We start from the raw sequence: 576,716 nt of genomic DNA on the forward strand, positions 1-576,716 counted from the left end.
AGCAGGTCTCCGTTGACATGAGTCCTCGGCTGCATCATTCTTTCTGGCCTCCAGGGCGTTAAAGCGCAGTTAGAGTGCCCTGGCTGCCATGCTGGCCCCGCCAGCCATCACTCTACTAGTAGGATGCAGGCTGGGAATTTCGTCCACCAGGAGCTGCAAATGAGGCAAGCGAGCCTCCAACAGTCACATATGGGGCCAGTGACGAATTTTGGAGCTTTGATGGCTATCTTCTCCAACGGATTATGGAGGGGGATTAGGAGCACTTCTAAAGTGTGGTCGCTATGTTGGCGTCAAATTGGTTTCTATGAAATGGTAAATGTCATTAATTCTGAAAATTTCCATTAATCAGTGTAGGTGAAATGGTTTCTCAGCAATTGTAATCCATGAAACCAATTTTCTGCAACCACTTGAATGCCATTCTACACTTCAGATCTGCCTGAATATACAGGGATACAAAAATCCTTTTCAAGGCCTGTGTTGAGGTGGTTACAAGGTTGTCTCTTAGTGAGTCATTTCAATAATTTGTCCTTCTCCAATTAATGGAATGAGAGGTTTTAGCTTGGGTAAAACAAGCATTTATTTTTGTATCAAAGATCTGTCTCTAGGATGGGTGACTCCTCTACAGTTATTGTATTATGACATTTTATATCACTGAGTAGATCATGAAGCAGTTGGACTTGCATCGGAACACTGTTGCACTTTACACAGTCCAAGATTGAATGGGAAGTTTGTTGTGATTAGATGTATGCATGATGTGCTTTAACCCTTTTGCAGTTTTGATGTTCATAAGTGTGAAGTGTTCAGAAATCTAGTGAGACTAGTCACATGCGGATACCTACTCATTTATTTTGGGCTTAGTTATAACATAGTAGCTATGAATGTGATTTTTAATTCTGTCTGGAATTATGAATAATTCTTGAAGGCAGCATGTTCTCTGTTTTAGCTGTTTGAACTGAGGAGGTTCGATCAGTGCAATATTTGTTTTCTTAATTCTCATACCAAACCATTAGTCTGAGTTTTGTTGGATGCTAGGTGCAGCTTCTGCGGCAGAGTTTTAACTGACCAATCTCGTAATCCTGAAGTTTCATTGGGGAAAAAAGTAAACCATTCTAACTGGGCACTTTTGGAGCAAATTTAAGTCTATCTCATTCAATTGAAAGTTAAATGTCTATTAGCCAGTTGAGGTACGTATTGGTTTCTTAATCAAATCACTTTGTGTATGCCAAGTGACTGATAGAATGCACCCCTGATTGAGTGAGGAAATGTACAAAGCGGACGCACCAATGAGTTCCTGAAATTGAAAGATATGACCAGAATAAGAAAGCTGTCAACGAAATAAAAGAGCTTTGAGTGTTTTCTAATGGTGTAGTGATGACAGGTTATCTTAAAGCTAAGGTGAAGCTATTCCATAATGTGGCTGCTAGGTACCTGAAAGATCTGCACTTGTATATGATTCTCTTATTGGTGATACTTGAAGAACAATTTGTTTTAAAAACAATTATCTTAGTTTCATTAGCGCTGAGCTTTAAAAAGTTAAACACCATCCAACGCTGAACTCTCTTCAAGCAGTCATAAAATGAGTTTAATAAATATTTTTAAATTTAGTCTAAGCACACCAAAATCTGTGTCTCATGTGAATATGTGAAAGCTTTGCAGCCATAGGACTGAATTAAGGCAATCGAAGAATGGACGTACACATTAGAAAGTAGGGGAGACAGAGACGAGCCCTGCAGAGCTCCCAACATTATTGGCAGATTGTCAGAAAGCAAAGTAGCTAGCTTATTCTTTTGCACCCTCCTGTGAAGAAAAGTAAACCATGCAAGTATAGTTTGCCTCAGAGTGTCCCTTTTGAATCTGTGAAGGCTGCAGGAATTCTGTAGAAGAATCAAAGTCCTCCTAGTGCTATAAGTAAGGCTGATTCTGTGCTTTTGTTTCAACAGAAACCTGGTTAATGATCATCAAGGATGGTTGATTTATTAATATTCAGAGAATTGCTGGGGACTAATTTCTTGAGGGTTTTGCACAAAATGGGCAATGTAATGAGCTGTCCATGGTGTCTCAATGGTCCGTAATTTTATCTTTGAAGTGGTGAATAGCATACCCCTTTCCCAGACAGCCTGTTGCGCTCGTGGACAATAAAAATGTAAAGATGTTGGAGTGGCGTTGGTGGATTTAGGAGTAATGGGGTTCCAGATGCAAAATGGCATAATATAACGAAGCTCCATCCTGTACTGTAAAGCAAGTACCACTAAGAAGAAAAAACGTAAACTTTAGAGAAAATAACTAATAGTTTACCCCTTCGCTGCTAGGCCTTTTCCCCTCCTGTGCCGAGCCTTTTTTTGGCTATTTGGGGCAGTTCGCGCTTAGGCCCTCATAACGTTTTGTTCACATAAGCTACCGATGCCAAATTTGCGTCCTTTTTTTCCAATATCCTAGGGATTCTAGAGGTACCCAGACTTTGTGGGTTCCCCTGAAGGAGACCGAGAAATTAGCCAAAATACAGTGAAATGTTTTTTTTTTCAAACAAATGGGAAAAAAGGGCTGCAGAAGGCGGCTCGTGGTTTTTCCCCTGAAAATGGCATCAACAAAGGGTTTGCAGTGGCAAGATCACCATCTTCCCAGCTTTCAGGAACAGGCAGACTTGAATTTGAAAACCCCATTTTTCAATACAATTTTGACATTTTACTGGGACATACCCCATTTTTACTATTTTTTTGTGCTTTCAGCCTCCTTCCAGTTAGTGACTGAAATGGGTGAGAAACCAATGCTGGATCCTAGACAGCTAAACATTTCTGAAAAGTAGACAAAATTCTGAATTCAGCAAGGGGTCATTTGTGTAGATCCTACAAGTGTTTCCTACAGAAAATAACAGCTGAAATAAAAAAATATTGAAATTGAGGTAAAAAAACAGCCATTTTTCTCCACGTTTTACTCTGTAACTTTTTCCTGCGATGTCAGATTTTTGAAAGCAATATACCATTACGTCAGCTGGACTCTCCTGGTTGCGGGGATATATAGGACTTGTAGGTTCATCAAGAATCCTAGGTACCCAGAGCCAATAAATGAGCTGCACCTCGCAATGGGTTTTTATTCTATACCCAGTATACAGCAATTCATTTGCTGCAATATAAAAGGTGAAAAATAGGTATCAAGAAAACCTTTGTATTTCCAAAATGGCCACAAGATAAGGTGTTGAGAAGCAGTGGATATTTGCACATCTCAGAATTCCGGGGTGCCCATACTAGCATGTGAATTACAGGGCATTTCTCAAATAGACGTCTTTTTTACACACTCTACATTTTTTCCTTCCAAATGTAAGACAAAGACAAGGGGCAGTAACACTTGTTTTTCTATTCTGTGTTTTCCCACGTCTCCCGATAAAAATGGTACCTCACTTGCGTGGATAGGCCTAGCACCCTCGAAAGGAAATGCCCCAAAACACAACGTGGACACATCACATTTTCACAAAGAAAACAGAGGTGTTTTTTGCAAAGTGCCTAGCTGTGGATTTTGGCCTCTAGCTCAGCCGGCACCTAGGGAAACCTAGCAGACCTGCACAGTTTTGAAAACTAGACACCTAGGGAAATCCAAGATGGGGTGACTTGTGGGGCTCTGACCAGGTTCTGTTACCCAGAATCCTTTGCAAACCTCAAAGTTTGGCCCAATAAACACTTTGTCCTCTCATTTCAGTGACAGAAAGTTCTGGAATCTGAGAGGAGCCACAAATTTCCTTCCACCCAGCGTTCCCCCAAGTCTCCCATTAAAAATGGTACCTCACTTGTGGGGGTAGGGCTAGCGCGCGTGACAGGAAAAGCCCCAAAACACAACATGGACACATCAAATTTTCACAAAGAAAACAGAGCTGTTTTTTGCAAAGCACCTAGCTGTGGATTTTGGCCTCTACCTCAGTTGCACCTAGGGAAACCTAGCAAACCTGCACAGTTTTGAAAACTAGACACCTAGGGGAATCCAAGATGGGGTGACTTGTGGGGCTCTGACCAGGTTCTGTTACCCAGAATCCTTTGCAAACCTCAAAATTTGGCCGAAAAAACACCTTTTCCTCTCATTTCGGTGACAGAAAGTTCTAGAATCAGAGAGCAGCACAAATTTCCTTCCACCCAGCATTCCCCCAAGTCTCCCGATAAAAATGGTACCTCACTTTTGTGGGTGGGCCTACTGCCCGCAAAAGGAAATGCCCCAAAACACTATCTGGACACAACAAAATTATTAAATACAAAACAACCTTTTTGCGGGGGCACCTGCGTTTTTGGTCCTGGGCTCAGCAGCCTTCTAAGGAAACCTACCAAACCCAGACATTTCTGAATACTAGACACCCGATGGAGTCCAGTGAGGTGTGACTTGCGTGGATCCCCCAATGTTTTCTTACCCAGAATCCTCAGCAAAACTCAAATATAGCTAATAAAAATGACATTTTCCCCACATTTATGTGTGGGATCACTACACTGGGACACATTGCATACCACCCAATGTTCCCCTCAGTCTCCCTGTAAAAATGATACCTCATTGTGTAGGTGGGCCAAGTGCTTGTGAAAGGGAAGAACCAAAAACATGTCGATATTGAGGGGGAACCAAAGGGGGCCCAAAAGGGCAGTTTGCAAACAAAACATTTTTAGGCTGACAAATGCAGCAGAATTTTTATCTGTATAGATGAGACAATGCTGGGTGGTAGGAATTTTGTGGATTCCTGCAGATTCCGGAAGGTTCCATCACAAAAACGTGGGAAAAATGTGTGATTTCCAGCAAAGTTGGAGGTTTGCAGGGGATTGTGGGTACAAAAATGGTGCGGTGCATGTGAAACACACCACCCTGGAATCACCCAGATGTTTAGTTTTCAGATGTGTCTAGGTCTTGTGGGTTTTTCTACATAGCAGCGTCCAAAAGTCCATAAAGTCCAGCCCTCACCATTCCAAGTGGGATGATTTTGAGAGTTAGCCAAGCTCTCATGGCCCAAATGTAGAACCAAAACCCAAAATAATCAAATGTCCTCTTGCTTGCTGTGGGATAAGTTGTTTTAGAGTGCGGGGGAGAGCTGAAAGACTGTTACCCTCTTAAGTTGTGGTGGGGGCGTAACCAGACCCATACTGGTTGGTAGCCACCACCCCAATATATATATATTTTTTTAATTCCCTGGCATCTAGTAGACTTTCTGCCCCCCGGTGTGTGGATCAGGGGTAATTGCCCCATCTGCCCACTGGTGGGCAGAACAACTTTGGCCCCATTTATTTGGGGTGGGGGTATGGCCATACTCCCACTCTCTTATTTTTGAGAAAAAAACTTCCCTGGCCTCTGGTGGGCTTTCTGCCCCCCCTTGGGGGCAGATGGGCCTTCCACCAAAAATAAGCCCATCTGCCCCCAATGGGGGGCAGATATGGCCAACAGTAATGTTCCCCCATGGGGAGCGACCCTTACCCAAGAGGCTGCCCCCCAAAGAAAACACACGCATACACACACCAATCCCTGGTGCCTAAGTGATTTCTGCCCCCATGGGGGCAGATTGGCCTAACAAAAATCGGCCGATCTGCCCCAAGGGGGGCAGGAGAGGCCTAAAATAAATCCCCTCCACCCGGGAGCGACCCTTGCCTAAGGGGTCGCTCCCCACCTCTAAAAAACAAAACAAAAAAAAACAAAAAATGTGTCCCTGGCATCTAAAGGCTTTTGCCCCTCCTGGGGGCAGATTGGCCTAGTAACAATAGGCTGTTCTGCCCCTGGGGGGGGCAGAAACGTCCTAAAATAAATTTACCCCCACACACCCCCAGGGGAGCGACCCTTGCCTAAGGGGTCGCTCCCCTTGCGTGACATTGGCACAAAAAAAAAGATCCCCGGTGCCTAGTGGATTCTGCCCCCAGGGGGGCAAAAATGGCCTAAAATAAATGTGCCCCCCCCCAGGGGGAGCGACCCTTTCCTAAGGGGTCGCTTCCCATCTCTAAAAAAACCAACCAAAAAAAAAAAAATTAGCCCTGGAGCCTAGAGGATTCTGCCCCCCCCGCAGGCAGATTGGCCTAACGCAGGCAGAAAAGGCCTTGAAAAATATTGCCCCCCTGGGGAGGGACCCTTGCCCCAGGGGTCGCTCCCCTCATGCCAGATTAAATTTTGAAAGAAATCCCTGGTGTCTAGTGGGCATTTCAAAAGCTGGATTGCTTTACAATCCGGCTTTTGAAATGCTCTGAGAGACTTCAAAGGGAAGGAAATTCCCTTCCTTCCCTTTGAAGCCTCTCAGGCCCTCATCACCTAATCAGAAGAGATGGGGAAGTGGCCTCTGATGAGGTCAGTGCGCATTTGCGCGCTGATGTCATCAGGCGTCACTGGGGGGTAAGTGGGGGTCGAGGGGTCGGTGTGGAAGGGGAAGGGCTTCCCCTTCCATCCCTGCCTTGGGGGGGTGGGAGGGAACCCCACGGAGGGAGCACTAGCGCTTCCTCCGGGCTCCAGGCAGAGGACGTAATGGTTACGTCTTCGGCACAGGAGCACTGTGCCGCAGGACGTAACCATTACGTCCGCGGCACAGAAGCGGTTAATACTTGCATAAATTGCAAATGTTCCTTTAACTTTAAGTCGAACCCAATCTACCCAGCATGCCTGCACAGACCACCTGCATGTCCAACTCAAGCTATGGAATGTATCTGCTTTTACTATTTAAATGCCTAAAGTTTAAAAATGTGGTTGATGCTTACCGGGACTAGAAACTTCCTTGTAGCTGAATTTGGGGTTTCTCACATAAAAAACAGGACTTTCGATTTCTTTTTAATTGCTGAATGTGAGACATAAAAGTAGGACTAGAGCTATTTTCACAAAGGTGGAGGAAAACATTTTAATTGCCACCATCTTTAAATTTAGACAAAGTTATATATTTGAAAAAATATCTGCTTTTACTATTTTAATGCCTAAAGTGTAAAAATGTAGTTGACGCTTACCAAAGTTAGAAAACTTTCTCGTACGTTTTCTCAGTGGCGCAATGGATCCGCAGCCGAATTCGAATATATCACATTAGAAATAGGACTTTCGATTTCTAATTATTTACCAAAGATGAGACATAAAAACAGGACTAGAGTCATTTTTACAAGAGTGGAGGAAAACTTTCAGTTGCGGCCATCGTTAAATGTAGTTTTTTCTAGTAATTTATGACAGAAAGTCTTAATTTTATTAAAGACACGGAGGCAAGTATTATGCCTAATCTTTTCTTGTTTAATGAATAGCAGCAGTCAAGAAAAACAACAACTCCCAGAAGGCCAAAGGAACATGGGCCAATGGGAGGTGAATAGTAGTTCAAGCAACCCACCAATGACCGGTGATTTCACCCCTAAATACGTATCTTGACTGTGAACAGCCCTCTTTTCTTGAGCGAGAGTCAAATAGTATAAAACAAAGGTACAATAGAACAAACAATGCAGAAGGCCATAACTGAGGCTAAAAAGTCTTGCCAAAAGTTCAGTAATTGGATTTCACAAGAAGACAGGATGACATCCAAATGCAGATGATGTAGATGAAGCCGTGGAGCCAACGAAGATGGACACCGATGAACCTCTGAGGAATGACTATCACGATGAAGGTTGTGCAGTGGTAGTTGCTGCTGGAAGGGAAGGAGAAACAATGATAGTATTATATTGTTGAGATGGGATAATACTCGCCTCAGTGTCTTTGATAAAAAATAAGACTTTCCGTCATAAATTACTAGGAAAATCTACATTTTATGGCAAGACCGGAGGCTCATATTATGCAAGTTTAAAGCTTACTAATGACATCAAAGGCCACATGATGTACTGGTTTGCAATAAAACACCTTAAACACATTATCATTAGACCAATCAGCCGATCTGAGAATATCCTCTAAATGGGAACCGGCCCGAAAGGCTTTGAAAGCCATAGCCCCTCTAGCGGAGTGGGCGTCAAAACCAGAAGTGTCAATGCCAGCTATGGACATAATCCATCTAACCCAACGGGCCAAAGTTGGAGAAGAAACTGGTTTAAAGGGTTTTTCGAAGGAAATCAAGAGCTAGGAAGATGCAGAAGATCTTAAAGACGTTTAAGAGAAACAAAACATAGGAGCATGGCCAGTTTCGCAGAAATGTTTTTCAATGGAAGCATGGGATTGTCTGGCCAGGATAAAAACAGGTTAAACACAACATAGACATCCCACAAAGAACTGTATTTGGGTAAAGGAGGATTAGAAAACTTTACTCCCTTCAAAAGTCGACAAACCAAAGGGTGCTCCCCCGCAGGCTTACCGTTGATGTAATGGTGAGAAGAGGAGATCGCCGATCTGTACAAATTAATCGTGTGGTATGACTTACCTTTACTAGCTTCTGCTGCAAGGAAATTAACTATGAAAGTTACATCTGCTGAAAGGGGATCAATGTTTTTTCCCATGCACCAGCTACGCCATAAGGATAAGGCTGAACCGTAGGCCTTTTTTGTGCCTGAAGCCCAGGAACGTTCAATGAAGCTTGAAGCTTCTGCCGAAATCGACAGGATTGGAAGGGAATCCCTGACAGTTTCTACACTGAAAGGGAAAGAAGGTTGTCTAGAATCAAGCTGTGAGACATACCAAAATAGTTGGTAAGAAGTTCTGGTAAGGAGGGAAGAAGAAAGGGGGGTTCTATTGCTAATTCCAGTAGAGAAGGACACCATACCTGGGATTGCCAGAAGGGGGCCACTAGAACAACCAGGCTCATAGCGCACATCAGACGCCAATGAGCGGTGGTAATCATAATAAAAGGAGGAAAGGCGTAGTTGAGGGATGTTGACCAATCTGGGGAAAAAGCATTGAATGCTAGAGCAGACGGATCTGGTCGCCAACTGTAGAATTGGGGCAACTGAGGGCCATATTTATACTTTTTGATGGCGCAGTTTTGCGGCAAAAATATTACCGCCGGCTAACGCCATTTCGGTGCGCCGTGCAGGCATCAAATTTATACTTTGACGCATGGTGGCACAAACAACAGGTGTAAGTAATTTTTTTTTACGCACACCGCAGCGTCAAGTCGTAAAGCAAAATGACGTTAACGCGGCGGAAATGACTGTGGGTCGATTTACGACACTGCAAACTGGAAATGTGGCGTTTTTTTACGCAATAGCGTCAAAATTCCCCGCAAACACAACCATTTCAGCAGAGGAGAGCCAACATGGATCCCGGATGCCTATACAGACCCCAGGAAGATGACAACAGACCAGGAACCAGCCAGGAGGACCCACACAAGACCCAGGACAGTTAGAAGAAGAAAAGAAAGTGTCACTGCAGGTCAGAGGAACAGGAAATTCTGGTTAAAGAGGTGACGGAACACCAGCACCAACTGTTTGTCACCTCAGAGTTACCAATCAGTAGGAGAGAGGCAATATGGCAACAAACTGTTGACAAGATTAACAGTGTGGCAGAAGTACGCAGAACAGTCATTGAGTGCAAGAAACGCTGGCATGACTGCAAGCACAGAACCAGGGAAAAGATGGCCAGGAACAGGAAGGCAGCACTGCAGACTGGAGGTGGGATTCCAGCACACCAGGAGGCCCTGGACCACATGGAGGAGATGGTCACAGCCGTCATCCCTGAGGAGATCGTCACAGGGATTCAAGGACAGGACAGCGCAGACTACCAGGAGACAACACACATGCAGGGTAAGTCGCATGGGGAATTAAAATGCACTAATGTTAACTGTAAGCAGGGGGGTGGATACCGACCACAAAATGCATGGAAGCCATGATATACATGGAGTGGCATGGGTAAAGGGGTATGGCATGGGGGCATGGCCTGTACAGAGAGAAGCTGGGGCACACCATAACACAACACCAACAACAGTCCTATGGGTGTATGCTGCCATGCCAATGATGTGCCCTTCCCTCCTGGCGTGGCTTTACCTTTGCTACAACGTCAAACTGACATCCCGTCACACATCAGCCACTATACCCCCTACATTAACTAGGGCCCAATTAACAACCTCTAGCCATACCGACAACTGGAATGTAACAGAGCGGAGGTGGTAGTGGCAACTGTTGTCACTGTGTGCAGTTCAAGTAGTCAATGGCAGTAACGTCCCCATGGATCATACACACCTAAATTAGAGGGTTGAGGATGACAACTTTAACAATCCCCTGAAACAAGGCAAATGTTCCAGTCCTGTCAAATGTGAATGCCCATAGTTGACCCAAACATCAGCCAATGTCTTCAACATTAGGAGCTACACAACACTAAGGTCACACCCATGCTGCATATGCCAGGGTCCATCCTGTGCCTGGGTCACAATGCAACATACCAAATGTAATACTGCTCAGAAAACAACATTGAGGGGGAGGACACATGTAACTGGTCACTGACATACACCTGCACAGTCAGAGGAAGAACTAGGACTCTGCTACGACTATCAGGGCAATCCAAGCTCCACACATTCCCCTACATCAGCTGTACACATTACCAATGCTGACATCCATATTGTGCCATTACAATGCTATGCATAGGATACGCTACATTTCAATTACATGTAAGTGGACGTGAAAGATCAGGGACTGGGGCAGGTCCAGATTGTTAAGTGTGCTGCTAGAGCCATCAGAACACCCACAGCCAGTGAAATGCCTCGCCATTAGAATGGATGTAGACAGAGGGTTGAGTAGGACAAGAAGGTAGCAAATCACTATTTGGCCTAAAACAACACTAGAGGAGATGATGCCGACAAGTCTAATAATTTACCAAAGTACATGTGACATACAGGCGGGGCATAGGCCTGGGAGAATGCCCATCTGAAAGACTGGAGCAATGAACAGGAAACAAGATCACAATGTGAAATCATCACAAGGCAGGCATGTCACATCACCAATGCCACAACACAGACACACTAATTGTACCCTATTTCATTGCAGAGGACGATGGCTCTCCTGCGGATATACCTGTGTAGGCTACCCTGATGACATGGAGGGTCTGGTGGCTGATGTTTGTCAGCTTGTCATGCAAGATGTCCTTGGAACCCTCCAGACCCCACCTTCTGTCACAAGAAGGAGCTCAGAACAAGAGCCATCACAGAGGACCCACCCACAACACCAATTGTAAGACCAGCTCCATTACAGCTGAGGACTCAGATGACACAGGCACCAGCTTTGAGAGAATTGTAGTCGGAGTACAGCGGGAGCTGACCAAGGAGGTGCGGGTGGGGATGCAAACTATGGTAGCCAGCCTAGAGGGGGTGCGTTCGTGCATGATGTCAACTGAAGAACAGGCAGTAGTTATGCAAGGGCGAACAACTATCTTGCAGGAAGTAGAAAAAAGGCTGAAGGAAATCAGCACAGCTGTAATACAGTTGACCCAACACCTACAACAGCAATCCTGTCAATGCATGCGCGAATGCAACATTGAACCCCTCAGGGCCGACCTGGCTGCCTACCATAGTGATATGGCTGCTATTCTCAAGAACCAGCAGATCCTCCTTGCAGCAGTACTGCCCTTAAGATCTTCACAGGTAGCAGCGACCGGGATGTCTGACTCTACGTTACCCCTTCACAACCACCACCACCAAGGACAGAGGAGGCTACACACACATCAGAAGAAGAAGACGTGGAACAGATCACCTTCACATGGAAAAGTACCTGGAAGCACCAGTCCCTGCCACATGGCCAACTATTACCAAGGTCCAGCGCTTTGTAACATGCCAGTCTTACAACAACTGTACTCAATGACTGTTCTGCAAACCACTGTATATCTTGTCAGCCTGCCTAGTTCTTGTCTCTCACTTACTCATTGGCAAATCCTATCCCTCTGCACTGTCTTACACATCACCCCAGCATGTCAAATGCATTTTCCTTTGGCACTTGTGTAGGATCACAATGGAAGATGTCACTATAATGGACTCACAATCATGGACAATGTACATATAGCACTACAGCACTTTTTAATAAATAGCACTTACACAACCACTTTGTCTCTGTGTAATGTGACACATCAACCGTGCAGTAGATCGCTGAATTTTGCCTCCTGTCAAATTACATAGCTTGTCAATACAACTGTCCTGAAATTATGTAATCTGATAACTATGCACAGTGGCCTGGATTGCACCATACTCTGCCCTTCCTGAGGGTAATATCTGAGGAAAAGAAAAAAACATACACCATAATGCTGTGTTGGACAGAATAATGCTTCCTCAAGGGATATCTAAGCCATCAAATAGTATTGCATGTTGGCAACATTTTGTTGCCACTAACACATATAACATTGCCCACAAATCTAAGCAAAGGGTCAACAAACTGCATGAATAAAGGTGTCTGAGTTTACATCCAAATAAGTAATCATGCTGAACAGTGTCACAAATGATCTCTGTGAGTCATGAACACGATACTACAAGAGTGCTTACTACCATTCAGCTAATAAGGGTTTCCTTGAACATCACACAGCATGCAGACATAACACATTGTCCCCAATACCAAATCTGGAAGCACTGTATGTGACATTGAAAACATACGTAATGAAAAAAACACGTTGGGATCCATAGTAACTGTGATTGGTGGTTGCAATGAATGGTCGAATCTTTGCAAGGTAACTCTGGGGTAGCTGCCAATCTTACAGCTCAGTTGGGATTTGTTTGTAGCATAGGACACAAATGTAATCGAAAAGAATTAATGTACACTTATGCCAAGGCCCTGATCTACAAGCATTTCACACATACTGTAAAGGGTTCACTACATATTTATTAAACGGTAATAACAGGGAAAAGTCTTACCTACCCTAATCTACCCTGAGTTTCCTCTTCTAACTACTCATTACCCACAACTGTCCCTAACTAACCTAACCTAAACTTACTTATCACATGTAACGAAACGTTCAAACATCAACCCCCACCTCCCTTATGAGAGGGGACACATGGAGGACAACAGATACTAACCTAAACACATACTATCCTATACTAAACAATATATATTTATTTTTGTATATTTTCTTTTTTTAATTTTGTATATATATATTTTTTTTTTCTAAACACACAAGAACCCCAACATAGCCAACACACACTCAAAAAGAAATATTGAGATAATCAGGACCCCCCACCCACTAACACTAACTAAACTAACAGCCTGTACTAACCTAAAACTAAGCCCCCTAAGCCCACTAAGTATAAGAATAAGGAAAGAGGAGGGAGGGGAGGGAATCATGTCCATCAACAAAGTCTAGAGGTTGGCCCTCCGAAGGGTCCGCTTAATGTACCGCACACGCCTCTTGATATGGCGAACATCCCGCCGCAGGTGACTCATTTTCCTGAGGACACGGTCCATTTTGCGCTGCATGTCCACAAAAGCAGCAGGGTCAATTGTTGCAGCTGGGGTGGTCTGGGTACCAGATGAGGACGTGTGTGGCCGTGTATGGGCAATGACTGTTGGCTGCCCTGAGGGTGGTCCACTGCTAGGGCCTGGAGCACTTGCAGATGTTGTAGGCACAACGGTCACAGCTGTGGGTGGCGCCACCTGGGTGGTAGTGGTGGTCGTGCTGGTGGTGGCTGTGCTGGGCAAAGAAGGGCCACCCTGTGGGAAAGCCCTCCAGGCTCCGGAGGCACGTTCGGTCCTGTATCTTCGGGCCATCCTTCTGTACCCCGACTCGACCAGTAGGATATGCTGGTAACGCTTTGCCCGCCTCTGGAATTCACGGACCTGGGTGGGTGTCATTAGCAGCTGTGAAGACAAATGAAAAAACTTACATTTGGAACTGCATTGTGTGAAATGGCACAAGAAGTAAACCAGACAGTACATCTACTGTACTTGTAATAGCTCATGTCACCATACAGATCATTGAATGTCCCTGAGGAAGTACATGGCAGACCAGCCTACAAAGGTTGTATCACCCATCTTGTAGGGTTTGGATGTGCTATGTGTAACAACTGGCATGATTTTGGCATCATAGTTCTGCCAGTTGTCAGCTAACAATCATGCTGCACATCCTCCGCCAATGCCAGGGCTACAAATGTCAGTGTACGGGATGGAAATCTAGGGCCACATGACCTGCAAGTTGTAAATGGACTTGCTAGTATAGTACTCATGTGCTATACTTGAATGTGTATACATGGTTCTGACAAAAGATTCACTGATTTACATGTCTGTGTAACATACTTGTATTATCAGTCCTAGGTACACTATTCACAAACCCATGCCTGCGTTTGAGTGTGGGGGGTGGAGAAACAACTAACAATTTCAAACAACATGGACACCCAGGAAGCTTATGAAAGCTGGACATGTGTTTGGCTCAACACACTCACCACAGGTAAGGTGTATCTACAAATAGGAGACAGCAAACCCTTGACCAATCCCAGCGCCACACATGTCTTGCAATGCAGACCTTTGTTGTAAGTCATGGCTTACTGGAAGTATATGATGTGGACAAACACAGAGTTGCAAGAACACCCCTGGCCATGATTTGCATGCACACCTAGGCCACTGCACTCAAGTGCCACATACTTGTAGCACTACATGTGGAGCTACATGCTGCTAGGAAGTTCAACCTACAGTTTCATAAGTACATTAGTGAATAGGGAAGCAGAAGTCTGTGGGTAAGCATTTTTCAGCCCCATTCTGGGAGAATGTGGGTCTGACAGGCTGACTAAATCTGAGATTAGGTCCAGCGCGACTCTTGTTGATACAAGTGTTATCCACATGACTCAACCCAATTGAAATTGCGGGGCCTACAGGAATGACCTAGAGTCCCTAGATAAGACAATAAGCATTGGCAAACTCCAAAATGCTGAGAAAATGAAATCCCACTCATGGAACAAGACAAATGATGGGCCTGCGCATCACACCTTGCTATTTGTTCAACACACAGGAGTCCATCACACATCACCAGCAAACACAATACATACAGACATATTAACACTTACTGGAGTTGTCGGGGTCCTCAAATGAAGCCACCTCGCCCACAGTGTAGTGTGCGGGTCGACCTATAAGGCATGGAAGGAAGAAATGTGCTCAAAATCTGTGCACTGACCAACCATTCCAAAGACAAAAACTATGTGTAAGATTACATAAGTAAGTAAAGCCACTCAGCCGTACTATATCGGATGCAATATCATCATGTCTAACATGTACATACCATGGGTCTACTGTGACATTCACACACATATCTGCACACATGCAGTGGCCATAACTATCATGTGGTGGCAAACATGCTCCTTCATTAGTGAGCAGACATAATAATGGAGTGTATTCGTCTCATCATGTGCATCCAAGAGAGACATCCAAAGCCTGTTTCCTTGAGGAGTGCATTACCAGTCAAACAGCCATTGTGGCCATGACAAAATTATGACACATAGGTACAATGTACAGAGGGGCAGGGACATTTGTAAGCCCTCATGTTGTTACAGTTTCTTCATTTGATGTGGCCCAGCTATGATGAGTTGCACCAACCATAGAGATATGAACCCATGTGCATACCTTTGGCCTGCCATCCCTAAACGAAAGGTGGAACAGCAAATACCAAATACCAGTGCAAGATGTTAGCCACAATAATCCCTAACATTCACAGAACTTCCGTGAACGCTTTCTTTACACACTCACCAGACACACATGAGACATATGTGTGGGCCACATTCCTATCAACAATTGACGTGAAGCCTGCACTAATTTTCTGCATCATGTAGTGTTTCTAAAGTCAGTCTAGCTGTTGCGTCAACAAAGGTCGGTAATGCTTTGGAAAATCTCACTGGCAAATGTGACCTATACATACATGATTGTGTCAGACAGCAACACAAATTAGGAGCCAAAGGTGGCACCAACTTACATTAAGCAAAAGTATTCATTAAGTTTGCAGAGCACTTGCTTCCTGACAGCTAGCAATTGTGGTCCTTCACATAGTCCATCTATGACCCTGTATGTTTCCAGAGCATTCCACACACTCAACAACATAGCCAGCAGATATTGTACAAATCATCTGATGTCACTACAGAGCTTTAAATCATGCACATTTACATGATTTGTACTCACCAACAGGGCCACCAATCACAATTCCCAGGTGGTCCAGGAGATCTTGCTCCCTGGAGATGAGGTCAGCCCAGCGGTGCTTCAGCTGGTGGTCATTCCTCTGGCTCCGATACACACGTTGCAAGTGATGCAGGACCTTTCCCCATCGGATTCTACGTGCCTCAGTGTGATACCCCTGTATCACCCGCACCCTGCCTCTATCATAAGTGGGAGGAAATGGCACACCAGCCATATCGACCCCCCAAGCTCCTCCTCACCCATCTTGCCAAGACTTGGCCTACCCAGCATCTTAGCACCCAAAAAGGGGAACAGGGGATTAAGGAGAACAAAGGAGAAAAGGCGGAAAGTAGAATAAGAAAAAAGTAAACTTAACAACTAAAAGAGCCCAACTATCCCCAAACTAACACTACCCACAACAGACTCCCACAAACAACAAAGACAATACAATACTGGAAAACAGTACACATTAAACACTCAGACAGTTTGTGATTTAAAATTGTTGTTGTATACTAACAAGTAATGGAGCACACAGGAGACAAAAGCACAATTTCACTGGACAAAACTCAGAACACAGCCACACAGTCTAGAAGAATGACAGACACAAAGTGAAAGTGAAAGTACAGCCACTGTACATATTCTGTAAACAGGATATCCTATTACATCACTTCCTGCATAAAATGGCCACTGTTTTTATCGTTATGCGTCATAATTTTTGACGCATACAGTATGTACGTAATTTTTTCGACGCACAGCAGTAAAAATTAGGCCGCATCCATATATTTGGAAATAGTCTAACACTTAACCAAATTTAAGGGCATAATGTGTCGTTTTTCGGGCATAAGCATAATTTTTTTACGCGTATGCATCAGAATTTCTGGGCATTAACTGGGTTTGGGTCATTTTGCCATTTTAATGTAATGTTACATTTGTGACACAACTGAGATAGGCTGATTGCACCCAATTTGGTGTTGAAGGTGTATGGTCACATGTGAGACATCATACTGCTGCGGACCATGATCCACTACTTTCATAACAGGATTCTCGCGCTTGGCTGACGCACTAGATGGCCATATGTGCGGCCTACATATATGTATTGCACACATTAGGCATGTTTGGCATCAGGAGAGAATAGCAAAGTGACACACATAAGTACAATACCTCAATGCCTATGGTTCAATGTGTGTGCATTGGCTACTAATGTAGTTGTTGACCCACTGTGTGAGCATCACAAGATGCATCATTGCAAATATGCTTGTATTAAAGTGAAGTCAATGTGTCCCATCCTTAGATGCATGTCAGTGTGGAAATGAGAGAGGACATGTGTTAGACATGCATGTAGCAACATCTGCTGTGTGCACTTCCAAGATTTTGGGTAATGTAGCCACCACAAATGACAAAGCATGCACCGGATAGATGGCAGACGCTTGTTCATGTCAATGGTCCAAAAGTTGCCCATCCCATGTCCTAGAAATTTGGTAACTGCTTCCTAGGCACTTGTTGGTGAACCCACTGTGAATCTGGCACATGTACAGACTAAGTGGGTACCATGTTATTGGCACAGACAGCCAAAGGTGACCCCCAACTGTTATATCACGCCACAGTTGTGGTCATATGACTGAGCCACAACTCTCCAGTGGCAGTGGTGGACCAGCAGACGAGGCAGCACGTGGCCACATATTTCCAGTGCTCAATTGCACAGAGGTGTCTGGTTCATGTGTGTGGTCCAGTGTTGATCCTGTATATTTTTAGGAGTCTATGTTGTCACAGTCACATCCAGGTCTCATCATGAGTCAGTGGCGGCTATTCCTGTATCTACTGAGTAACCTTCGGAGATCAATGGAAGTAAAGTCAATGAGGATATAAGAACATACATGGGTATGGTCCCACCCTGTCACTGCAGACGTGTTATGAGACTGTCAACAGGGCAACCTTGGTGTGCTGAGTGAGATCATATCTCAGGAGTCATGTTCCGGCAGGTGTCATTACAACATTTGTACACAGGTTGGCCTGTAAAGTTCCCACTGCATCTGGGAACATCATAGCCTCTGTGTTGATTAATCTTGAAACTATTAAGCACTCACAGCCCATCAATATCTTGTGAGCAATGTGATTCAGCATGTGAACTGTCAGGGTCCTAACATGTGTGGACTTTTCATGCACATTATCAGAGGTAGCTGGTTCTGCTGGAGGTACCATACCCAATCCCTGCATACGGCCATGGTACACTGTCACACTTTGTCATTCATGCATACATGAGACCGAGACAAGGGATAGGCCATGATTTTGGTATTCAAAGACAATTTTACAAATATGGTACAATTAAAAAGCAGATGATGCTATACAATGTATTTGGGTATGCATTGGGGAAGCACATGACAAAATACCCCCTGAGGAATGTGAGGTTTGGTAAAGCAAGTGTGGTACATATGTAGCCACAAGGAACCTTTAGGGTAACGCACAGACAGGTGCCAGTCAGGCTGACAGGATGCAGGGTCAATCAGGATCCAGCAATTTCACGAGGTACATACTCAGTGGTCTGACTAAGACTGGTTGGAGGAAGAACAAGACAGTTCACATGGAAAACTGTGTTTGTCCTGTGTTTTTGAAGGTGACACATAAACCCAAGGGCTGTGTTACAGAGCTTAATTACTAGCAATGCATAACAGTGTATTTTACAAAATGGCAACTTCTATGCTGTTCCAATCATCTGCAGGGGCAGTGCATGTTCAAATGGGTGGTGTACATGGAGGTGATCACATGTGTGTGCTGCATCAGTTTCTCACAAGTCCTGTAGGAGAGATTCGAGTTCAAATGGCCAACAGTACCTTTCACACGGGAAGCAATCTACAGGTGATAACAGGACTTAGAAACTACAAGCCAGTGTAACAATTGACCTGACGTCCATGCAGTCAGAGGTACTATGACAACGGCATAACATAGGAAAGGGTGTAGCACACTGGATTACTATTGTTAGTCTGTGTGTGTAGAGGAGGGAATATCGGGGTACACATATTACCATTCCAGTGACCTCTTCAGACAGGTGGGTTGGGACCAGGAGCATGGGTGTGTCAGGTGTTAGGAAATGGGATGACATGTACATGGAATGTCATGTGCGCAATGCTTGTCATAGGTGTGGCACTTGTGCTGTCTATGTTCTGCTTATATGGAACTCTACAGTAGTCACAGATAGTCCTAGCAAAGATTGGTGCTGTACGATTTACTGCTGTCAAGGGTCTGGACATTCATTCCTGTTACCAATGCAATAGCACATCCACTGCCTCATGTATGAGGCATTTTTTTCCCTTATAGACTGATGGTGTCATAGTTGTGTGCCATATGCTGCGATGACCCGTGTTGCCAACATGTATGTGTGAAATAGGTGTGGTCCTCTGCTATTGCCCTTCAAAGGTGAAATGTACAGGATATTTGTAATTTCCAGTGTGTGTGAATGTGACTGAATAATACGCATCACAATTGCTCAGGAAATTTCTGTGTCATGATCAGTATATCAGCAATGCTCCATGAGGCTACACTCTTATTCTGATAGTTAGATATAAAGGTGAGCACAAATGATTAGCCATACCATGATATGGTGATTATTATCAGTGTTTATTTACATATGTTGCTACAGAGGTGATGGTGAGTTGTTTTAAAAGAAATTGTTCACAATATGTTGGCGTCTACGCAATCCAGCAGCTGTGTTTTGTTGTCCCCCCTCATGTTGCAGGCCAGCATCCTCCTCTTCCTCCTCTTCAGGCATTTGTGGCTCTGGTTCTAAGATGGCAATGTTCCTTTGTATGCAAATGTTGTGCAGGATGGCACATGTTAGAATGATCTTACAGACCATTTCTGGGGAATATAGGAGGCTGCCACCAGTGATGTTGAGGCACCTGAATCTCGACTTGAGGATGCCGAAGGTCCTCTCGACTGTGCTGCGTGTCCTACTATGTGCCTCATTGTAGGCACGCTCTTCTGCAGTGCGTGGGTTGCCAAATGGTTTCATAATCTATGGCTGGATCCCATACCCCTGATCAGCTGAAAAAGAAAATTTATGGGATCATGTTGATGTAGCTTGCCCCATTAATATCACCTTGCATGGCAGTAGTTGTCTTGTGTTGTCTGTGACTCTTTTGTGTTATTGTGTTGCTTCATAGGCTTCTAGGATGTACCATCTGCATTGGGTTGTTTCCTTGGCTGAACAAGTGTTTGGCTGCTGACTGGTTGTCAGCAGTATGTTTTGGGATTTGCAGTACAGTGTGCACTCCCTAGCATTGTGATTGTGATACAGGTGTCCCTGTGTCTTCACTGGGGGTGAGATGATAGTTCCATACACAGGTTCATTTTGAAAGTGGTGGTAACACATTAGCATCTATGTACCCTGGACATCCCATACCTTTAGACTTAGGCAATGGATTAATTTAAACATCAGTGAGACGCTTACATTTTGCAAGGTGACAATTAGCCAAACCTCTCCATACGTTGTGATCATTGACTTTTTAACATTTGACTGTACACTAATTTCAGATGTGTGACAGGTTCACTGCAGACCTATCAAACATGGCTAGCAATGTCACGACCTCTGTGTGTTCCTGTCCACATGTTGCTGTCGTGGGGTATGTGTTGTGTGTCCTAGAGGGTTGCTGTGCAGTGTGTGTATATAAGTAGGTTTTTGTACTTACCAGCAAGTAGTCCATTGCCATATCGTCCATCCTGGAAGTGTTGATTGATGGTACAGTGACGGAAGATGAATGAGTCATGTACACTCCAAGGATACTTTGCCACGATGTTGGTGATCAATCCTTGGTGATCGACAATGGCCAGCACATTGATGGAGTGTGTGTGCTTCCTGTTGCAGTACAGGTGTTCAGTTGCAGCAGGTGGCACAAGGCGTACATGTGTGCAGTCAATGGCACCAAGGATGTGTGGGAATCCATTAATGAGGTAAAACCCCTGTTTTGTTTCCTGCTGCTTCTGCAGTGTGTTTGGGAAGCAAATGTGGCGGGTGTGAGTCCAAATATGGCATTCAGTACTTTGGGCAAGAAGGCAGAAAATGATGGCTGTGATATTCCGCCAACCAGGGCGCCAGTGCTTTGAAAGGAGTCACTTGCCAACATGTGAAGTACAGCTAGCAGCTTGGTTTCTGTTGGGATGGTGCGGTGTGTCAGCAAGGTGGGTGCAAACTGTGGCTCTATGTTGCGCAGCAGCTGCTGAATGGCCTGCCAGTTCAACCTGTACCTCTGGATGATGTCATGTTCCCTGAGGCCATGAAGGGTTGTTCTGGTGTGGAATATCCTCTCCTGCCTTCTGCGCTGCCTTTGGGGTCCCTGCTGGTGTTGTGGTAGCTGCTGTTGTTGCTGTGCTCTGCGTCTGCGTGCATGCTGGATGAGTAGCACCTCCATGTCTCCCTTTTGCTGCTCTGCTGTTGCTTCTGTGTGTTCTGATTATATACAGGTGTGTGTGCCCCATTTTAACGCCTGCCCTGACCCAGGCGTTAATTTTTGACGCAAATCGGGCTGTGCGTCATTTTCTGACTCCGCCTCCCGGCCGTGCAGCATTTTTGCCCGGAAGCATAAATACTCAGCACAGGTGTTTAAGTAATTTTTTGGATGGGAACGCCTACCTTGCATATGATTAACGCAAGGCGGTTTCCCGCATCCAGAAAATGACGCACATGGCGTAATTTTGGCATCTGCGGGTCGGGCGTCAAAGGAGAAAGTTTTGGGCCGAATGTGCGTCAAACGTTTTGACGCACATTCGGCGCAGACAGAGTATAAATATGCCCCTGAGTGTTGAGACGTGATGCAAAAAGGTATATTTGAAATGGACCCCATTTGCGAGAAATAGCCTGAAAAAATCTGGGATGAAGCTTCCAATCGATGGAGTCTTGAAGGAAACGAGAATGCCAGTCCGCTACTGTGTTGAGATTGCCTGGAAAGTATTCCGCTCGGACTGAGATTTTTCTTTGAAGACAAAACTCCTAAAACCCTTTCGCTAATTCCACTAAAGGTTTGGGTCTTGTACCTCCCAGACGGTTTATATACCTGACCGCCGAAACGTTGTCCATTCTGAGAAGGACCGCACAAGATACTCGATCTCTTGCCAGACTTTTGACCGCAAAGAAGCCGGCAAGTATCTCTAAACAGTTGATGTGCAACTGTGACTCCTGTAGAGACCATGTACCCCCAGTTGAGATTGTGCCACATCGGGCTCCCCATCCCGAGAGGCTTGCATCGGATTCTAATACAAGATCTGGGACTGATGCAAAGATGGTCCTGCTGTTCCAGGCGTCTAAATGGTCTATTCACCATTGGAGTTCTGCACATGAATCGTGGTCTAAAACTACGTTGTCTGAATAAGACAGTCCCCTTTAAAGATGACGTATTTTGAGTCTTTGGAGGGCTCTGTAATGAAGAGGGCCTGGAAAGATAGCCTGGATGGAAGCAGAGAGAAGGCGTACGATCCTTGCCAGAGATCTGAGGGATATAAAGGATTTGCGTAGGATGAGGGTAATTTCTGATTTTATAGACTTCACTTTTGCCGGTGGAAGCTGAAGAGTAGCTGACACTGAATCTATGAGAAAACCTAGAAACTCTATACGTTGGACTGGAACAAGAGAGGACTTTTCGTTGTTGATTAAGAAACCGAGATCGGTGAGAAGAGAGGAAGTTAGAAGCAGATGGGATTGCAGGACAGTATAGTCCTGGTTCATAATGAGTATATCGTCTAGATAAATGATTAGTCCAATACCCTGTGCTCTGGGAAAGGCCACTACCGGCCTCATGAGTTTCGTGAAACACCAGGGTGCTGAAGAAAGACCGCAAGGAAGGGAAGAAAAATGATAGGATTGATTCATTCATTCGAATTGAAGGTATTTTCTGGAATCTGGATGCATAGGAACAGACAGATAAGTGTGCTGGAGATCCAAACGAACCATCCAATCACCCTGAAGAAGAGAATACCTGAGATGGAGAATAGTCTTGATTTTAAAGTGACGATAGACCACAAAATGGTTGAAGTGTTTCAAATTGATAACTGGGCGCATCTTTTTGTTCTTTCTCTGGACGAGAAAAATCTAACTGAAAAAACCTGAGGGGTCTGGGTGGCAGGGTAGGATGGCATGGTTTTGTAATAGAGCTTGTATTTCTGCTGAAATCGCCCTAGTCATTTCCTGGGAAAGCTTGGGAGGCTGAGGAAAAAAAGGTCTGGAAAGGTTTTGAATAGAGCTCTATGTTGTAACCTCGAACAGTGTTTATAACCCCTGGATCTGAAGTTAACAACTGCCATTTTGGAAGGAACAACGAAAGTCGGCCCCCTACATTAGGAGGGCCAGAACATTGACTTACCGGTCTGGGCTTGAATTCTGGAAGCTCGGCTGCCTCTGTTGTGGAAACCATGTCCTCTTTGGGGATAGAACTGTGGTATGTACTCTTGATAAGAGGTGTTGACGGCACCGCGGGAACCTTATTGATTATACGAGCGGCCGGCAAAGTGGTTCCTGCCTCTGCCGGCCCTGGCTAAAACCCAATTGTGGAACATCTTTTTCAGCGATTGTTGGGCTTTGTCCAGTGAAGCAAAAGTGGAAACAATATTTGCTTGGTTCTTTGATAAAAGTATCGCCAAAAAGTAGTCCTTCCACCTTGATCCCAGGGTCCAATCCAGCCAGATTGACCAATTTAGGATCTAATTTGAGGAGGAGGCCCTTCCTGCGCTCATGGGTGATCGCCGCGTTGGCATTGCCTAAAAGGCAAAAGGCTCTTTGCACTCATAGGGATAAATCAACCGGATCAATTGGACAGTCATTAAGGCGGGCAGATTCGGCCAAGTCAAAAATACGGGTGAGAGGACCCACTACGTCCAGCAGCTTGTCCTGGCAAGTGGACCAGGCTTTATCAACACCCTTGCGAGGGTCCTTACCAAACTTTGTAAAAAAGGTGATTAAAGAAGGATCAATAGCTGGAGTGGTTGTAATCTTGGAACCTAAAGAAGGACAAGGGCATTCGGAACGGAGCTTGGCTCTAGTTTGTTTGTCTAATACAGTGCGTAGTCTAGATGCCACATAATCACCCACATGGTCCGCAGGGACCACTCCGTTGAATTGGGATGATGTATATCTATTGGGCTAAACATAGGAACCCCCTCCGCATCAGCCACTACTAGAGGCTGGGTAGTCTCATGCGCCATCATTTTTGTTTTCTTTTGAAGAGGAGGAGAAAAAACAGAATCATCATCATCTGAAAAATTTGTGTCAGTGACGGAATCCATACCATCATTATCAGTATCTAAAATACTGGAGATCACAATAGGCGCAGCAATCTTTTTTGTTTTTTTTAGTACACTTGAGCAATGGTTGAGAATGTAAAACCTTAGAAGCCTCCTTTATAGGAGCCTTATGAGGAACCTCGTCCTCTGGCTTGTGTGAGGAAACTGCACTAATCAACGCCTATTTTGAAATATTTTTTTAAATTGGGCGTTTTCTGCCTTCCCCCGCAGAATGGGCCACAACCGTCTTGGAAAACAAATTTAAAATTGAATTTTCTAAATTTTTCGATAAGTTATTTATAGAGGATGAGACAGCTTGTTCAAAAGAACTCTGGATAAAACCAGAAAGCTGCTCATTGATTTGTTCCTCCTCCTCAAGGGCATTTTTATTAAAGGAGCCCTCCATTTCTATAGAAGAAAAAATAAAAAATAATAAGGAAACAAAAATATGCAGTGAAAGGGTTAATGTCTCTGTGACAGAGAGAGGAAACTCCCAAGCTCCGCCTATGGGCGGGGAACATATGCCAGAGGGAAAACCTGAGTGACGGAGGAAACCGGAGCTGAGCTGCGGTAAGGAAAAATGCTTAAGAGTACAAATATGAATACCGGCCTGAAACTGCAGTTTCTGAGACGCGCTGACAAGAAAATGAAGTCGCGCTGTTCAGAAACTGCAGTTTAGAATGCCGAACACACGAAGGATCACACGCGCGCGAGTAGAGGCGCGCAAAAGAACAATGCAGCTACACGCTGCTTAAACAGAAAACGGGAATAAACGGCATTGAAAAGCAGCGTTAGTACCTAAAACTAAATACATTCATAATGAAATCGATTAAACAAAATGACAGAGTGTAAATGTAAAATACTTATCTTGACTGCGGGCAGCAAGAAAAGAGGGCTGTTCACAGTCAAGATACGTATTTAGGGGTGAGATCACCTGTCATTGGTGGGTTGCTTGAACTACTATTTGCCTCCCATTGGCCCGTTTTCCTTTGGCCTTCTCAGAGTTGTTGTTTTTCGTGGCTGCTGCTATTCATTAAACAAGAAAAGATTAGGCATAATATGAGCCTCCGGTCTTGGCATAAAATATAGACACAATTATACATTTATGGGTTCAAAACATAAGGAGACATTAAACCTATGAGATATGTATAATCTACATTTAGGTGGTCATTACAACCCTGGCGGTCGGTGTTAAAGCGGCGGTAAGACCGCCAAAAGGCTGATGGCAAAAAAAATTGAATCACGACCGTGGCAGAAACCGCCAACAAAGACAGCCACTTTAACACTCCGACCGCCACGGCGGTACAAACAAACAGCGCAGCTGTCACCGCCAACAGACAGGCGGGAGACAATGTACCGCCCACAGTATCACAACCTACCAATCTGCCACCTTTTCCGGGGCGGATTCACCGCAAACAAAAACACGGTGGAAACTGGACTTTGAAAGGAAAACGCTCACCTCTACACACCCCACGAGGAACCAGGACGCCATGGAACCAGAGCTCAACATTTTTCCATCCGTTATCTTCTTGCTCCTCTACCAGGAGCATGAACGCCGGCGGCGAAGACCACAGTGAGTAATGCACCTACGACACAGGGGAGGGGGGAGGGAAAAAACAGGGGCACACGCACGCAACACCCCCACCCCTACCCTCACCCACGACAACACACACACTAATACAGCATGATAAATTACAGTTACACCCCCTAACCCCCCTGGAAGAATGCAAAGACAAAAGAAAATGAGTGTAACCATTGTAATCTATTAAAATCCAGTATGCAAAAATATATATACACTATAAACAAATATATACACCAAGAATAGAAGTCCAGGTATTGCACCATTTAAGTCAGTGGACCACTGGGCCCACACTGCATGGGCGAGGGCCACACAAGATACCCGAGCATTACGGAGAGAACACTGCAGGGGCATCAGATAGAAATAAAACAAGCACCTCAGGGGGAAGGGAAAGGGTGGGCACCTCAGCCGGATGAGTGCACAACGCCAAATCTACAAGGGGGCCACATGCCCACTGTTCAATCCTGAGGAGTGCAAAGCCACAGTCTCTACATTGTATGGTTTGCCCACTGTTCAATCCTGGGGAGTGCAAAGCCACAGTCTCACAAGTCTCTACAGTGGGTGGTTTGCCCACTGTTCAATCCTGGGGATTGCAAAGCCACAGTCTCACAAGTCTTTACAGTAGGTGGTTTGCCCACTGCTTTATCCTGGAGAGTGCAAAGCCACAGTCTCTCAAGTCTCTCCAGTGGGTGGTTTGCCCACTGCTTTATCCTGGGGAGTGCAAAGCCACAGTCTCTCAAGTGGATAACAGTCTCCACTGGTTCTGGAGGGGGCATTGTGCCCAGAGTGCTTCATCCTGCCAAGGACAGAGGTTGTGGATGTAAATCTCCACTGGTTCTGGAGGGGGCTTTGTGCCCAGAGTGCTTCATCCTGCCAAGGACAGAGGTAGTGGATGCCTTTCTCCACTGGTTCTGGAGGCACAACGCCCAGAGTGCTTTATCCTGCCAAGGACAGAGGTAGTGGATGTAAATCTCCACTGGTTCTTGAGGGGGCCTGTTGCCCAGAGTGCTTCATCCTGCTCGTGGCGGACTCAGTAGCGTCAGTGCTCTTGGCGCTCATGGGCCAACGGTGCTTGTGGTAGCGGTGTCCTTGGCAGCGGTGCCTGTGGCGGCGGTGTCCTTGGTAGTGGTGCTTGTGGCGGCGGTGTCCTTGGCAGTGGTGCTTTTGGCGGTGGTGTCCTTGGCAGCTGTGCTTGTGGCAGCAGTTTCCTTGGCAGCGACTCAGCTGCTGGCGGTCCTGTCTGGGCCAGCGGGGCTGGTGCTGGCGGTCCTGTCTGGGCCTGCGGGGCTGGTGCTGGCGGTCCTGTCAGGGCCAGCAGGGCTGGTGCTGGCAGTCGCCTCCTGGCCTGCGGGGCTGGTGCTGGCGGTCCTGTCTGGGCCTGCGGGGCTAGTGCTGGCAGTCCTGTCTGCGCCTGCGGGGCTGCTGCTGGCGGTTCTGTCTGGGCCTACGGGGCTGCTGCTGGCCGGATCCTGGCCAGCAGGGCTGATGGCGGTCTTCTCCACCGTGCTGCTCTTCCCAGACTTGCCGGGTTTCTTGTGCCCCTTCCCCACCTTGGAAGGTGTCGCAGTTGACTCCACACTCCCACCTGTACCCCTGGGAGCAGCTTTGGTGGCTGTTGTTTTCCCCCTCTCCCGCCGGGCACTGGGCAACTTTTGATGCTTGACAGGTGGGGGACTGTCCGTGCTGTGGCTCCTTGCCACACTGGCTGCCCTGCTGCCTGCCCTGCTGCCTGGTGCACTCCAGAATCCGGTGACTACTGGCACCACTGGTCCCGCCGCTGTTGTGGCTGAGCTGCTAGGTTGGGACCAGGAGAGTCAGGCCCTAGGAGACTGACAGGGTGGGGGAGATGAGGGAAAGCGGTCAAGGGTGGACAAGAAAAGTTTCTTAGGAACACTGGGACGGGTAGCTGGAGGGGGTTTGGGAGTGGAGGAAGAGGTTGTGGTTGTAGGAGGTTTCAGTTTGGTGACTTTGGGTGAAGGCGCATGCACTGGAGGCTGTCGTGAGGTGGATGGCTGTTGGGTGGGTGGGTGTGTAGCTGCGTTTGTGTACCTTGGGAGGTGGCATCATAGACACACTGGGAGAGGACACAGGGGATGTGTGAATGGTAGTGGGGTGGTGAGTGAACGTGAGCGGGGTGTGGTGGTGGGTGTGCTGGTGATGGAAGTAGTGGCTGTAGATGTAGTGCATGCAGGTGTGAGTGGAGACGAGACTGGGAGGGAGGAGGGAGACGATGAGGAGGCGACACAGTGTAGGTAGTGGATGTTGCTGTGTCTGCATGTGTGTGATGCTTGCGTGAGTGCCTGTGGGATGTGTGGTGCTTATGTTTGCCTGAGCTTCCTTTGTGTGTTGAGGTGTGTGCATGCTGGTCGGATGGTGTGCTTGGGATAGGCTGAGGTACAGGGGATTAGGTCTGGGTGGAGGAAGTTGGAGGGGGGAGGCTAGAGACAGGGACAATGGCTGCCATCAGTGCTGAGGCCAGAGTCTGAAAAGCTCGCTAGAGGGCTGCCTGACCAGAATGAATGCCCTACAGGAATGCATTGGTTTGTTGCAACTGCCTCTCTACACCCTGGATAGCATTCAAAATGGTAGACTGCCCAACAGTGAGGGACCTGAGGATGTCAATGGCCTACTCACTGAGGGCAGCATGGGTGACTGGGGCAGAGCCTGAGGTGCCTGAGGTGAAGGAGATGCCCACCCTCCTGGGTGAGCGGGCACGGGGCAAAGGCTGAGGGGCTGGTGGGAGGGCAGTGCTGGAGGGGGGTGGCGGCTGTACCTGTAGATGCGGGGGGCACAGATGGGGCTGCCACCACAAGGGAGCTCCCATCAGAGGACGAGTCTGTATCACTGGTGTCAGCTCCTGTCCCCGCTGTGAAGCTCCACTCGCCCTCCGTCCCACTGGTGGCTTCAGACTCCGTTGTCTCTCCCTCCAGGGCCATGTGGGATGCAGCTCCCTCCTGCTCCGGTGCCGCTGCTCCCCAGCCTGATGATGCTAATGCACACATGTACAGGGAGACCACAAAAAGGGGGGGGAGACAGAAGAAAGACATGTTCAGTGCATGCATTACCGCTACCGTTGGCGGACACGACAGACACAGAAGCCTCCTGCACTACGCTGTGCACTTGGGGTCCACTATACAATCCCTGGGACATGGCCTACAAGGCTATGGCCGATATCTGCAAACATGGATGTCACAGGAGTCTGACTAGGTGTAGTTGGCACTGTACCCAGGTGGGGTGGGGTGCCCCAGGGTCTGCCTGAAAAAGGGGACTTAACTAGCACACTCGCCCTGGCCTAGGGAAAGACACAGGCCACCACCCCCACTCAGACACCTCCACTGCACGCTGAATCAGCAGAATGAGTGTGTACTCACCCCCTTGTTGCTGCTGTGATGCCCTCAAGCGCCCATCCAACTCCGGGTACGCCACCGCCCGGATCCTGAACATCAGGGGGCTCATGGTGCGACGGGCACCCCTCCCACGTTGGGAGGCCATCCCCAGCTGGGTCTCCACCGTCTTCTTGCTCCAGCGGCGAATGTCCTCCCATCTCTTACGTTAGTGGATGCTCCGTCTGTGATAGACCCCCAGGGTCCGGACGTCCTTGGCGATGGGACGCCAAATGTCCTTCTTCTGGTGGGTGCTGACCTACATGAATTGTACAGGGGAAAAAGAAAAGTTATTACCAACTGCACCGTCACAGTCATTGGCCCCCATCCCTACCCTTGCCATGTGGCACATGCACTCACTGTTGTTACATGCACGCCTCAATCTCCCCCCCCATCTTTCATCCACCCCACTCAACACAGGCATAGCCATACAGCATGCTCCCAGTGTACTTACCTGTTTGTCTGGAGGACCGTAGAGTAGCGTGTACCGGGGGAGGACCCCATCCACGAGTTTCTCCAACTCCTCCGATGTGAAGGCAGGGGCCCTTTCCCCAGACGCACAAGCCATTTTCTCTTCCAGACTGAGGTCACAGCAGCACTTGCAGTGTAGGTCCTCTGCTGTCGAAGATCAGGTATCGAGTGATTGAACAGATAGAAAATGGCAGTAACGTCCTCGGCGGTGCGTACCGTCACCGCCGGCGTACATCGTCATTGGCTCCTGGGACCCATAGGGTCCAATGTTAACCAATGCAGAATTGCGCAGCGGTCTTCGACCGCCTACCGCGATGGTGTACAACGCCAGAGCAGTTAGCTCACATCCCATTGTCCACCTTTACAGGTCAGGCAGCTGCCATTTCAGGGGCCCACATGGCTTTATTTTAACTGTGTCACACATACCTAGGCCTTGCCTCAACACTCATACAGGGAAAAATCGGGTTATGAATGGTTTTCTGAGTAAGCTGTGTTTACGTACCTCTGAGTTGGTTGACTCTGTGTTCGCTGTTGTCCTTAATAGGCAACGTCCGCTGGGACATGTGAGGAGATGGCGGCATCCTCCGGTGTACATACCGCTGGTGGACCTGTCGACAATGGAGGAAAGACATGCAATCATCACCTACAGGCTTAATCGTGCCACAATCCTGGAACTGTGAGCCCAGTTGGAGCCAGACCTGATGTCACCTATCCGCCATCCCACAGGAATCCCCCCTCAAGTGCAGGTGCTGTCAGTACTCCATTTCCTTACAAGTGGGTCTTTTCAAACTACAGTGGCCATAGCATCAGGCATGTCCCAGCCTATGTTTTCCAACGTGTTGTCCAGAGTGTTGTCTGCCCTGCTGAAACACATAGGGAGCTACATCGTTTTACCTCAGGTGGAGGATTTGTCCATAGTGAAAGGTGACTTCTATGCCCTGGGACATGTCCCCAACATCATAGGTGCCACTGATGGGACACATTTGGCCTTGGTCCCCCCATGCAGGATTGAACAGGTAACCGGAAGAGTTATCATTCGATGAATGTGCAGATGGTGTGTTTGGCAGACCAGTACATCTCCCATGTTAATACCAAATTCCCTGGCTCAGTGCATGACGCTTACATCCTGCGGAATAGCAGCATCCCTTATGTGATGGGGCAACTCCAGAGGCACCGTGTGTGGCTATTAGGTGAGCACCTGGAAGCAAGTCAGTGGGAATAGTTGTCTGGGTCTGGGGATATCCCTACAGGTTAGTGTGTGTCTAACAGTTGTCCCTCACCATTTTCAGGTGACTCTGGTTACCCCAACCTGTCATGGCTACTGACCCCAGTGAGGAATCCCAGGACAAGGGCAGAGGAACGCTACAATGAGGCCCATGAGCGAACTAGGAGGATTATAGAACGGACCTTCGGCCTTCCGAAGGCCAGGTTCTGGTGCCTCCATATGACAGGTGGTTACCTGTTCTACTCACCAAAGAAGGTGTGCCAGATCATCGTGGCCTGCTGTATGCTTCACAACTTGGCTTTGCGACAACAGGTGCCTTTTCTGCAGGAGGATGGTCCAGATAGAGGTGTTGTGGCAGCTGTGGAGCCTGTGGACAGTGACGACGAGGAAGCAGAAGAAGAGGACATCGACAACAGGAACTCGGTGATCCTGCAATACTTCCAGTGAGACACAGGTAAGAAGACAAAACTGCCTACTACATGTACTTTAACACTACTACCTCTCTACTGTCTGTCCTTTTTACCCAGTGTATGGTCACTGAGTTGTCACTTTCCCTTACGATTTCACAGATGTGGGTCCCACTGTGTGACATCTACTTTGTTTCCTCATGGACTAGAGCTGTGTGACATAGGTATGTTGACATTACAATTGTAAGAGCATTTTGTCACTGTAATTGCTAATACACTATTTCAAAATCACAGACAGACTCCAGATTGTTTTGTGCTTTAAGGGTGTTTATTTAAGTGCTCAATAATGGAGGGTGCTGTAAAATGGTGAGGGGTGATGGTGGAAGAATGTCCATGGCAGAGTCCAGTCTATTAGTCTCACAGGTGCATTGCCAATAGGGGCATAGGAAGTGGAGCAGGGGCAGTTTGAGGATGGGCAGTGTGACAAGGTGGGACAAAAGGATGACATTCAGGGCGGTCTAATTTCTTGGCGGGGTCTTGGCATCATTCTCTGTCTTTGTCCTGGATCTCAGGGACCGTTTGCAGGGTGGTTCTCCCTCTGCAGGGGGAGAGGTGCTGGTGTGGTGATCCTGTGGCGGTGCCTCCTGTCCACTAGCACCAGCGGAGGTGGTGGGCAGTTCATCGTCCAGGCTAGTGTCAGGGGCCCCTTGTTGTGCCACAGTGTCCCTCCTGGTGTTGAGGACTTCCTTTCAGCACCCCTATGATGGTGCCCAGGGTGGAATTGATGGATCTGAGTTCCTCCCTGAAGCCCAAATACTGTCTCTCTTGCAGCCACTGGGTCTCCTGAAACTTGGCCAGTAACGTTGCCATTGTCTCCTGGGAATGATGGTATGCTCCCATGATGTTGGAGAGGGCCTCGTGGAGAGTGAGTTCCCTGGGTCTGTCCTCCCCCTGTCGCACAGCAGCCCTCCCAGTTCCCCTGTTTCCCTGGGCCTCTGTCCCCTGAACGGTGTGCCCACTGCCACTGCCCCCAGGTCCCTGTTGTTGGGGTGGTGGGTTAGCCTGGGTTCCCTGTAGTGGTGGACACACTGCTGCTTGATGTGTCCTGGGGTCAGAGGTATGGGCCCGCTGGGTGGGTGCTGTGCTGGTGTTTCCAGAGGGGGGAAGCTCTGTGGTGGCCTGTGACTGTGTCAGGGGAACCGACTGTCCCGAGGTCCCAGATGGGCCGGGCTGGTCGTCTAGATCCAGTTGGACAGAGCTGCTGTCATCACTGTGGGCCTCTTCTGTTGGTGGTGTGGACATGTGTGTACCCTCCTGTACGGTGACATTGGGTAGAGGTCCTGCAGGGGTGTAAAAGCATGATTATTGCATCTGGGTGTACTATGGTGTGCAATGGGTGGGTGACCATGCACCCCAGTGCTTGCATTCCTGTGTAGGACCTTGTGTGATGATGGTTTGGGGGGGGCTGTATGGGTATGTGCTGTGGCCATGCATTGGTGATGAGTGTCCATGCTTTGTTGTTGCATGCAGGGCTTGGTGTTGGGATGTGTGGTTTGTGATATTGGGACATTTGTGAGGAGTAGGAGTGATGGGGTGAGGGCGAGGGTGGTGGTATGTGATGGCATGCATGTAGGGTGGGGGATATAGTAGTTAAGGTTTGACTTACCAGAGTCCATTCCTCCAGCTAGTCCTTCGAGGCCCTAAGGATGCAGAATTGCCAAGACTTGCTCCTCCCATTTTGTTAGTTGTGGGGTAGGAGGTGGGGGTCCGCCGCCAGTCCTCTGAACCGCAAGGTGGTGTCTGGAGACCACGGAACGCACCTTCCCTCGTAGGTCGTTCCACCTCTTCCTGATGTCATCCCTATTTCTTGGGTGCTGTCCCACTGCGTTGACCCTGTCCACTATTCTTCACCATAGCTCCATCTTCCTAGCTATGGAGGTGTGCTGCACCTGTGATTCGAATAGCTATGGCTCTACCCGGATGATTTCCTCCACCATGACCCTGAGCTGCTCCTCAGAGAATCTGGGGTGTCTTTGCCGTGCCATGGGGTGGTGTGTATTGTGATATGTGGGGTGATATTTAGTGGTGTGTTGTGAAGGGTGCGTGGATGTTATGTGGGTGATGGTGTTGTGTGCCTGTGGATGCTTGGTTGTAGATTGTAGTCTCTCTCTCTGGCCTTCTGTCGCAATTGTGGTCGTAGGGGTTTGTGGGTGATGTGGGTGTGTGTTGTATATTGTATTGGGTGTGTGGGAGTGGTGTGTGTATGTGTATCAGGTGTGTGTATTTGGAATTGTCCAATGTGGTAGTGTTTTGTAAGAGTGTGTGTATTTTGAACGCGGCGCTGTGTACCGCCAGTGGAATACCGCGGTCGAAAGACCGCCGCGTGGATTCGTGGGTCGTGATAGTGTGGGCGTATTTCTGTTGGCGTGACGGTGGAGGTTTTGTTTTCGCCAGTTTATCGCTGACCTTTGGTGTGGCAGACTTGTGTGGGTGTCTCAATTTTGGCGGATTCCGAGCTGTGGGTCATAATGGCCGTGGCGGAATTCCGCGGCCACGGCGGTGTGTTGGCTGTCTTCTGCAGGACGGTAAGCGGCTTTTACCGCCAATGTTGTAATGAGGGCCTTAGTTCTTTAGTATACTTTGGTTGTTTTGTATTCAGTTATTGTGATTATAGATATCTAGTCATTCTTTATTTATGTATTTTATTGTTTTCATCCATAAAAGTTTGTTTATGTTTAGATGTAGTATTTGTATATTGTCTTGTTTGAATGATGGAGCAATTGGTTGTTTTGTGTGTTAGGAGATAGTATGTTAAGATTATATTAAAAAGGAAATTGTCTCAATCTTTTGTCTAATAAACTATATTGTATAATAAACTATATATTATAACTTTACTATTTTCTATGAGCTTCATATAGTTCCCAGAGCATTCTTTATGACTTTATATGAATTCAGGTAAGATATATATATTTTCATTTAGAAAAATGTTGGAGAGACAAACTAGTTACTCTAGATTGATTTTCCCTGGTTGTTCTCTCCAGATATGTTCAGGGGCCCTTCATGTTTTTCTTAACTTCAAGATTTGAGCCGTAAAGAAGTCAGATTTTTTATTTATAATCAAGTTTTTTTTTATTTCTTTAATTGTGCCTTGTACATTTGAAGGTTGCCTCCGCTTATTGCCTGTGCTATAAATTTTCCACTTGATTTGTTTTTAGTTTTTCAATTTTAAGTTAGTCCATAAACCACTTGTGAAGGTGTGTTGGACATATCCTATAATGTGTTAGTGGCTCATGACTGTGCAGTAGATCTGTGACTAAATTATTAAATTTATCCACACTGAAATGTAGTTAATTATAAACAGGATTAAGTAGTTTTCTAGATCTTTATTCTCATTTTCAATGTTGAGCTTATTCCATCTGATTTGAGTAGCATTAGGACAAAATCTATTAGACTAAGTTCTGCAGCTTGTTTTTAACCTGACTTGAATTAAGAGAAGGTTTCTCCAGCTCAGATGGGTTACTCGGAGACTGTAAGGACTTCTAGTTGAGCAAAAGTTAAGTCATTTGCATGGTTCGCTCGGTGTGTGGCCCACTCAAGCAGTTAAATATAATCACTTCCATGCATTTAGTAAAGTTGAATGCATTAATCTTTAACATAATGTCATGAAAAATAAAATTGCTTGGTGCTTATAGTCATAAATATGTTTTTCTTTTAACAAACAAAACCATAAAGATAATAATACATATATAAAAGAAATACAATACATCCCTGCAAAAAGTGCCCAAGAATCCAAAGAATCCAAAGAAATACCTCTGCAAACACAAGGATGGTGTTTTCACCTAGTCATTAATTGATTAATGTATACAAACCTAAAACATGATGGCCAACAATAAAAGTATACAAACCTGAACCATGATGGCCAACAATAAAAAAACAAGGCATAAACATTTAAAATCAACGAAAGAGCAGTATCCTGTCACAATCCCAAAATCAAGAACTAAGCGATTTTCTAATGGCCCTTGCAGAAGATACAAAAGTTGCAACCAAATTACTGGTTATCTCATTGCTTAAAAATTGTAGGAACACCTAGCTGGGCACACCTTTTTAAAATGCATCTGTTTTTTTAGGAGAGGTAATGAAAGCTCTATCTAGATTACTGTAAAAACCACAAAACATAAGAAAGTGTGTCAGTTCTTGTCGGGACACAGGCTCACAATCGCACAGAGTTACATATTTCCCAACATGCCAATCTTTTTCTTTGACAAAGCCAATTTTATGTCAAGACAGGAGGTTCCTTTTATGCTTTTATTTTCTTGCTTTCATTCAACAGCAGCAGCCAAGAACAATAAATAAACTACAAATCCCAGATGGCGAAAGTTACAAGCCAATGGGAAGTGAAACGTAGTCCTTAAGTGGTAGCCAGTCAGCATAGTATACACAGTATAATGACATCACTTGACTGCGCACAGTCCTCTTTTCTTGCTGCTCGCAGTCAAGTTAAGTACTTCATCCTATGTTATTTAATATTTATTGGCATTAATGCTTGTATATTTCAGTATTTGTCTTTAGCGATAGCTTTGCTGTTTCATGCTGCGCACTGTCTTTATCTCGCTTTTCCCTTTTGCCTAGCCGGCTCGTTGCCGCACTGTCCCTTGTGCTCTCCCCCTTGCGCTCATTTGTTTCAGGCCGTTTATTTAGTTCCTCAGACAGCTGTCGCCATTTTATGCTACTTCTGGGGAACAAACTAGCCAGGTTTTCTGCTGTTTTGTGACATTCTGGCTCATATTTGCAGGATTCTCCCTCATCTTTTCATATCGAGCCTCCTGCTTCGGCCCCGGCAGTGAGAGCTCATACAAACACGCCCATTCAACTCCCCTTTCCTGTATATTAACAGCCCATAGGCGGAGCTTAGCCTCTGCATTCCACTCCTTTGCGATTTAACCCTTTCCCTGCTGAATTTTTCTACAATACAGTAACACTTTGTTTTATCATGAAAAGTGATAGGTCTCCTCTGATTCAGGAGGCTCCGGATGAGGAGAATAATATTAACGGGGAGTTTAATATTTTTATTCAAGCCTCTGTACAACAGGCAGTTTCTGCTTGTATTAATAAAATATCGAAAATTTGGAAAACACTTTTCAAAATGCTGTCAAAGACAATTTTGGCCAAATCAGTGGAGGAAAGCAGAAAGCGCCCTTCAGCCAATTTCAATCTAAAAAACAAGAAAACTTATTGGTTGGTGAGGTTTCCTCACTCATGGCAGAGGACGTGGCTCCTCGCAAGCCTCTTTCTAAGGGGGGTAATTTACATGAAAAACAAAAAATGTCTACCAAATGTTCAGAAAAAGTGAAACACATCACATCCCCTATTTTGGTCTCCTCTATTCCGGATACGAATGATGATTTGGCTGATGTGGATTCAGACGATGACTTATCTGACAATGATAATGGAGGATTGTTATCTCCACCTCCAGCAAAGGAACCTAAAATATCACATGATATTTCGAAACCTAAGGTTGTCATGGACTCGGATGGAGTCCCTATGTTTGATCCCAACCATATCCACCATCGGAACTCTACAGAGTGGGTCCCTGCAGATCATGTTGATTACGTATCTTCCAGATTATGTTCTCCCTTTGACAAACAAACCACGTCCAAGTTAGGATCTGAATGCCCTTGTTCTTCTCTCCCTCAAAAGATCACTGATACCCCTACCATTGATCCTGCTCTCTTAAACTTTGTTTTACCCAATTTGGCAAAGACCCATGCAAGGGTGTGGCTAAAGCATAGTCCTCTTGTCAGGAAAAACTTTTAAATGTGGTTGGACCATTTACTCAAATTTTTGACCTGGCAGAGGCTGCTAGGTTGGAGAACATTACCATTGATCCTGAAGAACTTTTGCTTTAGGTCCAAAGTGCATTTTGCTTACTGGGTAATGCTATTTCTACCCTCACACATGAACACAGAAAAGGACTTCTGCTTAAATTAGGTCTGAAATTGGTTAACCTCGCAACAGTGGATCCTGGTATAAAGGCGGAAGGCATTCTTTTCGGTGACTCTTTCATCAAAGAGTTGAGCAAATACGTTTCCACCTTTGCTTCATGGATAAAGCCCAACAATAGCTGAAGAAAATGTTTTCCCAATGGGTTTTTGCCAGGGCTGGCAGAGGTAGGAACCACTTTGCCAGCCGTAGTTACAACAACCAAGGTTCCAGAGGATCCTACAATGCCTCCTATGAGGAATATAAGCCTCAATTCTACCCACAAAGAGGCAGGGGTTTCCATGCCAGAGGTTCCAGAGGTTCCAAATAGTTAAACCAAACAGGTGATTGTACATTCTTGCCTTCCTCCTGTAGAGGGTCGTCTTTGCTTTTTTCTTCCAAAATGGTTGTCAATCACAGCAGAGCCTTGGGTCTTAAACACGATTCAAGGTTATGCTATCGAGCTTTATTCAAAACCTTTTCAGTCTTTCCCTCCTCTTCCGCCAAGGTTTTCAACAGACAATTTTGACCTCATTTCTCTAGAAGTAGAGTCCCTTCTCCAAAAACAAGCTATTGCCCATTGTCAACCCGACTCGTCAGGTTTTACCAGCTCCAGCTTCTTAGTTCAGAAGAAAAACAAAAAGATGCAGCCAGTAATCAACCTCAGATACTTCAACCAATTTGTAGTTTATTGCCATTTCAAAATGGAAACGGTTCTTCATCTCACCCTTCTTCAAAACGATTGGATGGTTCCTTTGGATTTGCAAGACGCATATCTCACTGTTCCTATACATCTGAATTACAGGAACTTTCTTCAATTTCAGTGGTTAGACAAATACTTCCATTTTGCCTCCCTTCCATTCAGTCTCTCTTCAGCACCTTGGTGTTTTACCAAGTTAATTAAACCAGTGGTAGCTCTTTTCAGAGCTCAAGGTGTCAGACTCATAATTTATCGGGATGATATACTCATAATGAACCAGAGTATTTTATCCCTTCAATCCCACATCTCTCTTACCTGCTCCCTTTTAAAAGATCTAGGAACGTTGTAGGAAGTGGTCTCTGTATGTACTATTTCAAAGTAAGAAATAGCATGCACAGAGTCCAAGGGTTCCCCTTAGAGGTAAGATAATAGCAAAAGTATATAATTCTAATGCTCTATTTTGTGGTAGTGTGGTCGAGCAGTAGGCTTATCAAAGGGTAGTGTTAAGCATTTGTTGTACACACACAGGCAATAAATGAGGAACACACACTCTAAGACTTACTCCAGGCCAATGGGTTTTTATATTGAAAAATATATTTTCTTAGTTTATTTTAAGAACCACAGGTTCAAGATTTGCATTAAACACTTTAAACGTAAGGTACTTCACTTAGATACTTTAGGAACTTTGAATGAAAACAATATCATGTACAGTCTTTGTAAAAATGGCAATAAGCTATTTTCAAAGTGGACACGGTGCAAAAATCAATAGTTCCTGGGGGAGGTAAGTAAAGGTTGGATTAGGAGGTAAGTAAAACACTTACAAGTCTCAGTCCTGGGGCATAGGCAGCCCACCGTTGGGCGTTCAAGGCAACCCCAAAGTTACGACACCAGCAGCTCAGGGCCGGTCAGGTGCAGAGGTCAAAGATGTGCCCAAAAACACCTGGGAGCCTATGGAGAACAGGGGTGCTCCAGTTCCAGTCTGCCGGCAGGTAAGTACCTGCATCCTTGGGGGCAGACCAGGGGGAGTTTTGTAGAGCACTGGGGGGATACAAGTAGGCACAAAAAAACACACACTCAGCGGCACAGGGGCGGCCAGCTGCAGTGTACAAAGCAGGCGTTGGGTTTCAGATATAAAACAATGGAGGACCCGGGGGTCACTCTAGCGGTGCAGGCAGGCACAGGGGGGGCTTCTCGGGACGGCCACCACCTGGGCTAGGCAGAGGGTCGCCTGGGGGTCACTCCTGCATTGAAGGTCGGTTCCTTCAGTTCCTGGGGGCTGCGGGTGCAGTGTTGGTTCCAGGTGTTGGGTCTCTTGTTACAGGCAGTCGCGGTCAGGGGGAGCCTCTGGATTCTCTCTGCAGGCGTCGCAGTGGGGGCTAAGGGGGGTCGTCTCTGGTTACTCACGGGCTCGCAGTCGCTGAGGAGTTCTCTCTGAGGTGTTTGTTCTCTGGATCTCGAGCTGGGGGCGTCGGGTGCAGAGTGTGAAGTCTCACGCTTCCAGCAGGAAACGTGCAGTCTTTGAAAGTTGCTTCTTTGTTTCAAAGAAGTAGCTGGTGTTGAACAGGGCCGCTGTTCTCAGGAATTTCTTGGTCCTTTAGTCCAGATCAGTCCTCTGAGGCTTGAGAGGTCGTTGGTCCCTGTCGGATGCGTCGCTGGAGCAGGTTTTCGAAGCTGGAGACAGGCCGGTAGGGCTGGGGCCAAAGCAGTTGTCGTCTTCCTCCTTCTCTGCAGGCTTGTAGGTCAGCAGTCCTTCTTTCTTCAGGTTGCAGGAATCTGATTTCCTGGGATCTGGGGAGCCCCTAAATACTGAATTTAGGGGAGTGTTTAGGTCTGGGAGGGCAGTAGCCAATGGCTACTGTCCTTGAGGGTAGCTACACCCTCTTTGTGCCTCCTCCCTGTGGGGGGGGCACATCCCTAATCCTATTGGGGGAATCCTCCAAACTCAAGATGGAGGATTTCTCAAGGTAGGGGTCACCTCAGCTCAGGACACCTTAGGGGCTGTCCTTACTGGTGGGTGACTCCTCCTTGTTTTTCTCATTATCACCTCCAGCCTTGCCGCCAACAGTGGGGGCAGTGGCCGTAGGGGAGGGCATCTCCACTAGCTGGGATGCCCTGGGGCGCTGTAACAAAAGGGGTGAGCCTTTGTGGCTTACCATCAGGTGTTACAGTTCCTGCAGGGGGAGGTGAGAAGCACCTCCACACAGTACAGACTTTGTTCCTGGCCACAGAGTGAAAAAGGCACTCTCCCCATGTGGTCAGCAACATGTCTGGTGTGTGGCAGACTGGCAGAAACTGGTCAGCCTACACTAGAAGTCGGATTGGTATTCAGAGGGCATCTCTAAGATGCCCTCTGGGTGTATGTTACAATAAATTGCACACTGGGATCAGTGTGCATTTATTGTGCTGAGAAGGTGGATACCAAACTTCCCAGTTTTCATTGTAGCCATTATGGAACTGTGGAGTTCGTGTTTGCCAGACTCCCAGACCATATACTCTTATGGCTACCCTGCACTTACAATGTCTAAGGTTTTGCTTAGACACTGTAGGGGCATAGTGCTCATGCACGTATGCCCTCACCTGTGGTATAGTGCACCCTGCCTTAGGGTTGTATGGCCTGCTAGAGGGGTGACTTACCTATGTCACAGGCAGTGTGAGGTTGGCATGCCACTCTGAGGGGAGTGCCATGTCGACATAGTCTTTTTCTCCCCACCAGCACACACAAGCTGTAAAGCATTGTACATGTGCTGAGTGAGGGGTCCCCAGGGTGGCATAAGACATGCTGCAGCCCTTAGAGACCTTCCCTGGTATCAGGGCCCTTGGTACCAGGGGTACCAGTTACAAGGGACTTACCTGAGTGCCAGGGTTGTGCCAATTGTGGAGACAAAGGTACAGTTTAGGGAAAGAACACTGGTGCTGGGGCCTGGTTAGCAGGGTCCCAGCACACTTTCAAATCATAACTTAGCATCAGCAAAGGCAAAAAGTTAGGGGGTAACCATGCCAAGGAGGCATTTCCTTACACAACCCCCCCAAACGAAAGAGGATGAGACTAACCTTTCCCAAGAGAGTCTTCATTTTCTAAGTGGAAGAACCTGGAAAGGCCATCTGCATTGGCATGGACAGTCCCAGGTCTGTGTTCCACTATACAGTCCATTCCCTGTAGGGATATGGACCACCTCAACAGTTTAGGGTTTTCTCCTTTCATTTGCATTAGCCATCTGAGAGGTCTGTGGTCAGTTTGAACTATGAATTGAGTACCAAAAAGGTATGGTCTCAACTTCTTCAGGGACCAGACCACAGCAAAGGCCTCCCTCTCAATGGCACTCCAACGCTGCTCCCTGGGGAGTAACCTCCTGCTAATGAAAGCAAGAGGCTGGTCAAGACCATCATCATTTGTTTCGGACAGGACTGCTACTTTCCCATGTTCAGAGACATCTATCTGCACAATGAACTGCTTAGAGTAATCTGGAGCTTTCAAAACTGGTGCTGTGCACATATGCCCTCACCTGTGGTATAGTGCACCCTGCCTTAGGGTTGTAAGGCCTGCTAGAGGGGTGACTTAATTATGCCACAGGCAGTGTGAGGTTGGCATGGCACTCTGAGGGGAGTGCCATGTCGACTTAGCCTTTTTCTCCCCACCAGCACACACAAGCTGTAAAGCAGTGTGCATGTGCTGAGTGAGGGGTCCCCAGGGTGGCATAAGACATGCTGCAGCCCTTAGAGACCTTATCTGGCATCAGGGCCCTTGGTGCCAGGGGTACCAGTTACAAGGGACTTACCTCAGTGCCAGGGTTGTGCCAATTGTGGAGACAAAGGTACAGTTTAGGGAAAGAACACTGGTTCTGGGGCCTGGTTAGCAGGGTCCCAGCACACTTTCAAATCATAACTTAGCATCAGCAAAAGCAAAAAGTTAGGAGGTAACCATGCCAAGGAGGCATTTCCTTACAATAGTCAACAAAGAAAAATATTTTCTGTCTCCAACCCAACAAATAGAATTCTTGGGTTTCTGCCACTCTTCATCTCCCATTGGCAAAGGTAAAATCCATAAAATCAGAAATTCTTCAGATTCTAAGCATTTCTTTCATTTCTCTCAGATCTGTTACTCTATTAGTAGGTCTCCTCTCCTCCTCTATCCAAGCCATCTTTCCAGGTCCTCTGAATTATCGTGCTCTGCAGAGATTAAAAATCCAACATTTAAGAAAGGGGCTCGCAAATTCAGGCTCTATTTCCCTAGATCAAGACACTTGCGTAGAACTTCAAGCCGCATGGGTTGGGGGGGCCTGCTGTGGTCCAATATCAACTGGAGGTACATGGTCACTAGAGGAGTCCAGGTTGCATATCAATTGTTTAGAGATGCTTGCCAGCTCCTTTACAATCAGAAGCCTTGCAAAGAAAAGAGTTTGTTGTGCTATCCTCCTCAGGATGTACAACATTTCAACAATAGGGTATATAAACCATTTAGGGGGAACAAAATCCAAACCTTTAGCGGAGCTAGCCAAAGCCTTCTGGGAATATTGCCTTTTAAACAAAAGTCTGGTTCATGCGGAGTATCTTCCAGGCGATCTCAATACTGTAGCCGAATGGCACTCACGACTTTTTTGGGATTTAAGTGACTGGAAACTCCATCCCTAGATTTTCCAGTCAATTCAGGTCAAATGGGTCCGTTGATAATGGATCTTTTCGCCTCTTGTCTCAACTCACAACTTCCTCAGTTTTACAGCTGGCACCCAGATCCATTAGTATTAGCCTCAGATGCCTTTTAACAGGATTAGTCTCTTCCCCTAAATTATGCCTTTCCTCATGATTAGCAGATTACTCGCGCAGGTCAGTTGTCGACAGACAACACTAGTGCTCCTAGCTCTGTTTTGGCAGTCCCGGTATAGTTCTCAATCCTTTTTGAGTTGTCCATAGACTTTCCCTTTTTCCTCCCTTCCTTTCCCCATCTCCTTTTGGACCCCCTGAATCATCCTCACAACCTAGTTTTGGACGATCTTCTTGCTCTTTGTGTTTGGAAGATTTCCGTAATAATCAATCTTTCCCTCTCATTTCATTAGAAGCTTCAGAATATATCAAACAGTCCTGGGCTCCAGGAACTACAAATGCCTACAACTCAGCTTGGTGTTTATGGCACAGCTGGTGTCTGGGGAATGATATCAATCCCCTCTCAGTGGATGTAATCTTTGTTATCAACTTCCTTGCAGCAGAAGCTAGCAAAGGAAAATCTTTTCGCACTATAAACCTCTATAAGTCAGTAATCTTTTTCGAATCATTCTTATATCAATGGAAAATGAGTGGGAGAAGATCCTCTCGTTTGCCGACTTTTGAAGGGAGTGACATTTTCTAATCCCCCTCTCCCCAAATACAGTCAATTATGGGATGTCAATATTGTTTTGAATTTGTTTTTGTCATAGCCTGATAATTCTCTTCTTTCACTAAAAATACTTTCTGCAAAACTAACAATGTTGTTATGTTTCATTTCGATTAAAAGGCTGTCTTATTAACTTCTCGAGCAAGAAAACAGGGCTGTTCGCAGTCAAGTGATGTCATTATACTGTGCATACTTTGCTGATTGGCTACCCCTGAAGGACTACGTTTCTCTTCCCATTGGCTTGTAACTTTCGCCATCAGGGATTTGTAGTTTATTCATTGTTATTGACTGCTGCTAATGAATTAAAGCAAGAAAAGAAAAGCATAAAACTTGCCTCCATGTCTTTAATAAAATTAAGTCTTTCCTTCATAAATTACTAGGAAAAACTACATTGTATTTGGTTCATTCTAAAATGTGTTAATAGAAAACAATGTCTAGGGTCAGTGACCAGGAATACATATGGCTCGGCATGGGCTACCAAAGCTTTGGAAAGTTCTAGGTCTTCCCTATTGCCTGGTGCCACAAAATGAAAGATTCATTAGCCCACACCAAGTCAGATTTGGTGATTTTCTCGAGCTTTACAAATAACTCCTGCGACCTAGTTGGGTAAACATGCTGTCTAGACATTTTAACCAAGGAATAAGCTCTGCTTTGTCTAAGGAAAGACAGTCCAGCAATATGGCTTGATTCACTTTTGTCTCACTATTTAAACAAATAGAAAGCCATCGTAAAAGTGGACACAAGGCCAAGATGTCAGAAAAAAATAAAGACCCAGTTCTTGGTGGGCGATATACATGGGTGGCTGTGGGATATTCAATATTCAGATTACACATTTATTTTCCACAACCTGCAATGAAGAGGAGTCCGTGTACCTCCAGATGTCGCTACCGAGGGACACTTCGGAAACACTCTTCACCTGATCGATAGCCAATAAAGCCGTCACAGATTTTTCCCTAATCTAGAAGCAACATCAAAGATACAACCGTTAATATGTCAAAATAATTTTTTTTCGCTTTTAAAAGATGGGACCAGGTTCCATCTGAATCAGATAAGACACCACGGTAGGTGAAAGGATTTACTCTAGTTAAGTCCTGGACCTGGTAGACTGAGGACAAACTATCATTACATGGGGCTAACTGTAGTTTGTTTCTCAAATTCAAATGTATTGGTTATTGTGTCAGCATTCTGCCATGCAATAATAAAAATAATACTAATAATAATCATAAATCAATAAATACAGAAAATCATATAAATCAGTAACTTATTAGTCTGCAGAAACCTGCTACACTCATAACATCAATAACTGCAGGTTTACGTCCCCGTAAAGTGCGAGTGTGTGTACAGTAATGTATGGAAACAAAAAGCTTAAGCACCATGTCATCCACCTCATCCTTCTGCTTAGCAATAGCTTGTTGGTATGGTTCCAGGTTACATAAGGAACCCATAAACCAACGGCCTCCTACCAATCATGTTGGTTAGTAGTTGATGCACTACTGGGCACTACTGATCATGTCCTGAGATCTATTCTGAGTTTGTGTACAGCTTTTATAAAAAGTTGTTGAGCGGCAAGGTGTCCATAATTGTATACATTCCGAAAAGAGCTCAGTCGGATTTATTGGTAAGGTCCAGGCTATTCATAAATGGCACAAAAGAATTCAGAAGGTTTTAACGCCCCAACAAAGTCACTAGAAGCAGAACCGTGTGGTTCGTATACAGTAACACAAGGAGTGGGTGGTTGTCTACTTTTTGGGATCTGTAAGCCTTTAATAAGCAAGGATCTTTCCAGCTCAAATTTGTAAAGAGCGAACACAAATGGGGCCAGAATACATACTTGGTGCACTCCCTCCCAATCCAGAAGCCTTCCAGTGGCCCTTCACTGCTATAATGACCTGATGCAGACATATTGGTGTGCAGATCTCGCACAAAAGAATACACTCAGAGGAACAAAAAGGAGTCTCCACAGTTTATCTCTTGTAACCCTGTCAAATGCGAAGGAGAGGACAATAAAGGCCAATTGGATTGAGTCTGCTTTGACAGTAGTATACTGATGAACAATGAGAAACAGGACAATGATCAGCTGTGCTCTTTCCCGGTCTAAACCTGCAATGCAGATCTGAGAGGATATCTATCTATCTATCTATCTATCTATCTATCTATCTATCTATCTATCTATCTATCTATCTATCTATCTATCTATTTCCAACCTCCACAGTTCGATGCACAGCTAATTGCTCTACATATTATATCATTGATGAGATCTTGTATGTCAGTTCTGATTTTAGTACTGCAAGATTTGCAATAAAATTATTGATAAGAAAGCTGTGCATGGCACGGGCGCAAATTATAGTTACCTTAGGGGGTGAGTCATAGTTACTTGAAAGAACTCTAACTATGACTGCTGAATTTCTATGATTTTGTATGAGTAAATTCAGAACCTAACTATAACCTCGCTGTAACCTTTGTTTTTTTCAGTGAATATAAATATATATATATATATATATATATATATATATATATATGGAGTGCGGTCAAAGGAAGCAGTGCGCTTCTCAGCTGGTGCCAGCATTGGGTCCGACTGATGTCCCTGTTTCAATATAACACAAAGGGATGCTGCACTCCAGTCTTTATTTGCTGAAGACAATCAGTGTTCCATTTCCCGAAGTGCAGTGTTCCATTGAAAAAGCATTTTTTGACTTGCCTATATCTGACGCCATTTGAAGAATCTTCACAAATTTTTTGAAAAAAGTGTTCCTGAGAATCTGTACATGGGAAATTTCAGGGTGATCCATCAAGTGGGGGCCGAGAAAATGTGTGTGTGGGGGGGGGGGGGGGGGGGGAGTGCATTTCCCATAGGGATTTTGAACATGACTACAGACCGAACCCCGAACGCCTGGACAGAATTACACCAAATTTGGCAGAAAGGTAGCTTTTAGTCTAGAAAGAAGCCTTTTTGTTTGGTGTAAATCCGTTCAGTAGTTTTTGAGATTTATAAGGAAAAGAAATTATAGACGTCTAGAGGTGCGAAGGTTTCCCAAATACTCACAAAATCGTGCTGAGATCTGATTGGCTGCCAACACTTCAACCATGAAGTGTTGGTAGCCTTCATTGATGTTATTTGAGATGTCATCAGTTATGTCACTGACCATTTCATGAGTGATGTAATATGTGAGGTCATATGCAGTGCATTGCAAGGGCGTAACTTATAGTTAGCTCAGGTAACTATAACTGCTGAATTTCACTGGTTTTGTATGAGTGAAATGTGAGCCTAATTATAACGTCCCTGTAACCTTTTTTTTTTTTTCCAGTGGTGGAAAAAATATATATATATCCACTCACCTAACCGTGCACAGTGCAAGGTCTGGCCAATTTTTTTTTACTTTACTTTAAAAAAACATAGAAATCCACTGGAAAAAAACCAAAGGTTACAGGGATGTTATAGTTAGAAAATAGAATAAAAAAAATAAAAATTAACTTATAAAAAAAGTTAGGTTCTGAATTTACTCCCACAAAACCATAGAAATTCAGCAGTTATAGTTGTATTAAGTAACTATAACTCACGCCCTAAGGTAACTATAACTCATGCCCCCCGCCATGCACAGTTTTTTCTTCAATAATTTAACTTCTAATGTTTCATTGATATGTTTACTAACGTTATAAAAGTTTTCATGAGTGCGTGAATATCTGGGGTAATTAGCACTGCATGGCGGGGGTGCAAGTTATAGTTACCTTAGGGTGTGGTGGGGGTTGGCCGCATAGCCTGGCCTGTGGCAATTCTCTGCAGCCAAACCTGTTAACCACTCAACCCCGCACTGCGCACGGCCTTTGGCCATGCGCAGTGGGAGTTGGCTGCAGGGCCTGACTCTCTGGGTGTGAGAGTGGCTGTGAGAGTGTCTGTCTGGGTGTGATAGAGGGTATGAGAAAGGTCTATGTGGGTGTGAGAGTTGATGTGAGTGTCTGGTTGTGCTCCAATAGATGAAAGATGCATCCACCTCCACAAAGTGTTTAAGATTGTTTTTCAATATAGAATCGCTGAGTAAGCACAATTGCTTTGCCTTCACCAAGCCTAGGAGTTAGTATAATTTGTCCTTTCCAGAAGTGTAGCTTCAGCTGGGACCACTGCTACGTTTATATTTGTAAGTGCTTCCTGTTGAAGTTTAATTTCTGTGAAATGAGCATCATGTGCTACCTTGTTGGGTAAATGTCCACTGTTGGGGAGGGGTGCTGCGCGGCCCCCTCCCTGGGCCAATTTCGACCCAGGGGACCCCATGCCCTGGGGACCGGACATCTCTCCTGGGTGCAATGGGACTGTGGGGGGAGCCTGAAGGCCCCCATGGTCCCAGCAGGCTCTCCGCCTCCTGTGGGAGCCGGCATTGCTGTCAGGTGTCTGTGAGAGCAATTGTTTTCTCTGTGCCCCTGCCTGCATCTTTGCAGGCAGGGAAACAGGGGAAACCTCCGCTTGCCAGGAGCTGTCAAAGCTTTCATCAAGTCAGAGCAAAAAACTATGGGCCTCATTACGACCCTGGCGGGCGGCGGAGGCCGCCTGCCAGGATGCCGCCCTCCATAATACCGCTCCGCGGTCAGAAGACCGCAGAGGGTATTATGAGTTTTTCCATGGGCTGGCGGGCGGTCTCCAAAAGACCGCCCGCCAGACCAGGGAAAAACTCCCTTCCCACGAGGATGCCGGCTCGTAATCGAGCCGGCGGAGTGGGAAGGTGCGACGGGTGCTACTGCACCCGTCGCGTATTTCACTGTCTGCTACGCAGACAGTGAAATACTAGCGGGGCCCTCTTACGGGGGCCCCTGCAGTGCCCATGCCATTGGCATGGGCACTGCAGGGGCCCCCAGGGGCCCCACAACAATCCTTACCGCCATCCTGTTCCTGGCGGGCGAGCCGCCAGGAACAGGATGGCGTTAAGGATTGTCAGAATCCCCTCGGCGGCGCAGCGAGCTGCGCCGCCTTGGAGGATTCTTAGGGGCAGTGGAAAACCGGCGGGAGACCACCGGTTTTCCCTTTCTGACCGCGGCCAAAGCGCCGCGGTCAGAATGCCCAAGGGAGCACCGCCGGCCTGTCGGCGGTGCTCCCGCCCCCGTTGGCCCTGGCGGTTCTCTACCGCCAGGGTCATAATGAGGCCCAATGTCTCGGGGGTGGGCACCCAAGGACATAGCAGGATCCGGCCCTGTTGGGTGGTGGTCCCCCAGGCCATTATTGGCTCCTCAACGTTAGAACTTGCCCTGGGGTGGTGGTGGTCCCTGGGGCACTGACTCCATTCATTCCAGCTGTGGGAATGTGGTGGTCCGCAGGGCTGTGGAGGGGCATGCGGCCCCCTGCATTTCAGTCAACATTTGCCCAATGGAGGTGGCAGTCCCCAGGACTGTAGGGGGCCATGTGCCCCCCCCTTGTTAATTTATTCTTTAGTCCCGTGGAGGTGGCTTTCCCCCAAGGCTCTGGAGTCGGCAAAACGGCCCTCCCCCACATCAAATTATAGTTTTGTCGTGGAGAGGTGGTGGTCCCCAGGGCCTGGGGGGCACAAGGCCCCCCACATATTAATCTCTGATCACCTCGAGGAGGTGGTGGCCTCTGGGACAAATACAAGCCGTGGGGGGGGGGGGTCCCATGGCCCCCCTCCTTTTTAATGCCCCCGGACCTGACCCACCCAGAGGCAATAAAAAAAAAAGGTGGGAAAATCTGCAGATCTGCAGTTTTTCCTAACATTTAAAAAAAAATGCTTTTTATCCTTCGCTGGGATCCATAAGGGACCCCTAGACCAAGGCAATGGGCTCAGGGTCATCCTACACTGTCCCTTTTCCTTTTCCTTTTTTTTTCTTTTTTATGGGCGTCGGCTGAAGCCAAGTCCCAATATGGCTTCCCTATTTAAGTGTTGGTAGCCAATCAGATATCAGCACAGGACAAATTGGATGAGTGGAGTATCTGCATGCCCAGATAAACATATTTTTTGCCCTTTAATAGTTCTAAAACTACTGAACACCAGGAAATCACAAAAAGTGTGCTTTCTGAATCAAGCACTAGGGCCCGTATTTATACTTTTTTTAGCGCCGCATTTGCGCCACTTTTTGACGCAAAACGGCGCAAACCTACAAAATACAATGGTATTTTGCAAGTTTGCGCCGTTTTTGCGTCAAAAAATGACGCAAAAGCGGCGCAAAAAAAGTATAAATACGGGCCTAGGTTTCTGCCAATTCCGGTATAATTCCGTCCAGCAGTGTGGGCTGAAGTTGCGTTGAAATATTAGAAAAATCCCAGTGACAGAGAATGGGGAAAAAGTGTTTTGGGACCACCCCTTTTTCTATGCTCCGCTTGGCGCATTACCCCGAAACGTTCAACACAGCAGCTGAGCTGATTAAAGTATACGTTTTGAAGATGTTACAAAGATTCGTCAAGCTGCTCCAAAGTTACTGGCAATACAAAAAACACTATGTCTATGGATAAAATAGTCCTAACTGTAACTCCCAACTGCCAGTAGGGAATATATATATCTATATATATATATATATATATATATATATATATATATAAACACACACACGCACACACACACTGCATATGCCACATGTCTACCATCTGCAGATTATGCAATAGACGGTAGATTTATGTGGCATATGCTGCATAATTTGCCTTTTCATGCTGCATATTTTATGCATGTTAGTCAACCCATTAAATAATTTGGTGCTCGCCTGCCACATAGTTGCATTGACCCTAGTGATAGCACCGGAAATTTAACAAGGAGCACTGCTGTGCATAAATTTGCAGTGGATACTATGTGAATCTGTGCTTCTTGAGATCACAGGGAGATTTGTACCTTCAGGGAAATTAATTTTATTTTGGCAATAGCCCAGCAGGTCCCCCAAAAATAAAGATTTGCATATTCCATAGCAAAAGTATGCTGTGGTACTGGGTATTTGGCAAAGTGAAGTAATACTGTGTCTTTTTAGAGCAAGCGTAGCAATGCGCAAGCGCTGCTTTTTGACCTGTTGTAATCTATTATGTGGGCTTTAACCACACCCATCACTTTCATTTGTTCCTGGGCCTGCCTTTCAAAAATCATTTTATTTAGAAGAGAAATCATGGCAAGTAGTTAGGGTGCTTCCATTCGGAGGGGGGCGTAGCTCACCTTAAACTTCAGTTTCTCAACTAGAGTCACCTACCTTTAGACAATACCAGTTCAAATCACCATGAATATGACAACTTCCTTGCTCAATGTTTCCACAAAAGTCTTTTGTCTACATGCCTTGTTTTTGCGCACAATGAGTTTGCTGAAGTTGTTATTACGTTTATATAGCTCTTACTACGGCAGACAAAGCGTTGAAGTGCTTTGCGTCAAGCTGCTCCAGAAGCCAAGTATAGTGGTTAGTCCAGTTTTCTTACTTATTATGCACTCTAGCAAACTACTGCATGCATGTTGTCAAATTTATTTGCTGCACATTAAAATTAATTTGAGTTTGATGTGATAATTATTGTAAACGTGGGGTGGAGGTATGTCAGTTCGGGCTCACCATTTAGTTTTTTTCCCTTCAGAAGGAGTAAATTCTTTTGTTTGCCTTATAACTTCTTTGTATAGTTCTCCTTTCCGTTTGCCTTTTTTTATTACAAAAACATACATAGAATGAACATAACAGTTGTTTTTTGTATGCAGAAATACGTTTATAACTGGTTCTGTGTGTTTAAGAAAAATACAGTCTTTTGATTTCTTTGGTTTACCTCCTACTTTTAGCTGGTAGGTTTTACGTGCCAACCACTTTAGGCATCCTTTGTCACTAGTATTGCTGAACTAGGTCTGTTCTCCCCATTTTAAAACGTAGGGGCATATTTATACTCCGTTTGCGCCGAATTTGCGTCGTTTTTTTCAACGCAAATTCGGCGCAAAACTAACGCCATATTTATACTTTGGCGTTAGACGCGTCTAGCGCCAAAGTATGGGCAAATAGCGTCATTTTTTAGCGTGAACGCCTTCCTTGCGTTAATGAGATGCAAGGAAGGCATTCCCGTCTAAAAACAGACGCACATAGCGGTGCGTGGTATTTATGCTCCAGGGCAAAAATCACTTCCGCGCGGCAGGCGGCGCAAAAAAATGGCGCAAAGCACGAATAGCGTGAAATTTTAACGCCTGGGTCAGGGCAGGCGTTCAAATGGGGCAAACACACCTGTACTTAATCAGAACACACAGAACAAACAACAGAGCAGCAACAGGGAGACATGGAGGTGCTTTTTCTTCAACGTGCACGTAGACGCAGAGCCCTGCAGCAACAACAGCAGCCACAACAACAACAGCAGGGACCCCAAAGACAGCGCAGAAGGCAGGAGAGGATATTCCGCCCACGAACAACCCTGCATGGCCTCAGGGAACGAGACATCATCCAGAGGTACCGGTTGAACAAATATTGAACAGCAATTGGCCCCCACTTTAGTGACTCCACGCACTATCCCAACCGAAACAAAGCTGCTTGCCGTACTTCACCTGCTGGCAAGTGGCTCCTTTCAGACAACTGGTGCCCTGGTTGGTGGAATCTCACAACCATCTTTCTCCGCATTCCTGCCTAAAGTACTGGATGCCATCATTGGACTGACACCCCGCCACATCTGCTTCCCTAACACAGTGCAGAAGCAGCAGGAAACAAAACAGGGGTTCTACGCCATCAGTGGCTTTCCGCACGTCCTTGGTGCAATCGACTGCACACACGTACGCCTCGTGCCACCTGCTGCGAGTGAACACCTCTACCGCAACAGGAAGCACACACATTCCATCAACGTGCAGGCCATAGTCGATCACCAAGGACTGATCAGCAACATTGTGGCTAAATATCCTGGGAGTGTACATGACGCATTCATCTTCCGTCACTGCACCATCAACCAACACTTCAAGGATGGACGGTATGGCAATGGACTACTTGTTGGTAAGGACAAAAATCTACTTATATACTCACTGCACAGAAACCCTCTAGGATAAACAACCCATACACCACAATAGCAACACCTAGACAGGAACACACTGAGGTACTCACATCACTAGCCATGTGTCACAAGTCACCATTGAACCTCTCACACATTTGAATTTACTCCACAGCTTAGTGTGAAGACATTCATGACTGTGGTTGCCTAAATGTCACCTTGCAAATTGGAAGTCTCACAATAACCTGTACACTAATACAATGCATAACTTTTAAGGGATGGGATGGCCTGGCTATGTTCATATGAACGTTTCTGATACCCTTTCATGTTTCAACTCTGCATGGAACTATCATCACACCCCCAGTGAGGACACACGGACACCTGTGTCACAAGTCACAATGCAAGGGACGGCACACTGTACTTGAGAAACCAATTCATCCTGCTGACAAACAGTTAGACAACAAACACTTGCTCAGCCAAGGAAAAAAAACAATGCCAAAGTTTCCACCAACAACCATAGGTTGTCACATTAGTACACAAAATAGTCACAGACAACACAACACAACTACTGCCATCAAAGATACGTACAACAGTGCCTCCTACATCTAATTGATACCATTCTGTGTTTCTCTTTCAGCTGATCAGGGGTATGGCATCCAGCCTTGGCTAATGACACCATATGGGAACCCAAATACTGCTGCTGAGCGGGCATACAATGACGCCCACAAGAGGACCCGCAGCATTGTGGAGAGGACCTTTGGGATCCTAAAGTCAAGGTTCCGCTGCCTTGACATCACTGGCGGAAGCCTACTATACTCCCCAGAGATGCTATGCAAAATCATACTCACTTGTGCCATATTACACAATATTTGTGTACAAAGGAACATTCCCCTCCTTGAACCGGATCCAGACATGCCTGAGGATGATGATGAGGAGGATGCTGGCCTGCAACAGGAGGGGGAACAACCTAACACCGCAGCAGGAGTGCGTAGGCGCCAACAGCTTGTGAACAATTTTTTTACTTAACTTATTATAATCACTTGTATTCCACACTTGTAAATAAACACAGATCACAAACACCACATCATGCTTTGGCCTATTCATTTCTGACCACCTTTAGTTTGAAATAGCTGAAGATGAATGTCGTCTCATTGATCAAGAATGCCATTAAAATTCATCACACCAAAAATAAACATCACAACTGTATGCACAGAGGGTAGGATGTGACATGTTACATTACCATACACAGAGCCCAACAAGAGTACAAATGTGACAATTACACATGCCGGATCCAAACAACTGAAACAGTCTCTCATCCAGCCCAAAATTGGAGATCATTTGAAAGTCACATCACACGTGTTCAGAGACAGGGTGGGACCATCCATGTGTACGTGAACATGTCATCAATGGCTTCTCTCAAGTGTATGATGTGAGCAATACACAATTGCAACAACATCAGCTGCCACTAACTCAGGAGGAGACCTTGAAGTTACAGTGACAACATACACACAGACAGGTCATACTGGATCCACATTCCCACACACATGTACACAGATGTCATACAACCAACCTAATATTTGAAAGTAGACCATCACAGTTGTGTCCCAGTTTGAACCTAGCAGGAAGATTGTAACATGACACTAAACCAGTTTATGCAGAAAGGGACACAGACAAGCAAAACAATCTTCGCATTATCACATCGTGAACGCTGAGAGTCTTGCAAACTTAGGGGGTCATTCTGACCCTGGCGGTAATTACCGCCAATGCGGAGGTCGGCGGTAGCACCGCCAACAGGCTGGCGGTGCACCGATGGGCATTCTGACCGCGGCGGTTCAGCCGCGGCCAGAAACGGGAAGTCGGCGGTGTACCGCCGACTTCCCGCTGCCCTTGAGAATCCGCCATGGCGGCGGAGCGCGCTCCGCCGCCATGGGGATTCTGACACCCCGTACCGCCATCCTGTTCCTGGCGGGTCTCCTGCCAGGAACAGGATGGCGGTAGGGGGTGCCGCGGGGCCTCTGCAGTGCCCATGCCAATGACATGGGCACTGCAGGGGCCCCCGTAAGAGGGCCCCACAAAGAATTTCAGTGTCTGCTTTGCAGACACTGAAATTCGCGACGGGTGCAACTGCACCCGTCGCACCTTCCCACTCCGCTGGCTCCATTCTGAGCTGGCGTCCTCGTGGGAAGGGTGTTTCCCGCTGGGCTGGCGGGCGGACTTTTGGCGGTCGCCCGCCAGCCCAGTGGGAAAGCCAGAATGACCGCCGCGGTCTTTCGGCGGGAACCGCTTGGCGGGCGGCGACCGCCGACCGCCGCGGTCAGAATGACCCCCTTAGTCATATGAAAATGGTATGCAACTTAGCTCCAAATCATCATTACTGCAAACGTCAAATGGGCTAATGAGATGAATGAATGGTCAACAGTCATTCATACCATATGGCCTTACATTCGCCCGCTGCTGCAGGTTTGACAGGATATGATAAAAATACTCCATGGATACAGTAGCTATTCTGGATGGTCAAATCCTAGGGTGCTGGGGGCCTAACTCCACCTCTACCACCCCCAAAACATACAAGAATCATGTACTTGTGAACTAAACACATGCATAAGGCACATGTGTGGCCTCCATGTCACAAGTCTTACACAAATATGAAACACAAAATCATAATGGGACATGGTCAGCCCCATAAAAACTGAAAGTGACTCTCCCACTCCCTGTTAGGACTACAGATAAAAGCATCCCCATCATAAAGGTGGGGACATTTTGGAGACGGAATACATAATGGTATCAAAAACATCATTTCAAAATAGCCATCAGCAATTACACCAAATATGTTGTCAAATATGGTCAATACATTAGTTAACGTATCCCAAACATCACAGTGTGAAGGCCGTCTATACATAAAAGTACGGACATTTGTCATATACAAACACAAATGTGTCTCACATCGCACCGTTTTACCATGACAAATCACCTTTCCAAAGCTAAACACATGAAGACTTTTGGATAAATTTGCTCCATATTCTACGCATACAGCATGGCCGTCATAATTTGTTCACGTACATGAGTGCACACAATGCAGAGTCAGATACAAATGTATCCAAAAGTGTCTTGATATTTCACCTTCAAATTATTATTTACATCCACAATATTTTTGACTCTGCATCGTGTGCACTACTGTACGTGTAAAAAAAAACACGCCCATGATGTATGCTTCGTGAAATTGATGCTACATGCACAATATATTGGTCATTTCATGTACAGTATTAATTATTAATATTCATATCATATTTTTTCACTCAGCATCATGTGCACCACTGTACGTGTAAAAAAAATGACGCCCATGATGTATGCGTGCTAAAAATGATGCTACATGGACAATATGTTGGTCGTTTCATGTACAGTATTAATTATTAATATTCATATCATATTTTTTCACTCCGCATCATGTGCACCACTGTACGTGTAAAAAAAACGACGCCCATGATGTATGCGTGGTGAAATTGACGCTACATGCACAATATATTGGTCATTTCATGTACAATTTGAAATATTAATATTCATATCATTTTTTTTCACTCCGCATCCTGTGCACTACTGTACGTGTAAAAAAAATGACGCCCATGATGTATGCGTAGTAAAAATGACGCTACATGGACAATATGTTGGTCATCTCATGTACAATTAGAAATAGTGATATTCATATCATATTTTTACACTCCGCATCATGTGCACTGTAATGCGTAAAAAAAATATGACGCACATCTGTGTATGCGTGAAAATATGACGCATTACGCGAAAAGAAAAACAGCGGCCATTTTATGCAGGAAGTGATGTAATAGGATATCCTGTTTACCAAATCTGTACTGGGAGTTGACTTTCACTTTCACTTTGCAGTCTCAGAGTTATCTAGACTGTGTGGTTGTGTGAAAGGTGTTGTCCTGTGTTTTACTGCTTTAGTGTCCTGTGTGCCTTGTATTTTGTCTTTGTGTCAATCTTTTATTGTTGTCTAACATTGTCTCAGGCTGTTTAGTGTTATTTTGTCTATACCTGTGATAGTTTGTATTGTCTGTGGGAGTCTGTTGTGGGTAGCATAGTTTGGGGGGTTAGTTGGGCTATTTTTCTCCTTCTTCTTTTTCTTTCACACCTCTACCTTTCCCCATTTCCCACTTTTTCTTTCATTTTTCGTTTGTACTTTTTTACACCTCTCATCATGTCAGGTAGGCCTCGCCTGTCCAGGATGGGTGAGGACGAATTGGGGGGCTTCATATGGCTCGTAAGCCATTTCCTCCCACTGATGCTGGAGGCTGGGGGCCGTGTGATACAGGGGTATCACACGGAGGCGAGGAAAATCCGTTGGGAGAAGGTGCGCCATCACCTGGTCCGGGTCTACGGGAGTCTGAGGAATATCCATCAACTCAAGCACCGCTGGGCAGATCTGATCAGCAGGGAACAGGACCTGCTGGACCACCTGGGACTCCGGATTGGCGGCTATGTTGGTGAGTACTAATCAATTACATGGGAATAATAGGAATGTGTGCGTGAACATGTGATGATTGGTAGCCAATCTACAAAATAAGTAGCTGACTGCGTGTTATGCTAGGGAAACCTAGGCCCATGGGTATACACATAAATCCCCATTTTTGCTACACATGTACACCCAATAACAGCAGTAAAATGCAACATCTATTTGTATTTTGCTAAGTAGCCCCCTCTCTGCGTCACAAAATGATGCAAATGCTGCGCTACAAAGGTATACATATGTGTCCAAATGTGTATTTGTTGCAGGATGTGTATGAAGACCTATGCTACCAGGCCGATGCCTCATTTTTGCAACACATACCAGATGGCTGTAGCTGCATGGAATGTACTGTTGCATTTGTGTCTGAAAAGCAACACGTGAACTGCTCTATTTGTACTCTACTGGTCATAATGGCCAGTGAGTACGTCATGTAGAAACAACATACCTACATATGTAGACGCCATAGCTAGACCGAAAATTGCAAACACATGATGATGCTACACATGTGTGTTGCTTTCACGTCACATGAAGTTAGTCATGTTGTCCACACATATGTCACATGTGTGTCTGGTTGCTGTGTGTTGAACCTGTCCACATAGCCTGTTTGATTGTGAGTGGTCATGCAGTTCTCATGGAACCAGTTGTGGAATGTTTCTCTCTGGGATGCACATGCTGAGATGTATGGATCACATGATTGTTGGGGCCTACTAATGGAGGATTAACTTGGACGACACATGACTGTCCTGGCCACTGCATGAGTGTAGTAGGGTGTGTCACTGTAGCAGGAGACTCTTCCAATGATAATCTAGAATACAAAGTCAGCCAGGCAGGATGAGCATGTGTGAAAGTGTATCATTACCATGTAATATTCACACACTGTCATTGTAACAGAAATTATTTGTCTGTTCACCCAGTCTGAGTATAATCTTCCTTTCATGCATAACAGGTGGACCAGCCCCGTACACCGTTGGTGAGGTGGCCCATTTTGACGACCCCGATACCTACAGTGAGTGTTGCCTAAGTGCTATTTACATTGTTTGGAAATGAAGCATGATGGATTACTGTGTGTTCAGGATAATTCATGATTTGATGTGCTGGCCGTTCATTGGCTTTGTTGTTTTGGTGTGATATCAAATTGGAATAATGTTTCTGTAAAGCAATACCTAGTCATCTCTCAGATTGAGGGGCAGTAGGTCATTCAATTAGTGCGACAATTGGGAATGGCATGACTCATTTTGAATACACTGGTCAATGTTAGACTTGGTCAGGAACTTGCCATTAACTGAGTCAGCATATCAGACTGACAGTCTCCCAGATAGCTTAGGCACATGGCTTCGATGACAAGTGCTTCTTCCTACTTGAGGATGGACTGTGTACACTGTAGGTCGGATCTTCCGGGGGCATGTACTTCCACAAGGTGACCTCGAAGTGTGTGTGACTTGAGTGCAATGGCCTAGGTGTTCTGTTGAATCATGTGAATGGGTGTTCTACCTCCTCTGTGTGTGTTGTAAAACATGCCTCACTAATAGTATGTTATGTTGGGCTAAGTCATATCATTTTGACATGTGTGGACCTGGGATGTGACAAGGTTGGGCTGACTCCAACGTGTTGCTAGCCCTTCATAGGTGTTGTGTGTGAAGGCACATGCTTGTTGAACTTTCTGTACACTCCTGGTTGTGCATTGATCATGGGATTGTTGTTTGTTCTTCCCACACCACCCACAAAGACTGGGATGTTACTGTGAAACAGGGTACCTAGGACTGTAGCAACCGGTATGTTACACGTACTTAACACCTTTTGTGACTTGAGTTTGTACCTAGGTCCAGATGTAGCAAAATGTCTACACATTGCAAATAGCATAATTTGATGTTAGTGAGTTGCAAACGTCTGTTTCCTAATCCGAAATGTTTTTGGTGGTCATGTACATATTCGCAAAATGCTTTTCTAAATGAAAAAAATAAAGGAGTTTACCAGCCCTACTTGCAAATCACAGTGGTAGGCAATCCCATTTGCTAACGAGTACGTGGTTGCAAAGTGAGTAGCTGTTATCATCCACTTGAAGTGGATGCTAACCAACTTGCTGACTGGAAGGGGTCCTCATTGTGAACCTTCACCTTTGTGAGTGGACCAAAATACTCCTGCACAAAACAGCCAGTGGTCTAGGGGAGCAATAATTATTGTGTAAATTACGAAAAATCAATTGTTGTGAATTTAAACAAATCGCAGCTCATTTTCCTTTCAGATAAAGGGCATACACTTGGTGAAAAATAACTTGCTTCATTTAAAAGCAGTCACGTCTATGGAGTTCTGCTGTTCCCAGCAGGCCTCCATCCCCGTGAGTGCCCATAGTTGCTAAGGTGGTGCAAGTTGGAACCCACATCATTGATGTTCATGAGGTGGGATTTAGGGACCCCATAGTGACTCGCAGACGGTGTCAGAGACACCGTTCAGCTTTGCAATTTGCTAGTTGATTTCCCATCAATTCCTACATCTGGCCCATAGTGTCGACATATGATTCATGGCCAGGGGTTCAATCTTAGCACACAACTATTTCGAAATGCCATTGAGTGAGGAGTGTGATTCTTATCACATAGAATGACATATGTAGTGAAGTCAGTATGCGGACGAGCTGGTGCGATAATGTATAATGCCTTAGGTATGAATTGTATGAGTAGTTTAGGGTGATGTCATCCATCATGTAGAGACATGGATATGCTATATGTGATATGCCCTTCAGTATGCATGATTCACATGTACTTCCTCTGAGCCTTCCCGTGAACTATGTTGTAACAATTGCTGCAACCAATACATTGCTAGTAATGGACAAATTACCCATTGTGGTATTCAACCCACTGTAAATTCTATGCTCAATATTTGCCTTTTCTCTTCACAGCTGCAAACCTGAGTGCCGCAGCTCGCAACCAGTTTGAGCGCCGGGCAATGAGGTACAGCCACATCCTGCAGGTGCAGTGTGGGTATCGGAGGATGGCCCGCAGATACAATTCGGAACGGGCCTCCGGGGCGTGGTATGCCACACCACAGGCTCCCCCAACGGTGCCCCCAACAACCCCCGCCACTACATCCACCAGGTCTGGCCAAGTGGACCCAGCAACGGACCAGGCATCCTCATCCAGACCTGGACCCAGCCGTGTGGTGGGAGCAGGGCAGTCCCGTGCCCACACCACTCCACCAACACAATCCACCTCCACCGGCACCCAGACCTGCACTGACCCTCCGATCAACCCAGCGGACTTCCACGCATTGTCAAGGAAATTGGACAGGTTGATTGCAAAAGTTGACACCCTGACGGAGGACATGGCTGAGGTGAAGAGGAAGGTGCGCTCCATCCGGCGAACACTACGGAGGCCAAATCAGTAGACATTTTGCCCTCCAGAACTTTTACCCCTCCCCTCTCACCTCTTTCCTATTTCATACTGTTAGTTGGGTTTGGGGGGTTAGTTATAGGATAAGTGTAGGAAATTAGCTTAGTTAGTGTTAGGTAAGAGGGTGGGGGGTCCTTTGTTCTTTATATCTTATCTTTTTGTGTCGGGCAATGTTGGGATTCCTGTTTAAAAAAAAATAAAAATAAATAATAATAAAAAATATATATGTTTGTTTAGGATAGTGTAGTATGTGTGTAGGTTAGTAAGTGTTGTCCTGCATGTGTCTTGTCTCATAATGGTGGGTGGGGGGTTGATGTTTAGATCGTTTCGTTACATGTGTAGAGTAAGTTTAGCTTAGGTTAGTTAGGGACAGTTGTGGGTTAGTAGTAGTCAGGTTAGATTAGTGTAGGTTTATCTTTCCCTTAGTTGCCTCTTTTATTACTTATTGGAAATAAAAATTTGGTTAACCCTTTACCTGATGCGTTAGGTGCTACCTTTTCATGGCCTTGACATCAGTGTAGCAGAAAGTTTTAGTATGACATTTGTGTCCTATGCTCGCTATCCCCAGGCTATTGAGGTTTAACATGCCAGCTACCCGTGTGCTAACTTGGTAAGTATCCACCATGTGGGAGAGCCACCATTGGTAGTGTGCATAGATCATCAAGATTTGGGGTTGGTATGTATCCTACTTCACAAAGAGTGCTTCCAGAGTTGATTTTGTAGGTAAATAGATAGGTCGGACAGCATTGTGAAGTTCAGGGAGAGCTTTGTAGATGAGTATTTGTTCACACTCTTGTCTTGTTGCTGTCATTGCTGACCTACATCATGTGTGTACTGCTTGAGCATGACTTTCCTTCATGGTAGTATACGCTGTAAGGGTGATTGATGCAGTGTAATTTGGTTATCATTCCTTTCATTTTACAGCATAATTTCTTGTTTTAGTATTGCAAGGTGCCTACATTTCTCAGCCACCATTAGTTGTCTAGAATAGCTATGGATGGGGCCTCATTCTGTCCAACACAGCATGATTGTGTGTGCTTAGTCCCTACATCAGTTATTTTCCTCAGTCTAGTAAAGCTATGATGCAATCCTGGCCCCTGCACAGATGTTTCAGTATACATGAAATCAGGACAGTAGTATAGAGAATCGACATGGTTGCCACACAGCCACTTTGGAGTTATGTACTGCACAGTTGAAGTGTGAAATGACACAGAGACACAATAGGTGTGCAAGTGATATTTATTTTTAGGTGGAGTAGTGCAAAAAGTCCATTAACAATGTTAGGTGAGTCCGTTCTGGTGCATTCTTAAATGGTGATCCTATTTACAGGGTGTGGATGATGCTCCTGACATGCTGGGGTGATGTCACAGACGGTGCAGAGGAACAGGAATTGCCAAATGGTAGGAGAGAAACATTTACAGCCAATGTGGACAAGTTAAACAGTGGATTGCCGAACAGTCATTGAGGGTAGTTGGAGTGAGGCTGGCATGTGTCAAAACGTAGGACCTTGGTCAGAGTAGGGCATGGTGCAGGGACTAGGGCTTCCGGGTACTCTTGCGAGTGAATGTTATCTGTTCCATGTCTTCTTCTTCTGATGTGTGTGTTGCCTGGTGTGTCCTTGTTGTTGTTGGTTGTGAAGGGGCAACACACACCTCAGTGTCAGAAGACATGGAGGCAGACATCACGGGGGCTGATCCCTGTCCAGTTATGAAGGGCAGTACTGCAGCAAGGAGGGCGTGCTGGTTTTTCAGAATGGCAGCCACATCCCGATGGTAGGCAGCCAGGTCGGCCCGAGGGGTTCGATGTTGCATTCGTGCACACGCTGACTGGCTTGCTGTTGGAGTTGTTTGGTCAACTGGATGACAGCTGTGCAGATTGCCTTCTGTGTTACTAAAAGTTCCTCCAACAGCGATGTTCTGGCTTGCATTGCAGCTGCCTGATCAGCAGTTGACAGCATGCACGAATGCACCCCCTCAAGGCTGGCTGCCATAGTTTGCATCCCCACCCGCACCTCCTTGGCCAGCTCCCGCTGGACCCCAACGACTGTTCTTTCGAAGCTGGTGCCAGTGTCGTCAGAGTCCTCAGCTGTGTTGGAGCTGGCAGGTCTTACAATTGGGGTGGCGGGTGGTTCTACTGTGGTGGCTGCTTCTTCTTGGCTCCTCCTTGTTACTGAAGGGGGGGTTTGGAGGCTTTCGAGGACCATGTCAATGGTCTCTTGTGTGAGGTTGATGGTCTCGTCATCCATGTCATCAGGGAACTCATGGACAGGCATATCGGCAGGAGATCCGTGTTCCTCTGCAAAGAAACAGGGTACAATTAGTGTGTCTGTGTTGAGATCATTTTGCACTAAGATACAAGCCTTTGGATGCCTTAACTTTGTACTCTGATTTTGTCTTGGTATCTGCTGTCCGTCATAGGGCATTGTTGTAGGCCTATGGCCCACCTGTGTGTCACATGTATGATATGGAGCTATCAGACATGCCTGCCAGGTCATCTCTAGGTGTTGATTTGTAATTATTTCGGAATATGCATTTTTTTGTCCTACTCCTCCCTCGGTGTTTCACTATTGTTATGGAGGGACATTTGTTTGGGTGGGCTCTCATTATCCTACATGTGATTCTTGGCTTTCTAGGCAGCAGGATAGCTAATGGTGTGGGGGACTAAGTTTGACCCACTTGTAAATAACTCTGTCACCCAGATATTCTATTTAGCTCAGACAGACTAGCAGTGCCTCTGGTCTCCCACAACAGAGGAATGTTTAGAAGTCCAAGCCCATGACATCTTTGGGACTTCTCAGGGAAGTGGTGGTCACTCAGGTCCTACACATTTCTATCTTTTCCGGTATGTTCCCATACACAAATGACACAGACAGTATTTGTTTGATATGAAGTTTCATTGTACAACTGACTTGTAGGAATTTAGGTGTGAGCCCCAATAACCAAAACAATACACACAGTTAGAACTGAAATAGTCCGCAGGAGAGTAATACATTGGTACACAGCTATCATGGTGCCTAACAGTTTCTACTCTCCCTCTGCTTGTTCTATATATAGCACAGCATGTTAAGTTTGGAGCTTGGCTGTCTGAATCACAGGGGAGACATCATCCCTCATATCAGAGGAATGGGCTGGGATCTGGTTGTGCATCAGCAGCAAGGCAGGCAGCATCTAGATGTGATTTTCTGTTTGTAAACTCCCCCATGCGTGTCTTGGGACGAGGAAGTGAATTTAAAAGACATATGTCATTGTGATGACAAAGTTTCCCTACGCAGGAATGGCAAACCTTAACCCCTACCACATCTATCATCAACGAACCTGACGGTATCCTTGACTGGGGCACAGAGTGAATATGTTCTGGCAAACTCCAGTGCAGAAGTAGGCAAAACAGGGTGATTTGACTAATTGCCAACACCTTAGGACTGACTATTTGCTACATTAACTGATAGGAAGGGCAATGAGATTCATTTAGTGCAAAGTGCTCTGAGGCACTTAGATGTGAGCAAATGAGTATAAGTACATTCAGGGTAAGATGCACAAAGGCCTCCAGCCTGAGGCTATTGCGCAAAGTATACGTTTCACTTGCCACGCTACACTTTGACTGACTGTGGGTGTTGTGACTGCCCTGCCAGCACACTTGCCTCACAGGCCCTGCACCATACACTTTTTATTCACATTGCATGATCTGTACATGTTAGGTGGCATGACCTATGTATGTCAATGTTAGGATGTGGTATGGATGTAAACATTGTTGATGTTTGTATCTGATGGGGTCTCATGTGTGTCTTACTGGATTGGCCTGTTTATCGTATGAATCCTATTTTTTGGTTAGACTGTGCAGATGTGTTTCATTGACCAGTTGCCTGTGTCCCCTCGTCAATGTTGTTGTCTGAGCAGTATGACATTTGTGATGTAGCATTGTTAGGCAGGCACGTGAGGGACCCTGACGTATGCAGAATGTGTGTGTCGTTAGTGCTGTGTGGCTCCTATTGCTGTTTACTTAGGCTTATGTATGTGTCAGTTATGGACATTCGGCATTTAAGTGTACTGGTACCTTTGTCTTATTTCTAGGAGTAGTTGCAGATGTCATCCTCACCCCCTAATTTAGGTATGTATGTTCCAGGGTGGGGTTCCTGCCATTTGGTACTATAGCTGCCCAGAGATGAGAGGTGTTATTGTCAACTGTGGTGGCAGTTAAGTTGCAGTTGTTGTATTTGCTACTGCATTACAGGTAGGGACCTAGTTGATGGGGAATAGTTTGTGCAAAACAAGTGCCTGGATGTGGATTCAGGGTAGTGTCCTTCCCACCTGTCACTGGTTTCCCTTGGCTCTCTTGTTGTAATTACAGGATGTCCCCGTGGGACTGTAGTGGTGGCAGTATTTTGTCCTGCCCCAGCTATGGTCAGTACTGGCCATTCCCCCCTGCCGTGCCCCTTTCCCCATGCCACTTCATATATGTGCTAAGTTACATGCATTGTGTAGTAGGTATCCCCCCCCTGCTTACAGTCCCCATTATTGCATTGTAATTCCCCATGCGACTTACCCTGCATGTGCGTAGTGTCGTGGTAGTCTGCGCTGTCCAGTCCTTGTATCCCTGTGACGATCTCCTCCGGGATGACGGCTGCGACCATCTCCTCCATGTGGTCCAGGGCCTCCTGTTGTGCTGGACTCCCCCCTCCAGTCTGCATTGCTGCCTTCCTGTTCCTGGCCATTTTCTCTTTGGTCCTACGTTTACAGTCATGCCAGCGTTTCTTACACTCGGTGACTGTCCGGCGTTCTTCAGCCACACTGTTTATCTTGTCCACAATTTGTTTCCATATGGCCTCTCTCCTACTGAGTGGCAATTTTGAGGATATGAAAAGTTGGTGCTGGTGTTCCGTCACCTCTTTCACCAGGATTTCCTGCTCCTCTGCACTGAAGCGACACTTTCTTTTTTTCTTTAACATGTCCTGGTTCCTGTATGCTTCCTCCTGGCTGGTTCCTGGTCTGCTCTCATCCTCCTGGGGTCTGTTGGGGCATCTAGGATCCATTTTGGGTCTCCTCTCCTGTAAGTGCAGTTTTCGCGCAAAAATGTCACGCAATAGCGTGAAAAAAACCGGCGTTTTCACGATTGCGCTGTCGTAAATCGACCCACAGTGATTTGCGTCACTTTTACGTGGGTTTCCCTTACGACAGACCGAAGCTGTGTGCGTCATGAAATAATGACTCCCACCTGTTGGTTGCGCCGCCGTACGTCAAAGTATAAATTTGACGCCCGAATGGCGCATCCAAATGGCGTTAGACGGCGCAAATTTTTTTGACGCAAAACTGCGATAGCGCAGTTTTGCGTCAAAAAGTATAAATATGGCCCGTAGTTTTTCTCTCCACTATAATTGCTACGAGTACTGTTTTGAATTTAAAGTGTTTTGCCGGGCTCTGCAGTCAGCAACTTTATTCCCGATGTCCAGCACAACGGTGCAGATTAAAAAGGTTTTGGTAAGTCAAAACCATTTCAAGTACACGGCATAGCATTCGTTGTATTTGTTATACTACACTGTTCAGGAAGCCTTTCTGAAATGTTGCTTAAATAGAGCAAAACATAAAAAAGTAAATGGAAGTGCTTTAGTTATATGCAGGGCCCCGGGAATTATGTCTCATGAAAGGACCAAATTATGAGGGAGGGTTGACCAGTTTATGTGGCAGAAAAAGTCCTATCATGCTTTTACAATGCCAATAGCTCTAAATGCAAGACATATTGCATTGCTAATCCTTGTTTGGCTTTTTTAGTAGTTTTGGAGAACCTGCAGATCCAGGAAAGAAGATAAGGGAAGGTGACACTGTCTTCATTTACTGTTGCACACATCTCTCACATACACACCCACCGAGTGTTTTAGAACAACCAATCTCCCTTCTACGTAGGATAGTGTCTTAGAAGGATGGTTTTAACCATTAACAGAGATGACTGCTGCCCAAGCCCTAACTTAGGTCATGGAGAACAGCTCTGAGGTGGGATCAGAGACTGAGACAGCAGATACTGCGGCAGCATCTGAGGGAGAGGAAAATAGAGCAGAATCTGGAAGTGATTTTTCAGTCAGCAAAGTCTACTCTGAGGACTCATCTTCCAGCGATTCTGAGGTACACAATGATGGCAGTTGTCTGTCCCTTTACAAGTACAGCCTATGGAGCTGGGTCGACCATAGCAGGTTAGACCAACCCAGAGAGCAGGCACGTGCGGTGGCAAGCACAGGCCGAGTGCTCTGTTAGCATCCCTCCAATTTAGTTCAGCCCCAAATTCCACCTTTCACTGGTGACACTGGATATAAAGTCGATATGGCCAACCTTTTGCCAGTTCACCAAATCCATCTCTTTTTGGAAGTTGACTTCCTTGAGCCATTTATGCAGCAAACAAATTTGCGTGCAGAGCAATTTCTGAGGGAGCACGCTAGGGCCTCATTCTAGGGCAGTGGACCCTCACCAGTGGACTCCCACTTCACTTGAGGAGTTGAAGATGTCTTTAGGCCTTACGTGCAAAATGGACTTGGTGCAGGAACCAACCTTGCAGTCCTACTGATCTAATCGCAAGGTTTGGGTAACCCCCATCTTCGCACCGTACATGAGAAGAGATTGTTTTTTGCTATTGCAGTACCTGCTGGAATTCAATGACAATTCTGTTGCATTGCCCTGGGACTAACCTGACCATGACTGGTTGTTCAAAATTCGGACTGTCATGGAACATTTGTCTGCCAGGTTTTTAGAGATTTATACTCCTGGAAGGAATATAACCATTGATGAGTCCTTGATCCTGTGCAAAGGACTGCTGTTGTTCAGAGAGTATATTGCAAGCAAAAGAGCTTGCTATGGCATCAAGCTGTACATGCTATTTAAAAGCTCTATGGGCTATGTGTAGAGCTTGAGAGTGTTTACAGGGAAGGACTCCACTCTAAACCGTGTAGGTTGTCCTCCTTCACTAGGAGTCACAGGAAAGATTCCTCTCCTTATAACCTTCATGTAGACAATTTCTATATGGGAGCAGAGCTGTTCTTGAGCTGTACAGAGCTGACACTGTGGCCTGCAGTACAGTTCATTGTTGCTGCAAACGATTCCTGCAGGAGCTTGTTTGTAAGACGGTCCAGAAATCCCAGAGCACTGTGTTGCCTTCCAACAAACTGCTCACAGTCAAGTTCTCGGATAGACATGACGTGTAAGTCCTCACTGCAATTCATGATGAGAGCACTTCCACCGTCACAGTTTGGTGACAAGACTGCAGGAGTGACACTTTTCTCATCTTCTTCCTGAAACACCTAAAAAGGCTTGACCATGTAATTGTTGTAAAGTCTGTTCTAAGCAGGGAAAGAGGCAGGAGAGTCTTGTTTACTGTCCCCAGTGCGCATCTCAGCCAGCCCTGTGTTTTTCTACTTGCCTTATGTTGTATCATACAAAAGTGAAGTACTGACAAATTACCTAACCGCAGCTCCACTTCAGTCAAACCTTTCAGTGGCTGTCCGTGGTTACCTACCTTCCATTGGCCACTATTTCGCTAGGCAACAGCAGCAGAATTTTTGTTCCTCTACTTGAGGAAAGCATGGACTTCCTTACGCCCTTCTCAACACCTTTATCAGCCATGCTTGAAACCCGTCTGTTTGGGCAGCACCAAGTCTCATAACACTCCCACCAGGTGCATTGTCAAAATCGTAGCTAGAATTTTGTACTCTCTGTTGAGCTATGAGATGGACCAGTACAAAGAGCCAAGGTTCAGCAGCTTCCCCGGTTTTGGGATAACTACAGTGAGGGCATGGTTGCGGTCCAGTGGCAAAGCACCCTCACCTCTCACTGTGGTGAACACATTTAGCAGATGTTTGGAGAAGAGAGAGACCTTTCTCCACCGCGAAATCATTAGCACTCTGTGGTTTCCATGACTGCTGTGTATGTATTATTATTCAATGAAAAAGTTATAAGTTAGTTATGGTTCTGCAAATGCAAACCCATAAAGCTCTTGAAATTCTCCAGCTTTGGTAAGCAGTGCATGAGTTGCACATAACTCATGTCAATTGCCATTGTTTATGCTTTATTGACAACATTTTTTTTTCTGTGCCTTTGACACATACATCTTTGCACAGCGGACAACCTGAGTTATGTTTTGAATTTTGTGTGATGCATAATTTGAAGTGGTGTTCATTTGTATTGGGAGATATGTGAGAACGCTTGGTAGTAGGAATTTTGTGAATCCCGAAAGATTAAAGAACCTTCTCTCTCAGAAATGTGAGGACAATGCTTGATTTTAGCCAAAGTTTGAAGTTTGCATGCCATTCTGGGTATGGAACTGTTGTGTAGCCCACATAAGTCACACCATACTGGACTCTGTGGGGTGTCTACTTTTCAAAAATGTCTAGGTTTAGTAGGATTCTCTGGGTGGCAGCTAAGCCCAGCCCAAACACCACAGCTGCACAAATCACCAAAATACAGTCGGTTTTTCACAGTGAAACTTTGATGACTCTGATGTGTTTTGCTGTCTATTGAGTTGTGGGCAAGTACTAGTGATCATGAGCATCTCACCACAGTTTCTCATGCAGCCAAGGCATGGCAACTCTCTCTATTGCAACTCCAGCACCCTTGCCAGAGGTGCATCTGTCTAATGGCCATAACCCTAGCTACGGAGCTCCAGCTCCTTAGGAAAGCCCAAGAGGTCTGGAAGGTGGGATCAGTGAAATAACAGCAATCCAACAAATATCAAGAAATTAAATATTGAGAACAAAAATATTGACACTGTATATATAACTGTAAAAGTCACTACTATCGAGCACACAAATATCATTGAGAAAAATACATTTTTTTACATATATTGATAACAAAAATATCAGAAACATAAATATTGTCACCTATAAATAAACATATAACAGGTCAGAAAACAACGATTACCACAATATTGACTACACAATTATCATCATGACAACTAATAAATCCATAAAAAGTACACCAAAAATCCAGTTTTAAAACAAACCAATTACTTCAAATACACACTAAACTTCCATTAAACTCTAAGATTAAATTCAAATGTGTTACATCACCCAAAAATTAAACATTCACCCCAATAAAATAGTGAACCTAAAAGAGTACAATAAATACACCAAAAACATCATCATTAGGTATAAACATTTGAATAAAAAATATATTATATAAAAACAAATTCATATTTAAATAAAACAATTAAATATAATACTACATAAAGATAACATAATTTCATGTTTACCAAACAAGGATAAAAAAAATTAAATTATTCTAAGCCATCACTATAAACAACTTTAACCAATAAAATGGCTCAAACAATTAAACAAACAATATAAAAGGCACTCTAATTAAAGGAAATAAATACTCTAAAAATGACAGAAACTCTGCCAGAATTTTGATTATAAATGAAAATATACATCTCTACAACTACATATTCAAGTATGTAATACTTTTATTTAAACTAAAAAACATTTATTAAACTAAAACAAAATAATTAACAAGTAAATAGTAACACTCTGTAACCTTTACCATTTTACACAAACTACCTAAAAGAAAAAAAAAAGAATTTCCAAACCAACAAACTGGTTGAAAATTACAACTACAGCAAAGCACCAAGAATATATAATAAAATAAGTATACATAAAAATAAATTAGAAACTCACCCAAACGGCAACCAAAAATAAGCTTAATTCCCTAAACCTCGACAAACTAGCAAAAAATACCATTTGAAATTACTCTTTTTCCTTTTTCAAAAGAAAATAAACACCTGCTCCATGTTAAAATTAGCTTAAAGGAAAAGCTGCACAACCATGCAGAGAATCTCAACAAATAATGCAATTACTTTGATTTTATTGACCTACTTGTATTTTTTAATTAATTAAAAACAAATTTGCAAAAGTTAAAATATAATATGTATTTATATTATTAAACTATTTACAGATATAATGACAGAAGGAGCCACATTTATCACTTCACAAAAAGGAAAACAATTATTAAGGCATATGGGCTTTACCTATAGCCAAAAAAGAGTATCAATAGAAACTGTAAACTGGAAATGTACTAAATATTATTATAATGCATGCTGTGGAAGGGCAACTACAAAATAAAATGTTGTACTTAATGTAAAAGAGCACAAGCATCCCACAAATGTTACAGAAATATAAGTTAGAGACATTTTATATGATATAAGAGAGGCAAGCATTAGTTCTCAGGAACCCACAAGCAAAATCCCTAAAGACATACTATCCAAAGTCCTCGAACACATAACAGTCCAACTCCCACTTTAAAATGATATATCCACACTTAAAACATTTAATTACACACACTAAAAAAAACACCAGCAATACCCCACCTGCTCCTAGAAGATACCAAGACATGGACATACCAGACCATTTAACAATTACACATAGTGAGGAACCCTTCCTTTTACATGACAATCAAAATAATGAAAAACGAATCCTAATCTTGTCCAATGCAAACAACTTAATTAAACCTACCTAATGCCTAACCTAGGTGATTAATGGGACCTTCAAAATGTGCCCCAAACCACTCACTCAGATATACACCATATTTGGTGATTATTAAATCACGAATATCCCTTTTGTATATGCTTTACTCCCAAATAAACAAAGGAGTACCTACAATGAACTCCTAAACTATATCAAGCAACAAACAAATAACTACGACACCCCAAAATAACTATAGACATTGAACAAGCCATGATCCAACCAATACTAAAAATATACCCCAACGCAGCTATACAAGGTTGTTACTATCACTTTACTCAAAATATATGGCAACACCTCCAAAAATCTACAATAAGGGTCTCATTGCGACTTGGCAGTCATAAAACAGCCAATCTTGCAGTAGGTGTCTGATCGCCGCAATCCTGGCAGTCCGACTGCCAGATTACAACACTGGCTCTCGGACAGCCAGGAGATTGCCGCCACAACCAGGATCACAGATCCTGACAGGGTGGCAGCGGTCGAATTCGTGGGCAGCCACAGCTGTGCCCATTGTGGCACAGCCATGCTGATCATCAGTTCGCTTTCCGCCAGCCTTTTTTATGGCAGTTTCACCACCATGGAAGGGCTGGCAGAAAGCCAGTGTTGGAAGACGCGGGATGTAGGTGGCCTGCACTGCCCATGCCTATGGCAGGAGCAGTACAGGGGCCTCCCTTCCAGCAACCTTGGAATGCGCACTGTCTGCTATGCAGACAGTGAGCATTCCGAGGGTGCTGGTGTGCGACGGCATTGGCCTCGGCTCCCCAATGCAGTTGCACTGTTTCTGCCAGGCTTACTGGTGGAAACGTCGGACTATGGTGTTTCCGCCGGTCAGCCTGGTGGAAACATGGATATGGGGGGTGAGGCCATCGCTATGATGGTAGCCTCACCCCTGCGGCTTTGGCTGTCCGTCAGTCGGACCGCCAAAGTCATAATGAGGGCCTAAGTGTAGAATATTACACTAACACCTAATTAACCTTCAAAGTCAAAAAAATGATAACACTAGCCTACATCCCTGTCACATAGGTAGTCAATCACTATAACTTATTAATAGAAAGCCCTTTATACCAAGAATATGAAGATAAACTTAGGGCCTCCTTACGAGTTTGGCAGTCCATGCACTGCCATGGTAGTGGTTCGGACTACTGTATTACGAGTCATTCGGGCTTCTGGGGTAAAGACAGCCACAGTCTCACTGGCACCGCCAGGCAGCGTAGACTGCCTCGGTCATGAGGCCTCACAAATAGGCAGGTGGAGCCAGTGTTTCTGCTGGAAACATTGAGTTTGCACACCGGCAGTGTGACTGTGGCGATCCTACCACCACATCTCAGCAGGCAGAAACGGAGAGTATAAAGGGAGCAATTCGCCTACAAGCAGGTTATTGTTAGAAATGGGGTATTTGGTTGACAGTCAGGTTACCCCCTGTTCAAGCAAGGACCCTCACTCTAGTCAAGGTAAAAGAGAATCACCCTCAGCTAACCCCTGCTTACCCCCTTGGTAGCTTGGCACCAGCAGTAGGCATAACTTCAGGGTGCTAGGTGTAAAGTATTTGTACCAACACACAAAGTAACTTAATGTAATTTTAAACACACACTAACACTGTACCTTGTGCGCATCAAAAAAAAACCCGCTCGGCTGCGTCAAAAAGGGCTTGCGATGCATCGATTTCACTCATGAGTGAGAGCTTGTGTCATTTCTCCTTCAGTCGGGTCGTGCCGTTTCTTCTCTCTGCTGGAAAGTGATGCACCGATCCGGTCAGCACTCTTGGGTCTGGACGGGCTGGCGTCATTTTTACACGCCCAGCGGTGTTTGTGTTGGAAATCCTGCTGCACAATGATCTGAAAACCACGCAGTGCGGGTTGCGATCTCACCAGCCTCCGTCAGCGATGCTGTACGTCGTTTCTCCAGCCCCGGGTGTCGATCTTTGGGTCGCATTGCGGGCGAGTGTCGATTTTCAGCTGCGAAGCCTGCGACACAGTGATTCTTCAGTCGCAGATTGGAGTTGCGTCGATCTTTTCCCCGCACAGCGTTCTGTGTGTGGATTTCTTCCTCTTAGGCTTCCTCTTAGGCTGCCAGCTTCTCCTTTCAGGGTCCCAGGAACTGGATGGGCACCACTCGGCAGGGTGGGAGTCTCTCCAGAGACTCCAGGTGCTGGCTGAAAGAAGTCATTGCTGTCCCTGAGTCTTCAAACTAACGCAGGCAAGCTCTAAACCAAGCCCTTGGACACCTTCACAAGATGGATGGCACACAAAGTCCAGTCTTTGCCTTCTTACTCTGGCAGAAGCAGCAACTGCAGGATAGTTCCACAAAGCACAGTCACAAGCAGGGCAGCTCTTCTTCCTCAGCTCTTCAGCTTTTCTCCAGGCAGAGGTTCCTCTTGGTTTCCAGAAGTGTTCAAAAGTCTGTGGTTTGGGGTGCCCTTCTTATACCCATTTTCTCCTTTGAAGTAGTCCTAATTCAAGGCAAAGCCTCTCTTGATTGTGAAATCCTGCCTTGCCCAGGCCAGGCTCCAGACACTCACCAGGGGGTTGGAGACTGCATTGTGTGAGGGCAGGCACAGCCCTTTCAGGTGTGAGTGACCACTCCTCCCCTCCCTCCTAGCAGAGATGGCTCATCAGGAAATGCAGACTACACCGCAGCTCCCTTCGTGTCACTGTCTAGTGTGGGGTGCAACCAGCCCAACTGTCAAATTGACTTAGACAGGAAATCCACAAACAGGCAGAGCCACAGAAATGGTATAAGCAAGAACATGCTCACTTTCTAAAAGTGGCATTTTCAAACACACAATCTTAAAATCAACTTTACTAAAAGATGTATTTTTAAATTGTGAGCTCAGAGACCCCAAACTCCACATGTCTATCCGCTCCCAAAGGGAATCTACACTTTAATCATATTTAAAGGTAGCCTCCATGTTAACCTATGAGAGGGATAGGCCTTGCAACAGTGAAAAACGAATTCAGCAATATTTCACTGTCAGGACATATAAAACATATTAGTATATGTCCTACCTTAACCATACACTGCACCCTGCCCTTGGGGCTACCTAGGGCCTACCTTAGGGGTGTCTTACATGTAAGAGAAGGGAAGGTTTAGGCCTGGCAAGTGGGTACACTTGCCAAGTCGAATTTACAGTTAAAACTGCACACACAGGCACTGCAGTGGCAGGTCTGAGACATGATTATAGAGCTACTCATATGGGTGGCACAACCAGTGCTGCAGGCCCACTAGTAGCATTTGGTTTACAGGCCCTGGGCACCTCTAATGCACTATACTAGGGACTTACTAGTAAATCAAATATGCCAATCATGGATAAGCCAGTTACATACCCATTTTGTAAAGGAGCACTTGCACTTTAGCACTGGTTAGCAGTGGTAAAGTGCCCAGAGTAACAAAAACAACAAAAACAGAGTCCAGCACACATCAACAACCTGGGAAATAAGAGGCAAAAAGTTAAGGGAAACCACGCCACGAATGAAAAGTCTAAAAGTCTGTGCCTCCATGGAGCCCATCACACACATCCTGCCACTGCTGCTTCCCATTGAGCGAGCACAAAATCCATGGTGGCATGGATGCAACTGACAGTAAGAACAACCACCTAACTATGTTGTTCATTGCGTCGTCATCCACATGATATGGTGGTCACGCTACAGGCACCAAGTGCCTGTGTCATTGTGTACACAGTCTGAGTCAAGGCCGACATGATTGTGGCAACCGGGCGCATGACAAGAAGACTCCTCAGGGGAATTGTGGTCGATCAGATCCCATCCCTCTGTCTCAGTTACCAAAAGTCTCATACAGGCAAAGACAACAGAGGCAGGATATAGTTCAATAAGGATTTATTGAAGTAACTGCATCTTAGAGAAAAAGGCATGTATTGCAATAACTAGGACGATAAAACACAATAAAAGCAAACAGGTGACTAATAAAGTAAAACACAAGAATAGTCCTACTATTGTCACTAGGAGTGATGTATATGTTTCTCCTACCTAAACTATATCTGAGCACAGCGTAATAAGCCTAACCTGCCCTTCAGGTTTCCCCCTTGGGGGTACATCATCCCTCATATCTGGAGGAAGAAGCCTGTGGTCTAGAAAGACACCGTCCCCATGTGGATCAGGAGTCCGGCCGTCTATGCAGGTAGCTGCAGCGAAGCGGTCAGCAATCAGCATGCAGTCGTAGTCATCTGGCTGGAATCTCCCTCTAACTTTTCTGGGACAAAGGGGTGTTTTTTATAATAAAACAGCTGACATTCTAAGTAATAGTCCCCACGTATAAGTGTGTGTTTTCTCTGAATGTTGGAGAAACAGCATACCATGTTTGTCGGCAAACCTATCTGACGGTAGCCTTGGAGAAAGCATAAAGTGAAATAAATGTCTTACTAAGAACTTAGGCCCATATTTATACTCTGTTTGCATCGAATTAGTGTCATTTTCTTTACGCTAATTCGACGCAAACCTAACTCCATATTTATACTTTGGTGCTAGACCCGTGTGGCGCCAAAGGTATGGAGTTAGCGTCATTTTCTTACTGTGAAAACCTACCTTGCATCAATGAGATTCAAGGTAGGCGTTCCCGAGCAAATAATTACTCAAAGGCCTTAGCGCCTTATTTATACTCCCTTGCAAAAAGCACACACGGGAGGAGGAGGGCCGTAAATAATGGCACTAAGCCTGCTTAGCACCATTATTTAACACCTGGGTCAGGGTAGGCGTTAGGGAGCCTGTAGGCTCATTTCCATGGTCAGAGACCATGGAAAGAGCCCACAGGTGCCCTTACCTGCCCCCAGGGACACCTCCACCCACCCGCACCCACACCTGGAGGAAACTTAAGGGTGGGGGGACCCACCCCAGGTAAGTCCAGGTGAGGGTGGAGGGACCCACCCCAGGTACGTCCAGGTGAGTATTTAAAAAATGTTTCTAAAGTGCCATGGGGGGGAGCTAACTTGGGCCCCCCTACATGGCACTGTGCCCAATGGCCATGCCCAGGGGACATAAGACCCCTGGGCATGGCCATTGGGCTGTGAGGCATGACTCCTGTCTTTAATAAGACAGGAGTCATGCCCATGGGGGTTGTGTGTCGTAAAAAATTACGCTAGTCAGGTTAGAGTAATTTTTTTTACTCTAACCTGACTAGCGCACAACCTCCAGTTTTCCCTACGCCTCCCCTACCTAGTTAGCATCATGTATTTTGACGCTTACCGGGCCTTAGCGCCGGCTTGCACCATTCCTTAAATATGGCGTCCGGCTGATGTCCTGGAATGGTGCTAGCCGGCGCTATACTTTTTGAAGCAAAACTGCGCTAAGTATAAATATGGGTCTAACTGCTTACCTAGGCGAAAGTACAATGAGATAAAGAAAATAAAACAGCACTGTTGCTATCACTAAGAAAATAAAGCAATGCTGAGTAAATGTCACAGAGCTAAATTGCACAGCGGAAGGCCTAGTTAACATAAAACATGTCTAAAACACGGCTAAAATAGCTATACAAAAGACTGTCAGAAGGGGTTGGGGATTTGGAGGTTGAGGGAGTGGTTGTCTGGTGTGTCGGTGTTGATGTCTTGGGTGTGTGCATGTGTGAGGTGTGCTTATGTTTGGGTGGTGTCATTGCATGTGTGAGTGTGGGAGTTTGCATGTCTTGGGGGCTGGGACGTGCTGGGTGATGTGGAAGTAGTAAATGTGTGTGCGTCTGTTGGGGTGGTGTCTGCAGGTATGCTTGTAATGGATGTGTGTGTGTGTCTGTTGGGGGTGGGGTCTGCAGGTATGGTAGATGTGGTGGTCTATTGGGGTAGTGTCTGCAGATATGGTGGGTGTGGTGGATGTCTCTGTGTCTGCTGGGGTGGTGTCTGTGGGTGTGGTAGGTGTATCACAGATTGTTGTGGTGGTGCATGTGGGTATGCTTGATGTGGTGTGTGGGCCGGTAGGGGTGGTGTGGTGTCTAGGGAAGTGGTGGCTGATGTGTGTGTGGGTGGGTGTATGTTGAATGCTTGTGTGCCAGTGTGTTTTGTGGTGTTTGTGTTTGTGTGTGCTGCTTGTGTGTGTTGAGGTGGGTCCATGAGGATCTGTCTGTGTGCTTGGGATAGGTAGGGGGATGGGGGATTATTTAAATTGGGAAGAGGGAGGTTGAGGGGGACGGAATGTGGAGATGACTGGCTGCTGTCGTGAGGAGTCCAGAACCTGAAAAGATCTCTGTAGGCCAGACATGGCAGTATGAATACCTTCCTGAAAAACATTGGTCTACTGGAGTTGGCAGGCCAATCCCTGGATGGCATTCACAATGGCAGTCTGACCTACAGAGATACTCTTCAGGAGGTCAATAGCCTGCTCACTCAGTCCAACGGGGGAACAGGGGCTGGGGCAGAGGTGCCTGCAGCAAAGGAGAAACCCACCCTTTTGGGTAAGTGGGCACAGCCAGCTGGGTGGGGAGCAACTGGGAAGGTGGTGATAGAACTCAGGTGATGGACAAAGATGGTACTGTAGTATGTCCTGATGGGTCCGCCACCACAAGGGAGTGGCTACTGGAGGAAGAATCCATTGATGATGTAGATCCAGTCTCATCGGTGGCACTTCCTTCACCCTCCGGGAGACTAGGTCCCTCTGTGTCGGTGGTGTCTTGACCCAAGGTCTCATGGCCAGATGCTTCCCCACTCGGCTGGGCCCTGTCGCCTTTGCTCCTGATGCTGCAAGTACAAAGAGAGATAGCCTCACTGCATGCTCCTGATCACACTTGAACAAGAGCTGTGATTAGCAAACTTTACCATGATATCAAGTAGGCCCCAGCAACAAACTCAGCCTAAGTGGCCCCTTCAGGTACCATGCCATATGCATACATTCCATCTGAACTGCCAACAGTTGCCCAAAGAAAAATCAAGATCTCAGACGACTGCAATTGAATGGGTGAAGTTGTGCAATCACAGTAACAATTGAACAAGGAGGAGACCACATCACCTTTATTGCTTTTCCTCATGGAGCATACATCACATACCTGTTGTCATACAATAGTAGGCCAATGCAACTACATTCCCACAGATCCCACACAAGGTCAGGCAGACATTTTTTGTCACAAACATAATAACACTACATAAGAAATGATGCTCCCAGAACAACCCATGTTGCTGACAACAGTACAGTAGCTTTGAGAAGATGACATGGAAATACTCATATAACACTGGAAACATATCCACAGTGCACACTTCAGCAAGTGAAATTTGTCCCAGTGCAGTCATGTAGGTAGTACCAATGGTGCTCTGATAGGCCACACATTTGGCATGGAAATGTACACTGTAGACATCATGTGCAAATTGTCAGGGAGATATGTCCCTAACAATCACAATACAATGAATCATCAAGCCCCAGGGAAATCACTACTAATGTCTACCACCCCTTACAATTACATACTTTGATTGCTTCAGTAGACGAAAATTGGTCCTTTGTATGTTGGAGAGATGTAAAGATTTGCAAGTACCTGTAGAAGGCCCTTAACATGTTGCCCAATGGTTAAGCTACATCGCTGTCTCGATTTTGGTCCTGCAAACTCAGACATCTGTGGATGAACGGTTTTACCCAAACACATGTGATTTCAACATAACTGCAAGTCATTCCATGATGCATGCCAACAGTCTGGTAGAAACCCTTACCCATCACGCATGTGCAGTGCATTTTGCTACACGATGCCACATCAATGGCCTGGAAATGCACATTGTGGCTAAAACAATCTAGTCATACACATTTGTCCCTCATTGCTACTGCAGTTGTACATGCCAAATGACATGCAATGATGGCTGAGGGTATGCATGAGCCAACATTCAATGGTGAAACACTCCTTTCTGTGGAACCACATGAAATATACTTCCATTGCAAATGCTCTATTCCAAACACAGGTTGGCAAAAACATATATGTGAGGGAATACAGGAATCATCTCATTTACACAGGTAGACAATGCATGAAACAGCAGCGTACACAGTTTGTCAAAGAGAAAGAGACACATGGTAGCATGTAGGCACAAGGAATGTTAGCAGCAGTGATGGCACACAAATCATATCCATGGACATTCCCCACTTACCAAAGGAAGGTATTGATCTGTAGCTGCACCCAAAGATAAGTATATGCTCTATCACATGTATGATGGCCCTCTTCACATAATAGACAGTAGTGAGGTGCCAGCACCCGTCACACAGTAAATACAAGTAGCCTCTGGGTGGCAGATGCCAATATACTAATTTAACCACATGGCTGAGGGCAGCGATCCATCATTTCCTTTACTTTGGCATGTAACACTGAGGAGCAGTGGTCTGTTGCATAGAATTTACAACCAATACAACAACAAACAGTACTTGATTGATCAATGTACACAGCCATATGTTGTCCCTGGAGAGAAAATTGTTTGTGGATTTTACACAGTTGTGTCCTAGGTTCCTGGGCCAATAGGCAAAGCACATCAGTATGCACTGCATTACATATCTACACAAATAGTCACTCATCTACTGTTTCGCACATGGCACATCCCTAATCGTCAGAGGGAAATGTCAGAACCTAACACATTAACATGGCAATGTGACAGGCAGGATTATGCCCTGTACTCACCCCCTTGTGGCTGCTGTGCTCCCCTCAAATGCCCATCAGGGCCTGGGTATGCCACCACCAGGATTCGTGACAGTGGGGGGGGGGTCATAGTCCGACATGTGCCCCACCCACGTTCGCCCCAGCTGGACCTCCGCTATCTTTCGGAACCAGTGTCTCGGGTCCTCCCAACTCTTGTGACAGTGGCAGCTCCGCCGGCTGTGGACCCCCCAGGGTCCACACCTTCTGGGCGATAGCACTCCTTATCCCTTTCTTCTGATGGACTTTGACCTGCGTGGATGCAAAAGACAAATCAAGAGATTACAATCACACAATTTCAAACAAACGGTTGAGTCACACAGGTCAGAAAAACCAAGCTGGAAATTTTAAATTTGTTAACACACTGCAAGTGTAAAACACACAAGCCAATAAGTACAAATGCATGACTACACACTTTTGTATCAATCTGCAGACTAAACCACTACCCTGATCATGGCCCTACAATGAATAAGCAAGCCTACTCGCATCAGGTAGCCCATGCTCTAGCAACATGTACTGTGATGTGAGCTAAAATGAAACACTACACACATAGGAGTTTACCCTTCAGATACCATATGAGTCCTGATTGGACCAACACATTCACACTGATTGAAGTCTGTACTATGGCAGTTGCCTGTAGGGACAGTATGCAGTGAGTCAATCTCACCCTTACACTTGAGTGACAATGAAGGGGCTGGCATGGTGGGTACAGAAAGTGCCTTCTCTGTGCATGTGTGGACATGTGGCCTACCAAATGCAGATTCATACCACTTCAGGGGGTGTGTTCTGTGGTATGTACCTGTACCACAGAACACTCCTTTGTATATATTTATCTATCCCACAGAGATGGCATCAAACATACAAAGTATACATTGTACAATTTCAGCTATGTGACCAAGCTACTGAGTCATATTTCATGGCCTCCCAGGAATCAACACACTGTCTGCACTGTGGGGCTGTCATCAGTGCACTAAGCCAGTACAGGAAAAATATGACTTCTCTGAAGGCGACAACAGAGGTGTGGGAGTAAAGGACCTGTCATGTGTCAAAGACACACATTGACTATGATGCAAAATGAACATATACACTAGTTCATGGATTAACCTCAGTATCCATTCCTAATCTAGTCAATTGACGGAGCCATTCATGGCAAGTGTTGCCACTAGCGCATCATATTAGCCACATGACATGATCTACTGGTGTACAGGGAGTGGGTACAGTGCCACAGTTGCATAGCCGCACAGACTCTACACCAGTCTGGAACATATCTCATACTGGGAGATATATTTAACAGGCCCTGGTCTCTGCAGGCTGAGCATACAGAACCTACATGTCACTCCATCCCCATCAATTCCATGTATGACAGTACATCATGTGGGCATCAGTAATTTGGCATTTGGTGTGTGCGGCAACCTAAAGGGCAGAGTGAGTCAGGATATACCTTCTAGACTACAGTTTGGCAGCGCTAGATGTGGGGTGAAAGATCTGTGGTACTATACACATTGCTTACAAGATCCTCAAATGACTCTTACAAAATGTATACACAGCTCATGCTGTCAAGCACATACATGTTGTCTAACATTTACAAACATTGTAAAGAAAAAGATGTCAGTGGATGGCAGTAAAGTATCCTTACCTAGTTATGTGCATCCAACAGAAGGAGGATCTAGGACCACAAAAACCTCACACAACACAATGTGACTGAACTTAACATAAGTTACTGGCCACCAATACCTGCACCATGTACATCCAATTGATGCTACACAGACTACAACAACAGGCACAGAAAAAGTCTAACTGGCACACAGGGGCACATTGTAGCCTGCGAGGAGGGACAGGATGGTGTCGAACAGTATCAATTGTGCCAATGCGATTCTTACCTGCTCCTCTGGTGAGCCATGGAGCTGTTCATATAGGTTTAGGGCCTCATAGATTAGCCTCTCCAGCTCCACTAGAAAGAAGGCATGGGCCCTATCACTTGCTGGATGTGGCATGATTGCTCCCAGAGGTGGCACACTGCAGCTCAGGTGATGGAGGTGTTGCTGGCAGCAGTGTCAGGAGTCTTGTGAGTGAATCTGCACAACATGGCGGTCACATCCGCAGTTGTCACCACCAACTACCTTCCTGATGACTTCCGCCGGCGCTCTTGGGTGGTTCCTAATGTCCAGTTCAGTAGATCAGGCATCTGCCATTTTGGCAGGCAGAAGTGCTTTATTTGGCTTTATACACTGAGTTACACCTACAATATATTTTTAGTTTCATCAGAAACATCCTTATTCTGTCTTGTCATATAGATCATTCTACTCAACCATAGTAGTTTGTTGCAGGGCCCAGATGGCATTTAACAGCTGTGCACAGGCTACCACCGCCAACAGTCTTTTTGGTGGTCGGAATATACAGTCACATTTCAAGGGGTAATTATGTAGCACGTGTTTAAGTTTCATCCAAATCCATGTTCTGGACACATGTTTTGAAAACCATGATATTGTCTGCATGCATCATGTATGTTGCTGGGGACACACTGACTAATGTAACAAATCATGTCTTGTCACACATCTGTGCCCTGAGAGAGGGAGGATGTGACAACCTCTTGTCTGCCGTCCACTGCTAAACCTTCAGACCATGGGAGAACGCCACGTCATATAGCTTTACCGTCTGAATAGGCAAACAATACTGGATGTATTCCATCATTTGGAGCCAGATCTAAATGCCAGCTATTAGTTATCCTACCAGCATACCACTCATTGCACAAGTCACGTCAGTACTTTACTTCCTGGCAACAGCATCCTTCAAAATACAGTGGCTTTATCTGCTGGTATGTCCCAACCTATGTTCAGTATGGTGTTGAAGGATTTCCTCTCAGCAATGTCAAAACACATTGACAGCTATATGAGATTTCCCCAACATGAGGATTTGACCAATGTGAAGGCATGGTTTTGCCAGCCTCTCACAAGTGGTGGGGGCATTGATGACACACATGTTGGACTGATGTCACTGAAGGCAACTGAGCAAGCCTATCTCAACAGAAAGAACTTTCATTCCATCCACGTGCAAGCTGTCTGTTCAGCCAAAGCAAGGGGTAGTCCACTTCAGTGAGGCCCAAGGAAGAACACAGCGGCCATGGAGTGGCATTTTGGGCACCTGAAGGCCGGATTCGGCTTTCTGGATCGGACTGGTGGAGCCCTCCTCTACATACCCGGGAAAATGTGTCAGTTCACTGTGGCATGCTGCATGCTCCATAACATCGCTCTGTGGAGGAATGTCTCGTACATCTCAGAGGAGGGGGAGCCTGCAGTGCCACCTGGTGAGACTCCTGAAATGCCAAGGGAGGATGACAGTGGTGAAGAGGAAGCAGCTGACATGGGGGAAGATCTCCTCAACAGCTACTTTTCATGAGTGTAAGTATATCATGTGATGTAGTGACTGTGACTGTACGATGAACTGTAGTTGTGAGAATGTGTGGAGTTGAGTGCTATAGAAACAGCTAGAAAGCTGATACTCTGCAATGTTCAGCCAAAGGCTGCTTGATAAGATAGCGGTTGACACATCCCCACTTTGACGATGTAGTTTTGTATGTGTCAGTTTGCTTGCAATGTACTTTATTTTCCATTTGCTTGCTATGTGACTTGTGTCATAGGTATGGTTTCAAGCCTATTCTCCTTGTTTGTTCTTTGTACAGGTAGCTTCACCATGGCATCTTCATGTGGGCATTTCAGAGTTGTGACATTGGCAGGTATCTCATGCTGTTCTGACATACAAAGCGGGCATGGACTGTTCCAGGTAATTAAGTTGCAGAATTTGGATTTATGAGACCTGTACCAAGACAGTTGGCACAGTGCTTGGGTAGAGGTAAAGAAGTGCACATTGCACTTGCTTTGTGTCTTGTGGTGTTATTTGTGTCATCATGTGGTCTGAAAACATGTAGTCTTAGCTTTTAATCAAATCAGTTTTCCTTCACATTGGCTAAACACTCTTTGTGTATGGCCTGTATCTAGCTGTAGATGTGTTTCACACAGTGCCTGTGCCACAACATTGTCTTATGTTTGTGATATATCATCAGATGCATGGGAATTGGATTATGATGGGCCTGTGATCAGGGACTGTTGTACTGCCATCTGTATCTTGGATTATGTGATGTTGGATTACTTTGGTGTGGTATGTGATATGGCACAAGCTGTTGACATCAACCACTTAAATGTTTTCCTATACTACAGGAAAATGTCTGGCAAAGCCCTTCCTACCATGGTCTGGCGGTTCGTACCTTGAAATATGTACTCAGTATGAGCCACACATTCTTGTTCCTAAGAGTCGAGACATATTGACAGCCTATGTGCTGTACACTGTACAGCACATAAATCTTTGGTTTGGCCAAACACTTGTACTAATGTGTTGGTGTGCAATGTATGTAATCCTGAGCTGGACACTGTGTACCTGTAACATATCCCTGCTTGCACAAGTAGCTTGTGTCTTCATCGTTTGGTTCACATGGTCTTACATCTCTACGTAGCGAAATGTAAAAATTAAGAAAGCAGACAATGAGTTTGTCATGGGTAAATTTATTACAATGTGAATTCTGAAAATAACATTTGGACAGAAACATACAGAAGATGTAAAGTGAAGGGGTCAGTCATGGTGAATGAAATCATTGAAATAGATGCCATACCATTGGGAGTCCCATTGGAACTGGTATGTGGTTCAGGATCAGTCAACAGAGTGAATGTGTGGCACACAAAGCAGGTCCTTTAGAAAGAGGTCACTTGCTGGCAGTGGTGGATGTCTTGCCATCTGCATCTCCTGGATTCTTTGCTGGACCCCCCTGCTTCGGGGGGGGGGAGCTGCTGCTACAGATGCAGAGGTGTCAGGTTCTTCCTCTGACACTGCCTCCCTTCCAGTGACTGGCACCAATGTTGATGTGCTTGGTGTTGATGAGCCAAAGCAAGGGGTAGACTGTTGTTGAAAAGCCCTGCTCAAAGTTGTGTGAACATCCCTCCGCACCCGTTAGGGAGGCCATTTTGGTATTATGGGCCTCCATCTGTTCCCCCATGTCTCCATGCATATCCCCTCTGTAGCGACTTGATTTCCCAGAGTTCGTCAAGACCTGGCCCGTCACACCTTGGGGCTCCTGATAGGCCCCCCAAGACGTGGCTGATGGTGTCCTGGCCAAGATCAGCCCCAGTGGCCTTACCCCACTGGCCCACAGCATCCCTCCCATATACACTACTCCCATGGGCCTATGCCCTTGCCACATGGTGCCCTCTCCAACTTGTTCCTGGACCCTCATTGTTGGAAGTGTTGCACTGCAACTCAGGATCCAGGTCTCGGGGGCACAAGATGATAGACACTGTGCTCAGGATCCAGGTTGGGGGATGAATGGCTGCCTGTGATGTTGAGGTAACTGGGCTGGGGGGTGATGTAGTGTCCACAGTGAGGCTCACAGTTGCCATCTGACCAGGTTGCCCAGATGGGCCATAACTGTCCTCTACATCCAGACATCCAGGAATGTCATTGTCACTGAGGGCTTCATCGAGGGGGGTAGTGGCAGTCTGTTCTGTGGTCTCTGTGTGCCCAGTGGCAGCTCTGCCTGTTGATGTAAAACGTACAATGTTACTGGTTGTATTGTGACATCTACCTCCAACAGTTTAGTGTTACAGTAAGCAGAGTCCTTGTACAAAACTAAGTTGCAGTTAATCCTATTGTGACACGTAACAATGGTATTGGGCGTATTGACATGACATGTGTGAAGCATGCCAAATCATTGCTGCTGAAATGTGCAGATCATTAGCACTGGGGGGGGGTGGCCTAAATATGCCATCTTGCCACCAGTGCAGGCAAAACAGTGGCTCAGCAAGATATGGCTTTGCCCATTGGGAGGCCTAGTTGAGTGTGATGCAGGCAGACCCAGAACCTTTTTGTATATGTAACTGGAGTCATCATGTGCACAGTAGAGTCTGAATGTGTCTGCTGCCAATACCAATCTAGTGATGCATCTTGAGGCCTTATGAATACTTGTTATATACAGTGTTTAAGGTATCATTCCTGTCTTCCAATATTTCATCTTGGGTTAGCAAGTCAAGACGGAACTATGTTGACTGATTTGTCTGTGATTTGGGCATGATCTGTGCTTGTTCAGTCCCAGGTGTGTATAATTACTTTGATAGATAGTTGACAAACAAGGGCATTTGGGCAAGTGGCCACTGTGCTGGTGGTTGGAGTTAGAGTTACAGGGCCCATTGGGCTTTGCAGTCATGTCAATCCCTCTTCTTCCCAACACTTTGAAGTGTACTCACCTGGGAGGATACCGTTTGCAATTTAGAATTGTCAAACAGGGGTATGTGGGCAAGTGAACACTGGGCTGGTGAGTGGAGTAACAGTAACAGAGCCTCCTGGCCTCAGCAGTCATGTTGCTCCCTGTACTCCACACACTATACAAATGTGATCTCCACAGGTGAGTACACTTCATTTGTGGTTTACCAAACAATGGTATTTGGACAGGAGAACACTGGGCTGGTGAGTGGATTTACATACAGAGGGCCTTCCTGGCTTTATCAGTCAGGTCACTCCCTTTAGTTCCCACACTTGACTAATGGTATCCTCCCAGGTGAGTGAAGTTCATTTGTGATTTGCCAAACAGGGTTATTTGGACAAGTGACCATTGGGCTGGTGTTTGGAGTTAGAGAAACAGTGCCTCTTGGGAGTTGCAGTCAGGTAACTCTATACAAATGTTACCCTCCCAGATGAGTACACTTCAATTGAGAGTTACCAAACAGGGGTATGTGTACAAGTGCACAGTGGTCTGGTGTTTGGATTTTCTAAAACAGTGCCTCCTGGGAATTGCAGTCAGGTCACGCTCTATACTACAGACACTTAACCAATGTTGCAGTCAGATAACTATCTCTTTTACACACTATATATTTATGTTATCCTCTCCGGTAAGTCCACTTCAATTGAGAGTTATGAAAGAGGGGTATTTGGCCAAGTGTACACAGTGTGGGTGGTTGGATTTACAGACACAGGGCCTTTGTGGCCTTAGCAGTCATGTCACTCCCTCTACTTCCTAAACTTGGCAAATGGTATCCTCTTAGATGAGAGTTACCAAACAGGGGAATGTATGCAAGTGCACAGTGGTCTGGTGTTTGGATGTGCTGAAACAGTGCCTCCTGGGAGGTGCAGTCAGGTCACCCTCTCTACTACAAGCACTTTACAAAGGTTCTCCCTGCAGGTGAGTAAACTTCATTTGAGAGTTCACTAACAGATGTATTGGGGCAAGTGACCACTGGGCTGGTATTTGGAGTTTCAGAAACAGTGCCTCCTGGGAGCTGCAGTCAGGTAACTCTTTGTATTACACACACTATGCAAATGTTGGGTATTACATATCTGTATGCACACTGTATTAAGGTTTGGGCATACATTTACCTGCTGAGACATACCATGTGTCCTTGGATTATTATTGCATATTGAAAGACCTACAGGCTTCATTTGGACCAATGGCATGTGCTGAACCTTAGTAGCTGTGCTTTTGGGTCCAACAATACAGATTGACAGTGTTTACACTCAGATACTCTGGGTATCGAATGTTGGTGGGGTGCATAAACAAGACAGTGGCTAAAGGTGAGCTGTGAGCATGCATGACTGCATTTTGGTGACACTTTTTGTGTTGTGACTTACCAGACTGCACTCCCCCACGAATTCCTGTCAAGCCCTCTGGATCCAGGACCAGGATGGCCAAGACTTTCTCCTTCCAAGGAAAGAGATGTAATGGGGCACTGGGAGGGCCCCGCCTGACTTCTTGGCCTGCAGCCTGTAGACCAGGGAACGGACTTTGCCCCTGAGGTTGTTCACCTGTTTTTGATGTCCTCCTTTATGGCCAGGGTGGTGCCTACCGTATTGACTCTGTTGAATATCCTGTCCCACATTTTCATTTTCCTACGAAGAGGAGTCTGCTGGACTTGTGCTTCAAGCAATTGTGGCTCTATTCTTATGATTTCATCCACCATGACTCTTAACCCATCTTCTGAAAAATGTGATTTGTTTGACTATGACATGGTGGAAAAAAAGAAAACAGGTGTGGCAGTGGCTTAACAGGGGAAGTGCAAAAGGGTATGAATGGACAAAAGTGTGTGCAGGGTGTTCTTTGGGATGGTGAAAAAAAGAAGTGCCTAATCTATGAAGTGTTTTAGAAATAAGGTGCTCTGGCTTCTGTGTTTTGCTTAGAAAATGCAAAAGATTGTGGTTTGTGAAGAGGTGTGTTTTATAGTGTCCTTTGCAGGTGTGTCCACTGTGGCAATGTGTGTCAGCTGTGTTGTTTACAAATTCATCCAGTGTGCAGCTGTATGTTACTTAGCTGACCACAAATCGCTGTGGTTCGGTCCGCCATGGGCTGACCGCCATGAGGGTCTGCCACAGCAACTCTGCTTATAATATGCTCGATAGTTGGTCATGGTCCTGATGGTGCTGGAGGGTGAACTGCCTATTACAAGGCTGCCTCGCTGCTGGCGGTCTGCCTTTTTTGCTTGGTGGTCAGCGGTCCTGCCTGTTTAACTCGTAATAGGGCAGATTAAAAGATCGCCAGCATGGAATGTCAACATGGTGGTCTGGTGGTCCGACCACCAAACTCAAAATCGGGCACTTAGTCCCCTGATGGAAAAAAAACAGAAACCATGGTGGAATGTCGATGACAACACCCTGGCACAGGAAGCCAAAACAAACAATGCAGTGGAAGGATGGTACAATGCCTTCCCACCCACCGTGGGCAAAACACAGCCTACTTTATACAAATCGAACCATTACACAAAGAACAAAGCTACCAGGAACTGAGGATACAACAATCTGTTACCCAAAATGCCCCTAAACTTAGCAAACAACTAAAAAAATTATGATATGCTACAATCTAAAGTCAAAATCTTCAAATAACAAAGGACTAGACTTCTTATTAATAATAGCCAAATCTGTCCTCTAAAATGCATATAAACGTACCAAAAAAACTTTCAAAATCTACAACAAATATTTGTTTAATAATATGAATATTTTATTACCTCAGTGAAAATATTATATAAAAAATAATCATTAGGAATATAAATATTAATGAAATTTTATATATATATATATATATATATATATATATATATATACTAATTAACTTAAAAACAAATTCAACACATTTTTTTTTTTTTTTTAAGAACTGCTACAGGAGATCTAGAAAAAGGAAATCGAAGTAAAAACAATTGGTTTATAACAAACCAAAACAGATTTTCTTAAACAAATTATAAACTCCAAATTCCCATCTACATAGTTAGTAGACAAAAAAATGTCAAAGAAATGTTAAACACCCACCTGCACAATACATTACAGTCCCAAATATGTACGTACATAACATTTAATCATCAACACATAAGTAACATCACACATTTTAAAATAACATAATCACACCTTCATAATGGAATTTTAAAAAAGCAACACAACAACATAATGTAAATCTCTAACAAAAAGCTATCTAAACCTACCAAAAACCCTTTAACATCCTAAATCTCCACTACCCTCAAAACCCTTAAAAATCCCTAAAAATTGACTTAACTGTTACAAGAAATAGCAGCACCTAACCACAAATTTGCTCCTGGAAAGAAGACTGAAAATAACACCAATAGCCAGAAAAATTAAAACTAGCGGTATAAATAAATGGCCACCAAATTAAACAAAAAAAAATCTAGAAATCCATGAAAAATATAGTAAAACTGTTTACTAAAAGTAAACATTATTAAAAATGTTAAACATGTCAAACTATTTGTACAAATGTTCCAAATTTTTTAAATTATAAATAAAATAATAGTATAAAATGTATGCAATTATTTAATATATACTAATTATAAATATGTTAAATTATATTTAAAAAGTATGTAAAAATGTTTTACAAAAATACAATTATGTTGTAAAAAAACAGGTGAAAATTTATATTACACAAATATGTATAAAATCGATTTCTTTCTTTTTTTACAATTAAAAAAAATCATTTCATTTACTTCCCCTTAAAATTCAGATTATGCTTATTAACAAATATGTATTTGACAACATGTGAAAATATTCAATACATTTAACTTGTCAAAAAATAAAAAGTAAAAAACTGTGTGACATATTTTTCATATACTAAATTTGGGGAAAATCTTACACACTAAAGGACTCAGGGAAGGTGTTGGACACTAAAGGGGTGACATTTACAATTCCTACTCCAGTATAATCCAACTTGGGAAATGTGTTGGACATGGAAGGGGTGGCATTTACTATTCCCACTCCAATCTAAATAAACTCCCACTCTAAAGTAAACAAATTTGGAGAAGGTGTTGGACATTTAAGCGTTAACATTTTCTATTCCCACTCCAATATAAACCAACTCAGGGAAGGTTTTGGGCACTAAAGGGGTGACATTTACTATTCCCACTCCTATCTAAACAAATCTGAGGAAAGAGTAGGACACCAAAGAGGCAGCATTTACTATTCCCAGTCTAATCTAAACCTATTTGAGGAAGGTGTTGGACACTAAAATGGTGAAATGTATAGTTCCCACTCAAATATAAACCAACTCGGAGAAGGTGGGTGACACTAAGGGGGTGACATTTACTATTCCCACTCCAATCTGAACCAAGTTGAAGAAGGTGTTGGACACTAAAATGGTGTCATTTACAATCCCCACTCCAATATAAACCAACTCATGGAAGGTGCTGGACACTAAAGGTGTGACATTTACCATTCCCACTCCAATCTGAATAAACTTGGGGAAGGTGTAAAAAAAAAAAAAAAAACAAGTTAAAAAATGCAATCCAAAATAAAACTTTTCACCTAGATTATTATGTTTTAAAAATGCTAAATACACAATAAATGCATCCTATTATCACAGTTTAGTGAAGTTTACTGTTTTCAAAAATATTATACAACAATACACTGATTTAACACCTTGGGTGCCATGGACGAGCTGGTGGAGCTATGCGGAGACAGAGCAGTTCACTGACCAGGTCAGTGAGGTTGCTCTTCTTACCGCCCAGCGGCCACCATTAAGTAGGACAGCTGAGAGGCAGGAGTGGGAACAGCGTGAAAAAGGGGGGCGGGGACGCGGGGGCAGCAGCGGCGGGGAGAATGCGAGAGGAGAGAGAGAAAATGAGAGGAGTGAGGAGAAAAATGAGGAAAAGAAGAGGGAAGGGCAGAAAGCGAAAAAGGCACAGAGACAGCACACTAAAAGAAAAGGAGGTGAAAAGGGAAAGAGGCGAAGAAAGAGGAAAGCGCCACAGTGAAAGGCACAAAAACAGTACACTAAAGAAAAAGGAGGAAAAAAGAGGCAGAGGACATCCCAGTAGAAGAGCAGAGCTCTCCCACTAGGCACCAGGGATGAGGTGCAGGCAGAAGCCTGCGGGAGGAGGAGGGCTTCGAACTTCTGACAGAGGTCAGGGTTCGAGTCATGACGGGCTTCCACTTACTGGTGGAGCTATACGGAGGAAGAGCAGTTAACTGACCAGGTCAGTGAGATTGCTCTTCCTACCGCGCTGCGGCCGCCATTAAGTGGGGGGGGGGAGGAGAGGACAACTGGGAAGCAGGAGTGGGAACGGTGCGAAAAAGGGGGGTGGGGCCACAGGGGCAGAAGCGACAGGGAGAATACGAGGGAGGAGGAGGGTGGGGCTGCAGGGGCAGCAGCAGTGGGGAGAATGCGAGAGAGGAGAGAGAGAGAAAATGAGAGGATTGAGGAGAAAAATGAGGAAAAGAAGAGGGAAGCGCAGAAAGCGAAAAAGGCACAGAGACAGCACACTAAAAAAAAGGAGGAGAAAAGGGAATGAGGTAAATAAAGAGGAAAGTGCCAAAGCGAAAGGCACAAAAACATCATACTAAAGAAAAAGGAGGAGAAAAGAGAAAAGAGACAGTGGGCAGCCCAGGAGAAAAGGGGAGCTCTCCCACTAGGCACCAGGGATGAGGTGCAGGCAGAAGCCTGCGGGTGGAGGATGGCCTTGAACTTCTAACAGAGGTCAGGGTTAGAATCAGGATGGGCTTCCACTTACTGGTGGAGCTATGCAGAGGCAGAGCAGTTTACTGACCAGGTCAGTGAGGTTGCAATCTGATGACGTCAGCGAGCTCACAGTGCGCTGTCATCAAATGCTGTTGGGGACACGCTGGAAGCCATTTGCTTCGAGCGTGTTTGGGGAGAGGCCCTTCCTTTGATAAGTCCTTCTCCTTGGGGGGAGTTTTGGGGGGAAAACAGACACAGGGGGAAAGGAAAGAGTTTTTCCTTTCCCCTGTGCCTGTTTTCAATGGATTCCTGCTCCACGATCGAGGGCGAGGCTGCGATCGTGGAGCAGGAATCCAGTCACTAGGCACCAGGGATTTTTTGTGTTTATTTTGGAGGGTGACCCGTTAGGCAAGGGTCACTCCCCTGGGGTCAATATTCGATCTGGGGGCTAGATCAGCCATTTTATTGGTCGATCTGGCCCCCGGGGGGTCAAAACCCACTAAGCACCAGGGATTTGTGTTTTTTAATATTTTAGGGAAGCGACCCCTTCGGCAATGGTTGCTGCCCTGGGGACAAACTATTTTTCCATGTTTCGGCCCACCCTGGGGCTAGATCGGCCATTTTGTTTCTGCCAATCTGCCTCCTGGGAGGTTGTAACCCATTAGATACCAGGGATTGTTGTTGTGTGTGCTTTTCTGTTTATTTTGGGGAGCGACACCTTAGGCAAGGGTCACTCCCTGGGGGGCAATACCAGATCCAGGTTTTGGCCCTCCTGGGGGCTAGATAAGCCATTTTTTCGGCCGATGTAGCCCCATGGGGGAGTCAAAGCCCACTAGACACCAGGGATTCATTTTAATTGTATTTTTAGGGCAGCAAACCCTTGGGCAAGGGTCGCTGCCCTGGGGGCAATACATTTTGTAATGTTTTGCCCCTCCCCTGGGCTAGATCGGCCATTTTTTTGGCTGATCTGGCCCCTGGGGGTAATGAGGGGGGTCGAAACCTACTAGGTCCCAGGGATTGTTGTGTGTGTGGTATGTGTTTGTGTACTTTTTTTTCTTGGGCCACCCCTTGGGCAAGCGTCACGCACCAAAAGAGGCATATGACTGTTGGCCATTTCTGCTCCCCTTGGGGGCAGATCAGCCTAATATTTTCTTGGGGGCAGATGCCCCAAAGACAACAAGTTTTTTTTAAAGTTTTTTTTTTGTTAGGAGGGGGTGACCCCTTGGGCAAGGGTCGCTCCCCAAAAGGGGTACACAACTGTTGGCCCTTTCTGCCACTCTTGGGGGCAGATCGGCCTATTGTTTTAGGCCCATTTGCCCCCTAGGGGTGTAGAATCCTCTAAGACGCCAGGGATTGTTTTTGTTTCTATTTTTTTGTCTTTGGGGGCCAGCCCCTTGGGAAAGGTTTGTCCCCCCAAATGGGACTCATGACTGTTAGGCCAATCTGCCCCCAAAGGTGGCAGAAATGACCATTATTAAGAAGCCACTAAGGCTCCAGGGAAAACTTCTAACTGTTTGGTGGCTGGGTATTTGTCAACCGGCAAAGTATTTGCATTTGTGATTATAGCGGTTTATTTCTCCTTTTTGTCTTAGCTCAAAGCTTTGGCTTTCGTTCCTGTGACTTCTTGTGATTTTGGCAGTGATGGATCTGCAGTTTGTGTAGTTGCCTGTTTTAGGTAAGAAAAAACTATTTACTCCAAATTAATTGTGTTGCCGTGCATGGATGACTTTTTTGTAACTGGTGTACTAAATGCAGGTTTGTGTGTGAAATTGTCCTCAGATTTGTGCACCATGATATTTGTGTTCTACTAGGTGTAATTTTCTCTTCTTTTTCCTTTTTAGTGGGATATCATTGGTGATTGCTGTGTCTGTGCAGAGTAGTTGGTAGTGAGTCTAGCTTTTTCAGGCAAGTGAGTGGTATAGTTTTTGAGTTTGTAACTTTTTGTGACAAAGCTACACTTTGTTTACTACTTATCTTATACAGTTCTGGTTGTTGGTGGTGCATTTGTCCAGTTACTTTTTATAGGAAGGATCATGGCTAGCCGCAGGATGACTGCTCAGAAGGTTGTTGGTATGCTTTTTGAGTCGTCTTCTGACCATTATTATGAGACTGACTCTGCATCTGAGGAAGAGGAGGAAGTGCAAGATTCAGGAAGTGAATTTTCTGTCAAAGAGGAATCATCTGATGATGAAGCCACTCTCAGTGCTGATGAAGTGCCTGTTTTAGAGAAGGACACTGACATGCCAATAGTGCAGCAGCCAGCGGCTGAAAGGCTTCATATTGGATCTGAACTCCGGGTTGCCCCAAAAATGGTGCAGCCAGAGTGCAGAGTGAATATGGAAAACTTTTTGCCTATCAATTTCTTTCAATTGTTTATGGATGATGTATTTTTGGAAGAGATTGTTGAGCAGACTAATTTGTATGCTGAGCAGTACTTGAGGGACAACAGTGCTAGACCTAGGTCACACTCTAGAGCTACCCAGTGGATTCCCACAAATTTGGAAGAGATGAAACAGTTCTTGGGTTTGACTTTTTTGATGGGTTTGATAAGGAAGCTGTCCCTGTCTTCTTATTGGTCCACTAGTCCCTTGATGGCTACAGCTATATTTTCTTCAACCATGAGTCGTGATCGGTATTTTCTTCTTCTGATGATGCATTTTGTGGATAATGCTTTAGCCCTGCCACAGGATCACTCTGATTCTGACCTTCTTTTTGAGATTAGGCCTGCCCTTGATCATTTAGTAGATAGGTTTTTCAGAGGCTTATGTTCCAGGCAAAGAAATAGCTGTGGATGAGTCTTTGGTCCTGTTCAAGGGCCATTTGGTTTTTAGGCAGTACATTCCTAGCAAGAGGGCATGGTATGGAATTAAAATGTATATGCTGTCTGAAAGTAGTACAGGATATGTTTATAATTTCCAGGTCTACACTGGTAGGGATTCCAGTATTGACCCCCCTGGTTGTCCGCCCAATTTTGGAGTTAGTGAGAAAATTGTGTGGGAACTTGGTAGATGACTGTTTAACAAAGCTCACCATTTGTATGTAGATAACGTCTACACTGGAGTGCATTTGTACAGGGAATTGTAGCTTGTGGCACAATCCGCTCTGACCAGAAAGGCTATCCAATGAAGCTTGTCTGTAAAACAAATTGAGAGAGGACAGTGCAGCGCCTTGTGGAATGATGAGCTGCTAGCTATGAAATTCGCAGACAGGAGGGATGTGTACATGCTGGCTACCATCCATGATGAGCGTACTTCCCCTTTGGCTGTTTGGGGTCAGGTGGTGGAGGATGCGTCTAGATTGAAAGATCGCCACTGTCCTCATCACATTCCTCCCACTCCCAAAAAAGACTTTCCCACTAAGTAATGTAGGGTCTGTGCCCGAAGAGGTATCCGAAGGGTGACTTAGATGTACAGCCCCGGTTGTCCCTCAAAGCCTTGGCTGTGTGTGGCCGGCTGTTTTAGGAGTTACCACACCCAAACTATTTTTGGGGAACTACCGTGAGTGTAAACTGCCTGTTTCATATTTTTATGTTTCACGGTTGGCATTACTGTCATGTATTTAGTTAGAGCCTATGTCTTTGTAGTTTTGTACTTATTTATAATTAGTTAGTGGTTTCTTTGTTGTTTAAAAAACATGATGGCTGTGATGGCTGTGTGTGGCGCTTGGCTGTCAGTGGACATGGAGTGGCACCTGGCTGGCGGTGTGCGTGGAGTGACACTTGGCTGGTGGTGTGCGTGGAGTGGTGCTTGGCAGGCAGTGTGCGTGGAGTGGCGCTTGACTGGCAGTGTAAATAGTGACTTGCTGTTGGCCACTGCAACACACTGCTAGCCAAACGCCAGTCCACGGACTCCTATCAGCTGGTGTGATTGCTGTGTCAGGCATGTGGGCACATGAAAGTGATGGGTCCTTGAATGGCTCTGTCTGTTGATGTGAGTGTTGTAATGTGCTGGGCCCGCGGCTGGCGGTGTGAATGGTCTTGTGCATGTCATGTATAAAAGCTGTGTGAATGGACTGTAAAACAAATGGTGACTTGTTGCAGCTTTACAGCTCACGAGCTATGAATCATTGGCTCAGTTTCTTGGCCTTTCAGTTATTAACAGTGCATTTCATTTTTGTGAAATCTCTTGTTAATAAAATTTGATCTACTGAACCATCACTTACCCTCATGCCAAATCCAACCAGTATGTGTCGTAAAAATGAAAAAAACCTGCTTGCTGTAATCAGGCGTCAAAGCACACCCGTGACATACTAGGTGTCTCGGGTGGGACCCGATGATGAAGCATGCCACCAACTTGGTTGGTGGGTACGGAGTCTTTTTAACATAACCTAAGTGTGAAATCTCCAGGTTTGCTAGATTCCCCTTGGTGCCGGATGAGCTAGAGGCCAAAATCCACAGCTAGGCACTTTGGAAAAAACAGGTCAGTTTTCTTTGGGAAAATGTGATGTGTCCATGTTGTGTTTTGGAGCATTTCCTGTTGCGTGCACTAGGCCCACCCACACAAGGGAGGTAATATCTTCATCAGGACACTTGGGGGAATGCGGGGTGGAAGGAAATTTGTGACTCCTTTCAGATTCCAGAACTTTCTATCACCAAAATGCAAGGAAAAACTGTTTTGTTTTTTTTTGCAAAATTGTGAGGTTTGCAAAGGATTCTGGGTAACAAAATCTGATGAGAGCCCTCTATGTCACCCCATTTTGAATTCCCCTAGGTATCTAGTTTTCAAAAATATATAGGTTTGCTAGGTTTCCCTAGATGCCGACTGAGCTAGAGACCAAAATTCACAGGTAGGCACTTGGCAAAAAACAGGCCAGTTTCTTTGGGAAAATGTGATGTGTCCATGTTGTGTTTTGGGGCATTTCCTGTTGCAGGCACTTTGCCTAACCTCAGAAGGTAGGTACCATTTCTATTGATAAACTTGGGGGAAGGCTGGGTGGAAGGGAATTTGTGGCTCCTCTCAGATTCCAGAACTTTCTATCACCAAAATGCAAGGAAAAAGTGTATTTTTCCAAATTGTGAGGTTTGCAAGGTATTCTGGGTAACACAACCTGGCGAGAGCCCACAAGTCACCCAATCCTGAATTTCCCTAGGTCTCTAGTTTTCAAAAATATATAGGTTTGCTAGGTTTCCATTGGTGCCGGCTGAGCTACAGGCCAAAATGTGATGAGTCCATGTTGTGTTTTGGGGCATTTCCTGTCACGGGCACTAGGCCTACCCACACAAGTGAGGTACCATTTTTATTGGGAGACTTTGGGAAATGCTAGGTGGAAGGAAATTTGTGGCTCCTCTCAGATTCCAGAACGGTGTATCACCGAAATGTGAGGAAAGAGTGTTTTCTTTTGCAACAATTATGAGGTTTGCAAAGGATTCTGGGTTACAGAACCTGGTTAGGGTGCCACAGGTTACCCCATCCTGGTTTTCCCTAGGTGTCTAGTTTTCAGAAATGTCCAGGTTTGCTAGGTTCTCCTAGGTGCAGGATGAGCTAGAGGCCAAAATCCACAGGTAGGCACTTTGCAAAAAACAGGCAAGTTTTCGGAGGAAAATTGTGATGTGTCCATGTTGTGTTTTGGGGCATTTCCTGCACGAGCACCAGGCCCACCCACACAAGTGAGGTACCATTTTTATCAGGAGACTTGGGGAAATGCCGAGTGGAAGGACATTTGTGGCTCCTCTCAGATTCCAGAACTTTCTATCACCCAAATGTGAGGAAAACGTGTTTTTTTCCCAAATCTTGAGGTTTGCAAAGGGTTCTGGGTAACAGATCCTGGTGAGACCCCCACGAGTCACCCTATCTTAGATTCCCCTAGGTGTCTAGTTTTGAAAAATGCACTGGTTTGGTAGATTTCCCTAGGTGTCGGCTGAGGTAGAGGCCAATATCACCAGCTACACACTTTGCAAAAAACATGTCAAATTACAATGTAAAAATGTGATCAGTCCATGTTGTGTTTCCTGTCATGGGCGTTAGGCTTACCCATGCAAGTGACGTACCATTTTTATCGGAAGACTTGGGGAAATGCTGGGTGGAAGTTAATTTGTGGCTCTTCTCAGATTCCAGAACTGTTTAGCACTGACATGTTAGGGAAAAGTGTTTTTTTTTTACCAAATTGTGACGTTTGCAAAGGATTTTGGGTAACAGAATCTGGGGAGAGCGCCACAAGTTACACCATCCTGGGTTCCCTTAGGTGTCTAGTTTTCAGAAATGTCCAGGTTTGCTAGTTTTTCCTAGGGGCCGGCTGAACTAGAGGTCAAAATCCACAGCTTGGCACTTTGGAAAAAACTGGTCACTTTTCTTTGGGAAAATGTGATGCGTTCCTGTTGTGTTTTGGGGCATTTCCTGTCGCTGGCACTAGGCCTACTCACACAAGTGAGATACCATCTTCATCAGGACCCGTGGGGGAATGTTAGGTCGAAGGAAATTTGTGGCTCCTCTCAGATTCCAGAACTTTCTATCACCAAAATGTGAGGAAAGTGTTATTTTGGCAAATTGTGAGGTTTGCTAAGGATGCAAGGTAACAGAAACTGGGAGAGCCCCACAAGTCACCCCATTCTGAATTCCTCTAGGTATTTAGTTTTCAAAAATATATAGGTTTGCTAGGTTTCCGTAGGTGCGGGCTGAGCTAGAGATCACAATTCGCAGCTTGGAACTTTGCAAAAAATAGGTCAGTTTTCTTTTGGAAAATGTGATGTTTCCATATTGTGTTTTGTGGCCTTTCCTGTCACAGGCAAAAGGCCAACCCACACAAGTGAGGTACCTTTCTTATCGGGAGACTTGGGGGAATGCTGGGTGGAAGGAAATTTGTGGCTCTTCTCAGATTGCAGAACTTTCTATCACTGACATGTTAGAAAAAAGTGTTTTTTTTTTTACCAAATTGTGACGTTTGCAAAGGATTCTGGGTAACAGAACCTGGTGAGAGCCTCACATGTCACCCCATCCTGGGGGCCCCTAGGTGCCTAGTTGTCATAAATGTCCAGATTTGCTAGGTTTTCGTAGGTGCTGGCTGAGCTAGAGGCCAAAATCCACAGCTAGGCACTTTGCATAAAACAGGTCACTTTTCTTTGGGAAAATGTGATGTGTCCCTGTTGTGTTTTGGGGCATTTCCTGTCGCGGGCACTAGGCCTACCCCAACAAGTGAGGTACCATCTCTATCAGGACACTTGGGGGAATGCTGGGTGGAAGGAAATTTGTGGCTCCTCTCAGATTCAAGAACTTTCTATCACCAAAATGCAAGGAAAAAGTGTTGTTTTGTTTTGCCAAATTGTGAAGTTTGCAAAGGATTCTGGGTGACAGAACCTGGCGGAAGCCTACAAGTCACCCCATTTTGAATTCCCTTACATATCTAGTTTGTAAAAACATATAGGTTTGCTAGGTTTCCTTAGGTGCCGGCTGAGCTAGAGACCAAAATTCACAGCTAGGCACTTGGCAAAAACATTGTCAGTTTTCAAAAGAAAAATGTGATGTGTCCATGTTGTGTTTTGAGGCATTTCCCGTCACGGGGACTAGGGCCACCCACACAAGTGAGGTACCATTTTTATCAGGAGACTTGGGGAAAAGCTGGTTGGAAGGACATTTGTGGCTCCTCTCAGATTCCAGAACTTTCCAGAAATGTGAGGAAAAAGTGTTTTTTCCCACATTTTGAGGTTTGCAAAGGTTTCTGGGTAGCAGAACTTGGCGAGAGCCCCACACGTCACCACATCCTGGGTTCCTCTAGCTGTCTAGTTTTCAGAAATTTCCATGTTTGCTATGTTTTCCAAGTTGCCGGCTGAGCTAGAGGCCAAAATCCACAGTTAGGCACTTTGCAAAAAACAGCTCCATTTTCTATGAGAATTTGTGATGTGTCCATGTTGTTTTTTGGGGCATTTCCTGTTGCAGGCACTCGGCCTAACCTCACAAGGTAGGTACCATTTCCATTGATATACTTGGGGGAATGCCGGGTGGTAGGGAATTTGTGGCTCCTCTCAGATTCCAGAACATTCTACCACTGAAATGTGAGGAAAAAGTGCTTTTTATTACACATTTGGAGGTTTACAAAGCATTCTGGGTAACAGAACCTAGCGAGAACCCCACAAGTCACCCCATTATGAATTTCCCTAGGTCTCTAGTTTTCAAAAATATATAGGTTTGCTAGGTTTCCCTCGGTTCTGGCTGAGCTAAAGGCCAAAATCCACAACTAGGCATTTTGCAAAAAACCGTCCAGTTTTCTTTGGGAAAATATGATGTGTCCATGTTGTGTTTTGGGGCCTTTCCTGTCGCGGGCACTAGACCTACCCACACAAGTGAGGTACCATCTTTATCAGCACACTTGGGGGAATGCTGGGTGGAAGTAAATTTGTGGCTCCTCTCAGATTCAAGAACTTTCTATCACCAAAATGCAATGAAAAAGTGTTGTTTTTTTTGCCAAATTGTGAGGTTTGCAAAGGATTCTGGGTAACAGAATCTGGTGAGACCCCACAAGTCACCCCATGTTGAATTCCCCTAGGTATCTAGTTTGGTAAAATATATAGGTTTGCTAGGTTTCCCTAGGTGCCATTTTTACCGGGAGACTTGGCGGAATGCTGGGTGGAAGGAAATTTGTGGCTTCTCTCAGATTCCAGAACGTTGTATCTCCAAAATGTGAGGACAAAGTGTTTTTTGTTGGCCAAATTTTGAGGTATGCAAAGGATTCTGGGTTACAGAACCTGGTTAGAGCGCCACAGGTTACCCCATCCTGGTTTTCCTTAGGTTTCTAGTTTTCAGAAATGTCCAGGTTTGCTAGGTGCTCCTAGGAGCATGATGAGCAAGAGGCAAAAATCCACAAGTAGGCACTTTGCAAAACACAGGTCAGTTTTCAGAAGAAAATTGTGATCTGTCCATGTTGCGTTTTGGGACATTTCCTGTCACGAGCACTAGGCCCACCCACACAAGTGAGATACAATTTTTATCAGGAGATTGGGGAAATGGTGGTTGTAAGCAAGTTTGTGGCTTCTCTCTAATTCCATAACGTTGTATCACCAAAATGTGAGGAAAAAGTGTTTTTTTGCCAAATTTTGAGGTTTACAAAGGATTCTGGGTAACAGAACCTGGTTAGAGCGCCACAGGTTACCCCATCCTGGATTTCCCTAGGTCTCTAGTTTTCATAAATGTCCAGGTTTTCTAGGTTCTCCTAGGTGCAGGGTGAGCTAGAGGCCAAAATCCACAGCTAGGCACTTTGCAAGAAACAGGTCAGTTTTCATATGAAAAATGTGATGTGTCCATGTTGTGTTTCGAGGTGTTAGACTTTTCATCCTTGGCGTGGTCTCCCTTAACTTTTTGCCTCTGTTCCCCAGGTTGTTGATGTGTGCTGGACTCTGATTTTACTGTTTTTGTTCCATTGCAAAATGTGTGTATTAATTGCGTATCCATGATTGTCATATTTGATTTATTAGTAAGTCCTTATTATATTGCACTAGAGGTGCCCAGGGCCTATAAATCAAATGCTACTAGTGGGCCTGCAGCACTGGTTGTGCCACCCACATAAGTAGCTCTGTAATCATGTCTCAGACCTGCCACTGCAGTGTCTTTGTGTGCAGTTTTCACTGTAAATTCGACTTGGCAAGTGTACCCATTTGCCAGGTCTAAACCTTCCCTTTTCTTTTCTTACATGTCAGACACCCCTAAGGTAGGCCCTAGGTAGCCCCAAGGGCAGGGTGCAGTGTACGGTTGAGGTAGTGATAGCGCGTCAGAACCTTGATAAGTAAACTTACAAGGAGACACGCCTAGGCCGATAAACCTTTTGACCACGTTCGGAGACTTCCCAGTACTAGGTATCTTTCTGGCATCACAAAATCAATACATCAATAACCTAATCAACATGTTAATCAATAACGTTTAATAAATAAAAACCACCATGACCTTTCTGCCATGAATAACCACACAAATCTAGTTAAGTGTTAGGATATTTATTCCCTATTGATTACAATCTAAAAGTCATCTCTGTTAATCTCATTTGCAATCAATCTCATTAGTAACTCTTCAGATACATAATTTGAACACAGTTAATCAACGCATAGAGAATATTCATTAAGCATTAACGCATCATTAATAAGAAGCAGCTTAGCAGAGTCTCTGAGTGCACGGTTCAACAAAGCAAGAACTCAGTCATTTGTCTATTTGCATCCGGTATTTATGAACACCTTAACTAACCTTCAATTAGCATCAGCATGTTGGACTTCATGCAAAACAATTTAGCAAACACAAATTTGGAAAACATATAACTATGGCCTCTATCAAAAGAGCAGTTGGTACCTAGAAAGAAAAGGCAAACAGACAATTACAAATTTCATCAGATAGTTACCCCTCCAAATGAATCAGCAAACAGCGTCAGTCTTCGTCCTCATGACATCAGTCGATTCACCATCAGCAAAGATAGGACAGGGCAAAGTCTCAGTATGGCATAGCTAAAGAATAAGGCTCTTCCCTCATATGGAGGAGAAGTAAGCATCAGTAAGGACTTAGATAGAGGATGGTTTAAATTATCAGGAAGAATAACGGCAAAGGCTCAAAAGAGCAACGGCAAAGTATGGCTTAAGGCAGAATGTCAGAATAATGGCCAATAATGTCCGATTTCTTCTTGGGTCATGAGGTTATATCAAAACTTTCAAACTAGCCCTTAATTCCCCATTGGATAACATTTGGTGCATCATTATCTCTGTCCAATAATTCTTCACACACCTCACTAGAATTTTCCACAGAACACAGTTCTCATGCCGTTGATTGGCCCATGTTATTGACGTCTTCATCGGGTGGAATGTCAGGTAAGAAAAGTTACACTTTATGCTCCAGTCAGTAGTCCCATTGTTTTCTCCTACTCCAGGCAGCCTTGCACCTGTTACGAATTACACTGTTACATTCAGCAAGAATGTCTCCTGAGCAAGTCGGGTCCCATGAGAAAGAATTTACTATGGCTACACACACATCTCTAGCTTCTGGAAAAGTACAGTTTCGTGTCCTTCAGGAAGACAGAACATTGCACATTAGGAAAAACACAGTTTAACATGAGACCAGACAGCTAGGCCCAGACCCTTGCTAACTAAGGCCTAGAAATGTAGTTAACAAACCCCTAATACATGACTCTAATTATAATATGTTAATACAGATTCATAACATTAGTACACTAATTTAGTCATCATTAATAAGTTTCATTAGTCTTCGTATACATTGGTGGCCACTCCCCGTGGGCACATTTCAAACGCACACATTATTTTCTATGTTATCACATTTTCTATGCAGCTTCATTACACAATATATTGCAAGCCTTTCGTGTTAATAATAATTTTAAAAGACACACTCCAACAATCCCTCCTCTGATGACTTTTGTCATCACACAAACCTTTCCCCTCGAATTTTACATTCTAAAATTCCTTCATTTCAATCTCTTCTCTTAACCTTTCCCCCTGTGATTTTGCCCTGAATAATTTTTCCCTTTGTTTTTCTTCCCTCCTCTTATTATTTTTCGCCATTTTTTGATTTTATTCTTTTACTTAATTTACTAGCCACCCACAATCCAAATAAGCAAGCTATAACAATGATTTCTCCCTGTATTATTTTCGCCAATAACCCATGTCAAATATTACTAAACCAATTTCCCACTGAAGCAAATCCTTTCCGAACCTTTTCCCAAACACCTTGGTCTTTCAATTCCTTCAAATCTGTACTATCGCTAGTTAAGTTAGTAAGCATACTTCTAATCTCATTACTATTGTCTGGTACGTAAGCACAGCAGTGACGCTCATTAAGTATCTTACAGACACTGCCATTTTTTGCTAAAAGAATGTCTAAAGCAAGCCTGTTTTGAAGAATCATAGCCCTCTCTGCAGTAAGTTCAGTATCCATCAGGAGTATAGCCCCTGTAAAATTTGTCAGCATGTTATCCACAATAGTAGACAACTTTCAAATCTTTATGGAGTTTAAGATAACTCCCACTGAAGGAATTATCGCCCCAAATATGTCTCCTACTACACCAGCAGCAGTCTCTCTCTTTTGTCTACTACAATGTAATTCAGACATTTTAGGAAACTTTTTCAAATTGTCAAGTTGATATATCTTTGGGAAACTATCCACAAATAACATGTCCCATACCATCAGTTTGGAGGACGGTAATAAGCATTAAGTCCACATATATAATAGATTCCAGGGATCGCTGGATCCTGTCGATTTAACATGAACGTCCACTTACTCTGAAACAAAAACGCAAGGTTACATTCACTCATTCCCACAAACACATTATCATAATATGATTTTGGCCTAGATATGCCTAGATATGCAAAGCTTACCTATGTGTAGTGCATCTAAAGCTAGCTTCACCTGTTCCCTAATTGCACTATAACCCTCACTACTAACAAAAGCTAACCGCTGCAACCCTTTCTCGAATTTACCCTTCAATGCCCTTCTTCTACCTTCCGTGTGATCTAAAAAGCTATTCTCTACAGGTGTAAGCAAGCATGTCAAATTATTGGGGTGTGCATAAGATGTACTAATTGTTAATGTCGCCTCGAAGTTCAGGTTAGCAGCTTGTCTAAATCGGGTTTCAAAAGTCAATTCAGGTTATCAGTGTCTCATCTGGTAAGTTATCAGTCTCTCTTTCTCAAAAATGTTCTTTAATTCAGTTCTTATGCCAACTCAGTCTCTTCGGCCAGACTCAGGTGCCGAAGTACTGACCTGGGATCTCTCTATCAAAGCAAAACACCAAGAACTCTTGTTGCCATTCAGCTGACGTTGCATACCCCCATTCAGGACCCGCGTACCTTCTGTTTGATACTCTCTTTCTTTTTTGTTAGTATTACTTGATATGGCCACTTCCAACGTGGCTCCAAACATGACTTCCTTACGTGTTTCTTGATGACAACCCAGTCACCAGCTTTCAGGTTGTCTCCTGGATCATTTATGAGTGGCAGGGTGGTAGCTTCCACCTGGTGAGAAAAAGAGCAGACCACTTCAGCCAGACCCTTACAGTAGTCCAACACCATGTCATCCGTGATATTCACAAGAGCATTTGCAGGCACTGCGGGAAGTCTCATTGCTCGACCCATGAGAATCTCATGAGGGGACAGTTTTCTTGTTAGGTATATTTTTCATTAACATTAACACCAAAGGCAATGCATCGGGCCATTTCAAATTCGTAGCTGCACACATTTTTGCCATTCTCGACTTCAGGGTACCATTCATCTGTTCCACTAGTCCTGATGCTTCAGGGCGGTAACTACAATGCAACTTATGTTCAATGTTCAATGCTGCACACAATAGCTTAACCACCTCGCTGTTGAAGTGACTTCTCCTATCTCATTCTAAAGAGATCGGAAACCCGAAACGTGGTATCAATTCCCTAAGCAGCAGCTTCGCTACTGTGAGACTGTCATTCCTACATGTAGGGTATGCTTCGATCCAGTGACTAAAGATACACACAATCACCAACACATATCTCAATCCTCCACACACGGGCATCTCAATAAAATCAAATTGAATTCTGCTAAATGGACCTCCTGCTCTCCCAATGTGGCTCAAATTCACCACTGTTCCTTTCCCCGCATTCATCTGTTGACAGATGATACACCTATGACACATCACTTCTGCAGCTTGTCTGAATTTCGGATTAAACCAGTCAATCTTGAACAACCTGATCATGGCATCCCTCCCAATATGTGCTTGACCATGATAAAACCTGTCAAACTGTGACAGGAGACTGTTCGGCAAGACCATTTTCCATTCATCTGAGACCCACAAGTCATCTGGTCTTTGTACACATTGCATCCTAACCCAAGAACGCTTCTGATCTTTGCTGGCACATCCCTGCAACAATCTCAATTCTTCTAACATGCCAATCACCCTTAATGCGTAACCTGTGTATGTCTCATTTTCTGTTTCAGGTAACAATTCCCACTGATCTTTAAAAGATATACAGTTCAATGCGCAAAACCTTGCGACTTGATCCGCATATCCATTTCCCATTGAAACAAAGTCTTGTGATTTCAAATGAGCACTGCATTTCACCACGGCAATTTCATGAGGTAACTGAATCACGTGCAGCAACTCCTTAATTCTTTCACCATGTTTTACTGGAGAACCAGAAGAGGTCAGACAACCCCTCTGTGACCATAGTTGGCCAAAATCATGGACAATTCTGAATCCGTATCAGCTGTCAGTATAGATAGTCACTCTCAGCTGGGCAGCGGCATGGCAAGCTCTAGTAAGAGCACCCAATTCAGCCACTTGAGAAGAATATACTGTTTCAAGCCACGAAGCTTCAAGGATACCAGAGATTGTACATACCGTGTATCCGACTCTCAACACTCCTACTGAGTCTCTTAAACATGAGCCATCTACAAAGATAATTTTATCATTTTCTTCCAATTGGGTATCTTTAATATCAGGCCTCAGTTTGGTGCACATTTCTGTTACCTCAAGACAATCATGTTCTACATCTTCAACATCTTTGACTTCTGTGTTTTCATTTGGAAGAAAAGTTCCTGGGTTCAACACTGTACATCTTTTCAACGTTACATTTGGCAGCCCCAATATTATCGTTTCATATTTTGTCAGTCTTGTATTTGTCATGTGTTGCGTTTTGGTTCGGGTCAACAGGATCTCAACTGAGTGAGGGACCATGACTGTTAAAGGATGTCCCATCACTATGCCCTCACACTGTGTGAGGCTTTGACCAACTGCTGCTACTGCACGCAGGCAACCCAGTAAGGCTGCTGCAGCTGGGTCCAAAGTAGCTGAAAAATATGCTACTGGTCGGTTTACACCTCCATGGACCTGTGTCAGGACAAAGAACATGCATCACGTTCGTGCCAAAACAGAACAAAAGGCTTTGCGTAATCAGGCATACCTAAAGCTGGAGCCCTGCACATGTTCTCCCTTATCACAGTAAACGCCTTCATTTATTTTTCTGTCAGCACTATGACATCTGGCCCTTTCTTGACCGTCAGTCTCACCAATGGCTTGGAGATGACTTAAAAATTCGGTATCCACTGACGACAGTAGCCCACCATTCCCAGAAACATCCTTACATCTGTCTGTGTGGTTGGGGGATTCATCTGTAACAATGCAGTCACTCTTTCCCTGGACAACTTCCTCGACCCTTTCTCAATTTGATGACCCAAATACTTCACCTCTTTCTGGCAATATTGCAGCTTCTTTGGGGACACCTTGTGCCTGTTCTTCCCCAAGTGGTTCAGTAAGGCAATCGAATCATACTTGCACTCATCCCTCATTTCAGATGCAATCAACAGATCATCAATGTACTGCACTAGAGTCGACTGGAAAGGCAATTCCAACGGCTCCAAATCCTTCTTCAGTATCTGATTGAAGATGGAAGGTGATTCCGAAAACCTTTGAGGCTTACCAATGGCTTGGAGATGACTGAGAAGCTTGCTGAGGTGTTCCCACGCGGAAAGACCACAAACAAGCCTTGCTAGCTGCAAGGGTTGCAGTTAGGGTTTTTGGATGCTGCTGTTGCCCAGGAGGGACCAGGATGTCACCACTTGGATGAGGAGACAGAGGGGGCGCCCAGCAAGTCAGGGAGCCCTCCCAGAAGCAGGCAGCTCCCACAGAAGTTCCTGAACAGGCACTTGGAAGAAGAGTGAACCGGAGTCCACTCAAAGTCACAAAAGGGAGTCCCACGACGCCGGAGGACAACTCAGAAGGTTGTGCACTGCAGGTTAGAGTGTCGGGGACCCAGGCATGGCTGTGCACAAAGGAAATCCTGGAAGAATGCACAGGTGCCGGAGCGGCTGCAAATCACGCGGTACCCAGCAATGCAGTCTAGCGTGGGGAGGCAAGGACTTACCTCCACCAAACTTGGACTGAAGAGTCACTGGACTGTGGGAGTCACTTGGACAGAGTTGCTGAGTTCCAGGGGCCACGCTCGTCGTGCTGAGAGGGGACCCAGAGGACCAGTGATGCAGTCTTTTAGTGCCTGTGGTTGCAGGGGGAAGATTGTCGACCCACTGGAGATTTCTTCAGAGTTCCTGGTGCAGAGAGGATGCAGGCTACCCCCAGAGCATGCACCACCTGGAAACAGTCGAGAAAGCCAACAGGATGAAGCGACACAAGGTTGCTAGTAGTCATCTTGCTACTTTGTTGCGGTTTTGCAGGCGTCCTGAGCAGTCAGCGGTCGATCCTTTGGCAGAAGGTGAAGAGGGAGATGCAGAGGAACTCTGATGAGCTCTTGCATTCATTATCTGGTGAGATCCCCAAAGCATAGACCCTAAATAGCCAGAAAAGGAGGTTTGGCTACCTAGGAAGGAGGATTGGCTACCAAGAGAGGTAAGAGCCTATCAGAAGGAGCCTCTGACGTCACCTGCTGGCACTGGCCACTCAGAGCAGTCCAGTGGGCCACAGACACCTCTGTTTCCAAGATGCGAGAGGTCTGGGACACACTGGAGGAGCTCTGGGCACCTCCCCTGGGAGGTGCAGGTCAGGGGAGTGGTCACTCTCCTTTCCTTTGTCCAGTTTCGCACCAGAGCAGGGCTAGGGGAACCCTGAACCGGTGTAGACTGGCTTATGCAGAGATGGGCACCATCTGTGCCCATCAAAGCATTTCCAGAGGCTGGGGGAGGTGGCTACTCCCCAGCCCTCACACCTATTTCCAAAGTGTTACACCCTCTCTCAGAGGAAGTCCTTTGTTCTGCCTTCCTGGGACAGGGCTGCCTGGACCCCAGGAGGGCAGAAACCTGTCTGAGGGGTTGGCAGCAGCTGCAGTGGAGACCCCGGAAAGGCAGTTTGGCAGTACCCTGGTTCTGTGCTAGAGACCCGGGGGATCATGGAATTATCACCCATTGGGGTGACAATTCCATGATCTTAGACATGTTACATGGCCATATTCGGAGTTACCATTGTGACGCTGTACATAGGTAGTGACCTATGTACAGTGCACACGTGTAATGGTGTCCCCGCACTCACAAAGTCCGGGGAATTTGCCCTGAACGATGTGGGGGCACCTTGGCTAGTGCCAGGGTGCGCCCACACTAAGTAACTTTGCACCCAACCTTCACTAGGCGAAGGTTAGACATATGGGTGACTGATAAGTTACTTAAGTGCAGTGGTAAATGGCTGTGAAATAACGTGGACGTTATTTCACTCAGGCTGCACTGGCAGGCCTGTGTAAGAATTGTCAGAGCTCCCTATGGGTGGCAAAAGAAATGCTGCAGCCCATAGGAATCTCCTGGAACCCCAATACCCTGGGTGCCTCAGTACCATATACTAGGGCATTATATGGGTGTCCCAGTATGCCAATGTGAATTGGTAAATTTAGTCACTAGCCTGTTAGTGACAAATTTGAAAAGCAGAGGGAGCATAACCACTGAGGTTCTGGTTAGCAGAGCCTCAGTGAGACAATTAGGCATCGCACAGGGAACACATTCAGGGCACATACTTAAGAGCACTGGGGCCCTGCCTGGCAGGGTCCCAGTGACACAGACTAAAACAACATATATACAGTGAAATATGGGGGTAACATGCCAGGCAAGATGGTACTTTCCTACAGATAGCCTTTCAAACATGACTCAGGCCTGCCATAGCCAAGCCTGTTTGTGCAGTTTAAACTGCCATTTCGACCCCAACCTTCCTTTTTATTACATTTTCAGACACCCAAAAGGTAGGCCCTGGTTAGCCCCAAGGGCAGGGTGCAGTGTATGTAAAAAGTTAGACATGTACTTTTAAGTTTAACATGTTTAGGTAGTGAAAAACTCTTACATTCATTTTCAATATTACAAGGACTATGGCTCCCGTAGGTTAGTATGGGGATTGCCTTAAAACATCTTTTAAGTGTAATTTCCCACTGAGAAAAGATAGAAACATGGAGTTTGGTGTCTCTGGACTCACAACAAAAACATATCTTTTGGTAAAGGTGTTTTTTTAAGTTGCTGGTCTGAAAATGCCACTTATGGAAAGTTGGCATTTTCTTACTTTAACCATTCTGTGCCTAGCCTGCCTCCAATCCGTGTCTGCTTTGTGTGGTCTGCATCTGTGCATTCCATCCAGACAACCATACAACACAGGACACTCCACTGCCCCTGCATTCTATTTGCATACCGATGGGTCTTCCTGGGCAGAAAGGGTGGAGGGGCTTTTCACCCTTCAAAGAGTAGTGACCTGACCCCACACATAGGACTGATAACCCTCCACAGACTTCATAGCAGACAGGCCTGGGCTAAAAGGAAACACAGGCACTTCAAAACCACTCTGAGGACCCCCCACTTCAAATACACATATGGGTAGTACTGGGCCTCTGAAACCATATAGAAGGAACACTTCTAGAGTGAGGACATTCTAACAGGAAGAAGGATCGTTGTGCTGTTTGCCCTGCTGTGTAGGCCTGCTGCCTGCTATACGCTTGGGAGTGAGGACTGAACCTAGCTCTCTACATCCTGCAATCTAAAGTTTCTCCAAGGGCCTGCCTGAACTTGCATCCTGTTTTGGAAGTCTCAAGGACATCAAAGACTTCACCTGCATCTTGCTACCAGCACCTGGCCTCATCTGCTTAGAGTCCTGCTCTGCCAAGTGGTGCCAAATCCATTACTGGGCCCTTGGAGGTGAGTGTGCTGCTGCAACAGAAGAACTGAGATGACACCAGGACGTCACTTGGAACCGACGCATCCCGCTGCACAAACGCCTCTTTACCACAGTCTGCACCGAAGCTGTGGATACCGCTCACCAACTGTGCAACACAACAACCCCAACTTACAACACAGCCCGGGCTTTGCCGACACAGCACCAACACATCGGAACCAGTACTCATTGCTTCTGGACAACGAAGCATCAACAATGTTGCCCAATCAGGAAACAATGCATTGCCTGCAAGCGCGGCGCATCCCATCTTCAGCATCAACGCATCAACACAACAGAGGTAATGTCAGCAGGTCTGCGTGACTCCTGTACCCAGCCCACACTATATTAGTGTTGGACTGCCCTTTTGAATTTACCCTGCCCAGGGGACCCAGATAATTCCAGTTGGAGTAGGTATCTTCTAAGCACTGTATTTTGATTGCATCATTGAAAATTCATAACTTGACCTGTGCATGTTGGATTTTTATTGTTTTGGTCTTGTTTGACGCAAATAACTATTGGTTACTTTTCTAAACTGGTGTGGCATCCTTTTGTGGTATTTTCACTGTGCTACTGTGTGTGTGCACAAATACTTTACAAATGACCTCTTTAGTTTAGCCTGACTGCTCTATGCCAAGCTACCAGAGGGTGAGCACAGGCAAACATTTATTGCTGCTTACTTGCCCTGAGTAGGACTGTGGTCCCTATTTAAACAGAGTGCAAACCTCTGAGAACTAAAGATCCAATTTCTAACAAAGCTCTAAGGGGCATATTTATACTCTGTTTGCGCCGGATTTGCGTCGGTTTTTTTTACGCAAATCCGCCGCAAAGCTAACTCCATATTTATACTGTGACGCTAGACCCGTCTAGCGCCAAAGATCTTGGAGTTTGCGTCATTTTTTAGCGTGGACACCTACCTTGCGTTAATGAGATGCAGGGTAGGCGTTTCCACGCCAAAAATGACTCTAAGGCATTTGCGCCTTACTTAAACTCCCGTGCAAAAATGACGCACGGGAGTGGGCGGGCCTTAATAAATGACGTCCAGCCGCATTTGCGTCATTTTTTAACGCCTGGTCAGGGCAGGCGTTAAGGGATCTGTGGGCTCGGAAGGAGCCCGGAGGTGCCCTCCCATGCCCCCAGGGACACCCCCTGCCACCCTTGCCCACCCCAGGACGACACCCAAGGATGGAGGGACCCATCCCAGGGAAGGAAAGGTAAGTTGGGGTAAGTATTTTTTACGTTTTTTTTTGTGGCATAGGGGGGCCTGATTTGGGCCCCCCTACATGCCACTATGCCCAATGACCATGCCCAGGGGACATAAGTCCCCTGGGCATGGCCATTGGGCAAGGGGGCATGACTCCTGTCTTTGCTAAGACAGGAGTCATGTCAATGGAGGTTGGGCGTAAAAAAAAATGGCGCAAATCGGATTGAGGCAAGAATTTTGCCTCAGACCTGACTTGCCCCATTTTTTGGCGCCCAAGCCCCATTTTCCCATACGCCAGTGCTGCCTGGTGTGAGTCATTTTTTTTTACGCACACCAGTCCACAGCACCGGCTAACGTCATTCAATAAATAAGGCGCCCGCATGGCGCTTTGGAATGGCGTTAGCCGGCGTTAAATTTTTTGACGCAAAACTGCGTTAGCGCAGTTTTGCGTCAAAAAGTATAAATATGGCCCTAAGAGCGCTATTTGATTGTAAGCACCATTTTGCATTTATTTTTTGAAAATTCATATTTTGCTTTCTACACAGTGGATTATTTTCGTTCTGGTCTTAATTTATTGATGAAGGCATAATCTATTTTTCTAATCTGGTGTGGAGTCTTGTTGTGGTGTTTTCACTGTGTTAATGTATGAGTTATTGCACAAATACTTTACACATTGCCTTCTAACTTAGCCTGCCTGCTCTGTGCCAAGCTACCATAGGGTGAGCAGATGATAATTTAGGTAGTGTTGTGACTTATCTTGACTAGGATTGTGGTCAAGTAGTGGGTTGTTCCTAGTTGTTATATCAAGATGGATAAAAGAATGGACCTGGCCACTCTTTATGATATGAGGATGTTATTATTTATTTGGTTTCTATGTGCAGAGATCAGTCTTAATCAATCAATTTCTTGCTTAGTTGTCCTTCTTTGTTTCTTCCTGTTGACTTTTACTCTGTCTGTTCTCGTCTATGGTTTTTCTTCTATTTTTTCTTCTCTTTTCGCCTTTTAGATGTCGTCTCAGGGATCAGAAGTAGCTTGCACCACCACAGGCTGGATTCCAGGGAACAGATTCAAAAGAAAATGTAAGTGGACCGTATTTTCTTGTTCATATATTTTAGTTTTTAAAGGGGTGGAGAGAATGAGGAAAAGGAAGACCCGGAAAAGAAGAATTTAAAAGGGAGAGAAAAGCCCCTGCAGAAAGAAAAATAAAATCTCCTCTTGATATAGTGAAGGATAGTGCTCAGATCTGGTAGTACTGTCTCTTCATTTAAGTTGATATGATTTATAAACCTGTGCTGGTGAAATGTGGAGCCCAGTAATGATGGTGCCCAATGTTTTAAAACAGCCACTTCTTCTCTATGTTAAGCTTCTCCCTCTCCCTCCCTCAGCCTGTCGCCCCTCCTCCCCACCTCCATAAGTACTTTGTAGAATTATGTATGCAGGCACGTACCTGTATGACACGTGGCAGGTTCTCTCGTTTCCTCTCACCTCTGGTCCCTCTCCCGTTGGGATGATGGGTACACTTGTCCTTTCTTTGTGGCGTGCGTCTCCTTCTCCAGCACTCGGTCTCTTCAGTGTTCTCCCTACCGGATATTCGGGTTTGCGTGGATGGTCCAGCTCCTTTGACTTTCAAAAGTGCTCCAGGGGTACAGAGTTGTCGGCCCGTGCTCGCACTATCCAGTAGGTGCCGAACAACTCTGTTACAGGTCCCTACTTGGACAGGATGCATACCTTTGCCAATTAGAGATCCCATTTCTAAGAGTGATTTATGTTTAAAGATTCAGGTTTTGTTTGTGCGTCAAATGTATAGATAAAGGGATGACAGGGACAACCTTTGTCGAAGGAAGCTGGTGGGTTCCATGTCCTGTCTGTCACATGATTGGCTACCTGTTACTACATGTTCTGCATGAATAAATGTTGTAAGGAGTCACTGTAAGAGAGCAGATGTGGTGGCAGGGCCTCATGTCTGAGGAGATCATAAGGCTTGCACATCTGGACTACTGTGCAATGGTAGTCAAAAACTAGTTGTTGCCTCAATTCTTTGTCTTACATGAGGTGTGGGAAGTCTCAGGTTTGACCCGTAGTAGGGTTTCTGTGACTGCTAACTATATTTTTGCTGTGTCTCCATGGGCACTGGAGAGTTTTGTTTGTTTTTGGGTGACTGTATAAGCTAGATATGTTGGTGATTGAGTGGTTGCAAATAATTGTCTCTGCTCCATTTGTGCAAACTAATCACTTTTATATTTAGTCGTTTGTAAGGAATAGAGGTGCTAGTACCCAGAGTGTCTGCATTCCTTATATATCTGAGCTGGTGTTTGGAATGCTGTGAGTGAATGATGTAAAATAATGTTGGTATGTAGTGTGGAATGTATGCAAGGAGATAGTGACAGCTGGAGGAAGGATAGAGCCCTGACAGGGTCTACCAGCTGCTATTGTAACCCTAAGGGTCTAGCTTGAAATGAAGAACTTACCTTCTTCCGGGGTTGTTGCATTTGCAAAGAACATTGATTTTAAATTACACAGAAAACAAGATGCCTGTAGGAATGGTGTATTTTTTTTTTTTTAAAGTTCACTGGTTATCAATATATTTGGTGTGGAATGATGGAGGAAATTGTCACAGATGCAGGTAAGGTTCAAGGATTTGGTTTTATAGGGTAGGGGCAGTGCTGTACTAAACTGTGGCCTGAGGACTGATTGTGATAAGAACACAGCAGTATGACCTTGCACAGGGTACAGTTGTGTACAAAACTGTGGCCTGAGGACTAGCTGTGGAAAAGGACACAGCATTATGACCTTGCATTCCTAGCCAGCTATGGAGTTTGCACATTGGTGAACAATGTCACTGGGGAAAAAAGTGATGATCCATGTAGAAAAAAAAGTGTTTGCTGATACAAAATGAACAAGGGGCACCTGTACATATAAATATAGTTATATTACAGTGTTTGAAGTGCAACATTCAGTTTAGGGAAAGCGCATCTCAAAAATGGATAACAAGACGGCTGATACACAATCCCATTCACAGGAAACAAGAGTCCCTTACACAGTATAAAAAGTAATAGCCTAAGTGGCTCAAGAGCTCTGGATGGGGGGCATCAAAAGACATTGTAATGAGGTGAAGGCTTCTTTTTATTCTCTGATGAGATTATATAAAGTAATTGAAAACAAATTACAATGGGATAAGAAATCGCTACAGGTACTACTTCAAAAAATTATGTATGTTGTTTCATTGGATACTATTTATCTCTAAAAAGAGTCCACAGGCAAGCTGAGCCACGTTGATGGGTGTAAACACCAGCTTAAGAGGAATGAATAGGGAAATCAAAAGAGCAATGACAGCCAAGTTCTAGCTGAAACATCTGACAATATGGAGTAATGACTGCTCCTTCAGTTTGGAGGAGTATTAGTTCCATTCATTTTTCACATTTTAGTTTTTGGTGTACTTATGGCAATAGATTTAGTGGCAATGTGTCTAGAAGAGGAGACCGTCTTCATGGATCCTGGTTGTGGGAAATAAATGTGTGGGCTTGGTTGGTTAAGTAAAAAATTGATGAGATAATGCTTGACCATGTTCAGCGCTCAGCTGTCTTTTGAATAAGTTTGCACTATAAATATACCATATAAATACATTTTGGCTATAATGTCACCTTGAGAACCTCAGTGATGAGGCACTGTGAGCTGTTGTGACTGCAATTACAGTCTACAGTAGGGAGGAATCCAGCACTAGATATTTGCAGTTCAGCATGGGCTGAAGTAAAGAGTAACCAGACCCTGGTTATTGTAAGTATGTGTCAGAGAAGGATCAAGGTAGAACCAAGGTCTACAGAACTATTGTTTCAGGAACCGAGTATCCACCAAGAGGGCAACAACTATAATGAACAAAGATAAAGTTATGAGTGGGCAAGAGTAGGTAAAACAGGTCCAGGTGCAATGTATGCCTTGTGTTTGTGTGAGAGGATCATGTACAGTCACAATAGGATTGTATTTTTCCACTTATAGACTTTGTGCCCAGTAAAAAAGAAAAGGCAACGAAAACAAGGTGATAGATGGAATGCTGGAATGAATCAGAGCCATGGGCAATTGGTTGTGCCTGCACCACAATGCACTGTTTTTTCACCCACCATTTCACCTCAGTTTGCACCCAGCTATATGCAAATCAGGCTTGACCCTTCTCAAATGGGAACAGTCCAGTAGGCCAAACTGGCAGGCCAGGTCTCTCTGGTATGGAACACAAGCCACCTAGAACTGGTTTTGCCTTTATTAGGGCTCATCAACAAGGTATAGCTTGGTTCCATTGGCACAGTGAGCATGGGACCCATGTCTGAGCATACCAGTGACACTTAGGGTAACAAAAACAAGGTGATGGATAGAATGTTGGAATTAATCTTAGCCAATGGCAATCGCTCGGGCCGCATCCTAGTCCATTGTTTTTCACCCACCATGCCCCCTCAGTTTGAACTCGTCTTGTGTGACGCAACAACAATGCAAAGGCATAGTACATCTGCACTGCTCTCCCTGCTTTTTGGAAAGCATTACAATGATGTAAAACAGAGAGGTGCTACTATATGATCTACACTAAGGTGAAAGTTGTACAGAACCTTTTTTATAATGTATTTTGATATCATTAATATTCTCTCATTAAATCTGATATGAGTATATTGAACACAGAGAATAAGGTTAGATGTAACTTATTTGTTGATAAGGAAAGTTTTTTATGCTTCAAACAGAACAACAAATATTTGAGTAAAGACAATGCCTGAAATTCTATGTCAGGACCGGAGGCTCAGATTATGCTTTCTCTTTCTTTACTGACTTAAACAGCAGCCAATCAAATACAAGTAACAGAAAAAACTACAACACCCAGGATACCTAACATCCTGTCACATGGTCCAATCACTGTCCATGTCCTCTGCTATGAGTCCTTTGACCTATGAAGTCACTTCCTCTTTCTTTGCTGCTTCGCAGCAGATAAGTACACGTTTATTTTCTCTCCTGCATTCTGAATGTATTACGAGTGTTTTTAATTGTGTAATTGGTTTAAATAAGCGTCGCAATTCAGCGCGCTTTCATGCTATTGATGTAAGCGCCCTCGCGCTTAATATTTTGGCATTTTGCCAATTTGTGTAGCCCGTCTTTTGGGTGGAGCGGGAGCTGAGCTGCCCTCTGGCAGTCTTTTTTCTATTTTTAGCGCGCACACGCGCGCGCATTATCGAGCCGATCTCTTTCCAGATTGGAAATCGATCGGCTCATGTATGCTGCGTGTTAGTCTGTGCCCAATTCCCTCAGCTAAATATTGCTCCCTGACGCCCAGCAGTTATTAAAGGCTGGCTGGGTTGTAAAATAAAGAACAGGCTTCTGCGTAGAGTGCTTTTCAGGTCGCTCCCTCCACACTTTAATTAAGGGCTCCTTTTCCTGGCCTGAACTTGGGGTTTTTGCACTCCCCCGATTGGACCCTTGGTTTATAACAATTTTTCCTCCTCAGTATTGTTACTATCCTTGAACCATGGCTCAATGGGATGAGCAGGAAACCGAATACTACACAGAAGAGTTGGGTAATCAACTTGAGGTTGATCTGGTGGAAGCCCTTGATACCAGGGTCCAACAATCAGTTAATGAGGCTCTAATGAAAGCTCTGGGCCCTTTTTCTGAGCAAATATTTGACCTCGCCCGATCCCAGGGTTGGTCTCAGGGACAACAAGAACCCAAAAAATAAAAAGATAAAGCCAAAAATCTGGAACAAGGAGCAGAGGTCAGTGCTATTCATGCTGACGCTTTCGAGAAACTGCGAAAAAAACGCAGTGGCGAACACAGTTACAGTTCGAAAAAAGGAATCCCCCTTTCTTCCTCTTCCTCTGATAAGACTTCCTCCTCTGATGATTCAGATGGTTCCGATGACCCTGCACCGAGCAAGAAAAGTAAGAAAACGCCCCCCCACTCCAGGTTCTGGACTTTGATCCTACAGAAATTATTCATCCCAGGTCCTCCAATTGGGTTCCCTCTCCCGAAGTAGCGCAATATGTTCAAGCCAATTTGCGAAAAAGCTTCGATAAAGAAGTTAGGTCACGCCTGAAGGCGGAATGCCCCAGATCTGACCTGGAAGGCAAGGTGTCTGAATCTCCGGAGATAGACCTCACCATGGTCACCTTCATGAAAAAAATAGCTAAAGATCCCAAAAAAGGCTTAGACCGCTCATGGCGCAGCTGCCAAGACAAACTATTGGACCTTTCAGGACCCCTGACTAAGATCCTGGAATTGGCATATGTAGCCAAAGAATCTGGTTCTCCGGTGGACACCGATGTCCTTATCTGGTGGGCACAAAGAGCTGTGTGTCTTTTAGGTAACTCTAACTGTGCCATTTCAGCAGAACGAAGGAAATCGGTGCTTATGCGCATTGATCCCAAATTATCGGATCTTGCGTCTTCTGAAGCGGGACCTTCGGCCGAAGGACTGCTCTTTGGATCCTCATTCATTAAAGACCTAGCTAAGTTTTGCTCCACTTTTTCTTCCCTTGACAAAGCACAAATGTCACTTAAAAAGGTTTTCAAACAAGGCCTTTTTGGCAGGGCCGGTCGTTACGGGGGACGTATGTCCGGCCGCAGCTCCTTTACCAGTCCCCAAAACTACTATCCAAGAGGCAGAGGTGGTTGGTACGGAGATCAAGACTCCACCGTCTACCCCACGCGACCCAGAGGGGGTCGACCCCGCTTCCGCAGGGGTCATCGCAGGGGACAACAAGGAGCTATTCAAGACTCAAGTTTCACAGGTGAGCATTATTCATTTTTCCAAGGTCAAACTTGGGGGCAGAATTGCATCTTGCTTAGCAAATTGGAAACGGATATCCAGAGATCCATGGGTTCTCCAAACAGTAGAGGGATTTTGACTGGAGTTTGTCAGTACCCCCAAACAACTCTCCCCCCCTTCACTAATGTGTTTTTCCCAAGCAAATCAAGATTTTATATACAAAGAAGTGCAAGCTCTCTTAGACAAAGGAGCCGTACAATTTGCTTCCCCTCATCCTTTCGGTTTCCTCAGCCCTATTTTTGTAGTAGACAAAAAGGGAGGAGGTCACCACTTAGTCTTAAACCTAAAGGATTTCAACCACTGGATTCTGTACAGATATTTCAAGATGGAGGGTATCCACATGTTAAGGGACATCCTGTTAGAAGGGGATTGGATGATGTGTCTGGATCTAAAAGATGCCTATTTGTTGATTCCAATTTTTCCTCCCCACAGACGATTTCTACAATTTCAGTGGAAGGGTCAATGCCTGGAGTTCCTGGCACTCCCATTCGGTCTATCGTCAGCCCCTTGGTGCTTCATGAAGCTACTGAGACCAGTGATGGAATGTCTCAGAACCAAGGGTGTCAGATTGATTATATATCTGGAGGATATTCTGCTGATGGCTCAGTCCCCTCAAGTCCTAGTCTCGCACTTGGATTGGACCATCAGTCTCCTACAGGATTTAGGTTTTCTGATTAATGTACAGAAGTCATTGTTGAAACCCACACAGATAATAGAGTTTCTGGGCTTCCAGATAAATTCCACGTTATGTCAAAATCTCCTTCCATCTCAGAAGATACGCAATATCAAGAGAGAATTGAGATCGGTTTTAACCTGTCAGACCGTATCATTGAGGAATATAGCCAGAATAGTGGGCTTATTAGCTTCATCTATTCAGGCGATATTCCCGGCACCCATACATTATCGGACACTTCAGAGGCTCAAGATCAGACATTTACAACAGGGTCTGAGTTACTCAGAACAAATCCCATTGACTACCGAAGTAAGATCGGAGTTTCAATGGTGGCTTCATCATATGGAAGCTTGGAATGGCAGAGCGATTTTCGGCTCTCGCCCGGAGGTAGTGATAGAATCCGATGCCAGCAGATGGGGTTGGGGAGCTCGTTGCAACTCCCTAGTGACGGGGGGCAGATGGTCAGAATGAGAACAATCCCTTCACATCAATTGTCTGGAACTTCTAGTGGGTTCATATGCCATAAAGAGTCTCTCCCCGCAGAAAACAGAATGTTGCATACTATTACGGATGGACAATATATCGGCCGTGAGGTATGTCAACAAACTGGGAGGCACGAAGTCCAGAATCCTGGCGGAGATTGCCAAGGATTTCTGGCATTATTGCCTATCTCAACGTCTAGTAGTCATAGCGGAATACCTGCCTGGGGACCAGAATATCATAGCAGACTGGAACTCCAGATACCTATCAGACTCCAGCAATTGGAAGTTAGATCCACGGATTTTTGCTCAGATAGTCAAGGAAAGGGGCAATTGCGAAGTGGACCTGTTTGCATCACGTCTCAATTGCCAATTTCAAAAATTTTACAGTTGGCGTCCAGACCCTTATGCATTAAAGACAGATGCCTTTCTTCAGGACTGGTCCCAGTTTCGAGGCTATGCATTCCCTACTTTTCTGATGATTGCCAGAGTTCTGTCTCATGTGTGGAGACAGAAAACAGAGGTTGTTCTGGTGACTCCGTTTTGGAGAGCACAGCCTTGGTTCCCCAGTGCTCTGCATTTAGCCTGTGCCTCTCCTCTTCTGATTCCTCCTTGTCCGAATCTTCTCTTGAGTCCAGAGGGCCTTCAACATCCTCTGATCTTGTCAGGGAAGTTAACACTTCTGGTCTGGTTAATTTCAGGTCGAGATGGAATAGTCGAGATGGAATACCCCAGATGTTTCGCAACAAGCTGCGGAGTTCATTAAACAGGCCTGAGCCAGTAGTACCCATAAGAGATATAATTCAGCCTGGCACAGATGGTATTGTTGGTGTGATGGAAGGGGTGCCAATCCAGTGAAAGCACATTTTGGCTTGATTGTTAACTTTCTAGCAGAACTATCTAGCTCGGGTTTGGCTTATCGGACGGTCAATCATTTTAGATCTGCCATTTCAGCTGGACATTCGCAGTTAGAAGGTAAGCCCATTGGAGAACATCCATTAATTTGCAAGCTTTGGAGGGGTATACGTCTTTCTAAACCCCCTCAACCTAAATATACTGTTTTATGGGATGTTAATATTATTTTAAAATTCCTTGATTCTTGGCCTGCCAACAGATATTTGTCTCGCAAACAACTTTCAGCTAAGCTAACCATGCTGTTATGCCTTGTCTCTTGCAAAAGAGTATCGGACGTCAGAGCCTTAGATTTAGCAGGTAGAACTTTTTCACCAGAAGGAGTCTCCTTTTCGGTGACAAGAAGAACTAAAACAAATTGCAGGTCAGTATCCTATCCAGTTTATACAGAAAATTCGAAATTATGTGTTGTTCAGTGTTTAAAGGATTATGAAGTTGTCACAGAAGAATTTCAACAGGATGAAAAAAGGTCAATTGTTAATTGCTTTGCAAAAACCTTTTAAACCAGTTTCCTCAGCTACTTTAGGTAAATGGATGAGATGGTTGATGAGTGAAGCAGATATTGATACCTCGGTTTTCGGGGCCCATTCTGCTAGAGAGGCTATGGCTTCAAAATCATTTGCCTTAGGTTCTCGTTTAGAGGACATAATGAAAGCTGCAGATTGGTCTTCAGAAAATACTTTTCGTAAGTTTTATCATAAACCTGCATTGGATGTAGCTAGTGTGGTGATGGAACAGCTTTGAACTAGCATAATCGGAGCCTCCGGTCCTGACATAGAATAAAAAAAATTCTAGCTATTGCGTCAAGAATTTTCAATTCTATTAAGGACACGGAGGCGAGGATTATCCCTCCCTTGTTATATATATGGAATATTTATTATCAATTATTGTACATATCTGATGATATATTGTTATTTAACCCTCCCATTATTTTCAATTATAAAGTTTGAGATAAGGTATACTTTATGCGATATTACCTGCCTGTTTATTGTTACAGCTTCTGATCAGAAAAACGCCTGAAATTCGCAACCTCGAGAAAGTTGGGTTATAATGTTCTAACCAGTTGTTTCTCCGGCATGGAGCCTTCCAAGTTTCGGTTCTTCAGTATGGAGAAGAAGTTCATGACTCCGGATTACGGGATGGCGTAAGAAGTTCGATTTCAAGTTAATTTTATCTGTTTTGAACAAAGAAAGAGGAAGTGACTTCATAGGTCAAAGGACTCATAGCAGAGGACATGGACGGTGATTGGACCATGTGACAGGATGTTAGGTATCCTGGGTGTTGTAGTTTTTTCTGTTACTTGTATTTGATTGGCTGCTGTTTAAGTCAGTAAAGAAAGAGAAAGCATAAGCATAATCCTCGCCTCCATGTCCTTAATAGAATTGAAAATTCTTGACGCAATAGCTAGAATTTTTTTTACTCCAGCCCCTATTTGGACCTTGTAAGTCTCCAAAACATCTAGTGGAGATGTGTTTATCAATAAAGGAGACTATTCAAATTTCCCATTTGGGTTTTCTCCAGTCAGGTAAACACAGGGAATTTAAGTATGAAGACTGGTTACAGAAATTGTGTGTGATATAAGTTGAAATAATTTGGCACACCTTGTTTAGGTGTTAACAAATTATTGGCTCTTGCTGTCAGATAAGGGAACTTAGGGGCATATTTATACTTGTTTTGCCAGAACTTGCGTCTTTTTTTAATTTTATTTTAAACAAATTTTTACAAATTTGGTGCAAAACTAACTCCATATTTATACTTGGCGCTAGACCCATCTAGCACCAAATTTATGGAGTAAGTCATTTTTTGGACATGGAAACCTACCTTGCGTTAATGTGATGCAAGGTAGGCGTTCCCGTACAAAAAATGGCTCTATGGCCTCAGCGCTATATTTATCCCCCCCCCATGCTAAAATCAGGCATGGGGGGAGGAGGGGTCAAATAATGGTGCAAAGCTTGCTTGCTTTGCACCATTATTTAATGCCTGGGTCAGGGAAGGTGTTAGGAGACTTGAAGGCCTATTTCCATGGTGGGGCATCATGGAATAAGCCCATAGGTGCTGACCCCAGGGACACCCCAACCAACACCAGAGGGACAGCAGAGGATGGGGGACCCCATCCCAGGTAAGTATAGGTAAGTACAGGTAATCTTTTTTTTGTTTTTTTTGTAAGTGCTATGGCCATGCCCAGGGGACCCTGTTCCCCTCTGCTGGCCAGTGGGGTGGTGGGCATGACTCCTGTCTTTTCTAATACAGAAGTAATGTGGTATCGATGGTTTTGCGTCAGAAAATGACTCTAGGCTGGTTAGTTTTATTTTTATTTTTTTAACTCTAACCTGCCTAACGTCATTTTTTGGTGCAAAACCCCCTTCTCCCATACCGCCAGCCCTACCTGGCTAAAATCTTTTTTTTTTTTTTACGCTAACCTACCGTTTGCACCCGCTTGCGCACCATTCCATAAATATGGTGCCCGGCTGGTGCTCAGAAACTGTGCAAGCCGGTGCTAAACTGTGAACTGCGTTAGTGCAGTTTTGCACTAAAAAGTATAAATATGCTCCTAACAACGCCTGACAGACTTTTCTTTAATGAAGCATTGACTTGAAATATAAGGAATATGACTACCACTAATCTCTCACAGCTTGATTAGCTTTTACAGATATTTTTGTCTGCTGTGGGGCAAGAATAAGAGAAATACATATTATGTGTAAGGGTTGATCATATTGATTACTGGTATATTAAGACCATTAAATTAACAGCATAGTTCATAGTTTAAATGCCAAAACAAGAACCATTTATTGGTGAAATACCACGTTTCTCCATAATACATGTTGACATCTAATCTGCAATTTACCTTGCCACTTTTTTCACAACTTCCAAAATCACTGTTGAAAAAAGAAAATACTCAAGTTGTGACAATTTTTTCCAAAATATAAAACAAAAGAAACTTAATCACAATATGAAATTAAAGACAAGAAGTTTATTTACTTTGTTCATTGTGTTTATTACATCTCAAAGGGCACACATGCACTGGCGATTCCAAACAAAATACAAAGGAAAGCCATTTTGAAATGTACTTTGTATAATTTTCCCCGATTACAGTGTATGTTTATCCCCACAGTAAATCCAGAAACAACCACTTATCTTATGGTACCATACATCAATTACATAGTTAATTTGAAAGACTTACAGAAGGTGAATGTCTTTCTAACCCGATATGCTTTCACAAACAGCTGCCAAGCCACTTTTCAACACTGATAAACAGTGACTTCATTTGAATGCATCAAAAACTTAAGCCAAGACACCAGCGTAAAGACTATGAACAATGAAAATGCGATCACAAATTAAAAAAATAAATTATTATGTAATAGTGTTTACAGAAGAACTTGATGTAGACAGAGGGAATATACTTCCTGCACATTTTGAGAATAATAGACTAAACAAACAAACAAGCAAATTAACAAAGATGAACACAAAACAACGTAAAAAATAAATTGCCAACTTATCGAGATGGTCTGACGAAAGGTGATCCAAAAAAGTCTGTTTTCAAGAATTTAAATCCCTCAAAATGACAGACACATTTGGCTTTTTTTTTGCTTCACTGTGCTAAACAGTTTACCTGGGGTCAAGCACATTAAACTGACACATATGCTGATCCATGTACAAAAAATTAAATGTATAATTAAAATATACAATTTAAATAAAATAGTGATAAATAAGAATTTCTTTCCGATATGATGTTCATGCTTGTTACAGTAGCCTCAAAGAGCTGTGTGTGTGTCATGGAAGATTGCATTTTTTAAATATTAATTCAAATTATAAATATTTCTTAGCATATACAGTACCACAAAAATAAAACAATTTCCACAACAACGCAAGTTCCCATGAATGGAAAAGTAGCCTACACAAAAGAACAGACCTTTGTATATACGGAGAGGGTTCGCCTTGCTACTCAATATGATAATCACACCATGTACGTTTTTGTAGCAAATACACAGGTAAAACGCAAATGCTGTGGTTTGTCAAAAAGGTATATACATAAAAGCCTCCAAAACACAGACACGTTGCTCCGAGTGGATCACCAAAAACAGTTGCATCATCTTCCCTCAAAAGTTTAGAAAACACTAGAAGGCATCAATAACATACATCCATTGTTTAAACTGTAAGACACAGAAGGAACCCATTTTCACAAAAATGGAGGTAAGAGTAGGGATAACAGCTAAGGTAGTACACATTCCTAATGTTCACTTTCACACCTGTGCTACAACTTTCAGAAGTAAAATTAGGTCTGAAGAAGCACTGGGTTTGGTAGTGGTGGCTCATTTCAAACTGAGCTTAAATAGGTCACTGGTAGGCTCCAAACTCTCACATTCCCATCACAAAAGTGCAACTGCAAAGAGAAAACACAACAGTTAGAACTGCACTCACACCCATTTCCTCAGTAATTTCCACATTTTGTTTGTCCATTTTAAATCAGAAACATGACATTGTTCACCAGGTCACTTTCTGGATTCATAAATTGTAACATTTTAGTTTTTTTTTTGAGAGTCGGCAGCAATAGTAATATTCTGATTTATTAATTAAAAGGGCCACCAGTAAACGAGGTCACAATACATCTCAAAATCCAAGTATACTCCATGAAACAAAGCAACATTCTAGAATGTGTACTGCTGATGATTGGTAAAGACCAGACTTGGTAAAGTGAGCTGTCTTTTTACTCTATAGTGAATGGCTACTTTAAATTATAAATTCCAAGAAGAAATCTTCTCCCTCATGATGATGGGGGTGAATTACACCACTGGGTTCCCATTTGAACAATAGTTCCTCCATAAATTGGAGAGATTTTCCCTTACCACCTATCGTAAGTCAAGCCACTAGTCTTTACTAAATAATCTTCTAGGCATAAAAACGAAATACAATAAATGTCAAATGTATTCAGAAGTCGAGAAGTTAAAGCTCAGTACTGTGTTTACATGCAAGGAAAGTGAGTATAATTATGAGTTAAATTGCTAACCATCCAACTTAATGATCTAGGCTCATGCTAATGATATAGGTCTCTTGTAGGATTAAGTTGCTCGTGCACAGCATACAAACCCAACAGTTCTGTGGTGACTTCATACCAATGATAGCACACAGAGCACAAGGGTCCACGTGATCCCTAAATAGGCGAGGCAGAGGGAAAGCTGCTACAAGCAGCCAATGAAACATCAATCATGATTTAAACATGGAGCACTGCAGCTTAGGCTACCTAAGCGGAAAACAATGGAGAGTAAAGCGACAGAATATATCAAAATAAGAGAACATGCATTGGCAAAGCCAACAGGTTTTGCCTATTGTGCGAGTCATGCTGTTTTTTTTTTTTTTTTACTTTTAGTAATATTGCACTGCAGCTCAACTGCTCTGCAATATGTAAAACAAAAACTGAAAGTCAACATGATTCGCATAGGTGGAACCTATAGGCTTTGCCAATGCTTGTTACCTTTTACCACACTGATTACAGTGGGGTTAGTGCTATATAAATGCCACAATGCAATACATTTGCATTAATTTTTTAGCTGCACATCAGATGTTTACCCTTCCACCAGTTTGCTTCTGTAACACTCTTTGTGATTAAATGAAAGGAGAAATAACTTTGGTGTGCTAACTGGCTCTCTAAAAATCGCAAACTCGAGAACTGGACAAATGCCTAATTAGGACATGGAATGGCCTTTTTATTACTCACAAGTACTGGCACAAATGTTGAGAAACACATGGTGGCATGGCAAATCACCAAAATTGTGATAATCTTGTGCAAATAAGGAAAACGTTACTTACCCAGTAAGTGGCATGTAGTGCTGTAGATTCACATGCATGGCATAAGTCCACAATTTAGTGTTGGACTACGAGTTGTTTTTCTTCTAAGAATGTTTTCGAGTCACAAGACCGAGTGACTCCTCCTCTCGGTGACAGTGCTCATGGGCAATGTGTCCTTTGTTAGATTGTTTTCCCGCAGGAGGGTGAAGTAAAGAGTATGGAAAATGTCACTTACCCGGTGTACATCTGTTCGTGGCATGTAGTGCTGCAGATTCACATGATCTGCATAGCTTTTCCGACATCTAGTGTTGGGCTCCGAGTGTTACAAGTTGTTTTTCTTCTAAGAAGTCTTTTTGGAGTCACAGGATCGAGTGACTCCTCCTCTCGGTTACAGTGCGCATGGGCATCGACTCCATGTTAGATTGCTTTCCTGCAGAGGGTAAGGTAGGAGTGATAGAGTATAAAGAAAAGAGATGTCCATGCTAAATTAAAACATATATATATATATATATATATATATATATCTACATCTACATATGTATAAATGTTAACTCAAATGACTACAGGCTGCCGGGGAGGTAGGAGGGTGCATGTGAATCTGCAGCAGAACATGCCACAAACAGATGGGGCAAGTGACATTTGCCGTCCGATGGCATGTGTAGCTGCAGATACACATGCTGTGCATAGACTACAAGCACTTAGTCCTCCCATAAAAGCGGTGGTTAGTCTGTAGGAGTCAGAGGTGTTTTAAATAATGTTCTGAGTACAGCTTGACCCACTGTGGCTTGCTGTGTTGCTAAAAAACCTACACAATAGTGTTTAGTAAATGTATGTGGTGTTAACCAAGTAGCTGCTTTACATATTTCAGCCATTGGTATGTTTCCTAAAAAAGCCATTGTATCGCCTTTCTTCCTCTTGGAATGTGCTTTAGGAGTAACTAAGAGTTGTCTTTTGGCTTTAAGGTAGCATGTTGTCCATACGGATCAGAACCACTTTGTGGGAGAGTTGTGGCAGAAATGCTTTGAGCACTAGAAAGACTGCTAATAACTCCAAGTAGTTGATGTGATAAGTTTGTGGAATGGGATCTTATCTGCCTTGTATTCTAAGGTAGTTGAGGTGATGTATCTGTAGCGAGAGTGATTTGAGGCACAGGGTCTTGAAAGGGCAGCCCTTTTGAAAGGTTGATCGGATTCTAACATTGCAGAAAGGGGTAAGTCTCTCAGTCCAGCAACACTAGATCCTGAAGATGACCCTGTGACTGAGACCATTGATGAGACAGACACTGCTGTAATGATGCATGTGTAGTCTGGCATGAAGAACTATGGCAGCGCAGGAAGCCATCATCCCTAATAGCTGCATCAACAGTCTGACTGTGTAAATATGGTTCTCCTTTAATTGAGACAGAAGAGTTTGCAAAGCTTGAAGCCATGCTGGGATTGGATATGTCAACCTTGAATGAGTATTGAGAATTGCTCCCAGATAAGGCTGTATCTGTGAGGGTTGGAGATAGGATTTGAGAAAGTTGATTGTGTAGAAGGTTTCCTGTGTACCGAGTATGATTCTGACATTGTTGGATGATACTGGTTTTGATGAGCCAATTGCCCAAATATGAGAAAACGTGAATATGTTGTCTTCTGAGGAACGCAGCCACTACTGCTAAGCATTTTGTGAATATGCTGGGATCGGTTGTTACCCTGAATGGTGGAACCTTGAATTGATTATGTTTTCCCGAAAAGACAAATCAGAGATATTTGTGATGTGCTGGATGTATGGGAATGTGAAAAAAAGCATCTTTGAGATCTAATGCTGTCATGTAATTTCTATGCTGTAATACGGGAAAAACATCTTGCAGAGTGACCGTATGAAAATGCTCTGAAGGTATGTATAGGTTAAGAGGTTAGAGGTCCAGAATTGGTTTAATGAGCCGTCTTTCTTTGGTGTGAGGAAGTTTAGGGAATATACTCCTAACTCTTGTTGAGATAGGGGAACTAGTTCTATAGCCCCTTTGAGAATGAGATCATTGCGTGAGTTTGTGAACATGAGAGGGCATATTTGGTGGAGTGAAAATTAGTTCTAGACTATAACCATGTTGGATAATTGACTGAACTCATTGATCTGTGATGATACTGAAACATTGAGGACAGATATTTGCTAGTCTTCCTCCCAGCGGAGAGGTGTGTGCTGTTGTGATTTGTAAGAAGTCACTGTCTTGTATTTGAGGCAAAATGTCTAGAGGTTAACGCCTTACCACTGCCTCTTATTTGCGCCCCTGTAAGAGCCTCTGAAGGAACCTCTATTGTACCTTGTTTGGTTTGGGAGGTGGAAGGCTCGTTAGATGACTTGAAATCTCCCCTAAATGTTGGCCTACAAAAAGTACCCCTAGTTGGTTTAGTTACTAAGCCCCCCATTACTTTAGCTGTTTGAGTCTTTTTTCAGCTTGTCAATAGTGGTATCAACCTCTGGGCCAAATAAGTGTTCTTCATCGAAAGGCATGTTGACAATTGCCTTTGTATTTCTGGCTTGAAGCCTGAGCACTTCAACCAAGCATGCCTTCTTATGAGAACACTGGTGTTAACACAATGTTCTGCTGTATCTGCTGCATCAATGGCACATCAGATTAAATTGTTTAAGATGGCCCCCCCCTTTGGGACTATCTCCGGACCTCTTTTTGATGTTGTTGTGGATGATACTGGAGCAGTTCCTCCATTTCTTCCCAGTGAGCCCTGTCATACCTTACTAGGAGTGCCTGAGAATTTGCAATTCTCCAGTGATTTGCAGCTTGAGCACCAACCCTTTTGCCCACTGCGTCCAGTTTTTTTTTTGCTCTCCTTTTCAGTAAGAGGAGTATCTCCTCTGGACTGACTTGGCACGCTTTTGTGCCGCACTTACGATTAGAGTCTGGTGGTAGTTGTGATTTTATAAATGTCGGATCTGAGGGTGCAGCTCTGTATTTCTTTTACTCGACCCTTGGTGTAATCACTCTTGACCTAACAGGCTCTTTGAGGATCTCGGTGGCATGTCTAAGCATACGTGGCAGCATGGGTAGGAACTGACTCTTTATGGGTGTTGATGAAAGTGTCAAAGAGGAAATCCTCTTTGCTAGGGTCAGTGTGCATATGTACATTATGATATACCATTGCACTTGCAATAACTTGGTTGTATGCTGTTGTTTCATCAGAGGGTGAAGGCCTGGAGTATAAAACAGCGACATTGGAGAGTATGGGATCTGGATCATATAAATGCCATGGATCTAGATCTTGTGGAACATAACCTAAGTCATCTCTATGAGGTGATGATTACCCTTATGGAGAGAATTGTGGCTGTATGAAAGATGTAGGAAATTGTGGTGATGGTGGAGTAGGATGAAGTACAGGAGAGTGAGGTGGAGAAGGCTGAGGTTGATCTGGAGCCTTGTCTTTGTCCTTGGAGACTTTTTTTTTTTTTTTTAGGAGGAGGAGCAGTGTCCAATGTTTCTTGAAAGGTAGGGTCTCCTTTTAATTGGAACAGGCGGAGAAGCAATTATTTTCCTTGTTCCTATTTGTATATGAATTTTGCGCTGACGAGCGTCCATGACTTCCAAAATGGGGTCCACTTGCGAAGTCCCTTCAGCTGAAATTGTGGAGTCTTCTGTAAGCATAATTTTCGATTCTGAAATTTTCGGCATTGGAGTTATTCGGACCGAAGGTGTCGGCTCCGAAGCTGATGTTGAAAGCTTCCTATTCAGGGCCTAAGTGCTCGAATTGAAAGCTTGACTCGATCCCGATATTGGTTGGGATGCTGTTGAGTCTTTGGTCAGTGCCGAAGACACTTTGGTCTTTGCAACTTTCAGTGCTGAACCGTAGGGTGGGGCATCTGAATATAATTTTCAGATCCTACCATGGGCCGAAGGCAGTGGTGGACCGATGACCAGCTTGGAAGTCTTTTTCAACATCTTTATGTGCAAAGATGGGGTGTTGTACTCACATACTATGTTGCTGGAATTGACTGGCTCTCGATGTCAGAATCTTCATCCAAGTTGGAGTCTCGGGTAGAGAGGGCTGCCTGATGTTCAGTTTCTTCTTGTGCATGTTCCTCTCTGAAGATGTCAGGAGTGTTGCCCAGTGTCTTGGAAGTCATCTCCAATGACGCGCTCTTCAGTCCTGGAGTCTTTTTCGATCAGGCGTCGCAGGTCTCTTCTTTATGTTCCGAGGACAAGCACAAGTTACACATCAAGTGTTGATCTGTGTATGGCAACTTGGAAGGCATTGAGGACAGAACCTAAATGGAGTTCGTCCCATTAGCCCAGCATTTTTTGGCAGCAAATTAACAGAGTAGGCCCAAGAAGGGTTTGAACGCCATTAGGGGCGTTGAACCGACCCCGACGCTGAAAATCAGATTGATTACTTAAAGTGCGGAAATATGCTATCAAAATACTATACCGTTGGCGAAAAAATGACGGAAAGGAAAGTTCGAAAGATCGAACTGAGAGGAAACCCGTTCAAACCAGACAGTGAAGAGAAAAAAAATCTAACAAAAGAACTCAATGCCCATGCGCACTATCACCAAGAGGAAGAGTCACTTGATCTCGTGACTCGAAAAGATTCTTCGAAGAAAAACAACTTGTAACACTCCGAGCCCAATACTAGATGGGATACTTATGCAAAGCATATGTATCTACAGCCACACATGCCATCGAACAATAAATTACTGAAGTACACCATGGTGACAGGCTTTCTAGTATTTGCTGAAATTCAACTTACGGGCAGAGAAGTAGATGCAATTTTAAGGAGAACAATGCACTGGTCTCAATCTAAGATAAACCACCTCTTTCCCCTCCACACACAAAATTGGAGACAATGGGCATGCGCAGGTGGAAGTAACAGACAGTGTCAGTACTAAAAAGTGCCTTCTGTCTGCTTGAAGTTGGGTAGGTGTTCGTGTGTTGCACATGGTAGTTTTTGAATAGGACGTGCTGTACGGGCCGAAATGTTGGGTAGGTTGCACGAATAGAGTGGTGCAAGAGTATGTAGCGCTAGGAAGAGCTGCTGCATGCTTCTGCTTCATTCATATTTAAGGTATAGCCTATCAATCCAGGTATAAGGTATACTCACCAATGCCAGGCTTAAGGTATGGTCTCCAATTCTAGTCTCCTAGCTACCCGTTCACTTCAGCAAAGTTTACTCTAAAAAAGCTGATCTCCATGAAGTGCTCACAATATGGAATGCATGATGAATATAACTTTAGAAAGCATACATGAGCGGATAACTATTTTGTTATTTCCAAACTCTATTTTACTTGTTTTATTCATGTCCGAACGATGACAAAGATTCCAGTTGACTTGCTGGGTTCGAACCTGCGAGCAAAATGTTAAATCCAGCACTTGTAATGGATGCAACAGTCAACTGCACCACTATATAAGGCTTAATTTATGGGGTTTCTCACTACAGAAAAACCAATAGGTTATTTTGCATTAGCATAGTAAAGGTGTGACTGAAGCAAACACAAAATAAAACAAATAAAAAATAACTTCCACTAGCAGTGACAAAGAAAGCAAAAAAAAGGAGTCATAAGAAAGATAGTAAAACAAAAACAGCAGATGACTCAGCATCCAAAGACATTAACTGAAATCTTTCCAAACGGCGCTGCCAATGTTTTCAAAAGCAAATCATATGTTTTGACTCCTAAAATAGGTTTACTCACTGATTTCACAGACACTAGAGGTAACACACTGTACACATTCACCCCCCCCTTACAACTTAAAAAACTGCCAAACAGTTGTACATTCTCATAGCGGTTCCGAAAAGAATTACATGAAAGTCTCGGTGAAGACTCTCCGTCTTCTTGGCGCAGTAGGACGGAAGTGTAATGGATGACGGCAGGAAGGAAGTTTCTGGATGAGGGTCACTTTGCGCAGTGCGCACAAAGGGCCATATTTATACTTTTTGACGAAAAACTGCGCTAACGCAGTTTTGCGTCAAAAGAATTAGCGCCGGCTAACGCCATTCTGAAGCGCCATGCGGGCACCGTATTTATTCAATGACGTTAGCCGGCGTTAGCCGCCTGCGCTGCCTGGTGTGCGTGAAAAAAAACGACGTACACCAGGCAGTGCCGGCGTAGGGGGATATGGAGCTTGGGTGCCACAAAATGGGGCAAGTCAGGCTGAGGCAAATTTTTCGCCTCAACCCGATTTGCGCCATTTTTTCCGACTCCCAACCCCCATTGAAATGACTCCTGTCTTAGCAAAGACAGGAGTCATGCCCCCTTGCCCAATGGCCATGCCCAGGGGACTTATGTCCCCTGGGCATGGTCATTGGGCATAGTGGCATGTAGGGGGGCACAAATCAGGCCCCCCTATGCCACAAAAAAAAAAAAAAACTTACCTTAATGTCCCTGGGATGGGTCCCTCCAGCCTTGGGTGTCCTCCTGGGGTGGGCAAGGGTGGCAGGGGGTGTCCCTGGGGGCTTGGGAGGGCACCTCTGGGCTCCTTCCGAGCCCACAGGTCCCTTAACGCCTGCCCTGACCAGGCGCTAAAAAACGGCGCAAAAGCGGGCGGACGTTATTTTTTTTGACCCGCCCACTCCCGGGCGTGAATTTTGCCCGGGAGTGTAAATACGGCGCACATGCCTCGGAGTCAATTTTTTTGACGGGAACGCCTACCTTGCATATCATTAACGCAAAGTAGGTGTCCACGCTAAAAAATGATGCAAACTCCATGGACTTTGGCGCTAGACGCGTCTAACGCCAAAGTATAAATATGGAGTTAGTTTTGCGTCGGAATTGCGTCAAAAAAAACGACGCTATTCCGGCGCAAAGTGTTGTAGTTTTTACGGAAACCCAAGATATCGGTGCTGTAGGTCCAGTTCAGTTACGAAGAAGATATTTAATACTGCAATAATATTTAAATATATTCAATAAAATGAAAAAGCAAATCTGGCATTTGTAAAATAAACAAAACTTTGTTTGGAACAATAAAGGAACTCGTGCCTTCACATTTAAATGACCGGAAAAGCAAGTATGGCAAAGCATAAAAGAAGCTAGAGTAAGGGTTAGATCAGCCAACCTGGAAGCTGAGAAACAGAGTTTGAGTCCCCCAGGAGGCACAACATCCATTGTTTCTGGGCAAATTGCTTAATCGCTCCATGTCTGTAAAGAGCTCCAACTCGTTCGTGCGACGTGTAAAATAGCAAATCAAGTGAGAAAATAAATAAACAAAGGTTTGTTTGTTACAATACAGAAACTCGTGTCTTCACATTTCAAGGGCCAGAAAAGCAAGTAAGGCGAGGCAGAAAAGAAACTAGCTGTAAGGTTCAGAGAGGGCGACCTGGAAGATGGAGAACAGGGTTCAAGTCTCCGATGGGAGGCACAACATCCATTGTTCTGTGTAATCATTTAATCTCTCTAGGTTTGAGGTATTTGTAAAATAGTAAATGAATTAAGAAAAAATTCTAGCAAAGGCCATGGAAACAGTAGTCCCCAAAAGTGGATGTAAACCGCACTTGGGCCTCAGGACACTCATAAGAGCAAACACAATGAGGAAGAGCAGGAAATAGTATGCCACAGCCAACAGAAATTGAGGAAAAGTAAGTGTCAAGCACAGGAACCAATGAAAAGCAAGTAAAGCAAGGGGGCGGCATGTATACCCCTTTTAAGATATATAATAACAAAGGATTTCACAAACACTGTGCAGGTGAAAGCTAAAAACCAGAGCAATGCCCTACGTAGGAATACACTGAACATTAGGCAAGCAGGTTAATAATCCTCAACCATCAGCAGAATAGATGAAAAAGAAAACCAACACCCTTGTACAGAAAGGGGTCATGCCTGTGCGTGAAATTCACAGCCGCACTGCACCTAATGTCGATCAATTAATCAATCAGTGTATTTGTAGAGCGCACTACCACCCGTGAGAGTCTCAAGGCACTGAGGGGGGGCAGGGTGGGTGGGTGCTGCTACTGCTCAAATAGCCAGGTTTTGAGCTGCTTCCTGAAAATCAGCAGGTCTTCGGTCTGTCGCAGGGGCAAAGGAAGGGTGTTCCAGGTCTTGGCGGCTAGGTGGGAGAAGGATCTGCCTCCGGTAGTTGCTCTCCGGATGCGGGGACGGTGGCGAGGTCAGCTGAGCGGAGTTGGCGGGAGGGGTTGTAGAAGGTGAGTCGTCTGTTGAGGTAGGCTGGACCAGTATTGTGGAGCGCCTTGTGTGCGTGGGTGAGGAGCTTGAAGGTTATCCTTTTGTTGACGGGGAGCCAGTGTAGGTCTCTCAGAAGGGGGGTGATGTGGCTGTGGGCATCGAGGATCAGGAGTGCGGAGGCGTTTTGTAGGAGTTTGGCCGGGGCTCCTGTGTAGAGGGTGTTTCCGTAGTTAAGTTTGCTGCTGACAAGGGCTTGGGTGACTGTTCTTCTTGTATCTGCGGGGACCCATCTGTAGATCTTGCGGAGCATGTGGAGGGTGTTGACGCAGGTTGAGGAGACAGCGCTGACTTGCTTGGTCAAGGAGAGTGCTGAGTCAAGGATGATGCCCAGGTTGCGTGCGTGGTTGGTGGGTGTTGGGCCGCTCCCAGAGCGGTCGGCCACCAGGAGTCGTCCCAGGCTGAGGGGTTGGCGCCGAAGATGAGGACCTCCGTCTTATCAGAGTTCAATTTCAGTTTGCTGTTCCTCATCCATTCGTCAACGGTCTTCATTCCTTCGTGGAGGTTGGATTGGGCGGTGAGGGGGTCTTTGGTGAGGGAGATGATCAGTTGGGTGTCGTCGGCGTAGGAGATGATGTTGAGGTTGTGCAGCCGGGCGAGCGGGGCCATGTAGATGTTGAAAAGTGTAGGGCTGAGGGACGAACCTTAGGGAACGCCGCAGATGATCTTAGAGGCTTCGCAGCGGAAAGGGGGGAGGTGGACGCTCTGGGTTCTGCCGGAGAGGAAGGAGGTGGTCCACTCCAGAGCCTTGTCCCGGATCCTTGCGTTGTGAAGGACTGTGCATAGGATGCGATGGCAGATGGTGTTGAAGGCAGCCGAGAGGTGCAGGAAGATGAGGGCCGCAGTTTCGCCGTTGTCAAGCAGGGTCCTGATGTCGTCGGTGGCGGCGATGAGGGCGGTTTCCGTACTGTGGTTGCTGCGGAACCCTGACTGGGATGGGTCCAGGATGTTGTTTTCTTCGAGGTAATGGGTCAGTTGTCTGTTGACGATCTTCTCAATGACCTTGGCCGGGAATGGGAGCAGGGAGATGGGGCGGAAGTTCTTGAGGTCTCTCGGGTCCGCCTTGGGTTTCTTGAGTAGGGGTTTGATCTCAGCATGCTTCCAGCTCTCGGGATAGGTCGCGGTCTCGAAGGAGAGGTTGATGACTTTGCAGAGGTGGGGTGCAATGGTGGCGCTTGCTTTGTTAAAGATGTGGTGCGGGCATAGGTCTGACGGAGATTCAGAGTGGATGGAGCCAATGGTTTTGATTGTGTCGTCTTCGTTCACGTTGGCCCAGACTAGCAGTAGGTCGTAGTTGAAGGTTGGAGGAGAGTCTGAGGAGTCAGTGATTGGCGGGTGGTCTGGCTGTTGAAGCTGTCATGGATGTCTATTCTTGTGGTGGAAGAAGGTGGCGATGGAGTTGCACAGGTCTTGTGAAGGTGGGATGTCATTTGTGCTGGAGCTGGGGTTGGAGAATTCATTCACGATGTTGAAGAGCTCCCTGCTGTTGTGTGCGTTGTTGTCCAGGCGGTCTTTGAAGGAGGTTTTCTTGGCAGATCTGATGAGGTGATGGTGATTGCGAAGGCGTTCTTGAATGCGGCATGGTTGTCCGGAGTCTGTTCGAGGAGCCACTTTCTCTCCAGTTTCCGACAGGTTTGCTTGGAGACTTGAAGGCCCAAGGTGAACCATCTGGCTCTCTTGTTGGCACCTCTGTTGGAAGGTTTATTGATCGGGGCAAAGGTGTTGGCACAGTCTTCGATCCAGCGCCAGAGGTTGTAGGCTGCGAGGTTGGGATTGGTGGGTTCGGTGGGTGGTTTTTCGGGCGAGGATTGTGTTCAGCTGGTCTTGGCTGATTTTGCTCCAGTTGCGGCGGGGGATCTGTTGGGTGTGGTGGTGCGTGGTAGGTTTCTGGAAGGTGAAATGGATGCAGCGGTGCTCAGTCCATGGGAGTTCGGTGGTGTGGCTGAAGGTGACGTGGGGGCTAGCGGAGAAGACGGGGTCCAGTGTGTGGCCGGCGGAGTGTGTTGGGGTAGTGACGAGTTGTCTGAGTCCAAGGGTGGCAAGGGTGTCGCTTAGGGTGGTGGTGTTGGGATCGTTGTTATTCTCCAGGTGAAAGTTCAGGTCGCCGAGGAGGACGTAGTCAGCGGAGGCTAGGGCGTGCCTGCTGGCAAGGTCGGCGATGGCTTCGCAGAACTGAGGCCAAGGTCCGGGGGGTCCGTAGATGAGGGTTCCTCTGAGGGTGGTGTTGGGGTTGGTGTGGATCTGGAAGTGTAGGTGTTCGGCAGTGCTGAGGGTGTCGTCGGTATAGGTGGTGACCCTGATGGTGTTCTTGTGGAAGATGGCAATTCCACCTCTGACTCCGTTGGTGCGATCCCTGCGTGATCTTTTACCCGTCCGGAATGGCTATGGCGATCTCTGGGGCCGCGGAGGCATTCATCCAGGTCTCCGTCAGGAAGGCGACATCTGGGGTGGAGGTGTCGAGCAGGTCCCAGAGTTCGACGGCATGTTTGCGTGCGGAGCGAGTGTTAAGTAGGATGCATCAGATGTAGTTGCGGTCAAGCTCGGCAGGAGGTTGGATGATTTGGAGGTTGATGAGGCTGCAATTCCAGCAGGTGAAGGGTCCCTGGGTGTGCTTAGGGGAGGCCAGGAAGCAGGCGTGTGCTCGTCCGGTGTTGAGTGCGCAGAGGGTGCTGGCGGTTTAACGGCGTTGCTGGCCGTGCTGGTTTTGGGGACCAGGTGTCCTGGCGCTCGGGCTTGCCTTAGGTGCGCCTTTGGCGCGCCAGTGGCGCGTCCGTGCTGCAGCTGCCATATGAGGGGATGTGGCAGCAGGGAGGAGGGAGGTGAGCGAGCAGCGAATGGGAGGGGAGCAAGCAGCGAATGGGAGAGCAAGGGGGGGACTGCAGGGCCGCAGGGGCGGGAAAAGGGAAAACTGAAGTGGAGGGAGGGCGGCAGGGACACAGCGGCAGGGGTCGAGGGGAAGGAAAAAGAACAAAAAAGAATCACAGGCACCTGGAAGCAGAGGCAGCACCGGCACGCGGTGCAGGGGAGCGACCTACATGAAGCCATGTGTCAATATCTATTTGACTGTTTTACAAATAATTCTTGCTCGTGCCACTAGATGGCACAATACGCTGCTATTCAGCATAGGTAAGAACCAGGATGAATAATTACCAACATGCAGATATTAATGGAGAAATATCACTGATGCTCCAATCAAGGGACACACACATTTCTACTTTTCACAGCAAATATAGCATAGCGTGTACCGGCAATTGTAAGCCACATTACATATTTTTCGCTCCCATGGCTCACAAGATTCTAATGCCCTAGTAACCATTAGTTAACCTAATAATAAAATCAGTAGGCTGACAATTGGTCTTTAAGTGTTCTCCTGTCAGGATCCACGTTCTTAGAGAAGGGTCTCCATGCAACAGGTTACCCTCTTCGGATCTTTTCAAACATGTCTTGCTTGATCTAAGCATAGGTTTTTAAAACTTTTCTACCTTATTTCTATCCTAAGCTTGAAAGGTGACATACTTTCTCATCAGTAACGTATTAGCAATTTCACTATGTTGTTGAGCCACAGTAAGGTGATAGTGCAGTTCTTTTCTTGAGGTCAATTAATAACAAAATGAAAGGACAGACATGGAAATACAGTAGAGTAACTAACGTAATTCTTAAGAGAAATTCCTGCCACTGCTATAAGATCCTTCAACTAAAGATCAGCAAATGTGAATAGGTAGTTAGCCTAATAGAGTAAGGCAGAGTTTTAATTGTTATCCCGCGCTCGAAGATACCATAGGTACATTTTTACGATCTCACTATCAAGGAAGAGAAGGAGCTAAGAGGATATATACAAGGAACTCTTGCCGAGGGACTTATCTGCCACTCAACCTCTTAGGCTGTGAATGGAGAATTATACAGAATATATGCAGTGATGACTATGAACTAAACGTTATAAGAATAAAAAAAAACTATCTCTTTCCTCTCATCTCAGTGCTCCTTGATTAAATATGTACTGCTTTTGTCTTTACATAAATAGATTTAAAAGGGGTACACAATGTTCTTCACATTAGGATACATAATGAATGGAAACCATGTATAAAACTACATGGCAGTTTTTCCAGCACTTAATAAATTAAATATTTATGGATACTTTGGACATCTACTTTATTGTATACCTTGAAGACAACCCAAGGTTTTCTAACACACTACAAAACATTGGAAGCACAAAATGTAAGTCCTTTGATTACAACAAAATCATCAGTGTGCCAAGTTAGGGAAATGTGTGTGTATGCCTCATATTTAGGATTCACATTTAGAGCAAATACGGTCAACATGGACAAAGGAAAAGTACAAGCTTTTTTTTAACTTGCCTGCACCAACTATTGTTAGAGGAGTGCTCAGGTTTCTTGGTTTCTCAACATTTATGAAAAACAATATATTCAATCCTTTTGATCAATCATTGCTCCTACAGTACAGTTAAATTGTTCAATTTATTGGCATCCTTGGCAAGAAGAAGTTTTAAGGAACTGTAAGAGATATCCACAACAGCCCCTATTTTGCAATCTCCTGATCCTGCATTACTATTTATGGTAGAAAGAAAAGGGTCTGTCACATCAATTGGTGCAATCATATCATAAAGAGATTCAAATACCAACAACTTACAATTACATTGAGTTGCTTTCTACTCCTGAACGCTTGCAGGAACTGAATTGCATTACTCAAATTACAAAAGAGAGATTAGCCACAAGAGATGCTTTCCCCCACCTGAGACACTATTGGGGAGGTACCAATCAACACATAATTGTTTGGATGGGCCATAAATGTAGAAGCTTTCCAAAGTTTATGCACTGTGTAAACCGTAGTCTTGCACCTAGACCTAGAAACGTGTGTGCAGAAAGACAGATTACTATCCCAAAAATATCACATTTTCATGCCTGCTTATTCATTATGTGATAAGTTCATATATTAGTGCTACGAAACTCCACTAACTGGAAACCATGATGTTTGATGAACTCTAGCTTTCGCACAACACATTGTGGTAGTCAGAATTGAACAAGAAGTCAAACACACACAATCTTGTGTCACATTTCTTTAATCGAAATCCAGTCACACTAAACCTATGGGACTACTAATGCCCCTTCCAACTCCTGTGATACATTGGTCCAGAATTTTAATTGACTTAATAGTTGAACTACTTCAGTCAGAATTTTGCACAATACCTTAAGTAGTGGTGGATGATTTCAACATAATGTCCCACTTCAGACATAGCCTTCTGCACCAGTTCTAGCCTCAGTGTTTTTAAAAGAGATAACCATATGTCATAGTCTACTTAACCTCTTAGCTGCTGGGCCTTCCCCCCCCCCCCCCAGTGCTGAGCCCTTTTTTGGCTATTTGGGGTAGTTTGCGCTTAGGCCTTCATAACGTTTTGTCCACATAAGCTATCCACGCCAAATTTGCGTCCTTTTTTTCCAACATCCTAGGGATTCTAATGGTAGCCAGAGTTTGGGGTTTCCCCTGGAGGAGACCAAGAAAATAGCCAAAATACAGTGAAAATTTCTTTTTTTCCAAAAAAATGGGAAAAAAGGGCTGCCGAAGAAGGCTTGTGGTTTTTTCCCTGAAAATGCCATCAACAAAGGGTTTGGCATTTTACTGGGACATATCCCATTTTTACTATTTATGGTGGTTTCAGCCTCCTTCCAGTTAGTGACAGGAATGGGTGTGAAACCAATGCTGGATCCCAGAAAGCTAAACATTTCTGAAAACTAGACAAAATTCTGAATTCAGCAAGAGGTCATTTGTGTAGTTCCTACAAGGTTGTCCTACAGAAAATAACAGCTGAAATAAAACCATATTGAAATTGAGCTGAAAACAACAGCCATTTTTCTTTATGTTTTACTCTGTAACTTTTTCCTGCGATGTCAGATTTCTGAAAGCAATATACTGTTTTGTCTGCTGGACTCTTCTGGTTGCGGGGATATAAAGGGCTTGTATGCTGATCAAGAACCCTAGGTACCCAGAGCCAATAAATGAGCAGCACCCTGCAGTTGGTTTTCATTCTATACTGGGTATACAGCAATTCACTTGCTGAAATATGAAGAGTGAAAAATAGGTATCAAGAAAACCTTTGCATTTCCAAAATGGGCTCAAGATAAGGTTTCGAGGAGCAGTGGTTATTTGCACATCTCTGAATTCCGGGGTGCCCATGCTAGCATGTGAATTGCAGGGCATTTCTCAAATAGACGTCATTTTTACACACTCTCTTATATTTGGAAGGAAAAAATGTAGAGATAGATAAGGGGCAATAATACTTGTTTTGCTATTCTATGTTTCCCCAAGTCTCCCAATAAAAATGATACCTCACTGTTGTGTGGGTAGGCCTAGCGCCCGCGACAGGAAATGCCCCAAAACACAACGTGGACACATCACATTTTTTGACAGAATACAGAGCTGTTTTTTGCAAAGTGCCTACCTGTAGATTTGGGCCTCTAGCTCAGCCGGCACATAGGGAAACCTACCAAACCTGTGCATTTTTGAAAACGAGAGACCTAGGGGAATCCACGATGGGGTGACTTGTGGGGCTCTGACCAGGTTCTGTTACCCAGAATCCTTTGCAAACCTCAAAAAGTGGCTAAAAAAACACGTTTTCCTCACATTTCGGTGACAGAAAGTTCTGGAATCTGAGAGGAGCCACAAAGTTCCTTCCACCCAGCGTTCCTCCAAGTCTCCCGATAAAAATGATACCTCACTTGTGTGGTTAGGCCTAGCGCCCGCGACAGGAAATCCCCCAAAACACAACGTGGACACATCACATTTTTTCATAAAAAACAGTGCCTACCTGTGGATTTTGAACCTCTAGCTCAGCCGGCACTTGGGGAAACCTAGCAAACCAGCACATTTTTGAAAACTAGAAACCCAGGGGAATCCAAGATAAGGTGACTTGTGGGGCTCTGACCAGGTTCTGTTACTCAGAATCCTTTGCAAACCTCAAAATGTGGCTAAAATAACACGTTTTCCTCACATTTCGGTGACAGAAAGTTCTGGAATCTGAGAGGAGCCACAAATTTCCTTCCACCCAGCGTTCCCCCAAGTCTCCCGATAAAAATGATACCTCACTTGTGTGGGTAGGCCTGGTGCCCGCAACAGGAATAGATCACACAACGGTCAATGTTGGTCCTTACATGAGGCAGCTGTTGACCCTGGGGTGATCCATTCCTGACGCAGGCACTAGGTGTAGGCACTCAAGTGGGGTAGTGTTTTTATCAGGACAGGTGAGGAGTCACTGGGTGTTAGGAATTTTGTGGATCCCATCATATTCCTGTAGTTTGTGTGACAGAAAAGCGAGAAAAATAGAGTTTTTATTCAACATTTCAGCTTTGCAGGGTATTCTGGGTAAGAAAACTTTGGGGAATCCACACAAGTCACACCTCTGTGGACTCCCCCGAATGTCTAGTTTCCAGAAATGTTTGGGTTTAGTGTGTTTCTCTATATGGCCGCCGAACCCAGGACCAAAAACACAGGTGCCTGCCTTACAAAACCAGTTTGTTTTGCCATAGATAATTTTGATGTCTCCACAATACGATTTGGGTGGTGGAATTTGGGGCTGAACTAAATTGGGGAGCTCCCAAGAGAGCACTCTCTCTCTCTCTGCTTGCCGCCGCATTCACCTGCTCTCTGGCTTGGGCTAACCCACTATTACCCAGTTGCACAAACAGCTTGCGAAGGGACAGCAGGACTGTCCTCATCACCTCCCTCATAAAGTACTGGAAGAGGAGTTATCGAATGGGACTCCTCCGACTGAAAAATCACTCCCAGAGTCTGCGCCATTGTCCTATCCCTCAGATGCTGTCTTAGTCTCTGATGTCTCAGTCTCTGATCCTATGTCAGAGCTGTCCTCTATAACCCGAGTGCAGGCAGCAGTCATCCATCAAGATGCCATCTCTGCTATTGGCTAAACTGTTGCTCTAAAACACTAGCCTACGTAGACAGTCACAAAATCGATGGTGTGTGTGAGATACGTGCAACAGTAGAGGCCACCTTACCTGCGCTTCTTCCCTCAATCAGCACGTTCTTTCAAGACACTCAAAAAACACCTTGTCACATACCATTCGTCACAGTCTTTAGCACCTCCTGCGCCCAGTCCAACAATCATTATTGGTGCTCCCACTCCCTCCTCCTCGGATTCCCTCATTACCACCCAGCAAAAGTGCCCTTCATCTCTCCATAGCCGCCCTTCACCCCGCACATACTTTCATTGGTATTATAGCGCAGGTAATGGCTGACTTTACTAATGTACTCAGCTATTTACATAAAATACAGATTTGCTCTTTGCAGTAGGCATATAAACCTTCTGCGCTTCTTTATGGCACTAAAACTGCCACTAGACAAGTCTGACCCTTTTCCCCCCAGGGAAACCACACACATATTGACAAAAGTGATATATATATGACAGCCAACCACCTGAAACTCAACTCAAGCAAAACCGAAATAATCCTCATTGGCCCACACAAAAACACCTGGGACCCCTCATGGTGGTCCACCACGCTAGGCCCTGCACCCACCCCGCCAACCACGCACGCAACCTCGGCATCATCCTAGACTCCTCCCTCTCGATGAACCAACAAATTAACGCTCTCACCTCCTCATGCTTCAACACACTCCGTATACTGAAAAAAACATTCAAATGGATCCCCACAGAGACCAGAAAAACTGTCACTCACGCCCTTATCAGCAGCAGACTTGATTACTTGATTACGGAAACACCCTCTACGCCGGCACCACTCTAAAACTCAAGCGCAAACTACACGCATCCAGAACTCAGCAGTACGACTTATCCTCGACCTCCCCCAACACGAACACATCTCTCCACACGAACACATCTCTCCACACCTCAATTCCCTCCACTGGCTCCCCATTGACAAAAGGATCACCTTCAAGATCCTCATCCTCGCACACAAATCACTCCACAACACAGGCCCTGCCTACCTCAACGAGAGTCACCTTCCACACCCCCACACAAAACCTCCGCTCAGCTGACCTCTCTCTCGCCTCTGTCCCCCGCATCAAACACACCACCACCGGGGGCAGATCCTTCTCCTACCTTGCACCCAAAACCTGGAACGCCCTCCCAACCCACCTTCGCAAGACCCAAAACCTACTTCTTTTCAGGAAGAGCCTCAAAACCTGGCTTTTCAAACAGTGAACCTCCCAGCCACTTTCCCTCCCCCCCGTCCCCCCTCCAGCGCCTTGAGACCCTCACGGGTGAGTAGCGCGCTTTATAAATCTCTTTGATTGATTGATTTATATAGATCTATCTCTCTATATAAATATATATATCTAGCTACATAGATATATCTATAGATATATCCATGTACATAGATATATCTACATAGATATATCTATATACATAGATCTATATATAGATAAAAACATTTTTAGTTGTTGTATGGTTTCCTTGGGGGCCAAAATGGCGATCGCGCCCCCCCCCCAGGGGGCACCTACCTTTTAAAAAAAAAAATATGCGCCGGGGGGGTGTGTGTGCAGGGGGCTACCCGTATTCCAAGGGGGCCGACCCTCCCAATTGAAATCCCTGGCATCTAGTGGTGTTTCCTGGCCCCCGATCGCAGCACAGCTGTGATCGGGGGCCAGGAAACAGTTTCAGAAGGCCTCGAGAGAAAGGGTAGAGTCTCCCCTTTCTTACGAGGCCTTCTGAAACTGTTTCCTGGCCCCCCGATCGCAGCACAGCTGCGATCGGGGGGCCAGGAAACCTGAAAGTTTCCCTCGATCGCAGCAAATGTCTCATACAGGAAACCTTATTCACTAAAATAATCAATCCTGTGCCTATTAGACTCGTCCTCCTGATCCGATGGAGATTCATCCTGTTTTCCATGTCTCTACAATCAAATCATCTCTTTTGGATTCTCTAGGGATCACTCCACCACCTTCCAGTTTTATAGATGATACTTCTTTTGAGTCTGAGGCAGTCCTCAATCTCAGATTTCACAATAGACAGTTACAGTATCTAATTGCTTTCAAAGGTTATAGCCCTGCTGAAAACTCTTGGAAACCTTTCTGTTTTGTCCACACTCATCAGCTGATGTGAGATTTGTGGATCTACTTCCCTAATAAACTGATAGGGCCTATTGGAAAAGGGGAGTACAGCCAAAATCCAGATGGAAGTGTTAAGAAAGAAGAGGTTCAATTTCCGTGTTTCACTGTAAATATCATGTTAGCACATGTAACCACTTACTTGGTATTACATCGGAGCAATGTACCTGCTGGTAGACAAAGGTTTACTGGGAGTTGCTGACACCAGTGACCAGGGCATACATGGAGGAGTACCTCACGTGGAAGAGGCAGTGTGTAGTTGGACCTGGACGAGTCAGCCGTACTGGAGTCTATTAAAAACACCAGGTTCTGTAGTTATAGTAGACATCAGTCTGTTTCCAATATGGCCACCATTTGTATTTATTTCTTCCTGCAGGACACCGTTGGTGTGGCAGTAACAGAACTCAGGGATTCATTCAGTTTGCACCTGCCAACACTGCATGTTGCTGGGTTTACCTTACTCTTGTGCTGTTTGTACTGACCTTCGCTCCACTAAACACCTTTCTTGTTTTTCATCTCCATCCTTCAATTCACCAGTGTTCATGCTTGTGTTCTTTTTTTGCAAATAATTTATTAGCATGCATAACTATGAAGCTCTTTTCATAATACAATAGTATGTAATATTTTAACCTCATGGTTGTTCTATTTGTTGTGTGGGGAGACCAAGGCGCAGTTTTAATGAGCATGTGAATTCAGAAGTATTGATTAAAAAATGCATGATTTTAAAAGTGCAAACGGGATGGCATCTCTATTTCTGATTCACAATGAGCATAAAGAAGCCATCATATGTCTTCATATGAAGTATTAAAATGCCTCTCAAACAAAAAGGCAATAATTAAATTACATTTTTTTTTAAATCACTTGCATGGTGTGGATGCAAAGTTCAGTGCTTTTGAGGAAATTATTAAAATGTGCCTTGTGTCCGCTCCTTTCATGGAGGACACGTGTAAGGAAATGTTTGGGTCACCACACCCAAACCTATACAAACAGCAGGCTGAGTGCCTGTTCCTTAACCAGTTCTGGTTTAACGTCTTTAGAAGCAACAGTCTGTGTTGCGTCTTCATCTCCCAGTAAGACGACCTGTTGAGTCTCCAAATTTCTGACTTGCTCATGATTTTGTGTCAGGTCTGGTGGAAGGAAATGTGCTTGCGTTGTTTGAATGTCTGTCCACAATGATCACAGATATAATTCCTTTCCTCTGTGTGTATGAGCTTTACATGGCACTGAAGGTATGTATCGATCATGAGTACTTTGTTTCCGCCAGGGTGGGGACAGGGCCTCTCTCGCACCTGCTCATGATGCTCTTTAATGTGTTTCTTCATGCCATCAGCCCCTTTATATACTGCAATACACATGCTTGTGTTCTTCTTGGATTTTGTCTCTCTCACATCTGTATTGTACTAGTGACTCCCACGTTTACTGGTCAAGGTTGAAGACATTCTGTGCTTGCTTTTTCGCCTCTGGACCGAACTGGAGATGTGAGTGCACTTCATGGTGTGATCATAATTGTGTACCTAAAAATGTTACATCTCTAATGCCTGCATTTGCAATCCGATAAGCAAAAAATTGATGGGAGGATTACCTGACAATTACTCTAGGCCACAATCGATTCATCCGTTTTTTGACCACTATGTCACCTCAGAAAAGTAGTATATATATGAAAATCATTCTTGGTCTTGCTCCTACAGGAACAGTCCAGCTTGAACTACCAACCAGGGTCTCTATGGGGAGAAACAAGCAACCCTAGACATGTTTCACCTTATTTGGGCCTTGGCGGTAGGGTGAAAATGTCTAAGGTGGCACGTGGACAACAAAGATGCAATGGGTTGCAGCCCATGCATGAGCTCATTCATATAAGAATAAATCATTAGCAAATAATACTACATTTTTTGATCTTACAATGCTCTTTTAATTAGATTGTTGCAATACAGTTATTTTGCTTTCATGCATTACTATATATCGGTATTGGCAAGCAGTCAAAGTAAAGCAGACACATTAACCGAAAACCAGGGAGATTCGCAGTGGTACCCTACTTGATTATAAGAAATCCTTGATGTTCAGGACAGCTAATGGGTCCTTTGTTGGTTGTTTCTTGGGACTCTGAGATGCAGGTGAACTTGGAGAAAGCTAACAAAGGAAGAACAGTAAAGAAAAATAAGAAAATCAATATCACTACTTTACTGCAATATTGTGACTTTGCACTAATAATACTAACTAGCATGACAGAGTTTGTAGGCATTCCAATGTAAAACGTAACCATATGGATTTCAAATGTTTACATTTACACCCCAATATACCACACTTTGCTGATATGTATACCAACAGTGGTATGGCATTGAGTAGTGAGTATGCATAGAAATAGAAACATAACATGGCATCTTTGCTATTTCTTTTTATATTTTAAATCACTAGGCAACTATGAGAGTGGGACTTCAAATGGTATAAAAGTAGGTGGTTTATGAGGGTGGAGTGTTAGTTGTGTCTCTCCAGTTTATGACATTAAGGGCCTGATTCTAACTTTGGAGGACGGTGTTAAACCGTCCCAAAAGTGGCGGATATACCACCTACCGTATTACGAGTCCCATAATGGACTCGTAATACGGTAGGTGGTATATCCGCCACTTTTGGGACGGTTTAACACCGTCCTCCAAAGTTAGAATCAGGCCCTATGTCTCTTCCACTTGTAGGAGGCTGGTCTGGTGTGTGGTGTGTGGTGTGTGGTGGGTACCTATGGTCCTTACACCTTATATCAGGTATCCCTTATTAGTGTTGTGTAGTTGGTGTCTAGAAGCCAGGTTCTCTAGAGGTAGCTGTGGATGAGCTGAGCAGCCAAGGCTTATCTAGGAGACATGCAAAGCTCATGCAATACCACTGTAGTCACACTTAGTACTTACACACATGAAAAAGAACACTCAGTGTTACAAAAATAAAAGTATTTTGTTTTGGTGATACAAATACCAAAAATACCATGAAGGCTATACTCCCTTAGGAGGTAAGTAATACACAAATTATACACACTAGTATGCAGAAATAGGCATAAAAACAGTTAAACTAACAGTGTAATTAGTGAAAATCACAACAGAGAGAAATAGCCCTGGGGAGCACAACCATATACTAAACAAATATGGATTGTGAAAGTTGGTCTCCCACCTAGGTAAGTGGAGTGTGTAGAGGGGAGTTGGGAGTACTAGGAAAGCCCAAAGGTAAGTACCACAACCCACCCCATCAACCAGGAAAGCAGGGGTAAATCACTGTAAATTTCCCAGAACATCCACTTAGAAGAAAAGAAGAATAATGCAAAGCCCAGAAGAGACTGCAAGACACCAACAGTTGATTCCTGGACAAGAGGACTCGTGGAAGAGGGGGACCAAGTCCAAGAAGCACAGCACAGTCCAGGAAGGGCATGGGCTCCTACCCACCAGACTGAAGGTGCAAGAGGTGAGTTGACAGTGAAGGAGGAGAGTCAGCACTGCACCCAAGAAGACGAAGTTGAGTTCCTGGAGGATGCAGGTGATGTCCCAAGTGGGAAGGAGTATTGCAGTTGGGTTTGCGTCTTCGAATTCCGCCAACAACCCTTGGCACACGCAAAACTCGGGGTCATCAGAAAGTGGAGCTGCCGGGGACCAGGAAGGACCTGGTGGACTCTACCAAGGAGGGGGAATCAGAGGGGGCCCTCAGCAACACAGAGAGCCCACAGAAGACCAGGCAGCTCCACAGGTGGGGGGCACGAAAGTTGAGGAAAAGGCCCACGTAGCACTACGAAAAAGGCTCCCGCGCCGCCAGAGATCCATTCAGGAAGCTGTGCGTTGCAGGATGGAGTGCTGGAGCTTCAAGATGCCTGAAGATCTCTTAGAAAAGATGCCAACAAGCCTTGGTGGGTGCAAAGGAAGTGGTGCACACAGGTACTGTCCTGTGTGGGCAGGAAAGGGCTTACCTCCACCCAAGTTGGACAGCCTGAAGAGAGGACTGTCGGGACCAATCCAGTTCACCACCTGTGATGCGCGATCCAGCCAGCTCAGGAGGAGAGGGGATCCATGCAGCCGGCCGTCGTTGCAGTTGGTGCCTGCAGAAGCAGAGGAGTGACTCCTTCACTCCAAGGGAGATTCCTTCTTCCTTCTGATGAAGGCTGAAGACCGGCTGTCCTCAGAGGATGCATGACCGGGAAATGTTGCAGTTTCTGGGAGGAGCTGTGGATACAATGTTGCAAGAGGGACCTTGCTTCTTTGTTGTAGCCTGTCGGGTCCTGGAGGGTTCAGATGCAGTTTCTTTGGTCAGAAGTCAGAGTGGAGGGTGCAGAGGATTCCTGCTGTAGTCTCGCAATCGGAATCTGAGGAACGACCCAAGCGAGAGACCCCAAATAGCCCTGAAAGGGGTAGTAATCACCTAGCTAGGTGACCACCTATCAGGAGGGGGCTCTGACATCACCTGCTGGCACTGGCCACTCCGATGCTCTCAGAGTTCCCTGCCACCTTCAATCCAGGATGGCAATACCCAGGGACCCTCTGGAGGAGCTCTGACCACCACCCCTGGGGTGGTGATGGACAGGGGAGTGGTCACTCCTCTTTCCTTTGTCCAGTTGTGCACCAGAGCAGGGCCTGGGGGTCCCTGAACCACCGGTGTAGACTGGTTTATGCAAGGAGGGCACAAAATGTGCCCTTCAAAGCATTTCCAGTGTCTTGGGGAGGCTACCCCTTCCAAGCCTGTAACACTTATTTCCAAAGGGAGAGGGTGTAACACCCCTCCTTCCAGAGGAAATCCTTTGTTCTGCCTTTCTGAGCTTGAGCTTCTCAGGCAACAGGAGGGCAGAAACCATGTATGGTAGGTGGCAGCAGCTTGGGCTGCCCGGAAAACCCTCAGAAGGCTGTAATGGCAATGCTGGGGGTCCTCTAAGGAGCCCCCACAGTGCATGGAATCACACAACCAATGCTTGCTAAAGCCTTGGGGTATGATTCCTACATGTTTGATATCAAACATGCCTATGTTCGGGGTTACCATTATGTAGCTGGACATAGGTATTAACCTATGTCCCGTACACGCGTATAATGGCGTCCCCGCACTCACGAAGTCTGGGAAAATGGGCCTGGAGTTTGTGGGGGCACCTCTGCTAGTGCAGGGGTGCCCTCACACACAGGTACTTTACACCCTGCCCTCTGGGCTAGAAGGCCTGCCATAGGGGTGAGTTATAAGTGACCTGGTGCAGCGGAAAATGGCAGTGAAAGGGTGCTTGCACCTTTTCACGCAGGTTGGAATGGCAGTCCTGTAGAGCCCTTTGCTTGGGCTTCCTGTGGGTGGCAAAATATATGCTGCAGCACATATGGATCTCCTGGAACCCCAATGCCCTAGGTACCATATACTAGGGACTTCTAATGGGGCACCAGTGTGCCAATTGTGGGGTGAAATACAGAGTTTTGGGAGAGAGCATAATCACTGGGGTTAGCAGGATCCCAGCGAACACAGTCAAACACACTGATATCAGGCAGGAAAAGGGGGTAACCATGCCAAGAAAGAAGATGCTTTCCTACACCACTACTCATGGATTTCTTCTTCTCCTCTCACCACCTTCAGTCGTCATTAACTATGATCGCTCCTCTCCTCCACGTCTGTGATTTTCACCATTTATAAAACTTGTTTGCAACTCATAGACATCTTTAAAACAACCTTTGACTAAAGTTAATAGGCAAGTTTTTTTTTTATTTGAACAAACATGCTGATTTATTGATTGCCGTGTTTGTGTGAGCATGTAAATATGAGTGCAAGTAGGAGTCTATGGATGGATGACTGGATAAGTGTAAGGATAATAAGGTGCAAGTGCAAAGATTGGGGTGTGCACAGTGACCTCAGTGGGTCTCATAGTTTTTACATTATTACATAACTCTCCCTCTGCACGTTCTGATTGTGCTTGCCGGCCGACTACTTCGTGGAAATGAAAAAAACAAGTGCCATGCTTTGGAACAAGCACTGGGACGCCAAAACTCTTTGCTCTACGAGGGAGGTGGTGCTTTCTTTTTAAAGTGGAGCTCCCTGAACGCCCTCAACAACCCTCCAATACTTACCATAATTAGGAGAAGATTCTGGGCTGTCTTGAGGGCCACCGACACCATCATCATAACTTCTCCTTGTTTTACGGGGTCTTCTGTACGTCTGTTTATCTCCCTCTGTCCTTGTCTGATTCTTTGTACCTTGGCTAAAAAAGACACTGTTCCCTGTTTATTGAGCACATTCTGATCTGAAGCATTGGAAGCATCACTAGATTCACTACTAGTAGCTGAGATGTTGCTGAGTGATGACTGAGCTCATTTGACGGATCTGTATACAATCAGTGTTCTTAATCAAATGATCGTATCTACGTGAAAATGTAAAGACTCTCCCTCTTATGTAGTCTAAGCCGTATAGCGAAGGGGAGGGAGACTGGTGCCGCTCACCTGGTTTTGCACTCTGAGCCACTTTGGGATTTCGGAAGCAGCTCTAGGTGCACAGGTACAGCATTGGTACATCCTACACCCTTTGCCCTTCCTCAGCACAGCTCTGGCAGCTCCAGCCATCGAACAGACACCTGGGATCTGCACCAATACCCGGTCTAACACTTCCGAAAGGCCAGGCCCCTCCTTACAAATAACATACACTCATGCTTATTTAAACCACGCGCGCAGATGGGTCACTCATTACATGGCAAGTACTGCGCATGTCTCCATTTCTGCGTCTTATGTCAGAACAGTTCCCAATTGACCCTTGGAATATCCAGAGCGTGCCAGGGACTTAAATGCGAAAAACACACTAAAATTAACTAGAGCATTTTGAAGATGCACTAGGCGACACAGGGTGCATTTCCAAGAGCATACCTTCACAAACCTGGCAATTTAGTAGGGGTGGGCACTGGTAAACTGCCATGCAGCGATTGGTGGAGTTTTTGCCGAATTCTGTTCTCCAACTAGAGTGCGGGGTGGCAAAACTTCATGAACTCTGCTGGTGGAGCAGAGTTTACTGCCCATTCCTAGTTTCTAGAAGAAACACACAACACGGCTGGGTAGCTGCTGCGACTCCAAAAGCAGTTGCAGTGGTCCGTGTATGCCACCACCCACTCTGCATATGCCAAAAGGGCCATGATCTGGACCTGCCCAGTGGTTTCTTTTCAGGTATTCGGCATGACGATAGGAAGGGGCGCATCGTACTGATGGAGGGCCCCCTAGACGAACCGCACATTCTTCTGGGGAGCATCTCAGCCCCAAACACTGACCAGGAGTAGTTTTTGACAGAGCTCTCAAGAGAACTAGTACATAAAACTCAAATGCAGTGGATACTAGGTGCAGATTATAACTGTGTACTCGATTTACATCTTGACCGCTTTCACCCACTGCTTCCACGCACCTCCCCCTTCACACAGCCTGAGAATTTTGTATGATGGGTGCAACTATGAGTACTGGGAAAGGTATGGAGGGCCACACACCCGACTTAACAATTCTACTCCTGTCACTGCACAACATGACCTGTACGCAGGCCTGGACCGTACCATATGCTCACTTCCCATCTTGGCTTCAGTCCGCAAAGCTGCATTCTCTGATCATGACGCTCACGTAGTTGACTTGCAGTGGATTACCTCGCACCCACTAACACCCATGTGGTGATTCCTCAAGATTGCCTGGAAGATTCCACCTATAGGTATACCCAGGAATCCCACATCCTGGGTGAAGTCCTACTTTACTTCACCACCCCAGCTCGACCACGTGGGAAATATGCCTGGGAGAGACTCTGCTTAACTTCTGTGAACTAGCCGTCTGGCACCTAGAGGTTTGTCGCTATCACTCTCCGTCGGACCTCTTTGATAACAACCTGAGACCCGCATTAACAGTATTAAAATTGCAAGCTCGATTCTGGAAGAAGCTGCTGTTGGCCACTACAGGAAAGATAGCCCTTTTGAAAATGGTGATATTAATCAGGCTCCGATACCACTTTACGAACCTTCCCTACCTGTGGTTTCTTCCACAACCTAGATACTTTATGAGGAGAGCTTAATTGCAGAAACAAACACCACTGAGTAGCCCTGATAAAACTGCACCTGCCAACTGAAAAGGGAAGTTTATGTGCCCAATCATTTAAAGCCTATTACTTGACGGCACAGCTGTAATGGGTGGCCCATTGGCTGGCAGGGCTCAATCTAGAGGCGACATATCACACGTCACACCCCCTTATGTTGACCATGATTCAAGGCTTCCTGCTTCCCAAAGTCATACCTAACTTCCCACATACCCTACAAGCACAGGTGGTTTGTAAATACATCGTCACAGTGCACCTCTTCATGCGTCATATCCCACCGTATGCACTGAAGTTCCCAAATAAGGGCATCCCACGTTATCCAGGCATACATTCGGCTGCAGAATTGCGTAGTTGGCAGGACCGATGACTGGTCACCATTGGCGATCTTTTTTCTGATGAACACCTGCTTTCCTTTGATTAACTATAGTCTGAATATGGTCTCCCACTAGGACAATTCCTTACTTGCTGACAACAGCATAACAAATGAGAAACTCTGTGGTCCACACAGGATAAAGAAACAGTGATCCATAGTGTCCTCCAAGCACTACTCAACATGGGAGAGGATAGTCCCCTGATCACATGGATTTATAGAGCGATACGCGACCACACTGGCACTTCACTGGGGACCCAATGAAATAAATGGAAGGGTGGATGACTTGGGGAGGGTTTTAAACACTGACTGAAAACAAGCTTTTCTTGTTTCCGCAACAAGTCTCTAGAAATGCATGAATTAAAAATATACAATTCTCCACCCTACACCGAGCCTACTCGATCCCTTCACAGCTCAACTGCTATTTCCACGCATGGAACTTCGTTTCCTCTGTTGCAACTTGAGGGACGCAGATCTCCATGCCATGATGTGGTCCTGTCCAGCCCTCTTAGCCTACTGGCAGGCGATACACAAGGCACTGCGGGAGGTTGTGGCACTCACAGGCTTGCCTGGGAGGCCCACGCTTTAGGCATTTTGTAAGTGAAAGAAGTGATATAAGGGAGAGATATGCAAAAACTGCAAGTCTCTGCTTGGTGACAAAGTTGACTTGTTACAATGGCTGCCACAAACTAAATGTTCTAATGGAAGGAAGCAGCAGGAAATAATAGTGATCCGGGAGAAGAATGCTCAATAATTCCAAGGCAGCTGACTAGGCACTACAGTAATGTGAACACAAAGATAATAATCCAACTCTGGCTCAAATAAAAGATTGTGCAGACCCAAAGCTCAGATTGAGGGCTACAAAATATGGTCTTTAACCATATATAATCAAAAGGCGTCTAAAAAGACTCCAGAAACTGCATAAGAAGGGGCCAAACAAAATAGTGGAAACTATTTGAGCACAACATAACAGTGAGCAGAGAAACTATTCAACTTTGGCAGCAACCCTAAACAAGGGAAGAAGGGAACAAAAATAAAAAATAGGTTAACGTCTCCATTCATTCAGACACACACGTCATAGCCCTGCACTCATCACAAGATCATAACTACGCAGCCGTAAGGTAATCCTTTACTCTTGCCGGGTACTTATAATGTCTGTTACAAAATTACATTGGCCAAGGATAGTGTAACGGGCGAGGTGCCGATCCCGGGTCCGAAGCTCCCGTCGGGGAAGAAAATCGATACCCCCGGGGCACGGACGAGGATTCCCCTAGAATGACGTATGACGCGGAGGGCGTCATAAAGAGGAAAAGAGAAGACGGACGACAAGAGAGGTCGGAGGAAAAGGAGGAGCCGAGAACGCGGAAGAGCCGAGGAGAGGAAACCACCACCATCCAGGAGCCGGAGGAAGAGCGAGAGAACACCGGGGCAGGAGAGCAGAGCACGAAAAGAGAACCCACCTTCACCCAGGAGCTAAAGGGAGAGGAAGACACCGCCAGCAACGTGATCGAGACGGAGGGAGAGACCCGGAAGGCGGGATGCCTCGAGGACAGGAGGAACCAGTGGGCGACCCCCAACCCGACCGAAGAGAAATCGGGGGACCACCTACTTGCCGGCCGCGCCCCTGGAGGGACGTGGCCCTCCCAGGTACGACTATACCCTGCCTGGCAGACTCTGTCAGGTTGGCTCACAGGGAAAAGAGGGAGGTGGGGGGAAAAAAGGGAGGACGGGGAGGTTTCTTCAAAGGAAGGGCATAGACCTGCAGAGAGAGGGGAAACCCGTTTACTTAACCCACGGACTGGGACACCTCCGGAGAAACCCTAGAAAGAAGAGAAGGGGTTGACCGGGATACAGGGGAGAGAAGGCACAATAAAAAAATAGAGAAACCCACCACAACCAGCACCGCCGCCCTACCTGTTTCACCACCCCTACTAACCCCTATCTGACCCCCTACCTTAGCCCTACTTCAATTTTCACTTACCTGATTATTTTTATTTTCCTTTCTTTTGGGGAATACGGGCGACCGGAGGACGGGAAACCAGACCGCCTCAAGACGGAGCCAAGACACCACCAGAGCCTGGAAAGAGAAAAGAAAAGGGGCTTTGAGGAAATAGAAACTAGGGCTGATCTTGTGAAGAGGAACAAGAGAGGACTGGCCAAGATATAAATAAAACAATAATATTCCCTCAAATAGCAGTGCCTGTCGTATTCTTCAATATCTTGCATATGTCAGATAACGAACCCATTTACAGATAGTAAGAAGTAATATCAGATTGCCCAGGAGGATCAGAAAGGACAAAACTGGCAACTTGTGACAAATACTGGAGGCACAATGACAAGAAATCAAAGAGGAAGCACCTCTGGGGAAAGCAGCATGAGGCCAGGTAATTGAGAAGGAGACAGATAAAACAGATATATTCGTATGAAAATGTCCAATGGAATTTCACAAATAGTCAAAACCCGACAAAACCCTCAGGGGAACAAGGAATCTTGGATTAATGTATATCGGGTGTAAAGTCAGACAGATAAATAGAAGGTAAATACATCTAAAAATAACATGGTAGCCATAAAGAGCCACCCAAGCTCTGTTCAATCTGAGGAATATACATCTCCCAATATTCTGGCCCCTTTAGATGTCCAAGAATTAAAGTCGCTGATGATAAAAGTTATGTCAGGTCGGGAGAAGGATCTTTTTTTAGGTCAAGCGCCAAGCACTTTGACCTGTTGTAAGTACTGCAGGCTTTTAACCACAGCAATCACTTTCATTCTATTCCGGGCTTGCCTTTCAAAAATCTCTTAATGTCATTGGTAAATGCTTTATGTTTGTCCTGCAATAAGGCTGTTTTTGTCAAGCCTTTGCAGACCGTCCCTGTTACATGGATTATTGAAAGATTGCCATTATAATTAGCATAGACAAACTACTTTTTTTTTTGTCTCTCCCCTTCATGCTGCACGGTGGCCATGGTGCTCAGCGCAAACTCGATCAGACCTGTAGTTTTGTTTTTGACAATGTAAGTGAGGGGTAAAAAAATAAAAATAAAAAAATGGCACAATCTAATTAATGAGATCATTATCTTGACATTCATATTCACATTTTACAAACACTGAGGTGTCACTGAGTAGATATCAACTTTAATTTGTCCACAACTTAGCTGTCAATATTCCAAGGTCAATGAGAGACTAATTAGTCTAATTTCTTTTTTGTTGTCTAGAATTCTGGATTTATACTCATTTAAATAAGACTATAAGTCCCAGAGTTCTAAGAAAAAAATCATGCATGACCTAACTAGTCATACGTGAACACAAGAAACTTGCCAGCTATGCCACAATTCCGTACAGTCACAAAGCACCGTACCACCTCCTACATAGAGGGATTATGTGCACACTATGTTTTGCAATGCTGCCAAGCGACCCCATGCCAAGAACTACACAATTAAACCAGGTTCGGCGCTCTAACTGACACCACTTTGCAATTTGGGAATTTTAAGGCTCTTTTCCTATGGATGTTTTGCAGCAAACATCTCTCAATTTAAAGTGCTGGTCGCTAAACAGCATTAAACAGTGTTTAATGGCGTGTGCTATAAAATGGCACACACAGTGAAACCATCCACTTATAGCCGCCATTGTGTTCACAGATCTCCTGAGCAATGGTGGCAGGAAGCAGCTGTTTAACATCCGAAAGGCTGCCATCCTGACCCTTTACAGCGTAGGCAAGTACAATGTCTCCTCTCCAACCATGCAGCCGTACTTATTTCCCCAAAAGGTAGGAAGAAGACTTGCATCTGTTATGAACAATTACCCTTTTCATTCTTTTTTCACAATTATTCCACAATACATTTGGTATAATTCTTAAGGGTTCAGGTGGATTCACCAGAAACAGACTTTCTTTAGGATGCTTATATATTAATAATTGGGAAATTGATTAGTTCCATAGGCTTGAAAAAAAGTTAAATCATAAAATGTGCTTTTTATTGCTTGTTTTGGGTTCTTTGCTATTCTCCTGAACAACGGGTCATCCAATGTTCCCTCTTTTTTTTTCTCTAACTGCAATCCACCTTGGGTACCGGACTCATTATGCGTCAGGTAAGTGACTTCTTTAGCTACTGCAAAACAGTTCTCTTTTGCGTCTATCTTTTAGAGCCCCTGTATTCCGGGTTAGGTCTTTGTGCTCTGGTGTAATAGCATTTGTGCCACATCCCTTACACAAGGACACATCAGTCACATTCCCCTCATTCTTTCAGAAAAATAGTTGGCTCCAGATACCTGAAACCAGTCTGAGGCACACTGTCAAAGATGCTGCCTTATTACTAGTTCTAGTTAAAAATCTAAAAACTAAATTCTCATTATGCTTTTTTTTTTTTTTTTTGTTTAAATCATAACTGAGGGGGGCATGAAACCCATTGATACAACAGTGTGTAAACTGACAGAAAGAAATAAAGACACATTGTGGAGGAAACATTGTAGAGAGTAAACCTTCAGAAAGACTTTTGTTTCCAAAGTTTTCACCAAGCCTAATATTATTAAGAAGATAAAAAGGAAGCGAGAACTGCAAGCCAAAAAACGTTTTGGCGTCTAATTCAAAGGTAGACAGACTGGTATCCATTCAAAGGAAGACAGACCTTTATTCACTTTCCAGCACTAACAATCTCAAAGATTCATCAAAAACATTAAATCACCAGGAAAACATCTGAGCGCACTCAAATGACGTAATTAGTGGCAACACTGTTCCACATCCACATAAAGGATTCACGATCCCTACGAAATATTCCGGACACTAACGGCAAAAACTGTATTTAATCTTAAAATTGCTCATGAGGTCAACCATATGTAGGCAAAAGGGAAATTAAAAGAAGAACGACAGAACACAAAACAGGGACATCTTGAGATTTTTGGGGACCCTGGACCAAACGTATTTTGGGGGATCCTGCTCGGAACAGTTTTCTGTGGCATGGAAACTTTCCCCATAATGATTTGCAAGGCATAACTTCTACAAAACATTTTTGCTCATAACTCAGCCTGTGGTGGTCCTAGGACAATGGGACCAACTCCATAACGCTCTGTCTACATCTCTGGATCCTCACAATAGGTTAGTGGGCACCCCAAAATAATAACCCCTCCCACCATTCAGTGTCTTTTAAGCTTTCTATTGGCTAAAACTTTTGATTTACAGCTGGGAGAAATATTGTTTTAAAGGCCTTGTTTGTAATAATATTGCAGTAGGCCTGCTAGCCCTAAAAAACTCCCTCCAGGGGCTAAGTATATGATTACACTACTTTACTTTCTCCTTTTTTTTTATTTTTTTTAAGTGGGGTTATCCTCTCTGTGGCTAACAATATGGTTACATGACCATGTTTCTTGCAAATTATATTTTCGTTATGGTGCCCTCTAGGGGCTTTTTTAAGCATTACAGTCTAATGGCAAAAGTTTGTTTCTGATAAAGGTTTATATGATAATTGAATATGAAGGGACATTCGATGTCTTGAACCGAAATAATATACTGAGAATTTTGCATCACTGGAAACATCTTGAGGTTATATGCTTGGGGGGCTACTAACCATCCATTTTAGTGCAGATAATAAATCCCTGAAGGAGTATACAAAAACAGGCCATGGAGGATATTAATTTAGAAGCTCTACTTGCAAAAGGACATAAGGGGAGATGAAGTGGGTGCCTTGAAAAACTTAAAATCAGAGGTGGGCATTACTAGTTACCAGGTTATCATAAGAAAATAAACCTATTGGCTGTCAAATGATAATTTTAACAATTATCAGTTATGTGTGATTTAATATTTATATTCCCCCACAATGGAAAAAAGAAGGAAGGAACTAATTGCTTTGCTAAATCAAGTGGAAACCGCGATTGATTCAAACAAAAATGATACAATGCTATTAAATGACTGTTTCAAAAATGTTATTACTACAAGGTGATAAAAATGAAGAGAAGAGTCTCCTGACCAAATACGTAAAGTTTTTGAAGCAACATTGAAAAAACAAAAGCAAAAAGGAAATGATCAGGATAATTAATCTGTCCCACCCTTTATGAAAGGGGGCACGGTCACCTTAACAGAAGATATGCAAAAGACCAGCCGGCACACGCCATCCTTCAGAACTATGGGGGAGGAATCAATAATTTACTGTATATTTTTGAATATGGTAGACTTTCACTTGATAGAACAATAGAAGATTGTAGCTAGTATGGAAAGTGATCATAACCTACAGCACATAGTAATAAATAAAAACAATGAATTGTTTGCATTAGATAACAAGTTATACAGGGAACATTTAATGGTAAAATCGTGGTAAAGGATCACATGGAACTTTATGTTGAATTTACAGATGCAGCAGATATGGGCCCAATCCTTCTATGTTGAGAGTATGATGAAGGTACAAACTGTGGCAGGGAACTTAGTTCTGGAAACCAAGATGTGCACCAATCGTCTCATGACATATTTGATTTCCTTCCCGCAACAATACAAAAGAAACCTCGTTTAGACCAACAGCCAAAGTCACACCATGAAAACAATTTTAATGCCAAAAGAATAGTCTGGAAACAACTCAAACTACTATATAAGTAGCCCAGCCCAGATAGTTTTCAGCTGGCAATGCACCTAAAAAAGGTCTGGAAAGGGAAATTCATAATATCAAACAAAACTACCAGGAACAGCTTCAGACTGAGCGACAGGATGCAATACAAGAAGCAAATTCAAGGATGTTTTGGGCCCTGGCAGTGTGGGGAAATAATCCCTATATAACGGGAGGAGATAATATCATCCTTTTTGTGGTCTGGAAATATGACTTAACTAATCTGTATGAGTCCTCAACACAAACTCCTCAACCATGATAAGAACTGCGAATCGACGAGTTATAACATCTCTATAAATAAAACAATAAAAAAAAAAAAATTAAATGATTGATTAGACCATTCAAGGGTCCTCGGGCCGAATGGCCTTGCCATGGCAGTTATCAAACTCGACGTATGAGCTTGGAGTTCTTTGGTGGCTATTTTAATTAGTGATTTATTCCTGGTGTGTGCTACCCTCTTGGAAGGGCTCGATTATTCAGCCGATCTATAAATGAGGTCTAACAAATTCCCCTCAGAGTTATAGGTTAAATGCTTTGCTAAACGCAGAAAGGAAATCGTTGCAAAGTGTCTATTAGGTCATCATCAAAAGTAAGAAGAAGAAACCATGAGACTATTTCTCCACTACTTTTGAAAAAGTAAATTGAACAAAGCTGGATTTGTGGGGAATCGATCAGGTCATCTGTCAAGGCCTCCTAAGCATCAAAATGGATCTCTACAGTGACGCGTGGGTTAGGGAGAGACTTCTGGGTGGCAGAGAAATGACAACAAAGATTAACACCTATAACAATCTGAAACAGGGCTGTATGCTACCTCTACTATAATTCAAGTCACACATATCAGATCTTGCACCTGCACTGCAACATGGAAAAGGGGAAGCACCCAAATTATCCAAAACCCAAATAAAATTTGTGGCCTATGCTGATGAATTGGTAGTGCTCTCCACCACACAGTGTGGGCTTCAAGAGCAACTGACCAATGAGTTAATTATTTGGATGTTAAAGGCCCAGATATGGCTGGGCTATTGGCCTGGACAAAATTGGACAGGTGTCTAAATAACTATTCATATAACAAATTAAATGGGAACGCTGAATTGACACATCTATGACAGAAAGTGGCAGCAATATCAGGAGTAATAAAACGTTTCTTACTAAAATATGGAGGTGGGCCCAACTTTAACTGTGGCCAATGCCAAATTAGAGACAGTCCTTACACATGGTTCTATCTGTTGGCCCCAAGACACAATCAGCAAAGTATCAACTTTATTTCTGAACAGAATTAGGAATATATTTAATATATGGAAAGCAAGGCTGCAAAGTCTAATAAGGCTGGAACTTGGAATCATGTCCTGAAGCTCAGAGGACAAACCCCCCCCTCAGCGCCTTGAGACCCTTACGGGTGGAGTAGCTACACTTTATAAACATTAATTTGATACTAGAAATAATAGTAATTATTATTTTATAGACAGAGGGTGAAAAATAGCACAATAAGATTTTATGTTTTCAAAGAACTGTCAAAGCTGAATTATGAAGCAGCAGCAGCAAAGCATAAAAGGATAGTCTGGCTGTGTCTAACCTGCTGGTTACAAATGAGTAGTATAATATGTCCAAAGGTACATGGAGTTACTGTTAAAACAGGAAATTAGAAACTCTAGGTGCCTGTGTGACATTGAGGGGGCAATAAAATACAAAACTGCGCGATACACCTTGGAGTCATATAGAACACAACGGCAAATTTATTTAGATATTAGCATGAGTGCGAAGGCTAAAATAGCATTTTCACATTTTATCTACCGTTCTTCCAATTCGATGGACAGTGCAGAAACTCCCTGAAAGCTAACAGTGTGTGCCAACTCTGTAAATCTGAGAACGTAACATTGTAGCATATTATCTGTATATGTACCATGTTACTAGACATTCATTGGAAATTCTTGAGAGAGATTTTTGAAGCAGAAGGGTAAAGAACAATAGCAAAGGCAATGCCATTTTGTTTTAAGGGCACTACCCCAAAAACATGTGGGCCAGAAAAATAAAGATTTTTAATCATAACAATCAGAAGGTGGGACAGTAAATCTATGACGAGCTAAAAGGGTGTCAAGGCACCTTTTTCCAAAATTCATCTTATGGTTTTTAAATTTGGTATAGTTTTTTTATTCATTTGTTTTTTACTTGGATGTGTAGATACAGTAGAGTGTATATGATTTTCAAGAAACAATACAGAACACTTATTTAGAAAAAAAACAGAGTCCATAGTTTAAGGAATGGGCGAATGAGAAAGTGACAAATAGTCTTGACATGCTGCAGTTTAAGGGAGATAGTGATCATTACCTCTTCATAGCATGTACTTTAAAGGACGACTCTGTTTTTTCCACCTTCCCCCTTCCGGACAACATGACCTTTATGCAATCCTCAAGATATACATGTACCCTACCCCCTTTGTGTCACCACTGTAAGAGGTATTTTCTCATGGCATAGCACAACAGCTCAAGACTTGGGGTTTCTAGGTTCTGCAAAGCGTTTCTTAAAGGTAAATCTCAGTTCAGATCAGGTTGCACATCAGATAAATTGAACACTTAAAGGAATTGAAAGGGTTGCACAAAATGCCAGGGAGCTTCAAAGAAGATTGTTTTCAGTCGATTACTGAAAATGGATTACCATCTGTGGATCAACGGTTATGTATGCAAACAAAAAACAAATCAGAAGTAATATCCTTTCAGCCTTTTTTTTGTACAACACAGCTTCCCTCTCTACATGAAACATAGGAGCTAGCCTTTCAACAAAGCATAGTAGCTTCACTACTTGCCCCAATAAAAACTCACTGATTGACCTCTCCATTACTTCCTCTCTTTCTCCATATGCCAGTAAACTTTTCCTATAGGTATCAAATTGCTCTCTACAGAAAGCAAAGGGTCAAACACTAATTCTACCCAGCAATTTACAAGAGTATTCAAGCACCCTATAAAGCCATGTTTTGCAGTTACTCCCAGCATGGTGTCGGAATAAGGATATTGTTAAACCTGGGACCCAGATAATCTACACTGTCTACTACCAAACAAACAAAAGGTGATTGGAGAAATGCTTGTAATAAGTTAATCAATGGCAACCTCTTGGAGTAGCAGTTCAGCCCCTTTGTTTTTTTGCCAAACACACTGCCTCAGTTTTGACCTAGCTGTATGCAAACCGGTCTTGACCCTGCTTCAAGAGATATACTCCAGCCTGAACTGCTAGGCCACATCCTCCCTCAGCCAGAACACAGGCAACCAAAGACCTGTTTCGCCGTGCTTGGGGCTTGTCAGTCGAATGTAGCTTGGTTCTAATGGAACAGTGAACAAGGGATCCATATCTGGGTATACCCTCGCCACTTAGAACGGTACAATAAATACATTAAGGGTGGTGGAAGGCATGCCCGCAAGAAGACTAACTAAGGGCAATTGGACTGGACTGTCCCCATCAGAGCAGGGTCACAACTGATTTGCATATGGCTGAGTCCATCCTGAGGAGCCATAGTGGGCAAAACAAATAATGAGATGGAATGCTCTCACAAACTATTGCCAACGGTTAGACATATTGCAAACATTCTTCTCATCACCTTGTATGTGTTTGAATATATTTTGTCTAGGTAGCATCATTAGACTGGATATTAAATATTACACCTTTAATCCACATTAAGGTCATGGATGGAGAAAACAAAACTGGTTACACTTATTTATTGAAACTTAAGTAAGCTCTCCTGCCATTAAATGGATCAGACTGTTGCACCAATGAAAGGACCATATATTGGAGCAATGGTGAAGCTACAAACTTCAAGAATGCATTTCAACATCCTCCGGTGCTAAGGGGTAGCAAGATGCAAAAGTGGAAGCCACAGCAACTGAATGCAGCAAGATGCACCACTTATCTGCAAGATTATTGGCTCAAAAGAGTACTTGCCACATGTCTGCTTTATGCCACACTATGATTTAAGCTCACCCGTCCCCACATGGACTCATGTGGCTACTGCACAAATTAAATTTCCATATACCACGACTATGACAAAACTCTTCAGGAATGGCTGTTAAAAATGACCAATGGTTGTTCAATGAGGGCTGATCCATATGAGATTTTTTTTTTTTTTTTAAAAGCAACAGCGCCAAGCGGTCAGAAATTATGTTCCTTTTCTTGCAAAGATCACAAAAGCCTCTCGCCAAACAGAAAAACCTGCCAGTGGGTGGTTGACAAAAAGGAATCGTAAGAAAAATCCTAAAGAGGCAACAGAAAAAATTACTTATATTCCATCAATCGGGGATACTAATAATTTAATATTAAAAATAGCAACTAGTCAGGGAAGAACACAGTCTTCTTCAAGGAGGAAGCTGTGTCCTCAATTTAACAAAGGTGTTGCCTGGCTTTGACAAGCAAGGCTACAGTCTAGACATTGGCAGGAGGTAAGCCCTACCACGAGGCCCAATGTCTTTTTTTTCTACTTGTCATATACTAATTTGATAAATATGACCACAAACTCATCTCATCCTCTCTTCTCTTTTCTACTCTAAAACAAGGTGTGTGGGGGTTATATGAAGTTGTCAACAGTAGGACATGACATTTAATGTTTTGACTATACTGAAGTTTATTGTTAATATGAATATTTCTACAAAAGTAGTTAAAAACTGCTAACATTTCTCAAAAGTAAATAATTGGCTTAAGTGAACACTATCATGGTGACTTAGACCTGGATGCGTGGTTGTCCAGCCTGTCAGGTCACTAGAGACCATGGTCTCTTCTTTTCAGGCTGAGGACTGCTCAATATAATTTTAGATACCTGCTTGCCTGGAATGTTCACTTTTGTCACTGCTGATGCTGAGTTGGTTGCCATGTATATTTGGCCCACTCAGGTCTTTTTTCCCCAGTTACAAACTCCCAAAGTGGGGATTTGTTTTTGAAAAAGAACACTCAAAGGCTGTGATGCAGAACTAAGTTTTTGATCTGCAGGTACAGAGAATTGTGGATTTTTCGTTCCTAGTCTGCCATCTCTTTCTCTAATCTTGGCTCTGTGAACATGGAAAAATAAATACGATATTCCTCAAGTATCATAGAGGAACAATTTGTGAACAAGTGAGAAGCAGGATGTTAGAAATGGGGTTTCTGGTTGGCTAGGGTAGGCACATCAATCAGTTAGAACACACTAGTCAGGGCAAGTAAGTTACAGACCAAAGATTGCCAAAGATAACCTGTGCTCTTTCTCTGGTAGCTTAGCGCAGAGGAGGCAGACAGGTTCATCCTCAGAGGATGTGTGTAAAACATTTGTGCAACACACTTACTCCTGAAACAAAATAAATACACCACAAAAAAAAGACTCCACACGTGATTATATGAAAATAGGTTTCCCTATTATGTATCATAGGACCAAAGTGACATAAATCATAAATTTTGTGCATAAAATGCAATTACTGTAATAAGACTTAGTATTCTGATAATGCAAGAATCAAAATGATTCACATTATGCAATACCTTGCAAGTTATGCGGGTATAGTGGAAGGCTCATAGGTTGCAAAACAACATGTATTATATAATCAGCCCAAGTAATGAAAACAGGTTTATAACAACACAAAACACCATATATAATCACAAGGCCCTGGACCACCTGCACTCCTATTAGGTGAGTTATGGTAGGTCTTATGAGACCTGTCGAAAATAAGGTATTTAGAATCTCAAATGTAGAGCACATGCAGGCCTCCACACCTCTTAGGTTTCTACGGTAACTGGGGAGTTCAAAGTGCTTCTCCAAAGCACAGGCTCCTTTGGGGAGAGGCCAGAACCATGCCTCCTCAGTATCAGCGAACCCAGAGCCCTCCGTGGCCACTGGGTTGCGTCTCCTGGTTTGAGGAACACGTGCTGCCCGCTAAGGTAGGGCGAGACAGCGGTATGAGTCCCCAGGGATCGGGGCGACCCTGGAAGGTCCAACCTATCGGGGAGTGCCGGCATACGCACCAATCCGGAAGTGGGGCCAGACAAACAAGCCTCAGAAGCAGGCCCACACCTGGTAACCAGAGCAGCACTTCTGCTTTTAGGGAGGAAGGGAATGCAACGGCTGAGTGGTGATCCTACCTTCCAGGAAGGAAGCTGGGTGCAGCTTCCACAGCAGGGGGCCCGCACCAGGCACCTGCACAGGGTGCAGGGCGGATACAGCTTCTCCTGCTGTGAATCCGTGTCAGTTCTTTACTTTGAAGGTACATTTTTAGACCAGTTTTTTCACATTTGGGGTCCAATTACAAGCATCCCTCACATTTTGGCACCCAATTCATGAGTAGATTAGGCCATTGGGCACTGCAGCACCAGCCCAATGAGGAGCTGCCCAATAATTATGCATGACACCTTTTTGGCTGTCTGAGGGCTCTTGTTCCTAAGCAATCAGATCCTCTGATCAGGTGGCACAGGTTGTTTCCGACCCGTTTTTGTTCTCTCTTCTTTCTTAGGAACTGCATACCCTTTATAATTACATAGTCTTACTGGGAACGTGTACGCTGGACCTTATTCTGCCCTCTGTCCCTTATTTTTTGTATAAAGTGGTTTGAAATGTCAAGGTGGCAGTAAACGTTGCACGTAGGTCCTGCAGTGGCAGGCCTGAGAAAGGTTTGACAGCTACTTCTGCAGGTGGCATTATCAGAGCTGCAGGCCCACTAAAAGCATTTAATTTAAAGGCCGTCAGTATATGATAGATGAATTTACAAGGGACGCACAGGTAAATCAATATGCCAAACAGGTGTAAGTCAATCATACCATGTTTAAGGGGAGCGAGCACATGTACTTTAGCACCGGTTAATATTGGTAAAGTGTCCAGAGTCCTAAAGCCAACAAAAAGAAGGTCAGAAAAATAGGGGGAGGAAGGCAAAAAGATTGGGGGAACCCTGCAAAAAGGGTCAGATCCAACACAACCCCTCTCCACCCTACAGTCAGAGTAGGCTAATCAATACCTTGATGAGCATCCCTGCTTAGGGCATTCGAACATGGATCCCGGCCCACGACTGCAGGGATGTATGCCAGTTCTACGCCTCTCTGAACCCAGTTGGATCCCTCTGTCTATAATCTCAGGACCCACTAAGCTAACCCATGGGGAATCCTTCTCCTCACCTGTGGACCACATCTGCGAAGCACCGAACTCTAATCTAGTCACAGATGCATCACAGTAGGCAAGCAGTACCATCATGATCAACAGAATGATGCAGCCCATTCCAGCCCTTGGACCTGATTTCTGTCCCCAACCCCCGGAAAACTCTGTCCACGAGGACAAAAAGGTGGTAGGAAAAATAGGAGGAGGGAGGCAAAACTTTTGGGGTAGCCTTGCAAAAAAGGACCGGTCCAACACAGGAGTACAGTGAATTCTGTTTCTGATAAACCTCAGCAAGGTCGTGGGAAAAATGATGTAGAGGTTGGAACATCACCTCAATAAAGCAAAGGAAGGCAGAAAATTTAAAAAAGGGTTTATTATTAGTGGATGGTGAGGTCTTCAGCAGCAATTTTGTCTGCGCTCCAAACATCCTTGCAACATTTTAGAGTAGAAACAGACAAATAAACCACAGAACAATTCCCTGGCTATTGATATTTCAGTATGTATTCCTCTTCTTTGCCTCAACTCTTCCTCTCTCTCAGTCGTTCACTGCTATAATTTGGTGCTAAAATCAAAAGTGCAAAAATGAGCTTTTTAAAGGGAAACAAAATGCAAGGGAGTGATTCAGTACTGCAATTGTTAGCCTCCGTTGTACTACCCCTTGAAAGAATCATATTTACTTAATCATTGTTTCAGATTTTGGAAGGGCCAGGGAGATACAAATTGGCCATTTAACTCCCCTGTTTCTGGTAGCAGCCTGTGTAGCCATGAATTTGATTTATCCATGTGGCAATTAGGGAAGCAGTGAAAGGGGGAAGGATCTGGACTTCAGCGCATGGCATTTTGCTCAGAGTCAGAAACTCACTTTGAGGTGGACTACTGAACAGTGGCAGAAGACAGGAAGAGGGAATGAGGCTCTTTCTCTATAAGTATTCACAATTTCTGAGCTATATTACGATTGCTATATATATTTAGAGGTATAAAGAAAAACACAAGGAATGCCGATCCAGGTTTCTTTTTGGAGACCCGTATGTTGTGGTTAAGGGTGAAATGATGAGTTCTCATATCTGAATTAAGCTAGTAGATGAGACCATGAAAAGTAAGATAGGCATTTTCAGTTCCAGGCAAATTTCCAAGATATACAATGATTTGGTTTAAAAGTCATAATTCAGGAAAGGTAGTAAGAGAGTGAGCATTCGGTTTACATATCGCACATTACAGCAGACTAGAGATCCACAAAGTCTCTACAGATAATTAATTCTTTTTTATTAACATTCTTGGCAAATGGCAATATAACTCAGTAAAAGACTCCAAGAGCACTTGCTTCAAAAAAAGCTTGGAGTGTACTGTGGTACCTGAGTGAATGATGTAAAGCTAAATCCCACTTGATGTAAGTGATTACATCTCATATCCTCACTTCAATACATGCAGAAAAGGCACATTCTAGCCGACTCTAGATGCCAGTAAATGGAACTGGGACGGGACTGGATTGAATGATCAAACTGAGACATAAAAAAGGGATATGTCACCCTTCAACATATTACTGGAGATGGTAACCTAAAGTTAAGTACTCCTACTGATCATTATATTCAACATAGTATCTGTGTTCAACATTTTTCAAATGTGTATTTCCGCAGTAGTTCTGCTGATTGCAGGACAATTGTTAGTCATCAAACAAGCCACCAATCCAATTCTTTCAATAAACAACATTGTCTTTTCATTTTCTGATAATCTGAACACTACAAAGTCCTTCAACTCAGGAAAGGTATAAGGCCCTGATAAGGATCATGGGGACCTCTTTTGATCTGATGTTTCAGTCTGAGCCTTGTACATAAACATATTATTCAATACTATTGTTGCTGGAACAGACATCCCAGACTCCTGGTGAGGGGCTGCAATCTTAGTCATTTATACAAAGGGAGAAAATTGCTCCCAGGCACAGTAGGTAGATCAACTTGTTGGACAATTTGCAGAGGGTATTTTGCAGAGAAGTTATGAACAAATTAAAAGAGTGGGTGAGTAAGCCTCACGTTTTAGCTCCTTTTCAGGCTGGCTTCGTAGTTAACTGTATAACTGAACAAGCCTTCAGAATGTCTTTAATTTTATGGAAGTACATCAAGCTCAAGAAAGGTCATCTATATGTCCCATTTGTGGTTATGAGCTTTTGATTTTATCCCCAGACTTCGCTTGTGGCCATTCCTCAAGTCTCTGGCATTTCGGCTATGTTACTGACAACCATAGTAAGGCTCCATGAAAATAACTAAGTGTAGGTCCACTGAGATAGGCAGGGTGAGCTTTCTGAATGCATTTATTCACAGAGGCGTGCAACAGGGATACATTTTAGCTACTACCCTTTTCACTCAGATTATCAATTACATCATTGATGGCATACCAATCCCAACTCTACTCTTTGCTGAAAACACCTTGATAATCTTGAGAAAACCCATGGGACTTCAGAATTTTTAGGACAAGTTTGGGGTCTTTTGTAGCTTCAAAGGACTTGAAATTAATATCCAAAAGTTCACGTAAATGGTTATTACTCTGGAAAGGTCTTTGGTGGGGTGGCTGAAGTTAGGGGAGGCCTGCCTGGATAAGGTAAAGGTAGAAAAATGTCACTATTTGGCCATCGAGGTTGACAAACTATCCTGAAAACTTCATATTGGGAAGAATAGGATTATAATGCTCCCAACAAGGCTGCCTCAGTTTTAAAAGTTCACAGAGCAACAATATCTAAATCTGTGTCTCTGGCCTAAGTGATCTATAGAGCTAAGGCCAAATTGGTCTTACTGCCTGGAGTCAAAGTCTGGGGAATCTTAAACGATATGTTTTTAATCTCACAGGAGTTACTTTATTAGATAACTATTCAACCTACCTCAAGTTACCGCTGTGCTGCCTTTATTTTTTGTTACTGGCCTAAAGAATATTTAATATCATACTCCTCTTAGACTCAATGTTCTGAATATGTTTGTGATCAACAGATGAGGGATGGTTTATTAGAGATTTTAGATCTCGATACAGCCATTTCACTGCCTGGACAAAATCTGCCATGTCAAATTTTGGCTAGGTGCCCTGGGACTGGACAGCATGTGCACTGATCCATTGCTCCATTTACCTGGTTCCAAAGGTATCCTCAAGGATTCTCATTGAAATCATGCTGTGGTCTATAGCATCAGAACACCTGTAACAGTAGTTTATCTGATACATTTTTGTACTTTAATCCACCCCCCCGTTTTGAATTGTACACAGATTAAATATTATCAAACCATGCAAAAACTTAAGAAATTTTAATTTGGTATTCTGAAAATAAGGGGCTTCACGTGTAAATGGTAAACGTATACTGTTAAAAATAATATGTGCAAAAACAAATTAAATATAGAGCACCTTTTATTTTGTCTGCCTGGCATTTGAATATGCTAGAAGAAATGGCTCTGGCCCCTATATGTTCTTTTTTATAGATCTCAATAGGTTATTTTTTTCAGTGAGTTTTCACATACAGACATCATATAACAGTTCTACAAAAACAGCAGTTTCAGCCGAATCCAAAACATCATATGGACAAAATTACCTGAGGCAACATTGAAAACAAGAAAAATAACACCTAAGAGCCGCCATCCTGATACCTATGTAGCAAGGGACCCCAGACCTCCTCATACTTATGGAGTTGATCGTTGAGCTTATAAATAAATCGCTCCTAAGCAGCTATTTTGTGCATGTCATCGAGCCATGTATTATGGGAAGGCAGCATTGGCTGATTTTCAATGGCACAAGATTTCCACCTTCACCACTGGAAGGGCCATAGCCAGTAAAATACTTGCCATGACGGGTTAAGACTGGGAATACGGACGTCATAAAGCAATACTAGGCTGGCCATCAAGTGCAGTGACACCCGCACATTTGTTATCAAGTTATCCAAAAAGAGCCCCAGTAGTGTGAAAGCACCGCACATTCCCACAGAAGATGTACAATATTACAGCCCAGTGTACCACACCACCAGCACTCTGAATCCTCTATTTGCGCCCTACACAGCTGATCCAGCAGCCAGCATCGGAGGTGCAGGACCTTGAAATAACTAAATTTTAACCTACCATCCCAAAGGAAGCTGTGATGCACTCCCAAAAGGTTGTGCCCTTCCTCAGAGATTGAGAGGCCTAGCTTCTGCTCCCATTAACAAGGCAAACTTTGGGCAGTGGGATGTGAAAAAATAACTTTTGTCAGGGTCCTCCCATAAAGCTCCTGTAACTTTTCCACTTCAGGATATACTGCAACAGTGGATCTGGCTCAATATCATAAGAGGGGGCACCCAACATGTGTTGCAGGCTATGCGTGAGCTGTCGATACTGTCAGTGTTGCAAATGAGGCAACCCGTAGTCGCGCATGAGAGCAGCAAAGTGGGCCAATTCACCGTCCTGTAGCATAACATCCAGAGAGTATATCCTCCTAGTCTTCCACTGCAACCAATGAATCTCCTCTACCCCAATCTAAATATCCCTGTTCTGCTAAAGCAGTATGTTATGATGGATCTGCATGGTGATCAAAGCAAGTGATGAGCACGAGGACAAGCACAGGAAGACCCATGTGGGCGCTTCGTTAGCTGGCTTCAGCATTTACACAATGTACAACAATTGTGAGACCAAATAGTAGGTCTCTGTGTGTGGTAGCCGTTGCCCCCGTAGTAGCCTTGGTATGCAGCTTAGCAGCCTTAAGGTGAGGCCTACGTCCCTCCACACAAAAGCCCGGATCAGTTGGTCAATCTCCCTATACAGGCCACGAGGGACTTTCAGGGTAAGCATTCTGAATATTTAACTAAATCTCAGCACCACATTAATTTTCATCATTTGAACACAGCCCCCACTGAGACAGACACAATGTCTGCCAGGTGGAGAATTCAGCCTATACTTTGTCAATAATAGGAGCAATGTTATCATACACTACCATAGAGAGATCACTACACAGGTACACCTCCCAAGTATTTCTCATGTTCTGTCTGCCAAGCAGACCGCACCCCACCTAATGATGCCACAGTAGTTCCGATGTCACAGGCAGGGCCTCAAACTTTGACCAGTTTATATGGTATCCTAGGAAAGGCAGAGAAGGACTATATCACTGCATAAGGGCTGTGATTGATTCATGTGAGCTAGAGAAGACTGCCAAGATAACATCTGCATAATAAAAAGCTTTCCTCCACCCGCTGTTGTGGCTTTCTCATGTATACGAGGTCTACTGTGGATCTTAGCACCCAAGGGTTCCTGGGCCAGCAAAAATAAGTGGAAAGAGTGGGCAACCTTATCTCGTGCCACTCAGGACAGCAAAAAAAAAAGAAAAGGGGGACAGGAACCCTTCCTCCCCCCCAACACCCTCACCCCTACCCACAGGACACCAAGGCTGTAGGATCACTGTAAAGCCAACTGACTTTGACAAAGTACGCCCCACTTAGGCCTATGGCCTCTATCACCCGGAACAGGTATGCCCACTTGACCTGGTCGAACACCTTCTTAGCGTCAAATGCACCTTCGCATCATCATCCTGCTGCACCTGCCAAAGCAGATGGGAAAGTGAACGCAGGTGATCTGCCGAAGTGTGGCCAGGTACGAATCTGACTTGCAAGGGGTAGATCAGACGGGGGATATAAGTCTTGAGCCTAGTGGGCAAGAACTTTGCCATGACTTTCATGTCCGTGCTGATCGGGGAGATACACGCCCTATTGAATTCTGGGAGGGGGTGGTGGTGGTGTTCTCTCTGAACAGGTTGCCTAACAGAGGCCATATCAGGGGGTTAGTAATCTTTTAGACTTCAATTGGGAGGCCATTGCCTCTTGGGGCCTTCATGGTTGCCATCCCATCAATGGCCTGCTCAATTTCCTCAGCAATGATGTAAGCACAGAGTAACTGTGCCTGGTCCTGCAATAGTGCAGGAGTGCAAGTCCCATCAGGAATGCCTTCTCTGTGGTAGCCTGTTCTTGTGCTGAGAAGGAGTAGAGGTTCACATAAAAAGTAGCAAACTCCTGCAGTAAGTCAAACAGATCGGTAAGGAGCACGTCATGCACGGAACTAATGGCCCAGCATTGCTATGTGCGACTGCGCCTTAGATAACTGCACAGCCAACAGTCATCCAGCTTCCCCACCCACCCTTGTAGTGCCGCTACCACAAGCAAAAAAGCTCTGGCTTTGCTTGCGTGGTGTAATGAGAGTTCAGATTGTTTTTGGTCCCAGTAGCACCTTAAGACAAGCGGTGGTCGTGATGCGTTATACCCTGAGTCAGGTGAAGGGTGAAGTCAGTCTCAAACAACAGTGCTCCTCCTCACAGCCGCACTCATGCACAGCCAAATCGCTCATCAAATTACCTCTTGCAGAGGCCTTCCCGGCCGCCCAGATAACCTATGCAGAGGAGATAAATCCAGCATTGTCTTCAAAGTATTGGCTCAAATATTGGCACAATCTACTCTTGTTTTCAGGGGCTTTATACCGCGTGGTGTTCATATGCCAATGGACCTTGGGGGGAGGGTTTGCAGTAGATCAAGATCAAGTAGCACAAGGTCAGAATCATAAGTACTGTTCTGTAGAATCAAGGTTGTCACTATGTTACTAAGCAGTCTGATGGGCACCAAAAAGAAGTCGATATAGGAATGTAAATCACGAACAAAGGAGGTGAAAGTGTAATCCCTGTCCTCGGGTGGGTTAAGGGCTATGGATCCACCAAGATATGGTCAGCAATAATGTCAGAGAGGATGAACTGGTCTCAGGACTGTCTGGTTGCATGGTTCCCACACTTTTCAAGGTACGGGTCGAGCGGGCATGTTCCAGTTCCCCCTTCCCCATGATTATCATGGACATTCCAAAGGACAGCGGGAGCTTGTTCAGTGTGGCAAGGAAGTCCATCCAATGACCCACTGGGGCATAGATGGAGCCCATGATCAAAGACTCCTCACAGTTCCGGACCGAGGTAAAAATATATCACCAGAAAGGTCTCTCTAGGTCTGCAGTATGTGGACAGCTGGAGACTTTTGAAACAAGATGGCACCCCACACTTCCTATGGTCCAAGGGAGTAGCCGGATGTGTAAGGGGAACCTGCGTTCTATTGGCATGTATCACCATAAACAGCCAGTCCCTCCTAAGCTTATCATGTTCAGTGGGGAACAGGTGGGTTTCCTAAAGCAGTGGTTTCCAACCTGTGGTCCGCGAAACCTCCTCAGGAGGTTGGCGACTGCTTAGAAAAGTTAATAATTTTAACAGGTTAGGTCCCCAGTTTTCAGTAATGACTCAGTAGGAGGCCTGGTTTCCAATAATGATTCATTAGGGGTCCTCGGGTTCCAGTCTAAAATGGGGGTCCCCAGAAGTCAAAAGGTTGGGAACCACTGTCTTAAAGCAATGCTACATCCGGTTGGCACATCTGCAGAAAAGAGAGAATTTTCTGCCTCTTAATAAAATGGGTCAGACCAATCACATTAAGGGAGGCGATCTGCAGTGTCAGGGTGGGTCATCCCACGTTCTAAGGAGTGTCATGTGGAAGGCCTCAAAAGGGGCTGGAGAAGGGAGAAAAGGGAGCTAGAAGGCAGGAGCTGGTGGAAAACCATATCCTGGGTGTCCACACCAAATACTCCAACAGGCAGAGAAGAAGGACAAATTATAACCCAGAGACACGTGAGACAACTGCTGTTTCTATCCCTATCTCTGGAGTGTATGAAAACAAGGTCTGTAGATCCGGAACAGAGTTAAAACACCAACCTGCAGCCATGGGCCCGGGTCCATGTAAGGACAGAGTGTGTATGTACACCGACTCGGACTCACATAATTGTCACCCAGGGCAAGAGGACCCTAAGCCCAAAACCCAAGCACCTTCCATCCCAGTCGGGAACACAGGCACAGTATCGGCAAGGATCAGTGCAGCAGTACAGCTGCCAGTTTCAGGAGGTTGGCCTGGTTTGTAGTGGGTACCTGTCCTGCCAGTTGATTAATTTTGTTTGACCAATGACTTTGTGTTTCACCACTGCGCATATTAGTTGCTCAATGTTCACCAGTAGCACATTGTATGTTTTGTTCAGTTGAGCCGCCTATTGGCTTTGACATGGCATTAGCCATTACTTTCTGTATTCAGTTTAGCCGCCTATGGGCTTTGACATTGCATTAGTCATTACATTCTGTATTCTGCCTATTGGCTTTGACATTGCATTAGCCATTACATTCTGTATTCTGCCTATTGGCTTTGACATGATGTATTCAGTTTAGCTGCCTATTGGCTTTGACATGCTATTAGATATTCTGCCTATTGGCTTTGACATGATATTAGACATTACATTTTGTATTCAGCTCAGCTGCCTATTGGCTTTGACATGATATTATACATTGCATTTTATATTCAGCTCAGCTGCCTATTGGCTTTGACATGACACTAGACATTGCATTTGATATTTAGGTTAGCTGCCTATTGCCTTTAACGTGAAGTTAGACATTGCAGTTGAGAATCCAAGCTGTGTTTTTGCACAAGATGAACCAAGATGTTGTTCTCACAGTAGACTAGACCTGATAAGAGAGGGTACACTGGGTGTTTTTCTCTCCGCTTGAGCTTGGGAAGAGGAGCAGCATCGGAGACCTGGCCAGTCTCCAAAGGCTTGCGTAGTTTTCCTGAGTCTGAGAGGAGGGGGCACACCTTTGTAACGAATGTCACAGACTGCAGAGATTCAGATTCGGATCTGCCTGACTTCGTGCTGGAGCTTGGCGCCAGTTGCCAGCATCCCGTGTGGGTAGATAAATCTCAGGGAGTCATCAGCTTGCAGACCCTAGAAAGATGAAGCTGTAAATAGTTTCTCACACGGTGAAGTATTTGTTTTGCTTTGCATTCAATATCTTATAAATATAACCTGCTGTGTATATTGCAAACTGATATATTTTGTTTGATTAACGTGTGCTTGAAATCTAATAATTCGTCATTCATAAAAATTGTGGTTGGGGAAGAATTAACAACAATAAAAGTCTTCTTTGAACTCAGAAGTGCATTCCTGATATGTTATGTAAGTGCTAAAAACTAGATAAGAGCAAAAGCACTACAGTACCTAAGGTACTTATACCTTATACTAGGTCCAGCTATCCCTTATTAGTGAAATGTAGGTAGTGTCCAGAAGCCAGGCTTTCTAGGTGTAGTGTGGATGAGCAGCCAAGGCCTAACTAGGAGACATGCAAAGCTCATGCAATACCAATGTGGTCACACAGTACTCACACACATGAAAGAAAATACTCAGTGTTACAAAAACAAAGGTACTTTATTTTTGTGACACAAAAACCGAAAATACCATAGAGACTACACTCCCTTAGGAGGCAAGTATTACACAAATTATATACACTAGCATGCAGAAATATCTGTAAAAACAGTTAGAAAACAGTGCAATTAGTAAAAATCACAATAGTTAGAAATGGGCCTGGGGGAACACAAACCATATACTAAGAAAGTGGAATGTGAAAGTCAGTTTCCCACCTAGGCAAGTGTAGTGAGTAGAGGGACAGTGGGAGTATTAGAAAACACCAAAGGTAATTAATAGAACCCACCCCAGAGCCCAGGAAAGCAGGAGTAAATCACAGTAACTTTCCTAGAACACACAAGAACACAAGAAAGAACATATTGCAAGAACCAGAAGAGACTGCAAGACACCAGTGATGGATTCCTGGACCTGAAGACCTGTGGAAGAAGGGGACCAAGTCCAAGAAGCACAGACGAGTCCAAGGCAAACAGGAGCTCCTGCTAAACCGGATGAGGGTGCAAAAGAAGAACTACAAGTGAAGAACAACAGTTAGTAATGCACCCAAGAAGATGGATGCGGGTTCCTGGTTGGTGCAGATGATGTCCCACGCCAGATGGATGATTGCAGTCTGGTTTGCATCGCTGGATTCAGCCAACAAGCCTTGGCACATGCAAAGCTTGTGGTTACCAGAAAATGGCACTGTCCGAGACCCAGAGGGACCTGGTGGACTCTACCCAGGACGGAGAGTCAGAGTGGGCTCTCAGAAACTCAGAGAGCCCTCAGAGGACCAGGCAGTGCTCACAGGAGTCCCACAGCAAGGGGACAAAGAAGGTGCAAAAGGAGCCCCTTGCAGCACTATGACAAAGGGTCCCACCCTGCTGGAGAACCACAAAGGAAGCTGTGCATTGCAGGAGACAGTGCTGGGGCGGAGCTGCACGTGAACTAAGAACTTGTAGAAGGATGCCAACAAGCCTTGGCAACTGCAAAACACACGGTGCATGGGGAGGCAAGCTCTTACCTCCACCAAAATTGGACGTCAGGACCACTGTGACCACTTCAGTCCACCACCTGTGATGCAGGATCCACGCAGGTCATCAGGAGAGGGGTACCACACAACCGGTTGTCGTTGCAGAGAGTTGCCTGCTGAATCAGGGGAGTGACTCCTTCACTCCAAGGGAGATTCTTTCGTTCTTCTGGTGCAGGCTGAATACAGGCTGACATCTGAGGATGCACGACCGGTAAACAGTTGCAGTTGCTGGTAGGAGCTGAAGATAAAATGTTGCAGAAGTCGTCTTTGCTTCTTTGTTGCAGTTTTTAGAGTTCCTGGAGGGTCCAGATGCAGTTTCTTTGGTAAGAAGGTGAAGTAAAGAATGCAGAGGATTCCTGCTGGAGTCTTCCAATCCGAATCTGAAGAACCACCCAAGAGAGAGACCCTAAATAGCCCTGAAAGGGGGATTGGTCGGCTAAACAGGTAAGCACCTATCAGGGGAGGGCTCTGACATCACCTGCTGGCACCGGCCACTCAGATGCTCCCAGAGTTCCCTGCCAACTTGGAATCCAAGATGGAAAAACCCAGGGACCCTCTGGAGGAGCACTAAGCACAACCCCTGGGGTGGTGATGGACAGGGGAGTGGTCACTCCCCTTTCCTTCGTCCAGTTTCGCACCAGAGCAAGGACTGGGGGTCCCTGAACCATTGTATACTGGATTAAGCTAGGAGGGCACCATCTGTGCCCTTCAAAGCATTTCTAGAGGCTCTGGGAGGATATACCTCCCATACCTGTAACACCTATTTCCAAGGGGAGAGGGTATAACACCCCTCTCCCAAAGGAAATCCTTTGTTCTGCCTTCCTGGGCTTGCAACAGGAGAGCAGAAACCTGTCTAAGAGGTGGCTGGGGCAGCCTGGAAAACCTCAGAAGGATGAAATGGTAATACTGGGGGCCTCTAAGGAGTTCCCAGGGTGCAGGGAATTATACAACCAATGTTTGCAAAAGCATTGGGGTATGATTCCAACATGTTTGATTCCAAACATGCCTATGTTCAGAGTTACCATTATGTAGCTTGGCGTAGCTATTGGAATGGGCTCCCTATGGGTGGCAAACAAAATGCTGAAGCCCAGAGGGATCCCCTGGAACCCTAATGCCCGGGGTATCTTGGTACCATATACTAGGGGCTTATAAGGGGGCACCAGTGTCCCAATTTTGGGTGAAATATTGGATTACCAGTATCCTATAACCATAATTTAGGTGAGAGAGCATAACTACTGGGGTCCTGATTAGCAGGATGCCAGTAGACACAGTCAAATACACTGACAAACAGGGAAGAAGTGGGAATAACCTTGCTAGAAAGAGGCCAGTTTCCTACAACAGTCTCCTCCATCGCCATGTAGGCGAGATGGGTAATGGCGGAGGGTCCCACAGCTCCACACCCGTGCCAGCTGAGCAGCAGACTATCAGCAATCGTTCATCACGAGACCACCAGGTCAGTGGCATACGGTAGAAAGGCAGCAGTCAATCCTGGCAGCCAGAGGGCAAGATGGCAAACTTCCTAAACCTTAAAGCGGTGAGCGTGACTTGTCCTGTGGATCACCCACAGACTTTTTCAGGTGCTTGCCTCCATCCAAAGGCAAGTGTTGCATGACTCTCTGAAGCAGCGATGTTGCTCATGGTTGTCAGGAAGTCTAGACTCCCTTACTGTGGTGGTTACCGATGGACCAGCAGGTGGCTCTAGGTGTCCATACTGGTGACAACCATAGCATTCAGAAATCTCTTCAGGTCTCCAGTTCTCACAATTAACATTACATCTGGCTGCAGAACACCATAACGGATGTTCCTCTTCGGAAGGTCAGGCCGCAAGGACAGAAATTGCTTCCAGACAATGCTGGTATTAGGAGAGAAGTCGACAAAATAAAAATCTGGTGTTTCTCACACCGATAAGGGCCATGCTTTTTTTGTTGCAAAGAAAATATGCTGTGCTTGTTGGTGCTGCGGAAGGAATAGGCTAGGTCTCTCTGTGGAAGAGGAGGAGGTGCGTGAACGGACCGTGTGCAATGGCTCTATCTCCGGTTTCAGCAAAAAGGAAAGTCAATAGTTCTGGCAAAAAAATCACAAAGTAAGAAGATCACGTGTGCCCCCTCCATTTTCTCCAGCAGCCCAGAGATACAACCATTGTCCTGTTTGTTCCTGTGCCCCAGGTCACCACCCTCTTCCACAGTGCACCCCCTTCATGGACCAGCCTGGGAGGTCATCAAATCGTTCCTCCATGTCTGTGAGGTGGGTTTCCATGCTGTCAAGCCACTGGTGAAAGGAGGCAGTGTTCATGCAAAACAACTGTTTGTGACAGTTTGGGGCAGGGCAGAGTACAGCAGGCCACCAGGCATCATTCCGTGGCGAGGTGTTGTTCCCAAAGATGAGGACTCCTGTCTTGTCTGTGCTGCGCATGAGGCAGTTGTCCTTCATCCCGTTGGTGATGTTCATCATGCATTAGTGGAAGTTGGCTCTGGTGTTTGAGGGGTCTTCTGACAGCGAGAGGATGAGATGGGTGTTGTTGGCATCGGAGATGATGTTGAGTCCGTGCACTCTGACAGTTTTGGCCAGGGGGGTTATGTACATGTTAAAGAGGGTGGGGCTGAAAGATGATCCTTGTGAAAAGTCGCAGATGATTTTCTTGGCTTCTGAGGTGTACAGTGGAAAACAAATTCTCTGAGTTCTTCCAGTGAGGTATGAGGTGATCCATTTGAGGACATCTGTAGGAGGCTGGCCTGGCTTATAGTGGGTACCGGATGGTACTTACACCTTGTGCCAGGTCCAGTTATCCCTTATTATTAGATTAGTAGTGTTCTAGCAGCTTAGGCTGAACAAGGAGAAATGCAAATACCACTTATATCATATAGGTACTATATCATAAGAAAGACAGTACTCAGAGTTACTAAAATAAAGGAACTTTATTTTAGTGACTATGTGCCAAAAATATCTGGGGATATACTCCCTTAGTAGGTAGGTAAAAGGCACAAAATATACACAAACCAAAATCGGGTAAGTAAAACAGTCTGAAATTAGTGCAAACACTGTAGAATACAATAGGATGCAATAGGCCTAGGGGCAGCACAAACCACATACTATGAAAGTGGAATGCGAACCACGAATGGACCCCTAGGCTAGTGTAGTGTGTAGAGGGTCGCTGGGAGTGTAAGAAAACACTAAGGGTGTCCAAGATACCCCACCCCAAAACCCTGGAAAGTAAGAGTAAAATACTGTAGTGTAGTAGTCACTATTAGTTAGTCACTACGCAGGTACACACATTCAGGCCACAAACAATGAGCACTGCTAGCAGGATCCAGTGAGACAGGCAAAAACAAACTTATATACATGTGAAAATGGGGGTTACAAGCCAGGCAATATGGTACTTTCCTAGACAACCCCCCCACTCCCAAACGAGGGACAATAAGGCTAACCTTGCCCAGATGAGTCTCCATTGTCTAAGTGGAAATATCTGGAGAGTCCATCTGCACTGGAGTGGGTACTCCCAGATCTATGTTCCTCTGTATGATCCATTCCCTGTAGGGATATGGACCACCTCAACAATTTAGGATTTTCACCTTTCATTTGTTTAAGCCATAAAAGAGGTTTGTGATCTGTCTGAACAATAAAGTGAGTACCAAACAGGTATGGTCTCACCTTTTTCAGGGCCCAGACCACAGCAAAGGCCTCCCTCTCTATGGCAGACGAACGCTTTTCTCGAGGGGTCAACCTCCTGCTGATAAAAGCAACAGGTTGATCCTGGCCCTCAGTGTTAAGCTGTGATAGAACTGCCCCTATCCCTAATTCAGAAACATCAGTCTGGACTATGCATTTCTTGGAGTAAAAAGGGCTTTTTAGGACAGGTGCAGAGCACATGGCCTGTTTGAGCTCATCAAAAGCCTTTTGACAGCTAGTTGTTCATAATACCTTTTTAGGAATTCTTTTGGATGTGAGGTCATTAAGAGGGGCAGCTATACTGCCATAATTCTTTATGAACCTCCTATAGTACCCTGTGTGGCCTAATGCGGCTCTCACCTGGGTTTGAGTTGTAGGGGGAGTCTATTCCATAATGGTTTGAACCTTCCTCTGCAGTGCTGCAATCTGTCCCCCACCTACCAGATAGCCCAGATAAACCACTTTTCCCTGGCCTATCTGGCACTTTGAAGCCTTGATAGTGAGGCCTGCCTTTTGCAGGGCCTCCAAAACATTCCAAAGGTGGACCAGGTAATCATCCCTGATGGAGCTAAAAACAGCTAAATCATCTAGCTAGGCTGCACTAAAGGCTTCCAATCCTTGCAGGACTGTATTCACAAACCTCTGAAAAGTGGCAGGTGCATTTTTCAATCCACAGGGCATAACAGTGAAGTGATAGTGCCCTCCAATGGTTGAAAATGCTGTTTTACGTTTAGCATCTTCTGACAACTTAATCTGCCAATACCCTGCTGTTAAGTCAAAAGTGCTTGGATACTTGGCAGAAGCCAGTGTATCCATTAACTCATCTGCCCTGGGTATATGGTGAGCATCAGTTTTGGTTACTTGATTGAGACCTCTATAGTCAGCACAAAACCTCATTTCCTTTTTACCATCTTTACTAAGAGGTTTGGAGACAAGAACCACTGGGCAAGCCCATGGGCTTCCAGAAGACTCAATCACTCCCAGATCTAATGTTTTCTGCACCTCTTGTTTTATGCAATCTCTGACATGGTCAGGCTGTCTATAAATCTTACTTTCAACAGGTAGACTGTCTCCTGTGTCGACTGTGTGCTCACACCAGGTAGTTGTACCTGGGATCAGTGAGAAGAGGTCAGAGAACTGATCTAAGAGATTTATGCAGTTGTCCTTCTGCTCAGCAATAAGGCAATCTGCAAGCACAACTCCCTCCGCTAAGCCATCAGCTTCAGTGGTGGTGAAGAGGTCATGGTGAGGGTCACTCTCTTCTTCCTGCCCCTCATCAGTTGCCAGGAGCAGGGTTAAGTCAGCCCTATCATAAGGTTTTGGGCGAGTGACATGGAGCACCCTAAGGGGACTCCTGGCAGTGCCCAGGTCTACCAAATAGGTGACCTCACCTTTCTTTTGTACTATGAGATGGAGTCCACTCCATTTGTCCTGGAGTGCTCTTGGGACCACAGGCTCCAATACCCACACCTTCTGTTCTGGGCGGTACTGGCTCAGGACAGCCTTCAGGTCATGCCATTGCTTTTGGAGCTCTTGGCTGGCTTGAAGGTTTTTACTGGCCTTTTTCATGTACTCAGCCATTCTAGATCTTAGGCCAAGTACATAATCCACAATATCTTGCCTGGGAGCTTTTAAAGGTTGTTCCCATCCCATCTCCTTCCGAGTTTTTCAGGGAGTCCCATGATCATGCCTTTGAGAGTTTTATTAAACCTCTCAACCAGACCATTTGTTTGTGGATGATAAGGAGTAGTGAACTTGTAAGTTACACCACACTCCTTCCACATGGCTTTGAGGTATGCAGACATGAAGTTACTACCTCTGTCTGACACCACTTCCTTAGGGAAACCCACTCTGGAAAATATTCCCAGGAGGGCTTTTGCCACTGCAGGAGCTGCAGTGGTCCTTAATGTAATAGCTTCAGGATACCTAGTGGCATGGTCCACTACCACAAGGATAAACCTATTGCCTGAAGCTGTTGGACGATCAAGGGGGCCAACTATGTCAACCCCTACCCTTTCAAAGGGTACCCCAACCACTGGAAGTGGAATTAAGGGGGCCTTAGATGTGCCACTAGTTTTGCCACTGGCTTGGCAGGTCACACAGGAGCGACAAAACTCCTTTGTGTGTTCTAACATGTGAGGCCAGTGAAACAATGGAACAAGTCTGTCCCAAGTTTTACTCTGGCCTGAATGCCCAGCCAAAGGAATATCATGAGCCAAAGTCAGAAGAAACACCCTATACTGCAAAGGGATGACCAATCTCCTGGCAGCTCCAGGTTTAGGGTCCCTTGACTCAGTGTAGAGTGGTCAAAGGCACAGGATTGAGGCTCCAGTCTCTCCGGAGGTGTGGGTTTGAATCCCCCCGCTGGCACCAATGTAGGAGGCTGGCCTGGCTTATAGTGGGTACCTGATGGTACTTACACCTTCTGCCAGGTCCAGTTAAAGCTCCTACTATAACACTTATATCATATAGGTACTATAGCATAAGAAAGACAATACTCAGAGAGTTACTAAAAATAAAGGTACTGTATTTTAGTGACAATGTGTCAGAAATATCTCAAAGGATATGCTCCCTTAGGAGGTAAGTAAAATACACAAAATATACACACAAACCAAAATTGGGTAAGTAAAACAGTCAGAAATTAGTGCAAACACTGTAGAATACAATAGGATACAATAGGCCCAGGGGCAACACAAACCATATACTATGAAAGTGGAATGCGAACCACGAATGGACCCCTAGGCTAGTGCAGTGTGTAGAGGGTCACTGGGAGTGTAAGAAAACACTAAGGGTGTCCAAGATACCCCACCCCAAAACCCTGGAAAGTAGGAGTAAAATACTATTTCCCCAGACACACACTAAAGTCTTGATAGAGGATTTTGCAAAGACCACAACAGACTGCATAGCACTGAAGACAGATTCGACCTGCAAAGAAAGGGGACCAAGTCCAAGAGTCGTGAAAGTGTCCGGGGGGGGGGGGAGGGGAGGCAGGAGCCCACTAAGCCCCAGATGAAGGTGCAAAATGGCTGCCCTGGGATGTAAGAGGCTGACGATTCTGCAACAACAAAAGGTGCTAGGAACTTTTCCTTCTTGCAGAAGATGTCCCACGGAGTGCTGGAGGATGCAGAGTTGTTTCTTTGGCAAAAGACCGCAAACAAGCATTGCTAGTTGCAAAGGTTGCGGTTGAAGAAAAAGGGTGCTGCCTGGGCCCAGGAAGGACCAGGATGTTCCCACTTGGGAGAGGAGACAGAGGGGCCCCTCAGCAATGTAGAGAGCCCACGCACAAGAAGGCAGCACCCGCAGAAGTCCTTGAACACGGGTTCAAGAAGACGGAGCACGGCGGTCATCTCAACACTACAAAAGAGGGTCCCACGAAGCCGGAGGTAAACTCAGGGAGTTGAACAATGCAGGACGGAGTGCTGGGGACCTGTGCTTGGCTGTGCACAAAGGATTCCCTGGAAAGGTGCACAGGAACCCTAGCAGCTGCAGTTCACGTGGTACACAGGATTACTATCTGGAGAGGGAAGGCAAGGACTTACCTCCTCCAGATTTGGACAGTTGGACCACTGGACAGTCAGGATAATTTGGCTCCACTACAGGTGTTCCACGGGCCACGCTCGTCAGGATGAGAGGGGTCCAAGAGTACTGGTGACACTGAAGTTTGGTGCTTGCTGGAGCAGAGGGAAGATTCCTCCAACCCACAGAAGATTTCTTCGTGCCTTCCAGTGCAGGATGAAGGCAGGCAGCCCCCAAAGCATGCACCACCATAGTCTTCTTGCTACTTTGCTGCAGTTTTGCAGGCCTCCTGGAGCAGTCAGCGGTCGATCCTTGGCAGAAGTCGAAGAGAGAGGTGCAGAGGAACTCTGGGGAATTCTTACAAGTCATTATCTGAGGAAAAGCCCACTGGAGAGACGCAAAATAGCCCTCAGAGGAGGATTGGCCACCTAGTCAGGTAAGCACCTATCAGGAGGGGTCTCCGACGTCACCTGCTGGCACTGCCCACTCAGAGGCCTCCAGAGTGCCCTCACACCTCTGGATCCAAGATGGCAGCGGTCTGGGACACATGGAGTAGCTCTGGGCACCACCCATGGGGTGGTGATGGACAGGGGAGTGGTCACTCCCCTTACCTTTGTCCAGTTTCGCACCAGAGCAGGGATTGGGGTTCCCTGAGTGGGTGTAGACTGGCTTATGCAAGGAAGGCACCATCTGTGCCCTTCAAAGCATTTCCAGAGGCTGTGGAAGGCTACTCCTCATCAGCCCTTAACACCTATTTCCAAAGGGAGAGGGTGTAACACCCTCTCTCAGAGCAAATTCTTTGTTCTGCCTTCCTGGGACTGGGCTGCCCAGACTCCAGGAGGGCAGAACCCTGTCTGTGGGCTGGCAGCAGCGGTAGCTGCAGAGAACACCCCAGAGAGCTAGTTTGGCAGTATCCGGGGTCCATAGTGGAGCCCCGGGGATGCATGGGATTGGCACCCCAATACCAGATTTGGCATGGGGGGACAATTCAATGATCTTAGACATGTTACATGGCAATATTCGGAGTTACCAATGTGAAGCTACATATAGGTATTGACCTATATGTAGTGCTTAGGTGTAATGGCGTCTCCGCACACAGAGTCCAGGGAAATGGCCCTGAACTATGTGGGGGCACCTTTGCTAGTGCAAGGGTGCCCTCACACTTAGTAACTTTGCACCTAACCTTCAGCAAGTGAAGGCTAGACATATAGGTGACTTATAAGTTAGTTAAGTGCAGTGAAAATGGCTGTGAAATAACATGTGCGTTATTTCACTCAGGCTGCAGTGGTATTCCTGTGTAAGATTTGTCTGAGCTCCCTATGAGTGGCAAAAGAAATGCTGCAGCCCATAGGGATCTCCTGGAACCCCAATACCCTGGGTGCCTAGGCACCATATAATAGGGAATTACAAGGGTGTTCCAGTGTGCCAATTAGAATTGGTGAAAATGGTAACCATCCTATAGTGACAATTTTAATGGCAGAGAGAGCATAAGCACTGAGGTTCTGGTTAGCAGAGCCTCAGTGATACAGTTAGTCACTACACAGGTACACACATTCAGGCCACAAACTATGAGCACTGGGGTCCTGGCTATCAGGATCCCAGTGAGACATAGAAAAATAAACTTACATTCATGTAAAAATGGGGGTAACATGCCAGGCAAGATGGTACTTTCCTACAACATCTCCTTGGATTCCAATTTGACGAAGTCTGTTGAACAAGGTGTGATGGGAGACAGTGTCGGAAGCAGCTGGCATGCCCAGGAGGATGAGGGCTGCTGTTTCGCTGCAGTCCTGAAGGGCCCTGATGGTGTCTGTGGTTTCAATCAGGGCAGTCTCTGTGCCGTGTTTGGCTCAGAATCTACATTGAGATGGTTACAGAGGGTTGTGGTGTTCCAGGTGTTAGGTGAGTTGCTGATTGATTGCCTTTTCGAGAACTTTCGCAGGGAAGAGGAGCAGTGAAACTGACCAGTAGTTCCTGGGTTCTGCTGGGTCAGCTGATTGTTTCTTCTAGAGGGGCCTTACTTCAATATGTTTCCAGTCCTCGGGAAAGGAGGCCATGGTGATGGAGATGTTCAGGACATTCTTGAGCTGTTTGCCAATCGTCTTGCTCCAGAGGTTGGAGATGTGGTGGGAACATGGGTCAGTGAGTGCTCCTGAGTGTGTTGAGTTCATGACCGAGATTATAGCTTGAGTTGTGAGAGGGTCCCAATCAGGTGTTCGGGGTTTGTGTTCAAGGGATTGAGTAGGCGAATGCGGTCAGTGGTGGGGGTTGGGGTTTGAAGTTCTCAGATAGTTGAGATCTTGTCGCAGAAGAAGTCCGGTAGGGTGTCACACAGTTATTGGGAGGGGGTGAGGTTGTTAACAATGGCTGCGGAGTTGGAGAATTCCTTCACAATGGTGGCCAGCACCTTGCTGTGGTTCTTGCTGGCATCTATGCGGTCTGCCAGGGAGCTCTTCTTAGTTTCTTTCAGAAGCTAGTGGTGCTGGGTGAGTGCTGTTGTAAAGGTGGTGTGATCTTCTGTCTTTTTGGTGGTGTGCCACTTTCTTCCTAGTTGCCTGCAGTTGCCTTTGGTGGATTTTAGTTAGTAGTGAACCAGCTGGCTCTTCTGGCAGGTACTTTGGGTTTAGCTGGCTTGACAGAGGCGGCTGTCAGCACATTCTGCAATCCATTGAGAGAAGTTTCTTGTGACCTGATCTGGTTCAGATGTTGAGTGTTGTTCCATTGGTCTTCTGATATCTTTTTCTACTTTTTATGCGTGGAGCTGGGGGTGTGTGGTGTCAGCACTGGTAGGACCTGTGATGGTGAAATTGACACTATTGTAGTCAGTCCTGGTGAGCTGCGAGACATGGTTGTATTTGACTCTGTTGCTGGACATAAAGATGGGGTCGGGAGTGTGTCCTGGGGTGTGGGTGGGTTTGGTGACAAGTTGTTTGAGGAAGATGTTTCATGCTTTCCAGGAGGTCAGCTATGTTGGTGTTGCTGGGGCCATTGAGGTGGAAGTTGAGATCACCTAGGAAGATGTAGTGTTTGGAGTTTACAGTGATCAGGCTGATGAAGTCTGGAATGGTGATGCAGAGGCTGCAGCGTGGGCCCATTGGTCTTTATGCAAGGGTGCCTCTGATGGTGTTTTTCCATCTGTCGGAAGTTGGAAATTGAGAAGCTCCATTATCGGGTCGAGTTGTCTGAGCTGGTTGTGCAGTATCTCTTGTCCTTGTGGCTGATGGCAATTCCAGCTCAGTGTTTGTTGATTCAGTCAAAGTGTGTTATCTTGTAGCATTTGGGTGTGGCAAGACGATGACTGGCAAGGAGGTGGGGGTTCAGCCAGGACTATGTAAGGAAGATGATGTCCAGGGCGAGGGAAGAGATTGTGTCCCAAATCTCAGTGGCATGTTTGCCAAGCGATTGTGCTTTGAAAAGAATGCCCTGGAGTTGTGCTGTGGTGGTATTGGTCGGCGTGGTGGATGCAGTTGTGTTTGTTGTGTCTCTGGCATTGTTTTTTTTCTTCCGTGGGGCAGGTGAATCGGCAAAGCAGGAAGGCCAACAGTCCTCTGGCGTTGCGAGGGAATGAGTGGCAGCAGTTATTGTGGCTGATGGACCCGGGATCCAGGGCTCTAAAGTCTGCAGCAGTGTAGCTGATCGGGGTAGAAGAGCCAGGATTCCTGGCACTGGGTACAGTCCAGGCATACAGGCTTGTCTACGGTGCATCTTTGGCAAACTAGATGCGCAGCTACGCTGCAGCCTCCATTTAGTAAGTCCTGGGAGGGGCCCTGGGTGAGGTTAACGAGGGGCAGGAAAAAAAACAAGTGCAAGGAAGCAGGGCAGGAAAAAAACAGCAGCCGATGGTGCCAAAAAGCAGATGCACCAAAAAATGAACAGAAAATTGTCCAGTAGGCAGACAACAACAGGCAGCAGACCAAGTACCACGGAGAACAAGGTCACAGGTCAAACAGAGCAGCACTCTTAAGAGGGGGAGCACAACAAAGCGGAGGAAGCAGGGAGCTGGTACGAGAACCTTACAACCCAGGTTCATTAAAGGTTATAAAAAGAGTAATGCCCTGGAAGTGTAGTTTCTATTTCTATCAACATTTAATGGAGTATTTGTACACAGTTTGTGGTAACTACAGTTTGCTGTGCCAAACCCTGAAGAAGCAAAAAGAAAAAGGTGATGGATGGAATGCTTGAATTAATCTCAGGCACTGGCAATTGCTTGGCCACATCCCAATCCATCACTTTTTTGCCCACCATGCCACCTCCGTTTGGACCCAGCCATATGCAAATCAGTTTTGACCCTGCTCCTCATGGGAACAGTCAAGCCCGAACTGCCAAGCCAGGTCCTCCCTGAACCGCAACACAAGCAACAACCTAGGACCAGTATCGCCCTACTTGTGGCTCTTCAGCCAGATATAGCTTGATTCCTGTGGAACAGTGAGCCAGAGATCCACGTCAGGGCATACTTGGTGCACCTAGGATAGCAAATACAAAAATATTGAGGTGACAGATAGAATGCCTGAATTAATCTGAGCCACTGGCAATTAATCAGGTCTACATCCCAATCCATTATAACTAGGGCAAAACAGGACCTAGTTTGCTGTGGTAATCCACAATATAGCAACAGTCATATTCTGGGGATGTCCTTAATCTGTAATTAGTTATAATTGATAACTACAACAAATGGAACACACATACTGCTTAATAGTGTATCGAACAACGTTTAACCCTGGAAGGTCAAAGGGAAGCTTGAATATAAGTTATGCCTAAAACAGGGCCTAATACTGTTCAATAATATGGTATATGTGTGCTAATCACACAAGCACTGAAACCTGCCTCTAAACCTCTCCAGCATTAAAGCTTTTTTCTTGGATACTTTGCCTGCATACAAAGCTCCTGCCTTCTGTGCATGTCTTCTCTCTCAAGAAGGTCCTGGAGGAGGTTTAGAATCAACACTTCCATTACTGTTTTTCAACTCTCTGCATCCTGAAAGAAATGCCGTGAAACAGGATACTGCACCCAGTAAAGCAACATTACTTGGTTGCAGAACTATGATGCTTATTACATGCTAAGGTAACAACCTAGCCTATAAGTCTCCCACTTTAAAATTGTTCCTAAGCAAGAGAAAAATGTTAGGGAATTGCTACCTGTTAGCCGCTTTATTATGTGAAGCTGGCCACTAGCTTGGTGAAAGATACAAATTCTCTTTCTGCCAGGATAGCCACTAAAGCTGTGACTGAAAAAAATGACTAAGCTCTGTTAACAGATGCAGAATAGATCTATCTTTTTCACATCTTCAGTTAATCACAATTTCTGCTGACTTTCTTGTGTTGGGTGAGAAACATATTGGTAAAACCCTTATGGAAGAAGACAGCTACCAAATGTTTGCATGGGGTAAACAATAATCCCAGAAGATGCAAGCCATTACTGCTAGCCTTTATGAGTAAGACCAACACACAGGGAGATAATAAAGAACCTCATACTGTTGGAGGTATGAAGTAAGCTCACATAAGAAAAAGTGAACATTTTGATGCAAAACATAGGTTGAGTGATGACCACAAGGGAGATGTGAGCTAATATTCAAGAAATTCACCAAGGCGGCACAGTGGGAAGTAGAAAATAGGTTTAATCGTCAATAAAGGCTCTATCCACAGCAACACTTCTTTCTCCATCAGTGTCTCCTCTCCAACTGTCCCCCCAACATTCCACGCTGATCCACAAACACCAGTGGAATCTTCCTCACTTCACATTCCATATTCCACTAAACATCTCAAGATACTCTGATGGAGTGTGTAAAGCTGCTAAATAAGTATCACAATAAAACATTAGAAAACAAAAAAGCTATTTTAGTGCCTTACATTTCTGCAGCCAAACTGTCAGTTTAATACATGGTTTGCTGTGTCCATTGTTGGATGCAATATTACTTAAGCATCCCTTGTTTCTCTCACATGGGGGTACAGTTGTTGATGGTGGACATGCCACATTTTACAGCTAAAAATGAAACTGCAGATGTGCACGGAACCAGGGGCTGTAAAGTTAGTCTTACCAAACTTTTGAAATAATTTTAGGCCACTGAACATTTGCACACCTTAAAGATACATACTGATTTATTTTGTCAAATACAGCACAAGTACTACTGATCGGCAAGGGACCATTGTCAGCTAGCCCTAGTAGCATACCATGCTAAAGTAGAGGCGGCCTGGTGGGGGCCACAGAAATCCCACTTCCTTCATACTATGTCAAACAGTTTTGTAAGTAGTGTTAAGGCTTTTCCCAGAGCAACTGCTCTTCATCACTTAGGACTGAGATGGGAGTGGTAGCTCATATATGAAAAAACATTACTAGAAATAGGCAATACACTATTTTAGCAGACACCAGCTGAATGACTAAGGCAACAATCGAAGTGGTGAAAAAAATGTTTGGAAGAAAAAACAATGATGAATTGTTGACCTAAATGTCTTTCACATATCGGCCTTGTGTCTGGGTTATCTTTGTTTGAATTTGTTCTGGGTATGTACACTTTAGACAAATGTTGCCTGTCCATTGCACTACATTTGAGAATTTAATTCAGTACTATATTGGTGCATGTCCTATCTGTGAAACATTGCAACCCTTACAGCTGTGGGTGTTCTCGGGTCCACATTGAGGATGATATACAGTTTCTCTCTATGTAGCTGCTGTACACAGTGTTGATTGCTCTTGCTAGAATAGAACATTACCAATAAGGACAGAAGCAGCATTTGTAAGCAAACTGACAATGGGAACACACTGTTCAAAGAAGTCAATTAATTAACCTAGGAAACTGTATGCACTATTGTGGTGACTGCTTTGTATTATGTGCTTGTGGGCCTTTTCTGCAAGATCCAGGAGATCCACCTCTTGAATGGAAACTTTGGCTAAAGCATATCTGGGTGCCATTGATGGTCATAAGTTCAGACCAGAAAGAAAAAAAAGTTTATTGTATTATTATTTGGGAATCGAGGGACAGAACATATTCAATCATCTTCCAGTTTATGAACTCGCAGAAGATGAGGAGTTAGATGAGTTTGAAATGGCTGTTTCTCAATTGGACAAGTATTTAATTAAAACTAAGAACATTATTGTCCATCGTTATAAATTCTTCATAAGGTCACAAGGTCCCAGTGAAAGCATTGACACCTTTGTTACTGCATTGAAAGTTCTTGCAGCCAAATGTGAATTTGAGAACTTTACATCGCAACTCATCCGTGATCAGCTAGTTGCCAGGTGTTCTTCAAAAATAATTCAGGAAAAGTTTCTGACTTGCAAAGATCCTTCGTTGGATAAGGCTATTGACATTGCTAAAAGCATTGAATGTTCCATGGAGGATGTCAAGCTATTCCATGGCTAGTGAAACCATCTCTGGTGCAACAATAAGCATTTAGAAAGAAAACAGGACAATTCATTTTTAAGAAGTAAAATCAATCAGAAGCTCACAAGCTACAGATGTGGTTCTTCTAAGCACGTATCTTCATTCAAGAATTGCCCTGCTGTACAACAACAATGCAGAAACCGCAACAAATTGGGACACTTTACGAGAGTGTGCAGAAGTGCAAAAAAGAACAATATTTGTGGTGTAATTAGTGGTGATACAGAGAATGTGTTGGAAGAACAAATGAATGAATATGTGTTGGTGGTTAAAGACTCTGCCAATGTTAAGAGAGTTGCTGTTGATCCGGCGTCGATGTAATAATGAATGGGAAAAACATTAGTTTATTGGTAGACACAGGGGCTCGTATAACCATAGTCGCTCAGGAAAAGTACATGGAAAACTGGATTTCTAAAACTCTTTACCCTCCAGATGTTTCCACTGTTGCATTTGAGGGTAGCAAAATCGATTTGATAGGTTACTTCTGGGCCTCGATAACCATTTTCAACAGAACACCGTGTGGTAAGATCTATGTAGCAAAAAAAAGGGATCAATGTTCTTGGGTTGCTTCATCAGGCTGAATTCAACCTAGCAGTCAAGCCAGGCCGAGACAAACCTGTAGTTCTAGATGATGAGAGCTTAAGTCCAATCAACTTTGTCTCCAATTCAGTAGAGGTATGGCAACGTAAATTCACCAAATTATTTCAGGAACGATTTGGCAAGATTACTAACTATTCTCACACGATAAAACTCAAACATAATGCTGTTCCAGTCAAGCATAAGCTGAGGAATGTACCTTTAAGTGTGAGATCTGATTTGTCCAAGTTGCTAAAGGAAATGTGTGAACAGGGTGTGATAGAAAAGGTTGAGGCGACTTTGTGGTTATCCCCCATAATCCTGGCTAAGAAAAAATCAGGTGACTTGAGGATGTGTATGGACTTGAGAAGTTTGAATGAGGCAACTTGGGTGGATAGCTTTTCTCTCCCGAGAATTGATGATCTGATTGCGAAAATTGGCTCCTCTCAATGGCTCACCAAATTAGGCCTAAAGTCAGCTTACCACCAAGTAGATTTAGATGTAGATTCTAGACATCCTACAGCATTCATTACGCCTGATGGTACTTATTAGTTTTGTAAACTACCTTTTGGCTTAGCCTCAGCGGCTGCAGCTTTTCAGCAACTAATGTCTGATATGTCCTGACAATCCTAATGTAGCAGTCTTTCAAGACGATATTCTTGTGTTTGCTAATAATGAGTCTGAACATGATAAAGTTTTAGAGAAAGTGTTTTATACATTGGAAAACAGAGATGTTACCTTGAGAAAAGATAAGTGTGTCTTCAAGGTTGATGAAATTGAATATCTTGGCCATGTTTTCTCAAGGTATGGCATCAAGCCCAAACCAAGTCTAGTTAAAAGCATACTACTGTAGAAGCACCTCCCCCCAAAACCAAGGACCAGCTACTGTCATTTCTGGGGCTATGCAAATTTTATGCTAAATTTCTGAAGAACTTTGCCAAAAACACTGAATGTTTTAGAACCGTATTAAAGAAACATGTGTTCTCTTGGTCCAATGAATGTAATGACATGTTTGAGCAAATCAAACAAGAAATTGTTAGTGTTACTGCCCTACAACCGTTTTCAGAAAATAAGAACACTATAATTACAGTGGATGCTTGTGAGTATGGGCTTGGTGCGGTCATATCTCAAATTTCTAATGATGGGAAAGAAAGCACTGTGGGTTTCGCATCTAGGACTTTAAGGCAAGTGGAACGTAAGTACTCAGTGATCGAAAAAGAATTATTAGCCTGTGTCTAAAGTATTGAAAAACAGTTTTTTATGGGGTAGACAATTTGTATTGAAGACAGATCACAGACCCCTGGTAGAAATTATTTCCGGTAAAAAGGTGAAACGTTCAACAGCGATGATTGCAAGGTTATCTGCCCAGCTGTTAGAATTCACTTTTACAGTACAGTACATACCTGGTGGGAAAAACAGGAGGGCGGATTGTTTATCTAGGCTTCCCATTAATGATAATGATGAACAAGAATGGGAAACTGAAATCAAAGAATGTTTCATTGCCTGTGTGTCTGAAAGCACTGTATCTTTAGATGAACGAGAGTGGGTGAAGGCGGTACAGGATGACAGGACTCTTTGTGAAGTGATGCGTTTGGTCAAATCAGGTTGGCCCAAGGAGAGGTGTCTACCACCTGAGTTACAATCCTATTGGAAAGTATCCGATGAGCTGTCCATTGAAGGGGATAAATTGGTCAGAGGAAAAAGGTTGGCTCCACCAGAATGCGTAAGGAGAAGGTTGATTGCGGCGTCCCATATGGGTCATTTGGGGTCTACAATCACCAAAAGAAAGTTAAGATCCGAATTTTGGTGGCCCAAAATGGATACTGAAATTGAAGACTATGTAAAGAGTTTCCCAAGATGTTGTACCAGTGACAAGGTGTTGATCACGGAAGGATCTTCTGAGACTTTTGTTCCTTCTCCTGCAAGGGCCTGGCAAAAACTCGGTCTTGATTTTTTGGGTCCTTATCACATTTTTTCCCCAGATATGAGATACTTTGTTGTTATAATCGATCATCTATCCAGGTGGGTGGAAGTTGAGCCTGTCAGATTTCCAACTACTCGCCTAGTAATAGAATGTCTGAAAAAGATATTTAGTCGTGAGGGTTTTCCGGAACAAATTCTAACGGACAATGGTGTTCAGTTTGTCTCGGCAGAGATGCTTCAGTTTCTGAATAAATGTGGTGTGATACATATCAGAACACCTCTTTACCATCCACAAAGTAACGGCATGGTCGAACAATTTAATCGAGTGCTGGTAGACTGTATTCAAGCTTCATATAGAAATCACCTGTCCACTTGGTGGTTTGGTCTTATTGCACCACACCTCACTCTGCCACGGGTAAAACTCCATTTGAACTTATGAGAGGGAGGGTGGCATCTACGGAGTTGTGCCCTTTTTGGATGGTAAAGTAGTTCCATGCAGGTTGTGATCTTAAGGAACTTTGGCGGGTTGCTGAGTGTAATTCCAATGTCAGTGGTCTAAAAAGGGGAACTGGTGAAGGCAACACGGGAAGTAAATTAAAGGTTGGCGATTGGGTGAGGGTGAAAAATCCTGTGCTAGTTAAGAAAGGATTTTCTAAGTTTAAGGATGCTCAGCAAATACGTGAAGTGCGGAAGAATGTGGTCAGGTTGGCTTATGGAAGCTGGTGGAACAATTCTCGCATAGCTTTGGATCCTGTTGCACAAAATTATTCTGATGTCGCTTTCACTGATGGTGAAATTATGCCAGGCATCAATGGAGAGCACAACTGTAGGAAAATCACTACAACATGTCAAACACCAAAAAAAAAAAAAAAAGAGATTTTGTTTTTTCATAATTTATTTTCTTTTATGTAATTTATTTTTTGTGTGATTTCATAATTTATTTCATTTGAGTTAATATAAAAAAGGGGAGGATAGATGTGGTGACTGCTTTGTATTATGTGCTTGTGGGGACATAGAACAGCGTGGCATCATCGACATGATGTCACGGTGTTCTGTGTTCCTTGTTAGGCAGTTGCCTCTCTCTGTGCCCCCGTTGTGTAATGAATCTTCTTTGCCTCTTCTACAACAATAAACGAAGAAGAAAGGACACGTTTCTTTGAGATTCATTTCCCCTCACTTCAACTCTTTTAGGGGTTTTATTTCAGAGTTTCTTTCATATTATTGGGAAGATAGGAAACAGAAGAGTATTCTACGCTACCTAATGCATTTGCTTGGCTTTACATAATCAAAGAACTGTGTTTTAAATGAAATATGTGTGTGATTTATCAATTCAAATTTTCCAAATTTGAAGCTGGTAATTGTTCAGTTAACTTTATAGTCATTCAATCTTTGATGTTTTTTAAGGAATGTTTTATCTGAAATAAAGTTATAGCATTAGTACTAAATAATGTTTTATAAAGGGATAACACACAAGTCCACACTGTGTATTATCTAAATTAAGTATGACCTCTGGGAGATCGCCGCGTTGGTTGCCAGTTGTGCCTCCTCTGCAGCAAGTTGCTCACCTCAATTCCCCACATTAACGATCTAGGCATTGGTGGTATTGACCTATGTTTGTTCCGGCCACTTTGATGCATGTCGAGTTGGTCATCTCCTACACTATTTCAAGGTGTGTGCTGGAAAATTATAACCATCCAGACGATCCTTTGAAGAAACTATGCCACTAGACATTGTTTTGAGTGTCACACTTCCTGTTCTTCACTCATTATAAACATACCGCACGTGACCTCTTTTGTATTCATTAAAAGAGGACTTTCAGAGCATACTGTATACAGTACACCATTCATAATAGGATGTACACACTGTTTCTTAAGCTTACAATATAAAAATATTATATTATATAGACACAGTTTTTATTAGCTGATGTATAATCTAAATCTTTCTCATCACTACTATTAGCCTTCCGTATTAATAGAATGCATTGTTACTGAAATGGGGCACACTCCATACCTTCCATGGTTGCAGCTAGTATAATTCAACCTCCACCCTTCCATTATGAAGTAGGTAAACTAGATATACCACGGGAGAGATGGATAAGAATCTTAACATCCTATTTGATAGCAATAGGAGGAGAAAAATGTATTCCCACAAGAAAGCAGCATGCATTATTACAAAATATTGGTTTACAGGCTAGGAACATTTATGAAAATCTCCCGAAGGGTGTCTCAATAGAAGATGGAGTAGAGGGAGAAGGACTGAATGTTTACCAATCCACATTGACTAGATTAGAGAACTATTTTATAAAAAGCTAAATGTGGTCCTGGTAAGGCATAAGTTGTTGTGTAGAGTCCAAGGTTTGTCAGCCACATGAGAATTTGGTCAACTTACTGATTCCCTCATACGTGACCAATTAGTAAGATGTACAAACAACCCCAAAGCACAAGAGAAACTACTTGCCTTAAATCCTAACTTATAAAAAGCAATAGATATTGCCAAGGGAACTGAACAGCAGAGTGTATAAAGGAAATGAAAGCTCAAACTACTGGAGTTTTACCTAATGAAACAGCGGATGTTAATAGTGTAGTAGAAACAGATGACATTCATAACATAAAAAACATTTAAGAACAGAAGTTCAACAAAAGAAGTTGTAAAATCAAAAAGTTAAGGTATTAGATGATGTGGCAACACTAACCACGGAGCGAATAATCCCAAATGCCCTGCAAAATCAGTGTTAAGCAAAAAATGGAATAAAAGAGTGCATTTTGCTAAAGTATGTAAAGATTCAGGGAGTAAAGGTGTTGATGTAGTGAAGCCTTTAGATAATGACTGACGCAAATCTAAGAATAGAATTGTTTTTCAAGTAAATATAATCGAAAAGAATGAAAGTGTTGCTTACCAAACATGTGACACTTCACTAGATGGAGTAGATTTTAAAGTGCATGCAGACTCATGCTCTCCCTACATGATCAATGAAAAGAAAAAATTTCAAGGGCAAGTTTGCTGGCACAAATTATGTATTAGAACCTGACATCCATCCAGGGGGCTACAATAAGGATTCTATTCCGTTTGAAGGAATGGTCAAAATGAGAACATCCTTGAAGGGTAGGAGCACTGTAGGAAAAATATATATTTCCAAAGGTTCTGATTTTTTAGGTTGGAAACATCAAAAGGAATTGGGCATAAAACTCAACCCCATTAATGAAGAACAAGTACTTTTTATTGACAGATCTGGTATTGAGAAAAAGTATGTGAAGAATTCCCAGGGGTCTTTGCAGAAAAACTAGGACTTCTTGCTTAGTGATTTTGTGCACAAAACCAAACTTATAATTAATGTCATCCCAGATAGACCCAAATCCATTACTTATGAAAGTACCCCTTAAAAAGAATCTTGAGAAGTTGGAAGCACAAGTTGTAATTGAGAGAATTGAAAGTTTGGAAAGGCTTGTGCTGACCTTCATGACCTAAATTCCAATATATGGGTTGGCAGGCATCCCCTGCCCAGAATAAATGAGATGTTAACTTTAATTCATGAAGTAAAGTTTTTTTTAGCATGCTAAATCTTTCAGCAGCTTACCATCAAATTGCACTCCACATAGAACCCGGTACCTTACCTCGTTCATTAAACCTTTTTGAGCACTCCGCAACTGCAGGATGCCCTTTGGGTTAGCTTCAGTGGTGGTTGATTCTGTAAAATGTGCCCCCATACCTTCCAGCAAAGAAGAATTAAAATTGTTCTTAGGAATTGCTGAGTATATATCTAAATTTGTAAGAAATTGTCAGACACTGTACAACCATTATGCAGGTGTCTAAAAAAAGGTGTCTCATATGAATGGAAGCATGAACATACCATGGCATTCAAGAAAATTAAATAGCTATCGTAAATGCTCCTAACATAGGCAAATAAAATGATCATTATAAAACCATCTTAACTACGGTTGCCATTAATAGGGGACTTGGAGCTACTCTAACCCAGGTAGTAGAAGGTTCAGAGACCATTGTTGCTTTTGCTTCCAGACAGCTCAAAGGGCCTGAAGTAAATTACTCCGCTGTAGAGAAGGAAGCGTTAGCATGCTTCTGGACACCAACCACTTCAAATTCTACCTATTGTGTTAGCTGTTTCTATTAGGGATGAATCACAAACCTTTAATACCAATACTGGCTACCAAAAGCATGGAAAACACCACACCACGTAGAGCCAAAGTGGATTTTATAATCACAGGGCTAAAATTTTAGAACAGAACACATGCCAGCGGTAAGGAATCTGGCAGCGGATTGCCTTTCTAGACAACCCATTGCAGATTATACCAAAAAAAGTTCCTTGCGAGATGAAACCATTCTATCTATATTGTCCCTGCCTTACTAGAAAAAGGAATGGGAAGGTAACACTAAAGTATCAGTCAAAAGGAAAATCATACAAGGATGGCCAGAGAAATGGAAATCTTTACCAGAACACTTACAGCCCTATTGGAACTAATTATCCATTCAAGGAACTTATATTCTAAAAGGTTATAGAATCTTACCTCAGAAAACCTTACAGAATGCATTGCTAATATTGCCCATGAAGGTCACCTAGGAAGGAACTTAATGAAAAACACGATCAGGGCAGAGTACTGGTTTCCCAACATGGATAGTATAGTGGAGAACAAAGCAGAAGATTGTTATGCTTGTGTGAAAAGTGATAACACTAAAGCAACACAAAGCTCCACTCTCCTCAGGGACTGTTCCGTCTAAACCATGGGACTAACTGGGATTGGCTCTAATAGATCCTATCAACATTACAGGGGTAAATCAAAAAATCTTTGTGTGGACTGATTACCATCAATATTGGATCAAAGCAAAATTTGTAAATAACAAGCATTGAGCCATTGATAGAATTCCTGGCTGATTCATTCTCACAAGAAGGCATCCCCAATACCATAAAAACTGACAATTGGGTACAATTTGTATCAGAAAAAATCAAAACTTTTCTGAAGAATCTATCCACCAGTCATGTAAGAACACCCTTATACTGTCCCAAGGCTAACGGGTTAGCAGACGGAACAAATAAAATGATCAAGAAAGCCATCAAACGTGCTCACATTACAAATGGCCATACAAAAAACCCTAAGAGACACATTATGAGCATACCACATGTCTCTCCATTCCATGACAGGAGTATCACCATTTACAGCCCTAAAAGGGAGGAAGTCTAGTTCTAAGCAATCTTCCAGCTGGCTCAATGGAGGTCAATCAGTATGGGTGGACAGAAAGCCTATGAAAGAATCTACAAGCGATGACCAACAAAAACACAATTCTTGGTATAACAAAAAAAAGGGTAACTCAAGACCAAAAACGGAGGGTGGGACAATGTGTAGTAGTAAAAACAAGTATTCCCAACCATCAAGGATTTGTGAATTGAAACAAAATGTGGTAGATTTAGGGTATGGTAAAATGTGGAGTATGGACAGACTAGCCCGCTGTCCCAAAAATGTTTTAGATAACCTCAACTAGTAAAACACAAAATACCAGAATAACGTAGGAACAACAGAACAGCAAAAAGGCAAAAGGATTATAAATTTCCCCAAATGGTTAACAGATTATGGAAGGTAGTCTTGGCAAGATTAATTAACTTGATTTATTACAGATATTGTGATCAATTGATGCTATTTGTAAATATGTGTATCTTGTAACACTCCAAGCCCAACACTAGATGGCGGAAGCAAAGGATAGCATGTGAATCTGCAGCACTACATATCACGAACAGATGTATACTGGGTAAGTGACATGTTACGTTCGATGGCATGTGTAGCTGCAGATAAACATGCTATGCATAGACTACAAAGCAATTGCTCTCCCCAAAAAATGCGGTGGCTAGCCTGTAGGAGTTGGAGTTGTTTGAAATAATGTTCTTAACACAGGTTGACCAACACTGGCCTGTTGCTTTGAAAATACATCTAGAGTAATGCTTGTAAGTGTATGTGGTGTAGACCATGTGGCAGCTTTGCATATGTCTGTCATTGGTATGTTTCCTAGAAAAAATGCCATAGAGGCACTTTTTTTCCTAGTGGAATGAGCTTTAGGTGTGATTAAAAGTTGGTGTTTTGCCTTAATGTAACGTGTTTGAATACATTTAACAATCCATCTAGCTAATCCTTGTTTAGAGATAGGATTACCTTTATGTGGCTGTTGGAAGGCAATGAAATGCTGTTTAGTTTTTCTAAAATCTTTTGTTCTAACCACATAATACATTAGAGCTCTTTTAAGATCAAGATTGTGAAGGGCTCTTTCTGCGGTTGAATCTCGCTGTGGGACGAAGACTGGCAATTCCTCTGTTTGGTTTATGTGAAAAGGTGATACAACCTTTGGCAGAAATGTTGGATTAGTTCTAAGTACAACTTTATGTTTGTATACTTGGAAAAAAGATTCCTCAAGAGTGAATGCTTGTATTTCACTAACTCTTCTTAATGAAGTAATTGCTACTAGGAAAGCAACTTTACAGGTTAGAAATTGAATATCACCAGAATGCATGGGTTCAAAAGGTGGGCCCATTAGTCTTCTGAGTAAAACATTGATATTCCAAGCAGGAACTGGTGGTTTTGTAGGAGGAATAATACATTTTAGTCCTTCCATGAAGGCTTTGATAACTGGAACTCTAAAGAGAGAGGTATGTTGTGTGGTCTGCAAATATGCCGATATAAATGAAGTAGGTAGCATACAATATCTTGTATTGATGCTGTAAGTGGGTCAGTATTTTTAGATTAACAGTAATAAACAAATTGTTTCCATTTGTTAGCATACCATTGTCTAGTTGTAGGCTTGCATGCTTGTTTGAGAACTTTCATGCATTCTAATGGAAGTTGCAAGTATACAAATTCTATGACTTTAGGAGCCAAATCGCTAAATTGAAAGCACTGGAATTTGGATGTCTGATTTGATCTTTGTTTTGTGATAGCAAATCCGGTCTGTTTAGAAGTTTGTAGTGAAGTACTACTGGTCTAGGAGTGTTGTGTACCAATGTTGTTGTGCCCACGGGGGGGCTATGAGTATTATGGTGAGAGAGCGCTGAGGCAGTTTGCTGACCAGAAATGGAAGTAGTGGGAGAAGGGGAAAAGCGTAAGCAAATGTCACTGACCAGCTGATCCAGCTGATCCATACAGCATTGCCCTCGGACAGAGGGTGTGGGTATATGGATGCGAAGTTTTGGCATTTTGCATTTTCACTTGTTGCAAATAGGTCTATTTCAGGTGTCCCCAACATTTGAAAGTACTGATGAAGTACCTGAGAGTGAATCTCCCATTCGTGCATCTGTGTTCTGCTTTGGAGATCCGCTAGCTGATTGTGTATTCCTGGGATATATTCTGCTAGTAGATGAATGTGATTGTGAATGGCCCATTTCTATATTGTTTGGGCTAGGGACAGTTGAGATGAATGTGTCCTGCCTTGTTTCTTTAGGTAATACATGATCGTCATATTGCCTGTTTTTATCAAGATAGACTTGTGTTTGAGAAGGGGTTGAAATGCATTTAGGGCAAGGAACACAACCAATAATTCTAAATGGTTTAGGTGATAATTTAGCTGTTTTGAATTCCATTCCCCTTGAATGGTAAGGCTGTTGAGATGAGCTCCACAACCTATCTTTGATGCATCTGTTGTTATTAAGGTCTGCGGCACAGGGTCTTGAAATGACCGCCCCCTCATTAAATTGCTGAGATTCCACCATTGAAGGGAGCTGTGCGTTTGGCAGTATAACAACATTAGACGTTGCAATTGACCCTGTGCTTGAGACCATTGCTGTGAGAGGCACTGTTGTAGTGTTCTAATGTTTAGTTTTGCATGGAGTATTAATGCTTTGTAGGATGCCATCATTCCCAATAGTTTCATGATAAATCTTACAGTGCATTGTTGATTTGGCTGCATTTGTGGTATGAGGTTTTGGAAAGCTTATATCCTTTGTCTATTTGGATAGGCTTTTTCCGTATTGAAAATAGCACCTAGGTAAGGTTGCACCTGTGCTGACTAAAGATGGGATTTTTGGTAGTTGAGAGTGAACCCTAATGTTTCTACTGTGTATTGAGTGTGTTGTTGACATTGTATAATATTGCTTGATATTATTAGCCAATCGACTAGCTAAGGAAATACATTTATGTGTTGTCTTCTTAGGTAAGATGCTACTACCGCTAGACATTTTGTGACTACTCTTGAAGCTGTTGTAATGCCGAGTGGTAGAAATTTGAATTGGTAATATCTTCCTGCTATCACAAACCTTAGGTATTTTCTTTAAACTGGATGGATGGGCATATGGAATTACGCATGTTTGAGGTCTAATGCAGTCATGTAATCTTGTTTTTGTAGTAGTGGAATGACGTCCTGCAGAGTTACCATGTGAAAGTGCTGTGACAGGATATATAGATTTAGTGATCTGAGATCAAGAACGGATCTGAGAGTGCCAACCTTTTTGGGAATGAGGAAGTATAGTGAGTATACCACTGTTCCTTGTTGAGATTTTGGGACTAATTCTATTGCCTCTTTCAGGAGTAGCGATTGTACTTCTTGTAATAGAACATTGTGTTCTAGGGACAACCGGTGATAACGTGGAGGAATGTTTGAAGGGTACAAATCAATTCTAGGCAATAACAATTGCGCATAATTGAAAATACCGATTGGTCTGTGGTGATATTTTGCAATTGGGAGTGGAATTGCACAGGAGATGTGTGGGGTTGTGGCATGCTTTGTAAGTCACTGTTTTGATGGGGTAGTGACATGTTTTGAGGCCTGGAATTTGTCTCTGGCTCTAAAGTATTGGCCTCTATAGGAGCCTCTAAATCTCCCTCTCTGACACTGTTGTTGACCTTGTTTAGCCTGGGAGGTAGAAGCCTCTGTAGATTGTGGTTTTAATCCTCCTCTAAATTGCTGCTTGCGAAAGGAGCCTCTGTAAGGTGTTGTATATAAGGCTCCCATTGCTTTAGCAGAGTCTGAGTCCTTCCTGAGTTTTTCTATTGTGGTGTCACCCTCAGGACCAAACAGGTGTTTCTTACTGAAAGGCATATTTAGGACTACCTGCTGTATTTCTGGTTTAACTCCTGAAGAACGTAACCATGCATTTTTGTGTATGGTTATAGCAGTATTCACACTTCTAGCTGCTGTATCTGCAGCATCAAGGGCAGACCTTATTTGCATTATTACTAATTGCCTGACCCTCTTCAACAATTTGTTGAGCCCTTTTTTGATGTTCCTTTGGCATGTGTTGTAATTTCTCCTGCATCTCGTCCCAGTGAGCTCTATCATACCTTGCTAGCAAGGCTTGTGAATTTGCAATGCGCCATTGGTTAGCTGCCTGTGTAGCTACCCTCTTGTCAGCAGCATCAATTTTTCTGCTTTGTCAGGGGGAGGGGCATCCCCTGACGATTTGCTATTAGCCCTTTTTATGGCAGCACTGACAAACAGTGAGCCTGGAGGTACCTGATGTGTAATATAAGAAATTACAAGGGAGACCCTTTGTCACCAAAGTTAAACTTGAACAATCTTCCTCTGCAGATACAGTCACTAAGGCTCTCATGTACAAAGACCCCATTTAAGGAATCAAATTGTGGCAAATAACGATTCACAATTTGTGATTCCTTGAATGGAATGTACAAAAAGGCTTTGCTAGAAGTGGTTGCAATCCACGCACTGACTTCTAACAAATCCATTCATATTTTGAGAATCAACCTATATATTATTGGGTTCGTTCTCAAAATACTGATTCATAGTGGGTCACAATGTGACATACGATTGGCTAAAATGACTAGTATGGGGGCCTGCTGGGGTCAGCACACAACATTAAAAAAAAAAAAGGATTTTCATATATATATATATATATATATATATATATATATATATATATATATATATATAAATAAAAACACTAGATGGCGGAAACATGCATAGCATGTGTATCTGCAGCTACACATGCCATCGAACACACATATATATATATGGAAAATGTCACTTACCCAGTGTACATCTGTTTGTGGCATGTTCCGCTGCAGATTCACATGCTATGCACAGGTCCTGCCAACTAGTGTTGGGCTCGGAGTGTTACAAGTTGTTTTTCTTCGAAGAAGTCTTTTTGAGTCACGGGACCAAGGGACTCCTCCTTTTCGGCTCCATTGCGCATGGGCATCGACTCCATCTTAGATTGTTTTCCCCGCAAAGGGTAAGGTAGGAGTGATAGTGTAAAGAAAGAGATGTCCATGCAATGGAATAAAGGTGTATATACATATGTACAAATTTTAAATGTAACTTGAACAGCTACAGGCTTCCAGGGAGGAGGGAGGGCGCATGTGAATCTGCAGCGGAACATGCCATGAACAGGTGTACACTGGGTAAGTGACATTTTCCGTTCGATGGCATGTGTAGCTGCAGATACACATGCTATGCATAGACTACAAAGCAGTTCTCCTCCCCTAAGCGGTGGTCAGCCTGTAGGATTTGAATTTGTTTGAAATAGTGTTCTTAGTACAGCCTGTCCTACTGTGGCCTGTTGTGTTGCTAACACATCTACACAGTAATGCTTGGTAAATGTATGAGGTGTTGACCAAGTGGCTGCTTTGCAGATTTCTGTCATTGGTATATTTCCTAGAAATGCCATTGTTGCTTCTTTTTTCTAGTGTAATGCGCTTTTGGTGTAATTAACAGCTGTCTTTTAGCCTTTAGGTAGCAGATTTGGATACATTTCACTATCCATCTGGCTATGCCTGTTTTGATATAGGATTACCAGTATGGGTTTTTTGGAATGCGACGAACAACTGTTTAGTTTTCCTAAATGAATTTTGTTCTGTCAATGTAATACATTAAAGCTCTCTTAATTTCTAATGTATGTAGTGCTCTTTCTGCCACTGAGTCTGGCTGTGGGAAGAAGACTGGAAGTTCCACTGTTTGATTTAAATGAAACTGTGAGATGAATTTTGGTAGAAATGTAGGGTTGGTGCGAAATACAACCTTATGTTTGTGTACTTGTATAAAGGGTTGTTCAATAGTGAATGCTTGTATTTCACTAACTCTCCGTAATGAAGTTATTGCCACTAGAAATGCTACTTTCCAAGTTAGGAATTGAATCTGACATGAGTGCATGGGTTCAAAGGGTGGACCATTGAGTCGTGTGAGTACAATGTTAAGATTCCATGAGGGTACTGGTGGTGTTCTTGGAGGTATGATTCGTTTTAGACCCTCCATGAAAGCTTTGATGACTGGCACTCTAAATAGAGATTTGGTTTGTTTATTTTGCAAATAAGCAGAAATTGCTGTGAGATGTATCTTGATGGATGAAAAAGCTCAATTTCCTGTTTGTAGGTTGAGTAAGTAACTTACAATGTCTTGTATGGCTGCATCTAAGGATGTTATGTGTTTTGCTTGAAAGTAGAAAACAAATCTTTTCCATTTGTTAGCATAAAACTGCTTGGTGGTAGGTTTTCTTGCCTGTTTAATCACTTCCATACATTCTGGTGGAAGATTTAGATATCCAAACTCTAAGATTTCAGGAGCCAGATTGAGCATTGTTGGATTGGGGTGTCTGATATGTTGTTTGTTTTGTGTCAACAGGTCTGGTCTGTTTGGGAGTTTGATGTGTGCTACTACAAACAGGTCTAACAATGTGGTGTACCATGGTTGACGTGCCCACGTTGGTGCTATATGTATGAGTTTTAGTTTGTTTTGATGCAGTTTGCTGACCAAAAATGGAATGAGCGGGAGAGGAGGAAAAGCGTAAGCAAATATCCCTGACCAATTGATCCATAGAGCATTGCCCTTCGATAGGGGATGTGGGTGTCTGGATGCGAAGTTTTGGCATTTTGAATTTTCGCTTGTGGCGAACAGATCTATGTTTGATGTTCCCCACTGTTGAAAGTATCATTGAAGTACTTGAGGTTGAATCTTCCACTCATGTGTTTGTTGATGATTTCTGCTGAGAACATCTGCGAGTTGGTTGTGTATCCCTGGAAGGTATTGTGCTACGAGGTGAATTTAGATGTGTATTGCCCATTTCCACATTTTTTGAGCTAGGAGGGAGAGTTGGGACGAATGTGTCCCTCCTTGCTTGTTAAGGTAATACATAGTGGTCATGTTGTCTGTTTTTATCAGGACATTCTTCTGAGTGAGAAGAGGCTGAAAAGCTTTGAGTGCTAGGAAGACAGCTAACAGCTCTAAGTGATTTATGTGTAGCTGTTTGTGTTGGGCATCCCATTGTCCTTGGATGTTGTGATTGTTGAGGTGAGCTCCACAGCCAATCATTGATGCATTTGTTGTAATTATGGTCTGAGGCATAGGGTCTCGAAATGGACGTGCTTTGTTTAGATTTGTGGAATTCCACCACTGAAGGGACATGTATGTTTGGCGGTCCATCAACACTAGATCTTGAAGTTGACCGTGTGCCAGTGACCATTGTTGTGCAAGGCACTGTTGTAAGGGCAGCATGTTTAGTCTTGCATGTGGAACTATTAGAATACATGATGCCATCATTCCTAACATTTTCATGACAAAACTGACAGTGTACTGTTGACCTGTCTGTATCTGTGCGATTGTATTTTGGAATGCTTGTATTCTTTGCGTATTTGGACTTGCTAGCGCTTTTTGAGTATTTAGTGTTGCACCTAAATACTGTTGTATTTGCAACTTTTGGTAATTTATTGAGAACTCTAGCGTGTGCAGGGTTTGTCATATGTAATGCGCATGGGTTTTGACACTGCTTATGACTGTTTGATTTTATTAGCCAATCATCTAGATATGGAAAGACATGTATATGTTGTCTTCTTAGATAGGCGGAAGCTACTGCTACGCACTTTGTGAATACCCTTTGAGCTGTTGTTGTTCCGAAGGGTAACACTTTGAACTGATAGTGCTTTCCTTGAATGACAAACCTGAGATATTTTCTGGGCACTGGATGGATGGGTGTATGAAAGTACGCAACCTTGAGGTCTAATGTTGCCATGAAATCGTGTTTTTGAAGTAGTGGAATAACATCCTGGAGAGTTACCATGTGTAAGTGTTCTGGCAGGTTGTAAAGGTTGAGGGTCCTGAGATCTAATATTGGTCTTAGGGTGTCATCCTTTTTGGGAATCAGGAAGTATAGTGAGTAAACTCCCGGCCCTATTTGATTTTGTGGCACAGGTTCTATTGCTTGTTTGAGTAATATAGATTTAACTTCTTCCTGTAACAGGCTGATGTGTTCTGTGGATAATTTGTGTGGTTTTGGTGAAATGATTGGGGGAGTATAAATTCTAGGCAACAACCATTGCGGATATTTGATAGTACCCAATTGTCTGTGGTAATGGTTTGCCAATTGGTGTGGAACTTTTGTAGTCTTCTTCCCACAGGGGAGGTGTGGAGTGGAAGGGGATGAAACAAGTCACTGTTTAGTGTGCTGTGAGGTTTGTTTAGATGTTTGATATTTCCCTCTACTTCTGGGATACTGTTGTCGATATGTGCCCTTAAACCCACCTCATTTGTATTGAGGTTGATAGGTTGGTTTTGCTTGCGATGTGGATGGTTCTGCTGCTTGAGATCTAAATCCACCTCTAAATTGAGGTTTCCGAAAGGATCCCCTGTATGGTGTGGTGTATAGTGCCGGGATAGCTTTTGCGGTGTCTGAATCCTTACACAATTTTTTAATTGCAGTGTCCACTTCTGGGCCAAAAAGTTTTTTTTTTAATTAAAAGGCATATTCAACACCGCTTGTTGGATTTGGGGTTTGAAACCCGAGGACCTGAGCCATGCACGCTGTGTCTGCTGCATCTAGGGCAGACCTAATCTGATTATTGGTGATGGCTTGCCCTTCCTCCACTATTTGCTGTGCCCTTTTTTGATGTTCTTTGGGGAGATGCTGAATTATGTCTTGCATCTCATCCCAATGGGTCCTGTTGTATCTAGCCAACAACGCCTGTGAGTTGGCTATCCTCCATTGATTGGCTGCCTGGGATAACACTTTCTTCCCAGCAGCATCAAATGTCCTACTCCCTTTGTCTGGTGGGGGTGCATCACCTGATGACTGTGAGTTTGCCCTTTTCCTGGCAGCGCTTACTACTACTGAGTCGGGAGGGAGTTGTTGAGTTATGTAGACAGGATCAGGGGGAGGTGGCTTGTATTTCTTCTCTATCCTGGGAGTAATCATCCTTGCTCTAACTGGCTCGCTAAATATCTGATCAGCGTGTTTTAGCATGCCGGGGAGCATAGGAAGCGACTGGTATGTTGAGTGTGTGGAGGAGAGTGTATTAAACAAAAAATCGTCCTCCAGCGGTTCAGTGTGCATAGTGACACTGTGGTATGCTGCAGACCTAGCTAAAACTTGATTGTATCCTGTACTATCCTCAGGTGGTGAAAGCTTAGAGGGATAGCAGTCAGGAATAGGATCTGGATCATAAAGATCCCATGGGTCTACGTTAACTTGTTGCGAGTCAAATGAATGTGATGGTGACTGCATTGGTGTAGGACTGATAGGGGGAGAGATATGCAGGTGTGGAGAGTGAGGAGGAGAATGAGAAGGAGAAAATTGAGGAGGTGGTGGTCTCTCCTTTGTCTGTGGCACTTTAGTTGGAGGCTGTGAAGTGTCCAATTCCTCCTGAAAGGCTAATTTCCTCTTAGGTTTGAGAGTAGGTGCTGTCAGGATTCTGCCAGTTCTTTGTGGATATGAATCCTCGCTTGCCTTTCGTCCATTACTTCAAGTATTGGTTGTACTTGAGGGTCTTCTTCAGAGGTTTTGTGGCTTTCTTTGAGTGTCTTAGAAAGTCCATGCTCCTCTGTGTCACCTGCTCTTTTCGGCTCCGAAGTAGGCTTTTTCCGTATGTTTGCTCGAGTCGGATACGGAGCTTTTCATCGACTCCAATGGTTTCAGAGGAGTGGCCTTTTTTGGTGCCGAACTGGCAGTTTGGGCACCGGGTGTCTTCTTTCGGGTCGAGTCATGGCCTTCCGGCAGTGGCGTACCCAATGCCTTATATTTCGGTCTTTGTGATGGTACAGGGGCAGGCATACTCACGTGCTGTCCTGCCGTGACCGGTCTGTCGTCCTCTGATTCCTGGTCAGAGTCGGAACCTCGAACGGAGACTGCCATCTGCATGAGCTCTTCCTCTTTAGGACGCCACCTCGAGCCTTCGTGCTCTTCTGTCTCAGAGTGTCTTTTTAGATCGGAAGGATCAGCAGGCCTTGCAGTTGTCTTCCCGATGATCTGGGGAAAGGCAAAGATTACAGACAAGGTGTTGGTCTGTATACAGGAATTTGGCGCGGCACCAAGGACAGAACTAGAATTGAGTCCGATCCATGAGGCTTCCACGTGGTCGGCCCAACCAGGCCCAAGTTGGGCACGTGCACCCCAAAGGGCTAGTGGAGATGTCTTTTCCGATGGTACCGATGTGTTGATAGAAGATGTAAACCTAATCGATACGATACCAACGAAAGTGAAGCGTTTTCAAAGTTTTACGAATCAAACTATCGGAGTGAAAGGAAACACGTCCGAACCCGACGGCGGAAAGAAAACAATCTAAGATGGAGTCGATGCCCATGCACAATGGAACCGAAGAGGAGGAATCACTCGATCCCGTGGCTCGAAAACACTTCTTCGGACACTCAGAGTCCAACACTAGATGGCAGAAGTATATGCACAGCATGTGTATCTGCAGCTACACATGCCATCAAACATTATTTTACATATATATGCAGCCCATTTTCCTTAAAGGATTTTTTTTTTTTATTCACATGAGATTGCGCAAGCACCACCCAACAGCTGTGCAGACGAAACCTAAACAGTAGCAGAGGAGGGTAATAAGACAGTGTCTGTTTGGCAAAACATCTAATTCACTCGTGTTCGAAAGGCCTAATGCCAAAGACAAATATGAGACTTTTTAGGGTTGAGCCTGTGACAGCATGCGCTAGTGCATCTGTCTCGCTTGAGAGATGCTGTTGTTAATAAAGGCTTGGAGCCTGCCAGCTGTCCACCATTTGCTGGCATCCCTGACACTCTTCTTTACAACCTCATAATTTGTTACTGTAGGCCTGCCATCATTTCCATTCCTTTTTGTGGAGCAGAGACCAAGTATTGATTGATTCAACTTAATCAGTGGCCGTGCTCTGCTCCCTGTGTGAATGAGGTATTATTTTCTTCTTTTTAAGTTTAAGTGCGATGCAAACAGAAGGCGTGTGACTAGCAAAAACATGCCTAGCAGATCAAACAAAATTGCAGTATTTTATTTTCTATAGTTAACTTTGTTATTTTGCCAAATCTCCTGTTCTCACTTTGCACTCATGTTTTCTTTTCTTTTTGCTTGTGGATGCTGGGCTAAAATAAAGTGGATTATCTTGTTCGAAATATTGCAAAGAGACATTGTTTTTTATGTGTAATTTCTGAAATTATGCTTTAACACATAATTGTGCAGTACACCCCAACCCACTCCACTCCAATCCACCCCACCACACACTAATCCACCCGTTCAATCCAATCCACCTCAGAACATTCCAATTCACTCACCCCAGTCCAATACACCACACTCCAATTCTCACAACCCACCTTCACTCCTTTCTTCCCCACTCAAATTCACCACACTCCAATCCAAAACAATCTGCTCCACTTCAATCTTCCACACTCCAATCTGCCAGACTCCAATCTAAAACAATCTGCCCCACTCCAATCCAAAATGAACTGCCCCACTCCAATCCACTGCAACCTGCCCCACTCCAGTCTGCCCCATTCCAATCCAAAACAATCTGTTCCACTCCAATCCAAAACAAGTCCGCCTCACTTCTGTCTCCTCCACTCCAATTCAAAACAGTCACGCCCCACTCCAATCCAAAACAATTGCCCCCCTCCACTCTTCCCCATTCCAATCCAAAAGAGTCTGCCTTAATCCAATCTGCTTCACTTCAATCCAATCCACCTCAGCCGAATCCACCAACCCCAACCCCATCCCAATCCACCTCACTCCAATCCACTCTACCCCACCTCAACCAAGCCCAATCCACCTCACCCCTAACCAATCCACCCCACTCCCTCCCCCACCACCACCACAATCCACCTCCAATCTACCCCACTCCAACCTGAAACAATCTACCCCAATCCAAAACATCCTGCCCCAATCCAATTCAACACAATCTGCCCTAATCCAATACAACACAATCTGCCCTAATCCAATACAACACAATCTGCCCCAATCCAATCCAATCCAATACAATCTGCTCCAATCCAATACAATATGCCCCAATCCAATCCAATACAATATGCCCCAATCCAATACAATATGCCCCAATCCAACCCACTACAATCCATCCCATTCAGATCTTCCCCATTACAATCCAAATAATCTGCCTTACTCCAAATCCAATCCTCCTCAGCCGAATCCACCAACGCCATCCCAATTCCCTCCACTCCAATCCACCCTCACTCCACTCCAATCCACCCCATACCAATCCATCCCACCTCACCCCAGCCCTATCCACCCCAAACCAATCCATCCCAACCCCCTAATCCGCCTCCAATCTGCCCCACTCCAACCTGAAGCAATCCACTCCAATCTAAAACAATGTGCCACACTCCAATCCAAAACAATGTGCCACACTCCAATCCAAAACAATGTGCCACACTCCAATCCAAAACAATGTGCCACACTCCAATCCACTACACTTAATCCATTTCGCGCCACTCCACTCCAATCCACCCCTCCTCAATGCAATCCACCCCACTCCATCTAACCCACTCCACTAAAGCTAACCCACTCAATCTAACAAACTCTACCCCAACCGAATCCACCCATCTTCTCCAATCCACCCCAGTACCTCAATCCATTCCATCTTATTCCATCCCAATCTACAATGATCCATTCCCTGACGCTCCACTGCACAACACACTCTCCCACTGAACTCTACTCCCCTCTACTCAACTCTATGACACTCTAAACTACTCCACTCGATAACACTCTACTCCAACAAATACAGTCTATGGCATTAGTATACAACATTGCACAAAAACATTGCCAAAGCCAATAGCTTTTGTATAGGCGAGACTTACTGGCTTTGCCAATGCTGGTTTCTTGTAACTTTGTGAGGCCCAATCTGCCGAGCTCTTTCACCCATAACTGAACTAGCCCAGGGAGATGGGAATTACAGAAAGGTAGTTTATGATGCTTATAGCTCCTTTGAAAGGCAGGAAGGAATCATTGCAATGGACACAGCAACGACCACCTCCCCCCTCCTCTTCAAGAACAGCCTTAGTGTGTCTGACATGCTCTTCTCGTTGCCCGGCCTCTCCCCATAACAGTGAATCCTATGCGTCTGAACAGCCCATTAACACTTCAATCTTATGGAAGATTGTGATGGGGCAAGGGGCATCAATGCACAAAAGTGTCTCTAGCACAAACTCCCAAGCTTCCATGGTTTATCCAAATAAAAATACCAAAAATATATATATTTAAACAAAAGCTTAGTTGAATTAACTTTTCCCAAACAATCTTCCACCTGATACAAGCTAAGCAAAGTTTCACAAAAGATTGCTATCCTAAAATGTGGGCCACTTTATCTTGGCTTGCCAGATTCTTTTCTGACCCTGGTGTAAACGCATCCCTTACTCAGATTCCTACCAGATGAAATATGAGTGAGATAGACCTTTCCCTAAATCATATATGATGGGCTAGTTGGACAGGTATTCTGTACACCCTGGGAAATGCCTTCCTATCTGCATCTTTTCCAGTGCAGAAAACATCTTTATGCTATCAGCAGCGTTAAATATGGAGCTAGAGTCCATAAAATACTGTTCAAACCAATGTATGCAAAATAGCGCACCTAGTTTACCTGGTTTCCAATAATATTTAAAAAGATCGAGTGCTGTGAGAATTTAGTTCTCGTTTTTATCTCAGTAGTATAACTATTTTCATCCTGAAGACTGGCAATTATGAACTTGATTTCACACAATCATTGTATAAATATAGGCAAGTTGCAATTTGTTTCATGTTTTCAGTTATCAAAGTAAATTCCAGCACTGGACTCTTCCACCATTCAGTTACATGGTTGCAGTGCACTATAATTCACAGTAATACAAACTCCTAGGATTTAGTGTGCTTACTTTATACCTACTTCCTCTACTACTGGCAGTGTTGCATTATTTTGTAGTCCTTCATATTTGTACCATTTCTTTTGACCCCAGCATTTCCAGATTAAACAAATAAGTAATTCATTTGACTCAATAGTTAATCATTTATTTGACAGAAGTTATCTTTCATTGCTTCTCTAATGATTAGTTATTTACTTTGTTTATGATTATTTTAAGGCAATACAATGTAAAATGTAAGCGTCCTGGTTAATCCTAATCAGCCAGTTTCTCTTTCTGTGAAAGCTGCTGAACTAGCGCACAAGTTGCAGTTTTATAAAGTACCTGACTGCATTTTCTTAACCATGTATGTTTTATACCAATGCATCAACAAGAAATGTTACAAGGTCCAACATTTTGTTCTGTTTTCAGAATGCAGAGAGCATTTATTTTCCTCTTGAATCACTAAGCTCATACTTTTTTTTATCTATAACCGACAACAGGCGAAACAAGCATTGGAAAAGCCAACAGGTCTCCCCTATAAATGAGCTATTGGCTTTTCAATGTGTTTTTGCCATTTTGCACACCAGTGTGGCTGTTGTTCAGCATGGCTAAACGTTAGTGGTGTGAAGTGTACTAGAATGGAATGGGGGAGTAGTGTGTCAGGGTGGATTTGTTAGAGTGTTGTAGAGTGAAGCAGGGAGGAGTAGAGTGTCAGAGGGAAAGAGTTCAGTGGCAGAGAGTGTCGTAGAGTGGGGTGGAGCAGGGTAGACTGGGTTTGAGTGGATGGCAGTAGTGGTGTGGATTGGATAGGTGTGTAGTAGAGTGGGGTGGGGTAGAGGGGGTGGATTGGGGTAGAGTACAGTGGAGTTGGATGAACTGGAGTAGAGTGGGTTGAAATGGGGTGAGGTTGATTGGAGAGGAGAGGATTAGATTTGATTGAGGTGGGTGGATTTGAGTGATAGGACTGGAGTGGACTGGATTGTGGTGTGGCGGATTGGAGTGGAGTGGACTGGACTGGACTGGAATACAGTGGATTAAAATATTGGACTGGAGTTGGGTGGATTGGATTGCATTGTGGTGGATTAGATTTACAGGATTGGAGTGTGATGGACGGGAGTGGGGTGGGGCAGATTGGAGCAAACTGGATTGGTGTGGGGTGGATTGGAGTACTTGGAGTGGGGTGGATTGAAATGGGGGGTGGACTGAGCTGGTGTGTGGTGAGCTGGAGTGGAAAAGATTGGATTTGGGTGGGGCAGATTGGAGTGGGGTGGATTGTGGTGAAGGTGGGTTGAGGTGGAGTGGAATGGATTCGGGTGGAGTGGATGAGATTGGAGTGTAGTAGAATTGGGTGGTTTGGATTGGAGTGGGCTGAAATGAGGTGAGGTGGATTGCGGTAGAAAGGATTAGATTGGATTGAGATGGGTGGATTTGATTGGAGTGAGTAGAATAGGGTGGGTGGATTGGATTGGGGAGAGGTGGACTGGGATGAGGGGGGATTTCACTGGAATGTGGTGGGTTAGACTGGGGTGGGGTCGAGTGGAGTGAATTATAGTTGGGTGGGGTGGATTGGATTAGGATAGAGTGGGGTGGACTGGAGTGAAGTGTGGTGGAGTGGGATAGACTGAATTGGAGTGGGGTGAATTGGAGTGGGGTGGATTGGGGTGGATTGAAATGGGTTGGGGTGCATTGAATTAGGGTGTGGTGGCCTGGAAGGGAATAGACTGGAGTAGGCTAAGCAGGTTGGATTAGGGTGGGTTGGACTAGATTGTGGTGGATTGGGGTGAAGGTGCGGTGGGTTGGACTGTATTGAGGTGGAGTGCACTGGATTGACATGGGGTCAACTGGATTGAGTGGGGTGGCCTGGAGTGGGGTGGGTGGATGAATTGGATTGAGTTGGGTGGACAGAACTGGGATAATATAGGGTGGATTGGATTGGGGTGAGGTGAGGTGGATTGAACTTGGTGGAGTGGAGTGGGATGGGCTGCATTGCGATGAGGTGGATTGGATTTCAGTGCTGTAGGTTGAACTGGGGTGGGATGGGTTGGATTGGGATGGGTGGAGTGGACTGAAATGGGGTAGGAGAGACTGGCATGGGTGGACTCGAGTGGGGTGAACTGGATAGGGATGAGGTGGACTGGGTTGGATTGGAATGGGGTGGGTTGAGTGGGGTGGACTCCATTGAGGTGGAGTGGACTGCACTGAGGTGGGGTGGACTAAATTGGAGTCGGTGGACATGATTGAACTGATTGGGGTGGAATGGAATGGGCTGAATTGGACTGAGTGGGGTGGTTTGGACTGAGTTGGTGGATTGGATTGGGTGGAGTGGACTTGGGTGGAGTGGATTGAAGTGAATTGGGGTGGTGTGGTTTGGATTGGGGTGAATTTTACTGGGCTGGATTGGAATGGTGGGGTGAAATGTGTTGATGTGGGATACATTGGAGTGGGTTGGTGTGGGGCAGGGCAGATTGGATTGTGGGGTGGACTAGAGTGGGATGGATTGTATTGGGGTGGAGTCAGTTGCCGTATTGAAGTGGGGCAGATTGTTTTGGATTGGAACGTAGCAGATTGGAGTGGGGTAGATTGGAGTGGGGCAGAATATTTTGTATTGAAGTGGGGCATATTGTTTTGGATTAGAGTAGGGCAGATTATTTTGGATTTGAGCGGGGCAGTTTGTTTTGGTTTGGAGTAAGACAGACTGGAGTGAGACAGACTGGAGTGAGGCAGATTGGAGTGAGGCAGATTGCTCTGGATTGAAGTGAGGCAGATTGTTTTGGACTGAAGCAGGGCAACTTGTTTTGGATTGGAGTGGTGCCGATTATTTTGAACTGCAGTGCAGCAGATTGTTTGGGATCGGAGTAGAGCAGGTTGTTTTGGATTGGAATGGGGCAAATTTGGAGTGTGAATGATTGAATAGGGCAGATTGTTTTGAATTGGGGCAGATTAGACTGGGGTGGGTTGGGAGGATTGGTATGGGGTGGGTTAGAGTTGATTGTATTGGGATTGAGTGGTTTGGACTAGAGGGGGGTGGGGCGATTGGTTTGGTGTGGGATGAACTCGGTGGATTTGTGTGGGGTGCATCGGGGAGTAATGCACAATCATGTTAAAGCATAATTTCAGGAATTACACACAATAAAGAAACAATGTTGCTTATCATTATTAAGAACAAGATAATCATCAACTTTAGATATCAGCGCCCACAAGCAACAACAAAAGAAAACATGAAAACATGAGTGCAAAGTATGAAAAGACAACTTTGCAAAATAAATTAAAGTTAGCTATAGATAATAAAACTCAGCAATTTTGATTGCCATGCTGGACACGTTTTTGCCAGTCACATGCCTTCTGCTTGCAGGGCACTAGAAGTTAAAAATAACAAAACAGTACCTACATCAGGAACACCAGATTGGCACTGATTAAGATGAATTAGTCAGTGCCTAGTCCCTGCTTCACAGAGAGGAATGGAAATGATGCTAGGCCTGCAGTGACAAATTATGAGGCTGTAAAGAAGAGTGCCACACAAGCCAATAAATGGTAAGTAACGGCCTGGCACCAAACACTTCATAGTAGACAAGACTCTCATAAGCAAGATGCATGCACTAGCATAAGCACTCACAGGCGTGCCCCTAAAAATTAAGTAGTCTGAAGCAAATAAAAATAAATATTAGTGAAATAAAATCAAAACAAGGTCATGTATAACAACGCATGGGATGGTCTCCATTTATGCATAACAGTCACAGCAATCCTTAGATTTGCAGTTTGGGATTCTCGTTATTACTAAACATTAACATGGTCCCCCTCTACACCTGTAGCATAAACCTGCTTTCCTTTGCTTTCATCTATATGATCAATGACGCAAGAAGTACTGCAGGCCAAGAAGCAGGCAAGATTCTTTGGGAACACAACGTTTATCACTGTATCACTCACCCTTAATGTAAAGGAATTCAAATTTGCGACACTAAGGCCCAAATTATGAACTTGGCGGGATACCCCGCCGTCAACCGTCCCGGTGATCAACGGAAGACCGCCATTGGCGGCGGTCGGCATCCCGCTAAATAATGACGCCTGGAGCCTCTAAGCCATTGATGGTGGTGAGGGCCGCCAGGCGCCATGCTGGCGGTCAGTGGTGAGGGTGGATGCTGCTCCACCCTCACCGCCACGTCAGTTCAGCCATTTCCACGCCTATAATGATGAATTCATAGGCGTGGCAGTGCAGGGAGAGATGGCAATGGCGGCGGAGCAGCAGCCAGGGAGCCAGTTCCTTTCCAGAGCAGCGCGACAGAAAAGGTAAGTGGTGTCCGAGAGGGAAGGGGGGCGTGTGTGTGTGTGCGAGTGCATGGGGTTGTGCGTGTGTGTATGTGGGGGGGGGGTCTGAGTGTATCTATTCATGATTGCATATAGGTGAATGTGTGCATGATGCCGTGGGGGTTTGGGAGGGACCTGTATGTAGGGGTGGGGGATGGTGAGGGTTGAGCTGGGGGGGCCTACATGGGGTTTTGGGGTTGGAGGGTTGGGGGGGGTCAGTTTTCAGGGTATTGGTTCAGAGCTAGGGGTTTGTGTAGTGGCAAGGGGTGGGAGCTTGGCTTGTAACATACAGGTGACAGGAATGGTTATTCCTGTCACCTGTATGCTTTCTGCCGGGGATTACCTGGCGGGGTATCCCACCAGGAAATCCCAGGTGGAAATGGGATCAAAATCCCAACGCCGATCCGGCCTACACCGCTGGGTCGAATGTGCCTACAGTCGGCCCAGTGGTCGAACCTGGCCTGGCGGGGGGTGGTAGTGAACTGTCTGCTTTGCAGCCAGTCAAAGGCATGGCTTCACACTTGTTCAAGTTCACCTTGTAGCCCGAAAGGCAAGAGAATTGAGAAACCAGTGTAGTCAGGGTGTCAAGGGAGAACTTTGGATTAGAGGGTGGCAAGATGTTGCCCACATATAATGATATTTTGGATATACCACCTGGGGTTGTTATACTGTGTTTGTCGTGAGAATTACAGATATCAATTGATGAGGGCCCTACAGATATGCCCCTTGATTTAGTGAAGGGTGGAAAAGCATGAGCATTACATGTCGCCCTTGCTGTCGGCTCAATGTATTGCTTAGGTACCCAGGCTAGGAAAGTGGGCCCTCTGCCTGCGTGTTTTAATACCTGGAACATGTAGTTCCAATCCACCCTGTCAAATACCTTCTTGGCTTCCAGGACAACCAACAGTTTCTTATCCACATCATTACACACTTGCCAGAGCACATGAGAAAGGGCCCAAAGAGGGGACATGGAAGTGCGATGAGGGACAAATTAGACCTGATCTCAATGCATGAGAGAGGGAAAGACCCTCTTTAGAAGGATGGCCAGTAATTTAGCCAGGATTTTTGTATCATCATTAAGAAGAGATCAGGCCTATAGTTTGGACAGTGCAGGGGATCTTTTCTTGATTTAGAAAAGAGTGTAATTATCACACTATCGGATACCGCTTGCAGGCTGGGTGAAGGATGCAGCTCTGAAAAAACCTGGCAGGGGAGAGATGCCAAAAGGTCCTTATGCATCTTATAGAACTCAGAGGGGTATCTGTTGGGGCCAAGAGACATGCACAGTATTCCCTCTACGAATTCCTTGACCTCTTCCCTGTGTGAAAGGGAGATCCAGTTGTGACCATTGCAGAGTATGGCATGTTGTGCCAAGAAGTGTTCTATGTCAGTAGTAGCACTAATGCTTTCTGAGGTCACGAGGGCTGCATAATGTGAGTGGAAGGTCTTTAAGATGTGCAGCGGGTGCATGTGGGGTGAGCCATCTGTGTGAGGGATAGCCGGTATGGTACGGGATGCTTCCTACTGGTTGGCCTGTAAGGCTAGAGGGTGTACAACCTTCTTCTCCCTCGCACAGTGGTGTTGTTTAGGGTATAAAAGTGTTTTCTCTGCTCTGGTGGTGTACAGAGAGTTGAAGTTGTGTTTAGCCCACAACAGGACTTTCAGTGTTGGTAGAGTGGGTGTGGAGGACTATTGGGATGTGAGTGCATGGAAATCTTGCTCTAGTGTGCAATGCGCTTGGAGGGCCTCACATGTTTTGCAGACCTTGTCCTGCTTTAAGCCTATCCCTGATGGTCACCTTCCAGCTGCTCAGAGGATCGCCGGAGAGGACACCTTCTCATGGTTTTGGTCCAGATACACCTGAAGGTGATCATTGAGGCGCTGCTTATCTGTTAGTTTATAGTGAGAGAGGTACAGCTTCCACTGCACTGGTGGATCTGATCAGTCCCAGGTGAAGCCATACATGTTTTGCATCATGGTCTGATTCTGCTGAGGGGATAATAGCTGCAATCAATCAATCAAACATTTATAGAGCTCAACAAATCACTGTGAGGGTCTATGCGCTGGAGCTGTATGCTGGTGCACTGAGGAAAGGGCATTAGAACATCCAGGTCTTTAGTTCTCTTCTGAATTGCTGGAGTGACGGTTTGGTCCTGAGGTGCCGGGGAGGTTGTTCCAAGCCTTGGCTGGCAGGTGCGAGAAGGAGAGTCCTCTACTGTTGGCTCAATGGATCTAAGGGATGTCTGCCAGGCAAAGGGAAGCTGATCCGTGGTGTTTCATTGGTTGATGGAAGGTCAGGTGTTTGTTGATGTATGTCGGTCCTTTGTTGTGTAGGGCTTTGTAAGCGTGGGTCAGCATCTTGAACTGGCATCTCTTCTGAATCAGGAACCAGTGTAGTTTTCTTGAGATGGGGTGTGATGTGGTCCCTTCTGGAGAGGTTAAATATGAGTCTTGCTGCTGAGTTCTGTATTGTCTGGAGTCTCTTCAGGAGGCATGGTGTGATTCCTACCTACAGCATGTTTCTGTAGTCTAGTTTGCTGGTGATGAGGGCCTTCATGATGGTCCTTCTGGGGTCTACTGAGAGCCACCTGAAGATCAGGACCTTTCTGAGCCTGTCACTGATTGTCTTGCTTCCGAGGTTGAACATGCAGTGGGGGCAAGGGTCCTTGGGTGCTCCCGAGTGTACGGAGTTCATGATGGAGATAATGGGGGTTATTCTAACTTTGGAGGAGGTGTTAATCCGTCCCAAAAGTGATGGAAAAGTGACGGATTTACCACCAGCCGTATTACGAGTCCATTATATCCTATGGAACTCGTAATACGGCTGGTGGTATATCCGTCACTTTACCGTCACTTTTGGGACGGATTAACACTCCTCCAAAGTTAGAATACCCCCCAATGTCTTGTGTGTGGAGGAGTTCCCAATGGGTGAGGAATTGTTTGGAGTTGGTGTTTGTGCATGTGAGCTGGTTGATGCTATCTGCGGAAGAGGGTTGTCCGAGATCTTGTTATGGAAGAAGTCTGCAAGTCTGTTGCACAGTTTCTGGGAAGGAGTGATGTTCTCAGTGGATGCAGGATTGGTGAACTCCTTCACAATGGCGAAGAGTCCTTTGCTGTGGTTTGTTGCCGGCTTTGATGCGGCATTCTTCTTAGTTTCTTTCAGGACTTAGAGCCAGTATGTAGTCTCAAAGGAAACCCAGCGTGTCTTCGCCTTCTAGCTTCTCTGGAGCCCATGAAAAATGGAAATTGTCATGCCAATTTCAGTCCTCTCGCTCCACAATCTTTTACTGACAGTACCAAGGATACTGTTCCCAATCTATTGCTTAAGATAGTTAGTGGTCTACGCAATCCAAGTGATTCCACTCCAGTGAGACAGGCATTGAAAGAGGCCAGGCCGTGGTGGATGGACTGAACATCCTTCAAGGTCTTGGAGGTGTTGTCGGCTACCTCTTTCATAGTGGTTCTAAGACTGGATAGTTCTTGTAAGGATAGCTTCCAGGAGTGTGTTATGTCTTTCTGTTTGTCTGCCATTGCTTCAGTGAAAGAAGTTGCCTGGAAGGCTTCAACATTGTAGTTTGTTGGACAGGAGGGGGCTGGCAAGGCGAAAGAACGTGAGGGCCGGCAGTGCACACCCAGAACAGCCTCAGAGAGCAGGGTGTGGCAGGCAGGTGCACTGGCGAGCAAACTAGGACTAAGAAAGCCACTACCAGAACACTGGGATTAGGACAGGCAATGGGCTCCCCTTGGTCTTTGGAGAAGGATTTCTGGAGATGGCATGTAGCTAGGCAGTTGTGGAAGTTGCAAATGATGGTTCCAAGCAGGACTAGAAGGGCAGAGGTGGTAGGGGAGATTCTCTGGGGTGGAGGGCACTGACAGTGTGCGGTGGAGTGCAGTTCTAGACAGGAGGCCGATAAGTGGTCACCATTCTGAAATTCCTGGTATCCGAGTCCGTAGCCCTGGTAGTGAACCGGGACATGTAACAGCTGTCAATAAAAGCTGGCCGCTAGCCTGCTATGGGTCAGTCCCTTGAGCTTGGCACCACAAATAATATCCATCATTTGAGATGGGGGTCAGATACCTGGTACTTCAGGCTAGTGGCAGCTGGCATGATGCAAAGTAGAACAGTGTCCATCGATGTCCGTGACGTCTTTTGCCCTATTCCACCTGTCAAGTCCTAAGTCCCACCACAAACTGCATTGGTGCTAGCTTCTCCTGCACACGCAGTGCCCGACAGGCTGAGTTACCCTGCCCGCTCCATCCAACAATCACTAGTGAGGCAAGGGGGAGGGTGGTGGAGCTAGGCCCTCTGTGTAAGAGGACTCAAGCAGAAACAGCTGCTTCCCCAGCCGCCAAGAGGGCTAGGTGTCTCACTGTGTCCCCCTTGCTTCCCAGTCCCAGTTGCCTGGCCTGTGGAGTTAGACCCTGGGCATCGTAATCCAGAGGGGGAAATAAAGAGGGGGGATGAAAGAGGAAATAAAAGTGGAGTCCAATCATCAGGTCTAAGACCTATGGTAAGTTAGGTGGTGGTGCAGGCCATCGTCTCTGCCAGGTTCAGGTTAGGCCGTCAAAGCCTCAACCGCCCTCCATTTGCTGGGGCCAGCAAGCTGGAGAAGAGTGGCCCGCCAGGCAGACAGCCCAGCCAGCCTCCGCTGCCTTAGTGGTTTACAGGCAGCACTGATGCAGAGGCCGCTGCCTGAGAAGTTGTGTCTGCAGGCCGGCAGGAAGAAGCGCTTCAGCCGAGCCTTGATTTCATAGACCTCCCCGCCCGTAAACTTGTTTATATATCATTCACATTAGCTGCAAAATCCATCCTCTCTCTACTAAAAATTGAGGTTTTCAGGATACCCTTTAAGCCTTGCAGACAAAGAACAACGTCACAGTGGCTGATTGCTCTTGGGGGACTACAGCACTTAAGTAACAGTGGCTGGTGTTACTTGCTTGTTGTACCTTTAAATCTTCAGCCGCTCATTCCCCTTACTTGGCACAGAATGTAGGTCTGACAAGAAATGAGTAATGGTGGGTGGATAAACTTGGTTTTCTACAATTCACTACCAAATAATAGGTTGGGCATCCTTTGTGAATCACTCTCACACCAAAAGGTTTAATGGTATTAAGATTTTTTTTTACAATGTGATCAATATTATTCAGCAGAAGATGAAGAGTGAAGGAATTAGCTCAAGAGGCAGAGGGAGTGCCTTCAAAAAAGGTGGGGTTAGAACAGAGAGATGTCAGCCACCAGTGCTTGCATTTCTTTTTAAACAGAATTTATAGGTTTTGAGACAGGAGCACTGCCCCTGTAAGGGAATACATTATAAACATATATGCAAACAAAATGCAAGTCCCTGCATGTAGAATCCACCCCCAACCTCTTCCCCTGGTGACTAAGTGTGACAATAATGAAATTAGCACGAATCACCCCAACATATCATATACTCGTATTAACCAAAGAAGGTTCAAACTTAATTTCCAACGTTCATTACATAGGGAGGATACCCTCTACTCAGCCCAGGTCTGCCACACCGTGGCATGCTTCTGCAGGCAACACCATGGTCTGTATACTGCTATTTGCAAACCCATGCAATGAGCCATCTCCTTCCTCCACTCTGCCAAAGAAGAGGGAGTCGTGGCTTTCCATTCCCTCACTATTTCAAGCTGCCAAATATCATCCCCAGGAAGAGCAGCATTATTGTGTACCAGTTACCACCCAGAGTACAGTTATAATGCAGGTCGGTGAGTTTGGCGTCTTTGGTATAGTCTGCCCAGGATTCCTTCCAGGCAAGAAGTCACCAAGTGCCAGAACAAGTCCAAGACAGGACAGCCCCACACGGTATTTAGGAATCTCCCCTCTGCGGTACTATATTGAGAAGGATAGGGGAAGCAATAACCCCCATTCTCCCTGAGCCTCAGTTCATTCCTCACCGTCATTTTCTTCCAGATCAGCTTTGCATGCCCTCCCTCAGGAGAGTCGGCACAGGCTCAAGGTTACGCTCCTTTGCAACCCTAGCATCAGGGGACACAAATACACCCAGCTATATGAAAACCCTAGTGTCAATTTGCAGTTGAGCCACCTAATCTAAGCTCTGCCGGTAGACATTTACCGGGGACACTATAGATTTGGAGATATTGATGTGAAGCATGAAGTATCTCTGAGAAATGCACAACATTTTTAAGAAACAGGGTCTGCCATGTTCGGGGTCGGTTATGAAAAAAAGAACATTAGGGTCCTGCATGTTTGGGGTCAGTTATGAAGAAAAGAACATCACTGGTGTATAACACTATTCTGTCTGAGGCCCCATATCCACACTTGAACCCGCACACCCAGGCGCCCATTCCCACCCACACAGCCAATGGCTCCATAGCAAGAGCAAATAGCAAAAGGGAAAAAGGACATCACTGCCTAGTCCCCTGCTGGATAGTGCTTGCATTTCTGATATTGATGACAAAGTTAGGTCATGATAGCTGAACCTACTGGATAATCACTTCTGGATAAAGGAAGATGAAAAACAGAGCATCAGAGGGCGTATCACAGAGATACACTTAAAACAACTTGGTACTTAATAGGAAGGCTATAAGGTGATGCATGACAAAAACTATTTTGTAGAGCCTGCGGTCTATGAAGTTGACACTAAGCAGTCTCAATTACAATAAGCTTGGATAGTCTAAGCATGATTGTAGGACAGCTCAACTATGGCTGTAATGGTTCACAAAGGGTAAATCCTACCTTACAATAGGAATGTGCAACATATAGCTGGGCACACCACTAAAGAAATCCATAATGATAAGGTACCATAAGAGTCCATTAATGCCTAGATTACTCACAGTTTGAGCTGGATGTTCTAAGGTAGGCCCTAAAGAATTGCTTAACATATGAATGTCAGTTTTGCTCAATCAGTCTTTTCCGGTGTCTGCTCCTCTGCTCTCTACACTGCATGCAGAAGCCAGGAAAGATGCATCTGACAGCAATTCACTATCCGGGCATATGGGCAGTGATGACCACTGATTTACCTTGCAATTTTCTTTCTCTAGTGAGAAGGATGCTGCCTGGTAGTTAGGGGAGGGTTTTCCTACTGGTAAATGACCTGATTTAGATAACATTGAATAATTTTTGGAGCATCAATATTTCCCGCCGTGATTATTAATTCCGATCAGTTTCTAGTATATTGATCAATTATGGTGCCAGTATGCACCCTTTCATAACACAATGCTAGGACTCAAAACTTTTGTTCTTATTTAACAGGGAGACATATTATGATGTATGTTTTAACTTAAATTGTCAAATTTACGAAGATGAGGCCTGGTATTCATAGCTTCCCCAGCACAGGCCACAACAGTGACCTCTATATATGGCATTGAATGCAGTTTAAAATCTATGAATGTGGAGTGTGATGTGGAACTTTCTCAGAGGAGACAATTATGCTATACTGGTGAGAGCTAAAAAGTTATATAAAAGGGGACGGCTCTGAATAAACTTCACCTGGGAAACAGTATTTAATTTTTTTTAATTTATTTTTTAAAGTAAAATCCAGTTACAGGTGAAAGTGAGGGGTCAGAATTGAATAGCCATATTAATAACTATTAAAGTGAGAGGTTCCATGCTGTGTTTAATTCTGTATCCGTTAACAAAAAGGTAAAAACCAACAGTCACAGTAAACATACAAAACTGCTACCAACCATTGTCAATTCTTAGAAAATCATTACTTTGCAACATTCTTACATTACAATAGCCAACAGCACATTTAAAATAAGTACATGACTTACTGCCTACTAAATTGGCAAGGGAAGAATCCAAGTCGCCTCCCAGGACTTTGCTTGATCCGGATGCATTCATGGACATTGAAATCGGAGACCCTGAAGACTGGGCAGCAGGGACCATTGGCATGAGCAGATCACCTAGACCATCAAACCCTGGAACAAATATAATATTTGTCTCAGAACAATGCGTTTAAAGGTGTATTTCATGAAAAAGAAAAACACTTGAGTACTTCTTTGTGTTACCAAATAAGTTAACTTTTTACCCCATATTTATATTATAGCCTCTTAAAGAACTGAATGTTTAAAACATTATGAAATGTTAAGCAATCTTCTTAACTTTATACTGCAGTGTAGCAGTACTCAAATCCTAGGTCCTTGTTAAACACAATTCTCATCAAAAACAGTTCAACATTCTACATCAAGTGGACTTAGTTTAGTTCTAATGAAAGTAACACAAAGTAACAACTTGTCGATCATGATTATCTACAAAAAAGAATAATTTGTTAGGTAGACACATATTGATAATTTCTCTTAACAAATTATCACCATCGTAATTCCACCCTTGACCAGAATCGCGCTGTACACAAATGTGGCAGATGTTAAAAAGGTGTGCATGTTATCTCTTTATTCTTCATCTAAAGAAGTACTATCAAAGAAATTAAGCAATTCAGAATAGGCTCATCAATAACTTTAAATGTAATGTGCAGAGTATTTCGAGTATTTGGTCATCTATGTTTGCAGTGTGCACCAGAGAACACTGGGAAAGGTGACTGCTCCCCATAAGTGCCATTTCTAAGAGCAACCAAATTACAGAAACCTCACATGATATCTAAAGAATCTCTAGGCATAAACAATAACTATTTCTGCAAGAAACGGTGCTACTCAGAAATCATAGATTCAGGAAATGTTGGCAAAATGCAACAGCAGTCATATGGTTTCATGATCTGGAGGGCTGGCCCAATCTCGTGGTGAGTCCTATTTGACTTTCAAATCTCCTTCACTGCTCAAATAAGTGGAGTCATCAAGAGTACTGATGCAAAATGATGATACAAGCTGACTAATAGCTCAAAACTGCTATTAGCATAGAAATGATAAACAAAACTCTTTAGTGCCATGAAGCCTAGGCATTTTCTTGCTTTATATTAATTGGGTGATGTCCTGGCTAAAATAATGCAATAGTCCTACCATAGAAACTACAAAAATAGACCAAAAACCTACAGAGAATCCAAAATCCAGCTTCCACACTCTGCTCAACTGGAAGAGATTAGGAGAGGTGGAATGGAAAAATAAAATAGCAACTCTGGAGATCATATGAAAGAGTAGGGGGCAAGGCCTGGAACACCACCGGAAGCCCAGCCCCCATTAAATGACTAGCCACCTTCCTAGATTCAACGAGTCCAGAAAAACAAAAAGCCGGAATCCAAAATGAAGAACCATGGAAGACAACATGTCAATATATAAGGATGAAACTTTGGAATATGATATGACTGCTGATATGACTGCTGCCCAACTAATTACTCTTCAAGGAAAGACTAAAACCAACTGCCCTTGTGCACTAGTGTTGCGCCGGGATGAACCAATAAGGATCAACCATCAAAAAGGGTCAGGACAACAACCAATAGTCCATCAGGGACAATCTCCCTTCCTTCTGTGGAGATTGTACTTGACACACCATCATATATATATTCCCATTCCAATATCACTGGATTGAGATCACTGTAGCATCACCCACTAAGGCGAGTATCATCATACATGCTTGGGGTACATTCCTGTCACTGAACATTATATGCGATACCTAGTGTAATAAAGTGGCTGAAAACTGACATGAAGGCACTCTATAAAACACATGACCAAAGAAGGAGTGTGATTAAGGAAGGTGACAGATGATCAGGAAACACCTGTTCCATCTTGGTAATCTTGCCCAGAAATTCAGTTAGCAATAGAATACACGTCCAAACTGGCGGAATGGAAAACTTGTGTGGATATACTCCACACATTACATTAACTTAATCAACTATGCACTCAATGTTGACAAAATAGTGATAAAACAGTCAAAACCTTGGTTTAGGAATATGTATTGCAGAAAAGTTATAGACTAAATACAGGACTAAAAATTATACAAAACTGCAAGTTTTGGATAAAAAAAAAAATCACATGGTTACGTTTCAGAAATCTACTGCCTAACTAAGAAAATATAAAAGTTGGCTATAAGCTCGGAAAATCATTTATACAAGTCAATGGAAACACCACAGAAACCTTCAAGTTTCAACAATGCCTCAAGGAAAGACAGTCAACATAATATGTTTTAGGTTATAAACCATTGAACAGAACAATGGTGGGACTTAGTCTAAATTAGGAGGAAATGTAACAGACAAAGCAATAGGTCTGTCAAATATTACTAAAATTAGTCAAGAAACCAGTTAATTGGAGCTAATTTCTGAAACAGCCAGTGGAATAAAGCCCTCCTGTTAAATGGAATGCAGGCACAAAATACATACTGGGGTTAAGGATTGTCAGAAGAACAGTTTCAACGTTTGTGACACATCTGAAAGAAATGACAGGTAAGAGCAAATTAAATGGTAGGGAAAAAACTAAATGAAAAGTCAAAATACAGAACTAACTCTAAAGGACTACTGTGATGTCACGCTGCCTCTTATGCCATGGTAGCCTCATCACTGGTCATTGATGTCCAGCTCTCACTATTATATACTGAATAAGGTACCCCCACAGTAAATTAAAAGGATGCTGTGAGTCTGTTGGACCTGGCCCTCTTTGCATGGTCACCCCCAAATGTTTTGCCTTCACCCCCATTTTGATGAATTTGCTAGCTTCAGGACTTTGCACACTTTATCACAGCTAACCAGTCCTAAATGGCCTTGTGCTCCCTCCTTTAGACATGGCAAAATTGGCTTACACCCAACTGGCACATTTAAGTTATTTATTAATCCTTAGTAAAGTGGTGCTACATGTACCTCAGGACCTGTAAATTAAATACTTCTATTGGTCCTGCAGCCCTTCACGTAAGTAGCCTTTTCAAACATTTCAGATCTGCAACTGCTGACTGTATGCTCTTTCAAACTGCCATTTCAACAAGGCAAAACAAAACTTCCGCCAGACCTAAACCTTCTCTCTTAATGGATATGTCACCTCTCGAGTAGGCCATAAACAGCCTATAGGCCAGGATGCAATATATTTACGAAGTTGGGCGTGTACTTTTAAGTGTTACATGTTCTGGTAGTGAAATACTTACAAATTAGTTTTTCACTACTATAAGGCATAACTCTCCCATAGTATAACACTGGCTTACCTTATTACTTGTAATACGTGATACCATTTGTTTGGGAGCAGGCAGAAATTTAATGTTTGGTGTCTAAAGAATTTATACTTGAATTGCTCTTTAATGATAAATCAGATTTTAAGCCCCAACTATGAGAGACACACAAAGAACATCACCCTAGCCTTTTTTGATCCCAGGCCAAATATTAGATCCTCAGACCAACTCTTCAGATCATTTCTGGGTCTGTGGAAGACTTGAAGGACTGCTCTGCTACCTTCTGGTGGAAGGGCTGCCCTGTCTCATGATGGACTGCTCTGCTACCTGAGGAAGGAGGGCTAGACCTGCTCCTTGAACACGGAACCACCAGAGTGACTCCAATGGATAGCTGACTGACCTGTTCTGAGCTATAGGGGACATACCAAGCGCCAGAGACCTGGCCTGCATCTGCCAAATTCTTAGAGTCAACTGGACCGATCTGTACCCTGCTACAGTCCTCTGCTGGAGTGAGTCCAGAACCACAAGAGGCACCCCCCTCCCGGCTTCAGAGTGCACTCCTGCGGTTCAGACTTTGGGTTTCCTCAGAACCAACGCATGTGACGCAACTCAATAATGCATGGTGAAGGACCTCATACAGCAGCACCTCGCAGCTCTTGAATGGTGGCTGCATCGGAACGGATGCAATGCATCTCAATTCAGGACCTCACATCACTGCCTTTGCAGCTCCTCATCGGAAGCAACACAGCTCATTACAGGACCTTGCACTGCGGCCCCTGCAGCTGCTGATTAGAACCAATGCACCACAACACGGTCCAACGCAGGGCCCACACTCCATTGCAGTTAGATTCAACTTCTGACTTTGTCCCGGTACAGTTGGTGCCTTGTGCTTTTAAGTGCTATACTTACCTTAAAACTTTGAAATTGCCCCTCTCTGGCTCTACTGATTGGATTTTACTTGTTTTGGTGTCAAATAATTTATTAAATTGTACTCTTGTTTCGGTGATAAATAATGTATAAAATTGTACTCTTTTTCTAAATTTTTGTGGGTTTTTTCTTGTGTTGTGTTTGCACCTTATTGCTGTTTGAGTGCTGCATAAACGCTTCATACATTGCCTTTAATTTAAGCCTGACTGCTTTTGTGCCAAGCTAACAGAGAGTTAAGCACAGGCTAATTTAGTGACTGTTTGTGGTTTACCCTGACAAGGATTGTGGCTGTTTCTTGAGAAGGGCTGACACCCCCCTCAACCAACAACCCAATTTTTCACAAAGTCATTAAACGGTTCTGTGCCCATATAGAGGAAAACGCCCCATAAGCAGAGTTGGCACTATGGAAATGTAATACTAGGTCACCCCTAGAGCTTTCCCATTGAAAGAGCTGCTGATAACCCTTAGGAGCATGAACATGGCTTAACTGACAATGTAAGAGAGCATCATAACTTCACTTTGACGAGGGCCCAAAATTTTTTTTTTTAGCCTCCTCTGTTTTTCAGCTTACCTACGTCTTTCTGCAATAATATTAATTCTCATTAAAGGCCTCAGTATGACCCTGGCAATCACCAGACTGTCAGGGTCACGGTCAGACAGCCGCAAAAGTGGTGGGCCGACCGTGGCATTATGACCGTGGTGGAGCTGCCACAGTCCAACCGCCGACACTGCCAGGCTTGGTGGGGGGGGGCTTGAGGAGGGCTGGAAGGGAGGGGGGTGTGTGTGTGACCGCCCATGCACTCTGCACACTCTACACCCCGTCACGCATTCCGCTGCCCAAATTACAGACAGTGGAATGTCAGCTGCAATGTTACGGTCCTGCAGCGAACTCCTAGTAGGGCCGACGGGGTTCAGGCTGCACAGGCAGCCTGATGGTGGGAACAGTTTTGCCGGCGGCCCCTGCCGCCCACCAAACTCATAATTAGGCCCTAGGTATCCGATTTAGATCTCGGTGAATGGAATACACTGTCACAAACATGACAGATACCCCGTCCACCATATTACAATTCTAATAGGATATAAAGAGATCGTAATACGGTAGACGGGATATCTGTCACGTTTCTGACATAGTATTACCCTCTGTCAAGACCTAAATCAGGCCCTAAGTGTCTTCTTAATGTCCAGTATTGCTCTCTCCCTGAATCTTCAGCTCCAATCTGATCATATGAAGTACTGTGTTCTTGAGTAGAATAAAGTAACTTGGCTTCTTTAATTTTTCGGCTGTCTTTCTTACCCTGAAGTAAAATACCACTTTCTCCTTTCTTCAGCCTCTTATACGGTCATATATCATGTCATTCCTCAGTATACTTGTCTCCAATTTATTTAACACATCCTTGCTCTCCTTTGGCTTCTTTCCCTCTATCCAACCTTAAAATATCTCTTGTAATTTACTGTACGCAACTCTACTGCCTCAGGCACATTATAACTTTGCCCGTTTTTGTAAAGCATCTCATCACTTGCTTTCTACCCTGTAATCTGCTCATTCTCAAGACTGTAAGTGGTGGAGAAAATGAATGCCAACGCCACTCGTGTCTTCTAAAACCTGCTGTCACCCTTCGTCCAACTGACTCTTTGCTTTCCTCAGTCAGCTTCTTACGCCATTTATTCATGGAACGTTTTGCTGATCCTTTCCGCATGCTCAAATCTCTACTTATCTGTCTGTATGACTAAAATCTTATGATCAATCATTGGTTTCGAGCCATCTATAAATTTCTTGCCAGTAAATGCTAGTATGTGTGAAACGCACTCCAGTGCCAATAGATGCCAAAGAAAATTAAACCATAGTGTAACAGAGGAGGCCTTATCCCTTATGAGCTGCTTGGCTGCTTCATTCATGGGGTACATCAAACTCCAGTCTGTGTGTGTGTGTCATACCTTTAAGTGTTGAAAGTTAAAGCCCTCAGGGTTGTGGTATCCTAGAGTCCCTTTAATGTGAAACAAAGTACTTCCAGAAGGTCTGGAAAAAAACACAGGACCACCATATGTGTAACGACAAAAATCCACAATACACAAGTCAAGTTACCACTGAAAATGCAGAAAGAGGGGGTGATTCTCTCCGCCGCCCGCCGCCAGAGTTCCCCCCTCCAAAATACCGCTCCGCGGTCGCAAGACCGCTGAGGGTATTTTGGGTTTTGCACTGGGCTGGCGGGCGACCGCCAAAAGGCAGCCCGCCAGCCCAGTGCAAAACAGCCTTCCCACTAGGACGCCGGCTCAGAATTGAGCCGGCGGAGTGGGAAGGTGCAACGGGTGCAGTGGCACCCGTCACGTATTTCAGTGTCTGCAAAGCAGACACTGAAATACAAAGTGGGGCCCTCTTACGGGGGCCCCTGCAGTGCCCATGCCATTGGCATGGGCACTGCAGGGGCCCCCAGGGGCCCCACGACACCCCATACCGCCATCCATGGCGGTATGGGGTGTCAGAATCCCCATGGCGGCGCAGCGAGCTGCGCCGCCATGGAGGATTCTACAGGGCAGCCGAAAACCGGCGGGAGACCGCCGGTTTTCCCTTTCTGACCGCGGCTGAACCGCCGCGGTCAGAATGCCCTGCGGGGCACCGCCAGCTTGTTGGCGGTGCTCCCGCCAACCCTGGCCCCGGCGGTCCATGACCGCCGAGGTCAGAATGAACCCCAGAGTCTTCATGTAATTTTAAACACACTCTAAAACTGTTAGCGTGAAAACGAACCTTGGGTGTGGCAAAAATTACCCTGCACAGGCAAGTGTGCGTCAAAAAGGTCTTTCGATGTGTCGATTTCACTCACGAGCGAGACCTTTCGTCGGGTCGCGTGCGTCGTTTCTTCTCTACGCAGGAGAGCGATGAGTTGATCCGGTCAGCACTCTCGGTTCCGGGTAGGCCTTGCGCTGTTTTTACACGCCCAGCAGTACTTGTGTCGGAAATCCAGCCGCACGATGATCTAAAAACCACGCAGCGCGGGTTGCGATTTCACCAGCCTCCGTCAGCGATGCTGTGCATCGTTTCTCCACCCCGGGCGTCAATCTTCTGGCCGTGTTGCATGCGAGCATTGATTTTCAGCCGCAAATCCAGTGGCAGGTCGATTTTTCAGCCACAGATCGGAGTCACGTAGATCTTTTCCATGCAAGGCGTTCTGTGCGTGGATTTCTTCCTCTTAGACTGCCATCTTCTCCTTTCAGGATCCCAGGAACTGGATGGGCACCACTTAGCAGCGTAGGAGTCTCTCCAGAGACTCCAGGTGCTGGCAGAAAGAAGTCGTTGTGTCCCAGAGACTTCAAACAACAAGGACGCAGGCTCTAAATCAAGCCCTTGGAGATCTTCCCAAGAAGGAAGGCAACACAAAGTCCAGTCTTTGTCCTCTAGCACAGGCAGAAGCAGAAACTGCAGGATAGCTCCACAATGCACAGTCACAGGCAGGGCAGCTCTTCTTCCTCAGCTCTTCAGCTCTTCTCCAGGCAGAGGTTCCTCTTGTTTCCAGAAGTGTTCTAAAGTCTGTGGTTTTGGGTGCCCTTCTTATACCCAATTTCTCCTTTGAAGAAGGCCTACTTCAAAGCAAAGTCTCTCTTGATTGTGAAATCCTGTCTTGCCCAGGCCAGACCCCAGACACTCACCAGGGGGTTGGAGAATGCATTGTGTGAGGGCAGGCACAGCCCTTTCAGGTGTGAGTGACCACTCCTCCCCTCCCTTCTAGCACAGATGGCTCATCATGAAATGCAGCTTCCTTTGTGTCACTGTCTAGTGTGAGGTGCAACCAGTCCCAACTGTTAAACTGACCACAAGGAATCCACAAACAGGCAGAGTCACAGAAATAGTATAAGCAAGAAAGTGCCCACTTTCTAAAAGTGGCATTTTCAAACACACAATCTTAAAATCAACTTTAGTAAAAGATGCATTTTGAAATTGTGAGCTCAGAGACCACAAACTCCACACTTGCAACAGTGAAAAACGAATTTAGCAATATTTCACTGTTATGAGATATAAAACACATTACTATATGTCCTACCTTAACCATACACTGCACCCTGCCCTTGGGGCTACCTAGGCCCTACCGTAGGGGTGCCTTACATGTAAGAGAAGGGAAGGTTTAGGCCTGGCAAGTGGGTACACTTGCCAAGTCGAATTTACAGCTTTAAACTGCACGCACAGACACTGCAGTGGCAGGTCTGAGCCATGATTACAGGGCTACTCATGTGGGTGGCACAACCAGTGCTGCAGGCCCACTAGTAGCATTTGATTTATAGGCCCTGGGCACCTCTAGTGCACTTTACTAGGGACTTCCTAGTAAATCACATATGCCAATCATGGATAAGCCAATTACATACACATTCTGTAAAGGAACACTTGCACTTTAGCACTGGTTAGCAGTGGTAAAGTGCCCAGAGTAACAAAAACAGCAAAATCAGAGTCCAGCACACATCAACATCCTGGGAAACAGAGGCAAAAAGTTAAGGGAGACCACGCCAAGGATGAAAAGTCTAACAGTTATCTTGCAGGTAGACACTCTGCGAGGGAAGCTGCTGTATGTCTTATGGATATTGCACTAGATGTCTTCCCATTGCTTTCCGTGAATAGGCATACCCAGGTAGGCTTCCCATTGTATTTGGAGTCAATAATTAGTGTGGAAGTTTGACTTCTGTATAGTGTAATAGGTTTTGAAGATGAAGAGTTTTGTATGCCTGAAAGAGAAGATTAGCTTTATAAATTGCTTGAAGGGGTCATGTAGTGCAGGGAAATTTGCAGGGTGTAGTGCCCAGTGTCTTTGGTGAGTAGTAGTGAAATTATGAGTTTTATAAAATTTGAAATTCTTCTCTCCAGTGCTCAAATGTTTATCTGTCCTCTCTGAAATAGGTGACCCAGTATTCTGCAGTCTCACTGCGGCCATCCCAAACATGAGGTATGAGTAGTCATGGGGTTGAAGTCAGGGTTCCTCACAATGGGTGTGTTGTGTGAAGTAAAGGTATTGAAAAGTTTTTTTTTTTTTTTAATCGCCACCTGGTCCCATATCTAAAGGACTGTTCTGGTGAGTGTGGCTATGTATGCACTATGCACTCTTAGGGTGGTGACAAATGGGAAGCCAGGCCAGGTACCACAGAGGTGGCATGTCATTGTGTAGTCCATGTGGAACCAGTGTTTCTCCTTTTCCTGGACCACTCATTCCAGTAAGTATGGCAAGCATGCTACCCAGAAATATTCTATTAGTTGTAGGCTAGAATTTTCTGCCTTTGTCTCGCAGGAGCATGAGGAGTTTATTGGAGATTCAGGGCATTTAGCTTCCCATATGAATGTACAGATTTTGTTCTGCAGGAGAGTGATGGCTCTGAGGGAATGGGAGTAGGGAGGGATTGAAAAAGGATCCTGGGGTCAATAATAATTTCTACTACATTAATTCACCATAGCCATGGTATTTATAGGGGTGCCATTTTCCAATTTTCTCAAGTATGTTTCTACAGTACTCCGGCCAGTTATCTTTAGGCCATACTTCAAGATGGCTAGTAATGTTTAGACTCAAGTATCTAAAAGACTGCAAATGGGACCAATGCTTGTAACTGTGTAAGATCCTGAGGGGGAATGGTCAGGCTGAGTACATTTGATTTCTCCTTATAAACAATACAACAGAGTCCAATTCAAAGGTTTCTAGTGCAGCAACAAACATGAGAGATTCCATCAGAATAGTTAATGTGCAGATCAAGTTATCTGCAAATTGACTTTGTGGGTTTGATCGTGAGGGAGATTCTGATATTATAAGCGACCGTCAAATCTATGTGGGCAGGGGCTCCACCACCAGGCCACGAAAGTGGGCATTCTTGTCCTATACCTCTCGTGGGTGTGATTGGTTTTGTGATTTGTCAGTTGATCCTAATAAACTCAGTAGGGAAGGAAGAAGCCACAACAATTATATCTATAATTTTTGGGCCTAGTTGTAACTTGTCTGGGACTGCTCTCAGGAAGGCCCAACTAAAACAGTCTAATGCTTTCCTTAATGTCTCCAGACAGCATCCCAGCACGGTTTTTGGGTTTGTGTGTCTTTTAAATCAGATGAGTTATATTTCTGATATTATCTGCCCCCTAGCATTGATGAATAAACCCCACTTGGTCGATCTCATTAAAGCTGGGCAAGAAGGGATAAAGGCATTGTGCAACTAGTTTGGGTTATACTGTAGTTTCACATCAGTATTTAAAGGTGCAACTGAGTGTTAAGAAGTATAATGGAACCTTTACAGGTTTGGGAATGATTATCTCAGCCTCACACATTGAAGGAGTGAGACTTGTGTCAAGGAGGAAAATGGTGCTGCCCATTTGCCATGGCGAAAGGGTAACAAAATTCTATAGAAATCTTATGGAAGGTTACCATGTGTCTTTTCCAGAGGCATGAAGCAGAGGACCCCGCACAGTTCAGTGGGATTAATGGGTGCCTCAAGCAGTTCCCTATCCTAAAGTATGATAGATTACCATGCACATGCTTGAAAATAAGTCTGGATATAAGAATGGACTTCGGAGCCTAAAGTATAAAGTGCTTAATAGAATGCATGGAAGGCAGTTTCTCTTTCACGTATCGCCCACATATCGAAGTTTGTTTCAAGTCAGGCAATAATATTTTAGCCCTCTGTGATTTATGACTGAGCACAAGGAGTGTGCCCACCTTGTCATAATTTTGCTATTTTAGCAAGAGCAGGTAGTGTTCAGCTCAATTAGTTTGATTGCCTAGCAGTTCTTTAAAACAGACTAATTTCTTGGGTCGCGCTTTGAGGTACACATCGTTGCCTCAGTCAGCTGTGCAACCATCCAAGGATAAGGGTACATGGTGAGAATGTGGTTGCATACTGGTATTTCTGTCTAGGAGTACACTGGGGAAGGTGATTAGGGAAAAGAAAGATTATTGTGGCTAAGAGTACATTTCACTTCAGCCACTCTCCCCAGCTCATCATGAAGGCTACTCTTAAGGTCTGTACTGTCGGTAGATATCTATTTGTCAGCAATAGATTGTTATTTCATCAGGGTGGCGTCCAGCCGTGTACCTTCTTTTACATATTCTGCAGGTGTGATTATATCTGCTTTGGCCTCCTCGTCAGATCTACCTAAGATCTAAGGGGCCCTTGGCACCAGCATACTGTCTGCCATTCCTGGCGCAGTGCCCCAGTGGCCGTAAACTTGGGAAACTAGGGTCTTTTGTAGGCTCTCTGTTGTCGAATGGGAAGAGCTTTGGGCTTGATTTAGAGTTTGGCAGATATCCGTCTAGTTACATTTGCATTAAATCCTCTGACACTTGTGATTAAGTGGATGGAATATTTGTCATGTTGTGAGGAAGTAACCTGTAAACTCTAAATCAGGCACTTAATCTAGTTTTCCAATTTTATCCACTTCCTTTTCTCCATTTTGTGTCGCCAAGTTGTGGTAACATACAAAATGTTATAACAAAGATCAGAGGAGAGATGATATGCATTCAGAGAAAAAGGCAGCAGGTGGAAGAGGCAATCTGAACCTATGCCAGACTATAGACAGAACTTAAATGTCCTGCACTATCTGCCACCAAGCAGAGAGGAACAAAAGATGGTCTCCCTTCCAACCAATGACGGCAATGTTTTCAGTTTTCAAACTCATAGGACGCCCAGACCAAAATGACCATGAGTATAGATCAGGAGCGTTGGGAAGAATTTTAAGGGCAGCTGAGCCAGTCTTATACAGTGCAAGAATCTCATCGGAGGCAGTGAAAAGCAACTAACAATCAACTGGAAATCCTTTACTCATCCCTGTCCCCCTGGGGTTAACAGAGATGACGCTCACCCTGCAAGCCTACAAACTTAAACCTCATCACTCAGGAGGTGTCAGATTTGTCCATAGTCAAAAAGTAGCATTTGCATGCTCTTGCTCACTTACCTCTCAATAAGTCTCCAAGAAAACCCCATTTCACAATGCTTCAGAAACCCTGGTATCTAATCTACACATGCAGGTTGCTTTCGTAAGAATTATAAACATCTGCTTGCTTCAGGGAGAGAAATTAATTTATAGAAAGCATTTTTTCCATAAATTGATTGTCATCACTTTTACCTCTGTTACATATGCTTATTGACGATTGAGATGATGTATAAATAAACTAGAGGAAGGCCTCTGTTGTCACTTCCCTCTTTTCATTGGTCTTCATCCATTTGAGTGTCTTTAAATACAGTCAGAGCATTACAGTTTATATTTCCATCCGCTGAAACTCATGAGAGAAGAATGACCAGATCTCAATATAGAAAGCTGTTGCTGTCATAGTAACCAGAAGCAATGAACGGAAAACATGAGACCATATACAGAACACTAGCTGTACAATGGGTCTGGCGATGCATGATCATTTTGTGAGAGATTTTTTTTTTTTTTTAAAGCAGGCAATCTGAGCACTCAAGAAACTTAAACAGCCTGCACTCAGTATGTTCAATCCATTGTGGCTGTCTAAAAGTGAATGAAAATGTAAAGTTTCTTATCTGTAGGTGTAGTTTTGCTGTTTGAAGAATTTTCTGGGTTCACATGTTGTGCATTATTCTGCCAAATAATGGTTGGATTCAGAACTCCATTGATTTTTAGTCCTTCTCTTGATTTGTTTGTTTGTTGGTAGGCACTGACGAAGACACCATTTGGTGTACCCTTGTGACGTCGTCCAACTTCCTCCAGATGTTCCCACCCCTGGTCGCCATCTTCAAATCCTTTTTTTCCTTACTCCCATCTGCTTGGTGGAAGTGGGTGGGTCGCTTGTGAATCCAGAAAATTCTTCAAGCTGAAAAACTACACCTACGGGTAAGGAACTTTAGGTTTTGCAGAGTGAATCTTTTCTGGATTCACACCCTGTGCATTGATTTCAAAGAGGTTTTACTCTTGTGGTGCCTGGGTATTGATTTGTAAACCGATGTTGTGTCACCTTTTGACCTACTTGTGCTTCCTTGTTCCTGTGTATTTCAATACAGTAATGTCTTCTGAACAAATATACTGATGCCCATGTTGCTGCCATGCAAATTTCCTGCAGCAGAGTACTTGCTAAAAAGGCAATGTTTGCCCCTTTTTACTGTGTAGTGTGCGCTCCTGTTACCTTTTGCAACCTTTCTCATGCATTTGTCTGGCACAACTTCATTTTTTGTTTAATCCTTCTTGCTACAGTGTTCTTAGTTACCGATATGCCCAGATAACCTTTACCAAATGACAAAAGTAGCCGTTGAGTCTTCCGCAAAGATTTTATTTTTTCAGTGTAGTACGATTGACCATCTTGCGTCCAATGTATGCAAAGTTCTTTCTGCAAGGGTCTTCAGGCTCTGAAAGAAACTTGGTATTTGTATAATTTGCTTGATATGAAATTGCGAGCCTATCATTGGTAGGAATTGTGCGTCTCTAATTCTGTCCAAGTGAGTGCTTGTAACTCAGTCACTCTGGGTAGTGATGTAATGGCTACTAAGAAGGCCACTTTTGGAGTTAGCATCTGCAAAGTAGCCTTAAGTAATGGCTCAATTTGTTTTTCATGATTTGAGTTAACACCACATTTAGGTTCCATGCGGGTGCTGGCATCCTCTTTGGGGTAGTGCCTCTTGTTGCTCCTTTTAGGAATCTCTTTACTACTGGTGCGTGAAAAACGTCTTCCCATATATCCCCTTGTGTAAGCCACTACTGCCACTAGATCAACCTTCAAGGATGCATATGTAAGATCTTCTTGTAGGAGATCTGTCAGCTACCTTAGAACTGTCTTTTCATGGGTGCTTTTCTTGTGTAACCCCTTTGTTACACACCACAGTGAAACTCTTCTATTTTTCTGTGGAATACTTTCTTGTTGTCTGTTTTCTTGCCTCCCTCAATACTGCCATTGTCTTTTTTTGGTAACTTTAAATGACCAAATTCTAACTCTTCAGGAGCCATGACGTTAGGTTCAAGGATTCTGGTTCTGGGCGTAATACCCTTCCTTCTTTCATGGACAATAGATCCTGTTGTCTTGGTAGCCTTTGGCCTCTCCATTGTGCTAATTGCAATATCTCGGAGTACCGTGTTTGTATTGGCCATTGCGGTGCGATCAGGATTAATGTCATGTGACTCCTCTTGCATTTGTTGACTACTGTGTGCAACAACGGGATTGGGAGAAAGTCGTATGTCAATGTCCCTGACCAGTTTATCGAAAAGGCATTCCCCAGTGATGGACGGTGCGGGTGACTGGAGGCAAAGTTCTGGCATTTTACTTTCTGTAGAGCTGCAAATAGAACCACTGATGTTGTGCCCCACCTTTGAAAGATCCTTTCTATTACTGTTTGTTTGAGCTCCCATTCGTGGGAGCATGAGACTTGTTTGCTCACTCTGTCTGCCTCAACATTGTCCTTTCCCAGTAAGTATATTGCCTGAATGTCCATGTTCCTCTGTATTGCCCATTTCCAGAGCAGTTAAGCCAACCTTGATAGGAGTGGGGATTCAGTCTCCTCTTGCTTGTCGATGTAAAACATTGCAGTTATATTGTCTTCCCCCAAAGCTGGTTCTGGAATGCTTTGAGGGTAAGGAAATCCATTTTCAGTTCTAGGAGGTTGATGTGTCGTACTGCATCCTGATCCCTCCATATCCCTCTTACTTTGAGGGACCCCATGTGTGCCCCCCATTCAACGTGAGAGGCATCTGTGGATACTGTCACAGATGGATTTGGTTGTATAAAAGGCCTTCCTTGTGTAATGTTTTCTCTGTTCCATCACGGCATTTCCTCCTGCACCAGCTTCGTTAGTATTTATTTTTTCATATTGATGATGTTTGCCCTGATTTAATCGCATGCCATGTAGATGTCCCAAGAGTCGCCGATGATGTGGTTCTGTTAGCGCGGACCCCCAATACCCTGCGAACGTTGGTGACTCATTTTGTCGAGTTCATGAGCAGTCTAGATCTTGCAACAAACCATGGCAATCACAGATTATGGCTTGTGGCCCAGGGTGCGCTTCCTCTTGAAGGCTTGTTGTTCAAGGGCAGCCACCAAGTAGTGTTAAAAACTTCAGCTACTTGGGTGTAATTTTCAACTCAAAGGGCTCTTGGCAGCCCCAGGTATCTAGCTCATGTCTAAAGGTAAGCAGATCAGCAGGAGCTATTCTTAATCTTCAAAGGACAAGAGGGGAAGAGGACTTTAGGATCCTTTCTTAAAATCTATAATCCGCAAAGCATTTCGGGTGCCACATATGGGGCAGGGATTTGGGGACATTTGATTGATTGATTGATTGATTGATTGACATTACAACTGTGTTACCCTCCAGTTAGTGGAAAACCGATTTGCCAGAAGATGCTTCAGCTTCCACCGAGCCCCTAATTATATTATTAATTCTGAGCTAAGACGACATTATATAGAAGATAAGGTACACCTGGCTCCGCTTGTGCTCTTGATTAGAATCTCGGCCATCCTCCAAGCAGAGTCGTCATTACGGATTGCCTGAGCCTGGAGAGAGGTCTCCTTGGTTAAGCTATATTTTTAGAACATTTCAGTCATTAAGACTATCTGACCTATTCCTGAAACTTGAGGAAGTCAACAATGTTGATAAGAACAGGGTAAGGTGCCTATTTGGGGAAGCTTACGAGGAGAGGAGGCTAAAATCTGAGCTGACAAAAGTACCATGCTGACGTTTTATAGATCTTTCTCAACGTGAAGCATGTTCTGTATCTTTCCCTGAATTTAACTGATTGGGGGCAGTCACTTTTGTTTCATCTCAGAGCTGGCACAGTCTGGAGGCTCCTGAGTAATGGGTGACAACCAGACTTCCTGGGAGCCTCTCCGTTAGCTTGTAGCTCCGTAAGGACCTCTAGGCAGTTATTCTTACATTACATGCTTTTTTTCAAGCACTACAGTCATATATGCCACCTTTTTCTCAAACCTGTGTTAAAATCATCAGGTTATCGCAGGTGTAGTGAGGCCTTGCACTTTTTGCAATTATTGATTACACCAGACATCTGTTTTAGTGTATGTTCATTCTTAAGGTCCGCAGTACAAACAAGAACTATGGAGGGTAACTACTATTGCTTGTTTTATTTTACCTGTTGATACTTATTTTGGCTTTGCAACGTCTGACAAAATTATACAATGACGAGATATGGTAATTCAGAATTGTATGGTGTTAATGATTCTGTCTTTTATAATTATGAAAGTTATGTATGTATTGCTTTTTAATTATTTATTTGGTATTGGCTTAGTCGTTTATGGCCTTAACTGCCCAAATTAAAGATTTTATTATTTGATTGATCCTCCTGTACTTTTTATGTGACAACCACTAGCTCTTGCCAACTCACCGTTGCCTGTGAACACTGACTTTGAAGCCACTCCTGGATCTGTCTCATGTGAAGTCTTGCATATGGGATCAATGGAAAGCAAGATGCCATCTTCCCTAGTAGTTTCCCCACCGTCCTCGCTGTCAGACCTTGCCCCCTGCGGTAATGGTAAATCTCTTCCAGAAGGGATTGAGTCCTCTTCGAGTTAGGGTATGTTTCCCTTGAATTGAATTCAATCTTGCACCCAGAAAAACCTTTTCCTGTTCTAACTCTGGAGAAGACTTCGCTATGTTCAATGAGAAACCTAGTGTGTACAGTGTCTGCATTACCCAGTGAATATACTGCTTGCAGAGTTTGCTCTTACTAACCAGTCGTCAAGCTACAGATATACATGTATTACCCTTCATCTGAGATGCACAGCTACAGCTGCAAGGCATTTTGTAAGCACTTGGTGCAGATATTATTCCAAATGCCAGCACTGTATGTCCCGTTGACCACAAACCTTAGGTATTCCTTGTGTCTTGCATTCATAGGGATGTGCAGGTAAGCGTCCTTTAAGTCTATGGTTGCCATGTAATCCCCTTCTTGAAGTTGTCTTATGACTTCCTGTAAGGCTGTCATTTTGAATCTTTATAATCTTGTTTATGAATCTGAGGACTAGAATTGAGCATAAGGATCCATCTACCTTTGGGATTAGTTAATATGTAGTTTACTTGCCCTTGTTGAGTTCCTGTTTTGTGATTAATTCTATTGCCCTCGAGTCCAACAACTCTTCGACCTCTTTGAGATGAGCTATCTCCTCTTTTGAGTGTATTTTCCTCTTTGGTCCCCTTCCTGGGGGGAATTTGCTTAGTTCTATGCAATATTCAAATTGGATTGTTATTTAAAAATCCACCTGCCTTAAGTTATTTTCCTCCACTCCAGGAGGAAGTCCTTAAACCTTCCACCGACTGGTGTGCTGTGTTTGAATTTGAATTTAATGTTTATTTTTCCTTGTCATTTTTGATAGTTTGGCCTTCTCTGAACAGTCACTTATTTGCAGGAGCTGCACCTCCTCTGGTTGTTTGTCTTCTCCCTCTGAATCTTCCTCTAAAGGAACCTCGCCCCTGTTGCAGATGCTGCCAACTTTGATCAGTTGAGGTGGTTTGTGTCCTGCTCTGGAAGCCTTGATGTGAGCTTCCTGTCTGGAAGCTTTCCCTTGAGGCTGGTCATCTTGTAGTAAATATTCTCTTTCATAATCATCCTCGAAACTGCAGTGCACCCATGGACTTTGCTGTTTTGTTGTTGTTCTTTAGTTGGTTGAGACTTTCATCCACTGTGTTTCTGAGCAGTTGTTGCCCATTGAAGGGGGTGTTTATAATATTCCCCTGCATATGTGGTTTAAACCCCAAAATTCTCAGCTATGAGTGACGTCTTATTGCGATTCCCATCACCATCTGTCACCTTGATGGGTCTGCTGCATCTAACGCCGATTTTAAACTTATTTTTGTAATGTTTTATCGAGTTTCAGTAAAATGTGCTGCCCTTCTCCTATACTGTTCAGGGAGGTGTTTTAACAGCTCTACCATCACCTCCTAATGCTGATAAGCATGCCTACTGAGCTGCGCATTTGAGTTTGCAATGTGCCACTAGTTTTGCAGCACTACACTTGAATCTGAGTCCCACGAGTTCCATCCTTTTGTCCTATTTTTCTGGAGGGGGACTGAGGTTGAGGAGATGTTGGCCCTTGTCCTGGCTGTAGCTGTGAATATGGAGCCAGCCGGAATCGTGCCTTTTATGTATGCCGGGTCCTTCGAGGAAAACATATGTCTTTTCAGCCCTTGGCATCACTGCTCTACATGTGACTGGCTCCTTAAAGGCTTTTCACCCCTGGTTGAAGATTCTTGGCTTCTTGTCCAAGTTTGAAGCAATGTTTCTAGTAGGAAGCATGATTGTGGTTTATCCTCCTCGAGTTGTACATTAAACCTGTTTACTGCATTTTTGATGGCCAAATTGTACATTCCCATGTCATCTGGGAGGTGAGGGCTTTGATGGGTATGATTCTTCAGACGAGTCTGTCTTTAAGTCCTCTCATTGTTGTTCCATGTGTTAACTCCCCTCTGAGGCCTGACACCTTCCAGTCTGCTCTTTATCCTCCTCATAGAAAAACTCTTGTTCTTCTGTCTAAGGATCTGGTGTGAGTGGAGGCTATATTTCTTCGACTTCCATCACAGATGAGTGTGTTTCAGCGTCAAAGTTTTTTGATGAATTCTAAATTATTTACGACTATTGTCGAATTTCTTTCTCCGATGTAATAACGTGGACATTCCGGTCTCGTGCCACCTCCCTTTCTTTTCAGTGTTGATGGCCCATTTGGGATCTTTGTCTTTGACATCAAACCCTCTTTCGACGTGGACTCTGTCATAGCGCTTCGGTGACCTGCTCTCGACTGTTGTGCTTTCGATACTGAAGCATCTTTTTCCCATCCATCCTTTGATGTTATAAGTTTTTTCGGAGTTCTGCTACCAGCAGAATTCCCCTTGAGGGCTCCGTGAGAATCCTTTCCTTGGGTGATGGTTGTGGGCAGTAAGATGTTTGACCCTGAAGGTCCCTTGTGTGTTCGAGTCCGATTTTTTTGACTCAGAAGTCTTGAGCATAGTGCCCAGTGTCTCTTACCCCCACGTTTTGGTTCTTCTTAGATGCTTGTTCCTCCACGTCGGTGATTTTCCGATAACCTTCTGATGTCGCGCCTTCGGCTCCCTGTGCGATTTTCTCATCATTGTCGCTCAACAGCCAAATGTCTCTGAGAGACGGTGTGGACTTCTGGCACTGTAATGCATGGTCGGTCATTCTCTGTCTCACTCTTACCTTCAAAATCTTCAGTGCAAACACTGCGCAGGTGATGTAATCTTCACTCCAGTGTTCCCGTGGTAGGCAGAGATTACACACCATATTTTTGTCCTTTTGGGCGTACTTGTGGTGTCAATTTTTGCAAAACTGGAACAGCGTTTTCTCCGTTACTCCGAACAGGGGACCCCCTGAATGAGCATTCTCACTGCTCTGTCGAATGAACAAAACTTATCTTCCTCTGGCTTTCCTTTTTTGTCCACTTCCTGCCGACAATTTTTCCAGATTCTACAAACTTCACTTAAAAAAAACTTCTGACTCCTTCCAAACTATTTCCTCGTGTTGGAGACCCCTCTGCTAGCATCCAGACCCAACAGGAAAAAAAAAAAAAAAAAAAAAGAATCTGAATATGGCGACCAAGGGCGGTAACATCTGGAGGAAGTAGGACAACATTACAAGGGGACACCAAATGGTGGTTTCAGTGACGCCCACCAGCAAACAAAAAAATCAAAAGGACTAAATCAATGGAGAATTTCAAACACAATCACTAGATGGCAGAATAATGCACAGCATGTGAATCCATAAAAGATTCATGCTGCAAAACTGTAGGTTGTATTATTCCAAAGACATTTAATACACATTCCATATGAGGTTACAAGCCATATAAGTGATTTAATGTGCATCAACAGTGGGACACATTATGTTTCCCATGAATGGCTGCTTTGTGAGGATGTTCTGAGCTCTAGGGCTGACAATGGCATGAAGCTACCACAGGAAGGGTATGGAAAAGTCAATAAACCAAGTCTTTGTGACCACACCAATTCTCTTTTCTTGAGGCAAGTTAACAAGGAGCTTGATAAGACAAATTATCAGGACATCCTTCCAAGGCAGGATATATAGATGCACGGTACTAACTCCTATGCCTTATAAGAGTGTAATCATCGATAAGTGCTAAAAGTTGTGCTGGTAGAGAGGAGATGGTTACTGAATGAAGACATCCTGTTGAGGTCAGAGTCTTCCAAGCCCTTTCCTGCTGTTTAAAATACTTGATTCCATCAGGAGGGCTGTAAAGAAGAAGTAGAACTGAATGCCAAAGATTCCACATCCTGAGTCTGGAGACAGACGGAATTGTTGGGAATGTTCTCATATGAGCACCGATTATCAGCAGACCTCTGATGAAATCCTCTGATGCCCTGGACTTTGGAACAATAATGGCAAAACTGTCATGCTCAAGTGTCCTGGGAGGATGAATACGTGCCACTACAAAAGTTATGAAGAAAAAAACCTCTCTCTGCAAATAGTGCTTTAAAACACTGGAGTTATTAAGCTGGAAAGATTACCATGCAAGTACTCAGATTTAATACCTTTGCAGTGCTGATGAAAATTCAAAGGTGAGCTTATTCAAAAGGAGAAATGGGAAATTTTAGAGAAACATCACAAGAAAATCCAGGATCCAATGCTCAGTCACACCGTAAAACATAAACTGACAATGCAAGCTGAACATCCTAACTCTTGACGTTTCTCTTTTTTCTATGTAACATTGCAATGTGCCAGTCATGCAAGCAATGACCATTATTGGTGGTTAGGGTCCTACAGGAAGAGTCCTGGACGGAAACATAAAGCAGGGGATTTTAGATATTTTCTTTACAATGTAAATTTGTAGAAAATGAAGTGACAACATCTTGGAGACATCTATTATAAGCATGAAGCGCAAAACGTGAAAAGACATTACATATGAAGAAAGACTCAGTAGAGCGCGTTGGAAAGCAGACAGAGGCAGAAGACTGAACATAATAAAACAGAGTTCAGAATGGATGGGTGGACAAGAAGTTTAAGTGATGACAGTGCTTAAGGGAAAAGAAATACATTTCAAATATCTAAATAAAGTAATTGGAAAGTAAAGTGATAGGAAATAAACTTGCAATTGGAACTACAGAAGAAGAATAAAACAAGTGGAGTCTAGTTTATAGTAATGAAAACAAGTCAAATTCTCTGGATAGTGATGACAATAACTTCACTGCAAACACACAGATTTGTTTTCGGTTGTAAATATTCTTTATGTGGAAATCTCTTCCTTACCTGATGGATCAAATTAGCTCCCACCAGTTGCAGGGGTTGCTCCAAAAGCTGCATAAAAGTTAGTCTGCAATACATTATTCTGAGCTGGAGTTATTGGAGCTGCAGAAGGAGCCATGAAAGAAACTCCAAACCCTGTAGAAGAGAAAGTATGTTTCATCTTCACATTAGATAAACTCATTGAACTACATTCACATAAATGTTACTATTATTCAGACGCGTACATAATCAAGAACGTTAAGTCCTAGATTCCAATATGACTTAAATGTGACTGAAATCAAAATTGTTACATTTAATTTATAGTTTCCTATTCTTACGCATTATGCACTACACGCTGTACCTTCAATCATTAGTTGAGGCTCTCGGTTCCACAATGTTTGATGAAATAATCTTGCCCACCAGTTCTCAGAAGGACTGATACATTTTCAAAAGGTGGTTCTGGAAACTTCTCAGAAGTTTTATAGATCTGTGATGTGATATAGTACAGATGTGTCCCAGCTAGGATCCTCTAATTCTCATGTGGCATTACTGGTACCACTCACAAGGAAACATCTAATTGTGCATCATTTTGTTCACATCAAAAATCATTTTCTGCACTCTTACACGTTTTTCTATTTCATGAGAGTAGAGAGATGATTTATGTATAAAAAAGAGCACCTAGATTCTCCGCCTACCTAATGTAGCGAAAGGCGATTGATCAGAGGGGCATATTACCCTATAGGTGGTTAAAGAGGAAGCATATTGTATTTTCTTTTTTTTAACTGATTAGGGCTAGTAAAGGAAGGCAAATATTACATATCTCAGGAAAGAGAACACTACATCTCCTTTGTTGAGTAAGGGAGCTCCAGTCTGGAATTTCTTAATGGTATCCATTCGGTATTACAAGAAGCTGGTGTAGTCTTTTCTTGGAAATGAACACACCACAACATTGAAAAATAAAGGAACTGTATATTTATGAAGCATCAGGGAGGGAATCATTTTAAAAAAAAAAAAGAAAAAAAAAAAAAAAAATTGGACACAAAGGATTTTTAAAGGCAGCAGTGACATGATTATAGATTTAATTTTCATGGCAGAACATACTGCCAAATTCATTGCAAACAATTAGTGGTAGTTGTGGCAGTAGATGTGTGCTTCAAACAAGACATTTACATAAACAAATGTATTCAATAATAAAAAGACAAATGCTAATTAGTGAAACAATTAACCAGTACAGTACTTGCAAGTACCAAAAAGTGTCCATGTTGTGTTTGTACTTGAATGTTTTATCGATCTAGGTTTGGAATTGTATTACGTAGTATAGAAATCTCATATGTATTACTCTTGTGAGCTTCTGCATTCCAGGAATGCCAGTTGCTCACTGGGGGCAATTGTGTAAAGTGTGGGCCTTGTATACTTCAATTTTTTTTTTTTTTTTAAGTCGGATGTCAAGCCTTACCTTCTACGAAGTAATTTACTACAAATAGGCAACAAGTCTTCAGCCCTTATATCCTCAAGGGACATTGTGTAGTGTTGTTTAGTTGTAAGTTTCAGTTGTTGCCTGTTATTTCTTAGTAACATGGTTTGCATCGTGCCGATTTGGAATATCATGATGTAAGCCAGTTCAATTGTGTATCTTAGAAATTGTGTCTCTTGTTGCCTGGAGGAAAACGATGCAACTGCCGTCTTGTCTGGACATCAGAGACGCCGTGGCTCTTTATGGTTATTTCTCAAACAGAAATAAATCTTCACCTTTACTGAAACCCTTCGTGACGTGTCACCGCTTTTATGCTTGTTAACCCACACTGCACACTGCTCAGCATGTGGAAGTGCTGCTGATCTGTGCATGACGATCCAGTCTTGAGCACTTATGTGATCGCCATCAAGTTAAACATCTAGACTGCGGCACAGTTTAGTTGTAGCCATTAGGGACACTGCTCAGCATGTGGAAGTACTGCTGATCTGCCTGTGACGTCACCGTCTCGAGCACTGGCGTGATTGCCATCACATTAAACATCCAGACCTCATACGCGTTAAAATTTGTCATTGCACAATGTTACATGCCACCAATTGTTTTCATACAGCACTCCATTCAAATAATATGATCCCCAGAGTGCAGCTGCATGCGCTGTTTATATTGTGCAACACTAGAAGGTATACATGGAAAATGTCACTTACTCAGTGTACATCTGTTCGTGGCATGTAGTGGTACAGATTCACATGCTATGCATATCTATATCGACATCTAGTGTTGGGCTCGGAGTGTTACAAGTTATTTTTCTTCGAAGAAGTCTTTTCGGAGTCATAGGATCGAGTGACTCCTCTCTATTCGGTTCCATTGCGCATGGGCATCAAATCCATTGTTAGATTGTTTTCCCGCAGAGGGTGAAGAAAGGAGTGAGTGTATAAGAGAAAAAAGATAACCATGCAAATGTAAATGTACATACATATGTACAAATGTTAGTAACTTAAACGACTACAGGCTTCCGGGGAGGAGGGAGGGTGCATGTGAATCTGCAGCACTACATGCCTCGAACAGATGTACTCTGGGTAAGTGACATTTTCTGTTCAATGACGTGTAGCTGCAGATATACATGCTATGCATAGACTACAAAGCAGTTAGTTCTCCCCAAAAAGCGGTGGCTAGCCTGTAGGAGTTGAAGTTGTTTGAAATAATGTTCTTAAGACAGCTTGTCCTACAGTGGCTTTTTGTTGTGAGAAAACATCAACACAGTAGTGTTTAGTAAATGTATGACGGGTTGACCATGTAGCTGCTTTACAAATATCAGCCATTGGTATGTTTCCTAAAAAAGAGCCATTGTTGCACCTTTTTTTCCTGTAGAATGTACTTTAGGAGTGATTAAAAGTTGTCTTTTTGCTTTGATATAACAAGTTTGTATACATCTAACAATCCATTGGGGTTTGGATGCCTGATTTGAACTTTGTTTTGTGTTAACAAATCTGGTCTGTTTGGGAGTTTGGAGTGAGGTACTACAGACAGGTCTAGTAGTGTTGTGTACCAAGGCTGACATGCCCATGTTGGTGCTATGAGTATCATGTTGAGTGACGTTAGACGCAACTTGTTGACCAGAAATGGAAGGAGTGGGAGAGGGGGAATAGCGTAAGCAAATATCCCTGACCAACTGATCCATAGAGCATTGCCCCTAGACAGGGGATGTGGTTGCCTGGATGCAAAGTTTGGCATTTTGTGTTTTCGCTTGTCGCGAATAGATCTATGTTTGGTGTTCCCCACTTTTGAAAGTACTTTTGAAGTACTTGGGGGTGAATCTCCCATTCGTGTGTTTATTGGTGATTTCTGCTGAGGACATCTGCCAACTAATTATCTATTCCTGGAATGTACTATGCTATTAGGCTAGAAGGGACAGTTGAGATGAATGTGTCCCTCCCTGTTTGTTGAGATAATACACGGTTGTCATGTTGTCTGTCTTTATGAGAACATTCTTCTGTTTGAGAAGAGGTTGAAATGCTTTTAGGGCAAGGAATACAGCCAATAATTCTAAGTGGTTTATGTGTAGCTGTTTCTGTTTGACATCCCATTGCCTTTGAATGGTGTGATTGTTTAGGTGAGCTCCCTAGCCAATCATTGATGCATCTGTTGTAATTATGGTTTGAGGCACAGGGTCTTGAAACGACCGCCCCTTCATTAAACTGCTGCGATTCCACCATTGAAGGGACATATGTGCTTGGCGCACCATCAACACTAGGGGGGTCATTCTGACCCTGGCGGTCGAAGACCGCCAGGGCCACGAACGACTGAAGCACCGCCAACAGGCTGGCAGTGCTTCATAGCCCATTCTGACCGCGGCGGTAAAGCCGCGGTCAGAAAAGGGGATCCGGCGGTTTCCCGCCGGATTTCCCCTGGCTGGGCTAAACCTGGGGATTCCGACCCCCTTCCCGGCAGCCTGTTTCTGGTGGTTTTTACCGCCTGGAACAGGATGGTGGGAACGGGTGTCGTGGGACCCCTGGGGGCCCCTGCACTGCCCATGCCACTGGCATGGGCAGTGCAGGGGCCCCCTAACAGGGCCCCAGCATGATTTTCACTGTCTGCATAGCAGACAGTGAAAATCGCGACGGGTGCAACTGCACCCGTCGCACACCTGCAACACCGCCGGCTCCATTCGGAGCCGGCTTCTGTGTTGCAGGCCTCTTTCCTGCTGGGCCGACGGGCGCTCCCTTGGCGGGCGCCCGCCAGCCCAGCGGGAAAGTCAGAATGGCCCCAGCGGTCTTCTGACCCACCAATGTTAGAATGACCCCCTAGATCTTAAAGTTGACCGTGGTGCCTGTGACCATTGTTATGCAAGGCACTGCTGTAAGGGCCTCAAGTTTAATCTTGCATGTGGAACTATTGCTATGCAAGATGCCATCATTCCCAAAATCTTCATGATAAATCTTACAGTGTATTGTTGATTTGGCTATATGAGTGGAATTAGATTTTGGAAACCTTGTATCCTTTGGGTATTTGAATACGCTAGAGCTAGTTGAGTATTTAGGATAGCACCTAGATACGGTTGTACTTGTGATGGTTGAAGGTGTGACTTTTGGTACTTTATAGAAAATCCTAGGGTGTGCAGAGTTTCTATCACATAACATGTATGTTTTTGGCATTGTGTATGATTGTTTGATTTTATTAGCCAATCATCTAGATATGGAAAGACATGGATGTGTTGTCTTCTTAAGTATGCTGCTACTACCGCTAGACACTTTGTGAACACCCTTGGAGCTGTTATGCCAAATGGTAACACTTTGAACTGGTAGTGTTTTACTGCTATGACAAACCTGAGATATTTTCTGTGAGCTGGGTGGATGGGTATGTGGAAATATGCATCTTTTACGTCTAGAGCTGTCGTAAAATCTTGTTTTTGTAGCAGTGGGATAACATCTTGCAGAGTTACCATGTGAAAATGCTCTGACAAGATGTAGAGATTGAGGGGCCTGAGGTCTAATATTGGTCTGAGGGTGCCATCGTTTTTGGGAATTAGGAAGTATAGAGAGTATACCCCTGTTCCTTGTTGGGACTGTGGAACTACTTCTATTGCTTGTTTGAGTAGTAGAGATTGAACCTCTTGTTGTAGCAGAACTGTATGTTCTGGGGATAATTTGTGATATCTTGGCGGAATATTTGGAGGGGTGTTTATCAATTCTAGGCAATAGCCATTGCAGATAACTGATAATACCCAACTGTCTGTGGTGGTATTTTGCCAATGAGAGTGGAACTGCTGTAGTCTTCCCCCCACAGGAGATGTATGGAGTGGAAGGGAGTGAAGTAAGTCACTGCTTTGGTTGGGTAGCTGGCTGATTAGAGGTTTGGAATTTACCTCTATTTCTAGAGTATTGACCTCTGTATGGTACTGGGTTTGAGATGGCTGCTTTGTTTGTGAGGTAGAAGACTCGGAAGATCGAAACTGAGGCCTACGAAATGACCCGCTGTATGGTGTGGTGTACAGAGCACTCATTGCTTTATCAGAGTCTTTTCATAATTTCACGATTATAGTGTCCACTTCTGGGCCAAAGAGGTGCTTTTTATCAAAAGGCATGTTTAGCACAGCCTGTTGAATTTCTGGTTTAAAACCAGAGGAGCGTAGCCATGCATGTCTTCTGATTGTAATGGCTGTGTTAACGATCCTTGCAGCTGTATCAGCAGCATCAAGGGCAGATCTTATTTGATTGTTACAATGGCTTGCCCTTCCTCTACCACTTGTTGTGCCCGCTTTTGGTGTTCTTTTGGGAGATGCTGTATAATATCCTGCACCTCATCCCAGTGAGCTCTATCATAGCGGGCTAGCAGTGCTTGAGAATTAACTATTCTCCATTGATTTGCTGCTTGGGAAGTAACTCTTTTCCCTGCAGCATCAAATCTTCTGCTCTCTATCTGGAGGGGTACATCTCCTGAAGACTGGCTATTTGCCCTCTTTCATGCTGCACTAACCACCACTGAATCTGGAGGCACCTGATGAATAATATAGGGGGTTATTACAACTTTGGAGGTGGTGTTAATCCATCCCAAAAGTGACGGTAAAGTGACGGATATACCACCAGCCGTATTGAGTCCATTATATCCTATGGAACTCGTAATACAGCTGGTGGTATATCCGTCACTTTACCGTCACTTTTGGGACGGATTAACACCTCCTCCAAAGTTGTAATAACCCCCATAATCTGAGTCAGAGGGTGCAGGCTTATATTTCTTTCTATTCTAGGTGTGATGATTCTTGATTTCACAGGGTCACTAAAAATTTGGTCTGCGTGTTTTACCATGCCCTGTAACACTGGGAGGCACTGGTACCTAGAATGTGTTGAAGATAATGTATTAAATAATGAATCTTCTCCCAATGGTTCAGAGTGCATTGTTACCCCATGATAAGCTGCAGCCCTGGCTATGACCTAGTTGTATACTGTGGTATCCCCAGGTGGATATGGTTTGGATGGGTAAGTATCAGAGTCATTATCTGGGATGGGATCAGGATCATAAAGGTCCCATGGATCTACTAGGTCTTCTTGCGAATAAAAAGTGTGTGATGGAGAAGGCATTGGTGGAGGGCGAGACAGATAGCTGTGGAGAATGAGGAGGAGAAGAGTAAGGAGGTACTGGCTTCTTCTGCTTTCGCACTTTTGCTGGTGGCTATGCAGTGTCCAGTTCTTGGAATGCCAGCTTTCTTTTTGTTTTTAAAGGAGTTGCTGTAATAATAATAATAATCCTTCCTGTCTCTTTGCGACTGTGTATTCTAGATTGTCTCTCATCCATAATTTGTAGAATGGGCTCAATGTCCGACTCTTCCTCAGAGGTTTTATGGTTTTCTACTAATTTATTGGAACACAATTTAACATTCTGTTATCCTCCTAGTAGGAATGGAGAAGTTAAGAGGTTGGTTCAATAGGGTGATAAAAGGTTCATTCCAATTCCAAAAAGTAGGCAGTCATTTTGGAGGGTGAGTATAAGGAGAAAGGTCTGGAAAAAATGGCACTACACCAAAAGTTACTGGATTCAGTCCATTTACTATAGTGAGAGGAAGAATTCCTTACATGAAAGAATCAAGGATGGTTAGTCCATTCCAGAATGTTGCATTGGTCACCAGTTAAGATAGGCAAAATATTTATTGTGTTGTAATTTTTTTATTATTGAGAATAGTAATTAAGATACATTGTAACACAGCATCAAGAGGCAGGTAAATAAGCCATAAGAACAAGGCTAACAGACAACAGTCCTTGCATAGCAGGGTCCAAAGAACGCAAGAATATCGCCTGAGATGAAACTACAAAGACATAAAATATGCTTAATCATCAATATAATTAAACGGTGTCAAGGAGAGAGAAAGAAGAGAATACCAGGAGAAAATAACAGGGATGGGGGCGACCAACGACAAGGAATGATCAATACCAAAGGGGGGGGAGACAAAAGGGGGTAAGTGGGGGATGCAGGCCTTGCATAAGTCTGCTGGCAAAAGAGGGGGTCAGCCAACATAATTGGGCAGCATTCAGAGGTGTGGCCGTCTCCCATGGTCCCTGGAGCTCTGTGTATCATCTCCTCCTTCATCCAGGATTGATGTGGGCAAAATGCAGTGCAACTACCGCAAACAGGATCCGTCCTATAGCAGAAGCTATTGGACAGGGTATATGCGGGGACAAGGGGAGCAGCGCCGTGGCAGTTGGGCAATTCGAAAAGCAAGAGTTATGGAGATATGTATGGGGGAAAGGTAAGATGTCCAGGTCTTGCAGCATTAATCGGGAGATGAATGGGAAGGAGAGAAGAGCAGGGGAGGGAGGGAAGGAAGACAGGGGGGACAGAGAGAAACAGGAAGTGGGGGGAGACAGAAGGGAGGGAGGGGAATGAACTGGTGTCAAAAAAGGAAGAGAAAAGAGGGAGAACATAACATTTCAAATATATATGTGGGAGGGGAGGGGTGGGGGTGAAGGAAGAGAGTGATACCAGACGGACGAGTGCAGTGGTCCGAGGGCAAGGGTAGCAAAGAGAGGGAGAGTGAAGAGGGAGAAGGATAGGGGGGTGGGGTGGAGGGAGAGGGAAGGGAGAAAGAGAAAATGAAAGGTGCATGGGGTTAGCTGGGGGGCGGCAGTGGCGACAATGGCACAGTCAAGTCCTGTAGGTTATAAATTACTCTCTCATGTGTAGCTATGTTAGTCATCGCCACAATCCATTCCTCGGGCGCGGGGGTAGTTGTGGATCTCCAGTGCCGTAGGATACATATGGCAGAGCTGTATGCAGAAGCCTTTTTTGCGGTCGCGATAAGGCCGGGAGGGAGGCCTTATTGTGCAGCATGAGCAATGAAGGGGTAAGGGAGTTGGAAGCAAAATGGATTCCGCCAGGACCTGTTCAACCACTCTCCATAGAGGCTGTACCGACGGACAGCTACTGAGTACGTGTAGCAAATCACAGCGCTGTGCAGCGCCAACATGATGCATGCGGAAGAAGGCCAGTCCTATGTAGTTTCACAGGGGTCCAGTACCAATCGTGGAGTAGCTTGAAGAGGCAGAACTTTAGGCGAGCCTCACGCTTACCTCTGTCTAATGCTTCCACTGTGTCTACCCAGTCCTCCTCGTCAAAGTCAAAGTCCTGCTGGAGGGGGGTTTGCCATTGCTGACGCAGCTTATCCAGGATCGGTCGTGAGAATAGATGACTTATAAGGACTTCGTACAGGCCAGCCATAACACCCTTGTGCTTCTCCCTTGTCGCCAGGCAAGCTATTATAGGTGAGGGCTGAAGTCCCCGATGGACAATATTGGGGTTTTGACGCATGCAATGCTGGAGTTGCAAGTATTTCCACTCCTCTGCAGGATGGAGGTGGAATTCCTCCCTCAGGCTGGCAAAAGGTTTGAGCCTGCCGGTCTCCAGTACCTGGTCTAGACGATTAATACCAGCGTCCCTCCATTGCCGCTAGTTAAGAGCCGTTCCCCCTATGCGTATGCTATCATTGTGCCACAAGAGAGCATGGGCGTGGAGAAAGGGGTGGACCCCCAGAAGACGTGGGTCCTCTGCCAAGCCTTCAGAATCGGATTCGGGTCACCAGAGGGAGCAGAGGTCGTGCGGTGAAGCCCGTTAAGGCCTCCCCAGTGGGAGAGCAACTCTCTCTCCACTGATATCCATTGCGGTGATTCTGTGGAGTCAGACAGTGCGGCAGCCAACGATGACAGGTGGAGGGCTAGAGCGTAATGTTCCACCGAGGGGAGTCCCATTCCGCCATGTGACCTACGTGCTATTAATTTGGCCGATGCATAGACCCCCACACAAAACACCTAATTGCAGCGTCCACCAGTCTCAATGTGGAGAGGGCTATCTGGAGGGGGAGAAGGCCCAGTATGTATGTGAAGCGCGGTACTGTGACCATCCGCACCGCCTGCCCCACATGGAAAGGCCTAGTTGGGCCCATTTGTCAAACTCAAGTCTCATACGTGCAATGAGGGGGATCTAGGTTGTCCGCTGTCATTCGTTCCAGGCCGCGGTTAACGAGGACCCCCAGATATTTAAGGTGCTGCGGGGTCCAGTGGAATGAGAAGCCCAGAAGCGCTGATTTCATCATCCCGCGCGACAGGGGTAGGGCCATGCTCTTGTCCCAGTTTACCTGATAGCCAGAGAGAGGAGCAAAGCCGTCCATAATCTCCATAAGGGCAGGCAGTGAGCGGTCAAGGTCGGTTAGGGTGAGCAGGACATCGTCAGCGTACAAGTAAAGTTTAGAGGTGGTACCACCTTGCAGAGGAAGGCCCCCTATCCCGGGATGGCGCTGATGGCAGCCGCCAGCGGTTCCAACACCAGCAGGAACAAAAGGGGGGAAAGAGGGCACCCCTGCTGTGTTCCTCTACAGATAGGAAAAGGATACGAAAGGAAGCCCCCACAGTAGACCCGTGCCGTAGGATGATCGTATAGCAAGCGAACTTTGGAAATAAATTGGTCACCCAGTCCGTACTTTGCCAGTGTTGCAAAGAGGTATGGCCATTCTATAGGGTCAAATGCTTTTTCAGCATCAAGGGACAGTGCTAGGGCGGCCTCCGGGATGGCCAGAGCCCCCCAAAGGGCATGACATAAGGTACGGAGAAGATTCCTTGAGCTGCGGCCCCGCACAAAACCGACCTGCGACTGGTGTATGAGAGACGGTATGACCTTGCGCAGGCGATTCGGCAGGACACTGGCCAATATCTTCAGAAGGGATATTGTAAGAAAGTACCATCTTGCCTGGCATGTTACCCCAATGTTTCACTGTATATATGTTGTTTTAGTTGTATGTGTCACTGGGACTCTGCCAGCCAGGGCCCCAGTGCTCATAACTGTGCCTGACTGTGTTACCTGTGTTATGACTAACTGTCTCACTGAGGCTCTGCTATCCAGAACCTCAGTGGTTATGCTCTCTCATTTCTTTTCAAAATTGTCACTAACAGGCTAGTGACCAATTTCACCAATTCACATTGGCATACTGGAACACCCTTATAATTCCCTAGTATATGGTACTGAGGTACCCAGGGTATTGGGGTTCCAGGAGATCCCTATGGGCTGCAGCATTTCTTTTGCCACCCATAGGGGGCTCTGACAATTCTTACACAGGCCTGCCACTGCAGCCTGAGTGAAATAATGCACACATTATTTCACAGCCATTTTCACTGCACTTAAGTAACTTATAAGTCATCTATATGTCTAACCTCTACTTAGTAAAGGTTGGGTGCTAAGTTACTTAGTGTGTGGGTACCCTGGCACTAGCCAGAGTACTCCCACATAGTTCAGGGCAAATTCCCCGGACTTTGTAAGTGCAGGGACACCATTACACGCGTGCACTACACATAGGTCACTACCTATGTGTAGCTTCACAATGGTAACTCCGAATATGGCCATGTAACATGTCTAAGATTATGGAATTGCCCCCTCTATGCCATCCTGGCATTGTTGGCACAATCCCATGATCCCACTAGTCTGTAGCTCAGAAACTGATTCAGGGGTTTCACTGCAGCTGCTGCTGCTGCCAACCCCTCAGACAGGTTTCTGCCCTCCTGGGGTCCAGCCAGGCTTGGCCCAGGAAGGCAGAACAAAGGACTTCCTCAGAGAGAGGGTGTTACACCCTCTCCCTTTGGAAAAAGGTATGAAGGCAGGGGAGGAGTAGCCTCCCCCAGCCTCTGGAAATGCTTTCATGGGCACAGATGGTGCCCATTTCTGCATAAGCCAGTCTACACCGGTTCAGGGACCCCTTAGCCCTGCTCTGGCGCGAAACTGGACAAAGGAAAGGGGAGTGACCACTCCCCTGACCTGCACCTCCCCTGGGAGGTGCCCAGAGCTCCTCCAGTGTGCTCCAGATCTCTGCCATCTTGGAAACAGAGGTGCTGCTGGCACACTGGACTGCTCTGAGTGGCCAGGGCCAGCAGGTGACATCAGAGACTCCTTCTGATAGGCTCCTTCAGGTGTTGCTAGCCTATCCTCTCTCCTAAGTAGCCAAACCCTCTTTTCTGGCTATTTAGGGTCTCTGCTTTGGGGAATTTCTTAGATAACGAATGCAAGAGCTCATCAGAGTTCCTCTGCATCTCTCTCTTCACCTTCTGCCAAGGAATCGACTGCTGACCGCGCTGGAAGCCTGCAAAACTGCAACAAAGTAGCAAAGACGACTACTGCAACTCTGTAACGCTGATCCTGCCGCCTTCTCGACTGTTTTCCTGGTGGTGCATGCTGTGGGGGTAGTCTGCCTCCTCTCTGCACTAGAAGCTCCGAAGAAATCTCCTGTGGGTCGACGGAATCTTCCCCCTGCAACCACAGGCACCAAAGAACTGCATTACCAGTACTCTGGGTCTCCTCTCAGCACGACGAGCGAGGTCCCTTGATTCCAGCAACTCTGTCCAAGTGACTCCCACAGTCCAGTGACTCTTCAGTCCAAGTTTGGTGGAGGTAAGTCCTTGCCTCCCCACGCCAGACTGCATTGCTGGGAACTGCGTCTTTTGCAGCTACTCCGGCCTCTGTGCACTTCCGGCGGAAATCCTTTGTGCACAGCCAAGCCTGGGTCCACGGCACTCTAACCTGCATTGCACGACTTTCTAAGTTGTCCTCCGGCGGCGTGGGACTCCTTTGTGCAACTTCGGGTGAGCACCATTTCACTCCTCTTTGTAGTGCCTGTTCTGGCACTTTTGCGGGTGCTGCCTGCTTTTGAGAGGGTTCCTTGTCTTGCTCAACGCCCCCTCTGTCCCCAGACGCAATTGGCAACATCCTAGTCCCTCCTGGGCCACAGCAGCATCCAAAAACCCTTACCGCACGATTTGCAGCTAGCAAGGCTTGTTTGCGGTCTTTCTTCAGGAAAATACTTTTGCACGACTCTTCACGACGTGGGACATCCATCCTCCAAAGGGGAAGTTTCTAGCCCTTGTCGTTCTTGCAGAATCCTCAGCTTCTACTGCCTAGTAGCAGCTTCTTTGCACCCACAGCTGGCATTTCCTGGGCATCTGCCCATCTCCGACTTGCTTGTGACTTTTGGACTTGGTCCCCTTGTCCCACCCTTGACTGGAAATCCATCGTTGTTGCACTGCTGGTTTGTGTCTTTCCTGCAGAATTCCCCTATCATGACTTCTGTGCTCTTTGGGGAACTTTAGTGCACTTTGCACTCACTTTTCAGGGTCTTGGAGTGGGCTATTTTTCTAACCCTAACTGTTTTCTTACAGTCCCAGCGACCCTCTACAAGGTCACATAGGTTTGGGGTCCATTCGTGGTTCGCATTCCACTTTTGGAGTATATGGTTTGTGTTGCCCCTATCCCTATGTGTCCCCATTGTATCCTATTGTAACTATACATTGTTTGCACTGTTTTCTAAGACTATACTGCATATTTTTGGTATTGTGTACATATATCTTGTGTATATTTGCTATCCTCATACTGAGGGTACTCACTGAGATACTTTGGCATATTGTCATCAAAATAAAGTATCTTTATTTTTACTATATCTGTGTATTGTGTTTTCTTATGATATTGTTTAAGTGACACTAGTGGTACTGTAGGAGCTTCACTCGTCTCCTAGTTCAGCCTAAGCTGCTCTGCTAAGCTACCATTATCTATCAGCCTAAGCTGCTAGACACCCTATACACTAATAAGGGATACCTGGGCCTGGTGCAAGGTGTAAGTACCCCTTGGTACTCACTACAAGCCAGTCCAGCCTCCTACAGATATGGGTCGGTAACTGCCGCAACGCAGAGGATCCTGACCCAGCTTTGGTATTGAAGCAATTATGGCGGCGTTGGAGATAACACCCAGAGAGTTTGTCTGACACTCTTTGTCCAGCACCCCGTGTGGGACATCTAGCGTTCCTCCCCCGCCCACTTGTAAAATTCCGCTGGGAATCCATCTTCTCCAGAAGACTTGTGATATGGGAGACCGGAGACAACCTGCAGGATATCTTGACGGGTAATGTCTCACCCCAGCAATTCTCTGCCCTCATCGGAAAGCGAGGGCAAAGTAACATTGAGGACTGCCTCTATCTGGGCAGGAGAGGACTACGATTCTGGGTCGTAAAGCTGGCAGTAAAAGGTTGCATATTCACCCACTATCTCTTGCTGATGCGTGAGAATCTCCCCCGTTTGGGCTTTAATGGCCGGTATAGCTAGGGTCACCGCTCTCTGGCAAAGTTGTGCGACCAGCAAGCGGCCAGCCTTCTCCCCCTTGTTCGTAATGCCACCGTTGCAAGCGCTGCAGCGCATATTCAACCTGAGAAGTAAAGAGTTTGTTCAAAGCAATACAGACTCTCTCCAGCTCCCTACGAGTCGAAAGGGAGGGGCGGACGTATATTGTTGCGTCAAGTGTTCAATGTCAATTTCTAAGGCATCTTGCCGCACCGCCCTGTCCTTATTCACCAGCACGGCATCATGCATCATGTGGCCCCGTATTGTTGCCTTAGCCGCAGCCCAGGTAACCCTCCTGAATGCCACTGGTCGAGGTTGTCCCAGACGTAGGTGGATGCGTGTGCCTGGAGTTGCGCCTTCCCTTGAGGAGTTCGGTAGCGGTGAACAGCGAATCACCATGGCTTGCGGCCCGGGGACACCAGGCCCAACAGTATAATTAAAAGAATCGGGTAGTGGTCCGACAAGCCCCCACCCAGTATGTGAGAGTCCCGTGTGTGTGCCACATATCTATGTGAGATAAGAAAATAGTCCAGTTGGGATTGGGTACTATGGACCGGGGATAAGAAGGTATATTCCCTCTCAGCACCACACAAACAATTATGTACATTTTAAGCTTTGACCAAGGGATTATCAGGTGTTCCAAAACCTTGAGTCCTGAATACCTAAAGAGCAGCTTCCCACTGTGGGGCAGGTGGGCTTCAATAACTACGTGGCCTGGTGCCGCATGTATTTTCTATTTCTAATACGTGTGCCTTTTTTTTCCCCTCATGAAAGTGCTGGCATAGGAGCATGCATGCTAATTCCCCTTCCCATATGTAGCATTTGTGGGATGCAGTCTGTGGTTCTTCCCCCAGCCCCTGATACAGGTACAGGCAAGAAGGTGGCACACTGCAGTACTCCCTGGACTGGTGGTGATCTTAATTTCCATATCCTGAGAAGATGGGGTCCTCTGGAATTTCTTATCTTCCATTGGGATCTTGGGGATGGGGTCCTCAAGCCCAATGTTGGATCAGAGGTGTTCCTGGGGGCATCCCTCCCCTAGGGATTAATGAAATAACAGCTGTGCTGATCCCCCATTGCTCTGCCCCCCTGGGAGATTTTTAGGATATAATAAGGCTGACTTTGCTGTGAATGGGCTCACACTGCTCCTGGTGGCCAACCATAGCCATCAGGAGCATTTTAGGCAGGTCTCCTGGCCTATAAATGGACTGTTTTTGTGGAGACAACAGCTTGGTTGCTCCCTGTACCTGACCTATTTTCTGTCTGGCTCATGGGGATCGCTCCTGCTTGTGGGGGGGTCTCTCCCGGCCCTTCCACAGGGAACAAGTAGAACACCGTCCCTGCCCCATTCCCCAGGCTCCATGGCTTTGGCTACCTTCAAGACACCTGTGTGTCAGCAGAGTCAGTGGTAATCGTCACCCAGCAGGTCCATTCACCCAACTTTTTAAGGGGCAAAAGGAGAATAGTGCCACTGGCCCTGATGATATCCATCCTAGTCCTGGGTGGGTCAACTGGAGTTAAAGTCTTTCAGTCCATCTTTGCCCTGGCAGAAGGTGGCTTCTTCCAGCGTGGCGTTCTTCCACTATTGTAGCTCCCAGGTCCATGTCCTTCTCATCTGTCCCTCCTTGTGCAGGGGAATTTAAATGAGGGTGGAAATTTCTAGAATCCAGGCAGCCCTGGCAAATCCTAGGGTGCCATGTCACTCCACTCCTGTTCAAACCCTCCTGCACAGCATTCTGGGACATTCCAAAGTGACTACAAGTTGCCTGTGGAAAGAGCTTCAATGACAGCCTCAGCTCAACACTAGCTGACATAGCTGCCTGATCCTGTCCCACCCAAACTTCAAAGGTGAAAACCCCCTGTGCTTGTCTGACCATTCTCCCTTGTTTCTGTGGGCTTGGGCTCTCCCAGCCCTGTTGCAAACTGACAAGCTAATCAACAGATGCAGCGTACTCCACCCTTTTCTCTCTCAGGAAGCGGGTCAAGCACAGTTAATGGCTATATTGTGTGGGAAGACTATAATCTACTGGACAGAAGAGTAATTAACAAGTAATCAAGTTGGCCAACTGGGGAGATAAGACTGGAATCGGAAAAGGACCTGAGCAGGGAAATATGGCAAATCCAAAAGTGCCATAAGGAGTGTTTATATGATAAAAGGGAGTATATACCTTTGTCAGGATACACATTTACCTCTAGACGAACCCTGTCGCCCTAAATGGGGGGAAACTGTACTTTAGTGCAGATTTTTCCTTGAATGTGTAATACAGATTAAGCACCACAGGCTTCAGTGAGCACTATATTAATGTCACTGTGTGCGCAGACACCAGAGTCCCCAAACTGCGCTCCACCTGCCAATCAGTTCCTGCTACCCCACCCTCACAAGTTGAAGATGAAACCAACCTTTTCCCCGGATACTAGGTCGCATGTGATCGAAATCACACTTTGTCAGGATCCCAGGGATAAGGTGGGGGAGGAAAGAGATAACGGCTGATCAGCAAAAGTTAACTCTAGAGGTTTGGCCACCAATCGGGAGCCTCACTCCAAGACCTGCAAAGGTTTGGGGGAGGGCTGCTGGGGCCACACGCTAGTCACAGCGGCACCCAGCCAGGCACTTCAAAACCCCAATAGTTACCAATTCCACACCTCCTGGGAAGGAGGCACATGTCTGGGCATAATGACTCAAGCTGCCTGAATTCCGGTTGTATACAAAAAGTTAACAGGTCCATGGGGGGGTGTGAGAGGATCGGAGGGGGTGGGGGTGTGTGTGTGGGAAGGAGGCACAATATCTGGTGTGCCATGACATGAGTCACACCAGACCATTCCAATCCCACACTAAAAGAGCTCAATGCCATGCCTTCCAGGAATAAGGCACAACGTCTTGGGCCTGGTGACTTGAGTCCCCCCAGACAATTCGATCACACACAAAATAGGTTTCCAATGCAGTATCTTCCTGGAATGAGGCACTAGTCTAGTGTCCAATGACTTGAGTCACACCAGACAATTCCGGATGATCATGCAAAGAACTCTAATGCCGTACATCCCTGGAAAGAGGCACAATGCCTGGTGCGCAATAACTTGAGTTGCACCAGATAATCCTTTCACACTCTAAGACCTCCACTTCAGTACCTCTCTGGAATGAGGTGCAAACTCTGGTGTGGGATGACTTAAGGTGCACCAGACAACCCGGTCACACACATAAGAAGTTAAGTGGTGCCACACGAGGTAGAATGTGGCTCTGCTCCGGATGCATCACCACATTCGAGGGTCGTAACCTATGAGTGGGGCAATGCCCACAATAAGCATGCAGTCGGGTGTCACGTGAGAAAAATGTGATGCACTCGACAAAAGAGGGCCACGCGGGGTGAACCTGCTCACAACAAACAAGACATATAGGTGGTCATTGTGATATTGGCGGTAAAAACCGCCTACCACTGCAGTGACAGCCATCAAAATACCTCCACTGCGGTTACCATCTGTCCACCATATTATGAGCACTGCCGGACTTCCTGTACAAGAAGGGCGGAAATCCGGCAGTGTTCATGGTGGCAGACGGTGGTAAGGTAGCGCTGCTACCACCAGCACCGCTACGCCAGTAGAACAACGCCAGATGTATTATGACAAGTAATACAGCCTGTCGGTGTTCTGCTGCTGGGGTGCTGCTGGCGGTAGCAGCGCCCCTTCCCGTTCCCTGCCGGAATACCTCCTCGACCAAGGTAAGTAGGGCTTCCGACTGGGGAGGTGGGGTGGAGGGAGGGGAGGTGGGGTGGTTGTTTGTGTGTGTCTGAGTGTGTGCATGAATGTGTGAGTGAGTGTGTGAATGCGTCTGTGTGTATTGTGTTTGTGTTTGTATGTATGAGTGAATGCGTGTAAGAATGGTGTAGTGAGTGCATGTCTGCATGTCAGTGTGATTGTGTGTAAGAATGTGTGTGAGCATGTCTGGAAGTATGCCTGCATGCCAGTGTGAGTGATTGGGTGTATGCGTGGTGCGTGTCTGTGTAGAACATAGAAATGCCCACTTTCTAGAAGTGGAATTTCTATGGTGTCATTGATGAAACCACCTTTAAACCATGAGAAGCCGTTTATCATTGTGAATCCAATGATAGATAACATCATGAGGCCGCTCCACTGCAATCCACTATTGCAGCAGGGATTAATTATAATCTTTCCCCTATGGACATAGCAGCTCTGAGAACACACATGGGTATCGTGTGCTTCCTGGTTACATGTGCCCTAGTGCACGCACATGCCTGGAGTGGCAGATTGGACTCAAGTTAAGGATCACCAAAAAGGTGCATGTGCGCCCATACAGGTCTGCTGTGACAGGTTCAATATATGTGAAAACACCAATGTGCCAGTGTGCACATATTGGATAGCACCACTTCCTAGTGTATGTAGTATGAGTGTGCGCACATTCACATACTTTTTCAGTGGGTTAGTGCTCAGGGCCTAAAGGCCATTCAAAGAGAACCAGCAAAACCTCCTTAAAAAAAAAAACAGTTTGGGGATCCAATACCTCAGCTTGTCAGGTTTTACACCCACTCACATGATAAGGCCTATCCTAAGTCAGTATAAATCCCTGAACTGTCCCTTTTATAACAAACTACCTGTGCACAGCTACTGGGCTGACCAAAACAGTAGTCTGACACAAGCAGTGCGGCACTCTGTCAATTTACCATGAATTTACCATGAGTGAGACTCTGGTAGTGAGGATCACTCAGAGTAAAAGTCAAAGACTCAGGTATTTACAAGCAAAAAGATCCAGGAAGATTACATGGGCGGAACCCACTTTACAACAGAGACCTAGGAGAGGAATGGTAGAAGACTGGAATCTAACTATTTCATACACATGTTCAAAGGAGACATGAAGGTGCTCCACAAAAAGATAAAGTTATTCTGCTATCTGCAGTGGTCGCACAAAAGCTAAGGGCCTGAGCATAAGATGCCTAAAGTGGAAGAGATGATCAGGGTTGGAAACTGGTTTACAAGTTGAGGGAGGTGGAACCATAATCTCTGTCAGGGTGAAACACAATCAAACCTCCAATCAGCGTGTACTTAACCCTCTGGTAGGTTATCACAAAAGCAATCAGGCTTAACTTAAAGACAAGGTGTAAGATATTTATGCAGCACTTCAAACAGTAATAAAGTGAAAACACAACACAAGAAAAATACTACACCAGATTACAAAATAGAACACAATTTACTAAATTATTTGACAACGACAGGACAATAATCCAACCAGTAGAATTAGAAATATACAATGTTAAAGATTTAAGGTAAAACAGTGCCTAAAAGTGCAAAGCGACAACTGTAGTGCTTGACTGGGGCCAAGTTAGGCAATCGTGATGGAGTGCAGGCGGGATACAGGGACCAAGTTACGCCGGCTGTACAAAAGTACCTTGAATCCTGTTTTGTGGAGTGCTGCAAGATCCTTTGTCAAGCATGGGTTGCGCAGCAGTGGTTCAAAGGAGCTGTAGGGATGCGATGTGGAGTCCTGCATCACTGTCAAGGATGCTGTTGATGAGGGACTTAGGGTGTTAAGTTCTGCGTTGAAGATGCATCGCATACCCACAGTTCCAGAGAAGCTACAAAGATGTGAAGTCCTGCATCGTTAACAAGGGGTTTGGAATGGAAAGGCCTGCGTTGATGCTTTGTCAGGCAGCTGCGGTTCCGAAGTGGCTGCAAGACCATGCATTGCGCTACATCGGTTCTGCTCACAGGACCACAAAGGACCTGTCAAAGCTCATTCAGGCTCACTTCTAAGCATCCGGGACTGGGGTTGCACCACTGGAGGACAAGACTTGCAGCAAGTAGAGTCCAGGCGCTGGGTTCAAGCTGGATGGAGCCTTTTCTGTCCATGAGGCTCTGGTAACACCTATGTTCCCTTGTCTCACTGTTTGGGAGCAGTACACAAAGACCAACAGCCAGCTACTCCTAGTCACGTGACCAGGAAAACAGGCTGCAGGCACCAAATGGTAGGTGTTAGACCGGACATCCTTGAGTTATTTCCCGTAACATTTTGCCCTCTGATGTCCTGTTTTTCTGACTTCATTTTCGCTGGCGTTAGGATTCTGAGCACTTCACCACTGCTGAACAGTGCTAAAGTGCAGATGCTCTGTAATCTAAACATGGGGACACTGGCTTCTTCACAATTGGCATATTTAATTTACTTGTAAGTCCCTAGTAAAGCATATTTTATGTGTCCAGGGCCTGTAAAATGAAATGCTACTAGTGGGCCTGTATCACTGATTGTGCCACCCACTATAGCAGCTTTTCAAACATATCTCAGGCCTGCCACTGCATGTCAGGAATCCCCAAGGTGCCTCCTGGGTTGTGTGTCAGCATCCCCAGGGATTAGGGTTAAATGATATATCTGTTCTGGGTTAAACCTTCATGTTTCTAAGTAAACATGATGTGCTGTGTTACACAATTGGTTTTATCAATGCTTGTTTTACCAATGTTTGTTTGCTAATGTGAGCAGGTGTAGACATATGCTTCTAATTGGTTGTGGTGTAGACGTGCTTCTAATTGGGTGTGGTGACTCATCCACATGTGGAAACTCAACTTCTTTGCAGATTGGCTATAAATAGAAGAGTGAAGCATGCCTCCCTGCTTGGCTTTGTTTTGCTTCCTGATCTCAGCATCTGATTTGGAAGTCCAGCCCCTGATGTCATCCTCTTATTCAGGACTTTTGAGGCAATTATTTTCTTTGTTCCTGTACCAGCTGACACCAGGCATTCCTCCAACACTCCGGAAAAGACTGCAGCTAAGTGACTAGTATTCTCCAGGGAGTTTGTTCTTTTAGCGCTGCGCTTTCCAAGAACAGCTGGTGTATTTCAGACCTCGTATTTTGCCAGAGTGCTTATCTTGAAGAGACAAATGCATTTCTGAACATTCTACATTATTATTATAGTTACTTGACTAAATGTGCTTCAGGAAATCTGCTTGAGCTCAAGTATTACAAAAAGTGACTGTGCAATTTTAAAAGAGCATTTCCATGACTTTTCTTTCTCTAATAGCATAACTCTTGGATTTAAATTGTGTCATTCATGCCTGAGTTTCAGGTTTAAGGAATTTGCTTTTGAAGGGTTTTTCTCACACAGTGAAACCAAATCAAATTGTGCCACCCTAACTGTTTAAACCCAGAGTGAACATTTGTATTTCTTGGATTGTTTTTGTTTCTTTTAGTTTAACCCTATGCATGCAGGAAAGTTGTACGTGATATAATTAATGCACTTGTTTGTCTTTCTTGTGCATGATAAGTGCAACCACAGTTCTAATTGTAGTGTGCAACAGTGAATCTCTGTGAAGCCAGCCCTAGTGTCGTAGTACTTATTGTTATGGTACTCAGTTTGGGTTTTTAGTAATGCAGTGTTAGTGATTGTGCTAACAGTTATTATTATCCAACAAAAGAGCTGAGCATCCCGGTGTTCTTCTACCGCTCCCGTGCCCATATCAGTAAGAGAGATTCAGTTTAAAGGAAGTTGAGTGCACTAACTCTACTATCTCTCTGTCAACAATGACCTGCCCCCCGAAGTTACAGGGTGCCTGGCTGGACCTGCAAGACGTGGCAGTGGTTTGTCTTTCTCTTCCACTCCCCCTTTCTTTTTGGGACACCTGCCAGGGTTTCTGTGTCCACCAGGAAGTGCCGAGAGGTGTTCCAGGAGGTCGGGTGCATACCATCGCCCCTGCAGACATCCTGCTTTTCAGGTGAGTGGCCCCGTCTCGACACTGCAGAGGCTGAGTGCGCAGTTTTAAACTGCCACTGCAAAATAACAGTGCACCCGCTTGCCAGACCCAAACCTTCCTTTTTATTACACATAAGTCCCTCCTGGTTAGACCCTAGGTCAGGGTGTAGTGTACGTAAAAAGTTGGACATGTAGTTTTAAGTTTAATATGTCCAGGTAGCAAAATAATTGCTATAATTATTTAATTTTATTTTTTTACTACTGCAAGGCTTATCCTTCCCAATGTTTAAAAATGGGGTTACCTTAAAGCATCCTATAACTGTAACTTTCAATTGGGAAAAGACAGATATGTGGAGTTTGGTGTCGATGGACTCACAGTTTAAAATCACAACTTATGGTGAAGTTGAAGTTAAATTTTAAGTCTGAATATACCACTTTTAACCTGTTCTGTGCCTTGGACGAGATGATCTCGTCCAAGGCTACAGTTCCCCTGCTAGCGCGCCCCCGTGGACCCCCCTTCCCCCCCAAGTCGGGGATGGAAGGGGAAGACCTTCCCCTTCCACCCCGACCCCCCCACCCCCCCTGTGACGTCAGCACGCGCGCGCACGCGCTGATTAGTCACAGGGGCCTCCCTCGTCGCGCTGCTTCCAGCGCGATTGAAAGAGAAATGCAAAAGCATTTCTCTTTCAATCACTGGGGAGGCCCGGAGGGGCTTCAAAGGGAAGGAAAAGTATTTCCTTCCCTTTGAAGTCTCTCCGAGGGTTTCAAAAGCCGGATTGCTTGCAATCCGGCTTTTGAAACCCCACTAGACACCAGGATTTTTTTTTTTTTTTACTAAACTTCACATAAGGGAGCAACCCCTTGGGCAAGGGTCGCTCCTATGGGGGGCATTTTTTCAGGAAGGCCTTTTCTGCCCCCCCTGGGGGCAGATCGGCCTATTATTAGGCCGATCTGCCCCCAGGGGGGCAGAAACCTCTAGGCACCAGGGACCATTTTTTTCTTTTTTTTTTTTTTTTAGGTGGGGAGCGACCCCTTAGGCAAGGGTTGCTCCCCTTGGGGGAAAATTATATTTAGGCCATTTCTGCCCCCCTTGGGGGCAGATTGGGCTATTTTGATGAGGCCAATCTGCCCCCAAGGGGGGCAGAAACCACTAGACACAAGGGAGCTTTTTCTTTGTGTGAATTTCTTGTTTCTTTTTTTAGGGATGGGGAGCGACCCATCAGGCAAGGGTCGCTCCCCTGGGGTGCAAATTGTATTTAGGCCATTTCTGCCCCCCTTGGGGGCAGATTGGCTGATTTTAGGTCAATCTGCCCCCAAGGGGGCAGAAACCACTAGGCACCGGGGATTTGTTTTTTGGCGCCAATGTCACGCAGGGGGAGCGACCCCGTAGGCAAGGGTCGGTCCCGGGGGGGTGGGGGTTGGGGGGGGAGACATTTATTTTAGGCCATTTCTGCCCCCCCGGGAGAATTGTGGGGAAGTGTGGCTCAATGGTTAGAGCGGCAGACCCTGAAGCAGAGATCTGGCTCAAGACCAGGGTTCAAGTCCCGCTTCGGCAGGTCTTGGGCTCAATTCCCCTTGACCAGATAATTCTCGCCTCAGTGCTTAATCTAATTCATGGGTCCCACTCTGCAACTCTGGGCAATAGCTTGCTTAATCTCCACAACAGCCCCAACAGCGCTTGGATGCCTGGCTTCACCCTGGGGGTGCTCAGGAGTGGGCGCCTCACAGGGAAAAGCCAGGAGGGGTTCCATAGCGGTATGAGTACAGCGCCTTGAGACCCTAACGGGTGAGTAGTGCGCTATACAAGTGCTAATTTACATTTTACGCAGGGGGAGCGACCCCGTAGGCAAATTTATTTTGGGCCATTTCTGCCCCCCCTGGGGGCAGAAACCTCTAGGCGCCAGGGGATTTTTTTTTTATTTTTTTTTTTGTTTTTTTAGAGATGGGGAGCGACCCATCAGGCAAGGGTCGCTCCCCTGGGGGGCAAATTGTATTTAGGCCATTTCTGCCTCCCTTGGGGGCAGACTGGCCGATTTTAGGTCAATCTGCCCCCAAGGGGGCAGAAACCGCTAGGCACCGGGGATTTGTTTTTTGGCGCCAATGTCACGCAGGGGGAGCGACCCCGTAGGCAAGGGTCGCTCCCGGGGGGGGCTGGAGGTTGGGGGAGAGAAATTTATTTTAGGCCATTTCTGCCCCCCCTGGGGGCAGTTCGTCCTATTATTAGGCCGATCTGCCCTCGGGGAGGGCAGAAACCTCTAGGCGCCAGGGGAATTTTTTTTTTCTTTCTTTTTTGTTTGTTTGTTTTTTTAGAGATGGGGAGCGACCCATCAGGCAAGGGTCGCTCCCCTGGGGGGCAAATTGTATTTAGGCCATTTCTGCCCCCCTTGGGGGCAGATTGGCCGATTTAAGGTCAATCTGCTCCCAAGGGGGCAGAAACCACTAGGCACCGGGGATTTGTTTTTTGGCGCCAATGTCACGCAGGGGGAGCGACCCCGTAGGCAAGGGTCGCTCCCGGGGGGTGTGGGGGTTGGGGGGGATAAATTTATTTTAGGCCATTTCTGCCCCCCCGGGGGCAGATCGGCCTCTTATTAGGCCGATCTGCCCCTGGGGGGGGGGGGCAGAAACCTCTAGGCGCCAGGGCAAATTTTGTTTTGTGTTTTTTTTTTTTTTTTTTTTAGAGATGGGGAGTGACCCATCAGGCAAGGGTCGCTCCCCAGGGGGGCAAATTGTATTTAGACCATTTCTGCCCCCCTGGGGGCAGATTGGCAGAGTTTAGGTCAATCTGCCCCCAAGGGGGTAGAAACCACTAGGCACCAGGGATTTGTTTTTAGGCGCCAATGTCACGCAGGGGGAGCGACCCCGTAGGCAAGGGTCGCTCCCGGCGGGGGAGGGTGGGGGTTGGGGGGGCAAATTTGTTTTAGGGCATTTCTGCCCCCCCCGGGGCCGGCTGAGCTACAGGCCAAACACCACAGGTAGGCACCTTGCAAGAAACACCTCTGTATTCTGTGAAAAAATATGTTGTGTCCACGTTGTGTTTTGGGCCATTTCCTTTCATGGGCGCTAGGACTACCCACAGAAGTGAGGTACCATTTTTATCGAGAGACTTAGGGGAATGCTGGGTGGAAGGAAATTTGTGGCTCCTCTCAGATTCCAGAACTTTCTGTCACCGAAATGAGAGGAAAAAGTGTTTTTTGGGCCAAATTTTGATGTTTGCAAAGGATTCTGGGTAACATAAACTGGTCAGAGCCCCGCAAGTCACCCCATCATGGATTCCCCTGGGTTTCTAGTTTTCAAAAATGCGCTGGTTTGCTAGGTTTCCTCAGGTGCCGGCTGAGCTACAGGCCAAAATCCACAGGTAGGCAGTGCTTTTTATAAAAAAATGTGATGTGTCCACGTTGCGTTTTGGGCCCTTTCCTTTCGTGGGTGCTAGTCCTACCCACACAAGTGAGGTATCATTTTTATCGGGAGACTTGGGGGAACGCTGGGTGGAAGGAAATTTGTGGCTCCTCTCAGATTCCAGAACTTTCTGCCACAGAAATGTGAGTAACATGTGTATTTTTAGCCAAATTTTGAGGTTTGCAAAGGATTCTGGGTAACAGAACCTGGTCCGAGCCCCGCAAGTCACCTCATCTTGGATTCCCCTAGGTCTCTAGTTTTCAGAAATGCACAGGTTTGGTAGGTTTCCCTAGGTGCCGGCTGAGCTAGAGGCCAAAATCTACAGGTAGGCACTTCGCAAAAAACACCTCTGTTTTCTTCCAAAAATTTGGATGTGTCCACGTTGCGCTTTGGGGCGTTTCCTGTCGCGGGCGCTAGGCCTACCCACACAAGTGAGGTATCATTTTTATCGGGAGACTTGGGGGAACGCTGGGTGGAAGGAAATGTGTGGCTCCTCTCAGATTCCAGAACTTTCTGCCACAAAAATGTGAGTAACATGTGCATTTTTTGCCAAATTTTGAGGTTTGCAAAGGATTCTGGGTAACAGAACCTGGTCCGAGCCCCGCAAGTCACCCCATCTTGGATTACCCTACGTCTCTAGTTTTCAGAAATGCACAGGTTTGGTAGGTTTCCCTAGGTGCCGGCTGAGCTAGAGGCCAAAATCTACAGGTAGGCACTTTGCAAAAAACACCTCTGTTTTCTTCCAAAAATTTGGATGTGTTCACGTTGCGCTTTGGGGTGTTTCCTGTCGCGGGCGCTAGGCCTACTCACACAAGTGAGGTATCATTTTTATCGGGAGACTTGGGGGAACGCTGGGTGGAAGGAAATTTGTGGCTCCTCTCATATTCCAGAACTTTCTGCCACAGAAATGTGAGTAACATGTGTATTTTTAGCCAAATTTTGAGGTTTGCAAAGGATTCTGGGTAACAGAACCTGGTCTGAGCCCCGCAAGTCACCCCATCTTGGATTCCCCTAGGTCTCTAGTTTTCAGAAATGCACAGGTTTGGTAGGTTTCCCTAGGTGGTGGCTGAGCTAGAGGCCAAAATCTACACGTAGGCACTTCGCAAAAAACACCTCTGTTTTCTTCCAAAAATTTGGATGAGTCCACGTTGCGCTTTGGGGCGTTTCCTGTCGCGGGCGCTAGGCCTACCCACACAAGTGAGGTATCATTTTTATCGGGAGACTTGGGGGAATGCTGGGTGGAAGGAAATTTGTGGCTCCTCTCAGATTCCAGAACTTTCTGCCACAGAAATATGAGGAACATGTGTTTTTTTAGCCACATTTTGAGGTTTGCAAAGGATTCTGGGTAACAGAACCTGGTCCGAGCCCCGCAAGTCACCCCTCCTTAGATTCCCCTAGGTCTCTAGTTTTCAGAAATGCACAGGTTTGGTAGGTTTCCCTAGGTGCCGGCTGAGCTAGAGGACAAAATCTACAGGTAGGCACTTCACAAAAAACACCTCTGTTTTCTTCCAAAAATGTGGATGTGTCCACGTTGCGCTTTGGGGCGTTTCCTGTCGCGGGCGCTAGGCCTACCCACACAAGTGAGGTATCATTTTTATCGGGAGACTTGGGGGAACGCTGGGTGGAAGGAAATTTGTGGCTCCTCTCATATTCCAGAACTTTCTGCCACAGAAATGTGAGTAACATGTGTATTTTTAGCCAAATTTTGAGGTTTGCAAAGGATTCTGGGTAACAGAACCTGGTCCGAGCCCCGCAAGTCACCCCATCTTGGATTCCCCTAGGTCTCTAGTTTTCAGAAATGCACAGGTTTGGTAGGTTTCCCTAGGTGCCGGCTGAGCTAGAGGCCAAAATCTACAGGTAGGCACTTTGCAAAAAACACCTCTGTTTTCTTCCAAAAATGTGGATGTGTTCACGTTGCGCTTTGGGGCGTTTCCTGTCGCGGGCGCTAGGCCTACCCACACAAGTGAGGTATCATTTTTATCGGGAGACTTGGGGGAACGCTGGGTGGAAGGAAATTTGTGGCTCCTCTCATATTCCAGAACTTTCTGCCACAGAAATGTGAGTAACATGTGTATTTTTAGCCAAATTTTGAGGGTTGCAAAGGATTCTGGGTAACAGAACCTGGTCCGAGCCCCGCAAGTCACCCCATCTTGGATTCCCCTAGGTCTCTAGTTTTCAGAAATGCACAGGTTTGGTAGGTTTCCCTAGGTGCCGGCTGAGCTAGAGTCCAAAATCTACAGGTAGGCACTTTGCAAAAAACACCTCTGTTTTCTTCCAAAAATTTGGATGTGTCCACGTTGCGCTTTGGGGCGTTTCCTGTCGCGGGCGCTAGGCCTACCCACACAAGTGAGGTATCATTTTTATCGGGAGACTTGGGGGAATGCTGGGTGGAAGGAAATTTGTGGCTCCTCTCAGATTCCAGAACTTTCTGCCACAGAAATGTGAGGAACATGTGTATTTTTAGCCACATTTTGAGGTTTGCAAAGGATTCTGGGTAACAGAACCTGGTCCGAGCCCCGCAAGTCACCCCATCTTGGATTCCCCTAGGTCTCTAGTTTTCAGAAATGCACAGGTTTGGTAGGTTTCCCTAGGTGCCGGCTGAGCTGGAGGCCAAAATCTACAGGTAGGCACTTCGCAAAAAACACCTCTGTTTTCTTCCAAAAATTTGGATGTGTCCACGTTGCGCTTTGGGGCGTTTCCTGTCGCGGGCGCTAGGCCTACCCACACAAGTGAGGTATCATTTTTATCGGGAGACTTGGGGGAATGCTGGGTGGAAGGAAATTTGTGGCTCCTCTCAGATTCCAGAACTTTCTGCCACAGAAATGTGAGGAACATGTGTTTGTTTAGCCACATTTTGAGGTTTGCAAAGGATTCTGGGTAACAGAACCTGGTCCGAGCCCCGCAAGTCATCACTCCTTAGATTCCCCTACGTCTCTAGTTTTCAGAAATGCACAGGTTTGGTAGGTTTCCCTAGGTGCCGGCTGAGCTAGAGGCCAAAATCTACAGGTAGGCACTTTGCAAAAAACACCTCTGTTTTCTTCCAAAAATGTGGATGTGTTCACGTTGCGCTTTGGGGCGTTTCCTGTCGCGGGCGCTAGGCCTACCCACACAAGTGAGGTATCATTTTTATCGGGAGACTTGGGGGAACGCTGGGTGGAAGGAAATTTGTGGCTCCTCTCATATTCCAGAACTTTCTGCCACAGAAATGTGAGTAACATGTGTATTTTTAGCCAAATTTTGAGGTTTGCAAAGGATTCTGGGTAACAGAACCTGGTCCGAGCCCCGCAAGTCACCCCATCTTGGATTCCCCTAGGTCTCTAGTTTTCAGAAATGCACAGGTTTGGTAGGTTTCCCTAGGTGCCGGCTGAGCTAGAGTCCAAAATCTACAGGTAGGCACTTTGCAAAAAACACCTCTGTTTTCTTCCAAAAATTTGGATGTGTCCACGTTGCGCTTTGGGTGTTTCCTGTCGCGGGCGCTAGGCCTACCCACACAAGTGAGGTATCATTTTTATCGGGAGACTTGGGGGAATGCTGGGTGGAAGGAAATTTGTGGCTCCTCTCAGATTCCAGAAATTTCTGCCACAGAAATGTGAGGAACGTGTATTTTTAGCCACATTTTGAGGTTTGCAAAGGATTCTGGTAACAGAACCTGGTCCGAGCCCCGCAAGTCACCCCATCTTGGATTCCCCTAGGTCTCTAGTTTTCAGAAATGCACAGGTTTGGTAGGTTTCCCTAGGTGCCGGCTGAGCTAGAGGCCAAAATCTACAGGTAGGCACTTCGCAAAAAACACCTCTGTTTTCTTCCAAAAATTTGGATGTGTCCACGTTGCGCTTTGGGGCGTTTCCTGTCGCGGGCGCTAGGCCTACCCACACAAGTGAGGTATCATTTTTATCGGGAGACTTGGGGGAATGCTGGGTAGAAGGAAATTTGTGGCTCCTCTCAGATTCCAGAACTTTCTGCCACAGAAATGTGAGGAACATGTGTTTTTTTAGCCACATTTTGAGGTTTGCAAAGGATTCTGGGTAACAGAACCTGGTCCGAGCCCCGCAAGTCATCCCTCCTTAGATTCCCCTACGTCTCTAGTTTTCAGAAATGCACAGGTTTGGTAGGTTTCCCTAGGTGCCGGCTGAGCTAGAGGCCAAAATCTACAGGTAGGCACTTCACAAAAAACACCTCTGTTTTCTTCCAAAAATTTGGATGTGTCCACGTTGCGCTTTGGGGCGTTTCCTGTCCGGGGCGCTAGGCCTACCCACACAAGTGAGGTATCATTTTTATTGGGAGACTTGGGGGAACGCTGGGTGGAAGGAAATTTGTGGCTCCTCTCTTATTCCAGAACTTTCTGCCACAGAAATGTGAGGAACATGTGTTTTTTTAGCCAAATTTTGAGGTTTGGAAAGGATTCTGGGTAACAGAACCTGGTCCGAGCCCTGCAAGTCACCCCATCTTGGATTCCCCTAGGTCTCTAGTTTTCAGAAATGCACAGGTTTGGTAGGTTTCCCTAGGTGCTGGCTGAGCTAGAGGCCAAAATCTACAGGTAGGCACTTCGCAAAAAACACCTCTGTTTTCTTCCAAAAATTTGGATGTGTCCACGTTGCGCTTTGGGGCGTTTCCTGTCGCGGGCGCTAGGCCTACCCACACAAGTGAGGTATCATTTTTATCGGGAGACTTGGGGGAATGCTGGGTGGAAGGAAATTTGTGGCTCCTCTCATATTCCAGAACTTTCTGCCACAGAAATGTGAGGAACATGTGTTTTTTTAGCCAAATTTTGAGGTTTGCAAAGGATTCTGGGTAACAGAACCTGGTCCGAGCCCCGCAAGTCACCCCATCTTGGATTCCCCTAGGTCTCTAGTTTTCAGAAATGCACAGGTTTGGTAGGTTTCCCTAGGTGCCGGCTGAGCTAGAGGACAAAATCTACAGGTAGGCACTTCGCAAAAAACACCTCAGTTTTCTTCAAAAAATTTGGATGTGTCCACGTTGCGCTTTGGGGCGTTTCCTGTCGCGGGCGCTAGGCCTACCCACACAAGTGAGGTATCATTTTTATCGGGAGACTTGGGGGAATGCTGGGTGGAAGGAAATTTGTGGCTCCTCTCAGATTCCAGAACTTTCTGCCACAGAAATGTGAGGAACATGTGTTTTTTTAGCCACATTTTGAGGTTTGCAAAGGATTCTGGGTAACATAACCTGGTCCGAGCCCCGCAAGTCACCCCTCCTTAGATTCCCCTAGGTCTCTAGTTTTCAGAAATGCACAGGTTTGGTAGGTTTCCCTAGGTGCCGGCTGAGCTGAAGGCCAAAATCTACAGGTAGGCACTTCGCAAAAAACACCTCTGTTTTCTTCCAAAAATTTGGATGTGTCCACGTTGCGCTTTGGGGTGTTTCCTGTCGCGGGCACTAGGTCTACCCACACAAGTGAGGTATCATTTTTATCGGGAGACTTGGGGGAATGCTGGGTGGAAGGAAATTTGTGGCTCCTCTCATATTCCAGAACTTTCTGCCACAGAAATGTGAGGAACATGTGTTTTTTTTGCCAAATTTTGAGGTTTGCAAAGGATTCTGGGTAACAGAACCTGGTCCGAGCCCCGCAAGTCACCTCATCTTGGATTCCCCTAGGTCTCTAGTTTTCAGAAATGCACAGGTTTGGTAGGTTTCCCTAGGTGCTGGCTGAGCTAGAGGCCAAAATCTACAGGTAGGCACTTCGCAAAAAACACCTCTGTTTTCTTCCAAAAATTTGGATGTGTACACGTTGCGCTTTGGGGCGTTTCCTGTCGCGGGCGCTAGGCCTACCCACACGAGTGAGGTATCATTTTTATCGGGAGACTTGGGGGAATGCTGGGTGGAAGGAAATTTGTGGCTCCTCTCATATTCCAGAACTTTCTGCCACAGAAATGTGAGGAACATGTGTTTTTTTAGCCAAATTTTGAGGTTTGCAAAGGATTCTGGGTAACAGAACCTGGTCCGAGCCCTGCAAGTCACCCCATCTTGGATTTCCCTAGGTCTCTAGTTTTCAGAAATGCACAGGTTTGGTAGGTTTCCCTAGGTGCTGGCTGAGCTAGAGGCCAAAATCTACAGGTAGGCACTTCGCAAAAAACACCTCTGTTTTCTTCCAAAAATTTGGATGTGTCCACGTTGCGCTTTGGGGCGTTTCCTGTCACGGGCGCTAGGCCTACCCACACAAGTGAGGTATCATTTTTATCGGGAGACTTGGGGGAATGCTGGGTGGAAGGAAATTTGTGGCTCCTCTCAGATTCCAGAACTTTCTGCCACAGAAATGTGAGGAACATGTGTTTTTTTAGCCACATTTTGAGGTTTGCCAAGGATTCTGGGTAACAGAACCTGGTCCGAGCCCCGCAAGTCACCCCTCCTTAGATTCCCCTAGGTCTCTAGTTTTCAGAAATGCACAGGTTTGGTAGGTTTCCCTAGGTGCCGGCTGAGCTAGAGGCCAAAATCTACAGGTAGGCACTTCACAAAAAACACCTCTGTTTTCTTCAAAAAATTTGGATGTGTCCACGTTGCGCTTTGGGGCGTTTCCTGTCGCGGGCGCTAGGCCTAGCCACACAAGTGAGGTATCATTTTTATCGGGAGACTTGGGGGAACGCTGGGTGGAAGGAAATTTGTGGCTCCTCTCATATTCCAGAACTTTCTGCCACAGAAATGTGAGGAACCTGTGTTTTTTTAGTCAAATTTTGAGGTTTGCAAAGGATTCTGGGTAACAGAACCTGGTCCGAGCCCCGCAAGTCACCCCATCTTGGATTTCCCTAGGTCTCTAGTTTTCAGAAATGCACAGGTTTGGTAGGTTTCCCTAGGTGCCGGCTGAGCTAGAGGCCAAAATCTACAGGTAGGCACTTCGCAAAAAACACCTCAGTTTTCTTCCAAAAATTTGGATGTGTCCACGTTGCGCTTTGGGGCGTTTCCTGTCGCGGGCGCTAGGCCTACCCACACAAGTGAGGTATCATTTTTATCGGGAGACTTGGGGGAATGCTGGGTGGAAGGAAATTTGTGGCTCCTCTCAGATTCCAGAACTTTCTGCCACAGAAATGTGAGGAACATGTGTTTTTTTAGCCACATTTTGAGGTTTGCAAAGGATTCTGGGTAACAGAACCTGGTCCGAGCCCCGCAAGTCACCCCTCCTTAGATTCCCCTAGGTCTCTAGTTTTCAGAAATGCACAGGTTTGGTAGGTTTCCCTAGGTGCTGGCTGAGCTACAGGCCAAAATCTACAGGTAGGCACTTCACAAAAAACACCTCTGTTTTCTTCCAAAAATTTGGATGTGTCCACGTTGCGCTTTGGGGCGTTTCCTGTCGCGGGCGCTAGGCCTACGCACACAAGTGAGGTATCTTTTTTATCGGGAGACTTGGGGGAACATAGATTAGCAAAACAAGTGTTATTGCCCCTTGTCTTTCTCTACATTTTTTCCTTCCAAATATAGGAGAGTGTGTAAAAAATACATCTATTTGAGAAATGCCCTGTAATTCACATGCTAGTATGGTCTCCCCGGAATTCAGGTATGTGCAAATAACCACTGCTCCTCAACACCTTATCTTGTGCCCTTTTTGGAAATACAAAGGTTTTCTTGATAGCAATTTTTTACTCTTTATATTTCAGCAAATGAATTGCTGTATACCCGGTACAGAATGAAAACGCACTTCAGGGTGAAGCTCATTTATTGGCTCTGGGTTCCTTGGGTTCTTGATGAACCTACAAGCCCTATATATCCCCGCAACCAGAGGAGTCCAGCAGACGTAACGGTATATTGCTTTCGATAATCTGACATTGCAGGGAAAAGTTACAGAGTAAAACGTAGAGAAACATTTATGTTTTTTTCACCTCAATTTCAATATTTTTCTTTTTCAGTTGTTATTTTCTGTAGGAAACCCTTGTAGGATCTACACAAATGACCCCTTGCTGAATTCAGAATTTTGTCTACTTTTCAGAAATGTTTAGGTTTCTGGGATCCAGCATTGGTTTCATGCCCATTTCTGTCACTGACTGGAAGGAGGCTGAAAGCACAAAAAATTGCAAAAATGGGGTATGTCCCAGTAAAATGCCAAAATTGTGTTGAAAAAATTGGTTTTCTGATTCAAGTCTGCGTGTTCCTGAAAGGTGGGTAGCTTCTGAGTTTAGCACAGCAAACCCTTTGTTGATGCCATTTTCAGGGGTAAAACCACAAGCCTTCTTCTGCAGCCACTTTTTCCAATTTTTTTGAAAAAAACGAAATTTTCCCTGTATTTTGGCCAATTTCTTGGCCTCCTTCAGGGGAAGCCACAAAGTCTGGGTACCTCTAGAATCCCTAGGATGTTGGAAAAAAAGGACGCAAATTTGGCTTGGTTAGCTTATGTGGACAAAAAGTTAGGAGGGCCTAAGCGCGAACTGCCCCGAATAGGCAAAAAAAGGCCTTGCACAGGAGGGGGAAAAGGCCTGGCAGCGAAGGGGTTAAAAGATTGGCATGTTCTTACTTTAACCATTCTGTGCCTTTGCCTGTCTCTGAATACCCGTCTGGGATAGATGACGGCTGGGCTTTGTGCATTTCCTCTAGAATGTCCCACACAAAAGGAACATGGGTGTAACATCTGCAGACTGATGGGTCTTCCTGAGTTAAATGGGGGGTGGGGGGGGTGAGCTGACATCTGAATAGGGCAAAATAACCACCTGCAGAGTGCCTGAGCCTGGGAAGGAAGGGAAGGGAAGGGACATTGTCATCTTCAAAGGCCTCTTTGAACATTCCACTACTTCAAAGGCACATTGGGGTATAAGTATTGGACCCTAAACCTCATCAAATCAGAATCCTACTGGAACCAAGAACATTCTGCTAGGAAGAAGGACTGCTGTGCTACCAGGAGGGACTGCCACGCTGCAACTGCATTCCTGTGCTGTCCGACTGCTTGCTGTGCTGTAGGAGGGACTGAGACTTTGCAACCTGGTTTGCTGTGTTGGCCTGCTGCCTACGCTGGAGTGAGAAAGGACTGGACCTGTTCTCTACATCCTTGCACCAAAGAATCTCCAAGGGTCTGTTGGCTTGCCCCCTTTTCAGGGAAGTCTCAAGGCCGTCAAAGACTTCCTCCGCACAACTGCTGTTAGCTACTTCTGAGTCCGACCCTCCTGGATTTGCCCACGATCAGCCTTGGGCATCTTTTGGTGGGCCTGCTGCCGTTTTGCAAAAGCCTGCATGTACACACACTGTGCCCCAACTGAAAACTCATTGTCTGCACTGCTGATCACAGACTGTTACAGGTGCCTGGTTTCCCCAAACCTGCACTGCAAAAGTAACCCAGCGTGGCCCCATGCGGCCAACATCCATCAGATGGGGGAGGACCACTCACTACGCGACACTGATCCCCTCTCCCTAGAGTCCAGATGAAGGGAGACTGCTGTGCCTGCCCTCACTGTCTTGAGTCAGCTGCATCGGACTCCAGCGTGACTTGCCTTTGCATTGCGGATGCTAAGGAAAAGTACTGTGCACGCCGATCTGCGTTCACATAGGTGGCCCAAAACCCACCCAGTTCAACTAAATCACCATGTTCTTGCATTCTTGCCATAATACTTGTGAAGGATGGTATGCACGCGTTTACATTGAGAAAATCCCTGTCTCCTTCCCCAGGCATCACCATAAAGGATCGGATTGTCACTAGTATGTTTTCACCACTACAATTGCATACCTTGTTAAAACGTTAACATTTTTGTTGTTTTGCACTTTACTAAGACAAATATTACACATCTTTCTAAACTGGTGTGGAGTCTTGTGATGTCTTTCACTGCGTTGCTGTAACCAGGTATTGTACAAATACATTGCACATTGCCTCCTTGTAGGAAGGTAGCCCCCACTTTTGGCCTGTTTGTGAGTATATGTCAGTGTGCTTTTAATGTCTCACTGGGATCCTGCTAGCCAGGACCCCAGTGCTCATAGTTTGTGGCCTAAATGTGTTCCATGTGTGGTGCCTGTGTCACTGAGGCTCTGCTAACCAAAACCTCAGTGCTTATGCTCTCTCTGTCTTTACAATTGTCACTGCAGGCTAGTGACCATTTTTGCAATTCTGATTGGCACACTGGAACACCCTTATAATTCCCTAGTATATGGTTCCTAGGTACCCAGGGTATTGGGGTACCAGGAGATCCCTATGGGCTGCAGCATTTATTTTGCCACCCATAGGGAGCTCAACCAATATTACACGTCCACGTTATTTCACAGCCATTTTACACTGCGCTTAAGTAACGTATAAGTCACCTATATGTCTAACTCTCACTTAGTGAAGGTTAGGTGCAAAGTTACTAAGTGTGAGGCAACCTGGCACTAGCCAAAGTGCCCCCACATTGTTCAGGGCAATTTCCCCGAACTTTGTGAGTGCGCGGACACCATTACATGCGTGCACTACATATAGGTCAATACCTATATGTAGCTTCACAATGGTAACTCTGAATACAGCCATGTAACATGTCTAAGATCATGGAATTGTCCCCCCAATCCAAATCTGGTATTGGGGTGCAAATCCCATGCATCCCCGGGGCTCCAGCATGGACCCCGGGTACTGCCAAACTAGCTCTCTTGGGTTTTCACTGCAGCTACCGCTGCTGCAAACCCACAGACAGGCTTCTGCCCTCCTGGGGTCTGGGCAGCCCAGTCCCAGGAAGGCAGAACAAAGGATTTCCTCTGAGGGTATTACACCCTCTCCCTTTGGAAGTAGGTGTTAAGGGCTGGGGAGGAGTAGCCTCCCCCCAGCCTCTGAAAATGCTTTGAAGGGCACAGATGGTGCCCTCCTTGCATAAGCCAGTCTACACCGGTTCAGGGATCCCCCAGCCCCTGTTCTGGTGTGAAACTGGACAAAGGAAAGGGGAGTGACCACTCCCCTGTCCATCACCACCCCAGGGGTGGTGCCCAGAGCTTCTCCAGTGTGTCCCAGACCTCTACCATCTTGAATGCAGAGGTGTGAGGGCACAATGGAGGCCTCTGAGTGGCCAGTGCCAGCAGGTGACATCAGAGACCCCTCCTGATAGGTGCTTACCTGGATTAGGTAGCCAATCCTCCTCTGAGGGCTATTTATGGTCTCTCCTGTGGGTTTCTTGTCAGATAAAGAATGCAAGAGCTCACCTGAGTTCCTGCGCGTCTCCCTCTTCAACTTCTGCCAAGGATCGACCACTGACTGCTCCAGGACACCTGCAAAACCACAACAAAGTAGCAAGACGACTACCAGCAACATTGTAGCACCTAATCCTGCTGACTTTCTCAACTGTTTCCTGGTGGTGCATGCTCTGAGGGCTGCCTGCTTTCACCTTGCACTGGAAGTCAAGAAGAAATCTCCTGTGGGTTGACAGAATCTTCCTTCTGCTAATGCAGGCACCAAACTTCTGCATCACCAGTCCTCTGGGTCCCCTCTCATCTTGACGAGCGTGGTCCCTGGAACACAGGAGCTGGATCCAAGTGACCTCAATAGTCCAGTGGTCCTTCTGTCCAAATTTGGTGGAGATAAGTCCTTGCCTTCCCACGCCAGACAGTAATCCTTTGTACTGAGTGGTCTGCAGCTGCTCGGGCTTCTGTGCACTTTTGCGAGGAATCCTTCGTGCACAGCATAGCCCAGGTCCCCAGCACTCCGTCCTGCATTGCTCAACTCACTGAGTTGACCATCGGCTTTGTGGGACCCTCTTTTGTAGTGTTGAGACGACCCCCGTGCTCAGATTTCTTGAACGCCTGTTCAAGTGTTTCTGCGGGTGCTGCCTGCTTCTGCGTGGCCTCTCTGTGCAGCTGAGCACCCCCTCTGTCTCCTCCTCCAAGGGGCGACCTCTCCTGGTCCTTCCTGGGCCAGGGCAGCACCCATTTTGCTCAACCGTGACTCTTGCAGCAAGCAAGGCTTGTTTGCGGTCTTTCTGCGTGGAAACAACTCAGCGTCCTCCAGCACGCCGTTGTTGCAGAATATTCAGCTTCTTCCACCCGGAGGCAAACCCTTTTGCACCTTCATCGGGGGGTTGGTGGGCTCCTGCCCCCCCCGGACACTTTCGTGACTCTTGGACTTGATCCCCTTCCTTTACAGGTCCTCAGGTCCAGCAATCCGTCTTCAGTGCTTTGTAGTCAGTTGTTCTCTTTGCAGAATCTCCTATCACGACTTGTGTGTTTCTGGGAAGTAGGGTAACTTTACTCCTACTTTTCAGGGTCTTGGGGTGGGGTATCTTGGACATCCTTAGTGTTTTCTCACACTCCCAGCGACCCTCTACACACTACACTAGGCCTGGGGTCCCTTCGTGGTTCGCATTCCACTTTTAGAGTATATGGTTTGTGTTGCCCCAAGGCCTATTGCATCCTATTGTATTCTACAGTGTTTGTACTACTTCTCTAACTGTTTACTTACCTGATGTTGGTTTGTGTGTATATTTTGTGTACTTTACTTACCTCCTAAGGGAGTATATCCTCTGAAATATTTTTGGCACATTGTCACTAAAATAAAGTATCTTTATTTTTAGTATCTGAGTATTGTGATTCTTATGATATAGTACTATATGATATAAGTGGTTTAGTAGGAGCTTTTCATGTCTCCTAGTTCAGCCTAAGCTACTCTGCTATAGCTACCTCTATCAGCCTAAGCTGCTAGAACACTACTAATCTACTAATAAGGGATAACTGGACCTGGCACAAGGTGTAAGTACTAGCAGGTACCCACTATAAGCCAGGCCAGCCTCCTACACTCCTATGTTAAGTCTGACTGCTCAGTGCCAAGCTACCACAGGGTGAGCACAGGTTAAATTACAGTGCATAACTGACTTACCCTGACTAGAGTGGTGGTCCTTACATAGAGAGGGTGCATTCACTTGCCAACTAGAGACCCTAATATTGGGACAAGACAATACCAACTTTCTAAGAGTGGAAGTTTCAGAATTGTGACTTACCAATAGAGTTTTAAATTACAATTCTTTGGACACCAAACTCAACATTCCTACTGGCTCTGAATTTAATGTTAAATGTAGTAAGCCAACCCAATGTATTCCTATGGGAGAGGTAGGCTTTGCAGTAGTGAAAACCAATTTAAGAGTTTTTCACTACCAGGGCATGTAAAAGCTAAGCGTGCATACCCAACTTTTGAAATACACTGCACCCTGCCCTATGGGCTATTTGGAACCTACCGTAGGAGTGACATGCATTAAAAAAAAAAAACAGAAGGCTTAGACCTGGTAAAAGATGTATTTTGCCATGTCGAAAATGGCAGTTTAAAACTGCACACATGGGCTACAATGACAGGCCTGAGACAGGTGTAAATGGCTACTTAAGTGAGTTGCACAATCCGTGCTGCATCTCACTAGTAGCATTTGATTTGCAGGCTCTGGGTACATGCAGCACACCTTTCCTAGGGACTTATAAGTAAAGTAAATGTGTCAATTGGGTACAAGCCAATTTCACCAGTTTTAAAGGAGATAGCACATGTACTTTATCATGGCTTAGCAGTGGTAAATTGCACAGTCCTAAGGCCAACAAAAACAACATCAGCAAAAATGGAGCTGTAGGTCAAAAAGATTGGGGGAGACTGCCCTAAGGCTGAGACAGCTAATAATCAAGAAACTGGAATGCACCACTAGTTTCAGACATCAGTCTCAGATTGAAGAAGGCTTGTCATACTGAAAGAGTGTAGACAGGTTTCTCAGAATCTGGGACCAATAAACTATGTAGGCGACAGGTGATGCATGTGATGGTTGTCTTCGGTTTTAAAGTCAGCCAAGTAAACTGCATGTCAGTAGTCAAGTGTTCTGACTTTTTTATTTACTAGGGGATGTCAAACTACAGATCAGAAAGCGTAACAATCAGTTTCCTTAGAATTGTGGTTGACATTTTGGAAAGTTGTAATATGCAGTCCAGTATGAGAAGCAATGTACTGCCCACAAACACTGTGAAAATATGTTCTTACTCCAGAATACGTTTCAGTAAATCATTGTAGCTATTTAGTAGTAGAGAGACAGCACCAATTGACCTTATCCTCTCTTCCGGAGTTAAAGCCTTAATTAGCCTTCAAACCAATGATGCTAGCATAGATACATCAGACTGTTCAGTTTATATTTTTACTGCTTATGAAGAAAACATGTAATTGGAATTGGAATTTATGTTCACTTCTTGGTACATTGTCAAATTTCCCTCTAGTGGGTGAGTTACTGACATGATTCCTTGTGTAATGTGAGCAGAGTGATGATTTTGTTTGTCTTTCAAAATAAATATTTCACAGGAAAGATTGTAAGTTCAATTCATTTTAAAGTCATCCAGGTCATCAAGGTTAATGGTTCATTTAGAAAAAGACAGGTAGGGTACCCCAGTGCTTCACAGCTGCAGAGAAGGCAAGTGCACACCAACACAAGCCAACAATATGCACATACATACATCCCTAGGTTTGCTATATTGTACTGAGTATTACATGTAGCACTATCTGTGATACAGATGAGGAGACTCACACAATCACCAAATGCAGATCCATCCCTGGAGATGTCTGCACCCCAACCAAATGAAAACAGAATAAGCCCAATAGATAACACCCAGTGTACTGAAAAGCTGTACCACAATATCAGATCCAAACAAGCACTACCAACCTACATAAAAGTAGTATACCAGAAGCTCTAGGGATCATGGAAGGGGGTTTAATTCCATCAAATGACCAGAGCTTGATGTTAATTCTCCCTGCACAAGTTCACCCCTTGGAGAATTGAATCCTCTTCATGGCAATAGCAGCTTGAATAGGAGGATGAGTTTTGTAGGTCTAGCAACCAACCTGGGATACAACAATGATCAACAAGGCTATGTCCTATTTCTTCATAAATTATTATTGACAGAGGCATTTGACAAACATGGGTATAGTGCACAGTTTATGATTGTTATAAAAGTGAATGTGGAGGTGGCATCTGCGGTTACTCGCTTAGGTGAAAAAAACACCTACTTTGCCTCATCAGAACTTAATAACGAGAGTAAGGACGTTTAAGTCTGCAAAATATTGTTAGCGAGGACATACTGATGTTGCATAAAAATTATTACTCACCACAAGATCTCTGGAGAGAACCTGTAAATTAACTGGGAAGACGTTTATTCCTCAGATACAGTAAGGAAACAGACCTGGGGCTCAAATTGGGATTCTGCAGCGTGACTAATGTTTTTGTTACTTTCATGTTAATGTTTATGTTGCCGCATAGGCTCTTATTATCTTAATGAGAATACTGGATTTCGAGTGGCAGAATCGGCTGCGGTGTGGGAGACTGAGTATGACCCACTACTGGTGACACCTGTCACTCCAATCCGGGTTCTGCTCCGGCAAACTAGCAGTGCCATCTCTATCCCAGGGCAGCAGAAAGCATGACATAACTGGTTTCTCAAGGAAGCCTTGGTCACTCAGGTCTCACCCGTTTCTCTCAGTTACATTAGTGTCACATACACAATGACAAACAGAGGCAGTATGTTTCAATAATGCTTTAATAAAGCGACTGCATCTTAGATAGCAAAGCGTGGACTGCAATAACCAGGATGATACAGCATGACAAGATTAAAATTGTGACAAGGAGAGTAAAACATAAATAATGCTACCATATTGTCACAAGAGTCAACAGACTAATTCCTACCTAAACTATGATAGAGCACAGCGTGTTAAGCTCTAATTCTGCCCTTCAGGTTCCCATGGGAAGACATCATTCCCCATACCTGAGCAAAGGCCTGAAGTCTGTAAAGACAGCTGTAGCGAAGCAATCAGCATACAGTCGTGGTTCTCTGGCTGGAATCTCCCTCTAACGTGTAAGAGACAGGGAAGTGTTTTTATAATAAAACAGCTGATGTTCTGTAGAAAATGTCCCTATGTAAGGATGTGTATTTTCTATGAATGTCACAGACTAAACTTATTCCACTTTCATCGCCAACCTATCTTGCTGCAGCCTTGGAAGAAGCACAGAGTGAGGAAGAATGTCTTGTTTGAGAACAGAATGCTGGCCTAGGCAAAAACTGTTAGATAGAGAGAAATAAAAAGACCGTAAAAGTTGCTATCATAACAATAATAAAGCAAAGCTGAATAAAATATATCTAGGTTAAAGTGCATAGCGGCAGGCCTAGTATGTTAAAATAATGTGTGTGAAGCTATAACTAAAATGGCTACACAGCAATGTAGACAATGCATCCCCAATTCCTTAAAAATAGTCGGTTGTTGGAGCAAAGATTCTCACTCTTCATGCTTATGGTGAGATATGTTGGAGAAAAAGAGGCTTTTTGACCCGTCTTGGACCCAGAAAAAAGACTTAATACTGATAAGGTGGTGCTGAGAAGTGTGTAGATAAACATGCTGTTGAAGCAAACAAGGCCAATGCCATGTTTATTCTCTAAACAAAAAAAGATGAACATTCCAGATAGAGAGGGTGGAAAAGACTCATGCAGAGCTGTAAACTGGCGCCTACCCACTACAATATACTCCTAAATAATGTTGAGAATTGTGTTAGAGTGCCCAATGGGCAACAGTAATCAAGTAAAAGTTTATTATAGCCAAATGATACAGTACTGTTTTTCTAGAACAAATTATCACCAGCTTCCAGATGCCTTTCAATAGTCTTGTGGCTATAGACAATAAGAAACCAATGATTTTCACACAAGGTATCATAGCGAGCAGGCAATATTTGAAAGAAAAAAAAAAAAATTCACACTGTATAGGATTAATCTGCAAATGGTGGAGAGATATGACTATGTGGACCTCTGTTTAAGCGGTAAAGGCTCATGAGCATCACGTCACAAAAATTCAATCCCAACCTGGCAAAAACAGCGAAGTCGATAGCAGGGACCTTATCAAGTCTAGGGGAGGGAGCCACCAAGACCCACTCCCAGTGGGGGAAGAGGGTGGGGAAACCATGATTGTTCCTCATGAAAGCAAAGACATTTCTGCAATAAAAATGGCAAGACAAGTGTTTAGCCGTTTTTTATCTGACTAGGCAGGAGGGCGATCAATTACTTTATGTAATCCATTTATATCCCGTCTTCACTGCCCAGTGGGTTATGAATATCACAACCAATGGCAGATGGTATTATGTAATTAGGATTACAACATCTATATAGAGTAAAAACACTTGCAAATGTCTTCCGTTCCTACAATTCTTGCAATTATATAACCAACATATGAAAATAAACTGGCATAAATCAAGATACATAAATCATATCCACTACACTGATCACATAAATAAAAAAGAATCATATTTTAGCTATATGTTACAATATTTACTGGCATACATGCACACGGCATATGATAATACATGACATGTAATAACAATTTTGCACAAACTTAAAGCAAGTCAGCATCTTAGTAACAAGAGTCAAGTACAATAGCAATGCACGACCTTGGTAAAGGCAAGGCATTTCTGAAAAAGCTAGAAAATATGTTTATTACCAGCAATGAGGTCTGCAGAAGCTGATGAGCTAGATACTGCTTGCGCTGTGGATTGTGGTTCTGTAGTGCATCCTCCAAAGGCATCTGCAGAGTATTCCGAAATTTAGCATGAATGGTGATGAAAACACTGCAGTAAGTGCAAGGTTATTCCACAAATGGCAACACAGAGTACAATGGAATTATGACCTGGAGCCGCACATAAGTCTGGTGATGGCTGGCCATTTAGTATTATCATTTAGGGCCAAGAGTTATGACATGGAGACTAGCCCCGTCTGTGCACTGTGACAGCAACTCACTGCATCATGTTATTAATTACCTTCCACTGTGCCAAGGATTATACAGTCTGGACCCTCATTAGCTTGGCACCAAATGTACCACTTATTAAATGTACCTACGCCTGAAGTCATGTTCTGGGCCTACTTCAAGTACCATTGCTGAAAATTCTCTCCAGTGGCTTCTTCTCATACCTAATACCTTAACTGAGTGACCTTCTATAGGGCATAGGCTTGCAACGGTTGGTGCTCTCATCCTTCTCATTCCTGATGACCTTTTAACACCTGATGCAGTCGAAATGCTGCTGAATCTCATACAGCTACTTCCTTGGGTCACACAATCTTCTACTTGATTTTTTTTGTTATTGACTAGTCTCATTATTTTAGGAGTCCTGAGTCAGCTGATTTTTACCTCTATATAATCTCTTCTTACTTTGTCACTTGCCCACCATGTGACCACTTTTTGAGAACTAGCTTTTGTGATTGGGCATTTATATGTTTATATGAATAAAATGTTTATTTTGTAATTCTCTCATAAATGTTTGAGATTAAGGGTGGAGGTATGTACAACTCAATGCATTACTGGCTTAAATGGTGATCCAGTGATTAATCAAGTTACTGACACACAAGTCAATTATCAGCTATTATTCTTGTTACTGCTTTAGTTTCATAATATTCTTTGGTGAAGTATGAGATAGTCCTGGTTAAATGTGACTGATTTCCTCTCCTTAGCATCTGTGAAGACAATCTTATGAAAATCATGCTAGCCTAAATTTCAGTCCAGCTATGGATGCTCTTGTGCAGCCCACACACATTTGTGAGAAACTTGCAATGACGTGACAGACTGTTCCTCTATGCACAATAATTAATGTAATGGCATCATAAAGGGGTCACCAATGCTGCCCCCAAATACTTTGTTAGCCCCCTGGCCTACTGTGAAGCACTCAAATTAGCAGTAGTTACCTGACATTTTGTGTAGTTCTCCAAATTTATTGTCAGGACCTGGCTTACTGAGCCTACGTTTGAATGATTACATATAGTGGTAACAACCTGTCCTATGATGTTAGCACCCCACTATATAAAGCCACCATTTCTGTATTTTATTTTCTGCCTAGGGTGTTCAAAACTGTCAATGTTATTCAATCAGGTTTTTAAGGTACAAAAAAGAGTTTATCTAAGGATATATTCAAACACACCCCAATCATTAAATAATGTATACCTAGGCACATACCCCTCCTCACTGAACTAAGTTCTATTAACAGTTAAACAGATCGCAAAAATAAAAAAAAGGCCTGAGATTCATTTATAGTTGTGATACTTTACTTATTCAAATAAAAGGTAATCAACAGTCACCAAAATCGTTCAACCAAAGACTAATAATTCAGTATCCCAAAGAAAGACTATATATGAGCGACAATAATTAAGCTGTCCATGTTTATTCATCATTTTCCAACACAGAGGGGACTGAAGGTCCATCAAAAGAGTCAAATGCGCTGTACCTTTCTATCCCGCTTCCTAAATTGTCATTAAGCCGGGTATCTATGGTTAACACATGCTAGGAATATAAGTGTAACAGTGCTGAATATCCGTATGATTTGCTTTCTGAAAATACAAGTTAAGTCTTTAGTTTGTTACAAAAACAAGATAAGTGAATATTAGCCAGAATCAAAATACTATCTAAGAAGTTAATTATTTTGTTTTTCACAGTTGACTGGAGGCTGAAAAAGTGTTGTCAGGATTGACCTTGATGGCAATGAGAATTTTGAGAAATAACTTCAGGACAGGTATGAAAGAAGTTTGTTAATGTGCTCCTTTGCGGTCGACTGGGAAGAATATAGGATCAACCATGAGTTGAGAATCAATTTCCGATCTCTCTAGCCAATGGTTTTGACTGGAAGCCACACCCTGTCCATTATTTTGCACACCATGCCACCTCAGTTTGGACCCAGTCATATGCGAATCAGTCTCGACCCTGCAACATTAGGACCAGGCCAGCCCAGACTGCCAGGTCCTCCTTGAATCTGAACACAAGCAATCCAAGACAGGTTTCACCTTATTAGGCTTTTCAGTCCACTGGGATGAACTAACACATTCTATCCATGCATATGGCCTGGGTCAAAACAGTGTGGCATGGAATACAAAGTAATGATGGGCTGGGATGCAGCTCAGAGTAATACCAGTAGCAGAGATTAATTCAAGTATTCCATACATCTTTTCTGTATACTTAAGTTTGAGAGAGGCAGCAGGGGTTGGGTTTGATATGGGCTTGTAGCAAATCTGTATTTTCTGTATGGGCTATTTGGATTTTACTGTCTTTTTCTAGACCTTATTTTTGCTGGTTTTATAACTCTGCAAACTTTTAGTCCTGCTAATCATCAGGAAAGTACCTGTGCTTCCCTTTTAAACATAGTTACATTGGATTATCCCTGATTGGCATGTTTAACTTGCCTGCTAGACCCTAGTCTATGGTATGGAAGTTATACTGTGTGCTATAAAGTTAAATGCCACCTGTAAACCGCAGCACCTGTTGTGCCATCCACGAATGGCCATATCAAATGGGGTTTTACTCCTATCCTGTGTAGTCTGGCTGCAGCAGCCAAAAACCTGCTGTCAAGCTTGTCAAAATAACCCTTTTGACAGGTGGGTACTCTGCTTTTAAATATTAATAAGTATCCCCTGAGAACAACCTGTCGCCCACAAGGTAGGGTGCCTACTATTTCAAAGTAGGGCTTGTGCAAAATTAAATCTGGCATGTTTCTCCAATGACTAGCCCCCAAAATGTATTTCCAATGGCAGGACTGTAAATGGATGCTAGAAAATGCCAGTATAGGCTATAAACATGAATCTATAACCCTTGATTGGAAATAACTAAACTAGTTATTCAAAAATATTTTACTATCAATATATCAATGTTTATTTAAAAAAAAGTCACTTTTAGAAAGTTACCTTTTTTCTGCCTGAAGTTCCCAGAGGCTAGTTTGCATTAGCCTCTAGCATATTCCCAAAATGTACTTCCCCTTAAGGAAGTGTGAAAACTGCTCCCAGACAAATGAATGGCTTGGGCCTGGTGACAGGCTGGCTGGGTGCTGGGCATTTGACCGTTATCAGCCCAGGAAGGACACCTGGGGTGGCCCCAGGAATTTCATTAACTTGAAAGAGAAAGAGGTGAGAACTGCCCATTCATAACCTAATGCAAGGAGAGACTTTAAGAAAGGAAAGCTCTTGTCCTCAAGGTCAAAATTAGCCAGGCTGGATCTGAATCCAGTTGAAAGGAAGCTACCCCTCTAACTGGTTTGGAGAGGACACATAGGACTGCTCAAATCCCTAGCCATACCTCTAGGTGGACACTAGAACTCTGCAGACGGGGGGAAGGGGTTGCCCATCTTGGATTTTATAAGTGAGGGAATCCTGTGGGATTGTTGGCAGTAGGGCAAACAGGAACTGCTGAAAAAGTGTTAACCTTTACCTCACTGGTAAGGTAGGAGCCAGGAATCCCTTCCACCGATTAGTTAGTGCCAACCATAAATGTGGTATCCTGTGGTACCCTCTTCAAAACACTTTCTGGTCAAGTGGAAGATCAGAAGAGGACTGGACCTGCTGCCTGTGACCTGACAGCAGCCTGAAGGACTACACTTGCTCCCTCGTGTGCCCAGGACAAAGAAGTGGACTCCAAGAGTCAGTTAGCAGCAATTCTTTTCTGCAAGTTGTCTTTTTTTCTGAAGTGATCCCTTAACCAGTACCAACTGTACTTGGAAATTACATTGCTGATGTCCTCGTGCTAGTGAGTCCTGGCCTTCAAGTGCTGCCCTTGAGATCCAGAGAGCCATAGAAATAACCCTAATGATCTGGTCCAGGAATCATGAGAGTTGGGAAGATTTTTTACTTCCTCAGGAACTGTCTGGTGGACCTTGCAGAAGAAGTGTCCACTTTTGATGCAGCTACACCGGATACTGCTTCAAATTTATTCTGCTGGAGGGCTCTGAGCTACATAAAAAGGCTAAGTCAGAAGGTAAGTCTTTGACCCAGACAAACGCACTTGGAGTATTGGAGTTACACTTATTAATGATGCCACATGAAATCTCATCAGTGATGTCATAATTAATGTAATTTAACCGGTCTCAAATTATGTAATATGTGAGGTCATAAGCAGTGCTCACAATTGTCTTGGGACAACTTGAGGGGGATTGGTAGAGCAAGGATTCTAATGTTTCCATTCTGGGCTGCACTTGAAGTCATGAGGCTGTTAATAGTGTTATGTAGCCCACTCTTGCCTTCTTGAATCCTCTGTAAGGACTACTCACCTGGCATGCTTCCAAAACAGAATCCAATTTGTTAGTAGGTTGTTAAATAACATGATAAAGGAACTTTAGTTTGTGACCAAATGCTGCCCAAGCAGTAATGGGTTACTTGCAGGCAATTTACCCAATTATTGAAACTGTTACAACTTGCTAGCAAGGTTTGCCTCAAAATAGAGCTCATTTTCATACAGTAGTTTCTTACAAAAAGAAGTTTCTTCTCATGCATATATTTTACAATTTACTTTCAAACATTGTAGTGTAAGTCTACATGACACTAATTTGGTATTTAGGTTACTTTATAATACCAAAAGACAGCAATGGTGTTGTATGTGCAACCTGCTAATATCTGCTACCTTGTGGAGTAAATATGTTAAAAAGGACAGCCAAGCCTCACAATCTGAGATTTTACTGATATGGCTAAGTGTTGCTAATACTCAAACCCATCTTGGCATCCTGCACCCAAATATGAGGTGTCACATGTTTTATTTTCTTCTGCTGGCCTGTATTTGCCGGTTTCTCTGCTCCAGCAAGGGATGTCTAATTCAGATGAGCAGTGGACTGCCTTCAAATAGTGTCCTGATCATCTATTAATGAAAATGAATCCTTCTTCCTCCCCAGCCTTTCTTTCATATTCCCAGCAAATGTATTGCTTAGACCGGTGCCTGGCTGTACCCAGAGGCAAGTACACCACCAGTACAGGTTTCCACAGCATTTCTTTCATCAGCTGGGTGAGGTGCTCCACCTCGCTGGACTACAAATTAGGCAGGCTGATCTTTGCCTGCCCTTTGAATTGAACAGATCTCTTTATTCTAGCCAGCACACCCAGTTTCAGGACCACTGAATGTGTGAATTATTTTAAATTTAGTTTGTCGTGTGCATATAAACACACAGTACTGGTCCTAAATGAGTCACAAATAAATAATTTCAACCTTCTTCCTGGGTATCTAGGCCAGGCACCAGTCTTGACACTTTCATAGGCTTTTCCTAATTTGTTCAAATTTCATATATTTGAATACATATTTTTTTTGTTGAATCCCCATAACTTTCATTTCCATGTAATTATTTTATTGATAAATGTTGAAAATGGCCCTTTCTGCATGGTTATTCCTAACGTTTTACCCTCCTCCTCCTAGTTTTCAGACCACCTTTTTGTTGGCTTTGAGAGTCTTGGCACTTTACCACTGTTAATCAGTGCTAAAGTGTATGTGCTCTCTCCCCTAAAACATGGCATGGTTGGCTTACACCTGTTTGGCATATTTAATGTATCTGTTAGTCCCTTCTAAAGTGGTATAGCATATACCCAGGGCCTGTAAATTAGCCCTGGCTATTACAGGTACAGGCATAGATTACACAACCCACAGAAGTAGCCTTTCAAACCCATCTCGAGCCCTCCACTGCAGTGCCTGAGTGCGCAGTTTACTGTCACCTTAACTTAGTATTTCAAACTACTTGCCAAGGCCTTAACTCACCTTTTACTACACCCAAGTCACCCCAAAGGTAGGCCTTCGACAGCCCTAAGGTCCAGGTGCTGTGGAGATAAAAGGTAGGACATGTGCTTTTATGTTTTATATGCCCTCGTAGTGACAAACGGCCTGTTTAGTTTTTCACTACTGTGAGGGCTGCTCCTCTCATAGGTTAGCATTGAGAATTCCCTTATTTAATTTTAAGTGGTAATTTATTATCTGAAAGGAGTAGTGTTGGCATGCGTGGCATGGTAGTGAAAAATCCGGTTTACTGGTATAGTTGGATTTTGCATTACTATTTTAGAAATGCCACTTTTAGAAAGAGTTTAAAACTCTAGGTGCTTTGCAGCCTGACACCAATCCATGTCTACGGCAGAGTGACAGTTACTCTTTATCCATACTTTCCAGACAGCCACCACACAGGAAGTGCTGGATGCGACAGGAGAGGCATCTCCATCCATCTGCATACTGACAGTCTTCTTGGGCTGGGAAAATGGGAAAATGAGAGGTTTTTCACACTTTACATATCAATAGGCTGCACCCAGCCATCACACCAAGGGTCGATTTACCCCCTACTGATGTCTGGAGCCAGGGCTGGGTTCAAAGAGGTCTGTGTACACTTGAAAGCGTTTCTTTTAAGTGACCCCTTACGTCAAAGACATTTTTGAGTATAAGTACAGTGGCCCTTACCCCATGTTTTTCAGAGCACTTTTGGAAGTGGGACTAAGCCTCTGTCAGGAGGACTGTTGCACTGCTCAAGGACTCATCTGAAATGCTCTTCTGCTGTTGCCCTGCTACTGGCTGGGTGGCCTAAAGGACTTGCTGGATTGCTTTTCTATTGTTGCCCTGTTGCCAGCTGCTCCCTGGCTCTGTTCTACAAGGACCCTACAGGAGGTACCAGGAGAGATAGCCATCAGGACTGTTGGACTGGTTGTGCTGGTCTACCTGCCTACTGCTGCCTGCCTTGTGTCCCCCCTACCAAATGTTCTCCCAGGTCCCAAGTGTTTGGCGAGCCTTGGTTCCTGCCCCTGCAATTATGTAGCATGGTAAGTGATTTATATCAATACTATACTTATGCCACTAGTGCATGGTGAGCGCTCTGCATTCTCCCTTCTCTAGCACATGGGGAGCGCTGTTTGTGTGTCCTCTGGGGCCGTGACAGACTGCCCCCATGCATTTAAGCATAGTGTGTGGGACCAGCCTCCTTGCTCTCCAGTGCATGTGAAGCACTGTATAAGTTTCTGATCCCCAGCACATGTCAGTGCTTAACCAAAAGGAACATAAGGATTACAGCACACGTGCAACCTCAAGGGAATACCCCAACCAGCACGAATGCAGCAGGTTGCCTCAGCAAAAACAAAGCTTACACTAATGGCTGTCATGCACCCTCTTCCCAAGGACTTCGGCCAAGCCGACAGAAGATTCCTCACACCCACGGGCCAGGTACACTACACTGCTGAAGTGCCACTGAGGATAGCCCTTTTGTAAGGAGGACACTTCCACTGCCTTTCTGAGCCTCTCCCTTCGACCAACGCGGGCCCCATGAGCGAGGCCACAGCTCCTGTGCTTCCCTCTGCTGCACTGCGGACAGCTTCCTTTCACCATTTCGTAAAGCGGGGGTACCAAGTGCGGCCTCCCCTCCATCATTCACATTGTGTGTGCCCCCCCTCATTTTGGGCCGACCTGGGGGGAACTGATTCCATCATAGCCTTACAGGAAGAAACCTCGATGAGGTCAGCGAGAGTGGTAAGACATTGCCGCTAGAAACATGCGTTATTTTTGAGAGTTGGAGATTACTGTAATGCAGATAATAGGTGTGCAGGGGACCCTCTGACTTATGTATAGAACCTCAAATACTATGTAAAGCTTAGTAGAAGCATCAGTATGCTGTACCCTATGTGTTATAATAGGGAGTGATCGTTGTGCTTTCCCTGCAAATTGGTCTTTATGTCTAGCAAGATATTACATTCCTGTGGAAGCTATCAATCCCAGGAATGTAAAGTGCCATTTCTGTACTTTTTCTGCTGCATCTATGGTGACAATTTATTCCTGCATCGCGTGCAAAAATGCTCACTCATATAGACTGATTTTCTTGCCTTACATTAGCAGAATGCTGAATCCTATTGTACTACTTACATGCAATGCCTTCTAATTATGATTCCTATTGTTTTGGTTTTGTTTCATGCATAATATATTTCATATCTTTTATATAATCCGACGTGAAATCTCTTTTGTGGTATGTTTATTGTGTTTCTGTGCTAGTGTGTTGCTCTGTGCCAAGCTACTGGGGGTGAGCACAGGTTAGCTTTGGTGTGTAACTTACTTCCCCTGACTAGAGTGGTGGGTTCTACCTGACTTTGGTGCATACCCTAGTCAATCAAAAAACCCATTTCTAACAATAACCAAACTTTATTTCTATTGTTTGATACCTTCTCTAATGGATTTTGAGCGTAACACTCTTCTTATTGGGGAAATATGAAAAAGCATATCATATCTGCAATAAAGAAATAATTCAGTTCATTTAGCCAGGAGGATAAAAAACAGATTACTGCATATTTATTTAAATTATAATTTTTTTCATTTGAAACAGTCCCATGGAAGTTCTCATCTTATATAACGAGAAAAATCAAAGCATGATAGTAGAATATAGCGATGGCAAGGAGATGGGGAAGTGGGCACCTTATGGTAACCTGATGGCTCAGGATGGTTTAGGCTCACCCTCAAGATAGTGAATTGTAATTATGTTCTTACATTTGCTGGCTAGTTGGTCTATACAAATATTTTGCTCCCAGGTGACCTCAGTCTGTAGACACATCCTTCCAACAGAACTTTCAGTAAGCTGGAATGTGTGCAGATCTTCCTGCATTCAAGTCAGCTTTTCCTGGCCGACCCAGTCCAGCATGCAGGAAAGCGCTCCATCTCTGTTGAGGCCTCAGAGGAAAGGCTACTTAGACTTGGGCCCAGTTTGGAAGTATAGCAGCAACCCTGCAAAGATTCCACACCTGGTCCCATTTTCACTTCTTTCTTACACTAATGTAAAGGCCTTCTCTTTTTCTTCTACTTTCCTACGATTTCTGGATCATCAAGAAAGATAATCGGTGAAGGTTCATATAAACAGATGTATAACTAATGCAACACAATTGTGTCCATTCAGGAGACTTCGACTTTGGAACAGATTATCTACAACACCCAGTTCCTCTAGCTAATAAGGATCCTTTTCAAATGTTTGACATCATCACCTATCTACAAACTAAATGTTCCACCTGACTTTTTCTAGCTCTCACACCAGCGATTAGGGATTTTTCAAAATGCAAAGGGCTAATGTATGTATCCATTCACTCATAATCCAATAAGTAATAAAAGATAACACATGGTGGCTGGTTATGTGACAAACTGTACATAACATGGTGTACATTGGCATTCTGCTTTTGTAGTTTACTGTAATACATTGAAAGTGTAATCAGGGTATGCAATGAATAGATTTGCAATCATGGTTTTCAGAGTTCTTGGTCATTATGAAATTATTAGCTGGCTGAGATAAAAAGGTCCTTCCTACCCAGCGTTTGTCAGATGAATTTTGACTTTTGACCTTGTGGGCACTGTAGGAGCTTCATTTAACTGACTGCTGACCCACTACTAAGACTTCACACCCTCAACTGCCAAGGGGGCATTAGTGGACATTGCAGTGGATGCTTCTGTTTTCGCACAAATCGCCCGCTCCCATTCACTGCTTATTCCCTCTTGATGAGCACTGAGGCAACGCCACAGTTATGTACAACACTTTACAAAATCCAAATGTTAGGAAATAGTTAATTGCACAAGTAAAAATAGGCCAAACAGACTAAGTACAGTAGTGCGAATTCACATGTTTTATGCATACTGATTAGACGAGATACAGCAAGTGTATGCAGCAATGAAGGAATCATACCCACCACCAAATAAATCTATCACAGCAGAAGAGTCCACTTTTGCAGGAGAAGCTGTGGGTACAGGAGGGGGGGCTGCAAATGTATCGTCTAGAATAAACACAAATTGGGATGAAAATTAATCTGAATATAAATATTTTGCTTTGATTATATATTATTTATAAAAATGTGTATCACAATGCTGCAACCAACACACTAAAAGTAAAGGAAGCTCAAAACAAGTCAACATTTAATAATAGTGAGATCAGTGATATCGATTCCCCAGTTGCCTTTTCAATCAATGTAGTGCAGACGAAAGTCTGGATACATGGAATTATTTGTGATGTCGGGATTAGTTAATTGCAGTGGCACATAAGCACATAAATGCAAAATAGACTAGGGAGACGTTATGCAGTGTGTAATGTGTCTCTTAGGCTTCAAACACTGAATCGTTTTTCTGGTATGAATTAAAGCTAAAAATAAGTTTACAAGAGTACAAAGGGTCTGTGTGTTTTCAATCTGGCGCTCACACTTTTTAAATGCGGAGTTCTTCAATACTACAACCATCATAGTATTTGAAAGAAAATGACGTGACATGTAGAACCACCACTCACCGGACAGCAGATCAGCAGTGAGAGAACTCTCAGCCAAAGGAGAAACCCCATGGGAAGCAGATGAAAAAGCATCTTTCAAAAAACAAGGGCAAATCATTGGCAAATAATGTTTCATTTCTTGCGAGATAAAGCAGCAAATACAAGCCATGCAATTGAAACATTTAACTGAGAGGGTGTGATTTGTTACCTGAATCAAGTAGATCAACGTGAGGTGCAGTGTCAGACTTGGGAGCTGTAGGTACTTCTGATACAGAGTCAAATAAATCTACAACAAGATCAATAATGTGTTTATTTTCAGAATGCTCAGCAAATATTCTGAGGTTAGAAAATGTAAATGGTGGCCATTGTCACTTCAAGTATTTCACGACAGACATGCACATGCAATTAAAGAAGAAGGTACAATAATTTGACAAGCCAGAATTAAGATCACCTAGATGGAAATTATGCAAAATAATTTACCACCAAATATATCTAGAGCAGGAGCAGTGGTGGTGGAAGTGGTGGTGGAGGCAGATGTGGTGGCGGTTGTGGTAGTAGTAGTAGTAGCAGTAGTGGCTGCAGCAGGAAAAAGAGGAGGAGGAGGAGAAGGAGTAGTTGCAAGAGCCGGAGAGGCTGTGCTAGTTGTAGGGGTAACTACAGGAACACTGGTCTCAGTTGGCTTCATAGCAAAAAGGTCCAGCTCAGAAGCAGTCTCTGCACTACCTTCAGATGGGGCAAAGGGGTCTTGTAGAAAGGGAAGTAAAGAATATACAGGATCAGTAAGCAGGACATCAGTGAGACCATTCACAACTATGGCCAATATATGTTGTACAAGTACACAATACAAATGTACTCCCCAAATCTAACATTCATCACACCTCCCTCGACAAGCCAGTCTAAAATTTTGAGACAATAAGAACTATGTCTCTTTTCCAATTATGCACAAATATTTTCTCATTAATTTATACACCTCACACCAATCTTGTAACTTCTCAATAACGAATTTTAAAGAAACAGACTGACTGTGAAAGAAAAACAGAATTCAAGTCCTGCCATATTAGCCACCCTTATCATTTTTTAGCTATTCAACATCAAGTAAACAAAATGAGGGGCATACAAGTGGCAGACATTGTACAACTACTCACAACTGTGATTATCAATTAAAAGGTGTCTACCTAAGACTCTAACAAAGAGAAAAAAAAACTTCCCAACATAAAACCCACCATTTCCTGAACATGCATCAAGAGCTGCTGCAACAGGGACGGGGGTTGCTGGTGCTGCTGCCCCTTCAGGTGCTGCAGGGGTTTCACCAGGAGAAGCTGCAAAGGCATCTAGAGTGCAGTTTTTAAAATAACAGAAATTAAAAGATGAAAAAAGAGCAAAAATATAGAAAAGGAATCAAAACAAGTTGATCTTCATTATACAACATGAGTTACCTATTGACGTGTTCATTGAAGAAAATAAATTCCACTTTTCATATTCATCATTGTATATTAGTTTTACATTGATTTAATTTGTGAAAAGGAACTACATCAATGTACAAACGTAAGTGTTCTCATTGTATAAGGTCAGAGAAGCATGTTTATGTGGTACTACAAATAAACTGTATGGAACTAACAACATTTTACACACCAGATGTCAATCAAATTCTAAAAGTTCAATATTAGTCAAACAACCTGTATGAACAGCAGTGATTTTGCACAAGGCTGCCTTTCTTATCTCATGTGCTAAGAATGATCAATGGTTCAAAGTAACTAATTTTATCTTACAAATTGATAGATAAAAAGCACACAATCTCACAGGACAGATGGAAACTAAGTTCAAATGTATTATTTTGACTAGTCTAAACTCCCTACTTAGAAACAATTTAGGTATTTGAGTTAACCTATTGCAGTGGTTGGTACACATTCAATTTTTATCAAATACGATAAAGCAGCCTAAAATAAAAAATTACTTCAGTGCATTTTTGTAGTGCATATCATCGAGTTGAACTTGCACCTTTTTTAATAATCCTAACATCTTGGGATCAGTACTTGCAAGGTATTTTCCTTAATTCCTTAATAGCTGACCAGATCACCACCTTGCTACTAACTAAATACAAATCCAGAGCTGGGGTCAGGACAGTGGGAGCTACTTTAAATGTTTCCATGATACCTACTGCGTAATGCAACACTGTACATCATCATAAACTGTTGAGTCTGTTTGAATCCATAATGGGCTTCTGCAACCACATCATTCATTGGTTCACCAATAAGCAGTAAAAATTGAGAACCATACTGCCTCTAATACAGTCTCCCCCAAGACTATTTTAGCACCATTTGTTTTTAATTGCCAACTAAAACCAAACTGTACTTGATTCTTGAGACACAGTACACTTGTATGCCGATGGCAGACAATTATATGTAAAGACATAATCCATCAATGACATAATTAACTCCAGATTCTGTCTCCGGAGTATTCTGCAGCTGATTTCAAATATTTCCCTGTTGCTCTAAATACCCCTCCTCTTCATAAAAATCATCCTGCTCACTACTAAGCATGAGACAAATTTGATATAGCACTCTTGAACAACTTTAAAATTTGATGAGTTCCATACAAAAATAAGGTATGATTTAATTGCCACTAACTTACATGCAACTGTGATGTCATACAGACATAGGGCTGCATGTGTGATGTTATACGTAAATAATAAAGAACAAAAAGTGCAAGTCTATTGATTCAGCTTAGGACAGTTGCCCTGAAAAAAGAAATTGAACTTCAGCACCACACAAATTAAACACACAAACTTCCCCAAGGTAAAGGCACTGCAATTCCTCTACGGTAAATTTCCACTGAAGTTCTGCAGAAGAGTAAATGACAAGGGCACTGGTCTTATTTGGAAAAATGTTTACAAAATTCAAAGCAACATTTGGATAATAGATCACCTGAGGGACAGCTGTTCACAAAAGTGTACAAATCTTTCCAGGAGGGGCCCAGCCATGTAGTGTGAAGTAATTGCCAGCTCAGGTCAAAGAAGCGGTTTGTGAACAAGTGCTGTATCTTACATCTTCTTGAGAATCAATACCACATCTCAGTGCAATAAACATGTTTTTAACTAAAACCAACTGGATGGGGCAAAACTATAAACAAATAATACCCATGCTCATTTGTGTTCATAGCAATTGTGCTTAAAAAAATAAAATTGTGTGTTCGTAAAAGGCGTTTATGAGTAAAGGTTCATTGACATTTACTGCAGCTATGGACATTTTGACAAAAAGTGGCTAAAGCTGACAGACCAGTTAGCTCCATGTCTCTGGAACACAATTTTCTCATTACTGGACTATTTTTGTTATCATGTGTTTTATTCCAATCGGTTTAAACCTCAAGTAAAACAATACTACAATAACATGAACGCACTCAAGTATTAACTGAAGCACAAAATCACAAACAATATGTATTTGTTGCAGCTACATCTATGTATATTTTAAGGTTGAACTGCTTGGGCAGTGGATACCTCTTTAGATAGTATCTACCCAGTCCCACATACCCATTTACAGACAGGAGATGAACTGTGTGTCTGAATCACGTTTTGGCTGCTACGCTAACACTCCTAAATCAGTAAACCATGCTTAACCCAGCAAAGATGCCAAAACAACAATGTAGGAGTGAGTCTGTCGGCCACACTAGCTTGAGGCTTGTATCAATCAATATCAACAGAGCATTAGTGGCAAGTCTCTAGAAAAGATTCCTGGGTCAGCTGCAAAATCAGTGTAGCCAACACAAAGTTTAGAAAGGTAAGTTCAAATGGGAAATTGGAGTATCCCGAAATGAAGTTGGAGGATCCAGAATTATATCAATAGCCAAAACCCAGGAATAATAAACTAAAGACAAGTGCAGTATATATTAATTTCCATTTGTACAACAGATAGAATGCTGTAAATAGCATAAATTTCCAAAAGGAGGGAACACGACATATGCATAAGGAAGACATTCTGGACTATATCCAATGTAAAAACAGAAAATGCATAAGTAGGTAGGAGAGAAGAATGTAGGCATTTCAACAGTAAACTCCTTTGGAATCGCCTTATTCCAAGAACAGGATAAAAGCTTGGCTATCATTCACTGATGATCTATTGCCAGGAAACTTTAATTTAAGAGATCGGAGACAAATTCCACAAAGAATTGCTTGTTTCATAAGTATCGGCCTACACCAGTCAAAGTAATATCTGCAAATCAAATCTAACTTGGATCACATTTTAAATATTAGGAAACAATGAGACAAATTACTCAGAAGTGTTTGTCGCTGAATTTTAACAATGGATTTCAAAGTGATTGTTTAAAAATAACACACAACGGGGAACACACCCTTTAGCTATCTAAACTTATTTTTATTTTGGTTTAAAAGGATTATACAACAAACCAAAAATCAAAAATAAGAGTATGTGGGGAGAGCAGGTGTTGACACTTAAAGGGTCTGTTGGTCCTGGTCCTTTCCGCAGGGTCACCACCAAACGTTTTGACTTCACGCCTTCTGTTTTCTCAACCCATTTTTTTCGTCTTTTAGGGCTCTCTGCTTTTTATCACTGGTAACCAGTGCTGAAGTGCCTGTGTGCTCTCTCCTTTAAACATGGTAAAATTGGCTTACATCCAATTGGCACATTTAATGTACATACGCGCCACTCATAAAGTAGGAGTGTAGGTATCCAGGCCCTATAAATTAAATACTACTAGTGGACCTACAGAACTTACTGTGCCACCTACTTAAGTAGCCCTTTAAAACATGTCTCAGGCCGGTGTGCAGTTTCAAACTGCCATTTCAACTTGGCCAAATCAACATTTTTCCAACATAAAAGACAATTCTGAATACACAAATGTCACCGACTAGGGTCGGCCCTAAATAGCCCATAGGGTAGGGTGCATTGTATTTAAAAAGTTGGACATGTATTTTCAAGTTTTACATGTCCTGTTAGTGAAAAACTCACAAATTTGTTTTTTCACTACTGTGAGGCCTACCTCTCCCATACGATCACACTGGGTTGCCTTATTACATTTAATAGCTTTTGCTTGGGGCAGGCAGGAATGTCATGTTTACTATCTGGAGAATTGTGATTTAAATCCCTCTTTAAGGATAAAGTAGGATTTTAAGTCATGATTCTGAAAATTCAACTTTTCAAAAAGCCAGCATTTTCTTGCCCTAACCATTTGTTGCCTGCAGCCTGCTTCCTGGGTTGCATATCTAGGTGTAATTGGCAGTAAACCTTTGCACATTCCTCCCAGACAGTAGAGACAATAGAGGGCTTGGGCGTTGCCAGGATAGGCCATCCATGGCAGGGTGGAGTGCAAAGCAATGCACAGACCAACTTGCACTTTAAATAAACTGCCTCAGCTATCAGACAAAAAAATTCTCACTAGCTTATTTCAACTGCTGACAGACTAGGACCAGGAAATTCTTAACACCTTTACGGGAAGGAAAACTCCAGAAGCTTCTCCCATTTCAAAATTAGCAAAAGGTATGAAAATTGGACACTCAGGACCACTCTTCAGTACACTCATGGCTGTATGGACACTACAGAAGAAGGCCTGCCCAGCTGCCCTAGGCCTCCACTGTGTGCTTGAGGTCTGCCCTTCTGACTGAAAAGGAAGAGTGGACCTGCTCCCTTCATCCCAGGCTGTTTGAATGACTCCAGGTGCATGTTAGCTGGCCTCTTATTATGAGATAGAGGGACACTGTAAGAGGCTGGCACTCTATGCACTGTGTAAAACTAGGCACACTGTGCAGGGAGTCAAGACAATCACACATTGGTTTCCGAGGTTAAAAATTAGACTACCTAATGCTCCAATTTTTAAGGTAGCAGGTCGAGCAGTTAGGCTAATCCAGATGTGCTAAGCATTTGTTGTACTCACAAAATCAATCATGCAGCACACACACTCAATGAATAACTTGAGACGAGACTTTATAAAAATGCTTCAGACTTTTATATAATGTTTAAGACCAAAATGGTTAAGATAAGTTTAGTACTTTTTGAGTTATGATTTTTCAAAGTTTAATAAAGTTCGTTTTTTTTTTTTGCATAATTACGCACCATAGGAATCAATAGGCAGTCATTTTAAAAAATGCATTCAAACATCGTACAGCTGAGTTACCAGTCACTTCTTTTGCAGGATGGTCGATGCAGTCGGTGGGCATCTAGTCCCAGCTGGAGGGCCTCGGTCGCATCCCGGTTCCGGCGGGAGCAGAGCTGGAAAGTCTCTTGGCATAGGCAAAGGGCCACCTGGAAAATTAGATGATTTGCAAACTTAAAGGTGGTGCCCTGGGGTCCCCTTGGGCTTTCAAGGTCGCAAGGGGTCGGGGACCCGTGGAGCACAGCTGGTTCCTCATTGCAGGACACAAGGCGGCCAGATGCAGGGCAAGTTGGAGATCTAGGAGCTATGCGCAGTGGAGTCCTTTGGAGCTGGAGGTGAGTTTCTGAGGGCTACTTACAGGACAACGGGGTCACTCAGGCAGAATGTCTGGGGTGTTCTGGAATTCCCTCAACTGGGGCGTCCTCCTGATCTTTTTTTTTTTTTTTTTTAGCTCAGAGGGAGCTGGTCTTCTGGTTGTCCGACGTCAGCGGACCAGTACCCAGGGTATTGGCATAACTCTGCCACTGGAGGACGAAGTGCCACCAAACTTGGCACACGTGTAGGTTGCGTCAGGGAGGTCTGTGTGTCACCTGGTCCGGCTGCAATTTCCGGTTGCAGAGACATCGGCTGGTCAGTGAAGTGACCCTTACAGGCTTTTTGGTTCTTGGTTGGTTGGTGAGCGGTGCCTCCACTCAGAAGGGAGATCTGGGATGATACTTGAAGCCTGGTGGTCCCATGGGTTTCCTAGGGTCACTCCTGTGTCCAGGTCCTCTGCAGCATTGATTTTCTGGTTCTGGGTGCAGCAGGTAAGGTTTGGCACCTTTTCTTCTGCAGTAGGTCCACAGTTCTCTTGCTTTGGATCTTCTTTGGTGCTGATCTTCTTTATCCTTTTAAATCTGATTTCTTGGTCTAGGGATGCCCAATAAATACTGAATTTAGTGGGCATATTAGGGGGAACCTGGCAATGTCCAATGGGATACTTATCTATGGGTGGCTCTACCTAATTTAGTGACCACTTCCTGTGGGAAGGGTCACTTCCCTAAACCTGATTGGCTATTTTCCTCTATTTCAAGATGGAGGAAACTTAATTTGAGGGTCCACTTTGCAGGCAACATCTTAGGGGTAGTGCATGCTAGGTGAGGCTGCCACTCCTACCCTTTGTGTGGTTTTCCACCTTTGCTACCTCCAATAGTGGGGGTTTGCAAAGGTGGAGCAATTCTGCTGCTAGCAGCAGGCCTAGGGATCATGTTTCAAGGGCGGTAGCCCTTTGAAGCTCACTGCCAGGGCTGTGCACATTCCTGTGGGAGGGGGTGTTAGCTCATCCAGCCAGGAAGGGCATTGACTTACAAACCAGAGAGACAGGGCTCTCCCCCTGGTTTGTATAGTGACTGTCAGGAAGTGGTAGGTTGGATGAAACCAGTCAGCAGCCATGCCAAGATAGTTAACATTTGCAGGGGGCACCTCTAAGGTGACCCCTGGGTACATTTTATCATAAATCCAATACTGGTACCAGTTTAGATTGATCATTCTGAGATGCTTGATACCAACAACTCAGGGTTCAGAGTAGCCATTATGTAGCTGGGAAACTCATGTTGACCGGTGTTCAGCACATACACTAAAATGGCTACACTGTTCACTCACTATGCCCCAGGTTTGGCATGGATACGTGGGGGCATATTGCTCATGAAGCTATGCACTCACATATAATATGGAGCACCCTACCTTAGGGCTGTAAGGCCTGCTGGAGGAGTATCTTACCCATAGTAAATGTAGTGTATGGGGGACAGGGCACACAGGTAGTGTGCAAGTCGACTTTTGTGTGTTAGGTTTGCACCAGAACACTCAGCCTGCTATGGCAGGGCTGGGTGCATCTGGATGCATGGCCCTAGAGTGTGGCACAATCAGTGCTGCTGCCCTCAGGGGCTTACCCATAGTACCCCATGCCCTGGGTACTTACGTAACTTTCACGAGGGACTTGTAGTGATAGCTAAAGGTGTATCCAATTACTTTTACATTGTTTTAGGGAAATAACACTGGCACTGGGAACCTGGTTAGCAGGATCCCAGTACATTCCAGTCCTAGTTGCATTTAGAAACAAGGCACAAAGTGTGTGTGTGTGGGGGGGGGAAATACTACAACAAGGTGCCAGTTTCTCACAGACACAACAAGTTCCAGAGGTCTCCCTGCATCTTTCCAGTTGGCCTGATGCTGTGGATCTGCAACTGGATCTGCCTGAGCTCTGCTTCCCTCTGCTGGAGTACATTCCTTGACCCCCAAAGAAGTGCCTTCCAGGTCCTGGACCTTTGGTGCTGTATAAGTTGAGCTTCTCTGAGAAGAAAAGGAGAAATTCTTAAGTTTGGGCTCTTCACAACAGCGAATAGGCCAATTCACACAAAGATTATGCCGCCTGCCAATGCGATGCTCTGATGAGTCTGACTTTCCACATTACAGCAACCACCAGTGACGACCGGCAACATGAGATCTGCACTTAGAACTACAGCATTGACAGCACACAGTGACCACCAACACCAAGCTCAAAAATTGACCATCCGCGATGAATTGTCTTGCTACAGCGATGGCCTTATGCTACACTTGTCCAGCTCTTCATGCTGCAGTGATGACTATTGGCAACACTATCCCTGCTCCTTACAGCCTCCTCCGTGTATCTAATTCTTTGCTCTGGATTGTGGAAGATAACCTTTTTGGCAGGACTAACCGGTTTCTTGTATCCGGCCCACACTTCATCATGGTCGGCCTGAACTTGTGACTTTCAACCGTTCTCACATAACAAGATAAGTTGAAGTGGTGCTTTGAGGTGCTATATTTATCTTAAATCTTTGAAAGTGCGCATCTCCAGTTCTGATTGGATTTTATTTCTTTCGATGTCAATTTATTCAATTTTACTCTATTTTGCTAAATTTGTGTGGGAGGTTTGCGTTGTGTTTTCACTTTGTAACTTTTTTTTAAATTCTATTTTTTTTTTTTTTTAGTTACAAACTATAACCAACAATAACATACAATGCAGTGCAGGTTATAGCAAGACATAACATTATCATTATATCACAGTAGCAAAGGGTATTATTCAACAAAGTCCAAGCAATGAGACAGTTAAAACCACTGTACTAATATTGCCCTCCACCCTGCCATCCCAGCCCAAATCATCATGAGACTAGACATCACATAGCTTGTAGAAAACAGAAACATGTTGAAACAATAGTTGGTCGTCACCTGCTCAGAAGGTTCAATCTGTATCCTCACCCCCTCATCCTCCGTACTACCTACAGAGCTTAAGTTCTCCACACCAGTAAACCGTTCCAGTAAGGTTTCCCAAGCCGCTACATCAGTGAGTGCCCTCTCATCCCCCCGGTGTCAGGGGCATATGCTGTTCCTCGGCTGCACCCCATTCCATTAAATCCTGTATCCAACTGGAGATCAATGGATTCTGGGTGTTCATCCAACCAATTGCTATCCTGCGCCTAGCCAACACCAGCGCTAACTGTGCCAGTTTATATGGAATGCTCCTGCCACGTTGTTTCTGCACCACTCCCAAGAAACAGGTCATCAGCATTTCCTCCAACCCCAGTCCCGTAACCTCCTCAACTTTCACTGCCACTTCCTGCCAGAAGTCATATACTGTCCTGCAAGTCCAGGCCAGATGTAGGAAGGAAGCACCAAATGTACCACAACTAGGGCATCCTGCTCTGTGGCTCGGGTCAATCTTGTTTAGTCGACTGGGTGTGAGATACGTTCTGTGTACACAGTTAAAATGTAACAACTTAAACCTAATATTACATGACACCATACGTACCAGAGACAAAGCCAAATCTGCATCCGCTATGTGTTCCCCCAGGTCATACTCCCACGCCCCACACTTATCACACCTGGTTGATCCTCACAAGGGCTTTATAAAACCGGGTAATCAAGTGTGTTTGCACCCCCCAGTTAATCAAGCTATTCAACACCACAGAGGTCTTAGGGGCTACCGGAAAACCACTCCATATCTCATGTGCCACACTTTCCATTTTTGCGTACTGCAAGAATTGACCAGGGCCCAGGCCAAAAAAATCCTTAGCTTCAGTGAAAGAGATAAACTCTCCATTGGGGTAAAGATCCCCAGCCACCTCACATCCTCCCAGTCTCCAAGCCTCCACAAACATCAACTTTTCCATGTCCCGAAAGGGTGCCAAATCCCACATTTTCAGCTCTCTGTCAAAGGGGGCTCATTGGAGTACATGTTTAACTGCCTGCTCCCAGATTCCAGCAGTGGTATTGACCAAGTAGGGAGCAGAGGGGTCAGATCTGTCCCCGACATCAATATATGCACAAAGGTCCACCCATCCAACATTCCTGTAAACAACCTTTTCTCACAGAGATCAGTATCCGTCATCCACTTGGCAGCATATTGAAAGTGTGCTGTGTAATAATAGTGTCTGATATTAGGAATCGCCAGCCCTCCCCCCTCAAGATCCCTCTGCAACACCGGTAGAGGCACCCTACTTCGCCACCCAACTCACATCAAAGAGATCAGCAGACTATCCAGGCAATGGAAGAGCCGGGCAGCCAACGGATATAGTGTTCTGGACCAGGTATAGACACCGCGGCAAGAACACTATCTTTGCCACAGCGGCCCTGTCCATTATGGAAAGAGGTAATCTGTTCCAGAATAATATCGAACTTTCCAGGTCGGCAACTACTCACTCGACATTATGCTTATAATGCGCAGCCATAGATTGAGTAAAACATATGCCCAGATACCTGAAGCTCAACTTCCCATCTGAGTCCTGCCCTAGGTAAATCAGCATGCGGAACGCCACGGGGAACAGGAGTGATTTTTTCCTATTTACTTTGAGACCAGAGACGACCCCAAAAACATCCAACCTCTGCAGCAGCATAGGCACCGAGACATGAGGTTCTCGAAGATAAACCAGTGCATCATCTGCGTACAGAGAAACCACGTTTGGTCCGCTCCACTTGGATACCCCTCAGTCCTAGCTCCTCTCGAAGCCAGATCACTAGTGGCTCCACCACCAGAGCAAAAAGGAGAGGCAAAAGTAGGCATCCCTGTCTCGTGACCCTACCGATCTCCCAGGAGTCCGATAGCTCTCCCACCACCCGTACTTGTGCGGGGGGGTGTATAGTAACCGCACCCAAGCGCAGAAACCGGGGCCAAACCCCATGCCCTGCAAAACATCTAAGAGATAGCCCCAGTCGACTGTATCAAAGGCTTTCTCTAGATCCAAGGACAGTAGCACCAATTCAGTTTCCTCACCTTCAGTCTTGTGCAGAACACGTGTCAAAAGGCGCAAGTTATAGGACATGCTACGACCAGGATAAACCCACAATAATCCTCGTGCACCAAACCCTGAATCACCCCGCGGAGCCGAGGGGCCAAAATCTTACAAAGTATCTTAACATCGCTATAGAACATGGTAAGCGGGCGATACGAGGAGGGGTCACCAGGATCCCCTCCCGGCTTGAGTATCAAGCACACAATGCCTTGACGCATAGTTTCTAGCAACATGCCACGCACTCGGGCTTCCTCAAACACCTCTAGGAGCTTCTCCCTCAGAGACAAGGAAAACGTTTGATACAACTCAACAGGAAAACCATCACCACCCGGGGACTTAGACTTGGTCATTGCAGCAAGTGCCTCACTCACCTCCTCCACAGTAATCGCAGTCTCCAGACCATCCCTACTCTCTAATTCCAAGCGCGGAAGCCACATCTGCTTCAGAAATCCTCCCATACCATCCTCTGGGGGTGCAGCATTAGCCCTCGACAACCCTTGCAAATGCTCAACCAAAACCTGTAAAATGTCAGTGCGCTTCTTGAGCATTCGCCTCTAGTATTCCTAATGTGCAAAATGGGAGGAGCCACCACATCCTGATTCAGAATCCATGGCAAAAGTTTGCCAGATTTATCCCCCTCCCGGTGCAGTCACTGCCTGTATCCTATAAGAGAGACCCAACTCAGGGTATCCCAACAATTTTTAACCTCTTGTATAACCTAAGTTCCTCCCTTTCAGCCATTCTCATGTCCGGTAACCGCTGCTGCAAGTTCCCTAATTTCTCCTCCAGATCTGTAAGTTCCTGCTCCATTTGTCTGCGTACGCCGCACCTTTACACCCCCCCATACTACTGCCTTCATAGCCTCCCACTCCAGGCCCCTAGACAGTGTTGTGTTCCAATTCAAATCCATGTACCCTTTGATGGCCTCAGCCACCCTTTCCAGACACCCCACATCAGTGAGGAAGTCCGCAGGCAAACACCAACTACGCGCTAAACAGGAGGTAGCTGCCTCCCACTGTAATTGCATCAGCACTGGTACATGATCAGATAAGAACCTACCTATTTGTGTAACATCCAGCACCTGCGAGCTATTAAGACCGCCCAGCAGAAACCCATCCAATCGGGTATGTGTAGTATGTGTTCTGGAATGACAAGTGTATTCCCTGCTCTCGGGGTGCAGCTCCCTCCAAATGTCCCAAAACCCTAAATGAGTCATCACTTTCGCAAGAGATTTCACCATCAAAGGCTTAGTCCCCAGCTTCGGTGGGAGGCAATCCAGTTCCCCGTTCAATATACAGTTGTAGTCCCCCGCCCAAACAATAGGCCTATCCACACTATCCCCCAAGATCTCTGGTATTTTGGTATAAAAGGAGTGATCATCAGTATTAGGCGCATAAGTGTTGAGGATAATGATAGGTGATCCATCCAACATACCTTCAACCAGACCATATCTACCCTCGACACCAACTTCACTGTCTATGTGGGTGAATGGAACCCCTAGACACACCCCACGCATAAGAGGAGAAGGAGGATGAGAACATTTGATCCACCATTTCTTGGACAGTTTTTGTGCTTCCTCCTCAGTCATGTGTGTTTCCTGAAGACAAGCAATATGAACCTTATGCCTTTTTAAGAAGGAGTGTACCCTATAGCACTTGGTGCATCTCTTCAGCCCCCTGACATTCCACGTCAACATATTAATCAGATGACCCATATTGGTACAGAACTTCCATCCCTTCCATTTGAGCGCCACCCCTCGTACCCCAACCCACCATGGGAAGACAAGGAAGGTACACATTTCACATCGCTCCATTATACCTGCACTGTTGGAACAACTTCAAATATTGACAAACTGTGCCAACCCCCTCAAAACCCCAACCCCCACCCCGGATATACAATAAAACAACCATAACAAACCATACTGTAAATCCATGCTACAGATGCTGCCAGGACTACAGCCTAAACACCAACTATCCAGGTCTAAAGTCCTACCACAGCTGTGGAGTGACCACCTCCTACCCTGGCATCGATCTGCAAATTGCCTGAATACCACCCCAACATAGCTCACTATTGTCATAAGCCCCAACCCCCGATGTCCAATATATTCTGACTCTTAGGTGAGGCCCCCTCAGGACCTTATTCATATTCTAGTCCCATGTCTCCTCCAGAGAGGCACTCTCACGTTAACACAGAAGCCCGGCAAGCAAGGGTGCAACAGCCATCCTGGATCATTAAGGACATAGTCAGACCTGTGTGCAGACCCTCAGCTCCCCTCTCCAGCTCCACATTCAAACCCCCAGCCAAACCAGCAGACACCACTGCCATTGTCCCATCCTGTTGTATCTCAAATCTACAAGTAGAGTCTGCAGACGACCCGCAAGCCCCAGTGTCCTCCAGCTGACCATCATCACGTGAGCTCCATTACGGACCTTCCGCTCCAGAGGCCCAAGGAGAGACCCCTCCAGTCCTTTCCGGTATTCCCAGGGTCACCTTATCCCACATTTCCAGCCATCTCCATACCTCCTCCGGGCGTTCGAAGAAATGAGACCTCCCACCTGAAAGCACCTTTAACCGCGCGGGATACAGGAGCATATATCTGATGTTCATGGCACAAAGCTTCGCCTTGACCTCCATCAATCCCTTTTGAGAACCTGCACCTTGTTCGTATAATCAGGATAGATGGATATTTTGCAGTTCTCATATATTGCCCTGTCGGAGTCCCGGGAAAACGTGCAACATGCAGTTTTGGTCTTTATAGTTCAGAAGACGGGCAATGAGCTCTTGGCGGCACGCCTGGCCAGGGAGGTGCAACAAGTGCCCTATGAGCATGTTCCACTACAAATACCCTGGAGAGCCCGGTCAGCTGCAGTACATCTCTGATCCACTTCCCCACAAAGGTTTCTGCTGGGGACCCCTCCTCATGCTCTGGGAAAACCAGCAGTCTGACATTATTCCGCCAGGACTCCTCCTCTGGGTACTCCAGGACCCCAGAATTGGCTTACGCCATTTGTTTCCAAAGGACTCCCACCTCTGTTTGCAGCTCCACAATAGAGCCCTTTGCCACTTTGACCTTATCAGACACCTACCTAAGGTCCACCCAGAGTAGGTTAACTTCCACTGCCACGGTTTCAATCTGACCCTCCAGAGCCACTCTAGAGCCCCGGATGGCCGCAAGAAGCTCCGCATGTGAAGACTCCTTAAGATTCGCCAGTACGCTAAAGTCATCTCCGCTCCCCTCCCATCTGGCCAGATGTTGCGGCAAGGGCACCGGGGTCGTATATATTGCTCCATGGTGTTACCCTGTGATGCATCTGTCCACCTATGCCGCACCATCTCACTCCATACCCGGATCTGAGATATGACCCAGTCTCAGCTGCTGCAGGGAAACAGCAAGAGTCTCTGGAGCACAAGGTACTGCAAGGACAGGATCCACTGCTCCTCCCTCTGTAGGACACCACTGTACACTGCTATTCCACAGTGTGTTCAAGGCAGTGGTAGTAGATACCACCAATAAGAGAGGACCCCTCTCGATGAGTTCAGAGCTAAGAGCCAAAGGGTTCAGAAAGTTAGAAAATCTGGGAACAAGGGCTGACGCGTGCACACCTGCTCCAGTGTGCGCTGACCAAAAGCTTCAGCCAGTCAGGCCCCTGCACGGCTCTCCAGAGCCCAGCCGATCCCACCGACGCCCTCTCAGGACACCTCCGCCCGTTTTAAGGCCCCGGAGACCTCCACTGTAAAGCAGGGGCCGCCCGGCCAGCAGGCCTACCGAATCAGCAGTGCGGCCCACGCCAACTGATCACTGTCACCACACTAGCCCATGGGGCCCAGCAGCCACCTCACCTCACCTGCAGCCCAGGAGTGGCCCACAGACGCGGCCTCAGCACACGTCAGGCCTCAGTAGCCCAGAGCCCAGCCTGATCCTACCAGCACCCTCTCAGGAAGCCGCCGTCCACTTCATGGCCCGAAGACCTCCTTTGCAGAAAGGGGGCCGCACGACCTGCAGGCCCACCAAGTCGGCAGCACAGCCAAGTCGCCAGCTCACTGCATCCACGCGAGCCCTCGGGCCCAGCAGCCACCTCGTGCACAGCTCAGGAGAGACCCACAGACACGGCCTCAGCGCCTGCCTCTGCGACCTCCCAAAAAAGGGGGACTGTGATGCACCGGACATCTCAGTGCACCGTCCCAATGCAGGGGGACGGCACCATTTGCCTCAGGCACCCCAGGATAATTACAGGATTCCACCGGAAAGCGGTAGCTCACTAGGAGTGTGTCCCACCGGCCATGTTGCTTGTCCACAACCCCCCCCTACTTTGTTACCGTTTGAGGTGCTGCATAAATACTTTACTAATTGCCTTTGAGTTAAGCCTGACTGCTTTTGTGCCAAGCTTCCAGAGGGTTAAGCAGAGGTTACTTTAGTGACTTTTGTGGTTCACCCCGACAAGAATTGTGGCCGTTGCTTAAGAAGACAATTCACCCCCCTCAAGAACAATACCATTTCTCTCAGGATCTATTGATTTTGAAAGCTGGCACCATTAAAAGAATATACATTCTCTAGAAAGTAGAGTGTTTGAGACTGCAAGAAAATATTTTCCATTTTGTTGTTGATGGAACAAATTGCTCAATTTAAAATGCTGCAGAGCAGTGAGATCTATGTGATGTTACGTGATGAAATTACAGCATTCCTTTACAGTTAGTCGTTACACATTTTCCAATTTGTCCTCTTCCAGAAATATGCTGAGAACCTGAGTAAATTTGCCTTTTTCAGTTTTCAAATTAGTTGAGACTACTACACTCTTGTGAGAAATTGGGTTGTTGGTGATTGGGGTGTGAGCACTGGTCAAGCAGCAATCACAATCCTTGTCAGGGTGAGGCACAAGCCAATCCTAAATTAGATTGTGCTCAACCCTCTATTAGCTTGGCACCGAGCAGTCAAGCTTAACTTACAGGCAATGTGTAAAGTATTTGTGCAACACTTCAAACAGTAATAAAGTGAAAACACCACGCAAAAGGGTCCTACACCTAGTAAGAAAAATAGAACATCCTTTAATAAATAAAACAAGACCAAACCTACAAAAGCTTAAAAGGGAGACATAACATTTTAAAGATTTTAGTAAAAATAGTGTTAAAAAGCAAAAAGCTCCAACTGTGGATAGCAGGTTGCACCAGACCGGGACAAAGTCACAAGTTCAGGTTGACTGTGATGGAGCATGGACAGCCTGAGGGATCCAGTAAGGCCTGCCGAACAGAGTACCTTAAATGCTGGTTTGCAGAGCATTGTGAGGATCCAAGTTGCAGTTGTGTCACGCAGCAGACGTGATGTGTCAGTTCTGAGATGAAGCAGGGCTGCGATGCAAAGTCCTGCGCCATCATTGAGGATTCCATTAATAGGGCTTGTGATGTGAAGTCTGGCATTGAGAATGCAACATGTAGTCAGGGTGATTTGCTGGTTCTGAGGAGCTGCAAGGCTGAGATGCAGATCTTTGTGACAAGTCCAATCCACACAGCAGCAGCAATGCATCCGTTCTGCTTAGGTTTTCACCATGCAACAGAGGAGATGTGTCAGTTCTGCTGGATCCACAGGCTGGCAGAGAAACCTAAGCCCGCTTCCGAGGGGCCAGGACTGTGGTGGGGTGGCACCACTTGTCAGGGTAGACTCACAAATGGCAAAGTCCAGGTCCAAGGTTGTTGGAACCTGTTGTGTATCTGAGCCTTCAGATCAGGAGACCAGCCAACTAGCCCTTGGAGTCACTCTGCGTATAAGAGAAGCAGGTCCAGTCCTTCTCACCCAGGCAAGACAGCAGCAGATAAGCATGTCAGCACAGCTGTATAGCAGTTCTCCAGAGCAGCAGTCCAGCAGAGTGGCAGTTATTTCAGCAGCACAGCAGTTTCTTCCTGGCAGAGTATCCAAGTCCAAAGGTATACTGAAGTGGTGGTGTCTGAGGTCCTGTATATACATACCCATCTGTGCCTCTGAAGCGGCGAGAAGCTTCTAGAGGTAGACCTTTGAAGTGCACAGATACCCTGCCTTCCCCCTGACCTGGCCCTTTGTGTGGAGACAAAACACAGTCTTTCAAGTGCAAGTGGGGCTGGTCAAGCTCCTCCCTCCCATCCTCCCAGTGATGGCCCATCCAGGTACACCTATGGTTCCCATTGTGTGTGGATGTCTAGGAGGAATATACAAAGTCCAACTTTCTCCCATGCTCAGTCATGTAACCCTGCAAGCTGCAACCACCAAATGGCTTAGACAGGAAAAGAAGCATTTTCAAAATTGCAATTTAAAATCTGACTTCACCATACATTAGGGTTTTCATTACAATTCCTGAGACACCAGACATGAACTGCTTACCTAGCCCCATTTGGGAATTGCACGTATAAAAAATAATAAGGTAACTCCAATGTTATCCTATTGGAGAGGTAGGCCTTGCAGTAGTGAGAAACACATTTCAAATTTTTCAATACCAAGACATGTAACACTTAAAAGTACATGTCCTACTTTTTAAATATATAACACTGCCTTCTGGGCTGTCCAGCGCCTTCCCTAATGGTTACATATGTATTAAAAAGGAAGGTTTGGGACTGGCAAAAGGCTTACTTGCCAGGTTGAATTGGCATTTTAAAAACGTGCAAACACACAGGCTGCAATTGAAGGCCTGAGACAGGTTGTAAGTGCTACTTAAGTGTGCAGCACAATCTGTGCTACAGGCCCACTACCAGCATTTAATTTACAAGTCCTGGCCACAGGTAGTGTCAGTTTACTAGGGTCTTACAAGTACACAAGATATGACAATTGGGTATAACCCAATTCTACCATGTTTTAGGGAGAAAGCACAAGCACTTTAACACTTGTTAGCAGTAGTAAAGAGTGCGGAGTTCTAAAAGCCAACAAAAACAGATTCAGAAACTAGGAGGGTGAACACAAACGTTTGGGGATGGCCCTGCAGAAAGGGCCATCTTCGACAATCCTTGAAAATATATGCCTTCCAAATTCAAACAAAATACTCATTTTAATAAAAGGAATTCACCAACAGAAAAATTGAATGCTTTTTTAAAAGGAATACTGCAATAGCCACTGAAGTCCCGAGCTAAGAATCATACTTCTTTTTGTTCAGTAACGTAAAACGTATGCTTTGACCTTCTGAAAGCATTTTAAAAGACAGACTTTCAAAAGGTTTACGCAGAAAAGCTAAAACATCATAAGTATTTGCCTTTCCACAGTTCAACGTAATACTGCATTGCCATAAAGATATTCCTGTTTCAAACATTTCATAAACGGGATGGATATATCTATTTTGTGGAGTTTTCTGTGTAAATTTCTATTGGTGCATTCTCATGCAAACTCGGACAGTCCACTCTAATTCAATAACTTCATGTACACTACTCAAAACCTTATTAAGGGTACTTAAGTACTCAAAGAGGCCAAACGTCTGACTATGGTGGCAGGAATAAAAACAGAATGCAGCTGGAATGCCTTTGCCTGGAAACTTGCTACATTTCTTAACACAGTGGCACAGAAGTGTGTGCAGAAAATCTGTCCCCTGTTCTTAAGCTCCTGAACTTTGCTACAATGTTTGTACAATTTTGCCATCTTAGCACTATATCCTGTGGAAATAGTTGTAGTGTTCAAAACAGAATCTGTAGTTTTGAAATCCAGTAAAACCTTTACATAAGGACTTGGGAACTTCAAATACTCCTTGTCCACTGTGGTGATATCGAGGGGGATTTTTTTTCAGGTGGACTAAACAAGGACCATGAAACACAAAAGCACTGTTAGTGAAGCTATGCAGACTTTTCAATGCCATGTCCTGCAAAAAATAGAAAATCACAGAAGTGTAGCTGGGGTTAGGGCCCTCCTCACAAAAAAAACCGTGAAAGCTAGGACTGACCACGCAAGAAAACAAGCGCAACAGTTGTTCCACCACTAGAAAACAAGCATTTGCAATGCACTAGGGTCTCGCATTTGTCGGAGTTACAGCTGTTCACAGTTGTAAACTCCCAACTGGATTTTTCTTGCAATAAAAGAAAAAAACTGCACGATTGCGCAGCTACAGTTTACACATAATAATACCTATCGGCAAAAGTGCAATTATGAACATAACCGGCAAAAGTGCAATTAACTATGTAACAAGGTCGATAGTATGCGACGCGCCCGACTTCTGCCCAGTGAGATCGCGCTGCGAACATAGAGAAAAAGTAGTCCTCAAACTCAGCGAGCCTCGCATGTTTTCTGTACTTGGTCGCTGCGCTCGAAGAGGGCTAAACACCGGAAAAGCCATGACATATCCACTAATCAAAAGAAGCGGATTCTAACAGGCAAGCCAACTTGCCAGTGAAAGACACTGACGTGACGTCGACGGGGCTCCGAGCCCTTTTCTAATACCTAAAGCATCTCGCTAGCGATACGCATGCACGAGCGCATGCGACGCAGGCTCGACCCTAAAAAGCAGGGAAAAGGGAGAAGGCCAGCGTGGTAGCCCGGCAATGAAGCGAAACACAGCTTTGTTTTTTAGTTCAGGCCTACCTTCACCCTAACAATGCACACACCGCCTGCTGCTCTTCCTAAAATAACACAAAGTCACATGGTTTGGCAACAGCAGATCAAAAAGGGGTGTGCTGGTGCAGTGGGGACAGATATCAAAAATCAAAGAATGGCCAGAGATCGAGAAAGCACTGAGGGGCTCTCATCAGCATACTGTGTCCGTTAGTGAGATTGCTAGAACCATTAAAGTTGCAAAAAAAAAAAAACGACAAAATTGACTCTAGGCAAAGCCTCAATAAAATGGAGGAATCCACGTTTTTCTCTTATCCATTGGCAAGACAGAGGCAACTATGTTTTCCTGATGTAAGTTTATAACAAATGGCATCATGCCAATAAGTTTGTCAAAAGCGTTTGATAATCTGGTGACCAAAAGCCTAGAAGCAACAATGTAATGCCTGACAATGAGTGAGTAGAGGAGACGAGGTGTTTGGGGTAAGGACATCATCTCTCCTAAAAAAAAAAAGTAAAAATAAATAAAATAAAATAAAAGATCTGTTAGAATTGTCTCTCTTTTAGCAATCAATAGACCAAGAAATTAATCTACGTTCCTGAATAGAAGAAGCACCCAAGTATTTTGTGCATGAAACATTTGAAGAACTAAAGCGTAGATCAGTGCATTCGGGTAGGACCAGGTCCTCAGGCGCTCAGCGATTCGAAGAGCCATTGGGTGATAAAGCCATTAACAGAGTTTTATGCACCGTCTGATAATCCTAGTACACTCTCCTAGCTGGACTTCGGCAAAAATGGAAACAGTGCCTAGAGTTGTTAAGCAGGAATTTTCTTATTGTATGTTCATTAGAGGAATATGCCACAATATGGGCCTGGTCAGCCTTTATAATACTCTGTCTATTCTTCTGCCTAGTCCTCAGCATTACATCCAAGATTTTCCTGTTGTGATAGCCAACTATGGTATCATGACACGAGGAAAGGTGGGTGAGACATTAAATACGGAGCAAGATCAAGGTTAAGACACTGATTTGTCCCAAAGTGCAAAAGTACAAACTGAGCCATTAAAGTTCTATCACGAGAATGCGCAGCAGATGGCATGTTCATGTATGGAAAGAGGCTATGCATTTATACAGTTTTTTTTTTAATGTGTGTTTTAATTTAATATATTAGATCAAATAACTGCATACAATTACACTTACAAAATGTGTTAAGTGCTAAATAAACTTAGAAAAATACATTGTCTTAATGATACTGCCGTGAGTGAACCAAGAGACACTGATATTTTTGTTGGACGCTACGAAAATTATAAATAACAGTTGATGGAGCAACATTAACTTTTATTAAACCTCTATGATCTTTTTATTCTGGGGCACTGCACATTGAACTTAATCGCCTTTAGATACTCCAAAAGCTAGCATTTAAAGGAAATCAGACACGGTGAAAGAAATGCTTAGCCTGGGATCACCGAGTTTTTTTCCTATTGTGGAAGCAGGACTCGTGCTCAGGTTTACCAGGTACACTAAACGCAATGTAGCCACAATAACCATTTATTCCTGTCTCTAGTTTTACAGGGAAGGACAACGATTTATACAGCAAATCTATTTCCAGACCAACCTGCATCTTGTGCAACCCATATGATAAATCCAGACGAGGCTATGTGATAAAACTTTCGAGAAAACTTGGCAGGCAAAACGGATGTGAATCAACAGCAAATGGTCAAGAGTGCCTAAGAGAATCGCTATGCAGAACTTCAGCATGGAACAAACAATCAAAACACATTGATTCCCATGTAACAGCCTCAAAAGAGGCAATAAAACGATGGGCAGGAGAAAGAGGTTATTGTTACGCTCGGTTGCGGGATTCAGGATTAATGCGGCAGTTCCGTGACATGCAACAAGGCGGCACTCTACACACATTTCTCACTAGATTGCAATTTCAATAGAAAGAGAAAACATATCTTTCGGATTTGTTTCATAACCGAAGTGGGTGCAGCTGTCCTTCATCTAGCATGACGCTACGTCTTTATGTTTCAGCACAAGCGGTGCCCTGGCTCGGCTGCAGGGAGTCATGCACATGGAACATACCGACGAGAGGGGGCCACGGCAGTCATTTGGCTCGAGCCATGTCACGGCTTTTCTAGCCTCTCCCAGTGGTACCCGAGGGCAAACAGTACTCACAGCACAGTGTTCAGACTCTGCCCTCACGCTGGTATCTTCTAACGGATTAGGTTGGAAGCATCTGAGTAGGTACCTCATAGTGAACATGAGAAAATAGAATCCACGAACCGTCTTCTTAAAACAGACAGGTCTTCGACGTTTTGGCAAATTCAGGACAGCAACGTCTAAGAAAAGGCAGATGAAGGACTAGTGCATAACAGCAAGATTATGGGGCTCATTTTCAATACTGTCTGTTACCTTCAACTGCCGCATCTTATTTTATAGCATGCAAGTATATATATATATATATTATTTTTTAAGATTCGCCCACTAGGTGGCAGAAGTACACAAAGTATGGGAAACCGCAGATTCTGACTATAGCTTAGTTATTCAAAGACTGAGTTATCAGGCAGTGGAACTGCTAATGGCCATAAAATCAATCAGGAATTTGTAAAGCGCACAACTCACCCGTGAGAGTCCCTAGGCGCTGAGGTGGGGGAGGGGGAGGATGCTGCTACTGCTCGAACAGTCAGGTCTTGAGAAGTTTCCTGAAGGTGAGGAGGTCTTTGGGCTGACGTAGGTGGGTGGGAAGAGTGTTCCACGTCTGGGCGGCAAGGTGCAAGAATGATCTGCCGGCAGTTGTAGTTCTGCGGACCCGTGGGACGGTTGCCAGGGCAGCGGAGATGCTGGGTCGGGGTGTAGAAAGGAGAGCCGTCTGTTGAGGTATTCCGGTCCAGTGTTGTGCAGTGCTTTGTGAGTGTGGGTGAGGAGTTTGGAGATGATTCTCTTGTTGACTGGGAGCAAGTGCAGGTCTCAGATGGCCTGTGATGTGGCGCTGGCGGGGGATGTCCAGGATGAGGTATGCAGAGGTGTTCTGGATGCGTTGCCGCCTCTTCTGGAGTTTGGCCGTGGTTCCTGCGTAGAGGACATTGCCATAGTCCAGTTTGCTGCTTACGAGGGCTTGGGTGACTGTTCTTCTGGTTTCGGTGGGGATCCATTTGTAGATCTTTCGGATCATGCAGAGGGTGTTGAAGCAGGAAAAACTGCATTGCAGCACCATCACATATAATAAAAGTATCCCTGCCTCCTGGAAACAAAGGGCCCGGTTTGCGTTGCGTCTTTACCACGCTGCGCTGCGTGACAATTTCATAAATATGCCCCCACAGTTTATGAAATAGCAAGAAAAAACGGTGAACCATATTTATGGCAAAGGCGCAGTGCAGGGTAGCAAGACACCTTGCTGCGCTGCGCTGCACTGCATCACCTGGAAAGGGCAGGAATGCGATGTATTTAGGGCATACGGTGCATTTCTGTCCTTTTCGAAGAAACTGGTGCACAATGGACTGCTTGGTGCCACCGCAGGCACCCTTTCACCATGGTGCAAGGGTGCCTATGTTGCATGCAGGATTGTTTTTGTGAAGGAAGGGGCCCCTTTCTGCACAAAAACAATCCTTAGAGGCATATTCCTCTATGTGTGCTACAGCACACATAGAAAGAGGAAGTAACAAGGAGAAAAATATATTTCTCCTCGTTACACCTCTCCTGGGGAAGCGTATCTTTGTGGCTCATTTCTAGGTTCACCAGATTTGGTAAATCTGGGAATGCCGAAAAAACTATATGACTTACATTTTGACACCCATGGGACGCCTCCCTTGCATAGAGTAATGCAACACAGCAATTTGTGCTGCATTGCTGTTGCAAAGTCATATTTTTGCCCTGTTCATACCCATATTTTGTTGCTGACTGATGGTAAATGACTGACTGTGCCCTGGGCTCTGTTATCCAGACCCAGGCGAGTGCTATGTTAAAAAACACTCATGTATTACACTATGTATTAGGGTACCCTTCCAATTGGCCTGACAGACCCTGTAAGCCTCTAGTATATTATAGGGCAAGGGGGTACAATCTGCCTATTAGCCCATGCTATATAATAGGGCATGGAGATTAGATGCCCACAGAAGGTCTACACTTGCATGTGTGCACTGCTGTTTTCTTTCTGTCCTTCTAAATGCAGGCCTGCTTTGCAGCCTGTCTTTAAAAGTTAACTTAATACAATTTGCATGACAGCCCCTATGAGTCCCTAGTAATTAGCATGGCAAGGGGGCGCCAACTACATACAAGACCCTAGTTTATAAGAGGGCATGGGAGTAGGGGCCCAGCAGAATTGCTGCCCTTTGCATGTGGGCACAGCTGGAGGTTTTCTGTTTTTACGTGCAGCCTCACTCTCTAGACTGCATTTAAATGGAAATGATGTCCTAATTTGACTTTGGTGTTATAGGCACTTTAAATGTAATGATCTTCTATATTTTCACATTAGATACCCACATGGTCCCCTCTAGGTGTACCGGGGGAGGGAGGATCATGTAACTATAAGTAGGGGACATATAAAATGTTTTATAAACCCTGGTGAGGGAAAAACTGATCATTTCATGTTTCCCCCATTGTAGATACTGGCCTTAAAAGGCTATCATAGCAATATTGTATTTTATTTTCATTATAGTAAGGAAAAGCATAGAAAAGTCATTCAAGGACTAAAGATTTGTTTTGATAATCCTAGCAATTTCACATTGGTGAATTTATCACAATTTGTACAAAAATAAGTTATAAGGCTTTTCTTTCGGTAAACCAAAATTTGTCCTTCTGAAGGTCCCCTTTGATTGGTCAGTGCTAACAGGATTAGCAGAGCTGCCTGGTTAAGTGATAAGTGGCTGTCCAGGGGAGAGTCTATCTGGTGAAGGGCAGCTCTGGGGCTACATAGGAATGCTGGAGCAGGGGGAGGGGTAATAAAATATACAGCCTCAAAGGACAGCAGGGCAGGAGGGAATACCAGATTGCCTAACCCCCACCTTCTGGACCCCTGAGCCAGATACCAGGTTTAAAGAAGGAATTTGCAGATGTTAGGAGAGCTATGGAAATGAGCCACATTGAGAGATGGTTCAGTTAACTCTTACTGCTCTGCTGAAATTTCAGCCATCATGGTTTTTAGAAGAATGGTGCTTTTTGTGACAGGAATATGCCACACTTTGGAGGAAGTGGTCATGCATCTGGGTGTCACTCTGCATTCTGTTGGTCAGGATGCCCCTTTCCAGATGCCTAAGAGCTGGGAATAAATATGTGAGAGGTGCATAGCCTCTCAGACCTGCTGCCTGAAACTACAAAAGGAAGAAGGACTGCCCTATTGGAATGTGAAACTGTACCCTTGGCCTGCACTTCTGAGTGAACTATGCCTACTGCACAATCTGGTAGTGCATCCCTGGGGATGGTGCCCTGCTTCAAGAGAAACTCAGGAGTGGACTCCCTGCAGCTACCGGTTAACAGAGCTTCACCTGTATCATCCCCAGCCAGAGTCCCTAGCCTGAAGTGCATCCAGTGGACTTTTACAGATTTGGCCAGGTGCATTGTGGAATCATTGTACAAGATTCCAGACCCTTGGATTTGTGTTTTGGACCCTTTGCACCTTCAAGAAGGGCTTCAGGAAACAACTCCTGAAGTTTGCAGAAGTTTGCAGAAGTTTGAAGATTGTTGGTAAAGTTGGCACTTTGTGTTTCTGGGAGGTGCTTATTCTTTAAAAAATAATAACTCTGGCTCCAAGGACCATCCTGGAGATTCCAGACCATTGGATTTGTATTTGGGCCCTTTGTACCTGCAAGGAAGACTTGAGGAAACACCTCCTGAAGTCTAGAGAAATTTGGTAAAGTTGGCGCTTAGTGTTCTTAAGCACCAGAAAATTGCTGCTGGCTTTTATGGGGAGACCACATAATTCTCAGAGCAGCTAGTCATCCTCTTACTCCAGGTCTAATAATCCTCTTCGAGTGGTGTGCACACATATAACTAAATCTTCTCTACCATCAGCTTTAACAATGGATAGTGCTACAGACTTTTTAAAGGATAGTGCCTCTTCATCTCATGCTGCTGGCGCAATTGCGAAAAACACAACACCTAACACCTCCTCTGTCAAGTGCCCAAAAAAAAGACCTTGATTCACCCTCCAAATCACCTACACATCTTACTCTAGATGATGTCATGGAGGAATTGCGTGCGTTAAAGCCCTCTATGATGGACACTAATGCCTCTTTGCAACTTATTGAGGAGCAATGGTCCCAGCACGAACACTTCTCTCCTGCTACAGCTGCACGTCGCAAACAGTTTTTTGGCTTACGTCCACAACTCAAATCCTTAAATATTCAATAGGGTCTTCTTCACCCATGCCTTTTCAAAATTACATTCAAGGACAAATCTTACTCGTTTGAGGAACCTTCAGCACTACAAACTTTTATTAACCAACACAAAACAGAAGCAATGGAACTAGGAGCATCTGCAATTACTTGAAGATATAATTGAATTTGTCTTTAATGTCCTTTCTTTTTTTTTCTGGACAATTTAATAGTAATGGTTATGTTTAGTATTTATATCCATGGTTTTCCTTCTCTGCATCTTCCTTTTTTTTTTTTTAGATAGTGTTCTTTGTGCAATCCTCATGTTCCTTTCCCAACCGTATCCCTTTCTCACCATCCAAATTGTTCTACACGTTCCACTGGTAAGGTTTGATTTTTATTGTTCTTCATGTCACACTTCTTTACTGTAGTTATTACGTTTTTTGGTCTCCTGAATGCTAAATTTTTCGTTTGTATGTTTTTTTTTTCTTCCATAAAACTCGCCTTCATATGTTTTAATATCACTTTTCTTGTGCTGAAGCCACTCTTGCCTGTCTTTTCAGGTTCTAACCTGTCCCTCTACCTTTCGGGGTATTCACTTTCTATCTTGCCTTCTTTAGCTTTTGTGGACTTTGTCCCTGTATTACTGCATCAATGTATATACAACTTCTGGAGGACATCTTCCTCCTTTTCTTTTTCTTTACTATCTTGTTTCTTTCCCATTTCTTTGCTTTTGCAAAATTGATATGCCTAGTTTTTTCCTTGCTACAGCAGTTGTTTATTAATACTTCTTGTTATGCAACTTGGAATGTTAAGGGGCTTAAACACCCCATTAAAAGTCAGCGTGTCTTATCTCACCTAGCTCGTTTGAAATGCCACATTGCTTTGTTGCAAGAGACTCACCTCAACGACTCTGAGGCAATTAAACTTAAAAAACAATGGGTAGGGGACATTTTCTACTCCACTTCTACCACAAACAAAAATGGGGTAATTATACTCTGTCATAAATCTCTCAAACCTACCATAATTTCCCAGCATCAAGACACAGAAGGTCACTGGGTACTTGTTACATTTACAATTGACAATTTTTCTCTTACTATCCTAAATATATAAGGCCCACACATCCAGATCCACATTTTTTGAAGAATCTTTCACATATTGTCTCTGAACATTCCTCAAACAATTTACTAATAGGTGGTGACGGCAACCAAATTCTCGATCCATTTTTGGACAGACGTTCCACGTCACATTTAATTCCACATGCCTCCCACAAAGGTTTAAAAACTTTATTTTACAGCATTCTCTCTCTGATTCCTGGAGAATATGCAATCCCGACCTCTTGGAATACTCTTTATTCTCCTACCCACCATTTCCATTCTAGGCTTGATTATATCTTTCTGAGTAAAGGTTTATTGCAACATATGGTCAACTCTGAAATCGGTGCTATTTTGATCTCAGATCACGCACCTGTGATTACTGACCTTGATCTTTTTCTTAATGGTTCTAAAACATCTTCATGGAGGTTTAATAACTCTCTACTTTTAGATGCTACTTTTATCGCTTCCTACAGTAAGTTCATAGAAGAATACTTCCAAATCAACGATAGTGATCAACTATTATGTCATTCTGTGTGGGATACATTCAAAGCAGCCTCTAGGGGTTTCATCATAAGTTACGCTCACTCAAAAACAAAAGTCTGCTCAACAATAATCGACTTCCATCCTTGAAAATATAAAGTCCCTAGAACATGAATACTATACTCAAAAAACTAGTAAATCACATCTTGAAGCACTAGTCTCAGCTAAAATGGAGTTTAACCAGTATACCACTGAGCAAGCATGCGGCACCCTCCTGAAAATAAATGCCAGATATTATGGTGGTAACAATAAAGCTGGTTCTCTTCTAGCTCGATATTTGAAACAAAGAAAAGAAAAAACAACTATTAAATCTATCACAGATAACAATGGTGTTAAACACTTTAGAGATAAAGATATAGCATTGTGTTTCGCTTCTTACTATAAGGACCCGTACACTCCAGAACACATGCCAACAGTTGAATCTCTCAACCAATATTTCTCTAATCTCAAACCAAGAGACCCACTGCAGATTGACATCTCATCTTTAGACCAACCTCTACAATTTACCGAACTATATACAGCTTTACAATCTCTCCCCAAGGGTAAGGCTCCAGGTCCAGATGGCTTCACAGTAGAATTCTTTATTCAGTTTGCTAAGTCTCTCCTCCCCAAACTCTTTTAATTACTTAATCACTTTATAATGTCAGGTTCTGCATCTGGCTCATTTACGGAGGCCATGATTTGTCTAATTCCCAGAAAAGATCGGGATGCGACTGACTGTTCAAATTATAGACCCATATCTTAATTTAATACTGATTGTAAACTCTATGCCAAAGTTTTTGCTCTCTCCGTTTACTCCCATATATACCTGACCTTAGTGATTCTCATCAATCTGGTTTTATCCCTAATAGAAATGTAGCAGATAATTCCCGTACTTTTTGAAATATTATTAACAAGGCATATTCCTCTGGCAGCTTTATCATTGGATGCGGAAAAGGCCTTCAATAGGGTCTACTAGGGTTTCATGTTGAAGGCATTGGAATGGCATGGACTAGGTACTAAATTCCGACATTTTATATTCCTTACTATGTTCCTCGGTTATTTCAAATGGTATCCGATCTCCTTTTTTCCCCTCTTAAAAGGGGTACTCGTCAGGGATGCCCATTAACTCCTTTACTATTTATTTTGGCTCTCGAACCTTTTCTATACCAATTAAAAACGACTGAACAATTTACCGGGTTTCAGATTAATAATGCACACAACAAATTTATGGCATATGCTGATGATATTCTTTTGTTCATGTCTCACCCTGACACTTCTCTTTCTGCATTCCTGAATGAGCTCAACCTATATTCTGATGTATCTGGCTATAAACTTAATATAGACAAAACAGTGGTCTTACCACGTAATGCTCATTGCACTGGCTCTGTATTCCTTGATGCAGGATTATCTTGGAATTCTTCTAAGATTAAATGCCTGGGGGTATGGTACTGCACTACTCTCAAGAATACATTAAAGACTAATTCAGAAATCTTATCTGCAAAGCTTGTAGATCTCACACAGAAATGGTCTCCGTTATATCTCACGAGGTGGGGCCGCTTGGACACCATTAAGATTATGCTTCTCCTTATCATGAACTTCTTCCTTATGATGCTTCCTATTAAGATACCTAAACTATTTTTTAGTTCAATTGATAAAATTCTATCCAAATTTCTGTAGAACGGTAAACAATCCTGAATCTCTCTCTCAAAATTAAAACTTCCTAAAGTACAAGGTGGAGTTAATTTTCCTGACTTTTTAACTTATCACAAATCTTTTGGCATTAAGCAAATACATCCCTAGTAATCTACACTCAATGGTGCCCCTCAAAAGCTATGGTTCTCTTTGGAAGAAACATTTATTTCTCCCTTTTCCCATAAACCCATTATATTCATGTCTAATCCCCCAAAATTCTTGTTTCCCAGCACTATCTCTCATTCAGTCAACTTACTGAAACCTTTTTTCATTTCGCATCTTACCACCATTAATCAATTCTTTAACAGTCTTATTTGGCACAATAGTTTTCTTAGGAAACAAGGTAAAACCTTGTGTTGGAAGGCTTGGATGACTAAAGGTATTCTTCTCATTTCCCAATTTTATCATAAAGACTCTCTCATCCCTTTTACTACTCTCTGAGCAATTTATAATCTCCCTATTCGCATGAAATCCCAATATATCATTCTTTCTATTCTGGTCCAAGAGGCCCTCAATAAACTTATGCATCATAATCATTCTTCTCTTGCATCATCTCCACACCCGATCGTAACTTCTAATTATCCTAGGGCAGCTGGAATTTATAAAAAAATAATTAAAGAGTCTGTTTCACCTAGACTCAAATCACCTATTGAGACATTGTGGGAATCAGATCTTTGTGTTGTTTGGCCAACTTTTTTATGGGATAGAATATGGTATAAGAAACATTCCACTACACACACTTGAAGCCTCACGCAGACCCTATTTTTTTTTTATAATGGACTTTTCTACACTCCTGTACGCCTTTACAAACTCAAACTTGCACAAAATGACAATTGTTGGCACTGCCACACTCAGCGGGGTATTGACTTTCACATGTTTTTTTCTTGTCCATCCCCATCTACTTTTTGGTCCTCAATATGGTCTTGCATTTCACCAGTAGATCAGATCTCCTTACCAATGTCATATGAATTACTGTTTTTGGGTGGCATACACAATATCTGGAGTTCATTCAGGCCTCTTGGAAAATTGGTGGACCTTTTGCTTTCTATTGCAATCTCTATTACTTCTAACTGGAAATCTTCGGAGAACATTACTCTCAGACAGTGGTGGAATTCTGTTTGTTATCATCAATCATCATAGACTTGACAGCTACAAGCTTAATTCAACAGGAACTTTCTTCAAACGTCATCAGCTATGGTTGCCATTAAGTAACTATCTCTCACGCACTGCGAAGGAAATTGATTTTTCTCCTCCTTTTAAAAAATTGCCAATATATTTCCTGTTTTTCTTCTTATGTATACTTATTTCATCTTACATTCGCTGTAACTAATGTCTATTACCTCTGTCTCCACATGGCTATCACTTGATTCCCTTTTCTATCCCTATAGCTCTTCTCCCTCTCCCTTTCTCTTTCTTTATTCAAACTTGGAGTCTTTGATACTATATTGGTGTATATGCCTAATTCATTTACATGTTTAATATGCATTTATAAGTACAATATTCTTTATGCATATATATTCACAACTGCATATCTCCGTCCTGGCAATGTTAAGTTAATGTTCTTGTATTTGACTCAATAAAAAACATCTTTAATAAATAAATAAATAAATAAAAAAGAAAGCTATTATTAGTTTTAAACCAATTCCTACATGTCTTTTAAAATTGTTTTGGATTGTTTTAATGACGAATGTATGGAACTGGGATCATAAATGGAATCACATTTTTCCTGGTACTTGACACTCAAAGCACTGAGTTTAGACCCAAGTCTGTGGTCAGAAATGTGGGCTAGAAGAGAGCCAAATATGTATGAACCCCTAAATTCTGCACTACCATACATCCCTGCAATAGGTCAGTTTCAAAGGTCTGTAACTAGATTGGTCACAGCTTATTAGCATGTCTTCTTTTTTACAGTCACTGCATTCTAGAATGAGTCCTTATACCAGAGGCAGACAATCTCTACTCAAACCAAAAGGCAAGAAAGGAGGAAAAGCTATGTGATGCCACAAATTCAGATAGATTATTTTTATTCCATATCTGCCCTCTCCCTTTGGCCTAAATGTAGCCAAGCTCACAGAGGAGTCCTACTTTGTACAATCTCCATCCATGACAGGGGTGAGTGATAGTGTGTGAGAGTGTGCGACAGTGTGAGTGAGAGAAAGGCTGTCTATATATTTTCTCTCGCTCTCTCTCAACCAACCGGCGGTTGTTAGTAGGTACTTATATCTAGGATCCAGTCTACATAAGAAAAACATTTTTTTATTGGCTTTTAACTTTGGTGCTGTTTGCTGAATCTTCCGAAAAGCTTCCTAAAAAAGTGCACTATTTTGTCTTGTTCCGCATGGAAAGTTTTGGGGTGATAGTTCATGTGCGTTTCTCTTGTTATTTCCCATAGAGATTTTCAACAACTTCAGCCTGAACGGCTGAATGGAATGACACCAAATCCAGCGGAAAGCTAGACCTTGGTCCAGTAAGATCTTAAGTGTCTTCTCCTGGCTTTTCCTTCATTTTCACTGTTTTTCCTTGCTGTTTCCGCTGTTTTTTTGTGTGCCTTTGCCTCTTTTTTCCCTTGTTTTCTATGCTTTCTCCTTGCTTTTTCCCCTGTTTTTTGTGTGATGTGCGCTTGCTTTTCACTCGTTTTCACTACTTTCTCCTCATTTAATACGTGCCTTCTCCTTGCTTTTCCATAGCCTTCACTGCTTTCTCCATTTTTGAGTGCCTTCTCCTTGCTTTTCTGTTGTGGTGTGGAGTTGGATGCATGCAGGGGTTGACTGCGGCCAACCATTTGGTTGTGCGTAGTGAGGGGCTGGAGGATGGATGCATGTTGGCGGTTGGCCACAGGCCAGACCCTTCAGCCAACCCCCCTGCTACGTAATTAAAAAAAAGAAAAACGCATAGAAATTCACTTTAAAAAAACAACAAAAAAACAACCGTTACAGAGGTTGTTGTAGTTAGGAATTATCATTTACAAACGCTTGGAAATTAACTAAAACAACCGAAGGTTACAGGGACGTTCTAGTTAGGGTTAGTATTTACATGCACACCACCACAGGAATTCAGCTATTATAGTTAGAGTTATTTCAAGTGACAAACTCGTGCCCTAATGTACATAACTGGTACCCTTGCCACTCACTGCTTATTATCCCACATATTACATCAGTAATATGTCTATGACATAATTGATAATATAATTGCAGCAAATTATTGATCTGAAAACTACTTGGGCAGGAGTTATAGTTACTTGAAATAACTACTTGCATTTCTACGGTTTGTGTGTGTATAAAGTGTGTATGTATATATATATATATATATATATATATATATATGGAAAATGTCACCTACCAAGTGTACATCTGTTCGTGGCATGTAGTGCTGCAGATTCACATGCTATGCATATCTCTTCCGACATCTAGTGTTGGGCTTGGAGTGTTCCAAGATGTTTTTCTGCGAAGAAGTCTTTTCGGAATCACGGGAACGAGTGACTCCTCCTCTCGGTGACAGTGCGCATGGGCATCGACTCCATAGTTAGATTGTTTTCCTGCAAAGGGCAAAGGAAGGAGTGATAGAGTATAAGAATATAAAGAGATGCCCATGCAAATGTAAATGTATATACATATGTATAAATGTTAAACTAAAACGACTACAGGCTTCCGGGGAGGAGGGAGGGTGCATGTGAATCTGCAGCACTACATGCCGCGAACAGATGTCCACTGGGTAAGTGACATTTTCCGTTCCATGGCATGTGTAGCTGCAGAGATACACATGCTATGCATAGACTACAAAGCAGTTAGTCCTCCCATAAAATAGCGGTGGCTAGCCTGTAGGAGTTGAAGTTGTTTGAAACAGTGTTCTGAATACAGCCTGGCCTACAGTAGCCTGTTGGTGTGAGAAAACATCAACACAATAGTGTTTTGTAAATGTATGAGGAGATGACCATGTGGCAGCTTTACATACATCAGCCATTGGTATGTTTCCTAAAAATGCCATTGATGCACCTTTCTTTCTCATAGAATGTGCTCTAGGAGTGACTAAAAGTTCTCTTTGCTTTGATGTAGCATGTTTGGATGCATCTAACAATCCATCTTGATAAGCCTTGTTTAGATATAGGATTACCTTTATGTGAATGTTGAAAAGCAACAAAAAGTTGTTTTGTTTTTCTAAAACCTTTAATTCTGTCAATGTGGTACATAAGAGCTCTTTTGAGATCTAAGGTATAGAGAGCTCTTTCTGCTACAGAGTCTGGCTGTGGAAACAAGACTGGCAATTCCACTGTTTGGTTGATGTGAAAAGGAGATACTACTTTTGATTAGAAATTTTGGATTTGTCCTAAGTACAACTTTATGTTTGTGTACTTGGAAGAAAGGTTCTTCAAGGGTGAACGCCTGTATTTCACTAACTCTTCGTAAAGAAGTGATAGCTACAAGGATGGCAATTTTCCATGTTAAAAATTGACTTTGACAAGAGTGCATGGATTCAAAAGGTGAGCCCATAAGTCTGGTAAGTATGATATTTAAATTCCAGGAAGGAACAGGTGGTGTTCTGGGTGGAATAATGCGTTTTAATCCTTCCATGAAGGCTTTCATAACAGGAACTCTGAACAGAGAAGTGTGTGTTGAATATTTTGTAAATAAGCAGATATTGCAGTAAGGTGGACTTTCATGGACGAGAAAGCTAAATTTGATTTCTGCAAATGAAATAAATAACATAGAATATCTTGTAAAGGTATTGCAAGCGGTTCAGTGTTTTTAGATTGACAGTAGTAGACAAATCTTTTCCACTTGTTTGTGTAACATTGCCTAGTAGTAGGTTTACGTGCTTGTTTAATTACTTCCATACATTCTGAAGGAAGCTTTAGGTAACCAAATTCTAAGACTTCAGGAGCCAAATCGCCAGACAGAGCATTGGGGTTTGGGTGCCTTATTTGACCTTTGTTCTATTTCTGTATTAACAAGTCTGGTCTGTATGTGAGTTTGGAATGAGGTACCTCGGACACATCTAGGAGTCTTGTGCACCAATGCTGATGTGCCCACATTGGGGCTATGAGTATCATGGTGAGTGACGTTTGACGTAGTTTGCTGACCAGAAAGGGGAGGAGTGGGAGAGGGGGAAAAGCGTGAGCAAATATCCCTGACCAATTGAGCCGTAGAACATTGCCCTTGGATAGGGGATGTGGGTTTCTGGATACAAAGTTTTGGCATTTTGCGTTTTCGCTTGTTGCAAATAGGTCTATTTCTGGTGTCCCCCACTTTTGAAGTACTTGCGGGTAAATCTCCCATTTGTGAGTTGTTGGTGATTCCTGCTTAGGAGATCTGCCAGCTGATTGTCTATCCCTAGAATGTATTGTGCTAACAGATGAATGTGATTGTGAACTGCCCATTTCCATATTGTTTGGGCTAGTAGGGATAGTTGAGATAAATGTGTCCCACCCTGTTTGTTGAGGTAATACATGGTTGTCATGTTGTCTGTTTTTATTAGAACAGTCTTCTGTTTGAGAAGAGGTTGAAACACTTTTAGGGGGCAAGAAATACAGCTAATAATTCTAGATGGTTTATGTGAAACTGTTTGTTTGGCAGCCCATTCCCCTTGAATGGTATGATTGTTGAGATGAGCTCCCCAAACTATTATGGATGCGTCTGTTGTGATTATGGACTGAGGCACAGGGTCTTGAAATGACCACCCCTTCATTAGATTGCTGAGGTTCCACCACTGAAGGGACATATGTGTTTGCCGGTCTACCAACACTAGATCTTGAAGTTGACTGTGTGCCTTACACCATTGTTGTGAGAGGCACTGTTGTAAGGGCCTCATGTTAAGTCTTGCATTTGGAACTATAGCTATGCAAGATGCCATCATCCCTAGAATCTTCATGATGAATCTTACAGTATATTGTTGATTTGGATGTATTTGTAGTATGAGATTTTGGAAAGCCTGTATCCTTTGTGTATTAGGATATGCTAGGGCTTTCTGAGTATTTAGAAATGCACCTAGGTAAGGATGTATTTGTGCTGGTTGAAGTTGTGATTTTAGGTAATTGAGAGCGAACCGTGGTGTATGTAGGGTTTGTATCATATATTGAGTGTGTTTTTGGCATTGTGTAAAATTGCTTGATTTTATTAGCCAATCGTCTAGATATGGAAAGACGTGAATGTGCTGTCTTCTTAAGTAAGCTGCTACTACTGCTAGACACTTTGTGAACACTCTTGGAGCTGTTGTTATGCCGAACGGCAGAACTTTGAATTGGTAATGCTTTCCTGCTTTGACGAATCTGAGGTATTTTCTGTGAGCTGGATGGATGGGTATGTGGAAATACGCATCTTTGAGGTCTAAAGCAGTCATGTAATCTTGTTTTTGCAGTAGTGGAATGACATCCTGCAGAGTTAACATGTGAAAATGTTCGGACAGGATGTATAGATTAAGAGGCCTGAGGTCCTAGATGGGCCTGAGGGTGCCATCTTTTTTGGGAATGAGGAAGTATAGTGAATATATTCTTGTTCCCTGTTGAGAATGTGGAACCAATTCTATTGATTGTTTCATTAGTAGAGATTGTACGTCTTCTTGCAGCAGAACGTTGTGTTCTGGGGACAATTTGTGGTGACGTGGTGGTATGTTTGAGGGGTGGAGATTAATTATAGGCAACAGCCATTGCGGATAATTGATAATACCCAATTGTCTGTTATTTTGCCAAGGAGAGTGGAATTACTGTAGTCTTCTCCCCACAAGAGATGTGTCGAGTGGAAGGGTGAGAAGGAAGTCACTGCTTAAATGGTGTAGTGCTTTGTTTTGAGGCTTGGAACTTGCCTCTGTTCCTGAAATATTGTCCTCTGTAGGACCCTCTAAATCCCCCTCTTTGATATTGAGTTCATTCTCCCTGCTTGGTCTGGGAGGTAGACGCGTCAGAGGATTGTGGCTTAAATCCTCCTCTAAACTGTGGTGTGCGAAAGGAGTCTCTATATGGTGTGGTATATAATGCTACCATTGCCTTAGCAGTGTCCGAGTCTTTTCTCAGTTTCTCTATAGTGGTGTCTACTTCAGGGCCAAATAGATGTTTCTTATCAGAAGGCATGTTATTTACTGCCTGTTGTGGTTCTGGTAATTAGAAGGCAGCACAGCAATGCATGCCTTCTAATTGTAATGGCAGTGTTGACGCTTCTTGCAGCTGTATCAGCAGCATAGAGGGCAGACCTTATTTGGTTATTACTTATAGCCTGTCCCTCTTCTACAACTTGTTGCACCCCTTTCTGATGCTCTTTTGGGAGGTGCTGTATAATTTCTTGCATCTCATCCCAGTGGGTTCTATCATATCTAGCCAGCAGTGCCTGAGAATTGGCAATTCTCCATTGGTTAGTTGCTTGTGTGGCTATTCTTTTGCAACAGCATCACATTTTCTGCTTTCCTTATCAGGAGGAGAAGTGTCTCCTGATGACTGGCTGTTAGCTCTTTTTCTGGCTGTGCTAACTACGGTTTCCCGCCGGATTTCCCCTGCATGGGCTGAATCTCCATGGCGGCGCTGCATTCCGACCCCCTTCCCGCCATCCTGTTCCTGGCGGTTTTCACCGCCAGGAACAGGATGGCGGGAACGGGTGTCGTGGGGCCCTCTAACAGGGGGCCCCTGCACTGCCCATGCCACTGGTATGGGCAGTGCAGGGGCCCCCTAACAGGGCCCCAGAAAGATTTTCACTGTCTGCTTAGCAGACAGTGAAAATCGCGACGGGTGCAACTGCACCCGTCGCACCCCTGCAACACCGCCGGCTCCATTCGGAGCCGGCTTCTGTGTTGCAGGGTCTTTCCCGCTGGGCCGGCGGGCGCTTCCTTGGCGGGCACCCGCCGGCCCAGCGGGAAAGCCAGAATGGCACGGAGCGGCCATTCGGAGGTGACCGCATGGCGGGCGGCGACCGCCGCCCGCCGCGGTCAGAATGAGGCCCAATGTCTTTAGCAGATGAGTGTAAGGGTTGTATTTGTTTATCATGGCAGTAATGAACAAATCTTTTCCACTTATTTGCATAGCAATGTCTTGTGGTTGGTTTCCTTGCTTGTTTTATGACCTCCATACATTCTTGTGTGAGGTCTAGATGTCCATATTCTAAGACTTCAGGAGCCAGATTGCTAGATTCAGCGATGCTGGATTTGGGTGTCTGATCTGTTGTTTGTGTTGAGTTAACAGATCTGGCCTGTTTGGTAGTTTGACATGAGGTACTACTGATAGGTCTGAAAGTGTTGTGTACCAAGGTTGCCTTGCCCAAGTTGGTGCTATTAGTATGAGTTTGAGTTTGTTTTGAGTCAATTAGTTTACCAGATATGGAAGGAGTGGGAGAGGGGGAAAAGCGTATGCAAATATCCCTGACCAACTCATCGATAACGCATTGCCTTGAGACTGATCCTGTGGGTATCTGGATGCGAAGTTTTGGCATTTTGCGTTGTCTTTTGTTGCAATAGGTCTATTTGTGGTGTTCCCCATTTTTGGAAGAAAGTGTTTAGTATTTGGGGGTGAATCTCCCATTCGTGGATCTGTTGGTGATCCCGAGAGAGATTGTCTGCTAACTGATTCTGAATCCCTGGTATAAACTGCGCTATTAGACGAATGTGGTTGTGAATTGCCCAATGCCATATTCTTTGTGCCAGGAGACACAACTGTGTCAAGTGTGTTCCTCCCTGTTTGTTCAGATAATATATCGTTGTCATGTTGTCTGTTTTGACAAGAATGTGTTTGTGGCTTATAGGTTGAAATGCTTTCAACGCTAGAAATAATGCCAGTAGTTCTAAGTGATTTATGTGAAACTCTCTCTGCTGAGTGTCCCATTGTCCTTGGATGTTGTATTGGTTGAGGTGTGCTTCCCACCCTATCATGGAGGCATCTGTCGTTATTACGTATTGAGGCACTGGGTCTTGGAAAGGCCGCCCTTGGTTTAAATTTATATTGTTCCACCATTAAAGCGAGGTGTATGTTTGGCGGTCTATCAACACTAGATCTTGAAGTTGACCCTGTGCCTGTGACCATTGTGATGCTAGGCACTGTTGTAAGGGCCGCATGTGCAATCTTGGTTTGGGACAATGGCTATGCATGAGGACATCATGCCTAGTAGTTTCATCACCATCTTCACTTGTATCTTTTGTTTTGAGTACATGGCCTGTATTACAATTTGAAATGCTTGTACCCTTTGTGGACTTGGAGTGGCAATCCCTTTTGTTGTGTTGATTGTCGCCCCTAAGTATTGCTGTGTTTGACACGGCTGAAGCTGTGACTTGTTGTAGTTGAGTGAGAAACCTAGTTTGTGGAGGGTTTCCATGACATACTTTGTGTGTTGTGAACAATGTTCTTGCGTGTTGGTTTTGATTAACCAATCGTCTAGGTACGGGAACACGTGTATTTGCTGCCTTCTGATATGAGCAGCCACTACTGCCAGGCATTTTGTAAAAACTCTTGGCGCAGTTGTTATCCCGAATGGCAACACTTTGAATTGGTAATGTACTCCTTGGAATACAAACCTTAAGTACTTTCTGTGTGAAGGATGTATCAGTATATGGAAGTATGCATCCTTTAGGTCTAGTGTTGTCATGTAGTCTTGTTGTTTGAGTAATGGGATTACGTCCTGCAGTGTCACCATGTGAAAGTGATCCGATTTGATGTAGATATTTAATGTTCTGAGATCTAATATAGGTCTTAGAGTTTTGTCTTTTTTGAGTATGAGAAAGTACAGCGAGTAAACTCCTGTTCCTCTCTGATGAATTGGTACCAGTTCTATTGCATGTTTTTGTAACAACGCTTGGACCTCCAGTTGTAGAAGATCCATGTGTTATTTTGTCATATTGTGTGTTTTCGGTGGGACATTTGAAGGGAATTTTAGAAATTCTATGCAATAACCATGCTGGATAATTGCTAGGACCCAAGTGTCTGTTGTTATCTCCTCCCATTGTTTGTAGAACTTGGTTAGTCTCCCCCCCACTGGTGTTATGTGTTAGGGATTTGTGACGTCGAAGTCACTGCTTGTTCTGTGGAGTTTTGGGACTTTGGAACTTCCCTCTACTTTTTGGGAATTGTCACCCTCTATAGTGCCCCCGAAAACTTCCCCGATGATATTGGCTCTGATAAGTGGGCCTTGTTTGTGAGGTTGTGGGTTCCGTGCTTTGTCCTCGAAACCCCCCTCGAAACTGTGATTTTCGAAATGTGCCTCTACTCTGTGGGGAGTAGAGTGCACCCATGGCTTTGGCCGTATCTGTGTCTTTTTTAATTTTTTCTATGGCAGTGTCCACCTCCGGCCCAAACAACTGCTGTCCGTTAAATGGCATATTCAGCACAGCTTGTTGTATTTCCGGCTTGAATCCTGATGTACGCAGCCATGCGTGTCTCCTTATGGTCACTGCTGTATTTACTGTCCTAGCAGCTGTATCCGCTGCATCCATTGCAGAGCGTATTTGATTATTCAAGATGCTCTGTCCTTCCTCCACCACTTGTTGGGCCCTTTTTTGGAACTCTTTGGGCAAGTGTTCAATGAAATGTTGCATTTCGTCCCAATGAGCCCTATCATATCTCGCCTGCAATGCCTGTGAGTTGGCAATGCGCCATTGGTTGGCTGCTTGTGCTGCAACCCTTTTACCCGCAGCGTTGAATTTGCGACTCTCCTTGTCTGGAGGTGGTGCGTCTCCTGAGGTGTGCGAGTTCGCTCTTTTGCGAGCTGCCCCTACTACCACAGAGTCTGGTGTTAATTGCTGCATGATGTATACAGGGTCTGTTGGTGGCGGCTTGTATTTCTTCTCCACCCTTGCAGTTATGGCCCTGCCCTTCACAGGCTCCTGAAACACCTGTTTGGAGTGTTTTATCATTCCAGGTAGCATAGGGAGACTCTGGTACTGGCTCTGTGTGGACGATAGTGTGTTAAATAAAAAGTCATCCTCAATAGGCTCTGCATGCAGGGTGACATTATGAAACGCCGCAGCTCTTGACACCACCTGTGTTTAGGCTGTACTGTCCTCAGGTGGTGACGGTCTCGCTGGATAACAGTCTGGGCTGTTATCTGATACTGGCACATCATAAAGATCCCATGCGTCGGGATCATCCTGACTCATTCCAGTATGAGTTGGAGACTGCATCAGTGGTGGAGTGTCTATCGGTGATGGTTGTGTTGAACGTGGTGGAGATGGTGGCGGGGTTACTTGTCTTGCCACCTTTGCCTGTGGCTGCTTGTCTTTCTCTTGGAAGGCAAGCCTTCTTTTCATCCAAATTGGGGGAGAGTACTTATCTTCCCTGTGTCTTTTTGGATGTGGAGCCTTCTTTGTGTGTAATCTGGCTCCATTGACTCTAGTTCTTGTCCGAACCTATGTCCTTGCATTTGTGAGGACAGTCCCTGTTCCTCTGTGTAGGAACTTGATTTCGGTTCCGAGGCCGGATGTTTCGGAATGGAAACTTTTTCGGCAGTCTTTTTCGGCTCTGACGCCACTTTTTTAGTTTTCGGCGTTCCGATCTCTCGATGCCGACTTGCTTCGGTGCTGCCCTCTCGGTGCAGAAATTGCTCTGACCCGCTTTCTCGGGGTCGCGTCTGCTGTGTGCCTGTATCTCGACCGGAGTCGGATGCCTTCGACATATGCGTGCCCTTTTTCGGTGCCGATGGTCGGTCACCTACTTTCCGGGTTAAGCCATGGCCTGCTGGCGGTGGCGTCCCCTGGGCTTTATTGGACTTTCCGTGTGTTTTGTGTGTCGACGTCTTACTCACGGTTTTTGGCGTCTTTTCGGGATCGACCTTGTCCGAGTCCGAATCCTCGATGGAGAAGGTTTCTTCTTCCTCCTCCAAGTGTCTTTGTCCTGTCGGCGCCGACACCATTTGTAGTCTTCTCGCCCTTAGGTCTCTTAATGTCTTCCTCGACCGAAACCCTCAACAGGCCTCACAGGTATCCTCTTTGTGTTCGGGAGACAAACACAAATTACAGACCAGATGCTGATCTGTGTAAGGATACTTGTTGTGACATTCGGGGCAGAAGCGGAATGGGGTCCGTTCCATTAGCCTTGAAGATGCACGTGGTCGGGCCGACCAGGCCCCGCCGGGGGATCAAAAACCCCGAAGGGCCACCGGAGTTCTTAAAAATTCGGTGTCGATCTGTTGTAACTAACCCGATACCGAACGAAAACAATACCGTAGAATTTTCCGAGATTCTAACTATCTTTCCGAACCGAAACACAGAGCGAAAAGGAACACGTCCGAACCTGATGGCGGAAAGAAAACAATCTAAGATGGAGTCGACGCCCATGCTCAATGGAGCCGAAAGGGGAGGAGTCCCTCGATATCGTGACTCAAAAAGACTTCTTTGAAGAAAAACAATTTGTAACACTCCGAGCCCAACACTAGATGGCGGAATGTGCACAGCATGTGTATCTGCAGCTACACATGCCATCGGACATATATATATATATATATATATTTTTTTTAACTCACACACACACACACACACACACACACACACACACACAGATACACAGAAAGAAATAGCCCAGTTTTGTGCAACAAACCCTTCCTCTCACACTGGGAGCAATTCAGTCTTGCTTCACCACGTTGTAGTAAATTCTCACAGGGTTGACAATGCCTCTAATAACAGAATAGTGTGAAATTCTTTAAAAAGCCAAACTCTTGTGATGAAGAGGAGAAGGTCCACAGTTTTTCAGAGCCTTCAGGGAAAGATGGTCCAGACCCAGAAATGTAAAAAAAATAAAAATAAATCCAGGACCAGCAGCTGTCTGATATGCTGCGGCACACCATGGAAAATATTGGGTTATTTTCTTGATGCGTTTTCTGCCCCAATAACAAGCATCAATTCCCATCTGGCCAGCACCGGAAGCTCTGTTGGAGTTATTTTTTTTCTTTAAGAAACAGCCACCTTGAAAATGGATATGCAGGGAGGTGAAGATTTGTAGGTACTGCTCAGGGAGCAAAGAGGTGGAGGTATTATTAGGGAACAAGATGATGTAGCAGAAAGAGGAGTGATGGCAATTCATCAAGATAAATGGGGAAAGGGAATGTACTTCATCCTGTTTTTGATACAGAAGACATCTAACGATTTTGGACCTAAGCGATGTCAACAAATACCTTGTATATACTTTGTATATCATCCCTTCAAAATGGTTTATTTCCTAGATCCCATGCCCCAGATCCACCTGAAAGTATATATGCACATATCCACTCAACCTATCCACATGAAATTAATGTGCTTTCTCCTTAAGGCAAATGACCTATAGTTTGCTGTCATATTCGGCCGTCCATCGTCTTCAAGGTAGTTTACCAAAGTTGAAGAGATTTGCTTTACGTGTCTCTTGGGAGCCCCCACCTATATTGAGCTTCTGTTTATTTGCTCTTTGACACCTCCAACCGTATAAGTCATTCTTTCTCTCTAATAGTAGGTGTACTTGTGTTAATTGTGGTTGTAGGAAAGCAACCCTTTTAGCATGGTTAGTTCCCGCTTTTTGCCTAGCTTCTGATGTAATTTTGACTGAAACTGCACTGGATTCCTGCTAACCAGGTCCCCAAAGCCAGATCTCTTTCACCTAAAACGGCATTTCCCCAAATGGCAAAACCTTTAGATTCCTCTGTAAGTCCCTAATAAATGGTACTTCTGGTACCTAGGGCCTGGGGTACTAAAGAGGGTCCCTAAGGGCTGCAGCATGAATTGTGCCACCCTAAGGGACCCCTCATAAAAGCACGTGGCAGCCTGCCATTGCAGGCTGCGTGTCTTGGTGCAGACAAAAGTGAAACTGCAACATGGAGCACAGTGTGTGTGTGTGTCATATACCCTAAAACTGCACGTAATATATGTAAGTCACCCCTCTTGCAGACCTTACAGCCCTAAGGCAAGGTGCATTATATTACATATGAAGGCATATCTGCAGAAGCACACATGCCCCTGCTACATATCTGTCGACTCTCAGACATAGTAAGTGACCAGGAAGCCATTTTAAAAACGTGCTGGACACTGGTCACTATGAGTTCCACAGCCACATGATGGCTTCACTGAAGATAGGGATGTTTGGTATCAGTGAACCCACACTGATGCAAGTGCTTGATTCACTAATACATGCACCCAGACGGCACCTTAGAGGTGCCTCCCAAAAATCTACCAGCTACTAGCTTTTTAACTGACTGGTCGTGACCAGTTTACCCACCTTAGCCACGTTTCTGACCCCTGAAGGGCTCTTGGGTTCCACAGACAAAAGCCTGCACTGGGCGGGGCATGGACACCTTCTCCAGGCAGGATGGATATTTCAGGTCATGAAGCTTCAAAGGCCTAGCCGCCTTTGTAATGCAACCCAGGTCTCTCCAAGTGGTGGTGATGACCAACCCCCCCGCCCCTTTTTGTCCTGACCCCGCTTTTGGCAGAAAGGCAGGAAAATTAGGGAGATTAGGGGGTGTGCCCACTTTATGGCAGTCAACCCCACCCAAGTATGTGAGCTGAAGTGGGCACCAGTTTTTAAATTCCTCAATCATGGTTTGGAAGGAATTAGACCACTGGGGTCAGGGTTATGCCAACTTCCCAACAGAAGTGGTAATAGAAAGGGTGCAGTCACCCTAATGATGGGCAACCCATTGGCACTCCCTGTAACACCCCTAAATTGAGCCTTTAGGTGGCACATCTGAACCCCAGAACTCATAACCTGATGACCTAAGTAAAGAACTAAGAAGAAATACACCCGGAGAAGAGGAGAACAAGAAGCAGCTGACCTGGTACCAACACTGCCGGCCTCTCTTCGACGGACTAGGCACCAGAAGATGCCCGTCCAGTAGCTGAACCATCAAAAACCTGGGAGGACTGCTTGCCTTTGAAGAAGACAAGTCTTCTGTGACCAGCGGACCTGCTCTCCAACCATCTCTAAGGAAAGGACTCTGCAGCACCCAGAACCTCAAAGACCGGACACCTGAAGACACCATTGCACGCAAAGTCACCGACCCTAGGGGGAGTGGACTTCTGGTGCCAGGAAGGTTCCCCAGCTGCCCAGGGCCTGAAACCATCATGGTTTCACCCCTCCTAGACTTCCTGAAGTTGAATGTAGCCTCAGCAACCAGGCCCCCTCTCCATCAGCCTCTGAGATGAGACACCTGATCTCAAAAGAAACCACTGCATCTGTCGCCGCTGGCCCGAGTTGAAGTGGACCCCTGGTGTGAACAACATCCTCCAGCTATTCTGAGCTGACGTCCACTGTGGCTTCACCTCTCCTGGACTTCATGACGAAGCCTGCAGCATCAGAACACAGAACCCTCCCAACCGTGATTCGTCCTGGTCAAGGAAACCAGACGCCAAACAACACCCCTGCATCCATCACACCCTGAGCCCTAGTAAAGAGGACCAAAGATGCACCTATGTCCCTAAGCACATCATGTTTGCGACCTACCTGTTGGTTGGCCCCGACTGGCACTCCAGTCAGAGCCTGCAGCCTAAATCCCAGGGGATCAATCCCCATTGAAATACATTGGTCACTCGACACCATACTACACCTCTACACTCGGCTGCCCTAGTGCTGCCTGGAGTGACCTGTTAGTGTGGTCCGGAACCTTGCCCAGTACTCACTTTAAGTCTACACGATTGGTCCTGTGAGTAGTTGTAAAGTGCTTGTTTGCTGAATGTGTTTTCCTTTAATAGGCTAACATTGATGAGCTAGTGAAATTGCACTGTGTCGATTTTTGCAAGTGAAAAGTATTTATGCTTAAAAATGTACTTACCTTATAACGAAGTACTGGGGTTTAAAGTATATATAAAAAGAAGTGTTATTTTGTAAATTGGTCTCAGATTTATTCTTTCAGTTTGTGTCTCATTTAGTGGCTCTTTGATCACAACAAATGCTTAGCACTACCCTCTGATAAGCCTAACTGCTCACCCACACTACTACAAAATAGAGCATTAGTCCTATCTACTTTTTCTTCTGCAAACTAATTGGGGATCCACTGGCCTCTCTGCAGGGTGTACTTCTTAGTGCACCATATAGGGAGCCAGCTTCCTGCATTGGTGGAACTGCGATGTGGTCTACCACTTAGCATTTGCTGATACCACTTGTTCAATAAGTGACTACATGATTAAATCCAAACATTGCCTTTAGATAATTTTTTTGAATTGGGTATTTTTTTTTCAAATTCCTAAACGTAACTGTTAGGGTCCTGGATAGTTCCCAGCAGCATAACAGTTAAAAATCTTAAAAGACTTACTTTAGTTAGGACTGTAATATTTGTGTTCGGATTATGGCATAGCTCAAAAAGTTCCCAACTACAGAACTATAATGAGTACCTCAGAGGGTGTGCATAAGTAGCTCATCTTTACCCTTTACTTTTGAGGTTTACTTCCAGCTTTCCCATAAGCAGTTAAAAACCCTCTGCAAAGGGCACAAAATTAAAACAGGCTCAAACCTTACCACAGTAAAGCTCCAGGACCTGTTGGCACAGTATGATCAGACCCATCTGATGGGGCCAATGACCCTAAGGATCACAGCAGATTGAGTAAGTTGGACCCTCCATACTTGAGATGATCCTGCACCCCACATATAACCTCAGATGCCTAGAGCACATCCCTCTAGTGAGGACGGCTCAGGGCCCAGAGAAGAACTCTCTGAGGATGAGATTATTTAGAAGAGATTGGCTTGAAGAATTGCCCTGGATGACAGGATACCGGCCATAAAAAAGGTAAAGAGTAGAAATGGGTTTAACATCCATGAAGAATGGCAGCAATGTTATAACTAGGGACAGTGTAGGGCACTCTAACCCTAAAATACCCAAAGGGATTGTCCCCAAATATGAGGATGATGATGATATCACCAAGTGTTTCACAGCCTTTGACAGGGCCAGTGTTTCCTAAAAGCTTAGCAAACACTGGGGCTCTCTCCTTTGGGAAATGTTCTCAGAAAAATGCAGGGATAGACTCTTGACACTGAATGAGGCAGAGGTTCAGTCCTATGACCTCAGAAGAACACCCCGCTTGAGGGCTTTGGGCTTACTCCCGAAGAGTACAGAACTAACTTCAGGTAAACTATAAAAAACTCAGTCAGCCCTGTAGTCTTTTCAGTACAGACACTAAGTGGCTGGTTAGAAGGTAACAATGTGCATGATTATGAGGGGCTTTACAATGTATTGATGACTGAACATCTGTTGAGTAATTGTGTGCAGGAAAACCTAAATCAGTACCTGGTAGGTCTAGGTTCACTTTCTCTTCAAGAATTGGGCAAGAAGGTAGACCACTGGGTCAAACCAAGGGTGACCAAAACTTCCACTGGTGGGGGGAATACCACAAAAAGAAGCCCAAACAGTTCCCACGAGGAAAAGAGGGTAACCAAAAAAAGGAGTCTTCTGAAGGCCCCCAAAAACCTACACAGGAGGGTGGGTCACAAGTCTTTACCCAGCCCAAAGGCAGGTACAAGGGTAATAACTGGGATCATAGAAAGGCTTGGTGTCCTACCTGCCAAACCAATGAACACCAAATTGGAGATCTTAACTGTTCAAACAAAAATAATGCTTGTAGTGCACCTGCAGTAATTGCAGTGTTAAGTCTCCAGATGGGATTCCAAGTTGGCCCTGGCCATGTCAATGAGCCTACTGAGGCAACCTTAGTCTCAGAGGGTGGGATGGATGTAGCTGCCGTGGCTGTCTGGTCCAAGAATCTATAGAGATTCAGATAACAGCCTCATATCAACCAAGTTGAAGCACCGAGAGACACTGGTGCCAGTGTCACCATTGTGACTGAGCAACTTGTGTCCACTGAACAGTATCTGACTGGTAAGACATACAAAGTCCTTAATGCTGATAATCAGGCTAAGGTACATCCTACGGCAATGGTATCCTTGGAATGAGAAGGGGTTACTGGCCGGAATAAGATGGTGATATCTCCCGCTATACATGTGCACTGTCTGCTAGGAAATGATCTGGGCTGAGGTAGAAATAAAAACCCATGCAGCTATGCTGAGTATCCCTGAACAGATCTGAGTAAAAACAAGATCACAAAGCAAGGCTGAGGGTGAAAAAGTAGAGTTGGAGTCTGGAATGATGTCCAGCCTACTAAAAGGAAAGACAAAAAGTCTGGGACGGCAGCTTCCAACCAGACACCAGAACAAGTCCCCTCTTCTCTGGGATAAGACCTGACAGCCCCAAATGAATTGAACCTCAGCTCAGGACTTGCGTGGCAGAGCTCCTAGGACCAGGGGGACGCTTTAGGGAGGATTTGCGCCAGGGACAGAGGACCTGTCCCACTCTTGAAGGCCTGAGAGCGCAAGCTGCTTGTCAGGAAAAGGGAGATATCAGTGGCTCCCACAGGACCTACTCCTATTCACTGAGGCCAGAGACCCACACCTGGTGCCACTAGGAGGGTGATAGTGCCTCAGCAGTTTAGAGAGTTTCTCCTCACTTTGACCCACGATATCCCCCTAGCTGGGCTTCTTGGCCAGGCAAAAACAAGAAGTAGGTTGGTAACCCATGTCTACTAGCCTAGTATGTCCAAAACGTTTTCCCCAGGGAGGGGAGCTTTAAAGGCCTTTCCGCCTTTGTAATGCAACCCAGGTCTCTCCAGATGGTGGAGATGACCAGCCCCCCATCCTGACCCCAAATTTGGCAGCAGCACAGATAGGAAATTAGTTAAATTAGGAGGAGTGCCAACTTCATACCAGTCGAACCCCTGAGGTGGACGAGCTGATGTGGAAACTACTTTTTAAATTACTCTACCTTGTTTGGAAGGAGTTAGGCCACTAGGGTTATGCCACTTCCCAGAGGAAGTGGTCATAAGAAGTGTGTAGTCAGCCTAAAGGTGGTTAGCCCATTGGCTACTGCCTGGCACTCCCCAGTAATGCCCCTAAATTGAGTATTTAGGTGGCACCCCTGAACACTAGAACTCAGATTTCGACAGCCTAAGAAGACCCAGACAAAGAAGGGTTGCACCCACAGAAGAGGAAAAGAAAAAGCAGCTGTCCTGGAACAAGCCACTCCAGCCTGCCTGCTGACCTTGAAGGATCCTGCACTAGAAGCCAACTTGACTCAAGCCTCCAGTGGGAACTGGACTTGCCCTGTAACAAGAAACTCCAAAAAACAAAAAAGACTCTGCAGCTGGTGGACCCCAGAAACCCGATACCAGAAGTGACCACTGCATCCACGTCCACGACCTGAGGTGAAGCCAACTGACAGTGCTAACACCAGTCCCCATCTGCCAAGAGAACAAGTCCAGTGTGGTCTCACCCATCTTTGACTCTCCTGAGACGCCTGCAGTCTCTGAACGCAGGCCCCCTCTCCCACATGCTTGTGGAGAAAGAAAATCCGGCAGCTCCAGCAATCATTGCACCTGTGACCTCTGACCCCAGTTGAGGTGTGTTATGGGGGCCAATGACGTCCCCTTGCTCCTGAGAGCTTAAGTAAACACTGGGTCCATCCCTGCTGGACTCCACAGCGATGCCTTTAGCCTCAACACACAGGACTCCCTGAAGGTGAGTGCTCCTGGACAATGGACATAAAATCTCAATGCATAAAGATACCACTTGCATCTGTCACCCCTGGGCACAGGAGAAGAGGGCCAGATGTGCACCTACGTCCCTGAGCACCCCAAGTCCATTACCTACCTGCTTGTTGTCCCCTACTGGATTCCCAGCCAGAGCCTGCTACCTGTTTGTCATGGGGTGAAACTCCCATAGGAAACCTTTGGGCATCCAATCCTACACTGCACCTCTGCATGCGGCTGCCCTAGTGACGCCCTGTGTGACCCATTAGTGTGGTTCTGATCAGTGCCTAGTACGTTCTTTAACTGCCTGAGATTGGCTTTGTAAGTCATTGTTAACCATGTGTTTGCTGAATATTGTTTTTCCTCCATAGGATAACATTGGGAGAGCTCTGAAAATGTGCTGTGTATATTTTTGAAACTGCAAATTATTTATGCTGATAAGTCTACTTACTTGATTACGAAGTTCTTGGGTTCAAAACATATATAAAAAAGAATTATTTTTCTAAATTTGTCTTGGATTTATTCATTGAGTATGTGTCTCATTTATTACCTCTGTGACTACAACAAATGCTTAGCACTACCCTCTGATAAACGCTCACCGACGCTACCACAAAATATAGCATTAATCATATCTACTTCTGTCTTTGCAATACCAACTGGGTATCCACTGGACTCTCTGCACAGTGTACTTCATTTAAGTGCACTATAAAGAGAGCCAGCTTCATACAATGTACCTCTTTCTTCAATAAGTAGTACTATTCCCTGGGGAAGGTGCAATCAATATTCTATGATTGTTTTATTGGCACTGAATGATAAAAGCCAACCTCTAACTAATTAGTTCCATGAACAATACAAAATGGTACTTTGTCACGTTTTGTGGGCACTTTGCCTGTTACTGCTTTGGATTTGTAGCCTGTATAGGAGGTCCACGCCTGACTACTAGAGCCCCAATCTTGGTCCTTGCCACCTGTAATACATACAGTCTGGGTTGTCTATATACATTCACTAGTTTCAGCAATACCTCATATTTGATCTGCATTAAACTGTTTATGCTTGAGTGTGGTGTTTATTCCATTAACGCTGCCCATGTGGATCCCGGAAGTCTTGATAGACCCGTTCTAACTAGCTCTCCTATGCATGGTAACTCCCCATTGAACCATAATGAAGGTTCTTGATAACTTAAGGGAGGGTCTGCCATTTACAACAGTGCCTGTCCCCAAAAACATCCTGCTGGGGGACTGCAGCCATTTTTACATATTTGCCCTTTGACAGGTCTTGTAATGAACATCTACAACACTTCCTGAGAGTGGATCTTTTGAACAGCCCAGTTTACTACATGGGGGGACAACAATACCTAAAGCATATTCCCTCTAGGTATTGTTGTTCAGGTTGCTTTTTGAGTTTAGCCATACCACATTTCCATTGTTTTTGATTATTGTCGGATTTTCAAGAGGATCGACAACCATATACCCATGTAAACAGTCTCATTCATTTAGGTTTTGGAACACTACATATCGTTCTAAGTTGTATGCACCACCATTCTATGAAAAGTTAGTGAATGTCTCAAAACCTTAACTACGTAGGAATTATTTGTCTCATACTCTCCATCCAGAATACTACACAGGCACTGTCAGAATCTGTCCTGCATATCCTACACCTTTATGTCTGTGTTACAAAAGCAAGTTATTAATATAGCAAAGTATTAATAAAGAAAACAAATAAAACAAAACATTTCTTGGTTCATCTGGAACAATCACCTAATTAAAAGAACACAAAATATCTGCAAAGCACATATGCTGTGAAAAAACAATCTTAATGGAATCCCACATTAATTCAGAAAGGGAAAAAAACATTTTTAGGCTTAAGTTACTTAATATTCCACTATTGCAATCTGAGGGTGCATGATGTTAAGCAGACAAGAAACGAACACTAGCTCTGAGACCTAGATGAGGAGCGAATCAAACATTTGTCTACTTTGTACGATGTTCTGAATTTCCTGAACCATGGAGGAAATACCTCAAACTAGTTTTTTTCCTAATGGGACAAGATCTGATAAATCTGTTTTTAATAATATTTTAGGCAGATTAATGGAAAACTGTGTTGTATAACTGTTAATATTGAAATATTTTAAGTAGTGGAATAAACAATAATTCAAATGCATTCAAATTATCACATGAAGGAGAGCAGTTCTCTTGCAAAGAGTGCCATATTTGTTTGGTGACCAGGGCACAAGATCTTGATTGCTACTATATACTTAATCAGACTGAATGCTACAATGCTCTATGACCAAATTCTCGTGCAGCTAGTAAGCCTCATCTTTACACAGCACCTCTTTCTATTTACCCTATCTGACAATTTTCCAACTTTTTCCAACTGACCAGAGAAAGCTTGAGGATTGCCACGGACTGAGAAGTCCTTCTTATAAACCAAATCCACTAAAAGACACAGGGAAAATGAATGTGCACTGCACTGCCCCGACCTTCTACTGCAACAGAGGAGGTGCTGAAGTGTGTTGTCAAGCTTAGGAGAATTAAGGCTCTGTCTCTCTCTCTCTTTGTATGACTCTTTCATGAAGGGCATTTCACAAAATTGTAGACAGTGGCCTCAATTATTAAAATGACTAAGACATTCAGTGTCACTTATTGAGTATCCAAATATTTTTCTACATTACTGTACAAGTTCAACCCCATGCCACACCTAAAACCAGTCCGTTATCGAGCAATTATATTTAAATGCTGATGAAAAGGCAGAGCAAATGGCCTCTTAGCGCGTGACGAGATAACAAAATAGGCGAGCATTTGTGCAGAAATAACATACACAATAGCATTGATAAAGATTCTAGCCTTAGATATACTGGCAGAGATAAATACCAAATGAGAAGACAGATTCATTTGATCGAAATGAAAAACACATTGAGTAAAATAATGTTCAAATCATTCACTCTAAAACACACAACATATTACTCAAATTTTTACCTCCCCATGAACTTGTCCCTGCAGAAGAAACTGGAGCAGACTGTACAGATGATGTAAAATCTGGCTGCAGATCAAGAAGATCATTGGATGGTCTACTGGCACTGCACACAAAAACACTTTATTTTGAATTTGATCATAAAATAAATTTACTGCAAGCACTTTGCATATTTTCATGACTTCAAATAACTTTGTACCAGAAAAAAACCCACATTAGAAGGTATTAGCCTTGCTTTCCTTACTCCCTCTATTTTCTCTGGAAAGTGGCAATAGGCTGTGTTTTTGTAATAACATTTTAAGGTCTGGCATTTCCTCATTTGTACAGCGCAATCCATAACACCGCCTGAATATTTTTTCATTGCTTCCCATCACTTGCCCAGTTGTCTGTGGTATTATACTCCACTTCTGAATATGTACTGAATGTCGATTTATGAAAATATTATAAAACTACTAAAATACAGACTATCACTTATGTTAATTTGGGCAAACGTATTCTCAGTAATTGACAACATAAATACAATTTAAGGTGAATAGTCAGATTTTGTAATACACCAACTGCACTGCCATTATACCAGCTATCTTACTGGTATGTACTCTTAGCTGTTAAGAAAGATAATCTATGGATACAATAGTTACATAATCAATCTGGTAATCAGCAAATATCAAAATGGTTTTTCATCATCGTCCGTAAAAAAACACAAATAAATTAACACTGTCAAATCAAGCAAGATAAATGTTCGTCAAATCATTAAATGGAAGAGTTCAAATATCAATGTACAAAAAAAAAAGTTGCCTACTAGTGCCTATATAAATATTATATATGGAAAATGTCAGTTACCCAGTGTACATCTGTTTGTGGCATGTTCCGCTGCAGATTCACATGCTGTGCATAGGTCCTGCCATCTAGTGTTGGGCTCGGAGTGTTACAAGTTGTTTTTCTTCGAAGAAGTGTTTGAGTCACGGGATCGAGTGACTCCTCCTCTTCTGCTCCACTGCGCATGAGCATTGACTCCATCTTGGATTGTTTTCCCGCAGAGGTAAGGTAGAAGTGATAGAGTATAAAGGAAAGAGATGTCCATGCAAATGGAAGTGAAATATATGTATACATATGTACAAATATTTGTTGTAACTTAAATGGCTACATGCTCCCAGGGAGGCGGGTGGGTGCATGTGAATCTGCAGCGGAACAAGCCACGAACAGATGTTCACTAGGTAAGTGACATTTTCCGTTCAATGGCATGTGTAGCTGCAGATACACATGCTGTGCATAGACTACAAAGCAGTTTTCCTCCAATAAGCAGTGGTCAGCCTGTAGGAGTTGAAGTTGTTTGAAATAGTGTTCTTAGTACAGCCTGTACTACTGTGGCTTGTTGTGCTGCTAACACATCTACACAGTAATTCTTGGTAAATGTATGGGGTGTTGACCAAGTGGCTGCTTTACAAATCTCTGTCATTGGTATATTTCCTAAAAAGGCCATTGCTGCACCTTTTTTTCTTGTGGAATGTGTTTTTGGTGTTACTAATAGCTATCTTTTGGCTTTTAGACAACACGTTTGGATACATTTTACTATCCATCTAGCTAGGCCTTCTTTTGAGATTGGATTTCTAGTATGTGGTTTTTGGAATGCCACAAATAACTGTTTAGTTTTCCTAAATGATTTTGGGGGTCATTCTGACCTCGGCGGTAAAAGGCCCTTACCGCCGGTCAGAAGTCCGCCATTCTACCGCCGCGGCCACGGTAAACCGCCACGGTCATTCTGACCACCAACTGTGAATCCGCCAAAAATCCGACATCCAAGGAAGGCCGCCTCATCAGCGGGCCGCGGAAAACTGGAGATGACCAAACCTCCACCGTCACGCCAACACAAACACGCCCATGCCATTCTGACCCACGAATCCACGCGGCGGTCTTTCAACCGCGGTATTCCATTGGCGGTACATACCGCCGCGCTCAAAATACACACACAGCTCCAAAACACAGCCACATTGGACAATTTGAAATACGCACACCTGAGACACATACAAACAACACTCCCACACATCCAATCAACTATAAAACACACACCCACATCACCCACAAACCCCCACTAGTTGGAAATCGGAGCGAAGGCGAGAGCGAGAGAGATAGAGATAGAGAGAGCGAGCACAGCAATAGAAAACCCCAACACACACAGGAACCCAACTTCATCACCCACACCACATCTACGCACACATCACCACATATCACCACGCACATCACCACAAACACCACCCCACACCTCATCCACACCACCCTATGGCACCCCAAAGACACCCAAGGTTTTCGGACCAAGAACTCCGGGTCATGGTGGAGGAAATCATGAGGGTTGAGCCCCAGCTCTTCGGCACACAGGTGCAGCACACCACCATAGCAAGGAAGGCTGAGCTATGGCAAAGGATCGTAGACAGGGTCAACGCTGTGGGACAGCATCCCAGAAATCGGGAAGATATCAGAAAGCGATGGAATGACCTACGGGGGAAGGTGCGCTCGATGATCTCCAGGCACAACATCGCTGTGCAGAAGACTGGCGGCGGACCCCCACCCACTCCACCCCAATTCACAGCATGGGAGCAAGAGGTGGTAAACATCCTGCATCCTGATGGCCTCGCTGGAGTACAATGAGGAATGGACTCTGGTAAGTCGAATCTCAACTACTTCACCCCCCCCAACCACCAGCATGCCAACCCCCCCCTCACCCCCAATCTCAACCCCCCAGCACACAACCTCCCTGCCAATGTCTCACCAGCACAACCCACCCTAAACAACGCCAACCCCTGAATGCCAACACAAACCATAGACAGCCACCACCAAAGCATGACCATTGCACATACCCATACCCCCCCCCCCAAACCCTCACAACACCTCCCACAAGGGAATGCCAGCACTGGGGGACAAGGGCACTCAAAATGCACGCCATGGCACACACAGAAACAATAACCATACTCCTTTACCCCTGCAGGGCCCGAACGCCAACACACCGCCACGGAGGGTCCAGATTTGTCCATCCCACCCCCAGAACAGGCCCCCAGCGAGGACAGCAGCTCTGTCGACCTAGAACCTGACGACCAGCCCGGGCCATCGGGGACCTCTGGACAGTCGGTTCCCCACACACAGACACAGGCCACAGCAGACCCAAACCCCTCTGGGAACACCAGCACAGCTCCCACCCAGCGGGCCCATGCCTCTGTCTCACGGACACATCAATCAGCGGTGTGTCCGCCACTACAGGGCACCCAGGCTGACCCAACACCCCAACAACGACAGGGACCTGGGGGCAGTGGTAGTGGGCACACCGTCCAGGGGACAGAGGCCCGGGGAAACAGGGCAACTGGGAGGGCTGCTGTGCGACAGGGGGGGGGAGGACAGGCCCAGGGAACCGACTCTCCAAGAGGCCCTCACCACCATCATGGGAGCATATCATCACTCCCAGGAGACGATGGCGATGGTACTGGCCAGGTTCACCGAGATCCAGGCACAGCAGGAGGAACGGTACATGGGGGTCAGCAATGAACTCCGGAACATCGCTACCGCTATGGGGACCATAGTCCAGGCCCTCAACCGGATAGAAACCACATTGCGGGACCATGTGGCACCGCAAAGGGCCCCTGTCACTAGCCAGGAACAGCCTACCACCTCCGCCGGCGCTAGTGGTCAGGAGGCCCCCACAGAACGACGGGCCACCAGAACCCCACCTCCTGCTGAAGAACAACCACCCCGCAAGAGGAACCTGAGATCTCAAAGGAAGACAGAGTAGGATGCCAAGACCCCCACCAGCCTAATATCCCCCCGGATGTCATTCCACTGTCCCACAGTGTCACCCTGTCCAACCTTGAACTGCCCCTGCTCCATCCTTCCACAGGCATATGGACAATGCACCTGTGCGACCGAGAACTGGACTCTGCCATGGACATAACTCCACCCTCACCCATCACCGTTTTAATATCATGTACCAATATCTAGCACTAAAAATAAATCACTCATTGCACTGAAATCATTCTGGAGTCAGCCTGTATTATTTACAAATGTATAACACATTACTTATCAATAATGTTCTGTTATTTATGTGATGACAACATACCGATGTCAATAAGCATTAGTCCATGGGCTAACCAAGCAGAAGTCACGCAGTGGGTCATACAGCACTGAAAAGGGAAGGGAAAATCAAACATCAGTTTAAAAGAACTGGGGGGAAATACACAAAGTAAAGATGCAGGGGGCTTTCAGTAAATGTTAAATGGCGTGGGTGATTCCTACCTGTGTGCTACTGAAAATACTGTTGGATAACTCTGTCCCTGTTGTCTGGGTCGTTCTCTTCGTCTTCCTCCTCTTCACTCTCCGCAGGCTCCACAGCTGCTTCAACACCACCATCTGGACCATCCTCCTGCAGGAAAGGCACCTGACGTCGCAATGCCAGATTGTGAAGCATACAGCAGGCCACGATGATCTGGCACACCTTCTTTGGTGAGTACATCAGGGATCCTCCTGTCATATGCAGGCACCTAAACCTGGCCTTCAGGAGGCCAAAGGTTCTTTCAATGATCCTCCTAGTTCGCCCATGGGCCTCATTGTACCGTTCCTCTGCCCTGGTCCGGGGATTCCTCACTGGGGTCAATAGCCAAGGCAGGTTGGGGTAACCAGAGTCACCAATTAGCCACACACGGTGTCTCTGTAGCTGTTCCATCACATAAGGGATGCTGCTATTTCGCATCACATACGCGTCATGCACTGACCCAGGGAACATGGCATTCACATGGGAGATGTACTGGTCAGCCAAACAGACCACCTGGACGTTCATCGAATGGTAACTTTTCCTGTTTCTGTACACCTGCTCATCGTCTTTTGGGGGTACTAAAGCCACATGGGTCCCATCAATGGCACCAATTATATTGGGGATATGTCCAAGGGCATAAAAATCACCCTTCACAGTGGCCAAATCAACCTCCTCAGGGAATACAATGTAGCGCCGCATGTGTTTCGTCAGGGCAGACAACACTCTAGACAAGATTTTTGAAAACATAGGCTGAGACATTCCAGATGACATGGCCACTGTTGTCTGGAATGAGCCACTTGCCAAAAAATGGAGGACTGACAGAACCTGCACTAGAGGGGGAATTCCTGTGGGTTGGCGGATGGGGGACATCAGGGCTGGCTCCAGCTGGGCACACAGTTCATGTATAGTGGCTCGGTCAAGTCGGTATCGTAGTATGATATGGCGTTCTTCCATTGTCGACAGGTCCACCAGCGGTCGGTACACGCGAGGATTCATCCTTCTCCTCGCAAGTCCCAGCGGACGGTGCCTAGGAAGGACAACATGGCGCACAGAGTCAAGCAAATCACAGGTACGTTCACCACTGCATGCATAGAACACGATTATCTATGTATTGAAAGGCGTGTATGTGTGGAAATGCAAGGCCTAAGCCTGTGTGACGCAGTACAAATTATGCCATGTGGGCCCTTGAAATAGCGGCTGCCTGACCTGTGAAGTGGGACAATGGGATGTGAGGTCAATGCGCTGGCGTGGCACACCGTGGCGGTAGGCGGTCGAAGACCGCTATACGAAGCCGCATTGGCTAACATTGAGGCCTATGGGTTTCAGGAGCCAATGACGAGGTGCGCCGGCGGTCGCGGTACGCACCACCACGGTACGCACCGCCGCGGGCGTGACCGACATTTTCTATCTGCTTAATCACTCGAGACCTGATCATCCACAGGAGAGGACCTATACTGCAAGTGCTGCTGTGACCTCGGTCTGGAAGTGACAATGGCTGCTGCGACTGGGGAAAGGGCCCCTGCCTTCACGTCTAAGGAGTTGGAGAAACTTGTGGATGGGGTCCTCCCCCAGTATGCGTTACTCTACGGTCCTCCAGACCAACAGGTAAGTACACTGGGTGCACATTGAATGGGCTATGCCTGTGTGGAGTGGGGTGGATGTAAGTTGGTGGGGTGGGGTGCGAATGAGGAGTGCAACGCACAACAGATGAGAGCATGTGCCATATGGCAAGGTTGGGGAGGGGGGGCCAATCGCATCTAACATGCAGAAAATTGATGTTTTTCCTTCCCACCCTGTACATGTCAAATAGGTCAGCGCCCATCAGAAAGTGGACATTTGGCGTGCCATCGCCAAGGAAGTCCGGGCCCTGGGGGTCCACGTCAGACGGGGCACCCACTGCCGCAAGAGGTGGAAGGACATCCGCCGCGGGACCAGGAAGACCTCCGAGTCACTGCTGGGGATGGCCTCCCAACCTAGGAGGGGTGCCAGTCGTACCCTGACCCCCCTGATGTCCCGGATCCTGGAGGTGGCCTACTCTGATTTGGATGGGCGCTTGAGGACATCACAGCAGACACAAGGGGGTGAGTATCAGCACATTCGGCTATCTCTCTGCGCAGTGGAGGCGTCTGGGTGTGGGAGGAGGGTTGTGGATGACATTAGGCCAGGGTGCTTTCTGTAGTGTAGTCCTCTCCTTTAGGCATGGCCCTGTGCTCACGGCCCCCACCTCTGTAGGGTGACAAGTACAGCTATCGATGGTCCAGCATCACACATGTGCGCCTTTGTCGTCTCTAGACCTGTTGTCCTAGTCAGAAGTACTGAGTAGTGTACCCCGAATGCGCGGCTTAGTGCATGAGGATCCTGTGTCTGTCCTCTCCGCCAACGGTGTTGACATTGCATGCACTCAACCTGGTCTTTGTTTTTCTCCCCCCACCCTTCTTCTTCATCTTCTTGTGCATGTGTGCATTAGCATCATCAGGCGGAGGAGAATTGGCATCGGAGCACGAGGGAGCTGCAAGTCACAAGGCCCCGGTGGGACCAGGAACAGACACCGAGGGCACCAGTGATCCGGAGGGCGAGGGGAGCACCACAACGGGGACCGGTGGTGACACCAGCGACAGCGACACGTCCTCGGATGGGAGCTCCCTAGCGGTGGCGGCAACATCCGGGCCCCCCGCCTCTACAGGTACAGCCGCCACCCAGCGCACCAGCCCCGCCCTCCCAGCAGCCCCTCAGCCTACGCTCCGTGCCCGCTCGCCCAGGAAGGCGGGCGTCTCCTTCGCCCCAGGCACCTCAGCCCCTGCCCCTGCCCCTGTTACCCCTGCTGCCCTCAGTGAGGAGGTCATTGACCTCCTGAGGACCATCATTGTTGGGCAGACTACCCTTTTGAATGCCATCCAGGGGGTAGAAAGGGAGGTGCATCGGAGCAATGCCTACCTGGAGGGCATTCATTCGGGTCAGGCTGCCCATCAACGATCGTTCAATGCTCTGGCCTCAGCACTGACGGCAGCCATTGTCCCTGTTTCCAGCCTCCCTCTTCTGACTGCCTCCAGCCTGTCTCTGTCTCCTGTTCCTCAGCCTATCCCATCCACACCATCAGACCAGCCTGCACACACCTCAACACCCAAGGGCAGCTCATCCAGACACAAGCACCACAGAACCCACAAGCATTCACGCAAGCAACACCCAGATGCAGACATTCCAACAGTCACTACCACCTCTGTGTCCCCCTCCTCCTCGTCTCCCTCCTCCCTCCCTGTGACGTCTACACTCACACCTGCATGCACACCACCATCAGCCAGTGCTTCCATCACCAGCACACCCTCCAGTCCAGTCCGCACACGTTCAGTCACCACCCCCACTACCATTTACACGTCCCCTGTGTCCTCTCCCACTGTGTCTGTCACCCCCTCTTCCAAGACACACAAACGCAGGCAGACACCCACCCAACAGCCATCCACCTCACGACAGCCTCCAGCACAAACACCTGCACCCAAAGACAGCACACCTGACTCTCCTACAACCACATCCTCTTCCTCCACTCCCATCACCACTTCTCCTACCTTTTACCTTGGTCCTAAGAAAGATTTCCTTGCTAATCTTGACCTCTTTCCCTCCACTGACCCACCCCCTCCATCTGCAAAGAGTCCCAAGAGCACCACAGAGACCACCAGCCCAGCTTCGAGTGTCACTGTGGTGCATGGGTTCTGGAGCCCACCCTTTGCCAGCAGTGACACTTCAATCAGCAGCAAGGGGACAGCCAGCCCCCCACCAGGCAAGAGGACCAGGAAGCTAAAGGGCCGCCGTGAGAGGACTGACAAGGCTGCCCCCAAGGAGCAAAGTTCGCCCACTTCACCAGCCACAACATCTAGGGGAGGCAAGGGCCCGAGAGCCCCATCTAAGGAGCGAAAGGGCAGCAGGGCGGAAAAGTCCGCCAGCAGGAGCGCGGAGCAGGAGGGGCCCACAAGCCCCATCCCGGGTGTTAGGAAGAACACCAAAGGGCCCAGGACTCCGTCACCGAAGGGTCCAGCAACAGCACGGTCGGAGGGCGACTGAGCAGGGAGTCCAGGCCAGGTCTGGCTCCCTTGACCTACTGGACGAGCACCGCTGAACAGGGCCCCGCCGTGCAGAAGAGCACCGCTGAACAGGGCCCCGCCGTGCAGAAGAGCACCGCTGAACAGGGCCCCGCCGTGCAGAAGAGCACCGCTGAACAGGGCCCCGCCGTGCAGAAGAGCACCGCTGAAGAGGGCCCCGCCGTGCAGAAGAGCACCGCTGAAGAGGGCCCCGCCGTGCAGAAGAGCACCGCTGAACAGGGCCCCGCCGTGCAGAAGAGCACCGCTGAAGAGGGCCCCGCCGTGCAGAAGAGCACCGCTGAAGAGGTCCCCGCCGTGCAGAAGAGCACCGCTGAAGAGGGCCCCGCCGTGCAGAAGAGCACCGCTGAAGAGGGCCCCGCCGTGCAGAAGAGCACCGCTGAACAGGGCCCCGCCATGCAGAAGAGCACCGCTGAACAGGGCCCCGCCGTGCTGAGGAGCACCGCTGAACAGGGCCCCGCCGTGCTGAGGAGCACCGCTGAACAGGGCCCCGCCGTGCAGAGGAGCACCGCTCCGCTGGGCCCTTCCTGTCAAGCACCGCTCCGCTGGGCCCTTCCTGTCAAGCACCGCTCCGCTGGGCCCCGCCGTCTCAAGCACCGCTCCGCTGGGCCCTTCCTGTCAAGCACGGCTCCGCTGGGCCCCGCCGTCTCAAGCACCGCTCCGCTGGGCCCTTCCTGTCAAGCACCGCTCCGCTGGGCCCCGCCGTCTCAAACACCGCTCCACTGGGCCCTTCCTGTCAAGCACCGCTCCGCTGGGCCCTTCCTGTCAAGCACCGCTCCGCTGGGCCCCGCCGTCTCAAGCATCGCTCCGCTGGGCCCTTCCTGTCAAGCACCGCTCCGCTGGGCCCCGCCGTCTCAAGCACCGCTCCGCTGGGCCCTTCCTGTCAAGCACCGCTCCGCTGGGCCCCGCCGTCTCAAGCACCGCTCCGCTGGGCCCTTCCTGTCAAGCACCGCTCTGCTGGGCCCCGCCGTCTCAAGCACCGCTCCGCTGGGCCCCGCCGTCTCAAGCACCGCTCCGCTGGGCCCTTCCTGTCAAGCACCGCTCCGCTGGGCCCTTCCAGTCAAGCACCGCTCCGCTGGGCCCCGCCGTCTCAAGCACCGCTCCGCTGGGCCCTTCCTGTCAAGCACCGCTCCGCTGGGCCCCGCCGTCTCAGGCACCGCTCCGCTGGGCCCTTCCTGTCAAGCACCGCTCCGCTGGGCCCTGCCGTCTCAAGCACCACTGGCACAATGACAGTGCCGGATCTGTCTCGAGCTACTGTTCACGGTTCACTGTGCCCACCATGCCTCCTCCTTGACCGGTGGAGACTGTTATCCACCTGATGGACTGTGGCTTTGCACTCCCCAGGATGGCACAGTGGGCAAGCCACCCACTGTAGAGACTTGAGAGACTGTGGCTTTGCACTCCCCAGGATGGCCGAGTGGGCAAGCCACCCACTGTAGAGACTTGAGAGACTGTGGCTTTGCACTCCACAGGATGGCACAGTGGGCATGGTGGCCCCTTCGTGGATCTGGCGTCGTGGACTCATGTGGCTGTGGTTCCCCCCCCTTCCCTTCCCCCTGAGGTGCCTGTAGTTTTTTCATCAGATGCCCCTGCAGTGTTCTCTCCAAAGGACTCAGGTCTCCTGTGTGGGCTTTGCCCTTGTGTTGATACACTTTGGCCCACGGACACTTGGAATATCGTTAGATGTGCAGGACTTATTGCCTCGGTTTATCGTATGCACTGGATATTGAATTGTTTTTTTTGAATTGTTATTGCTATTTGACCGTGACTTATCAGTGGCTTTTATTTCCCATAAATTTCGAGTCACAATTTAAATATGTCCTTGCTTTTTTTACGGGGGTTTGGGTGGTGTCACTGTGACTTGTTGCTCTGCATTGGTGTGTACATGGTTTGGGGGGGTGGGTGTATCGCGTATGTGTGTGCACGTAACCTTTCGTCCTCCCCCCTCCCCTGTGTCGTAGGTGCAGTACTCACCGTTGTCGTCTGCGCCGGCGTTCGTACTCGTGGTAGATGAGCAGGTAGACGAGAGCAGGCAGGATGTTTAATTCGGGTTCCATGCTGTCCTCCTTCCTCGTGGAGTGCGTAGAGGTGTGCGTTTTCCCGTTCGTAGTCTGTTTCCGCCGTGTTTTTATCGGCGGTGCTCCCGCCCCGGAAATGGTGGCGGATTGGCCGGTCATAATAGTGTGGGCGGTACATTGTCTGCGCCTGTCTGTTGGCGGTGACCGCCGCGCTGTTTGTCGGTCCCGCCGTGGCGGTCGGAGTGTTAATGTGGCGGGCTGTGTTGGCGGTTCCCGCCAGGGTCAGAATTCCATTTTTTGGACCGCCGGCCTGTTGGCGGGTTGGCCGCCGCTTTATCACCGACCGCCAGGGTTAGAATCACCCCCTTTGTTCTTTCAATGTAATACATTAAAGCTCTTTTAATGTCTAATGTATGCAGCGCTCTTTCTGCTACTGAGTCTGGCTGTGGGAAGAAGACTGGAAGTTCCACTGTTTGATTGATATGAAACGGTGAGATGACTTTAGGTAGGAATTTTGGTTTGTGCGAAGTACTACTTTATGTTTGTGTATTTGTATAAAGGCTTGTTCAATAGTGAATGCTTGTATTTCACTAACTCTTCGTAATGAAGTGATTGCAACGAGGAATGCTACTTTCCACGTTAGATATTGAATCTGACACGAATGCATGGGTTCGAATGGTGGACCCATGAGCTGTGTGAGTAAGATATTGAGATTCCATGAAGGCACTGGAGGTGTTCTTGGTGGAATGATACGTTTTATCCCTTCCATGAAGGCTTTGATAACAGGGACTCTAAATAGAGATGTGTGTGGTATACTTTGTAAATATGCTGAAATAGCTGTGAGATGTATTTTAATGAATGAAAAAGCTAAATTTGCTTTTTGCAGATTAAGCAAGTAACCTACAATATCTTTTATTGATGCGGAAAGAGGTGTAAATTGTTTGGATTGACAGTAAAAGACAAACCTTTTCTATTTATTTGCATAGCACTGCCTGGTAGTGGGTTTTCTTGCTTGTTTAATTACTTCCATACATTCTGGTGGAAGATGTAGATATCCAAACTCTAAGACTTCAGGAGCCAAATTGCTAGATTGAGTATTGCTGGATTTGGATGCCTGATTAGTTGTTTGTTTTGTGTCAACAGATCTGGTCTGTTTGGCAGCTTGATGTGTGGTACTAGTGATAGGTCTAACAATGTTGTGTACCATGGTTGACATGCCCACGTTGGCGCCATAAGTATGAGTTTGAGTTTGTTTTGACGCAGTTTGTTGACCAGAAATGGAATGAGCTGGAGAGGGGGAAAAGCGTAAGCAAATATCCCTGACCAGTTAATCCATAGAGCATTGCCCTTGGTAGAGGGTGTGAGAATCTGGATGCGAAGTTTTGGCATTTTGCGTTTTCGCTGCTGGCGAATAGATCTATGTCTGGTGTTCCCCATTGGTGAAAGTATTTGTGAAGTACTTGGGGGTGAATTTCCCACTTGTGTGTTTGTTGATGATCCTAGCTGAGAACATTTGCTAATTGATTGTGTATCCCTGGAATGTATTGTGCTACAGGGTGAATGTTGTAGTGTATTGCCCAATGCCAAATCTTTTGTGCTAGAAGGCATAGTTGTGATGAGTGGGTCCCGCCTTGTTTGTTTAGGTAGTACATTGTAGTCATGTTGTATGTTTTGATGAGAATGTGTTTGTGAACGAGAAAAGGTTGAAAGGCTTTGAGTGCTAGAAATACTGCTAGCAATTCTAAGTGGTTTATGTGAAGTTGTTTGGGTTTGTTGCCCCATTGTCCCTGAATGTTGTGATTGTTGAGGTGTGCTCCCCATCCAATCATTGATGCATCTGTTGTAAGTGTGGCTTGAGGCACAGGGTCTTGAAATGGCCCCCCTTTGTTTAAATTTGTGGAATTCCACCACTGAAGCGAGATGTGTGTTTGGCGGTCTATCAACACTAGATCTTGAAGTTGACCATGTGCCTGTGACCATTGTTTTGCAAGGCACTGTTGTAAGGGCCACATGTTTAGTCTTGCATTCAGGACAATGGCGATGCATGATGCCATCATGCCCAACAGTTTCATGACAAACTTGACTGTGTACTGTTGGTTTGGCTGTATTTGTGGTAATATATTGTGGAATGATTGTACCCTTTGTGGACTTGGGCTTGCAAGTGCTGTTTGGGTATTTAATGTGGCTCCTAAATACTGTTGAACTTGCGCTGGTTGGGAGTGAGATTTTTGGTAGTTTATTGAGAACCCTAGCGTGTGTAGGGTCTGTATTACATAACGTGTATGGTGTTGACACTGTGGGGCTGATTCTAACCCCGGCGGTCTTCGACCGCCGGGGCGAGGGTCGGCGGGAGCACCGCCGACAGGCCGGCGGTGCCCCGCAGGGCATTCTGACCGCGGCGCTTTGGCCGCGGTCAGAAAGGGTAAACCGGCGGTCTCCCGCCGGTTTACCGCTGCCCTCAGAATCCCCCATGGCGGCGCAAACTGCGCCGCCATGGGGGATTCTGACCCCCCCTACCGCCATCCTGTTCATGGCGGGAAAGCCGCAATGAACAGGATGGCGGTAGGGGGGGTCGCGGGGCCCCTGGGGGCCCCTGCCGTGCCCATGCCAATGGCATGGGCACGGCAGGGGCCCCCGTAAGAGGGCCCCGCAAGGTATTTCAGTGTCTGCCTTGCAGACACTGAAATACGCGACGGGTGCTACTGCACCCGTCGCACCTTCCCACTCCGCCGGCTCGATTACGAGCCGGCATCCTCGTGGGAAGGGAGTTTTTCCCTGGGCTGGCGGGCGGTCTTTTGGAGACCGCCCGCCAGCCCAGGGAAAAACTCATAATACCCTCCGCGGTCTTCTGACCGCGGAGCGGTATTATGGGGGCAGAATTCTGGCGGGCGGCCTCCGCCGCCCGCCAGAATTAGAATCACCCCCTGTGTCTGGCTGTTGGATTTTATTAGCCAGTCGTTGAGATATGGGACGACATGGATGTGTTGCCTTCTTATGTAGGCTGCGACTACGGCATGGCATTTTGTAAATACTCTGGGAGCTGTTGTTATCCCGAAAGGCAACACTTTGAACTGGTAATGTTTTCCTTGTATTACAAACCTGAGATATTTTCTGTGCGCTGGATGGATGGGTATGTGAAAATACGCATCTTTGAGATCCAATGTTGCCATAAAATCTTGTTGTTGTAACAGTGGGACTACATCCTGTAGTGTTATCAAGTGAAAGTGTTCTGATAAGATGTAAAGATTGAGGGTTCTGAGATCTAGTATTGGTCTCAATTTTCCCTCTTTTTGGGGAATGAGGAAATACAGGGAGTAAACGCCTGTTCTTATTTGATGATGTGGTACAAGCTCTATGGCTTGTTTGAGTAGTAGTGACTGTACCTCTGTTTGCAACATTGAAATGTGTTGGGAGGAGAGTTTGTGTGGTTTTGGAGGTATATCTGGAGGAATTTGCGCGAATTCTATGCAGTAACCATGGTGGATAATGGATAAGACCCAATTGTCTGTTGTGATGGGTAATCAGTGTGTGTGGAACTTTTGCAGTCTTCCTCCCACAGGGGAAGTGTGGTGAGGGAAGATGTGGAGCAAGTCACTGCTTTGTGTGTGAGGTTTGCTTTGATGGCTGATATTTTCCCCTACCTCTGGGGAATTGGCCCTTGTAAGTTCCTCGAAACCCACCTCTTTGGTATTGAGGCTGGTAGGACAGTTTTGATTGTGAGGTAGATGCCTCAGATGTTTGGGCTCTAAAACCTCCCCTGTATTGAGGCTTGCAAAATAAGTCTCTGTACTGTGTTGAATAAAGAGCATCCATGGCTTTAGCAGTGTCAGAGTCAATTTTCTTTTTTTCAATGGCTGTATCAACCTGAGTGACAAAAAGCTTTTTTTCTTTAAATGGCATGTTAAGGACAGCCTGCTGGATTTCTGGTTTAAACCCAGACGACCGAAGCCATGCGTGTCTTCTAATGGTGACCACAGTATTGATTGTTCTTGCCGCTGTGCCTGCAGAGTCTAGAGCTGACCTAATTTGATTATTTGTAATAGCCTGCCCTTCCTCGACTACCTGCTGGGTTCTTTTTTGTTGATCCTTGGGGAGATTCTGTATGATATCTTTCATCTCGTCCCAGGGGGCCCTATCTTACCTAGCCAGTAGTGCTTGGGAGTTGGCTAATCTCCATTAATTGGCCGCTTGTGATGCTACTCATTTACCAGCAGCATCAAATTTCCTGCTTTCTTTATCTGGTGGCAGTGCATCAGCCTAGCGACTGGGAGTTAGCCCTTTTCCTTGCTGCGCTGACCACTACGGAATCTGGAGGTAGCTGCTAGGTAATGAAAGCTGGGTCAGAAGGAGGCGGCTTATATTTCTTTTCTACCCTAGGAGTGATGACTCTTGCCTTAACTGGTTCCTGAAAAATCTGATGTGCATGTTTTAACATGCCAGGAAGCATGGGTAGAGACTGGTACGTAGTGTGAGTGGAGGATAACGTATTAAAGAGAAAATCATCCTCAAGAGGTTCTGTGTGCATGGCTACATTATGGTATGACACTGCCCTAGCTAGAACCTGAGTGTATGAGGTCCGATCCTCTGGGGGGGAAGGTTTTGACAGATAGCAGTCTGGACTGTTATCAGAAATGGGATCATCGTAAAGGTCCCATGGGTTGACATTATCTTGGTGCGAATCTGCAGAGTGTATTGGAGACTGTTGAGCGGGGGTAGTAGGTGGAGAGACAGTCAGGTGAGGAGAATGATGAGGATACTAATGAGGTGAGAACTGTGGAGGTGGAGATTTTTTGGGGGGTTTTGGCACTTTAGCTGGTGGCTGATCATTGTCCAATTGTCCTTGAAAGGCCAGCTTCCTCTTTGTTTTTTAGAAGACGTGCAGTTAGGATCTTGCCAGTGTCTTTATGAATTTGAATCCTGGTCTGCCTTTCAGCAAAATCCTCTATTTGCATAAGTTCCTCAGCAAATCTATGACTTGCTTTAAGTTGTTTGGAAAGTCCATGCTCCTCTTTGTATATGGGTCTTTTCGGCTCCAGAGCCGGTTTCTTCGGGATCGAAAGGCCTGGAGTAGATGTTGGCCTCGGCTCCGAGAGGGATTTTCGAGGCTTTGACTCAATGGGTCGGTGTTTGCCTATTTCGGAGCCTGTGCTTCAGCTCGAGTGCGAAGGCTTCGGTGGCATGGCCTTTTTCGGTGCCGAAGTTGTTGCTTGGTCACCGGAAGTCTTTTTACGGGTGGTGCCATGGCCTTCTGACAGTGGCGTCCCCGAGGCCTTGTGTTTGGGCTTGGATGGGACAGGGGCAGGTGTACTCACGTGCTGTCCTGCCGTGATTGGTCTGTCATTGTCGGTCTCTTGCTCGGAGTTGGACCCCGAATGGAGACTGCGGTGCGCATAATCTCCTCTTCTTCCATGTCGAGGCGTTCGGTGCTTCTCAACGCCATTTCCAACCTTCACCTCTTCGGTCTTGTAGAGTCTTCTGCGAGTGGAAGGGTCAGCAGGCCTCGCAAGTATCCTCTTGGTGGTCTGGAGATAGACACAGGTTACAGACAAGATGTTGGTCTGTATAAGGGAACCTGGCGTGGCACCGAGGGCAGAAACGAAACGGGGTCCAGTCCATGAGGCTTTGACGAGGCTTTGGTCAGCCCAACTAGGCCCAAGTTGTGCGCAGGTGCCCCGAAGGGCAAGTAAGGAGCTGGATCTGCTGGTATTGAAGTGTTGATGACAGATGGTATGCAATTGAAACAATACCGACGAATTAGAGAGTTTGTAGCACTTTTCCGACTCAAACTACCGGAGCGAAAAAAAAACCATCCGAACCCGATGGCGGAAAGGAAACAATCTAAAATGGAGTCGATGCCCATGCGCAATGGAGCCGAAGAGGAGGAGTCACTCGATCCCTTGATTCGAAACACTTCTTCGAAGAAAAACAACTTGTAACACTCAGAGCCCAACACCAGATGGCAGGACCTATGCACAGCATGTGTATCTGCAGCTACAACATATACACACACACACACACATCTATACACATAGATACACACACGGTTATACATACATATATTCTAGAAAAAACAACTCAACTTAAGTGTGTTTTGCAGCTCCACACGCAGCTTTATTAAGTTAAATAGCCAGCCATGAAATCATAGACAATCGTATGAGGAGTATCCCATCCACGACTGACATCATTACATGGTCAAAGTGAAGAAGAATGTACTAATAAAATCAAAGCATGCAACACTACTCCAACAACCATATCTGTCATAAAAGAGAAAAGAAGCTATGCTTGGCATGCAATCCATTAAATCTTGAGAAAATGACTGTGTTATCATTTTAATTCACTTGAAAGATCAACTAGATACAAGAACCTATTCTATAGAAATTTGGTCATATACATGTTTGAAGTTCTAAAAATAAGAGAGAACATAGCATTATTTTTTAATTCAAGTTGCTGTTTTAAACAATATGTGAGCATTTCCTTCAGGTGGAATTAAAATAGCAATTTGTTTTAAAAAAGGTGTTATATAGACAGAGTTGCGATATGGCAACCTAATTAAGTGAAAAGATGTTAGCTTTTGCTTAAGAAAACATGAATAACCTCATGTTTAGTAATGTTGAGGTACTTGTACTACAGCTGACAGGTACTCCGGATGTACTATTAGAAGGCTTGTTTGATCCCCAGTGCAAAGGAGGAACAACTATTACATTGCTTAAAATGGAAAACAAAGAATTACGAAGTGCATATAAAACAAAGTAGCCGGTTACTTACCGCTTTAGCTCACTAGAAACTTTCCAATCACAATAACATTTTAGAATATTGAAAAAGCAAAAAAAGAGGTGGTGTCTGGAGCTACGTGGAGTTGGGCAAGAAACAAACTACATCATCTAATTACAGTTTAAAAGCATGCTTATTTTTGGTATTCGTTAATTTTAGTCACAGGATTCACACATTTGGTGCCATGGGGGCAGAGAAGGGGCAGTTATTTACAGGTTTACTGGTCTGTCAAATAACTGAGTTACATTACGGCCACAGTGGGCGTTACCTCATGACTAAGTTCAACTGAGGCTCTTAACTACTAGTTTCAGGCACATATTTAATTTCCTAATGTGTCACAAATATTGTAGTTAGCAAAAAAGACTCTTTCATGCTCTACTGTTGTAGGTTGTGATTTGCCAGGTTATATATTGTAGTATTCTTGTTTGTTCATGTAGTTTGCTAGTCTTAGGTGCTCAAGTATGTAACTAGGCCTTTAAAAATAGCATGAATAATTTCCCTAAATTATCTTAATAATATTAGCAAAAGGTGTGAAATTGTTTAGCAACATAGTAGTTTTACAAAAGAGGTACTAAGGTGTGACTGAAACGGCAATGCTTTGTGGTGAATATGTTGGACGAAAGTTTCATCATTGTTACAGCAATTTTAGTATCTTAAGTATTTTATTTCACAACCCACAGCATTTGGTCCCAAATATTGGCGGTTTCGGTTGTCTATACATGTACCATGGAGCGTTGCCCAGCATAATATTGGCTAGAAAGAGAACCATTCGGAAAATCAATCACAGTATTTATCAAAATACAGATATTTGTCATAATATCAAGCATAGCAATAGTTTATTTTCTAGACACAAATTTAGCAAGTGTGGATAGGAAGGTGATAATAGGGGAGACTTCAAAGGTGTAAATGTTTTTATTCATGGTCAGTACCTTATTTTATCTCTTTATTTTTCATAATTTTATAGTGCACAAACTTGACACAAGGACAATAATTGATTTACATTAGCACCAGACTACATCAGGCTTTTATTTTTTAGCCAAGGTGAGATTAAGCGATTGGCCCAAAATCACTGGATGTTGAGCTGAGGCTGCGACTCAAGTCTGGTTCACCGATTAGGCCACATCTCCTGTGTTGCTGGGCCTTAAAGGAAATGGGACATGCTGATGCATGAAAACTTGCAAGATAAACTAAGTAGTCCAGAGAAAGGCACAAAGGCCAACGTTGACAAGTCAGACCTGGGGTCAAAAAGAGACTGAGGCCTATACATTTGATTTAAATAAATACTTGAAGACCTGCTCCACTGAAATCATATCATTAATAACTCACTGAATTAATGCCACATGCGGTGCCATCTATTTTCTCAACACACAGCACCCACTCAATCATACTTTTTCAATCATCTACTTACAACCTCTTAAATTTTCTGATCGCTCATTACACACCTCATGTTTTACCCAAGTCTGCTTAATATGTCACTCACCATTTAAACCACTTCTAACACCGCCAATAAAGCCACTAATTATAGTAATAAAACAGACATGTCACCCCTCACACACATGCATCCCAATAATGACCAAGCAATCACTCACATCATCCACCCAGTCATACCAACGCTATATTCACTTCACCAGAATAGCACTCACTACACCTCTTACTCTCGCACTTACAGCAGCATACTCCAACAATTGATGATTTAAAGACTCACTAAAGTACACAACCCACAACTGTGCCAACACCTCATTCTGGGCCTGATTTAGATTTTGGTGGAGGGATTACTCTGTCACAACAGTCACAGATGCTCTGTATGCCGAAATTAAATTCCATAGGAAACAATAGGATTTAGTTGTCAGAGTACGGGATAGCTGTCCCTGTAATCCCTCTGCCTAAATCTAAATCCGGTCCTCTGTCTTTTGGTCCAACTCCCATACAATCTGGCATTAAGACTCCTTTGGTTTTCACTAAGTAATAGCGTATCACCACCTGAGAGGTAAGGGGGTAAAAGTACTATATATTTTAAGCAGATATAGCACTAAGCTAGAGTACATACGGTACATTTAAGAACATTTGCAAAAGTTACCAAATGTTTATACTTCCATTCCTCAGAACTTCGTTTTTCAGCTATACTATCTTTCGACAAGCAATACTGGTCTGGAGATTACAATGCATTAAGAAGATATGCGCTGGCAGGACCCCATACCAGGTGGTGGGAAGAAATTGTAGTATGAATGTTTACACTTGCTTTAAAATTTTAGATAGGGTAGTCTTAGTTGCAGAGGCAAAGCATTACAGAGTCTAGGAGTATTTCAAGAAAAAGCTAGTTATCAAACTCCCGGCAGGGTGGCCGCCATCTATGCCGTGACCTCCCTGCCAGAGCTATTATGAGTTTCCTGCTAGGTCAGTGGGCGGAAACCTAAGTTTAGGTTACACTAATCGAGCCATCAGTAATGCTGTCGCCTGCAGGTTGCCAAGGCACCCTCGCAATGTTCACTGTCTGCAAAGCACTGCAATGGTGCTGACCAGGGGGGAGTCTGCACTGCCCATGTCAAGTGCAAGAGCAGTGCAGGATTCCCCCCCGTGGCCCCTTGCACCTGTTCTCCACCAGCCTTTGCATGGCAGTGCTACAGCCATGAAATCGCTGGCACAGAACAAGGTCATAATCCCTAGGGCAGTGCTGCTTGCAGCACTGCCCTGGTGGATAAGGATTTCCGCCACCACCAGGATCCAAGCTCGGTTGTAATGTGGCAGTCAAGAGCACCACAGTGAGTGTGGCGGTCTACAGACCACCACACTCTTAATGAGGCACAAAGTCTTGATTTTAATTAATGCATGAAGATATTGCCCGTACAAGGCTTTTAGGGATAGATGACGGAGGCAGTACATTCCTATGATCAATGTGAGAAAACAAAAGAGACTGGAGTGGATGAAGAATTTGATCTTGTTGATTAAGCAACTTGGTGAGATGATGATTGTGCCTTGTTGGTCACACAATTCAAAAGGCTAAATAATAGCAGAATCATTTTGCACAGAAGATGAACACATGCCTGACAGACAGGACTACATTTTTTTGGGGTCTGCACAAATGGGAGAACAAATTCTGTTTTTATATTTAATTTTAAGGAACGAGCATACATCCAGGCTTTGCGTGGCTGAGGCCAAAATGGAGGCATATGGTTGAACTATTAGGTGAAAAAGGTGAGACATGCAATGCATCACTTATCAAGGAAGTACCCAGTTATCTAGATTAACATATAGCCATGTTTCAATAGTCCAAAATATGTCCCTTCATGGTTACTTCTATATATATGATTCATAACTTTTTAGAAATTCATCAAGAGTCCCAGGAGATTTCCAGGAACTCTAAGAGAGACATCTTGGTGTAAATGCAATGAGTAAAATATACACATAACCCTTTTCTAGAATGTGGAAATTCATTAGTAAATAAGTAATGAGTCCTTATAACCTTTTATATATTGTCAACAATGAAAAGCATTTCCATTTAAATATCCAGTGTTCATTCATACACACACACATATATATATATATTCCTACAGGAGCAAATCTGCATGTGTTTATGGAATTGGAAACCACATAAACGAGTTGAGTACTTTCAAATTTGGTAAAACACCTATGCTCCAGGGGCTGGACAAACACCAAAACAGGGAGGAAAGCCACAGAATTAAGAGCAAGAAACTTCAATAGACAAGAAAGCTATCCAATAGTGAGCAAAGAGCTGATCCAAGGCCCATTCTATGCATTGTAGGCAAAACGTATTTTAGAATTGTCTGCAAGGGATACCTAAAATGGAATATAGTGCTATAAGAGCATTTAGGTCATATTTCGGCCCCCAAGGTACTAGCATAAGATTTCCTGATGGCTCCTTGTCAATAAGGTTCCAGTGATTTAGTTGTTGTCCTATTACAAATTATTATTTAGTAATTTAGGCCAGTTGGTTTTATTGACAATAATCAGTACTAGGACAGGTCGAATGCACTCATAAAATAGTAGCCTTAGACAGAAGCCTTTGAAAGATGGATGATGCAATGTGACTAATTCCTCAAAGCACACAGAGATTTCCATTGGCTCCTCAGGGGTCTTTATATTGGAATAAGGCCTCTGAGCTGATTAGCCACTGATGTTTTTTTTCCATTCTGCTCAAATGAAAAGTGATTGCTGTGGTGACTGGTCATTCCAGTCCTGAATAATGAACAATCTGCATTTGCAGATTAGGAAAAACGGCAATCATCTTTTCTTTAGAAAGGTATTAACAACTTTTGACTTAGGTTACATTGCTTAGGAGACCACCTCACCTCTTGATCATGATTCCATGAAATATTGCTATTTTTTGTTTTGTATTCCAGCATCACAAACTCACTTGTTGAAGTTTGTTGTGCTTTTCAAACCATCAAATTAAATCGTTGGTTTCTTGGAGACATCGCATAACCTCTCCTTGCACACCTCATTTATGTATCTAAATTTTAATTGTCCACTTTTGATTTCCTCTAAATTATAAACCTGTTAATTTTAAAAGTAACATCACTAACTGGCTCTTCTTATGTTATTTATTAAGCTGTATCTGATTTACGAACCAATTATCTTCTAGGGTAAACCCTAGGAGATGGAAATTGGTTCGGAAATCAGATACAGCATAATTAAAAGTTCCTCAATAAAGCTTCAAATACTCAAGCAGAGTAGCATTGCTTTCCGTTTTGAATTACACAATTATTGAGGCCCTCGGACACCAGCAGAAAATTACAATATTAACCTCACACAGGATGCAGTACAGTAACCTCTGACTAGCCTAGAATCCCATAAATATCAACACAGCCCTGACATTGATAAGCTTCTGATTAGTTCAGGCTTTTGAATAAGACATGCTTGACAAACTAGCAGAGCTGTGTTTGGCACCTTTTTCATCAAGGGGGTCATTCATAGGTTGCCGAATGGATGATTGCTTTCTTTACTTCTTGCCTGGGCAGCTTAGAGAGACTTCTCTGATTCTCTGTAGTGTGTGAAGGAGATCATGCAGATTGTCATGTGGCCTGCTCAACAATGATTCACAAGAGTATTGAATGAGATTCCATTAGACAGTTACCAAAGTGCACTCTGTCCACTTGGCCTCAATATGGTGGACATGCTAAGGGTATTTATTTTAGAAGGGTGCATTCTGCATTCAAAGATCATTTTGTCTTGAGAGGTGTGAGACTATGGAATACAAAATGGATCTGATATTAAATACCTTTTTCACTACTGCTCTGAGATCCTAGTCTTCCTCGCTGTTCAGCACAGATGGAGGGGTCACACCAGGACAATGGCTGGGGAGATTTTTAAACTGACGTAAAAGTGCAATATTTGTGACCACTCTTCTTCCTGATATCATTAGAAGCCCATCTGTGAATACATCTTGCTCCAACCCTTGCTTGTTGTTTTTTATTTTTTTAATTTGAGAAATTGTGTGAATCTTTCAATAAATCCCTCCACCGACACCCCGTCCCTCCTTCCGCCACCTTCCCTGTCCCGGTTTGAATCACAGGTATGCACGCTAGAGTATGCTTAAGGACTTGTTCCCAGAAATGTTTTGTTTCTTAACCCCTATGGTGCCTGGGACCCCTATGGTGCTTAGTATTTCTCTTCCGCTCAGGAGGAGGGGACAGGCAGAGGGATGAAAGGAAAGGACTTTCCTTTCCTGTCTCTGTAAGCATTTCTGCAGCCCGAGCGCATCGCCCACTAGGCAACTGGGATTTTTTTTCTTCTTCCTATATGTGAATAAGGGGAGTGGCCCCTTGGGCAAGGGCTGCTCCACAGGGGGGCTAATTATTATTAGGCTTTTTCTGCCCCCCGGGGCAGATCGGACTAATAGGATTAGGCCGATCTGCCCCCAGTGGGCAGAAACCACTAGACATCCGGGATTACTATTTATTTTTTTGGGTTTGTTTTGGGGGGGGCAGATCGGCCTTTACTGATTAGGCCGATCTGCCCCTGGGGGCTGGGAGGGAGTTGAGGGGTGGGGAGCAAAAGCTACTAGACACCAGGGATTTTTTTAGGTCGAGCATTGCAGCGCGCATGCGCTGCTTTTCCAACGTGTTGGTGTTTATCTGGGCTTTTAACAACGCCCACCTCACGCCCATCACTATTACTCGTTTGTGGGCTTGCCCTTAAAAATCCTTTGATTACATTGGTAAATGGTTTACCTTTGTCCGTCCTTGGGGAGGTTTTGTTACCGCCTTGGCCATCGCCCCTGTTACGTGGCTAATTGCTCTTTTGCCAATAAGTTTAGCTGCAAGTGGACTTCTTTTCCTTTTGTGTATCTCTTCACGCTGATGCTCATGGAGGCCATGGCGCTGTGAATCGGCTCCCTCATGTGAAAGTGTTAAACTTTCAATTTTCAATTTATGTGGCAAGAAAAGTCGGGTTAGGAGTTTATAACGCTAATAGCTCTAACTCGAGCGGATGCGAGACCCACTGCATTGCAAATGCTTGTTTTTTGTTTTTTTTAATCACATTGGCATAAGGGGCGTGGCCCCTTTGGCAACGGTTGCTTCCCAGGGGGGCAATTTTCTTTTTTTATTAGGCCTTTTCTGCCTCCCCAGGGGCAGAAGCCACTAGACACCAGGATTTTTTTTTTTAATTTAGTCTCTCAAACCAACAAACGCAGCAGACTCATAAAATGTGCACCTATCCCTACATATCCCCAGTTAGGTCCTGGGCAAGATATTATATTGTTCTCTGTATGCACCTCAACCAAATACCTGCTGCTAAGGTGTAACCTTTTTTATGAAAAAAGGAAAAAACATTCAAAAAACATAATGGTGGTGCACCACTTTTTCAAATAAACAAATTTTATATTGAAGAGTCCAATTCCTTTGAAGTAAAAGTGTGATAAATCTTCTCTTTATTTTCTTCCTCTTTTTCTCAATAACATAAAATTGTGGTGACAACAGCCAACATGTTTCGTCCTTCAACATAGGACTTCTTCAGGGCTAATCCATATCTGACTGGCTTGTTATCTTATGTATTTCCTCATACCCTTGGAGTCAGCCGTGAAACATCTTCTTAGATCTCCAAGATCGTTGTGATCAAAAAGAGAACTCCTGTTATAAGCCAGTTGTCTTTCAATTTCCCCAATGTAGTCACCTTTTTTCATTATGACCACATTTGCTCCTTTATCCGCTTTGCGGATCACTATTGTGTGATCAGATCTTAGAGGCGCAAGGGCCTTTTTTTCCAATACAGTTAGATTACCACTTTTATGCCACTTATCTGCCCTTTTGTCAAAACATTTATATAAATCTTTTGTGACCTAACTGGTAAAGAGATCAATGTTATGATGGGTTCTAGCAGGTATGTATTTAGAGCATGATTTCAATCCACTGTTCACGTCCAAATTTTCCTTAATACCTAGATGTGACCTTAGGTCCTCAATGTCCATTTCCTTATCCTGCAAAGACATCATAAGTTGTAAATCATATAGATTTGAGACAAGATGTGTAGATGCCTGTGAATCCTCAGTAAATATCTTATCTGGCACTGTCTTAGGAGTAATCATTCCTTGTGAGGAATTAAAATAATCTTTCAATTTAAGCGGACATGTAAATTTGAACAGATCTACAAAGACATTAACCCGACCATTCATTAGGTGGGACAGAACCACAGACCTTTACTAAGTACATCAGATTCTATTTTAAGAGGGCAGTCAGACAGGTTTACAATAACCAACTCACCCCCATTTATGACTTCTTCATGGGGTTTTGTGGAAACTAGTTTTTTTTGGACCGTGTTCTGATCCCTGTTTTTCTAGTCCTTTGTTTCCATCGCTTCCCACCCCTTTTGGTCTTTGTTTTTTTCAGATCAGTTTTGTTCCTACCATAACCTTTTCATTTCCACTAAAAAATTAGATGTGCCCTGAAGAGTAGATTTAGATTAACCAGTTTCATTTGATGTCATACTATTCAATGCAGTTACAGAACTCCCATTGGACAGATCAGTATCACTTAGATCCTCACCTGTGTCTGGCGCCTTCACATTATATTTACAGGCAAAGGTATAAACCCTGCCTAATTTATAGTCCAGGTCATCTCTTAACTTTACGTAATTTCTTGTCACGTAAACAGATTTGGTAATCCTCCACTATTCTGTCTAAGATCTCATAGTTCTTTTTAATCAGATCTTTTTGAGAAACACTATCTATTTATTTTTCCAATTTATCTATATCTGCTGGTTTTACCATCTTGAATCCTAGGTTGGCGGGGAACTCTGGGAGCATCTGAGTGGCCAGAACAGACAGGTGATGTCAGAGCCCCGTCCGTGATAGGTGGCCACCCAGCTGGGTGACCAATCTCCCTATTTAGGGTCTGTCTTTTGGGTGGTTCCTCAGATTTGGCTTGCAAGATTCCAGCAGGACTCCTCTGGAACCTCCACTTCAACTCCTGACCAACGAAACTGCATTTGAACTCTTCAGGACCTGACAATATGCAACGAAGACTTTGCTTGCAACATTGTTTACACTGCTCCTTCCAGCTTCTGCAACATTTCCCCAGTCGTCCATCCTCGAAGGACTGCCCGCCTTCAGTCTGCACAGGAAAGAAGAAGGAATCTCCCTTGGAATGACTAAGACACCCACCCCTCGCATCTGCAGGGGCCAACAGCAACGACGACCGGCTGCATGGATCCCCTCTCCTGCTGAACTGCGTGGATTCTACATCACAGGTGGTGGTCAGAAGTGGTGCCTTCAGTTCTCTCTACCATCTGTCCTACTGTTAGCCCTTGCCTTCCCACACAGGACAGTACCCCTGTGCACTGCATCTTTTGCAGCTGGCAAGGCTTGTTGGTACTTCCTCCAAGGGGTCTTCAGGCATCGTGTAGCCCAGCCCCCAGCACTCCTTCCTGTGATTCACAGCTCAGTGATTGGCTCTCCTGCGGCGTGGGATCCCTTTTTGTAGCGCTGCGTGGGCTCCATTTGCAACTTGTGTGTCCCGTCCTGTGGGTACTTCTGAGGGCCCCCTCTGGGTCCACCTCCTGGGTTGAGTCATCCTGGGCCTTGCTGGACCCCAGCAGCACCACTTTCCGCCAACCGCACATTTTGCCTGTTCAAAGGCTTGTTGTTGGAATCCGGACATGCACACCCAACTGCAAACTTCCTTCTGGCGTGGGACATCACTTGCATCCTCCAGGAAGTCGACTCAACTCCAGGGCTGCAGTGCTGACTTTTCTTCCTCACCGTCGACCAACTTCTGCTTCCTCAGCCTGGTGGGTAGGAACTCCTGCCCCCCACTGAACTCGGCTGTGTCTTCTGGACTTGGTCCCCTCTTTCCACAGGCCTTCCTCTTCAGGAGTTCCCCTCTGGGTTTTGCAATTCTCTTCTTTTCTTCGGAGTGGGAGTTTTGGGGAAATTCTAGTAATTTACTCCTATCTTAAGGGTCACTGGTGGGTGTTGTGGTACTTACCTTTGTGCTTTCCTCATACCCCCAGCACTCCTCTACACACTCCACTTACCTAGGAGGGGGTCAGATTCTCGCATTCCCTGTTTTTAGTATATGGTTTGTGCTCTTCTGGAGTAAGAAGTAATGGTCCATCCTCATTTAAATGGAAAAGTAATCTGTTTTTCTCTGTGGTTTACAAACAGGAAAGTGCTGCTAGAATGTGTGATGTTAAAAAGTGTGCATAGCCACAGATGTTAGCACTTATTTTTCAAGTGGTGTGCTGATAAAATTATATTTCACATTTTAATTCTGATCTCTATGACCCATTCTTTCTCTTCCTCTATTTAGAGCATGTTTATTACTACCATGGGAGGAAGATTAAGTGAACATTAAAAAGTCTCCATCTCCAGGATGGCAGCATAGCCATAACTGGTCATCCAAGAAAACACAGCCCACATGTCTGGTTGGCACTGAGGCACTCCAGGACGACTAGGGTAATCTCTCAATAAGTCTGAACTACTCCTGAAGATTTGAATGTGAAGAGTGAGCTTAGAGTCTCACCTAAAGACAATTCCATGGCTATCCATGCTAAGGTTCCTGACATTGAAGGCAGACATGTTGCAAAACCCCAGAAATGACAGTCCTAGCCTTTACACAACATTTGAAATACAGGACAGGGTGGACAAGAACTAAAATATGAAAAGTAAAAGTAAGACATCACACTATGCATTTTTCAGCAAGTGACAAAACAGCTTCTGTTTTACATCAGTCTACAAACCTCCAGAATATTGAGAAAGGAAGGTTTACAGATATTAATAAAACATTGACATGCAATGATCAGGGCTACTGGCAGACTGATAAAAAAAAGTCAGAGTAAATTTGTGGGAGTGTTATTTTCAGCTGCTTGTAAATAGACATCCTCGTTTGGCAATAACTGACTACTCCAGGAATCTCTTCCCTATTGTTCTCCATCAATTGAAAAGGTAAGCACCAGCACCAGGGTCATGGCTGAGTAGCAGTCGAAAGCTGAGAATTAGGTGATTATCTGTACAACTACCACAGACCAGCAGTAGCAACTGAGCAAAGTAACAAGGAGGAACAAGAATTATGTGGGGCTAGTGAACAATGACACCATGTGTATAAGGACTCAGGACTGACAGTATTTTTGACACCTGCGCAGCTTGACTGCCTACAAGTTGTGAATATTGCCTGAGAGAAGTCACATCTAAAAAAGGTCTGGTTCTCGGGGTACATGCCCAGCTGGATAACATTTTCTCATGTCTCATTTCTCAGGTAACTAATTATTGTAACCAATTAGCACCATCATCACAGATGAACACAGCATAGAACCATGGGAAAAGGTTATAGAACTGATTTTTGACACACCTCGAATGGAATCAGTCTCTTGATCACGATGAATTAATTCTCGCAGGATCTAGAGGTTAAGCTAATTCACTCAACAGCATCAGCGGTTGTTCTCTACACACTGGAAAAGCTGTTGAGCACACGTGTTTCCACAAGGTATTCAAAACTGTAAACGATTCACCCTTCAAGTCATGAGAATTCCACAACAATCTGTAGAACCTAGACATTTACCCTCACCAGATCTAGTGTCAATGGAGAAGTAGAAAGGATAAAGCACAATATCAATTAATTGCTTCATAAATTCCTGAATTAATCTCAGTCACTTGTATTTAGTCTGTAGACCTTTTCATTCAATTTCTTGTTCATTGTGTCACTACAGAGAGGGACCAAACATTATGAAATTGGTCTAGGTCCAGTAGGACACAACTCAACCATTCCTACTATGCGACAATCCCTCTTTCTATGGGAACACAAGCAACCCCTGCCCTTGCGGTCTTGTTGGCCCCCATCCGTGAAATGCAGATTGAGTCCGATAGCATAGCCAGCTAAGGAACCAATATTTATGCTCACTCCAAAACCTAAAAAGGCATTTAATTTGAATACTGCATACTAAAAGACTTGATATGAATAAAGCCCCGCCTTCCAGGCAATGAACGGAGTCTCCTTGACTGTGTTGCCCACAAATCTGTGCCATCAGTTTCCCACCCTTGTGAGAATTCAAACTATATCTAAAAATGTCATGTGTTCCAATTTTATCAACAAGCTTAGTCAGTTTCCTTCAAGGGTACCCATATTCATCGCCAGAGAACGACACCTTAAAAAACAAGTGGGCAGTGTGGTAGCAAAATATGTGTAAACATTGGCACCGAAAAAGAGTTATGTGAGCAAAATTGAAGTGTCCATAGAATACACTAGTAAGGTATCTGTGCATGCACAAACCTGACACAATACATTCGTTTTTTCTCTTAGAAAGGTTTTGTATTCTGTACTGTTGAGCTGTTGTCAGATACACCCTTCCAAATGTAGAGTTCCTGAATATGTATGTATTTATGTTTATATGTAATATGACAAAAAGGCAACTTAGTGCTGTAGAGGACCAAAGGCAAAAATACAGTCAACAGAGGATTAAAGAGGTAATTGGGTCCTGGGTACAGAAGTGGACAGTTACTGCATCATAATGTAATGTTCTTTAAAGACGTGAATTTTCAGCTCTTTTCTAGGTTGGAGCAGGGATTGTTGGTCCTGATGGATACATGGATGTTGTTCCAGAACCTGGGTGTATAGATGCAGAAAACCTGCTGATCTGTGTTTTTTCCAATATGGAGTCTGGGAGGCCAAGGCGCATGGTGCATGGCACTGTCACCACACAAATGCAAGAGAATGAGGGCTTGGACAGCAGTCCTGAAGTTGCTTTCTAGGACGAATGGTTTCACTTAATTTAGTAGCAATAGTTGGATACAGTACTCTGTTTTCTTATCAATATGTTCCCTATAAGCAAAGTTTGTGTCCTTGGCAAATAAAAGTGCCTTCTTAATTAGTGAAAATTGGGGTTTGAAGCCTTTAAGGTTAAGGTCATTAAGCCAGGTTTGAAATACTTGTTGCTTGCTGTTCTTAGCAAATAACAGGAATTCCATTTTGGTGGTGTTAAGCTTCAGGAAGCTGAATGAGGTGAAGGCATGGCATTGTGGCCCCTCATTACGACCTGTCACAACGGGGGTCAGGCCGTCGCCAACGTAGCGGTCCAACCGTCACATTATGACCGGAGCGGTAGCGCCCCAGTTCGGCTGATAGCACCTCCCCTTTACTGCTACAGGACAGACTGGAAGTGCTAGTGGTCCTAACCCAGCAGGGCAGCTTTCCGCCAGTGGTTTCATGGCTGTAGCACCACCATGAAACTGCTGGTGGAGACAGGGTACAGGGGGACCCTGCACTGCCCATACACTTAGCATGGGTGGCGCAGGGGCCCCGCTGGCCAGTCCCATCGCAAAGTTTACTGTTTTCCTTGAAGACAGTGAACTTTGCAACAGGTGCTGCTGCACCCTACGCACTACAGCATTGCTACCGGCTCTATTAGGAGCTAGCGACAATGCTGTAGGCCATTTCCTGCTGGGCCAGCGGCCAAAACACTGTTTCAGCCCGCTGACCCAGCGGAAAACTCATAATGGGGCAGACGGGGAGGCAGCTGCACTGGCAGAAACCTACCCGTCGGAACTTCGGTGCACGGGCTTTTCCGTCTGCCAAAGTCATAATCGACCTCTTTATGTCTATACTGGTGAAATGTTTCAAGTATAGTTGTGTCATGTCAGCATATTGGTCAATTTTAGTGTGGTCATCAGAGAGTAGAGCCCCAAGGACAAGAAGCAATCCTAGGGAATTCAGCTTGGTGATAAGGATCTTTTGGTTCTTGCTGGTGTCCATGTGAATAAAATTGGTTCTGTTTGTATAGGCAGGAGTACCAGTTAAGATCTTGCCCCTTTCACCCCAATCCCTTCAAGTGCAGACAAATGCACATGCCTACTGTTCAAGCAGGCACTGTAGGGCTACCAGGGGGATGGAAAGGGTTATTTAGAATATGGCCAACTATATCAGTCTTCTGTGCAGCACTGTACCTGGCCACTTTAGCAATATGTATATTTAAACAATTATAAGAATTATTGAGGAGGATTAATAGCAAAAATTACAATGTAGTATGCTAAGGTACGCTAAGTGAGACTGAAGCAAAAATGAAGATAATACTGCACTACAAAGCATAATGCAAAGGAACAACTTAATGTACTGATCAAAGACAGCAGAGCAAGCATTCTGGAGCAATGAAGCAGCATTTATGGGAGCTTACTAAACTCATTGTCGGTTAAAAAAAAGTATCAACAGGGCCAAATTCATTGACCAGTAGATGCAGCCATAGTTTGCAAGGCCTACCTCAGCCAATTGGTATGTTGACCTAGAAACAGACGTGTTAGCATCTAAATATTCTTAAAGTATAGAAAGCCTCAAAGATGCCCTCCTGGCATGCGTGCCTATGTAGGGGAAACAACCTTGGAATGGTTAATGATTTACAATAGCCGCTTGTCGATACAGCAGCAGCCGGCCCTCAGAGCATGCCCTGGCCTGGGGGGCATGCTGGTGCTGATAGTATGTCGGGGGAATGGAGGAGATGGATTTCAATAAAATAGGCTGGGGAGGAGAGCCGAGAATAGACAGAGAGGGAGAGAGAAAACTCATATGCAATGCAAAGTGTAACATCAGCAGTGGAAAGATATGTGCCTTCAAATTAGAACACACTGAGACTGAAACGCTACTTGGGTGGGACAAACAAGAATAGGGAGTAAACCCATTAAATGAGGAACTGGTTAAGTAGGAAAGACAAGAAAGTCGCCCAATCATGAGCATACAGCTAACCAAAGCCCCCGTTGTGTATTTTGCACAAAACACAATAAGCCATTAACAGAACACAGGTACACCTATCTGTTTGCATGGTCTAAAACGTAAGTACTGCATAATTTAAACAGAAAGCACCATAACAGTCCCTAATAAACTAACGTTTTTAGTTCTAATTCAAGGAGTTCATGCTATGCAAGAACTCACCTTGCTGCACCTGTTGTGCACGACGTTGCAAAAAGGTCAATAGGTGGCGATGTAGTAACCGATTTTGCTGGGGTTGTACTGGGTGACGTAACTGTTGTAGCTGGAGCAGCCTAATGAATACAAATAGCAAATGGTTAAATGGAAAAATAGAAGAAAAACTACGTGAAAAATATGAAAAATAAATGCGAAAGACACTTTGTATCATAGTACAGCCACGTTAGCTCACATTTTTTGCTTCTTAAAGTCCTGACAAAAAAATTACAAACAGCAGTAAATCACCGACTGAATATGAAAGTGTGACAGCTGAATGACCTGGCAGTCATACGTTCATTTTCAAACTGTCTAGGGTGCCTGCTGCGTATTTTCAAAATATACTGTGTTTTTGCAACTCCTATTAAACACTCCAGGTAGCGGGGTGCCATTTTTGATTCTGGCACTTCAGACTACCTCAGACCTCAACCCATTTACATTGTAAGCTTCCAACACTTTTGAATACCCAACTTTCCTACATTGACATCCCAATGGGAATGCAGCTCCGGCCGGTGTGAATTTATTTCTCAATGGTGGCGTTTTACCAACGAGAGTTCAATTAATCGATCAATCAATCAAAACTAAAGAGAATTATCTGGCAGAGAGCATTCAAATAGTTGTCTCCCCTTCGGTAACGGGTGGTATCTTAAAACGGACGGTTTCAGCAGAACGGATAAAGCAAAGGTATGGCCAACACATTTATCTGCTTCCCCTTGCTCTCTCCTAGTCTTCCTGTGAGCTCTCTCAATCTTTCCCTTGCAGTCTATTGCTCAAGAGTTGAAAAGGCCTACAACAAGTGAACACCCCGTTTTGATTTCCCATGGCTGAAGCATGAACAATCGAGTCAGACTGCAAAGTATTAAAGAAAATCTCAGAAGGCAACCGGAACGAAGCAGGTCATACAAAGTATGTTAACTTTGCAAATATGTTAATTGTGTTCATTGAAATATATGGTGGCAATTTTGAGTTGATTAAAAACTATTCAGGCAGCATGGGCCCTAAAACGTATTTATCGTAATTCATCTAACTGATAAAAATGTTACATGAATCTCAGTAGTAAATCCCTTCCAACCCATCGCACAATGTAACAGTGATTTCCTAGGTAGATATTTGAGCTTTCTTGCAGTGGAAAAATATTCAAAATCTTTCCTAAAAACTTGGTTTGGAAAGAAACCTATGTATGGAAAATACCACTTACCTGGAACAATAGCTTGTAGTGGTGTAGATAACATGCTGAGCGCACACTTGCCTTGGACTGTTGGTGTGGAAGTTGCAAGTTGTTTGTCCTTGAAGAAGAGGTTTCTGTTTCAAGGTGACCCATACCACCTCCCTAGAAGCTCACAATGCACCAGAACATATACTGTCATAGATTGTTATATACTGCTGGTGAGAACAAGTGAGCGTAGAGATGCAAAGCTGTAAAGTCAAAAGTCCTATTGAAAGCTTACATCCAGGAATATGGGAGAGCACATGAACCTAGAGCTCCACAAGCAGGAAACCAGATTTTACAGGTAAGCAATGTTTCTCGTTTGCTGCATGTGCGGTTGTATATCTCATGCTCAGAACAGACTGAAAAATAGTACCCATTTCCCTAAAGAGGTAATGAAAGATGTTCAGAACAAAATTAGAAGTTACACTATGTGCAATTTGGGCTACCCTTCGGGCATGAATGTCCCAACTGTAATTCTTACTGAATGTGCGAAAAGCAGATCATGTTGTAACTTTACAGATGGCTGAGAGCGATGTGTTGCTTAGGAAAGCCGGTGTGGCTTCCTTCCTGCAAGCAGTCTCTGTCCTAGGCAAAGAGTGCTGGCTTAACATATCTGAATGTATTCGACAATCTACATGAAAAGGCTGGTCTTCGAAACTGGTTTTCCAAAACTGAGGTTGGTGAACAGGGGCAAAGAGCGTTTTGGTATCCAAATAGATTTGGAAAGAACAATGTACTACATAAGGGCTCTTTTAACGACAAAAGTGTGTAAAGCTGGTTCTTTAACTGACCATTGTTGGAAAAAAAGAGTTAATCAATAGTTTGATTAGGTGAGATAGAATTTGACAGAAAACAACAGTGTGTTATGAGGATAAGCCAGTCTTTATGCACTTGGATAAATGACCCCTCAATTCTTAGAGTTTAAAGTTCACATATACTATGGAGGGAAGTGATCACAATGGGGACTCCACTTTCCAGGAGAGGAACTATAGTGGAAGTGTGTAGTGTCTCAAATGGGGCTCTTATAAGCTGAGTGAGTTTAAATTTCAGGTCCCATGAAGGGGGCAGTGGTGTGTTCCTAGTGAGGTGGTACAAGTTTTTTTTTTAATGTGCAATTTCAGGTGCAACATATTTGTGCAAATTAATGATTTTCATGACATATCTGGTTGTAACTGATGAACTAATGATGCTGCACTTAAAATGATTTTATTACTTTGCTTAGAAGTGTGATTATTAATGTTGTGTACTTATGCCACATTTTCATGTGAGATACCATTCATTTAATATGGTTGCAGTTTCCGATGTCCTGCTCATCGCCCCTACCAATCAGTGGCCCACTGCAAGTTTTTCCACAGTTTCCATGGAGCACAGAATGCTAGGACACAAAAGGACAATGTATTAGAAACATGTATTGTGAATTAAACTTTTAAGGTGTACATGATAAATCATACTGAAGGTTTTCTGCTGGAAATTCTGATGCAGGTGTTCAGAAGTACATAATTCTATGAGGTTTTTTTTCAAACTTCGTTTCTTGGTATTTTGCAAATTATGTACAACTCTTGGATTGGAGTAGTATCTCCTGTTGCATGGTAAATGCGAAAGTTCCGACATTTCAGCTGGTCCCGATCAATGTTATTACAGTTCTATCGCGACCCCTCTGGGTTTACTGATGGCATCCAGTATATTCAGTATATAAATCTTCATTCGCATAGTCTTGCAACAACTACCCCACTTTAGTTAGTAGTCATGCGCTATCATCCTTAATATTACCATTCACACCATTAACACAACAAAAGGCAACATTCAACAATGCGCTGGAGAGGCTGTTCCATGCTGTGGTGTAAATGAGGTATTCAAGACTAGCCGGGATATCTGAGTTGGGAGATCAGTATCCTTACAGAGACCCCTCTTTCTCCCCAGTAGAGGAGTACAGTTCCCCCCGACTGGCTATAGATGTTGTCTAGGGTTTACTGGTTGAGGCAGTATAGATGTCGTGATGTCAAAGCTGTGGCACCTGTCCATCTACCTCCAGTAATGCACACCAAGTGATCTCTGCTTAATGACATGGGTTACATCACTTCCCCTATATTCCATCAATTTAGGGATGGAGCCCACTTCTAGCGAGGCACAACCTCCTCGGCTTCCAGGTCCCCACCTACCCCCGTCTCTGTGTCTCCCATGCCTCCAGCACCCCGGCCCACGAGGGAGCAATAGGACTTGCATGCACTCCCCGAGCCTCCTCTCTCCACAGCGTAAGCAGCTCAGCCTGTGCCCAGACTGATACATCTTGTCTCCAGTCCACCAGGTCCGGGCCCGTAGGTGATTTCCAGGCCATGGCAATCTGACACCTGAGCAGCACCAGGGCTAGGTCCAAGAACCTGCTGCCAACCTTCCTAGAGGTGGGTCTGGAGTATAGCCTCAGTAGGCAGAGGGAAGGATCCAGCTCCAGCCGCTCGTCTAGGACCCTCCACAAAGCTCCCAATGCCCCCTGCCAGTACCGTTGTATCCCAGGACACCCCCATGTCATGTGGTCAAAATCTGAATCTAAAGTATTGCACCTGGGGAATTCCCTGGGTTCGCCACCATATATTACCCTGAGTCTATGTGGAGTGAGATATGTTCTGTGTATATAATTATATTGGATGTAGCGGAGACGTGTGTTATGCGATTCCCTACAGGGTTTGCCAGCACTTTCTGCCACCCTGTGCCCATAATCTCCTTGCCCAGTGTCCCTTTCCATTTCACTCTTAATGCCTGCAAAAACTTCAGGGTCATCTCGCTATGGGCTCTATAGAGCCTGGTCACTGAATCGGCACCCTCTCCCATTGTCAATAAGAGTTGGAGTATTTTATGCACCTCTGGTTTTGCGTTCACTGAAAGCCAGAGTCCCCTTATAACATGCGTCAGCGTCTGGTACAAGAGAAATTGCCCCCCTGGGACTACACTCTCCTCAACCAAATCCATGAATGGCCATAGGACCCCTTCCCGGAAACAATCCCCCAGTGTCATCACCCCTGCCCAGATCCAGGTCCTTATTTGGCTCCTCAAGAAATTGTGAGTCGATGTCCCCAAGGATATCCCCGTCAGTTGTATTTCAGGGGAGTAGGCAACAGTCACACCCGTACATCTCAGGCACCATCTCCAGCAGGACAGGGCCACTGTCAGCATGGCATTTCGTGCCGGTAGGGTGATCTGGGGGCTGAGCATCCGCTCTAGAAACAGATCTACTCTGACATGGCCCCGGTCTGTGGTCAAGTATAACCGATTCCCGCCCACGGGCCATCTGGCTACCCACTGAAGCTGGCTCGACAGGTAATATAATTCAAAATCCGTACTCCTAATCCACCTCCATCAGTGGGGCAGCTGAGATTAAGAGATGTTCGCTGTCAGCTCCCGTCCCATAGGAGCTCCCTGAGGAGCGCATCTAATTCTTTAAACCAGCTCACTGGTATATTCACTGGGATATGAGCTATTGTTTGAGAAATGTTTCATATTATGATGTCAATCTCCGGAGTGCAGTGACTGAGGAAGCAAGCAGAAGATTTCTCTTACCTTAAGAAATGGGTTTGTCCTCAGATGGGTTCATTAATAAGATGATTTTGATTTGTCAATGTAATCTAACCATGATCATAAGATGCTGAAATTGTGGTTTTGCTAGCTGCTATACTCAGATTGTGCATAAAAGCTCCTGGAGTTGAAGGACTGGGGGCAGCATCTTCTTTTCCTCCTTAGAATCAGTCTGGTTATTTTGAGACTTCCTTTTACTCACTTAGGATGATGTCAGTACTCTTTATGAGTTTCATACCTAGTATTTGGAGACAATAAATTGCTGAACTAAGGATTTTTATGATGAGACTGTAGTTATGTATACTGTATCTGAGCCTTTATGGCAAGCAATGCATTTTTTCCTGTATCGTTCAATTAATATGGTGCATAGAATCTTTTAAAGTCAATTCTGACCTAGAACTCATGATTTTGAGTGGTCTCTGTTTCTAATTTCAGATTCTACTCAGCGGAATAATTGATAGACTGAAAGATAGGGGTGTTTCCTCCTGCTAGATCAACGAGAAATCCTGGAGCCGAATTGCCCAAGGTAAACACTGTGCTAGGCAGGCTACTGGGGTTTAGGAAATTACTGGGGTTAGGCTCCCACAGGATAACTCTTTTTACCCCTTCCATAAAAGCTTTAGGATCTGAGATTTAAAAGGTAGGGTGGTGTTCCCTATTCTGTAAATAAGCAGCTAAGGGCTTTGTGTACCTGTTTGACCTGTCATCCTTGGCATGGTTTCCTCCTAACCTTTAGCCTTCAGACCTCCAGTTTGACCGAATCATTTTTGCTTGCTTTAGGAATATGTACACTTTACCATTGCTAACCAGTGCTAATGTGCTTGTGCTCTCTGCTCAAAACATGGTAACACTGTGTTGCATCCTGTAGGAAAATGCCACTGTTGGCATGGTCACCCCCCACCTTTTGCTTAGTGTTGATGCCAGCTTTGATTGGAAGTGTGCTGGGACCCTTCTAACCAGGCCCCAGCGTCTGTGTTCTTTCCCTAAAACTGTACCTTTGGTTCCACAATTTGCACAGCCCTGGAACACAGTTAAGTCCCTTGTGAAAAGGTAGCCCTTGTACCAAGGGCCTGTGGCTAGGGAAGGTCCCTAACGTCTGCAGTATGTATTATGCCACCAAATGGGACCCGTAGCTCAGTACATGCACACTGCCTTGCAGCTTGGGTGTGCTAGTGGGGAGAAAAGACAAAGTCGACATGACACTCCCCTCAGAGAGCCATGTCCACCAACCCCGGCCTGTGGCATAGGTAAGTTACCTCTCTAGCAGGCCTTATAGCCCTAAGGCAGGGTGCACTATACCACAGATGAGGGCATAGCTGTATTAGCACTATGCCCCTACAGTGTCTAAGTCAATTCCTTAGACATTGTAAGTGCAGGGTAGCCATACTGAGTATATGGTCTGGGAGTGTCATTACGAACCCCACAGCACCATAATGGCTACACTGAATACTGGGAGGTTTGTTATCAAACTTCTCAGCACAATAAACCCACACTGATGCCAGAGTGGGATTTATTGAAAAATGCACACAGAGGGCATCTTAGAGATGCCACCTGTAAGTTAACCCTACTGCTAGTGTAAGGCTATGTAACGTCTATGCCAGCCTGCTACTTCTAGACGAGTTTCTGACCACATAGGGTGAGTGGCTTTGTGCACTCTGTGGTCAGAAACAAAGCCTGTCCTGGGTGGAGGTGCTTCACACCTCCTCCTGCAGGAGCTGTAACACCTGGCAGTGAGCCTCAAAGGCTCAAGCCTGGTGCTACAGTGCCCCAAAGCACGCCAGCCAGTGGAGCTGCCCGCCCCCCACCGGACAAGTCGCCACTTTTGGTGGCAAGTCCAGAAGGATAATGAGAAAAACAAGGAGGAGTCATCCCTTCAGCCAGGACTACCCCTAATGTGTCCAGAGCTGAAGTGACCCCCTACATGAGGAATCCTCCATCTTGCTTTGGAGGATTAGGACCAATAGGGATAGGGATGTGGCCCCCTCCCCAGAGGGAGTGGGCACAAGGAGGGTGTAGCCACCCTCAGGAACAGTATCCATTGGCTACTACCCCCTGACCCTAAAAACACCCCTAAATTTAGTATTTAGGGGTGACCCTGAACCCAGTTCTTCAGATTTCCTGACGACCTCAAGAAAGAAGGACTGCTGCGCCCAAAAGCCCACAAAGAAGAGAAGGAAACAACTGACTTGTTCCCAGCCCTACCAGCCCGTCTCCTGCTTTAACAAGCTGCAAAAGAAGAAGCAACGTGTTTTGCAAGACCAGCGACTCCTGAAAAGCCTCCAGGGGACTGCCTTCATCACCGAGGACCAAGAAACTCCAATGGACAGCGGACCGGACCAACAAGAAGACCAAGAAACCATCTTTAAAGGACTCCCACCTCACTCCAAAGGCGTGAGTCCCCAACTACTCTACACCCGACGTCCCCGGCATGTGTCCCGAGAAACCAACTAGCCAAAGAGGATCCCCAGGCGATTCTGACTATGTGTCCACCCTGGGCTGACCTCTCCAAACCCCCACGACGATGCCTGCAGAGGGAATCCCTAGGACTGCCCTGACCGCTACTGCCCGGGACAAAGATATCCATCACCTGGAGAAGCACTGTACCCACAGCCCCCAGGCCCGAGAGAAACTGACCACCAGTGCAGCAACAACTAGCAGGCGGCCCTCACCCTTGCCCAGTCAGTGGCTTGCCCGAGAAGCACCCTGTTACCTGCCTGCAGCGTCTAAAGGACCCCCCAGGTCCCTCCATAGAGTTCTATTGAGAACCCGACATCCTGTTTGCACACTGCACCCAGCCACCCCAAATAATGTTTTTCTATATAAAAACCTACTCGTCTGGAGTTAAGTCATTGAGTGTGTGTTTTTACTTATTGCTTGCATGTGTACAACAAATACTTAACACTACCCTCTGATAAGCCTAACTGCTTGATCACAATACCACAAATAGAGCATTAGTATTTTCCATTATTGCGGGAATCCCTGGACCCTGTGCAAAATATATCTCATTTTGATATAGTATATACAGAGCCAGCTTCCTACACATCCAATTAGCATATTTAATCGACTTGAGGTCCCTAGCAAAGTGCACCACCTGTGCCCAGGGCCTGTAAACTAAATGCTACTAGTAGGCCTGGCACACTGGTTGTATGAACCTCTAAAGTAGCACTTGAACCATGTCTCAGGTCTGTTTTGCCAGGCCCAAACCTTCCTTTTAAATACATATGGAACTCCAAGGATGGGCCTTGATACCCAGAGGTCAGGGACAACTGTATTTAAAAAGGTGGAGCTCGTAATTTTTAGTTTTACATGCCCTGGTAAAGAAAACCTCTTAAATTTGTTTTTCCCTACTGCAAGGTCTACCTCTCCCAAATGAGAACACAGTTGTTACCTCATAACATGTAATAAGCTTTAACTTCCAAATGGGAACAGGCAACTCATTCCTGTTGGATGTTTTTGGAATTGTAATGGAAAATCCTAACTTATGGTGAAGTTGGATTTTATATTACAGTTTTGAAAATGCCACTTTTATAACGTTGGCATTTTCCTGCCTTAATTATTATGTGCCTGCAGCCTGTCTCTAGGACAAATTACTGGGTGTATGCAGGAAGCTGGCCTGGTGTGTGGTGTCTAGAAGCCAGGCTCTCTAGAGGTAGTTATGGAGAGCAGCCAAGGCGTATCTAGGAGACAAGCAAAGCTCATGTAATATCACTACAGTCACACAGTACTTACACACAAGAAAGAAAACATTTGGTTGTACAAAAATAAAGATACCTTATTTTAGGAACACAATATCAGAAAAGACTAGAAAAGACTAGAGGAAACCCTCCAATATGCTAATCCTATGCTTGAAAACTTTGCTAGAGAAACAGACATTTGAGGTGAGCAAATCTAGAGTGTTGCTGGTGTTGCAGAGTGCTCCTTACTAGAGCTGCTCTCCACCTGAACTTGGGAACTACCCAGAGTTCTCTATTCTTTTTTGCATAATTTATGCATCACTCTCACCCTGAAAGGGATTTGTTTTGACTTATACTGGATGCTTCCTTGTGTCTAGACAAAGCTAAACGTCTCTGATGAGCTCTAATGAGAGCGAAACACGTGTCCAGGGTTGCTTTTACTCATTCCAGGTTGGCTTGGACGGTATTTTACCAGTCCAAAGCTGTAATACTGTGCCTGGAGTGGTAAATGGCTTTTGTCATTTTACAGCTCGGCAAGGTTGACACTGTGTCGAACCTATGCTTAAAGACTTTGCTGTACAAACGGCAAAAGACTTTGTCACTATCTAACTCGGCGTGGATAGCACTGTGCTAATCCTATGCTTAAAAACTTTGCTACATAAACAGACATTTGAGGTGAGCAAATCTAGAGTGTCGCTGGTGTTGCAGAGTACTCCTTACTAGAGCTGCTCTCCACCTAAACTTGGGAACTACCCAGAGTTCTCTATTCTTTTTTGCATAATTTATGCGTCACTAACCCTGAAAGGGATTTGTTTTGATTATATATATACAAACATATATATATAAAAACAGTAAGAGGCATAAAAAGGTTGGAAAACAATTGTAAAATAGCAATAAGCAACGGTGGCCCTCGGGGGAACCCAAACCACATACTAAGAAAGTGGAATGCGAACACAGGCCCCCCCCCCTAGTTAAGTAAATCGTGTAAAGGGGAGCTGGGAGTACTAAGAAACCACACAGGTAAGTAATACAGTACCCCCAGTGACCAGGAATGCAGGGTTAAAACACTTGATTTCCCCAGAACCAACCCAAAGGATGAAAAGAAGAAAACAAAGACACCCAGAACAGCCTGCAAGAAATCAGCAGTGGATTGCCGAAGATGGAGACCTGTGGAGAGAGGGGACCAAGTCCAGAAGTGTCTGTGGAGTCCAAGGGGGAGTAGGAGACACTACCCACCCAGAGGTACCTTTTGGAGTTGGTCCATGAAAAAGAAAGACAAGTCAGCACTGCACCTGGAGAAGAGTTCCTGATGCATGCAAAAGGTGTCCCACGCTGGAAGCTGGTTTTCAGATGGGTGTGGATGAAGGATTTCCACGAACAAGCCTTGGCAAAGGCAAAATCGTGGTTCCAGGAAAAGAGGCACTGCCAGGAACCAGCAAGGTCCAGGAGGACTATACCCAGCAGGGGGAGAAACAGGGGACTCTCTGCGTCGCAGAAGGCCCGCAGAGGCAGCACCCATATCTGTCCCACGTGGCAGGGACACAAGTCGCGGAAGCAGCCCACACAGCACCAAAGAAGTTCCCACGTCACCGAAGGACTACGCAGAGGCCCATGAGTTGCAGGAGGGAGTGCTGGGGGCTCGAGCTACATGTTGCCTGAAGTTCCCCTTGGAGGTGAAGCAAACAGGCCTTGGTAGCTGCAAAGGACGCAGTGCACAGGGGTGCTGTCTTGCACCAAAGTGCGACAGCTGGTAGGGAGGACCAAGGGGAACTCTCCGGACCACCACCGTGATGCAGGATCCACACCACTCAGGATGAGGGGAGATCCATGCAGCCGGTCGTCATTGCAATCAGGTACCTGCGGATGCAGGGAAGTGATGTCTTCACCCCAAGGGAGATTCCTTCTTCTTGTGCAGGCAGAAGAGTTGCAGTTTTTGGAGGATGCACAGCCAGGGAAATGTAGCAAAGCTGGCAGGAATTCTGGATACAATGTTGCAGAAGACTCTTCCTTGTTGATCTGCAACTTGTAGGTTCCTGGAGGGTTCAGTCGTGGTTCCGGAGGGCAGAAGTTGAAGCAGAGGTTGCAGAGGAGTGCTGCTGGAATCTTGCAAGCCAAATTTGAGGCCCCACCCCAGAGGAAGACCCTATACAGCCCAACGAGAGGGCTTGGTCGCCTAACCACTTATCAGAGGGTGCCTCGGACATCACCTGCCTGGCATGGCCACTCAGATGCTCCCAGAGTTCCCTGCCAACCTTGGAATCAAGATGGCAGAACCCAGGGACCCTCTGGAGGAGCTCTGGGCACCACCCCTGGAGTTGTGATGGACAGGGGAGTGGTCACTCCCCTTTCCATTGTTCAGTTTCGCGTGAGAACAGGGACTGGGTGCCCCTGAAATGGTGTGGACTGGTTTATGCACGGAGGGCACCAAATGTGCCCTTCAAAGCAAACCAGTGGCTTAGGGAGGCAACCCCTCCCAAGCCAGTCACACCTATTTCCAAAGGGAGAGGGTGTTACCTCCCTCTCTCAAAGGAAATACTTTTGTTCTGCCTTCCTGGGCTTGATCAGATCACGCGGCAGAAACCTGTCTGAGGAGTGGCAGCAGCTGGGCTGCCAGAAAACCCTGTAAGACTGGTGGTAACAATGCTGGTTGTTCTCTAAGGAGCCCCTGGAGTGCATGGACTCATACTTTCAATACTTGCAACAGTATTGGGGTATGATTCCAACAGGTTTGATACCAAACATGCCCAGATTCGGAGTTACAATTATGTAGATGGACATAAGTAATGACCTATGTCCAGTACACATATAAAATGGGGTCCCGCACTCAAAGTCCAGTAACACGGTGCTGGAGTTTGTGGGGGCACCTCTGCTAGTGCAGGGGTGCCCTCACACACAGGTACCTGCTCCCTGCCCTCTGGGCTGAGAGGGCCTACCATAGGGGTGATTTAGTGACCTGGTGCAGTGACCTGCAGTGAAACCGGGCGCGTGCATCCGGTTCACGCAGACTGCAATGGCAGGCCTGCAGAACCCTTTGCATGGGCTCCCTATGGGTGGCAGAATAACTGCTGCAGCCCATAGGAATCCCCTGGAACCCCAATGCTCTTGGTACCTAGGTACCATATACTAGGAACTTATATGGGGGGGGCGGTATGCCAATTGTGGGAAGTAAAGGTTACTAGCAACAAGATGTAGAGGAGAGCGCATAATCACTGGGGTCCTGGTTAGCAGGATCCCAATGAACACAGTCAAGCACACTGATAACATGCAGAAAATGGGGGTAACCATGCCAAGAAAGAGGGCACTTTCCTATAGTGTAGTTGGCAGTTGGGGTCTGTGTATTACTCCTAAATGGAGGCACAGGATAGGGAGCTTAGGTGTCCCTAGATGGGCCTTCACAGGCAGGATGCGATTGTGGAGCTGGACCCAGCCCCACTCTTACACTTGAACAGGCTATGTCCTGTATCCATACAAAGGACTGCATACTCCCTGTAGTTAGTCTGGGGCGGGGCAAAGAAGGCAGGGCACCTGTGCACTTAAGTCTTTCCTCTAGAAGCTTCTCCCACTTCAAAGGCAGAACTGGGTATAAATATTGGACCTCAGCCACTAACTCTTCAGTACACTTCAGGACCTGTAGATACTGTACCAGGAAGATGAACTGCTTAGCTGCTGAAGGGAATGCCACTCTGCTGGACAGCTGCTCTGAAGGACTGCTGCCCTCTTGCCTGGGTGAGAAGGACGGGACCTCCATCTGTTGAGTCTAGGACCCAGAGTGGCTCCAAAGGCTAGTTGGCTGGCCTCCTGACTTGAGCCTCAAGGCAGAAGGCTCCAAAAACCGCAACTCCAGCACCTGAACTCAGCTATCTGGGAGTCTACCCTGCCAAGTGGTGACACAGAAGTCTGGACCCTTGGAAATGGAGTTACGATTCTCTGTCAGTATTTGTGGACCCAGCGGAACAAATGGATCTCTACTGCTGTGTGGCGCAGCTCAGAGCAGAACTGACACATTGCCGCCACTGGCTTGGCTCTCCTCTGTTGCAAAGACCTCCATTGAAGCCCACCATCTCATCAGAACCACCACTGCGCCATGCACCCTCAGCACAGGCCCTTGCATCCCTCGATGGCAGCTTCAACAATGTCACCAGACTCCGCATTGCAGCTTCTAGGAACTGACGCCTGGGCCAGGCTGTGCAAAAAATCCTCAGCGTTGGACTTCGTATCACAAGCCCTCTTTGATGGGATCCTTGCATCTCAGCATCTTGCAATCAAAGCATTGCTTTGGCTGCACAACTTATCTTTGCCGTGGACCCTTGCAACGCTCTACAAACCAGGTTTAAGGTGCTTTGTGCAGCTGGGCTAAGTGAGTGCCTTTAGGTGGCTCATGCACCCCGGTTGGCCTGAACTTGAGGTGGTCCAAGTCCTACGCAACGAGATACCCACAGTTGAAGCTTTGTGCTCTTGGGTGCTATTTTCCCTGAAATATTTAGAATAGCTTATCTCCAGTTCTACTCATAAGTGTTTTTTTTCATTTTGGTCTGGTTTTATTTATTAAAAATGTGGTGTGGGATCCTTTTTGTGTGGTGTTTTCACTTTATTACTGATAGAAGTGTTGCACAACTACTTTACGCAATGCTTCTTAACTAAGCCTGACTGCTCTGTGCCAGGCTACCAGAGGGTTAAGCACAGGTTAATTTAGGGTTGACTTGTCTCTCACCCCGACAAGGATTGTGGTTGCAGCTTGACCAGGGCTCACACCCCAGTCAACCAACAACTCAATCTCTTGCAGTACCCTTACAGAAAAAAAGTTAGCCTTGCCTTTTCTTAAGTGCAATAAATATCAAATAGTGTCTTCCTGCAACTTCTGAATCTGCAGGACCTGTGGGTCTATTACCCCTACCGCATCAAATCAAGGGGAGGGAGGGAAGAGTCTGTTGCTGCTCTCCCACATTCTTGCTCTAGGCCAGTTCTGGACATGATGCTGAAGGCACAATGACAGAAGGGGTGTGGTCAGCTGGAGTGAAGTACTCAAAAACTGAGTGGCCTAAAACATTTGGGTTTCTAAAAGGGCACCTTGTGAATCATTGTCCTATATGGGTACTGTGATGGCCATCTAGAGCCCTTTTTTGTATCAAGAGAGGTTGGTGGGGCAGGGCGGGACAATGAAAGAAAACCAAACCCACTGCACACCATCAATCAATGCGGAACTACAGCAGGGGCAGCAGCGCTTTACATTGCAGAGCAGTCCGATTCCATCTGGTGACAGAGGAAGTTTATAGAAGGCCTTGAAATGTAAGCGACCCTCCTCAGTGACTATCCTTATTCCAAACAGTACATTTTGCAACCACCAGACACAAAATAATTTTTGTGGCACACTTGAGACCTGCCAAAACGATTGGCAGGAGTTTCCCTTGACCATTATTTATCTCGGTAGGGTTTTTGGGGCACTGATCTTGGAGATAATTTCAAGATCAGTGATGAACCTAGAATTCCAGGGACGAATACCTGTTAAGAAAATATTTGTAAGATAACTTGACCTTTAATTGTAGAAGGCTCACTGTAAAGACCACTGAGAAAAGCTTGCTAAAGGCCACACAGAAAACTTGGATGATTAGGCTAAAGATGGGCTTTTTGAAAAAATGTCAGTAGAGATGCGATATAATTGCTTAATACTGTTGAATTACAAGTGTGCATAATGAGGTGAGCGCTAATCACTTACAGCTTAGAATAATTTGTGCATTATCAAGTTGAATGTGACTGTCTACAATGGGAGTTAATGTTTGTATGAGTTTTCACAGGCCTTCTGGCCTAACCTTCCACCACAGAGGTGCCATTTTGTTTTCATTGTGCTCTAGTGGTTGGAGCCTGCTCAATGTCAGAGAGGTCTTTTGAGCATTAAAAGAGGGCCATGGCACAGATGTGCAGTGGATGAATTGCCTGGTAATTGCATGTTTGAACAGCTACATTTTTTTATACCTTTTAATTGTTCGAGGAAATCTGTTAAAAGGGTTTGGAGGAGAGGTGAATGGCATTTTTAACTTTATTTTCAGCAGGAACATTTGTCTTTTACACATTTTGAGAACTTTTCACCACAGAGGTGCCATTTTGTTTTAGTGGTGTTCTAGTGGTTGTAGCCTGCTCAACATCAGAGCAATCTCTTGGGGATAAAAGCAGGACCATGACACAAACGTGCAGCAGACGTGCGCAGTGGGCATGCTGATGGGGTGCCAAAGGCTACCCTGTCTACACCTGTCCGTGCCCAGATCACCTTCTGCGCCAGCCAAGCTGCTGTGACCTGGCCGAACTTCCCTTTTCAGGTCTTTTCCAGGGAAGAAATGATTGTAATACACAAATCAAATGTAATTTGGATTTTGGTGACGGCCATATGTACACCCGTACAGCCTGTAAATCCACTCTTGATGCCCATGCTTCTAGTCAGCACACGTCACATACATCTATAATTAACACCAATACCTTGAATAATAGTGTATTTAACTATGCTGCTTCTATGGCTGTTTCTTTTTCAACTTCTCATCAATTATCGATTCTTCCCCAAACATGCCTTAACTATCTATAACTTACTTCTTGAAGATAAGTGTGACTTTATGTTCCTAAAGTGGGAGGTGAAATTGTTGTAAGTAAAATAGATCTAATTTTACATATTCTACTTCATAAATCAGTGTAATTAGAAATAATGAAGAGCAGATCTTTACAATGAAACTGCCTCCATATTTCTCTCTATTAAGTGCTCCAATTTATAGACCTCCAGATTGCAATACTGGTTCCCTACAATAGTTTGCTAATGTAATTGGACAATATCTCTTTATCATTCTAAATTCATGGTACCAGGTAATTTTAACTTGCATATAAATTATCGGAATTGTACTGCAGCCAATTAATTTAAGGCATTATTAGAAGGTGTCAATTTAAAATTAGAGTCTGGCTCTACTCATACAGCTGACCACACGTGGGATCTTATTTTTTCCACCCTTCTCAATTTTCAAGTTAAAGCTGCTCTTAAAATTGTTTGGTCTGCCTATTTTTGGTTTCTTTACTAGACTGACAAATCAAAGATTTCAGGAAGTGACACAAAAACTCTCAAGAGCCTGGCACAAAATCTTTATAATTCGAATGGTTGAGGTCTTTCACTCTATTCCCCTAAGAGGAAAAAAGTTTTTGTGAATTATTAGAGCTAAAATGGAGAAGATCATATGAAGAGGATGCAAAACTGAACTATAAGGATATCTTAAAGACGTTTTGCAAATCTATAAGCAAGACACACAGTGAATACATCTCACATCAAATTTCATCCGCTTCTAATATGCCCTGTAACCTTTTAGTATTATCGGTTCTTTTCTATCTCCCACTGTCTCGAAAATAAAATCACTCCTTCATCCAAACTATGTGACAATCTTTCTGACTTCTTTTATAAGAAAGCAAACAATATTTGCTCAATTCTCAGGACAAGGTGCAACTGTTAGCCTCTATGCCTCAAGCTCTCCCTCTGGACCTTTGTTATTCACATTTACACCTTTGTATCTTGAGGATTTACCTAAAGATGTACCTAAAGAAACTGCCAACTGTAAATCTGGATCCTCTCTTGACCAATGCCCCCGCTATCATCTTAAATCTAGTATCCAGATCTGTCAATCCTATATTAAATAATGTAATGAAAATTTCCTTAGAGTTGGCTACGGTTGCCAGGAGCTGGAAACAAGCACTTCTGCTTCCAATATTAAAAAAGCCAAAAGCTGACCCAAACACCATGTGATTTTAGACTAATTTCACTTTTGCCAGCTGTTTCAATGATGCTAGAGAAAATAATTAACAGCAAGCAACTAACCCATTTTTGGAATCCAACCATCTCATGCATGACTCTCGATCCAGATTTCGTCCGAATTTTAGTATTGAATCTGCTCTGTTAGAAGTCACAGAATTTATTAAAGACAATCTTGACTAGTACTTCTGGGCTATGGTGGCCCTACTCAACCTGTTACCTGCATTTCATGTGGTCTCTCATTCAGTTCAGGTCACGCCTTGGCTTGGTTGAAATCTTTCCTTGAAGATAGAACTCTGGCATTTACTTTCTGACACTTACATCTATTGCAAAGTCTCTTTGTTATGGAGTCCCACAGCAAATAACTATTGAGTCCTACCCTCTTTAATTTATATTTGGTGTCTTTGGCTAGCCTCATTGAATCTTGGAGCTTATGAGTGATCTCATATGCTGATGACACTCAACTCTGCCTGTCTTTTCAGAAGAACAACAAGAATGCATTGACTTTGTTCAAGCAGTGTTTGAAAGAAGTGGTTGAGTAAATGGACAATAATTGTCTCAAATGAAATTCTGAAAAAACTAAAAATATTGTTGGGGGGGGGGGGAGGGAGAAAGTCAGCTCCAGTTTCCAGCAGATGGTGGCCAGATGAGCTTGTTTCCTCCCCCAGTCTCACCTTATCAGTAAGAATTTTAGGTATCAAATATGATATTGATCTTTCTTTGAACCTCAAAGTCAGGCCATTTTTTTTCTTTACATTGCTAAACTCAAGTCTTGCATTTAGTCCAAGAATACCATTTAGAGACCATTGTCCATACTATTGTAACTTCCAGACTTGATTATGGCAATATAATATAATAATAATGTAGCTTTATTTCGGCTGAAAGCCATAAAAGCAATACACAAACCAAATAAATGCATACTGTTCATAAAAAGCATATTTAAAATACATAAAACATGGTTAAAATCAAAGTCCATAATATCACTAAGTAGGTAGGGCCTCACAGGCAGTTTCTCTGATGAGTCCATCACTGTCTGATATCATCCTCAGACTCCAATAGAGCACAATTCCAGCCAGCAGTCACGGTAAAAGGTTATGAACCACCCAAGTGCAAAACCCCCTAGATGTCTCGGACCAAGCACTTTGCAAATATCTGATTACAGCAAACACAACCTTTTCACTGGAGTCACTTGTCAATATACAAAGTGATTCCCTGTGAGTCCTTACACCAAAAAGCCTGCATAGTGGGATGATCAACTTCCTCCTAGGTGTTAAATAACTTGGGCAGAAGAATACAAAGTGGGCGAGGGTCTCGAATTGCATCTGACAGTAATAATAAAAACTAGACACATAGCTGGCTTTGTTCCAACCCATAGTAAAAGAGTTCAGTGGCAAGATCCCCCATCTAAAATTAATAAAAAGGCTTTTAGACTGGGCCGGTTGTATATTATCCATGTAGTGCTCAAACGCTGGTGAGCATTTGTGATTTAAAAATCGGTACGTTCTGCTGCCTGATATCTGGCTAAGCCATGCCTCAATCAAAACCGCCTCCCAATAACATCGCTTTATACGCAACATCACATCTCTTGTTATAGTCTGGGGAGATCGCCATACCTCCTCCATTTTGATCCAGTGACACAGATCTCTAATGTGTTGAAACCAGGGTATTAATACCACAATGTAAAGTATTAATAACTCAGATACGGCTGCTCGATAAGGAACCAGATACTCAGAGGACCAGAGGTGCACCCATTATATGAGTGGTCTCAAGGCAATTACTTTGTGCATCTGGTTAAGTGCCAAATCGAATATAAGGGGAATAAGTGGTGGGCTAGCTGGTAAATAAAGCAAGAACGTAAGAAAGTATTTTCTACCAAAGTCAATTTCTGAGAGTTACAATACCCCCAAAGTTCGGCACCATAAGTTGCAGCTGTCGCTGCAGCAGCTTTATATACCATAATAGCTGGTGAAATTTGCCCTCCCATGGAATTTTTCATTTTCCTTCTGATCGCCACTGACCACTGCTGAAGGGAAACAGCACTCTTCTCGATTTACGTCGACCATGAGAGATTATCAGATAATCAAGCTGGCTAACCTGTTCAATAGGTACACCCCCAATACTAATGTTCCGTCTAAATTTCTTATGTGGATTTAAGGCCATAAACTTAATTTTATCTGAATTAATCTCAAGCCCCCTCATCTCGCAAAACATTGTAAATGCATCTAGTTCATTCTGGAGTCCCATTGGAGTTCTTGATATCAATAAAGTATTGTCTGCAAACATGAGGGTTGGAACAGGTACTCACGTTAGCTTGGAAGCATGACTGCACCAAGTTAGTTGATCTACTGCACCATTAATATAGAGGCTAAACAGGATGGGGGGCAAAACACACACCTATCTAACCCCTCTAGCAATAGAAATTGAGGATGTAAGATCGCCTCCCTGGGTCCACCTGACCCTTGCATAGGTTCCCTCGTGAAGATATTTCATCAGCCTTAAAAGTTTGCGGTCTAGGTAGTTAGTGGGAGCACCTAAAGTTAATGTTTTGCATTTTATGTTCTCACACATGGCAAACAGGTCTACTGCTGGGAATCCCAACTCTAGAAGTACTGTTGAAGCACTTGGGTGTTGACTGCCCATTTGTATCTTTGTTTACAGATCCTGCTGAGCAGGTACATAAAATCATTGTCCACTCTAGAGAGGTGTCCCACTAGACAGAGGACATGATAAAGAATGGCCCATTGCCAAATTGTCTGCATTAGCTTGGACAACTGTGGTAAGAGCATGGCCGCAGGTTTCTGAATGGCATACATTGTAGTAATGTTATCAGTGGGAATGAGCACTGATTTTCTGCTAATGAGGTTGCCAACTTCTTGCAGCACCAACGGAATTATCAGCAATTCCAAAACGGTAATGTGAACTGATGGTTGCTCCCCACTCCTTGAGCGAAGTGTCACTGTTGATGGTAAATTGTAGCAGAGGCTCCAGGTTCAACAGGTCCAGTAATAAATTCTTGTTCTGCCACTGCAGTTGGTGCTGGGCTCCATCAATAATGGATCTTCCCACTGCTCAGTAACCAATGACCATTTTCTTGCAAGTACATCTTGAAGAGGGAGCACATGCAATTGGATTTTTGGGAGTAGCAAAACGCAAAATACTATCACCACCAAAAGTATCATTCTTATCCTCACTGTCAGAGAACACAATATCTGTTAAGGAGAATGCAGCCTTTGAAATGTTATCACCCTTTTGTTGCTGTGGCAGGTTTTTCCTGTGACTGTTACTGAGATGGTTCCCAAAAACAAATGCCTATGTTGGGGACAAATGTAAGAGTTTTTTGGCATATACCTCTTGGTAGGGAGAAAGGAGACTGCTTCCAGTTGCCCAGGTATGGAAAGAGATGAATTACTACACTGAAGATTCTGTGCTACCCCTGTCAGACTTCTGATAAATACCTGAGGAGCTGTTGTGACTAAGGGATAGGACTGTGACTTAATAATGAACTCGACTTACCACAAACCTGAGGTGCTGATGGGAAGCTCAGTGAAGATAGAGAGGCAGGCATACTTGAGGCAGAGGATTTTGAGTAGTGTCAAATGCAAAACAATGCAAAGATGTGTTGGCTAGTTGTGATCTTGCAGTGCTCCGAATGTATCGACTGAGTGGTTGTAGATTAACTGTAATATTCCATCATTTTTATGTATTAGAAAGTATAGAAAATAGTTTCAATATTCTCACTGATGCAGAGGGAAAGGGTCTGTTTTTTCTTTAACTAATATTTGCACTTGAGAGTTCTAGATGGTCTTGGCTGATTCTATGGCAACATGGTGAAATATTCCATGGTGTGGAATTCCATACAGTAGCATTGGGTGATGATGGAAAGCACCCAGTGATACAAGGTTATAGCCTTCCAGGCCTGGTACAAAGGGCTTTGGAAACAGGTTGCAGATTTTGCTGTATCTCATGTTTGTTCTCAAGGAAAGCCCAACTTTGGAGACCAGTTCTGTAATGCCTCCATGGCTTTTGCCTTATCCTTTTTTATTTTTTCCAACATGGTTTCGACTTGTGGCCTAAAGAGGTGTTTACCATCAAATGGAAACAACTAAAGTGCTGTCAACAACAGCAACAGAAACTTACCAGCCAGCTGAAGGGCTTGGTGACCAGAATCAATCTCAATTTCCTACATTGCACTTGCACCACAAAAAACCTGAAGGAGCTGCACTGGCTCCTCATTTATGAATGAGTACAATTCAAACTCATCACAACACACTTTTAAGGCACTACATAACACTGGCTCAGCATACCTCAACAATCGGTCTGCATTCATAAACCTTCCAGAAACTCCACTTGTCGAAACTCCTGCTTGCACAAATCCCACGCATATGGAAAATCAGGTGCGGCAGTCGAGCCTTCTCTTAAATTGCTCCCAAAGTGTGTAACGACCTGCTGCTACACACAAGAGCCTCCTCCTCACTTCTTAAATTCTGCAAGAAGCTAAAGATCTAGCTCTATGAGGTGTCCCACTGTGCCCTAGGTGTGCCTAGATTCACAAAGCTCAGCACCAGGATACAATCCCTGGGCATAGTGCACTCTACAAATCTGGATTGCATAACAAATTCTTCAGAATAGAACCTGGACACTATAAACTAGACTGGGCAGTAAAATAAGGTTGCAGGTAATAATTTGTCTGGATGCAGTATTAGCAGCATCTAAGGTAACCCTAATGTGTGTGTTTGATATTGTCTTTTCTATATGTGTCATAAGGCTGCTTAGCCATCTACTGCACCTCCTTCCACTGTTATCAGTCATATCTTCTACCGTTAGGGGAGGCTGACTGAGTTTGCAATACATCATTGCTCAGCTGGCTCAGCACAGCTCAGACTTCAGTTGCATTGATTTTCCCGCTCTCCTTCTCAGGAGAAGGGTGTCTCGTCTCCTATGCCCTGCATGTTAGATGATATGAATTGTATAGCACAATCATTACCGAAGAGGGTATCCAGGAGCTTGGGCAGGTGTGTAGATTTGTTGTAACTAAGGTGATTATACGAAGAGCCAAGTCATCTGCTTCTTGCAAAACTCATGAATTGAGGAGGATGCTCTGATCTATAGAGTGGGGGTTGTTTCATGGCTTGGGTGAGAGGTAGGAGAATAAGTGGCCTCCAGTGTCGATTTTGCAGATGCAGGAAATGTGTGCACGAGAGGCTGTGGCAAAGCATAGGTGTCTGGTGGGTTGGGGAAAGGTGTTCAGGTATTCTGTTCCTAAGGTGCAATGTGATGTCTGTTCGGTGTGGGAGGTCGAGTATGAGTGTGGAAGTGGTGTTCTGGTTATTCAGTTACACTGCTACTTAACTCCTTTTTGGAGTCAGGATCCTTCCCACTTGAATGAAAGAAAGCTGGCATCCTCGCTTTGCTGAAAAAGCCCACCAGGGATCCTAAAGAGGTGAAGAACTATCGCCCCATCTCTCGTCTTACCCTGTCCTTCCCTTCATATGCCAAAAATATATGAATGTCACCTTGTCGAAGGAGATAGAAGGGAACCAAGTGTTCTATACAGCACAATTTGGCTACCAACCAAGTGAGGAATATACTGGATAGCGGTGGGAAGGCAGCCACTATTTTAATAGATCTGTTGGCAGCTTTTGATACTATTGATCATGAGACTCTTATAGCACGGCTAGCAGAAACTGTAATAGGTCGGCTCTACCTTTTGAGCTGCTTCGCTCTTTTCTGTCACAGAGAGAACAATTTACAGCTATGGGAAAATTAGGTCAAAATCATTTACCCTTCCCTGCGGAGTCCCGCAGGGCTCATCTCTGAGCCCTACTCTTTTTAATATTTAGGTGGCTCCTTTGACTAAACTAATTTGTTTCTTTGGCTTTTCCCCCATGCCATATGCCGATGATAAACAGCGTTTTGTTTCCATTGCTAATGACACGGAGACAGCTTTAAGTTTAAGGTTTCAGAAATGTATGGGGGCTAATTTGCAATGGATGAGTTTAAACAACTTGATAATTAATTTAACAAAAATAGGAGTACTTTTGTTTGGGAAGAATTCGCTCTCAAGGAATCAGGCTTGATAGCCACAATCTTTGGCCCTCCTTCCGACTCCAGTATCTACCATAAAAAAATCTGGATATCATGTTTGATGCCAGTTTGTCCCTTAATGCACAAATAAACAAACTAGCGTCTTTCTGCTTCTATTTACCTCATAAGATCAGGAAGATCATGGTTTATATTGCATCTGAGCTCCAGTAAACAGTGGTCATGGCTTTTATTTTGTTTACACTGGACTATTGCAATGTCCTTTATTTGGGGGTCCATGAGTACTCTGAATAAATTGCAAAGCCTTCAGAATGCAGCAGCAAGACTTTCAAAAAAAGATACTCAAATTATAGTCTGTGTCTGTTTCCAAAACATTAAAAGAGCTACATTGGCTGCCTCTGAGGAGAAGGGTCAAGTTCAAGCCCCTTTGTCTCATTCATAAAACTCCATATGGAGCTGATCCTGAATTTTATAAGGAAAATCTCATTTGATAATCCCCCAGCAGATGTTTAAGATCTTCCAATGCCATGTTGATCAAGGTGTGTAAATTTAGGAAACCTAAGTCGACATGGCATTCCCCTCAGAGTGCCATGCCCACCTCACACTGCCTGTCGCATAGGTAAGTCACCCCTCTAGGAGTCCTTACAGCCCTAAAGCAGGGTGCACTATACCACAGGTGAGAGCATATGTGCATGAGCACTATGCCCCTACAGTGTTTAAGCAAAACCTTAGACACTGTAAGTGCAGGGTAGCCATAAAGAGTATATGGTCTGGGAGTGTGTCAAACACGAACTCCACAGTTCCATTATGGCTACACTGAAATCTGGGAAGTTTGGTATCAAACTTCTCAGCACAATAAATGCACACTGATTCCATTGTGGAATTATTTGTAAAATGCACCCAGAGAACCTTTTAGAGATACCCCCTGAATACCAGTCCGACTCCTAGTGTTAGGCTGACCAGTTTCAGCCAGCCTGCCACAACCAGACGAGTTTCTGGCCACAAGGGGAGAGTGCCTTTGCCACTCTGTGGCTGGGAACCGAGTCTGTATTGGGTGGAGGTGCTTCTCACCTCCCCCTGCAGGAACTGTAACACCTGGCGGTGAGCTAGTGGAAATGCCCACCTCTCTGGCCACTGCCCCCACTTTTGGCGGCAAGGCAGGAGAGGATAATGAGAAAAACAAGGAGGAGTCACCCACCAGGCAGGACAGCCCCTAAGGTGACCTGAGCTGAGGTGACCCCCTCCCTTTAGAAATCCTCCATCTTGAGATTGGATGATTCCCCCAAAAGGATTAGGGATGTACCCCCCTCCCCTCAGGGAGGAGGCACAAAGAGGGTGGAGCCACCCTTGAGGACAGTAGTCATTGGCTACTGCCCTCCTGACCTAAACACACCCCTAAAATCAGCATTTAGGGGCAACCCAGAACCCATGAAATCAGATTCCTGCAACCTACACAAAGAAGAAGGACTGCTGACCTGAAAGCCCTTCAGAGACGACGGAGACGACAACTGACTTGGCCCCAGCACTACCGGTCTGTCTCCAGACTCAAAGAACCTGCACAGCGACGCATCAGACAGGGACCAGCGACCTCTGAGGACTCAGAGGACTGCCCTGAAACTGAACGACCAAGAAACTCCCGAGAACAGCGGCACTGTTCACCAACAACATCTTTGCAACAAAGAAGCAACTTTTAGAGAACTCACTCTTCCCGCCGGATGCGTGAGACTTCACACGCTGCACCCGACGCCCCCAGCTTGAGCGTCAGAGAACCAACACTACAGAGAGGACTCCCAGGTGACTGTGACCTCGTGAGTAACCCGAGTCAACCCCCCTGCACCCCACAGCGACGCCTGCAGAGACAATCCAGAGGCCCCCTGACTGCGACTGCCTGGTAACAAAGAGCCCGACGCCTGGACCAAGCACTGCAACCGCAGCCCCCAGGACCGAAAGGAACCAACCTCCAGTGCAGGAGTGACCAGCAGGTGGCCCTCCTCCTAGCCCAGTCAGTGGCTGACCCGAGAAGCCCCTCTTTGCCCTGCCTGCATCGCCTAAGTGACCCCCAGGTCCTTCCATTGCTTTATATAGCAAACCCGACGCCAACTTTGCACACTGCACCCGGCCGCCCCTGTGCCGCTGAGGGTGTGTTTTCTGTGCCTGTTTGTGTCCCCCCCACCAGTGCTCTACAAAACCCCCTGGTCTGCTCCACGAGGACATAGGTACTTACCTGCCTGCAGACCGGAACCCCTGTTCTCCATAGGCACCTATGTGTTTTGGGCCCTCTTTTGACCTCTGCACCTGACCGGCCCTGTGTTGCTGGTGCAGTGACTTTGTGGTTGCCTTGAATCCCCAACGGTGGGCTGCCTATGCCCAGGAAACTAAACTTGTAAGTGCTTTACTTACCTCAGAAACTTAAACATACTTACCTTACCCAGGAACTGTTGATTTTTTCAGTGTCCACTTTTAAAATAGCTTATTGCCATTTTAACTTATACTGTGTGTACTGGTGCTTTCATTCAAAGTTCCTTACTTACCTGTGTGGAGTACCTTGCATTTTATGTATTTACTTCAAATCTTGAATCTTGTGGTTCTAAAATAAATTAAGAAAATATATTTTTCTATATAAAAACTATTGTCCTGGAGTTAAGTCTTTGAGTGTGTGTTCCTCATTTATTGGCTGTGTGTGTACAACAAATGCTTAACACTACCCTCTGATAAGCCTACTGCTCGACCACACTACCACAAAAATAGAGCATTAGAATTATCTAATTTGTCACTATCAATCTTTAAGGGGAACCCTTGGACTCTGTGCACACTATCTCTCACTTTGAGATAGTATATACAGAGCCAACTTTCTACAGTCAGCCAATGAGGGAAGGCAGCAGTCCCAACTTTGTCACAGAGTGGGATGGGGGTCAGTGAGACTTCTGACCCCACCCAACTCTGTGACAAGGTGTCACTGGTTGACACTCGCCCTGGGTGCTTCAGGGCTTAAACCTGAAGCGCCCAGGTCGAAGTCAATGAGTGATGCTTCTCCTCGTCACGGAGGAGAAGGGCCTTGAGGCGCCTTTGCTGGGCTGAGGAGGTCACGCCATAGGAGCTGTGACCTCCTCAGCCCAGCAAAGTTCAGCTCAGGCAGCCAGGAGTCTGCGTAAAATGCACATGTCTTGCTCCTGGCTGCCTGAGCTGAACATGAAGAGTGTGTCTGGCTGATCTATGCTCAGCCTGACAGGCAATCTTCATGATGGGCAAAAGGTGGGAGGGTGTGGACCTTCCGCCCTAAAGGACGGCCAAGGCTGCTTTGCACTTATTCTCCACCCTAGGTTTGAACACTGACACGTTCACTGGGTCCTCGTAGTAATTTAACCATGCTGTTTAGCATTGGCAAACACTGTCTGGCCCACTTGATCTTCGAGAACTTCTTGATGAGGAAGTCCTCATCTTGTGGTGGCAGCTACTGTTAATACATATCTTTGGTGCAGTGTCCAAAGTACAGGAGTGCACCAGCAAAAAAATTAACTAATTCCTACGTGGCACCCCACCTTTGAAGACAGCCCCCAAAATAGGCATTTCCTCCTGCAAAAAGGGAAATCAGTCCATCTGCTCATCGTTTTTTTTTTTTAAATAACAAAAGTCTTGTCAGGATTGATTTGTGTTCCTATAAAGTGAAATGTATGTAGCAAACTAACTTGCCATGCATTTTGTTACTTCTTGAGGTATTAATCCATCACAGATTTTTTAAAGCGTTTTGCCTTCAATCAAAAATACTTAGAATTACCTTATTCAGTGGAGAAGGTACGCTGGATCTAAAGGAAAAGATAAAAATAGCATTTTCATTACTTCTAAAATCATAAGACATGGTCAAAAATCACATGTACATTACAGATCACAAAAACTTTATATAATATCATTTGCTGGTCATTTTTTGAAAATGAAAAATGTTTCACTTCAACAATTAAACTTTCCTAATCATTTGTACAATGGAATATGAATTGTCTTGTGAAAATATATTAACAAATGCATAAAAAATCGAAATTACATCAAGACATTTAAGAAAATGTGCAATTAAACGTTTACATAATAAAAGTGCATTGTGTTTGTAAGAAATGTGTACACAGTAAAATTGTCAAAAAGTGAAAAAGGAACTTGCAAGTTAGTGAGAGCTGCCTTCTAAAAAATGCACAGCAGGTGACTGGCACGCAAGATGCAAACCAAGGAAAATTGGTGTTACACATTTGATAACTCAATTGGCGCTAGCCCCTGATAGAGATGGTCTGTTATGATTGAAAGAGAAATACTGGCGGTGAGAAATACCTTTGTGGGGTGCTTAGGATGGTCGCAGTTTAAAAGGTTATCTTTTTTATGATTGTGGCTTAAAATAACAATAGAAAAAACAAGATCTCAGTCATTTAAGAATTTGGTGGTGGGACAAGAGGATTCTCAAGAAAAAGGCAGTGGCTGGTTTGCGGTTGTGAAAAATAAAAAAGTGTCAAAAGTAAATAGAATTTAATTGAGATTCGAGACAAAGGCTAGACGGGTGAAAGGAGACAGAACACGCTGGTTTTCCATCTAGACAAGCAATGTTTGAATGTTCAGCGGCTTAAAATGAAATTGAGGGTGTTTATTAACAAAATTAGAGGAAACAAAACCACTTACAGACCTGTCCCTTTGGGTGCTTACCCACTTCGGTTTATGAATGTTACCTTGCTGGTTGGACTCCTAGGTTCCTCAACAAATACTAATGTTCCTCATAACCTTTAGAGTAAACATCAAAAACAACCCTGTACCCACCATTGCTACCACCATTTCACTAACCCCCGCTAGAAAGAAAGAGTTTACTCTTTCCCTTAGTTCTGTAACCGAACAGCCATGGAAGATAAAAGGTATAAAAAGACTGACAGCTGCTGGGTAAAGTGGGGGTGCGCATGGGAAGGTTATTAAAGCAATGCACAGAAAACGTCATTCCAAGGTACTTAGGTGTCCATCTCTTCAAGGTATATTAATCACTGGCATTACTCCCACAGCAGCTTCAGTGTTGAGGCTGGAGTTTACAGATGGCTTACATGAACAGATGTTATAGGTCTGCCAATCCATATTTTGTCATTAGCATTGGATTCAACATCCATACAGTAGTAACACATGAGCATGAGACAGCCATGGAGATTTTGAGCACTGAAATCTTTCTAATACAGACAGAAGTGTGTGAATATAATATAAAGGGAGCAGATTCATTTCCACAACATGCTCTTACGTTCGCTTTTATTGTATCACTACATAACATGTTAATACATTTACTATTATAGTTATTGAAGAAACTATCTAGATATAAACTTTTTACTAAGAGGCTGAACAAATCAATTTTGGCAAAGATTCCTTTGCGCTAAAGTCCTTGATAAATTAAACTGGTACTAACTCCAACTCAAGCTATGAGTTGTAGGAAATAGAGATGGAGACTGGCCATCGAATTTTAGCCAAAAAAAACACTTTAAAAAAACGCTAGGACCAACAGTAAAGAAAACATGTTGGAAATGAGGTAGGCCTCATTTGACATGAACAAGTGGCACAATGGAATGTTTGACTATTATATTTTCTATTATAAATGAATAAATTTAACTAGCATTTTTCCTTTAGTCACCACCATAGATATTAATATAAATGACCAAAGCAGTACTCACTCTTTAAGGTGCTCATATATTTAAGCAAGGACGTAAGGAAAGGTGTCACATGCGAGATGGCTCAGTGAGTTGTACATTTACTGTTGTCATCAGGTACTACCGAGTTAGCAAGCCCATGAATCACAGCAGCACTAAACCAGGATTTCATCTTTCTGATAAAGAAACTAAACATCATTTAATTGGAAACCAACACCTCTCCAGAGTGCTTCATGAGGGCAAAAATTGTAATCTCTGCTTGGTTAAAGAAATCGCAGCACTTAATTTCTCATCATGTGGGATCATTATCCTACTCTAGGAGTATACAATTTTAATATTTTTTTCAGTTTTATATTGTGCAAATGTGGTCAGGACATTATCAAGCTCTATAAGACACCAGGTCATGTCACTTTCTGTTTTTCAAAAAACGGGGGTATTAAGTAATTTGGCTACAATCACGACATGGTGAGAAGGCCTGCATTTACAAATGGTTGCACACTTCCAAAATCAGTGGTGCTGGAACAATTTTCAGAGTTCAGGTGCTGTCTGCCATCAATGTTATATCACTGAAGTCAAGGGGATTGGGAACAATCCAAGCTTCGCACAAAGAATAAGCATAGCAAATGAACCACCCCTATTTAGCAGTAGGCTGGCAAGGATGTAGTATCTATCAGGTGGTGCATTTTGGAGTACACTGTTGCAAACATATTACTAGAGCACGGTCAAGTAGCACATTGTAATTTGCAGACAACACATTTTCCACTGAAATGCCGACTAAACTGGCAAAGACAAAATTTTGACTGATGAAACTATACAGCACTCAAATGATAGCGTGTAAAACGAGTTTCAGCAAATATTTATAATTTGCACTTCACCAAAGTAAAGATGCTTTATACATGTAGATCATGTTAAAATCACTGTTTCAATCACACTTCAGAATTCAAAATGTGCCACAGAAATATTTGTACACTTCAATTATGGGTATTTAAGCGCTGTTGTGTGTTAGAAAAAATAAGATCCTACTGAGTTTCCTTTCCCAATCCCTTTCCACAGTTTGATTGTCTCATAGTTCACATTACAAAATCTCCCACTTTGTAATCCGTTAAAGTAAAGTATACATTAATAATGTCCCTTTCAAAAGAATAAGTAGCAGTTTATAAGAAGACAGCCTAGATAGACATTTGACCCCGTCTTTGAAAGCAGGGCAAATACATTACAATATAAAGATAGTTTAAAGGGATCTTTATTCCTCATTCACACTCTGAACTCCAGTATGGTTATGTTGGGGGTGCTGCAGCACACCCCTACTCCTACTTCGGGCACCTATGTCTACGATCATCAGTTCTTGCCACTAGACCACAATCTTCCGATAACCCATGGCTTGCCTATTTTTGTCACATGTTGTGTGGTTTGGGGCACCAACTTGGGGGTGTGGGGAGGGCTGAAAGATAGTGTTTGTGATACCATTCTTTTCATGTCTACTAGCAAGAGGGAAAACTTCACAATTATCCTGCAAGGTAAACTTCCCTTTACAGAACACTCAAAGAATATGGTATTGTATTGATAAATAAAGTTTACACTAATAACATGCTGACAAGGGAGACTTATTGGCACTATGTACAACCATACTTTTGAAGAACATTTTTGCAAGGAATCCTTGGGTATGTCATGATGGAGCCTCCATGGAAACTGCCATGCATTTTCATCTTTTTTTTTTTTCCGAAGACTTGTTTGCTCAATCACCATAATGTAATATGGCAAGGGCACAGTGGCAAACTTGTTCCCTCATTTACATGCCATCATGCCCCCACACGTGAGAGAAAGTAACCTTTGAAACCCTTAGGTGCAAAACCTGTTACTGCACATCCACATTACAAAAGGGGCTGCACAAGCATCTACAGTCCCTTCTACAATACTCAGAGCGCATACGTAATATGGTCTAAGATACATATTTTATAAAGTATAGAGTGGTTGAGGGAGGAGAAGCCCTATTTCACAATGTTCCCCCATGATTCTCCTACTCCAGCACAGTCCATCAATGAAGGAGGAGCATAGCACAATAAACAATTGTAGATCATACATAACTAGACCTTCATGTCTATGATCTCTGTCTACTGATTTAAATAAAATATCTAGTTTAAAATAAAATCCTGATAGTTCTGAAGTGCACCCGTTCCTCTTTCAGCCCAGGGCTTCCAGATCTGTTGGGAGTGGGTGTATCACTCCTTTGTAATAGGTCAGGCCACTACCTATTTAAGTGTGAGCAACTCCACCCTTCCTCCCAGGAAGACTCATCAGTATGCAGATGCAGTTGAGTGTGCTGTGTTTATGGCTGTCTGGATAGAATGCACAAAGGGAGCTGTCACCCAGCACAGACCAGACGTGGACTGGAGACAGGATCTAAGACACAGAGCAGTAAGAGCAGAGAAATTCCTACTTTCTAAAACTGACATTTCTAAAATAGTACTGGTAAATTTGACTTTGCAAGTAAAAAGGACTTATCACTACCATTCCAAAGATATGAAACATGACATAGCTACTCCTTTCTGATCAGGAATTACAGGAATTACAGCTTAAAAGTATATTAAGGAATTCCCAAAGCTAGCAAAGGAGCAGGCTTCACAATAGTGAAAAAACATACTGGGAGTTTTTCCACTACCAGGACATGTAAATCTTAGAAGTACATGTTGTGCCTTTTAAATACACTGCACCCTGCCCTGTGGGCCTAGCTTAGGGGTGACTTATATGTAATAAAATGGGAGTTTACGGCTTGGCAAAGAGATTTAAATCCCAGATCAAGGTGGCAGTAAAACTGCACACACAGGCTTTGCAATGGCAGGCCTGAAACATGGTTAAGGGAATACTTATGTGGGTGGCACAATCAGTGCTGCAGGCCCACTAGTAGCATTTAATTTACAGGCCCTGGGCACATATAGCGCACTTTACTAGGGATTTATAGGTAAATTAAGCACGGCAATTGGGTAGGGGCCAATGTTACCATGTTTAGGGGAAAGAGCACAAGCACTTTGTGCACTTTACCACTGCTGACCAATGCTAGAGTCCTAACACCAGCAAAAAAAAAGAGGTCAGAAAAATGTCCTTTATATTCTTCAATATAAATTAGAGAAAGGAAAAGGGGTAGAGGGTCCATGTCCAAGGTCAGAATCCCGAACATAATTAGGCGGGGTCATTTCAACTACGAAACCCAGGGAGTCAGAGATTGTCTTACCCACCACTGACCAGAATCTTTTTAACTTGGGGCAGGCGGCAGACATGTGGACATCATCTGCCTCTAAGCTACAGCACAGTTTACACTCTGATGTTGAGCCGCTTCTCTTTATCTTTGTCAACCTGCCAGGGGTCCAAAACACTCTGTGAAGGGTAAAAAGGTGGTTCCTTCTTAATGCTGCTGATTTGACCATTGAGTATAATGTAGCAAAGGATACTTGCCATAACTGTTTCAGTTCCTGCCCGGCAGAAGTCCACTCCATTTCCTATAGAATGGTTGCGACACATTCTCTACTCTCGATAGAAGATGTTGATACCATCAAGAGACTTTCTCCCTCTTCTAAGAAAGTGGGGAAATTTGCTGCTTTTGATTTTTGGACGTGTTAATGTGATCAAGATGTCTATGCTCCCGAAGATTACTTTCTTATTTGATAATATGCCCTTACATTTTGATAAAGAAGTTATCCTAAAACTGCATGCGAAGACTACCTCATTTATTTGGCCCAGCAAAGGTATTCTCCTTTCCTGGAAAAATTTGAGGAGGAAGGTGGGTGTTGGGGGTTTGGCCCTTCTTGATCTACAGTTGTATTGTTGGTCTTATCAATTAAAGAATAATAGGATGCTCTTGTTGACTCCAGATGGCTCAATAACGGGGTCTTTGTCTATTTTTCAGGTGAATGGGTGGCTTAAAGGTCAGGGGCATCTTGGCCCTGGTTTTGCAGGTTTAATAATTCCTATTCATCAAAACTGTATATGCACTTCATCTGGAGGTGAGCCAGTAAACTTTTTAAGACCTTTCCTAAGACTAGAGATACTTCCCAAGTTTTTATTGATTTTGATGCACAGTTGTGTCTTAGCATTTTCCTGCATTTATTGCTGCGTCCACATTGTATTATCTTTGTACTGTGCCTTTGAAATATTTGTAATAAGCCTTAATGATTTTTCTTACATTTCTGAAATCCAATTCAAACTCCCCTATTGAGTCAGCTCAAACTGTATATTAAGATGCTGTTTGAATCTGGTCTCTAGTGACACACTGAATCACAGACTTTGAGGTTAACACGGTCACAGAATCACCCGATGTTTCTATGCACCACGTAATGCAGAATTTCTACGGTCCTGCGCACCCACAGTTGCGAACTCTGATTTCGTAGATTACAGGCTTTGCAACTGTAAAGGGCCCTGTTCATCAGACACGTCTATTCCACATAACGGTAAAAAGGGCTAATGTGGAATGAGCAGATTAAAAAAAATTAGCCCTCATGAAAACATAATTCCTCAAAATTACAAATGGAAATGTTTTGTGACGTTTATTTCTACAAAGGAAACCCGTTATTACTGTAATCATGTGCTAAACTATATTGAAGTGCAACATTACAATCTTTACCAAGAAAAGCTTCCATACAAATTAACCATCTTAAATAAAACAAAGTTCAGACGTAAGAAGAACGCACACCTAGTTTGACACTCCCGACCTCCAATCATTTTCTTGGCATTCTTGTCTGAATGTTTCTGAATTCGGACAACCGAGCACTCTCTAAGATCAAGACCGTCATAAGGACAAATTCCAAACCAGACGGTTTTCTTACCATGAAACGTATTCCTTGCATGCTCGTTTTATGTTTTTTACCTACTGGGTGGCTAAAAGATTGTTAATGACTAGATCAGTTAATTTTCAATTGACAATATCAACTAATTGCTCTATTTTTGATATTTTACTCATTTACGGACCCCGGGGTCCGTCTACTAACTTTGGCACTGCTTTAGCCGAATGTATCTCATCTCTTGTAATCATTCCAGAGAGTTTGTCTTCAGAGATTGCACCTTATCAATTGATGCTAGTGAAAAGTTCGACACTATCACACCAATAGGCTACCTTGGGTCCAAGCTAGCTGGCCCCTCATCCTGCACATAATGAAGGCTGTATGGGTGTTGACAACCCCCTGGCTCTGGATAGAAAACCTACAGGCTTATTCTTTATTCCTGGCACCTGCCCCATAGACATGGGTGCAATAAACGTTAACGTCCTCGAGCTAAAATTAGTTCTAGTAAGTTTTATTCTGCTTTCCAAAACCTCCACCCGAGATATCTAGATTAGATCAATCAATCAATCAATCAAGGATTTATAGAGCGCACTAATCACCTGTTAGGGTCTCAAGGCGCTGGGGGGGAGGGGGGTACTGGTCGTAGAGCCATGTCTAGATATTACCACTACATGCTTCAATATCTAGACTACATTTGCTCTTGATGTGATTGCTCTCTGAAAGCTTAAGCATTCTTGCAGAAAGAGTCCAACAGCACCTTGGCACTCAGTACTCCGAGGACATAGTCAACACCAAGACTTTGCAAGGCGCAAAATCAACAATGGAGATTAAATTTCAATTTATCATTAAAAAAATGCTTGATGGTAGAGCTGCCTAGTACAATTCTGCCTTCACTTCTGCAAAAAAATCTTCCTATAGACATCTTTAATATCACAAAAGATATTTTTTCATCCCCACTTACCCCTCTCTCTGCCTCCCTTTCTATCACCTTTTGTGAATCAATATGTTCTTACTTTGAGGAGAAAACACTGTATATCAATATTTTAATGAGGAGGAATCTGTGCTGGAGATGGTTAGGGAGGACACTTCCAAAACTCCAGAAACGTCTGCAACGTATTCAAAACGCCTCCGCCATCCACATCCTCGACATACCCCGCAACAGCCACATCTCCGCCCACCTGAGACACCTGCATTGGCTCCCCGTCAGCAAAAGGATCACCTTCTGACTTCTCACCCACGCACACAAAGCCCTCCACAACAAGGGACCAGAATATCTCAACCGACGCCTCAGCGTCTACGCCCCCACCCGTCTTCTCCGCTCCACCAGCCTCGCTGTCGCCGCCGCCCCTCGCATCTGCCGCTCCACAGCGGGTGGGCGGTCCTTTTCCTACCTGGCGGCCAAGACTTTCAACACCCTCCCCACTAGCCTCAGGACCACCCAGGACCACTCTGTATTTCGGATACTCCTCAAGACCTGGCTCTTCGAGCAGCAGTAACCCCTTCCCCCTAGCGCCTTGAGACCCGCACGGGTGAGTAGCGCGCTTTATAAATGTTAATGATTTGATTTGATTTGATTCCATGTCCGGTTTTCAACCTGCTCTTTCAGTTTCTTCCAATAGTGCTTGAAACATCTTTGGTACATGCCCATGCAATATACCCGGGGTGTCTTAATGACACCCTTATTCTCACACTGGAAACAATAGCACCACAGCTTACCTACTTATGCAATGCCTCTGGTAATTATGCTGCAGTGCCTCTTATTTGGAAAGAAGCTTTCGTAGGCCCTCTATTGAAAACGCATGTGGCCGTTGCTTTATTTTTAAGTAACAACCAACACATCTCTTTTCTCCACTTTGTCAAAAAACAGGGGAAAAAAAGGTTAACCTCTAACTTCCTTAACATTTTGGACACCATTCAGGCTGGATATCACCCCTTCTACAACACTGAGATGGCTTTACTAGTTGTCACGGATGACATTTGGATGACTTCAGGTAGGTGAGAGAGCCACACTACAGCTTTAGGGCCCTAGCAATACTTCAAATATTGTTTCCCACAACGCACTTTGCCAGCGGTTACACTCTATAGGCATTCAAGATGAGGCATTTGGTAACCATTCTTTTTGGAAGATCATTTGCAATCAGTCTTTCTGACTCAATTTCACTCTCGCCCTAAGCTTCTGGTGGTGAGGTAACACAGGGCTCCTTTCTGAGCATGACCCCTTTCAATATTTACCCACACCTCTGGCTGACCTGATACGTGGTTTTGGTTTCTCTCTTATGCAGCAACTGTCACACGTTGTCAACCGTAGCTTACTGGGTGGCAAAGCACTCACTCAAGTTGAATGGAGACAGAACCAAGATGTTAATGTTCGGAGGGGCCTCTCTTATATGCACCCCCCAGCCCCATAACGCCGATGGTAGACTTCTGAATGGGGCAGCACTTTCTCCCAAAGACTTTGGGAAGTATAAGTAATTACGAATTTCTCTCTGACCTTTGTGAAGTAAACTAAAGATATTACTATTTCTTGCTTTTATAACCCAAGTATGCTCCGCAAAACAGTATTATCATTAGTGCTGTTTAGCAATGGTCAAAGATCTTTTCCTATCGCATATTTAATACAGCAACTCTTTGTATACCAGCCTTCTGAAAAGACTCATACCATATCTCCAACTGATCTAAAACTTGGCAAGCAGGCTCTTATGCATCCATCCTTTACATTGATCCTCAACGCAGATCATTGAACTGGCTATTTGTGGAACAGTGCAATACTTTTAAGGCCACGTTTTCATAAAAAAATAAAATAAAAATAGCATTCAACACATTCCTGAGCATTGATACACTTTGTTCATTCCTCTTTGTTGTTAGTCCCCTTTGGGATGGGAATATTCATTGTGTGCAGTCACGTTCCCCTGCCCTGAATGCCCAATTCATCTGGTGCGTGAAGTTCTTTGCCTGTCCCTCGACATGACTGAGATCCGGGTGGGAGCAAAATGTTTACTCTCATTTGACTGACAGAAGGATACTGTCCCTATCATGGGTTTAGCATGTAAAGTTGTGGTGGCAGCATACCGTGTTTTGTGCATCAGATCTATTTATCTGTGTCACTGTAAAGGTCTGATGCTAACCTAGGTCCTAATGCTATCACCCCAGGTCTTGGTTCTGTGTATATATGTGGGTGGGTGTCAATAGTCAAACCTTCATTGTGTATATGAGTGAACTAAAGTAATGGAGGCCTATAGTTTCCATACTGAAAAACACTAGCCTATCTGTATGCACAAGACTGAGGTGAGGTTTTATTCTCCAAGACAGTGGAAGTGAATTGCTAACAATCTTGAAGCTGAAAGGAGGAGATCTACATCTTGAAAAGGGGAAAGCGAACACACAGCTACATTTGGAAATGTGATTAGGTCCCTTTGCTGCAAGGTGCTATTGGCTAGTCTTTATAAGTACTGCCATTTGGTAGATGTAAGGGGAAGGGTGGGACTGGAGTCCCTGTTCACAGAGTGAAGGATCCTTTACAGGTGGCCTGCCTTTTCTCTCTTTTCCCTATCACTGTTCAGAGTGGCTGCCGATAGCCAGGTGCAAAAGCTCACACATTTTTGTGCCTCTGCTGTAAGTGCTCCAAAGGGAAGACAACCCAGCTCTGCACCACAAAGGCTGTGTCTGGAAGTCAGCCTGGAAAGGACACAAGAATGAAGAACCAACCCCAAAGAGAATCCACATTCTCCGTATAGTGTATCTGTGTTAACGTGGGACCTGATGAACAACTTGTCCTTCCAGTTCCAAGTTCTCTTAAACCAGGAGGGGGTGCTCTGCAGAGTACACAGAGAACTGCCATATAACAAGAGATGGTGTCTGCCTGACAGCCAGCTTCTAGAGGTAAAGGGACAAGATCTGTTTCCCTGCTGTGAGGTGCCTGGATGCTGACCTGTCAGTGAAGGAGAGTGTCAATCCTGCAGGATGTCTTGACCAAGAGGATTAGCAGCAGTGGACCCTAGAGCTGAGGGTCCATCTGTCCAGAGGGACGTGAGGGAAAGTGATTGGCATGCTCTTGGAGTGACCTTTCACTAGGGGGCTGCCAAAGTGTGCCCTAGCAGACTCCGCCGCTGTGATAGTGTAAGCCTGTATGGTGGCACTGTTCTGAAGTGTGCCCAAGCAGACACTGCTGCTGTGACCAATAACTTGTGTTCCAAGCAGACCATGCTGCTGCAAGTTGGGAAGTGTGGCTGAAGCACACTGCACCAAGTAATCAAAGTTATGCAGACAAAGTCGCTGTCCATTTATTAGTGGTGTCAGAGCTGCATCTTCACCTTGTAAAGTACTTTTGTCAGCTCCATGATCCCTGACTCCACTCGACTTAACCTGCATCTGGAAAAGAGCCTTCGAATGATTAGAGAGCATCAGCAATATCAGAGCCTGCCAGGACCCAGGGAGCAGCCTCCACAGCTGCTTCCGTAAACAGGACCTGAGTGCCAATGCACCTACAGTCGGAGCATCTACCTCCAGGAGTAGAGGGGTATTAGAAATGGGGTCTTTGGTTGACAGTCAGGTTACCCCCTGTTCAAGCAAGGACCCTCATTCTAGTCAGGGTAAAAGAGAATCACCCTCAGCTAACCCCTGCTTACCCCCTTGGCAGAGCAGTAGGCTTAACTTCAGAGTGCTAGGTGTAAGGTATTTGTACCAACACACACAGTAACTTAATGAAAACACTAAAAAATGGCACAACACCAAAAATCCGACATACGGAATGCAAGTTACGAATTTTTAAATATTAAACTCCAAAATAGCACTTTGAAACAAAAATGCTTTGATGAGGTGTTAACACGGCGTCGTGACAGAGTCGTTCCCAACAAGCCGACACCAGCGGCGCCGGACACGGGGTCGCATAGACCCCCAAGTACAGTACATTTGGTGAAGAGTGAAAACAAGTTGATGCACAAAGTCCGGGATCGCGGCGTCGGTGCGAAACGTTGAATCTGCGCACTTCGAGCGGCGTCGGTCACGACGTGGTGCGGCGACTTCCACGGAGTCGCGGACTTCAGCGGGGCTGCAGCGGCGTCAGGCCTGTGAAGAGTGTCGCGTTCCAGTGAAGGTCACGGCATCGGGTGCAGGCGGCGTCACCGGATTCAGCAGCGGCGTCGGTCCGAGGTCATCCGAAGTCGATTTCCTTGGATTTCCACCAGCTTTCCTTTCAAGGGCCCAGGGACTGGATAAGGCACCACTTGTCAGAGCAGGAGTCTCTCCAGAGACTCCAGGTGCTGGCAGAGAGAAGTCTTTGCTGTCCCTGAGACTTCAAACAACAGGAGGCAAGCTCTAAATCAAGCCATTGGAGATTTCTTCACAAGATGGAAGGCACACAAAGTCCAGTCTTTGCCCTCTTACTCTGGCAGAAGCAGCAACTGCAGGATAGCTCCACAAAGCACAGTCACAAGCAGGGCAGCACTTCTCCTCAGCTCTTCAGCTCTTCTCCAGGAAGAGGTTCCTCTTGTTTCCAGAAGTGTTCTAAAGTCTGTGGTTTTGGGTGCCCTTCGTATACCCAGTTTCTCCTTTGAAGTAGGCCTACTTCAAAGTAAAGTCTCTTTGGAATGTGAAATCCTGTCTTGCCTAGGCCAGGCCCCAGACACACACCAGGGGGCTGGAGACTGCATTGTGTGAGGGCAGGCACAGCCCTTTCAGGTGTGAGTGACCACTCCTCCCCTCCCTCCTAGCACAGATGGCTCATCAGGATATGCAGCTCCCTTTGTGTCACTGTCTAGTGTGAGGTGCAACCAGCCCAACTGTCAAACTGACCCAGACAGGGAATCCACAAACAGGCGGAGTCACAGAAATGGCATAAGCAAGAAAATGCTCACTTTCTAAAAGTGGCATTTTCAAGCGCACTATCTTAAAATCAACTTTACTAAAAGATGTATTTTTAAATTGTGAGCTCATAGACCCCAAACTCCCAAGGTCCATCCGCTCCCAAAGGGAATCTACACTTTAATCAGATTTAAAGGTAGCCCCCGTGTTAACCTATGAGAGGGACAGGCCTTGCAACACTGAAAAACAAATTTAGCAATATTTCACTGTCAGGACATATAAAACACATTACTATATGTTCTACCTTAACCATACACTGCACCCTGCCCTTGAGGCTACCTAGGGCCTACTTTAGTGGTGTCTGACATGTAAGAAAAGGGAAGGTTTAGGCCTGGCAAGTGGGTATACTTGCCAAGTCTAATTTACAGGCAAAACTGCATACACAGATACTGCAATGGCAGGTCTGAGTCATGATTACAGAGCTACTTATGTGGGTGGCACAACCAGTGCTGCAGGCCCACTAGTAGCATTTGATTTACATGCCCTGGCACCTCTAGTGCACTTTACTAGGGACTTACTAGTAAATCAAATATGTCAATCATGGATAAACCAATCACCTACACATTTTGTAAAGGAGCACTTGCACTTTAGCACTGGTTAGCAGTGGTAAAGTGCCCAGAGTAACAAAAACAGCAAAATCAGAGTCCAGCACACATGAACAATCTGGGGAACAGAGACAAAAAGTTAAGGGAGACCACGCCAAGGATGAAAAGTCTAACAAGGGGAGAGACCTGATGTGGGCTATGGGCCGACCCCAACCAGTGGAAGAAAAGGACTTGCATTGGTAAACGTTACCTACTGCAATGACGACTGTAAAACTGAGCACACAAACTCTGAATGTGGGGGGTAGTGTTGCACTTGTGCCTGAATCCTGCTGTCTACTAGTTACGGTAAGGTGGGACGAACTTTTTTTTTTTTTTTAATAAATCCTTTATTTTTGATTTTCAAGAGGCAACAACTAGCAGTAGAGGCAGTGGCATGCATATTTCCTCACATAGCACATTGAGGCCCTCTAAAAATGCATCATCTTTCAGGCATGTAATCAATTGACTCCATACGTCAGAAAAAAAAAAAACATTATACTTGTATCCAGGACATTCCAGTTACGCCGAGGGCGCAGTCCTATTCCCTCCTTGGGGTGTCTCACCCCCTGGTCATGCAGACTAATTATCACTCTGAGGATTCTGCGCTTGCACATGGTCTCAAAAAGAAGTCACACACTGCTCTCCATGCCACATCATCCCCCAACCTTTCATCCAGTCTGTTTTTCTTTATATGGACCTCCTCGGCTATCGCCCATTCACCCACCTCCCTGCACCAATTTGTGATCATGGGCGCTCGCTGCCCCATCCAAGTAACAAGCACTCTGGGTCTTGCAAATGGAGATTCCAGATCTAACTCTGAGACAGCTCGGGCCCTGATCAGCGTTCGACGGGTCTTTCTCTCTCATCACTTTATACAGTTGAGCGATCAAATGTCGAACCCTGCCATGCATCAGTAGGACGTCTAGTGTTCGCAAAGTCTGTGGTGTAGCGGGCTATGTGGGCCCGATTTGTTTGGCCACCTCCACCAGCCCTGCGCAACGGAGAAAATGTCCCAGGTCTAGCCTAAATGTGTTGCAGGCTTGCTGGAACGTAATAAAGTATTCACCTGGGTATAGGTCTTCCAACTGTGTACATCCCTCCAGGCCTGGAATGACACATTGGTCATCATCTGACGTACCGGAGCCAGTAGCCAAGGCATAGTTCTTGATGAAAAGGAGCTCTCTGCAAAACCACTTCCACGAACCGCTGCCAGATACTTGCAGTATGGCGAATTACATATGGAATCCTTCCCTCCACTCCAGCTCCCTCAATGTCACTGGGAGGTGTTCCGCTGTCACCAAACCTGTGACCAATCCCTTTTCTCAACTGCCATCCTCTATGAGCCACCGCACTGATGCTGCTGGTGCGCTTCATAACAGTAAAGGTCCAGTCTTGGCACCTCTAATCTACCCGTCTGCATAATGGCAGGTCGGTGTGGTCAGAGCCACTGTACTACGACGTCCCTCCCATAACAATGACGTGAGTACCGAAGTCAGCTGCTTAAAAACCCTCTGTGGTATGGGGCAAAACGACTTCTGTAATGTATACATGGACCTGGGTAGTAGAACCATTTTGGATATCGCCAACCTGCCTATTAGCAAGAGTGGCAGAGTGTTCCAAAATGCGACTGATTTACTCATGGAGTCAACCACTGCCTTTATTGCGAGACGATTGCTGTGCCTCGGTGTGTACCACCTGCAGCCCCAGATATTTGAAGTTGGTCATCACCAGAGCAAGCCCAGCTCCAGGAGACGATCCAGTGGTGTGGTAGCCGATGCCGCTAGCGGGAAGACGAGTGACTTATGTCTGTTAAGACAGAGACCTGATATGTCCCCAAATTCCTCTAGGAGTCGCAACAGCCTTGGCAGCGCACTACGTGGAGATGAAATGTTGAACAGCGCATCATCAGCGTAGAGTGAGATGATATGATGAACGTCAACCAACTTTATATCTCTGTCGCCCATGTCACGACACACCCAGATAGCCAAGGGCTCGATGGCCAGCGTGAACAGGAGGGGTGACAGTGGACAATCCTGCTGGGTGCCCGTGCCCACCTCCCACACCACTGACTGACTCTGTCCAACACGCACCCTCAGTGTGGGTTCTGTGGGTAGTAGGCACACCTAACCTCGGTACCAACACTTCAAGTAAATAGTCCCAGTCCACTGTGTCGAAGGCCTTCTCCAGGTCTATGAAGACCAGAGCCAGCTCTTCTCCGGGGCCCTTCCACCTCGTGCAGGACAAGCACGAGGCGTCTTAAATCCATGCCCATGACCAGGGATGAATGCACATTGGTCCTCGTGTACCAGCTGAGAGGTATATGGTGCCAACCGACTGGCGAGCAATTTGCATAGGCCTTTTATGTCCACATTTATCATAGTGAGCGGTCTATAAGCAGAAAAGTCAGCTTTGTCACCGCCAGGCTTGTGGAATATGTGTATTTCACTCTCACGCATTGTCAGCAGCAGCACCCCCTTCTCGAGGGCCTCCATGAACACCTCCAGGAGTCCCTTCATGAGCATCGCCAAGAATGTCTGGTAAAATTTGAGCGTAAAGCCGTCCTCTCCCGGCCCCTTGTTTCACACGCTAGTATTTTGAGAGCTGTACGCAGTTCTTCCAAATCTAATAGGCCGTCTAGCGATTCAGTTGCTGCGATGCCTGCCGCCGAAGCGTTAGCCCCTCCAGTAATGGGAGATACCGTGATGGGACTATGACAGGGTCTGCTGTGTATACACGTCGAAGGTGCTTCCGGAAGGCGTCCAGCATCCCTGCTCTGGTGGTAAACCAGACACTACCCTCCCATATCAAGTGCATCATTTGTGGTGATGGCTGTTCCCGTTGCATATCCATGTCAATAGTCTACTTGATTTGTCCCCCACCTCTGTGTAGTGTCTGTACTGTTGTAGGGTATATATGTTGAGGGGGTCCCATATGTCAGCTATACAAAGTCTCACTGCTAGCTCCCTATGCTTTGTATCTGGGTAGCAACTGGTCCCCGGTCTGCAGCTCAACCAATGCCTCCTCCTCACTGCACTCCATACTGCCACATATTAAGCTCATGCAATGGCCCCTTAACACCGTTGTCAGGGCCTCTCACTCCTTTGCCCTGCTTGACACTGTACCCCAATTGATGGTCATTTAGTCAGTCAGTGCCCCTGAAAGAACCTCCCTACCAGCTACATCTTCCAGTACGTCTACAGACATCCTCTAAGCTGCACTGTCCCGCTCACTGCCTCCCCACCACAGGACACAGCTAACAGATGTGTGATCTGAAAAGAATTGTGCCGTATGTGTCAACTCCATGTCCTCCAGACGCGGAAACCCACCACAAGTTTCCTGTCCAACGTGCTATATCTATTGTGTGGCCGAGTAACGTGTGTATCTGCTTTTCCGGATGTCTTATTCACCAAATGCCCATCAATCCCACGTTCCACATTACTTCCCGAAGCATGTTGGTCATTAGGGGTTTGGTGGCCACCCTAGGAGGTGCTCTGTTCAGGTCACTGTCCAATATTCAATTAAAATGACCAAGCCACATGGTTGGCACATCTATTGCAAATCAGCAGGTCCTGCATGGAGTGAAAACAAAGTTAGATCATCATTATTTGGCGTGCAGGAGTTGTGTCATGGCAATCCAGTTCACCCCACATCAGTACATATCTGCCACCTACATAGTTCTCCAAATACGTAAGGGTGAAGGGAACAACCGGCGCCACCCAGATCAACGTGCCCCTAGCATACGTCAAACGTGAGGCGTGATAGATCTGTCCCTGCCAATTCTTAGCTAGCCGTGCCGCTCCTGCATCATCTAGGTGCGTTTCCTGCAAGCAGGCTATGGAGATTTTGTGCCTCTTTAAGAATGTGAGTACCCTTTACCTCTTAGTTTATGTCCCTAACTGTCAGACGTTCAAATCAAGAGTTTATATTCAGCCCCAATCTTTTGGCATATCCATTATGGTTTTTCCGCCAAGTCACTGCCATGTCATGTTACTCACTTCCCTCTGCCCACTATGAAAGTCTATCAAACAACACAATACAAACTTCCCCTTACCATTCCCACCCACGGACATACTTAGCACAACTATATGTCTATCTGTGCCCATCCCACGCATGTGCCAGGACGTGCACTGCATCCCAGCCTGTCCAACAGGGACCAGCTAACTCAAATAATTGTTTCTGCTCCCTGCCCATTGTCCACCTCCATTATGTCACAATCCACTGCCAATCATTATTGAATGTAGTCCTCTTCCATTCTCGAACCCCTCCTTCCAGCATAATATCTGGTAAGAACTGACTTCAAGCAGCTACACCCCCTCAGCGTGCAACCCGCAGCTGCACAGTACTGGCCCACCTACCCCCCCACCACTCATTTTTACATGCAGAATCTGTCAATCAAATGCAACTCATGCCTCTGCATTATTAGCCATCTCCGGGGTGACCAAAGTATCTGATATGAAGTCCGACCCTGGACTGGGACCTGTAAGTCAACATCATCGGATGCTGGATGCATGCCCGCATCCCACTTCCTGCCCGTTCGCTGGGCACTGTTGCAGCATACCATCCTCACTGACTGTGAACCTCTGGATCTCCAGCCATTCCCACAACTCCTCCGAGCTATCAAAAAAGTGTGCTTTCCCTTGGGCAAGCACTTTCAGCCTGGCTAGGAACAAGAGCATATACTGTAACTGGAGTGCCGGTAGTTTTTGCTCGACACCCAGATATGATTTACGCTGTTCCTGCACTTGCTTAGTGTAGTCCGGGTAAATCCTCTTACCATTTTGCTGAGCATGTGCGCTCTCGAGCCACCCGTAGGATGCAGTCCCTATCACAGTAAGTATTTTGGCTATGATGGCCCTCATAGATGTCCCAGGTGGCGATCTCTGCACCAGCGCTCTTTGTGCCCTCTCCACCACAAAAAAGTTAGAGTTGTTCTTGCACGCATGTTTCCATGAACTGTTCTGTTGAGTTCCCCTCCACTCCCTCTGGGAAACCCAGCACTCTAATATTACTACATCAGGATCGGCCCTCTGCATCCTTTGCCCTCCACTCCAGCTCCCTGGTTATCGTAGTTAAGGGCCACCATTTCCCCTTGCATGTCTGCTATGTTGCCTTCCACTGTTGTGACTTTGTCTGCCACTTTGCCCAAGTCCACCCTCAACAAGCTGACATCTATTGACAACGTCTCCAAATTTGGCTCCAGAGCCATTCCACAGCCCTGAAGGGCAACCAGTAAGTCCACTCGTGTGGGCTCCACCTCATCCTGCGGTGCAGTCTCTTCATCCCCCGCACCAGAATGCTGTGCTATTCTTTGAGTGGGGGTGCCACGGGGTGGAGTATTGTGTGATGGTATTCGCTGGGTTCTAGCGTGCTGTCCTAGCCTTGCCCATGGTTGTTCAGCAGGGGTGGACACTTCCTGGCCCCCCCAACCATGCCCACACCAGTCTTTTCCCCCAGCGAAGTGCTCATCGGGTCTCTTAGCCCTCGAGAGTAGACATCCCCGATCCTCCACCTGCACCCAAGTGATATCTCCCTAGGCACCAGACCGCCTGTAGTCCTGAGCCTGGGAGGCCTTCACCTGGTTCCTTCCACACACTCCTGCACCGCTGTGTGTCGCCCCTGCCGTCCAGTGTGGATCTCAAGCTACCATCAAGCTGACAGTACCTTCATGAAGCCACCCCAGCAGACACCCTGTCTGGTAATTGGTTCCTGCAGTCCAAGTTGGTGCTCTCTTCTCCCCACCACCTTTTTGTTCTCCTCTTGGGGATCTGTGTGTCACAGTCAATATTTTTCCAGTTCCGCAAGGTGGCCCACACAGTATTACATTTCAGTTCCTTCACATTGGACGCACTCTGTCCATCATAGGAGTGCAGCTTGGATGAGTGTTCAGTTCATGTCAAAGCCCTACCTCGGATACTCCCTATATTGTCGCCAATGCCTGCAAATATTTCTGGGGCCCATCTCCTATGGCTTCCCTGAGTCTCTATATAACCATTGCGGATCTCCTGTGCTCCTGATGCGGCCCGGGAAGACACCGTAGACCATCCTCCACATCAGGGTTTGCACCCTTTTTTTCCCACAGTGAGCTGGTTGAAGGCTTAGCGAGTATGTATGCAGGATCAGGGAGTCACCCATACTTTCCCCCCCATTGTGTGCCGCCGGGCGCGCCTCCTCGCTGGTCAGCACTATTCTTTTTTTCCATACATCTGCCCTGGGTGCAAGGCTAGAATTCCCAGCTGCACGGCCCCTTGCTAGACACCGCAGAGCGGGAAGGGGGCGGCAGCCAGGACCGACACTTCAGGCGCGAGCGTCTCCGGGCCTCGGTCAGAGCATCACTCTCCAGTCAGGGGCACCTCCTCCCTCAGTTCCTCTTCACCTCATCCCCGCATGGCAGCCAGTCATTCCCGTACAGGTCCCATGTTCTGTGCGGCAAGATAGTCTCAGTGGTGGCCACAGCGCAATCAGCTATCGGAGCCTGCCCGCTACCCGAGTCTGCTGCTTTTGCGGCCTGTCACGCGGCACATGCCTCACCACTCTCTCGATCCGTGCCAGCTCTGTGCAGCACCACCGTCCTAAGTCTCACCGTGCTCTGATCTCACAGGGCATTAGGGGTACTTTAGCCATAGGTGGCAGGGTCGCACATCGTAGTATGTTGCAGGATTATAATAGTAATGAAAAAGACAGGCCGGGAGCTATTGGGCTTATGTCCTGCAGCCATCTTGCCTCGCCATTCCGGGAGGAATTTCTTTAACCCTGTCACAAGTGGATATTTGTACCTGCATATTGTTGTGTTCAGTATTTTATTTTTATGCCTTTTCATAAACGATAAGCACTGGATTGTACAATCAATCATTGCACTGATGGATGAGTGTTGAGTTCTGACGTTGTTGCTCGCCTACATTACCACCCTGTGAAGCCTGTCACTGCTCGCTATTGGCAGACCTAGTCAAGTGATGAAGGGTTTGTACTGGGTCCAGTCTGCACAGCCATAGTAAGGCAGACCCTGGGACACCAGAGGCAAAAAACCTCACCTTCCACGGCAGAGGGCTAGAAGCCTGTTTGCCTGTGCCTCCTCTCCTGAACTGAAGTCTCATATATCCCAAATCCACTGACCTCAAAAGACAGTAACAGCCTTCTTCCACCCCAAACCGGGCAATAATCCTCCTCTCTATCTTCAAAAAGAATCAGATTCCTTTAATTTCACCAGTGCCTGGCAAATGTGAATATTCTATGAATCTGCACTATGTCTGTACATCTAGCTCTAATGCCACAAAATAATTACTGGGTAGCTGTTCACATTTTATAAGTACACATCCTAATTTTCTTGTAGAGCACACCTACCACTGTGGGCATGTAGGTATGGATACAGACGTTTTCACATTTTATTTCTTATCTCACTTTTATGTTCATTTATAGCAGCTTCACATACTTTAACAGCTAGAAGGACATTGGGCACTCTCAACCCAGGTCTGAACCTTTGTAGCTCATGTGTACTTGCGCAACAACATTCAACTATAGTCTTAACACTTGCGCTGCTCGGATACTTGTATTGCACATTCATAGCCGTGTCCTCGCTCCTAGGTTTAACACAAAAACACATGCATGTTTCACTGAGGTTCCTCTTTTTACTTCAAATTACATCAGAAGATGCACTTATGAACTACAGGTGCCTTTTGGGGTGATGGGGCCCATGTGTAGCACTTTCAGTAAACAATTTTCATCTACATAGACACTGGTGTTTTATGTTTCAGATATCACTTTTCCAAAATGGGGATAAAAGCAATCCACCATCCAATTCCATTCCTTGCTTGCTGTCAGGACCCACTGACATTTTAAGGGTCCGCACACATTACACAGACCAGAGATAAAAGTTGGCAGGTTCTAATAAGAGTAAGACATTCAGGGAATTGAAGGCTATGGCAACAAGGGCATAGTTAGAGAATCAAGACTCAGTCAGCTTGTTTTCAATTCCAAGATGCTTGGAATTACTTAGAGTCACTGACTTAACACATTGGTACCCAATCCAAGACGGCATCCGTCACTACAGATCATGAAGTCACTTCCTCTTCCAGATCATTCTAGGTGGAGACACTATAAAAAGGCGATACAGTGCAAATAACCATTGCCTGCAATGATTATATCGAATTTGCCCACCTTACAGGACTGGAGTATTCAGCTGTGGGTAGAGCTTCCCTATTATTCTTTCTTTTGTTCCCCACAATCCCCAAGTCCAGTCCAATTAAGCATTGTATTCTTACCTGTACTCTTGAGATTTTGGGGTTAGGGAAGCTAGGGTTGGTAGCTGAAGTAGTTATTAATGCTGGTGTTCTTGTCATTAATCCACATTCCTTAACTAATTTGGTGTGTCGGATGACCGGGAGCCATCAGACGCTACGGTGCTCATGAGCGTCAGGCAGCTCCCGGCAGTCCATTCCCATGGCACTTGAAATTCCTCTGGTGCGGGCACCAGAGGGATTTATTTTCATTTTTTTTTTATTTATTTTTTTAAAGAAACAGCCTCAAAAGACTGGGGAGAGCTTCCCCATATTCTGAGGCCACTTCTTTTGTTTCAGTGAAATGACAATCAGCGTGCGGACAAGTGACATATCATTTGAAAGGAGAGAATCTCCCCCTTCCAATGGTACCCCTCACTAGTGGATTCCTGATTGGGGATTGCTGCAGGAGGGCGGTCCCCAAGCAGGGATCCACGTACTAGGCACCGGGGGGAGCAGCCCTTTGGTCAAGGGGTTTTGCTCCCCCTGTTTTTTTTGGGGCATTTTCTTTTTCTGTCCCCCTGGGGGGCATATGGGGACAGTGGCCCCTGATCTGTCCCCCCAGGAAGGTTGGGGGGGGGAGAAAGAAAATTAAAAAACAGGGATTTTTGTTTTGTATATACATCTAGGGGTGAAGACTGTGCTGAAAGGGCATTATAATGCCCCTGTCCCTCCCCAAAAGTAGCACAGTCTTCTGCCCCAGAGGGGCAGATGTGGGCAATAGCCCTCCCTTCTGTGGAAGAAAGCATACTAGGCACCAGGGTTTGTTACCTAAATGCTGCAATATCTTCTAGTGACCCCCCCAAATTAGTAATCCTCAGAATAGTAGTAAATTAGATGAGAAAGCATTACACTTAGATGCATCTAAGGGAGATTATCCTGCAAAGGTATATTTCTGCTTATTATATGAATGTGGCGAGACTATGGAAGCAAGGGATTGCTATGAATGCACTCAATTGCCTGCTTATGTTTCTGAAGGCATTACCTATCAACATGTTCCTGTGACTTATGGAATTTCATCTAGTCTTTTGTTAATTATGTATTATGGGACAGGTCAGTATTACTTTTCAAACTACAATTTAGTTCTTTCAGAGAGCCCTATTATTGACTATTTGAACAGACGTCCAGTTCCATTGGAAATAAAAATAATTGCAAGATTTTGCAAACCTGTTTCCACTCAAGACACAGTTTATGCACATCAACCTAATTTAACTTGCATATTATAAGATGTTTAGAAGAAATTCTTGAATTTAGTTGAGGACAGAAGAGGGTTGGAACCAGCTGACAGTTAGATGTGCATTTCTCAAGTCGAAATAAGTGGACACACCAACAGACCTATTTGGCCTGACACTCCCTCCTGGGACTCTCAGTCACAGGGAGCATCACATCTGCCCCAGCCTGCCTCAACTGAGAAGGGGGGTGGGGGGGTAAGCACTAGCGCTTAAAGCACCAACTGTCTCCTCACAGCAACGGTTGTGCCTAGAGATTTCTTTGGCCCAACACTCCTTGGTGGGACTCTTGGTCTCAGGGAGCATCACATCACCTCCAGCCTGAGCTGTGAAGTGGGGGGAGGAGCCGCACTAGCGCTTAAAGCGCCAACAGTCTCCGTGCGTGACACTCATGGGCAAAGCCTGGGCCAAAGGCAGGCCCGTCCTAGCCCATCAGAGGCTGAGCTGGGCCACCCTCCCAACATGCGTTGTAAATTTGTTTTTATAATTGTATTCTTCCAGCCCTTCAAATAGGTAAAATGGGTAAAAGGAAGATCTCTCCCTCGACTAACATCTGGGGCAAACTTGGATGGGTATTTACAGAGAGCTTCAGTGGCTATAAACAAAGAAATTGAACTGGTAGAAAGGCATCTATCGCGGTCCTCTCCCAGTGCTTTGGCTATTAGTGCAGCAACATGTAATTCTGACTTAGCTATAGAAGGAAACTGTGCACAGTTACACTCCAAGAAACCTCTATCACTGAGACCCAGAACACACTGACAGATGACTCTTCAAAAGGAACCTCAGTCAAGGCTTATGACTCAGCTAGGTCAGGAATTTCCAAGCCTTGTGTGTGGAAGAGGAAAAAGGCAGAGTGAGACCTTGAAAGTAAAAGACAATGGCCATCATTATGACCTTGGCGGTGAGTGATAAAGTGGCAGTAATACCGCCAACAGCCTAGCGGTAAGTTCTGCCAATTATGACCATTGCGATAACTCCCCTAGATAGCCAATGTACCACACACCAACCGCCATGGCGGAAACAACAGTCACCACGGCAGTAGTCAACAACAGTCAGGTGGGAGACGGGGCATGACCTGGGACCAATGGAGCTGCACGCGTAGAGCGGCGCTCCCGGACCATAATCTAGGCCCGAAACTTAAATCCTGCCATGATAACGACCGGAGGTCCTAAAAACTGAAGAGAAGTGATCGGAGACTATACAGCACGAGTAGAGACCGCGGCGATCCACTTTGGGGCAGAGTTTACCCGGAAAACTCCCCCCAACAACTTTGCGGCTGCCGTGACCCAAAATGGCGGCCGCGACAGAGCAGTGAACCCGTTACAGCCGCGGCCTGCAGCTGAGAGGATATGAAGGTCCTGTAGAGGTGGGGGCCCCCACACCATTCGCTGGAGGGCGCGGGGGGGCTCAGACACTTTTGCCACAAACGACGAGGGCAACAGTACGAAGCGGAACATCAGCAAATGCAGCATAGTGTGGTGCCTTCGGGCCACATTCCAAGCCCAAAGTTTAAATCCTGACATAGGGGGTCATTCTGACCTCGGCGGTAAAAGGCTCTTACCGCCGGTCAGAAGACCGCCATCATACCGCCGCGGCCGCGGTAAACTGCCACAGTCATTCTGACCCACAACTGCCAAATCGCCAAAAACCCGACATCCACTGAAGGCCGCCTCATCAGCGGTCAGCGATAAACTGGAGATGACCAAACCTCCACCGTCACGCCAACACAAACACGCCCATGCCATTACGACCCATGAATCCACGCGGCGGTCTTTCAACCGCGGTATTCCATTGGCGGCACACACCGCCGCAGTCAAAATACACACACATTTACAAAACACAACCACATTGGACAATTCGGAATACATACACCTGATACACATACAAACAACACACCCACACACCCATCACTATATAAAACACACACCCACAACACCCACAAACCCCCACAACTCGAAATTCAGAGACAAGGCGCAATACAGAGAGAGAGAGCACAGGGAACGCAAAGCACAATACACACAGGAACCCAACATCATCACCCACACCACATCTACGCACAAAACACCACACACCACCACACTCATCACCACAAACACCACCCCACACCTCATCCACACCACCCCATGGCACCCCAAAGACACCTCAGGTTCTCAGACCAAGAACTCAGGGTCATGGTGGAGGAAATAATGAGGGTAGAGCCCCAGCTCTTCGGCACACAGGTGCAGCACACCACAATAGCCAGGAAGGCGGAGCTATGGCAAAGGATCGTCGACAGGGTCAACGCTGTGGGACAGCATCCCAGAAATCAGAAAGCGCTGGAACGACCTACGGGGGAAGGTGCGTCGATGGTGTCAAGACACAACATCGCTGTGCAGAAGAGTGGCGGCGGACCCCCACCCACTCCACCCGAATTCACAGCATGGGAGCAAGAGGTCTTTAACATCCTGCATCCTGAGGGCCTCGCTGGAGTAGGCGGAGGAATGGACTCTGGTAAGTCTAATCTCAACTACTTCACCCCCCCCACCCACCAGCATGCCAACCCACACCCCCACCTTCACCCCCAACCCCCCAGCACACATCCTCCCTGTTAATGTCTCACCAGCACAACCCACCCAACCTAACACCAACCCCTGAATGCCAACACAAACCATGGACACCCATCACCTAAGCATGACCACTGCACATACCCATCCCCCCCCAAACCACCCTCACAACTCCTCCCACAAGGGACTGCCAGCACTGGGGGACAAGGGCACCCACAAATCGCACGCCATGGCACACACAAAAGCAATAACCATACTCTTTTACCCCTGCAGGGCCCGAACGCCAACACACTGGCCAGGAGGGTCCAGATTTGTCCATCCCACCCCCAGAACAGGCCCCCAGTGATGACAGCAGCTCTGTCGACCTAGAACCTGATGACCAGCCCGGACCATTGGGGACCTCTGGACAGTCGGTTACCCTCAGTCAGCCACAGGCCACAGCAGACCTACCCCCCTCTGGAAACACCAGCACAGCACCCACAAAGTGGGCCCATGCTTCTGTCTCCAGGACAGGTCAAGCAGCGGTGTGTCTACCAGTACAGGGCACCCAGGGTAACCCACAACCCCAACAACAACAGGGACCTGGGGGCAGTGGTAGTGGGCACACCGTTCAGGGGACAGAGGCCCAGGAACAAAGGGGAACTGGGAGGGCTGCTGTGCGACAGAGGGAGGACAGGCCTAGGGAACCCACTGTCCAAGAGGCCCTCACCACCATCATGGGAGCCTACCACCACTCCCAAGAGACTATGGCGACGGTCCTGGCCAGGTTACAGGATATCCTGCTTCTGCATGAGCAACAGAATATGGGGTTCCGGGAAGAACTGCGCAGCATCAGTTCCGCAATGGGTACAATGGTGGTGGCACTCAACCAGATTGTCACCACTTTGCGGGACCATGTGGCCCCCCCAAAGGGCCCCTGCCACTAGCATGGAGGAAGAACATCCCACCACCTCCGCCGGCGCTAGTGGTCAGGATGCCCCGACACAACAGCAACGGCCCACCCGGACCCCACCCCCTGCAGAACAAGAACCACCCCGCAAGAAAGGCCTGAGATCTAGGAAGAAGACAGAGTAGGATGTCAAGACCCCCGACATGCACGGAATCCCCCGGATGTCATCCCACTGTCCCACTTGTTCACCCTGTCCAACCTTGAACTGCCCCTGCTCCACCTTCCACAGGCATATGGACAATGGACCTGTAGGAACGACAGTCTGGACACTGCCATGGACATGCCTCCACCATCACCCATCACCCTTTTAGAACTATACACCTATTTCAAAACTACAATAAACACAATTTTTGCACAAAAACCAACTGGATTCTGCTATCAATTTATTTAAACCAAATGTATTCGAGATAACCAACAAAACATTTCTATTAACATTGTGATGACAACATACCAGTGTCACACAGCGGTAGTCCATGGGGAAAAAAAACAGAGGGCACTCCGTGGGGATCAGATCACTGAAATAGGAAGCGAAATACACAACTAAGTTACCATACATTGGGGTGAAAGGTCAGACAGTAGAGAGCCTCTACAGTTACAGATATAATACAATGCAGGAGTAGATTCTTACCTGTGTGTCACTGGAAATACTGCAGTATCACTCTGTCCCTGTTGTCTGTGTCGTCCTCTTCGTCTTCCTCCTCTTCACTCTCCGCAGGCTCCACAACGGCCACAACACCACCATCTGGACCATCCTCCTGCAGGAAAGGCACCTGGCGTCGCAAAGCCAGGTTCTGAAGCATGCAGCAGGCCACAATGATATGACACACCTTCTTTGGTGAGTACATTAGGGATCCACCAGTCATATGCAGGCACCTAAACCTGGCCTTCAGGAGGCCGAAGGTCCGCTCAATCACCCTCCTAGTACGCTCATGGGCCTCATTGTACCGTTCCTCTGCCCTGGGATTCCTCACTGGGGTCAATAGCCAAGGCAGGTTGGGGTAACCAGAGTCACCAATTAGCCACACACGTGTCTCTGTAGCTGTTCCATCACATAAGGGATGCTGCTATTTTGCATGATGTACGCGTCATGCACTGACCCTGGGAACTTGGCATTTAAATGGGAGATGTACCGGTCAGCCAAACAGACCACCTGGACATTCATCGAATGATAACTTTTTCGGTTCCTGTACACCTGTTCATTGTCTTTTGGGGGAACCAAAGCCACATGGGTACCATCAATGGCACCAATGATATTGGGAATGTGTCCAAGGGCATAGAAATCACCCTTCACTGTAGGCAAGTCACCCACCTCAGGGAAAATGATGTAGCTCCGCATGTATTTCATCAGGGCAGACAACACTCTGGACAACACCTTTGAAAACATAGGCTGAGACATCCCAGATGAAATGGCCACTGTAGTTTGAAATGATCCACTGGCAAAAAAATGCAGTACTGACAGCACCTGCACTAGAGGCGGAATCCCTGTGGGTTGGCGGATGGGTGACATCAGGTCTGGCTCCAGCTGGGCACACAGTTCCTGTATAGTGGCACGGTTGAGTCTGTAGGTGAGTATGACGTGTCTTTCTTCCATTGTCAACAGGTCCACCAGCGGTCTGTACACGTGAGGATTCCTCCATCTCCTCGCAAGTCCCAGCGGACGGTGCCTAGGAAGGACAACATGGAGCACAGAGTCAAGCAACCCAGAGGTAAGTGCCCACAGCATGCACAGTACACGAATCTCTTGGGATTGAATGGCTAGTATGAATGTCTGTGCAAGACCTAGCCATGTGTGACGCAGTAGGAATTAAGCTATTTGGGCCCTGGAAATGGCGGCTGCCTGAACTGTGAAGTGTGACAATGTGAAGTGAGGTCATTGCGCAAGCGTGGCACACCGTGGCGGTAGGCGGTCGCAGTCCGCGGCGCAAAGCCGCATTGGACAACATTGAACCCTATGGGTTTCAGGAGCCAATGGCGGTGAGAGCCGGCGGTCGCGGTACGCACCGCCGTGGTACGCACCGTTGCGGCCGTAACCGCCATTTTCTCTATGCTTATTCACACGAGACCTGATCATCCACAGGAGAGGACCTATACTGCAAGTGCTGCTGTGACCTCGGTCTGGAAGTGACAATGCCTGCTGCGACTGGGGAAAGGGCCCCCGCCTTCAGTTCCGAGGAGTTGGAGAAGCTCGTTGACGGGGTCCTCCCCCAGTATGCGCTACTCTACGGGCCTCCAGACCAACAGGTGAGTACACGGGGGGCAATGCATAGTGCCCAATGCCTGGGTTGAGTGGGGAGGATGTACGATGGAGGCGAGGGCATCGAATGACGAATGCATGGCACGACAGATGAGAGCATGTGCCACATGGTAAGGTTGGGGAGGGGGGGCCACTCACATCGAGCATGCAGAAAAGTGATGATGTTTCTCTTCCCCCCCTGTACATGTCACATAGGTCAGCGCCCATCAGAAGATCGACATTTGGCGTGCCATCGCCAAGGACGTCCGGGCCCTGGGGGTCCACAACAGAAGGGGCACCCACTGCCGCAAGAGGTGGGAGGACATCCGCCGCGGGAGCAGGAAGACCGCGGAGGCTCTGCTGGGGATGGCCTCCCAACCTAGGAGGGGTGCCAGTCGTACCTTGACCCCCCTGATGTCCCGGATCCTGGCGGTGGCCTACCCCGATTTACTGTAGATGGGCGCTTGAGGACATCACAGCAGACACAAGGGGGTGAGTACCAGCACATTCAGCTATTTAGCGCGCAGTGGAGGTGCCTGGGGGGGGGGAGGAGGGCTGTGGGTATCCCTAGGCCAGGGCGATTTCTGTAGGATAGGCCCGTCCGTGAGGTATGGTCCTGTGCCCCCGCCCCCCACCTCTGTAGGGTGCCTAGTAACGCGATTCATGGACCATTGTATACTGTGTGGGCAGTTGTCGCCCATAGGCTTGTAGGGCATGTCCCAGTGAATGAGTAGTGTACCCCAAGTGCGCAGCGTAGTGCAGGGGGCTTCTGTGTCTGTCCTCTCCGCCAACGGTGTCCCCAATGCATGCACTCAACTTGTCTTTATGTTTTCCACCTCCCCCCCCAATTTTCTTTGTTTTTCTGTGAATGTGTGCATTAGCATCATCAGGCAGAGGAGAAGTGGCATCGGCACAAGAGGGAGCTGCATCTCACATGGCCCCGGAGGGCCATGCAACGGACTCCGACATGACCAGTGAGACGGAGGGCGAGGGGGGCTCCACCACGGGGACCCGTGGAGATGTCAGCGACACCGACACGTCTTCGGAAGGGAGCTCCCTTGCGGTGGCAGCAACATCTGTGCCCACCAATCCTACAGGTACAGCCGCCACCCAGCGCACCAGCTCCGCCCTCCCAGCAGCCCCTCGGCCTTCGGCCCGTGCCCGCAAGGCCAGGAAGCCGGCCATCTCCTTCGCCCCAGGCACCTCAGGCCCTGCCCCAGTCACCCCTGCTGCCCTCAGTGAGGAGGTCATTGACCTCCTGAATACCATCATTGTTGGGCAGTCTACCCTTTTGAATGCCATCCAGGGTGTGGAGAGGGAGGTGCATCAAAGCAATGCATACCTGGAGGGCCTTCATTCGGGTCAGGCTGCCCATCAACGATCGTTCAACGCTCTGGCCTCAGCACTGACGGCAGCGATTGTCCCTGTCTCCAGCCTCCCTCTTCTGACTCCCTCCACCCAGTCCCACTCCCCTGTTCCTCTGCCTATCCCATCCACACCTACAGACCAGCCTGCACACACCTCAACACCCAAGGGCAGCTCATCCAAACATAAGCACCACAGAACACACAAGCATTCACCCAAGCAACATCCAGATGCAGACATGCCAACAGTCACTACCTCCTCTGTGTCCCCCACCTCCTCGTCTCCCTCCTCCCTCCCTGTGACGTCTCCACACACACCTGCAAGCACACCACCATCAGCCATTGCACCCATCACCAGCACACCCTCCAGTACAGTCCGCACACGTGCAGTCACCACCCCCACTGCCATGTACACGTCCCCTGTGTCCTCTCCCAGTGTGTCTGTCACCCCCGCTTCCCAACCACACAAACGCAGGCAGGCACCCAAACAACAGCCATCCACCTCACGTCAGCCTCCAGCCCAAGCACCTGCACCCAAAGACAGCACACTTGACTCTCCTACAACCACATCCTCTTCCTCCACTCCCATACCCACTCCAGCTACCCTTCCCATGGCTCCAAAGAAAATATTCCTCTCTAAACATGACCTCTTTTCCTCACCTGACCCACCCCCTCCATTCCGTAAGAGTTCCACAAACACCTCAGCCACCACCAGCCCAGCAACTCCCAAGAACGTCGTGCCTGGTTTTTGGAGTCCGCCCTTTCCTTGGTCTGGGACATCGTCCAGCAGCAAAGGCACAGCCAGCCCCCCCCCCTGGGAAGAGGAGCAAAAAACTCAAGGGCAGGCGCGACAGGCCTGATACGCCTGCCCCCAAGGAGGGTAGCCTTACACCGTCACCTGCCACATCGGGTAAGGGAGCCAAGGGCCACGGACAGTCTGCCAAGGAGGGCAAGGGCAGCAAGGAGCAAAAGGCAGGGAGCAGCCGACCTGGCCCTGGAGGGCCCCACCAGCCCCATTCCGGGGGTATCGGAGGAGACACAGGGCCTGAGGGCTCCATCACAGGAGGGCCCCGCAACGGAGAGGTCCGATGAAGACTGAGCGGCAAGTATTGGCCAGGTGTGGTTCACTGGAAACACAAGACAGGCACCGCTGAACAGGGCCCCGCCGTCTCAAGCACCGCTGAACAGGGCCCCGCCGTCTCAAGCACCGCTGAACAGGGCCCCGCCGTGAGAAGCACCGCTGAACACGGCCCCGCCGTGAGAAGCACCGCTGAACAGGGCCCGCCGTGAGAAGCACCGCTGAACAGGGCCCGCCGTGAGAAGCACCGTTGAACAGGGCCCCGCTATGAGAAGCACCGCTGAACAGGGCCCCGCTATGAGAAGCACCGCTGAACAGGGCCCGCCGTGAGAAGCACCGCTGAACAGGGCTCGCCGTCTCAAGCACCGCTGAACAGGGCCCAGCCGTCTCAAGCAACGCTGAACAGGGCCAGCCGTGAGGAGCACCGCTGAACAGGGCCCTGCCGTGAGAAGCACCGCTGAACAGGGCACCGCCATCTCAAGCACCGCTGAACAGGGCCCCGCCGTCTCAAGCACCGCTGAACAGGGCCCCGCCGTCTCAAGCACCGCTGAACAGGGCACCGCCGTCTCAAGCACCGCTGAACAGGGCACCGCCGTCTCAAGCACCGCTGAACAGGGCACCGCCGTCTCAAGCACCGCTGAACAGGGCACCGCCGTCTCAAGCACCGCTCCGCTGGGCCCTTCCTGTCAAGCACCGCTCCGCTGGGCCCTTCCTGTCAAGCACCGCTCCGCTGGGCCCTTCATCTCAAGCACCGCTCCGCTGGGCCCTTCATCTCAAGCACCGCTCCGCTGGGCCCTTCCTGTCAAGCACTGCTCCGCTGGGCCCTTCCTGTCAAGCACCGCTGGCCCATTGGCAGTCCCGGTTCTGTGTCGGGCAGGCCTTCACGACGCACTCTGCCCACCATGCCTCCTCCATGACCAGTGGTCTCTGTAATCCACCTGATGGACTGTGGCTTTGCACTCCCCAGGATGTAACAGTGGGCAAGCCACCCACTGTAGAGACTTGAGAGACTGTGGCTTTGCACTCCCCAGGATGGCACAGTGGGCAATCCACCCACTGTAGAGACTTGTGAGACTGTGGCTTTGCACTCCTCAGGATGGCACAGTGGGCAATCCACCCACTGTAGAGACTTGTGAGACTGTGGCTTTGCACTCCCCAGGATGGCACAGTGGGCAATCCACCCACTGTAGAGACTTGAGAGACTGTGGCTTTGCACTCCCCAGGATGGCACAGTGGGCAATCCACCCACTGTAGGGACTTGAGAGACTGTGGCTTTGCACTCCCCAGGATGGCACAGTGGGCAATCCACCCACTGTAGAGACTTGAGAGACTGTGGCTTTGCACTCCCCAGGATGGCACAGTGGGCATGGAGGCCCTTCGTGGATCTGGCGTCGTGGACTCATGTGGCTGAGGTGCCCCCCCCTTCCCTTCCCCCTGAGGTGCCTGTTTTATCTTTTTGTGATGCCCCAGCAGTGTTCTCTCCAATGGACTAGTTCTCGTGTGTGGGCTTTGCCCATGTGTTGCTGCACATTGGCCCACAGACATTTGGACTTTGAAAGACTGGGCTGGACTTTTGCTACTTGTATGTATATAGTTCTAGATGTGTATTTATTCTTCATATATTGCTTAGATCGCTATTCTTTATTGTTGCAATAATATAGTTCTACTTTTACAATCATTGCCTTTTGTCTTAGCTTTTTTGGGGGGGGTTTCGGGGTGTCACTCTGACTTTTTATATGCATAGGTGTGTAGGTATTTCGGTCGGGGTGAGGGTGGGGGTGGGTGTGTGGCGTATGTGTGTGCCCGTAACCTTTCCTCCTCCCACCTCCCCTGTGTCGTAGGTGCAGTACTCACCGTTGTCGTCTGCGGCGAGGTTCGTGATCCTGGAAGAAGAGCAGGAAGGCAATGGCTGGGAGGATCTGGAGTTCGGGTTCCATGCTGGTCCGATTCCTCGTGGAGTGTGTCGAGGTAAGCGTTTTCCTTTTGAAATGTCTGTTTCCGCCGTGTTTTTATCGGCGAGGCTCCCGCCCCGGAAAAGGTGGCGGATTGGTGAGTCGTGATAGGGTGGGCGGTACATTGTCTGCCGCCTGCCTGTTGGCGGTGACCGCCGCGCTGTTTGTTTGTACCGCCGTGGCGGTCGGAGTGTTAATGCGGCGGCCTGTGTTGGCGGTTCCCGCCAGGGTCAGAATTCAATATTTTTGGCCGCCAGCCTGTTGGCGGGTTGGCCGCCGATTTAACACTGACCGCCAGGGTCAGAATGACCCCCATAGTGACAGGCGGAGGTCTTGGGGACTGAAAAGAAGCGATCGGAGAATATACAGCACAAGTAGGAACCGTGGCGCTCCACCCTGGAGCAGAGATCGCCTGGAAAACTCCCTCCCAAAACTTTGCGTCTGCCGCAACCCAAAATGACAGCCGCGACAGAACAATGAGCTCGCCACGGCTGCGACCCTCGGCTGAGAAAGTCTTGTGGAGGTGAGAACCCCAGCGCCATCCGTCGAGGGACACAAGGAGCTCAGACACCTTCGCCACCAATGGAGAGAAAAACATTATGAAGCGGAACATCAGCGAATGCGGCGTAGGGCAGCGCCCTCTGGCCGCAACCCAAGCCTGAAGCCTAACATCCTGCCATAATAACGACCGGAGGTCTTAAAAACTGAAGAGAAGTGATCGGAGAATATACAGCACGAGTAGAGACTGCGGCGATCCACTTTGGGGCAGAATTTGCCCGGAAAACTCCCCCGACAACTTCGAGGCTGCCGTGACCCAAAATGGCAGCCACAACAGAGCAGTGAACCCGTTACAGCCGCGGCCCGCAGCTGAGAGGATATGAAGGTCCCATAGAAGTGGAGGCCCCCACACCATTCGTTGGAGGGCGCGGGGGATCAGACACTTTCGCCACAAACAACGAGGGCAACAGTACGAAGTGGAACATCAGCAAATGCGGCATAGTTTGGCGCCTTCGGGCCACATTTCAAGCCCAAAGTTTAAATCCTGACACAGAGACAGGCGGAGGTCTTGGGGACTGAAAAGAAGCAATCGGAGAATATACAGCACAAGTAAGAACCGTGGCGCTCCACCCTGGAGCAGAGATCACCCGGAAAACTCTCTCCAAAAACTTCGCGGCTGCCGCAACCCAAAAGGGCAGCCGCGACAGAACAGTGAGCTCACTGCGGCCCTCGGCTGAGAAAGTCTCGTAGAGGTGAGGACCCTTGCGCCGTCCGACGAGGGACACAAGGGGCTCAGACACCGTTGCCACCAATGGAGAGAACAACATTACGAAGCAGAACATCAGCGAATGCGGCATAGAGCGACGCCCTCAGGCCGCAATCCAGGCCCGAAGCTTAAATCCTGCCATAATAACGACCGGAGGTCTTAAAAATTTGTAGAGAAGCGATCGGAGAACATATAGCACAAGTAGGAACCGCAGCGCTCCACTTTGGGGCAGTGATCGCACGAAAAACTCCCCCTGACAATTTCACGGCTGCCGCGACACAAATTGGCGGCCGCGACAGAACAGGGAGCCAGCTACAGCCGCGGACCTCGGCTGAGAGGATACGAAGGTCACGCGGAGGTGAGATCTCCCACACCATCCATTGAAGGGCGCAAAGGACACTTTTGCCAATAATGACGAGAGTAACAGTACGAAGCGGAACATCAGCGAACACTGCGTAGTGCCATAATCCAGGCCCAAAGCTTAAACCCTGCCATAATAACGACCGAAGGTCTCAAAAATTGAAGAGAAGCATCTGAGACCTGTTACAATGGTAAAACCAAAAAAACAAGACAAATCACCAGCAGGGGACTCCTCGCACACTGAGAATCCACCCCCAACGCCAGCCAGAGAATTGCATACGGGGCACGAACAACAAGAAACAACTCTGGACAATGTGCTGCTGGCCATTAAAGACTCCCGAGAAGCGCTTGAGCGTAAAATCGATAACCTCACCGCAGATCTTTCCCTTTTGCGAGACGACCACCGTAAATTAAAGGAAACAGTGGGTTTGCATGAGACTACCCTGACAGGGGTATTAGCGGCGCACAAAGACTCATCTTCAGAAATTAAAGACCTGACCACCTGGCTGAAAACATTGGAGGCAAGGACAGAGGATGCAGAAAACCGAGCCCGACGGAACAATATCAGATTGGTGGGGGTCCCGGAGGGGGCGGAGGCCTCCGCAGCTAATACAGAAGTATTCCTGGAACAGTGGCTTAGGGACACAATAGCATCAGAGGGCTTCTCACCATTTTTTGCGGTGGAGCGAGCCCACAGGATCCCTGGCGGACCACCCCCGCCGGGAGTCAGGCCACGGCCAATAATCGCTAGATTACTCCACCATAAAGATAGAGACTACGTACTGTCACAATCCCGCAAGCTAGGAGAGATTCAAATTGACGGCCAAAAGGTTATGATATTCCCAGACTTTACGAGAGAAAAACAGGCGCAAAGGGTATCCTACATCGCAGTAAAACGAACCATGCGTGAGCATGGTATAAAATATGCCATGCTCTTTCCGGCAAAACTCAGAGTGGAATACGATAACAGAACCCATTTGTTTCTCACACCTCAGCTGGCGATGGAATGGCTTGAATCGGTGAACATCCACTGCAGAGCAACCCGCGACAGGACATTCCGAAACCCGGGAAGAAACGTAGCAGATCACGGAGGAAGACCACAGAAGCAGCTCCATTGAAACGTCCGTCACAACAGGAGATGCGTGATGCGGTGGAAACAGCAGCAGCGTTAAGCAGGGGAGACTTCCATACACACCGGACCCCAGACGATGCATCAGACTCTGACAAACTGCAAACATTCCTCAATATCCTCACAGGATACTCTCGTTGGCTTCCCTTTGATCACCCCAGGAACGGCAGACAAGATTATTTGACCTCACTAAAAGAACGAGTTGGCAAGTGAGCGGACAATTGTGGGGGAACCTCAATCTGTTTAGGGATATTGATAGAACCCAACCGTGAATATATAGCGATAGGAACCTAGAAGTTATTTCTTAACCGGCACATTACACATGATCGGGCCTGGGGAGGGGTCCGGGGCGCTGCCTCTTGGTCTCTGGCACGCCTCCCTCCAATAGGTTGATAATTAAGATTACAATAGTTGTAATGGTTTGGACGGGGAGAGTTGTAGGTACCGGTCCTGGGGAGAGGGAGTTACAAAAGGGGTTTGATTTTGGTTGTGTTGTTTTCAGGGACTATCAGGCACATCTATCTCGCAGTCCAAACGGTTCACACCTTAGATTACGAAACTCAATAGGTATGTCCAGTAGTAGTAATAGAGCGGTGTTAGCGGACCGCCTCTACGCCCCTCCTTAAACTATGACCACAGAATACAAGATAATTACATGGAATGTCAGATGACTAAATAACATGTCCAAGAGGTACAAAGTTCACAGCTATCTTAAACGAAGGGGAGTGCACATAGCTATCTTACAAGAAACTCACTTGTTGGAGCAGGAGATCAAGGCTTTGAAAAAGCATTGGAGGGGACAAATATTTGCCACTACCCACTCAGCGTTTGCAAGGGGAGTGTTGATATGGATCAGACCAGGCGTCCCATTACAGGTTCTCCATACCTTGATCGACACTGAGGGGAGATACGTAGTGATTTCTGGTAGATTGGATGGGAGAGAGGTAACTCTTGCGGGACTATACGCCCCAAATCACGAACAGGGAAGATTCCTAGACAGATTATCACTGATCATGAGCACGCTTCTCACTAATACTACGTTAATAGGAGGAGACTTTAATTGTGTAATGGATACCGCAATGGATAGATCGCACCCACCATTGTCACAATCCGTGACCCATAAAACAGCACTGCACTTCCAGCAGTGGCAAAAACACTGGCAATTAACGGATTGTTGGCGCAAACTTAACCCCCCCAATAGAGAATACTCTTTCTATTCAACAGTTCACGACCTGCATGTACGACTGGACACCTTTTTGGCTTCTCCAGAGGTGCAGTCTGTGGTGGCGAAAGCCGAGTATCTTAGCCGCACCATCTCAGATCATAATCCCTTATTGATCTCTTTGGTCTGGTGCGGCGAGAGACCTTTGATTCCCACTTTGCGTCTGAGAGCAGAGTCACTTGAAGACGAGGCTTTTAGAGCCCAATTGGGCACGCAAATTACAGAATTCTTCGAGAACAATACTGGGACTGCCTCGTCCAGGTCTGTCGAATGGGATTCATTTAAAACAGTGATCAGGGGATATTGTATTAGCACAACTGTGGGAGCGTGGAAGGTGCTAGAGATAGAACTAACCGATCTCGAGAACTCCCTTAGGGATCTCGAACGTAAGCACCCAAAACAACCCGACCTCTCAATACAACTAGAAGAGACAAGGGCTAGAATAATAGAAACTAACACTAGATTGTCTTGCTTCGATTACAAACAATTCTTGCAGAAGCAACATACAGAGGGTGACAGAGCAGGTGCCCTACTGGCCTGGCTGGCCAAACCGCCCCAACATCAAACCATAGTGGTGGAGTTGGAGACCACCCCGGGTATTAAAGTATATGGACAGAAGGAGATCAATGTCACCTTTCTTAAATATTACTCAGAGCTATATGCCCCCCCCACCGAAGTACTCAGCGAAGCTCAATTACATGATCTGGGGAACCTCAACCTCCCGGCATTACAAGGGGAAGATAGAATAGCCCTGGCGACCCCCATATCGCTTACAGAAATAAAGACTGCAATTCAGAGTATGGCAAGGTACCGGGAACAGATGGTCTCCGTTTGGAGTTCTATCTTACGTATCAGGACTCATTAACCTCCCAGCTCAGCATCTTATATGCAGAGGCATGGAATAACAACAGCTTGCCTCCTTCCACTACAGAGGCCATAATGATTCCCCTTCTGAAACCCACCAAACCCTCTACAGAAGTTCGATCGTACCGCCCACTATCAATGTTGAACTTAGATTATAAAATACTAAGCAGGGTACTAGCTAACAGACTTCTACCATACATGTCCTCATTAATTCATCAGGACCAATCGGGATTCATCCCAAAGCGAAGCACCGCCCAAAATATCCGTCGATTGATTTCACTCCTTCATGCCCTGCCCTCTGACGCAAATAGAGCAGTAATCATCTCGATAGATGTCGAGAAAGCTTTTGATAGCCTACGATGGGATTATTTAGAACGAGTGATGCTGCAGCTAGGACTAGGAGAAGGGTTTGTCAAATGGACGAGGCTTCTCCACACAAACCCCACAGCGAGAGTGCGCACTGGCCGTACAATATCCCCTTCCTTTGCCATAGGTAGGGGTACAAGACAGGGCTGCCCGCTATCACCTTTGCTTTTTGCGTTGGCAGTTGAGCCTCTCGCCCAATCAGCTAGGTCCCAGAGGTTCTATGAAGGCATTACAATCAACGCATGGACGCATCATATTGCTCTCTATGCGGACAACATGTTACTCTTCCTCCGGAATGCAGAGACCGATCTACCAGGGGCAATGACAATGTTAGACAACTTTGGGGCTGCATCTGGGCTATGGATAAACTGGGGGAAGTCGTCCATTTTTCCAGCTACTAGGGGTATCGAAAAACCAATGGACAATAGGGGTCTCCCGTGGTCCCCATCCACATTCAAATATTTAGGGGTCAATATATATCACTCCGCTGAGGATTTACCAGAAGGGAACATTCAGAGCACGATTAGGAGTATTAAAAACAGCATGATATTCTGGCAAACTCTTCCATTAGCGGTCACTGGGAGAGTTGCACTGATTAAGATGATAGTATTACCTAGAATGTTATACAACCATCCCACTCATTATACCGAGGGTGGTATTTAAAACAATTTCATCCTTGATAACAGGATTTTTTTGGGGTACCAACAGACAAAGGATAGCATTGCGCACCCTCCAGAGAACAACAGCAGAAGGTGGTTTGGCTGTTCCTGACTTTGAATTATACTACTGGGCGAGCCAACTCCAATGGCTGGCACGATTCATCAGAGCACCCCCAGTGGGGGAAGCACTGAGAGCCCCTCTCCACTGCTCTCGTGATAGAATTCTGGGCATTCTATTAAACCCCAAGAAACAGAATAAACCACTTCCGATAGAACGGGAAGCATCGCGTCACTGCTGGGAACAATACCTAAAACGAACACATACCAGAACACCGTACTCACCAGAGGCCCCCCTGATCTGTTTAGGAACCGTCACAGGTAATCATGTGATAAGGGGTATCACCCAATTCATGGCACTTCAAATCGACACCATAGGGGCTCTATATAATAATGGGAAAATGTGCACTTATGCAGAACTGCAGGAAAGGTTCCAGATACCATCAGGGCTGTTCCTAACGCAATTGCTAGGACTCTTCGTAAACAATGGGCACAGGACTAGAAGAACCCCCCAGACATAATACCTGTGACCAAATATGCACTATAGGAGACCAAGGGAAATTTATATCAGGGATATATTCATCTCTACTAGCCAGCATATGTCTTCCCTTAAATAAACTTAAGACCAAATGGCAGGGGGAACTAGATATTACAATAGATGACACACAGTGGACCAGAATAACCACACACATATATACAGTTTCCAGAAATGCCAGGTTTAAATTAATAAACATATATGTTTATCACAGAGCTTACTTAACCCCATATATGATATCAAAGATTTATGGTGTAGAGGACGCCAGCTGCCCTCGGTGTGCAGAAATAGCAGCAGGGTTGCTACATATGCTCTGTAGTTGCCCATTAATCGGGGACTACTGGTCAGGGATATTTGAGGCACTCTCCACTTGCAAGGGACAGAACATTATCCCGATCAGCCATGGTGGCGGTGTTGGGAGATTTACCCCGCCCCAGCAAGCAAAAAATCACAAACCGATTCATAGATCTGGCTCTGATACTAGCAAGGAGAGAAATAACTTCACACTGGAAAGATTCGAAGGGCCCACAGATAAATCGTTGGAGAAATACATTAATCAAGTGGGCAGAAACTGAAGGGACAGTATTACTAAGGGAAAAACTCAGGGGCCTAGGAACTAGAGACAATGCTCAGCATTGGAACACGATACTGGACAATTTTAGAACACCTGACACTTCTAACTCCGATGAAGAGGCAAATGCATTAGAGTCAGATCATGTATAGTTGACCAAGTTATCTCAGTTGAAGATCGTACAAGAGACCAAATAAGTGACTCATTTGTGAACCGAACAAATATCTCTGTATAATTGATGAGAAGTGCGGAAGGGGAGAGGGAGGGGGAGGGGGGGTTATAAAAAGATGGGAAGTTATTTTGTTCTGTATGCGTTTTCATGCAATCATAAAGCAATAAAAGAGATCTTAAAAAAAAAAAAACAGTCATGTGGGAGACAAAGTACCGCCCACCATATAATGACACACGAAACCGCCACCTTTTCGGGGGTGGAACCATCACCAACAGAAGCCTGGCGGAAACAGAGGTCAGAAGTGAAAGGACTCACCATTGGACAAACAGGGAAGAACCACGCTGCCATGGAACCCGAACTGCAAGTTTTCCCGATGATCTTCTACGTCATGGTCACCCTGGAACACCAACGCAGACGGTGAGTACAGCTGCCTAGCACACAAGGAGGGAGGGAGGAAAACGAGAGTGACGCACACATGCACAACACACACCATCCACACAACCAGCTGCACACGTAAACCAATGGCACACGGCATAATAAAACACGGACCACAATGCTGGAGTAACAACAATGTATTGGCATAGCAAAATCCACCACACAAACCAAATATATACAAATGTCCATAAAGGGCCAATGCCCCGTCCAAAGTCATGAACGAACACAAGGCCACAGGGCACAGACCAAGGCCCAACCTGTATCCTGACACAGCCAGAGAGAACACTGCAGGGGCATCATTTTGCAAGTGGGAAGGCACCTCAGGGGAATTGGGGGGCCAGGGGCTCCTCAGCCGAATACGAAAACATCCCCACTAGTTCTGGAGGGATTGCTTCGTTCTGGGGAGTGCAAGGCCACAATTTCTGATGTGGGTGAGTTGCCCATTGGTTCTGGAGAGGACAGCTAGCACAGCAGCCCCTGGATGGTGGCCTACATGGTGCCCGCTGACAGTGAGGGCTACACAGTTGTGGTGTTTGGAGGAGCCTCCTGGGCAGCCTCTGCACTGTCCAATGGCTGCAATGTGGTGGTAGTTGGAGGAGCCTCCTGGGCAGCCTCTGCACTTACTATTGGCTGCAATTCGACAGCTGACAGTGGGGGCCCCGGGACAGCTGGTGGTGGTGGCAGTGTCGGTGTCAGCCTGACAGCTTCCGCTGGTGTAGAGTGCCCAGTCTCCTCCTGTATATGGGTCGTGGATCCCTTACCCTTTCTGGCAGGGGTGGATGGGCTCTTCCCCTCTTTGCCTGGTGGTGCAGGCCCCTTCCCCTTCTTCACAGGTGCTGCAGGCCCCTTCACACTCTTCCCTGGTGCTGCAGGCCCCTTCACACTCTTCCCTGGTGCTGCAGGCCCCTTCACACTCTCCCCTGGTGCTGCAAGCCCCTTCACACTCTCCCCCGGTGCTGCAAGCCCCTTCACACTCTTCCCCGGTGCTGCAAGCCCCTTCACACTCTTCCCCGGTGCTGCAAGCCCCTTCACACTCTCCCCCGGTGCTGCAAGCCCCTTCACACTCTCCCCTGGTGCTGCAAGCCCCTTCACACTCTCCCCTGGTGCTGCAAGCCCCTTCACACTCTCCCCTGGTGCTGCAGGCCCCTTCACACTCTCCCCTGGTGCTGCAGGCCCCTTCACACTCTTCCCTGGTGCTGCAGGCCCCTTCCCCTTCTGTGATGGAGGTCTGGTATCCTTACCACCACAAGCAGATGGTGCTACCACTGTCCCTGTGGACTGTTTGGCTGAGGTGCTGGCTGTGTTCTTGGTACCCTGACCATACATGCAGGACGGTGGTGGTTGAGGGGGAGGGGGGATAGGGAAGAGGTTAATTTGGGAAAGGAAAAGCTTCTTAGGGACGTTGGGGCGGGAGGAGTAATGGGAGTGGAGTATAAGGGAGTGGTTGTTGAAGGTGTATGTCTGCTGGACTTGGGTGCAGGTGCATGGGCAGTATGCTGATGTGAGGTGGGTGACTGTTGGGTGTGTGAATGCTTGCGTTTGTGTCATTTAGGAGGGGGGACAGACAAGGTGGGAGAGGACACAGGGGACGCATGCATGGATGTGGAGGAAGTGTGTGTTCTGCCTGGTATGGTGATACTGATAGTAGATGCTGATGTAGTGCATGCAGGTGTGAGTGTGGACATCACTGGGAGGGAGGTGGTGGAGGGGGAGACCGTGGAGGCAGTGGATGTTGTTGTGTCTGCAACTGTATGGTGTTTGTGTGAGTGCCTGTGGGTTGGAGTGTGGTCTTGTGTGTTACCTTGTGTGCATGCTTGTCTGTATGTGTGCCTGGGATGGGTTGGGGTCGAGGGAAGTGGGACTGGGAAATGCTAGTTGGAGGGGGGATGGTAGAAACGGGGACAATGGCTGCCATCAGAGAGGAGACCAGAGCCTGAATCGATCTCTGCTGGGCCGCCAGGATGGCATTCACAATGGTTGACTGCCCTACAGAGATGGATCTCAGGAGGTGAATGGCCCCCTCACTCAGGGCCGCAGGGCTCACTGGGGCAGGGCCTGAGGCGAAGGAGATGCCCACCCTCCTGGGTGAGCGGGCACGGGCAACTCGCGGAGGGGCCAATGGGAGGGGAGTGCTGGTACGGGGGATGGCAGCTGTACCTGCAGCTGGGGTGGTCACAGAGGTGTCCGCCACCACCAGGGAGCTCCCATAGGAGGAGGTATCTTAGTCTGTGTTGTCTCATTCTGTCTCTGTCATGGTGCTCCCCTCGCCCTCCGTCACACTGGTTCCCTCGGCATCGGTGGACTCTGCCTTCAGGGTCCTGTGGGATTCAGCTCCCTCTGTCGCCGTGCCCCTGCTCCTCTGCCAGATGATCTTAATGCACACAAGGACTGGATGACAATAAAAAAGGGGGGAGAGAGACAAAGGAAACACTAGGTAAATTACTGCACTAACACCACCGTAGGCGTACACATCACCCTCACACACACGGAAAAGAGCTAAGCAAAATGCATTTCACTACCAGTGATATGGCTAGTCACAAAGGCATTATAAAGAGCACACATCTCCCTATGCAGCACACCTGGGACCCACAATGCCCTACCTGAAAGTGACTACTAACAAGCTAGGTTACCTGTATCTGACATGCAACCATTACCCTAGAGATGACCCACGCTGCAATGTCTGGCCTGGCCTTAGGGGCACCCACTAATACACAACCACCACCCAGATACCACCCCACCAGCCCAAATATGTAATGATACCCACTGAACTCACCCCCTTGTGGCTGCTGTGATGCCCTCAAGTCCCCCTCCAGCTCAGGGTAGGCCACCGCCAGTATGTGCGCCATCAAGGGGGTCAGGGTCCGACGGTCACAACTTCCTCATTGGGAGGCCATCCCCAGCTGGGCCTCTGCAGTCTTCCGCGCCAAGCGTCTCAGGTCCTCCCACTGTTTCTGACAGTGGGTGCTCTGCCTGCCATAGACCCCCAGGTTCCGCACGTCCTTGGCGATGGCATGTCATAATCCCTTCTTTTGATGGGAGCTGACCTGCAGAGGAAATAAAGATAGAACACCATTACAGTAACAGTCCAGCCTGTCACACACATGGCGCACCATACATCTTTCCATCACCATTGGCACATACATACCCCAGCTGACAACATGTACACTGCTAACAGATAATTCCCCCACTTACACAATGCCTTCAAACACATCTCCATGCATCCATGCCACATGCATCGTACCCACAGTGTACACGCCTGTTGGTCTGGAGGCCCATATAGCAGTCCGTACTGCGGTAGGACCCCATTCACCAGTCACGCCAACTCCTCCGAAGTGAAAGCTGGGGCCGTTTCCCCAGTCATACAGGGCGTGGTAGGTCCCAGATGCAGATCACAGCAGCACACGCAGTGCAGGTCTAATCCTGTTGAAGGTCAGGAAACAAGTAGGGAATCAGAAAATGGCTGTCATGTCCGCAGCGGTGTACACCGTCACCTCTGGTGTACATCCCCATTGGCCACTGTACTCCATAGGGCCCAATATTATCGAATGAGGGATTGAACGGCGGTGCACGACCGCCTACCACCACAACACCAAATGTTGGTGGAAATACCCTACTTCCACCTGTTCCTCCACACAGGACAGGATAGGCCATTTCAGGGGGGGGGGGGGGGGGAAACAGGCCTATCGAGAATTGATGCATCACAGGATAAATAGGCACATTCTTCTAAATTTACACTATCCCAATACATAAGTGCACAATGTGGACTGCTGTTGTGGTTTAGTTGTTCAAATTGCGACAGCCCACTCACTCCTGTGTCCCTTAGATACCTACCATGGCGGGTGAATAGGAGATAGAGACATACCACCGTTACAGACCACTGGTGGACTTAACTACACTGGAGGACAGGCACATTATCCTCACCTATAGACTAGACAGGGCCACAATCACAGACCTATGTGCCCAGTTGGAGCCAGACCTTATCTCATCCATCCATCACCCGACTGGGATCCCCCCCATCTTGTGTAAGTTCTCCATTTTTTGCAACTGGTTCTTTCCAAGTGTCAGTGAGCTTGGCAGCAGGAATGTCACAGCTTATGTTCTCAGTGTTGGCTGCCCTGGTAAAACAAATGTGCAACTACATAGCTTTCCCCTCAGGTGGAAGATTTGGCCACTGTGAAGGCCGGATTCCATGCAATGGGACACATCCCCAATATTATTGGGGCAATTGACGGGACACATATTACGTTTGTCCCCCTCCCCCCCCAGCCACAATGAACAGGTGTACAGGAATCGTAAGAGGTTCCACTTCATGAGTGTGCAGATGGTGCGCCTGACGGACCAGTACATCTCCCACATCAATGCTAAATATCCTGGGTCAGTGCATGATGCCTTTGTCCTGAGAAATAGCAGCATTCCAAATGTGATGGCCCACCTACAGAGGCACAGGGTGTGGCTTATAGGTGAGCCTTGGTTCCCACACAGTGTATGTAAGTGTATGCCTCTGATGTTAACTTCATAGGATAGTGTGTGGCTAAATGTTGTCCCTCACTTATCTTGCAGGTGACTCTGGCTACCCAAACATATCGTGGCTACAGACCCCTATGAGGAATGCCAGGACAAGGGCTGAGGAATGTTCTAACGAGGCACATGGGCGAACCAGAAGGGTCATTGAGAGGACCTTTGGCCTCATGGAGGCCAGGCTCGGGTGCCTCCATCTGACAGGTGGATACCTGTGCTACTCACTCGAGAAGGTCTGCCAGACAGTAGTGGCATGCTGCATGTTGCACAACCTGGCCCTCAGGCACCATGTACCTTTTCTGCAAGAGGAGGAAACTGGAAATGCTCCTGTGGCAGCAGTGGACCCTGAGGACAGTGAGGATGAGGAGGCAGAGGATGAGGATGTGGACAACAGAACATCAGTTATCCGTCATTACTTCCAATGACACACAGTTAAGAAAGCGCAACTTCACATTTCTATGACTATTGGTGTATTCTGTGTGGCATGAAGGCATTACCCACTTTTTATCTCTACGTGCTGTTGCCTCCCTCATGATGTTGGCCATGTCTGCCAGCACACCTGCTACGGAGATCAGGGTGTTGTTAATGGCCTGCAAGTCATCCCTGATCCCCTGATACTGTCCCTCCTGCAGCTGCCTGTTCTCCTGCACGTTGTCAAGGATCTGGCCCATCATGTCCTGGGAATGTTGGTAGGCTCCCAGGATCTCGGAGAGTGCCTCCTGGAGAGTCGGTTCCCTGGTCCTGTCCTCCCTCTGGCGCATAGCAGTCCTCCCAGTTTCCCTTTTGGCCTGTGCCCCTGTCCCCTGAACGCTGTGCCCACTGCCACTCACCCCAGGTCCCTGATTGTCTTGGGTATGAGGTGTGGCCTGGGGTCCCTGTACAGGTGGGCACACTGCTAATTGACGTGTCCTGGGGACAGAGGTATAGGTATGCTGGGTTGGTGCTGTGGTATTGGATCCTGATGGGGGAGGCTCTCTGGTGGTCTGTGATTGTGCTTGTGCTTGGGTGACCGGCTGTCCAGTGGTCCCTGATGGGCCAGGTAGGTCCTCCAGATCCAAAAGTCCAGAGTTACTGTCACCACTGGGGGCCTCTTCTGTTGGGGGACTGGATAGTGGTGGCACCTCCTCTCCACTGACATCGGCTGGGGTACCTGTGGGAATGTAATGATGTATTATGCTTCAAGTGTATGGCATTTGTACATCCCTGGCTTCCGCTCTATCGTTGGTGTTGCCCTGCCAGCTTTTGCTTGTGTATGGTGATGTATTGTGGGTATGTTAGTTTCCCTATGCTGTGCATGCTTTAGTGATGGGTGTCCATGCAGGGCTGGGAGGGGTGTCCATGCATTGGTTTGGCATGCAGAGCTTGGCATTGGGGTTAGTGAGATGTTTAGGTGCAGTGTGTGGGTTGGAGTGGAGTGATGGGAGGGTGTGAGATGGCATGCAGGTATTGTGAGGAAGATGGGGGTTGATAGGTAATAAATGTTGACTCACCAGTTTCCAGTCCTCCAGCAACTCCAGCGAGACCCTCAGGATGCAGTAATGCCAAGACTTGCTCCTCCCATGCTGTGAGCTGTGGGGGAGGAGGTGGGGGTCCACCGCCAGTCCTCTGTATGGCGAGCTGGTGCCTTGCTGCTATGGAACATACCTTCCCCCGTAGGTCGTTCCACCTCGTCCTGATGTCAACCTTGTACTAGGGTGCTGTCCCATGGCGTTCACCCTGTCCACGCTTCTCGGCCATAGCTCCATCTTACTTGGAATGGAAATCTGCTGTACCTGTTCTCCAAAGAGCTGTGGCTCTACCCTGACAATTTCCTCCACCATGACCCTTAACTCCTGCTCAGTGAAACAGGGGTGTCTTTGTGGTGCCATGGGTGATGTGTGTTGGTGAGGGTGTGTTGGGTAATGTGGTGGGATGTATGATCTGGAGTGTGTGAGGGGCATATGGGTGTGAATGGTGTATGGGTGTGAGTGGTGTGTGAGTCTAGTTGTCTCCGTGCTCTTCTTCTCGGTCTCCTGGTAGCAATTGGTGTTCGTAAGGGGTTGTGGGTAATGTAGGTGTGTGTTTTATAGTGGTGTGTTTGGGTGTGGTGTGTGCATGAGTGTCAGGTGTGTGTTTTTAGTATTGGTCAATGTGGTGGTGTTTTGTATGTGGGTGTCCATTCTGAGTGCCAATTATCATATTATTGTACCGCCAAAGGTTTACCGCTGTTGAATGTCCGCTGTGGTGATTCGTGGGTCATAAGGTGATGGGTATTGTTCTATTGGCGTTACGGTATGGTTGTTGGTATTGCCACTTTATCACTGACCTTTGGTATGCCGGATTTGTCTATGTGGTAGTATTCTGTTGGATTGGTGTGTGTGTGTGTGTGTGTGTGTGTGTGTGTGTGTGTCATAATATGGTGAACAGATATCTGCCACAGCGGAGGTATTTTGGCAGCCGTCAGCATGGCGGTAGGTGGGATTTACCACTAAAGGCATAATGGGGGCCAGAGGCAACCTCAAAACAAGGCTGAAAGCCCAGGAAACTAATCTGGAGTAAACACAGATGACAGAGCATTCTCTGTGTCTGCAGAATACAATACCTGTGTAACCCAAATTATTAAAAAAGCTATACAATCCTCTTTATCCCCAATAATGACCCTCCTAGAGAATATGGAGTTGGAAAAATTCTTTAGTTGAGGTTAACAACAGATCTCTCCTCACTCCGGAGTGCAGTCTCTGTCAATCAAATTCAAGAGGGGTTAGTGCGGGAGGGGTTGCGCATGATACTATTGTTAGACCTCCTAATTCTTCAGAATTTCCACAGGGGCCAGGTCCAATCTTGCACCAGCACTCAGTTAAGCCCTCACCCTTTCCAGTTTTGCATCCCCCTCCTCAAGTCACCACTTACATTGTGATATTGAAGAGGAGTTCTGCCTTTAATGAGTAACAGCCCAGAGAATTAAAATGAACTTTTAAACAAAGTAGTACATGGGTTAGGAACAAGAATAAATCGCTTTGGGCAGCTGTTTAACTTGAATCATGTAAGAAGACTCTTATGGGTGGGATCATCGCCTAAGCCTGATAATAAGGATTGCATTGTAGTTACTTTTACAAACGAAGATGTGGTGAAGCATAGTTTACTTAGTTCCAATTATTCAAATCATGGTGCAAAGTCGACTAAGGTCTGTCCCTTGGGTAATTTCTATAGACCACCTGTAGCACTTGCAGTAAATTATCAAAATTCAAATGATGTTCGTTTTTCGGTGCCCACACAAAACAGATTTGAATCACTCTCAACCTTGGATCAAATGGATTGACCTTCATCTCAATAGCTCACTTCATGTTCTAGTCCTCTTAGGCTTTTTTCTCCTCCTCCTATGAGGGAACTTGAAGGGGCAACTATACAATTTGATCTGCTCCAGGGAAGGAATGAAAATTGTTTTGTGGAATATTGCAAGTGCACAATTAAAAATTGAAAATCTGGACTGGATCGCCTTTGCAAATGAAGTTGATATTTTATGTTGTCAAGAGACTTGGTCCCGGAAGGCAACAAATCTAAATGGCTACCAATCCTTTTTGGAACTGGCAATCCCCTCTATCGTGGGTAGAGCTAAAGGGGTATATATATATATATATATATATATATATATGTGTGTGTGTGGAAAATGTCATTTACCTAGTGTACATCTGTTTGTGGCATGTTTTGCTGCAGATTCACATGGAGTGCATTAGTCCACCATCTAGTGTTGGGCTCGGAGTGTTACAAGTTGTTTTTCTTCGAAGAAGTCTTTGAGTCATGGGATTGAGTGACTCCTCCTCTTCGGTTCCATTGCGCATGGGCATCAACTCCATTGTTAAGACTGTTTTCCAGCAGAGGGTAAAGGAAGGAGTGATGGAGTATATAGGTATAAAGTAAGAGATGTCCATGCAAATGTAAATGTATCTACATATGTACAAATTTTGTAACTTAAACGACTACAGGCTTCCGAGGAGGAGGGAGGGTGCATGTGAATCTGCAGAACATGCCACGAACAGATGTACACTGTAAGTGACATTTTCCGTTCGATGGCATGTGTAGCTGCAGATACACATGCTGTGAATAGACTACAAAGCAGTTTGTCCTTCCAAAAATTAGCAATGGTCAGCCTGTAGGAGTTGAAGTTGTTTGAAATAATGTTCTTAGAACAGGTTGACCTACTGTGGCTTGTTGTCGTGATAATACGTCTACACAGTAGTGTTTAGTGAATGTATGTGGTGTTGACCATGTAGCTACTTTACATATTTCAGCCATTGGTATATTACCTAAAAAAAGCCATTGTTGCACATTTTTTCCTCGCAGAATGTGCTTTGGGAGTAACTAAAAGCTGTCTTTTTGCTTTAATATAGCATGTTTGGATGCACCTTACGATCCATCGTGCTAAACCTTGTTTTGATATAGGATTGCCTGTATGTGGTTTTTGGAAAGCTACAAATAGTTTAGTCTTTCTTAACGGTTTAGTTCTGTCTATATAATACATTAAAGCTCTTTTGAGGTCTAATGTATGTAGAGCTCTTTCTGCCACAGAATCTGGCTGTGAGAAGAAGACTGGCAGTTCCACTGTTTGATTTATATGAAATGGTGGTACAACTTTTGGTAGAAATTTTGGATTTGTTCATAGTACAACCTTATGTTTGTGTAGTTGGAAGAAAGGTTCTTCAAGAGTAAAGGCTTGGATTTCACTTACTCTTCTTAAAGAAGTAATTGCCACTAGGAAGGCAACCTTCCATGTTAGAATTTGAATTTGTCAAGAGTGCATAGGCTAAATGGTGGTCCCATAAGTCTTGTAAGCACTATATTTAGATTCCAAGAAGGAAATGGTGGTGTTCTGGGTGGAATGATGTGTCTCTAAATAAAGAGCTATGTTGTATACTTTGTAAATATGCTGCAATTTCAGTAAGATTAATTTTTATTGAAGAGAATGCTAAATTTAATTTTTGTACATGAAGTAAATAATATACAATATCTTGTATTGATGCTGTATGAGGGTCTATATTTTTGGATTGACAGTTATATACAAATATTTTCCATTTGTTTGCATAGCACTGTCTAGTAGTTGAGTGTCTTGGGATTTGGATGCCTGATTTGACCTCTGTTTTGTGTCAAAAGATCTGGTCTGGATGGGAGTTTGGAGTGTGGTACAACCGACAGATCTAATAATGTTGTGTACCCCGGTTGATATGCCCATGTTGGTGCTATGAGTATCCTGTTGAGTGTCAAGTTTGACGCAACTTGTTGACTAGAAACGGAAGGAGCGGGAGAGGGGGAAAAGTGAATGCAAATATCCCTGAACAATTGATCCATAGAGCATTGCCCTTGGATAGGGGATGTGGGTGTCTGGATGCAAAGTTTTGGCATTTTGTGTTTTTGCTTGTTGCGAACAGGTCTATGTTTGGTGTTCCCGACTTTTGAAAGTATTTTTGAAGTACTTGAGGATGAATCTCCCATTCGTGAGTTTGTTGGTGATTTCTGCCGAGATTGTCATGTTGTCATGTCTGTTTTGATAAGAAGATTCTTCTGTGTGAGAAGAGGTTGAAAAGCTTTGAGTGCTAGAAAAACAGCTAATAACTCCAAGTGGTTTATGTGTAGCTGTTTGTGTTTGACATCCCATTGCCCTTGAATGTTGTGATTGTTTAGGTGAGCTCCCCAACCAATCATTGATGCATCTGTTGTAATTATGGTCTGAGGCACAGGGCCTTGAAATGGCCGTCCTTTTATTAGATTTATGGAATTCCACCACTGAAGGGACATGTATGTTTGGAGGTATATCAACACTAGATCTTGGAGTTGACCGTGTGCCTGTCACCATTGTTGTGCATGGCACGGTTGTAAGGGCTGCATGTTTAGTCTTGCGTGTGGAACAATTGCAATACATGATGCCATCATTCTTAAAACTTTCATGACAAATCTGACAGTGTATTGTTGATTTGTTCGTATTTGTGTGATTATATTTTGGAAAGCTTGTATCCTTTGTGTATTTGGATATGCTAGAGCTTGTTGAGTATTTAGTATTGCACCCAAATACTGTTGTATTTGTGCTGGTTGAAGGTGTGATTTTGGTAGTTTATTGAGACGCCTAGTGTTTGTAAGGTTTGTATTACATAATGCGTATGATTTTGGCATTGTGTGTGATTGCTTGATTTTATTAGCCCATCGTCTAGATATGGAAAGACATGTATATGTTGTCTTCCTAGGTAGGCTGCCACTACTGCTAAGCACTTTGGGAATATCCTTGGCGCTGTTATTCCAAAGGGTAACCCTTTGAATTGGTAGTGTTTTCCCTGAATGATGAACCTGAGGTATTTTCTGTGTGCAGGATGGATGGGTATGGGAAAATACCCTTCTTTTAGGTCGAAGGCTATCTTGAAATCTTGTTTTTGTAGTAGTGGGATGACATCCTGTAAAGTTACCATGTGAAAATGTTCTGACAGGATGTAAAGATTGAGAGGCATGAGGTCTAATATTGGCCTGAGGGTGCCATCTTTATTGGGAATTAGAAAGTATAGTGAATAAACTCCTGTTCCTATCTGAGACTGTGGAACCAATTATATTGCTTGTTTGATTAGTAGAGATTGGACCTCTTCTCGTAACAGAATTGTGCGTTCTGTGGATAGTTTGTGTAACTGTGGTGGAATATTTGGAGGAGTGTTTATCAATTCTAGGCAATAGCCATTGCGGATAATTGATAGCACCCAGTTGTCTGTGGTAATATTTTGCCAATTTGTGTGGAACTGTTGTAGTCTTCCCCCCAAAGGAGAGGTGCGGAGTGGAAGGAAATGAGGGAAGTCACTGTTTTGGGTGCTGTGGCGGCTGCTTAGAGGCCTGGAATTTTCCTCTATTTTGGGGTATTGTCCTCTATATGTGCCTCTAAAACTACCACGTTGGTATTGCGGTTGGTAGGTTGGCTTTGTCTGAGAGGTTGATGCCTCTGAGGGCTGTGCTCTGAAACCACCTCGAAACTGAGGTTTACAAAATGACCCCCTATATGGTGCAAAGTAGAGTGCACCCATTGCCTTTGCTGTGTCAGAGTCTTTTCACAATTTTTCGATAGCTGTGTCTACTTCTGACCCAAAAAGATGTTTTTTGTCGAGCGGCATGTTCAACACAGACATCTGTATTTCTGGCTTGAATCCAGAAGATCAGAGCCATGCATGTCTACGTATAGTGACTGCAGTGTTGACACTCCTAGCAGCAGTATCTGTTGCATCTAGGGCAGATCTTATCTGGTTATTTGTAATGGCTTGCCCTTCCTCCACTACCTGTTGTGCCCTTTTCTGGTGTTCTTTGGGGAGATGCTGTATTATGTCCTGCATCTCGTCCCAATGGGCTCTATCATAGCGAGCTAATAGTGCTTGCGAGTTGGCTATCCTCCACTGATTTGCTGCCTGGGATGCAACTCTTTTCCCTGCAGCATCGAATTTCCTGCTTTCTTTATCAGGAGAGGGCGCATCTTCTGATGACTGACTATTTGCCCTCTTCCTGGTGGCGCTAACTACAACAGAGTCAGGATGTACCTGATAGGTGATATAATCAGGGTCAGAGGGTGCAGGTTTATATTACTTCTCTATTCTAGGTGTTATGATGCGTGCCTTTACTGGTTCGTTAAATCTGATCTGCATGTTTTACCATGCCTGGGAGCACTGGGAGGCATTGGTACCTAGAATGAGTTGAGGATAGAGTGTTGAATAAAAAATTCTCTTCTAGTGGCTCTGTATGCATGATAATACCATGATATGCTGCAGCCCTAGCTTTCACCTTGTTACAGACAGTACTATCCTCAGGTGGTTATGGTTTAGAGGGATAGCTGTGTGGATCATTACTTGGAATGGGATCAGGATCATAAAGATACCATGGATCAACATTGTCCTGTTGTGAATCATATGAATGAGTGGGTGAATGCATTGGTGTAGGGCTGGTAGGAGGAGAGGTAGGTAGGTGGGGAGAATGAGGAGGAGAGTGAGGAGAAGACTGAGGAGGTGGTGGTTTCTCCTTCTGCTTTTGTACTTTAGCTGGAGGCTGCATAGTGTCCAATTCCTCCTAAAAAGCTAGCTTCCTCTTTATTTTTAAAGGAAGTGCTGTAAGAATTCTTCCTGTTTCTTTATGGATGTGGAACCTGGATTGCCTTTCATCCATAATTACTAGAATTGGCTCTACCTCTAATTCTTCTTCAGAGGTGTTGGGGCTTTCTTTAAGTCTTTTTGAAAGTCCATGCTCCTCTGTGTATGTTGGCCTTTTGGGCTCCAAAGCATGCTTTTTCAGGATCGAAAAAGATGAGGACGACAAAGGTCTCGGCTCCGAACTTGCTTTCTTATTTTTTACTCCAAAAATTGATGTCTACTGGAGTCAGAAACTGAGCTTTTTGTCATCTCTGAGGTTTTCAGAGGCTTGGCCTTTTTCGGTGCCGAACTGGGAGGTCGGTTACCGACAGTCTTTTTTCAGGCCGAGCCATGGCCTTCCGGCAGTGGCGTACCCAAGGCCTTTTGTTTTTTGTTTTGTGAGGGTGCAGGGGCAGACGTACTCACATGTTGTCCTGCTGTGACTGGTCTGTCTTCCTCTGATTCCTGCTCCGACTCCGAATCTCGAACTGAGACTGCTGTCTGCATCAATTCTTCCTCTTCTACGTCGAGATGTTCCCCACTCTTCAACGCCATTTCGAGCCTTCTTGCTCTTCGGTCTCTAAGAGTCTTTTTCGATCAGAAGGATTGACAGGCCTCACAGTTTTCTTCCCGATGGTCTGGGGGGAAAGGCAGAGGTTGCAAACCAGATGCTGATCTGTGTATGGGTACTTCGCGTGGCACAGAGGACAGAATCGGAATGAAGTCCGATCCATGAGGCTTTCTACGCGGTCAGCCTGAGTTGGGCACGTGTGCCCCAAAGGGCGTACAAAGTTGTTTTCCTGACGGTACTGCTGTGTCGATGTAAGAAGATAAACCCGATCAATACAATACAGACGAAGAGAGAGTTTTACAAAGTTTTCTGTATCGAAATCTCGGAGCGAGAGGAAACACATCCGAACCCGACGGCGGAAAGAAAACAATCTAACAATGGAGTCGATGCCCATGCGCAATGGAACCAAAGAGGAGGAGTCACTCGACCCCGTGACTCGAAAAGACTTCTTCGAAGAAAAACAACTTCTAACACTCCGAGCCCAATATATTATTATATATATATATATATATATATATATATATATATATATATATATATATATATATATATATATATTCATATATATATATTCCTCAACCCTATCAAAAATATGGTCTTCATCTAACTTCCAGGTCATGCTTCTCTCCTTTTTAAAATGAGTACAATATTTTATTGGTTAACTTCTATTACAATAATTTTAATCATGTGGACACAGAAGCTACTGTCCTTTTTGAGGATTTTCTTGACTCCTTTACAAATACAAAACGCATTAGTCTGATTTTGGTGGGGGGGACTTCAATATTACTTTGTGTGATCACAGTGGAGATGGGTTTGTATCTTTAGAAACCAGTGGAACCTAGACACCTCCCATTTCAAACACATTCCCTATGGGGAGACCTTGAATACTATTATTCTGAAACATGATCTTGTGTGTGTAAATGATATGGCAGCTTTGAGTGGAAATTTAATCCCAACTTTTACGGGAAGTAAAAAGTGCAGCACTATTGATTTTATTTTTTGTCCCCTGAACTCATACAAGTTTATACAGATTTTAAGGTAGTTGCGCATTTATAAGTGACCATAATCCTTTAGCGTTAACTCTGAATTTATATATAATTAAACCCACCAAAAAAAAAGGTAATAAGATAACTTATCCCAAACAAAGAGGGATTAGAATCAAGTGGGATAAACTTAATGCTCAAATAATCTTACAAAATGTACCTACTGTATTACGGTATCTTAACTATAATTTAGAGGTATCCACAATCTCGAAAGATTTTAGCATTTTATGCAGCGCTAGCTCAGAAAAATTATCCACTGATAACCCCCAAAAATATAAGCAACCTTGTAGATGGTTTAATTCAGACACAGGCCTTGGAGGACCTTATAGCAACAGCAAATCGGAATGATAGCCTTTTGGGGAATTTTAAATCACCCTTTTTTTCTAGCAAGAGGTTGCACGACATGAAGCCCAAATTCCAGCAGATCAATGGGTGGCATACTATGAATATATGTTTAAGAAACAGTGTAGTCTAACATCTGATGTAACTGATAAAGCTGATCCCATGTGGCAGGTTGACCTTACCCAGGAATCCACCATAGCCTTTGAGGTAAAAGGCGTCTTAGCAGCACCAGGGAAATGTGGTGGAGGGAAGGCACTGGGTTCAGATGGCGTACCAGTTGGTGTATTAAATCAAAATCAATTCTGGGCGCCTCTTCTGACAAATGCATTCAAGGGTATATCTTCATGTCAAATAACGGAGTCCTGCGAAATGGCCATAATTTAGACAATCTTTAAAAAGGAGACTGGGAATTACCATCTTGGTATAGGCCTATATCTTTAATAGGTTCCAGCTGAAAATCCTGGGAAATGTACTCCTAGCTCGGCTGGAATCTCGGGTCACATGGTTTTAGACCTGGTATTGGTGCTGTTGATTAGTGCCTAAACTTGTATCTTCTAACAGGTAAATTCATAATGGCGAAGGAAGGGTAGCTACACTTGTCATTTATTGATTTATCCTGTGCCTTTGATATTGTGAATCGGTCAACGCTCTGGTCACTGATGGAGAAGAATGGGGTTGAATTGGAAATGCTTATTTTAATCAAATGTTTACACCAATGCTTAAGTCTATTGTGGTAGCTCAGGTGAGACAACTTCTTGCATTATTTCTTTCTGTGGGGTGAGACAGGGTTGCATTCTTGCCCCCTTTTTATTTGCATTATATATGAATGGAATTGCCAAATATTAGGCAGAAGTTGTGTAGGATATCCCCTATATAGATTCCCAACCAATCTCCATTCACCTCTTTGCAGACAATGCTGTCCTCATACACCGCACGGCTAACAGTCTTCAAATATTATTAGATTCTTTTCACTCTTTTATGGGTGATTTGGATTTAAAAGTGAATTACCTTCGTCATGGGGAATGCCACACTGGAAAAAAATGAAAGATTTTAATTATTTGGGGATTATTTTTCGTTTCAGTTTTAAATGGAACTCACTTTTGAATAAATGAGGTGCAACCCTTTCAAAAACACAGAGAGGCTATTTTTAGATTTTCACACAGTTTTGGTAGGAAGCCCATTAAATAAATGCTGACTCTATATAAAACTAAAAGCATTTCTGCCAGGTCCTATGGGGAAAGTCTATGGGGATACCCAAGTCAGTCTGCCTTTCAACAGGCAGAGAATAGTTTCATTTGTAGACTACTAAATACTTCCGGTGGGAGCTGCAACCCTCGTATGCCATGTAGAATTAGGATTGGGGTATCTAGAAGATCAGTCGACACTTGCTCCGCTTTTGCTATGGATCAATTCTTGGTTTAATTCCGGAGACGCGGCTAGTTAGGTCTTGTATTATTGATTGTCTCACTTTAGATGGTGTGGCTTACATTCCCCTGAATTACTTATCTGAGACAAAATCTCGAGGCCATAGGTCTCAAGGATTTGTTCAACCACCCTTATCAAATCACCAGTTCATGTAAGGAGGAGGTTAATTCACTCTTTCTAATATATTGTACAGATGTAAGATTAAGGAGGGCCCAGTCCATGGTTTCACTAAAAAGGTATATCGAGATTGCGACTACAAATTGTGTGGAACCGTATATCTCTTTTGAATAGCGAACCCCATATATCATAGTTATCTTAACCTTTTTAGGTGGTCTGATTCACTATAAGGTAGTTTTCCCCCAGTGTAATACCTGTAAATATGTTTTACCTCTGTGTAACTGTGACCATGTTTCCACACAAAGCACAAGCCACTTTACATTTGTGTCCTATATATAGAGTTTTTAGGCGGGAGTATTTAATTCCTATTTTATAGAAAACTAATTTAAGAATATATAAAAAAACGCTTGATCTTTTTACAGAAAATCTCTAGTACAGAAATATGTCTTGCAGTATAAACTTTATTAGGAGGGTTCGTGAATGAAGGAAAAGATATGAATCATTGTCTTTATGATTACAATGTAAAGAGGTATTTTCTCCAAGACTGGTGTAGTGCTGATAGCTGTGACTAATGATTTTGTTTATTATGGTTTTAAAATTTGTATTCATAAAAATGTATCTTGATTTTAGCAAACATATGTTTTACATATTTAATAAGGAAGGAAAATGTATGTATGCATATTTGCATGACTTTTGTGGCCAATAGCCCGAATAAAGTTAATTGACTTGACTTAAAGTAGACAAAAGAAATGGAACATCAGTTAGCTCGAAACCTAACTGCCTTACCTCTAGACTGGGAGAAGAAAGGAAGATTGTGCATCCGGATGGAAGGATCTGAAACGGATAATGTGTTTGTGGGAAAAGGTGAATGGTAACACACTTTTGATGTCAGAGGGAACAATAAGTTCCATTTGGATGGGGAGGACGCTGTTAAACCTCGAGTTAATTTTGTTTGTGGAAAACATGCTTATTTTAGATTGCCAAAAGGATGATATGGAACATGTTAGTTGGGGATTGTTTTTCCTAAAACTTACCATGTGGAGCACTTTGGCGATCCTCTTTGGACTCAAGTTTCTAGATCTAAGCGAGGTGTGAGTGCAGGAGAAGTGGAAGGAGACTTTTTTGGTGCTTTGATCCTGTCTGTTGGAGTGATTTTGAATTATTTAAAGTTTAGAAGGCTGAAAAATATAGTGGATAAACTAGCCAGTAGTACTACTGGAGTGTTACTGGTCATAGATTCTGAGCTGACTGCGATCAGATCAATGGTTTTACAAACTTTACTTGCCTTAGACATATTGCTCACAAAAGAAGACGGAGTCTGTCGGATGCTTAAGGTCTAACAATGTTGTACCTTAATTCCGCGTAAAAGTAAGGATTTGCAGAGGTATATCCAGAATATTTCAGGGTTGATAAAAGATTTGAAAGAGTTGGAAGCGACTGGTGCATGAGAAGAATGGAAATGGATATTCTGCTATAGATAGAAGGTTCAGAAATTTAGGAAGTGGAATTGTATGGCTTGTGTTGAGACCATTGCTGATTATTTCCATAGTGGTAATAATTCTGTTGGTTGGATACAACATTTTCTAAGGAATGAGGATTCAGCAAAGCAGAAAGAAAGCAGAGGTTGAGTTGGAAGAAAGTCAGAGTGAATATTACAATGACATGAAGCGTTTGGAAGAACCCAGATGAAAGCTGTTCAGAATTACTAGGGTTTAGAGTCTCATTCAAGAATGAAGTGGGTTTTTGATGATGTTACGCGTCAGAGGTAGGGTTGAAGGAGCATAAACTGGCTACTCCATTATGCTTCCTAAAAACATGTAACATGTAAGACAAATAGTTAAACATAGTGCACTGAAATAGATCAGTAAAAGTGCACAATGAAAGTTAGTGTTTTATGCAAGCCACATTTAATACTCGTTTGCAAGAATGACAATGTTATAGTATATGTTAGCCTTCATAATTTTTTTAAATCAACAAGGAAGGCATTTAAAACATATTTGAACTAAAGTATATTCATGTTCATTATAGTTGGTTGGAGTGAAGGCTGCATTCTTTTTTAACGTTCTAATCTTCAACGTGAAAGCTTGTTTTTCAAAAGCTGCAGGTGCTGACATTAACAAGGAACTCGTTGTGCACGAGAGATCAGAGGGTCTGAAAGAACCGCTACCAGACGAAAGGAGTATCCTGGCACTAATAGCTATAGCTTTTTAGATTTGAGAATGCAGGGTTGTATCAAGGTCGGGTGTCGACGGCTTTGGACGACTGAAGGGTTAATGATAATTGATTTGCAGCTTTCTTTTTCCAAATGAGGGTTTTTGTTATGATATCATCAAACCTGGGAAAAACGACGAGTTAAGTGGGGTTAGAAGGAGAGCGATTCGGATTCTCTCTGCCCCTTGCTTAGAGCGGACCTTCTGCGGTACAGACCTCATGTTTTCTAAGTGGCTTTATTCCACCGCACCTCTCCTGAACAGAATCTTATACTGAAGATGTGTTGGCTAACCTATCAGAATATTCCTTTAGTATTAGAATACTTTAGGCGCCAGATTCAATGGTTTGGCAAGAGAACTTCATTTTGTTGCTTCAATTCAATATTGTACAACATCTTAATTCTCCATTGGTGGTTTTGTAGATATATACTATGGTTTTGAGATTCACCTATGTAACTTTGGCTTTGAGTCTGCAATAAAGGCCTTTGAAACTTAAATTTGAACTCTGAGGTGTGACTATTAAGTTGCACTGTGATTGGTTTGAAAAATTTGGTAAAATTACTTCTTCACCCCTTGGGACAGAGAAGAAAAGATTAATCAGACCCCAGATGAAAAGATAGGGTTCCAGGCTCCATCAATGCTTAAGAGAAAGAGGTTTCATATTTTGAGTGCCTAACCATCGTATGTCCTGATACGTTTCATAGTAAAAATAATTTCACAATGAAAAAAATGCCTTTATGAATTAGGCATCAAGAGTTTCTATACCTACTCTACTGCAACTAATCGTAGTGTAAGTTGTTGGGTCCTTTCACGTTTTAGGTGGGAACATGACATTTGTTGAAAAGGGTGTTTGCATAAGGTTTATTATCTCCTCTTCATTTCCTTGTCCCAGTTGTTACATCATCATCAGTGTTCACATCCTAGAGACAGGCAGTCGGGGATGGACTGACAGTGCCCTACAGGGTGGTCTGACAGGCCAGTGTGTGGACAAATTTTCTGGCTGTTTGCAGGCCTGCTTATGGTTTGCTGTGCCGGTTTTATTGTTGTTTAGATTCATATTAAAACATACATCACCTGCAGCAAACTCAAATCCACGCCGTCTTCCATACTTTGCAAAAAACCTATACAGTATGTCTTTACAAGCTCAAAACTGCCTCCATTTTCAAACATGGGCACCTATTTTTGCTATCTATTTAACTAGAGGGGCCACATTTATTTTGATGCCTGGGCCTATTGTCAGTCCCAGTTGGACCCATTAGGCAGTCAACTGCCTAAGTAAAAGAAACAAAGTTTAAATTCTTCCTCGTCGAGGAGTACCTATAAAGGACAACCTCTTACCAAAATATTTCCCTTTTGTCAGTCCTTGGTAGGAGGCAGTCACCAGCTGCTTCTTGTCTATAGCCTCCTGCTTAAGTTTTGGGGCTTGTTTGTGCCTTTTTTCCTTGTTGCTTGCAGTTTGTTTCTGTTGTTCACTGTGTTGCTGCATTTGCTAGCTTCCTGGGCCACTGCTGGGCTTATGGTCCTGGTTCTGCCAGCAACGTGTTTTGCTGCACACACACCTCATTCTACTGGGTTTGACTGGGGCCGATTTGATCTGGTACAGGAGTCTCACATGGGCTGTTCCAGCTCACAACAGGATTGGGCTATGATTATTTTCCTTGATGTCAAAGTGTGACTTCCGTCAGTTTGCGTGGGTTGTCACCTCAGGTTGGGCCTTTACCAGTGTGCCACCTGTAGGGCTTGGGGCAAACATTCTCTGTGTGAGGTGATGGATGCTCCTTCGCAGATAGATATTGGCCACATGCTTTGGGGCTGGTGGGTTGGAGGTAATGGGAGGGTAATAAAAGTTGACCAAACATCAGGATGGCACAAGTATGCAAAACAAATAGGTATATAAAATAAGATTATGGGAAACTATTAGATTACGAAAAAGAAGTATGAAAAAGGGGACGAGTATGGAGTTGTCTCCCTGTAAGGGGGAGATGAAGGGGGACAATCACCTTAATCCATGAGGGGAAAAAAAGATGAATTAAAGTGAAGCTATGTATCAGACGTTAATAAAAGCAATTAAAAAATAATTACTACAAAATGTATCTTTAAGCAATAATGTTCCTTAAAATGACACATGGAGTCCAGGCTGCATTGTGGATGAAACCTGTGCTGCGCCATGCTGGTCTTTGGACTTGAGGGACGTTGCCTCATTTCAAAATGCTGGTGCCTCTTGTTTTCACCAGAGTGTGGCCCAGCTTTCCTGATGGGCTTTTTAGCTGGGCCTTTTCTAGATCCCTATTGGGCCTGCAGCTAGTGTTTAGGTTAGTTATCCTTGACAATGCTGTGGACCTTTCATGTTAGATATGGATACCTCCTGAGATGGGAGGCTGGTTGTAGGCCCTCTCTCCTGGATACTCTTTACTGGGCTTGTCACTGAAGTGTCACTGCTCTAAGTGTGGCTCTAGAACACCTTTGCTACAGGTCAGGTGACTGCTGTTCTTTATTTCTTGTTGAGAGTAGGCTTTGGCCATCACCTGTGCTCCCTGATGGCTTGTGGGGTAGTATCATGTCTCCATGTTTCGTGGCATCTTGTTTAGTTTTGATGCATCACTGCCTCTCTGCTGGGCTTGAAGGGGTTGTGTAGTAATAGTTCAAATGTTTGCCTTACTTTTCCCTTATTTCATGCTGGTCTTGGTCCCCAAGGTGTGCCTACTCTGTGGTGCTAGAGGATGCAGGAAAGGTAACCCCCATGCGCCCCCACAATTTTCGTGGAGGTCAGGCTTTTTTCCTTGAGCTTTGAGTTACCTTTGGGATGGTGAGATGTCTTATTTGTCTTCCTGGACCACGTCTCCTTGTCTCAGTGCTGAGCTTGGTGAGAGTTGGGTTGTGCTACTTAGGTCCTTATTATGAGTGTAGCGGTCTAGAGACTGCCACATCACAAGCCTGGCAGTCGAAACTGCCAGGGACCCATCAGCTATGCCAGGATCTTGGATCCCGGAGGTCTGGAGGATGGTGGTGGTCCTAATCTGCCAGGGCAGCGCTGTCCTGGGGATTATGACCCCCTGCTCCACCAGCAGTAGCACAGCCATGAAAAGGCTGGTGAGAACAGGTGCAGGGGCCCTCCTAACCAGCACTGTTGCAATGTTCAGGGTCTGCTCTGCAGACCGTGAACATTGTGAGAGTGCTGGTGCACCCTGAAGGTGACAGCATTGACGCCGGTTCGATTACGAGCCAGAGACTATGTGTAGCGTATTCCCACTAGGTTGGTGGGCGGAAACTTAGGTTTCGCCTGCCGACCTAGCAGGAAACCCATAATAGCTCTGGCAGGGAGGTTGATGCACAGGCAGCAGCCATCCCATTGGGAGTTTAGCGGACGGAGTTTTCTGCCCGCCAAACTCATAATGGGGCCCTTAGTCTACCATTTGCTGGCACCTGGCTGGAATTGGGACTGGGATTATGGTAGCACTCCTTGACTGGGTGCAGGCAAGACACCTTCACTTCCTAATGGGCTTGGGCTTTGTGTGCCGATTGCCATGTTGTTGTTTCTGTAGATTTTGTCTATTAGGCTTGTCCTTAACTACTCTATTGGTATTGCTGGGTGACCAGGTGCTTGTTGGATGTTTTCTGTTTGCTCCCTATTCGGCTCAAGGTCTATTTTGCTTAGACACACGCCATATTTATGCTCATGAAGTTTAATGCCTTTCTGTCTCCTTTTTCTTGGGTGGACATTGGTGTCTGCTGTGGCTAGGAATGTGTAATGGTGCACACTAGTGCAGGAGTTGACTTTTTATTGAGGTTTTCACTCAATTTTTGTTGGATTTCTAAGCTGCATCCCTCTTCTTTCCACTCAGGGTTGATTCCCAACTATTTGCTGCTACGACATGCTGGTTCAGCCTTCTTGCTTTGGTTCTATCCCATTTGACTCTATTTTTGAGCTTTGGGTTTTAGAGGTGCTATGTCTTGCTCCTTTAGTTTGGGCTGCTGGGAAAGGGAAGTTTTATTTGGGTGTCCTTGTGCTTACTTGGTCACCTGTCTGTGTTTTTCGTGATCCCTATTTGACTCTGGGATTTTAGCTACTAGCCTGTTTTCTTCAGAAAATCTTCTTGCCCTTCACCTTAGTTTTGTGTTGGCTGCTGTAGATGGGGAGGTTGTGATGTTTCCACAGTTGTCTGACTCTTCCAAAGGGATTGCTTCTCTCAGTAAGTTGACCTTACCTTCTTTTGCTTATGTCATGTGGGCTGGTGACATTTTATGTTGGAACTGGACATTCACCAAGGTGTGTGAGGCCCATTTGTCCTTTTGAGGGGATTTGCTCATGCTTCAAGGTAGACTGGCTGGCCTTGGGTTGTCCTGGGTCAGGTTGTGTGTCCAACATTGGTAACTGGTTATGGACTGCCCTAAGAGGGCTTTCCCTAGACATTCCACCCTTTCTGGTTCGACACATTAGCATCCCAATTTGCTATTTTGTTGTGGGTTCTGGTGGAGGGCTACCCTGTGCTCCTTGCTGGCCTGGTGCTTGGTCTACCTTAGCTGTACAGTGCCTACTGTTGCCAATGACATAGCCAAATTGCCATGGGCACCAATGAAGAAAATGAAATGCCTTCCGTCTCATTGTTTAGTAGTGAAAGCCAACCTTAATTTTAGTCTAGTGGGCCCATAACACTCCTGGTCCCCTGTGCCACTGCACCTGCTGCACTGTTGATAGCTACATTCTGCCTAACTAATACCTAAACGTCATCACATTCTGTAGGGCTGCTTTGGTAGTGGTCTCATGAGTATTTTATGTAATTAGTCCTTTAGAGGCACCCATAAATGATTTTGTTGGCCCCGTAGGCAGAAGAGTATCACTCGCCAGTGTAGACTCACCTCATGATGATGTATGAATGGGGAAGAGGAACAGTATATAGGCTGCAAATTCACATGATTATCTCCCCGAGAGAAAGAACATGCTTTTTACACATTTTGGAAATTATCGTCCTAGTTTGATTGCACATCTGAGTTTTAAGTGAAACATACCTTTGTGGTACCAATCGCTACAAAATCTTGAAACAGGAAAGCTGAACATACATCATATGACTTATTACGTTCTGAAAACAAACAGGAAACACCAGAGGATTTTAGCTTGGGAAGCAACAAACAGTGAAAAGAAGTGCTGGCACTCAACTAAGACAATCCAAAGCAAACACAACTAAACTAAAGGGATAGTTTAAACGTGAAGCAGACATTAAATACTATCCAGCCATAGTTTTAATGTCAAATTACATTATGGATCAAAGGACTCCATAGAACACACAGTGCCTCAGTCTCACCCTAAAAAGTTGGTTCTGCTGAAGTCCTGAGGCTCTGCTGCTGCATTCATTTCTGTTTGTCCCGACTCCTCCTCTCTGTGTGAGGAATTAAATGTACAGTGCTGTACCATTAGTGCTTTGAAGAAAGTCAACAATATGTAGCATTTTAAACCCCAAACTAAACTAGCATCAAGCACAAACATGTAAAAATGAAAGCAAAAAAGCCAAAGCACTAAAAATAAATATAGCCAAAATTAAAATCACACTGGAAGGGAAGGAAGGTGCTGAAAGTACTACAAACCACCACCAGTCAATAACTGATACATGATCTTGTTTACGTTCTACCAATCCCACATTCTCAATGCATGCTGATGCTCGATTAGCAAGACAAACATTTTTTCTTTTTTGGAAAACACATTTTTGGATGCTTTTCCTTTGAAACTATAAAAACATGGAAGATGGCAGAAGAGCATTCAAAGGAGTGACAGTAAATTCAGGCAAAGTACTAAGATGGTCACACTGAGCCTTAGGGCTAAAACTGCCACGAGAAAGCCTAGAACACAATTTAATCAAGGGATGTCATAAAATAATGAAGGTCACAATATGATTGCAAAGAACAAATTAAATAGGGTGCGAAAATATGCATATATTGGTCTTGAAAATATGTTTAATTTTTATTTGAAGTCATAGAAAACCACAGCACTGGTTACAAACACTTAAAACAGAATGAGCAGAAAACATTGTTCGATAGCAGTAAAGTGTCATCAACTATTTCTCAAAGCTTCTTAATTAATATTAAATGCTGTTAATTATCTTTTTTGCTTTTGAACATCTAGATTAGCCAGTCATTGTGTGGGCACAGTGATAGAATATCAATATACTGCTCTTCTCTAACTGCAAGGCTAGGCTGCAACCTCTTCCGACTAGCAACACACACATTTTACAAATATGCTTGCAATATCTGCACTACATACTTGTTTGGGTGTACTTTATTTCTCATACTAGATAATGATATATAACTACCAAAAACATCAAAGATAGCTAGTGTGTAAAAATGTAGTATGACCACAACAAATTATTGGAATGATCTACGGATGTATGTGATAGAGTCTGATGGCAATAATGGTTAATTTCAATATCATAGTGCCATTAGGCACAATTCACAATGCACAATTCCACTCATATGATCAGATCATCTGGCTATTCCATTTTCGGTCTTCTATTCAACACCTACTGGGTTTCATCCCCAGGCCCAGCCTGCGCAAGATAACCAGTCAGCGAAAGTGACAACTTCCAGTTGCACTCAAGCTTTAATGGATAGCATACTTAGTTTAGATGGGTGTGTGGAAGATAATCTCCTTCTAGAAACTGGATTGTTGGTGCGTTAGATCAAATTTCCCCTGTATCTCAATGGTCTTTTCTACTGAATGGTTTAATGAAGAACTCACTGGGTTGAAAAAGTTTATTAATTGGCTGGAAAGCTTATGGAGGTGGGCATATGATCCAGACAGTAAAGCTATATGGTGGCACTCAAGCAATATCAGCAGCATATTAAGCAGGTTTGTCGACACTATTATTCCAATAAAATTCAATCAGCACAGAAGTCTTCACAAGAAGTGTTTGCCACTGTAAAGTCGCTCACTTCTTTGTCCAGAATGTCAGCATCTACCATACCTTCAGAGGAGGGCCGTAACACCCTCGCTCAGAGTTTTTTGGACAAAGTGGCAAGGATTTATGACTCTCAGTAGAGGTTTGAGAATCTGCCTGCCCATCCCACAGCACAGAGGCAGCCCTGCTGTTAGCCTCAGAATCCATTCATCAAATTCTGGTTGCATGAGACAGTCACTCTCTTGATCTCAGTGCGGCATTCAACACCATATCACACAATTCGCTTATTGAGTGCCTATGGAGATGCGGTGTTGGTCACACAGTCTTATGCTGGGTAGCATCCTTTCTTCAGGGACGCACATTACAGGTGTGTCAAAAACCATTCTATTTGAGGGTGTTCAATCTACAGCAAGGAGTTCCTCATGGTTCCTCCATGTGTGCTACATTATTTAAACTATACATGCTTTCCCTGCCCCAGATTATGTAACACAATGTGTTTACAGTAATCACCTATGCGGAAGATACTTGTAGGAGGTTGCTGGGTGGATGGAGCACAATTCTCTAAAACTGAACGCAGGGAAGGCAGAGATCCTGATCATGGGCAAACTACCCAACATTTGGGTGACCTCTTGATGGTCCTAAACCCTTTGCCTGTTAACTGGTCCTCAACCCAAGTTGAAAAACCTGGGCATATAGTTTGATCAGAAACTGTCCCTTGACAGCCAAATCACAGCCTTGGTTTGGAAATGCTTTGGAGTCCTTAAAACCTTGAAAAAGATCCTGATGTGCTCCCAGAAACTGCAAGGAAAACTGTGATCCAGGCCTTAATTATTTCGAGGCTGTACTACTGCAACTTTCTGTATCTAAGGGAATCACAGTCTTGCATGATGCTTCTTTCAATGAGTGCAGAATGCAGCAGCTCACTTACTGGTTAATCTTTGAAATCGTGTCTCCCTGGGATCCTCACTTGCCAAGTAATAATGGCTCCCGGTGAATAGGAGGATCTCATCTAAGGAATTATGCTAATGTTATAAAGTTCTGTCAAACAGTGGCCCTCTGTATATGCAGCGTTTCAAAACTCTGGAACTTGCTGCCTGTGTCTGTTCAACAGGCCCCTTCAGAACTCCTTTTCAGAAAGAGATTGAAGACTTACTTGTTTAGACAGTACTGATTTTCTGAGGTAGTGAGTGTTTGGCATATAGGAGCCTGAAGTTTAACTGTGGGACACCTAGTTTGGAGGAAGCTATGTGCTCCAGATGTTCTATTATTATTATTATTATATCAAACCTTTATTTATATTCATCTATTTTCTTCATCTTTGCAGCACAAGAAGATGAAGACAGCCAATCAGAAGTCTGACCCCTTGGGCCGGTCACAACCCCCCAGCCGCTCCACAGCCTTCCCGCCTTCTAACCACATTCTCTTCAGCATGTCTTCCCGCCCAAACCCCTCCCACGCCCCAGGAAATAAAATGTAGGCCGCCGTGCGGCCGCACACTTGTGCATCAAAGCAAGTCCATCTGTGCCCGTCCCTACCTGGACAGCCCAAGAATCCCTTGTGATTCCTCTGCTACACCACCAAGGAGCTTCAGGTCCTGAACAGTGGACCCCACAACAACAGCTGCTTCACGGCCTCCCCATGATCGCCTAAAGGACCTTTCAGCTGACAGCACTGTCACTTTACCTGCAAATGGGACCCACTGACCTACACTGATGCCCGCACTGCACCCTCAAAGAGGACTACGACCAGCCCAAAACATCTCCAGTGCATCCTGCTCAACACCTGCTCCCTATGCAAGCAAGCCAAGAAAATCTGGTACACCATCACCATCTACGACCTGGACATTGCTTTCATCCCCGAAACATGACTTACCCACTTCCTCAAACCCCAACATCCCCACCGCCACCCCTGCTGGCTACAAGATGATATACAGAGACCGCATTAACAAGCATGGCGGTGGCATCGCCATCATATTCATGGAATCCATCCAATGCACCATCACCGATGACAATGATAAGGCCTTCATGGAACACCTCAACTTCTGACTCCAGACCGATGCCAGCACCACAATATGAGGCACCCTAATGTACATACCCCTGTGACCACACCCTGCCTTCTGAGATGCCATCATTAACCTCATTGCCACCTCACCAGACTCCCTTTACTTCCTCCTGCTCGACAATCTCCATTTCCACCTCAACGACCCCAACTCCACCTCCACCTCCCTTCTGGAGAACCTCAGCAACATAGACCTTTCCCAGCTGGTTACCAAACCCACGCACAAAGCAGGGCACACAATGGGTGCCATCTTCACGTCCAGCAAGGGAAACAAAATCACCCACATCATGGAACTCACCTGGACTGGCCATGATATTGTCCATTTCACCATCTCCAGTGCCCAGACCATCTCCAAGCACCCCCACTGAAGCTGGGGCAAGGCAAGTGATGCCCTATGAACACAGACTCTAGGCAACTCACAACCCGAGCCCACTGCAGACCTCAACCAGGTAATTCAGGACTTCACCACCTGGATCACCAAATGAGCTGACAGAGTGGTCCAACTGAAACCAGCTAAAATCAACACCTCCAAGCAAGCAAGATGGTACACACAAGAGCTCAGTGGCCAAAAGCAACTGCCAATGACCCAAAAATCCAAGGCGCATAATTAAAGACCCCTCCGACAGAGCAGCGCACAAGGCGGCCTTCTACAACTACCACTGTCACATCAAGGCAGCCAAGAAAGCAGCTATCACCACCCGCATTGACACCAAAGCCAACCACAGTAAAGAACTCTTCAAAACCATCAAGGAATTCTCCAACTCGACAGCCACAGAAACCACCACCCACCCATCTCAGGAACTCTGCAACACCCTCTCAAACTACTTCCACAGCACGATCACCACTATCTACAACAATTTGACCCCCCTCACTAACCGACCACTTCCAATCTTGACTACCTCCCACAATCGGATATCACCAGAACCAGGATAACCACCTGGTCTCCAATTACCACGCAGTCTACTGCAACCATCATGACTCAGGGACAACCACCGAACCCCTGCCCCCACGTCTCTTCAACCTCGGAATCAAAACCATAAGCACAGAACTAACCAGTATCCTCAACATCTTCATTTCATTGGCAACCTCCAGGACAGATGGAAGCATGCAGAGGTCAGACTCCTTGTAAGAAACACTCTGCCGACTCCAGTGACCTCAAAAATTATAGACAGATATCCCTGCTCCCCTCTCCTGTCAAAGTACTCGAGTAAGCCTTCAATCAACAGCTCCACAAACACCTAGAACAAAGCCATCTTCTCTAGACCTCACAACCTGGATTCCCAGTCAACCACAGCAATGACACTGCACTGATCACCGCCACAGATGACATCAGGATCTTTCTCAACCAAGAGGCAACGTCATTCAGGGAAACCAAGACCACCTGCCCTGAAATCTGGAGCACCAGTACCTGCCTGCTCGCCAAGACCAGTGTGCCCGTGAGGGAGAGGAGCGTGTTGGAGGGAGCAAGATACAGATTGAAGCCCAGGCATGAGAGCCCCCTGAGCAAGGTGTAAAGAGCAGTGCCGTACTAATCCAGGCATCTTCCCATGTGCAGTTTTGCGAGTATGGCGACCCCATATGCCAGGAAGTGCCATAGTGCACCAAGGATAAGTGCTGCACCGATCGGGCTGTCACCCATGTGGAGTATTGTGAGTTTGACATCCATGTATGCCAGGTGGTTCCACCATGCATTGAGGTCTAGTGCTACACTGACAAGACCATTGCTTGGGTGCAGCATGGTGAGTCTGGTAACCCTGTAAGCCAGAAGGGTCCACCGTGCACCAAGGTCAAGTGCTGCTGTGATGAGACTCTCACAAAAAAAAAAAAAGACTGCTCAGTTTTGGGCGGCAGCACCACCGATTATGAGGAACTGAGTCAAGTCCCAAACCATGTGGCAGCTGTTGGCCTAACCCTTTGGGACAGGTAGCAGCACCTCATAGATCCTGTAGGTAGAAGTGGTTTAACCCCTCTGGGAAGTTCTGGTAGAAACAGATCGTGCCCTGTTCTCTCAGTTACACCGTGTGCCTGGGAACTGTCCAGGCCGCATTGATCAGGCCGTAGTTTGTGTGTAGAATATTTGCAGTGACGCCATATCCCAGGAGAGCCTGCGGGAGAGGCATCCTGAGGCCAGCGAGACCCAATAAGGAATGTTCATTGGAGTGACCCTGTATGCCAGGAGGGGTCACTTGAAGCGCTGAGGCCAGAGGTTCGGGCCATTGCCCGTGACGCGCAAGTGGTGCTATGACCAAGACGTGGGGAGATTCAGGCCCAAGGATGTCGAAGGACAGAAAAGACGTCATCAGAGCCCCGCCAGAGCAAGGAGACTACAAAAGAGAGAAACGACTTACCACGTGTGGCTGGAGCCATGCAACTCCGATCTCCAGGACACTGGTGAGTGCAGCTAAACATGGAGCCAACACCTGCCAGGAGCTGTGTGTGTGTGTTTGAACACGAGCAGCCCAACTTTGCTGCTCTGGGCAAGGACCACACTGCACTGCTGACAGATGTCATGCCACCAGGTAAGCTGGGAACTTGGTCTACGGAGCCCTGGGGGATATATCTCATTTAGTTTTTAGAACCCTACTTGACACTAAGTGACTACGGTGGTCATTCTGACCTCGGCGGTAAAAGGCGCCTACCGCCGGTCAGAAATCCTCCATAATCCCGCCGCGGTCGCGGAAACCCGCCATGGTCATTCTGACCCGCAGAAGGCAAACCTCTGAAAATCCGACCGCCACAACAGACCGCCAGACCAGCGGTCGGCGGAAAGGTGGAGGTGACCAAACCTCCACCGCCACGCCAACAGAAATACGCCATCCCATTACGACCCACGAATCCACGCGGCGGTCATTCACACGCGGTATTCCATTGGCGGGACACACCGCCGCGGTCAGAATACACACAAACGAACAAAACTCAGCCACATTGGACGATTTGAATCCCACACACCTGATACACATACACACACCACTCCCACACACACAATACAATATAAAACACACACCCACATCACCCACAAACCCCTACGCTAAAAAATTCTGAAAGAAGGCAAGAGCGAGACACCAGCATCCAAAAAATAACAGCCACAGCCACTCAACACCATCACCCACACACTATCCACACACAAAACAACACACACCACCACACTCAACTCACTTAAATACACATACTCCACCCCACACATCATACACACCACCCCATGGCACCCCAAAGACAACCCCGCTTCACAGACGAAGAACTCAGGGTCATGGTGGAGGAAATCGTTCGGGTAGAGCCCCAGCTGTTCGGCACACAGATACAATACACCAGCATTGCCCGGAGGACGGAGCTATGGCAGAGGATTGTCGACAGGGTCAACGCAGTGGGACAGCACCCCAGAAATCGGGAAGACATCAGGAAGCGATGGAACGACCTACGGGGGAAGGTGCGTTCCATGGTATCCAGGCACAACATCGCCGTGCAGAAGACTGGCGGAGGACCCCCACCTCAACCCCCACAATTCACATCATGGGAGGAGGAAGTCTTGAACATCCTGCATCCTGACGGCCTCGCAGGAGTCGGCGGAGGAATGGATACTGGTAAGTTGAAGCTTCAATACTGCTTCCCCCCCACCTGCATGCCAAATCAGACCCCAAACCTCACCCCCATCCTCGAACCCCACCCTCACCCCCACCCCCATCGTCACCCCCACCCTCACCCCCACCACCATCCTCACCCCCACCCCCAGCACACCTATTCCCCGCCAATGTCTCACCATCACAACCCACACATCCCAAAACCTAGGCCTGCATGCGTCCACTAAGCATGGACACCCATCACCAAAGCATGCCCAATGCATATACACATCCCCCCCACAAGCCACCCTCACCAAAGCCCCCACACACGAATGCCAGCACTTGGGGACACGGGAACCCACAGATACACCCATATGCCACACATTGAAACTATAACCATACCTCTATACCCCTGCAGGACCCGACCGTCAACACACCGCGGTGGAGGGGCCAGAATTCTCCACACCCCCCACCCAAGAGGCCGTCAGCGATGACAGCAGCTCTGTCGACCTGGACACAGATGACCAGCCCGGACCATCGGGGACCTCTGGACAGTCGGTTCCCCTCACACAGGCCCAGGCCACTACAGACCCAAACCCCTCTGGGAACACCAGCACAGCTCCCACCCAGCGGGCCCATGCCTCTGTCTCCAGGGCGCGTCAATCTGCGGTGTGTCTACCACTACAGGGCACCCAGGATAACCCACCACCCCAACAACAACAGGGACCTGGGGGCAGTGGTAGTGGGCACACCGGCCAGGGGGCAGAGGCCCAGGGAAACAGGGGAACTCGGAGGGCAGCTGTGCGACAGGGGGGGGAGGAGAGGCCCAGGGAACCCACTCTCCACGAGGTCCTCACCACCATCATGGGAGCATACAACCGCTCCCAGGAGACGATGGCGACGGTACTGGCCCGGTTCCAGGAGATCCAGGTGCTGCAGGAGGAACACTATCGGGGGTACAGGGAGGACATCAGAGCCATCAACACCACCCTGGTTACCATGGTAGGGCTGCTGCAGGACCTCGTCAACAACAGGGCGGACACTGAACAACACCCAAGGGCCCCTGCCACTAGCCTGGACCAAGAACAGCCAACCACCTCCGCCGGCGCTAGTGGACAGGAGGCCCCCGCACAGCAGCAGCCCACCAGACCCCCACCTCCTGCAGGAGAAGAACCACCCCGCAAGAGGGCCCTGAGATCTCGCAAGAAGACAGAGTAGGATGTCAAGACCCCCGCCAGCAATGGATACCACCTGATGTCATCCCACTGTCCCACATAGTCACCCTGTCCATCCTTGAACTGCCCATGCTCCATCTCTCCACAGGCCTCTGGACAATGCACCTGTGTGACTGTTACTCTGGACTCTGCCATGGACATTCCTTCACCATAGCCCCCACCCACTTGAAACCACCCATCCCATTTTGAGCACTTAAATAAACACCTATTTTGCACCAAAATATCTGGAGTCTGGCTGTGATTTCAATAGATTGTAATTGACATGACAGTGCAAATATGTCCTTGTACATGGTGAAGTCAACAAACAGCTGCCACAAAGCTGTAGTCCATGGGGAAACGAAGCACAGGACTCGTAGTGGGGACCCCAGATCTGAAATAGGGAGGGAAAAGCCAAAACTCAGTCATCATACACTGGGGCAAATAGACAGGCAGCAGAGATGCTGGAGAGTAGTTAACTTTTAATAAATTATCTTTGAAATGTTACCTGTGTCCTATTGGAAGTACTGTTCAATGATTCTGTCCCTGTTGTCTGTTTCAGCCCCGTCGTCTTCCTCCTCGTCACTCTCCTCAGGTTCCACCGCTGCCACAACACCACCGTCTCGACCATCCTCCTGCAGGAAAGGCACCTGGCGGCGCAAAGCCAGGTTGTGAAGCATGCAGCAGGCCACGATGATGTGACACACCTTCTTAGGTGAGTACATTAGGGATCCACCTGTCATATGCAGGCACCTAAACCTGGCCTTTAGGAGGCCAAAGGTGCGTTCGATCACCCTCCTAGTACGCCCATGGGCCTCATTGTACCGTTCCTCTGCCCTGGTCCGGGGATTCCTTACTGGGGTCAGTAGCCACGACAGGTTGGGGTACCCAGAGTCCCCCACTAGCCATACACGGTGTCTCTGTAGCTGTTCCATCACGTAAGGGATGCTGCTATTCCTGAGGATGTAGGCGTCATGCACTGACCCTGGGAATTTGGCATTTACATGCGAGATGTACTGGTCAGCCAAACACACCACCTGGATGTTCATTGAATGGTAATTTTTTCTGTTCCTGTACACCTGCTCCCTGTCTCTTGGGGGAACCAAAGCCACATGGGTCCCATCAATGGCACCAATTACGTTGGGAATATGTCCAAGGGCGTAGAAATCACCCTTCACTGTAGCCAATTCGCCCACCTCAGGGAAAATGATGTAGTTCCTCACGGATTTCATCAGGGCAGACAACACTCTGGATAACACCTTCGAAAACATGGGCTGAGACATCCCAGAAGCAATTCCCACGGTTGTCTGAAATGACCCACTTGCCAAGAAATGTAGTACTGACATGACCTGCACCAGAGGGGGAATCCCTGTGGGTTGGCGGATGGGGGACATCAGGTCGGGCTCCAGCTGGGCACACAGTTCATGGATAGTGGCACGGTTAAGACGGTAGGTCAGGATAATGTGGCGTTCTTCCATTGTCGACAGGTCCACCAGCGGTCGGTACACGGGAGGATTCATCCGTCTCCTCGCCCAACCCAGCGGACGGTGCCTAGGAAGGACAACATGGAGCACACAGTCAAGCAACCCACAGGTACGTACTCACAGCTAGCACAGTATACGATTCTCTATGCAGTGAATGGCGTGTCTGAGTGGCTATGCAAGGCCTAGGCCTGTGTGACGCAGTTGAAATTGAGCCATGTGGGCCCTGGAAATGGCGGCTGCCTGACCTGTGAAGTGTGACAATGGGATGTGAGGTCAATGCGCTGGCGTGGCACACCGCGGCGGGCGGCGGGCGAAGACCGCGGCGCAAAGCCGCATTGGTTAACATTGAAGCCTATGGGTTTCAGGAGCCAATGGCGAAGGGCGCCGGCGGTGGCGGGACGCACCGCCGCGGTACGCACCGCCGCGGACGTGACCGCCATTTTCTATCTACTTATCCACTTGCGACTTGAACTTTCACAGGAGAGGACCTATACTGCAAGTGTTGCTGTGACCTCGGTCTGGAAGGGACAATGGCTGCTGCGCCTGGGGAAAGGGCCCCTGCCTTCACTGGAGAGGAGTTGGAGAAACTTGTGGATGGGGTCCTCCCCCAGTATGCGCTACTCTACGGTCCTCCAGACCAACAAGTGAGTTTAATTCAATATGGATTTGGGGCCACTGGCTGGCTTGGGGGCCTGGCGGGGGGCCTGGTGGGGATGGGGGGCATGTTGGGCCTGGTGGGGGGCATGGCGGGGGGCCTGGCGGGGATGGGGGGCATGTTGGGCCTGGCGGGGGGCCTGGCGGGGGGCCTGGCGGGGATGGGGGGCATGTTGGGCCTGGCGGGGGGCCTGGCGGGGATGGGGGGCATGTTGGGCCTGGCGGGGGGCATGGCGGGGGGCCTGGCGGGGATGGGGGGCATGTTGGGCCACTGGAAAGGAAAATGCTGAGAAACTTGAACGTGGTATTTCTCCCTCCCTGTACGTGTCACATAGGTCCGCGCCCATGAGAAGATCGGGATTTGGCGTGCCATCGCCAAGGAAGTCCGGGCCCTGGGGGTCCACCATCGACGGGGCACCCACTGCCGCAAGAGGTGGGAGGACATCCGCCGCGGGACCAAGAAGACCGCCGAGTCTCTGCTGGGGATGGCCTCCCAACGTAGGCGGGGTGCCTGCCGTCAACTGAGCCCCCTGATGTTCCGGATCCTGGCGGTGGCCTACCCTGAATTGGATGGGCGCGTGAGGGCAGCACAGCAGACACAAGGGGGTGAGTACAAGCATTATCTACTCTGTTGTCGCGCAGTGGAGGTGTCTGGGTGGGGGAGGAGGGCTGGGGGTCCCCCTAGGCCAGGGCGATATCTGTAGGCTGGGCACCCCCGTAAGCCCCTGTGTCCCCAGCCACCACCCTCAGTAGTTTGTGAGTACAGCCATCCCTGGGCCGTGTCATCCATGGGTGCAGTTGTCAACTCTAGGCGTGTAGGGCATGTTCCACGGAATGCGTAGCGTACCCCAAGTGCGCAACTTAGTGCAGGGGGCATCTGTGTCTGTCATGTCCGCTAACTGTACCGGAGATCCATGTACTCAATATCCCTTTATTTCTCTCTCCCCCCCCCTTTTTGTTTGTCTTTCTGTGCTTGTGTGCATCAGCATCATCAGGCGGAGGAGAAGTGGCATCGGGGCAGGAGGGAGCTGCATCTCACATGGCCCAGGAGGGCCATGCCACAGAGTCAGACTGGACCAGTCAGACGGAGGGCGAGGGGAGCTCCACGACGGGGACGACTGGACCCTGCAGCGACACGGACACGTCCTCGGAAGGGGGCTCCCTTGCGGGGGTGGCACCATCCGTGCCCCCCGCCATTACAGGTACAGCCGCCACCCAGCGCACCATCTCCGCCCTCCCAGCAGCCCCTCAGCGTTCGCCCCGTGCCCGCTCTGCCAGGAAGCCGGGCATCTCCTTCGCCCCAGGCACCTCAGGCCCTGCCCCTGTTACCCCCCCTGCCCTCAGTGAGGAGGTCATTGACCTCCTCCGAACGCTCATTGTTGGGCAGACTACCCTTTTGAATGCCATCCAGGGGGTGGAGAGGGAGGTTCATCGCAGCAATGCGTACCTGGAGGGCATTCATTCGGGTCAGGCTGCCCATCAGCGATCGTTCCAGGCTCTGGCCTCAGCACTGACGGCAGCCATTGTCCCTGTCTCCTGCCTGCCTCTACTAACTCCCTCCTCCCAGTCTCCTGTTCCTCTGCCTGTCCCACCCACACCATCAGACCAGCCTGTACACACCTCAACACCCAAGAGAAGCTTATCCAAACATAAGCACCACAGATCACGCAGACATTCACACACGCAACATTCCGATGCAGACATGCCAACAGTCACTACCACCTCTGTGACCCCCACCTCCTCGTCTCCCTCCTCCCTCCCTGTGACGTCTACACTCACACCTCCATTCACCTCACCATCAGCCAGTGTTTCCATCACCAGCACACCCTCCACTCCAGTCCGCACACGTGCAGTCACCACCCCCACTGCCATTTACACGTCCCCTGTGTCCTCTCCCACTGTGTCTGTCACCCCCTCTTCCACACCACACAAACGCAGCCACCCACCCACCCAACAGCCATCCACCTCACGACAGCCTATCCCTCCTGCACCTGCACCCAAAGACAGCAAACGTGACTCACCTACAACCACATCCTCTCCCTCCACTCCCATTCCCACTGTACCTACCACTCTCCATTGTCCCAAGAAGCTCTTCCTCGCCACTACTAACTTCTTTCCTGACCCTGAGCCCCCCCCTCCTTCTCGTCGGGGTAAGAAGAGCACCTCAGCCACCACCAGCCCTGCAGCCCCCTTGACAAGGGTGCAGGGGTATTGGAGCCCGCCAGCCCGCATGTCTGGATCTTCGCCCAGCAGCAAGGGGACAGCCAGCCCACCCCCTGGGAAGAGGAGCAGAAGGCGGAAGGGTCGCCGCAGGAGCCCGCCTTCTACATCCCCCCCGGACACCACCCAGAGACAGTCACCAGCCACAGCTCCAAAGGGAGGAAAGGGCCACAGGCCCACGACTAAGGAGGGCAAGGGCAGCAAGTCAGAGAGGTCAGGCAGCAGGCCTGCTGCCCAGGAGGAGCCCACAACCCCCATAGCCGCTGCCCCGGGAGGAACCGGCACAGCTGCCCCGGGAGAGCCCACCACCCCCATAGCCGCTGCCCAGGGAGGACCCAGCCCAGCTGGCCAGGAGGGCCCCACCACCCACAGCCCAGGTGGGCAGTGAAGGAGCACCATCCCCGCTGCCCAGGAGGGCACCACCAGGCAATTAGCAGTTGGCCATAGACCGTCCGCCGTCTCAAGAACCGCTGAACTGGGCCCCGCCGTCTCAAGAACCGCTGAACTGGGCCCTTCAGGGCAAGAACCGCTGAACTGGGCCCTTCAGGGCAAGAACCGCTGAACTGGGCCCCGCCGTCTCAAGCACCGCTCCGCTGGGCCCCGCCGTCTCACGCACCGCTCCGCTGGGCCCCGCCGTCTCAAGAACCGCTGAACTGGGCCCTTCAAGGCAAGGAGCGCTGAACTGGGCCCCGCTGTCTCAAGAACCGCTGAACTGGGCCCTTCAGGGCAAGAACCGCTGAACTGGGCCCCTCCGTCTCAAGAACCGCTGAACTGGGCCCTTCAGGGCAAGGACCGCTGAACTGGGCCCTACAAGGCAAGGAGCGCTGAACTGGGCCCCGCCGTCTCAAGAACCGCTGAACTGGGCCCTTCAGGGCAAGGACCGCTGAACTGGGCCCTACAAGGCAAGGAGCGCTGAACTGGGCCCTTCAGGGCAAGGACCGCTGAACTGGGCCCTACAAGGCAAGGAGCGCTGAACTGGGCCCTTCAAGGCAAGGAGCGCTGAACTGGGCCCCGCCGTCTCAAGAACCGCTGAACTGGGCCCTTCAGGGCAAGAACCGCTGGCCCTTTGGCAGACGTGGCAGGGCAGGATCTATCTCGGGCAGGGCTGCAGGATGTCCTCTGGCCAACTTGCCTCCTCCAGTGGCAGTGGGGTCTGTTATGGACTGTATGGACTGTGGCTTTGCTCTCCCCAGGATGGCCCAGTGGGCAGGCCACCCACTGTATGGACTGTATGGACTGTGGCTTTGCTCTCCCCAGGATGGCCCAGTGGGCAGGCCACCCACTGTATGGACTGTATGGACTGTGGCTTTGCTCTCCCCAGGATGGCCCAGTGGGCAGGCCACCCACTGTATGGACTGTATGGACTGTGGCTTTGCTCTCCCCAGGATGGCCCAGTGGGCAGGCCACCCACTGTATGGACTGTATGGACTGTGGCTTTGCTCTCCCCAGGATGGCCCAGTGGGCAGGCCACCCACTGTATGGACTGTTTGGACTGTGGCTTTGCTATCCCCAGGATGGCCCAGTGGGCAGGCCACCCACTGTATGGACTGTTTGGACTGTGGCTTTGCTCTCCCCAGGATGGCCCAGTGGTCATGGAGTCCCCTCGTGGATCTGGCGTCGTGTACTCAAGTGGCTGAGGTGCCCCCCCTTCCCTTCCCCCTGAGGTGCCTGTCCTATTTTCTTTCTGATGCCCCTGCAGTGTTCTCTCCGTGGAGTTCTTGTCGTGGGACTGGGCCTTGCCCCTTTGCACAGGACCCCTGTGATCCACGGACAGTGGTTGGACTACATTTAGTAGCTGAATATATTTTGTACATAGTTTATTTATTAATTAATTGGGATTACTGGTGTACATATTTCAATATATATGGCCGTTTATGATCTCTTCTTTTGGTCTTTGCATTATTTCGGAGGGGGGTGGTTTGTGGGTTGTGACAGTGATCTGTGGGAATGCATTGATGTGTGTGTTGTAGTGGGTGTGGGTGGGTGGGTGTGTGCCAGTAATCTTTTCCCTCCCCTGTGTCGTAGGTGCAGTACTCACCGATGTCTTCCGCGCCGCCGGGCGTGCTCCTGGTATATGAGCAGGAATAGGAGTGCGGGGATGACCTGCAACTCTGGCTCCATACTGCCGGAATCTCGCGTGGAGTGCGTAGAGGTGAGCGTTTTCCCGTTCGTAGTCTGTTTCCGCCGTGTTCTTATCGGCGGTGCTCCCGCCCCGGAAAAGGTGGCAGATTGGTGGGTCGTAATAGGGTGGGCGGTACATTGTCTGCCGCCGGGCTGTTGGCGGGAACCGCCGCGCTGTTTGTTTGTACCGCTGTGGCGGTGGGAGTGTTAAGTTGGCGGGCTGTGTTGGTGGTTCCCGCCAGGGTCAGAATTGCATATTTTAGACCGCCGGCCTGTTGGCGGCTTGGCCGCCGCTTTATCACCGACCGCCAGGGTCAGAATGAGGGCCTACATCTTATTGACTGAGTCTGAGAGCGGGATACCCTGTGAATAAGCCTAGTAGTTTCCATTCCCTGGATGTTGCTGCATGTGAATGGGTAATAACAGAACACTTGCTACAGAGGCGTTAGTAGCTCGGATAGTGGCCTGACAACTAGTGTGTCCACCTCAAGGGGGACCAGTGTTATTGCTTTTTGAGTGTTCTTTGCCTTTGCATGTGTGGAATTAGAATTAAAATTCTTCTTTTATACAAAATAATGAAATACAAAATAAGTATTTGATGAGATGTTGATTTATTGTGTCTGCTGCTTTAACATTGAGTTATGAGTCGTGCTCACTGATCTGTATCTACAGTTCCCTCCGAGGGAGCCTTGACTGTTCGAGCGATGCTACCTAACGGACAGTCAGGTGCAGGAGGGGGCGCTTTACCCAGTTGAGTGGGATTCACAGTTGGGTGGGTCCTGGGACATCAGAAGTAAAAGGCCTCAACCACCTAGATTGGGCTCAGTAACTCCTGCTTGGCCATGGCCCTCTGAACGGGGTTCTGATGGCCTACACGAGCCCTCTAGAGGTGCAAATTTGTACATATGGCCTTAAATTATATTCCCACGCTGATGACACACAACTGCTTCTTAGAGACTGAGTGTACTCAGAATCTCTGGCAACTAAACCCTCAAGCCAGTTTATTTTAGTCCCCCTCTGTCCCATTCCCATCAGTTCAATAAAAAGCCCAGGCATCAAACGTGATATCCAGCTTCACATGGACAGGCAAGAATCATCAGTAGTCTCTTCCTGAACGTTTTCATGCAAAAACTTCGCCCAAGTTTATATCATAGGAAGGACTGGACATTTACTGACAGAGAGAATAGAAGCATGCTCTATATGTTCAAATTAAGGTGCCAAGAAGTTTACAGTGCCTTGACCCTTGGTGTGAGGAAGGAAAATGCCCAGTTCCTCCTCTGTGTGATCAAGTGGCAGCAACGTATATATACATATATTTTTTTAAAACTCATTGATTAAAATAGTATACCATAAGAAAGTATGGATTTGAAATAGATGTGGAATGTGTGGAACGGCGAGTTCTGTCAAATGTCTTCTTAAGACTTTTTACATACGTTAATGTTTATATTCATATGTATCAAAGAACGGCATATAATTTGTTGACATTCCTTGATCCACTGCCAGAGGTGCGAAGTGATGAAAATTCAAGACCATCTGGGTACACAATGGATTCTAAATGGACATTGTTGATTGTCAAAAGTAAGTAGTCTTCACTTACAAAGTATTATCCTATTGAGAAAAGTAGCTCATTTAGAACTCGGAGAAGCATATTACAAGCAGCTGGGGCTGCAGAGGACCCATTTGCATGTGATGCAGCGGAGACCAGTCTGGCATATTTAAAGTTCCTCGCTGTGTGGCATGGAAATTTTGGCAAACGTTCAGTTTCACTTAAAGTGTTGATGCTAGCTGGATCGCCCGTTGGGGTCCAGTTGGTATTTTTTATTCTATGAAAACGAAGTCCCACAGCCGAGGTTTTATGTTTGTGAAACAAAAGGTGTCTTTGACTGGTGAGGAGATTTCTACCAGGGCCTAGGGACATGGAGGATGTATATTTGCTGTTCTCGAACGTCTTGTCTTGCATGACAGTGATACAAAGACAACACCAGTGTCAGAAGGTCCATCTTAATAGGGAAGAGCATCTGATGCTTTGTAGCTGGCAGTCCTGCAGGATATGCCCGCAGGCTATGGGGTTCTGATGGCAAAGATGCTCATTAAAATGAAAGATGTAAGGAAAACAATAAAGCTTACTGAAGACACTCCTGTGCAGTGTTCTTTGTTTTTTGGGCGCTACCACAATATTCATGTCTTTCACATATGGCTTCAGTGCCAGTGGACAGTGGCTAATTGTTCCCTTGATTGAGAGTTGCATTTTTGTACATCTGGATTGTCCTGCAGCATTCAAAGTCAGCACCAGCTAGCAAGGCTAGGTTTCTCTGAAGAACTTTAATGAAAGTCAACCCTCATGATGTCATGAGATCACCTCAGTGAAAATTGGGCTGTACTAATTGTTTAAATGAAAGGAGATTACCTTTTTGAAACTTGTTCAGTATTTTACTGCTAAATATAGGTTGAAAAAGGAAATTAAAGATACAGGAACTAAATCAGTCAAAAGTCACTTGGCCTTACAAAAATGCCCATACATATGGAAAGTTCTGAGCTGCTTTATTTCAGTCCTGCAATAAGGTGAGAGTATGAATTTTAAACGTGTAAGAAGCACAGATCATACAACTCTAATGAATCCATTGTATTTTTTTAAACTGGATTACCTATAGGCTGTGAATATGGAATTTGTAACTGTTGCTTACAGGTGTTAGCGAATTGGGATTTTCAATACAAACGACACTTTTAAAACAAGTCTTTCCTGTCTTGATGAAGAAAACCAGGCTTTTCAAGTTCATCTTTGTAGGTAAAAGTGAAAATAAATGTTTGCTTCAAATGTAGATACAGTTGACTTGGCCTGCACATAGCCATGAGTTGACCATCTGGTCTAACTCAATGTTGATTTTGGGTATGTTTATTATCGATAAGCCGCTAATAGAAAAGTTCTGTTTTCAGTTGTTTCTGAAGAGGAGCTGGTTGGGTTTTGCCCCTATGTCTTGTAGTAGAGTGGTCCACAACTTTGTGCCTGCGGGTCAAAGAATCTGCTTCCACACTATGAGGGTCATTCTGACCCTGGCGGCCGGTGGCCGCCAGGGCCACCGACCACGGGAGCACCGCCAACAGGCTGGCGGTGCTCCAATGAGCATTCTGACCGTGGCGGTTCAGCCGCGGTCAGAAGCGGAAAGTCAGCGGTCTCCCGCTGACTTTCCGCTGCTCTTTGGAATCCTCCATGGCTGCGGAGCGCGCTCCGCAGCCATGAGGATTCTGACCCCCCCTACCGCCATCCAGTTCATGGCGGGAAAGCCGCCATGAACAGGATGGCGGTAGGGGGGGGGGTCGCGGGGCCCCTGGGGGCCCCTGCCGTGCCCATGCCAATGGCATGGGCACGGCAGGGGCCCCCGTAAGAGGGCCCCGAAAAGTATTTCAGTGTCTGCCTTGCAGACACTGAAATACGCGACGGGTGCCACTGCACCCGTCGCACCTTCCCACTCCGCCGGCTCGATTACGAGCCGGCATCCTCGTGGGAAGGTCGTTTTCCCCTGGGCTGGCGGGCGGTTTTACTGGAACCGCCCGCCAGCCCAGGGGAAAACTCGTAATACCCGCCGCGGTCTTTTGACCGCGGCGCGGTAATTTGGAGGGCGGGATCCTGGCGGGCGGCCTCCGCCGCCCGCCAGGGTCATAATGAGGCCCTATATATTTATGTATTATGGTTAGCAGATTTGTTGAAAGAAGGTTCCCGTGTTTAACAATGTATTGCTGGCTTCGGCATGTAACTTGTGCCCTTGAATCTGAATTTTCTGTGTAGGGTGCTCTGAATTCTGGATGCAATTCAAAATTACTTCAAGGGCCAGTGGAAAGCTTCCAGGAACCTGGCCCTATTTCTTCTAACTAAGACCTAGACTTGCTGCTTGCTTTTGTATGAACGGTGATGAGTCAGAAAACTTGCAGCCATGAAGATCACACAACAGCTGTCAGAGCTGGCTATAAGGTGTGCTCTGAAATGCTGCACCAGGTCTCATTGAATAAGTGTTCAGATTTTGCGGAGTAGTGATGCCTTCAGTGGTTGAATTATTAATTGCAATCAAAAATTACTTCTAGGTTCCTCAGGGTTTTATAATGTTTCAGGGCTATTACCAGTAGAAGAGACAATGTCAATGGTATCTATGAGCATCTCATTCTGCAAAAGAGTAGGGTTTAAATTTTGTCTTCAACGCGGACAAAAAAGTTATTCCTTCTTCCAGTGATAAATGTGCTTAAAACAGTCCAACAGTCTTTGATTGCTTTTAGGCAGCTGTCTATATACATTGCAAATCATATTTTGTTCAGTTCCAGTCTGCACATGCACGTGATAAAGAGTCGGGCTGATGATGAGGAGTACTCTGGCAAAATCAATGCGGTCTTTCTGTTGAGCTCCACAGACACATTTATTATTATTTGGTTCTTATTGTCAAGGTCCCAATATCAAATTATAATTAAAATAAAGTTGATATTTGGGCAAGAGCAGCTATAATGTAGATGTTAATTCAAAATGATTAGGCACTCATTGCTGTTCTACTCCACCCATAAAATGCCCCAAGGCATAGAAATGCATGTCTGCAGAAGAGGGGAGACTGTACGTCAAAGTCTTTCAAGTTGTTTAATGCTCTAATATGATGAGCAAGTAGAAAAAAAAAAAAAGAAGAAAAATCAACACGTCTGCTCGGTTGATATGGAAAATGCTACGTACCCAGCAGACATCTGTTTGTGGCATGTAGTGCTGTAGATTCACATGCTTTGCATAAGTCCGCCATCTAGTGTTGGGCTCAGAGTGTTACAAGTTCTTTTTCTTTGAAGAATGCTTTCAAGTCATGGGATCGAGCAACTCCTACTCTCGGTGATACTGAGCATGGGCATCTAGTGCTTTGTTAGATTGATTTCTCGCAGGAGGGTAAAGTAAAGAGTGTATAAGTATTTAGGAGATATATAGTAAAGAAGATGAGATCTCCATGCAATGTATATCCATATTTACAATATGTAATACTACAACAACCACAGGCTTCTGGGGAGCAGGAAGGGTGCATGTGAATCTACAGCACTACATGCCACAAATAGATGTCTACTGTATTAGTAACATTTTCCGTTCAATGGCATGTGTAGCTGTAGATTCATATGCTTTGCATAGACTCTAAAGCAGTCCCCTCCCTAAAATAAGCTGTAGCTAGCCTGTAGGAGTTGGAGTAGTTTGAAATAGTGTTTTAAGCACTGCCTGTCCAACATTTGCTTGTTGGGGAGATATTACATCCACACAGTAGTGTTTAGTAAATGTGTGTGGTGAAGCCCATGTGGCAGCTTTACATATGTCTGCCATTGGTATACTTCCTAAGAATGGCATTGAAGCTCCCTTCTTTCTAATGGAGTGTGCTTTTGGGTTACTGGTAATTGTCTTAATTTTAACATAGCATGTTTGAACACAGTTTGCTATCCATCTGGCTAATTCATTTTTTAAAATAGGATTACCTTTGTGAGGTTCTGAGAATGTCACAAGAGTTGCTTGGATTTTCTGAAATGTTTTGTTTTATCTATATAGTACATGAGGGCTTTTAACATCAAGGGTGTGAAGAGCTCTCTCAGTCACTGAATCTGGCTGTGGAAAGAAAACTGGCAATTCAACTGACTGATTGGTAAGAAAAAGGTGAAACTATCTCTGGTAGGAATTTTGGACTTTTTCTAAGAACTAATTTGTCTTTATGGATTTGAAAGAAAAGTTCTTCTAAAGTGAATGCTTGAATTTCGCAAACTCTTCTGAAAGAAGTAATTGCTACTAAAAAAGCAACTTTCCATGATAGAAACTGTAGAGTACATGAATGCATGGGTTCAAATGGTGGCCCGTAAGTCTTGTGAGTACAATATTAGGATTCCATACAGGGGTTGCAGGAACCCTAGGTGAAATAATTCTTTTAAGACCTTCCAAAAAAGGTTTTCTAACAGGAATCCTGAACAGGGAATTATGTTGTCTATTTTGGAGGTAAGCAGTATTCGCTGTTAAATGAATCCTAATAGAGGAATATGCCAAATTTGCTTTTTGTAAGTGTAACAAATAAACAATATCCTGTACTGAAGCTTTAAGTGGATCAATATTTTGGGGTTGATGGGGTTGACAATAGTTGACAAAACGCTTTCATTTAGCTGCATAACACTGTCTAGTTGTGGGTTTGCGTGCTTCCTTTAGAATATCCATACATTCAGATGGAATTTCTAAATAGCCAAACTCTGACTTCGGGAGCCAAATCACCAGGTTGAGTATGTTGGGATTTGGATGTCGGATTTGGCCTCTCCTTTGAGTTAACAAATCTGGTCTGAGTGGTAGTTTTTGATGTGGTATTACGGACAGGTCCAATAGTGTTGTGTACCAATGTTGATGTACCAATGTGGGAGCTATGAGAACATGGTGAATGAGGTTTGTTTCATCTTTATCAGATATAGAATTAGGGGGAGAGGTGGAAAAGCATAAGCAAATATCCCTGACCAATTGATTCATAGAGCATTGCCTTTGGATTGAGGATATGGGTACCTGGATGCGAAGCGTTGGCATTTTGCGTATTCTTTTGTGGTGAAAAGGTCTATGTCTGGGGTTCCCCAGATCTGGAAGTATTGTTGAATCACTTGTGGGTGAATTTCCCATTTGTGGACTTGTTGCTGTGTCCTACTTAAGAGGTCTGCTAGTTGCCAGTAATTGAATCTGGTTGTGAATTGCCCATTTCCAAATTGTCTATGCTAAGAGGGATAATTGAAATGAGTGTTTCCCCTGCCCCTCCCCCCTTCCTCCTCCCCCTTTCCTTCCCCCTCCCCCCCCCAACCATTTTGCAGATAATACATTGTGGTCATATTGTCTGTCCTTATTAACACTATCTTGTGTGTGATTTGTGTCTGAAAAGCTTTGAGTGCTAAGAATACTGCTAGTAATTGTAAGTTGTTTATATGATATGTCTGTTGAATTGTCTTTGTATAGTGAGGTTGTTGAGATGAGCTCCCCAACCTATCATCGATGCATCTGTTGCGATTGTGGTCTGAGGTACAGGGTCCTGAAAGGGTCGCCCCTTTCCTCTGATAGGTTGGAGTAATTCCACCATTGCAGAGTGCGGTTGGTATGGAGGTCCAACAACACTAGCTCCAGAATTTGACCCAGTGCCTGAAACCATTGTTAAGAAAGACACTGCTGGAGTGGTTGCATGTGTAGTCTTGCAGTGGGTACTATTGCTATGCATGAAGCCATGATTCCCAAAAGTTTCATCACCAACTTTACTGTATAATTGTTGTTGTATTGTAGTTGAGATATGAGATTGTGAAATGCTTGAATCCTCATTGGGTTTGGGTATGCTTATCCTGATTGAATTTTCAGAATTGCTCCCAGATACGATAGTATCTGTGATGGCTGCAGGCAAGTTTTTTGGTAACTGATCGGGAATCCTAGATTGAGTAGGATGGTATACTGAGTAAGTTGTTGACAAATTTGAATTGTACTGGATTATACACCAGTCGTCCAGATATTGGAAGACATGTATGTGTAGTCTTCTGAGGAATGCGGCAACCACTGCTAAGCATTTGGTGAACACCCTTGGTGCTGTTGTTACCCCAAACGGTAGCACCTAGAATTGATAGTGCTTTCCTGCTATAACAAATCATAGATACTTTCAATATGCTGGATGGATGGAAATGTGGAAATAAGCATCCTTGAAGTCTAATACGGTCATGTAATCCTGTTTTTGTAGTAGGGAAATTATGTCTTGCAGAGTGAACTATGAAAGCGTTCTGAAATTGGTCTCACAGCACTATCTTTCTTTGTTACGAGGAAGTATTGTGAATATACTCCTGATTCTTGTTGGGATATACGCACTATCTCTATGTGCCTTTGAGTAGTAGTGATTGTACCTCATGTTTTAATAAAGTGAGATGTTCCTGAGTAAGTCTGTGTGAACAAGGGGGGAATGTTTTCTGGAGTAGAGATGAGTTCTAGACAACAGCCATGTTGGATAATTGATAAAACCCCTTCATCTGTGGTGATGTCGTGCCATTGTGGGTAAAAATTTAGCAATCTTCCTCCCAACAGTCACTGTTTTGTTGAGTTGGAGGAGCCTCTGGGAGTGGCTGATTTACCTATTCCTCTATAATTAGATCCCTTGTAAGAGCCTCTGAATGAACCTCTGTTATGGAAGTGTGGCCATTGTTTTTATTATGAAGTGGATGGTTCTATGGTTGATGGTTTGAAACCACCTGTAAATTGTGGCCTACGAAAAGTGCACCTAGTGGGTCTGGTGTATAAGGCATACACGGCTTTAGCTTTCTGAGTCCTTTTTAAGCTTACCTATTGTGGTATCAACCTCAAGCCCAAATAAATGTTCTTTACTGAAGGGCATGTTTACTGTATCTCTGGCTTAAATCCTGAAGCTCTTAGCAACGCATGTCTCTTAATGATTATGCTTGTGTTGACTCCACTTGCTGCTGTATCAGCTGCATCTATGGTGCATCTAATTGCATTGTTAGAAATAGCCTATACTTATGCTATTTGTTGTCCCCTTTTTTGATGGGCCAGTGGAAGATACTGTAGCAAGTCCTCAATCTGATCCAAATAAGCTCTGTCATATCTTAATAGGAGTGTTTAGTAGTTTGCAATCCTCCAATGGTTAGCAGCCTGAGTGGCAACGCTTTTGCCTGCTGAATCAAACTTTCGACTTTCTTTGTCTGGAGGAGAAGCATCTCTTGTACACTGGCTATTGGTATGTTTTCTTGCTGCACTTACCACTATGGAGTCAGGTGGTAATTGTACCCTAATAAATACTGGATCAGAGGGGGCGTGGCACCAGCTTCAAGATGGCGGTCGCACTCTAGGAGCGCTCTGGACCCCTCCATCATCCGCCGGCGAGAGGCCTACTGTCCTGGTGCCCCACTGCTCGCCCGCAGACCCCCGGGCGCGGGGAAGGTGAAGGGGGGGCCGGGGACCCGATCCCCTGCTGTGGACGATGCAGCGGAGCCACGGACGGGCTTTGCTGCCTGAGGCTGTCGCGGCAGGCCTTCTTGCGGCCTTGTGGACGAGGCGGGCCACAGCGGAGTCTTGGAGGCCGGTGAGAGCGGCTGCGCTTTCGGAGGAGGTGCGCCAGGGCGGCGCTGCTAGGCTGGTGAGTGCGCCACACTGGCAGCGAAGGAAAGACTTAGTGATTTGGACCCCCCAGGCCGCGCCCTGTGGTCCATGCTGCGGCATGGGGTGGGGAGGAGCGACGGGAAGAGGAGTTGGCGCTTCCCCGAGATCAAGCCCCCCCCCCAAAGAAATAGCCACGGTGGAGGAAGCGCTGCGGACCCCCAACCCGGCCGGGCCTAGACTGGGCCTAGACTGAGGGCCAGTTGTCGATCCTTGGTCCGGGGGTGCCCGGGTGGAGACAGAGAGCCGAGGCGCCCGGGGTGGACATCGCTGGGGCCCCGTTGATCGGGACAGCAGTGGCGGTGAAGGAAACAGGGCCCCACAGAAGTGAAGACTGTTGAAGTTGTTGAAGGTCCGACGGCAGCAGGCTGATTGGGCTGGACGCTGGCAATATGGAGCCCGGGGCGGACGTCGACACGGTCGTGGCCCTTCTGGAAGCTGTGGCGGCGGGGGACATGAGCTAGACGGGGCCCCATGAAGGTGATGGCTGGTCTGTGAGGGGCTGGCAGCAGTAGACTGATTGGGCTGGACGCGCCCGGTGGGGAACCTCCGTGGACCTGAGGCAACCTGGGACCCCTGGCTCGCTTCACCGACCCCCATCCCCACCCCCCGGAGAGACGGAGGTCGGGCGCAGGGGGCGGTTGTCTGGGTGTGGAGACAGAGGCCCTTGGAGGAGTCGTGTGGACCGGGGGGTGGGGGGTGTTTGGTCAGGGTGGCACCCCGGTGAGAGGTGGGCGGGCCAACTCTCGGATCAGACCACGGAGCGATGAACAACCGGTGAGCTCAGATTGGTGGTCAGGTGTGAATGGGCACTGGACTGCAGCTGTGGAGACAACGATCTGGGGCTGAGCTGGCGCTTCACGAGAGATAAGAGCTGTGACCTGCCCACCGGCCCAGAGATACCCTCCGGGGCTGGAGTGTGCAGCTGGAGACCCTGTTTGGGGCTCCCTTGAGACCACATGGGTGGAGGGCGGTTGGCGATACCGGCATTGCCCTGACCACACACCTGAGATGGGGAGAGACAAAGCGGCCAAGCAGCAGCTGGCATCGCAGCAGCATATAGACCAATTTACTAAGCAAGGATCTTCTCGGGGAATGCGAGAGCAGGAGGTGGAGACTGCGGCCAGGGGAGTGAACACGATTCTACAAGCTATCCAGACCTCGCAGTTGGCAGTAGAAGCCAAGGTCGGTGAAGTGAAGGAGGATGTGGGCCTCCTGCGTCAGGACCTACAAAAGGCGGTAAGCCGCATCAAGGAGGTTGAGGACCGGGTCTCTCAGGCTGAGGACGAGATTGCGTACCTTAAGGTTAGGGTTACCCAGCTGCAGACCTGTGCCGGTGAACTGCACCACAGAACAGAAGATGCCGAAAACCGCTCCAGGCATAATAATTTGCGATTTGTGGGCTTTCCGGAGGGAATGGAGACAAGCTCTGCGATTGAATTCTTGGAGTGTTGGATTCGATCGTGGGCCCCGGAACTGCGTCTCTCCCCGTGGTTTGCCATAGAGCGCGCCCATAGGGCTCCGATGCCGCGGCCGCCGCTGGGTGGCAGATGATAGCATGATTCTTCAACTTCAAAGACCGGGATGTAGTCCTTTGAGAGGCTAGGGCCCAGTCGGATCTCCGCTGGGACAACCATAGGATCCTGATATTCCCAGACTATACTGTGAGGTGCAGGCCAGGCGCTGCTCATACGAGGGAGTCAAACAGAAGCTGCGGGCAATGCAAATGACATACATGCTACTCTTTCCTCCACAGCTCAAAGGCATGATGGATGGGAAATCCTTCTTTGACTCGCCAGAGGCTGCATGAGAATGGCTTACGGAAGAGCGCTGTGTGACTCGAGGGGGGCCCCCTGAGCCGCGGAGCGGTTTGCCGGCGATGGGCCGGGCTGACCCCCACCAGGGGAGGTGGGGGGCCCCAGGCACACCCGGCCCCATCGGAGAGGGAGGAGCGTTCCTCGTGGAGATTCAGCAGAGGATGTACGGCCGGACCGGGCCCCTGCTGGATGAGGGGCTGTGCCAGATGGCCCTGAGGAGAAGAGGCCGACTCGAGACGTGGAGGGGGAGCACCTGAGCCAATCTCCCTTGCTCTCCTGACTCTGATTCCTGGTGCTGTAAGTATTTGGGAGAGTTCGAGCGAGCACTCCCCCCTGGAGGCGAGGGACAGTGATTGGCCGCATTGCAGAACTCTGACTCAAATGGAGGGGTCCACCATTCCACATTCACTGTAGACATTCTGTATCTACTGTTTGGGGCAACAGATGTTTCTGGGGTGGAAGTATGGGGAGGGGGCAGTTGGGGGGAGTTCAGGTGTTGTTTAGCGTTTTTTTGCTAAGGTTGACTCAGTGTTTCATTTTTCAGGGTTGGCTTGATAGGTCACAATGGAAATGTCTGGTGGGAGCATGGGGTGCACTGTCCTTGCTCTTTTGCTTATGTCCGAGTCTGCAAAGCGAGTATTATCCTGGAATGTAAACGGACTCCTGGATAAAATCAAACGGTCAGCGGTGTTTAGCACCCTCTGTCGTTTCACACCGTCTGTGGTCCTGTTGCAGGAGTCCCACCTACTTGGCACTCGATGCCCCATGCTGCTGAGAGGGGGGTATGACAGGGTCTATCATGCGGGCTTTTCCAGGGGCTCACGGGGTACGGCCATTTTAGTGCACCGTTCTCTATCCATGGTGGTGGCTATCTCTCACTCGGACCCCCAGGGCCGGTATGTGGTGATCTCTGGGCTGGTGGGAGGGTGCCCCATCAACATCCTTATTGTGAATGCCCCCCGGGAGCACTACAAAGTCTTCTTATGACCCTTAGGGATGTGGTGGCGGGGCTTCCCCCAGGACTGACTATTTTGGGAGGAGACTTTAACTCAATGCTGAACCCAGAGTTAGACATTATGGGACCGTTGTCCTCGAGTCGGGCTGCCAGAGCATCAGGGCTGCTTAATTGGGTGGAACGTCTGGCGGACATGGCATCCCCGTTTGCGGCGGTACACCCACACATCGGCAGCACATCACACTCACGCCAGGATAGACCTCTTTCTTGTTCTAGCCCTCGACGTACCTCGGGTCACAGGGTGGAAATGCTCCCACACGTGGTCTCGGATCATGCGCCACTCTTGCTTCGACTGGATGACGTTGATGCGGGTCGGCGCCCAATGTGGCAGCTTAATGCGTGGTTTCTTCAGGATGGCGACTATGCTCAGGCCATAGGAGAATGCCTGTCAGAATATTTCTCTGTTAACCTCGGTTCGGTGTCGTCCCCGGGTACACTTCGGGCTGCCTGTGAAGCTACCCTTTGGGGGCATGCCAAATACCTTCTTCGTGAGGGAGCAAGCGTGTAGTTAGGCGGTGTCAGTGTGGGAGGCCCAAGCGGTACGCCTGGAGGGCTGACTCGCGGAGGCTGACAGTGAGGTAATCACAAGGCAGCTCATCCTGACTCGGCAGGAGATTAAGCACGCTAGTCTTGAGACAGCAAGGCATGTGTGGCGAGCTTCCGTGGCCCGGGTTTATGGGTGGGGAGACAAAAACGGCAAGCTTCTGCATTGACTGGCAACTGGCCCGATGGCGGGGAGGATCGTTCTGGAGGTCATTGATGAGTCGGGGTGATCTCCAGGTCGCCTTGCGATATTGCGCAGAGCTTTGCCACCTATTATGCGAGATTGTAGGAGGAGCACCCCAGACCTCTGGCGGAGAGGGACGACCCCCTATTATATGAGGTGTCCTTTCCGAAGATTCCGGTGACCGACAGACGGGACTTGGATGAGCCGTTGGGTGTTGAGGAAATTGGAGCTACCATCTCAGAGGTAGCGGCGGGTAAGACTCTAGGTCCTGACGGGTTCCCGGCTGAGCTCCATAGTAAGTTTAGAGATGTGCTTGCCCCACACCTGCTAGCCATGTTTGAGAAGGCACAAAGGACTGGGGGGTTCCCGCCGGGGCTTAACCAGGCAACTATTGAAGTAATTCCCAAGACGAAGCCTCCATCGCAGAGCTGCTCAGAGTATCGACCCATCTCACTCCTCAACACAGAGATTAAGATTTTTTCTAAAGTTCTAGCGACCAGGTTGAGAAAGGTGTTGCCCTCACTAATACATTTTGGACCAGTTTGGATTTATGCTGAATAGGAGTACTAGGCATTGTATCAGACGGCTGCACGTAGCTCTGGCTAACAAAGCCCTCTTGGCCCCCCCCCACTGGCACTCCTTCTCGTGGATTTCTAGAAGGCGTTCGATATGGTGGATTGGTCCTATCTCCGAGGGGGTGCTGGAGAGGGTTGGGTTCGGCCCGCGATTTCAGGCGTTGATGAAGTTCCTCTATTCTAACCCTACAGCCCGAGTGCAGGTGAATGGGGTGGTCGGATTCGCTCCCCATCCGGAGGGGGACTCGTCAGGGCTGCCCTCTCTCTCCGCACTGGCGATGGAGTTGTTGGTGAGGCTGATAAGGGAGGATCCCTTGATTGATGGGTTGGCCTGGCCAACTGGGCAGGAAGATCGCATTGCGCTGTATGCAAATGATGTACTGGTGTTTTTAGCAAACCAGTCTGGAAGCGGGCCACGGGTGTTGCAGCTCTTAGGCCTGTTCGCGGAAGGGTCGGGTCTGGTACTAAATCCCGGTAAGTCTCTCCTGGTCCCGCTGAGCCCGGCCAGGGATAGCTATGATTGGCAGCGGGATATCCCCCTCTGCCGTAATAGCTTCCGGTACCTTGGGATACATGTAGCACTCTTGCCTGAGTTAGCGTGGTCCCTCAATGTGACACCCTTGACTCGGAGAGTCAAGGAACTCCAGCGCTGGTGGTCGCTCCCCCTCAACATTCTGGGCTGAACTGCGCTATATAAAATGATGGTGCTTCCTCGGCTCCTCTACGTGGTTCAACATTTTCTGCACCATATTCCTAGGAAGTGGTTTAGCGAGATGAAGGTGGTGGTGCGGCGGTTCTTATGTCATGGTTTGCACCCCCGGCTAGTGCTCCTTACCTGTCATGGGGATGTTTATGAAGGGGGATTGGGAATGTCGAACCTCTATCTATACTACTTAGCTATGCATTTATTGGTCATCCACGACTGGTTGGGAGGGGGATGGTCAGATCCAGCGTGTCAGCTAGAACTCTTGACGATGGGCTTCTCTGGCTTGCTTGGGAGGTTGTATGGTGACCTCCGGAAGTGAATCAGGTGGTGTTGGTGGGGTGCAGGGCTGCGCAGCGAATGATGGGGTGGTAGCGCCGCCTTACCCAGCAGACGCCGCTGTGGCAGGGACGGTGGCTATGGGAGGTCTCAGCACTTCGGGGATTTCATAAATGGGACCTTATAAGTATTTCCCAGCTGGGTGATGTTTGGACTGGCTCCCGCATGAGATCAATTCAGGAGCTCCAGGAGCAATTTGAGCTGCATGAGTCCCAATTTCATAAGTATCTGTAGAACCCCTTAGAAGCCAAAACTATGATAGGTGCCCTGGACAGAGGGGGAGTGTCACGCATCTACCGCTCATTAGTTAATAACATCACCCAAACACTTGACAAGCTCCGAGAGCGATGGGAGCAGTGGATGGGCCCGATCGACGATGGAGACTGGAGGGAAGCGTTGTTGGCCCCACGGTCTCTAATTATGACCTCCCGACTCCGAGTGGTACAGGTATACTTTCTTCACACAGCATACCTTACACCTCACAAGTTGCATAGAGTGGGCCTGCAGCCCCAGGTAGACTGTCCTCGTTGTGCAAGCCCCAACGCAGAATTCTTTCATATGGTATGGACTTGCCCCCATATAGCCTGTTACTGGAGGGCGGTGCTCTGAGAGATCGAGAGTTATACAGGTGGAAGTCGAAGTGGCTCCACTACTAGCTCTCCTAGGGGTGCTCAACAGGGTGGGTTGCAGTAGAGCACATCGGACATTCGTGGGGGTGGCCTGCTTGGTGGCCAAAAGGGGCATTGCAGTGAACTAGAAGGCCAAGGCCGCTCCTGCGATCGTAAAATGGCGTCAGGGAGTGGACTGGTATGCTCAGCAGGAGAAAGTGGTCTATGAAGCATGAGGGTGCCCAGCCAAATACACAAAGGTGTGGAGGAGCTGGGAGGGGGAAAGAAGCCTAGTTTCACCATAATGGGATGTGTGCAATCTGACAAGTGGGGCAGTGGCTCCTGCGTGTGCATTGGTGTATCATGCGTTGGATCTATATGGTGTATTATTTTACCTGTGCTGATTGTACCAGTGACCTATTGGACTGTTAAGCCATTTTACGTAAAACAAAAAAAAATGGTTTACCAAAAAATAAAAAAAATAAAGAATACTGGATCAGAGGGTGCACTATTTTTTTTTTTTTTTAAATCAACCCTGGGTGTAATGATTCTTGCTTTTACATGTTCTTTACAAAATGTCTCCAGCATGTCTAAGCATGCCTGGAAGCATAGGGAGGTACTGGTACTCTTTAAGAGTAGATATTAAAGTATTAAATAGAAAATCATCCTCAATGGGATCTGTATGTAATTGTACCTTATGATACGCAGCTTCCCTGACTATAACTTGATTATAAGCAGTGGTATCTTCGGGGGAGATGGCTTCACTGGGTATAAATCTGGATCGTTAGGGAGAATGGGATTTATGTCCTATATATTCCATGGGTCTACCTCTTCTTGAGGTTCAGTTAAGTCATCTCTATGTGGTGATGCAGATGATTCCTGTGTAAAGAACTGTGTTGAATGTGTAGGTGAAGGTGGTAGTGGTGGGGTAGCAGGAAGAGAAGGAGAATGTGGTGGTGAAGGCTGAGGCTGTTATATTCCTTTTTGTTTCTCCTTCTGTTTAAATACTTTGATAGGTGGGGGCCCAGCGTCTAAAGTCTCTTGAAAAGTCAGTTTTCTTGTTATTGTTGGAGGAGGAGAGGCTATGATCCTTCCTGTTTCTTTGTGTACATGAATCTTACCCTGTTTAGGGTCCATAACACCCAATATAGGTTGTATCTCTGATGGCTCCTCAGTAGCTGGAGAATATTTAACACCAGCAATTTACGATTCCGAAGACTTGGATATGGAATGCTTTACTCAGACTGAAACAGTCTGTTCTGAAAGTGATGTTAATTTTTCGGCTCTGAGGAGAAAAAGTCTAATTTTGGTCTTGGTACCGAAACAGATGTGACAGGCTGTTTAGTATAGGCTGAATGCACTTTGGTCTTTTATTTTGGTGCCGAACCCGAGGGTTGGTCATCCAAAGGTAATTTTTGGGTCAGACCATGGCCCGAAGGCAGTGGAGGACCAAAGGCCAATGCAGGTGTCATTTTAATAGTCTTTGTTTGGTGCAACGGGGCTGGTGTACTCATCTACTGCGCTGGTGGGATGGATTGGCTTTCGACATCAGAATCTCGATCTGAATCTGCAATTGAGATGGCTACATGCTGTCCTAATTATTGCGCATGTTCCTCTCCAAAGATGTCTGGTGTGTGCTCTGACGACTTGGATGCCATCTCCATTCGACGCACCCTTCGATATGAAGAGTCTTTTTGGATTGAAACCGTCTATAAGCTTTGCAGTTTTATTCTCTGTGTTCCAGAGACAGGCAGAGATTGCACACCACATGCTGATCAGTGTAGGGAAATTTGGAGCAATAGCGAGGACAGAACCAAAACAGAGTCCATTCCATTAGCCTAACATTGTTCAACTACGTGTCGAAGTAGGCCCTGAAGGGGCGAGGTCGCCCCTATGGGCATGTAATCGACCCCAATGACTGCAATCAGATCGACTATGTGAGTGGAAAATGCAATTGAAACTATACCAACGTTTATAGAAAGTTAGAGGAAAGTTCCGAAGATACCGAACTCAGATGTACAGGAGCAAGAGGGAACACGTCCGAACCCAACTGCGGGAAAAGGACTCTATGGCTATGCACAGTATCACCGAGAGGAATTTCGTGACTCGAAAGCCTTCTTCGAAGAAAAAGAACTTGTAACACTCCAAGCCCAACACTAGATGGTGGACTTATGCAAAGCATGTGTATCTACAGCTACACATGCCATTGAACATTACAATACAGCTGGTTAATTAATGAACAAGTGAAAGTGAGAGGAGAAACACTGGTATGTATGAACAACAGGTCACAGTTTCACAACAATCTGGCTTCCTGCAAGTTGTTCCATTAACAGTGGAGATGCTATCACTAACAACACACGTTTTAGACTAATCTGATACATTGCATTAGTTGCTACTGATGTTTTAATAAGTCTTGAGCAATCTTCCAACCACTTTGTGTGTCAATGAAAATCTACGAGCCAGTAGCACATGGAAACATGATGATCTGCTGAACAGTGCTGACAGTAACCACTGACAAGATCATATGCTTTCTCCAAAATTAGGTGTTCTTTAGGTGGCACTCCCTGAAGACACTGTTGGCCAAATAGACTGTCACGATCAATCAATATTCTGACAATACCCTGGTCAAGGTGATCTCAGCGCAAACCACTAACTAACAAAGAGCCAGACTCACTCTCAGGCTAACAAGAGGCCTGCGACCCTTCACAAATCAACACAGTAAAGACAGAATTTGTTATCATCTGTATTGGAATAGACAAGCATGCATGAGATCTAGTTGACATCTAGGTCAGAATAATCAACATGACCCTTGAGGTGAAACCAAAAGTTATCCAATAGGCACTTACCCAGTGCCAGTAAGGAGTAAATTATTCATCCTTACTGGGGTTATCAACCTAACTGAGCTCAGTCAAGTTAAAGGGCAAAGAAACCTATTTTCCGGCTCTGTAAGTGTTTAAATTATCCATTATCTCATCTGAAATGGTTGGCAATGGTAAATGGGTTTCCAACCAAAAATATGAATCTCATAAGTGAGTAAAGTAGATCCACGAAGTGTCACTAACAAGCATTAGATGTGGTGCACTGGAACTGCCACTCTAACTCAGTCAAACTGAGTGTCTAAAATGAAGTACACAGTTATAAGTTAGCAAATGCAGAAGTCCTCTATAAACCAGTTTGTGTACAGGCTACTCGTGTCCAGAAAACAATCTCACTTTAAAGAAAGGACTGGTCTAAACCCAGTCTCCTAAATTCTAGTCACCTCTGATTGGAAAAACAACCATCTTCTTTCTTTCAGGAAAGCGCTCAAGCCCACCTACTCAGATTGGCCTTAAGCCACCAGCATATGTAGAAAGGATTAACAGAACACATTTTAAGCAACTTTGGTCTTTGAAGGTTCACTGTGTCCAGAATATTGGCTTTATCAGAAAGCATCGGACAGCAAGAAGGAACTACATAATGTGACTTGCAGTACAATTCTTACAACCACTGTATTTAAATTCTCTAGTAATCATTTGGCACAATAAACTCCCCCTTTTTAAATTATGTGCATTGCAACCATCTTGTCAGTTATGGTTGCTTATCCCTGGAGGTTCTCTCTGTAAAGGAACTCGAGACAGAGGTCTTTAGCAGAGGATCTCAGATGGCAGATGAAAGTACAAGCAAAGGACAAAACAACACATTTTGATAGAAGGCAGGGGCACTGTCCCTAATTTGTTCTAATACATAATTTGTTCTAGACATCAGTAAAATAATTATTATGAGATTTGGTACTTGAAAAAAATTAGGGGCGCATATACTGTGATAGTGAGATCACCAATACAGATTTAGAATACATTTTTCAGTGTGGTGATTCATTCCACACAATGATTGTTTCTGTGTGCTGTATAAAACACGGTGTTAATATACCAGACAAGGAAGAATAAAAGGCTGAGTCAGTCTTACTGGCATTCAAAGTTGTGCCCTGAAGTTTACTGTATAGACCACCAGTGAGTGCTTAACGTGTTGAGCCATACTGTCTAGTCATGTATAAAATATTAGTTTTTTCTATATATTAAATTATTTAGGAAGAGATGGGTGTTTCTCAGTGGGACTGTAGGTGCGCCAAATTGTGAAGACCAAATTTATCATGTAACAGGTATCTTACGAAAGTGTTGAGGTGGAAATAGTGCTTCTTGCTCATGTTCAGTAGAGGTGAAACACTGCTAGTCTTTTGGTAATGTGTGTGCTGGGTTACCGACCGTTTAATTCTTGCAAAGGCCAAGTCAGTGGACTCCAGCAGTAATGTTTATAGAAGAAGTGCTACCATCATTATCATAGAATGAAGAAACGGCACTGATCTTTGCTATATCCCACTATTTAAGCAGTGTATGAAAGCAGAAATCACAGTCTCCCGAGTTAGAGAACTTCCTAAGGTTAATGGATAATGCCCTCAAAAGCTGCCTTTAGGTAGGGTGCAGATATGCCATTTTGTTGTTCGTTCTTTTCATTGCTTTTAGATGGGCACCAGACCTGGAATGGCCACTTTCGCGCCGCTTTGATAGTGAAATGGTCTGCCATGACTCCAAGATGCCTTCAAGGCCTTCTTTTTCTGGAACACTTCTCCGAAGTGGGACTGATTTGTAAATTTTTTTGCCAGGACTGTTTTTTGGTTTACAGCGCAGGCCTCATGGGCACTTCCTTGTTGCATAGCCTGCACATGAGTAGGAAGACCTGTAACAGTGACACAGAACTTGGCGGACATGATGTTGTTTAAGAAGTTACAGACAAAAACTTGTTGTTTCAGAAGCTAAGTGCTACATTTCAAATGTGAAGCACAAAAGTCATCAGAAAGCGGATGAAAGAGCATTCCTTCACGTGGAAAATTCACCGCTGTGACAAAACAGCCAAAATAAACTTAGTACAATTAAACTATGAGAACTGCTAATTGTGCTAAAAATGAATATGCAGATTATTGATACTTAGCAAGGATTAAATAAAATCAACATATAAAGACAACTGAAAACTAATGCTGAGGCATTAGTAATTTGTTGCCATGATTTAAGGATAGAAGATTACCCCACAACCGCTCACTGGAATGGAAAGAGAAATGGGTTTTACAGGGCTTCATCTCACTTTAACAGTGACTTTATCAGATTCCCTGTAGTGCCCTGTCTTCTGCATCTCAATTAAAGGCAACACATTTCAGCCGACCAACTTGTGTAGATTGCAATCATCTAGCACAGAGAAGCTGTAAATGTCACCAACAATGCACTGCAGAGTTTCCATGATAGAATGGTCCCAGGTGGGAGCTGTCCCCAGCCAAAAGTGCCCCGCCAGGTGAAAGATGTGACAGCCATGGATGCAAATACTACTTTGTTCTTCCTTTAAGGGCTGTGGGTGCAGTCTAGGGATAAGATTCAAGCTGCGGCCGCTTCCTGAAAGACAAGAAGATAGACTCTCCTGTCAGAAGACGGGCATCAGTGACTGAGAGGATAACAAACCCTGGATCTATCGGACACCTGTGAGAGGAGTTGGCCTTGGAGACTCCGAGGTTCTGCAACCCATTTGACATGGACTAATGCATCATCATGAGAGGCTTGATGACATTCCACAGAATCAGAAGAAAAGTGCCAGCTGACCAGTCTGCACTACCCATTTAACTTTCCCCCTGCACACTAGCCATTGCAGTTCTGTGTGGTGTACCTGGGTTGATTTACCGGAGGTAGATATGTGGAATGTAAGAAGTCAATGAAACCTCTAATCATTTAGTGGGCATCAGTATCTTCCTTCCGTGAGTTCAAGAGAATGAAGTTTTCATATGAATCCATTATCCTTGAGATGTCTTCCATGCGTGCCCAGTGCTACAGAACTGTTTGAACCATCTTGCTATGACCTACACTTTCCTACTCATCACTGTTACAAGATTTGTACTCCCATGATGACACTCTGATCAGTGGGTGCCTCTAGTTCCCTGCATGCCCTTAACACCGTACATTTTGCCTGGTTCTTGCTAATATATATGCACATTACACAGAGAACAAACTTGGGTGCCAACTGTGAGGTGAGTTTCCTAGCACCCTCTTACCATCCAGAATAGAACAGCAACTAGCTACTGCCTAGCTAGATTACTACACCCCCAAATAGTTTCAGAAACTAAACCCACCATCTCTCTGAGACAGGAGGCTTACACATTGGGCCCTTGAACGCTGTTTTGTCCAATTCTTCCAAAACTGATCAATGTTAAACGTGTGCATTTATTTTGAGTGCTCCATCAAAATACTCTTTGTGGTAGGTTTGTGGGAGGGCACTTAGCAGTCTGAGCTCAATCCATCCCTGGCCTGAATGAACTTTGCAAACACTCAGGCCACATACCATCAGCTCCCAGATTCTGTGTAACCATTCAGTGGCTGTAGGAGCATTGATAGCCCTCAATGGCCCACTTGTGTTTTTTTTTTTTTTTGGAGGGCAGGAAGCTTAACCAGGACAGATAAAGGTTCATCACCACTGCACATAGGACAGAGTATTCCCTACAAGACAGTACCACGGTCAATAAAAAATTGTACTGCAAGGGTACCCAGGGCCCTAGAGCACCAGTGATAAGTAACAGCACCCAACATGTATGTTGCCCAGTAATTCCTTGCAGGATCATGAAGAAAAAGCCTTACAAACACAGTTGGTTCACAGAAGCTTGTGGTACAAAAGCTGGTGCCTTGCAGATCACTGTAAATGGAACATGCATTTGGAAAGCTACTAATGCCACTTTGACCATAACCCCATGTCAAAGAATCCCTTCAGGACATGTGTTTTTCTTCCATCTTTGTAGCTGGAGGATCGTTGCATTTTCCAGATCTTACCCACATGCCCTGGGTCTGATTTCCTCATTTTCTTTACTATCCATTCCTTTTAGACCCCGACTACACTACAGACATATCTGGAATGCAACAAATGAGGCTGCAAAACTCCTTCAATATTTTCAACCAAGCCAACAAGGTTCACAACGGACAAAATGGTCAACCAAACAAAATGCAGTATTTGCCACTTCAGCTAATCGTTTGATCTCTATAAACAATAACCAATGGGTTCGTTCTACTTGACATCTTCCACCAAAAACATCCATACCAATTGATGCTGTTGCTCAACTGCAGATAAAGAAATACAATTAGCCCAGAAATCTGTCGTAAAATGGTTTAATTTATACCAAACAAACAAGAAAATAAAATGGGCCAAATGAAATCTGAGATACTGACAAGCAGCTACTGACAAAAAGCAGAATAAAGTTGACATGGTGGAATATTACAAAGCATTCCAGAAGGCGAAGAAAAGCCTTATTTGCAAAAAAACTGAATTAGGCTTTATACCAATCTAGTGAACTAGTTAAAGTATTACAGATCCTGAGCTATTACAAATCCTGAGGTACTTAAGAGCAATTTTCTCTTCTCCTTTCAACACCGTTACATTTTGATGCACTTCTTTGGGAAAATTGAAAAGAGCCATAAGTTTCAGAACAGCAAGAAACATTTTGCGTTTTTATCAAACCGCCACTATCTAAACAACATTCTCACCATTACGTCAATTAAGCCTTCAGAAAGTGTGCATACCACCCACTAATTTGAAAGCCTCAAATACACAATTCGAGCACCATATAGCCATCACTATAAATAACTAAGTTAGCTTATTGGGTGTAGATGTAACAAAGGTTATAAATAAATTTCACCAACATTGTTCAGTGATCATTGCCATTAAACAAGCTCTACTTTCTCCATTACCAAAGAAGCACTAGCCAGACCCATTCGATTCCTCTAACTATTCACTAATACTTATCCTGCCCTCTACTAGCAACATTGTGGATGTTGTGGTAGCATACTAAACACAATACTTTATAGTATCAAATAATACTCTCAATAAAAGGATCAGTTTTCACACCCAAGAGCAGTATATAAATGGCAATAGCCAATATCAGAATGGTCTGCATTCAGGTCTAATAAAAGGGGCTATTTCTCCTAAAGAACCTATCCACTGTTTATAAGAGAGTGGATGATAAAACATTGTTAGAAAGCCTGGAAAATGGTCCAGAAATGCCCTTGAGTGGTGCCAATCATCCTGATGAGACTATATCCAGCAATTTAAATTGATTATATCTGCCTCTTCAAAAGTGGAACAGGTCTCTTCTTTGGTCCCACCTCACTTATCTCCACTGTTACCATTAATCTTCAAAACATACACGAGACCCATTGCCCAAGTAATTTTTAATCACACTCTTCCAAACATATCTGGTTGACATTCAACAGTACGTAGGTTGATCAGCCAGAAAGTTCATGACAGAATTTTCTCCACAAGCATGAAGCACATAAGTCACTGAAGGAAAGTTGGTCCTTCATTAACAGCTCAAAGCCTAAAATCTTCTGCGAATATCCACAGACGACTGCCATTCATGTCGCCTGGAGAATTAAGAGACTTATCCAGGCCATCTGATGTAGTAGAAAAGAAAGGTGTTTCGACTCAAACATTTCTTCGTTCTTCAAATCATAATGGTGATTAATAAAACCAATTAATGTGCTCAAAACGTTTATCACACTAAGCAAGTTACCACATGGCATCAAACTGACCAGGGACTTAGTGATTTCAAGATTAGGCTACTATAACATTATCTAGACAAGAGCCACAAAGTAAGAGATTATAAAAGTATGAAGACCATAAAACCATGTTTTAGGACTGTTTGAGCTTTAAGAAGTTTGAGGATTACCAACCCGGAGTCTCAAATCTCTTCATGGCTCCTGGTGGGTCACCAAATCAAGTTCAAACATCTCTAAACTGTTTCGAGAGCTCAAAAGATCATAACACCACATGTGTACAACAACTTTACCCAAATTACATATTCCATACTCCAAATCAAACATTTACCTAACAGAATAATAGATCTTCAGACTGCTGGATTTGGTCTGGCATTTTTAAATGCAGATTTTTGTGTTTAGAATTCGCTTCCACCTGCCCTCGGGCCTTTACAAAGATACATGATGAATGCAAAACTCACCTTGTCCACTTGACCTTCTTCGCCGTTGTGTAAAGTTCTTTTTCAGGTATATTTTCTTTTTTTAAATTTTTATTGGAAAGAATCATACAGCAAATATATTCTTACATCACTTTAAACTGAGAACATAACATTCTTAGCCGATAGTGGAGAAACAGACAGGGGAAAGAGAGAGATAGATGGGGGTTTTTATTTACACGCTATTCATTATGAGTCAGAATCCAGACCTGAAGTGGCTCCCATATTGCCTTCCCTTTCCTCCTGGCGTGTTTCCCCTTGCGTTCATATAATGCCATCTCCAGATGATATACAGCAAGCAGCCTGGCCAACAATTGCTGCCAAGACGGGGGTCGTACATTCAGCCATGCGGATGATATACATATTCGATACACTGCCATGGCTACAAAAATAAATGCTCCATGTGAACCATCCCGATCGCAGGCTACCCCAAGAACCATAATCTCTGGAGTAAGGACGAAATCACATCCCAAAACCTCCTTCAAGACCGACTGAATACCTTCCCTTGAGGCCTCCAATTCCCCACATGTAGCCATCATATGTACGATATCCGTGCCATACCTCCCACATCTTGGACAGTTTGTTCCTGCCATACACCCCCATTTGGCAAGGTGAGCTGGAGTATGATACAGTCAAATATAGTCTTATAATGCTGCGCTTGCAAGGAAGAAGATAATAAAATGGTACATCCCAGCTTAAATGACCTCATAAAGTTATTACTTCCATCCACCAGTAGTTTATTCCACTTTTCCTTATACTTCTCTAGATCATCTAGCAGATCCGCCAGCATTAAAGGGTAAATTGATCTGATGGTTATATTAGGATTGGCCAGGATATCGTTCAACAGTTGGTTACTTCTAAATCCTTGCACACCTCCTGTTTTTTTCCCTAAAAAATCCCGTATCTCTGTAAATATTTTAAAAAGTCCCTTTGCTCAAGACCATACTGCTCCTGTAAATCTCCAAATGCCTTCACCCCGAAATTATCAAAGAGATTCCCTAACCTACTTATGCCTAAAGAAGCCCAATTTGCCATGTATTTATCCTGAAAAATCTCCGGGAGCGATGGGTTCTTCTCAATCATGGTATAATGATTATATCTACTGAGTCCTTTCTTCTTATACCATACTCGCCAGCACTTATATGCTGCTCCCAAAACCTTAAATCTATTTTTCTTATAATATCCAGGCTCATGATATGTTATCAGACACCCATTGGCATCTAATCCTATCTGCAACTCATAAATACTAGGGCAATCTACTTCCGTAATTCCTTCTTTCTTGGGACCCCATAATGGACACATGTACTGAAAAGCTGCTGCAATTTGATATAATTTTATATTCGGTAATGACCAGCCCCCCTTTCTCGAGAAAGAGACAGTTTAGGAAGGAGGATCATTTTCTCCATATTACACCTCCCCACAATAGTCAGATGTAAATTGTTCCATCTGCACATATCTTCTCTGGCTTTCCCCAGTATAGGATTTATATTCAGATTAACAATTTCATTTATCATTGGTGTAATATTGATACCTAAATATACTGCATGATCCACCCTCCGACTGTCTTTGGTGTTTGTGTATTGATTAGCCAGCAACTGCGTTTTAGCGCTATTTAACAAGTATCCAGAAAACTTTCCAAATTTTGTCGTCACCTCTTCAACCTCTCTCAATGCTGAGTCGGGGGAGGGCATTAAAATGGCTTTATCATCTGCATATGCTAATACTTTTGTATCCCATCCCAGCCTATGTATTGGTGGAATCTTGGTATTTGCCTCCAACTGTCTGAGCAAAGGTTCTATATACAATGCAAACAAGAGGGGGGAGCATGGGCATCCCTGCCTAGTGCCTCTCCTGATCACAATACTCTCGGATTGTCCTCCCATTAACTGTATTTTCACGACCGGTGATCTATATAGAGCCCTTACTGCTGCAATAAATTTCTTCCCTAACCCATAATATTCCATAACATACCACAGATAATTCCAGTTCACCCTGTCAAACGCCTTTTCTGCGTCTAATAAAGCAACCGCCATAGGCTCCTTTGCTACCTCCGTAGCATCCAAGAGTGCTATAACTCTCTGGATATGGTTAGTAGTATCTCTTCCTGGGACAAACCCATGCTGCCTAGGGGAAACAAGCTTCTTGATCACCCGCGATAATCCTGCAGCCAGTATCTTTGAGTATATTTTAACATCACTATTTATTAATGTAATCGGGCGATATGAGGCCGGGTTTGACGAAGGTTTCCCCTTCTTCAAAAACATAACTATATTGGCCAGATCCCAAGATGGGGGGATTTCCCCTCCGTTCTGAACCTGAATGAACAGCTCTGCCATTACAGGGAATAGTAATACTTTAAAAACTTTGAAGAATTCTAAAGGAATCGAATCGGGCCCCATAGCTTTTCCGGTAGGTAGATCGCTCATTGCCCTGTCAATTTCTGAAATGTCTATCCGCTCACCCAAGCGTAAATTGTCACTCTTGGCTAATTTCTCCACCTTAATGGGGTGTAGAAACTCCGACATCTCTTCCTCCGGATGTCCAGCTATATCATTATATAATTCCTGATAGTATCTATGGAACACCTTTCTAATTCCATCTACTTCTGCTACTATCTGGCCTTGCCAGTCTTTAATCTCTCTGATAACCCCAGATGCTATTTTCTGGCTTGCCCGTATCGCTAGCAACCGCCCGACTTTTTCTCCATACTCAAACCCTTGTGCACGCTGTGCTAAATATTTCTCCGCTATTCTTTGAGCTGTATCCATGTTCATTGCTGCTTTTACTATAGCAACTTCCTCCTGAGCCCTCCTTACATCGGCTCCAGCTTCTATAGCTATAATCAGTTGCCTCTCTGCCTCCTGCAGCTTCACTTGGAGCTCTTTTATTCTACCTTGGATATCCTTCTGTCTTTTGATACTAAAACTCAAAGTTTCGCCTCGAATTCCTGCTTTCAAAGTGTCCCAGATTATCTCTACTGAAGCTGACCCCTGATTAAACCCCAAAAATTCCACTAACCACTTTCTCATATGCTCACAATATTCCGGGTCCTTAAGGAGCCCTCGTTCAAATGTCCATCTACTAACCTTTGGCTCTAACCCATCCAGTTCTAAATCTAAAACTAAAGGATTATGATCTGATACAATCCGTGAATATAGCTCAATCTTACCCTGCTTCAAAAGTACGGGAGAGATTAAAAAATAATCTAGTCGTGCTAGTTTCGCATGAGGGGATGAATAATAAGTATATCCAGGGTCTGGCTTACGCAGCTTCACCCAAGCGTCCACTAATCCTTATTCTTGCTGGATAGCGACCGTTGCCTTATATACCCGAGGTTTGCACCCCTGATACCTCTTGGTTGTAGGTGCTAATAAATCCTGCAGACCCTCCCAAGATCCGTTGAAGTTGAAGTCCCCGCATATAATATAGGGAGGGGCCCAGTCTGTTAGCTCAATGGCAAGAGTATCTACAACTACTGGATCGTCCGTAACCACCCCGTACAGAGAGCATAGTGTAAAGCTACTATGTCCACAACAACATTCTACTATTACCCATCTTCCACCCATATCTGCCTTCTGCCGAGCAATATTTAGTTTATTAGTTCGGTCTAATATTGCTACTCCTTTAGTTCTGGCTTCTTGTTCTGTCCGAGCGATCACTTTCATACCAAGCGAGCCAAGGATCCCAGAATTTTTATATTCCACATGTGTCTCTTTTAAGCAAAAAATATCTGCCTTAAAAGTTTTCAATTCCTCGGCCACGCTCCTTCTTTTACGAGGGTCATTTAATCTACATATATTAATTGAGGCAATTCTAAGCCTAGCCATTTATTATTTTTGTTGTTGCCCTTTTTTTCTCCCTTCTTCTCCTTCCCCTTCCCCTCCTTCTGCTCAATTGGATCCTTACATTTAGCTTCACTTTCTCTTGAATTCTCTGTTCCGACTGCTCTGCACTTCTTATTTTTCCACCCCATTTCTCTCTCTTCTCTTGATCCTTTCCTTTCCATTTTCTCCCCTCGTTTTTCCCCCCTCCCTCCCCCTTTGCCCCTCCCCTCCTCCCGGTTCCCCCCCATCCCCCCCCTCCACCTCCCTGGGCCAGTCTCCGCCCTCCCCCACCTCATCTCCTTCCCGCCCCCCCGGGACTGCCCCCCACCTTGTTGAGCAATCAGACCACTGGTGGCCTGAATATTGGTGTCGTGAATACAGCGGCTCACCCACCCATCCGTCTCCCAAGCACCACTTCCTCCCCTATATTTCTATATTCTATTGCTTGTCCCCCATCAAATATTGTTTTGCCTTAATTTCTGAGGTAAAGACTTTTACTTTTCCATTCATTATTGTTTTAAGTCTAGCAGGGGCCAACAAATAAGCTTCCCCTCCTTTGTCGGAGAATGGTTTAATAAGCTGTCGTAGCCGCCATCTCCGCTCCACGGTAGCATGGCAAAAATCGGGGCGGGTAAAGAAATTAACCCCGTCCAAAGAGCGTGGGGTGTTAGGACGGGTTTTGTCAGCTATCTCTTGACGTAGCAAATAATTCCCGAAATAGGCCAAGATCGCTCTTGGATATTTCGATTTTGCTCGTTGGCCCTCCTCCCGTTGGGTTATTGGAAACCTATGGACCCGTTGTAACTCATTATGCCAGTCCCAGTTCCCCAGCTCTGGAAAAGCCCCACGCAGGAGATTGACCATATACGCCTGTATATTATTTCCTTCTAGCCCCTCCGGTATGCCCAAAAATCGAAGATTGTTCCTTCTCTGTCTATTTTCCAAATCTTCCATTTTCCACATCACATTTGTCAATTGTCCGTCTCTCTCAGCGTTCTGCTCTTTCAGAGTGTCCACATCCTCCTCAACCGCCACGATCCTTTCTTCCATTGAGCATAGCTTGGCTTCGATCTCTGTGCATGATTTCGCAACTTTACGAACCATCCCCTGCAGTCTCTTAGTAGCGATCCTTGCACGCCGGCTTTCGATCCTGGTCTCAGTTTGCTGTTCTTTAATTGAGTTATATATTGACTGCAGGATCCCTGCCTCAGTGCCCATCATAAATGCGTTGCCAGGGCTACCAGCAGAGGCTCCAATGTCTGTTTTCTCATTAACAAGACCTTGGGAGCCACTGGTGGGAATATCTATTAAACCAATACCAGAGTAGTCCCACTTTAAAGTCCTACCACTCATAGATGCTGCATTTTCAACACCCTCCTGAGAACCAGGGCGTATTCTGACCATTTTCCATTGTCGGTATTGCCGTACTGTAAGTTCATTACTTGGAGATTTGTTGCTAGCCTCAGATGTCTCACTCCCTTCCGATTCACTAAAACTGCGGTCAACACTGCTGAGATCGGACTCTTCTGTCAAAGAGTAGAAATTATCACTACAATCTTTAACCCAGTCCATGAGTTGGGGGTCCTTTCCAACTACTTTATCCCATTTTTTCCCCATTTCCTAAAGGGATAGTTAGGTCATCCTTTTCTAATGCGGGTCCTGATGCTTTTATAGCTCCCTCCTTATTTTGAAGCTCGGACTCCTCATTTTGATCAGATTGTTGTATTTGAGATTGCCTGAGCCCAGAGAGGCCGGGTATTTTCTCACTTATCTCTTTATTACTATCTTCAGTCTCTATACCGGCACATGGGAGAGGGGTTTCTACCCCTAACACTTTGCTTTCCAAGGAGGGGGTTATATGTGCAGGAAGACTATCTTGCACCCCGCATGCAAGAAAGGCCGTAATAGTTGACTGGTTTTTGCCTATCGGCCTTGTTTCCAATGGGGGAGTATTGCTATTACCCGTCTTGGCATCTCTCAATGATCCGGACACATTGTTCCCAGCCGCTTTGTCAGTTATTGAGGTCAGACATTTATTTGCCCCTGCTGCCTCTCCTTTATCCTTGCCGATACGTGTCGTCTAAGCCCCCCCACTCTTATCTCCAAGATTCCGGATGGTTTTAGGCGCCACATTTGTTTTTACAGCATAAGATAATAATCTAATAAATCTTGTGACTCCGGCCACTGCAATTAGTACATCCGATATTGTTCGTTCAATAACACTCCTTAAAGAGCCATGAGGGGGTATACAGATACCAAGCTGCATTACATTGCATTCCATACACACCTGGGGCTCTCAGATTTTCAGTTACCCCCTCCTGAAACTTTGACCATTTTAGCCTCACTCCTCAGATTTCCCTGAGAGCTTTGTCGAATGGGGGAATCTGATACAATTAGTTAATATCGTAGTCCTGTGTTCAAAGTACTTTAATAATAGTCAGAGAAGACCGCCAACCGTTAATGTTTACTGTTTATACAACTACATCAGTGCTGCAGAGAATATTTTTCACTCCCCCTTTTCTCTTCTCTCTCTTTTTTTTTTTTTTTTAAAGGCCAGAGATTAGTTAATAACTGTGCAGTTCTTTCTTTTTGTGAGTTTTTGAGAGTGGCTGTTTCCGTCCTCCATGTGCCTGGTGCCTTCAGCCCCCAGAAAATAGTCAGATTTCAAGGAGCCCAAAAGATACCCCAGTTTCCTTGAGCCCTTTCTTTTTCTTAAGTGCGAATACAAGCAAAAGAAGGAAAAAAGAGTCTTCTTTTCTTTTTTTTTTTCCCAAAAGCCCTCCGGGGACAGCAGCAAAGTTCAGGAGTCACCGCATGCCTCCAGTACAATAAATCACTGTACTGTACTCACTGTGCGCTTTCAAGATGCCTTATCACGTCTATCCCCCTTACCGGAGCAAGACGCGTGGCAATTCAGAGTCCTTACTCTGAACGCGGTTCAGCCTTGAGAGTGCTGAATGCTGACCGCGTCTAATTGCGTCTCTCTGATCCCCGAGCAAACCGAAGAGCCAGGAGCCCCCGCGTCCCCGCGTTCTCCGGCGAGGGAGCAGGGGCAATCCTTTATCCAAACGGCAGCGGCTGGGTTCCTCTGACAAGGGAAATCCTCGCTGCTGCAGCACGGCGTTCCTCAGAGACGGGGGAGGCAGCAGCGGCTTGGTGCTTGGTTCCGGTGGGCGGGGCTTTCGAGCCTCTCCACTACGCCGACACCATCTTGCTCCCTGAGAGCACACAGGTATATTTTCATTGCATTTAAAATTTAACCTATGCAGTTAAATCATGTGTCCCAGCATAGAGGGAGTAGTAGAAGTGTTATGGGGTACTACACAAGAAAGTGAATATTGTAGCTTTGTACTTTTAGGTAAAGCCATACTGATATACAAATGGGAACAATTTCAAAATGTTTCAGGTTATAAGACTCAACTCAATCTATTATCAGCAAAAAATACTAATCTGGAGGTTATCCACATTTTACAACTTCCAGTGGGTCAAGGAAAATGGCAAATGTTTAACCATTACCTGCCACTAGACACCCATCTCTAGAACCACAATACTACAAAGACTTTAATAACCCCTCACAATGCACTCTTTAGCTGAGGTAGAATAGAAATCTACTGAATAGGTCACACAAACTGAGGACAAATTATTTTACTCCCACCGTTTTTTTTTTTAAACATTTATTAGACCCCACTGGTTAGAATGGTAGACATTCATCGAAAAACAAACGTGTAACAAATGGTCTAAATTGTATAACTAGCCCACCATAAATTTCCAGGTAAGGTCCTTTACAGCACTCAAATAAAATCTCAATTTGTATGAATGGAGATTACAATTAAAAATTGTTTTTGGAAGAGAAGGGATGAATATTTTATTTTCTTTAGCTATCATGCATTACTCGCTGGTACTTTTCTACAGTGTGAAGATCATGGGTGCCAACCATGATTCCATCCCCTCTCAATCCCATGACATTGAATCTCTACTTTGTACTTCTCCTGGGCTACAGTGCCTTTGATCACTGGGGGGGGAGGGGGGGAAGTGCACCACTGAAATGTTAATATTTTATGATCAATCACCACAAGGGGATTTATATGCTGTAAAAAAAGAATTTGGCCTGAAGAAAAGTGATAGGTTGCAATATATCCAACTCACTTCTGGATCCAGATCAAATGCAAGAGAAATATAGTGAAAAATGTCCCTCACACAATACATTTTTGCACAAAATTCAACAAATAGCATAGTTTTGATCTACTACCAGGTGCTAGTCCTCAAGTATATAATAAAGAATCCAAATCTTTGATAAGTTTCCCGAATATCAAACTTACAAATAAGCTATGAATTTTTGGGAACCTCACCAAATCGACAGTGGGCCCTATATTTGGCACTTCTATGTGCTGGAGTCGATGCCAGCAGTTAAGCATGATGTTGCACCTATGGTGATCATGCAGCAGAGCTGAAGATATCAGAAAGGAAGTGTGAATTGCATAAAATATATAAATAGGGTCCAACTCTCCACACCCTTCTCTAGTGGTTTTGCTGGGAGATGTGAATAAGCACAATGCTTCTGTGAACCTACTCATCTCACAGTTACTTCTAGTATTGTAACTGACCATAACACAGAGCTAGAAATCCCGAAACACACTACCACTGTCCATAGGGCAAATAAAAATATGTATAACAATGGAGCACATTTCCTGTACTCTGAAAAAAACATAAGGTGAAACAGCTAGGTGAATTTGGAGCCCATTTTCCACAGAAGCCAAAGGTCATATTGCCCTCATATCGTATTCTCACCCATGAATGTACTGACATATTGGCATTTGTAATGTAGGTACTCATAATTCAATCTATCTCCCTTCAGGCTCTCTTAAAATACTGGGTGCACATCACTGGTGAAGCAAGGATGTTATGGGCTCTATACAGGCAAGGTAAATGGGAACAACTGCTACCATGTTAGTAGTAAAAGAAAACTAGCACTGCGATGGACTATATCCTCAATTGCTGCACCTTTCACTCTTATGAAAATTGTGTTTCACAGAACACATCGGAATGATCATGGTAGTTTACGATCTTCTGCGTACCCCTTGGAAAAACTTTAAATAAAACTGTTAAGAAAATAAATTGTTCTGTTTAACACGGAAAACAATCCATATTTCAAATAATAAGGTTATTTATCCTAAAACGCTGAATTAAATTACTAGATTTCACAAGAATTTTTATGTACATGTTGAGAATATAAGCCATGCGGCCAGATGTAACATAATAACAATTCAGAGTAATAGCACTTTCGGGAATTAAAAAAATGGTCAATGAAATTAACGATGATCCATTTCCTGAGCTGAGTACTGAAGATCCATAGAGTCAAAAGTGTTGGTAACCTTTGGCTAAATTGTTAATAATAATAATAACAATACGCAATACATTTTAACTGTGAACGTTAACAAATAACCATACAGCCGGGTACTAGAGGAGAAAAATGTAAAGCTTGAACCATGAGCCTTTGCTATTCATATATTTTTTTTAATTCTTAAACTTTCTGCCTGTCCACAAGATCAACAAATATTGAAAGCATGAGGGAGGATGTGGGCTGCGTAGAAAATCCAGTCTAGGGTCTCCACTCTGGCTACTACTTGTTTCAGCAGTTGGGTTACCTGCCTTGCCCGAGACTGCAGGAGAAGAAACCTAGCCCTGCAACTTAACCAGAAAATAACAAGTACTTTACTTACTGTCAATCTACACTATGCATTGTCCTTGGAATTGTCATTACTTCATTGGCTTAGGTCCACGTTTGAGAAACTTGAAAACCCATCTGATCTTTGAGGTGTAAATAAAAGGGCTCAGGTCCCACTCGTGATTTTGCCATGCCTACACATTGCCCATCGACTAAATCATGCTGGTCTGGTATTCTGGCAGTACAACAGATTGTAAAGGATGACAGATTGATCATGAGGATAAATAAAAGTAGAACTCAGTGTAAAGAACATAAAAAGTAAGTAATTTAGGTATTACATCTCCCCCTCTCTTCTAAAGGTCCCCATTTCCTCTAGGAATGGGAAAGTTGAGCCTATAACAAACTTGCAGGGTACGTGGAACCAAAGGAGATAGAAATCAAGCAACAAAATAAAGTTAATCACCATCAATTCTAGTGGTGGCTACTATTCAACAGGAGGGTGGGGGAAGAGGGGAGGCAGGGAGTAAAAAAAATAAAAATAAACAAGTTACCTTTTCCATCGGGAAAGACGGTTTTGTCTCGTTTTCGTCCTCTTCTCTTCCCCGACTCCTGGAAGCACACAGGCTCCCAGACTCTAAGCCAATCACATGACACTGCTGTCTCCAGCATGACAGCAGCGTTGTGATTAGTCTGAGCATCCTCGTTCAGCGCTCAGACATGGAGTGGGAGCGTGAACACTTTCTCCCCCCAGCTGTGCAATTCAGCCGGGTGGAGAAATGCTAAGTGTGCATGACTGTTTGGGTGGCCAAATTGTCATGCACACTTATGGTACACTACACTACTCCTCCAGCCCAGCTGCGCCCCACCCCCACCCTAACCCTGTGTTATCAGTATTTTATTTTTCCTTGTTCTTCACTGCACAAACCAGTGGTGCGACGCTCCTCCGCTTTAGCAGAGCAGCCGATGCGAGTCAATTCTGCGATACAAAAACAGAAATTCAATATCTCACCAATAGTCAATGATGAATGTGTTCTGGGTAGCACAACAAAGACTCTATCTATGCTTGATTTGTAAAAGACAAAGGGCTTTTAGAGTTTAGCGGACGGGTTATTCCATCTCAAAACATGACAGATATCCAGTCTGCCCTATTACAATCCCCATATCAGTCATGTTTGTGACGGAGTAACCCCCTCTGCCAAACTCTAAATGAGGCCAAAAGTGCTGGGTCCAAAGTTTTATTTTTTGCATCCAAATGGGACAACAATCTAGGCAACAGGCGCATGTAGATGTTAAACAGTAAAAGAGACAACACTGAACAATGTGGAGAACCACAGGAGATTTGGTTCTGATTGGAAAGGAGATAAAGTCACTCCTTGGTAAGGGTTGGACAGGTAAGATGTGAACCACTTTAGAGCTGTACCTTCAATCCCTGTATCATGGAGTCTGGAGAAAAGAATAGCAGGGACAATGGTGTGAAGAGCAGCCAATACCTCAAGAAGGACCAAGACAGCTGGACTAAACCGCAAATGATATCAACAACAGAGAAAACAGTCAATTCAGTGCTTCTGCCCAACTAAAAGCCAGTCTGATGTGGGTGAAGTAGTTTTGAATGTTCAACATATTTTGACGAGTAGGGCAGATGAGAAATGGTTGGTATTTGGGTACATTAGCTGGGTTAATGGTCAGCTTCTATAGTGAAGGTGTAACCAAAGCTGTTTTCCACTGATTAGGGAAGATACCCAAAGTTAGGGAACAGCTGAACAAAGTGGTTAGTTCAGTAAGGTGTAAGAGTCCAAGACCATGGAGCCAACCTGCAGGGCTAATATCTAGGAGACAGCCAGATTGGTGGTTGGGCTTAGTGGCTCTGCCATCTCTTGTTCTGATAACGAAGCTAAGCCTGGGAGTATCATGCTAACTATGCATGGACTGGGTTCAGTTAAAGATGGAGTGCAGACCATTTCTGCTAAAATGGCTGAGGGAATAGTTTTGATTTTGTTGCCGAAAAGAAAATACCAAACACTCCCAAAAAGAAAAAGTGAGAAGTACTTTGTACCAGAGCACAGGAAGTCTGGAAATCATTTATAATGTGGAAAAGCTCTTCAGCTAGGAAGATTTTTGGGGGAATCCAGTGACTGTAATATGATGCTGATGCCATTTTTCAATGAGTCTCTGCCTTTTCAAGTGTAGCCTATAGACTGCACATTTGCATTGATCACTGAAGTATAATTGGCATGTTGGTTCAGCCTGCAGCACATCAAACATAAGTGGGGCAATAGGGCACCCTTTACACGTATTGGCTTTTTTGCCACTGCCATTGACCATTTGGATCAGCCTACTGCACAGACATTTGGTGGCAGGCTTGTTGTTGAAGTGTTGAAGCTGTTGAAGTGATACCGAATTTTCCCCTTTACTATGAGGCCACACCTCAAGGCAGCAACACCAACAAACTACTATATCAGCATCCACCACCACTGAGCATTACATATTGGCCTACTATGTGGAGCAATAGTGGTACGAACTTCGCTATGCAGATTTACATATACAGTGTAATTTATGATGCTTGGTAGTTCTGGAACAGACAACGGAATAGTATGGTTAATTCTCTTGTGAAACAATGGAACATAACTCATAGCTTTCAGACTGTTGGAGTACGTCATTTGCGATTTCTGTACATAAATACAGAGTAAACAGACAGAGGGATGATTCTGGTGTTTCTGTTTATAATTCTGGAGTAAGCTTACTGGCACATGTACTAAAATACTCACCAGTGTATCATTTTTGGTGTATATCTTGAGCACTGCCTATTTACGTACATATTGTATAGCATTTTTATTTTCTACATAAGCTTTGTAATATTATGGTCTAAAACTGGTTTATATATTTACTCTGTTTTTTTAAAGGGCACACATTACCTAAAAGCGTACAAGCACTTTACAAATGAAATAGAGCGTTGCCTAAGCCACATGGATTACATGGTCCTGAATAACATTTGACACAATGAAATAAATGAAAGACTAGAATGGTGGCAACAAATATCGAGCCGGAGAGGTAATTCTCTGGACGTGGGTGTGAGAAGGTAGCCTCTTTCTAGCCTTGTTACCCCCACTTTTGGCCTGTTTGTGAGTGTATGTCAGGGTGTTTGTCACTGTTTTCACTGTCTCACTGGGATCCTGATAGCCAGGCCTCAGTGCTCATAGTGAAAACACTATGGTGGTCATTCTGACCTCGGCGGTAAAAGGCGCCTACCGCCGGTCAGAAATCCTCCATAATCCCGCCGCGGTCGCGGAAACCCGCCACGGTCATTCTGACCCGCAGAAGGCAAACCTCCGAAAATCCGACCGCCACAACAGACCGCCAGACCAGCGGTCGGCGGAAAAGTGGAGGTGACAAAACCTCCACCGTCACGCCAACAGAAATACGCCCATGCCATTACGACCCACGAATCCACGCGGCGGTCATTCAAACGCGGTATTCCATTGGCGGGACACACCGCCGCGGTCAGAATACACACAAACGAACAAAACTCAGCCACATTGGACGATTTGAATCCCACACACCTGATACACATACACACACCACTCCCACACACACAATACAATATAAAACACCCACCCACATCACCCACAAACCCCTATGCTAAAAAATTCTTAAAGAAGGCCAGAGCGAGACACCAGCATCCACAAACTAACAGCCACAGCCACTCAACACCATCACCCACACACTATCCACACACAAAACAACACACACCACCACACTCAACTCACTTAAATACACATACTCCACCCCACACATCATACACACCACCCCATGGCACCCCAAAGACAACCCCGCTTCACAGACGAAGAACTCAGGGTCATGGTGGAGGAAATCGTTCGGGTAGAGCCCCAGCTGTTCGGCACACAGATACAATACACCAGCATTGCCCGGAGGACGGAGCTATGGCAGAGGATTGTCGACAGGGTCAACGCAGTGGGACAGCACCCCAGAAATCGGGAAGACATCAGGAAGCGATGGAACGACCTACGGGGGAAGGTGCGTTCCATGGTATCCAGGCACAACATCGCCGTGCAGAAGACTGGCGGAGGACCCCCACCTCAACCCCCACAATTCACATCATGGGAGGAGGAAGTCTTGAACATCCTGCATCCTGACGGCCTCGCAGGAGTCGGCGGAGGAATGGATACTGGTAAGTTGAAGCTTCAATACTGCTTCCCCCCCACCTGCATGCCAAATCATACCCCAACCCTCACCCCCATCCTCGAACCCCACCCTCACCCCCACCCCAATCCCAATCCTCACCCCCACCACCATCATCCTCACCCCCACCACCATCCTCACCCCCACCCCCAGCACACCTATTCCCCGCCAATGTCTCACCATCACAACCCACACATCCCAAAACCTAGGCCTGCATGCGTCCACTAAGCATGGACACCCATCACCAAAGCATGCCCAATGCATATACACATCCCCCCCACAAGCCACCCTCACCAAAGCCCCCACACACGAATGCCAGCACTTGGGGACACGAGAACCCATAGATACACCCATATGCCACACATTGAAACTATAACCATACCTCTATACCCCTGCAGGACCCGACCGTCAACACACCGCGGCGGAGGGGCCAGAATTCTCCACACCCCCCACCCAAGAGGCCGTCAGCGATGACAGCAGCTCTGTCGACCTGGACACCGATGACCAGCCCGGACCATCGGGGACCTCTGGACAGTCGGTTCCCCTCACACAGGCCCAGGCCACTACAGACCCAAACCCCTCTGGGAACACCAGCACAGCTCCCACCCAGCGGGCCCATGCCTCTGTCTCCAGGGCGCGTCAATCTGCGGTGTGTCTACCACTACAGGGCACCCAGGATAACCCACCACCCCAACAACAACAGGGACCTGGGGGCAGTGGTAGTGGGCACACCGGCCAGGGGGCAGAGGCCCAGGGAAACAGGGCAACTCGGAGGGCAGCTGTGCGACAGGGGGGGGAGGAGAGGCCCAGGGAACCCACTCTCCACGAGGTCCTCACCACCATCATGGGAGCATACAACCGCTCCCAGGAGACGATGGCGACGGTACTGGCCCGGTTCCAGGAGATCCAGGTACTGCAGGAGGAACACTATCGGGGGTACAGGGAGGACATCAGAGCCATCAACACCACCCTGGTTACCATGGTAGGGCTGCTGCAGGACCTCGTCAACACCAGGGCGGACACTCAACAACACCCAAGGGCCCCTGCCACTAGCCTGGACCAAGAACAGCCAACCACCTCCGCCGGCGCTAGTGGACAGGAGGCCCCCGCACAGCAGCAGCCCACCAGACCCCCACCTCCTGCAGGAGAAGAACCACCCCGCAAGAGGGCCCTGAGATCTCGCAAGAAGACAGAGTAGGATGTCAAGACCCCCGCCAGCAATGGATACCACCTGATGTCATCCCACTGTCCCACATTGTCACCCTGTCCATCCTTGAACTGCCCATGCTCCATCTCTCCACAGGCCTCTGGACAATGCACCTGTGTGACTGTTACTCTGGACTCTGCCATGGACATTCCTTCACCATAGCCCCCACCCACTTGAAACCACCCATCCCATTTTGAGCACTTAAATAAACACCTATTTTGCACCAAAATATCTGGAGTCTGGCTGTGATTTCAATATATTGTAATTGACATGACAGTGCAAATATGTCCTTGTACATGGTGAAGTCAACAAACAGCTGCCACAAAGCTGTAGTCCATGGGGAAACGAAGCACAGGACTCGTAGTGGGGACCCCAGATCTGAAATAGGGAGGGAAAAGCCAAAACTCAGTCATCATACACTGGGGCAAATAGACAGGCAGCAGAGATGCAGGAGAGTAGTTAACATTTACTAAATTATCTTTGAAATGTTACCTGTGTCCTATTGGAAGTACTGTTCAATGATTCTGTCCCTGTTGTCTGTTTCAGCCCCGTCGTCTTCCTCCTCGTCACTCTCCTCAGGTTCCACCGCTGCCACAACACCACCGTCTCGACCATCCTCCTGCAGGAAAGGCACCTGGCGGCGCAAAGCCAGGTTGTGAAGCATGCAGCAGGCCACGATGATGTGACACACCTTCTTAGGTGAGTACATTAGGGATCCACCTGTCATATGCAGGCACCTAAACCTGGCCTTTAGGAGGCCAAAGGTGCGTTCGATCACCCTCCTAGTACGCCCATGGGCCTCATTGTACCGTTCCTCTGCCCTGGTCCGGGGATTCCTTACTGGGGTCAGTAGCCACGACAGGTTGGGGTACCCAGAGTCCCCCACTAGCCATACACGGTGTCTCTGTAGCTGTTCCATCACGTAAGGGATGCTGCTATTCCTGAGGATGTAGGCGTCATGCACTGACCCTGGGAATTTGGCATTTACATGCGAGATGTACTGGTCAGCCAAACACACCACCTGGATGTTCATTGAATGGTAATTTTTTCTGTTCCTGTACACCTTCTCCCTGTCTCTTGGGGGAACCAAAGCCACATGGGTCCCATCAATGGCACCAATTACGTTGGGAATATGTCCAAGGGCGTAGAAATCACCCTTCACTGTAGCCAATTCGCCCACCTCAGGGAAAATGATGTATCTCCTCACGGATTTCAGCAGGGCAGACAACACTCTGGATAACACCTTCGAAAACATGGGCTGAGACATCCCAGAAGCAATTCACACGGTTGTCTGAAATGACCCACTTGCCAAGAAATGGAGTACTGACATGACCTGCACCAGAGGGGGAATCCCTGTGGGTTGGCGGATGGGGGACATCAGGTCGGGCTCCAGCTGGGCACACAGTTCATGGATAGTGGCACGGTTAAGACGGTAGGTCAGGATAATGTGGCGTTCTTCCATTGTCGACAGGTCCACCAGCGGTCGGTACACGGGAGGATTCATCCGTCTCCTCGCCCAACCCAGCGGACGGTGCCTAGGAAGGACAACATGGAGCACACAGTCAAGCAACCCACAGGTACGTACTCACAGCTAGCACAGTAAACGATTCTCTATGCAGTGAATGGCGTGTCTGAGTGGCTATGCAAGGCCTAGGCCTGTGTGACGCAGTTGAAATTGAGCCATGTGGGCCCTGGAAATGGCGGCTGCCTGACCTGTGAAGTGTGACAATGGGATGTGAGGTCAATGCGCTGGCGTGGCACACCGCGGAGGGCGGCGGGCGAAGACCGCGGCGCCAAGCCGCATTGGTTAACATTGAAGCCTATGGGTTTCAGGAGCCAATGGCGAAGGGCGCCGGCGGTGGCGGGACGCACCGCCGCGGTACGCACCGCCGCGGACGTGACCGCCATTTTCTATCTACTTATCCACTTGCGACTTGAACTTTCACAGGAGAGGACCTATACTGCAAGTGTTGCTGTGACCTCGGTCTGGAAGGGACAATGGCTGCTGCGCCTGGGGAAAGGGCCCCTGCCTTCACTGGAGAGGAGTTGGAGAAACTTGTGGATGGGGTCCTCCCCCAGTATGCGCTACTCTACGGTCCTCCAGACCAACAAGTGAGTTTAATTCAATCTGGATTTGGGGCCACTGGCTGGCTTGGGGGCCTGGCGGGGATGGGGGGCATGTTGGGCCTGGCGGGGGGCATGGCGGGGATGGGGGGCATGTTGGGCATGGCGGGGGGCATGGCGGGGATGGGGGGCATGTTGGGCCTGGCGGGGGGCATGGCGGGGGGCATGGCGGGGATGGGGGGCATGTTGGGCCTGGCGGGGGGCATGGCGGGGGGCCTGGCGGGGATGGGGGGCATGTTGGGCCTGGCGGGGGGCATGGTGGGGGGCCTGGCGGGGATGGGGGGCATGTTGGGCATGGCGGGGGGCATGGCGGGGGGCCTGGCGGGGATGGGGGGCGTTGGGCCACTGGCAAGGAAAATGCTGACAAACTTGAACGTGGTATTTCTCCCTCCCTGTACGTGTCACATAGGTCCGCGCCCATGAGAAGATCGGGATTTGGCGTGCCATCGCCAAGGAAGTCCGGACCCTGGGGGTCCACCATCGACGGGGCACCCACTGCCGCAAGAGGTGGGAGGACATCCGCCGCGGGACCAAGAAGACCGCCGAGTCTCTGCTGGGGATGGCCTCCCAACGTAGGCGGGGTGCCTGCCGTCAACTGAGCCCCCTGATGTTCCGGATCCTGGCGGTGGCCTACCCTGATTTGGATGGGCGCGTGAGGGCAGCACAGCAGACACAAGGGGGTGAGTACAAGCATTATCTACTCTGTTGTCGCGCAGTGGAGGTGTCTGGGTGGGGGAGGAGGGCTGGGGGTCCCCCTAGGCCAGGGCGATATCTGTAGGCTGGGCACCCCCGTAAGCCCCTGTGTCCCCAGCCACCACCCTCAGTAGTTTGTCAGTACAGCCATCCCTGGGCCGTGTCATCCATGGGTGCAGTTGTCAACTCTAGGCGTGTAGGGCATGTTCCACGGAATGCGTAGCGGACCCCAAGTGCGCAACTTAGTGCAGGGGGCATCTGTGTCTGTCATGTCCGCTAACTGTACCGGAGATCCATGTAATCAATATCCCTTTATTTCTCTCTCCCCCCCCTTTTTGTTTGTCTTTCTGTGCTTGTGTGCATCAGCATCATCAGGCGGAGGAGAAGTGGCATCGGGGCAGGAGGGAGCTGCATCTCACATGGCCCAGGAGGGCCATGCCACAGAGTCAGACTGGACCAGTGAGACGGAGGGCGAGGGGAGCTCCACGACGGGGACGACTGGACCCTGCAGCGACACGGACACGTCCTCGGAAGGGGGCTCCCTTGCGGGGGTGGCACCATCCGTGCCCCGCGCCATTACAGGTACAGCCGCCACCCAGCGCACCATCTCCGCCCTCCCAGCAGCCCCTCAGCGTTCGCCCCGTGCCCGCTCTGCCAGGAAGCCGGGCATCTCCTTCGCCCCAGGCACCTCAGGCCCTGCCCCTGTTACCCCGGCTGCCCTCAGTGAGGAGGTCATTGACCTCCTCCGAACGCTCATTGTTGGGCAGACTACCCTTTTGAATGCCATCCAGGGGGTGGAGAGGGAGGTTCATCGCAGCAATGTGTAGCTGGAGGGCATTCATTCGGGTCAGGCTGCCCATCAGCGATCGTTCCAGGCTCTGGCCTCAGCACTGACGGCAGCCATTGTCCCTGTCTCCTGCCTGCCTCTACTAACTCCCTCCTCCCAGTCTCCTGTTCCTCTGCCTGTCCCACCCACACCATCAGACCAGCCTGCACACACCTCAACACCCAAGAGAAGCTCATCCAAACATAAGCACCACAGATCACGCAGACATTCACACACGCAACATTCCGATGCAGACATGCCAACAGTCACTACCACCTCTGTGACCCCCACCTCCTCGTCTCCCTCCTCCCTCCCTGTGACGTCTACACTCACACCTCCATTCACCTCACCATCAGCCAGTGTTTCCATCACCAGCACACCCTCCACTCCAGTCCGCACACGTGCAGTCACCACCCCCACTGCCATTTACACGTCCCCTGTGTCCTCTCCCACTGTGTCTGTCACCCCCTCTTCCACACCACACAAACGCAGCCACCCACCCACCCAACAGCCATCCACCTCACGACAGCCTATCCCTCCTGCACCTGCACCCAAAGACAGCAAACGTGACTCACCTACAACCACATCCTCTCCCTCCACTCCCATTCCCACTGTACCTACCACTCTCCATTGTCCCAAGAAGCTCTTCCTCGCCACTACTAACTTCTTTCCTGACCCTGAGCCCCCCCCTCCTTCTCGTCGGGGTAAGAAGAGCACCTCAGCCACCACCAGCCCTGCAGCCCCCTTGACAAGGGTGCAGGGGTATTGGAGCCCGCCAGCCCGCATGTCTGGATCTTCGCCCAGCAGCAAGGGGACAGCCAGCCCACCCCCTGGGAAGAGGAGCAGAAGGCGGAAGGGGCGCCGCAGGAGCCCGCCTTCTACATCCCCCCCGGACACCACCCAGAGACAGTCACCAGCCACAGCTCCAAAGGGAGGAAAGGGCCACAGGCCCACGACTAAGGAGGGCAAGGGCAGCAAGTCGGAGAGGTCAGGCAGCAGGCCTGCTGCCCAGGAGGAGCCCACAACCCTCATAGCCGCTGCCCCGGGAGGAACCGGCACAGCTGCCCCGGGAGAGCCCACCACCCCCATAGCCGCTGCCCAGGGAGGACCCAGCCCAGCTGGCCAGGAGGGCCCCACCACCCACAGCCCAGGTGGGCATTGAAGGAGCACCATCCCCGCTGCCCAGGAGGGCACCACCAGGCAATTAGCAGTTGGCCATAGACCGGCCGCCGTCTCCAGAACCGCTGAACTGGGCCCCGCCGTCTCAAGAACCGCTCCGCTGGGCCCCGCCGTCTCAAGAACCGCTGAACTGGGCCCTTCAAGGCAAGGAGCGCTGAACTGGGCCCGCCGTCTCCAGAACCGCTGAACTGGGCCCCGCCGTCTCAAGAACCGCTGAACTGGGCCCCGCCGTCTCAAGAACCGCTGAACTGGGCCCCGCCGTCTCAAGAACCGCTGAACTGGGCCCTTCAAGGCAAGGAGCGCTGAACTGGGCCCCGCCGTCTCAGGAACCGCTGAACTGGGCCCTTCAAGGCAAGAACCGCTGGCCCTTTGGCAGACGTGGCAGGGCAGGATCTATCTCGGGCAGGGCTGCAGGATGTCCTCTGGCCAACTTGCCTCCTCCAGTGGCAGTGGGGTCTGTTATGGACTGTATGGACTGTGGCTTTGCTCTCCCCAGGATGGCCCAGTGGGCAGGCCACCCACTGTATGGACTGTATGGACTGTGGCTTTGCTCTCCCCAGGATGGCCCAGTGGGCAGGCCACCCACTGTATGGACTGTATGGACTGTGGCTTTGCTCTCCCCAGGATGGCCCAGTGGGCAGGCCACCCACTGTATGGACTGTTTGGACTGTGGCTTTGCTCTCCCCAGGATGGGCCAGTGGGCAGGCCACCCACTGTATGGACTGTTTGGACTGTGGCTTTGCTCTCCCCAGGATGGGCCAGTGGGCAGGCCACCCACTGTATGGACTGTTTGGACTGTGGCTTTGCTCTCCCCAGGATGGGCCAGTGGGCAGGCCACCCACTGTATGGACTGTTTGGACTGTGGCTTTGCTCTCCCCAGGATGGCCCAGTGGGCAGGCCACCCACTGTATGGACTGTTTGGACTGTGGCTTTGCTCTCCCCAGGATGGCCCAGTGGGCAGGCCACCCACTGTATGGACTGTTTGGACTGTGGCTTTGCTCTCCCCAGGATGGCCCAGTGGGCAGGCCACCCACTGTATGGACTGTATGGACTGTGGCTTTGCTCTCCCCAGGATGGGCCAGTGGGCAGGCCACCCACTGTATGGACTGTTTGGACTGTGGCTTTGCTCTCCCCAGGATGGGCCAGTGGTCATGGAGTCCCCTCGTGGATCTGGCGTCGTGTACTCAAGTGGCTGAGGTGCCCCCCCTTCCCTTCCCCCTGAGGTGCCTGTCCTATTTTCTTTCTGATGCCCCTGCAGTGTTCTCTCCATGGAGTTCTTGTCGTGGGACTGGGCCTTGCCCCTTTGCACAGGACCCCTGTGATCCACGGACAGTGGTTGGACTACATTTAGTAGCTGTATATATTTTGTACATAGTTTATTTATTTATTGGGATTACTGGTGTACATATTTCAATATATCTGCCCGTTTATGATCTCTTCTTTTGGTCTTTGCACTATTTCGGTGGGGGGTGGTTTGTGGGTTGTGACAGTGATCTGTGGGAATGCATTGATGTGTGTGTTGTAGTGGGTGTGGGTGGGTGGGTGTGTGCCGGTAATCTTTTCCCTCCCCTGTGTCGTAGGTGCAGTACTCACCGATGTCTTCCGCGCCGCCGGGCGTGCTCCTGGTATATGAGCAGGTATAGGAGTGCGGGGATGACCTGCAACTCTGGTTCCATACTGCCGGAATCTCGCGTGGAGTGCGTAGAGGTGAGCGTTTTCCCGTTCGTAGTCTGTTTCCGCCGTGTTCTTATCGGCGGTGCTCCCGCCCCGGAAAAGGTGGCGGATTGGTGGGTCGTAATAGTGTGGGCGGTACATTGTCTGCCGCCTGGCTGTTGGCGGGAACCGCCGCGCTGTTTGTTTGTACCGCCGTGGCGGGCGGAGTGTTAATACGGCGGGCTGTGTTGGCGGTTCCCGCCAGGGTCAGAATTGCATATTTTAGACCGCCGGCCTGTTGGCGGCTTGGCCGCCGCTTTATCACCGACCGCCAGGGTCAGAATGAGGGCCTATGTTTTCAGTATGTTTGGTATGTGTCACTGGGATCCTGCTGGTCAGGACCCCAGTGCTCATAAGTTTGTGGCCTATATGTATGTGTCACTGGGACCCTGTCACACAGGGCCCCAGTGCTCATAGGTGTGCATGTATATGTTCCCTGTGTGGTGCCTAACTGTCTCACTGAGGCTCTGCTAACCAGAACCTCAGTGGTTATGCTCTCTCATTACTTCCAAATTGTCACTGACAGGCTAGTGACCATTTTTACCAATTTACATTGGCTTACTGGAACACCCTTATAATTCCCAAGTATATGGTACTGAGGTACCCAGGGTATTGGGGTTCCAGGAGATCCCTATGGGCTGCAGCATTTCTTTTGCCACCCATAGGGAGCTCTGACAATTCTTACACAGGCCTGCCACTGCAGCCTGAGTGAAATAACGTCCACGTTATTTCACAGCCATTTTACACTGCACTTAAGTAACTTATAAGTCACCTATATGTCTAACCTTTACCTGGTAAAGGTTAGGTGCAAAGTTACTTAGTGTGAGGACACCCTGGCACTAGCCAAGGTGCCCCCACATTGTTCAGAGCCAATTCACTGAACTTTGTGAGTGCGGGGACACCATTACACGCGTGCACTACATATAGGTCACTACCTATATGTAGCTTCACCATGGTAACTCCGAATATGGCCATGTAACATGTCTATGATCATGGAATTGCCCCCTCTATGCCATCCTGGCATTGGTGGTACAATTCCATGATCCCAGTGGTCTGTAGCACAGACCCTGGTACTGCCAGACTGCCCTTCCTGGGGTTTCACTGCAGCTGCTGCTGCCAACCCCTCAGACAGGCAGCTGCCCTCCTGGGGTCCAGCCAGGCCTGGCCCAGGATGGCAGAACAAAGAACTTCCTCTGAGAGAGGGTGTGACACCCTCTCCCTTTGGAAAATGGTGTGAAGGCAGGGGAGGAGTAGCCTCCCCCAGCCTCTGGAAATGCTTTGTTGGGCACAGATGTGCCCAATTCTGCATAAGCCAGTCTACACCGGTTCAGGGACCCCTTAGCCCCTGCTCTGGCGAGAAACTGGACAAAGGAAAGGGGAGTGACCTCTCCCCTGACCTGCACCTCCCCTGGGAGGTGTCCAGAGCTCCTCCAGTGTGCTCCAGACCTCTGCCATCTTGGAAACAGAGGTGCTGCTGGCACACTGGACTGCTCTGAGTGGCCAGTGCCACCAGGTGACGTCAGAGACTCCTGATGATAGGCTCCTTCAGGTGTTAGTAGCCTTTCCTCTCTCCTAGGTAGCCAAACCCTCTTTTCTGGCTATTTAGGGTCTCTGTCTCTGGGGAAACTTTAGATAACGAATGCATGAGCTCAGCCGAGTTCCTCTGCATCTCCCTCTTCACCTTCTGATAAGGAATCGACCGCTGACCGCGCTGGAAGCCTGCAAACCTGCAACATAGTAGCAAAGACGACTACTGCAACTCTGTAACGCTGATCCTGCCGCCTTCTCGACTGTTTTCCTGCTTGTGCATGCTGTGGGGGTAGTCTGCCTCCTCTCTGCACCAGAAGCTCCGAAGAAATCTCCCGTGGGTTGACGGAATCTTCCCCCTGCAACCGCAGGCACCAAAAAGCTGCATTACCGGTCCCTTGGGTCTCCTCTCAGCACGACGAGCGAGGTCCCTCGAATCCAGCGACTCTGTCCAAGTGATCCCCACAGTCCAGTGACTCTTCAGCCCAAGTTTGGTGGAGGTAAGTCCTTGCCTCACCTCACTGGGCTGCATTGCTGGGAACCGCAACTTTGCAAGCTACTCCGGCCCCTGTGCACTTCCGGCGGAAATCCTTTGTGCACAGCCAAGCCTGGGTCCATGGCACTCTAACCTGCATTGCACGACTTTCTAAGTTGGTCTTCGGCGACGTGGGACTCCTTTGTGCAACTTCGGCGAGCACCGTTTCACACATCCTCGTAGTGCCTGTTTCTGGCACTTCTCCGGGTGCTACCTGCTTCAGTGAGGGCTCTTTGTCTTGCTCGACGTCCCCTCTCTCTGCAGGTCCAATTTGCGACCTCCTGGTCCCTCCTGGGCCCCAGCAGCGTCCAAAAACGCCAAACGCACGATTTGCGTGTAGCAAGGCTTGTTGGCATCCTTCTGGCGGGAAAACACTTCTGCACAACTCTCCAAGGCAAGGGGGATCCGTCCACCAAAGGGGAAGTCTCTAGCCCTTTTCGTTCCTGCAGAAACCTCAGCTTCTTCTGTCCAGTCGAAGCTTCTTTGCACCCGCAGCTGGCATTTCCTGGGCATCTGCCCATCTCCGACTTGCTTGTGACTTTTGGACTTGGTCCCCTTGTTCCACAGGTACCCTAGATTGGAAATCCACAGTTGTTGCATTGCTGGTTTGTGTCTTTCCTGCATTATTCCTCTAACACTACTATTTTGTCCTTAGGGGAACTTTAGTGCACTTTGCACTCACTTTTCAGGGTCTTGGGGAGGGTTATTTTGCTAACTCTCACTATTTTCTAATAGTCCCAGCGACCCTCTACAAGGTCACATAGGTTTGGGGTCCATTCGTGGTTCGCATTCCACTTCTGGAGTATATGGTTTGTGTTGCCCCTATCCCTATGTTTCCCCATTGCATCCTATTGTAACTATACATTGTTTGCACTGTTTTCTAAGACTATACTGCATATTTTTGCTATTGTGTATATATATCTTGCGTATATTTCCTATCCTCTCACTGAGGGTACACTCTAAGATACTTTGGCATATTGTCATAAAAATAAAGTACCTTTATTTTTAGTATAACTGTGTATTGTGTTTTCTTATGATATTGTGCATATGACACTAAGTGGTACTGTAGTAGCTTCACACGTCTCCTAGTTCAGCCTAAGCTGCTCTGCTAAGCTACCATTATCTATCAGCCTAAGCTGCTAGACACCCTATACACTAATAAGGGATAACTGGGCCTGGTGCAAGGTGCAAGTACCCCTTGGTACTCACTACAAGCCAGTCCAGCCTCCTACATTGGTTGTGCAGTGGTGGGATAAGTGCTTGAGACTACTTACCACTCTTGTCATTGTACTTTTCATAAGAGAAAAATATACAAAACAAGGTCAGTGTATATACACATAGCCAAAAAGTTTTGCATTTCCTCTTTTCACTCTTTTCTAAGTGCTGAAAAGTACTTCTAAACTTTCAAAAAGTTCTTAAAAGTTTAAAAAGTTTTTTCTGTCTTTCCAAAAAGTTCTGAAAACTTTTTTCTCTTTTTCTATCACTTTAACTCTCTCTAAAAAATGTCTGGCACAGGAAAAAATGTTGAACTGTCCAAACTTGCATATGATCACCTTAGCTGGAAAGGAGCAAGGAGTCTCTGCATAGAGAGAGGTTTGAGTGTAGGGAAGAATCCTTCCTTAGAACTGTTAATTAATATGCTTAGAGTACAGGATAAGGCCATAAGTGCCCAATCTGTAGAAAAAGTAGCTAATGGTTCTCAATCTGATCCAGGGACTCCCCCAGGAAAAGGTTCAGGAAAGAAACTTCTCAGCCTGCCCATTACTAGACAGTCTAGCATAGTTGGTACAGAGGTTGAATCACACCATACTGATGGTGTGCTCTCACATTATGCTGGTAGCCAAGCTGTTAGGGTGCCCTCTGTAAGGGACAGGTCTCCTTCTGTTCATTCCCATCATACCTCTGTATCTAGAAATGTCCCTCCCACCCACCCTGATGACAGATTGTTAGAAAGGGAGCTCAATAGATTGAGAGTGGAACAAACCAGACTGAAGCTCAAGAAGCAACAGCTGGATTTGGATAGACAGTCTTTAGAATTAGAGAAGGAAAGACAGAAGTTGGGTTTAGATACCCATGGTGGCAGCAGCAGTATTCCCCATAGTCATCCTGCAAAAGAGCATGATTCCAGGAATCTGCACAAGATAGTTCCCCCTTATAAGGAGGGGGATGACATTAACAAGTGGTTTGCTGCACTTGAGAGGGCCTGTGCTGTACAGGATGTCCCTCAAAAGCAGTGGGCTGCTATCCTATGGCTATCATTTAGTGGAAAAGGTAGGGATAGGCTCCTTACTGTGAAAGAAAATGATGCCAATAATTTTACAGTTCTTAAGAATGCACTCCTGGATGGTTATGACTTAACCACTGAACAGTACAGGATAAAGTTCAGAGAGACCAAAAAGGAGTCTTCACAAGACTGGGTTGATTTCATTGACCAGGCAGTGAAGGCCTTGGAGGGGTGGTTACATGGCAGTAAAGTTACTGATTATGAAAGCCTGTATAACACAATCCTGAGAGAGCATATACTTAATAATTGTGTGTCTGATTTGTTGCACCAGTACCTGGTAGACTCTGATCTGACCTCTCCCCAAGAATTGGGAAAGAAGGCAGACAAATGGGTCAGAACAAGGGTGAACAGAAAAGTTCATACAGGGGGTGACAAAGATGGCAATAAGAAGAAAGATGGTGAAAAATCTCAAGATAAGCATGGGGATAAGGGTAAAACCAAAGATCCCACTTCAAATCTTAAACACTCTTCAGAGGGTGGGGATAAAACAAATTCTTCCTCTTCTTCCCAACCTGCACACATTAAAAAGCCTTGGTGCTTTGTGTGTAAAAACAAAGGCCATAGGCCAGGGGATAAGTCCTGTCCAGGTAAACCCCCTGAGCCTACCACCACTAATACATCAAGCTCTAGTGCCCCTAGCAGTAGTGGTACTAGTGGTGGGACTGCTGGCAACAGTCAAGCAAAGGGTGTAGTTGGGTTCACTTATGGGTCCATAGTGGAAACTGATGTAAACAGTCCCAAGACAGTTTCTGTCACACCTAGTGGCATTGGCCTTGCCACACTGGCTGCTTGTCCCCTTACAATGGATAAGTACAGGCAGACAGTTTCAATAAATGGTGTTGAGGCCTTGGCCTACAGGGACACAGGTGCCAGTTTCACTTTGGTGACTGAAAACCTAGTGCCTCCTGAACAACACATCATTGGACAACAGTATAAGATTATTGATGTCCATAACTCCACTAAGTTTCTTCCCTTAGCTATAATTCAGTTTAGTTGGGGTGGAGTTACTGGCCCTAAGCAGGTGGTGGTATCACCTAGCTTACCTGTAGACTGTCTCTTAGGTAATGACCTAGAGGCCTCAGGTTGGGCTGATGTAGAGTTTTATGCCCATGCAGCCATGCTGGGCATCCCTGAGGAATTGTTCCCTCTCATTTCAAGTGAAATGAAAAAGCAAAAGAGAGAAGGCCTGAAAACTCAGGATCCCTCTCCATCAACAGGTAAAAAGGGTATCACAGTATCCCCTAACCACCCTACCATTCAGGATACTATTCCTGTGGTGGGAGAAACCTCTCCTGGGGTGGCACCTGTTCCAAGGGAATCATCAGCTGGCAAAGCTGGACTCCCTGAGGTGGAAGTACCTCTCTGTGGGATAACTAACATTGGTGAGAAAAACAGCACCATTTTAGTTAACATGGAGCATCCCTCCAACCCTCCCAGAGAAACTTTAGTGCAGAAACCCTGCACTACCTCACAACACTTAGGACAGCATCCCTGCCCTAGTGTGGAGCTCATAGGACAGCATCCCTGCCCTGCTCCAACTCAAGAGAAACAGCATCCCTGTTCTCTCTTCCAGCCAGATGGACAAAGTTTTTGCCCAGCTATGGCTTTTCTGAGACAGCATCCCTGTCTGGCATTTCCATCACTACAAATAGGTTCAGTGGAGAATTCCCACTGCTCTAAACTAAAACTTACTGATAGAAACTCTGAAAATACATCTTCACATTGTTGCTTAGCTAAAAAACTTCAAACAGGGTGGTTTACATCCCCACAGGGAAGTAACCATATAGTGGATGATAAAGGGAGTAACCAGTCTATTGCAGAGCTACTCTCTACTTATCACCACTTAGACAATAACGTCTCAACTGGCCAAGGTTAGCCTTATTGTCCTTCGTTTGGGGGGGGGGGGGTTGTGTGAGAAGGTAGCCTCTTTCTAGCCTTGTTACCCCCACTTTTGGCCTGTTTGTGAGTGTATGTCAGGGTGTTTGTCACTGTTTTCACTGTCTCACTGGGATCCTGATAGCCAGGCCTCAGTGCTCATAGTGAAAACACTATGTTTTCAGTATGTTTGGTATGTGTCACTGGGATCCTGCTGGTCAGGACCCCAGTGCTCATAAGTTTGTGGCCTATATGTATGTGTCACTGGGACCCTGTCACACAGGGCCCCAGTGCTCATAGGTGTGCATGTATATGTTCCCTGTGTGGTGCCTAACTGTCTCACTGAGGCTCTGCTAACCAGAACCTCAGTGGTTATGCTCTCATTACTTCCAAATTGTCACTGACAGGCTAGTGACCATTTTTACCAATTTACATTGGCTTACTGGAACACCCTTATAATTCCCAAGTACATGGTACTGAGGTACCCAGGGTATTGGGGTTCCAGGAGATCCCTATGGGCTGCAGCATTTCTTTTGCCACCCATAGGGAGCTCTGACAATTCTTACACAGGCCTGCCACTGCAGCCTGAGTGAAATAACGTCCACGTTATTTCACAGCCATTTTACACTGCACTTAAGTAACTTATAAGTCACCTATATGTCTAACCTTTACCTGGTAAAGGTTAGGTGCAAAGTTACTTAGTGTGAGGACACCCTGGCACTAGCCAAGGTGCCCCCACATTGTTCAGAGCCAATTCACTGAACTTTGTGAGTGCGGGGACACCATTACACGCGTGCACTACATATAGGTCACTACCTATATGTAGCTTCACCATGGTAACTCCGAATATGGCCATGTAACATGTCTATGATCATGGAATTGCCCCCTCTATGCCATCCTGGCATTGTTGGTACAATTCCATGATCCCAGTGGTCTGTAGCACAGACCCTGGTACTGCCAGACTGCCCTTCCTGGGGTTTCACTGCAGCTGCTGCTGCCAACCCCTCAGACAGGCAGCTGCCCTCCTGGGGTCCAGCCAGGCCTGGCCCAGGATGGCAGAACAAAGAACTTCCTCTGAGAGAGGGTGTGACACCCTCTCCCTTTGGAAAATGGTGTGAAGGCAGGGGAGGAGTAGCCTCCCCCAGCCTCTGGAAATGCTTTGTTGGGCACAGATGTGCCCAATTCTGCATAAGCCAGTCTACACCTGTTCAGGGACCCCTTAGCCCCTGCTCTGGCGCGAAACTGGACAAAGGAAAGGGGAGTGACCACTCCCCTGACCTGCACCTCCCCTGGGAGGTGTCCAGAGCTCCTCCAGTGTGCTCCAGACCTCTGCCATCTTGGAAACAGAGGTGCTGCTGGCACACCCGACTGCTCTGAGTGGCCAGTGCCACCAGGTGACATCAGAGACTCCTGCTGATAGGCTCCTTCAGGTGTTAGTAGCCTTTCCTTTCTCCTAGGTAGCCAAACCCTCTTTTCTGGCTATTTAGGGTCTCTGTCTCTGGGGAAACTTTAGATAACGAATGCATGAGCTCAGCCGAGTTCCTCTGCATCTCCCTCTTCACCTTCTGATAAGGAATCGACCGCTGACCGCGCTGGAAGCCTGCAAACCTGCAACATAGTAGCAAAGACGACTACTGCAACTCTGTAACGCTGATCCTGCCGCCTTCTCGACTGTTTTCCTGCTTGTGCATGCTGTGGGGGTAGTCTGCCTCCTCTCTGCACCAGAAGCTCCGAAGAAATCTCCCGTGGGTCGACGGAATCTTCCCCCTGCAACCGCAGGCACCAAAAAGCTGCATTACCGGTCCCTTGGGTCTCCTCTCAGCACGACGAGCGAGGTCCCTCGAATCCAGCGACTCTGTCCAAGTGACCCCCACAGTCCAGTGACTCTTCAGCCCAAGTTTGGTGGAGGTAAGTCCTTGCCTCACCTCGCTGGGCTGCATTGCTGGGAACCGTGACTTTGCAAGCTACTCCGGCCCCTGTGCACTTCCGGTGGAAATCCTTTGTGCACAGCCAAGCCTGGGTCCACGGCACTCTAACTTGCATTGCACGACTTTCTAAGTTGGTCTCCGGCGACGTGGGACTCCTTTGTGCAACTTCGGCGAGCACCGTTTCACGCATCCTCGTAGTGCCTGTTTCTGGCACTTCTCCGGGTGCTACCTGCTTCAGTGAGGGCTCTTTGTCTTGCTCGACGTCCCCTCTCTCTGCAGGTCCAATTTGCGACCTCCTGGTCCCTCCTGGGCCCCAGCAGCGTCCAAAAACGCCAAACGCACGATTTGCGTGTAGCAAGGCTTGTTGGCGTCCTTCCGGCGGGAAAACACTTCTGCACGACTCTCCAAGTCGAGAGATATCCGTCCACCAAAGGGGAAGTCTCTAGCCCTTTTCGTTCCTGCAGAAACCTCAGCTTCTTCTGTCCAGTCGAAGCTTCTTTGCACCCGCAGCTGGCATTTCCTGGGCATCTGCCCATCTCCGACTTGCTTGTGACTTTTGGACTTGGTCCCCTTGTTCCACAGGTACCCTAGATTGGAAATCCACAGTTGTTGCATTGCTGGTTTGTGTCTTTCCTGCATTATTCCTCTAACACGACTATTTTGTCCTTAGGGGAACTTTAGTGCACTTTGCACTCACTTTTCAGGGTCTTGGGGAGGGTTATTTTGCTAACTCTCACTATTTTCTAATAGTCCCAGCGACCCTCTACAAGGTCACATAGGTTTGGGGTCCATTCTTGGTTCGCATTCCACTTCTGGAGTATATGGTTTGTGTTGCCCCTATCCCTATGTTTCCCCATTGCATCCTATTGTAACTATACATTGTTTGCACTGTTTTCTAAGACTATACTGCATATTTTTGCTATTGTGTATATATATCTTGTGTATATTTCCTATCCTCTCACTGAGGGTACACTCTAAGATACTTTGGCATATTGTCATAAAAATAAAGTACCTTTATTTTTAGTATAACTGTGTATTGTGTTTTCTTATGATATTGTGCATATGACACTAAGTGGTACTGTAGTAGCTTCACACGTCTCCTAGTTCAGCCTAAGCTGCTCTGCTAAGCTACCATTATCTATCAGCCTAAGCTGCTAGACACCCTATACACTAATAAAGGATAACTGGGCCTGGTGCAAGGTGCAAGTACCCCTTGGTACTCACTACAAGCCAGTCCAGCCTCCTACAGTGGGTCAGTGAGAGCATTCCCCGAAGTTAGAGCACTTTACAGTACAAGCAGAGAATTATATCATATGCATCCATTACATAGACATAAATACTGAGTAACAGAATGAATAAAAGTACAAGACTAGGAAGGTGCCAAATAATATCACAATTCCCAAGGAATGGATCAAAGCAGAGCACACCAAGCTTTATGATTTAGGAAGAAGAGAAATTAGCTAAACTCTCTTTTGAATAGAAGGGATTTCAGTTTTGATATAAAGATTGCCAGTAAAGTATTGGTATGTAGGCACAGAGGTAGAGTTCCAGACTTGTTTCGCACTCCCTGAAAAATACAGGGCCATTAATTGTTCCTTTTTAAAGGATAGTGGATCCAGGAGCAGAGAGCCTTAGCATTCTGTGATGGTCCAGACTACCCCACCTCCAAATCTAAACCTTTGCAGTCAGGTGACGCGAAGTAGATGTGTGTAAGGCCTCTACATCGCTCTGGCTTCAACTAGAAGTGTGTTAACAGTACATGATCATTCCTTTTCGCCCTAAGATGAAACGTGCTACCACATGTAAAACCGCTTCTGTTGGTGTGAGATCAATTTTGAAAGGGGAAACTTAGTCAGGAGGGCCAGCGCCCTAGAGCAGTGTCTGATGATAACTTTAATTTTTAGAAATGTGTTTCAGCTTTGACTTGGGCTTTAGGTTTGCACGTGTCAGCACACCTAGCAGCAGGGCTAAAAGCTTCTGTGATGTGTCAGCCACAGCCTGCGATTCCATCTGTATCTCCTTCCTGCAGTGTTGCCATTAAAAGTAAAAGTTACCTACCTGTGCAACATTACCTCTCCTAGCTCCCACCCACCCTTGTGCATTTTAACCTTCACTTTGGGTTTCACCCCACAGATGCGTAGACCCACTTTGAAAAGTAACCAGAAGGGTAGAAAAAGGGAGAAGAGATCAATGGTTAGCAGAACGATCAAGTTTTCTGAGCCTAGGAAAAAAGGCACACTGAAAAGTAAAATAAATATACACAAGGGCAGTTAAAGGCATAGGAGAATCCTTCTCAGCAAACAACTCATATCCACTCTTTGACTAAGGAAGCACTTCCTTACCATGCCACTTTCCCCACACCACTACATTAGAACAGTCTAAAACAAAGCAGCCACTGTGAAGGACCAACATAGCTAACTCGTTCTTAACTCTTCCTTAACTCATGCCAGAGGCTTGATCATGGCTCCCATGTTCCTTAGGTTTATTTCTAAAAACGTAAAACAACAACTAAGAGTCACACATAACATCAGGCTTTTCCTGAGAGCATATTTATTGAACTGAGCAACAGTCAAGGTCATCTCGCAAGCCAAACACTGGAATGTTTTAACTTGTAGGCCTTTCCGTGGCTCAACTAGCAACCATCAAATTTGTCTTCTAGTCACCATAATACATTTTAATGCAAACCTAAAAGAAACCTAAAAACGTCTGACTACAAAAAAACAAAATCCATATCTACACTTTTTCAAATTGTGATCCCAGTGTTTTGCGTGATAATAAAACAGAATCCTGTTAAATATATATGAAACACTCAGAGCAATTAGTGAAGAATCAGACCTTACCAATTCTAATACACTGTCATAGACACATCCTAGTGTACTAATTAGACTCAATTGCAAGATAACAACTGTTTGCTTATGAGGTATTAGTTTCCTTTCAATGCTAGCGACAATACTTCATCGATACACACGCATACTTGCGCTTCACGTTTTGACTCATTGGAAGGTGGATTGATACAACTGATATCAGCAGATAAGTTGCTTAACGGAATTATTCTGGGATTCGCTCGCTGGCATCTGTATTACGTGTGGCAGGATTCTTTATTCATTTGGTTCGGGATTGCCATCAAATGGCGCATTGATGGCTTTCGTGAATTACAGACGTACTACATGCATGTGTGTGTGTATTAATATATTTATATATATATACACACACACACACATATATATATATATATATATATATATATATATATATACACACACAGGCGTAAATATATGTGCATATGTACTAAATGGAAAAACAAAGGTTAAAATCATGTTCTAGTTAGCTGACAGAATGAGACAAGTATCTTTAAAATAAAAACAACACTTAAATTAGCCAGTTATGGCTTAGTCAACTAACTATAATGCGCTACCCAGTCATTCACTGCTTATGATCTTCCATACTAAATGACTCTTGAAATGTTCAATGACACATCTCAAACGACATCAGTGATGACATCACTGATCACATCCTTGAGATTGCTGTTCATCTTCCTCCATAAACTCCTACACCATTTTGAAAAAGAAAGTTCATAGTAAAGAGTGTCCATCATTCACTGAATATAATGTATGGTTGCATGGTAGGCAAATAGTGTAGGGCCTGAGCCATTTGCTCCTGCGATGCCGGTATTGGATATCGCAGACATGCAGTTGTCGGGAGATGCCCATGTGCGTGAGTTTCTTCGTAAGTCTAGCTTAACCACCTTAGGCTCTTGGTTTTCTGATGGGCTGTTTATCTCCTCGGAGGTGGCGCTTAGCGATGGGGGAGATACTGCGTTGCACCGACTATATGTACTTAGATTTGGCAAGTTGTTCCGCACGCGCTTCCCCTGTTTCCCTGCGATGCCGCCGGTGTGCCGAGCGCTGGAACTCATGCATCAAACGCAATCCTGCACAGGCTTATTACCAAGCTCTATGCTTGTATGCAGAGCGAGACGCCTGAGATTAAAGCTAAAGTACACTGGGAGGTGGACATCGGCGAGGCCATTTATGATGATGTGTGGCGAAGATGCTGCATGCATATTAGAGAGTTGTCCCATGACTACAGACTGTGCCTTATTCATTTTAAGTTCCTACATCGATTGTATTATACACCCTGTAGATTGCAAAGTATGGGTCTGCGTGTTGATGCGCATTGTGCTAGATGCAAGGCCCCTGATGCAGACTTTTTGCACCTCACGTGCAGCTGTGTTGCGCTGCGCAAATACTGGACAGAGGTGTTGCGGATGATTGAGGAGATGACTGATCTCGAACTGCTGCATACCCCTAAACTTGCCCTTCTGGTTTATGTGGAGGAGATCCCCTCCGATCACAGGAGACTGGTAGGACTGCTGCTGCCTAAGTGCAGGGTCGTGATGTGCTGGGGGCGTAGCCAAGCTCTTCGTTGTCGTGAGTAGCTGCGAAATGCTTCGTTCTGTCAAGAACAACTAATGATATACTGGGAATTGATGCTTGAGGGCTTCCGGCCGAGAGACATTTGGGGCCTGCGCTCATTTTTGGAGACCCAAGCATTTGGCGGCATCTGATGGCTCGATGCTTCCCATTGAGAATGCAAATAGTTATGCTTTTCTTCCATGCTATCCCTCACGGCCTGCAGTTATACTGGTGATATGACGGCTGCATTGTTTTTCTGATATTTCCTCTTTCACTTCTATCTTTACTCCCCCCCCCCCACTTTTTCTGTCTCTTCCCTATTCTCGATCTTTCTGAACTTAGCCTTCTGTTGTTGTAATGTTTCCTCATTCCTCATTGTGCACGTCGGGAGGTTTCAGAATATGGAAACATTGTACTGTACTTAGTGAAGCCCTGACTCCTTCTATTGATGTAGTGTAAGATGGCATATGCCTTTGTTGCTTCTTATGCTTTAATCAGCAAACAAGATGTAAGTGCTGACCTCTCAGATGTGGTACAATGGATGTGTTCTTATAAATGCATAATAAAAAAAATATTTTAAAAAAAATAGTGTAGGGCCTGCAGCCAAGTCTGGCTGAGTTTGGTGGCAGTTATATGGAAGTGTTTTACCTACCAGTAAAGTTCCACATCTAAGCAGTACTCCATGTTAAACAAGATAAAGCTTGAGCACACCGGGTGTGGGTTGCAGAGGCTTGTTTCAAAGTAGATTGTGACAAAGTCAAAGACTGTTGAGAAAAAGCCAAAGCATCTGTTCACAATAGATTATCCACTTGAGGATCACTAGGCATGTGCACATGTAAAATTAAGTACAATATCTGGTAAGTGTATCAGTATAAACAATGAATGATATAGAGGATAAATCCAGGAGATATTTTAGTAACACATTTTTTTAAATTAATATACTAGGTTACATAACTGGACACTTGTCCTTATCATTTACATTTCTCTAGTTTTATTATGTTTATGGGCTGCTCTTGTAGCATATACTCATGTTAAATAGCTGTTTTACTGTGCTGAAGATAATTTGTATGTGAAGTCTGTAAAGTCTGATCATTTATTTGCAGAACTACTCAGAGGATTCTGGTGCATTCCACATTGCTAAAGAGCATACAATGTACGGATAACCCTCTTTAAAATGGCTGAACTCAGAGTGATTGTAAGCAATGCTCTAAGGCTGCGTGCCAATCTGCTAACTTCAAGAATGTGTGTAGTGTATTTTACCAAACGTTGGAGGATTGTCCCTAGGGATTGCCTAGAGGAGTCTTTTCAGTGGCTAATACATACCCAGTCAACCTATTGACTCAAAATAGCAGCTCATGTGTGTGATCCCATCAATGTGAACAGAGAAAAACCACTTTTTTAGATAGTTCATAGTTTAAAAGGTGAGTGACCTCATTAAAATTCAGAGACATTTTGTTTGTTAGGTGAGTGAATAACTGTACAAAAAGGCTGAGATACAGTAAACGTGGGTGAGTTGACAAAAATACCATGTATCCTGCATATTGCCACAGGCTATAACCATTATCAGTTGAATAGCTATAAAAGATCAGGCACAGGTTTAGGTTGTTGAATTACTTCCAGTCCACAAACCATATAGCACACTGCCACAATTGATGGATCATGTCATAAGTGATGCCATCAATATCATTTGAGATATGACCAATTATGTCATCACAATGATGTAATTTAACATGTCGTCAGTGATATAATATGCAAGGTCATAAACAGGGAGTGACAGTGGTGCAAAGTTACAGTTAGCTGGGGGCGTGGTCAAGATGGCAGCCGTGACAGGCATGTAGTTCTGAGTTCCGGTCATTGTCCTGGTTGTTCCTCCATCATCCTACCTTAATCACCCCATCTTCTTTGTTCCCCAGGAGCATACATCCCCTGCTGTGTCATGGGCATCACAGGCCTGAGCGGAGGACTGCAAGAATGACTCAGCGTGGATCAGCATATTGGGGCTGCTGTGTGGGCTGCTGCCAACCGTGGCTGGGGGCCCAAGCTATGACAAGCCACGAATTCGGGAGCTCCATGCCTGGAGATGGGGGCCCCCAGTGGTAAAATCAATGGTGGGTGAGCCCACCAATAAATGGTGTGTGGTGGGAACGCCCAGGACACTGAGACACACTGCTGCCATCGGATCCACCAGCACTATGGCCATCCAGACCTGAGTGGGGCTGTGCTGCAAGGATCTCGTTGGCAGTGGTGCTGCCCCACAAGTAAAGCTCTATGGCACAACACAGTGATTAGGCAATGGTTCTAGAGGGGTGGGCCCTTGAGGAAACATGCTGTTAGGCAAGGGAGCAGGGCCAACTGTGATACCTGCATTGTACCTTACCTCCTTCGCAAACGTTTGCCTTGGCACAGAATGGGCAATAGTGACTGCGGCTCTTGGGGAGACGCTCCTGCTGGTGTGATGACCCAGGAAGGACTCTGACTCCCCTGACAACACTGGGCAGGTGAAGACCTGGCACAGCTCCCATTGGTTAAAGCACTAGCAGGTTGTGCTTTTTACCATGGCAGATGGCTTATCGATGGCTTATCGGTGACCACGTAGATGGACAGGTGCTGCTGAGGAGTGTGGCTTTTGAGGGACCAGCCTGCTGTAACCCCAATGGATTGGTCGGAGGCCTTCTCTTATGCCACAGCATGGTGCAACACAAAGGGCACCATCCACACATGTTGAAGGGAGATGGTCCACTGAATCAACTGGAGATTACCTTGACAAAGCACCCAGAGAAGTTGGACAAAATCTTACAGGCAAGTCAGGGCATGAAGATTTTCCCCAGGGAGTCCCCTTACTGCGTGCAGACCACAGAAAGTTGTCTGACAGGGAAGATGATGTGGAACCTGTTATAACTGCAATGCGTCCCACCCTCAGGGAGGTGCATTCCCAAATGCAAGCAATGAAAGCGGAACTAGAGCGCCTACAACAGAGAGCAGAAGACACCAACGGGCAGTTAAGATGGAATAATATGCGTTTCACAGGATTACCAAAACTCACAGGGTCAAAACATGGAGTTGTTCTTTGAATGCTAGCTGATAGATGGGGTGCTTGCAGAAAGGTACCGAAATTCTTGGTTACTGAAACAGCACACTGCACCCCGGGATGTCACCCCCCCCCCCCCCCACCCAGTAACTGCAAGACTACTGAATTATAGAGGCAGATCTTATTTTACAGCTATTCATAATGAAAGGCCCATGGAAATATGAAGGATCCACTGTTACAGCTTACCTAGACTACACAGCACAGATACAGCAGCTGCTCACATGCACATGCAGCTGTCAAACAGCAACTCCGTCTCAGGAACCTCAAATACGCCCTCCTCTTCCTCACAAAACTACAGGTGATAGGGGTTGAGGAGACTCATTCCTTTCATGCATCAGAGGATGTATGGGCCTGGCTACAGGAAAAGGGCAAGTTGCCTTGGACAGGGACAGTCTCCCGTGAGGGAAGCTAGGAGACATGGATGCAGAGACAGAGACACAACTGGAAGAGGGGAAGCAGCCCATCCTCAAAACAGGCCACCAAAAAAGAGAACAAGTAGTGGCGGATGTGTTGCACCAGAGCAAGAACCCCTTCACTGTTCTATCATTATATTGTGGTTCAGACTCATACCGGCACGAATGGTTCAAGTGCCTCGGGAGGGGGAGAAGTTCATGGTCCAGCTCTCACTCCATGATCGGTGGATGACATTGCATGAAACAGGTTGGACCTTTAACATACATGAAACACTTGTGAACCAGCCATTCATAGCAGATTCTGGGCACACCTTGGGGTCAGGGGATCCTGGGGAGGCAGGTGGTCATTGGGGGAGGTGGGAGCCAGTTCGACCAGACCACTATGAAGGTACCCTCACTGTATCACATTTACTGCAAGGTACATTTACTCGTTTCCTATGGATACACACACAGTTGAAGATGCCTTCGATTTTAGTGGCAGGGTACCTAATAAGTGCCCAGTTGGGAGGGGGTTGGAAATGTGCTTACTTAAGTTGTTGCTGAGTCAGAGATTGGACCAGGTCACATACAATGGGTGCTCAATGAGGGACACCCGCTGGACACATTGTGGGACTATCTTTGGGACTGGAGGCTTATTGAGGAATGGTTAGATGGGAGACAACATACAGACACTGGTCCCAACGTATAATTTCCTGACTTGAAACATTCGGGCAAGGCAACACCTAGGAAAAGGCATGAGGTTTATGCATATCTCAGATGCCACCACATTCATAGAGCTTGCTTACATGAGACATTCTTGGAAGCCACTGATATGCAGAAAGTGCAGAGAAAATGAAGGAAGAGAGTATGTGGCACAGTGTATTCTGCTTTTGCAAGAGGGTCCTAACCTTAATTTCCCCAGGGGTCTCCTATGTAGAAGTGTCATGCAAAATTGACCCAGAGGGCCAATATGTGGTATTAGAGGGACACTTGGATAGAGATCTCCTCCCGCTGATGGCAATTTATGCACTGAACTTGAAACACTCAGACTTTCTGAACCAGTTGACCCTGGCTATTATGGGGAGAGATCTCCCCCTAAAACTTGGGAACTACCCAGAGTTCTCTGCTGCCTTCATTTCTTGCATATTATATATATATATATATATATATATATATATCTAACAACATATATAGACATGTACACACACAACACAGAGGGGAAGCTGGCAGTTTAATTAGACATTTCGAGAGGCTAGGTATCAGGTTCGTGCCACTGTTTTTGTACTGAATTTCTGGGACCCTACTTACAGAAAAGGTATGACTAAAGAAGAGGAACTGCTAATGGGTACTGAATTAGCCCACATAATGTGCAGGAAGGGCATTTGGAAGCATTTACAACATAATGGATTAACAACTCCAAGATGCATGGGGCTCAGACAAAAAAATTAACATGTGGAATGTATTGCATAAGCAATTTGAGGCTACTTGATTACAGCTGTAAACAATGATGTTTGTTAGACATGCATGTGAGAAATAATTATCTGACCGAACACATGTACAATCTATGACACTACTTATCAAGGTATTACACTTACAATATTTATAGTAGTACATGCATGTGAGAAATAATTATCTGACCGAACACATGTACAATCTATTACACTACTTATCAAGGTATTACACTTACAATATTTTAAAATAGTGGATGCCTCTTAGGCCGGACCTGGAATGCAATTCAATTCATGCTATAAAATGATGGAAGGGTACCTCAAAGAACAATATTAAGACTAGGGCCCACTAAATGCCCGCAGGAAAGAAATATCACATTTCCATGCAGCTGGAATGTTAATAGGGCAGGTAGAGCACCCAAGTGAGATGGGGTGATCATTACAAGCATGTTCAAGTGTCTTCTTGAGATGTTAAAAGAAAACGTGGGCAAAACATTACACTTCAGGGCAGAAGTGTAGAGTTTACAACCTAGCCAGAACAAACCACTAGGGCTATTTGAAGGCTCAAAATAAGTATTGCCCCGGCTTCACAGGCACAGCATGTGCCCTCCTAGAAGTGGGTTGCAGCAGCACATCCCCTGATTTGACATCCTTTCGGATCACAATGTGCTATGCAACTAAATTAAGCACAACTCAAAATTATTTGGTAGTTGGACTTAATTGCGAGCTCGCTATTACCCAGGCAAAAAACTATTATTAAAAAAGAAAACTAAGTATAAAGAGCTGCAGTGCAAAGCCTTTAAAGGGGAAAATTGGTAAACTCTAAGTTCTAGCTTGAAAAACTCACTTCTCACTATCTTACCATATGCAGAAGCATGCACTAGAAATGTAAAAGTCAGAAGAAAAAAAACATATTTTTCAGGTCTTAAGCAAACCTCCTCAAAAGAATTAGTTGCAAGAAATAAAGTCAGTCAACTCCCACCTCTGCCCAAGCAACACCAGACAGAATAAAAATCTACATCAGATGTTCTTCTTTTACGTCTGTTAATCAAAGAACGATAGTTTCCAGTGCCTTTAAAATATATATATGTTATATTCAACAAAAACAGCAAAAAACAAACTTTGTTTTTTGCTGTTTTTGTTTGCTCTGCCTGATTACTTTCACTTTTGGATTATGACACTAGTGGCTGTAACATTGTCTTCTTTTTGAAGAAGTAATTTGTTGAACAGATATGGGTTTGCGATCCTGTTTTATACATATATATATATACATATATATATATATAAATAATATAGTAGGTTTTGGATCTGCCTCTTCCTCTTGATTGGATTGTTTTCTTCTCTATATAATTTTCCTGCCTCCTAATCAATGCTATTCCTCCCTCAGTCTATTCTTAGTTTGTCCCTCTTTAGAAGCATTTCTTCTTTTCTATGTTCTGATTGTATGACCTGTGTCCTTCCATGGCTTGCACTGGGGGAACTATTTTTTTTTCTTTTAGCACACCATGAAATTGGATGTGTATTCATGCTCCCCCTTAATTTCGCCCCACTCGGTGTTCCCGCCTCTATCCACAGCTACTCCACTGCTTTCCCCACCTCTACCCATCCAACTTTAATTATTTTTTTAAGTCACTATTGCTCAACATTTTATTCCCAGCCCTCACAAACCATAGTTGTTCACTTAGAGGTGCAATGGTTAATATTATGACACATTAGGACCAGCAATGATTGGAACTTGTCAGACTGAGGCAAAATACTTTACAAAGGCAAGACGCTTACCCCATTATGCAAATCATGGTACCCTAAGGTGTTTGGGTATGGTGTCTTCTTTGGAAGAAAAAATCTTATAATATTCTCTCACATCATTCATTTCTATGCACTTCACAACAAGCTCCACTGTTATTGTCCACTGTTTCCTTAGGAATGCCCACACATCTCAGTGGTTTCAGTATGTGAAGGGCATATAATGTCAAATGCTATCTAAAAAATAATCTTTAAAATTAGATCTAAAATTTAAATACGTACCCATTTTCAGGTTTATTTCCTTCTAACGTATTTAAATGCTGTTCAAGGGTCTCCATTAGACTAATTGTTGCCTGAAATTGAAAAAACAAATACAAGATGTTATCACATTTTGTTAGTCTGTTTGCGAGAAAGCCTGTAATTTGATTTCATCTCTATAAGCACAAAATATTTACGCTGATCTGCAATATTTCTCAGTATGAAGGAAGTGCATGCTCATGCTATAAGTCAAGTCTAGAGCAGCCAAGTTTAAGATTGCAATTCCATGCTTGAAACTTTGAAGTCAGAAAAGCAAAGCAAGCTTTCTACACGCGAAAGATTATAATAACGCAAATACACTGTGCATCCTCAATCTGCACAATATAAAAAATAATAGCCACACATACCATATTCACACTGGTTAGGTTGATGGATTGAATGACCCACCCTACTTCTCCCCATCAAAAAACTTCTCTGGGGTAAATCACAGCTTCCACATCGCTTACACCAGTCCGGTTCAGATGAACCAAAATCTTGTTCTTTAGCCTTCAACCCCCTCAGAAACATTAGTTGGAAAACTTACATCCAAAGACCACATTATGCATTTAATAGGGCAAGTAATTGGTCAGATCAACACAACTTAATAAAAAAAAAGGGGGGGGAAATGTTTAGGACACATAGCACAGGTGACACTTTGTCTATCTCCTCAACTCAAGTTATGTACTATGTTGCATCTTTGGGTATCCTACACTCGGACCAAGGGGCCTGCCTTCCCCCACTGGACAAATAACATTAAAATGTAAAGACTGTTACTGATGTCTATTTCTCAAAAATACATATTAATATGATTGGCAGCAAGCTACTCAACAGAAAAGGCCATCAATAGAGTTTGGTGAAGCTGAACATCTGCGATAAAGTGGCAGATGTTCTATCTGGGATATTTAGAGTGAAATATATTTCAGTACACTCAATTCAGTGAAGGTAAAATCTGCCATTTTGTGGTATAGGTCTCCCATCTGCCAAACACTAAATAAGGTCTCAACACTGGATTATCACTTCACGAAACTGGAAAACAGGGCTACTTACAAAGAAAATCTCATGGTTGTTTGGTTCTATTAATATCTTAATTGTCCTCCCTATTGATTTTGAAGTCAATAAAGGTATTAGCTTTCAGTTACTCTTGATATTGTTGTGTGGTATGTTTTTTGTCATGCAAACAACTAAGGGCACACATTGTATCAATGGCTATAAGCAGCACTTTATCTCCTTTTTCTATGCCATGTACAGTTTAAATCAATAAATTAAATTGAAAGAAAAGATCTTAAAACATTAGGCAATTCCAAAATTAGATGGTTAATAAATAAAGAATATAATCATCTAGGTGTACAGGGTTAGGACAACAGAAGAGATTCTTGCATGTATGCCAAAACTGATATTCAGTGAACATGTTCCAAACCAAACACTTGTTTCAGGTCTCCCTCATTTGTTAGCCCATTGGCCTCATTTCAACAGCATCTATTTGTGTAGTGCTTGCCACGTCTGAAGCGCAGCCTTGCCCCCTTCTTCTGATGCAGGAGTGGCACAGGATTTCACCAGTGGAGAAGTGCCCTGTGAACATTGCATGAAATTTGTATATGTGTACAGTCACAGTGCAGTTGATTGGCCTGGCACAAAATGGAGGGTGCTGTAGAAAATGTAGCAGTAATCATTAGAGGGTGAGTTCCTTTTCAAGTTTGGATCAGATAAATCTCTAGCTGTCTGACAGATTACTATGATCTTGAAAATGTATATATCATATTCCTAGTAATGTTACATACAGAAAGGAACTTTGGGTCAGCTTCCGTAAGCCCTTGCTCTGATGGAGTAGAAATCCACACTTTAGTTGAGGTCAAAGCCCCCTTTCACCAATGGCTTGTAGCCAATATGAGTCACATTTTATATCAACCCACAGGACAGCCATTCAGTGTTTGGTTTGCAAGGCAGTGTGCGTGATGTTAATCTGTCCTTTTACTGTCTGCTTTCATACCCATATAGGAAAACCACTGAAAGAACAAACATTGGTATTAGGTATCTGGGTGAGTTCTGGTTGTGAGTGGGTGTTCATAGTGGGGTACAGGTGAGAGCTCTGGAGTGCAGGCTGAAGGAAGTGGGCCATAACTGTGTTCAGATTACATGATCATCCGATCTATGGCCTCTATCCAGTGTGCACATACTGATTGTCACAGATGTACAATCTGTATTAACCAATTCTAATTATTTGCAACAGAAATGGTGTTATTCCTTTCACATTGCTAACAAGCACTTGTAAAGCCAGAGGGTAATGCTTGTTTTAAGCATATGTTTGTTGTCTTTTAGGATGCCTGGATGCAGAAAGCTCATTAAGAGGTACCTAAATGCTGGTCATGTAGCAAGCTATGTAAAGCACAGTATCTTAGAGCACATGTTTTAATTACTTAGGTCATACATCTTTAAGTGTCCCCTTCCCACCCTTTTCATCTAATTTAAGCCATGTTGGTCCAGCACAGCCTTTTGCATACAGATAGGTAAAGCTGCCTTAGAGGTGAGAATTATAAATTATGATGTAAAACTGTTGAGTCCTTTGAGTTAAATCTACAACTTGTGGAGCAATAAGGAGAAACCACTATGCTACTCTGCAGCACTCTGAAGCATCTCTGGGAGACTTGGAAGTTGTGTGCTTCATTTGAAGAAAACCAAAGGTCTAACCTCCTCCTTAGTAACACACCAGTCTATGATGGTACATCCAGAGCTCTTGGTGCTACACACCCTTTAGGAGTGGAGCTGCAGAATTTGTTCCCTAGCGAGTGCTACCTTCTTCAATGCTGAGCATCCAGTAGTCACTCTTGCAGTGTAGTGCTTATCGAAATGTTTTACAATTGACATTAACAGCAGTGTCATTAACACCGTCATTAGCACCCCAATTAGCAATACTACCAATACTAGCATGATTTCTACCACACCAATCACCACTGCTGTTACCATAGTCACAATTACCACAACCAGCACCATTAAAAAAACATCACCACTAGCATTACCATTGTCATCTATTCTACCACTACAATCATTACTACCAGCATCAACACAATTAACCCCACCATTACCACCACTTACTAAAATAACCAAGATCACCACCAGTATCTCTACCAACACACACCACTTTAGAAGGTGAAGCAGTGCCTGCTAAATATGTCAGCTGTGTCATAAGTAATTTATATGCTTGTTATGAGTGATGCCTCAGTGCACTACTTTATATTCATAATAACTGTCAACTATTTGTTGTAATTCTATTTCTAGTTCACCACCAATACCAGAATCACTATCACAGACAACACTATCACATCTACTAATCCAGTCAGAATTACCACCCCTTCATCATTATGACCATAATTATCATCATCACCAACATTAATACTATTAACACTACCACTACCATTGCCACCAATACTATCAAACACCACTACTGCCATCAACAGCATCACTGCCACCACTACTACTATCATTACCATTACTACTACCACTACCACCGCCCATTACCAATACCACATGTTTGTGTGTGAGAGCATTATGTTTTTGACAGTGTGTGCTTAAGAGAAGGTATGGTGCTACTATCTATAATTTACAAAGGGTACAGTCACTGGCTTTGCTGATGCTTGCAGCTCATGTTCCTAGCAGCAGAGCTAACAGCAGAGCAAGAGCAACAACACAATACATTCACTGATTATTTGTGGGTTTTTGTACAGTCTCTGGGCTGTGTTTGGCCTTCTGGTATCTCCTTCTGATTATTTGTGGTTTTTGTACAGTCTCTGAGTTATGTCTCGCCTCCTGGTATCCCCTTCTTCCTTTATGGTATCCAATAAACACAAATTACACATCGTCATCCCTCTTGCTTATAAACTGGATGAGGAGATTGAGAAAATCATGCATTTCCCTGTAATATCACAGAAGTCTTATTGCTCTCAACAGTTCATCTCCCCTTTTCAGCTCAGACAATCCAGGAATGTCAAAGCGGCTTTACTAATGCAAAATATGTAGCGATTTGATGTATAATGCACCACTATGTGTTCATGCTGTAAGGTAAATATTCCTTACCCAGTGACCATCAGATTATATCATGTTAGTGCTAAAGATTCACGTGTTACACATACTACTGCCTTATAGTGTTGGGTGTGGATATTAGCAAATTGTTTTTCTTCAATCTTCTTTTCCAGCCACAAGCTCTGTTGGGACTCCATCCTCACCCACAATGCACCAAGCCAAAGACACCACCTTGGATATTTTTCTGCTCAGCTGTTGAGTAATATAATTGAAGGTTAGTGTTGAAGACAGAATAGTATATATCAGGTGTCTCCAATCAGTCAATCACAAGTTATCAGTAGCTCGCAGGCTTGAGTTCATTTTTAAATTGGCACCAGGTCCCATTTTCCTTTTAAATTTAAGGGAAGGATGTGTTTGATTTACATTACAACAGGCTGCCTCTAGCAGGGCCAGATAACGGGCAGTGCTGGACTCAGAAGTATGACCCATGAAGAGGCACAAAGGTGAAGAATTGAAGTACTGAATTATTTAACTCTTAAATAAAAGCCCTTGTCAACTAAATATTGGAGGGTGAGAAAAAATGATGTTTCAAAACACTTCTAAATGGCAGAAATTTAAATTGAAGAGTTAAGTTACTGATTTGTAAATGCCACACTTTGAAATGGGAGAAAAATAAATGCAGAGTTATCTTAATGATTAAGATAACTCTTAATTTAATTTTTCTCCCATTTCAAAGTGTGGCATTTACAAACAGCAGGCCTCTTGCTCCTAGAAGGTACTGCAATATTGCTTGCTGAATAATACAGCCATAATGTTTATTGGGACAAATTTAAAGGGAAGACAAATATTTCTATGAAACATTAAGTCTTAACGTTTTTTCTACTTTAAATTAAGCCAATTATGTCTTAATGATTTATGAAGCAAGATCCTTCACTTTAAATTCTTCCCATTTAAGCATGCAGAGTCTACAGGTCACTGGGAGCAAAATGCATGCTTTTTATAAATGCAACATTGTGAAATGGGAGAAAATTTGAATGATACGGTTTATGAAATCCATATTAACAACGATAACTGTTCACTTTAATTTTCTCCCATTTCAAAGTTTCACAGTAACACACAGCTGGCACCTTGTTCCCAGTGGCTGGTAGATCATTGCCATTTTTATAACTGAAAAATACACCCATTTGTTTTTTTTTTTGTTTTTAAATGGGAGAAATTTCAGCTGGAGAAACCTTTTCAATATTATGAACATTTTTGCAGAACATTTTTCTGCACTTTACATTTCTCCCATTTAAAAGAAATGGTTGTACGTGTGTGTTATATTATGTAACAGTGTCACATATGGCTAAAAGTCTCTCCTGTCTCACAAGTACAAACACAGCCTCTCAGTGTCCCATGCACACATCCCATTCATACACACAGGTTCATACTTCCCCACACATTATGTTCTTGTCACACACAGTACAGCAGCCTAGTCATTTTGTCCTTAGTCAGAGTATTTTGTTCAAAGCATCACATGTGGCTCTATTGACATTAGGCTTAATGTCGAGGAATGTAGGCTTGGGGGTCTCTGGTAACAATGTTTGGCCTTTAGAAGCTCACAATGATTTTCAATGATTAGAAGTAGCTCTCACGATAGAAAAGGTTGGTGAATCTTTGTATTTACTGTACTTAGTTGAATATTATTATATTATGATTGTCATACATGCTTTTCACCAGCATCTAGGTAGAAGGGTAGGCACAATTGTATCTACAGTACTACAAGCAACAAGCAGATGGTTACAGGGTAAAGGTTTCCAATCAAAGTCTGCGTGGCTGTAGGTACACATGCTCTGCATGCACTGTGAAGCAGTTTCTCATCGAAGCAGCGGCTAGGGAGTGGATAATGTGCATGTTTGAAACAAGTTCTCAGCACTGCCTAGCCAACTAAAGCCTATTGACTGGCCTAAAAGATCACACAGTAACGTCTAGCAAATCCATGTGATGTTGGCCATGTAGCAAGCTTGCAGATGTCTGCTAAACGAATGTTTCCCAGAAAAGCCATAATGGCATGATTCTTACAAGTGGAATGTAGTCAGAGCATTACATGTTTGTGTACTTTTAATAAACCAACTGGCAATATCTGCCTTGAAAATTGGGTTTCACATGTGATGCTTCACAAAAACCACAAAATAGTTGCTGTGTCTGAATGATAGATGTGGTCAAGCGACAGAATCTTGGTGTGCAAAAATAAAAACATGGCTAACTCAACAGGCTGATTAATGTGAAAAGAGGAAACCATTTTGGGCATGAGTATTAGGTTTTTCCACAAAACCACCCCACCTCTATGAAAATGAACAAATGGTTCCTTTATGATCAAAACCTGAAACTCGCAGAGCCTCTTGAGATGTGACAGCAATTATAACAGCTACTTTCCATGTCAAGAATTACATGTCACAGGTGCACAGTGATGGGAGAAGGAGCACTAGTAATTCTGATAAAGAACAATATTGAGGTCCCAAGCTAGTGCTGAAAGGGTCATTTGAGGAATTACTCACTTAAGGCACTCAATGAAGGGCTTGATAACAGGAATCTTAAATAAAGACATATGCTCCCTATTCTGGATAAAGGTTGCTACCACAGCTAAATGTAGACAGACATGTATGCCAATTGCGTGTTTTGCAACTGCTAGAAACAACAATTCCATGCACAGAGACTTTGAGGGTGGGTGTGTGTGGTTACCCATGCAATAGTGTACAAACATTTCTCACTCCGCTGCATACTAGGCATGCGTGCTTTACATATGCTGCTCAGCAGGTTTGAGGTAACCAAACTCTAAGACCTCAGGTACCAGATGGCTAGATTCAGCTGTCTGCGTTCTGGTCCTGTGAACTGATCATGAGTCAGTAGAACCTGTCTCAGTAGGTGTTTTTTGTGTAGGTGTACAGATATCTCCAGAAGCACGGAACATCAAGGTTGCCTCACCCTGGTTGGAGCCACAAGCTTGAGGGTGATTGACACTATCTTTCTCACCAAATATGGAATCAGAAGAAGTGGTAGAAAAGCATAATCAAATATCCCTAACCATTTTATTCTTATTGCATTGCCCTGGGACTGTGGGCACATGGATATCAATGGTGGAGTGCTCCATGGGGAAAGTACCTTGGAGGACATGGGGATACATCTCCAATTTTCTGGACTTGGTTCCTGTTTAGCAGATCCCTAAAGTTGTTGCCCACCACTGGCACATGCTCTGCTAGTATCTAAATATGATGCAAATGACCCAATGCCAAATGTTAGGGGCCACTGAAGACAGCAGGGAGCGAGTGAGTTTTAGATGCAGTACTTTGCTTTCATGATGTCTGTCTTTAAAGTACTGTTTTGCCTTCAATAAGTTTGTAAAATGTTCTGAGAACTAGGCTAATTGCCATAAGTTAGAGTTAATTAATATGGCCACACTGTTCTCACATCCATGTATCTTGTAGAGTGGTACTCCCAAACCCATGAGTGAGGCATCCTTGATAAAGGTCACCTGTGAAAGTGGATTGAAAAACGGCATAATCGGCTACAAGTTTTTGCTGTTTTACCAAAGAAGGAAACAATGAATCAAGGGTAGCACCCATACTAGATCCTACTAGCGACCCTTCACTTGTGACCATTGTCTCACTAGATACACTTACAAAGAGTGCATGTGCAGCCTTGCTCGCAATACTACTGCAAAATATGAAGCCATTACCCCCCGTAGTCTCATTACCGTATTCATCATGAGAGGACACCATGCCTGAAAATGACGCAGAAGCTTTTAGAAGGCTTTCGTTGTGGCAGAATTTAGAACACCATCAAAATGGCTGAACTTGCTGGGGCTTAAATTTTTTTTTTTTTTTACATTAAGGGTGAAACCTAATTTGTCTAACAAAGACAACAAGGTCTCACAGTGTGTGCTAGGCAGTGCTCGTTGCTACTGCTCTTATCACATAGTTGTCTGGCTAAGGAAGGATATGAATGGAGTTTCTGTGCAGCCACTGCAGCTAGATATTCTGCAAACACCCTTAAGGCTTTAGTGAACTTGGTGTGGTTCGGATCTGGTAGTTTTGTCCACTTATCACAAAGAGCAAGAGGCAGCGGTGAGTTAGGTTATGGGGGTGTTAAAGCAGGCATTCTTGAGATCAAGGACCACCACTTAATCCTCTTTGCCAATCAGTGGGATGACATTTTGCAGAGTCACGTGGAAGTGTTTTGACAGGATGTTGCAGTTTATTGGCCTCAGGCCTAGAATCTGTCACTTAGTCCCACCCTTTTTGGGTGTCAAGAAATGAAGGAAGTAGACTCCTTTGCTTTGTGCTGTGGGTGTACAAGTTCAACTGCTACTTTGGCTGGGGCACTTGTACTTCCTCCTTTTGCAGCCGTAGATGCTCAGTACTGAGAATTTGCAAGTAAACCGGTATATTTGGTGGTATGATGTGGATCCTCAGACCGCACCCCTGCCATAAGATGGAGGCCACCAATTTGTTGGAGGTATTTCCTCCACTGTAGAAGGAAGAATCTCAGTCTCCCCCCCCCCCAAATAATTGTGAGGGTTATGGTGGGGGAGTAGCTGCTTCGAGGCAGTGATGCTGTTGTTGCAGTCACCTCTACCCTTGGATATATCATTGCTATGGTGGCAACCCTTGCTGAAGGATATGGGTCCTCTGTGTCCTCAAATGACTGTTGGTGGAGATACTCTTGCCTCTGAGGAAGCACAGAAATTGTAGACCCTCCTCTTCCTTGCTGTTTTTCTGAAGGGAGAACTTGGTATTGAGGTCTGTATGGTCATCATTGCCTTGGCAGTCTCCATGTCCTTCTTTACTTACTCCAGTATTGAAATGAGCTTGTGGGTCAAACAAATGCTCACAGATGAAGGACACATTGAGGAGCTGCTGATGCATTACTAGCCTGAAGCTGGAGACTCCCAGCCACATGATTCACCATAGCAGGATGCTGGTGATCATCTCTGATGAGGGGCTATCAGCAGTGTCAAACAAATGACTGACATTGGCATTGGAGATACATTTTTCTTTTGCCACCAATCATGGCCATTCTGGTGATAAGCTTCAGGGTAAGTGTAAAGTGTATGACTATTTCCATCTCCTCCAAGGACAGTGGTCGAATCTGGTTAGCAGTCAGACTGAACTGGCAATCTCCTCTGTGAAACCAGACACGCTTGCCAGCCACATTACTACTCTCCCTACCTGGGGAGGAGCACCAATGTCTCCTGAGCTACGTCACTCTTTTGAGCCGTGCAGACTACTACTGGGTCAAGCACGACCTGGCCCTGATATAAACCATGTCTTTAGATGCTTTGTGTTTCTTTTTGACCCAGTGTTTGGCAACCCTAGCCTTGACTAGGTCTTTAAAGTTGTCTCTGTGGTCTTATGCTAAGGAGTATTCAAAGCTACTGGAGGTTTCAGTCCTGAAGAGTTTTTTGACCAACAAACTGTCCTCCTCTTGTACTATGTGAAGTTTCACATTGTGGTGCTGTGCTTCTCTCTTTGCAACTGTGTGGTATCGTCAGGAGAAGAGGAAAACCTGACATGGTCGGGGGGGTCTCAGTCTGGATTGTCCGGGGAGGGTCAAGTCGATAATCCTCCCCGAGTGTGAAAGATCATAATATGGATTCCGCTGGGAAATGTGGGCTGTTGTGGTCCGAGTCACTGTGGTTTGACTATGGTGAGGAGTGTGGCAACTAAGTGTGAGGCCAAGGCGGGAGTGGCCGTGTGGAAGGCCAAGGGCCAGAGTGAATTGTGGGGCCCAGTCCCAAACCTTCTCAATAGGGGGTAAAACTATGATCCTGCAAAGTTTGCCCTTCAAAAATAAACCTTCTCCATTTAGAAATTTGGTGTGTGTGTGTGGTTATTTGTGTAAGTGAGGTCTGGTTAGGATTTTTCTAAATGAAAGTATATATGAAAAAAATTCTTCTGCCCCAATAGCAGGCACCTTGGGATAGCTGCAAGGCAACTCAGAGCTCATTAAAATGTAGTAAATTTAGCTTTGCACTTAGGGTTAAATAGAAAGGGTGCACTCTTCATAATATACCTCCCACTCAAACACACACACACACACACACACACACACACACACACACACACACACACAATCTTTCTTCTTCAAACATGACCTCAATCCTTTGGGAGACTCCGTGATGACATTACAAGGTGAGCCTCATTAATAGCACATGTTTAGTCTCCACGAGTCCCTTATCTGACAAAAATCAATATATTTACCATCAGCTTCTACATCTAGACACCAATGCACAACTTTTTATATATTGGCTCCCTTACAGTATTAAAAACTGTGAGCAAAAAGCTGCATGATTTTAACATACATGAAGCCCAGCACACACAATTCAGTACAAACCATGCCTAACTCTTTGTGTACCAGACATATCAACATAACCTTGCCACAGGAACCACAATCTTCACGTGGTGCTTCTCCAGTATCTGGGCTGCGTATTCTATTATAACCTTCTTCCCCTGTATGCCAGATATAACCATAACCTCTCCATAGAACAGACACGAAGAAGCCTCATCTAGTCATTTGTAAGGTGTCAATCCCATTATTAATAAGGAAAACCTCTGACAGTACTGTGGTAAAACATGCTAGTGTTTGTCCATCTAAGGTTTCCCACATATGGGAAAGGCAATCCCTATTCCATGTTAGCACATGCTGAAGAGGGGAAAGACATGTCAAGTTGTGTTACAAATATCATATTTTTACTAAAATGACCTTTCTGTGTTCTAGGCACATAATCAATTTAACCTAGAGCACATAAGGAAAAATATGATCTCCATAGATCTGTCATATTTAAATTATCACTTAGATCAGTGAATGCTGCTATCGGAGATTTAGCTCATTGCCTATCCAGTTCCTCCACATGAAGTATATTAAAATCCAAAACACAGACTGTAGACATTCTGTGGTCAAGGAGCTTTATCCCCAAAACTCTTTTTTACATATCAAGGTGAATTCAGAAATCTTTTTCCCCCCTGCTTGGCAGAGGAGGGGTGTGGTGGGGACACACTGAGATGTATAAAAGGCAAGAATGTTATGATTGTCCTCACGGTTTACCATGCGAGAGCCTAAAAACTGATATGGTGATCTTGCTGTTGCAGTTCAATTCCAACAGACTAGGTAAAAGCTGGAGATTGATAAAACTCACTTTTTCTACAGCACTACTGCTGATTTACGCTCTAGACCTTTATGGGCACTAGCTTTGGACTTGGGCTACTTGAAGCTTCCCTCACCATTGTCGATAACCACAACCCACTCTCCAGCACCCTGCCAACGTCAAATCTTGTTTCAGATCTACCTTGCTCTGCTAATGGCTCATCTACGACCCCTTTCGCGAGAAGAATTTCGAAGTCACAAAGTCAACTTTCCAACGGGATGAATGTGGTCCTGTCCATCACAGTCGACCTTAGCTTTTGACTTTAACCCAGATTTTAACATTTTGGTGTAATTTTGTTAAAATATTCTCTATTTTTCTAAATCAGTTTGGGATTTTTCTTGTGTTGTGGTTTCATTTGATTACTGTTTGAGTACTGCCTCTAAGTGAACCCTGCCTGCTCTATGCTGTAGCAAACAGAGGTTTTAGCACGTTTATTAAGGGGCTTCTGTGGTTTACCAAGATTTTGATTATTTTTAAGTGGGTTCTTACCCCCTTCAAATAATAAATAATTTACTGACAACTAGGATTGAGGGATTAACCATGCCCCGTCAAGCCCCCTAACTCACACTGCAGCAGAGTGCTTTATGTATATTTGGACAACATTAGCTGTGGAATGCGTAAGTTGCATTAATGGTACTTTAGTATCTGTAGGGCTTCAATTTCCCTTAGATTCATACATTCAACAGTCCATGACTGGAACCAACTAGGTAGTAGCTACGTCCCTGAGAGATTAGTCTGGGCACGTTTTAGGGTTGGAAAGGTACCTTTTCAGTCCTTGTGCTACATATTCCATTACAGGGACTTACTTGAGAAAAGCTGCTTCAAAAGTAAGAATTATTTCTGTTCTGGTTTCTTGTTTCATTAGGAAATACGTACTGTAGCACTACCTCAATCCCTAATCCATGGTAGCAACAAGTGATGAACTCTGTATTAGCATTTGAACAACCTGTTCAACAAACTCTAAATCAGGCCCTAAGCTTTCTGGGCATCATTACCCATCACAAATTTCTTGCATAAAAAACACCCTCTTTATGATGACTGTACTTTAACATTTCTCCACCATCAATTTAGAATGGTAATTGTAGGAAAATACATCTTTTTGCGTAGTCACCTCCACTTTTTGATAGATTTTACAATTGTTTTTACTCTGCACACTGGTACCCAGTGTTTGCACTCTAACCCCTAAAATATGTTGAAATTGGTAATAGCCCTAGTTGGCATGGTTAACTTATCTTCAAGTCCCTAGTATATGATACTAAGTGTACCCAGGACCTGCAAATTAAATGTGTCTACTAAACTGCAGCTACTGTGCCACTCCCTACATCCCTACAGTGACAGTGTAGACATGGATGCATGCCTACCAACGTAACAAGGCTGTGCAGTTCTAAAAGTGCAAATTTAACCTGTCAAAATAACCCATTTTGATGGGCTTAAACATTCCTTTTAAATACCGAGAAATCCCACCTAAGTAGGCCTTACTGCACATAAGGCAGGGTGCAGGCTATTTAAATGTAGAACATATGGAAGTTTAATGTTCTTATAGTGAAAAGGCCCCAACAGTTATTTTCATTGCAGCAGAGTTAGCTTTTCTATAGGAACACATTGGGATATAATATTACATGTATTAATGTTATTTCTGACTAGGAAACAGCTCCAAAGTTCATTCATTATTAGAAGCCCAATTCAGGGTGAAGCTGGATTTGTAATTAATATTTTGGGACGGTACTTTTAGAAATTACCTTTTCCCTGCATAAACTCTCTAGAACCCCATTGACATGAGCTCCAACTGGCAGCTTGCACCTGAATAGCCCTCCATGATGAGGTGCAAACTTGCTGTCAGAGCTGAAACAAAAGATTGTGGGGTGTGGGAAGAGTTGTTTTCTCTTGACAGGATGGCTTGTGGGTTGGGCCCAGAAACCTGATTAACTTCAAAGAGCTTCAGTCTCTGTTATTAGGGTAAATGAGACCCATCTATAAGCAAGCCCAGTCTTTTGCTTCGTCTGTGATCACTGTGCAGTGTGACTGTCAATTGCTAGGTGCAGAAACCTCATATCTCTTTGTACATCTGTTGAGGGGACTCAAAGCTGGAGACTAAACTGATATAAGGTACATCACTCTAGAAGAGGCTTTGGCTTGAGAGCCCCCTCAAAGGGACACTTGAAGGAAGAACCATGTCATACCGGTTCTGAAAGCAAAGAGAAAGAATTCACATCCTCTGTCTGCTTCAAATGTATATCAGAGGGAGCAACGACCCCAGCTGTTGCTCCTAGTTATCTATGACCAACGAAGGCTTTGCAGAGTATTCAGGGGTGCTGTGCAACCAGAGCTGGTGTCTTTCTGACAGCCAGCTTCCCAGAGATGAGAGGACATCAACTTAAGTCTTGCTGTGAGAGAACAGGGCTGATTGCAGAGGCCCCCTAATTGTTTGCCCCCATTTTCCACTTTTTGCTGGTGTTTTCCTGACTCTGATGGTGCCCTGGGTACTGCCAACCAGTCCCAGGGCCTGTGCTCTGTGTAAACTCAGTATGCAAGTTAGGCTAATTATAATTAGCTAACTCAACCTACCTATAAGTCCCTAGTATATGGTAGAGCATGTACGTTTAGGGACCCCAGCATAGGTAGTTCACCCATAGGTGCACTGCTGAGGTACCCAGTGTCATTTTAAAGGCAGGCCTGCCTTGCTGGCTGCTTTTAAATTAGTTACATGCAAATTCGACTTTGTAATTAAAAAGTAGTTCCAAAGTCTTAAACTACCTTATTTTTACATATAAGTCACCCCTAAGGTGTGCCCTATGTGCCCAGAGGGCTGGTGCCATGTAACTATAAGCAGGGACCTTATAAAAATAGTTTTATAAGCCCTGGTGAGGTAAAACAGCCAAATTCATTTTTTCCTCATTGTAGTGAATGGCCTTCATAGGCTAGAATGGGGAAGACTTTATTTTAATTTTAAAAGTCCCCTTAAGTAACAGATACCAGACGTTTGGTATCAAATTAATTGTTACTATAAATCCCACAACTTCCAGTTGTGGGATTTAATATAACTTGTTCAGGTAAAGAGTTTTAAACTTTACCTGAAAAGTTGCCAACTTCAGCCCTGTAGTGTTTTTGCTGCTGTGCTCTGATTGGCCAGCCTCTGGCAGACTGGCAAGGCTGCCTTGAGGTGTAAAGTGGCCTGGCTCCACACAAAGAGATGTGCCTGTGGGAGGAGATCTCCCCTCAGCAGATGGTGAAGCAGGAAGGGGGAGGGCTGCCAAATCGGTCTTCAAAGGCAGAGAAGGACATTTGGAGCAACCCAGCAACATACTCACATCCTGCAAACCCAGACAATTAGGTGCCCCCTTGATTAGATTAGGAGAGGGCAGGAGAGGGGTGTGTTTAGGATTTTTAGCCACACCAGTGGGTGGGCTCAGCCAGATGTAACCTCCAAAAATCACTTTCAGCCATGATGGATTTTTGAGGAATGTTGCTCCCTGAGATTGATTTTTGCCACACTTCCCAGGAAGTGGTCATCACAGGGGGAAGGACTCTGCACCTGATTGGAAAACCAGGACCCCCCAGTTTTTCACCCAGGAGCAGGGATACAACTGGCAGACCTGCACCCACACCTCAGATCCCTATCAGATTCCAACAAGGAAGAACTACAGAAGAAGAAGGACTGCCCTGCTGGACCCCTGACCTGCACTTGGACACTGCATTCTGGAGGACTGCACCAGCTGCATACTTGGGCTTCACCACTAAAAGGACTTTACCTGTCTTCTACTGCTTCAAGAAGGGACTCCCTGTTTGCTACAGGTACAAAGTAGCTGCCCAGAGTCCCCTGCATCAAGTCCTGTAAGCAGAGCCCAGCATACCAGTGGCCAGTGGCCATTTGAGGTTTCTGACCAGGTGCATTCTGGGAATTGTAGTCCCAACTCCCAAGGAGCAACTCAGAGCTTCTGGAACCTTGGTTTAAGTTGTGGACACATCAAGGACACAAAAAGGACCTTTGGAAGAAGATCCAGAAGTTTGGAGACGTTTGGAGCAACTCTAAGTTGAAGAGGTGCATTGTGGGAGTTGTAGTCCCAGACCCCAAGAGGCACACCAGAGCCTCTGAACCCTGGGCTGGTGCTGTGGACCTTTTTCCTGAATAAAACACTTCTGAAAGTAAGTGTGACAGTGTTACCCCGTGGGTGGCCTGAACTCTGGACTTTGTTCCTTTCCAGTGTGTGACCTTTTTAACCCTTTGAGTGTCAGTTGCTATAATTCTTTAAAAATTCATATCTCCGGTTCCCCTTATCAGATTTTATTAGTTTTTGTGTCATTTTAAAGCTAAAAAAATATTTCCTATTTTTATAAATTGATTTTGGATTTTTTAACTGTTTCCTGTGTTTTATTTAATTACAGTTTTGTGATATTTGAATGCTTTATGCTTAGTCTCCTAAGTTAAGCCTTGTCGCTCATTGTCAAGCTACCAAGGGTTGAGCTGGGTTTAATTTACTGAGACATGGCTGGACCTAAGTGGAGGTTAGTGGCCTATTGCTAAGTGTAGGTACCTACCTGACTTTGCCAATAACCCATTTTCCAACATTTTTGGTGCGCAGTGGTGGGATCCTGTACTTGTGTTCAGTATCACATTACAGTTTTAAGTAAAACAAATTAAAAATCCTTTAAATTGTCCTAGTGCAAAAAATGTTTTTCATTTGGATTGATTTCAATTATTGAATATTTGTGATTTTTCTAAATTATTGTTTCCAATTTTTGCAAAAAGTTTTTGTTGACACAAAACTAGAGAACCATGGAGCGTGATCTGGCTAGCCTACCCTCACTGACAGTAGTCCAGCTTAGGGGGTTGTGTACTGCAAGGGGGTTGCCTGCAACCACTGACCTCCGGAAGCAGGTCATGAATAAATCCCTGACAGCATGGGCTGAGGCCCAAGAAGTAGGCCCAGAGGAAGCTCCAGAGGAGGAAGCAGCAGGGGAGGATGCTAGCTCCAACCACTCAGGCGAGGGAGGGCATCTGGGCATAAGTGAGGATGAGGAACACCAGTCCTCACTACACACAGTCACTAGGGTCATACCCAAAGATAGCTGGGGGAAGGGGGTCCCTTCAGGAGAAGAGAACCTGTCTCTCAGGGAAAGAGAGCTGAAGGCCCAGCTAGCATTTATAGCTTTGGAGGCAGAGAAGCTGGCCCTAGAAAAGAAAAAGTGGGCAAAGAAAGAGAAAAGAGATGGTGGCAGTGACAGAGATGCTGATGTGTCCATGGGTGGTTTTTTTTGCCCCAGATTACCCAAGGGCGTGGTTCCTGCTTATGTAGAGGGGGATGACATAGACAAGTGGTTGGAGGCCTTTGAGAGGGCACTCCAAATGAGAAGGATTAGGCCTCAGTACTGGGGTTCACTTTTATGGGAGTTGGTCCCCAACTCAGGGAGGGATAGGCTTCTGACCTTAAGTGGGGAGGAGGCAGATTCATTCCCTAGTATGAAGAGGTGCTTAACCAAGAAGTTTGGTCTTACCCCAGAGCAGTATAGGATGAAGTTCAGGGACACCCAGAAGGTCAGTACCCAGCTTTGGGTTGACTTTGTAGACACCTCACTTAAGGCACTAGAGGGCTGGATTCATGGTAACAAAGTAAATACTTATGAGGGGTTATACAATCTGATCATGAGAGAGCACATCTTCACCAATTGTATCCAAGAAAGGTTACGCCAGCATCTAGTGGACTCTAAGCTGACCAACCCTCGAGAGCTAGGGGAGGCAGCTGATGAGTGGATGAGAACCGGGGTGGTTGTCAAGTTCTGGGGGGGGGGGGACTCCAAAAAAGAGGAGGTGGTCAAGGCCCCAGAAACCTAAGGAGGGAGGTGGTAAGCCCACCACAGAGACTCCCTTTGTACCCCAGAACACTAAGAAGGAGGAGAGTAAATCCCACTCCCACCCTGACAAGCAGAGACAGGGAGACCCAGGGTTAAAAAAGCTCTTGGACAGTTAGGCTTGCTTTGACTGTCAGCAGACAGGTCACTTCAGAGGAGATGCAGCCTGTCCAAAAAAGGTGGTTAGCACTGGGCTGTCCAGTGTAGCCATGGAGGAGAACTCCTCAGATGATGAAGTCCTGCCAGCATTGGGCTGGGAGACAGGACCAGATGTTAATCTGGTGATCCCGGAGGGTGGGAGTAGGCACTTTCACCCCTTTCAGGTGAATGGGATCCCTACCACTGGCCTGAGAGACACCTGTGCCGGTCACACTATACTGAGTGACCGGCTAGTGACCCCAGACATGTATGTCCCAGGAGAGACCAGGAAAGTCAGGATAGCCACAGGGGAGGTCACCTCCAAACCTGTAGCCATAGTGCCCCTAGAGAGGGAGGGTATACTTGGCTGGTTTAGGGTGGTAGTCAGTGCTGACCTCCCCCTAGATTGTATCCTGGGCAATGACCTCCCAGAGGCGAGTATGGTCCCAGATGGGGCAGTCGCCCAGGGCCCCCCCCCCCCCCCAACCAAAAGTCCTGGGGAGTCAGTCCCTACATTTAGGAGACAGGGGTCCACAAGAAAAGGAAAGAAGAAAAGGAAGGGTGGGACACTCTTAAAAAGGGTTCCAGGGAGCCAAAGGCCTTCTGCCCCAGTAAGGGGGGAGCCCAGAGTTGGCCCTGGGGAGGCCTCACCTGACCCCAAGAAAGTCCTGAGTAGTCAGGCAGCTGTTCAGATGCAGGGTGTTGCCCCTGCACTGACGGAAGGGAGAGTGGAAGGAGGGTGTCTGCCACAGGAGGTGGTAGCCCCCACTCTAGACAGCAAGAGGGGTGCCAGGGCCCCACAATTGCCCCTAAAGCAGCTCAGCCACCTGTCAGTGGAAAGATTAGGGTGTGGTACTGAGTACTGACAGCTGTCAGTAGCCTCTGCTGGGTGCTGGCCTTCCGGGAAGTGCTTTACTTGGCCTGGGAGGAAGACCCCGGGGCCGAAAGCAAAGTAAGCCCCCTGACCCTGTTGGTCATGGTGGGGTTGCTCAAGTGTTGGGTGACCTCTTTGGGTAAGCTAGGTGTTGCCCTAGCAAAGTTAGGGGTAGGGAAGGTGGGCACCTCACTACCCAAGTTGGCAGAGAGAGAGGAGGCAGACTCCCCTATAGGGAAGTTTCAGTTTGAGATGGGTCCTTTCACTGTTGGGATGGATTCACTACCTAGAGGGAGTGACCATGGCAGGAGGATGTAAGGCAGAGTAGGCCCTGCAAAGGGACAGCCTGTTCTTTTCACCGTCTTCCTTGCCTGACAAGCCAGGAAGACTCTCCAAGGGTTGGGCTGAGTCTCCTGGGTGTGTGGGCTGCGGGGGGGCTTGTCTGAGAGAATGGGGCTGATTGCAGAGGCCCCCTAACTTTTTGCTGGTGTTTTCCTGACTCTGATGGTGCCCTGGGTACTGCTAACCAGTCCCAGGGCCTGTGCTCTGTGTGAACTCAGTATGCAAATTAGGCTAATTATAATTGGCTAAGTCAACCTACCTATAAGTCCCTAGTATATGGCAGGGCATGTAGGTTTAGGGACCCCAGCATAGGTAGTGCACCCATAGGTGCACTGCTGAGGTGCCCCGTGTCATTTTAAAGGTAGGCCTGCCTCGTGGCTGCTTTTAAATTAAAGTTACATGCAAATTCGACTTTGGAATTAAAAGTAGTTCCAAAGTCTTAAACTACCTTATTTTTACATATAAGTCACCCCTAAGGTGTGCCCTATGTGCCCATAGGGCTGGGTGCCATGTAACTATAATCAGGGACCTTATAAAAATAGTTTTATAAGCCCTGGTGAGGTAAAACAGCCAAATTCGTTTTTCCCTCATTGTAGTAAATGGCCTTCATAGGCTAGAATGGGGAAGACTTTATTTTAATTTTAAAAGTCCCCTTAAGTAACAGATACCAGACGTTTGGTATCAAATTAATTGTTACTATAAATCCCACAACTTCCAGTTGTGGGATTTAATATAACTTGTTCAGGTAAAGAGTTTTAAACTTTACCTGAAAAGTTGCCAACTTCAGCCCTGCAGAGTTTTTGCTGCTGTGCTCTGATTGGCCAGCCTCTGGCAGGCTGGCCAGGCTGCCTTGATGAGGTGTGAAGTGGCCTGGCTCCACACAAAGAGATGTGCCTGTGGGAGGAGATCTCCCCTCAGCAGATGGTGAAGCAGGAAGAGGGAGGGCTGCCAAACCGGTCTTCAAAGGCAGAGAAGGACATTTGGAGCAACCCAGCAACACCCTCACATCCTGCAAACCCAGACAATTAGGCGCCCCCTTGATTAGATTAGGAAAGGACAGGAGAGGGGTGTGTTTAGGATTTGTAGCCACACCAGTGGGTGGGCTCAGCCAGATGTAACCTCCAAAAATCACTTTCAGCCATGATGGATTTTTGAGGAATGTTGCTCGCTGGGATTGACTTTTTCCACACTTCCCAGGAAGTGGTCATCACAGGGGGAAGGACCCTTCCCGATTGGAGAACCAGGACCACCCTGTTTTTCACCCAGGAGCAGGGATAAAACTGGCAGATTCCAACAAGGAAGAACTACAGGAGAAGGACTGCCCTGCTGGACCCCTGACCTGCACCAGCACCCTGCACTCTGGAGGACTGCACCAGCTGCACACTTGGGCTTCACCACTAAAAGGACTTTACCTGTCTTCTACTGCTTGAAGAAGGGACTTCCTATTTGCTACAGGTACAAAGGAGCTGCCCAGAGTCCCCTGCATCAAGTCCTGTAAGCAGAGCCCAGCATACCAGCGTCCAGTGGCCATTTGATGATTCTGACCAGGTGCATTCTGGGAATTGTAGTCCCAACTCCCAAGGAGCAACTCAGAGCTTCTGGAACCTTGGATCAAGTTGTGGACACTTCCAGCACACAAAAAGGACCTTTGGAAGAAGATCCAGAAGTTTGGAGACGTTTGGAGCAACTCCATAAGTTGAAAAGGTGCATTGTGGGAGTTGTAGTCCCAGACCCCATGAGGTACACCAGAGCCTCTGAACACTGCGCTGGTGCTGTGGACCATTTTCCTGAATAAAACACTTCTGAAAGTAAGTGTGACAGTGTTACCTCGTGGGTATCCTGAACTCTGGACTTTGTTCCTTTCCAGTGTGACCATTTTGTAACCCTTTGAGCGCTAGTTGCTTCTATGCGCTAGAAAGCAATAATTCTTTAAAAATTCATATCTCTGGTTCCCCTTATCCGATTTTATTCGTTTTTGTGTAATTTTAAAGCTAACAAATATGTCCTATTTTCATAAAATGATTTTTAATTTTTAAACTGCTTCCTGTGTTTTATTTAATTACTGTTTTGTGATATTTGAATACTTTACGCTTAGTCTCCTAAGTAAAGCCTTGTCGCTCGTTGCCAAGCTACCAAGGGTTGAGCTGGGTTTAATTTACTGAGACCTAAGTGGAGGTTAGTGGTCTATTGCTAAGTGTAGTTACCTACCTGCCCTTGCCAATAACCCATTTTCCAACACTTGCCTAGAGGGAACAAAAGTTACTCTCATCTGAACCTGTCTCCTGAGAGAGGGGAAGGAGCCTGCCAAACCTGGAGGAGGTGTGACTGTCCAGGGAGCAACAACCTGCTGGTGTGTGGATCTGCTAGAAGTAGGAATACCGAAACTTGAGCTGAAGAGCATGGGTGAAGTCTCTCCATGCTGGTAGTTTCAGGCAGGAATCACAGACAATGGTCATCACCATTGTAGACATGAACTGTGCCCTAGGCAGACTGTGCTGATTCTAAGAAACTGTGACTGAGGCACACTGTCCTGCTGCCATCAAGAACTGTGCCAGCAGTGGATCGTGCTGCTGAAACCCAAGACTTCTGCGGCTACTCACATCACTACCACTACAACTTTGGATCTTAAAGGATTGAATTTGGCACGGAAGTGCAGATTTTGCACCATAGCCCTGCAAATGGGGTCTGACGGATATTGCAATTTTCTAATGGTTAGCCATAGGTGAATGGACACAGCAATATAATGGCTCACTGTGAATCTGTGACAACTTTTGTCTGGGTGCATTACTAGTCTTTAATGAATATCAGCATGATGTGGATGGTATTGATGAGGCAACTGACAAGTAGTGACAAGAAGTGACTAAAGATAGTTTATTCATAGTAGTGCCTGAAACCCCTTATCTCTCTGGTAAGGAAAATTAAGGCAACTCTTGGGTGAGGCAAATGTTTAGGTTAAATGCATACTATACCTTTGTGTTAGATTTGTTTTATTTTTTCCAATGCAAATCCCGATGAAAAGTGAATTGATGGTACTCAATCCACTGAAAAATTGTGGATTATAACCAAAATTAACACAAAGCTGAGGAATGCTCTGCCTTGCATTACTTTGCATCAAGGGGCGTTCCATGGGTGGTGCATCAATACTCCCAGGCAGCCACTCATTGATTTTGATGCAAATCCCCATCTACAAAGAACTGCAGACCTATGCCTCCTTGAGCCAGGTGTAATGAGAAATGTTTTTATCGCTCCTCAGTTTTCCCTCTGCATTTGTGCTGCATTCTACAGCTCAAATACGAAGTGGGAAATGCTTCAGCTCATAACTGTTGCACTGAAAGAGAGGGCTTCCTGTTCACCTTGCTTTCCACAATGCAGATACTGTTGAACGATGGCATAAGGGTGTCTGCATTGGCACCTAGCAGCCAAAACTGTGCCAGCACAGTGAGAGCAAAGCAGATCCATATTTTAGTAGATATGTAGCTATTCTGCTTTGTGCTGTTTATTTGCTGTGATTTTGCATGATTTTGTTTTTTAGTAATTCTGGGTCGTGTTCCAGAGAAGATTCCTTAACCAATTTTAAAGAATAAGAAATGTGTCTAGGTTATTAATTGTGTGGAAGCATTTAAGCAGGTGAAGAGTGGTATTGCATGAGCTGCTCCTTAAATGTATGTTGTGTGCGTGCTTGCGGGTGAGAGTGTGTTTATATGAGAGAGTGTGTATATTAAGTGTGAATCTATGTGTAAGTATATATTTAAGTGAAAGGGGAGGTCAATGGTCGAGTGATGTCACTTTCACTGCCCCCTGGCCTTTTGGGGAATTGACATTCATGAAGGCAGGTAAGGTATTCTTTATCTGTTTCCTTTGGAACTAGGATCCATAACAGAGGCCTTGTTAGGTGCGGCTCCCCCATTACTTCTCTACCACTACGTTGCAGTTGAGAGCATGGACAGGTGGTTTTGGAGGCCATCAATCACATAAAAAAGATGAGTAAAAAGTAAATCATAAGGATGTTTCTTATCCAGGTGTCTCGAGTGACATAGATAAAATGGTCTAGGCAGGGATGCCTTCTTCGCTGACATGATTTGACGTCCGCCACTCAGTGAAAAACATCTCTGCAATTCGCTTTTACCCATCTATAAGAATAACATTAAATTAGTTCTTGAAACTAACTTGTTCAGTTACATGTTTTTTTTTCCCATTGCAGTGCATTTGGTGAGAGTCCCATAGTAAAGATGTCGGGGCTGGATGGGAGAGGGATGTACTGGACTGTGCAATGTGTTGGTGGAATCCATGTTCCAAGTTTTTTTTTTTAAACATGTAGGAGAAGATCGCTTTACTGCAGTTAGGAAGAGAGCGGTGTTTCGACCTATTCTTGATCAATGAAACCCTTCAACTGCAAAAGCGTCTTCTTTTTAGATTCTCAAAAGGCTAGTATGAAGTGCTGTAGTGTTGCAATAGTAGGGCAAGTATATTAGAACAATAGTATAAGTGCAATAACAAGAGACATAAGCAGCAAGTTTTTTGTTTAGAATTTGGAAGAATTTAGTTGCTGCTACATGGAACGTCAATGTGGAAAAAAGAAGAAATGTCTCGGACTCTGTAAGGCTGTACCTTAAGCCAAATCCAAAGGCTTTAAAAAAAAAATTTTTTAAAAAACTGTTGCAAATGTGTTGTGAACTTCTAATAGTTTTATCTACACGTGTTTCCTCTGGTGCCCAGATGAGCCTTGTAGAAAATTACAAAAATATATATTTCAGTGCCGGTGGGACAGAGTGCTGTGTGAGGGAACAGAGTAAATCAAGTTGCCATTGCTCAACGACAGACTCATTTCCGAAAACCTAAGTAATTCTTGCACATAAAATATTTCTAATCCAACTACGTGGTACAGTACTGTAAATGCAGCTTTCAAATCTAGTTCACCACCGACCTAAGCAGATACTCTATACCAGCAATTTCTGACTTTGTTGATTGCTTTTCACTTCCATGCCATTTTGCAGACTTTCAGATGCACAACATTTTGGTTTCCACAGTGTTCTGTCAGGTAAATCTGCATGCTTCTGCATAACCAAAGAGGTTTCCAACTTGCAATTCATAAGTAATGATTATGGCTATAAGTAGGGATGCCATAATATTTCACTTACTCTATAGGCACTCAATTTGCAGCTTAAACTTACGAAAAGAAAGCAACCCTGCCTAGAAAGTTCTATCAAAGGAACCCAGTTTTCATTGTTTGAATGCTGCTTGCAATTGTTGCTTACTTGTTATGTGAATCCTATTATGGCAACCCTAGGCGTGTTTAGTGGGTGAATAATTTTATGAAGAGGTGGAATCATGGGTTAAACTGCAGTCCAAATATTTTAGGCTTTGGATGACTGTCAGGTAATGGCATGTTCTACTCACACTCTCAACCTGTGGAAACAATCTGCATCTCTGCAATGAGAACAGAATAGGTATACCCTTCATTCTACAGCTACAAACTGAATAGCTGTGGTCAGAAAGAAGGAATCTGATGGATTGGATTAAAGCAATAGAGTTAATTTTAAAAACGAATAGAAGTTGCCAACGCTGAGCTTCCCGATGCACAAGGTATCCAAACACGGCCAGTGATTTTCTGAGTTAGGATGTTTTAATCAAATAACAGGTATGTGTTTCTCTTTAACCTTCAGTGGAAGTGCATACACTGAAATACTACAAACGCATAACAAAGTATCCTTTGGATGGCATAGTGTATTCAAGCAGTTAGTGCACGTTTTATGCAGAAAGGAGTTAAAGCAAGGTTTACATTAAATCGAAATGCAGTTTCGCCACACTTGTCTGCTCAATGGATTTTGGCCTATTCAAAAACGTTCAGCAAAAAAAATGCATTTATTTCAGGTATCAGCGTGAAGAGAGATGATTACTAGAAGAATTTTCCCAAAACTTAAAAATATAACGTTTTCTACCCAGTTTATTTCAAATGTGTTAACTTTATTCAAGCTAAACCATCAGAAGATGTTCTCATTATTGAAACCCAAATATAGCAAACATGAGGCCAATTCTTAAATCTATTTTTAAAAGATCCACATTTCATATGTGTCCTCCAATATTTAAGCACATTAATGTCTTTGAGTTTTGTAAACGTTCTATTTAGAACTCATGAAAATAAATGAGTGGCAAATTTCCATCAATGATTCTGCTGCCACACCCCCCCCGCCCTTCCTATTTCATTTCTAACACACTTTTTTTCCTTGTGGAAATACCTCTCAATTGATATCGCTCTTTCCTTGGAAGACTTATGTTACCCACACTAGCTCAAAATTAAATACTCCATAAAATACACAATACTGGTTTATTTTCTGTGCCAGTAAATTCCATCTGATGGCATAAATGTCCACAAATCTTATTTCCGTGAATCCTGATCTGCCATTTGCACTGAAAGCTGGCACTTTTGCCTATTAAGTTGAAGATGGGTGTTCAAAGAAAAGCTGAGTGTAGGGTTCATAACATTCAATATGAGACTGGGAGATGTTTAGAGAGAGAGAACTTGATTTCCTTTGTTTACACCAACCCACCAGACACCTACACTCTGCATTACTCTCACACATTCCTTGAATCCTCAACAGTAAAACTGGAGGTCGCTCATTCTCCCACATCTCCTCGCTTAACAATATGCTGTATAATATTTTTTACATGGTATTAAATATATTTAACAATTAATGGAGTGGTAAGATAGTATTACGGCTTTGATGTATCATGTTAGTTTAACATTAAATGTGCAGTTTTATTAATGTTTTTGTTTTGTGCCTTTGTATATCGTAGGGATTGGTGTATTTATTTAAATAAATATATTGTGATAAA

At 45.4% G+C, this 576,716-nt stretch overlaps 1 protein-coding gene across 1 annotated transcript; it reads right to left on the reverse strand.

Moving 5' to 3' along the window:
- Positions 1-122,777: 122,777 nt before the first annotated feature.
- On the reverse strand, positions 122,778-471,831 carry LOC138261642 (clathrin coat assembly protein AP180-like). The gene is made up of 15 exons (XM_069210792.1): positions 471,676-471,831; positions 407,696-407,723; positions 381,627-381,736; positions 350,098-350,198; positions 299,422-299,529; positions 298,679-298,942; positions 298,407-298,484; positions 298,220-298,291; positions 297,633-297,716; positions 287,668-287,751; positions 245,653-245,784; positions 224,288-224,434; positions 154,216-154,311; positions 145,867-145,960; positions 122,778-124,181 (listed from the first exon to the last, which is right to left on the reverse strand). Exons 1-11 carry the CDS (start codon positions 471,783-471,785, stop codon positions 245,666-245,668), a joined length of 1,158 nt encoding a protein of 385 aa, XP_069066893.1. The 5' UTR covers positions 471,786-471,831; the 3' UTR covers positions 122,778-124,181; positions 145,867-145,960; positions 154,216-154,311; positions 224,288-224,434; positions 245,653-245,665.
- Positions 471,832-576,716: the final 104,885 nt, after the last annotated feature.

Source organism: Pleurodeles waltl, chromosome 10, assembly GCF_031143425.1.
Source record: "Pleurodeles waltl isolate 20211129_DDA chromosome 10, aPleWal1.hap1.20221129, whole genome shotgun sequence".
NCBI lineage: Eukaryota > Metazoa > Chordata > Amphibia > Caudata > Salamandridae > Pleurodeles > Pleurodeles waltl.

Bases quoted from the DNA above. Each gene is read 5' to 3' on its own strand.
- LOC138261642 (XM_069210792.1), bottom strand. From the start codon at position 471,785: ATGGTACAGCACTGTACATTTAATTCCTCACACAGAGAGGAGGAGTCG. The intron at 298,292-298,406 runs GTAACAAATCAC...GTTTTTTGAAAG, and splicing joins CGTTGATCTACTTGATTCAG to ATGCTTTTTCATCTGCTTCC. The intron at 297,717-298,219 runs GTGAGTGGTGGT...TGTTTATTCTAG, and splicing joins CACTGCTGATCTGCTGTCCG to ACGATACATTTGCAGCCCCC.